Source organism: Arvicola amphibius, chromosome 17 (assembly GCF_903992535.2).
Source record: "Arvicola amphibius chromosome 17, mArvAmp1.2, whole genome shotgun sequence".
In the NCBI taxonomy this organism is placed as follows: domain Eukaryota; kingdom Metazoa; phylum Chordata; class Mammalia; order Rodentia; family Cricetidae; genus Arvicola; species Arvicola amphibius.
In genome coordinates, this window is record NC_052063.2 from 8,503,166 (window position 1) to 9,013,354 (window position 510,189).

A 510,189-nucleotide genomic window follows, 5' to 3' on the forward strand; every position below is an offset into this window, starting at 1 on the left:
TCTCTCTCTCTCTCTCTCTCTCTCTCTCTCTCTCTCTGTGTGTGTGTGTGTGTGTGTGTGTGTGTGTGTGCATGGAGAGGGTACACTTGCCCATGTGTGCACATATGGAGACCAGAGGCCAATGTTGAGTTTCTTCCTCCGCCATTATCCACTTTATGACAGGGTTCCCTATTGAACCTGGGCCTCTCTGTTTTGACTAGACTGACTGGCCAGCAAGCTCCAGGGTTCACCTGTCCCCCCTTCAACCCTAGCGTCTTGAATACAGATGCATACCGCTGCACCTGGCTTTTAAGTGGACTCTGGGGATCCAGACTCAGGAACTCACTTTCCTACCTGAAACATCTCCAAAGCCGTTGGGCAATATATTTTTTTTTTAAATAATTCTGGGTTTCAGTTTCTTCATTGATAAAAATGATGTAGTTATCAAACACCTAATTCATAGGATCTTGGGAAGGCTATGCGACAGCCAACTCTAAGGTACTTACTCCAACACCAAACACAGAAAGAACTTTCAACAAATACTTTGTCTTACTACGTTGACGGCACTTGCCTCCTAGGGATCTAGAGCGCTTTATACTAAGCTAAGTCAGTGCTTAACAAATACTGATTGGCTGCCTGACAACTCCTAGCCAGTGGCCTTTTCCCACGTCTGTGACAGTGCGTTACTCAGGGACAAGAATCTTGTGCCCATCCTTATGATTAATTCCTTCTTACGTTATGTTAATGGAGTTTGCACATTCCCACCCTCCCCTCCACCAACAGAAATAGAGTGGTTCTAATTTGCTCCAACCCAAGGTAGGAGTGGGTGTACGAAATTCAGACTGTAAAAGTTAAAACTTTCTGGCATAAAAGAAACAGCAGGCTGCCTTATGTTCTCAACATTAGCATTTAAGCTCGCTGCAGCTGAACTCAATTGGTATCAACGGAGACGTATATCAAACAGTGGGAAGGCGAGTCATATCCTACCGCTGTCTTGCAGAATTATCATCAAGAACGTAGCCAATTTTAGCACAAATAAATGGTAGTTAGGGAAGTAGCTTGTGTGATCAAGTCCTATAATGGTCATTCTTTGATTTAGGAGTATGTGCTAAACCTGTCACTTTGCGTAAGCCTGATTTTCAAAACGAAAATGGAAGGGGGGGAAGCCACGCTATGCTTTCCACAGTGAGAGTCGCACAATAGACAATAACAAACCAGAGAAAGTTAGGGAACACCCTGCTCACCATTTTACCCTTTCACATCTATAGAAAATAATTAAACGGCTTATGGATCAAATTCTACAGAACAACCGTGCCCGTTACAAACCTCCGAACTGAGATGCTCCGAAAACCACCATCTTGCCAGCGCTCAGAAGACAGGGAAACACTGGTGTGAATTTGATTTTTTTATCGCCTTTGTGAAGCAGGAGTGCTTTAGGAGACTCACGTATGAAGAATAGGAGAACACACTGGCCGTATGAACTGAACGAAAGCTCATTTAAAGAGCATGCCACTGAGTTCACCATCTTTATCCCCTCCATTTACCAACAAGGAGAGGGAGACTCAATGAACTCAAACAGCCAGCCCCAGGGGAGAGAACACATAAGTCATACAATACCTGTATTTCTCACTATCACTAAGTCAGACTTAAATGTGAATGCCCATTGGGTGCATAGGAAGAAACACTAGGTTCCAAGACATGTGGACTTGCATAACCAGATTCTCTGAGAGCGGCATACGAAGTTCCATGTCTTTAACCAGCTCTTCAGTTGACTCGGATGCCAAGTCAGATGCCCAACATCCAGGGACCAACACTTGGGAACACCAAGCAGCCAAACTCTTGGGTATGAGAACAGGGATAATCTGTTCAATTCCCCCTTTAAATAACTATTTTGTCACAAATACCACATTTGTAAATGTCATTTTCCAGCAAGTCATATATTTATGCTAGAGCTACCCTGAAAGCTATCAGACTTACCATACTTTTTATTACCTCTTAAAACAGTTGTAGGCTTTATTATCTTTCTCTCTCCCTTCTACAAAAAAAAAGATTATATTAAAAATACAGGATTTTTCCCTTTGAGAAAATAATTTTAATATCTTAATTACCTGATAGTGATTCTGTTGTATTAATAGCGTTGTGCATATGGAGACCAATGGGCAACGAGAACGTTCATACCCCACGCAATCTCAGACAGGCTGTTTGCTCGCCATTCTCCTACAGCTGGGAAAATAGACTGAGCGCTTGCAACGGAAGCAGCATCCCCCACAAAAGGGACTCTGAAGATGAAATGATCTTTGCAAAGCATGAGGTCTGATTTCTCCAGTCCCAAACGGCCCTGGAAGTTCCAGACTCATGTGTGGAAGTATCTGCCAGAGGTTTAAACTTCCCTCTGCTTCCTCTGTGAGCCACATCTGGGCCATCTACACAACCACCCTTGACAAAATATTGGGACCCTCCTACAGTTGCTGAACTTATTGGAATTTTACTTGCAGATCAAAGCAGGTCAAATGAATCCGGCTTTGGGAGAAAACAATTCACAGGCTCATCTAATTGCAAACCCCGCTAGGTGGCTCTACCTCTGACTGACCCTGGCTCAGCAACTGAATAAAAGCATTCTCCTGAGTTATTGTCTCTTCTTGGGATTTCTCTATCACTGACTCTTTCCCATAGAGTCCCGAACTAGCATTGATGCCAATGAAAGAGACTCTGGCCCTAGGAATTTCAGCAAGAGTTCTGGCCTAGGCAGATCAACTTAGTCCAGCGTCTGCTACTGGCCCAGTCACTGTGGCCAGAGCTATGGAACTCCTAGGTCGTGTGCACACACCTTGGGTGGATGGGATCAGAGAATGAACTGATATCCTGGCTGGTTTTGTGTGTCAACTTGACACACGCTAGAGTCATCAGAGAGGAAGGAGCCTCAGTTGAGGAAATGCCTCGATGAGATCCAGCTGGAAGGCATCTTCTCAATTAGTGATCAGTGAGGGAGGGCCCAGCACATGGTGGGTGGTGCCATCTCCTGGCCTGCTGGTCCTGGGTTCTGTAAGAAGATAGATTGAGCAAGCCACGGGAAGCAAGCCAGTAAGCAGCACCCCTCCTTGGTCTCACCTCCAGGATTGTGCCCTGCTTGAGTTCCTGTCCTGACTTCCTTCCATGATGAACCGCAAGACTGAAGAGTAAACCAGATAAACCCTGTCCTCCCAAACTTGCTTTTGGTCATGGTGTCTTTTCGCAGCAATAGAAACCCTAACTAACTAAAACACCTGAACATCCAAAGGAAACTGACGCTATTTCAAAACAGTAAGTGAGGGAGGACCAGGGCTATAGTTTGAATCTGCACTGTTATCCAAAAGCCTAGGTAGGATCCAATCTATGGTGCTATTGAGCGTCTGGAGTAAGGTCAAGCGGGAAGGAGTTGATCACTAAAGGCGTGGCCTTGGAGAGAATACTGGGTAGGTCAAAATAAAATTTCCTTCTTTTAAGTTGATGTATTGATGATAAATTTTTAGATATACATGCAACAGGATTTTAAGAAGGTATCCATGACAGCAGCAGGAAGTTAACTAACACAGTCATCATGTAAGGAGAAATACCAAATAGCTTCTATATTATTCTGGGCTCTTGGTCCTCTCGATTCTTTGATCCAAAGAATTGTTGCAATTCCACGATTCTTTATCTTTTACATGTGTCTCATTGGCTTCCTTTGCTTAGATTCCACCAATCTGACATAATCTAAGTCCCGACCACGTCTCTCCAGGAATTACAATGCCTCTACTTAGAGTCCTGTAACCACACAGGAATTCAAATCTGATTATGGCATTGCCTTGCTTAAAAACCTGTCAAGCTTGATTATGTGCAGCATAATGAACAAGCTGCTTAGAAAGATCTCTAAGGCTCTGCAGGATTTGTCGTACTTTGTCTCTCAACACTTCCCCTTACCTGACTTAAGGTGGGTGACAACTGTAATACAATAATAAAGAAAGTATCATTTCTTGGATTTGTTCAGCCATCAGCTTCTATTCAAGGAAGCTTTTGTGCCCTTATTACAATCTTCATTTTACAGATAAGAAAACCCAACCTTTGGAGAGACTGAGAAAAGTACCTAACATTTCACATATAACAAATGCTAGAGCTAAAATTATCTTGTCTCCTGCTGTCCTGACTTGGTACGCTAACCAATGTTCAGCACGCAAGACTTGCCATCTTCTTTCCTTCTGCTCAGGATGCTCTCCCCATATCCATCTGGTTAACCCTGTGTACCTTGAAGATCTACCCTGAGTAACTCCTCTCTGGAAAAGCCTTCCTTGACACAGGCTAACAACTTACCCACTCCCTCATTTCTTAGTTTTCAGTGACAGCTAGTAAAATTAGAAATCTATATTTCTCTAAGACCATGGAATAGTTAAATAAGTGTGACAGAATATTAATATCAAAACTCATAGAAAATATGAATGACATGAAGCATTGCTCTAGATAGAAGGTGGGAGAAAGGAGAGAGAACAAGGTCCTAGAGAATGCATGCTTCCCCCATGAGAAAACAACACAAATCCAAAAACATTGATATGTCCAAAATATAGACTACTATTTAAGAGAATGTACTAATTAAGACATTATGCTATGGATGCTGGCTATATCTTTGCCACTAACTGTGGGAAGAATATTTCTTCTGAATCTCTGAATCTGCATGTGAATGCATTCCTGTTTCTACACCAGTCCACACAATATATATGCATAACATTTACACCATGACTTAAAGAGCTGAGAACAAGTGGGGAGAAGGAAATGAATACCAGAAAAAATGCGGATATATATATAATTCACTGGATATAATTCGCTGGATAGTCTCTATCCTCTTTCCCTTATATTGGTCCCTTCTCTGTACTATGACACTGTGTCTAATCTAAACTGCATCCAAAGCAGAGCCTACATCCACTCAATTGTACACCCTACATACCACCTCACACAGCCTCCATGCTCAGGGGCCCAATGACAGTGTCAACACCACAGCAGATCTATCTGTGCGGTCCGGTTTTGGCAGTTTTAGAGCTGATTGTCTCATCTCCAATTGCATAAAGTCATCCATTCTGTATTTCTTTCCCTGGACTAATTAACACCTCCTTAATATCTCTCCACGACGAGAAAGCAGAAAAGCCAAAATGACAAGATGGAAATCCACCAGGTCTCTGACTTTGAAGAGCTACGGATCATTGTGTTCACTCTAGAAACTCTAATGGAAAAAATGCGGTGACATGGAAAAAATCTCTCTCCTAATAAAATGCTTGGCTTTCTCACTGATGAACAAATCAGTGTTGCTTGATTTGACGTCGTTCTTAAGAATTAGAAGACTGGGCATGATTTGCTGCATTGCCTCCTTCCTTTGTCTACGTGCGATTTCTCTTAGTTTTATTGTTATCTTTCTTCATAGCAAGTGCCCTTGTGTTTGGGAGCATGTACATTGGTACATGGGGCATATGTGAACATCTGTGTGCATCTGTGCGTGGAGGTCAGAAGTCATTGCAGGTGTCTTTCCTTGAGTGACATCCATTAGAGAGGGTCTCTCGCTGATCTGGAGCTTGCCAAGTAGACCAGGCTACAGCCCCAGTGATCTGCCTGTCTCCACCTCCCCGGTGCTGGGATAGCATACAGACATCACTATACTCTTTATTTTAATTTTTAACGTTCTAGAGATAGAACTCAAGTCCTTTGGCTTGAAAAGTGAGCACTTGGCCAGCTGAAGTATCACCTCAGCCTCATCAGCAAGTTCCTAATTGTTGCTGAAAGTTTTTGAGACAGCTCTTTGTGTAAAGGCTCTTGTGGTCTGGGTTTAACCCCTAGAACCCACAAGATGAGACAACAACCTCCTGCCAGTTTCCTGACCTCCACAAACATGCCATAGCACATAAACACACACAAAATATAAATAGATCAGTTAACAATTTTTTCCAAGAAAGTCTGTGTAGAAATAAATTTGCTCACTAAAGATTAATTCTGAAATTGTTTTTCAGTAGTAGAGATCAGAATCATGGCCTCCCATCATTTAGGCAAGCACTCAACTGTAGTTGGAATTCTCTTTGGGCAGCCAACCAGCTCCCAAATAATGACATAGAGACTTATTACTCATTATGAATGCTTGGCCTTAGCTTAGACTTGTCCTACTAGCTCTTTTAATTTAATTTAACCTGTTTCTATTCATTTATGTTTTGCCTCGGGGCTTTTTACCTTTCTGTCTTTCTGTATGCCCTACCTTTCTGCTTCCTCCCTGTGTGGCTGACTAGCCCCTGGCATTTCCCTGGTGTCTCTTTTTCTTTCTTCCCAGGAGCCTAAATTCCTCCTACTTACTCTCCCTGCCAGGAAGTCCCACCTATACCTCCTCCCTCACTACTGGCTTTTTATTAGGCCAATCAGGTGCCTTAGGCAAGCAAAGTAAAACAGCAACACATCTTTACATAGTTAAACAAATGCAACACTTCTTTGCACCGTTGAACAAATATTCCACAACACTCCACACATAAACTCGTCTCCATCCTATAATTTTGGAATATCATGCCGATGCATATCAGTATGTTCTATTTTATCTTGCCTTTTTAAAAACATTTTTAGTAGTTTCACACTCATGATCTCACCTACCTCTCATACCTCACTAATAAAGTATCCTTCATCTTATTTTATATCTAGGAAAACTGATAAATAAAGACCAAGGGACAAAAAGAAGGTGAAACTACAGTTTGGGGAGCTAGGCAGAGTTTGAATCCAGAGTTTGCTCTCTGGCTTTAGCTCAAGCCCTGGGACAAGCTGCCCAACCTCCCTGTCCCTCTTCCCCTCTCTGTAACATAGGTAGGACGGTAGCAATAGCTGGCACTATTGAGGATAATTGCAAAGATGTGTAAAGTCACACACCAAGGCACAGAGACGAGGTGGTACCGAATCTTTCTGAGGGAGAAAGATCCCTTGAGATTATCTTTTCCTGTATCACTAAACCTGCCTACATTTCACCCTACCACAAAATGGATAACAAACGGGGGTGACTGCCAGATAGCTCTGGAGATGGCCAAGCCTCAGCACTTGGTGGCTGTGAAGCCTGGGGCAGGAGCTATAATGCTTGGAGCCATACTGTCCTCCATTATATGATGGGGCGAATAACGGCACTCCCTTGCTATGGTTCTGACGCAGAGCACATCACACAGTGCCAGGAAAACACAGGCAGCTAATAAATATTACAGTGATCGCCCCTGTGCCGTTGTTACTGTCATTATACATTATGCCAAGTGGACCAAAAGGCAATCAGATGCGATTTCTTTTTATAATATTTCACAATTCAAACTTCAGAAATAATTTAGCAATTTGTTCAGAAGCATTAAAATGACAGAGGATTTGGTGTAGTAAGAAGGGGTAAATGTATATTCCCAAAGAAAGAAGTTTTGCTTAAAGCTTTCTTCTAGGTTTTTTGATAACTCTATAATTGTTACTAGTACATTAACCAACATATCGCCCCCTCTCTCCAACCCATGTGCGTGTGTGTGTGCACATGTGCACACATGTGTGCACGCATATGCGTGTAAATCTGTGCTTGTGCATATGGAAGTCTGAGGCCTTGGGTATCATTACCCAAGTTCCATCCCCTTTTTTGTTGGTTGGTTGGTTGGTTGGTTGGTTGGTTGGTTGGTTGGTTCTAAGGCAGTAGTTCTGAATCTGTGGGTCGTGATCCCTTTGGGTTATATACCGAATATTTACATTATCATTCATAACAGTAGCAAATTACAGTTATGAAGTAGCAACAAAATAATTTCATGGTTGGAGGTCACCACAGCATGGGGAACAGTATTAAGGGGTTACACCACCAGGAAGGTTGAGAACCACGGTTTTAAGCAGGCTCTCTCATCTGCCTGAGGCTGGCTGGTGACCTCCCCAGCCCTGGGGTTACAAGTGTGTAGGATACAAGAGGCTGCTTTTTGTTGTTGTTTATTTGGGGTTTGTTTTGGTTTGGTTTTGTTTTGTTTTTTGTTTGTTTGTTTGTTTGTTTGTGTTTTGAGACATCATTGCTGATCTGGAACTCACAATGTAGACCAGGCTGGTCTTGAACTCACAGAGCTCTTTCTGCCCCTGCCTCCTGAGTCCTTCACCATGCCAGCTTTGTGCTTCTTTTTAACATGAGTTCTGGGGCTCCAATCCAGGTCTCTATGCTTGTAGGTCCTAACTGGCTGAGCTGTGCCCCATCCCTCAGCACTTTTTTTTTAGCAAGTAATTTAATGCAAAATGAATCCCTTTTGTTACATAGTTTCCCAGGATTATTTAAAGACTATTGGCCTCAAACACCATATACACTCTCATGCCATTTATGATACAAACATTGGTCAGAATCTCAGGTTTCAATCATGTAAGTTAGAGGTATTTTGCTTTTAGGGTGAGAAGCAAGGTTATGCGCTTGCATATCGAGAGAGATTAAGACCAAGTAACTAAAATCAACTAAATTTAATTAGCTGCTGTTTGGCAACAGATTAAAACACTGTATCTATATCATTCATAAAACTGTGGTCGCAAAAACATATTTCATAACAAGAACACAGGTAGACACTCCCTCCAGAAAACCCAAACTATGAAGGAATGGCTGAGCTCGTACAATGGAAAAAAGCAGCTCTTTGCTTTCAAAGGGGACTGTTGCATGCAAACAGATTCCTACCCAAATTGAGCTTTGTGTGTATTCGCAATGACTCCGTGATTTGCATGGACCACACAATACTGAATCATTGGTGAAATTATGCTCATGTCTGGAGCAAAGCAAAAGCCCACGTTTTCAGTTTGGCGCCATTAGGCTCGTGTGTCTCCTAACAGATCTCTACAGTTTAAAAATAACAACTAGCCTGGATGTCCTGGCCTTCATCATTTGCAAACGGGTCCAGTGACCCTGGGTACCTTCACTGCGACTGGAACGGAAAAACGCAGGGCTCTGACAGCCAGCATTGAGCATCACACAGGAAAGTCTAATTAGCATTTCTGTGCTAATTAAAAAGCAATGCTGGGTTAGTTCCAATATCATGCTTTTAAGTGGCTGATGTCTCAAGAGCGCAAAGTTGGGGGTAAACCGCGTTTCCAAAGGAAAAGCCCCCTTGCAGACTTTTAGTGATCAGATTGGTTGCTGTTGTTATTTACATCTCTTTGCGAGGGTGGGCTCCGCCACAGCTTCTTTTAATCGGTTTCTCATTTTTACTTTCTCTGGCTTTGCAAGCAACGGGGAATTCAATGTGTTTTTCTGCTTGCTTAAATCCTCTGACTGTCTGCTTTCACACAAAATTAATTAAGGATTTTCTAAATGGAGAGCACGCCTTGAAAGACAGAGCAGGGCCGGATTTGCGGTCTTTTCTTCAGACAGTGCAAAAACACACAGTGTACCCAGCCACTCCAGCCCTTTCCTGGAAAAAAAAAAGAAAGACTTAAAGAGAAATACCACCTCGCCCGAACCCAACAGTTCTTTCAAATAAACAGATGACGGCTGCTGATTAAATACCTTTTTCAAACGTTGCCCAATTATCCCAACTCACAAAGGTTCTACATGGTGTTAAGTCTGATTTTTCTTTCCAAAGCAGAATGTCTGGGGACCACGAAGAGGGTGGGGAGCGGGGGGGGGGGGAAGCTATTGTTCCACCACATTCCATTCGTGTTAAATCAACTTGATATACGCGATAAATTAAGTCTGCACCGCAGGTCAGTGAATTTCTATTAACTACTTATTATGGAAGAAAGGAAAGGGGTCCAGTCAAGAACTCTTACACATCAGCCCAAGCAAGCTGTCACTCTGTTTAACTTTCACAATAAACGCTCCTCTGCCTCACACATGTGAAAGAAGGGGGTGGGGGGGAATCCCATCGGTTAGCCTTTAAGCTCTGATGGCCAAGGTGCAGGAAGCTGAAGGGCCAGTCTACCCCACAGTGACTGTTTTTCTTGACTTAAAGGGCTAGGAAGCTCCAGATTTTGATAAGATTTACTGGTTTATCAAGCAACCATTCAAAAACCGGGCCTCTCGGGGTTGTGAAAGCATGACCACCTGGTTGGCATTTGTGTGGCCGGGCCCACAAACCAGGCCATCTGTTGCCATTGGGTCCAGGAACTGTAGGATAAAATGAGACTTCCCTTCTGAGTAAGTCCCCCAGAAAGATACAGCTCAAGCTTTCTCCGTGGGAGGTGAGATGAGCCAGATTCCAGGAGCCCCAACTTCAGAGAGAATTTCAGTGGACAGGTTAGAAGCCCTGAAGTGCAGAAAAAGAGCCTGGGCCACACAAAGCACTAGGTTCTAAGCCCCATGAGCAGGCCTGGGCTCCCCAGGGGGGAAGATGCAAGTGATAAACAGTAGCAAAACACTCAGAGGCCATCTTTCCCTTGTCCACACTGCAGAAGACCAGAGAACTGGGGTAGGAGACTCCCTCCTGGGAATGACAGCTCTCCTGAAGGCTGACAGCCTGTGCGGGGGCTCTAACCACTCCCCAGACACAGGCCTTCTATTGCCTGCTAGCACTCTCTGACTTCACCCAATTCAGATCTCTAGGAATTATTCCTGAGGCCAAGGAGAGTCCCTGAGAAGTAAATGAGGGAAGTAATGAGTCGATCAACCCGTCAATATGTAAATATTTAAATAACAATCAAGTCAGGAACAGTAAACGCTATTGGGACAAATTGAGACACATGTCTAAGATATTAGAAATGTTTAGGAAAACAAATTAAGGTTAATGTGAAAAATACGTGTGTATTACAATGAATAATCACTCTTGAAGAAACAAAAATACTTCATAGAGGACACTCAAAGCAAAGGCCATGATTTCTTAAATGAAAAATATAGTGGATGAGTTTTCTAGGTAAAATTATTTTCAATAACATACATTAGTCCAATCTATTAAAAATATTAATTCAGTGTGTAACCAATATAAAATGTATAAAATATATATATATATATATATACATTTATACATTGTGTTCTCTCTTTGTACTGTCTTTAAAAGCTAGTATTTGCTTATTGTTTATAGTCATATTATTGTAATAAGGTATGGTCTATAATTTTTCTCAGTTGCGAATAGCCACAACTTAAGGTCTGAAAGAGTGAATGTTTAGTTTGACGACCAAATTGAGTGAAGATGTAAGAAGTGTCCCAGACTCATAGCCAAAGTCAGAGGTGGAAATCCACAACCACAGTAGTCCCAGGCTGTGCCACAACACTCAAGGCAACAACCGACCATGTAGCAGGACAGTGTTCATTCTTGACATGATACCGGCATGCAACTCACTGTGTGGGCGGTTATCCGAAAGCACAGCACATACAATTTAATAAACACACAGTACTTGTTCGTGATACTGAACAGCGGGGTTACTCATTTATGCACTTGCTATGATTGTAAGGTACACTCCGACCCATTGAACAATTGTTACTTTAAGACAACTTGTCGTGTATATTAGTTAACTGTCCTCGCTACTATGACAGAAATGCCTGGCAAAGGCAACCGAAGGAATGAAAGCGGTTTTCTTGGCTCACAGTTCAAGGGTTCAACCCACCATGGCAGGAAAGCCATGTAGCGGGCGGGTCACAAATGCAGCTACAGCCAGGAAGCAGAGGGAGATGACGCTAGCACTTGCTTCTCTCTCCTTTTGATTTAGTCCAGGTGTCCAGCTCAGGAAATGATGTCACCCACAGTGGGAAAGTCCTTCCGCCTCAGTTAGCCTAACTCAGAGAGCCCGTGCAGGCACACGAAGAGGTTCTTCCACTAGGTGATTCTGGATCCCACCAAGGGGTTAACCACCACTGCATCTTACATCCTCAGCAGCCTCGTCATCCCCCAGCGAGCATATCTTTTGGCTGCACCGTTTCCCAGGCACCTGGTTTATTCTCATGCTGTTTATTCTTCATGGCCCTAGGAACACTAGTCTATGCCAATTACGTTAGTACCGTATATAGCCTCAAGCTCAGTGGGCTATACCACCTAGGGGAGGTATAAAGTGCACAGTGTGACGCTCACATCACTGAATGATGCCTTTCTCTGAATTATCCTTGTTGGGAAATATTATTTTCAGGTGTGTGACTTTTGTTTACCTTGCCTTTGTTTAACTCTGTAAAGCTGTTACTGTGTTGCTATATCCGTCTAAAACAGTTGATGTCCTAATAAAGAGATGAATGACCAATAGAGAGGCAGGAACAAGGATAGGTGGGGCTGGCAGGCAGAGAGAATAAATAGAAGGAGAACAAGAATGGAGGGGAGCAAACAAAAGGACAAGGAGAGAAGGATACTAGGGGCAGCCACCCAGCTACCTAGCAAGCCAAGGAGAAAGAAGTAAAGAAAGGTATACAGAAATAAAGATAAAAGCCCAGAGGCAAAAAGTAACTGGGATGATAGAAGTTTTAAAAAGCTGGCAAGAAACAAGTCGAGCTAAGGTCATGAATTTATAATTAAGAATAAATCTCTGTATGTGATTTATTTGGGAGGTGGGTGGTGCCCCCACCCCGCAAGTCAAAAGAGTAAAACTTCACACAACATATCCTGATCATTAAATGACACAGGATTATGTTTAAAGGGTGCAAAAAGATTTTAGGACAAAGCTGAGATTTAAGCACCACCCCTAAAAAGAGAGACAAAGATGACAAAGATACAATGCTAAAACAAACAAACAAAAGCCCAGATGCTTCTCTGAACAGACACTTCATTCTGCAGACTGTACGAATAAACTTCAAACACAAAATAATAGGAGAAGATACAGATAGGGTTGGGATTATGCCTGAGCAGGTAACAGCACTTGCTTTGCAAGCACGGAAGCCTGGGCTTCGATTCCTAGCACCCCACATAAGAAGGTGAACACGACTGGATACTCACCTATAACTCCATCCATGTGACCAGAGCGGGCAGAAATAGGAGGGTCTCTGGGGCTACTTAACTGGACGCATAGCTCCACATTCAGTAAGAAACCATGATTCCAGAGAATAGGGTAGAGAAAGAGAAACCGAGAGAGATACTCTGACCTCCACCCTTCCTCATGGACATGGGTACATGTACCCATGAATGGTTATGCCACATACACACAAATACACACACATATACATACACACATATACACATACACACACAAAGACAAAGGCACATGAGCCTATTATAATCAAACTCATCGGCTATAATGTAAAGTTTGAAAAGCTTCCCGGGAGAAACCTAAAAGAAACAACAAATGGAGCATTAACCTTTTCCTTGGCAACATTTGGTCCTTGAGGATGAAGAAATAGCACAAAGCAACCACAGAGCAGCAGGGACCACAAGACTGGAGGAGGGAGAAAAAAAGGGAGAACGGCAGGTGTTCTGAGGACCGCCTTACTAAGGAGTGGAGACACACGCTCTTTTGGGCTGGGATTAATCCGAAGAAGCGGTATTAGAGGAAGATACATAATCTAAGAACAAGAAAAGGAAAGAGAACCTCGAATAGGCTGGCAGAGTCCAGCAGAACCCCCAGATAAACAAGGGGAGGATGCAATGACCTGATCAATTAAAAATAGGATAGGCAAAAGCAGGAAAACCAAATGAATAAAAAAAAAATAGAGAGAAAAGGATTCAAGTTGTGACACTAACCAGAAATCAACTAAATTACCCCACAAATGAGACGGCTGGAAGGATCTGCAGGAAAAGCCTTGATTTGGGCAGTTTAAATGTCTGCAATTGCATAGGCAAGCCATTATGAAAATATTGAAAGCAAATGTGTGGCTGAAGTTGAAAGCAAAAGACCATTAATGTTTGATGAGGTGGAGTTTAATGTCAAAGTCCCTAGCCAGGAAAGAGAGGCTTTAATAAAATACATATTAGGAAGTATATACCTTCTTCAATACATCTCTACTAAGATATTATATAAATGCTAAACATAGCATGACTTTTTCTTTTAATTGACAGGTGTGGTAGGGCACGCTTTTAGTTCCAGCACTTGAGAGGCAGAGGTAGGTGGGGCTCTGTGAGTTCAGGGCCAGCCTGGTCAGCGAAGGCTACATAGTGAGACTTTGTCTCAAAAAACTATTTAAAACTTGAGACACTAAAGAAATAGTGCTCAGTTAGAAGCCTTGGTCTGTACTTCTGAATATTATACAGCTCTAGTTCAAAACGACTCCTAGAAAAGTTGCACAGTGTAATCTGTAAGGTTTCCTTCAGAGTCTATGTTATGGGCTGGCTGGTACCCCCTTAAAAATTCATGTGGAAGCCTACTACTTCAGAATATGACAGTCTTTGAAGACAGTGCCTTTGAAGGAGGAAAAGTGAACGCTGTGTCATTACGGTGGGCCTAATTCAATCGGACTGGTTCACTTCCAAGAAGAAGAAATTTGGTTCCAAAAAAAAAAAAAAAGAGAGAGAGAGAGAGAGACTTCAGTAGTGCTCAAGCAAAGAGGAAAGGCCGCAGAAGACACAGAGAAGTCAGCCTGTGGCAGGTCTATGGGAGAGACCCAGTCTGCAAACACCACAGATGTTAACTTCTGTGCTTCAGACTGTTTAAATACAAATCTGTAGAGTTTCATTACACCTACCTTATCAAACCAACACAATCTACAGTGTGTGTGTGTGTGTGTGTGTGTGTGTGTGTGTGTGTGTGTGCCTGTGTGTATCCCCACAGAGAGATAAACAATTCATGGGTCACTTATAAAACTAATCACACATAAAAATATATATTTTTAAAGAAAGATGTCAGGGGCTGGAGATGTATTCAGTGACAGTGTTGTAGAATGGGAAGAAAAGAAGGGAGGATAAAGAGCACTGGACTCCCCAATTAAATGCTGATATAATGAGAAAGAAATAACAAGATATTTCCTTCCCCCAACAATCCTTAGGAAGGTAAACTGTTGGGCAAACATAGAAATATAAAGAGAAATAAACTATCTAGAAAGCCATAAAAAAATAGCACAGTTTTAACCCTAAAGGAGCGTAAGAGAGAAGGCTCTAGAACAGGGGTTTGAAAGGTTACAAAACACTTGGCGCTGAAAAGAAGACCCACCATCTCAGAGATTCTCAGTAGAGTTTCGCAAGACCAATGGCCTCCATCAGAGGCGCTTCTGAAGGATGGCCATGTGATGTACAGGGCTGGTTGATGCATCACGCAGTGGCAAGCCGTCCCTGGCTTCCAGGTACCAAACACCAGCATCCCCACAATAAGGAGACCAGTGAGGCATTGGCAGGACTTAAAATGTCAGAAGGAAGAGGCGATTCCAGCGCCACAGACACCAAAGGAAATGTCACAGACACCAAACAAAATGTCTCTAGTTGAATCTAGTTTATTATTCAATTAAACCATAAGATAGTAGGAAAAGAAGGTACTAGGATGGTATTGGTTAGTAATTAACCCATGTTATCAGGCAGGAAGACTTAATACCACAGAGCTGTCTATATCCACACCCATTTCTAGACTTAGGATGTTTAAAGGCAACTTAAATTTGAGTTCTGATATGATATTTAATTTTCTTTCCACAATGACAATATTTTATGTGGGACAATAATTGCATAAAACAAGAAAGCAAAAGACTTTAAAAAGAGATTACTTTGCCAGACATCAAATTTAGCATAACTTATCAGCATTTAGACCACCAGCACAGGATAGCAAGTCAAGAAAAATATGTTCATACATAAGGACATCTTACACAAGAGGGGTAGCATTTCAGTTTATTGGCTAAAAATTTAAAGTAATAATAATAAATAATTTGTATTATCTACACAAAATTTTATACTTATTTTTTATCTCACGAAACAAATTTGATGTGTCATAAAGGTATGAATACAAACATGAAGTAAACAAAAAGATTTTGAGAAAAATCTAGAAGACTGTATGTATTACTGAGGAGAGGGGAGACGTTCTTTAGCTCGCTAGAAAGACCAAGAGTATCAAAGGCAGGATGGAATGGTTAGCAAACCAGCTCTAGCTAGCTCCTTTGGAAGAGGGCTTATCGAGTATCTACGGGGAGATTGGAGATTTGATCTCCAGCACTCCATAAAACTGGGCGTGGTGCTGTGCTACACAGCTGTGACCCTAGAGGTCAGGACGAGAGGTCAGCGTAGACTACGTGCAACTCTATCTCAACATAAAAACAAAAATCCCTCGATCTACACTTGGAAGGAAAAGGTTCCACTAAACATAGCCAATGAACAAACAAACTGGAAGAGCAGTGTCCTCTAACAGAATAAGCAGAGGTGCATGACACAGGACTTCCCACAGGAAAAGAGAGGAGAAAACTCAGGAGAGGAGCCTCTAACCAAGACCAGAAGATGTTCAGAGATGTACGACCACCAGCTACTGATGCTGAAACCATAAGAGGAGACAGCGTCCGTGCCCGTTGAGTTGGCCAAGTTTAAATGAATAAGAATCATGCTTACCAGTCTTCGCATTTCTTCAAAAAGGAAAATGTGGGGGTCGTGGATAAAAATGTGTTTTTAGGAAAATGTGAATTTTCAGAGCATTTTTTTTTTTTAACACACCTCACAAGTATTCTTGACTCCAAAAGCTTTCTCTCCGGGGAATCTAATGAAAAGATTACGGGGTTAAGGGGATGGAGAGCTGGGTTGGTGGTGAAGAGCGCAGACTATCCACCCATGTGGTGTGTAAGCAAGGGTATGCTGAGACCAATGAATTGGACTACTCCGTGGATTGAAAGAAAGGTTTAGTTGGCGAATTTAAACTACCAAGGCCATCTCAGTGTGGGGAGGGCACAGAGACTGGCAAAAGGCAGGGAGAGCCTTGTCAGTTTGAAGGGAAGTATGTTGGGGGGGGCGGGGGCTCATGAGCTGAAACAGCCTGGGAGCTGGAGTGGTGGGGGAGGAGGTGTGAGCTTAGGAACTAGCATTGCAACTTGGGTCTGTTACAGGTTTGTTTGTATTCGTAGGGAACTAGGTGCTCCATTGCCAGAGGTAGTTGATTGTGGGGCAGCTAAGAGAGGTAATGGCTTTTCCTGACAAACAAAAAGCCCTCCGCCAGGACTCTGGGGAATGCTGCCTGTCAGCTTTTGTTTATCCACTAGCAAGCCTTCTGTTTACCTGGCCAGAGTCCAGCCTGAGCCAAGCCTAAACTGCCACAGCCACTGCCGTTATGGAGGCTCATGCTGGACTTAACAGGGAGGACCTGGGTTCCGTTCTCAGCACCCACACTGGGCAGCTCATAACCTGTATCACTCCAGCTCCAGGGAAATATGAAGCTCCTGGCTTTTGCAGGTTCCTGTACTCAAGTGCATGTTCCCACAGAGAGCCATATACACCATACCACAGGCAGTATACAACCATACCAGGGAGGAGTCAGAGATCCACCAGCTGGGATACAAGGTGCTTCCACAAAGCATTTTCAGTGGCTTAACACAGATGAGAACATGTTGTGAAGAGGGTGTGGCATTTACTTCTGAAAGATACGTATTTACAAACGTTTGTTTGTATGTGATTATACGGTGGGAGTTTTCACTCATGATCAGTTTAAGCAGCATCCGGGATCAGTTTGGAAATGCCCCTTGGTGTGCCCGTGAGAATTTGTGTAAACTGGATTAGCTTCAGGATTCACCTGGGAAGAACTTTCTTGGTTAGGATCCCTGGGGTAGGAAGACCAACCCTGGTGGAAACGTTTCCTAGGATGGAGTCCTGAGCAGAATAGAGACAAGAAAGTGAGCTGAGGACCAACATCCGTCTCTGGAAATACAGTGAGAGCAGCTACCTCAGGCACCTGTTTCTAGGGCTTCCTCGCTGTGAAGGACTGTACCTTCAAACTGGGAGCCCCATAAATGCTTCCTCCTTCTAGCTTCCTCTGCCAGGGTGCTTTAACTCAGTAACAGAAAAAGTAAGCTATACGATCATCAAGACAAATAGGAGCATTTGTAGCATACATATATCTATCATTGTATGTTTGTCATACGATATATATGGAACCCGTAGTATGAAAGAGAGTGCACAGCCCCACGTAGAGAGTAAAGGAAGAAAGATGAATAAACTTCACTAAAAGTTTTAGGTTTAAAATTGCTAATATATAGCAAAACATTTCAAGCATGCATGTTTTATTGCTGCTTCTAAGCTATACTTTTTGCCTTTTCATATTTCTGGCAGCTGATGGATCTGATGGCTCACAGATAAGGGGCGGGGGTTTGCCTTTCATCATAGTACATAAACTAATGGCGCCTAAGCGCAGGAGCTACGATGTGATAACACACCACACTCCTTGAAAATGCTTTCAACTCAAGTCAATAACAATGCACCCAATTGAGCGGTAGAAAGGACCTTTACACGCCAGTCCTTTCCACGTTTCTTTAAGTGGGTTTTTGAAAAAGGCACGGAAGGATAAAAAGGGACCCATTAGGACCCATCCAATGACCAATCGCCCAATAGTGTTGAATGTATACATGGATCTTGGGGGCAGGAGGCCATGGATTAAAATCCACACGATTCATCAAAGCCTTCCCTGACCCCTTAGCAGCTCTTTGGCAACAGGAGAGAGGCTATAGAGAGCTTTACAGCCTTGACTGTCACAGTCCTGGGGATGTCAGGCCCTGACCTGGCAGTCTTCCTTTTTATACTCTAGGGGGCTGACAGAACAAGCAGACAGCATTCCTCAGGGCTGGTGAGTGGAACTAATGCCCAGAGCAAACTGAATTTGGCCACAGTGCTTGGGAAAGAGAGCCCTTTGTTGGAATCCCAGTGTGTCCATTTAGAACACTCGGCCTATTTGATTTCACTTGGGTTTTTCCAAAAGTCAGCATTCAAGAACATGAAATGTGGGCTGCGCCATTTTCCCTGTTAGCTTTAAATTGTAATGAAGGGGCTGGAGAGATGGCGCAGTGATTAAAGCTCTCACTGCTCTTCCAGGGTTCGATTCCCAGCACCTCCATTGCAGCTCACAACTGTCTGAAGCCACCTTCTGGTGTGCAGATGCACAAAGCACCCATATACGCAAAACACATCAATAAATGAAGCTCAAATTATAGTTAACACGCGGGGAAAAGGATAAATTTCTTTAGAATACTTTAAGAGTCAAGGCACTTGTACTGGTCCACAATTGGATATTCAGGTTATTCTCATGATCCAAAGGTCCAAATGGTGGCTCTATCCTTCTTGGTCTCTCTCCATCTATCTGTATCATATCCAGGCCACCCTAACTCACGGGTAAAAGTCCAGGATGGAATAGTTTTCCTTTGCACCACCCCTGGAGACTCCCTTCAGTGGGGCCAATGCTGTCACTGGCTCTTTTCTTATACATAGTGCTGTGGATTTTATCTCAGCAAACTGCTTCTTTCTCATTTCCACTTTCTGCTCATGCTGGAGGCTTCAGGGAAATGAAGGGGGAGATTTAAGCATGTCTTTACTGTTGTGTTTCTTCCTGGCTTGTGTCTACAACGGAGTCGGAGGAAGAAGGCCCGGGACACGCGACCATGTGCGTGGGAGGGTTGTTTATTAAGGGAAGGGAGTGCTCCACAGTAGGGGGGAGGGGAGGGGAGGCGAAGGGAGGAAGAGGGGAGGGGTGGTGGAGAAGCCTTAATATATAAAGGGGGTTCCCGCAGGCATGGTTGTCTGTTGAGGTGTTCCTGGGAAATGTAGTCTTCCGGTCGGTCCGGCGAGGTGAAACTGATCTGCGCTTGCGCGGGCGGGGGCGGGGGCGGGGGGGGGCCTTCTGCTCACAGAGGCCTTCTGGGAGGTGTGGTCCTTGTCCCATGAGAATCACAGTTACATGTGATTAACTTCTAAGACATCGCTAAATGATAAACATTGGAAATTTGAAGTTTTAGGAGAAAAGACGATTAGCACTTTGAAGATACTTGCCCTCGTCAATAAGAAATAATAGAAGAAAAGTAACCATCAATATTGGGCTTTTATAAAGCAATGCTTCCCTTATTCTTAATCCTTACACTTCTGGGCATATACTCCACAAAGAGATAAGAAAAGGGGATGAGCAAACAGACGTGAGAACAGTCCCTGATTGATACTTATGAAGGCAGTTTTAAGTTGACCAATCAGAGAAAGCCCAAGACCAGTAAAAAACCATGTGGAAAAAAACCAAAACCAAACAAAACAGCTTTTAAAGTAAGAGAATCAACTAGGGGGCAGGGACATGTGTGTCAGGAAAAACTAGAAATGACATTGAAGAAACATCCTTCCTTCTGCTTTTGAGAAGTGACAGAGACAAGTAAGTAAAGTTGTAGAATATCATTTGAAGATGTGTTGCATTTGTTGATGCTGCGGAACATGTGTTTAATGATGCAAAGATGTTTTGCATTCTTTTACGCTGCATTTGCTTAACTCTGTGAAGCTGGGTTACTTTGCCTGCCTAAAATACCTGATTGGTCTAATAAAGAGTTGAATGGCCAATAGCAAGACAGGAGAAAGGATAGGAGGGGCTGGCAGGAAGAGAGAATAAATAGGAGGCAAAATCTAGGAAGAGGGAGATCTAGGAGCTAAAGAAAGGGGAGGATTCCAGGGGCCAGCCCCCCCCCCCCAGCTACACAGTACACCATGGAGGTAGACAGAATAATGATAAAAGAGAGAGGCAAAAGGTGAACAGGTGAACGGGATAATTTAGATTAAGGATAGATGGCTAAAAATAAGCAAAGCTAAGGCTGGGCATTTATAAGTAGTAATAGTCTTGCGTGTATGTATTTGAGAACTGCATGGCGAGACCCCCAAAGAGTAAAAGAGCAAAGAGCAAAAACAACCAACAACAGATTTCCTGTGATTTTTCTAAGCCCAGATCCTTTGTGTGGGTCGTACAAGTTGTGAGCCTCACAAAGGCTCTCTGCTAAGAGAAAAAGTAGAACTGAAGGCGACTGGTGTGCACAGAACTGCAGCCGTTTAGAAACAGGAACAACTTTTCTTTGCCTGAAGGAAAGTGCCTGCCTGAAGGGATGATACCTTTCTAATTAGCACGTAATGTTTTTAATTCTTCATTACTCCACTCGCAAAGAAATAGAGCCCACAGAGAAATCTGTGTTGTGCTTCTTCATCAGTAGAACGTTGGGAAAGCCACAAAATGGCAGCCTCTCTTTCCTGCCCTTTGGAAACCTGCAACTTGGCTGCCCTGCTGTGAGGAAGCCTAGGCAACTTGAAAAGTATTCCATCCAGATAGTATGCCTGATAGTCCCAGCTAGAGGCCTGGCCAACAACCAGTAGCCAAAGATGCCACTCATCGGTTGAGCCCCAACTTTCTTGACTCCCCACCAGGTGCCTCAGACACTGTGGAACAGAAACACAACGTCTAAATTCTAAGCACCATGGCTGCCCCCTGCCACTGTGCTCAGGAATGGCTGATGGAGAGGCACCAGCTATGAGGAACACGCTCCACCTGAGAGCTTTTCGGTCCCCATGGGTGCTCTTCCCAAGCCTCAAGTTGCCTTGACTTGGCCTGTGCCAGGATTCAGCCACCAGTTTGAATCTTCAGGCATCCATCACCATTCCCGCTTTGCAGAACCAGCTGTCCTTCCCTCTGAAGCTCGCAGGCCACATTTTTAGCTTGGCAGATGAGGGAGGCTTTTGGCTCCCCTTCCCGATTGCCTCATCCTTCTCCACTCCTGCCGACTCTTGGCTCTGGTTATTTGCCTATGCAGATGCTTCTCCTTCGATTTCGCCTCCCTTTTCACCTTAACCTCCATGGCTGTCTTCTCTCGCTTCTAATCCAGCATTCTAATTTCAGTGCCACCAGCAATTCAGAGGTCATTTAAATCTTTTATCCCGAACAGCTTATAAAACTGGAAGCAGCAGCATTACCATCCCCAGTGGCTTCCACTAGAGACTCCAGATACATCTCCCTCCAATGGCAGGAGCAGAGGAAGCAATTCCAGACTCCTCTACCTTAATATACACAGTCACATGATGGGCTCAAATAGAAGCAGAAGAAGCTATTATCACAGAGATAGACCACGTTGGCCCTCTCCCAGCACAGCAAGATCACAACATAATAGACTTTGGGATTCTTTAAACTAGGACTTTGGAGTAAGCAAAAAATGGAAAATAGCCCAGAAATCGCATTAACCCTTCCTTCCTTTGGGCTAGAGGAGATGCTGTTGAGACGGTAGCAATATTAAACTCTCAGCCTCGGTTGGCTGCGGTGGGCTTTGGAGAGGACAACATTCTGAGCTAAGCTTCCATGGCTTACTTAGTAGAAATTGTTTAAGAGCCGCGCGATGAGGAACTCCTTCCCTCTCCAGCGGCAGCTCTCTCTTACCCTTGGTTTCTTCTGTGTTTATAATCCCCACCAGGAAACAATTAGAACCATAATCACACACAAAAAGGATAGCCTCTGTGAAAATAACAAATTTGATTTGGGGGGGGGGGGATGCACACAGAATGAAAATAAATGTTGGTCTCAAATATAATCGTTCAGGTATTATAAAAGGAATCAGGTTTAATCTTTCAAATAACACTGGTTAGGCAAAAAAAAAATGATAGAATGTGAATGTCAAAGAGACTCGCAGGAATAACTGGGAAATTGATAGACAGCCTGGGGTTTCTGAAACACTTCTTGCAATCCCAAGCTCATTCTCGGACACAGTACAGGCTGTGGGCATTGCGTGGGGAGATAAATATTTACTTCAGACTCAGTTTTGAAATTTGCATGCAAAAGTAAACAGATCTTTCCCCAGTGCCGAAAGTTCTAGCATGTCAACAAGTATTCTGGCAAGGGAAAAAAAAAATTAGCTCTCCGAAGGGAGTAGTATCTGTCTGTCTCATTCTCTGAAGGGAGTGGTGTCTGTCTGTCTCACTCTCTAGAGTGAGTGGTGTCTGTCTGTATCACTCTCCAAAGGGAGAAGTGTCTGTCTGTCTCACTCTCTGGAGGAAGTGCTGTCTGCCTGTCTCACTCCTCTCTATCTGAGGACCTGATGCCTTTCCCTCTATTTTCTCCATTGATCCATCACCTCCATGCACCAGCTTTCACGTCTGTTCTTGTTAAGTCTCCTTGAAATCAAATAACCTATCCATTAGAGGTGTTGGACCTTGGTTCTAGAAAATCGAATCCAGTCTGGGACTTGAGAGCGAATTATAATCCAAGGCAGGCTCGAGCATCAGTGTCTTCCGAGGAGGCAAAGATGCTAACTGGCTGTGAGACAGAAGGATAGGTTTCTGAAGATGAACAGAAAGGAAGAATATTCTGGAAAGGGATTCTGGAAACGAAGATCTCAAATGGGGAAGAACAAAAACAAGTCCAAGTCCAACCCAGCTTTCAGTATAGGGTTCAAGGGAAGAAGGAACAAGCAATTCAACTGCAAAATCAGAATTCAAATTGCAGAGTGACTTCGGATGCCTGGCAGAAGGGTTCAGCCTCTACTCTCCATGGCAGAAAGGCAGGGCTTGCTTCCTCTGATGAGCTTTTGAAGATTCAGCCCCCTCTCAATACAGCCAACTCTCTTCTTGCCGTTTGTCACACTTAAAAAAGAAATTGCGCTCTTTATTGTACTCTGTGTCATAGAAGTGGGAGAGAAGTAATATCTGTCATTAAATCCCATGCATTGCCAGGATTGCTGTTAATGAATAACTAATGTTCACGATGCCGAATGAAAATAACATTCAGTTCTGGCTATCTGAAAGTGTATTTCAAAGATTATCTTTTAGATGAAAAAAGGGAGATGACCTAAATATAACTCCAGTATAAATTCCTCAAAATAAGTCATTTGAGACAGAAAATCTTTATCACGGAGATCTTTAAGAATCTCAGATAAACACTTACATTAAATAAAGCCTGGCTGGCAGGCCTTGATTTGGCATTTCTTAATTTTCAGCTAAAATGCCTTTAAACTCACAAGAAAATACAAAAACCTAGTCTCGGTGGAATACTGTCCGGGGTGGAGAAGTGTGTACCTCTGGATACAGCAAAGACACTGTGCGGGATTGAACAGGAGTGACCCCATAGGCTCAAAGACTTGAATGTGTGGTCACTAGGGAGTGGCACCATTAGGAGGTGTGAGATCATTGGAGTAGATGTCACCTTGTTGGAGGAAGTCTGTAACTGAGGGTCGGTTTTGAAATTTCAAATGTTCACGTTAGGCCCAGTGTCTCTCTCTTCCTGCTGTCTGAGAAGCCTGCTCTAGAACTCTGAACTATTCTCCATCATCATGGCTGCCTTCATGCTGCCAAGCTCCCCACCATGAAGATAATGGACTAAATGTCTGAACTGTAAGCCACCCCAGTTAAATGTTTTCCTTTAGAAGTGTTGCTGTGGTCATGGTGTCTCTTCACGGCAATAGAGCCTTGGCTAAGACAGAAGCCCTCTTCTTCTTCTTTCTTAGGAAGGTGTGGTGATATTTCATTTCATTTGCATTTTAATAAATAAGGCTTGCCTGAAGGTCAGCAAGGCAAAACAGCCGGACACTGGCTCTTACCTCTACCTCAGTCTGAAATGGCGATCCTGCCTCCAGGAATCTCAGAAGGAGACTGTGTCTGAGAGCCGTCTCATCCCACCTTATATTTCTCTCTAGAGCTAGGATTAAAGGCATATACCACTACCTCCCAGTTTCTATGGCAAACTAGTGTGGCTACTGGGATTAAAGGTGTGTGTCCCCACTGCCTGATCTGTAGGCGGGGCTGTTTTGCTCTCTGATCTTCAGGTAAGCTTTATTTATTAAAATACAAATAAAGTCTTACTACAAGTTGAGAATAAAGGCCAATAGAATACGTTCCAAAAAGTAGTTAATCAAGGAAGGCTGGAAAGATAGCTCAGCTGTGGAGAGCAATTGCTGTTCTTCCAGAGGATCCCAGTTTAATTCCCAGCACCCACACTGGGTGACTCCGGACTACCTATGACTTCAGATCTAGAATATCTGATACCCTTTCCTAGTCTCCTGAGATACCTACATTCATGTGGCATGCATAGAGAGAGACACAGAATTAAAAAGGCATGCAAGACAAATCATTTTAAGAAACTTGAAGTTGCAGTAGCAGAGCTAACCCGGCGCAGAAGATGATAAGGAGCGGTCGCCCTGCAGGGCGTCAAACAGCAATGGAGTAAAACAGGGTGGAGAGCAGAGCTTATGCTGTGAGGTCTGTAAGGCCCAAGAGATGCGCATGCTCCATGTGTGCATTGTGCATTTGTATGAAAAGGGCCAATGAGTGGAAGGTGCAGCAGGGAAGCAAAGACCAAAGCCAAGAAGGAGGAAAGACGGTCTACCTAAGAATCTACCAGGGGACGCGCAGTGGTGGCACACGCCTTTAACCCCAGCACTCCAGAGGCAGAGGCAGGAGAATCTCTGTGAGTTCGAGGCCAGCCTGGTCTACAGAGCCAGTTCCAGGTCAGGCTCCAAAGCTACAGAGAAACCCTGTCCCGAAAAACAAAAAAACAAGCAAACAAACAAAAATCTACCAGGAAGATGGAAACCTCAAAACTTCAGCCTGCAGGAAGCCGCTCTCCTCTAAAGGCGTGGCCTCTTGGGTACGCTCCAATCCAATCCGCAACTGAAAACTATGACGTCACAGCGAGCACAAAGACAACGTTGTGGCAAAGGCAATTTCAACAAGGGCTGAAATCCTTTATCAGTTGCTAGGTGGCTACGGTCACGTTATTTATCCACCGCCCCCTCTCAAATATTTTAAAATTTAAACTTGCAGTATAATTACAGCCACAGCTTTCTCATTGCTGGACGGCGCCGAGGACAGAGTCCTAGATACACAGTACCAAATGGGGCACATAGCAAAAGCTCAGTAAATTCAGTTGTGTGTCATTATTCCTGCTGCTGTTTAAAAGAACGGATTGTCTACCCAATCCTACACACACACATACACAACAACAACAACAACAACAACAACAACAATAACAATAATAATAATAATAAAAACAAAAACAAAAATCTTGGAAAAGCTGAAGAAGAAACTCCAAGCAAGCAGTTTGGAATCAAAAGAACGGCACATTTGACCCAAAGATCACCAGCCCAATCCCATCCACAGGCATTAGCAGAACACCTGGTTGTCAGTTTATATTGCTACCCTAGGTCCCATGCGGCCTGGTCAGACGTCTCTGGCTAATGTGTGCTCTCGGTCGGCTGGTGAGCCAACCAGTCTCTACCATATTAACTCTTTCTCCCCAAACGCTAAGTTCAACTTGTTTGCAACAGGAGCCTCCGTTTATTTTTGATGATGAAATTCAATAGGGAAGGTTGCTCCAGAAATGGCTCAGTTCAAAAGCTGTGGGTTGGACAAGCATGAGGACCTGTTTTATTCCCGGCATCCATATAAAAAGCCAGGCGCCTGTAATCCCAGCACAAGGGAAACATAAACAGGCAGCTCCCTGGAGCTAGCTGGCTAGGCAGCCTAGCCAGACCCAGGAACTTCAGGTTCGGTGGGAAATCCTGTCTCGAAAGATAAGAGCAATAAACAAAGACATCTGGCATGACCCTCTGGCCTCCACACTCAGAGAGCCATGTGTGCATATGTGCACCTGCGTATAGATATGCACCTGCATATAGATATGCAGGTGCACATGCCCCCCCCACACACAGGGATACACATGCGCACTCACACACATGCACACATATACCACAAGCACACACCAAAAAATCCACCAAGTGTATGTGGTTTTGTTACAGATAGGTTTGCATTCAATATGGAAATAATAAGGTGAATTTATGCTAAAGAACTAATATTTTTGTGTTAAGTTTAGAAAAGGGGCAATATTTATAAGCTTGCCATAGATAGAGAGGTATTTAAGATTTAAGACCATATGACCTATCAGTGAATATGACAGATTGGCTTTCAGATTCCCATTTAAAGGTATAATTGAGTAATGGATTTTTAGACTATCATCTATTAATAGAAAGATACAAAGAATCCAATCAAGCTTAAAAGTATTGGACTGGTTCAGAGAACATGTGATTTGTTATTTATTAGACTTACTGGCGTTGGTTAAAGTTTTGCTAGCACTTTGGACATCTGAAAAACTTAAAAAGAAAACTGAATATGTTAAATTTATACACAGGGTTTAAGTACTTAAAGGGGATTTTATTAACGGAGTCGTAAAGAGAACTGCCTGAGAGTTGAATGTGTTCAACCTAAATGGATCAAACATTATTCAAAGGCTCCCTTGAAAGCAATTGTTAAAATTTACTAGGTTCATAAATCAAATAATAAAATGTGTAAGGTGAACTTACAGGTTTGGAAAAAGCTGGGGTTTTTTTCAATCTACTTTTAATAAAAACGAATATGAAATTAAAACCTCGAATAACAGCATGGACGTTTTCTCTGCACAAAGAGCAGCTCTCAGATTTAAAATAAAAAAAAATCGCAATCGACATGGAGATTTCATAATTGCAAATGTGCCTGGGAAAGAAATCTATACACGTGAAACAGAAGCAACAAGATTGAAAATTACTTTCCTAGGCCAGATCCCCCCCCCCCAAAATGACTTAAATATGTAAAGCAAATAGATTTATTATGTGCTAGACAAAATTAAGTACTGAAATGACATGCTAGCGTAATGAATTAAATTACAAAGAAAACAACACGTTTCGCTCCAAATTAAACAACGTGGGTCATGAGGAAACAAAGTCTGTCTGGGTTCAGACTTCTTCTTTTTCTTAAGGCGGCAGCTCGGAAGTGGCAGGTTTAAGAGGGAATAGCTTCTACCTAAGCATTTCATTTATGAAAGCACAAAAAGGGTGTCCTCATCCTCCCTCACTGGTAGAGGGTTTGCCTAGCACGCCTGAAGCCCTGGGTTCCATTTCTCTAAAACCACAAAGCAGGGAAACATTTTCAGAATTGTGATGAATCCAAAAATTAATTTGAAAATGCCCAGCTGTGAGTGAGGATAAGTTATACCTAGCCGGGGATTTCCATGTATAAGAAACCAGTCACCTCTAAGAGCATTATCCAGGCGAAATAATTAAGTTTAATCTCTTCCTTCCCACCTCTCCAATCAATGTGGGGGTTCTTGGGTCACGCAGCCTGGCAAAAAAGGAAGGATGGTATTCACATGGGCAAACTGGTAAGCAGCCTTCCAGTCACCAAAGGGGAACCCAGATAAAGAAAATATAGGATGTGTTCACCTCAGTCGCTTCCCCTAAGAAGGAGCAGCAAAACAAGGATGAGCCTGAAAAAAGGCCTAGCTGTACTTTCTGGATCTTCCTAAATCAGAGAATTAGGTTGAATGTGGGACAAATGGGGACCACCTACCACCTACTGAATGCACTCTATTGACCCCAAAATGATCGCTAACATGGAACATATCTAGTCCCAGTCCCGATCTACCACCCATTAGGCACAGGACTCCGGCATAGGGCAGGGCTGTGGTAGGCTGTCTTGCAGGAGATGAAGCAGTAGATCTAAGTATCAATCCCCTATTGATTCAAATGTGGTACCTTTAGAACATTTAGTCTACGTCTCAAAGATTTTACCAAACAAGGAAATCCAGAACCCTCCACTGGCACGCGTTCATCCACACAACCAATATCTACTGAATGCCAACTAACCAGTAATTTAAAATGGCAAGATTTCTATGTTCTGTAGTTTATAATCTATGGAGTAGACCAGGCCACGATAATGAAAGTGACAGAGGACGTATGTGGGGACAGCCGGGGATGTACTGGGCTTCCAGCTCAGACACCAGCATCTGGGAAAGACTGACTAAGAAGCCGCTAGACCCACGTGAAAACAGTCTTAGTGAGATGAAGGCTCTAAAGTACCCAAGCAGTGGGTGGGAGAGAGGGAGACGGAGGTTAAACCGAGAAGGCGTGATGCATCAGGATCTGAACCTCAGAGAAGAGAAGAGGAGCCAGGTCACAGAGAACAGCATGAGTCATGTTGAAAACTCTGGCCTTTTTCTCAAAACCAACATGAAAAAAAAAATGGATTGTTGTGAGCAGCAGAATACAGCCTATCTCTTTTTGCAAGATGATTTTGAAAAGAAGAAAAAAGGAAGGCTAAAAGGTTGTGTGCCTGAGAGGGAAACGGGGGAGTATCGTGTTAGAAGGCCGTTATAAACATTCAGGGGTTGATGACCATGCCTGACTCACATGCCGGGTGGCTGACAAAGAAAATAGAGCAGATCTCAGAGGTACCAAAGAAACAAGTTTCCAGTACTTGGGAATTAATTATGTAAGTTATTCATTGCTGGCTAACCAGTTACCACCAACTTTACTTAAGCACATTGGTCTCAATTTCTTCGGAGCAAGACCCTGGGCATGGTGTAGCTGGATCCACAGACTCATGGGTGGCTGACATAACACTATAAAAAGTTGGCCAAAGACTTACTTGAAGGCCCAACTGGAGGAGAGCCTGCTTTATAGTTCACGTGGCTTTAGACAGAATGCAGTTCCTTGCTGTGTGGCCTTCTCCAAAACAGAATCACTGTAACAAAACTAGCCGAAGACAAATTTGGGAGTCGTGATCTTATGTCAACTAATTATGAAAGTGAGAAGTCTATGCCTCTTTTGGTTCCAAATAAATTGTTCCATCAGACATTATTGAAATAGAAGGGACTATGGAAGGGCATGGATAGCAGAGGCAGGGCTTCTTGGCAGCCATCTTGGAGTCTGTTTGGCTAGGTGGAGTGTGACGGGGAGGAGAGATGGAATCGCCATGGTCTGGGAGCACGGAAGTAATGATTAGCTTCTGCCAAAAACAAGGAGATGAAGTCTGGATTTATGGTGCTTGGGAATTCTGAAGCAAACTCACGTAGTCTTGAAGAATACACGAAACTACATGCTGGCACACAAGGCTGCTTCTGCTTAAATGCGCCATTAAAGTTTTGGATGTAGACGTGCTGAGCAGAGAGGACAGGAAAATAAATCCCTAAGGCATCTGGGATGTAACCACGTTTAAGGCAAGAAAGGAAAGCTTCGAGAAGGACCTAGTGAATGTAAATCTCCAGAGATGAACTCTGCTCATATGTATTTTTTTTTTTTTTAAGCAACACGGGTGATTATGATATGCAGCCAAGCTTGAAAGCTGCTGAATCGAACTAACACAAAAAAAGATTAAACGCTCCTACATCTAAGCTGCCAGGGTGGTTATATCCAGAAGGTAGGCTTGTGAATTATCCTTATTTTCTCCTTTGAGCTTGTTTACATATTCAGCCTTAAGTATATCTTTTTCACTAAAAAGAAAATCAACTTTCTTTTTTAAAAAATGTTTATGGTACCAATATGGTTAACATAAGGAGTACAATAGAATTAATTTTACAGAGTAAAATGCATGCAAAACTTAAAATATAACTATTTTTTTCTGTTTAGATTTCCATGTTCCTGATAAAATACAAAGCTAATAACACCATCCTTAAGCAAAAATCTATCTTATACTATGAGTTGAGATGTAAATTTGAATACTCATTTTGGAAAGCTATTTGACAAAGGGTGTCGTTACCCACAAAACTATTTATACTCTTGGATTGAATTCTACTTCCAGGAACTTAGCCAAAGTGAATAAGCAAAGATATTAATATAAAATTCTCCAAGAGGGAAACATAGCGTCTTAATGGCAGTGAAAAATTAAAAAGAGATGTTAGATAATTGGAGATAATTAAGCAATTAGTTGGAGGCAGGTCACCATAGTGTTGACACACCTCAAAATATATACAAATATGCCATATTCCCTATGCTATTTATTGTAATGCTGTATCATTCTATACTATAATAATAGACACTATACCATACACTATTGTGTATTTAATGTACTACTAATGTGTTAGGTAATACTGCATGGATTTGAGTAAGTGGGCTGCCTACGGTTTTGTCAACATGGTACAAACTAGGACTGCTTTCTCATGGCAACAGAAACGCTAACGAATACAGCTAAGTCTAGGCTGTCCAGTTCCTTCATCTCATTATTCCCACCCTGATTTTGAGGTGACTGGAGGAGAAAAGTAGAGGGAAAGAGGACCACAGATTTCAGGTCTCCATCACTCAACTCCTTACCAGCTTCTTGGTCTGTCTGTGCCTCTCACCAGCTGTTGCCATATCAAAAAGGCTCCCCTGAAGTAGGATCTGTGTAAAGACAGTTCTTTCATAGGCTCACAGTGCACAGGTCCTGCAAAGGGTTGGTACCGGGACAGATGGGGACACTGTGCATGGAATCCTGGTGCTCTACACGGTGGGCTCCTCCAGTGCACTCTGCTTGATCTGCAGACTTCTTTCCTTGGGGTGATTTCATTCTCAGTCCCTTGAGCATCCGTTCAGGAGGCTCAGCCCACTCTGGTACCTATGCCATGGATGGGGCAGTTCCACTTCCTTTCCTCACTCATCTGACATCCATGGAAGTTGGTCTTCTCCGACGACAAACTCCTAAGAGCAAAAGCTACCTCTCTGCAATCCAGTCACGTCCTTCTTCTGCCTTCTTCCTCTTTAAAATTTGTGTGTGTTTACTTCATAACTGATCAGCACAAATTATATCTATTTTTGGTATACAACTGAATGTTTTAAAATATGTTTGTGTTCTGGGATGGTTGAATCAAGCTAGCTAACAAGCATTATCTTAAACATTTTTCCCCATCTTCATATTTTTTTTCTGGGTTTTTGAGACAGGGTTTCTATATGCAGCCCATGGTAACCTAGAACTTGTGGTCCTCCCACATCAGACTCCCAAGTTCCCAAGTATTGGGACTGAAAGCATCCTCCATAAAACACATCTTGTCTATCATTTTTTAATCCAGATTCCAAGCAGTTTTCTTCTGTGGGGCAAACGCCATCTGTACAATATGTGCACACCTTTAAGTAACAAAACTACTAGAAACAGCTTTTCTGCTAACAACCTAACAACCCTAACCTCTATAAAGCTCCATGAATAACAAATAGCCAAGAAAACAACATATGAATTTCTCTACTTAATAAATAGTATCACTGATTCACAAAGCAGACAGTGCAATGGCCATTAAAATGAATGAAAGGTTAGTTCCGGCTTTTCCATTGTAGAATAGGTAAACAAAATTATTATGACATAATACAATATGAATTAGTTATGATAAGTGTGGTATGATGGAATATGATTTTTCTAGAAAAAAAATGAGAGACCTCAAACAATAATACAAAAGCTTTATGGGATGCTCAGCACTAAAATAACTAACAGTAGTAACATTTTAAGAACATATTCCTAACCTTAAATTCGTTGCTTTGTTAAAACAATGATTTATATTCCCTATTTTCTAGCTCTAGACTTTATTACTTGGGAGTGCTGGTCGCATATTTTAGGAGCCTTATGCACTTTAGAGCTTTGGGGGAAGGAAGGAATTTGCTGACTGGGGAGGGAGAATACGGGAGGCATCTCAGGACAGGGTAAGGGCAGAGCTGTAGTATGGTTGGCTCAGGTGTTATCAGGGAATTGTCTCCAGACCGAGCATCTGAAGCTGGAGGTGTGGGTATGTTTTGCAAAATCATCAGTGGCCAAGGACATTACCAAGAGGCTTAGGAAAGGTTGTGGAATCAGTAAACCACAAAGACTGTGTGCTCACCTTTGCAGGACTGCGGTCTTGGGAGATAGCAACATCTCCTTCCTGAGAATGGTTCAGCATCACATAAATGTGACCCGGTTACCATCCTAGTTGTGCAAGATTGACAACCTCTACGGAAAGAAGAATAGCGAGGGCTTTCAGGGATACAGGTGTATCTCTAGAGATTCTTAGCAGTCTGCACAGGCAAAGTATAGAGAAATTCTCGGTCCAGATACTGAGCACAGAACATCAGCTTTGCACGATCTGCTCGATGCAGTCGCGTTTACAAGGAGATACTGAGATGCGGACGGCTTCTCAGTTTGTCTAGCTCTCCAACCACATCATCAAAAACAGGAGTTTTACACTGACCTCTCCTCTGAACATCTGAGCAAGGTAAGCAAAACTTTAGCTGGTGTCCATGTTGTCTAGTTAAATCTAAATGCCCCTGCCCAGCTCCTAAGGCAATGATGCTTCTAAGCCATAGCTTTGTATAACAAAGATCCCCTGTGAGAAACATCAACAGAGGGAGAGCTTCCGGTGGTCCCTTCCCGACAGACAGCTCTGTCTATTGAAACTCGCCTGAATGAGAGAGTCACCAGAAATCAGCAGTCTGGAGAGCAGAAGGCTAGACACAGATGTCCATCCGTGTGCTCTACAGGAAGCACCATGGTCATTTACCAAGTCCTTGTGGGTCTTCCTGAAGTAAAGAAAAAGACACACAGCACAGCAAGCAGCCATCCTGAGCTATCCAGGTAGAGTTTCTGGGAGTAACAAAAAGAGATGGGCCACTCATCTTGTCAAACTTGAATTTCACGTGAATGACAACTTTTCAGTAGAAACGTGTGCCACAAAGTACTTGCCTAAACGTCAAGTTCAGGAACTTGTACAGTCTTTGGAAATCAAGCTTCATAAGGTCACTTTGGCATCGCTGCTTTTCCTTCTTTTCTCTAGACTTTTCTCTATCCAAACAGCTTCTAAGAATTAAACTTCACCATATATTTTATTTAGGCACCACCTCCCCACCTCCGCTCCACTCCAAGCTTTTGGCTCTTTCTGTTTTTTTGGCCATGAAACTCACAGTAGACCCAAATGATGGGGGGAAAGAATAGAAAATACATTATTGCAATTGTTTTCTCTTTCAAATCATCCCATTTCCTCCACATCTCCCTACCTCCAGAATAACACACTAGCCTTTTGACATCGATTCATTGGGTTAAATCTATCAGAGACACATGATATTGCTATGTCCTAAAGTATCTGATACAGAGTCCTGGGGACACCAAAATCGTCCTTGCCAGGATTCATGAGGGCCCACGCAGACAAATGCTGCTGCCACAGCCACACCCTGTCTATATATCACAAGATGAGAACAGCCTTGCTGTTGCCAGGCAAGAGGAGGCTGTACATCACCTCTCAACATCCAGAATTTATCTTTCAACCAACCCTCACAATGTCAGGTCTGGGAGGTCCTTGTATTCAACACAAATCATAAAATATTTGAAAAATGAACATGAAAACCATAACTCTCCCTCAACCCAATGCCTCTGCTGTCATTTTTATATGAGGATTTGTTTACTAGGTTTTGTTGGTGAGAGGACATACAGAAGGGTAAGAGGGCTACATTTAGGAAAGAAAATATAATTTCAAAATGGAAGGACAAAAATCTTTAGCAAATATTTTTAAAGCAATCTATTACATTGCATTTGTTAGGAGACCACAAACCAAACCGCTAGGAGATGGGATCAGTGTGTGTGTGTGTGTGTGTGTACGGAGCCCAAAAGGCCAGAAGAAAACCTTAAGTGATATTATTTAGGCAGCATCTACTTTAGGACAGAGTCTCTTACTAACCCGGGCCTCACCTAGGCTGGGTAGCAGTGATTCCAGAGACTGCCCGCCCCCACCTCCTCAGCTCTGGGTTACACGCAATCACCATCACACATATTTGTTCCCAGGGTTAGTTCTGGGGCTCACATTCAGGTCCTCATGCATGCAAAGAAAGCACCTTACCAACAGAGCCATCTCCTCAGCCTCATGGGAGTTCTCCACACTGATGGATAAAGGGATGGAGTAGGCATCCCTGCTTTCCCTGTTTGGGGGTAATCAGACATTTGTCAAGAGAAACATTTCCTTTCTGGAAAACTTCTCATCCAATAATTGTGGAAGGACAGCCAGAACCGGGAAGTTGTCACCCTTTGTAAACCCAGAAGTGAAATAACAGCTATAGACAACAATCATCAAAGGAACGGCAGCTCTGGCCTGACGGGGGAGGCTGACGACTTTTGTGTATGTGTTGGAAACTTTTCATTAAAACGTTGGGATAAAAAGAAAGGTATTGAGAATGTTCTTGAACCCTTCACTTCTCCCCTCGTTAGAAATCCTTCAAAGATCCGTTCATTATTAGTCCCTTTATCAGCCCGAGTGCAATCACCATCCACATCACAGCTGCCTGTCTTTGATGACTGAGGTCATCGTTCTGGCGTATGATAATAAACTTCAAACAGGAGTTTCCATAGTTACTGACTTGAGCCATGCAGAGGAGAGTGAACTATCTCTACACTTTAGCCCAGAATCTTCTCTCATTGGTCACAAATGGTCTTCTGGATCTTTCATGTGCTTCGTGTCGCCAGCGTCTGTTCCCTGGGTATTTGATCATTTTCGGACACCATTGCAGAAGATATGCAAAATCACAATGAGCAGGATAAGAAGGGGGACTGCTGAGACATCCTGGCTAATTGGATCTGGATTGAGGAGGCTGATCTTAATGGCAAAAAACATACAGCAGAGGGTGTGCACAGATGCCTGCAGGGTGTTCGCTAAGCTGGGCTCCACTTCCCAAGCCCTTGGCTGAACTAGGCTTCACCGTGTGTATGTCCTAAGCCAGGCAAGATAAACTTGAGAGCTCATGAGAAGTATACAATAAGAACAACTGAACCTCACACACGCACACACAAAGGAAAAGAGTGGTTCCCAGAAAAAAAAAAATAGCTTGTTCTTTCTTGTGTGATAATTACTAGTAGGAAAGAGACAAGGGAGATGGATAGGCCGTTTCTTTGCATTCCCATCAGCCAGGTTTGCATCTCCGCCATATCCAGAGCTGCAGCAAAGTGACTGCATGTCTCCTCTTTGCATCTTCATCAGACAGGTCTGCAGCAGAGTGGCTGCAAGTCTCCTCTTTGCCTCTCCGCCATCCAGGTCTGCAGCAAAGTGACTGCATGTCTCCTCTTTGCATCTCTGCCATCCAGGTCTGCAGTGGAGTGACTGCATTTCTCCTCAGTGCCCTTCAAAGCCCAATTACTGCATGCTCATCATCAATCATTTTTAGAGCATGTGATGAACACATGTGCGTGTTTTCACGTGTGTGCGTGTATATGCACAGAGAGGCCAGAAGTTAGTAAAATATGGCTTGCTGTATCCTGTGCTATATTGATTCTTGCTGTATCATTCAATTCACATTGTCTTTGCTTTCTTTTTTCTTTCCTTCTTTCTTCCTTTTCTTTTTCTTCTCTTTCTTTCTTCCCCCCTCTCTCTCCTTCCTTCCTTCCTCCCTCCCTTCCTTCCTTCCTTCCTTCCTTCCTTCCTTCCTTCCTTCGAGAATGTCTCTTGCTGAACATGGAGCTCACCAATTTGGTAAGCAAGCTGTCTGGCCAGCTCTGATGGCCCCAGTAGTGTCATCCTCAGCACTGGGGATTACAGCTGCACACCACTGCACTCAGTTCCCAAGTGGATGCTGAGGATCCAAACTCAGGCCCCCCACGCTTGCCAGACACGCACTTTATTAATCGAATCAAGTTCTCTCAACATCAATCTTACTGCTGCAGATTCTTTGCTTGCTCCCAGTATCCTCTGGAATGTGCTGTCCACCAACACATGTATAAACTGTCTCTCAGTTTGTGACATTTTATGATAGGACCTGTACTTTCTCTGAGCTCTTGGTGACCCATTCTTTATTTTCTGTCTGCCTGTTACAAAGGGAAGAGATGACATTTCTTGTCTAATTGAAGTCTCTTAATGAAAACTGACCTCCTACTTCAATCTGATCCAATGTCACTGGACCTGAAACATCTAAACTCCCTCCCTATGCTATGGCCAATGCCAAATATACCCCATATCAACCTTCCTGATGTTGGTTTTCTCTCATAATTTCTCAGTGAAATTATTCCAGTTTTGCTTATTGGTCAAAAGAGATTAACCAGGCAGTGGTGGTGCATGCCTTTAATCCTAGCATTTAGAAGGCAATTGTTGCAAGGAAGAGGGCTACTTGTTCATCCTGGCTGCCCAGCTAACCCCGAAATAACCACACATAAACTGTTCATTAAATCATTGCTTGGTCTATTAGCTCTAACATCTTATTGGCTAACTCTTACACCTTGATTTAGCCCATTTCTATTAATCTATGTCTCACCATGTGGCAGTGGCTTACCAGGAAAGATTTGGCATGTCTGATTCTGGTGGCTCCACGGTGTCTCTCTCTTTCTCCACCTTTCTTCCTCCCAGCATTCAGTTCTGTCTTCCCCACCTACCTAAGTTCTGCCCTATCAACTGGGCCAAGTCATTTTCTTTATTATTAACCAATGAAAGTAACACATAAACAGAAGGACCTCCTACACCAAACCAAGAATTGATAGGAAGGAAAATAATACTGATGAAATAACATCAGAATCCATAAGGAAATCAAGGAGCTGGGGAATGACAGAACCATTTTAAAACTGGAGGCTACAGATAGCCAAGTGAGCTTCCTGGTCAACTAGGCAAGAAGTCCTAGCCCAGACTCCACCCATCTGGAGAAACCCGCTTCCCCAATGATGCATGGTGTCGGTTACAGGAAATTGGATGCGCCGTTTTCTTCTGGATGGCAAAAAGAGGTTAAAGTCTAAAAACTGTACAACTTGGGCTTCAAGAGTAGACACGAGATCAACTAGCCTGTATTGTCATCAAAGGAGACAGATACAGAGTGGAGGCTGTGGCACAAAAGAGATGGATCTGTGCCACTACTGCACAGCATGGACAGAATTTCATGCTCGAGTGAAAGCTGAACACCCCTGAGTGGGATGGGTTGGATTCCAACAGCTGTGTTGTTGGAGTCTCCTACTCTGCACCTAAGATAGAGGAGTTTACAGAGCTGTTGAGGCAGAGGCACCATGGGGGAGAAGTCAGTGTTAGGAAAGAGTACTTCATGGAGATGAAAGAAAAAAAAAAGTCTCTTTTGTGCTTCCTTAAAAGGAAGAACTCTAAAGTCATCCAATAAAGTGATCTGTTTGAATCTAGACCTACAGCTAGTGTTCCTTAAACAACGGGTCAGGGCCATCTACACTCAGCTCAACAACAAACAGAGCAGGTGCCAAAAGAAAATAATTAAGAGAGGAGCAAGGAAAGAACAAGACACAGAGAGTTCATTTTCAACTTGGACTAAAAGCAGCACGGCCTGTAATCAGTACTGGATGACTGACCATCAGCTGACCGAAACACACATTCTTCCCATCCAGGTATCTGTCCAAGCATCCAATGAACAAGTGTGCCCAATGTTTACTTGCTGTCGAGATGCCTATCGGTGGCAGGAACAGAAGCTGCCAGGCATCATTCCTGAGCATGAGTAAATCTGCCTGGCAGAACAAAGGGAGACAGACAGGCTAAAACCAAAACCACTAGGGTTGCGTTATAAGCAAAATGTCTGTAGATCCCCAGACCCTGTGAGAGCCTTTCACTTGACCGGCAAACAGAGAGGAATACATTCCAGACAGGGGGAATAGCACAAACAGAGAAAGAATAGGGTGAGTATGTCCAAATGCTTCCTCTGGTGGTTGGAGTCTGGGTGACACGGGAACAGTGAGGGGGTCAGACAAGCCAGATGTTCTAGTTGCACTTCTATTACTGTGATTAAAAACAAAATAGTCTGACAAAAAGGACTTGGAGGAGAGAGCGATTCTTTTAGCACACCATTTGAGGTTGCAGTCTACAGTGGGGACGTTAAGGCAGCAAGAACTTAAGACAGCACTTGACATCGCATCCATGACCGGGAACATATGCATTTGAGAAACGAATGCAGGCATGCTTACTCACTTACATGATCGTAGTCTGTTCAATGTCTCCACTCATACAGTTCAGGACACCTTTTATTAGTGGTACTGCCTACAGTGGGCTGGGTCTTCCCACACTGATTAATTTAAAACAATTCTTGAAAAGCACGTCCACAGGCTAACCCAATATAGACCGATCCCACATTGAGACTCTCCCGTGGGTGACGTTAGGTTGTGTCAAGTAGACAAATTATCTCTCCACCAAGGTTTCCAAACCTCAGCTTCATTGACATTTTAGACTGAACAGTTCTTTGTTGGGGAGTTGTTCTATCCATTACAGGGGGGTTGGAGGCACCTCTGTCATCTAAGTATAAATTACATCACCCTCCTCTATGCATCCATACACTCACCATAATGATAATTAAAAGGAAAAAATCTGTAGACATTTTCAAAAGTCTCCTAAGAGGCAAAACTGACCGTGGAGAAGTGGGAGTGTGTCAATATTGTCAACATGGCAATGGGGCTTAAATATTACTATCCAAGCCAGGGAAGACATGGACGGTATAAAAGGCTGTCTTTCAGACATATCGGTTTGTTCCTAATGGAGGATTTGCAGATGGGCAAAACTGGGGTAATGAGTTCAGGTAGAGCGGGGCTCCAGCAAGAAGAGTCTGAGCAAGGAAGTGGTGTGAACCTGAACTAAGAATCAGGATGACAGAAAGCATGGAGGGGGACAGGTGACAAAGTGATGCCATGTGCCCTCTCCATCGGAATAATAACCAGAGAGCAAACAAACTCAAGCCTAAAATGATTATAACTGTCAAGTAGATTTACAGTGTGGTGATGGAAAAGTAAATATTTCATGAAGCTTTCCCGAGGAAACAGTACTGCTTTTTCAAAAAAAAAAATCATTTCACATTAAAATTAATACATTCATTTATTTAACAACAACACTATTAACTTCCAGGGATGCCAACAAAATAGGAGAAATTGTGTGTAAACATATGTAGAATTGCAGGCACAAAAAAGAAACCATGAAACTTGTTGGGTTAGAGGCCTGTGAAAATGGAAGCTCCCCTCCCTCCCTCTTCTCTCTCTCTCTCTCTTTCTCTCTCTCTCTCTCCTTTCCTCCCTCCCTCTCTCCCTACTAGGTCAGAACCTAACCCATACCAAGAATAAGAAGTAAATAAGTAAGATATAGATGCAGTGCCATCTTTTTGGGTGGTCATCTTCCTTCTTGCACACATCTAAATCTATGCTCGTCTTGAACATTGTAGTACCTCTGTCTAACCATCTCACTGGCAAGGGTTCCCAAAAGCCAATTCATCCTGTCTCCTCTGAGATGCCTTCGAGAAAGAAAATTAAAATGCTCTTACTGAACAGGCTGTCAGATTGTGACACATGGGTATGTCACTGTGTGTTACCTCCGTCCTGTGATTGTGACACACAGGTGTGTCACTATATTACCCTCCATCCTGTAATGTAACACACCTCCACCTGTGACACACAGGTGGACCAGTATGTGTTATCTCAATCCTGTGACATACAGGTGTGTCGCTGTGTTACCTCCATCCTGTGACACACAGGTGTGCCGCTGTGTGTTACCTCCACCCTGTGACATACAGGTATGTCACTGTGAGTTACCTCCATCCCCACTGAGGTATTGAAAGGTCTTTCCCGCATGGCTGTCCAATCGGACATTACCTTTCAGTCCTCCTGACACCATTTCCAGACCTTTCCCTCAACAATGTCTGATTTTCACGCTCGCCTTCTTCTGTCCCTTCGCTCTGCATGAGCAGAACACAAAACCCAGTGCTCACAGAGACTGATGCACAAATTGAAATCAGAAGAAACCCACAAACAGTGGGGCAGCGGGGTTGGCTATCACTCTTAGGAGACGCACTGAACTGACGAAATTAACATTTTCTCCTTCAAAGTCTTTTTTTTTTAATTCTCCAATCCTTTCTATTTCATTTTCAACACTCAAATAACTGACTTATTAACCAGTCTCCCTGGAGACTGCTGGTCTTTCCAAGGGGTCTGTCACAGAAAACACTCACTCTGTCCCAACGTACTATTACTGGAACACCTCAGGAGACAGCATTTATAAACTTCCCGTCACGCAGTGTGCTGTTCAGAAGCCATTCATTTTAACTTAATTTGCAGGACTGAAAGTCTCAAGCTCACTTACTATATGAAAAGTGACTTTTTCCACTGTCCCCCCATTATTATTCCTCCCCACCCCCACTCATCAATGGTACGAAGCTAGGGAGCATGGCAGAGCGAGAAACGCTTTGCTTGTAGTTAGGCAAGCAATGCTTCTAATACAGCTCTTACCTGGAAGGCCATCTTCCCCTGACCTGAGTCAAAACCTCATAATATCAATACAGTAGGCCCCTGCTATGCTATTGCTATTGACTCTATCAAGTCGATGTATACTTGAGAGAGTTATTTGAAAACATGGATGAGAAATCAGTTTCCTTCTATCTGGTCTCCATTTGTTTCTTCCAATATGTATCTGTGTTTACTTGTGGCCGCGCCAGAGCAGCGAATCCCAATGTCACCACGGCATCTGAGCGCGTCGAAAAACGCCATGCCACAGCGCTCCCCCACTTTTTTTTTTTTTTTTTTTAGGATTTAAAGGGATATTTATTTTTAAGGGTAAAACTTACAAAACACCAACCATCAGGAAAGGAGCCTAGTCGCTGGAGAAGGAGCCAGAATCAAGCGCTGGAACCAAGAGAGCGAGCTGAGGCTTGCCGCTCTTTTTTTAAAGAGAAATAGACCACGCCCCGGTGGGCTGGTATTTCAGCGGCTATTGGCTGAAGGAGCGAAAGGCGCTCCCGCAGCATATTTGTGTGCAAAAATGAAATGCTCATAGCCCCTTCTCGCAGATTTCGAACTGCTTATGTAAGAAACTATGTAGTACTCTACAGTCTGGGAACGGATAAGCTAACCACACCATCCTGACATCCTCGCCAACAAGAGATGCCAACTTACAGCCGGATACACTGAGATCCACAATGGTGACTTCCCAACACTCCTCAAAAACAACCATCTCCATATCCTTGGCCTCTTTAGACTCTAATCTGGGATCTCAGCCTTGCCCCTGGAACCAGAAATGGCACTGGGTGTGTAGTAGGTAGTTTCTCAACAAGACGTGACGGCAACGAAGTCATTGCCCTTTGCATTGTTATGAGTTGGGGGCCACACCCTCTGTGAGTCCCAGGATTTCTTTGGGGCTCACTTTAAACTATCAAGTCAATCATCTAGGTCAGCTATGGAAGAGCATTCTCTTTGGCTAGCCCTGTTGGACTCATTCTATGTAGCCGTGAAACTGTTTCTAGAAAGACTCCCAATGGCCTCACTTCTGCCGACGCTACCCGTTGGGCGCCAAGTCTTTCCCTTAATTGATCTCTCTTTTCTCTGGTTTTTATTGTCTCTTTTAGGAGATCTCCTCCATTCTTTCTTCCAGATACTGAGCTGAATATTTTATTTCGGCCATCATCCATCTCATCTCAAAGTGTCCTTCTTTGTTCTTGGTACTTTTCAGCTTCACATCTTGTCCACCTTTCAGGTGCAATAGTTTCCAGTGTCTTCTCGGCCCTCTCAGAATCTTACAGTTATTGTTTCTAAATTATGTTCAGCCCCTTGAATACTGTTTCTTTGGGGATCAGTTGAATTTTGTTTGTTTGTTGTTGTTTTCTTTGTTTTTGTCTTTTTGTTTTTGTTTGTTTGTTTTTGCTTTGGTTTTGATTTGGGGTTTCATATTGTTATTTATCTCTCTCTCTCTCTCTCTCTCTCTCTCTTTCTCTGTGTGTGTGTGTGTGTGTGTGTGTGATTATCTTTTATACAACTTCTACGCTGTAAACTTCTTCACATATAAGACTGAGTAGACTAAGAATCCTTCAACTGACAGACAGCCTTCTTTTTGGGGTGTCAGTTTTATTATGGGTCACCTAAATGGCAGAATGTAAAGGGCTTTACTCCAGGGCAATAAAGGCCATGCTAACAGATTTTTGTTTTCCGGTTGCTGTTGTTCTTGCCTGGAGCAAACGCCACAGCTTCTGTGTTTTTCTAAAGGAGAAAGTGAATTATGTATCCTTATGCAAACAGAACTTCAGGTACAGCCTTCAGCTCTGGGTTGCTCATACATAGTATGTTGACTAGAGGTAAGAACAAGGCAGTACATTTCCAACAGTTAGGGGGAGTTTCAAAATCCTCATCACAAGGAAATTAGCTGACGAGATAATATACTTATCCTGGTTTAACATTATATAATGTATTGAACATTGACTGGCATCTCATTAATATTCACAATTATTGAGTTTTCCTGTACTAGTTAAAAATAAAAAAATAAGTATACACACACCAAATTGACAGTTTGCATTTTGTACTTTCTCTATTATCTGCGACCCCTGAGTGGAGCCAGGAGGCTTTTCTGTCTACTCTATGGTGGCCGACCGCTTTGTCACCTGTGAATTCTGCAGAGGATGGTGGTTTTGCTCCAATCTGTTCACTAATCTTCAAACATCTATCACTTCTCCTTGTATAAACCAAGGACGTCTGCATCGCCCTCCTGCAGGAGCCAGGCTCTGTAAGACAATAAGAAAGCCATCAGCATACATATATTTATTTAATGCTTTTCCAGAAATCTTACAAAGGGTGATGATCTCTGCTGGCATATGTGAAAAGGCTTTTCTATTATATTCATACATTGATAAAGATTTGAATGAATATTCTGCACAAAATTTCCCCTTAAAACTCTATTGCAATGTAATGTTCATATAAAGAGATTCCTAAGCCAGGTATGGTCATGCACACCTTTAACCCCAGCAATTGAGAGGCAGGGGAAGGCTGATCTCTGTGAGTGAGAGGCCAGCCTGGTCTACAGAGCCAGTTCTAAGACAGCCAGGACCACACAGAGAAACCCTCACTTGAAAAACCAAACCAAACCAAAAAAGATTGCTCTATCACCGGATGTGGTATTGGATAGCATGCAGATAAAATATAAAATCATGATTTTGTATGCAAACTTTGAGAGGTTTAGGGTTTTCACGGATGCTTTTTCTCTGAAGACATGGAAGTCCTCCTCTGTTGGTCCTCATGAGGCATGGGCATGAGACCCTGTGTAACTTGCTAAGCCTAACTTGATTTGGTGAGACCTAGTGTAACTTCCTGAGCCTTGCTCGAGTTTGGAGGCCTGTCTCTGGCTACCTGACCTAGGCCCACCTCTGCCCAGCCACGGCTAACATGGCAGAATGATTGGCCCTTGTTCCTTGCTCCACCTTGGCCCATCCCAGGCTTCTCCACCCCCATCACAGCCCTATATAAGTCCCTGCTTGACACCATTAAAGGAGATCCTGCTTTGACAGACTCCGGACTCAGTGGGTGTTTCTCCCCAATGTCCAGGGACAGGGCTGAGTCCAGACACTCACCATCCTATTCAGGACCAGGGAGAGTCCCATGGGTCAGGTTTTGCCCCCACTCTTTCTGCTTTACATCCTCGTTTACCACTTTGGTACCATTTGTCCCCAAAGCCTTCTCTTCTGCATCCCTGACTACTTGAGATTTCACTCCCTCTCTGCTCTCTGGATGAAATGCCAGCTGATTCCTTGACTGCTCCCGTTCCCCCCTCTTCAGTCACTTCTGCACTTCAGGAAGCCCCGAAGGCTTTCTTAGTGATATCGGATGCGATTTCCAGAGTTTCCATTATGTCTGGGCCTCCTTCTGGAGGACGGTTTTGAGAGTATTCCTTTGTTTCCTCTGGTAAGTTGTTTTTTAAATGATTGTCTATGAATGTCTTCCCAGCAGTGGTTCCTTTCTCTCAAGATACAGAAGGGTGTACCAGAGTCCCATGCCAGCTTGACTTGGTTATTTGCACACCCTTAGCAAAAGGGTACTTATATTTAGGTTATTTATTCTTTTACCAATATTTCCCTTAATTCTTTTTCCATCTTCCACCCTGCAAATACATCCTTACATTCCATTGCACTTGGATACCAAAACAAACAAACAAACCAACCTCTACTTTCCATGGTAAAGGAAGTAACTACTTAACTACTTACACACACACACACGCACGCACACACACACACACACACACACACACACATCTGTATCTTTATAGCGGCTGCACTGCATTTTCCATAATAATATTTCCATAATAATATTTCCATAATATTATTTATATTTATTTCCATAATATTTATAATATTATTTATTATATTATATATTATATATATTAATATATTATAATGTTTATATTTATTTCCATAATAATATTTCCTTCTCACTGCTTTTCTGCACTGTGCCCTAACTATACCCCATCAAAAGGTGGAATCTAACGCTACTCCCTTGAAAGTAGGCTGCTGAGTAGAGAGGCCAAGTATAGTTTTTCTGGTTGGCATTACTAGGGCAGTCCAACTTTCAAGACGTCCAAGCCCGGGTACCAACCATAGAATTCCAGCCCTCGGGAGGCTGCATTCCTTGCCTGGGAGAGACCAATTGCTCTGTTATTGACTCATTGAATTCATTAGTACAATTCACTAGCTTTTGGTTTGAGTCACTAAGTTTTGACACAGCAATGAACAGAGTGGGAATTGAATTGCTCCTAATGCCTCAACTATTTATAATGTATAATTTTGATTTATCAAAAAGGAGTCATCTCTTAATCTTGCTGGTTGAAGCACTATTGGTAAACAATACTTTATTTCTAGGTATGTCTCATGGGTGCTTAAGAAAGAATGTGAGGCATGCTAAGAAGCCCTGATTGAAACCCTTTTATTTTATGAGTATGAGTCTTTCACCTGCATGCATATCTAGGCACCAAGTTCAGGCAGGGCCTGTCGAGACCGTAAGAGAGTGTTGGCGTCTCTGGAGCTGGTGTCACAGATGTTTGTTGAAGAAGGGCGCTTAAAAGAAATCCCACACTAGCTCAAAACTGAGAATAATAGAGGACTATTTATTTAGGGGTAGACTCACAGATCGCAATCCTCTGCTAGAATGGGAACAGCTACCGAATCCCACAGCCAGAAAAGAGGCCAGAGGCGCGTTTTACATCAGCATACATAGGATAAGAGGCCACGCCCAAGTAGGCGGGTAACTTAAAGGCTTCTTGTGGTAGGAATTCCTGCAGCAGTTTGTTAGCCGGCAAGTGTGGGTGCTGGGAATAGAACCCAGGGTCCTCTGCAAGAGCGGCCAATGCTCTGAACAGCTGAGTCACCTCTCCAGACTCAGCTGCTGATGTTATAGCATTCCTATTTTCTCTCCACTTCTCTCTGAAGCTGACCTTGTGACCCAGAGTAAAGGTTCCACTGTGAGCTTTTACTCTCAGCCTTTGGTGTGGAGGAGGACGGAAAGACCATGTCTGTCCCAGCAAGAAATTCCTACCTCCAGCATGGAAGTCTCTTCTGTCTTTTCCTTCTCGGATCCTCTTCACCTGCTCTGAGGTAACGAAACGCACCAGTCCTTACACTTGTCTCAATACTGTCCTTGCCTCGTTGTGCCAAAAGGAACAGCTCCAGCAAGTGATAGGCTGAGTCTGCAAAAATGCCTGGCGAGTTTCTTTAAAGCAGTGGTTCTCAAAGGCTCTTTCAACATCTTCTCCCCACCCCAGCTTTTTCCAGACAGGGCTTCTCTATATAACAGCCCTGGTTGCCCTGAAACTCACTTTGTAGACCAGGCTGGCCTTCAACTCACAAAGAGTCCCCAGCCTCTGCCTCGCCTCGCGAGTGCTGGGATTAAAGGCTAAAGGCATGTACCACCATGCCTGGTTTTGTTGCTACTTCATAACTGTAATTTTTCTACTATTATGAATTATAAAGTAAGAATTCGTATTTTCCGATGGTCTCAGGTGACCTCTGTGAAGGGCTGATTGATCCCCAAAGGAGTTGCAACCCACAGGTTGAGAACCACTGCTTTAACGCAAGCTAACCCCCACAGAGTGAGAAATTATGCCCATCACTTACATTTTAGGGTACTTGGCTTAATAAGGCGTTCCACACCATAAGAACCTAAATTTTGCTGTATTTAATCACCAGCAGAGCAAACATGGCTTAAAGACTACCTCCGACATGACACCTACCCAAACACAACATGCTGGAGAGGTACCCAGGAGACAGCCAATTCACCTCTGACAACCAGTGTGCCTCTGCCACTCATAAGTACAGTATGCTCTCTGTGAAGTTTTATTACTTCCAACGCAAACCATCTCTTGGAAGTGACTTGTGCCAAAACTTTATGACTCACCGCATAAACCAATCTTTTTTTTTTTTTTCTGTTTTTCTTCATTTTTGTCTCCCTGCTTGGTCTTGCATGTTGGAATTCGGTGAACGCGAGCATCTCGATGGCCTTTGTGGTTCTGCAGCCTTTGATCATCTCCCCGTGCAGCCTTCCTCTCTGCAGGCTGGAAGTCTTAATCTTCTTAGTTTGACCTCCTGTATTAGCCCCCGTAGCCCCTCAGTTCTTTCATCTGCCCTTCGCTGGCCTTCCTCGGAATCCTGTTTCTTTGTTAAGCGTCACTAACCTTACAGAGCATTTCAAGAGCAGGTGTTTCGGCCTCATCCCTCACACTCTCCATGGGGCTGGGCAATCAAGCATGCTTTATAGGGTTTGGGGGCAGACAGGAAGGGAGAGCTACTTCAAAGTCCCCTTGTCAGAGCACAGTTTGGAAATAGCTTGTTGCCCAAATGATACAAGGGGAAATGACTCCCTGGGCTTCTTTAGTGTCTCTTCAAACTTGAATGGAGTCATTTCCAAAGCATGGGGGGGAGGGGGGGGGAAGAAGCTAGGGGAAAAACAAAGAGCCTATTCTTAAAGAGATGTCCCAAGAGGAGGGAGAAACAAAAACCCAAGCTAAAATAAAATAAAAACCTAATTTTTGTACATGGGGAAAATTAAAATAGACAGCACGGATAGCAGTTTCATTTGGATATTTTAGTTCTTGGAAGCTGTTGTTTTCCTGGGAGTGGGGAAAATAAACAAGCGGAACAGAAGGTGTTGTACCCAGGAAACAGAAACACAGACTTGTGGTCTGTCAGCATGGAGGGGGTGCCAAAGTTCCTTCCCAGTGGGGTTTCCACACAGCAGGCAAAGGACCGGAGTTGGGCACTTAAGGTAGAGTCCATACAGGGCCTGATGCTTTGCGATATCAATTCGGTATGCCAAGGCCAAGGTCTAGGCTGGTGTCTAGGAATTCTGGGTTTAGGAATTGATTTTTAAAGTTTGGGGGATTTAGACGTAGAGTTGTGGGGTGGAGTGCTCCAGCCGTGATTTCCTGGGCTTTCGCTGCTTTTGTTTCAGCAACAGAAATGGGGTGACACACACCCAAACAGAGACAATAAGAATGTCTGCCCTGGTTGAGTTGGAGCCCCAAGACCTCTGTGAACTTCCGAGCGCCAGCTCCCTCTGTTATGATGCTAGTTGTAGGACCCAGCCATGACAAGCTCAATATAGTTTACCCTGAGGCAATACCTGGCTCCAATAAAGACCACAAACTGAGACCACCCAGGCACCACCCAGGAACAGAGCACCCAAAGGAAATTCCTAATGTTCCAACCGCCGTAGACAGGATCACCTGCCAACACACACCCATCACTTTTCACCAGGACACCCTAGACAAATGTCAGCCAACCAGCCGTCCTGAACCTTAGAAAACCATCACCCCACACCCTGCTAATGTAACTTTTCTGGCTTTTGCCTTTAAATAATCTCCTCCAGAAGAGCAGGGCACCTCCTCTTGCTTCTTCTGCTGCGTCAGTTGCTTTGACAAGGTCCCTGCAAGCTTGTATTGTGCACACAATAAACCTTGCCTTTGCATTTCAGTGAGTCAGCCTCCCTGGTGATCTTTTGGGGTCCCCATGAACTAGGCATAACACTAGTATTGGAGTTACATGTCTGGAGAAACTTTTAGGGCCTCATTAGAGACCAGTAACTGTATCATGTTTAAAAAACAACAACAACAAAGATGGCAGCAAATCACATTATTGCTTTCTGATTAAGGTGAGCCCACGTTTTATCAAGACCCAAGTCCCTGTGGGATTCACCACCTCATAGATCAAATGTGTATTATTACACGCTTGTCTTTTAAAAGGCACTCCAAGCCGGGCGGTGGTAGCGCACGCCTTTAATCCCAGCACTCGGGAGGCAGAGGCAGGCAGATCTCTGTGAGTTCGAGACCAGCCTGGTCTACAAGAGCTAGCTCCAGGATAGGGTCTAAAGCTGCAGAGAAACCCTGTCTCAAAAAACCAAAAAAAAAAATAAAATAAAATAAAATAAAATAAAAAATAAAAAATAAAAGGCACTCCAGTTAAGGTAGTGTGGATATCGGAGATGGTACCAATGGCTTAGGCAGGTAAGGCCAAAATTGCAAAATACAGAAACAGAAGAAGGAATTTCACATCTTAGCTCAAGGAGACTGAGTCCATAACTGTTAGAGAATCACAGAATGAGGTCCCTCCCAGATTGTAGAAGAGACAGAGAAAGAGATACAGGTGCTTTGGAGACTAACCTCCCTAAGGAATGTCACCAGCCCACTCACTGCATGGAGAAGGTTGGCTGTTTTATTCTCCTTTTCCCTATCAGGGGGCCACGCTAATCCAGGACGGGAGTGGGGGTAGACAAACATGCTTGATAAGCCTGAAGTGAGAAGGCTGAAATTACTTGGCACAAGTGATAGGAAACTCGGAACATGCAACAAACCTGCTTAGGAGTTTATTAGAGGGGGCGTGCACAGGCCTGAGGAAGTCAGTGTGCAGAGAGAGAGAGAGAGAGAGAGAGAGAGAGAGAGAGAGAGAGAGAGAGAGAGAGCACGCCCAGCTTTTAAAAGCTGCGTAGATGATGGGGTTCACGCATGCGTAGAAGGGCTTAGCTGAGAAATACATGGATGATATAACCACGCATGCATGTAAGGGCTTAGCTGAGACATATGTGGATGATGTAATCCACACTGAACGTGGGTCACACAGGGACCCTTTAACATCCCCAGGGACCATTAGGCACTCCTGCCTGAGGGCTTGTCTGCACATGCATGGCCCTGGAACCTGGAGGTATCAGCCTTATTATGGCTGAAATCATTACAAGGGCCAAATCTCCCATCTTTCAGATCTAGCTTCTGTCTGTCTGTCTGTCTGTCTAGCTTCTGTCTGTCTGTCTCTCTCTTTTATTTTCTCTTTATTGAAAATGGCTTCTTTTCTCACATAATATATCCTGATTATAGTTTCCCCTCGCTCTCCTCCTACCAGGTCCTCATCACCTCCTTCATGACCTTAAACAGCTCGGGGACAATTTGCTAAGCTAACTTAACACAAGGTCTGCTCTGCTGCTGCAATTGGGAGGGACCACGTCAGTCAGATTAGCATCCAAGAGGTTTAGAAGCTTGAGCAGGTGGAGCCTGGTGAGAGGAAATGAAAGAAAGAAGTGAAGGACAGGAGGGGAGCTGGAAATGAGACTGGAGGGCAGGAAACGTCAGATCGTTTGCCTTCCATTTCATGGGGTTGTCGAAGTGGGAGTGGCTAAAAGAATGGGCCTGGTTTACAGAAGAGAACATCACCTGCTTCTGGGATCAGGGAGCAAGAGTCAAGGGCAAAACCCAAGGAGCTTCCAGAGTTCTACAGAGGGTTCCTCCATACTCCACCGAACCTTCCGTTCCCTCTGAGTTTGTGGTGAATGTAGTCTTGTAGACCAAAGGAGAAAGGCTTCTGTTAGTGGACGCTGATAGTAAGAGAGGGAAAGGAGGAGGCAGATAGGAAAATATCAGCTCCAATGGAAACTCCAGCTCCCCAGACTCTAAAACGCAGTTCAGATATCCAGAAAGGAGCTTAACTTGGACAACAGGAGGATTTCCGGAAGTTGGATAAAAGCCAGCATTACTCAGGAACTTCTGAATCTGGTTCCCATCTCCCAAAAGGAGCCATTCCCCTTACTCCTGGCAAAAGGGGCATTTGGCTCTCTATTGAAATATACCTAGGGTTGCATAGCAAAGTCCATGCTGGCCTCCAGGCTCCCTCAGTATCACAAGAACTTGTTATAGATTTCAAAACCCACTCACCAGTCTCCTGGCCCTCCCCCACGCTACCCATCCTCCTCTTAACCCCCACTCTTCTCGCTCTACTCTCTCTACATGCTTCTGCGCCGACCATTCTCACTCTGCTCTCTTTAATTCTTGTTCTCTTGCTATTCTCCCCTTTCCCTCACCAGTCTATTTCCTTCTTTCTGCACTGATCTCTTCCAGTTGCTTCTGCTTCTGCTTCTGGCTGCTCTCTCTCTCTCTCTCTCTCTCTCTCTCTCTCTCTCTCTCTCTCTCATAGCTACAAGAAAATTCTTAACCATGTTATGGAGCAGTCAGGTCAGCTGTTTCTTTACTGTGCCCTCTTATACACATCAAGGACCCAAATTAAGTTTATGGGCACACTAATAAAACCCAGAATGGGGGTTTTCACCACTTATGTAGACAAAGTCCACAAAAATTCAGTTGCTAGGTCCTCTAGTAAGTCAGGCACATGACCATGCTCTCCATGGGATGGCGGTCAGAAAAAGGGAGGGAGATGTATAAGGAGAGAAGAAATGTCACCTAGAGGAGAGGGCTGGGACATGGGACCCCCCAAAGTCCCTCCAAGGTTTTGGCATCAGATGTTTGATCAGGATTAATTGAGATGACATGGATATAAAAAGAACTGAACCCCCTAAGAAACAGTTTGTTCCTTAATCAGAACAGCGAAGGGCAGGGGTCGCTGTGGGAATGGACACTGTATGCCATGCTGTAGGGGGGATGGTAGTTTTATAGGGCAGAAAAGGGAAAGTTGGGGATGAACTCCACCTGCAGATCCATTCCCTGGCAGGCCCAAAGTGGCAGATGCCAAGAGAGGTTGGTATATTGGTCTTAGCAGGAACTTCCCGGATCCTAAGGCCCTGCAGAAGCTGGAGTTCCCCAGCCCACCTGAGGCTTTAAGGTCATTAACCCTTTAGTAACCAAGGCTACATGTAATATAAATGTAAGTTATGAAGCATAATAAATAAGTTCTCTGAACACCCCCCCACACACACATGGATGAAAAGTTCCTGCACCCCCATAAGCCTCTCTGCCAATGCAGCATCCAAATCAGACCAAATCAAACCAAATTAGAAAAAGCCCAGGTTTAACGTATAATATGCTCCTGGGTGATTTACCAGCTCCCCTCACCTCCCAGAGAGGAGACCAGAAAGGAAAACCAGAAAACCACGCGTTTGTTTTCTGGGAGACAGTTTAAATACCCTGCGGGAGTGGTCTTGAGCATCTCTGGGGGAGGGGCCATCATTTGGTGGACTTTCTGAGATGCAGCAGGGTTTGGAAAGAGATGGGGGAGGGGGCTTGGGGTGAACCTTCCACTGTAACTTTGGATATATGGATGCCAGGGATTGGAGTGAAACCACCCAAAAAGTACGCTTAAGAAATACAGAGAAATTTCTGCAAGGTCCTTCCTTTGAAGGGCAGTCTTGGGCCCTGCCTTTCCCTTGCTGCAACTACAGAATTTGGTTTTTTATCTTTTGGGGGGGGGTTCATATAGAGTTTTACCTTGTACAGTTATGCCTAAGCAGTCCGTCACTCGAGGGTGTCGGGCTCCCCGTGGAAGCTGGTAACATGTGACCGATGTTTGGCGTCACCTGTCCTCACATGCATCTGACCTACACTGATGTTCACACAAGTGGCTTGGATCCATTCATTATGCACTGCTGCCAAGTGTCCACAGGGCAGGGTGATAAACCCCAGGCCTTGCTCCAGGAGCTAGGGACACAATGAGCAAACAGACCCCATCTCTCTCCTTGAAGCGCTGGAATTCCAGTGGTGGTGCATACACTAACCGCTTATCTTTCCCGTCAAAGGTTTTGGAGGTCCCCTCCTCCCCCGGTTTTGTTCTTACACACAGCCCTGCCAAGGATGTGCTGGGTCTGCTGTGCACCCGTGTTGGAGTTTCTCCGGGGCAGCAGATGCCAACACGGAGGGAAGGTGAGACCCACCAAGGGATCCGCTCTCTGACAGCTGGCGGCGCTAACACAGACTGAAGAACTCGAATCCCTAAAGTAGGAAACTTCCAAAAGAGCCCCATGCAACAATTACTCTGGGAGACCGCATAGTCTTGAGCTTCACTGGAGACTAATAACTTTTCGGGACTTCAGAAAGATAATTATTGATCATTCCACTCCCAAGAAAATGAAAGACCGCCTAGTGAAGCAAAAAGAAAATGAGCTTGGAAACCAGCAAAGTCATTCTGCTTCGCAATACAGCACAAATAAAGAAATTAACTATCTTTCCCAGGCTCCATTTTCTAAGACTGGGAGGTGAGATACTTTTTAATCCTGACTTCTAAGTGACTAGCAGGCTGGAGAACACAATGTCAGAAACAGTCACCAGCTATTGTTTCCTGCATGCTATGTTCTAGGCTAAAAGTCTCTTTGACCATGACCACCCACACACTGAGCACACTGAGTCTTAGGTGGCAAAAAGTCCCTCCATGATGGGAAATCCAGATAGTCACCCTGTATCCATCTAACTCCATCTTCTGTTGCTTGCTTGGCTTAATTTACTAGGTCTATGCCCTTTCTAACCACACCCCCCCCGTGAAAATCAGCCTAGCAATCATAATTAGCATAGGGCATTGGGCATTGTTCCAGAGGTAATCCAAGCGAGTGTTTAGCATACAGCTCAGAACCTAGGGATCAAAAAGCTTTCACGCCTTTCACTGCAATTCTGAGACTTATGAAGTTTAATAATAATAAAAATATAACATAAAATTCTACTTTCCATTGCTTTCTTCTCGTATTATTTTGTTTTGCAAATCCCCCGTGTTATGAAGATTGTCATCACCTGCCCGGCAGTCCAAGCCAAAAGTGTGTACATGAAGACACGCCTCCCTCATCCTCGAATGGAGCTCATCAGATAATTTGTTGTCATGGGGTAAGGCCCTGTCATCTCTCACCTGCTGTGTGTTCATTGCCTGCTACTGATGTCCATAACTGCTATTCCCTTGTTCCCCAGCATGCAACCTCCACTGCCCATCTTATATGGGACAATTGTCTATATTCTGTCAATTATATTTTAAATAAACGCTGATTGGCCGGTAGCCAGGCAGAAAGTATAAGTGGGACAACCAGACAGGAAGTAGAGGCAGGTCTAAGAGAACAGGAGAATTCTGGGAAGAGGAAATCTTGGTGCTCAGTCCTGGGCCAGCCACAGAAGAAGCAAGATGTGACTGCCTTGCTGAATAAGGTACCGAGCCACATGGATAACACAGATAAAAATAATGGGCTAATATAAGTTAAAGAGTTAATAAGAAGCCTGAGCTAATGGGTCAATCAGTTTATAACTAATGTAGACCTCTGTGTGATTTATTTGGGACTTAACGATTACGGAAACCGGGCAAGACAGAAACTCAGACAACATTCATCAGCGACTTTCAAAGACAAAATAGGACTGCTAAACTCTCTTGTTCAAAGCTCCTTATGGTTGCACATAACCTTAGACGTAAACACTGACCTCATCAGCAAACCAAGTGAGGTCTAGCCTGTCTGGCCTGACTGGTCTCCAGTCTCTCTAGTCTCACCCCTCACAATCTAATAGATTTGCAAACTAAAAATAAATGGATTATTAAATAAAGAAGAAAGAAAAAGAAAAAAGACTTGCCTTGCATATTCCTCTGCTTGCACTATCTCCTTACCCTGCATTGCCTAGGCTTCCTATGCTATGCCCAGTCTGTGGGGACCACAAAAGACCACCAGGGAGACCAACTCACTGAAATGCAAAAGCAAAGCTTATTATCGTGCACCAGGGACCTCGTCAGCACAGCAGCAAGAGGAGGTACCCCACTCATCTAGAGGAGGGCACTATTTAAAGGCAACAACCAGAAAAGTTACATTAGCCGGGTTTGGAGATGTCTTTCCTAAGTATGCCAGTTCATAAAGAGCCCAAAGTTCATAGTATTTGCAAGAAAAATTTTAGTACTGATTCCATATTGACCAAGCCCAGGAAGAAAGCAAATCCCCCATGCCTAACATTCCTATTCTCTCAGTGTCAGAGTCCCGAGCCAATTTGCAGTGCTGCCAATGATGTACCAGAGACTCAGCAGCATCCTTAGAAGGAAGAGCAGAGCAAAGGATAGGTGGACTGGGACTTGGTATGACGTCAGCTGGTCACGACAGGTAAACATGGCCATTGGACTATAGCCCATCAGCTGGATAGTCAAGGCACTTTGTTGGCAAGGTCTGGTTAAGAGCATTGCTCTAAACAATCCTCCCTCAAAGGAGCTTCACCAAAGCTGAAAGCTGTTTGTTCAATGTATTTCTAAACAATCTACAATGTCATTCGTTTGTTTAGGTCCCTGTTCCTCAGCATGCATTCTGAATGTCATTGCCTATCCTTCCCAACTATCATATCCCTGTGATGGTCCTTAGGGGTGTTCTGAATTTTGGCATGCTGTGTATGGGGAGCATTCCTATTGCATTCCACAGTTGTTTCAGTTGCAGAATCACTTAGAGTTGATCCCTAGGTTGACTTTCTGGGTTTAAGTCCCAGGCAACCTAGTGACCACTTTCGTTAGAGGCTTTCCAAGTCAGTCTTTTCTAAGTTTTTTTAAATATTTATTTATTTATTATGTATACAATATTCTATATATGTGTGTATGCCTGCAGGCCAGAAGAGGGCACCATACCCCATTACAGATGGTTGTGAGCCACCATGTGGTTGCTGGGAATTGAACTCAGGACCTTTGGAAGAGCAGGCAATGCTCTTAACCTCTGAGCCATCTCTCCAGCCCCCTTTTCTAAGTTTTGTAATATTTCCAGCAACGTGGCAGTCAGCAGTATTACAATACCATCTGTGGTTGGAAGGCATGCCTCTGGAGTTGGCTTCCTTGTTCTGCATCCTTAATCCCATTCAGGAAGACTAAGTGGATTTGGAAACAGCTTTACCATCTTCATTTGCCTTTTTCTCCTGAATACAAGTAGGCCAGAACTGCCTTCTAAGACTGAGTGCTTCTGTCCCTTAGATTGCCCCTTTGGTTTCTGGCCAAGGTATCTGTTTCTCTAATATGCTCTCCACATGAGCCATGTGAGGCCTCCCATGGCAAGAGAGGTACCAAGTTCATGAGTTCTGAGTGTGGCAGTGAGCAGCTTTGCTCAAACAAACCCTGGATATCATTTCTATCCTTCTTATTAATGAAATAATACCCACAGGGATATATTTTCCCATCAAACCAACACACAGCTCAGACCCAGATGCCATCTATAAACACAGAGTTGGCTCCTATCCATTCTTCCCCTTCCCTGTGCCATCCTGACACTTAATCCTATATACTTAAGCACATGGGCCCATTACCATCACCCTATGGTTTGGATATGTGCCCCCATTAATATGTTAAATCCCAATAAAATAGTCATAAAGTGACGTGCTCAGGAATGATAAAATCTTTTGGGAAGAGCTCTCATGAATGAGGTCACGACTGTATAGAAGGCTAGAGAGAACCAGAAAAATACATTTGCAATTCCACCTTCTGCCATATCAGAGGACACCCATCTCTACAGAGGAGGCAGCAACATGGTGTTTGAGTCACCGCCATCATTCCAGTGCCAAGCACAGCCGGCACATAAAGTCTATTTCACTAATAGCTGCTAAAGAAAAAATTGAGATTGCATTGCATTTCAGTCCAATAAAAGAAAACCATGTCTATGTGGGCTATCCAGATGACTCAGACCGCCATACAGGTCTAAACTGTGATCTTATTATTTGGTGGTTTAGATGATCATTGAGGGACTCCTTCACTTGGTGTCTGGAGACAACCGCCTAGGCTGGGAAATGGCAGGTGCTACAGTTAATAAAGCAAGCACTGGGTGGGAAGAGGCACTGAGCATGGTCTCCCTGAGAGCCGCATTGTTTCGGAGCTTCGAAACCAACCAGATTAAGAGTCAGTGACGCAAAGAAAAACTAGGCTTCTGCCCTTCTGCCGCTGTCGAATATGACTATTAGCTCGCCGAACACCCCTTTTCAAAATAAAAGTTCCTTTCCTTTTTCCCATGAAGCCCGTGCACTCCTGAATTACAGAAATTGAATCCTGCCACCGTTCGGCACTTGACTAGTGGTTTTCCATTTCTGAGCTGTGCCGCGGGTCGGAAAGTGTATGTCAGTGGGAAATTTAAATGAGCATTTCAGAGAGAGTCGATGACACACACAAAAAAATTACAAACCATGTGATCACACAAAGCCACCAGGATCCATGTAATATGCCAAATGAAACATTCCATACAAAATGCAAGGGTCAAACATCAATGAAAACCGTGAATGCAAGGATTATACATAGGGATGCGCCACTTAGCATCTTAGTCACACCAGCTCACGAGAAGTTTTCAGATAGTGGTGCGGGTCACTATTTAAGACTTGATTTCAAAAGTATGCAAAAAAAAGCAACAGGCGATTTGCTTTCTCTCTATATATAGACGAGACCAGTCTTCACATATGCTCTGCTTACTTGATGTCTTCCTGGGCCTCTTATTAGTTCTTACACATTGGAGAGGTGGGCGAGAATTCTTCATCCACCCAGCAGCTCCCCTCTAGTTCCCACTGTCCCTCTCTTTGGTACCTAAATTCCTTCCAAGCTGGCGCTGATCTTGCTGTCCACACATCTATACTTCATGTGTTTCCTTGACCGGCTGAAAGTGAAGTCTCCTGCTGGCCTACTGAAGGGTACCAACAAATCACTAAAGAGCTGCTAGAAATTCTACTCCCCGTCCACCCTCAGCAGCCCTCTCTCCTTACCGTCTCTGCCGGTCTCACCTTTCTCCCAGGGCTCCTCAAGCAGAACCCTGGTGTTATAGGATGCTGGCCTTTATCTTTCTTCTCCTTACTTCACTGCCTTGCCTTACATGACTCTAGTCTCTCACTAACTCACCTTACAACTCCCAAACCTCTACCTCAGCCCAGAGGGACACCTCCCCTTGGCCACAGGCATGGCAAGCATCATGGAAGCCAACATTCACCTTTCTCAAACCCGTTCTTTTCCCATACCCAAAGCTGAAAACCTGACTTTTCCGTCTGCACTCCAAGATGCAAGTCTTTTGCCACTTCTCATATGCCTTGTCTCTTCCTTAGCCTGCCATTACACCTAAACCCAGGTCTTATTCTTTGTCATAGAAGAGTTGTGAGAGCCTTGTAACTGATTGCACTTTCTCTCTGGTTTTGACAATGTCGTATCTGCGTTCCTTCTGCCAACGGTTATTAAAGATCTAAACCACATCCTTAAATGTCCTCCCTTGGAGCCCCAGCATCTGTAGCATCAAAGCCAAGGCAGTAGAAGGCAATGAAGATCCATCTTTTCATGACTCCAGCTCAGGGCCTTGCCATGACTTGTCACCTACCCCCTTGGGTTGACACGTTAGAGCTGTGTACAGTTCCCTGAGCTCACATAACCAGAAACCATCTGCTTTGTGGTTCACTTGAGAAGCAGCACGTAAAAACTTTCTAGTTCAGATTAAAACTGTTTCAATCTTCCTTTTTCAAGTTGGAAGGAAAAAAATCCAGATGCAGATATTAGAGGCCTGGATGTTGGCCACCTCCCTTCACTGAGTCTTGTGAGACTCCCGGGGTTCACACAGGGAAGAGGTTCTATTCTCAGTCCACGGGGCCATTTCTATGGCGTTGTAATTCTATCTAGATTCTCCCTGCAGTGTGGAATACAGAAATAATGATGACCCATCCTTAACTGGCACTCCTATGCTAGCCTCTGTTCAAAGCAATCTGTATCTGCTAGCATACATATTCCTCAAAGCAATCTTAGGAGGTGTTTGTTAAGGGATATCATGCCTTCCCAAAGCATGCCACTTTAGCACACGGATTATTTTAAGCCAAAGTAGTAGAAGGAAATCTTTAGCATGCTCATAAGCTGGAGTCCTGGACCACCTCTTCAATCACGAGCTCCTGTTTGTTTCAATGTATCACTAACTTGTTAGATTTTTTTTCTCTCATTAATTTCTCTATTTTTCCTATAGGGGCCCCAGCAAAGCACTTAGACAGACAGAAAATTAAACACTACTCATAACAGACCTACCAGACCCAGATGAGAGTAAGAAAACCAAGACACAGAAATTGAGGAACTTGGCCCACATGACTGAGAAGTTGGGATTTACCCATGGGCCCCAGTTCTGAGTCCTTGCTCCTCCCTTCCACAGTCTCTCTCTCATCTCATGCTATAAGACCATAGTTCCTGCAGGTCAGGCTTTTGCCTCCAAGGCTCCTCAACTTGCTGATACCTTCACAAAAGCACCAAGTCCCTCTTCATGGCAGGGAAGTTGCCAAGCCCAATCTCTTTCTTCAAATCTAGGAAGCAACCTCATGCCTTTTGAGTTGTTTCTCTTGACATGTAAAAGTTAAGATTGTTCTCCCAACCCATGGGAAATAACTCCAGAGGAAGCCCACTCCAAAGCACCTTCCCCCACAAAACTCTAAGGCCTCCAGCTCTCTAGTCTCCGTACAGCTCTCTATGCTCACATTCCTTGGAACAAAGAAGGGGTTTACAGTGTAGGGTCTTTCTACATGGCCATTCCCTCTGCCTGGAACTCTTCCGAAAGATGAACCTTACCAGTCAGGCCTACAAGGGACAGGGTGAGAACCTGGGGTTCCTAAATGGGGGAAATTTGAAAACCTCAGTGCCTACACTATTTTCCCCTCCACCTGCAGGGGGAACCCCATGCAACCAGCTTTTCTTTAGGCTCGCCATTCCTTGTCTAGATGTGTATCCGTACAGTGACCGTAATTCTTTTCTGGTGCTGGCCACAACACAGTGTGACTGCCTTACTGTTTGTCGCTGCTGTTATTAGAGTGGTTATGACTGTGAGAATGAGCTTTTGCAGCTGGAATCATCTCTTTCATAGCCCTGGGTGTCCAATCCCTCCCAGATGGTTCGCCAACCCAAGCGAGCAGGCCCAGGTCAACACGCACCTGTCATCCTTTCACCGCCATCTCCCCATCGTCACTGTCACCCACCAGTCCTTGTTCTGGATTGGGACAGTGACACAACCCACCCTACTGTCTGCTCGAAGTGTTTCTATTTTGTCTTCTCGTGTCTTGTTTTCAACCGCCGGGATAATCCCTATTGCAATAGAAAACGCATAATCGCATTCCGAACCCTCCAGCAGTTCTTACCTCACGAGGAAGACCCCAAAGCTCTGTCTGTATGGCGCATCTCCCTCCCCCTTCAGTGTGTGCCTACGCTTCCCTCACTCCTGAGATGCACTGGCTTCCTTCCGGTTGTTCCTCTAGAACATTCCCATCTCGGGGTCTTTACGCATCCAGTTCCACATTCTGGAATGTTCTCTGCTGTATACCTTCTCTGCTTACCCAGTCACCATCTTTGCTCAGCATCCTCTTCTCACTGGGGCCATCCCTGAACACCCCATCTTAAAAGACTTGTTTTCCTTTTCTTTGCATCATAATCTTTTGCATTTACTACAGTAGGCAGGTATGATGTGTATATGACACATGGCATCATTTACCCCCTTGTCCTATTGCTTTTTTATGTCTTCCACATAGCATGTAGGCTCCGTGGAGACGTGACAAGCAGTGGACACGCAGGAACTGATTGTATTGCTGAGTGGTCCTTCAACCAGGAATCTTGTGTCTAGTCTCATCTCTGCTTCTAACCGAACAAGCTATTTCATACACTGTCCTTAGCTGCTTAGACTCTGAAATAATGTTGAGCTAGAAGATTCCTTAATGGGAGACTCAGAGTGGAACAAGTAAAGGAGATATGAGAGTTTCCTGCCTACTTTTGGTCTTGTGTGATCTTTAAAGCAAAGTGGGAAACCAGGGCATCTATTGATCCTTATATATAGTCAGCCTCAGAAAGAACTTAATCGTTCGTGTCTACTGTAGCTCAAGTTTGAGGAGAACTCTACCCATGAACACACACACACACACACACACACACACATACACACATACATACATGCACATACACACGCAGCAGAGTAAGAAAGTGTTACGGCTCTTCATGGGAACTCCTAGTCTAGCCCAAGACTTTGAACACTTTTTCCAGTTTCTGCAGACATCTGCTCAGACTTCTAAGTATTCAAAGGACTGTACCATATCCAGAAACCTCCTAGTTGTATCCCTTCTCCCTTTCCAGGTTTCCTACAAAGGGCCCCCACACTCTGCTTCTAACTCCCGCTTAGTCTTGGGAACCCTGAGAGGTCTCACATATCCTGTTTCCCACACTAAGCCTTTTGCTGATTCTCCACAGTGGCCAGTGACAAAGCTCCCCCAATTACAGACATTTCCTGCTGGGAACACCAATCTCTGTCCCTTTATATGTGCAGGGTCTCACCTAGACCCTGGGAGAGTCCTAATAATGAATAAGGTATTATCTCTGTCCTCCGGGCACTTACAGGCTATTAATGCCTATAGAACTAATTAACTTCTAAGGAAAAAAAGAGCATTTCAGTTGTCCCATTTTGCTCACATTAGGTTATACAAAGCCACCCCAATCGCTTGTTGGTCTTTGTAAATGACTACCAAGGAGAAACCACAGCCAAATCAATACATTTTAATTGGAAGTGTTTATGAAACCCAGGAGAGTTCCCTAAATGTATTAATTGCTTCCTGAGGAAATATAAAATTCACAGTTACTAAAGCCATGGAAATTAGTACAAAGACAGCTCCAAAAGATGGCTTTGTAAACTGTTGCTAAACACATGAAAATAAACCAATTGACCTTTCAAAAGTTGTGGGTTTTCAATTTTTTTCAAAAAGAAAATAAAATAAGGAAACCCTGAATAAGCTTCATCTAGCAGTTTGCCTTGAGACTAACTCATTTAAGGAAGTGTTACAATGTATTTGAAAGAGATTAAGTCAACAGTATCATTAGTTTTAGAAAAGTTCTTTTGACAAAGAAGCTGGCTGAAAGATTAGCTGTGAATTACCTTCCTCTTCCTCCTACACCGACAATACATTAGCAGAGGTTCAAACAACAACAACAACAAAACTATTAGTTTTGAATTTAGACCTTAAAAAGTAGTCTGAAGTGAAAATAGCAATTACCTCTATTGTAAATTTTTTTCATGTCAAGTTTCCAGTGAATTGTCTCGAATAATGGGCTAAGAAACAGCTCCCCCATAAACATCACATATTCACAGCTGGAAAACCCAAAATTTCCCCATGGAAAGAGCCTCCTTGTCGCACGGTCATCTATTTAGTAGACATTTCTGGGTAGCTGCCACACAGCTATTGCTGTGTTGGGCACAAGGAGATCAAGACAGAAAGTCCCAATCCCCAGCCTCAGGAAACACACAAGCTTGAGAACATGAGAAGAGTCATTTTCCAAACAGCAGGCACACTGGCAAGCAGCAACTCAAGAGAAGAGGACACCACGTCTGACACCGAGAAGAAAGCACTTGAGCTGAGGGTTGATGGAGGAGTAAGACTTTGTCAGGCCGTGTGGATGAGCACAGCCATTCCAAGAGGACTATCGTGGAGCCGGGACACAAAGAGCTGGAAAGAAAAGTGTCAGGGCCAGAGGAGGCAGAGGAGCTGACAGCAGACCCAACAGGGTTGGGGATCAGCAGGATACACACACAGCTAGCTAACTATACACAGAGGGATGGGGAAAAGGGGGTGTGAATACTATTGAGAAGCTAGGCCCAGCAACATGAATTTCACTGGAATTATTGTAATTTTGAACCTTTCACCATCCTTTGGAGTGAGCACTATTACCCCACTTTGGGAAATGAGAAGGAGCAAGACTTTAAGAGTTAAGTTAAATGTCAAGACCTGACAGCAAGGCAGTGGCTGTGGAGCCAGCATTCTTTCTCTGGTGCCCAAACGCTTCCCCACAACTCCGTTACAAAGGCTCTTGCACTCTGGTCTTACAGGACTCTCTAGGCTATGAGAAACTACTGCCACTGTTAGCCATGCAAAGCCACTGTTAGCCATGAGAAGCCACTACAACACACGGCAACGGCACCGTCAGACCTAAGCCATAAATGTAATCTAGTAAGGCTTCTTGATTTTGCCTGTCTGTGTGTGTCAGGTGAGGAAGGAGGGGGAGCAGATAGGAACAAATACAGCATCCCAGCCACAGAAGAAAACACATTTTTTAGGAAAAAAAAGGGGGGGTATGACTTGAGCAGAAGCAGTGGAGACACACCCAGGATGTAGGGATGAAGTAAGACTTTAGGATACTGATGCATGCATGTTGTCTACAAGCAAGAAATGGAGGCTGAAGAGTCAATCATCAGGAAGACAATGTCTTTTCCATGCCTTAAACATAAATATGAATTAATATGAAATTCCTGCTTTCTCTCGGGCCAACTATGCCCATATCTTTAACTATTAGCATTTTCTCTGATGGTAGCTTGGGGAGGGGAAAAGACAGTCTTCTTCCCTGCCTTGGAGGCAAATTAATCTTAAGAAGTACATTCTCTGCTCTGCAATTCCATGAGTATGGAGCCTAATTACTCTAAAAAATTGCCTCAGTGGCCCCAACTTGTGCATGACCAAACACATTGAGGAAGAGGGCAGTGGCAACTAACACCCAGGATGTAGGGATGAAGTAAGACTTTAGGATACTGATGCATGTATATTGTCTGCAAGCAAGGGATGGAGGCTGAAGAGCAACTAACCGTGCTTAAGTCACAGGTTTGAGGTGGTGGCCTCGGTTTGGGCTGCTTTGTGTGTAGCGCAGATTGCCCAAGGGGCCAGCTTTGACTTTTATACAGTTGGCTTGTAACTGTTAGCCCTGGCCAGACCTGGCTATACATGATTTTCCTCTAGATGATGCTTGGTTATGGTGGGACTGCTCTAAAGCATGCACCAACCCCTACCAAAGGTCCAAGCCTGACCCAAAGAGAGGGACAGACGATGGAAGGATGGTAGAGACGGTGAGGAGGTCCAAACTTTAAACTGTCAAACAACCAAACTCATATACAGTCAAGCTCCATGCGTACCTGTGTTTAAATTGTTATTGTCTTGTAGATCCTTTCATCATACGAGCTATTGCTTTCTGTCATGCTCCCCAGTAAGTACAAGAAAGGGAAAGAAGCATATAGCTTTTATATGCAACAAAAACATAAGAAAGGAAAATAGTAAGACCCAAGGACAGCAGTGTGTCAAAGGGAGGAGATGGGGCTTGGTGACGTTTTCACGCAGTTTTACTAAGCAAATGCACTTGAAGATATGGCTAATGTGCTTCAGACAGCTGATGACAGGCTCAGAGAAGCTGAACTCTTTCTCCTTGGGGCCTCCTCCCAGATACCACAGACTTTGTACCCCAGCCTGTGTTGAGTCTAAGCATGGTATTCTAGGAACCCAATTATGCAGGGATGGGGGCAATATTCAAAAGTTGGGAGTGACTTTCTAGCTAAAAATATAGACTGCCACTTTAATGCTTTGATTTTCTTAGAAGAGGCTCATGGGCACTGGGGCTCCCCCAAGTCTAATTTCCCAATTCTGCCTCAATTTTAAGTGGGTTCTATGTCCTGAAAAACCCGAGTCTATCTAGAATCAAGAGCATCACACCCTAAGATGGATCCAGATACTCAGTTGAGGAAGATGAATTGTTGATTTTACTTTTTTGTGTGTGCTATTAATTCACTAGAGCAAGAAAAATACAGTATGGGACATGAGCTCCTCTCGATTTTCTTGTCTATAGGTTTCATTTTTCTCCCCAGAGAAGAGGAAGCGTGTTGATCCAATGACTTCTCCTCTATCCCAGTGTCGCAGCCTTGATCTCGTCACCCAAATGATCGCAACTAGCGAGTGGAGAAAAAGTGGAGCCTAAGCAGAAATGAATGTGTCCTCTGTATTCCCGATCCTTTCCTTCGAGCCAAGGACCATGAGTCAGGTTGACATCCTTTATCTTGCTCTGTCTCCCAACCCTTTGAGCCTGAATTCTACCCCAGCAAACACTAGAATTCCACACAGGTAGGGCTCAGCCTCCACGGCTTTCAAAGACCATCCAACTGACTCTAACATGTAGACAGGGCTAAAAACCAATTAGGTAAATGACGTTGAAGGGTACCTTTTTACCCTTTAAAAAATATACAACAGTCTTACCAAGAGCTAGAGGAAATGAGTTGGAAGCCCTTGGGCCATGCTTCCCAGCAACCCCTGAGACCCCGATGCCTCGTGTGCAATCAGCCTTCTAATGGGAAAAAAAAACATTTGTTCTTCGTGTGTTGGTCCCAAAGCTTGCCTCTTAGGTCTCCCCCACTGGGCGACAGCTACACAATCAATGGTGGAACAGTTCTTCACTGAAACTCGAGAGGGAAATAATCAGGGCCCATCCCGCCTCACCGCAGCCTAATCACAGTGGCTGATATTTCTGGGGCCATGTTAATCAAGCCTTTGTGTAGACGGACCCTTCAGGTCAAGCCGATTCCAGAAGGATTCTGCCTCCACAGCTGGAATCTTTTATAAGACGGAAATTCTCCATTCAGCCTTCCCTCTTAGCTAAGTGCAAAATCTCTCCTAATGGTAGCATCTGTTGCCTGCCCCAAACAGAGTTGATTACTGGTGTTCTGAAAGGAACTTAAGTCCTTTCTTGTACTTACCGGGGAGCGGGACAGAAAGCAATAGCTCTTATGATTAAAGGACAAATCTTTGGGCAAATGGTGAATGCAATAATAAGGCAAAAGATGTATCATTATATAAAATATTAATATTTGTTGAATTTTTATCTCTTTCTTTGGTACTAAATACAGCCAATAACCGTACATGGGCTGTCTCTTACAGCTCCAGAGCAGGTGTGCAGGTAACTGGTTACCAAGCAACGGATTGGCTGGGGATTAGAGCACACACTTGCTGGAGCCTAACTCTGAATAATGCAAACCTTGTTAAGTGATACATTTTTCATTATCCTAGTAGCACACCAAGTTCTTCCCCCCCATCGTCCCCCCCCACATACACACTTCAATCTTGGGAACACATTGCTATTAAGAACCTTGAAGAGATCCTAGCACCAGATATTTCTTTTTTATTAAAAACAATGAAAAGAACAGACTCGTTCTATCTTATCCATCAGAGCTGTTATCTACCCGAACATCTGTTCGGCTTTTGTTGTCGTGTTTAGAAAGAATAATTATCCGACAGACCTTATAAGAAATGAATTCCAGCGTGTAAGTGAACTTTACTAATGACTTGCGTTTATAATTCCTTGAGGAGAAAGTTACCTGTGCCCATAATCCTGTTTATTCTTTCAAAATGAAAAGGTCTTTGGTGGTTATTTCAGAAGGCTTTTTTTTTTAAGTAGCTCTCAAAAGCCTTCTGATCCTTAATAAATATGATCAAAATAAATTTGAAATGCTTGGAGCTCCTCAGTCCCTAAGTATGGAAAATGCCTCTATTGTTTACCTTAATTTTCTAAATTTAAAGATTACCCTGCATTAAGAACGCCAGTCACAACTAAGAAACTCTTGTTTCTGGTACATCCTAAGTTCTATGATACTTAAGATGACCTCAGTTGTCTTTTTTTTTTTGAACAGTTATAATTAAATATGTATATAGGGGAATTAGAGTGAGGAGGGAAGAAAGGATAGAGAGGAAGGAATGAAGGAAGGGTTGGCTCAAAAGGGACCCAATTCCTCCCTTTCTTAAAACTCTACACAAGAAGACCTGTTGTATCACTTTTCTTTGTCCTCTAGAAAAGGACTTGGTATTTTTCTTTTTATTCTACTCTGCTACGATACATCCCAACTCCAGCTTCCCCTCCCTCCACTTCTCCCAGCCCCTTCCCCCATCCACCTTCCCTTTCCTTCAGATCCACTCCTCTACCCCAGACCCCTCCCTGCTTCCCTTCAGAAAAGAGCAGGCCTCCCAGGGATATCAACCAAACACACCATAGCGAGATACAAAACGACAACACAAAGCCCACATCAAGGCTGGGCAAGGCAACCCACCAGGGTGGAAAGGGTCCCAAGAGCGGACAAAGAAAGTCATCACAGACAACGCCCACTGTTAGGACTCCCAGAAGAACACCAGGCTAAACAACCAAAACATATATGCAGAGGACCTAGTTCAGACCCACGCAGGCTCCCTGGTTGTCGCTGCAGTCAATGTGAGCCCCTATGAGCCCTGCTTAGTTGATTTCATGGGTTTTCTCACAGTGTCCTTGACCCCTCTGGCTCTGACCTTCTCTTCCTCCCTCTTTTCTGTGGGGTCCCCCAAACTCTGCCTATTGTTTGGTTGTGGGTCTTTGCTTCTGCTCCAGCAGTTGTTAGATGAAACCTCTCTGATGACAGTTGGGCTAGATTCCAGTCTATGCGTTTAGCAGAATAGCATCAGGAATCATTTTGTTGACTTATTTTTTTCCTGGTCATATTTGGTTTTACCCTAGGTCTTTGGGCAAAAGGGGACCCAAAGCCACCTTTCCTCACAAACTCTACACAAGAAGACCTGTTCGTATCACCTTTCTTTGTCCTCTACAAAAGGGCCTGGCATTTTTAAACCTTCCTTTCTATTACATGATTCTCCTACTTTAGCGAAAGAACGTCACCATGGAAACGGGCGTGGCATGATGGGCCGGGAGGTGTCAGAGTCTTGCTCTTCAGTTAAGACTTTATATTTACGCCGGGCGGTGGTGGCGCACGCCTTTAATCCCAACACTCGGGAGGCAGAGGCAGGCAGATCTCTGTGAGTTCGAGACCAGCCTGGTCTACAAGAGCTAGCTCCAGGACAGGCTCTAAAGCTGCAGAGAAACCCTGTCTTTATATTTACGATGCTCTTCTCAGCACAAGAATTAACAAGCATGGCTTTTCTAAACCTGAGAAGTCAATGACATTTTGTCTTAATTAGTAGAGAGAGAGAGAGGAGAGAGAGAGAGAGAGAGAGAGAGAGAGAGAGAGAGAGACCTTCCCACCTTCCCACCTCCCTCCATGTTTGGTGCAAGAGCACATTTCCCTGTCTCCCTCCGAGAATGGAACAGTGGGAATTTGTGAAGCTCAATCCGGCAGTTTCATAAAAATCTCCAACAGCTTTGTGTAACAATGTCTGTTATTTAACATTCAGCATCTCTGAGTCCATCTATAGAACCCTTGGCATGACAGAACACTGTTGAGCAGCGACGTTGGCAGTCACACACCTCTGAGGGACAGACCTGTGACAACTATTCCTTCTAACAGCGTCTCTCATCAAGAAGGAAACACAATGATCTCCAGTCTGGGACTAGGGTGGGAGTCCATCAAAACGTCCTGAAGGGAGATGCACATTTCTCTTGTTCAAATAAAGCTGGTAAATTTTATATAATACTTATACCTAAAATAAGTATCTGGACTCTTCCTTTCCAAAAATGAAATGGCAGCATTTATTTTTCAAAGTACAGCCATAAAATGCACACGGTTTTATTGTTTCTACTGTAGTTTTGGTCCCGCCCCACATCCCCACCTTGAGTCTAACTTGTGCCGTTTCTAAGAATGAAGCCACCCTGATGTGATGTGAAAAGGCATTCTGGGAGTTGGGGAGTCGGCTAAGTTGTTTGAAGAGAGGGGAATTGTAAGCTGCCTGGTGTCTTCGCTTTTTCATTTTGTTCTAAGACGACTGTTTCTCTAAAATGAGAAAGATTCTTGTCAACCACTCTTTCCTGCCTCGGGCATCTCAAGTACCAAGTCTAGGTGCAAAGTCTTTTTACAGTTTTAAGCTAGTTTATATCAAAATGGTAATATCCTCAACAGTATCATTTCCACCAAAATCCCACTTAAAAGATACTCCTTCCGAGGAACCAGAACGTACAAGTTTTATTGCCTCGAAATACAGTTATACGCACATATGTTCCCAACCCTCACAATAATGCAACATCATAATTATTCAGTAAGTAAGAATCGGGTAACAATATAACAAAATCTAGGTGGAAATTTTAGCCTGAATTTTCCCAGAGCATGGATTCTTTATCTAAGAGTGGCTTCCATTTTCGTTATTTCATTTTTTTGACAAAGATTTTATTATGAATTTTCTTCATGATATTGTCTCCATTCTCAGAATCAGAAAACAAATGGAGAAAAGAATATCTATAAACCTGTTTACTTTTTCAGTCTTTCTTACAGGAAACAATTTCTAACAACATATCTGAGAAAAATCACTAAACTTGTTAATTAGCAAAATATATCCTAGCCTACTTTCCTTCAGATACTGAGATGGACATATGCATACATACACATATCGATGTAGATACAGATATAGATTTAGATATAGATTTATTGCTCTTTTTCTTTTTGCTTTACTGTAAAAGGCATCTGAACCTGAGATGGAAAAATCAGGCAAACTTTATATCGATTTCAAAACAACAAAGAAGGACACTATGGGAGCTGCAGGAACGAATATTCGTTGCTGCTCCTGAGCTGGGCCATGGCAGTCAGTCTGTTCACTTTGTTCACAAACAACAATGCACAGTTCTACCTTCAATTCTGAATTTTTTGTGAAGCCACAGAACCTTCTCCTATACACACTACAATCAATACTTTTCGCTCCCAAAACATCATTCTGCGTGAGCAGACACCTTAATAATTACACTGTTTGGTTTCCTGGATTTCTTTATGCTTCTTGAATCTTTTCAGAAACAGGGCAGGCCAAGGATTATTCTTGAGAGAACATTCATTAGAATGCCTACCATGCCCATGTTTCAAATGTCAGCGTCGTGATCCATTACCTTCCACCAGCTCACCTACGCACTTCAACACGCTAACGACGTCTTAACACGATTTCCTGGAGGCCGTTGAGGAGCCTTGGTTTGTAAGACAAGAGGGCTTTGGCCAGGTTAAGTATCAAAAGGACAATGTTTGGATCAGGTCACAGACATGAGGAACTTCTACTATAGATGGAAGGGCTCCTCATCCCTCTTCACCCAGTCAGGCTGGCAAGACTTAGGTACCAGCTTCCTCCCTGACTACTCAGAAAGGAGCATTGCTCCACCGAGACAAACAGTGCCACATCCTGGATTGCACCTTTACATTGCCATATTACATTACCAACCCATTAAAAAACGAACAAAAAACTCTTTCAAATCTTAGAATGTTCAGCTTCATCTGTAGGTACTAATAAATATGTACAAAAATCCCCAATGTTTGGTGAGTGCATTCTTGTACCTGGTGCATTTTTCTCTCCCCTCCCCTCCCCTCTCCCCTACCTTCCCCTCTCCCCCTCACCCTCCCCTCTCCCCTCCCCTCCACTTTCCCGTTCTCCATCTTACTCTCTATTGTACATGAGACACACAAAACTCAGAACCGCCAAGTAGCGCATTTACAGGAGAGAATGCTTTTGTGAAATTCTCGGATTTGATTCCGGGTACAATTTCTAAGCCCCTGCTCATTCTACAGGATCCTGGAGGCTGGTGAGTTATAGATTTCCCCACACGCCGAGGAAATTGAATTTGGCATTGAATAGCGTCATCCGACGCTTACCTCTGAAAATAGTTTTGGCAGCTCCTCAAGCAAGTGGTTTGTTATTTTGTTGCCTAACATTTATTTCTGTTTGATAACATTTCCAATATTTAAGCACACTGAAGAGCGTGTTGATCTGCTGACATTTAAATTAGTTTTTTGCGCGCCTTTCCTCATGACAATTTTAGGTCATGGAATTTCAGAACAGAGTTACGACGAAAGTTTCCTCCAAGTGCAAGATGAGTGTCATATCACACTCAACAAAAGGCCAGGGATGGAAGCTCTAAAGTTGCATATTTCTCAGAGAGGAGTACAGCCGACTCCCGAATTGGCATCACTTAGGGAATTTGTTAAAATGCAGAATTTTGAACCCTATCCCAGAAATACTCATCTTGGATATGGGACCGTATCTTCCACTGCTTTCATCATTTTTAGTTTGGGTGTGTGTACTATGTGTGGCATACATATGTGCGTGCACATGTGTGAGGGGCATGTGCCCATGAGTGCATGTGGAAGCCAGAGGTCATTGTCAAGGGCCTTTCTCTAACATTCTTCACCTTAGAGTTTCACACGGCATCCCTCACTGAGCCTGGAGCTTGCTTTTTAAGATAGACTGGCCGTCCAGCAAGCACCAGAAACCCACCTGTCTTTGCCTAGTGTGACAGAGCAAGACAGTGCAGAGGTTCCTCCATCTTGTTTTCTTGCTAAGGCCACTTCAGGTTTAACGAGAATTTGATCTCCTTGTTGGAGAATTCCGTGGAAAATTACCAAGCTCTATTCTAGGAACCCGAGGTCAAGATGCCCCAGCTAACTTAGCTTCTGTTAAACTCTTTGCTTCCCAAGGACCCCTGCAGCTGCAGAGAAGATGTCAGGACATGGTTTTTTACCTTGAAAATTCCCATGCTCTGGACACTCTGGGCTTGTACTTAGGACCTGAATACCTGAGTGTAGTCCAGATGACTGGAGTAAAGACTTTCAGTGGTCTGTAAACTGAGTGGTCATCTCTGGTGGGCTCTCTGTGGCACTAGTGTTGGGGACTATAGATGTGAACCCACACACCTGGCTTTTATTGAGTGCTGGGGATCTGAACTCAAATCCTTATGTTTGGGCTTTATCCACTGAGCCACTTCCCCAACCCATCTTTTGCATTTTAAAGACCACTACATACAAAGCTCTTTGGACCCAAACCATAGAAGTATTCTTGCCCTAAGGATTCCGAATGTATTAAAGTCTCCCATCTGTAAGTAGACCTTATGAAATTCACAAGATTTTCTCTGGGTCAATACACAAATTCTCTTTGGAGGAAAGTAGCTCTGAGTGACAGTCAGATTATGCCACCAGTATCTTTGTAACAGAACAGCAATGAGCAGCATCCATACAACACATAACATGTCCTCTGGCCTATGGCAACTGGCCCATTGTCCTCATTTGCTCCCTGTGTGGTTTTCTTCTCCCCTCCCTCATGGGAGTTGCCTGTGCCATTGTTTTGGTGTTCCAGTCACAAAGCCTGATATAACCATATAAGAGAATTTTGGTTTTATGTAAAAGGTCTGAAAAGCTTCAGAACCAGACAGTATCTAGCCAAACATAGTTGAAACCACCAAAACCGTGAGCCAAATAAACCTTCCCTCCCAAGCTTTTGTCATGGTGATAAACGCCCAAAGGAACACATTCACTTTTGGCAAATGATCTCCAGTTTATCTCATCCTCACACAGCTGATATTGTCTCTCAGGGATTATCTTAGACACCTACACTGATGCTCACTCGTCATTCCCAGGTATTAGGTGTGACTGCTCATTAAAATTATTGAAGTCATTGTGTGTGTGTGTGTGTGTGTGTGTGTGTGTGTGTGTGTGAACAGCACCTCCAGTTCTCTTCTGGATACTGGCTTACATGTTATACCTATTTTCATATTTCTTTTATCTTCTTGTATCTTAAATTCTAATATGTGTTTCTTAAAGACAGCATAGAGTTGAGTCTTGGTACATTACTAACTAATCGTGTTTATTCTTTATTTTTATTCCACTCATATTTAATGGAATTATTATTGTGGGGAGATGTGTTAGTTAACCATAACAAGATGGTTATAGTTGCCCTTTGGTTTCGTAATTTAAAATTTTTGATATAGTCATCGTTATAGCTAAATTCACTTGTTTTCAACATCCCTCATTGATTTTTGTGCCTATTTTTTCACTTAATTGTTCTATATTAAATATTTTTATTATATAATTACAACTCCTCTGTTATATTTTAATTTATGTTATCTATGGTTGTTCTGAGGTTTATAATATGTATCTCTGATGTACTAGAATCTTTTGGGGTTAATACTGACTTAATTTAAGTCACATATCAACTTAGCTTCAACATAATTTTCTTTTCTCTGCCTTACTTTACTACTCTCAGGAAGATGGGTAGATGGGTGGGGAGATAAATAGATGGGTGGATGATAGAACATAGATGGATAGAGGGAAGACAGAACACAAATAGACAGATAAATAGATAATAAAATGATAGAGGATGATAGACAGATTATAAATATATATGCAATATAATATATATGCAAAATAAAATGCAATGGGCTCTAACTTTTGACTTGGATGTTAATAAAACTAAGCCATAAGATCTCAGGGCTTTGAATAAAATAGGCCACGTGTAGAGGTTGGAGACTGTCTCCCAATCCTTTAATGCAAATAACACCCACGAATTGGATAAAGATGGGAACAGAGAATAAGATAGCATGCCTTTTCCCAATGGAAACAAAGTGATCTAAGAAAGGGCTTAGAGTTTAACATGAACCTGGAATTGAGGCAAAAATAGGTACTATGATAAACATGCAATATCCTGGGAGAATAATACAACAAAAGCATAAATCTTATCTTTGTGGAAAACCAGTCAGAAGAGGAACAGGAGATGTTGGGGTGAACTCTGCCCTCCACAGTCATGAACTTTCAAGAATCTAAGGCAAGAGGGGCCTCACCATCATCTGTGTGTGACTTTGAAGGCTGCTCTGGAAACCAATATCTGACCAGCAAATGAGAAGATAAGCATGAGAGGAGTTTATGGGATAAATGTCTACTCCTGTTCCTCTATAAAAGGGACCACATAGCCCCTCCTAGGAGCTGCGGATGCAGGATGGACTCATTCAGTACAATCTGTAGCAAAGTAGCTGCTCTTTAGCCAGAGGTGTTTCATGTAAGAAGAGCTCGGCTCACATGGACAGCGCTCCATTGCTGACACCATCCTGAGCAAATCGGTAGACTTAAACATCAGCGACCAAGGACTGGAGAAAGCAATGTAGGTATATCTGCTACTTACTGGTTCTGTCTATGTTTAATTTTGACTGTCCTTTGTAGAAATAATAGCGTTCTTCCTTGCCCACGTAGTTTTGCAAGGGTAAACTCAAGGACAGGCCTAGGAAGCAGGCTTGCTTAATCAACCCACCCACCCCTAACCACTTTGCTTGATATGGAGGTGGACAGGAAAAACTGGAGACAGCTATGTGTGTTACCAGAGACAAAAGTTCAGTTTTTTCTGGCCGGGCGGTGGTGGCGCACGCCTTTAATCCCAGCACTCGGGAGGCAGAGGCAGGCATATCTCTGTGAGTTCGAGGCCAGCCTGGTCTACAAGAGCTAGTTCCAGGCCAAGCTCTAAAAAAGCTGCAGAGAAACCCTGTCTCGAAAAACAACAACAAAAGAAAAAAACAAAAAACAAAAAAGTTCAGTTTTTCTTAAATAAGTTTAGTTGGATTTTCTTTAACTTACAGTCGAGAGCTTTTATTAACGCAGGTGGAAAATGTGAACTATTTTCAGAGAGCAGCCAAATACTGTAGAATTAGAGAGCGTGGGGGAAAAATAATACGTGATAAAGCTGAAAACTCGGGATCACAGAAGTCTTTAAAATTCAGACTAAGAACTGTGGGTGTCATGAAAGCCTGCGACACTAAAGCACAGTGAGGGAAGGTAGCTCGCCTGAGGTCACAGGTAGGAGATGATGAAACCAAGACTCAACAGCAGGGTTCTGATCCATAGCTATACTGCCTAAGGTGGTAGCTAAGAGGCAGCATGTAGCCATTTAAGCTTAATTTAAATTAAATAAAATTTAAAACTCAATTCCTGAGTAAGACAGACAAACTCGATGGATAAAATAGAGATAAAGATAGATAGAGATAGAGATAGAGATAGAGATAGAGATAGAGAGAACTAGTGGCTACAGTAGTAAATACTGTATAACAGAGTAACAACTTTCATTACCAAAGAACAGTCCATTGGGACAGCCCTTTCCTGGGACTTTCCTTCTCTTTCTGTCTTTTCTCTTGCTTTCTTTTCTTTCTTTCTTTCTTTCCTTCCTTCCTTCCTTCCTTTCTTCCTTTCTTCTTCTTTCTTCCTTTTTTTTCTTTCTTTCCTTCTTTTTCTGTAGCAATAGGAACCTATTAGACTGTGTATGGGAGTTACCAAACTACATTTGGGCTGGAATCTCCACTTTTACGCCCAACTTCAAATCTGCAGGTTTTCAAAAACTAAAGCAACGACCCCACGATCTCCTACCTGTATACTTGTGAATACCATATGTGTGGGTCTCCAAAGACATCCTAGGAAGTGCAATTATAAACGAAAAGAGACTTTGATGGACAATGCAGAAGAAAACATAGCAGAAAGATGGAGATTTAGAAATGCCCCCACTTTCTGGCAATTATAGAAGGGCTCAAGGCTTCAAAGCGTGAACAACTCAATGACAGAGAACCATTCCTTTTCTTCCTCCCATGTCTTTGCTAAGGGGACCTATACTTTGCCCTGTACTGATGTCTTCAATTCTGTCTGAAGATGGATCATTGGTCCCCCAAATTTTCTCCTGGGGAATTCCCAAACAAACAACTGCCCTATCTCTCATTTTGCTCTCACTAGATAATGAGATGACACTCATCTGCTGTCCGTTATTGTAATAGACACCATGACCAAAAGCATTTTGTGGAGGAAAGAGGTTCCTATTAACATACAGGTTATGGTCCATCATTGGATGAAAGCCAGGACAGGAGCTCAAACCCAGAGCCTGGAAGAAGAAACAGAAGTAGAACCACAGAGGAAGGCTGCTTTTAACTGGCTCTTTCTCTCCCTCACACTCAGCTACCTTCCTTATAAAGACCCCCCGGATCCACCTGCCTAAGCAGGGCACCATCCATAGTGAGCTGGATCCTCCTGTATCAATTGGCATCAAGAAAATGCCCCACGTACATGCCCACAGGTCAATCTGATGGAGGCAATTTTCCAGGTTGACCATGACTTATGCAAATGAGGTAGTGCTTAAAATAAAGACACCTCCATCACCAGGAATCTCATACCAAGCAAGATATAACAGCATATACAAAACTAGGGGTGTAGCTCACCAGCTGAACACTTGCCTAACTTGTCCCCATGCCCTGAGTTCCATCCCCAATACCACAGAGTATCAGCAATGAAAATCCTGACATGCCGGATAGAAGAATGGCTTGTTCTTCCATGGTAGTCTAACCACTTTGGACTTAGAATTCTAGAACCACCAGGTACTCTGACCTCTAGATGTCACTCAGTTCAACAACATGATCTCCACCATTTCACCTGTCCACGGGGCATACTTCTATGAGAATCTATAGCCTCAGAGGTAAGATCCACATTCAAATAGGTGGCCAAGACTTAAGCACATAATTATGCTTTTTTCTGCCTCCACTACTAGAAGAATGAGCAAAATTTCCCATAGCATTTGACTATATTACCAAGGATTTTTGTAAAAATCATTCAGGGTTTCTCTTCAGCTCCAAGTCTTAACAAGGTCAGATTCTGCAATAATTGGCTGTAAGGTTATGTAGACAGAATATATTCAGTTCTACTCCCTGATCTCATGCCCCACAACCTCGGTAATCAAGGCAGATAATCATACATGTTATCATGCACCAGGTAAATACTTGCTGCTGGAAGCTTCCAAGGCTTTCTTTACGCTCTTCCCTCCAATGCTTGGAAATCAAAGTTGCCTCATTTTTGTTAGTTATTGCAGAGCTGGTTTAATGACTGTCTTGGTCACAAAACATGGCAGAAGGTGCATTTCGATGAAGGGACTTCTGCGAGAATGTCTGCCCCGTCCTCACCTCTGTAAACAGTTCTGGGGCCCAGAAAGAACTTCTGACCCATCAACCAGACGCTCCAGGACCCCTTAACTGTGACAGGTAATGAGCCTCGTCTGCAGAGCCCACGCCCAGCAGGCAGTTGCCTCACAAATAAGATGCTCTCACTGCCAAGCGCACCACAAGCAGCTGACCCTAGGCAAAGGGGCCTCCAGCTAAACAGAACCACGCAGTGACCAGCGACTCCAGCCAGCTGACAGAGAAGCCCACCTGCTGGTGCCGCCTGCCCCTTGACCAGCCAGGGAGCCCCATTGTCTGAAGACTGGTAGAACATTCTACAGTTTTCCCTTGTCATTTGCAAATCCTCGGCTAAGTCCCCATTCTTCTTCGTGGCAGCCATCTCCCCTCTCTCCAGTGCTCATCCCAGGGCCCACGAGCTCGTAATCTCTCTCTCTGTATTCAGAAACTCATCTGCCTCATCCTACCCAGACTCTGGATGAATGACAGGTTCTCTCACTGAGCCGGGATCCGATGGCTGTCCATTGCTTCCCTCACCGTGGTTTCTATTTCTAAATGTCTGGTTTTTTTTTTTAAAGGGGGGGCTCTGATATCATTACCAAAAAGAGGGGTGATGGAGCAGTTCCAGATGACCTAGCAGGATATGCTTGACAGGGAAGGAGAAAGAGTGTCAGTTTGTTCATATCTCAAATAACAGCCCAGGATGCTTTTCAGATGCACAAGCAACGTATAGACATTGGAACGCTGCCACCTTTTTCAAATACACCAATGCCAAAAAAAAAAAAAAAAAAAAAAAAAAAAGACACTCCACAAGCGTGTGCGGATAACTGGTTCAGTAAAAGCCCTGTGGACGGTATGGGACTGGCTAAGTAAAACTACAGGAAAGGACCCTCGAAGGACTGGAGACAACGGCTTGGTGCTTTGCTGCCCAAATGTGAGGAGCACAAGTCCTTAGAAGAAAAAAAAAAGATGCTGGAGAGATGGCTCAGTGGTTAAGAGCACTGGCCACTCTTCCAGAGGACCAGGTTCAATTCCCAGCACCCACATGACAGCTCACAACTGTGTGTAACTCCATTTCCAGGGGATCTGGCACCCTCACAGAGACGTACATGCAGGCAAATACCAATGCGCACAAAATAAAAATAAATTAAAAATTGAGAAGCCAGGTGCAGTGGCATATGCCTATAACCCCAGGGCTGAGAATGAGGAGGGGAGACAGAAGGACAGTGGAGATGTGCTGGCTACATGTCTAGACTAGTCAGCAAGTTCCAGACTCAGTGAGAGAAACCATCTCAAAAGCTAAGGCAGAAAGTGATGGCCGAAGTTTCATGAAGTTGATTTCTGGCCTCCACATGCATTCACACACGCACACACATACACCGGTACATACACATGTGCACACACAAGCACATGCACACACACACCCTTTCACGATAAGCTGAGTGGCAGTCCACGTGTTCAGAGACTGACTAGACTCTCAGATAGAAACTCCAGAAGGTTGAACTTCCTGAAATTCAGTATTTCAAGAATGATGCTAGATGCGGATATAGAAGAGGAAGCCATGACATGCAGGAAGAAGGGGTTCGCCTTGATACGGTGGGCAGCTGAGAATACCCAGGAGTCCTGAGCAATGAACAGTTTAGAAAGCATGGTCTTTGAGAATGACTGGCCTATCGAGATAGAAGCAATGAGCCAGCTGTGAAGTTAGGTGGAAGGAAAGCTGGGTGGGGCAAATGGCTGGGTTAGAAGCAAGAATCACAAGAACACAGCATCGAGAGAAAGAACCAAGTGCTGCCTGAGCTAGTGCAAGGGGCTAGGGATAAAAGAATAACTAAGAGATACACTCCTGGGTTACTACACACACAAAGAGATGGCTGAGAACTCTGCCCAGGTGGCACCAGACATCAGACTCAGTGTGCAGTCACCCTGGGCCCAAGATCTATAGGAGAGCTTCCAACTTAGATGTATAAATTAAGAGGAAACACTGATCCCATTTTTCTCTCTAGTGTCTCCATAGGAATTTATCTGGGTGGTGCTACTTAATCTCCCTCCGCTGAAGGACCCCCAAAACATCCATTTTTCAGAGATAACCTCGAACGTGTTACAACTAAGTTGGTCGCTCCGTATCTATAATCAATTAATGAAATATCATTAAATGCAGCAGAAGGTTCCAGTTCGAGTTACTGGATGCTTACAGCCTCTTCTGATCCCTTCGCTACCATTTTTAAAACCGCCCTCCCGCCTTTCCTCTGTTCCTTCACAATTACCTCCACTCCTGACAGAGACGTGCTCTCCCCGCTGTTCTGACCATCTGGCTTACTGTTTTTGCGATTCAGAGACTCCATCAATTCCGAAATGTTGTTTTTTTGTTATACTTTGTGTGGCAAAGCTGTGAAGAAGCTGAGGAAACACCGTGGAGTAGGCGCTAGGGAAGGAAACTATTTTGGTATCGAAAAGCTTGGAAATATCTAAAGATACCGATCTTCTGTCTTCTAAGTGTACAGTTTTCCGTTCGTTACTTCTCTTGTTGCGCAACTAAACACCCGACGAGAAGACACTTAAGGGAAGGAAGGGAAGCGTTTATCTGGGCTCATTCTTGGACACGGTACAAACCCTTTGCTGTAGGGGAAGGCATCTCAGTGAGGGCGGGAGGCAGCCGGTCACACTGAGCCTGTGGTCAGGAAGCAGAGAGAGATGACTGAGGGTGCGCAGTGATCTTCGTCCTTCCAGGGACCCCAGTTCACAGGTTTTTTAGTTACTTTTCTACTGCTGTGAATACAGCGTCACGACCAAACTTATAAAGAGGAAGTGGTTTCGTTCAGCTCACAGGTCCAACCACTTAGAGCGCATTGCATGCTGGTGGAGCAAGGGCGTGGGTGGCGGGAAAAAGCCCAGCGCTGGGAACTCAAGCCGCAACAGCAGGCAGGGAGCACACAGGAAATCGCGCGTCTCTTAAAAACCTCAAAGCCCGCCTCCATGACGTACTTCCTCTGGTAAATCCACAGCGCCTAATCCTCCCGAAAACAGCCACCAACTGAGGACCGGGTACCAAAAATGCCAGGAATGTATGACAGGCATCTCTTTCAAACCACCACATAGCGGATCTTCTCTCCTCAGGTAACTTCTAGAAGCGCCCTCATAGAGGGGTGTCTAGAATTCCCAATTCAATTATAATAATTAAACATTACACGTTGTAACCTGAGTTGTTCCATCTATGAGTGGACAATACCCAAGCAGTGACAAACTCTCAAAAAAGAAGTATTCCTGATCCTCCACGCAATGTTGGATTAATGAAAAAACAAAGCAACAATAAAAAGGGACCTAGGAAGTAACTCTAGCACACCATTTCATAGGTGGCTATAAATTCACACAAGAAAGATGGTTGCTATTAAAGCAACGATGTCTAATCACTAATAATATGTATATACATGACGGAGCATAAGATACAAATTAATTGGTTAAAGTAATCGGTGCATCATTTTTATCATCCCAGCTCAAGAAACCAAAGAAATGAGGGGGAAATAAACTCCCGAGGGATGAAAACTGGGTTTCAATTCTTATACAAATTCTGACTATTGACACTAACAGGATCCCAGTGTTGGACTCCCGGGTTTACTAGGAACCCAGGGACATGAGGGATGGGAGATACTTAGTTATCGTAGGGAAAGAGGCCACGATGGGGGAATGTGTGCAGTTAGCTTGATCTGCCCATGCTACACTCATCTTCATTATCAGCCGTAATGGCTTTTTCTCCTCTTTTGTTTTGTTTTATACTGTTTAAGTTGAATTTAAATGTATCCAGTAAATTACAATTGTCAACATATTTTATTGCTTTTAATGATTTTTTAAGGGTTATTTTTGTTTTATGTATGAGTGTTTGCCCACATATATGTAAGTGCATTGTTGTATTTCTGATGCTGTGAGGTCCGAAGAGAGCACTGGGTCCCTTGAAACTGGTGTTGCAGAGGGTTGTAAGTGGTCCCGTGGGACCAAGCCTGAGTCTCTGCAAACCAGCAAGTGCTGAGCCATCTTCTCTAGCCCTCTAAATCGCTTTCCAAGTGTAGGTTTCCTCTGTCTCTTCTTGGACAATTTCACCGTGTGTATACTTAATCCTTGTCCCATGACCTTCTCTCATTCATTCTCCTCTCTACATAAACCCTTCTTCAGGCAAGCCCTTCCCTTGATATAGGTATTTACTTTACTTACCGTGTTACGTTTGTAAAGCATGAATTGGGGGTCATTTGCATGGGAAATTTTTATCAGTGGCTTTACCTGCTTCACCCAACACTCATGAACTATTGTAACAGCTCAGTGTGAGATGGGGCCTCCTGGGGTTTACACCAGCATGAATGTTTTCTATAGAATGGTTTCTCAATGCCAGTGAATCTAATCCATAGGCATTTCCTAGATGTCATATATGATATAAGATCCATGTTTTGAATGAGAAAGAGAATGGAAAAAAATGCTACGCTTCTAAGACTACTGTAAAACAACTGACTAACCTTGGGCAAAGACAAATGTCATCACTAGACAACCCAGGTCATTGTCTTCACCCATGCGCTGTGGTATGTGCCCACCTGCGGTCACACATGATGTGTCTATATTATATACGCATGGTATATATACATACAGACACACAGAAAAGAGACTCAGGAGTCATTGGTGTGTTGATGATAACTGACATGTGAGAATGAATTGGAGGCAGCCAGGCAGAAAATACAAACTGAAAAGGTGGCTTGCTTAGGATTCAAAGGATGCCCTGAATGCAATGGGTAGGCAATAGTGGGCTCCTGAAGAAAATCAAGAAGGGACAGTTTGAAAGGTGTCATGACAACCGCAAAAGAAGCACCAAGGATGCCAACAGGATAGCGATCTTGAAGAGATAGCGGTAAGTAGCAGAGATCCCCAGGAGGAGTAACTCAGAGAAGGGCTGTGCATTTGCTGAGTTAAAAGATACAGAGATATCCTATTACTGAGATTTATGCCACAGAGTAGAGTGAGTGAATGAGCATCAAGCAGAGAAATAATTATTTTGACTCTTATTGAGAAAGCTCAGGGATTGTGTGGCCAGAGACCAGAAGGCAGACAAAGAAAGCTACCAGGAAGGATGAGAGAGTCTAAGGATGCCTCTTTCCCATCGCCTGCAACTGGATAAATGTGGGCTACTTTATTTTGCTGGCATGAGTCTATCAAAGGTTCTAGGAACTGACAGATCACTGTAAGAAGAAAATAACTGGGCATCCCAGGAGGTAGAGGGGGAGGTCCACTAAACCCAGCTTCCCTGTCTGGAGGGGTTACATCAGCCAGGTTTTACAACAGTCATTCGGCCTTTTTGTTGATCCATTTCCTTAGCTGTAGAATGGGAAAATAATTCCCTTTTAATTGGATCCTGAAGTGATAAGGGCTTTTTCAGATTGCTCATGACTCTACAGGTTCCCAGACAATGACTTAGCTCCGACTTTTCCCAGCTACTTTGTCCCGCTCCTGAGAAAAAGCTCCGCTTCTCTTCTCAGAAAACCTGCAACCCGAGTGCTTCCAGATGTAAATGGTTTTGTGTGTGATTGAATTGGCTTTGGACCCTCAATTCTTTCCTGTCTTCAGAACGCCAAAGCCCAGGAGAAAGCTGCCATAAAGGGCCCAGGGAATTCCACCCTCCCTACTATGGTCACTTCCATCCATTCGTTTGTCCAGCCAGAGGACTTTCTAAAGCGATGTTTCTACCTGCCCTAGGCCATGGCCTCCAGTGCTATTGGATGTGTGCGGGTTCATTTGCATTCTGTTCCTTTCCCCCTTAAATTTTAGCCTCTGCCGACTCAGTGTCCCCCAGGAGCTGCCGTTGGCAGCCATATATCGTCTTTTGGAAATAAACCCCAACTGTCTGCTGGAAATTTCCACCCGCGTATACAGCCGTCTCGGCCATGCATCACACCGACCATCCGATCCATCAGGCGCTGGCTGCTGCCCAGGGGCTCCTGTCTCCATCAGTTGATGTCATTCTCCCTGCTACCCTGGCTCAGGTCCTCAGCATCACCCCTGTGCCCTCTCTCTCTCCTTGGTCCTTCTGTCTCTGTTACCCAAGTCTGAAACTTTTCCACCGAAATGTCTGGCTCATTGGTGTCTTCTAGTTTCCAATTTTTACATGCTTCCCAGTTGTCCGACACCAAGATCTGTGAACCTCCCCCCTCCCTTCGTCCCCCTGATACCCTTTTGAGGTCAGTGGTGTGTTCCTCCTCCTTCTAGATAAGAAAAACATAGTCAGCTATGTAGAAGTGAGTATCCATAGGCCCCAAACTCATAGTTTGGCAACCCCACCCTCCACATTGTGGCTATAAATGGAAGCTGGGCCTGTGACGCTGTGACAACATTTAAATGAGGTGTATCAGGGCTGGGTCCTCAAGCCTATTGGTATACGCATAAAAAGAAAAAGGGAAAGCCATGTGTGGTGGCACATGCCCGTTATCTCTGCACGTGGAAAGACCGAGGCAGAAGGCTTGCAAGCTCAAGGTCAGCCTGGGTCGCACATCGCAAATAAATTTTTGCAAGAGAAGCAAACAGACCCCAGGATTCATTCTCTTCCTACCATGGTAGCAGGGAAGGAAGATAAAGTGCAAGCCAGGCTGAGGCCCTTGCCAGGAGACAAGTCAGCAGGCATCTTGATTTCTCAGCCCCTCGATTTGAGGCTATGATTTTAAGCTACCTAGATGATGGGCATTTTTTGATGATGACCCAAGCATCTGAAGATGAAAGATATCACATCAACAACATTCAGTACCATACCAAGACATCAGTAAGAGGTGGAGCTAGGGATTTGAACTGTGGGACTTCTCCTCTGCAGGTGTATCCTAAGCCACTGCTCAGTATCAGTGCCTGAGCAGGAATCCAGTTCAAGTCTTCTTGGCTCCCTCCAGCTAACTTGGGCATATCGTGTTTGTTTTCCCCCTGCTCATTCAGGTCAGATAAACCCTTTGACCAAAGATTTTGCTGGACCATCACCATCTACAAGATCAGGTTCCATTTCCAGAGGTGTCCAAGGCTTTTTATAGTCAACTGTCAGCCTTCCGTCTAGCTCCACCTCCGCTCATGAACTATCCTAAACTCAGGCTATTCTGCTCATCAAGGTTTGTCTGTAAGTTCCAGTGGGGTGAGGTGGAATGCAGGGGGACTTCCTTTTGCATGGCCAGTGCCTGGGAAATAGCAAATTCTCAATCAGTAGCTGTTGAATGGCTGGCTGAAGGAATGGGTGCAGCGTTACAACCTGGCTAATAGGCACCCGCAACGCATCCTCCCGTCTATGGGGTCCACAATATCAGGCATCTAGCTCAGATCCACCTCAACGGCAGAAGGCTTTCCAAACAGCTCACCCTCTGTGCTCTCATCCCCTTCCAGGGCCTCTCCTCTAAAACTTCCCATCTATCTAACTGACTTGACAGAAGCCACTTATCTGCAGGTATCAACATAGCAGAGCTAATGTCACACCACATCTATGATAGAGGCGGCTAGCTACCTCTCTGCAGCTCCTACCCCCACCTCCTTTTTCAGGATTAACATTGAACTCCAGGCTTAAGTAAGCACTTAGTCCTTGAATTATACCCTCAACTTTCTTTCTTCTTATAAAAAAAAAAACATGGCCCTTTAGGTAGAAATACTAATACTCAGCTAAGATCAGGAAACTCTTTTCCAGACCTCCTTGCAGCTAACTATGGCCACAGAGCTAAACTTCGATTGATGCAAAAGAAATTATATTTCCAATGTCAGGCAAGTGTCCTTATTGTCATATCTTTTCTCTCTATGCACTCAGTAAAAGGAATCTAGCAACTACCTTGGGCTACGAAGATTATGCATATGACAGGGCAGAGAGCTAGAAAGCATCCAATTATCTACTGGTATCATGGCATGGCCATCCCTGCCTTGTGCTGCCTCTGACTTCATGACAGAGGAACAAAACCACTATCTCGTTTGAAACCATGGGTTCTGTAGGTTTCTCTAACACAGTCAAGCTGACATATACTGCAAATTCTGTCAACAGAGGGTGTCCTAGCCAAAATGTGTTGATATAAAATGTGTTAATGCATTGATATTCGTGTGTGTGTCCTAGGTTTATGAGTGTGCACAACATTCTTCCTAACAGACAATAGTTTCTAATGTTTGACTTACTAAATTCTATGAGAATTTGTTAGTGTGCACAGTATTTCCTGGCATAAAGAGTGGAGAAACTGTAGAAGATATGATCCTGTGAGACTGGCAGAAAACTTGGCACTAGAGAAATTCCCAGGAATCCACAAGGATGGCCCCAGCTAAGACCCTAAGCAGTAGTGAAAAGGGTACCTGAACTGGCCTTGCCCTGTAGTCAGACTGATGAATATCTTAAATGTCACCATCCAGCAACTGATAGAAACTAAGGCAGAGACCCCACAGCAGAGCACTGGGCTGAGCTCCCAAAGTCTAGCTGAAGAGTGGGGAGGAGTGAGAGAGAATATGAGCAAAGAGGTCAAGACCATGATGCAGACACCCACTGAAACAGTTTGCCTGAGCTAATGGGAGCGCACCAACTCCAGATGGACAGAGAAGGAACCAGCATAGGACCAAACTAGTCCTCTTGAATGTGGGTGACAGTTGTATGGCTGGGGCAGACTATGGGATTTATCCCTATTGCTTGTACTGGCTTTTTGGAACCCATTCTCTTTGGATGGATACCTTGCTCAGCCTAGATATAGGAGGGAGGGGCTTTGGACCTTCCCCAAAGCAGTGTGCCTTACCCTCTCTGAGGAGTGGATGGGGGTGAGGTAGGGGAGAAGGTGGAGGGCAATGGAAGGAGGGGAGGGAGTGGGACCTGGGATTGGTATGTAAAATGTAAAAAGATAGTTTGTTTCCTTTAAAAAAAATAAAATAAAATAAGTGACAAGAATAGAATCCCTCACCCTAGATGACATCATAATATATCATACGTCACACATTTGTTCATGTTCCTTATGCTTAATTAGATATGAACATGTTTACTTATCTTGCAGCCCACACCACTCCCTACCACCCACCACAAATAAATTACTTTTTCTTTAAAAAAAAAGAAATACAACTATAATTCAAAAACATTGGTGGTAAAGCTCAACACAACAAGGCAAAGCCCCAAAATAAAGGCACCAAGAAGACACAGTGGCACTTCATTTAATAGCTGTTTAAGAGAGATTAATACTCAGCCATAGACTTACCAGGTTCAACTTACTCCTGCCCTGTGTGTTTAGTAGCTGTTTGAGATGACAAGAATTCTTCCAGTCAACTGAAAGACAAAAAAAAAAAATCCAAAGCTCATGCTCTCTGTTGGAATATCGTGCTGGGGGCCATGGAGAAGTGTCACGCATGCCACTAAGCTTCACAGGAGAGAGCAGCTCCAGTTTACTTAATAATCGTGCCCTTGACATTTGGAAGCCCATGTTTGCTACTAACTGCTTAATTAGGCACCCCAAAGTTCATAAAAAATCATAGGTTTTGCTTCAACTTAAGAGATTTATGTAATGCCTCTTGCTCTGAAATTTGATCTCATCTCATCCAGCCTACAGGCAAACATAGCCCTGCTGACTGCTGACTGCATGAGGGGTAACAGACCTCATGTAAAAGAGAGCCATCTGAAACGTGCAATGACCTGGCTTTTATTTTATTATTTATTTTTTAATTTGTGTATCCACAGAAACAAGTGTGGAACAGATAAATCAAGGACAGGAAAAGGCTGATCGTTCAGTAAATCATTCAAAAGAGTATGCGTGTGTGGAGATTGGCATATGGTCTGAATGGGGATAACCTTCAGGCAAATTGCTCCTCAAAGGCCTTTGTGTATTTCTCCCAAGATGTTTGACGAGAGAGATGCTCAGCCCTGGTCTTTATCATTTCAAACTCCATGGAAATCAGCCATCCTCTTCCCCGAGCCATACACATCTCTCAGCTAAAGCCAACAGTATATTTGATGAATTCTGGCAGTTTACAAACACACATACATAAAACACACCAAAACAATTATGTCTACGAGTGGAAAACGAGAAAACGTTATTCCCCTTCTGCTGAGCAGTCCACAGGTATTCAGAGAAATAACTGGATGGTTTCAACTGTGGAGGCAGCAAAGAATGCTCTATAAAGGCAGAACGGGACTAAGTTCAGGAGGTTGGTCCTGATCTGTCACAACTGCACTTGATAAAGTGTTTTCATTAAGGCAGTTCTTTGATCAAAAGGATTATGAAATATGATGCTTAGTCCATGTTTTCTGAGACTTTCTCATTGGTCTACCACGCAATTAGCGTACTAAAGGTTCTTTGAAAGCCCTGCGATAACAACTACCTATGTACGTGTAACCAGATTGTCTTTCTCCCTAAGTAACTGTGCCTCTATTCCCTTTTGGAAAACCGCACTGTAAATGGTAAGAGGTTTTGCTCTTTCTCTGAAGATCATAATCTTCAATCTAATGCTGTTTTTTGTCTGATTCTATGTTTTTTTCTATGTTAGAGCCTCGCGTAGTCCAGACTGGCCTGAAACTCACTATCAACTAAGGATGACCTTAAACCCCTGTTCCTTCTGTCTCTACTTCCCAAGTGCTGCCATTACAGGTGTGTGTCATCACCCTTGGCCTGAATGCTGTTTATTATGAAGGTGTTGTGTAGCAATATTCTCCGAAGATGGGAGCTTCTTAAAACCCAAGAAGTAACTAAACAACTCAGGAGTCTCAGGAATGTCCCTGAAACTAGCTAGGTTCACAAGGTCTCCTCATCCCCAAGGTTGGTTATGTCAGCAGTAAGGACTTCTGAGGAGACAAAGATCAACCCAGCCACTTGAAACAGAGCCCCAACAGAGATAATCTCCAACCTGTTGAGCTGCCTGTAAGCTAAGCAGTGAACTCCAGGGATTCAGCTTTTACCTCCGTGGGGGTGTGGTTTGATGACCCAACTATACCTGAATCATTCCTGAGCTTGCAGAGACCTACATGATGTTGGGATTGAATGCCTGGCTAGGATGACAGGGAATGAAGAGACAATAGACACGTGCACAGAAAAAGTGGGTTCAGGTGAACTTTGAGCTATGATGAGGTGTACCCACCATCCAGAACCTTAGCTTGTATATTCCATACAGCTGGATGAAGAGAGGAGGTGAGCTAATCTTCATGGCAGATCTCTAGAGGAGAGCAGTCTCGGTCTGCTGTCATCAGGGAGGAGACGCTGTGGTTGATGCTTTACAAACACACTGTCAGTTTCTTGGACCAATGGGAAGGCTTTGCCATCCCCCTAAGCCTGACCCAGGAAAGGCCTTGTGATACCCCACTGGTCTGAGGCACTGGCGTGCCTCAGACATGGCTGTGCTCTTGTCAACAATACCCCTTCACCGGGGACTTCATCCACTCTCTACATAAACCCTCACCCATACTCTTCCTATAAGGAATGCTCAAAAAACCCATGGGTTCGCCTAGTTGGAGTTTGTAGTTATCTTAGTCACTATTCTATGGTGAAGAGACACCATGACTAGGGCAACTCTGATAAGAGAAGGCTTTTAACTGGAGGCTTGCTTACAGTTCCGGAAGTTTGGTCATTCAGGGAGCATGGCAGCATGCAGGCAGGCGCTGGACTACTGGCTGAGGATTACATCCTGATCTCTAGGCAGAGACAGAGGACAGAGAGACAGAAGACAGGGCCTGGAATGGGTTTTGAAACCTCAAAACCCATCCCCCAGTGACACAGGTTCCTGAAGGTCCAATCCTTCTTAGATCCTTCCAGTCCCTGGTAACTAAGCATTCTAATAAATGATCCTATGGAGGCATTCTTATTCAAACCACCACATTCAACTCTTTGACCCCCTATAGGCTTGTAGCATATCATAATGCAGCCACATTTAGTGCAAGTTCAGAAGTCCTCATAGTCTGTCACACTCTCAACACTGCTTAAAAGCTCAGAGTTCAAAGTCTCTTCTGAGGACTCATGGCATTCTCTTAACTATAACCCCTTATAAAATAATCAAAATGGAGATCACGCATTTCCAACATACAATGGCAATAGACTAGACATCACCATTCCAAAGGGGAGGAAAGGAAGCGTAGTGAGGAAATACCGGATGAAAACATGTTCAAAACCAAGCAGAATAAACCCTAATTTTTCATCTCCATGTCTGATGTCAAAGGGCTTTTCAGACCTTTGACTCCTTCCAGCTTTGTTGACTGCAACACACTTTACTTCTTTCTCTTGGGCTGCAGCTTTCCTTGGCAGGTGTCCCCTAACTCAGCAGCTCCAACATCTTGGAGGTCTCTAACACAACCACAGTTTCACCTTCACAGCTTCACACCCTGGTCTCTGTAGACCTCCATGCAGACACCCTGGCCACAATAGCTTTCATTAGCCATGGTGGGAGACTCAGCAACTCTTCTTGTATCCTTGACTCTAAAACCAGAATCAGGTGACTGAAGCTGCCAGGTTCTGCTGCTTGATGGGGTTGGAACTTGGACCCGTTTGTTAATTACATCTGTACCAGCTTTCTGTTCCTGACAGCTTCTTTCACTGCTTAAGCTTTTCCTTAATTCCTTATTACAAGTTAGAAGCTTACCTGGACCGAATCTTACCCTGACGTCACCACTCCCTCTATTCCATTAGCATCAGGCTTTCCTTTAAAGGTTTTTATCTCCTTGAACACTGAACTCAGTTCCATGGCCCTTCCTGATATTGCTTTCCCCCCTCAAACTGTGCATTTTGTGTTTCTCTTTGCCACAGTCAATTCTAGGCCGTCTTGAAATCTCCTCTGCCATCACCGTGAATCCAAACACTCTTCAATTTCGCCTTAGATTTTTTTTTTTAGACAGGTGCAGAAAGCAAACACATTCTTCACTAAAATATCACAGGGAAGATCTCTAGCCTGTTAATAAACAGCTTCCCTTCTAAAACCTCCTAAGCCAGGCTGACGATAGTCTACATAACTTAGTACCACTGTTTTCCATTGGCCTAAGAGGATGGCTCATTAAAGCCCCATTTGAAGTGCTCAGCTTCTCTCCTGATCCAAAGTCCGCATTTGCCAACAAGCAAGATGGTCAGGCCTGTCACCAGCAATATTTACTCCCTGATATCAATGTCTGTAGTAGTCAGAGTACTCTACAGGAACATAACTTACAGAATGTGTGTGTGTGTGTGTGTGTGTGTGTGTGTGTGTGTGTGTGTGTGTGTAAAGGGTATTTATTAGAAAGGCTTACAGGCTTAGTCCAGCTAGTCCAACAATGGCTCTCTAAAAATCCAGTAGTTGTTAGTCCCTGCGGCTGGATACCCTCAGCTGGTCTTCAGTATATGCCAGCTTCTTGAAGAACTGGGCTCTGATGCCAGCGAAGAAATGGACTTGCCAGGGAGAGCACACAGGCGAAGAAAGCAAACTTCCTTTCTCCATGTCCTTTATATAGGCTGCCAGCAGAAGGTGTGGCCCAGATTAAAGTAGATCTTCCCGCTTTCAGAGATATGTATTAATGGTGTATCTTCCCACCTCAAAAGATCTAGGCCAAAGATTAGTCTTCCCACTTCAGATGATTTAAAAAAAAAAAAAAAAAAAAAAAAACAAACCACACAACACAAGTGAACCTGGATGCTTGGATTTTAGCTCATTTCAGAGATGTAGTCAAGGTGACAACCAAGAGTCGCCCTCACCGTCGTATCCTTCCTTGGGTCTGTCACTGGGTCTCTGTCTGGACTGAATAGATGATCCTGTTGCGTCTCCCCAGGATAGCGTCGCACAGCTAATGGTCATTTACTGCAATGTTACTGAGGTGGAAGCTCCGGAAGTAATGAAATCACAGGAACAAGATATGGGTGAAGTGGGACCTTTGATCTGTAGAAGCTTCTGCTGAAGTCGAAAATCTAGTGTGCACACTCCAAACTAGAACATATACAGCAAGTGGATTTTCAGCAATGATCAGGGCTAGGTTAAAGAGCGGAGTGCCAAGCCTGTGACATTTGACACCGAAACTTAAAGGATGAACTGGAGATCCTTTGGGAAGAGGTGGAGTCTGGGAATGCAAGACACAGAAAACTCAAGATTTCCCAGGGACATGACGAATGGTCTAAATGGGTAGGGTGTAGAACTGGAGAGAGGGGAGCCCGGGATAGGTGATGGAAAGACAACCAGCAGTTTCAAAGTGGAGGTCACCTTCTTGAGGTGCTGGACTGCACCAATGACTAAGGAAAGTAACATTGCTAGGTAGAGACGGAGGGCAGAGGAGAATCTTGAGGGTGAGATGATTAAAGCCCTATGTAAGGATGATTTGCAGCGCTGCCCTTACCTTCAGTCAGAATCGCAGCCACCGGAGACTCTCGTCCTCCTGGATCACGGCAATATATAATTTAAGATCTTTAAACAAATCCGTGATATGAAGGTTCAGAGAGCTGCACATTTTATCAGAAATGTTCACAGGCAGCCAAGAGAGTAGAAAATTATGGTTTTGGAGAAACAGCAACGGATGATAAATCTCTGCTGCCTTTCATAAATTCCATGTGATGGCAACCCAAACGAGTAGACCTGAAATATCACCTCTGCACACCTACTCTCGCTTGGGGTGGCACCCAGGATGGTCCTGAAACAGATGAGACCAATTTCAACACAGCAACTTTTATTGGTTACCAGGCATAACCTTTATCCCCCCACTAAGCCACATACTATTAAAAGTCTACGTGAGCTCACTTCACAGAGGGACATGGGGCCTGGAAGCGAACAAGCAAAGTGGTAATGCCGTAAAGCTAAGGGCCAAATAGGGAGAAGCAAACAATTTTATTTTTTTAAAACCCTCTAACGGTTCACAGCAGAAAGCTGTTCTTGCTGCGGCAGCCGCTCCTATACTTCATGTTGCCTGCAATCTGTAATTGTGCTTGACAGTAGAGGCAGGGGGCTGGACCAAAGCTTAAGAGAATTTTAAAGTAATTACTAAAACAACCTACACAGTCAGTGTTCACAGTCTCAGGAAGGCTCTCCTACCATCTTCCTGGAAAAGGGAGCCGTTCAGCTCAGAAACTCCATAGGTTTACAAAACAATAGAGCATAGGGTATATTCAAAGTCTTGATTAATTAGACGGATGCTACAGACATAGGTTTTGAGATGCTTTGCGAGGTAAACTAAAGATCCTTTCGTTTATTTCTTTTTCTTCTGGTCCTTTTCGCTAAAAAGTATTCCTGAAATCAGCCCATATCCCTACTTTATTCAATGGATTATCTACATTGTTGATTCCCAAGCCCTGACACTACACTGCTCTCTCTCTCTCTCTGTCTCTCTCTCTCTCTCTCTCTCTCTCTGTCTCTCTCTCTGTCTCTCTCTGTCTCTGTCTCTCTGTCTCTCTCTCTCTGTCTCTGTCTCTGTCTCTCTCTGTCTCTCTCTGTCTCTCTCTCTCTCTCTGTGTGTGTGTGTGTGGTGTGGTGTGTGTGTGTGTGTGTGTGTGTGTGATGTAGACAGCTTCTACAGACTCCTGGCCTGCCACTGCTCCGATCTGTCAGCCACGTTTTCATTCTGTGTGGGTCCACGTCAGTTTCAGATAGAGTTTTGAGTAGTCTAGTTCTTAGGCATCACAAATCTCCACGATCCCTGAATGTTTCTTATTACTAAAATCACACGAAGAGCTACAGCAATAGCGCTGTGGCAGGGTCAGGACTGTTCCACTGGCTTCCTGGGTAGAGCTGAACTGCATTTCCCAGCCTTCCTTGCAGCTAGATGGGGGCCCCGTGACTGGGTCTTGGCCTAATTTACTTCCAACTCTGCTTTCCTTTGGATCCTTGCTTTCAGTGGAGACCAGTGAGTTATGGTACATCACCAGAGCCTTTGGGATTGAGAGCATCTGAAGGGGTTTGTAGGTCAGAGAAGGAACTCCCACTGCCCCCTACTGGACTGTAGTGGATGAGAGAAACAGGTTTTGATTGTGGTGAGGTACCGAGATGCAGAGAACCCTCCCTCTGACATATATTATAACATTTTTAATGAATTTTGCAGTTAAGTATTTGAAAAATAATAAAGGGATATACTCACATTTTAGTGTGTAATTAAAAAGCCTAAAAGCATAGGCCATAGTTAAGCTTTAAAATAATTTCTGATATGAGCTTGTTTGGTTCTGTTTTCTTTTCTGTGATTTTTTTTTCTCCTACTAAAAGAAGAACACGGAGTGGGGAGAGGAAATCTGGCTAACTGAGAGTTCCAGGTAATGAGTTTTCAATTTATTACCTTTTTATATAACAGTTGGAGGAATAAAAATGAAATACAGTTGCTAATAAGCCTGAATTTTCAAAGTCCAAATGGATATAAACATTAAAGAGGCATGAAAATGCAAGACTTAATAGAACCACACACACACCCGAAGACTATGCGAAAGGTCACCCTGTTTACCGACTCTCGAACGAATCTGTGGGAAGGAATTCTACCTCTGAGCTCGTTGTCATGACTTTAGTAGAAGATTTTGACAGTGTAACAGGAGGACGAGGTCAGACAGAGCTGGATCTAAACCCCAAGGAAACTCAAAACCTCCCATCCCCTATCTGCACAGGGGCGATGATCTGCTGGAATCCGTTGGATTTCTAGATTTCCACAGCTCTTAGTCGGTACACAGCAGATTGTAACTATTTACTGCCTTGTTAGATTAATACAGAAGTGAGTTGCACTGCATTATCTTTAGAAGAACAGCCACTTCTTACATACATAGGGAGCAGCCAGGTCTACATACATAAGGAAGATCCGTAGAACTTAGAAGCCGTAACTAGCTGATTTTTATCCCAAAAGGATGACATGGGAGCCGGAGTGATGGCCCAGCCAGTGTTTGCCACTAAAGTGTGAGGACCTGATTTCAGATCCTTAACGCACAGTTCCTAAACTGGGTGTGGCAGGATTCACCTCTAATCCCAGTGCTGGGAAGGCAGAGGCAGGAGAATGCCTAGAGCTTGCTATGTATACGCTCTAGCAGAATCATTGAGCTCCAAGTTCAGGGAAAGGCTCTGTCTCAAAAAGGAAGTGGACAGCCAATGAGGAAGACATTTGACATCAGTCTCCAGCTTTTACGGACAGTCATACATATGCGCACACAGCCACAGAGGAATATACGTGTGTGTGTGTGTGTGTGTGTGTGTGTGTGTGTGTGTGTCACATGCATGAATGCAACACACTGAGTTGGCTAAGTCTGGGATTTTGTACAGGTCAGCATCGCACTTGTAAAGCAACGTCTGTGCATCTTAATCCTTTTCCTGCCAACCGTGAAGAACCTCCATCTTGGGCAAAGATCACTGGTGTTGAGCACCATCTGTGTTCTCAGGAAGAAAAACAGGGCTAGCTGACATGGTCCTCACATCTCAGCCAACTCAAGCCGCTGGAGCCTTCATAGCATCCATCCCTGTCTCAAAAATGCATCATGGGGCAGAGGGGGCAGGCGTAACCTCCCTGGAAGAGCATTTGCCCCCTGCCCACACCACCCATCCCATACCTGGCTTACCCGAGCCAACAATAAGCAACAGGACCCTGCCACCTCTTTTCTTTTGATAGGAACTGAGGAGAAAGTAACTGTCTTCTCCAGTTTTCTAAGTTTCGGTTTGAAAATTGAATGCAGGAGCTTGGCAGCTCTGACAGCCGAGCTTTAAAATTCAGTTCAAAGACAATCTACTTGTACTTTATAAAATCCGTCCTCTGACTTCAGAGCAGTGGGATTTTTTTTTTCAAAATCTTCACTGTAGAGAAAGAAAACTTGAGTTTTCCTTCTTCCCAATTAAACTCGATTCTGTATAAAGACCATCCGATTTTTCTTCTCTTCTTCCACCAGCGTTCGTCCCCTAAACCTACCTCTTTCCGCAAACAGGACTGGGTCCTTCATTCCAGAAAGCCAGGTTGAGGCTTTTGTGTAAATGAGGCCCCGTTTCATCAGCAAACACTGTGAGCAAAAATACATACACCCGGGATTAATCACAAACCAACACCGTTCAAGTGACAGGATTTGTGACACACTGCGCCTTAAAAATAATAATAAGCAAAACCCGTGAAAGAAATAACTCCATTCTCCGAAGCTGGAAGTCACACCCAGCAACACAGCCCTCCACTTCAGGTAAAGTCACCAGGGCTCAAAGGGATAGGTCAGAACCCTAAACATGGCAGGAGACCAAAGGTAAAAAGCGTGATTTGATGACAGACGCCAAAGGCCTGCCGGTGCCTGGGAAATTACATGGTGAAATTCATTTCTGACATTTCATTCACGCAAGAATAACAGGACCCTGAAGTTAAACAATGACATTCAGAAAGGAAACACCTCCGCGGATGACACCTCTTGCATAGTTCAGCCTCCAGGGCATACGCTGGAACTGGATTTTCATCCTGCTCAGGTGTGTGTGGGAGGAGGCGAATTGGAGGAGGACAGAGAGCCGGAGCCAGAGAGGGAGAGCCCTGAGAGCTAAGCAGAGGGAGGAGGGAAAAGGGTGACAGTTAGTTCATTTCTGTTTCATCCCAGAGGACTTGAGCCTTCACTTCAGAGATGGTTTTTTTTTTTTTTAAAGTGACATTTGAAAGGTACTGCCATCTCCCATTCATTTGGGTTCTGTTTGGCCTTTAAATGTAATATTCCAACTGAGAGGTCAGGCTGCTGTGTGGGGTGGGGTCGCATGAAAAGGAACCAAGCCAGACAGTTCCGAGTGCCAAGAAGCTCCCTCTAAAGCTGGAAGCGCTAAAATTAACCATTTACCACCCTGACTCAGAGACAAGAGCACAGGGTGCCTGTCTAAGGGCTCCATTCTTTGCTTAAGAAAGTCCCAAAAGGAAGCAATGCTGATTTTCGTTTGCTTGTTTGTTTTCAGAAATTCCACGTGTGTGCGTATGTATGTGCGCATGTTCCACACACACCCATTCCTGTAGGAATAGGCGGAAGTTACTGTCTTCCCTTCCAGGTTAGTGGATGTGGAGGCCAGAAAAGGGCATCGGATCCCCTGGAACTGGAGTGGTACGTGGTTGTGAGCCACCATGTGGGAGCTGAAATTTGAACCCTGGTCCTCTGGAAGAGTAGTCAGTGCTCTTAACTGCCCAGCCATTGGTCCAGCCCCTAGAAATCTGTTTTGATAATTGGGAATTGAAGAAAAATCAGGCTGTGTGCATTCTCAAAGGCAGCCCCTAAGCATTACCTGCTAATTTTTTGTTATTTTGCCTTCATTTCATGATGACCTTTTATTATTACCTCTCTTTAGACGAATTTTAAATTTGTTTCAAATGCTTGCAAGGTGTATTTTAATTATCACTAGCATACTGTATAGGAAATCATTTCCTAAGGATGAGGACTATTGCCCAGAAAACTTGCCCGGCATGTCCAAGGCCCTAAAACAGTAAAAGAGGAACACTAAAAATAGTAAAAGAGGAAGGAAGAAAGGAAGGAAAAAGTGGAGGGAGGAGGGAGGACAGCAATAAATGAAGGCATTCAGTTCCTAAATTATATAAGGCGATCGGAAATAGTTTTACATACACGCACATCCCTCCAAAACCTTCCCTGCTCTTTTGTTCGTCCTTAGACTACACAGCTGCCTGCAATTCCAGGAGATCCTGAATGGCCCAGCATGCCCCTAAAGAAGCACATCCTGACTGTTTCAGAGGTGATTCAAATCAGTGTCTTAGTAGCTAGTGTTTTCCTTCTCCAAGTCATCAGCCCCAGTGGGGCTCAGAAACACAAAACAGGATATTTAATTTGCTTAAATTTCTAGAGCAATTTACCAGAGACAAAAATAAAATATCATGGCATTTTGCTGCCATCTTAAATGAGAGAGAGAGAGGGAGGGAGGGAGGGAGGGAGGGAGGGAGGGAGAGAGGGAGAGGGAGAGGGAAAAAGCAAGCCTGTCTTGGAAACACAGTGAGCCCCACGAGATCCCAGACACGAATCCTCTTGACTGTATACTCACAGATTTTTATGGCTTTGTTCACTGAAGAAGAGCTTAACATATTCCGACCCATGCACTTCGGGAGGAAGCTTCCAACAAAACAGGTCCTTTTATGAGGTGGCCCCCAAGGTCTCAGACAACTAAACACACTCAAGCAGCCATCCACGGTCTCCATCCCAGCCTTGGTAATCAAATGGCTCAGCTGACTGGATCGCTTTAATTTGAGCCAAGTTTCTCCTGCTTAATAGGATAGATAGGATAGAGTACCAAGCTCAGAAGCAGTCCTCAGATTCTAAATCTTTATTTTTTTAAAAAAAAAAAAGCAAAACTTGTGTGGCCTGAGAGTAAGGTGCTCCATCTCCATCTTCATAAGAAGCATTTTATTTATGGGAAGGCTGTTGACTTATTGGGCAGGTTATTCAAACGTGTCAAGGGAGAGTCAAGATTTCAAAGATGGGAGGTTACTGTCTATGGCTGTCGTTTTGTTTTGCTTTTGAACTTCCATATGGAAACCCTATCGTTACAGGAAACTTTTCATTTCTCTGCTTTAGAAAGAGAACGTAGGAAAACCATCAGCCTAGTGATTGACTTGAGCAGTGGAACCTGAAAAATCCACCCAGTTGGAACAAGACACTTCAAATATAGGAGTTCTCTTTTCTAAGGATTCTGCCTCCTTGATTTGACCCTCCACCATCACCTGACTAGTTAATCGTTAATATGCACAGAAATCATCCAGAAGGTGCTGTCTGTTTATAACGAACTGTCTGGCAAACACTGGGCAACAGCTATCATCTTTGCCACCTCGGTCTGGAGTCCAAGGCAAGCCACAGAAAACAACTCTGGCTAATTTAGGTGTTGGAAGGCTTTATCAAAAAGGCAGAGAAAAAGATAAATAAAAGGCTGGGGACTCTGGCACAGAAAATGGTAGCTGTAAGAGATAGGCATTGGCTCAGGAACTCTAACACCAAGTTCTCAACATGACGGGATTTGTTTGCCCCAGAGGGATCAAGGGCAGGGAATAAGAGACGATGACAGGAGACAGAGAATGAGAGAGAGAAAGGGAAGGGAGCAAGAGAGAGGGGGGGATATTTGCCCCAGAGGAGGACAAAGGATGGAGAAGAAGCTCATGACCCATAGGAAAATGGTGGTTTATACAGCTGTAAAGATGAGGTGTTTACTTTTAATTGGGCATGTTAATTAGCTGAGTCAAAGGGGGCTTTTGATCGCTGGACTTCAGTACTTTGATACCTGGACCTTGGTAGTTAGCCTCAGGAGGAGGAGGTGGACGAATAAGGTGACTGCTTTAGGGATGTAACCTAACAGTTGCTGTGAGAACTCCTTCAGCCAATAGCCTTTAAGATACCAGCCCACTTGGGTGTGGTCTCTTGTGCTATAAATGCAGACATAAAGCTTGCCCAGCCTCTCGCGGCTGCTGGATTCCGTTCCTGTTCCCCACTAGAACAGAGGACTTTTGATCTGAATCTACCCCTAAATAAATAACCCTTTATTATACTCCATTCTGACCTAGTGTGTGGGACTACTTTCTCGCATTCATCTACAAACGGGTTTTTAGCAAGGCAGAGAGGATGGGAGAGAAGGGACTCCCAAGAGCCATGTTTGCCTCTGGGCAAACGAGAATCCTGGGCTGACCAGAGTCCCTTCAACAGGGACTAGGAAAAAGCTTAAGAAGGTGAAGTGAGTGGGAACAACCTGCTCCAAACAGACATCGCTGCTGAGGGGAACAAGTCTGTTGCTTAGACCCCACCACAGAAATCACTGACCCCAGAAGAGACAATTGAGTTGGTTTAGATCATGGTTTCCCAACCTGGAAAGGACTGAGGGTATTTAGTGCCCATAATGGTGTGGAGGGCTGTCCTGTGAGAAGTGGCAGACAGAGCCCAGAGGCATTCCCTCCAGTCAAGACACTGCCAAAGGCTTGTCTTAGTAGGCCAAAGCAATCTTCACTGGAAAACACCACATCTTTGCTCCGGAAAGGCCAGGGAAGGTGATACCATGAGTCAATGCAGAGTAGGCAAGTTAAAAACAAAAGCCAAACACACAAACGATGTCATTGTTGGCAAAAGGCAGGGAGAGTAATGTTTCCTGTTCACCTCAACAAGGGCATGTGGAAACCAAAGGTTGTTCACGTGCTCAAGAAGCAAAGGGGAAAGGAAACTGGGAGTGTTTGGAAGCAGCCTGTAGGAAAGGTAGCTCAGAAAGGCACGGGTCCTCCTCAGAGCTCTTCACGTTGGCACCGGCAGGCTGGAAAAGCGCCAGTCTGGTCAAGTGGGTGCTATCCTCCGTACTTTGTTGTTTTTTTTTTTTTTAATTCCGGCTCTCCACATTTCCCCATCCGACTCTAAATCTGCCAGAGCCTTTTCCAACTCTTGATATCCATGGCCTCGTGATAATTGACAAGGCTAATTTAAGGGAAACTGATTCCAAATCCCAGAGAACACCCAGCGCAACTCTGTATTAATTAGCTGGCTAACTCTGTTGATCCAAACGTGGTACTAATGAGACCAAAGACATGAATTCCATCCACTGGCCATATGGGCTTGTTTGACAGCCAGCCTGGGGCCCCACTCCAACCTTCCAACTGATAAATGTCTATGGCCCCTGAAAGGGATGGGGCAGGGAGAAGACATGTGTGCAGAAGAGATGTGTTGCAGACAGCTTCACCCTTCCACCCACATCTGCGTGACACACCCTCTTCAGTGCCCACAGTGTGGACAGTGTAGCCCACACTCATCAAAGCAAACACTTTGACTTGCAGTTCCCCCCCTCCCCCGGTGCACGCCTCCTCCTAGGACCCTCCTGCACCGAGATTCCTCTTCATCCTCCTCGTTAATATTTCTTTAAAAATTGGAGTGCAGAAATTCATCTTCAATCTGCCCGGCTCTAAATACGCTGATCCCGCCATCAGCAGCAAGACTGGGCCTGTCTCCTCTCCCATGATTATTTCTGACAGCTCCCGAGAAATCACTTAATATTCATTCCAGCCTCCCTTTTCAGACAGTCTTAAAAATCAATTTCAAAATTTTTCTTCTTGATCCTGTCATTTAGCACTGAAATGGTCCGAACTGATTACTTGGGACATTAGCGCCTCTCTCTTCTCCCGCTAGGATATCAGCTTCACTTTATGACTCTGTGTTCTGGCAGGCTTTTAGCTAGCTCTCCTTTCAGAGTGGTTGTTTTTCATTAAGAAACACCATTTAGAGTAAAAGCTGTATTTATGGAACAACTTTCGGTTATTCCTTATAGGAAAAAAAAAACAATAAAAAAAATAGGCAAAACACTTTGGCTAAGAGGTAAGTCATATTCAAAGGGTGGAAGGAGAAGACTTCAAGCAGCATCTACACAGTCTTTCAGGAATTATTGTGCAGGCTCTAGTTCCAGCCAAATATTAGCAACAATATTGTCACCGTGTTTATTAATAAGCAGGGGAGGATAAAATAGCCATCTGCCCTAAGGTGCTGAAAGCTACAGGGGAGGGAAGGGTAGGGAAGAAAGATCTCAAGGATGCAAAGGGAAGAGAAGTCTGTGCACCGGAAGCTCTTTGTCTGGGAAGTGGGTGGTGTTCAGTCTGCAGAGCTGGGCTCCCTGTAATGGCCCCTGCCTTTCTCCCTTGCTGTTGCTTTGCTTTTGCAGTTTTGTGTTTTTAATTCTCCTAAGTGACATCATTAAGGAATCGGAGAGGTCAAAAGCCACCAGGGGTGGGGAGGGTGTGTGACAGCAATGGGGTGGAGTGGGGTACAGAGTCTAACCCAATGGGATGTGTCCAGAGCATTTTATTCTTCAGCCCCTGTCTTCTCTTGCTAGTGAACCAAGGATGTTTCTGAAAGTTAACTACAAACATGGCCTTAGAGGGCTCTGGACCATGCAAAACAGTCTTCAAAACAGCATGCAGAAAAATTGACTGGCACCAATGCTTGCTCAAGAATCACATTGTCACATAGGCAGCTTGTCGTGTATGAGATTACAGCATCCTGATGGGCTTCCTCCCATTGTGAGCAACTTTTACTTAAGACAGAAAATATCTACTAAAAGGATGAGAGATAAAGCCATCGACATAAACTGCAAAATAGAAACAGCTGGACATTTCTTAGAGAATCAGTGAGCAAAATCTCTTTCTTTCTGGGACACCGAACATCAGGACTTAAGGTGCTACCTCCGGAATTAAACCCCAGGATGTGAGCCCAAATCCCGCACCACTCTGAGAGAATGTTAGCTCTACGAACCCACCCATATCACGGCACCTGTCAAGTGGACTTTGAAAAAAAGTCCAACTTTTTTCAGTTAAAAAAGGAACAACATAACGTGGGATGGTATGATCTGTTTCTTTTCTGCCTGCCATGCGTGTGGCCTTCCAGCGCCACACTAAACAGTGTATGGTGTTACTTCTCAGAGTCCACTGGCATGAAATCAACCCATAGCGACATGTGTCTAAAGCCATTGTGGGTAAACAAGAGATGAGATACTGTCAGCCATTTTTGAGAACTTCAGCTGGCTCTGGTTGAGTATCAATAATGCATTGTGCTCCATCTGCAACATGGAGCTAGCTACTGCTCCTAGCAGGGCATTTAGTCTACATGGACATGCAGGCGACCAAGAGAGGCTCTGAGAGCGAGAAGCAAAGCCAGGAACTGTTTAGGCCTACCAGACTTTTGACCCAGTGTGTCTGCTTTAGAGACTGTGCTGGCAACTGGAAACACTGCCACAGTTCTCCAAAAAGTTTTGCAAGACTTTAAACAAGAATGATAAAAAAAAAAAAAAAAAAAAAGACCCAGACTTCAAAATCAGGTTGTTTCTCACTATACCAAGGTTCCATTTATCACACTAAGAAATTTACTTGTAAATTCTTACAAATAACATTAGCTTTTAAAAAATGCATTCCTAACTGGATTAGAATTATAAACACAGTAAACAGCCAGTGACAGAAATCTGAGCTACCTGTATAATTAACACTTGTCCCTAAGCTAATAGACTTCACTGGCCAAGAAACAGGACCCCAAATTAGATAGCATACCCTTAATCTAATGATGATACGCTCCTAGCTTGGTGGTCTTCATTTCCGATTTCTTTACAGCACTTCAGTATTCAGTAAGATCATCTTTGATTCTAAGAAATCAGAGCCATCGAAGCTCAAAACAGATGTATGTGCCATTTCCATTGGCAGGCAGAGGTGACCTACTAAGACCTCCTTCCACAATCTGGAGGCACCATGTAGACGTATCCCTGATGGCCTCTGCTCAAGCAGATCCTAGGTGGGAGGTGATTGCTTCTCAAGGCTGTCTGTCTCACTCAGTCTCTGTGGCGTTCAACCCCTTGCAGTGTTCAGCACTTAGTAACGAATGCTCAAAGTTCTGCTTTAGAGATGAAGTGGGGTAGGAAGAGAGAGGGAAGCAGAGTTGTTTTTTTTTTTTCCTGGTCATTTCTGCTCTGCTGAAGTATTTGGTTCCAGATCCTTCCCATTTCCGATTCTTACTGTGTCATTCTGTCCTTATTCTATGACAGAGCCCTCTGCTTTACCCTCTAATTCACAAGAAAGACCATGCAAAAAGTCCAAAATGCTTTGATTAATTCCTTGCAAACCGTGTATTGCATGACAGGCGCCCACACATTCATTCATCTTCGGGGAAGTGCCCCAGAACCCCTGGGGACTGCAGAGGGGTCTCTCAGAGTCCTCTCTGACTGGTCAGCAGCCCCAAGGGCTAACAACCTCCAGAGCTGTTTGTGTAAAGCATTTCTCTTCCAACACGGGTAACTCCGTGGTCCAAAGAGGCAGCAGCACTTCAGACATCTGCCTCCGCCATCCGTGATGGCTTCTTCCATGGTCTCTATGGGGAGACAAGACTAACATACAAGGCCAAAGAATAAATCAGTTAGCTAACATTTAACTTACGGAAGCTGAACAGAAGGGGGATGCATTCACAGATTTGCTAATTGTGCTTCTTCTCCATACATCTTCGCACCAGAGGGCTCATCCAGCACCTTAACTAGACCTCAGGGCTAGTTCCTGGAGACCTCATTCTTGAGCCATGGCTGGAGGAGCAGGACCCCCTCTAGAGAACTCTGTTTTGGTGACTGCCCTTTTTGTCATTTTACAAAACACAGACATGGAAGTTGACCAACACCTGTCCTGCTAACAATCGCAACCCATTTTCCACGCCAACAGAGACATTACCTTCTAAAACCTAAAAAGACTTTTACATATGTCGCTAGATGAGAAGTTGTAAATACTCCAGTCCCTTTTACCTCTTTTGACACTTTCTTTGTGTGTAACCTTAACTGGAAAGAGGAAGGAAGGAAGGGAGGGAGGAAGGGAGGGAGGGACGGAGGGAGGGAGGGAGGGAGGGAGGGAGGGAGGGAGGGAGGGAGGAAGGAAGGAAGGAAGGAAGGAAGGAAGGAAGGAAGGAAGGAAACAATAAAGAAAAATAGCCCCCCAACCCAAGTAAGCAAGCAGTGAAAGTTTAAAGAAAATACAGGCAAGAGCTTTATGTAATCTAAGCCTGGCTGTTCTTAGATTTCAACCTAACATGATGCAGTTTCACACTAAATACAGCAGAGGTAGAGGAGACAAAGGAGGGAGAGATGAGTTGTTCCATGTGCGTTCTAAAAGAAGATAACGTCATTCTTTTCTGAGCACATTCATGCCAACTTCCTCTCCTCTGTAGATATGAAAAAGCATTTTAAAATAACCGGTTACCATAAATTTTGATGTTGCAAAATAAATCCTTCACTACCAGGCCCACCCCCCCGATGTTTTCTGCTGTTTCAAGAATGAAAAGCTCCCAAAGCATTTATTCCAAACACAACGCTGTGTCCTACAGGAACACACAGAGCTTTCCATCCACTGGGATAGGAAAGATAAGAGAGACTGCATTTTCCATGTTAGGACATCCATCTCAAATGCTCTCTTAGAAATACAAAGCCAAGCAAATAACCTTATACACACATCTTAATAACCGAAACTTGTTGCTGGACAATGTTTACAGTCATTGTTACAAATTACTGGAGAGGGTTTTGAATTAGGGGCAAATTAAAAATGCAGGTTTTGAGGGCTTTTTTTTCTTTTTTTTTTCTAAAAAAATATATTATGCATATTAATTACCTATAAAATACAATGGGTCACCACAACATCTACATGAATGTTAAAATGTATTGTATTCAATGCTTCGATTTCAGATCCCACAAATTAGATTCAGAGATTGCAGACTCTTTATTCAAGCCTAAGAAAACTGAACGAACTTAAAAAAAAAAGATTTTTTTTGAGACAGCTGTGCCCTCTGGAGGTGGCATTTGGGAATTGAATAAATCTTTGCTCAACCAGTTAACAATGACTTTCCCAAAGAACCGAACACTATTGGAAAAGCACAGAAGGCTGAGGAGGTTTCATTCATGTTCCCTTCTTTGTGTCAAACCAACTTCCACTGAATACTAATGTAGCATTTCAATTTAGAGGTGTTCAGATGGGCGCCAAACATTCTGGTGAGAGGATGAAAAGCTCGTGTTCAGATCTGAAACACAGAGATCAGGGACTTGGCTGGATAGTGTACAAAGAAAGAGCCTCATTCCCAAATCCAGTACCTCCCAGCCCACCCCGGTGTACGGTAGGGAGCCGCTGCCCATCGCATCCCAGAGTACAGCAGGGAGCCGCTGCCCAGTTATTTCCTGGTTCCTACCCTGCTTCCTGCTTCTCTTCCCATCCCATGTCCTGACATTTCTGGAGAGAACTAGGCCAGCCGGGCCAGCAAATGGATCTGCCCTGTCTTCTCAGAAGAATTCCTACCCTTTGTATTATCGGTTTGTCTTTGTATACTTGATTTCAAGTAAATGAGGCCACCTTGCCCAAACACTAGAATTTGCCATTCTAGTGGAGGAAAGTATGAGAGAATAGTGTCTTTGTTGGAGTTTTTGAGATAGACATTATTAGATTTAACTTTATGTATTTGGAATTTCAACAAGAAAGAAGAAAGGACTGTGAAAGCTATAATTACGGGAGGAGGATCAGAAGAAACAATCCTGAGTTGTCCCTACTTGATGCTAAAACAGAACAAAGCTTAAAAGGGGGAGCGATGACATCCTAATTGTGCTTGCTGGATGTGAGTGAATGCTGTGTGTGTCTTCTTGAAAGGAAGCAGAGAAAGAAAAGGAGTTGAGCCACGCCAGTGTGCTGAGAGGGAGCATAATTACGATCAGTACGAGAGACTGGGGACCAGCCCAAACGTTGGTGGGACGGGGCTCTCACAGCTGTGTCGGCAGGTGGGGCTGGAACAGAGCGGGCTGAAAGGTGGGGGGGGGGCTCCAGGCATCCAGCTCATCTGGGTTGCACCTGCTTCTCAGATCCCAAGGTCAGCCCAAAGGCAGCTCCCCTTCCCTCCTCCTGCTGGGAAGCAAACCCTGGGCCCCAGGTACACTAAGGGAGGAAGAGTTTGCCAGCTTCCCACAGCCTCTAGTTCCAGCCTAGGGAGGTGGCAGGAAGTATGAATTCCGACACCAAGGTCACTAGCCCTTGGCCCCTTTCTCTCAAAGTGCCTCCTTCCCTGGGTTCCCTAAGGAGGCCCGGGGCAAGACATTTCAAGGATAATTCCCTTGAAATTCTGAACCTTACAGGCCACATCCAGTTCCCACTGAGGGGACATGCATGCTCAGCTTCCCCAAATATGACATCAAATATTTAAGGAACACGAGTGGTCAGGACAGGGGCACAACAAGCTTTGTCCTGCTGCCCCTCCTCCCCCAGAGTGGTGCCCCTGCCTTCATCATAGGCCCACTCATGAGCCTTCCCCTACCCCGCTGCTGCACCTGCATGCCCACACCAACAAAGGGCACTGGCGGAAAGCCTCATTGCCCACGATCACATGCTGCCTGATCACATGAACCCAACAATCTCAGGATCACTAGTCCCCCGAGGCAGGATAGAACCAAGGACACGGCACTGTGATCTCATGAGTGACAGGATTCAGGACGCAGCCTGGATACTCCTAGACCCCTCATTTATGGAAACCGTGATAACACTAAAATCAAAGCCAGAGCTACCAGGTCATGATCACATACTTACCAGCTCATTCATTCATTCACTCACTCATTCATTCATTCATTCATTCAACAAATAAGCCTGCATTTTCCAAGCACTGTGGAGGCACCAGATGAGCTCTGCCTATCAAAGCGGCCCTTTTACTGCCCTCTTAGGATGTCTGTTCCCTGACACCAAAAAGGATTAACCTACGCCATTTGTTCCTAGACTTCCCAGCCCGCCTTCCGGCACATACAATGCCTTTAGGAAACAATGCTGCTTAAAATGAAGAGCTAGCCTCTGCATCTTGCAGACAGGAGCTTCCTGAGTCCCAGAGCCAGGCCAACGCCTTGTCTGTTGTCTGTATCTATGGCTCAAGAAGAGTTGGCTGAACAAAGGATGTGGTAGAAGCACCTTAGAGGAGGTTGAGATGAAGGAAGAGGAAAGCCCTTTGCCCAGTGAGGTGAATGGCCCTGGGAGCCATTACCGGCCTGTGGTAACCTTCACAGGATCTCCTAGTAACTATGAGGTAACCTTCCTTCAGGAAAGGAGATTGTCTATTTGAGGGACCAACCACTCACAAGAGAATGAATGGGGCTCCTCTTAGCCAAAAGGTGTGGATCTGCTCAGGGTCATGTCTCCCCCCCACCCTGCCCCCCCTGCCCATAACTAACCTCCTGGTAGCTCCTTCCATGGGCATCCTGGAAGTTTGCACCTTCACCCCGTTTAGGGGTATATTTAGGGGCTCCAATATCTTCAGAGACACCATTGAAACCTTTCTCTCCAGAGTTCTCTATCAGAGAGTTGATCAGAGGTGGTCATTTTCACTACTGATTTGCAAATGGCAGCTCCTGGACACATGGAAATCTTTCTCTTACTATGCAAATGCCAGGGTTCAACTCCTTAAAGAAAGGATGAAGTCTATATCCTTTTTCTACCCATTCCAACCAAGACTGGTTGGGTTTTTTTTTTTTATGCACTATAGAAAGATACATTGGTCTTCTATTGTTTTACAGAACAAATTATCATCAATTTAGTAGTTTAATCTACTAATATTTATCATCTCACGGTATAAATGGTAGAGGCACAGGATCCTGGACCACTCTTGAGATGCGCTAGAGGTACCCTTCTCTGGAGGCTCTACTGGGGAGAGATGCTCTTCCAGGTTCCCTGAGGCTATGAGCAGAATTCACTTCCTTTTGGTTACCTGCCTAACATCCTGCTGTTTTGCTCTCTGTAGACCAAGGATTACTCTCAGCTCCTAGCGACCACTCTCTGGTTTACTGTACTTGACTATAAGATCCTTCCCATTGGTCCTCTCATACTTTCAGACTCTTCTAAAACTCTTCTGATTGGACAATTGCCAGGTTGATCAGCTCAAGTCACTAATGAGGAAGAAAAATAACCGTGGGAGTGAGAACTCATCAATTTCACCTGCAAAGAGATTGCAGCAAGAGTCGCCGAAATATGCTGGGTGATTCCAATACAAATCTCTCTCCCACTTCCAGAGGCTGAAAGGTCTAAGATTAAGGTGACAAGTAACACAGTTCCTGGTGACAACCCCTTCTAGGCTGGCAGAGTGACACGCCTATTCGGTATCCTCTCAAGCCAGCAAGAAAGACCACCCCGCCGGTGTCTATTCCTGGTAGAGCACAATAGATCCCACCTGTGACTGCTGCATCCTTAAAAAACTATTCCTCTACCAGAGGCTCCACCCTTAGCATGGCCACATGGAGGAGCAGAGCTTGATCATACCACCTGGGAGAATTAATACATTCAGCCCATAGCAACAAAACATACAAAGGAAAGGGAAAATCTTTCAGATCACCTTAGAATTGTATAGAATCTACCAGTAAAGAAAATAAAGAGAACACTTGAAGCTCTCACAATATACCAGCTCAGACATCAGATTTCTCTCTTACAAACTAATGTCTAAAGACCACGTGTATCCATTACTGATATGACCTTGCTCTCCATCGGCTCCTTAGACTTTACCTCTCCAACCCCCTACCCCCCACCCCCACCCCACTCCTTTCACCTCTGTACAAATGGAAACTTAGAGAATTAAAGCCATTTACTGACTGCCCGGGGTACAAAAGGCCACTGTCACCACCCCATGGTGCCTCTGATGTGGCAGTAAGACAGCAATTAAAATGGAGGGGTCAGGAGGACATACCTGTGGCCAGAACCCAGCTCTGCCCCCTTACTGTGATATGCTCATCAGGATCTAGTTTCTGAATGTCCATTTCTCCTCCTCTGTGAAATGAAAAGAACAAGATTTCCCTCCGGATCCTTCTAACACTGGGAGTTAAAATGTACTACCATAGCTGGGCTAAGGGGACAGTTCAAGCCTGGAGAGCCACGTTTGATCCCCAGCACCCATGTCAAAAAGCTGGGCACAGTGGTGCACATCTGCAATCCCAGGGCCAAGGAAGTAGAGACAGGAGAATTTCTAGGACTTACTGTATTGGCAAACCAGCCTACCAGTATTTGCAAGCTGATAGTTCAATGAGAGACTGGATTTCCAAAAGTGACATGAAGCATAATGGAGGGAGATGGTGGATGACAATTTCTAGCCTTCGTGTGATTGTGCATGCATGCCCCTATGTGCATACACACATGAGCACACACACGAGCACACGCACGTGTGCACACACACGTGTGCTCATACATGAACACACACGTGCACACACATGAGCACACGCACGAGCACACGCACGTGTGCACACACATGTGTGCTCATACATGAACACACGTGCACACACATGAGCACACACACACACACACACATGCACGTGCACACATGCATGCACCGTAATCAATGAGCTATCCAAATGGTAAGAGAAGAATCAGAAAACCCACAAGCAGCTTAGATAGGCTGCTTCTCATGGCAACTACTAGGCACCCAGTGCAATGGGGACAATCATGGGGTTTTCAGATGCCTTTGAAGCATGGCATCTGGCCTTAACCATGAGCCTCCCATTAAACTAGCAAGACAATGGCAGCATCCACAGAGAGGACTGTGTGTTCAACAGTCCCATTCATAATCCTTTAACCAGAGCCTGGGAGCTTGTGATCCCAGAAGGTGGTCCAGCCAGGGCGTTGGAATTGCCTAGCCTCAGCAATCCTGATCTGTCTAGTTCTCATGGTGTTCAATCTAAGGTGTCTTAAAAGAGAGAACTGTATGTACTGATAAGAAGCAGGCCAGATATGCACAGCCAGCAGGCAGGACAGCTCCATTCACTTCCACTAGCCAAAGGGGGGTGGGGAGGGAGGAATCAAGTCAGGCCATCTTAGAGGGCCTGGCGGAACAGAGATGAGCAAGATCTGTTGCTGCCACCGACGGCTGAATGGCTCAAGACTGAAAGCAACGCAGACACGCTGTCTCACAGCTCCAAGGGCAGAGGCTTATGGCAGTTTCCCTGGGACAGCAGCACAGTATCAATAGGGCCGTGCCACTTCCGTGAACTGTATCCTTGCCTTTTCAAGGATGTAGAGACGGCCCGTGTCACTTGCCTCATGGACCCACACCACTCGACATCTATATCCTTCTCACAGTTCCTTCTCTGACCTTATCATTCCCACGGCCCTCTTTGAAAATGACCCTTGTGATTGCGCCGGGCCCCATCTGGACATTCGAGGGCACTTTGCTCTGCTCAAAATCTCTCACCTAATCGTACCTGCCAAGGCTCTTTTGCCAGAGAGATGACAGTTCCTAAGGTGAGGAAACAGAATGTGAACATTTGGGGGATCCATTTTTCTCCTTGACAGGGGTGGCTGGGTTAGACACATGTGAGCACCCCACCCCCCACTGATACCCTACCTCCCTAGCAACAAGTTAGGGCTTCAAACCATTGGTATTGAAGCAGCTTTGCTGACGCAGGCATAAGGAAAAGATGCTGCTTAGGTTGTAGCTATGATGAGAGAATTACTGATCATTCAAAGGAGCTTTTAAATGTCAATGGTTGGGTACCATTTAATAACACTTGAGAACAGAACCTAGATTTCAATGGTGCTGGCACATTTTTACCACTGTTGGCAAACAGCTGTGGTGATTGCTCACACCTATATTCCCCTGCCCCACTCTCTAACTAGTCTCTAAATTGGCTTGGTTCCTCATACTTTTTGTTTGACAGTTCAGTGACTGTAAAAATTATTCCACTGTTACTTATGGTAACCAAGCTGTCTCAAAACCAGAAGAAAAAAAAAACACAATTAAGATTAATATGAGGGGAGGAGTGAGGAGGAAGAAGAGGAGGAAGAAGAAGAAGAAGAGGAGGGAACAGTCCCAGTTGGCATCAATGAGTCACTATACAAGTGAAATTGAGTGCTCACTGGCCAGGTTTTTAGTAAGGACTCATTTTCAATAAGGACCCTTCAATCATCTGGCCAGTAGAACATGAGAAGCCCAGGCCTCTGCAGGAAGCAATAGTTCAAAGTTCACAGAACCTTCTCGGCGCCAGTTCCTCCCGAGTCTCTCCGATTTGGATCATCTCCTTTGTTTTCCATCCCCTCCTGCTCTTCCTCCTTCTGAACACATTAGTTACTATGGAAACATTGGTGTGAATGTCAGAAGGCCTGGCTCGGAAATGCTTCATAAAGTCAATTTATAGAATGGTCTGACATTTATATCATGTTTAGAAAATTGAAAGAATTTGTGAGTTTCATGACTATGGACGGGGGTGAGTGATAAACAGAATAATATATCTGGTTTTTAAAGCTGTGTTTTCTCTGCTTTGGGAAAACATCAGGTTTTGTGTCATAGGGGAAGAACAGAAACAGAAGCAGGAGTCTCGTCGGGAATTTGAAATTGGATTCATTTTCCCTCAGTTCAGGAAGAAATTCCACTTGTAAGTTTATGAAACTCACTAGAATCTCTTGTGTCAAAATAAATGCTTTCTGAGAAACTTATGGCTGGCATAATTTTTCTTTCTTTAGCCAGACATTAAGACAAATGGTATCACCCATAATAATATTCACAGTATTCACAGGGCATTAGAACCCAAATGCCAATGGCCATGTTACAAAAAATTCTTACTTACCGAGATGAATTTGAGTTATTGTTATCCTCCAGAATAAAACTAGTCGCTAACGATTCCAGCTCCACTTAATATGTGCCAGGGCCTTGGCCAAGTACTGTGTGTGTGTCTGTGTTTGTGTGTGTGTGTGTGTGTGTGAATTCATGGTAGCAGAAGTTATCCTGTCACATCCATTTGACACACAAGAGTGGCAGAGAGAGTAAAGTAACTCACCCACCCTAAGTGGAGAAAGCAAGATTTAAATGAAAGCAGTTCACACCCAGAGCCTATACTCTTAACCATGGTACACAGCTGCTTTCTGGGCAAAAGCAAAATAGCATTAGCACGAGATCCACCTAGAGAGCTTTGCATGGTCAGCGTTGGCCTCTCTACTAGTCACAGACTTTTAGTATTGTCTCTCTGAAGACCTTGCCAGAAGATTTGCCACACTGCATCTAAGAATGCTCTGGGCTCCCTGGAACTACCGTGAGATTATGAGAACAGTTTGCTGCAGTGGTTCTCAACCTGTGGGTCCTGATCCCCTGGGGTTGAATATCAGATCTTTACATTATGATTGTTGACAGTATCAAAGTTACAGAAATGAAGTAGCAATAAAATAATTGTATGGTACTATAGGATAATGCTTTTGTACACTTTAAAGATTTGTCACTCATATTGGTTTACTAAAATGCTGATTGGCCAATAGAGGCAGGAAGTATAAGCAGGGCAACCAGACTAGGAATTCTAGGAAGAGAAAAGACAGAGAGGCAGTCACAAGCCAGACACAGAGGAAGCAATATGAGAATGTCTTACTGAGAAAAGGTAACCAAGCCGCGTGGCTAAACATAGACAAGAATTAGGGGTCAATTTAAGTTGTAAGAGCTAGTTAATAATAAGCCTGAGCTAACAGGCTAAACAGTTTATAATTAATATAAGCCTCTGTGTGTTTCTTCGGAACTGAATGGCTACGGGACTGGGCGGGACAGAAAATTCCACCTGCAGTATGATTGGAGGTCACCACAATATGAAGAGCTGTATTAAAGGGTCACAGTGTCAGAAAGGCTGAGAACCACGGGTTTAGAGTTATATGTGCCTATTCAGCTTCACAAGCTCTTCTGGGCATCTACAAGACAGCACAAACATGCTAGACAATCATCAGAAAAGCTAGAAGACAGGGAAGAATCTTGAATACTACTGTGCCCCACTAGAATGGAATTACAGGGTCAGTTTGCAAGGTAGAATTTGTCCTTTGTCAGTCAGTGTAGCCCATTTCTTCTGGCACCAGCTCCTAGATGTATCTTTATTTTGTTCTATTGGACAGTCACATCTGCTCGGTTCATCTATGTGACCCGTTAAACCCCAGGATCAATCAGATATACCCCTGAACCAAGGCCAGTCAGTGTGTCTGTACCCAATGACCATTGGTTTAAAAATGGCCATGTGACTCCCCCAGAACCAATGAAAACTCCATAAGGTCTTCTGCTGGAAAGGTTCAATCAGGAAGAGAGTGGTTGGTTTAAAAGTGGAACAAGGTGCTATAGCCATCCCCACCCCCACAAGAAGGTGCCTGGAGCACACAGAGACTACTAGTCAAAGGTGGAACCCTTAGAGACAAAAAGCACATGGAAGATTAGGAGAAAGTCAGCAAATGCCATCACAAGTGTGAATATACGTGGCTAAACCCTGGTGCCCAGTTTGTAAAATCCTCAGTCAATAAGTCACTCTCCCCTCCCTTCTCTGTCCTCTATCCTGGCTTACAACAAAGTAAAAAGACCAAGGGGACATAAAGCCATTTGTGTATTTTTAAAGCAGACACTACATGTGGTTCACCTTGTTACTAAATGAAGACACCCTTCTCTGAGGCGGAAAAACCTCAGAAGTGTAACTCTGTAACAAATCAGATATGGCTAGTATGCACATGTGATGTGGGATTCCTCTCTGTATGCTCTAAATACCATTGGTTAATAAAGAAACTGTCTTAGGCCTGTGCAGGGCAGAATAGGGTAGACGGGGGGGGGGGGGGGGGAAACAAAACTGAGTGCTGGGAGAAAGAAGGCCGAGTCAGTGAGAAGCCATGGAGCTGCCGCCAGAGACAGACATGTTGAAACTTTGCCAGTAAGCCACAGCCACATGGCAATACACAGATTAATTAATGGAGATGGGTTAGTTTAGGTTATAGGAGTTAGCCAGAAATACACTTAAGCTATTGGCCAAACAGTATTGAAAATAATATAGTTTCTATGTGGTTATTTTGGGGCTGAGCAGCAGGGAACAAGTGGGCTCTTACAACATACATGAAACTAGCCAGAGTTGACTTATCCCATATAAGTCCCATGTTTTTGTCTTGTTTCATAAGTATCAATATTTGTGATTAGAGTGCTATACAGATTCTTTCATGAAATGATATGCTCTATAATATATAAAATCTCTTGTTAAATTCCAAAGACACATCCAAACATTTTAGATAAAACTTTAGACTTCTATCCACAGTATAAGTTGAATAAATTGAGTTGGTGAATAAAGTCATAATCTCTCAACTGAATGGGGCCCCAGCTGCCTAATGACACTGATGTAATGCATGAGAAGAAAGCCATCTGTCATCCCAAAGTCACATTGAGGGGAACATTATGTTTCTGTCTCAGACAGCAGACATACATCGAGTCTAGTATCCGTTTAATAAACATGCAGAATGAAGATCTGCAAGTCTGGGGCAAAAGACAAAGGCATGAAGAGCACCAAAGAGAACATCAAGGAAGAGCTTCAGGAACAGAGAAGGTGGAAGAAACAAGCCGGCCGCCTGACTCAACATCTAGGCAGTTCATATTCCCTGACGAGAGATGTGAAGAACTGACAGTGAATGCAAGGGATTGTCACACTGGCTGTGTCTTGAAAACCACTTCTTATGTTCACTGAGAATGTATTCTAAGCCCTCCTTCCTGGGCTAGTTCTCATACTTACACACACACACACACACACGCACACACACACACACACACGCCCACGCACACACACACACACACGCACACGCACACACACACACACACACACACACAAGAAGACTCTTATATCACTCAATATCCGAAAAACTACAGGCAAGCAAATTAAATATTACCTCAAAGTAGCAAATCTTAGGGTCATGACACCTTTTCTTTGTTCTGTCTCTCGATGAAACAGTAGTTAATCCATGATACATACATGTGTATGCACTTTACTGATGAGTGCATCAACTGCCCGTTTCTCACATTTCTGCCATCAGACAGCCCTGACCCACTGTCTGCCGGATGAAGAAGAGAAGCTAAAGAAGTTTGGCTGACTGACTAGACATGTCCATCAATACAGAAAGGTTCTCTCAAGAGTTACCAGCAGTTACAGAGGAAAACATTCTTAATTCCATTCATTTTTCCTGACATGCCTTGAGACCTATGGTTATGAGATTTTTCTTTATAACAAAAACAATGACCCATCCACCTGAGCATGGTAGTGTGCACACAACCACCTGGGCATGGTAGTGTGCCTACACTTGATCACGCACTTAGAAGGCAGAGACAGGTGGGTCTCTATGAGTTTAAGGTCAGCTTGTTCTACATAGTGAGTTTCAGGCCCATAAGGGTTTCATAGCGAGACCTTATTTCAAAATAATAACAGTGTCTAAAGGTGCAAATAGAACTCTATGCAAATTAGTCAAAACGCTGGCAGATAGAGGTGGTGGTAATTTCATAACTCTAGAAACCTGAAAATTGTGCGTATATGAATGTAATATATATGATAAACATCTCTTTCATATATATGAAAAACACATATCAAGTAGCCTACCACAGCTAAGAAATAGTAAAGCCTAAAAGAGAGAAAAAAAGTCATCTAGCTCAAAATGGTCCACATTCTAGAGTGAGAAATAGTGTCTCCCTATGGATGTATCGCCAGTGTCCAAAGCCCTGGCTGTAAGACCCAGCGTACTGCTCAACTTCTTTGTCTCCACAGCGCTCGCAGCCAGCCGGTCTCCCCACAAGAATCACCAGCTCCCTTTCCTGTCTCCCCTGTTTCCCTTTTGACATGGATTTCTACCTGTTCCATCCCTAGACAAAGATCAGTCGATGCTCCAGGCAGATCGCTTATCAAAGATGTACAGAAAATCTCACGGTTTCTCTGAACACAGGTTTCTGTGAACTCGAGACCCTAAAAGCGGGCCATTCAAGTGCTACACAGCAACGCACCCAAACAAGCATCAAGGTCATATTGCCACTGTTCGGAGCGCATCCACTCCTCTAGCAACGGAAGTAAGATGCTTCTCTGGCCCTTACCCACCCATCCTGTCAATCAAAATCTCTGCGCAATGAATCCCTCGTATTCTCTCAGTCTCCCGATCCATTCCCACTCACAAGGCTGTGGTTTACATCCTGTACGGCTAAGATGGCTCCCTAAGCAGAGTTACCTGCTTTGGCCCGTTCCTGCGCTCTTCTGACAGGAACCTCTTTTCAAGAAGATAAATCAAGTCATCCATCTCTCCCTGCACCCGCAATCCCGCTCCTAAACCCATCCTCTTGTTACGGTGCAGGGGTAATGGAGGCGCAAGGCTTCGCAGACCCTTCAGGTCTTGCCTCAATTGACACGTATCCAATTGACCCCAGCCCAGCCCACAGATGAGTATGCAGCCCTGGCCAACGCCCTGAGCAGGAGATAGCTTCTTATTCCTACAGTTGCTATGTTCCTGTGTTTGGTGCTGTGTGCGTGTTATGTGTGACTGTGTGTACATGATTGCACATGCATGGACATGTGTGTGTGCGTGAGTACGTGTGCGTGTGTGTGTGTGTGTGTGTGTGTGTGTGTGTAGACCGAAGGATATTGCCCCCTTATTCCATTGTTCTTCACTGTACTTACTGAGGCAGTTTCTCTCACGGAACCAAGCGCCTGCCAGTTCAACCGATCTCGCTAGCTAGCTTGCCCAGGAGATCCTGTCTCTAGAGCTAAAGTTCTGGAATTACAAGTGGGACGCTACCTGCTCAGCTTTTATATGGGTCCTAGGAATCTGAACGCCAGTCTTCACACTTGTGTGGAGAGCACTTTATCCAGCAATTCACGACCCCAGCCCTATGGGTTTTGGGGTTTGGTTTGGTTTGTTACTCCTGGTTTGATTTTTCGTGATGTTGCTCAAGTGCTTTTAATATCAAGCTGTTTAGATATTTAAGTGGCAGCATGCACTAATAAGAACAAAACATAAATATGTTTCTAGCCAATTCTCCACTGGTGTAAAGTGAGGTTAGCATGCTTTCAAGTTGACGTACTCTGCTTCAGAACAGGATATGTAACTTTCCCCCTTGTTCAGATTCTTATTCTTAGCAGGTTTTTTGTTTGTTTGTTTTGTCGCGGTTTTGTGGTTTTGGTTTTTGTTTTGGCGTTTAATGAACCATTTTTCTCAGATGAAGGCCATACACAGTTATAGAAATAGACCAGCTTGGGGGATCAAAACACATCCACAAAGAAACCAATGGAAGCGCGAGTTTCCTTCACAACTCACAGTCACGCGTGAAATAGCCGACAGTCTGTCTTTGCGATAGCGTGTTCCTTGCCTCAGCTGTTTGAGTCGGTATATTCTTAGAAATTATTATATGGAGTTGATAACCCAGTACAAACTAAGTCGTTGCTGTAACTGATAAGGACTGAGACGAGAAATCCAGAACCACTGCAATCATGCATAAGGAAAGTATTGTATTTCATGTTAGGCTGTTTATCTTGATTATAAACCAAATTACATGTAGCATGATAAAGACATCTGTTGAAACTGTAACTCTATAGCTTTGAAAGCAAGACACTCCTTCGGCTCTTGCCAATCTACTTCCTGTCAACCACCTCTCTATTCAATACCTTGAATCTATCTCAGGCTCTCAAGCTCCCTTTCCATTCCTGCTCACGTGGCTGTGGTCTGTACTGCAGCTAACTAAACCTGATGAGTATATAAAGAAAATTCTATTAGGAAGCTTATATGTATCCTGAAAGAAAAATAAATAAAGGCTAGCAAGAATGATGAGAAGCTGATACCGTGTATGAAAAACACAATACAGAGGTAAAGAGATAGTTCAGTAGTTAAAGGCAATTGCTGCCCTTACAGAGGACCTGGGTTCAGTTCCCAGCACCCACATGGGAGGTCACAACTACAGGTCCAGGGGATCTGATACCTACTTCTGATCTCCAGGAAGACCAGACATGCACATGCTGTGCATACATACATACATACATACACACATAAATGCAGGCACAACTCGCACACACACAAAATAAAAATAAATAAAGTTTAGAAAACACAATGGAACCTGAAACAAAATGCTAAAGGAAATTATTAAAACAGTATAGAAAAAGTTATATATAATATTTGACTATAGTGGAACCTGCCTCCAAAATAAAAGGGTGAGCCAGTCTGCAAAAATAAATTGAAACATGTACAGGTTAGTAGAGGAGACCTTACAGAATGTCAGAAACTCCATGACTCTACATATCTTTAATACTGAAAACCGAGGCATGATGGCTAATCTTGATTATCAACTTGATACATCTCTGAAGGACCCCAGTTGAGGAACTGCCTCTGTCAGACTGGTCTGTCGCTATGCTTGTGACACATTTTCTTGACTGCCAAGTCCACTGTGGGCTATGGCATCTCTGAGCAGGTGGGCCTAGATTATATAAGAAAGGCAGCTGAGGAAGCCAGGGAGAGCAAGCCCGGAAACTCATCTGACCTAACACCTTTGTCTAACCAGTTAAACCTTTGGGGATGTACTGTAGTTTGTACCACCCCCTAAGCTAAGAAGGTCATCAGAGAGCCTTGAAAACCTGTAGCACAGACTTCTCTACTTGGCTGTCACATACCTCCCGAGTGGTTCCAACTACACGTCTTAAAAATGTCTTGACTTATGAATGTCTTTTTTTCTGTAGTTACAAATCTTCATGAAACTGTTGATGTCAGAATATGGTATTTAGGGTGCTCTAAAGCTGGGCCCGCTCCATGGTCATTCATATTTGACTATAGCACAAACTATCTTTTATTCCCTTTTAAATGAAGGCTATGGTATTGCACCAATGTATTGGCATTTTTTTACTCAATGAGCTTATGTTCTTCTGGTGCTTAGCACAAAGGAATGGCTTACTGTTCATCAAATTAATTAATTCATAATTAAAACTGAAGACAAAAGATCAGAAGTGAGCCTCCCAGATTGAGTGTCCCCACTGGGACAGAATCATCTGTGAACATGACGAAGCCAGGGGGCAATGTCCTCAAATTGCTACCACTAATCCTATGAGAAATCCCAACAAAGCGACTCTCCAGATCTGGGCTAGCCTACTGGACTCGCCGAATCGTCCTCTTCCCCAGTCATGGGAAGCAAGGTTCTCTTCCCTTAAAAAGGCCATGACTGGGGCTGGAGAGAGGGCTCAGCGGTTAAGAGCACTGGCTGTTCTTCCAGAGGTCCTGAGTTCAATCCCCAGCACCCACATGACAACTCACAACCACCTGTAATGGGATCTGGTGCCCTCTGCTGACCTGCAGGCAAACATGTAGACAGAACTATGCTGTATACATAGTAAATAAAACTTAAGCAAAACAAAACAAAAAGACCAGGACTGATGGGGAAAAAGGAATGCCAGCCATATTTACCTGGCAGCGTCACATGAAAATTGTGCTGTCATCTAACCCGGAAGGTGGGCACAGCTCTTCTTGTTCCATAGTGTGCAGGCAAACACACATCAGCTAACAGAAATGGAAACCCCATCTTAACGTGTCCCACTAATCTCACCCGTCTCCCCATAGCGACCGCTACAGGAACCCCTGTGTGTGGCCCTTCTCGTCCTTCACACCTGTGACACTCAGACAAATGTCACTGCTTTGTCAACATCAATAACTAGACGATTGAAAGAGCACTCACTACTGGTAGTAATCTTTAGATATCCAGAAATTCTTTGGTTTCATTTGGTGGATAGAAATTGAGTGTGATCATCGTCTTTTGAAAATGAGAAGCAAATGTTCTCTCACCTCGCTGCTCTCCAAAGGGGAGTGTAGGTGTCTTTTGACATAAGACACACTTCAAACCAATTTTGAAAATTTCAATTTGTCTGACTACAGAATGGGGCATAATTGATTTTTGACATTTTAATTTTAAGTGAACTCGTTATCAGGTTTCGTTTGAATAGGACCTGCAGTATCTGTATCAAGGATATGTCAACTATCTTCAAGCATATTGTCATTTCGTGGTGTGCGTGAGTCTATCTTACTATTATGAAGAGCTGAGAGTTGACATGTGAAGAATGAAGGGTTATGATTAATCGGATTTCAGGTTTATTGTAAAGATCACATCTATCACACAGGAATTACCATACAACAATCCCTTATGTATACAACATTCTTCAATGGCTGCTATAGAAAGAGATAGATGCTCTTGAGCCTCCACGGGGAGGTTCGCATCACACAGGACATGGTCTAGCCCCAGATAATTTAAAGGCTGCCTCTTCCCAATAAGGATCCATCCTGGGGACAATCATCATAATTTTACAAGAATTACCATATTGTGAGGAAAGAAACCTTTGGATGCCCAGAAGAGAATATAGCTGCCTTTGGGTCAAGGAAAGATATCAAGGAAAAGGTGAAATGGAAGCGGAGACCCAGGATTTTACAGTGTTTGGCAGGCAGAGGCAGGGAGCCATGGAAAAGTATCATCCACCCACCCACCCACCCTCTCTCTGGATCCTGAGATTGGAACACTGGGTGCCCGGTGTGTGTGATAGGAAAGACGTCTGTAAGAAGGACAAGGATGTCCTACCAAGAGCGGTAGCCCCTTCTTTTGGACAATCTGAATTGTGTTTGGGCGAAAACAACTCTTAAGAGCTACTTATGGAATGGCCAAGTAGGGAAATAGAAAGCCTAGTCAGAAAGGCCACTTAAAAGCTAGAGAAGATGTGAGGATGGGGTAGAGGTGGGGTAAGAAACGTGTCCAGTACAGCACGATCCACCACCCAAAGGATCTCCGTGGCACATAGCAGTACACGCTTCCAGTCGCGCTACACACTAAACTGGGTTTGATTCCGCAGTCTGGCTAAGGTCTTCATCCTACCTAGCTTTCTGTTGCTATGATAAACGCCATGGCTGAAAGCAACTTGGGGAGGAAAGGGTTGGTTTGGCTGACTGACCAGATTACAGCCCATCATTGAGGGAAGCCAAGGCAGAAAGCAACTCGAGTAGGGCAGGCACCTGGAGACAAGAAGGAGGCAGAGAGCCAGAGCTCTGCCTACAGGCTTGTTCTCCAGGGCTCAATCAGCTTCCTTAGTTAGACAATTCAGGACCACCTACCCAGGGGAGGCACCACCTACAGTGGGCTTGGCCCTCTTATGTTGATCGATCATTAACCAAGAAAATCCCTTCCCCCCGCCCCCCAGACTTGCCTGCAGGTCAATCCAATGTAGGCATTCCCCACTTGAGACTGCATCTTCCCAGCTAAGTCTAGCTTGCATCAGGTTGACAAAAACAGCCAACATCTCCGTTCCATATTTATTTTTCATGTTTATCCGAGAGATATGTGTGGCATGCATATGTGTGTACAAATGTATGCTAGGTGTGGTGGCCCATGTGTGCTATGTACATTTCAAAAGTTCAAAAGCAATTGAAACTTACAAAGTTTTTTCTTTCTTTTGGATTCTTGACATGAAGATCTTACTATGTAGCCCAGGATGGCCTCAAACTCCTGATTTTCTTGTTTTGGTCTTCTAAAAGCTGAAAATTCAGATGTATACTATGGTACCTTGCAAGTACTCTTTTTTTTTTGAGTCAGGGTTTACTCTGTAGCTTTGGAGCCTATCCTGGAATTAGCTCTTGTAGACCAAGCTGGCCGTGAACTCACAGAGATCTGCCAGCCTCAGCCTCCCGCCAGCCTCAGCCTCCCCAGTGCTGGGATTAAAGGCGTGTGCCTCCACCGCCCAGCACCTTACAAGTACTCTTAAAGCCTTGTTTTTGAACTGGAATGTCACCTTTTGCTCTACAGCAGTCAGCCCTAACAAGGTCAGGAAAGGAAGATCCTCCAGCTCTCCAGTAGAAGGAACTGTCTTCAAATGCCAAAGGGCAGACACGCCGTAGGGGTGGGGGAACAAAACCGTCAGTTGCTGAGTAATCTACATAACCAGTACCACATGGTAGCAAAGGTCTCGCATGGGCTCTCTTTAGGAGTTACAGTTGGGCCTGTTTCAAGCATTTCTGACTCAGTGGTGGAGAGTGTCACAGGAAAGCAAGAAACTGAATGTCCAGGTAGTCCTGGGACAGAGATATTGTAGGCATGGCTGTGGCTCTGCTCCCCCAAATCATTGAGCCTTAGGCATATGATGAAAAGCAGACGAGAAGCCGGTGATGAGAAGCAGAAGAAACACACAGAGAGAACCACCTGCTTCTGAGATGCTGCCTAGACCTCTTTCCCATTAGCTTTGTGGAAAGCGCTGGCTCCTTTTAAAGCTATGCTAATCTCTGTAGCAGGCAGTTGCTAAGATGCACCTTCCACACGCTGGTCATCCGTGAAGGTTTGAAAGGTCAGCTTCATCACTGCACACTCCACCTTTAGGTCGCTCATTTGATGCCTCCAAGTCCTACTCTACAGCAGCTCAAATAATCAAGCTTTTGTTTGGTCTCCAGTCTGATGAGCTAGGCCGTCCTTCCAATTTCAGCTTCCTCCAAGTACCAGGGCTTATTCAGAATTCAAGTCTCTTGTCACTGTGCACCAATGGCGGCGCCTGGTACAATTTTTAATGCAGTTGTTCCCATTTCTTTCTGAGACCAGTTTCCCAGGCTCTTTGTCCTCTGAGTCATCACCAGAATGGCCCATAATGCTCTGCTTACAGAATCCTAGGCTTTTTTTCTAGGCTGTTCTTTCAAATTCTTCCAACCTATGCCTGTAACTCATTCCCAAAGCCATCTCACATTTTCAGATATAGTAAGGACCCCATTCTGATACCAATTTTGTCTTAGTCCATTTTCTATTGCTAGAAACACAATACCCTGCTGCCTAAATTATAAAGATATGGGGTTTATTTAGCTTACCATTCCAGGGGTTGAAGGGCCCATATTCTAGTCCCAAGACAACATGAAGCAGCACATGAGAGACAGGAAACATGTCCACATGGCTTCTGATCTCCCTCACTCTTCTCCATAGGGCCCCAGTATTGAATCCAGGGTGCTCTCCTTGATGCCTTTATGTAACCCTAATATCTCCCAAAGATTCCATTTCTAAGCAATATAGTTAGATTAAAACACTATCTCTTAATCCATCACCATGGGGAGTGAACTCCAACCTGAGTTCCAGAGACAAACGAAACTCAAGCCGCAGTGTCTTCTCTTGGAGGGGTTAATAGCATTCTAGGTCTACGAAAGAAGCTCAGCTGGTAAAGTGCTGGCCACGCAAGATGGGACCGAGTCCCATCCCCAGAATCCGATATATATAAAAGTCAGTTACATCAGTGCACGCTTCTTCCAACACTGGGGAAACAGGGATAAGTGGGTCCCTGCGGCTTGCAGGCCAACCAGCTCAGCCTAACTGCTAAACTCTCGGGTTCCATGAGAGTCCCTGTCTCAAAAACTATGGTGACTGGCATCTGAGGATTTACACGGGAGGCTGATCTCTTGCACTCACACACATGCACACACTCACACACTGGCACACACATGGGCACAAAGACACGATCACACAAATAATAAATAATTGCTGTGGTTTTCAGGAGCATGTATAGTGAGTACATATTTATAAATACACAGAGGAAGTGGAGGAGAGATGTGAAATAAAAGAAATATTTGTTTTCAGAAGGTGAGAACAGACAACCTGAGAGTGTTTGGTGGGTTGTGGCAGACTTGTGCTTTGTTGAACGTTAAAGTGAAATAAAGTATGGCTTGTTTAGGAGCAGTAGACTGATCCAGAACCAAGGAGAGGTTTGTTTCCAGAATGGAGAATCATAAAGACCTGCTGAGCGCCGTGTTACTTTTCCTCTGGGAATGTTCTAACTGTGGTCATGAACAGGAAATAAGAGACACTTTTAACTTTTACCTCTTCTCGGGGTCAGAGACAAACTCATATACCCTGGGACAGGTGTGGGATATTGAAGCTAACACCCAGGAAGAAAGTTTCGGAAATTTGGTTTTCTACAGCTGTTGCTGCTTAACAGAGATCAGTGTGTGGCTTCCCAGGTAGATGTCCCAGGACTGTGTAGAGTTCTGAGCTGACCTTCTTGGAGGTCTGCGTGGAAACATTGGGAACAGGAGCAGGACCCTCAGCAAAGCCACAGCCCCCAACCCGCAGCATCTCCTGTTACATTTAAAGTGATCTGGTGCCCACTGTCCCTGTGGCAGAGCCCAAGACAAAGTCAGCCCCACCTGGAGAAAGATGTGCCCAGGAGCATCTAATTCTGTTGAGCATATTTTAACTTTGTTTCAAATAGTTACATAACTTTCATACCCAGACACTGAAAGAAGATTCTAAAGAAAGGAAAATTAATAACTAACCTTTTTAATAAACTTAGATGAACTAATCCTAAATACTAGCAAAGTAAATCCAAGATAATGAGGTTTCTCCAGCGTGTGAGGATGATTTAACATTTAAAAATCAATACGAGTCTCTATATTCATAGATTTAAGGGGGGGAGGATCCAATCTCAGTGGATTTGGCAAAAGCAATTAGCACAACTCAGTACCCACTCTTGATGGAATGAAAGCAAAACTTCTTAGCAAACTAGACAGAAAACAAGACGCCGCGCCTTTCCTCTACCAATTATTGAGAGAAGTTACCCAGTTCTTCCACAAAATTCTAAGCTCTGACCTTTTCTTTTGCCGTCTACAACATCTGCTTTATATTTTCCAAATCTCTTGTATGAGGAACATGAAACATTAGAATTGCTCTTTTTCAGGACAACATCAGCAGATGACTTCCTTAGTTCTGGAAGGGCTTTTGTCCAATCTGACCTGCTAGTTCTGATCATTAGTTTTAATCGTCAACTGGATACAACTTTGAAACACCCAGGGAAGACTTGCAGTGGTTCTTGATCAGGTGGGGGAATGTCTGTGGAGATTGTCTTGATGGTCCTCACCGATGTGGAAAGACCCAGCTTGAAAGTGGGCGACACCATTTCCTAGTTTAGACTCTAGGAAATGTAAGGAGAGAGAGAGTTGGGTACTAAGCATGCATGCATGTATCTCTGGGCTCCTGACTGCTATGCGTCTTAGCTGCTTCAAGTCTCTGCCTTGGCTTCCTTGAAGCAATGGCCTGTACCCTGGAACTGTGAGCCAAATAAACCCTCTCTCACTTAAGTTGCTACTGTCGGGGTATTGTATCATGGTAACAGGGATGAGACTAGGCTGCTATTAGTATTAGGTTTGTGCTAGCCTTTCAACCTTCTTCCATTCTTCTCTTTTCCATTCTTTCTGTCACCCAGTTATTTCAAAAATGCAAATCTCGTGATCAGCACTCGCCTTGTGCTTTGTCTGCTGAATGTTTTAACTGGCCTATGGGTTCTTTGTATATTAAGTGCTGTTACTGATACATTTTAATTGAACTTCATTACCTTACTATTGTTTCCATCGGGACCACCCGCTCTTTGTGCTATGTGTAGGTATTTACTAAAATTAACACCCAGGGATAGAAGTGACTTAGTTAAAGGTTTATAGCTTTAGAATAGGTTTTTATAAATGGCATACCTGTATGCCAACACCTCAGGTTGAAAACCGAAGCCCTGACTTCAGGAATTTCCTTAGTGTTCTTTGGGCCTTGGACCCCAGAATTCAGATGAGATCTCCATTGTCACAGATAAAATATTCCAAAAGAATTCCCAAAGCATGTATACACTTCAGCGGTAGAGCGTGTCTATCTGAGATGTGGCATGAACAATAAAAACCCAGAGACAGATATTGGGGTTCAACCTGAAAATCAGAAAAGCAAAGGAGACAAGCCACTAGAGAGCTCTTACCGCTTTGAAATCTTCAGACTGAAATAGAAAGAGAGCCGGCTGTCTGAAAAACGCACAGGGGATTGTTTGGAAAAAGCACATGTGTTGCGGGGCAGCCTGAAAGCTACAACAGAAAAACCCCCAAATCAGGTCGAACCCCAATATCTGTCCCTGGGTTTTTATTATTCGTGCTACACTGAGACCCTTGAGTCTCAACCTACCTGAGGCCAATATGCCTAGAGGAATTCGTTCCGCTTCATGCTAAATTGGAGTTTTAAATGTGGGTTTTGAAACTGTGCTCTCCAGCCGTTAGGTTTATAAACCTCTGAAACCAGCCCGACTGTCCACTACTGAAGCCTGGCTGTCAGCCTTCAAGCTTACTGTCTGTCAAGTCGGGAGTGCTGCTGTTCCTTAAGAGGAAGAAGATGAAGAAAGGACAGACGTAGGCACGACAGATGTGACACCAAGTCTGCTCTGAGGGCTCAACGGTTTGTCACAAGAGGACTCTTTGGTTAACTTCACAGTATCTGAGCAGCACAGCACCACTTGGTCAAAGTTAAATTTGGGTTGCCCTTTCAGAAGCTTACAAGGGTTTCCCTACATCTTATAAAGTCGAAGACTTGGTACTCTTAGGGCCATTAACTTAATAGTTTATTCTAGAGTCAGAGCTAAATGTGTATGTGTGTGTATACATTCAGGTGCACACATACATATGTACACACACATACATAATACATCACTTTTGCCTCTACACTTGAGTCTATTGTGTGTGTGTGTGTGTGTGTGTGCACGCTCACTGATTCTTTTCAGACTCTCATTTGCATTGAGTACCATGGCATCCCCTCATTTTCAGCTGTGCATCCTCAAATCTAACTGGAGTCTCTTGTATACACGTGCATATCGCTTGTTTATTAAGTCAGCCTATGTCATTTAATCGGCATGTTTAGCACATTCGTAATTAAAGTAACTGTCTATAGGTGAGGATGTATTGCTGTCCTTTGCTAATTCCTTCCTGCATTCCATGTAGTGCCTTTGCTTTTTGTCTTTTCCCGAGGCTTCTCCCACTGTGTTTTGCTGAGCTTTTCTGCAGTTACACTTACAAGGGCAATTATTTGAAGCACCTTAATTAATTGTAATAATACATTTTAATACATGGCTTCATTCATAAAAATTAGATGCCTTATACCTCTCTATCACTTTTTATACTGCTAACAACACAAATTCCCCTGTGTGTGTCCCTCTGTGTGGAGGTCTGAGGACACACTCGGTATAGAGCCTCACCTCCAGTTCCTTTGAAACAGGGCCACTTTGTTTCTTTTCTACTGCATACATCAGGGTGGTTGACCCACAAACAGGGCATTCTCCTGTCTCTGTCTCCAATCTAGGGGCCCTGGGACTACTGATGTTTGTGCCACATGCCCAGCCTTTCCATGGTGTCTAGAGATTGGAAGGGAGAGCCCCATGCTTGAGTGGTAAGTACTCTTACCCACCGAGTCATCTCCCCAGCCGACAGATTTCCCTTCTGATCTTACAAATTCAACTCCACAGATTAGTTGTAGGGGTGTGTATACGAGGGGAGGGGGTCAACCCTTCACACATGGCAGGTAAAGACTCTGACGTATTTCCCCAACCCAATGTCATAGATTTGTAACTTTCTGATTTAATCTTACTGTGGTAGGAACATTTAGTTTGAGAGCTACCCTATTAACAAGCTGCAAGTGTATAATATATCACTGTTGACAACAGATGCAACACGCGGGTCTCCTGAGCTTATTCATCTTGCTTAACTGGGACAATATAATTACTTCTTATGCTCTTAGAGAGCCAATGCCAGATTCAAAAATGATTTACCTTTCAACAGTACAGGCTTCTTCTATGCGTGTCTATGTATTGACCTATACTGGGAAATCTGTTATTTATGAATAGTTCTGTCTTGCTGTTTACCATGTTATTACTTGAACTTAGGAATAGTAGCTGCCACTCGGATATGGGAACACTGAGAATCAGTCAACCAGAGAGTCACCACTAAAGTCAAAACATTAGATGTGCATATTGTATACTATAATCCTCTGTTCCCAAAGGAAAAAACAGGAGTTGGGATGTCCCATGGTCACACAGCACTGTGCTGGAGGGAGCGACTCTGGGGAGTATCATCGTATTTCCATTCCTGGGTTTTAATGAGATTGTTCCAGTTTCTTCTGGGGTGTAAGAACCAGTTAGTAGATTTCCCAGAAGCTATTTGACCTGTGTACTGTTAATTCTTTGTCAATGTGTAGGAAGGAGGGTTTGTAGCTTTCTATCCATTTATCTTGCTGAAATCATTCGATACTTGCTTTCTTAAATCCTCCAAGACAGTGGTCTCAACTTTCCTAATGGTGTGACTCGTGATTACAGTTCCTCAGGTTGTACAAAGTTATTTCATTGCTACTTCTTACCTGGAATTTTGCTGCTGTTATGACTCATAATGTAACTATCTAATATGCAGGATATTTGATAATGACTCCCAAAGGGGTCACGACCCACAGGTTGAGAACTGCTCTAAGATTTACCAGAACAAGCACAAACTTTATCTTAAAAAACAAACCAACAAGCTGGGCGGTGGTGGCGCACGCCTTTAATCCCAGCACTCAGGATGCAGAGGCAGGCGGATCTCTGTGAGTTTGAGGCCAGCCTGGTCTACAAGAGCTAGTTCCAGGACAGGCACCAAAGCTACAGAGAAACCCTGTCTTGAAAAATACCAAAAAAAAAAAAAAAAATACCCCCCCAAAACCACAACAACAACAAAACAAAAAACAAAACTTTCTCAGGCCTAAGAAATAGCTCATGGATCCAGTGCTTGTCCTGCATGCAGAGGCCTTGAGTCCGATCTTCAGCACAAACAAGGCTCCCAAGCCCCTTCGGAGACACAAGCGTGCATCCTCGTGATTGTGTGCCTGCTGTAAATGTTGGCTGTAGACTTATTCCTCATAGTCACTGAAGGGTTGATACGGACAGGAAAAGATGAAGATTTTAGGCTGCTGGTTTGGAGCGTAAGCCAGTAATTGGGTTTATGACATGTAATAATTTCTAATTTAAAAGGTAATAAAGGAGACATGTTAAGAAAGAGATCAATAAAATAAAAGAAGCTAAGGCGCTGCGGGTGACAACTGAAGTAGATGACGACACCAGACACTTCTAGCATTTTGGCTAACAGATTATTCTGGAAACCCTAAAAGAGAGGAAACATAACAGGGTGAGGCGAAAACTCAGCTGAGACACAGACAGGTCCTAACCAAGGAGGCAGTTTGCGGGAATACGGGGCCTTCATCCCACATACAGGTGCCGTGAGCTACTTTTCTTAGCCTGGAGCGCATAATCTTGGCACCTTACTGTTAAGGTGGAAGGGCTGGGAAGATGGCTCAACGGGTAAGGTGCTTGTCACCCAAGCATGAGAACTTGGGTTCAGATTACCACCCCCTTACGCCAGCCACGGTGGCATGTGTCTGCAAGCCCAGCGCTGAAGGGCAGAGACAGGTGAATCCCTGGAGCATGGGGACAGCTGGTCTAGCCAAAATGGTGCTCCAGGCTCAGTGAGAAAGTTCATCTCAAAATAAAATAAAATGATGGGAAAGCAATTGAGGAAGACTACAGCATCACACTCTGGCCTTCACATGTGCACACATGCATTGGCATGAATAAGTACACACACACACACACACACATATTTATAACACACATATATGTATATATAAATTAACATGGGACACTTCCAACTCAAGCACAAAAATATTAAATTACCTCTAATGACTACCGCAGTAGCACCATGATGTTGGCGGAGGGGCTACTTGTTCATCCCGGCCGCATGGCTAACTTAGCCCCGAAATAACCACACAGAAACTGTATCAATTAAATCACTGCTTGGCCCATTAGCTCTAGCTTCTTATTGGCTAACTTTTACATCTTAATTTAACCAATTTTTATTAATCTGTGTATCACCACGAGGTCGTGGCCTCCCAGCAAGGTTCCAGCACGTCTATCTCCCTGCCTTCCTTCTCCCAGCATGCTATTTAGTTTTCCCCGCATACCTAAGTCCTGCCCTATCAACAGACCAAGGCAGTTTCTTTATTCATTAACCAATAAAAGCAACACATAGACAGAAAGTCCTCCTACACCACCATTAGGACAAGATAAGGCTATTTTGACCTTGAATTTGCTCCTCTCTAAACTCCTAAGGCATGGGTTTCAATTTTACATCAGCCCTTAAAAATAAAAAATAAAAAAAAATAAGACAACAGAAACAACATAACTTATCAACACATTTGCATACAGAAACCATGGCTTATCTTTACATCAAAGTTTGCTTCAAATATAGAAACGTATTGTGACTTGCGATTTCATGGTCAAAAATTATATCTGTAAAATGCATCAAGTAGTACTTCCGATACAAAACCAAATGTGAATGTATCTGGCAACTTAATTTCATAAGGCAGAATAAATATAAAGTTATAGAATAGTAGGACTAATTTTGAATTATTGTAGCTATAAACATGGAGGCATCCCTTAGAGGACATGGGGAAGAGACCAACAGTGATGTTTATGTCTTACCTAATCCCCCAAAGCACTCTGCATCTCATGCACCAGGGAAACCACTAAGACAGGAGTGGACGGTGACTCTCTGTTTGTGTACACCGGGCTTCCCCGATGCAAACACCAGTCCTGCTGCATTCTAGGTGATAAATCCACAGTGGCTTGGGCATCAGAAAATCTAAAGTGTGCTGGGTAACCTTAAATGACAATGAAGCACCCGTTCCCACTTCAGAAAGGACCTAGCCTTTGAAACAAGGACCACAGAAATATCCCTCCACCAAAAGGCTTCGTAATTTCTGAAATGGGTCCAATAAATTGTGAGGAGAGGATGTTGTACTTTCAGACTCAAAGCCTTAAGCCTAGACAATTTTAGATAGTTTCCCCAGCATATTTCTGCTAGAAAAATGGAAAAAATAGTACTATGAGTTACCCATTTCAATAGTTGGTCAAAATATCGTATTACTCTTTATGCTGCCATTTTCTCATAGTGTGAAATCATGGTGCAAGCTTAGGTTAAGCATATAATGATATATTTCCATTTAAATATTTTTGAATGGCAAAAGTGGTAAAAAAAAATCACAGTTTACTGAATAACCAGTAAGTATTATTTCTATGAAATACATAGCCTCTTATCATCCTTTAACAAGCATCATTATCCATAATGCCAGGTATTCAATGAGCACGAGGACATGCCTTTGCATTTCCAGCATCCACATTAAAAAGCTGAGCATGGCTGTGCATATTTGTAACATCAGCAGTGGGAGGCAGGGACAGGAGAATCCCAGGGGCTCACTGGTCAGCCAGTCTAGCCAATCAGAGAGCTCCAAGATCAGTGAGCATCTGTCTGAACAAAAACATGGCAGAGTAATGAGTAATAAAGGAAGACACCCCAAGTGAAGCCCTGGTCTCCACATGCACATATAGACAGCACATATACACACACATACACATGGGGAGCAGGGAACAGACAGAGAAGATAATCTTGAATAAAAATATTGCCTATATTCCTGACACAGTCTGCAAACCACAGTTAAGATTTTTACTTTTTTTTTTTTTTTTTTTTTTTTTTTTTTAAGGGTTTCTCTGTGAAGCCCTAGCTGTCCTGGAACTTGCTTTGTAGACCAGGTTGATCTTGAACTCAAGTGCTGGGACTAAAGGCGTGTGCCACCACCACCCCAGCAGGACTTCACCTTTTTAGCAAATGCTGCATCCTAGCCAGGAAGGCTGTACGCTCCGATTTCGGGAGGCTGAAGGAAGAGGGTCCCATGTTTAAGGCAAGCCTGTCTTATAAACGAACAAACAAAAGGACACGTAAAGCTATATTTGACAGTTTCATTTTTCTCAGTAATGATTTGTCATTTATCAAAGAAACTGTACGTCTAAGTGCCAACCATCTGACTCTCCTAGGAAAATACATCAACCTCATACAGAAATTCCTGATTTTCTGTACTCAAAACACTCAGCTCATCAATAAATAAGCATTTATAAATATATATGAGGCGAGAGAAAAACATTAAGGTAGTTAATGTTGATGAACTCGAAACTGTCGAATAGCCAAGTTCAGCTGCTTAGAACTTAAGAGACTACCACCAAAATGCTACTCAAATTTTCAGAAACCAGAAAAATAGATTTCATCCTGGGTAAACTTCATTATTTTGCTCCCTTTATTTACTATATGGAAATTCTCAGTCTACTTGTTTACCCTAACACTGCAAATTCCTACAGTCCCTAATAACTTATTTGCAGATATAGTCTGTATATGATGCTTACCAGGGTAAGGATGGCTCTCCTCACAGATGCGCGGGTTGGGTTCTGTGAAGTTCTACCAACTTGACAGTCTGGAATCACCTGGCTAAGAGTCTTAATGAGGTTGACCTGTGGGAATGCCTGTGAATGATTTTCTTAATTAGGGCAAGGGAGGTGCAAAGACCCATCCTGGATGTGGGCTACGCCATCTCTTGGGTTGGGGCTGAGTTGAATAAAAAAAAAAAAAAAGTTAAGTTGAGCACTAGCAGGTATGCGTAGATGCATTCTCTTTCTGTTCTTGAAGGTGGATATGGCCGGCCACCTTTGCTTCCCCGCAATGACAGACTGTGACCTGGAACTGAGGTCATGGGGCCCTATCTCCCTTGAGTTACTTTTGCTCGAGTATTAAAAGCAACAGGAAAGCAAACTAAGATCTGAGTGCTAAGCGGACATCAAATTATTCTTTAACTTTATAGTTATTTCACGTTTTGAACAATAGTAAGGGTATAAGGGGCGGGATTTATAAGTAACTTCAACATACTTGCACCATACATTAGAATTGCTCCCTTTTGTTGGTGGCACATGGGAGGGTAAAGTTCAAGATCAACCTTGGCTTCATACGGGATTTGAGGCAAACCTGGGTTATACAGACCTTGTCTTGAAAATAACAAGCTGAAGCAGTTGACATTAAAATAAGTTATTCACTATAGAAGCACATAATTTGGAAAATATGGGCATGAATTCTATCATCAAAACCCAAATAATGCAGTCATCAGTGACAGAAGTCTTCCTTTTGGTAACCCTCTCTTACCCTACTCCCCAATGTTCAGAAAAACATTGATTGCTGCCAAGTAAGTTTGCATTTTCTAGAACTGCATGTCAACATATAACACTGGTTTCTATTGACATATTTGTAGTCAATCCACATTACTGCACATTCACATAACTGTGTAGGTGGTGACTGCTCCTTCGTTTCCCAGCTGCCCAGACTCAAAATAAATCACACAGAAACTGTATTAAAACACTGCTTGGCCAATTAGCTCATGCATATTTCTAGCTAACTCTTACATCTTGAATTAACCCATTTCTATTAATCTATGTATCACCACAAGGCTCATAGTTTACTGTAAGGTTCTCTGGCGTCTTTCCTTGGGCAGCTACATGGCATCTGACTCTGCCTTTTTTTCTCCTCTATCTTCGCTTGGAACACCTGCCTTGCTCTATTCTGCCCTGCCATAGGCCCAAGCAGCCTCTTTATTCATTAGCTAATAAAAGCGACGCATATACAGAAGGACTTCCCACACCATAGCTGGGTAGAGCTCCATCACATATATGGTGATTTGTTTATTCCTTTATTTGCTGACAAGTATTTGAATGGCTTCCAGATTTTGGATATTACAATGGAGCTGGTGGGACCATTCCTGTGCAAGTTTTCTTAAAGTGTCTGGAGCAGAATGGCTAAGGGAGGTGACCTGTGGATGTGAGAAACTGTTAAGGTGTTTACAAAAATGATTGTACCACTCTTTGAGTGGCAAAATCACAGCTGTTCCACTTCCTTACCAACCCAAGATCAAGCTGGATTTCTAGCTCTCAGTACTTAAATGAGCATGCTGTTGCATCTCCTGGCTTGGTTTGCATTTCTCTGACGACTAAGATTACACAGCTCTTTCCATGGGCACATTTGCCGCCTTCCCACCATGACTGCCAAAGTGCCTCTCTAAATCATTTGCCCACTTTGAAACTTGCATGGAATGTAAGAAGGACATGGCATTTTCCCATTATGCCTAGTGTTTCAAATCTCTTTTGGAGTATTTTTTGAAGAGTGTATCAATTGTTGCTCAAATTCAAGTTAACAATTCTTTCAAAAGTTTTATTTGTTGATGTATTCAAAATTAGATAAGTTCAAGACTTCTACCTCATGTTATCTTCTAGAAATAGCCTTTAATTTAAAACAATTACAAGGTCCAATCTATTTTAGTTAACTTTTAAATAGTACAGAGTATGTCTCACAATTTTTGTTTCAAATAGCGACCCTCTTATCCAACAAAAACAAATAAAGTATAACCTTCTCTATTGATTTCTATTTTTATGTCAAATATCAGTTGAGGATTATGTATGAAAAGGCAAGACAATGTAGAGGTTCCTTCATCTTGTATACTTGCTGAGGCCATTTTAGACTTAACTAGAATTTGATTAACTTGATAGGAAGACCCACAGAAAATTAACCAACACTTTTCTAGGAATCTGAGGTCAAGATGCCTGCTTGTGCAAAACCTCTCCTTGCAGCTGACAAGTGAGACATCAGGATATAGTTTTTGCCTTTAAAAACCCACTAAATGCCTAGTGCTAACTTAGGTCCCAAATGCCAAGTGTAGTTCCAGCCAACTGCAACAAAGACTTATAATTGGCTATCAACTATGTTATCTCTAGTGGGCTCTCCCTAGCGTATGTATGAGTGTGTGTACTGGTATGAGAATCTACTTCTGGACTTTACTGTACCATATTGGTGTGATTGTATTTATACTTATGGCTGGTTGTCTTTTAACAAGAAATTATGAAGTGTAAACATTAATGTGCTATTTTTGTCCAAGGTTGTTTGGTTACTTAAATATTTTGTACTTCAAAATTTTGAAGGCAGTTTCACAGATACTATCTAACAACACAGGTAACATTCTTGTCATTCTGTTGAATACATGTCAATGTGAGAACTGACATCGCACAGTAGGGAGACTTTCAACCCCTAATGTGCACGCCACACTACTAAAATTTACCTTTTCGCTGGAGAATGCAGTGTGTAAGTCTTTTTATCCTATCTATCCGTCACTAGCTCACATTTTTATGCTATTCTAAGTGGCACGTAATTTTCTCATTAATTGCTGCTTACATAATGAGATTTTTTTGAATATTCACTTATATCTGAGTTTTAAATCAGGAGTGAATACTGACTTTATCAAACGTTGTTTCTGCACCTACCAAAAGAATGTTTGCTTTGTGACAGACTGTTAGATTTCCTCATTATCCCAAATTTGCATTCTTGGAGAATCTCCTTTGGCTGTATCCTTATTTTTTTTAAACAGACTGCTAGATTTGAACAATTAAAATGTGATGTGGAACTGCCTGCATTTATGTCAGGATGCTGTCTTCTTTGAGCAGCAGAGTGATGCTGGCCTTTGTGAGTTGGGCATCAAACCCTGGTTATCCAATGCTACAAGCACTTGTTCAGAACTGGGTGTTTTCTTTAAATATATGAAAGAATTTGTCAGTTTTCATACTTGGCATTTTTGTCAGAAATACTTGTAGGCGATTTCTTTTATTCCTGACATTGATCATTTATGCCTATTTTTATCAGTTTTATTGATGAGAACTAGCTCTTTACTTCACTATCCCCCACCCCCACCCCGTTTATTTTGTTTCCATGCCATTCTTTTTTCTATTTTTTTTCTCATTTTGGGACTCACATATTTTTCTACTTGCAGGTGGACACTGAGCTCACCTAGTATAGGAGTCTTTCCTTTCCTAAAATAAGCTTTTGATGCTATGCATTCCTCTACAAATACTACACAGTGTGGCTCCCACAATTCTTAAGGATTTATCTTTAATTATTTAAGAGAAAGAGGTAGACAGAGTTGCAAGAGAGAGAATGAATGCAGAGGCCAAAGGAGGTTATCAAACTCTCTGGAGCTGGAGTTACAAGAAGTTGTGAACCATCCAAGGTGTTAACAGGAGACCAAATTTGGGTCCCGTGGAAGAGCAGTACGCTCTCTTAACCACTGAGCCTACCCTCCAGAATCTCATTTGCATTCAACTCAATACACTATTCATTTTATTTTTCATATTTAAAGTTTATATATTCATGTTTAAACTAGATTTATGTTCAGTACAACGAGGCTAAAAGATTCAATCTGATAATAAAAGTAACTCTGGCAACCTATAGCCAATGTAATTCTAGATATGTTTTTAAATCTGCCATCTTGCTGTTTATTTTCTATTTGTTCCATAACTTGTTTACCCTTTCAACTACATTCTTTTGGATTTGTGTCTGTGCGTGCATTAGTGTTTATTGGTCAGGCATGCACATGCAGAGGTCAGAAGACAATCAGTAGGGTTAGTCTTCGCCTTCCACAGAGTTTGCTTGCCACCGTGCATGTCGGTCCATCCAGCTGGCCCACAGCCTTCTAGCGGTTCTGTCTCTGCCCCACACCTCACAGCGACGCCACAGCATTACAGATATGCCCTGCTGATTTGCTGTGGGTCCCAGGTATTCAAACTCTGGTGCCCGTCAATGCGTGTGTGACTACTCATTTAGTCACTCCCAGACCGTTTGGGGTTTTGTTGCTCTTCTATGGTTGCATCTTGCCATTGTTCCACGACAGCTGACATTATGCAGTCCACTTCCAGGTCCTGTCGTGCTGCTTCAGTTAGTGGGAACAACTCAGGGCAGGGGATTTCACTACAGCCTCCCGACCTTGACTATAGCCTACGTGTCAGCTTTACCTCGGTTAAGAACACAAAACATTTTACATTTACGTTTGAAAAATGAGAAATGTCTTTAGTATTTTGCATTTTTCGTCTGTTTCTTTGAGTAGTTACAACTTTTAGGGTATCCTTTTCCTTCGTAAACATTTCCTGCCACTCCCTCTCCTTGTGGTGGAACTCTTTCAGCCTTTCTAGGTCTAAAGAAAAAGTTTTATTTCATTTTCATCTTTGAAAAGCACTTTCACTGAGTATAAATCTGAACTGCAGATCCACTTTCAGAACCTGGAAGACACTCTGCCATGGCACCCTTTTCCTTCTAGGAAATGCCCTCTTTCTTCAGCTTCTATTTTAATTTTCCATGCAGGCTTTAAGCAATTTGCTGTCATCTGTTACCCTGAGTATTCCGAGTGCCTCTCAGGGATGGCGGTGCTATAGGGCCTATTGCCAATCTATAGTAACTATTTCACACATCGTGCCTTTTGTTTACAAATTTCAAACGGGAAGGTAAGGTAAGCCCTGTTATTCCATTTCAACCAGAGGCAGAAAGTTCAAGTACAAATCTTCTATGCTTTGAAAACAACAAAAAAAATTTATTTACTGTACTCAGTGTTTAAATCCATGACAAGTGTTTCACCTATACACATAAAATTACTCAATTATTTTATCAGACCCTTTTAATATACAATATATACACCTATAGAAAAAGGAAGTAGGAAAATATTAATAGATAAAAATACGGCATATAGACAAAGTACTTCTGCATCCTAACCTTGCTTGAGTGACAGGTAAGGAAACTTGTTACAAGTCATAATGCTGCCATATCCTCTGGGAAAAGATGGCAGCATATCTGAGTCACCTGGGAAAAGGCATATTCCTGTTTTGCTTTTGGAAATAATTATTCATAGGTTTGTATTTATTATGTATATCTGTAAGCCTTCCATCACTTTAGAAACCCATAAAGTTAGCAAACTAAGCTACATCTTAGTAAATATTTTGATCTCAGAAAGTAAAAATGGGCAACAGACCTATATACAAAGTACACAGTTGAAATCTTTGGGCAAGAGGCAACAAGAATGTTAATGGATGAGTAGCTCTCCTAGTCCAGTCCTATCAAACTGTGGATCACAGCAGGTGGATGAGCATGCCCAGCTGCTGCTGTTGTGTAAATTCTTTCCATGATGAGCTGATATAAATAACGCTATGGTAAGGCTAGTAATAGAAAAATACTATCTGTAGCATGCTATAATTAGAGAAAGTTAATGGTATAAAACACAGAAAAATAATCTATGCTTTTTACTTGTGAGAAAAATGGCAACAATATTGTAATATTTATTACCTTACAATAAGTTTTCATTGATTATAAGTTGAGCCACGGTGGTTAAAACCTTATAGCATGATTTTGCATACCATCAATCCATTAAACAATCAGCAGATGTATAGCCCTTGAATTTTCCAAAACCTTATTAGTTTTTCATGTGTAAAGGTCGGAAACCAGAATAGGGAGCCCTCAGAAACAGAAATGTCAAAGGTACCATGTATCTGTACAACTCAAAGTTTTAAAATACAAGCATCATACATCGAACAATAAATAAGTCAGACCTGACGTCATCAGTTAACAAGATTATGACTAATCAGCAGCATGAAAAAAATCCAACTGCCGCCCTAAAATTATTTCTTCATAAAATAGAAGGTATACCAATGTTTTGAACACTGGCTACCTAAAAAGAAAATTTGGAATATAATTTGTCCATCAAAAATATAACTGTTTTAAAGAGTCACTTGTAAAACATAAACCCAGCCTTATACGCATATTTCTTTTCTTAGGCAAAGGGCACTTAGTGTATAGCTAAGGCATTCAGAACATAAAGATCCTGTTCACTTCCCTATTAGGAAGAAGGTATTCTGTGCATTTTTAATATAAAAATATAAATATGTCTGATAGAGATGGAATAGTGCCTGGTGCAAAACCCATTGTCAAGGCCATGAAAACAATACTGACTCTGTTTCATTCTTAGTTGCCAGAAACTTCCCAATCATAAAAATTAAGGTGTTCTGAGTATTCAGAAGTGGGTCCGTAGTCTTTTGTTTTCTTCGCGCAGCCTTTCGACTTCAGCCACCAATCCTTCATTCACTGAGTATCTTTCCAGCAAAGAGTGTATTTCATTCTGGAAAAGGGGGAGTGGTTTTTAGATTACTAATTGAGCACACTGCTCTGCAAGCTGTGTTTTACACACACTCAGCTGTCACTTCCTTTGTGCTCAATTAACTAGCTAAATGGTATTTCTTGGACTTAACCACAAAGATTACCAGAGAAATTAAATATCTGCAAGATTTACAGTCATACACTTGGGAATCTTTTTGCTTAGCCATCAAAAAACAAATCTGTGAGAAAGAAGCCTTAACAAGATCAAAAGTAGGTGAGCAGCTAAGATCTACTTCACTTGTTAAAGTGTCTGAAGCTTACTTATCTTGGCAATTAGCTGTAACAACTAAGTAAAAATGTATTGGTTTTTACATGGATTTTCCCTCAGATCCATAAACTCTACATTCTTTAATACACTATGTGCTATGCTTACCAGCTGTATATGAAACTGTTTAATCATCTCCACTTGCAAATTCACAATGTCCTTATGGCACGCTTCCCTAGGAAGAATAGAAATCTGTTAGAACTGCAACAGTGTAACAACCCTGGACCATCCACAAAGTATCTTCCCTGTTTACACGAGGAGGATTAACCACAGGGATGCCAGGGAGCAGTGACATCGCCGTGTGCTTGGCAGGACACTGACTAAACCCGCATCTTGTCAACAGACACAGAGACAGAGCAGGTCTAACTCATCTGTAGTCACACAAAGGGCGGAACAAGCTGTCAGCCCAGCCATCCTCTCTATTTCTCAGTGTGCTACGCCCCTTCCTAAAGAAAAGGTCACTGTGGAGAGACAGAGTAGCCAAGGACCTGCCTGACCTCTCAACGCTAATATCAAAAACAAGCCTGGTCACCTAAAAACTGTTAAAATTATGCAGAGTAACAAATACAAAGACATTTAAACTAAATTTAAAAGGCGAGTTCTTCCTTGGAACTTGCCCAAGAGGCCCAAGGCTCTAGACTGAGCATGTGCAGGAGGAGCGCCCCACGAGAAGATGAAGAGAACTAGCAAAGAGTCCTTGGATTTTAATGTCCAACTGGAGACTGGCCAGGTTTAGAATCCCAAGAACTCTGTCCAGTCCACACTGACCAACTTCCTCCCCTGGACCTTCACCAGGTGAAGCAAAGACACAGGGTTGAAAGAGTCCCTAAGGCACAGATCATATGACATCTCAAGGCGGGAACTAAGCCTCTGAGGCTGTATGGCCTTCACAGAGAGGAGCTACCATGAGAGCTAAAGGAAATGGTGGGGTCCCTCACACTGCCCCCTCTGTGCCCCCTCTGATGCCCACTGGAAGCAGAAACAGAACAACTAACTTAGAGAGCCTGAGCCACAGGGCCTCAGGCACAGAAAGCCAGGACCAGACTCAGTAAAACAAACAAAGCCCAGCAATGCAAAGAGTAGCAGCAGCTGTGGACTCAGGTCCTCATCAGGTGGGGGGAAGCCTGAGCCCGAGCCCATCACTCTAATCAGCAGACGTGTGAACTGACACGCAGATGCTCGGATAAGCAGGCAGTAAGGACCACCACAGTGATCCTACGCTTAAAACCTTCCTGTTAACTGTGTGGAGTCCTTCATTAAGCTGCCTTCCACTCTCCTTCCTGGCCAGTTCCTTCTCTCCACAGACATTCTTAGAATTGATAGCCATGTCTCTGCTCATGCTGTTCCCACACACTCCAATGTAAAACAAAAATCTCTTCAGCAATACCTTTCTAAATTTGCCCAAGAAAATTGCTCCCATTCTGTGTTTCCAATATCATTTTATTTGCGCTAGACTCAGCTGTTATCTAGACAGTTTTGCTATTAGGCCATAAATATTTATGCAGTGCTCAAAAACCTAACTATGCACTGAAAAATAAGAGGACACAGAGAGAAAAGACCAAGGCGGACCACATATAACCTGTGCAACTGTCTAAGTAAAGCACTAACAAAAAACAAGTCCGAATAAAAGTCCCAGGACAATGAAGAAGCGAGACAGAAGTCTGGCACATAAATACTGAACCCGGTGAAGGGAAGGAGAACAGACTGAGGATGTGAAGTCAGGAGAAAAGGTAAGCATGCCCAGAGATGGGGAACAGCCACAAACCAAGGCTTTCAGACCACACAGCAGCAACAAGCTGAGGAGCAGAGACAGGCTGGCTTCTGCATTTGCTCCTTTAGTCCAGCGGCTGTCACGGGACTAAATTCCCCCACCGTGCCCTCTTGGCTAATCTTGAATGAATTAACTCACATTAAACACACAATCATCCTATCAGGATGCAATGTACTTATTCCAGAGAAACTACAGCCACCGTGGGAAGACTCTCACTTTTGCATTCTTATTATCTGACACTGGGCACACCATAATTATCAAAGACAATTTTTCAGAAAGAAAATTTCTAATATTTAAAGATGCATTTAAAAATATTTTAAAATTAAAAATAAGTGTACACCAATAAAAATTATACATCTCCGATTTCCTTCTTATTATAATCCAAGTAATTGCAGGTCAAAAAGGAAAACGTCTCACACACACACACAAAAAAAAAATCCCTGTAACTGAATATAACTTCCAAACTTTGAAATAACAATAAAAAGTAGGCAACAACATTCTAGAACATGTAACTTAAAAAAATTGTTTGATCCCGCAAATTTCAAAGAATATATAGATAACCCCAATATCTTAATATTCTCTGAGTGAAAAAAATCAATTTTAATTTATGATGACCTAAAATCCTAGTGCCATACCTGGAGGCAATAGGAGGAACAGTCATCAAAACAATTTCATAATAAAAACTCAAATGAGAGGAAGAACAGAGTTAAGTTACAGAAAGATTTTCTATTTATTTGTAACATTCTGATGTGAAAATGAATAAAATGTGCAACGCCCTGGCAATGCTGCAGCACGCGTGGGCAGCCCGTGTACGGCGGTTCTGCTGAACTCGTCCATACTGGGTTTCATGGTCTAAGTGGATAAGGAAGACTGACCAGGTCTCTTCCTCTAGACGGCACCAGATCTCATTACAGATGGTTGTAAGCCACCAAGTGGTTGCCGGGACCTTTGAAAGAGCAGCTATTGCTCTTAATGGCAGAACCATCTCTCCAGCCCTAACATTCTGATATAATCTATCGGGAAAACATTAAAATTACATGTAAAAGGTATCTGTCAGAAAAACATTAGAATTACATGTAAAAGGTATCTGTCAGGAAAACATTAGAATTACATGTAAAAGGTATCTGTCAGGAAAACATTAGAATTACATGTAAAAGGTATCTGTCAGGAAAACATTAGAATTACATGTAAAAGGTATCTGTCAGGCCTAGGGAAATGGCTCTGGCTACAGACACATCCTGTCAAGCCTGAAGACTTGGAGTTTAGTCTCCAGAACCCACATAGCAGAACGAGAACTGACTCTACATGCTGACCTCTGACCTCCATGTGGGTACAGTGACTTATGCTCCCCCATCTGAGCTCCACAAAAAAAATATAAAACAAGCACAGAAGTCTGTGTCTCGCACATCACTTCCCAGAGTGAGTGCACTCATAGGTGATCTAGAAATACCGCGTGTGAGAACTACATTGAGTATATGAAACTCTGCCCACACCCTGAGGTGCAAGGGCCTCCTGCACGCGGGCTGCACTTTTCCGTCATGCCATCTCCTTGCGTCCCTTTCCACGGTGTCGTATGCAAAGATAAAACTTCATGTTTTCTATGATTTTATGGTCATCAGAACTTAGACACAAACAGCAGTTGCCAGTGCGAATTCTGGTTGTGGATTCACACAAGGAAAAACACAGTGACTAGGGAGGAACAACTCGTTGCTACCTGCAGTCATCCAAGGTTTCCTGTATCATGTTCTGAATGAAGCGGATCTGAACAGAGGTCAGCGGTGCACTGGGCCGACTGCTCCCAAGGGTATCGACTATTTTCTCTGAGAGTGAGCTGGCTACTCCAGCAGTGACGGAGGACGCTACCTTTGGAACTAAAGCAAATGGAGAAAATAGTAATAGTGAAGTTGGACTAAGCTATCAAACATTTCTAAATAAGATTTGGTAAAGGAAGACTTGGCAAACTGCAAAAGAACAATGTTCTTGTGACATTTAGAAAAACACTGTCTGGAATACACATTTTAGAAACTGTCTATGTCATTACTTCTAATGGTCATTTATCTGTCTAATGTGATAACACATGATGGGGAATTAGTCTTGAGGACCCCTGAATCGTTCCTCTTATAAAAGATTCATGGGACAAGCTGTACCACAAACCAGATGAGCCTGGACTGCAGGAAACAAACAGAGGAAGCACGGCGGTAAAGCAGTGCCACAGGCTAAGCCCCAGAGTCTAACAAGCGCAATGGACTCGCTTGCCTCTCGGGGAAGAGATTCTCTCAGGCAGCTCTTACAGATCAACTTAGCTCCCTTAAAGGCAACTGGCTCTTAGGACTCTACGGCATAAATTCTAAGGATAAAACTTCAATACAAACTTCTTACAGATTTCAGGTATTTCCAAAGAGTCCCTTCCTACTCCATTCTATGCACACTGAATTAAATCAAACCCTTATACGTTAGACCAAGAATGGAGCTCATATCAAATGACCAAATCAGCATTGCTGACTTTAACCACTCATGCCTTCTAACAGAAAAGGAGAACTCCTGGTGACCCGTCTACAAACCCACATTCCTTTAACTTTATCTGGTCTGTGGTCTCTCTTTATCCCTTACAAGGGAAATAGCCCTGGATTCCCAACTGCACATATGTGCCCTGTGCTTACCTGGAGTTGAGGATCCATTGACTGAGGGCTCATGTATCAATGGGGCTTCAGTTTCTTTTTCTGGCTTTTCATATTTTTCAAGATTTCTTATTTGGTTAGATGATGGAGAGGTATTTAGAAATCCAGGCTCAGCACCAGAGGAGATCAACTTTGCAAACTTTGTATTTAAAATAAAACAGTCACTCTAATATGTCATTTCTGATTTAGCCCTATTACCTACAAAACTTTTATACAGTTCTCACTTTTCCCCCCACTAGGTAGGTGAGGAACAGAGAAAGATTGAGAAGGAGCTAATACTAGCAGCGAAGGAAGTTAATAATTAATAAAATTATTAATAATGAATAAAGATGTGAATATTTACAAAAACTAATTTACTAAGCACTTGTTGATTACACTCAGTGCAAACACTGGAAGAGGAAGGGAGGTAGGAGGGGTGGGAGGCCATCTCTATACGCTCCCACATCGACGAGACAGAAACATCTGAAAACAGACATTTTTGTACTTCTGACTTGATTATCTTTTAAGTTCTAGTTTTAAATATAAGCTAGAAAACAAACACAGACATTTGCACACGGACAGTCTTGATCTTCCTATGACCTTTGACCCCCCAAGATGCTAACACAAAGGTTCTTGGACACCTCAGATTTGCATTAACACTAAGAACAACTTGACTTTAGGCTACAGAGTAAAACTTGCTTTAGGCTGCAGAGGAAACATATTTTAAAAGAATTTTCCTCCTTTTCTACATATCTCTTTTCTTTTATCTCTACCTAAGACATCCAGGTTTCCACTTGGGCACTACTGGAAGCAGACAGTGAGCTGTAGCTATGGACACAGGTATACTGCCCACTGCTTCAGCTTCACCTCTTACAAGTGAGGACTGGCCAGTGAGAATCAAGAACATACTCAGATACAGGGTTACAATATACATTATTTTAACTTGATTTTTCTCTTTCAAACCTGAAGTTGATTTTTTCCCTTGCCTTCATGAGAATAAAAATCATTTCTCCTCGATTTAAAAAAAAAAGGTATGAGATATTTTCTTGCAGATGTGTGGCTATCTTCAACACAGACAGAGTTCTGGCAGACTTCAGAGCTGTTCTTCAGTCATTAAAAACTGGCATCAAGATTGAAAGCTTTCCCTGCCTAGGCAGGACATGGCATCCACTGGCGGTTGCCCCCCTGAGCGACAGACACTAACTAAATCTGGGTGCTGTGTTTCAGTGGGTACCTGTTTCAAGGAGTCCTTTGGCTCCTGCCTCCCCGGGAAGGCTCTCTTCGCCTCAGCTGCCAGATCAGGGCTTGCACTGTCTTCCTTCCCTGGAGACTCCATGAAGACGGCAAGAGGGCTGGACTGTGGCACCAGAGTGCTAGAAGCGACTGGATTTTTTCTCGGGGGGAACACTGAGTTCAGCTGCAGTAGAAAGTCAAGGCCTGGGAAAGGAAGGAGGTGCCGTAAGCACATGAGGTTTCCCAATCTTAAACACGTGACATTAGCACTTACAGTGACAGCAAATAATCTGGCAAAAGACAGGGGATCTGGATTCAGAGGACTGGCTTATTTCTTAGCTATTTCCCAGAACTGATGGAGATTTGGGAGGACATCTTTTCAAGCTTGAAACTCTATTTGCTGTGTGGAAGTGTGGTGAGCCTGTAAAGTACACGTGCCCAGGCACACTGATGTGCTCCGGAGCCTTAGCAGGAAGACTAACGTGCACAAGCCAGCCTGCACTACACGGCAAGAGTGTCTTCAAAAGCTCCTTTCCTTGTGAAAATACTCTGAAAACTCTAAAGCCCAATCAACGTTTTGGACAGCATTTGTTCTGAGCGATTGGATTTGTGGTGTCTGTGGCAGTCTGTAAGGTGACCCCTGACGAGTCATGCCTTCGACCCCCATGCACTGTGCATTCCTCTCAGTTTGCACCTGAGTTAGACGAAGGAAAGGAACATGGCAGAAGTGGCACGACGCCACTTCCATGACCAGGGTCCAGTGTGACTTCTCTCTCACCATCCACTTGGAGGAAAGCAGCTGCCCTGTTGCCAGCTTAACTGAGGGGCAGGAACCCAAGGGGCAGGAACTCATCTCTCCAGTCAAAAGCCACACAAATGAGCTAAGAAGCAGTGCTGAATGCAGCTCTGGCTGATTCCTCAACTGAACCGTCAAGGAAGGAAAGACCTGAGCATCGGGCCAAGTGATGCTTAACTCCCAGACACAGCAGGATGCCAGTGTTTGCTCTTTAAAGCTGGTGGGGAGGGGAGGTTACACAGCAGCGCGGACAGTATGACTTCTCATTTCCACAAAAATATTTCCTAACACTTCTTACCATCTCCTTTGCCTACAGACTCATCACCTCCTTTGTTGACCACAACATCTGTAATAAAATAAGAAAATCAAATTATTTTTTATTTGCAACATTTTTAATAATAAACTAATTTTTTTAAAAATTTGTGAAAAAAGAAGCTGTAGCAACTTGGGCTTCCTATTGGTATGATTGGAGCCAAACATCCTCAGGAGACTAATTCAGGTTTCCCTGATTCTGTCAGCTTCCTGCACAACAGCAACTATGAAGGTTCATTCTACGGCCATGTAAGGAGACAGCAGTACACAAACAAGTCTCAAAATAGGCACTAGTGCTCAACAACCCAGTTTCACTTGATCTATTTGGTGCCTTTCTGATCTGGGTTATGCTTCTAAGACTGTTAAACTACAACCTTTGCATATTTAAACTAGGGATAATGTCTTGATTATTTCGCAAAATTGAGAATTAATTGAAATAAAATATCTTACAAGTATAATGTAATAAAAACATACGGTTTTATTGGTATTAACTTCAATCACAGGCTACTGCAATATTGTTAATTATTCATTTACCAATATATAACAAAAACTGTGAACTCAATGTTAACACATTAACAGAAAAATGGGCAAAAGTCACTAGCAAATTCACCTGAAATACAAATGACCAATAGCAAATGACTACCTGATCAGAAATGTTATCTGTGTTATGTATATTTACCTAGTAACTACATATCACATACTAAAACTCTCTCTCTCTCTCTCTCTCTCTCTCTCTCTCTCACACACACACACACACACACACACACACACACACACACACAGCAGACTTTTAAGTTCTTGGATTCCTCTTAATATAAAAATTGTTTAACAGATGAAGAAAGTGAGAAACAAAGATTAAGCCTTTTCCTTAGAGAACTGCACCCTTGAGACTGACCAATTCCAAGTCAACAAAAGCATTATATTTGACCATGTTTCCTTACCACGAAGGTGAAGCCCTAACAATTGGAGAAACACACCTCAAACTGGACATCTGAAAAACAATGCAGCGACTACAAGAGACGCTAGGCTGTTCATGAATTTACACTTAGACACTGACAAAAGAGCCCCCCCCCTCCCCCGTGTGCGTGTGTTTAAAACCTCTGCTATGGACACTTAGATTTTCTTCTGATTTTTCACTATTATAAATAAAACAGTAAACACACCAATCTTACAGATATCTCTGAATATTTTCTGAGGTAAACCGGTACAAACAGAATTACAGGCCATAAAGTATGAATAGTTTAACTGTCAAACTACCCTACAGATATGTGCCCGGATCACTGATGACCCTGCTATTAGCACTGATCTACCCACTAAGGAGTGTGAGCCTCAGCAGAGCTGGAAAAGCACCAAGGGGGCAGAGGTTTCTTTTTAATGGTGACGTCTAGAGGGTGGTGACAGAGATGATGTAATATAAACATGACAGTATCATATGTAAGTGCAAAAGAAGAGGCAATCTATTACCTAGCCATGAAAACATTGACTAAATATCAAATAAATACTAATAATCTTTATTTTTACATACCAAGCATCCACGATCTTAAGGAGGCTTATTTGAAGCAGATACAAGTCAAAGATGGCTTATACTGGCAGAAACTCCTTCAAGGAATTCTCTTGGCGCCTAAGCTGAGAGATGGAACACTTGCCTAACATACAGAAGACCCTGGGTGGATCTGCAGGACAGGGGTCAGGGGAGGACCAATCTTTATGGAAATTAAAATGCTATTAGGAGCCACGTCCACGACCAGCATTTGTTTTAGCAGGCTAGATTCTCACACACGGGGTAGAGGAAAGATCCACTCAGGAACTGAGAAAATGAACAGAAAGCACGGGATTGACCCACTGACCTGAACACTTACCGTCTCTGACTGGTGAGAACATGTCACCTAAACTACTTTTCCTAGTATCATCAAAGCTGGAGAAATCTTGACTTTTTCCACCATCTGTTTCCTTAGATAAAATATCTGTATTTATGCTTCGAGAAGACAAGCCTTGGGAGAATTGGATACAAAAATCAGTGCTTTGATATACATCTAAACAACTGTTACAACCAGAACTAGATCGCAAAAATGAACATCACCCATACTGTGGCAGTTTTATAATTGAGCATCAAGAAAAGCAGCAGAATATGTCAGTGAAGGACTTTTCAAAACAAACAGCTCATTTGTTCATAGGAATCACTACAGCAGACAGTTTCTAAAATCATCAATATGCTTTTGCTGCCCTCTTAAAGTACACGAAATACAATATATGACTGTTATGCTTATGACTGTCTACAAATGAGTAAGACAGATCTACCAGGCATGAAGCATGACGTCTCGAGTACAACAGCAGCCAGCTAACGTTTGTTCTCCAACTTGCAGAAAGGCCCCTCGCCTCCATCTAAGGTCTTCTTTCACTAGAGTGGGGTTTAACTTGACTCAGCACTCTCGAGCTAAAGGACTCAGAAACACTTGTTACTTACTGGCAACAAGAGAGCACAGACTGGTAAAGGGCAGAGCAGTGCAGCAGGCAACCGTAAAGGCTGCTCGTTAGTGCACGGCTTTCAGGCTAAGGCTTTGTGGGAGAAACCGTACATCAGGACCATCCTGCTTAGCCTGGGGTGTGAGTGAGGAGCTGAACTCCAGCTCCCGCACCAGCAGCAACTGCTGCACGTTTCAAAAGGAGCTTGACTTGGCACCTGGTCTCAGACGGAAGCGGAGCACGAAGAACAGACTACTGGGTCTCCAAAGCTGACTGAGCCCGGCTAAAGAAATGAACTTTAACCAAAACCAGCTGCTGGAAAGTCAAAGCGCCTGTGTATCACAGCACTGACAGGGGTTTCCAGCAGGGCTTTCAGCCTGGCACGGTGACACACACCAGTAAACCAGCACCAGGAGCTACAGAGTCCAGGGTTAGCAGGTGAGAGGGGTGAAAGGGAAGAATGTGAGCAGGGAGGAGCTTGCCTCCTTTTTTTCTACGTTTTTAACATATTTGAATGAATGTTCTAGCCTTTAAAACAGAACAGAGGGTTAGTATCATAGAAAAACAGTACAAAAGCCATAACTTTCATTTCTTAAAAACTGTTATTTCCTACTTAAACTGAAAACCAGCAACAAACCTATAGAGTGTTTTTTTTTTCAATAACTAAGTTGGATAACTCCAGTAGAAAGAGGAATTTTTTAAAACTTTAGATTAATTGCTGATACACTTTAAAATAAGTGATCACAATGGTCATGACTGTGACCACTACTGTGGTTTACTGAGTGTCTCATGGGCCAGGGATACATGTTCTCAGATTGCCATAGATTGCCATAATAATCTTAAAGATTAAACATTATCATAGTGTATAAACAACGAGACCATAGAGACCAGCGTGGCTCAGTCAGAACACTGCTTGCAGCAGAAGCTGCAGAGGATTCCCAGACCCCACAAGGGAAGAAGAGCAGGGTGCCTGCAGTCCCGGCAATGCGGAGGCAGAGGCATGGATCTCTATAGCCACCCAGAGAGAAACTCTGACTCCAAAAGTAAAGTGGGCAGTACTGAAGGGCTGTGGACAGTACCAGAAGGACTGTGGGCAGTACTGAAGGATTGTGGACAGTACCGAAGGACTGTGGGCAGTACCGAAGGACTGTGGGCAGTACTGAAGGACTGTGGGCAGTACTGAAGGACTGTGGGCAGTACTGAAGGACTGTGGGCAGTACCGAAGGACTGTGGGCAGTACCGAAGGACTGTGGGCAGTACTGAAGGACTGTGGGCAGTACTGAAGGACTGTGGGCAGTACTGAAGGACTGTGGGCAGTACTGAAGGACTGTGGCACCAAAGCTGTTTCCAGGCTTCCATGCACAGAGGCACAAAAGCTGTGCTTGTGTGTGGAAGGCGGAGTAAGGAAGCACAACTACGCCAAGGGCAGGGCTGGGCAGCCTGCCATGATGAGTCAACTTCTCTGCAAGCTGACAGGTATTTCAAAATCATCAGAAGCCTGTTTGTGGGGACAAAACAAATACTTTGCCTAAAATTTTGAGACTCTGTTAATAGCTGTCATTAATCAGTAACCCAGCAGACCCAAGCCTTCATTTGCTAATGAGTGCAGTCATCCTTATAGAAGAACTACTTATTAAAAATTGATACTTGAGTTCACGATTTATAAACTATCATTTTAATCTTTTAAAGTTATGAGCAAGAACTGCAGACTCATTTATGAAAGTCATGGCAAATTTTCATAATACAATTAATTTAGCATTTTAGGAGACATTCAGTTATATTTCAAAAATATTTCTTCCAAATAAACAGCCACTGTGTTTGTCTCCAAGTTCTTAAATATGGACCTAGTTGTTTGTATGCTGTGACCACTCTGTGAGAGCAATAGAGACCCTCACGGGAAATCGACACTATCAAAGTCAACACATTTGGTTTTGTCAAACTTTGGTTTGGCTGCTATTTACAAGTGGTAAATTCACACTGAGAAGCAAGGACTTATCCTGCAAAGTGAAGGACAGGATAAGGTGTTTTCTGAGACTTCAGACTGTGGTCCTAGCTCCGACTCCTGGTGCACTGAAGTCACTCCTACATCGCACCTTCCCTGGCTGGAAGGAGTCAGTCAGCAGGGTCGTCAGAAGAGACCACCTACACACTATAACTCTCAGTTAACAAATGAACAGTTTAATGTGTGCCAGGCACTATGCAGCATTTCAATATACCCTACACCTGACTTACTTTTCATTTGTGATATGAAACATTAAGAGCCATAAGTTCAAACCAAACAGACAGCACTGGAGTTCCCACTCTTTGCTCATGATGCAACAAAAACTCAGCCAGTATGAGGAGTCTTAAAGAAGGATTTCTGAGTCAGCATTTTGTAGCTAAAACAATCGCTCTTTCTCACAACTGAAATTCAGTTAAAGAGTTAATGCTCCCAAGAGCTCTTTAACAAGGCAAACTTAGTAAGCTTCATTTCTTCCATGGTATCTACAAGTGAGTTTTGCCTAAACACTCAAATGAGTCCTAGGTTCTCAAAAAAAAGTGCTAATTATCTAATATTTGGGCAAAGACAAAGCCCTCAGAACACGCTGACATAGCAAAAGTACCTGCTTTATCCTGAGCGGCAACAGCTCCTTTGGCCACGGCTGTGGTCACAGGCTGTGGGAGAACTGTGGCAATGGAAGGCGTAGTTGCTTCCCTGACGGTTCCAGAATTCTGGGCAGCCCCACTGCTGCTGCTCACAGCAACACTCCGCTTGTTCACTGATGTGCCCTTATTTGAGCAGCCTTTATTTAAATTTGCCTGAATGGAAGAGAATATTTAAAAGCTCGGGTTACTAATGTGTCATAATATACATTAATATTTTATAAATGCCCTCCGAAATTAAAAACTTAATTTTTCTTCTTATTAAGCTTGCTGGTATATCTGAATTCTGTTCTAAACAAAAATGCATTTTAGACTACTTTTGATGAGGGTTTACATAAGAATTAAATATTAAGTAAGTTTAAAATCAAGTATCAGATAGCTTTATACTAAAACTATGTACAGCATCACCATATAAAGTACCTATGAAGAAATACAATGCTGTATTTAATGGACAAGATATAACTTTCTTTTTCTGGGCTAGGGATTTTTAGTGCAACTGAAAATATTGAAAAGAGAACATTTCACCTTCGTCAGAGTTGTGGAATACTGAAATGCTATACACTGTACAGATGTCTTGTGGGCACTGATGGTTTTCACGGGTGATTTCAGCATCCTTAAGTCGTACTGATATATTTTCCCACGGGAAGACCCAATAGCCAAAGTGGCTCCATCAGGCATAAAATCTACTGCGGTCAGAGGAGTGTCGGCCACTAAAGTTTTCACCAGCCTGTGGGAAAGGAGGGGCATATGCAAATACATCGGTACATCCAGGAGTATAAGCTTATATGACACAACTATTTCTCAAAAACACTTATTTCGAGGACATCTTGGAACACAGGAGCTGTAAAGAACTGGACATTCCACCCTGCTATTGTCCTCACACCACAGGGCACAGCCTCCATTTTCTAGGTAGACCACGTCCTTCCTGGAGTCAGTACTCCACGGCAGGGATGTGGCAGTCCCCAGCGTCCCTCCACAAACAGCCGGCAGCTTCGGGGAGGAGGCACCACATATCCAGTTTCCACTTAGGGGCCTGCTCGTCTCTGGGGGACTGCGACCTTACACTGAGCAGATGCTACTGTATTCTGAGTTGTGTATCTCTTGACCAAACGCTAAAAGCAACACAGTTTATGTGGCCAATGGAGACTGACTTACTCTTTGCTGGTCTATCTGGTACTAGACAAAGAGGAGAAACCAAGGCTTACTGATCTTAGAGGCTGCCAGATAGTGAAACAAGTCACTCACTAGAGCATTGGTGCAGCCGAGCATTGCAGCATTGGAGCATCGGTGCACTGGAGCACTGCAGTGCTGGGCCCTGGTGCACTGGAGCACTGCAGCACTAGAGCACTAGGATTTCAATGGTTCAAGATCATCTACGCATTCAGGACCCACATTCCTTAGAAATAACCGGTAATGTCTGGAAACTATAACTCAGTCATAACTCAGTAAATGTCACTGTGCTTAGTGAGGAAACACCAAAAACAGTGTTGAAATATATTATAGTGCTCACGATGGCACCCACAACAGACAAACACCAGTCCAAAATATAATAAGTTTAGGAACTCTAATACAGAAAATAAATTTCAAAACAAAAGTGCTTTAAAAAATGTTTAGGTATACTTTACAAAAGAATCTTAGGACTGATGAAACAAAGATATACAATGAAGAACCTCTCTCTCCCTCCTTCTCTGCCTCCCTCCTTCCTCTCTCCCTCTCTCTCCTTCCACCCCTCCTTCTCTGCCTCCCTCCCTCCCTTCCTCTCTCTCTCTCTCTCTCTCTCTCTCTCTCTCTCTGTCTCTCCCCCCCTCTCTTCCTTCGCCCTCTCTCCCTCTCTTTCTCTCTCTCTCTCTCTCTCTCTCTCTCTCTCTCTCCCCTTCCACCCCTCCTTCTCTGCCTCCCTCCCTCTCTCTCCCCTTCATGGTCTAAAAGTATCCTAATGTCCATGCCATATCCATTATTCTTTCCTACATGAGAAAACAAAAGAAAAATCATATCAGATACATCAAATGTACAAATATTAGATCCTCTTGATAGAGATCAGATGCCTGCGTAAGTCACAAACATATCTGCTAATGAAGTAACTGTCATTATAGCATGGACTTAGTTAGGACTGGGGACGTAGTTCAGTGGACAGACGGCTTGCATAACATACAGAAAACCCTAGGTTGATGCTGAGTACCACGTAAGTGGGTGTGGTGACATATACCTCTGTCTCCAGCATTCAGCAAGAAGATCTCAAGTTCAAGGCTATCTTTAGCTAGCTGGCTAGATGGAGACCTGCCTTGGCTAGGTGAGACCAGATAACGTCATACTTACTTCTTACTTGCAGTGTCATAGAGGATGATTCTTTTATCCAAGCCTATGGTTACAAACAGCAGTTCATTGACAGGAGAGAAACAGATGCCTGAAGCTGGAGCCTTGTGTGGACTGTCAAAGCTATGGTAGGAGCTCTGACTGTTGACATCCCAGAGGGTCACTACTCCATTATCCGAAACACTGCCGAGGAGAGACTTCTTGAACAAGGAGTACTTCACGTGCCGGACAGGCTGTGATACAAAGACACACTGGTGTGACTGTCACAGTCACAAACATCCATACACATGACTGAAGTCCATCGCTCTGCCTACACCGGGTTAGGACTTCTCTGATTTAAAAAGACAGACATGTTTAGGCCACAGATCGCACCATATTACTTAACACGCTATAGGACGGCCCTGCAGCATTTCCATGCTCCTATTAGTTGAGTATCTGTCATGATTTTATGATCCTGGAGAACACAGCTTTTTCAATCTCCTGCATTTCAACTGTTAATACACAGCATCCACGTAGACTCTATTAATCAACCAGGCTCAGAACAGTCCCCGTAAATACAAGGCACAGCCACAGTCAAATCCCAAAAGAACACTGGGAGAGAATGAAAATATTTTACCCTCATTTCCTCTATCCCCCTTAGACTCTGAGACGCACTGATCTGTGTGGGGCCTGTGGAACTGGTAACGCGGCACAGAAGCCCAGCAAGGCGGAAGTACAGTGGAGGGATGGGGGCAGGCAACAGCCTGAGGGCAGTGTTGGCCTTTCTCCAAACACTGATCCCCACCAGGAACTTCCTTTCTAGGTCATCCGGCCTAGAGGATTCAGGCTGAGTAAACAGCTCTTGAATAAAATTGATTGAATCATATCTACTTCTCCTAAAATACTGCTTTTAGATTTCTATTGGTATCATACAATTAATTTTGCTTTAAAAACCTCACAATCTACTTAATTCTAAGATTTCTTTTGTCTCCAATAACGAAAGTTAGGAAATAACATAGAACAAAGTCTGACTAAAGAAACATCTGTTTCCAAACACTGATGGTAAGATAAATTACTGTTAATTCATTAAATGTGGCTCCTTGTTCTCATATAGTTAAAGAGTACAAAAAGAAAATGATGAGTCCTTTAGTTTCCATTTTTGTTGACAAAAAAAACACAAGCAAGTGAAGACACAATCTTTCTTTTGATCTATATCTGAGGGGGGAAAAAAAGAACTATGTGGGTTTTTTTGGTGTGTTTGTTGTTTTGATTGCCACTTTTAGTCACTACATTTTTGGTTTGGGGTAAGGCTTCCTTCCTTCTGCAGTCCAGGTCAGCCTGATCCTTTCCACAGATTAGGGAAGAATCTGAAGCTGTAGCTAGCTTGACAAACCATGCGTAAGATCCTGAAGGTGATCCTGGCACTCCAGTAGGCAGAAATCACAGTTCAAGCTCACCTTAGCTAATGAGCTGGAGGACACACTAAACTATAGGAGACCCTACCTCAAAAATAATTTTTATTTTTAATTAAAAAAACAAGACTAAGAGAGAATGCCAAATGTCTTTGCCATAGCCATAGATAACTGCAGCTTTCTAAATTATTCAAAAGAAATACTGTACAATTCTTAAAGATTAAACAGCATAAAATGTAAATTTTATAAATGTAAATTTTGTAAGTTCAGTGAACAAACAGGATTGCTAATTTTTCTCCTGTGTAAACAATTCTCTTGCATAGATAAAATTGTCACAGGCAGTTTTGGGATGCAGTTTGGATTTAAGTGTAGGAGGTTTGCCACCACCCTCTGGCCCTTAAGTAGGCATTCTTAGACTGGCTTTACGAGGCAATTATAATCTAGGGATACAGGTAAGCTCAGAGCCACAAACACTCCACCCCTAAGAACGCAGTTTGTTGTCTTCCTCCCCTCTGTCTGACTCCCTTAGGGAGACAAGCTACTGTCATTGGTTGTGTAAGCTTCAGACCCCATACCAAATTCAACTGTAACCTCACAACTATAGAAAAATGGCTTACCGTGTCTGGTGGTACCATAAGTACCTTTCTGTACACACTCCTGTATGTGCAATGGGACAGAGCAGATCCCTGGGGTCACAGTCTACTATATCACAGTCATGTCAGTAAAGTGTCTCCTGTTGGATTCCAAAGCTCAATATAAAAATGCACGATTACACCAATCTATCTTCTCCAGTTTCCAACACATCTATCATTTCCTAAAACTGTTGATCTAAAATTATTTCTATTTTTGTTGTTTATACTTTTCAGAAATACTAAGTTGAGAATATTAGACACTTTTCTTAGGAATTGTCTATTAATCTACTTTTCCTATTTTCTATTGGGATATTATGAATTAGTGCTAATTTGCAACTGTTGTAAAATTGTTCTTAAAGTAATGTTCATATAGACTGTAAATACTTTAGTCACTTTCTTATAATTTTGTTGATTCTCTTTTTGTCAGATCAGAAACAGTCTCAAGGTTTCTGGACACCACTTCCCACCTGTGGATTGTTCTCTCCAGAAGTTCTGTGGGGGTGGAGTGGGGGTTTGGCTTCCTGTGATTCCCTTCTCTGGTCAAGGGCACTCTTCTAGCAGGAAGAAATCATTTCAGACCCCTGAATCCCTCCTTCATTTATCCCAAAGCCAGTGGTCACTGAGAAGATATTAAAGGTCTACTCTGGACAGGAGAGCAGGTACAGAGGCCTGTCCCTAGAACACTTCAGTCCCCAAGTCACCCTCAGTCCCAGTGAAACTCTGCCCCAAGTCACCACTGTCTGCTGTCTGATCCTTGGGCCCATTCATCCCCCACAAACTCATTTGCCACCCAAAGAAGTACTTTCAGTTCCCCTTTTCCCTTCTCCATTTTGAAGCATAGCTAAGCTGATCTCATTATGTTACTAGGTAAACACACACACACACAATTATTTAAGTTTTGAATCAAATCAAGAATTTTATAATACAATTATGCTTCCTTGTTCATTATCAATTCAGTTACTTTAAATAGAACTGGCATCCTACGGTATTTCACAGTCAAATATCACAAAATTAAAGAAAGGGATGCTTTAAATGTTGGTCCCTTGATGATTTTTCCCAAGGGACTATAAAACATTTTCATATTTTACTATTTTTATCTTTGATGTTTTTAAATCAAAGATCAAAGACTATCATAGTTTGCTAGACCTGGCATTTTCTGAATACATAGGTTCAAAGTTTCCTTTCTTTTTAAAATACATTTTCTACTTTGCCATTTTTATGTAACACTTAATTTTTCAATGTTTAAAATTTTTCCTGGTGAAGCATGTCCCACGTTCCCTGAGAATTCTGAACAGCTGAGCACTCACAGCACTGTTAACTTGCTTTCTGAGTGCCCTCTTCAGCTGGGGACTGGGGTTCAGTTCTGAGTTACTAAGAGTAGTGCACATACTTAAAGAAGGGCACTGACTCAATGACTGCCCAAGCCTTTGCTTGTGTGGGGGTGGGCGGGGTGTCATGGAAGCAGTTGCAGGCTGCTGCAGGGGGACTGTGGTCAACCACAGCTTGGGTGTTCATCACCGCTCGCCCTTGCTGCACCCCCTTCACGGGCCTGTAATGAGCCTGCACTGTCGGCTCTTTCTGCCTGACTCCATTACTAACCTACAGAACAGACTGTGAAGCTGTCTGCTGGGTTAATTTGTCCTTTGCAAACTTACTCTTTCTGCTCTTCCCCTTGGCCAGGCATCTTACACTCTGAAGAAAAGATGCACCTAGCTGATTCAGACAGGACCAGGAGAAGCTCACTCACTAGACCTCCCACTCGCTGATCTTTATCAGACTCGCAGAGCCCAGGACCTCTGCCGCTCAGACCATCAGACCGCAAGTCACAGAAACAGACATGGAGACTGGTGACCGCGCTGTGCCCACTCACGGTCTATGGCTGAAATGTTAGCTCCTCAGGGAGCCTGTTCCTAAATTTTATTGAAAAAGGTCAAAAGCAGAAGAGATTTTCAGAATATTATTAAGATACAGTGCAGGCGGTTCTAAAAAATTTGAAAACTATCTAAAATAGGAGAATCTTTAGGTAAACACAAACAGTAACATTAAGTAATAAAAATCAATCACTGAAAATTAGTGAGAAGGATTAGTGTGACCATACATGGGATACAACACAGTGACAAAAGAAAGGCAGGAAATAAGTTTAGACAAAGAAAATGATTTTGTAAGAAGACAAAGCTATGTACGGAAACACATAAGATAGTATTTTTCAAATAATTTCCATTAATGTTAGGAAGAGAAAAACATAAGGCAAAAAAATCTCTCAAAATAGGTATAAAGTAGCAATTTATTTTATGCTCACATAATAATAAGACTGCTTTAAGAACATAACACGGGGGCTAGGCAAGAATATAACAGATGCTAAAGAAATACACAGGTTATTAAGGACACGTTATTGTGCCAAATGTTTCCCCAGTATAAATTATACTAATGCTCCTATGAACTTGTGGATCACTAGTCTAGAAATAAAGCTCTGCAGTCAAACTGTTTTTTTTAGCATGAAGTCATGTAAAACATAAAGTGAATTATAATTAAAAGTTTTCTGTAGAGCCAGAAATAGAACCCAGGACTTCTTAGGGTTCCTACGATTGAGCTATATTCCAGCCTTAAATTTATTCTTTACAAAATAATTATCATTTTAAAAGATGATTAATAATCACTTACAGTTACCAGATCTCTGTACTCAAGCAGACTTATTAAGACTTATAAAATCTACACATGAAACAAACTATTCACTTAAGGAAAACCAGTGGGTTTAAACATGTGTATTTTAAATACATCTGTGGTGTATTTTAAAATCTTGCCTGCTTTACCCAAACTCCCTTTTTAATCTAAGGCATCAATAATACAGATCCATACTTTTAACTGCTTGGAGAAAGGCAACACGGGTTAAACCCTCATCGAGCCCAAGCTGCTGAACTTGCCCAGTGCTGACATGCAATTACAGCTTCAGAAGCCAGCAGCCAGCAGCTCTGCAGAACAACGTATTTCTTTTTCCCATGGAGAAAAACACTGCTCCACATAGAACTAATAGCTTCAGTTCATCTCAGACATTCCGAGGTGAGACTCTGGGTACATCCAGGCAATCTCCCTGCTGACGATTCCAGTCTGATGCAGATTCTGAGAGACGCCAAGGGCCTGTCGCTCTCTCTACGCCAATCTGATGATTATTACAACCTCAAACACTTGATTGTTTATAGAAACAAAAATAACATTTTTAATTTAATCATGAATACGTCTTGTGTCTTGTCTACTACTTTTTCTCAATAATCCAGACCCTAGGCACAAGAAAAACAACCAACACAAAACTGAGCTGAACAACAGTATACTTGAATTTTAAAATGTCAACGTCTGACACACTTGAGAGCTTATGAACAATTAAATTTTTAAATGAATATTTAATATATTTGAAATCTCAAATGAATTTTAAGAAATCTTATAATAGAAATTTTAATGAGTGCTCAAGTGGCAATTCTATGCTTCTGGTAATGATAAACTGCAATTAAACAGTAGGGAAAGAACTAACATAAAAAACGCTTTCATTACTTCCAATATGTTAAATCAGACTTGAGTGTGTAGAACCCCACACGGACTGTTCTACGATATCTAGAACTGATCTTATATATAAAGAAGACAACTCTACTTTCCTGACCATGTATTTTTCTCTTAATGGTATAGCTTACGAAAGAATATGAGATAATACAGTATACAAAAAATAACCCTCTGTACTTGGCAAGAGGGAAAAATGCAGTCTAACTTTTTCTTTACCTTTTTATTGATAAACACACACCCTACTGAGTCTAATTCGTGTTTCCTATATATACACATATTTAATGCTGCCCACTTAAGTATTGGGAAACTTACAAAGGATCTCCTTTCTGAAGAAAACAGCAGTCACTGACAACCTGTAGTTCTGCCTCAGGAGGTGGAGCCTCATTAAAAAAAATAGTCTTAAATACAAAAAATATGGTTCTGGAGACAAATTACAACTTGTAAAGTAGCCAGGGGGTTGAGAGAAGCACACAACTAAAGATGTTCAAACCAGGTTGAGGAAGTAAATCACAAAAGTGATTTTAATGTGAGTTCGGGGCCAGCCTGGTCTACAAGAGCTAGTTCCAGGAAAGGCACCAAAGCTACAGAGAAACCTTGTCTCAAAAACAAACAAACAAACAAACCAACAAACAAACCACCCAACCCACTCCCAACAGCAACTAACACTCATTCATTGATCTTAGCCTAGTGTTGCCAAGTCAAAGCCCACTAAGGCTCCTTCAGAGGTACAAGCTGCCCTAGGAGGAAGCAACACGCCCAGCAACATTTATCTCAGGTTCTGACTGCTCTGGACTGGTTCTGACTGCTCTGGACTGGTTCTGACTGCTCTGGACTGGCACTGGCACTACACATGAGCTGTATGCATTCTTGGCTTCCTAAACAAGAAGACAAACTTCATAGGGTTTTCTGATAAAACTAATCAATCAAAAACCTAAAATCAAAATTCAATTACTGCACACCTGAAGACATCTAGTGTTTTACCTGTGACTAGTCATGACCCGAGAGGAGGGGAGAGAAGGAATTCTATGGGGGGGGGGGGAGGGAGGACCTCAGAGCTCTGAAGAGGGAAAGGGAGACAATGGAGTGGAAGGTCTGAACCATGGAGAAAGGATAATACAGAGGAAGAAAGAGGCGGGGATTAAATAACACTAAAGATGTTTGAAAAGGTCATAGCAAATCATTGCTAAATAAAATCAAATTTTATGCTTACCTAAACTTACATAAATATGTATATGTGTACACACACACACACCAAATGAAGTTACGCCACTTTAGGTGGTAAAAAAGCCAGACTTTTTAAAAATTCATACAAGTTTTTTCATACTTTTTATTCATACAAGTTTATGAAGTTATATGCCCCTAATACAAAACACAAGAGCCATAGCCCAGTATTTCTCAACCTGTGAGTAGCAACCCCTTTGGGAATGAACAACCCTTTCGCTGGGGTCACCCCAGACCATCGGAAAACACGGTTCCCATTATGATTCATTACAATAGCAAAATTACAGTTATGAAGTAGCAATGAAAATAATTTTATGGTTGGAGGTCACCACCACATGAGGAACTGTATTAAAGGGTCACAGCATTCAGAAGGTTGCCAACCACTGATCTAGACTATCCAAACAAAACCTCAGTACTAAGCATGAGAAACTTCCTTTTGATCATTGACCAGGAAAGTCCAAACGACCCCCAAAACAATACAGGCTAGCACCATTGCCCTTGACTGCCTTCTACAACTTGAAGGTAAGGCCCTATTGCTGAAGACACCTCATATTTTTGTTCCAGGACTTGAGGAATCAAGCTGGTACCGACAGGAGCTGGAAGGCTCCTCCCTGAGGACTTATTCTCAGAGTCCTAGAACACAGGAGAAGAGTAACCCACAGTCCCACCCGGCGGTAAGCCTGTGAACCATATATTCATGGGCCTGGCAGAACACCACAACTTCTATCTTGGGAATAAAACAGAAGTCATCTAATTGGGCTAAAGGCCCAGTCAACAGGAGGGAACTCATGCCTAATACTGAAAACTTGGCTGAGAACCCATGGCTGGAGAGGTCAGAGATACTGGAGGAGACTTTAGCACTGCCATGCTCTTAAATTAATACATCCTACAACTGTACTCAGAAGATTCAGATACTCCATCTTAAATAATCATTCACAACTTTCTACCAAGCTAGAAAGTGAGCCAAGAGGAAACAAAGCTCCAGTAGCAGCTGACCCTGCAGTCAGTCCACTCTGTGGACCGAAGTCCCGGAACCACACCTTTCCAACTGTAATCTGAGAAAACATACAATAGCAAAGGCTGTACGAGAACGCAGTGCCACTCGGTGACCACTGCGTGGGAAACAGCAAATGGTAGCAAGTCCTCTATGTTGGCAATAAGACTCTAGCAAAATACAGGAAGCAGACTATGTGAATACACAGGCCATATCTAATTTGTATGTAAAAAGCCAGGTTTTTGAAAAATTCATACAAGTTTTTTTATACTTTTTATTCATACAAGTTTATGAATATGCTATGCCCCTAATACAAAACACAAGAGAAGAAACACATTACTCTAGCTCCTTACAAAGATGTAAGTTTGACCAAGGTGTGATTGTTTACAGTAGCTCCACAGCCTGAAGGCTTAGGCTTTAGAAGACCAAAACACAAATAAAGAGAAAAGAGATAAAACATAGTTGGTTTTTACAGCAATATTAATATTCTAAAGAACCTATCTGTGAAAACTAAAAGCATTAATCCATAAAACCTGGAAAGCACTGTCATCTCGAAAGGATTTGTTGTTCAGCAATTCTAATTCTCGCACTGGATTTGTTAGAAACACCCGGACGTTTAAACGCTGTCAAGAACAAGCCACACGCGGCACACGGACGGTACACAGTCCCGGCCAACACTGCACTCTTACCTCCTAGCCTGTTCTTACTCCTTCCCTCCACCAAATCCATTATGTACCCACCTCCTTATTTCTGTCATCTCCTCCACATGAAACACCCTTTCTCCCAGAGTTCTAGATCAGCCTCTTAAAGCTCAGTAATTTCTAAATATGTTCAGACAGTCACATGTTTATTGGGTGTCTTTACCCAGGTAAGGTGCAAAGCCGGGCATGGCTGCAGACAAAGACGTAAGCTGTAGTCCCCATTATAACGTACACACATGGAGACATAACTCTAAGAAACCAGAGCGCAGCAACTGGAGCGGCTCTGTCACACTGTCACAGCAAAATCCAACTCTCTCTCTCTCTCTCTCTGCGGTCCTTCCTGTATTCCTGATTTTCTCAACTCTTCTAAAACACTCCCCCAACTCACAGCTTGTGTCTATAGCTCCCTTATTCCTCACACCACGGACCTCAAAAGGTGCTACTTGCCTGTCCAATTAAGTATCCTTTAAATTTTCCTCAAGTAGCACATATTATTAAAATAACAATAAAAAAAAAACCTTCTTCCAGCAACAAAGATCTCTTGTCTTTTACCTAGTACTAGTTGTGGCCAAAGCGGTGAGAATAAAAAGCCCGGCATAAAGAGCTCACACGGCACTTCTCATCCCTCTGACTAAACACAACATATCTACCTTAAAAGATCTAACTTACTGGAATCATCTCTAAAAATTTTCAAGAATGTCAGCCAAAGAGTGGATTCATTAAGACATTTCTCATGCCTTTAAGAAAAAAATTAAACTATTTTTTGACCAAGGAAAATATTTAATTGACTAATTTTTCTTTTTAAAAGTGTCCCTAAAGATTTCTGTACTTACCTGATATGTATGAGTAAGTTTTGATTCTTTTAACTGCTACATGCTTAAAAAAACTTTTTCCCCTAAATTTACTTGACTCTATCTAAATAAAATAATGCCCTATACATGACAGTATTCATGTGTGCACCTGTCTTTATAGCCAATAGTTTGAACTGCACAACACTTCTGTAACGGAAATGCCACAGAAAGATTAAAATCTTAGTCTTAAGACTGTATTATTAGCAAAAAGTTACATTTTGTTATAAAGTTATAGTATCAAAAGATCAAATATTTAACTATATAAGTAAATTCATATAAGCATTCTAGTATATATTAGCTTACTTTATCTTTGTCAAACACTGTCATTAAAAATTAAAACTTATTTTATGTAAAGTAATTAAAAATATAATTAATCAACTTAAATTTGGAAAAAAAAATACCGTACCTGATTACTTCCATGGCCAAACGGTGTACTGGATGTATTTGTGGTTACACTGTGCAAAACAATCTCACCACTGAGAGACCCAGAAGCAATGTAGCAATCATTCCAATTGTATGCCACACAAGTGACTTCAGCTTTATGATCCTGAAGGAAACAAATACAGGAACAGCAGCCATTAACCCCACATTCTGATGAACAGAAAAGAGCACAGCTGTCAATCAACACCTGTGCTAATGTTTTCCTTCAACACAACACTACTGAGCTGATTGGGAAACCACACAATCCATGTGGAGTCTCCTCAGATGACAGTGTTCAGGGCCGTATTACATGTCCACGGACTCTAAAACAATAAACATTCTAGAAGGCTAACTTACTTAATGTTCACCTTAGAGAACTGACTTCCACTGATAGATAACATTAATTTGAAGTTAAATGTTTGCTCGAGTATTACTGTTCAACTAAAGGTGCTGAAATTAGCACCAAAATGATAGGACAAATGCTAACTAAACAGTGGCATCAAAGGATCAAAGGAAGAAAAACAGGTATCACTGTCAAATGAACTGAGAGAGAAACAAAGTCCAACCTTAAAGGATGAGAGTGGGGAGTGACACACAAGTGTACACACCTGTAATCCCAGTGCTAAGAAGGATCGTGAGCTCAAGACTAGCCTATACTACGTAGAGCTCTGGCTAGCCTGAGCTATATAGTAAGGTCTTATTTCAAATGGCAAACAAACAAACAAAAGCAGAGGTGAGTTATGGGGAAAGGAAGGAAACCAGACATGACCAAGTGGGAGAAAAGCAAAGAAACATCTGAGCCATCAGACAGCAGCTGCTCCCACTGGCTGAGTCCTGCTCAGCTGGGACCAACAGGCCATCTAGTCAAGCTGTAAAACCCTAAAATCAATGTCATTTGCCCCACTTACAGGTGCGGCTCACAATACGTCTTATATATGTGCTAAGAGACAACCAGCATTCTACTCCAAGTTAAACTCCAAAGCCCATGGGCTCCCAACACTGCAGACTGCCTACCAAATATGAACAGCATCTACTCTGAGGGAACGAAAAGTTCAAGACTTTGAAGAAACTGAGTTCACAAAGAGTGTTCCCAAACATCAAATCAGAGATTTTTAGCAGGAATATGTAACACTAACCTGAAGGGTGGGGTTTTTGTTTTTCTTTTTAGCAATATAGTGTTCTGTTATTTACTGACATAAATATACTCAACTTGATACAAAATAACTAATGGGTTATCAAGACTAGTGTGGCTAGGACACCACACTCACATTATAACTTTATCCAAAGATCCTTCAAACATTCCCTCTCTTCTATCAAAGAACAGGTGCCTGTGGGATTTTTTTATGTTGTATGCAAAGAAACAAGCAACATCCCTGCCCATTGTTGTCACAGGGAACTAAGAGTGTCATCCAATAGAAGTTCTGCCACTTTGTGAAGGAGCAGGTGTCTCCCTAACTCCAGTTGTGGAAACTATTGCCATGAATCATCAGGAAACATCTGCTATGCACCAACCGAATGCCAGAGAACTGACAGACTGACCAAAGTCTCCCCTGCTCTCAGCTCTCGCAGACTCCCTCCTCAGAATGAGTCTGTCTAAGCAGTGTGAATTCCGACAGTACACAATGGAAATACTATACAAAGAGCAGAGCAGGGTCTGCACTTGCAGGGACCACTCTGAGGCTCAGGAAGAGCCAGTTCATTAACATCTGACTCAGTTTCTCCATCTGCACATGAGAATGTTTGCTGCTCTGCAGTTACTAAAATAAACAGAAGCAGCATTTGCAAGCACAATGGCTCGCACATTAAGGAACTCGACAAAAGCTACCTACTTCATTAGCGCAACCTGTCTTTTTCCACAGTCAAGAGTCTTCAAAGTTTAGCTCTACTTAACTTCAGAATTAACTCAACGATGCTAAGATGTGCAGGACAATGTCTGGTATTTACGACAAACAGTCTGGAGACGGATGACAGGAGAGCAGGTAAACCGTTCCTGTCACATGGCGACAGGTAAAGGAAGTTCTCTGTGTGGGCAAGAGAGTACAGATATACAACTATTTACATGTTTCATATTAAATCTGACAAACTCAAAAATAACTCTGTAGTTCCCCTTCTAAATATTGAAAAGGAAAAAGTAGAGTTAAGAAAGTCTTAACCACAGACCTTCCTGAGATAAACGATTATTTCTGAACCTAGAAAGAACTACTTAAGGGAACATGGATTCTACGTAGTGAATTATTTTAAGAATTACTTCATTACCAAGTTCAACTCTGGTTACTGAACTCCAGAACCACACACTTCCCCAAACCCTTAAAAATAAACAAATAAAAACCACTGATAACAAAACTACACCTCAGAAAAAGAAAAGCCAAGGAAGTAGTTCATTCAAAATAGGAGAAATACTTGAATATGTGAAATAATAATAATAATAATGAAAAGGCAACATGTGTCAGTAATTTCTAGGAGGGAAAGTTTAAGCTAGATAGCACCTGCATGCCTCAGTAAGTCTCACTTCAATTATAAGGGCAATGTTTGGTAACCATTCCAAACAGAGTGTGACCATTCATTCTAAAATATTTAAAAATTTTGCTTACCTTAAGAGACCGATGAACTCGTTTTGATTTTAAATCCCAAATATTAACAGTGTTATTTAGGCCTCCACTTGCCAAATACATTGATGTGGAATTTAAATCGACACATGTCTGCTTTTGCTAGTAAATAAACAAACAAACAAAATTAGCCTAACAGGTCCCTGAGATGATGCAGTCTCACCCAACACAGTAAGCACGACAACAAACATGCTGAATCACAAGCAGAGATGCTGATACTCGCAACTAAAAATTTCGTCTCTCATCATCCTTCATAGAGAACCAAGAGCTTATTCATCCTATGACATCAAGAAAACCAGAAATTGGTGGTGTTTCCTATGGAGGGCAGTTAGAGGAAGCTCTCCCATCAAGCATGCGCTCCGTGTCTTCCCTTGCTAAGACCTTCCCTAGGATCTCTATAAAACGTCCTAAGATTAATCTCTGCTCAGAAATGCTAAACATAAGACCTTTAAATAATTTCTAAGCTGGGCTGTGGTAGTGCACGCCTTTAATCCTAGGACTCAGGAGGCAGAGGCCAGCTTGGCCTACAGAATGAGTTCCAGAACAGCGAGGGTTATACAGAGAAACCCTGCCTTGAAAAGCCAAGCAAATAAATTAATTCTAGCTTAGCCTCCCATTTTACAGATGAGCAGAGGTTTTTAAACAGGTCAAGTCTCCTAGCAAATCTCACCCCAAGGAGTCTTAAGCATCTCTGCAAATCCAGACCTTAGGGTTAGGGATGTGGCTCTGTAGCTGAGCATTTTCTGAGCAACTGTGAGGCTCTGGGAAATCTACCACCACATACAAACATATGCATAAACATATAAACAAAATAACCTGGTCTCCCATCCTTCCTCAGCTCAGTCAGGGCACAGATTAGCCCTCAATTCCTTGTCACCCAGTCCCAAGCTATCAACAAGGTATACAAACTCCAACCCTACCATAAATTCCACATGCCTCCCTTCATCCAAATCTAACTAGTACTAACCCAAGCTTTGAACTTAGCTCAACCATGGCAGCAGTCACCTACCTAGTTTTCCTGTTTCCACTCTTGCTTTCTGAAAGCCCATGCCCCATAAATACAGTGGGCAAAAATTTAAAAGAAAAAAAAAAATTAAAAAGCAATACAGAGTTTGGTATAAAGGTTTTCAATGGCTTACAAGCACACCTAGAAGAAACCCCAAACCCATCAATGTGCCGTTAAGAGCCATATTTGCCTGGGCCATCAAATACAAAAAAACAAAAGGAAAAATGAAGTCCAAATGAAAGACTTAGACTTAACCAAACGGCAAGCTGCGCAGGCTGAGGCAAATCACTTCACATTTTAGAGAGGAGTACTACATCACCTGTTTCTGCCCTGAGAGGCAGGCATCCCTACAACGGTCTGTGCTCCAAAGACTCTTACAGACGTTCCCCGTCTCCCCCCATGGGACGGTGACCAACAGTACTAACTAACACACATACAAAAGAGCGAGACCCACAGCACACCAGTGCTTCAACTCTACTAACAAAGTTGTCCAACACCCTCCTAGAAAGGAACAGATCTGAAGGGATCAAGAAGATTTACTTTAGAATCTACTTGTACTGCAAATCTAAGTTTTCTAATAACCATTAAAAAAAACTTCAAAAAATAGATAAGAATGGTGTCCACCAAAATTTAATATATTGGGATGCCAGCTGTCACAGTATAATTATTGTTAAGGTATCAAAACAAAACCTATACTTAGAACTGGTTTACCCTGTTGATAGAAGACCTTTTTATGTTAGTGGATTATTAATGAATCTAATGAACTTAAATAATTAATAGAAACTGTATGGTATTATAGAAATCCTATACCCATAGGACAAAAAAAATCAACAGACACAATTTTTAAAAATTAAATTTCAAAGTTATTCTATAGTCCCCAAAGCCATTATAATACTAATACCAAGATGTCCACTTCAAAGAGGAAATATACAAAATTAAAAACAAATCAAGAAGTCAAATTTCATTATAAAAATAATGTTAAAATAATTAGGGTGGAAATCTCTTTCCCCAAGGAGAAAAGGCCTGAGAGCTTAAATAGCATGTGAGTTAACAGGGCTGGGACCTCATCACAATAACGACCAGATACGCTGCAAGAAATTCCTAGCAAAGGGAATCACTGTTTGCAAAGGCGTTTAAAACTACAGTACATTCAAAATTGGAACTCTGATGAACACATCTGTCTTCCTGCTTCATAACGTAATGTTTTAAAGTGGGGAGCGCCAAAACTACACAAATTCACTAAGTCCTCAGAATGATTCACAATTGTAGACATCACCAGTTAAAGTATTAAAGCATAAAACAGAATTTGAAGTATAAAAGTACAAAGTATACTCTTTTTTTTAAAGTGTGAGGAATAAGGCGTTGTAAAAATCCAAACACTAAGCCGGGCGGTGGTGGCGCACGCCTTTAATCCCAGCACTCGGGAGGCAGAGGCAGGCGGATCTCTGTGAGTTCGAGACCAGCCTGGTCTACAAGAGCTAGGTCCAGGACAGGCTCTAGAAACTACAGGGAAACCCTGTCTCGAAAAATCAAAAAAAAAAAAAAATCCAAACACTAAGGCAGTAAAGGTATGACTTCAAGGCCATCCAGACAGCCAAGATGAGAGAGAGAGAGAGAGAGAGAGAGACAGAGAGAGAGAGAGAGAGAGAGACAGAGAGAGAGAGAGAGAGAGAGAGAGACTTAAGTAAACAAGCTAATAAATAAACAGATGGGGAGGAGGGCAGAGGTGCTAAACACTGATTTTAAAACACAGTGCATGAAACAGCACACTGCAATGAAGGCTGGAGGCACTGATTTGGCTTCGACATTAAATTCAACAGCAGCTTGCTGGCCACTTTTCAAAGGACCCAAAGACCCCAAGACTGCTGTAACTCCTGTCCTGCAGAGCTGCAGTGACCCAATGACCAGGGTCATCTCTTCTACTGCACTCCATCTTCTCAGACTCCCACTCTGCTCTCAGACATTCTCACTACCTAAGCTTCCTCGCCTGGGCTGAAGTGAGATTTAAGCTTAAACTAACTAACTAACTAAATAAATAAATAAAATAATAAATAAATAAATAAATAAAATAAATAAATACCCCACACAGAGAGAAGCAAACAGAAGCAGCATTAGCAGCAAGAAGAGAAGGAGCCACACCTTTTTGTTTGGGTGTTACTTTGAAGAGTAGCTTTTGTGAAGGTGTGAATGGAAAAGAACCCAGTATTATCCGGAGTGAACTTAAAAAACAAAAGGATAAAGAAACATATTCACTGTGTGCTATGGGCCCAGGATTTACTGAAGAGCTGATCTGGTTCAGGTGCTTAAGAAGACCCCGGCAGAGCCCTGAGTCCTAAGTGGTTGGCATCTAAAGTGGAAAGGCATCTTCAGGGCTAGTCTTTTGTTGATGATCCTTCACTCAGTCAGCAGAGCATTGCCTCATGAGGGTTCATAGGGCCAAGTTAACCTAGGAACCTAAGTCACCCATCAGCAGGAGGGGAAACTGGAACTAAGGCCTCCTAGGACTCAATATAATGTCACCTAACAGCCTTTCAAGTAAGCATATACACGCCACCTGTTACTGTAGTATTTGGAACTCAGGAGAAAAAAAATGTATTAAAACACAAAGAGCCACGACAAAGAAATCATTGTCACTTAAGCAAAACATATTTTAAATGGCTTAAAAAGCAAACAACTTACCCCTTCAGCAAGCTCCAAAAGCGGGACGGGTTTGCATTTGCAACTTGACACCACTATTTTGTCTCCACTGGAAGACGCTGTCACTAGGAAGTTATCTAAATGAAGAGTTAAGAAGCATCCAACAGTCCATGGGCACCCACAGTCCCCACTACGGTCACAGAGCAGTCAAGTAAGCCAGCGCCCAGACAGGAACACAAATACAGCTGAGACACAACTTTTAAAATGGTTCCCGTTACTAACTGCTAATTCTCTTTTTCAGGAGGGCAGGGAGAACTATCCCTTCTGGCTATGCTATCATCTGAAAGCTACTTAGCCCTTGTGAAACACTACTCCCTTCGCAGGGTGGGCCAGAAGGTCTAATTTTATCCTTTCAGAAGTGAGAACACAGTAAGAGCAGCTCACGCAAATAACAATCAGCTCTGTCATATACAAAGTCAGTTTATGGGACTCATTTATCAAACCATTGCTCAGTCCCAGCTGCAGTTAGACAGCTGGTATCCACGCCACTCTCCTACTTCTTCCAACAGAAGAATGAAGACCGATGTTTTCTCTGGACTGAAGTCACTGTCATAGATGCTTCAAGCAAGAACATATTAAGAATGAGTATTATAGAGTACAGTAAACACAACTGATTGTGGTTAAAAAAACTGCTTATGCTATGCAAATTTAAACTTTAATCTTCACTTAAAATTTTAATGACATTACTCTATATAAATTATACATGAGTAATAAGTAAACACAAAACAGGGTATTTTAAACCAAAATGATTACATGATGTAATCAAGAGTCTGATTTTGAAAGTCATAGTGCATTAAGATATCTGAACACTTTACATGTATATGGATGTGTGTACTGCTATGCATGCACACCAACATATCACGTTCCCGGTGTGGAGGTCAGCAGACACTCAGGGAAGTCATTCTCTCCTTGCACCAACTAGGTTCAGTGAATTCAGCTCATCAGGTTCAGCAAGAAGCATCTTCACCCCCTGAGCCATCGTGCTGTCTCCAGAATATAGGAACTTTAAACTTTCAGGAAGCAAAATCTATGCATGGAAGCAGTGGAAACTTCTGGATAATCCTTACTACATTATTTTGGACAGTGTGCATAGTATTCAGATATTTTATGAATAGATCATTTTTGTTGTTGTTGTTGAGACAGTCTCAAATATCTTAAGCTGGCTTCAAAACTCATTTTGTAGCCTAGAATGATGCTGAGATTATGATCCTCCTGCCCTTACCTCCCAAAAGCTAAGATTACAGGCATGTACCACCATGTCTGATTTAATGTGGTGCTTACAACCAAACCTAGGGCTTCATTCATGCTAGGCAAGTCTCTAGCAACTGAGCATCACTCCAGCCAATGTATTATTTTTTTTAAAAAAAAAAGTTCATTTATTCTGAGCTCCACTGGGATGAGGCTCGCCTAGGTGTGTGTGTGGGGGGGGGGGGGGATAACCTTCCACTCTAAGAATGAGTCTCCAGTGAAGTCAAGGATGGAGGGTCACCGCTTTCTCCACTAAGAATGAGGTCCCCAGATAACAGGTAAGCTGCCATCAAGATGAACTGCTCATATAAAAAAAAAAAAAAAAAAAAAAAAAAAAAAGAGTCCACGTTTCTCTGGTTTGTGGATTCAAACCAAGCAGCAAGTGCAGAAATCCAAAGAGCTAGCCACCCATGCCCTTCCCTGCAAACTCAGGTACAAGCTTAACTTTACAGGCCGAGTATTTGCACATCTCTAAACTGAGCAGGCCCTGGTTAAGTGCTGAGCGGAGGTTCCTCTACCAATTATAGGGCAAGCTGCGCACATCATTTCTAGGGGAAATAAAACAGTTCCCACCAACACAGAGCCACAGTGAGAAGCCACTGGCTTCTTTGTTCACATTTCATCCCAAGGACACAGAGAACCGCAGGAAGAGGGGAAGTGAGTTTCTAAGTTTTTCTTGCAGTTTTAGGAGTATGAGAGAAGGGTGGAACATCACCTAAAGAAACTAAAAGAACGAACTTCCCTGGCACCTCATACTAAACCTGTTCGTGGATCTTACATGCTGGAACCCTAACTCGCCAAGACTAGAACTCTGTTCTTCAGTAACAATGGTTATGGAAGAACTACAGCCTCTTTAGGAGTGTGACTGACACAATGCTCTCTGCACAGAAATAGGAGCAGCTCCCTCACTGCCACACCAGCCATTAGTGCAAGCTCCTGGAAACACTCCCTGAAATGACGCTAAGCAGAAAAAAACACAACCTATTTCTTTTCTTAAACCGTCCCAGAAAAAAAAAATGAAACTATAAACACAATTAAAAACTAAAAATAGAATCAACTTCATACACTTGCCACTCTCCTTAAAATAGCTTCCACATGACAGGCTGGAGAGTCCTTCACACAAGTTTGATTAATAGAGCATCAAAGTAATTGGTTTCACTGCTGCTCCAATGCAAAAATCAAGGGATGATCAAGAGGGAAATTTAATTCAATAAGAAAACTTGTCATTTGTTATGTATGTGCAAGAACAGGCATTTGAGATTAAAAGTTCCTAATACATTTGTTCATAAATCAGTCATATTTTAAAGCTTTGTCAATTTTCCTTTCATCAGGAAGAAATTAATACTTTGATACTGGTAAAAACTAGACAATTCTTAACGCTTAACGGTTGTTTCAAAACAGTATGTGTTCCACAGAAAATGAATTTCTAGCCTACCAATGACAGCGAGTATTTTCATATTTTCACATCAAGAAAACTAAGAGCGCTTCATCTACAGCAGAGGCCTTCAACTGCAAGGGAGTCAGCAACTTGAGGCATCTGGACCACCACGACTGGGAGTTCAAAGCATTTCGAGGCTGGGCAGTAGAGGCCAGGAACATTTCCTATGACGGCCAGGAAAGTCCCCACAAGGACCTGTCAGACCAAAATGTTAACAATGTGAGGATGATAAACCCTAGCTGACAAGTTCCCATCACACCCATTCAGAAGCTCGCAAATTCAGGGAGAATGCCAATCAGAAAAGCACAGAAAAAACTCAACTCATTTTGTCTGTTGAGAAATGATGCTGTTTTCATCATGGACAGAAAAGATAAATCCAAGCATATCATCAGAAAGATACAAATGGTGGACACAGTTTTTTTGTTTTTATTTTATTTTTTTAAATCTCCTCTCCATCTTGCTTCTGCCCCCAAGTGCTGACTGAATTCCGGATCAGATTCACAAATACCCAAATGGAGATACAGAACATCATTCCCAGATCTCCCCGACGTTCTACGACCCTCCTTATTCTGTGTATTCTATAATAAACTGCACACAATAGAATTCTACTGCCTGTATCTGAAGACTAATATACAGAGGAAATAAGAGCACATGCATATGTAATACTTTTATCTGTATTTTTTAATCTATAGTAGTGACACAAAAATACTTTTCTTTTTATGGCCCAACACAGTTTTACTGCTTACTGAAGACTAGTGAAAAGTTATTACTTTTTTTTAAAGGATACTATTGCTGCTCCAACAGATTGAACTGATTCCATGTGGTGATGTGTGGGGGTTGAATTTATCCACCAATGTCATAGACGAAGCATCCCATATTCTAATATCATCGCCTGATGAAGCAAATCTGAGGTTTTCCTGCATGACTGAGCCTATAAAAAGTTTAGAACAACATACACAATTATGGGAAAGCAATCTTTAAGAGCCAAAATGAAAATAAATGTTTTATTCCAAACAGCACACACACTAGAGATCTGAACACCAGACAGATCACATACTCTTAGCTCATCCTTCCAAGAGTCTCCCCAGCAACCGCAACAAGTTCCACCTCCTCTGCCCACCTTACAGGACTGGCATACCAGTGCAGATCTTCTTTCTTTCCTGTCTGGGACCACTGAGACCTCAACACTGGCTTTCATGTGTCTATGCATAAGCCAAGGTCACCCTCACCTTGGTGTCTCCTCACCTGCTGCCCCCTCTATCTGGAAAAACTGCCCCCAGGTTCCCCTAAACCACCCCCTTATCATTCAGCTCTCAGCTCCAACATCTCCGCCTCTAAGAGGAAGGTTCCCTATCCACTGCGGCAGAGACAGCCATTTACCAGTCACCCTGTATTCTACCACCGAATTCAAAGTTGCTCATGAAACTTCTGCTGTCTTATATGTCCCCATAACAACGCCTGCCTCCTCATATAGAAGATTTGAAACATTCTCGATCCATAAGTGCTCCACAAAAAAAGTACCTATGTTCTCATCTTTTAAAATATGTACCTAGAAGTCTCGATCCCATTATCTCAAGTTTTCCAAAGTCTAAAATTAGTAGCATGGTTAAGAAGTTGTCACTGTCTTCCTAATACCAACTCTTTTTTTGTTTTTGGAGACAGGGTTTCTCTGTAGCTTTGGAGCCTGTCCTGGAACTAGCTCTCGTAGACCAGGCTGGCCTTGAACTCACGTGCTGGGATTAAAGGCGTGCACCACCGCCCGGCTCTAATACCAACTCTTCACTTTTTATTCAGTGTGATATTCCAACCCATAATTCTAACAAAGTGATGCCAAAAGCCAAAGCCAAGTCGTCCAGAAAGAAATCCAAGGGGCTGTTCCAGGCACTCTGAAGAGCAGCAGGTGGTATGGGAAACAGTGTACACACAGGAGAGAAGAAAGCAAGATATAGACTCCCATTCTCAGTAGTACGAGAGTACTGTATTATAGGGCCGGACTGTGGTGGCACACACCTTTGATCCCAGCACTCCAGAGGCAGAGGCAGGCAGATCTCTGTGAGTTTGAGGTCAGCCTGGTCTTCAGAGTAAGTTCCAGGGCAGCCAGGGCTACACAGAGGAAACCCTATCTCAAAACACAATACAAACCAACAAATAAAAGAGTATTGTATTATTATCCAATAACAAGCCATCAACAATACAACTAGTCCTACTGCCCGTCCCTAAACACTAATATACAGCAATGAATTTCGATTTTTTTTTGAATTTTTTTTCTTGTAAATAAAATCAAGGGGGAAAAAACGAGGGCAGCACAAGCATAGGTACTATTTTTCAAATCAGTGATTTAAAAAAAAATCTATGGTAGCCGCACAGAATATATCTCTTTTTATAGGTCAACAAAATTTCATTGATACTTAAATAAAAAGTGGTTACTTTTTTTAAAAAGAATACTATTGCTGCTTCAACATATTGAACTGAATACACGAGATGACGTGTTGGCCAATGTCACAGGCCAACAGTGGTCACGAACAGGCCCCCATTTCATCAACAAAGAACCACACTTATCTCTAACGGGCTCCAGAGGACAAGATAAAACGCTTAAAGTAGAAACCGTTCATTCCCGAGAGAAAAGAAAAAAAATGTTTTGAGAAAATGTTTTAAGAAAACAAAAATGTTTAACGTTTAAGGAAAACTGTTAGCCAGAAACTCCCGGGACTGCTGGGTGTGCTGTCGAGATACAGAAGTGTATGGGTAGGTAGTTCAGGGGTAAGACCTGCCAGGAGCTGCTCAAAACTTGCAGTCACCTGTTGAATTGTAGACAATGTTTCTATTCGCTGACAGAAGCCTGTACCCTATGCCCCCACCGTAAAAGCAGAACTCTTCAGTGCAGTCAACACAACTCCAAGGAGTCGCTACCATAACCCCACATAAGGGGCAGCAGCTACGGGACAGGGTGGATCAAAATCCCCAAAAGCCGCCTTAAGCGACCCGCCCAGGTCGTCTCACGTTTCCTTCGCTTGACTTCTGGGATCTGACAATCGGTCGCTCGGGCAGGGTCCCGTGAAAGACGAGCGACAGCGACCAGCTAACTGCACCCTTGGCTGCAGGAGAGAGAGCTCTCCGGGGTCGCACCCGAGGCCCAGGGACCCGAAGGAAAGCAGGCCGCCCGGGGCAGCTCGGCCCGCAACTCTTCGGGCCCGTGACCCCGTCCCGTCCCGGGCCGGGCCACTCTCCGCTGGGAGCGCGCGCCCGCTCGCCCGCCCGCCGCCGCCTAGCGCCGAACCGTAGGCGACTGACCCCGGGGGCCCCCCGCCGCGGCCCTGAACCGGGGTGCTCACAGTTTCCCCTGTCCGGCGGAAACTCACCTCTCAGGCGTGGGACCACCCGCTCCGCGGCCGCGCTTCCGGCTCCCGCCTGGACTGTTAAACTTGGGCGGCCGGAAGTCCCACCCTGCGTGACGTCACGGGGAGGCGGAGCCCGGCGCGTCCGCTCTGCGCGTGCCGGCTGGGATCTCAGCACTGGGGCGGTGCAAGAGAAATTATCCTATCCTGGAGCTCCCGGGCTTCGGGGGCTTGTTTGCCAGGCACCGTGTTTTTAAGCTGCCTGGTGTGTGCTAGTGGGTTTAGCCCTAGAGGAACAAGAGATCTGTGACCATGCAGGTCCCTTGACCTGATGGAGTTCACCTTTCCAGGGAGCTGGTAGTAACAACTCTACATGTAAATGTCAAGAGCAAGGGACAGCAGTGGAAAAGACAGTGATGTCAAAGCCAACATGCGCAACTGTCAGTTACCTCAAAAAGGTATCCCAGTTATCGCAAGGAAGATGTGACAAAGTCCCTAAAAAAGGGAATCCATATGGATGTTGGTTTAGCAGAGGAAACCATGGGAAACTAGTAATTGAGAAACATCTAACCCAAACCGAACCCTAACCCTGGAAGTTGAGAACAAACCCCAAGGTGGGCTAGGTCGGTTCCGCGAACACTATCTCAGTGTTATTCTTTTGAAGGAAATTGTCTCAGAGTGGAAAGGGGCCAATTGTAGAACTTTAAGACAATTCTGAAGCCACTTCTGACAACTCCCCTCCTCCCCTGGGAACCAAGGACATAACAGCTATGCATGCACGTACTGAGTTGTTGGGAACTTTCCATCTCCCTGAACGGGGGCAAGATAACCCTTAGGTGTTGACTCAGTTACTGATGTTTTGACTTAGTCCCTAGGGAGGGGCAAAGTGACCCTCAGAAGTTTCCCCCTTACCTCATCTGATCTGGCAACTGCTCTCCAGCCAATTATTGGTAATAGCCCTTTTGAATAAGCCAATCATAATAGTCAAAGAACAACCCCCAGACACTCCTTCCTTCTGTGGTTTTTCTCTTTAAAAATAGCCTGTACCAGACATTCAAGGTCTTCTAGCCTCCCGACTGCTGGAAGACCCTGTCATGACAGAATTAATAAAATCCTCATGCTTTTACATCAGCTGTGATATGAGAGATGGTCTCTTGGGGCGACTCCTCCTCCCCTGTGATTGGACACTAGGGTCCAACACAATGAACTTGTAAAGTTTTTTTGGCCAGATAAACCTCTCCAAAGCAATAATTTAAATCAGACCAAATCAAACCAGATTAGAAAAAGCCCAGGCTTAAAGAATGCCAGCATTTTCCAGCGGCCCTCCAGGAAAACACAGAGAGGGGAAAGGAGAACTGGGAAGACCACGTGTTCTCTGGAGGCACAGTTTAAATAGCCTGTGGGAGTAGTCTTGACCTTCCTTGGGGAGGAGTCTCCCTTTAGCGGGCTTTCTTAGAGGATATGCCCTTTAAAACCAGACTTTAGTTGATTGGTGTCCTTTTGAGTCAGGAGAGTTGGTGCCAACGGTGAAGACCTAGGAGCTGGTGCAGGTGCTGGCATTGTCTAGAAGGCCCTCTATAAATTGGTCTTAGCCCACACATCAGGAGTGACCTGTAAAATATGCTTTAAAATGGGTGGGATTAAAAAATAGGCTCTGGAGACTGTTAGTATTTTTTACCAGACCTGATTTTTTTGATAAAGCAGCAGAACTTTTTTTTTTCCAGAAATTTGCAGGTATCTATAAGACAACTGGAACAGGAATATTTTAGAAGACAGTTAAAGGGAATTGGGAACTCTGGATCTCTGAAGATACATTTGAAACCTGTTAGTCCTGGATGATGAAGCATGTGAAAGAGGCATACCTGTCTGTGTTTTATCAGGAAACTTAACAAATGAAGTAATGAGTTACCAGTACCTTAAGTCATTAAATGCCACTAGCCAGATCTAAGAGGGATAAGTGAGCAGAAATGAGGCAACTTTTTTAACTACACAGGCAATCTCAAATGTCTCCGTAATAGTCTTTGGCAAATAGCAGTCTTAGAAGCAGTGTTTGCCGTTAGCCTCTAAGTCCAGGAGGCCTGAAGATTTTTCTGTCTGGGGAAGATTTAGTCTACCTGTCTTGGCAGGATGAGACAATCAATTCCCCAGTATAGCATCCAGGAAGCTGATGGGGTGGAAGGCTACTTTTTGCTGTGTGGGTGGCTTTGCCATACCCAAAGGCAAGCCTCTAGGTGGAAGGTGTTTTGTAACCGTATATCTTCTTGGAGGAGTTGTAGGATGCTGCAGGAGCTGGCATGTCTCTGTGTTAGAAGCTCTTTTATTAAATGCCATACCCCCATCCAACCCCACCCCCGCCTAGTTTTCTTCCCAGCCTCAAGGCTTTTACCCTCCTACTATTCTCCAGAAATCCTAACAATAGTCTTCACAAAAATGCAAAACTGATCACATGCCTAGTCCTCTTAAAGCCTGTGCTAAACTTCTTTGCATGGACCCTTAGGACCGCCTCTGCTGTCTCATGCTGACTTTCCCACACTGTGGCTACTGGGTAGCTTTAGAGACCAGACACACCATCACACTGTGCAGCCTTTTTCTTTTCCATTTGTTCCTGTTACACTATGGTTTTGTGACTCTTTCCCTGGCTCCTTCCAACTAGCTCTTATAGCAAGGGATCCTGGAAATTTGCCTTCCCCCTTGGGTGCTATCAGAGCCTCCTTTGTCCATGGTCATGGGCACAGGTCTCCTTTCTGGCCTTCTTCTCTAAACTTGAGACTCTAGGAACATGCTTAGCTCTGAAAACTCAAGGTCTGTGCCCTCATTCCCCAGCATGATGCCTGAAGCAATAGTTAATGAATGATTAATGAATGGATGAATTCATGCACACATGCATGTATCTGGTTTTAAAAATCTGTTTTTAGAATCCAGCAATGAAGTAGAATAAATAAAATAAATAGAATCCCACTACCTGTGGGGAGTACAGAAGTACACAGGTTAGATAAGAGATCGGCATTTTGCAGGCAAGGCGAAGAAGGTCTGGACTCAGACAGAGGTTATGGAAATGGAAATGAGTCAGAGTCAAGAAACTTTTGTTCCAAAAACAAAAGGCATTTTATGAGCGCACACAACTGATTGACACCGGCATGTTTTCTGAAGGACAGCTCTGGCGCTTTAAATGTAGACAAAGGGCTGGAAAGCCAGACAACCCCGTGAGAAGCAATCATTCCACAAACTTCATGAAAGCGAGAAGAGGTGACTGAAACAAAGAGGTCAGGGAGGCGCAGAGACTTCCTGAAACCGAAATCATAGAGCGTTTCAGCTGCAGAAGAGTCAAGGGGCTGACAGGAGAGTGAAGATTTAGCGCAAAGAATAGAAGAAACAGAAGAGGTTGCTTTTGTCTTTAATATTGTAATAAAAGTTACAGACAGTCTAGGATATTACACTGACTTGGAAGCTTTACATTAGATAAGCTTCCTTCCATTTGGATAAAGGAGGAGTCATAAAAATAAAATGTTCCTGGGATGTATTCAGGAAAAACAACTAACTTCTAGGACACGCATAGGATCAGTATATCCTGGTCCTGTTTGCGTTTGACAGTTCTAGACTCATAGCAGGATGATGCCTCTTAAGACACCTCAGAGACATGGAAAGACTCCATTATGCAATCTGTGATGTTGGCTTTAATGGGAGAGAAAGGTCATGAACCTTCCCTAGGAGCCTATTGGGTATAGGGTAGCGGAGTTTACATTTATCTGTACCCTACCCTCATTGACAAAAAGAAGTGTGAATTATTGTGTTGCCATGACTGACTCTGAAATTTTTCATTTTGAGGAAAAGCTATCAATGATTTTTTTCTGAGTAGGCAATGAATGTATGCTATAAAACTTTTAATTAATGCCAAAGTTTGAATTTAAAAGAAATCTTTATTCATCTCTGGTACTGGGACACAATTGCTTTGCTTTAAGAAAGTAACTAAGCATACTTTCTTGGGCATACTTCAGTAATATTGTAGACATATTCAAGCTTATGGACTACAAAGTTTATTTATGTTAGTTTTTACCTATTCTGAGTGTCCATTTTCCTCTCGTATCAAGCTACAGTCAGCAGTTAATCCTTTTCTGACTGAGGAGATGGCTCAGTAGTTAAAGTACTTGTCGTGTGAGTGTGAGGACCGGATGTCAGATCCTCAAGCATCTATGTAAAAGCCAAGTGGACATAGTAGCCTGCCTGTGAGTGCAACCTCAGAAGGGGTAGATAGGATCTCTAGAACAAGACTAGACATATCACTGATCTCTGTGTTTGACTAGGAAAGCCCGAGTCAGTGAGTAAGAAGGAAGAACAATTGCAGATAATTTTCCTGACATCACCTTTGGGCCTCCGTGTGTATGCATGTACATACACACCCACACACATGTGCACTCACAAACATGCAATCGGCATACAGGCACACACGTGTGCTCACAAACATGCAATCTGCATGAATGCACACATGCGTGCTCACAAACATACAATCTGCATACACATGTGTGCTCACAAACATGCAATCTGTATACATGCATACCCCCCTCCCCCCCACACATGAAAATGTAAAAAAGGAAACAATGAGTCATTTTAGTATGTTGTGGCCTTGTTCCTCCTGCCCATATAATATTCTGTTCTGTGGGCAATTTTTATTTTGCAAAACCTCTGTTGGTGCATGCACAACATTTTATCCAGATGTCCTTTGCACATAAGAAAATTTCATATATGCAAGAACTGTATTGCTTACACCATCATTATTAATATGATATAAAGAGCATGTATGGTTTCAAATAGTCCAGCAACTACATGCAAAAAAAAGAAACAAGTAAAATGTAATTCAAACAGACATTGAACCCATTATGTCTAAATGCTCTTATTTCAATACTTGTTACTTAAAAAAAATGATAATGAGCAAATCAGTGCTAGCGTGAAAATCATTCATCCTTTTTCACCAAATGAAAGCTTGTATTGTTTTCAAAACTCAAATAGAACCTTAAAATGACTGGAATTTTAGCCTCTCAAGCTTGGAGGCAAATTCAGAAGAAGAAAAAAATGTGTCATATGCAATAACATCTCTGCCCAGATAAATGCAAGCCTCCGAAAGCTGATACCCTGAACACATCCTTCGGATTGTTTGTTAACCTATTTTATTCATAATTCTATCTCGTACCAAAGTAACGGTTACATTGCCATCAAGCAAAAGAAAGCCCACCTTCTGTGCAGCTTAATGTACCGCTAAGCCATGTGCTTAGGTGATAAGGATGAGCTCGCTCTTCAGTATCCAAAGAGCTCCGAGCCTGCCGCTCCTACAGTTCATCCTATCGAACAAACAAACTAAAGCTTGATTTTATGACTTCTTTCGAGAGCCAACGTGCTCGAGCCCTGACATTAGTGAGCTTGGTGTTTAGGTAGTCTAGAATAAATATCAAGAGTCACTTGGGCAGGGACGGCAATTCTGTTCACTGTATTAAAGTTTCCTCTGTTTCTATATAGTGCTTGTTCTTGTGCTTCTGTCTTCAGCCCTCCTGGTATCCAAGCTAACTGTCTCCTTGTCAGAAAATCTCTGGACCTGTGGCTTTACCATTTGTAAACCCGATATCCCCCAGCAGTTCAAGCCCATAAAAATTGCAACAATCACTATTCCCGACACCAAGAGGGCCCTTCCTACTGCCTCTTCCTGTATTCTGCACCTCGGTCAGCCAGCCCACCAGACACCCAAAGGTCCAACATCTCCTGTCCCCTTTCCTTCCACATTCCAGCCATCGCTATATCATATAGGTTTGCTTTGATTTGCTGAATTTCCTTCAGTCAGGTGTTACTTTTGCCTTAACTGTGTCTCCCTCCCCTGAAGTGATAATGTATGACTCATCTGGCCTGCAGGCCTGCCTTTCCTACTACATGTTCCATGCTACACCAGACAGATCATTCATCAGAGCAAACCCAGTCACATCCACCCTGTTTTGAACGCACTTCGGTGGCCCCTCAATAATTATAATTAAAAATTATTAAATATTTATTAATTTTTATTAAATCTTTCCCCTGCCCGAACAGTTTGTAGCAGCTCTCATGGATGCTGAAAACAAAGCAAAACAAACAAATGGTTGAAGGTTTTCTTTTATTCCTAAAGAAGTTTCCAGTGTTTCTTGGTTGAACACAGATTTTCAAGTGTCTATGAAACAACAGACGTTACTGAAATTTTGGGGGCAGAGACTCTGATGTCAGGTGGGCGCTTCCTTCAGTCTTTCAAATGCCATGGAAGAAGAGCATCGAATGCACAACCCAAGAGAGGTCCTGAGCTGAGATTTTCCTATTAAAGACGACTCACTTTTGCTCTTGTTTGTTTGAGTTGAACCAAGACAGCGCTCTTCAAAAGATGAAAGCAAGAGTCCACCCGAAAAGTGACTTCTTTGCATCTCCCGTAGCTATTAACTGAAATCACTCACGAGGAGGCTGCTCGCGGTAGCTCTGAGCTCCTACACCCTGATGGAGAACGCTACTTCCACCTGTACTGGGGAGGTTCGCCTCTGGGTCAGAAAGCAGCCCATTTTGTGTTTCTACACATATAATAAAGCTGTTCTATGCCACTTATTTCAGATAGCATCCCAAAGCTTTGATGCAATGTTATGAAGTTATAATACTTAATTAGTTTCATGCATGCTTCCCCTCTACTCCTATTATAAAGGGTGCATTAGGCATGTTTTATGTGCATGGCTTGATTTTGAATAAAAAAACAACTCATTTTAAACTTGAGAAAACCCCAGGAACTCCAAAGACATTATCCTTCACCTGATGACCAAAAGGATTGTTTTTCTCGGTCTAATTTCTATGAGACTAGACACATCTTATGTGAAGGTGGAAGAATGCTTTCTGAGGTGTTATTTTGACAGCTGGAAGTTTTGCTTGGCTCACAGGGGCTTTCATCAAGGATTTCATCTGGAGAGGCGGGGGAGGTGACTCAGACAAAGTGTTGTTTAAGGCTGGCTGTAATGGCCCAAAGGTAGCTCACAACGCTGGCAGATCTACATTAGCGGATTGTTGAAAAAGACAAATTGCAGGCCACAAAGGGCTTCTTGGGAGCTAGTAAAAATACTGTTTCTTGATGTGAATGCTGTTCAGTAGGTAGATGCAACATTAGTAGCTTCAGTAGGATGGTTGTTGGGAATTTGTACAGTGTGTATATTATACTTCAATGTATTAAAAAAATAAAAATGGAAACATCCCCTCTCAACTCAAATAAGTATACCTTTCCACTCCACAAGCATGTATGCACACATGCACAAATAAAAAGAGTTGATTTTTCTTTTTAAAGCTGCTTTCTATTATACAGTGAGTTCCATTTTTTTTATTCACACTCTTGTTGGCAGGATCAATGTTTTTTTTCAGCATGTACTATATCATAGCTAGCACATAGAAGATACTTCATAAACATGTACTGGATGAATGAGTGAGCTAGCTATATGAATAAATTATACAAATAAAGAAATTAGGAAAGTGGGACTATAAATAAATCATTGTAAAGCATAATTATATGCATGATTATATTACCCAATGGCCAAGATCTATAGGTGGTTTGTACCTCATAATCGCAATAAGGGCTACATATAATACCAACAAACCAACAAGCCAGGCACAGATGCCAGAAAAAGCAATTTGTTTCCTTAGCCCTGGAGTTACAGGCAATTGTAAGCTATCACACACGGATGCTAGCCACCAAACTTAGGTCCTCATAAAGAACAACCAGCACGCCTAACCACTGAGCCACCTCTCCATCCCCTTAACTAGGTGGATTTTATAAGGAATACTTTATTGCCTTTTCCTGTCCTGCAAGGTACAGGTTAGAAGGTCAGGTATGACATGGGAAGTTGAAGCCATTGCTTTCAATGTGTAGCCCAGGTTGGGAGCTACTGATCCTTTATCTAGATACTGCATGACTTTGCAGATGGTGGGATCCTTTCTTCATTCCTTCGTTATTCCTTCTTGCTTCCTTGAACTTCTTTTTTCTGACTCCGTTTTGCTCCTTAGTGAGTCCTTATGTCGATACCAAGATAGTTGTTCAAACACCAATGTTGATGTTGCTGTGAAGGGTTTTGTTTGTTTGTTTTGCAGGAAGGGGTTGAGACAGGATTTTGCCCTGGCCGTCCTAGTATAAGCTCTGTGGACCAGGCTGGCCTTGAACTTGCAGAGATCTGCCTGCCTCTGCCTCCTGAGTGCTGGGATTAAAGGCATGTGCCACCACTGCTGTCTGTGAAAGTGGTTTCTTTTCTTTCTTTCTTTTCTTTTTTTTTTTTTTAAAGAAAATTAGCATTTCTGACTGGAGCTTCTGAATAGTGCTGATTGCCCTATCTGATGTAGGCTAACCTTGTAGGATCAGCCAACAGCATCAAGGGAAGACTGAAGAGGTGAGGATGTCTCGGGGGTTTCTAAAGCACTTGCTGCTAGCCTGAGGACCAGAATTTGGATCCTGAGAACCCAAGTAAAACCAGGTCAGCACGACAGCCTGCCTGTGATTCCATCACTCCAAAGACTGATACAGAGGAGCCAAAAAGCACCCTGGCCATCAGTCTAGCCACACAGGGTTAAGCTGAGAGGTCCGCCTCAGTGAATAAGGGGGGGCAGTAATTGGAGAAGACTCATGACATGAACCATAGGGGTCCACATACATGTACACATATGTGCATACATACCTACACTTATATGTAAACAGAGGGAGCAAGAGGGAAGACTAGGGACCCCAGAAGAGGGAACTCTGCCCCCATACTGCCTATGTCTAGAGAAAGCGGCACTATCCCTGCCCCTGCAGCCTGATAGGCTGAACTAACTCATTCTCATCCACTATCCCCATATATTCTCTGTGCTCTATTTTTCTGGAGAACTCTGACTCAAACACCCTCGAATTGGACCTGAGTTTCTGAAAATGTGGGTTATGACCCTATCTGGAGTCAAGTCACAGAACACGGCGGGGGGTTGGGGGGGTGGCGCTAGATTAGGCAACAGTAAAACGTTCTAGATGTTCAACAAACAAAAGTTAACTCAGAATGAAATGCACAGGACCTGAGCATTTCTGGCTGTGTGTACTCAGAGAACATTGCACAACCTCCCTGCAACCTTGATCCTGAACACACAGCACAGACCTTGCATGGGGCATGCCTTTACACGGCACAGTGCCAACCAGGGCTGCCTGGAACAACTTGGCACACGTTGGAGACTATTGTATGTCCTGAGTTGTTGTGTTTTTATCGTGCACACAAAGGTTTCTGCTCTTACAGAAACATAATGGTTTAATTACAGAAAACAAAGACAATGTTTTCTACCCATCATCCCTCAGCATGTAAGTATCAAATTAGTGTATCTTTGAATTTTTTAAATGGTTGTCTGGGTTGAGCTTCATGAAGAAAAAAACTGTTAAATACATTTTGGTTTGGGATTAGGACAGAATTCCCAGCAATGTCAGAAATGGACCTTATATGTTTCTGTTCTCTTATGCGCCACCTATAGGACAAGACACATCGGCAGTATTCGTGATTATAAAATCAACACTTCAACCAACTCTGAAGAACGTTGAAAATGCCCTACACCCTATCATTCAGCTAGATTTTAATATTCTATGTAAAAGTAAGCAAGGTCATTCATCTCATTAGTATGCAAATGTCTTCATCTTCAACAAATGGTATAATTATGTATATATATGTATGACTGTTTTAAAGTAAGTCTTTATATGATTTATTATCAGTAAATATTGAATTTACATGCCAAATACATATACATATGTAAGGTCTTGTACAAATTTCTTGGTAGAAATGAGTAAAACACCTTAAAAAAACCTTGAGATGACACAGCCCAGCACCAACCTGAAAACTGGAAAAGCATCCAGTATTTCAATTTGTCTATTTCTAATTTTAGGTCATTTTTTTCCCCAAAAAACTCCATATAGTTAGATATATTTCTAACAAATTCTATTTAATTATTTATTAACACCTGTCATAAACAACAATTCCAGCGTTTTGAAGTTTTCTTTTTGTAAGTTTTGGTTAGAACCAGTCAATAAAATAAAATAAGATTTCAGAGGGAACGAAGAGAGCTGGGTTTGAAAGAGAGAAAGCAGCATGGCGGGGGTGGGGGGGGGAGAGGAAACAGAAGCAAAGAACAAAAAGCTGATATGGGTCATTTCAAAGTTATTTCCCTTGCAAGGCAAAGTCAGAGACAGAGAGGAGAAAAGTGATTGACTGGTTCAAACATCACCCTCTCTTTTGCATTGATATCAAAAGTGTAACTCTGCTGGCTGAAACCAGCTTATCATAGTTCTTCCCACTCCCTTGTTTCGGTTCCTTGACAGGGGTCAAAGAACCGGCATGGGTTGAGTTTGTCAGCACGGAACTTGAGCATCAAGGACTCATCTCAGCGTTTGGTCTGGTCGCCTAGGGTCCAGTGTAAGAGCTTAGTTCAAAACGCTGTTTCTGCTGTTATTACCTAACTCCCCAGCATTAGCCTCCAAGGCTGCCGCTTGAGCCTTGTCCGTGGTAACTTTGGAAAGAATCAGTACACCTGAGTCAGTAGAAAACAGTGTGATTACAGTCCTTTATGAAAAACGACATCACTAATATATGAGACTGCTTGTATTTTATAATACAACCCCCCCCCCCTCCCAGGGAAGTCACCATCCTAGTGCACATTTGCAGAGACGACTCCATCTTCCTGGTCCACTTTCAGCTCAGTGACTGCTCTAAATGCAAATCTCCCTTCAACAACCCATTCCGAATCCTTCCGTAACTTCCCAGCCTCCTTACCAAAGCTGTTCTCCAGCCCAGGCATTTCTTGAAAAGTCCAGCGCAAGGAAGGGACAGGATGCCCAGACCCTTGCAAATTACACATGTTGAAATCCTGCCCCCGAAGGTAATGGGGCCAGGGAGTGGAACTTTGGGAACTGATTGAGTGATGAGGGACAGAGCCCACGGAATCGGAATCCGTGTCTTTAGAAAAGCATCTAGAAGAAATCCCGAAGGGGAAGGCAGCCTCTTCTAGGTGTGTAAGGACAGAGGTAAAAGTTACCATCCACGGAACAGGGTGTTAGCCTTCAGCAGGTGCCAAATTTCCTAGCAGCTTGATCCTGGACATCCCAGCCTCCTCGGCTGTGAAAGACAAAGGTCTGGATTTATGAGCTACACAGTTGAGGCAATCTCCTATAACACTCCAAAGTAAGACAAGAAGCAAGAGCATACTCCGATTTGCCTTCAGACCTCTGAATATGTAATTGGGAGCTTAGAATATTTGCGTCCATCTTCATCAGGCTATTTCTTACTTCAGCCCATGGTTTTAGTCTAAAAGTTGTCTGAAGCTAGGTTTCCTAGGCAACCGGGCAGAAAGAAAGAGATCAATGCCGATTATTTCCGGAGAGGTCAGGCATGTGAAAGCAAGAAACTGTGAAGAAATTGAATGAAAGAAGAAGGACCATTAAACGTGCTATAAAACTGTTAAACGTGTTATAGAACTGACCACCATTGCTTCACAATGTCCCTTGAAGAGACAACGTTCAAACTTCCCAGTATAGTGATATTTTATTTATGTTTTTAATAAATAAAGCTTGCCTAGAGATCAGAAGGGCAAAGCTAAGCCACTAAAGGTCAGGCAGTGGTGGCACACAACTTGAATCCCAGGATTTGGGAGACAGAGGCAGGTGGAGCTCTGCGAGTTCAAGGCCACCCTGGGTTACACAAGATCGACACAGAAACAAATCCAGGTGGTGGTGGCTCACACCTTTAATCCCAGCACTGGAGAGACTATGAAATAGGAGGAGAGAGGTTTCATCTGCTTAGTCTGCTTAGGCTGGGGTCACCCAGCATAGGTAGAGATAAGTCTTCTCTAGTGGCTTGGCTGCTTTGCTTTTCTGGTTTTTGGTTTGAACCCCAATATCTGACTCTGGGTTTTTATTATTCGTGCTGCATCTCAGGGTGACTGACCAAAGGATGCTTCAGAGAATCAAGCAGTATCACCTCCAATGCACCCCCAGCTCTGACTCTTGTTTCCCATGGTTGGTGTCTGGGAGCGTGGTGTCAGTCAGGTATAAGGGTGCCTGAGGAATCCACATTTGGGGGCCTGCTACTCCAAGGGCACAGGCAGATCACAGAAACAGAAACCCCATGCGATGTTTATCCTTACCTCATCAGCCTTCTGCCAGGGCTCCACAAACATGAGATGTCTAGAAGTAGCAAGATGAAATATTGAGAAGAACTAAGGAGGAAACCAAGCTCACTGAAAGCCACAGGGCTTCTTTGGCACGTAGGGAAAATAAGTTTTTGAATTGGACGAAATGTCTTGTATCCTGGGCCAGCTCTTGTAATATGCGAGAGTGAACCCCAACTTCCGAGATGGGATTTATTTCATATATTCAAAATGGCAAGAAAACAGTGAGTGTCTTAGCAAGAATATATCTATAGTGTGGAGAGATTGTCGAGGTAGGTACCTTGTCCAAAAGCCATGTAAGCCTGTTATACACTGTGCCTTTTGGAGGATTTGAGAGGTGGGGTAACAATGAGAAAAACAAAACTTATCAATGAGATTGCTTTCAAACTTTCCATCTACGTTGTTCGAAGGTACCATTTTTTTGCATTGAGAAACACATTTGAAATTTATACATGCGACAACACCTATTTCCTCCAAGGGTTTTCAGAATAGAATCTTGAAGCTGTGTTTTGTCTAAAGGCAAGACAAGGCATGTATTCTACAGGATTCTGATCCCCTTCAAATTTGAATTGAGAGCAGCATTTCTAAATGGTCTCAAGTCTGCGCAGCATAAACCAAGCTCAAATTTGAAACATTCATGCCCCAAAGTAACTGCCAAGCTCAGATTAAAAACCCCGTTTCCAGGATATAATGTTTCATGAGTTATACCAGTATTGCACAGTGAACATGACTGTAATCCCTTCCATAAAGCAAAGGTTCCTGCTGCCTGCTCTCTCATGTGCTATCATCACGGGCCAGGGTCTCAGCCAACACTGCTGTAGACTCAGTCCTCCAGTGGTCCTGCCCCACTTCCGTTCATGCATCTTCACCCTCACACAGGCTCTGCCCTGCCTCGTCATGATGCCAAGCAGCCTCCTTTGCTTGGTTTGTCCCTTTATGTCTGTGCCACACAGAAGACATATATTCCCGAGAGCAGGGCTTTATACATCTCTCTTGCTTCTTTCCCTTTCCCTCTCTAAGCTCTCCCTTCTCCCATTGTTCCTTTCCATGATCTTCCTTGAGAAATCAATTTACCTTTTACCTGGTCCTATAAAACCCATCCGGATGGCCACAGCACCTCCTGCTTGCTCAGGGCTCCCATTTACCTATGCCCCCCATGCTGTCTGCAGTGGGTCATTTTCTCTAAAACTTCACCCTTGAGCAGCATTAAGAAACGTCAGAGGCTTTGTAATTTCAACCTTTCTCTCCTTCCTCTGATGCCAATCTCGAAAACCATTCATCTGAAACAAAAGATTCAGAGATAAGGGAAAATAATCAATACACCGCCCCCTCCCCCTTCCCCCACCTAGCACCTTAGAGAGGTTGGTAAAGGGGCACATCGGCCTCATCGTGCTGAAGATGGTCTCTAGGCAACATCACAGAGGGAAGAAATAAGTATTTGCCAACTAAGACAAACCACCTTGCAGCAGATGCACACACACACACACACACACACACACACACAAACACACACAGAGACAGACACAGACAGATACACACACAGACAGACACACTCTCTCTCTCTCACACACACACATACATGCAGACAGACACACACAGAGACAGACACACACACAAACACACAGAGAGACAGACAGACACAGACAGATGCACACAGAGAGACACATAAACACAAACAAACACACACAAACACACACACAGAATCACAGGTTCACAGACAGAAAGACACACACACACACACACACACACAAACACACACATGACAGAGGCACACGCACACAGACAGACCCACATATATATATATATATATATATATATATATATATATATATATATACACAGAGACACATAAACATACACAGACACACAACAGAGACACACAGGCTCACACACACACAGGCACACAAACATACACACACACACTTACTTCACTACACACACACTACAGTCAGTTGGCTTTTAAGAAACACGTTTTCGTCCTCTTCATTTCACATCTGTCACGTCCACTCTGCCAGAATGCACGCAACAAGGAGCCCTATTTTAATCATTAATTATGATACCAATATACCAGTTGCATTGTGTTCTAATGTGGCTCGCACTTGCGGACTTCAAAGAGCTTGCCCAGATTTAATTAATCTTTAGCTCTGCTAATGAAAGACATCTCTTCTGCCCGGCATGAGTTTGGGTTTCTAATCTGTTCCTTAAGGTCACCTCATTTTTCTCAAAAATGTACATTTATAATTTAACACCGCAGATCTTTTACAATCCCTATTAAGCAATTATTTTGATTACTTCATTATCTTTCATTTTTTTTTCCTAGACTATTTGGGCTGGTTTCTGCCTACGACCAGCCAAGTGTAATTCCGACATTCTCCCCCGCTCCCTTTATTAGTGTGATCTGCATTAGCAAGGGATTCATTTTCATTCCGAAGACTGAAAACAATTTCATTATCTGATAAAAATTATCTTCTCATACACGGTAAGAAGCAATTCTCCTCATTTATGGACTCATTAGGCATTTCATCTACCCAATCCATCTTCCCAATATTTCTTTCCGGAAGTAATCATCCTGTGATTCAGCTCGGGAGATGCTGGATCAGGAATTCTACTTTGCGCTTTCTTCCTAACTCCCCGCTGTTTTCTTTTCCCAATGGAATGGCTTCATCAACTCCTTTCTGATAGTTCCCTCTCTTCCTTCAACATTCTGTTCAGGTTTCCTCCTATTGTCTACAGGGTTAGATTATAAATTGTAAATATATGTATTGGTTGCCCCTCATACTTTATAAACATCTTTTATGGTGGGCTACAGCACTGTGGCTAGTGTAGAATAATGCTCAAAAAAAAAAGTGGAAGCGGAAAGTAAAAGTGAACAGCTATTAGAACTAAGCTTTGCTTGAAATTTTATTCCTTTCAAAACACAGGAGAGCATTGGGAAGCCAGGCCATTACCGTGAGAAAATAGACACAGTATGCAAAGTAAAAGCAAGGTGAAGAGATGCGTGGATGTAGACACCAGGAAAGGAGGTTGTTCTAAGGTTAGGAGTTAGTAGCCACCTTGCTAATACACCTGTGAGGTTGCAGGAGCCCAGCTGAGAAACATCAAAAATTCAGGGCAAATGTCCGGAGGCGTTGAGTGCATCTTAAGAGTTCATGGGGGGCAAGGTCCAAGTCTGAACTGGAAGCTTCTCTACAGGACACTGACCCACCACTGAGTCTTCTCACCATAGCTCCTAGGACTGACGTGGGTCAGTCCTCTGAAATGTTTCTTGGTCTGAAGTTGGACTTTTAATTGATTTCTGTTTTATTCATCCTATAGGAGGATTAAAAAAAAAAAGACGGATCATACTACTTTTATTCACACTAAAGAGGGATCAGGCTACTTTGCTTACTTCACGACACACATCAGAAAAGCAAGAGTGCAGAAGCGCGGGCCTGTGGTCTTGGTATCAGTTCGATGATATTTGATGCAAGCGTTGATACTTGGAGCTAGACTAGTGGTTTTCAACCCGTGGGTCGTGACCCCCTTGGGGCGAATGACCCTTCCACAGGGGTTGCAATTAGATATTCAGCATCTCAGCTATTTACCTTATGATTTATAACAGCAAAATTACAGTTATGAAGTAGCCACAAAATAATTTTATGGTTGGGGCCACCACAACAGGAGGAACTGTAATAAAAGGTCACAGCATTAGGAAAGCTGGGAACCACTGTCCTAGACTCCTTTGAAAGAAATGGAGTGCCTGACACTCTTACTCTTCCATTCTAGGACAAAAAAGCCTCTCTTGTAGGAGAACAATCCCGGTTTTCCTGGACCCCATTCATTTTGAGATAGTCTTGGCTTTTATACTATAAGTTGAATGTTGAAAGATTAATTTCTGTGCCAGCAGAGGCTTGTCACTCTCCTCAAGGAGTTTTACCTGACTCTCTCAAGCGTCAAGATTAGCCCTTATCTGTGGCCGAGAGTCCCCATGGTCTAGTGCACATATCAAAACACTTTGATTTTTAATCAAGGCAAAATTCTCCTTCGAGGGAATCACTGGGCAGATGTGCAGAAATCAAACTTGAGGACTTGTGAGATGGCTCCGCGTTGAAGAGGGGTTGCTGTGTCGTCATGTGGACCAGAACTTTAGATCCCAGCACGTTAATAACAAATCAGGTATCACACTGACATGGGTAATCCCAGCGCCTGGGATCACTAGGATGTTGTCTTCCAATATAGCTAAGAAAACACAAGCCCCAGGTTCAGGGAGAGACTGAACTGTCTCAAAGGTACAGGCAGAGGGTGATAGAGGAGAGTTTTCAGTGCCCACTTCTGTCCTGTGTGCACATGGACACACACACACACACACACACACATACACACAGACACACAGACATTTTTGCACACATACACACACACACTCACACAAATTACACAAACATAGACACAAATAAAAATAAGAGAAAAGTAAATAAAATCTGCACTATCATTAATATATCCAAAGCAACTTTCTTAGGTTCAGTCTCTGGATGTTCTCCCTGTCTCCACCCTATCGTTTCCAATCTGTCATTGCATACAATTTCTGCTTTTTTTGTCTCGTTTTGTTTTTAAAAAAGGCTATATCTCAGGCTAGCCTGGAATGCAGTATGTATCCCAGGCTAGCCTTAAACTCACAACAATACTCCTGCTTCAGACCCCTAAATCCTGGCATGAGTCACCATACTCATTTACAATTTTGCTTCTCACCAAGAGCTTTAGTCTAGTCATAGCTAATATAATTAGTGACAGGTTCAAACATAATCAGGTGCGGGTCATCTAGACTCCTCGCTGATTGATTTCTTACAGAATTCAATAACACATTATTAGTGTGAGGCGGTGGAGGTGCCCACGTGCCATGGCACATAGTGAGGTCCGCCAACACGTTTGTGAACCCTGTCCTCTCCTCTTACCTTTACAGACTCCACTTAGGTCATAGGCTTGAGCAGCAAATGTTTTTACCTGCGCTTTACAGAAAACGTTCTGTCATTCTTTAGCCTCGGAGGCTTCTGATAAGCCAGCCTTCGTTCTTACCATTCCTGTTTTCAGCATTTTGTCATATGCCCTTTCTTTGGGGTTTAGATCTTTTCCCCTGGGTTTTTAGAAGCTCGACTGCAACTTACATGTGTTTGATTTTGTTTTGGTCCATCTGTGGAGCTCCTTTAGAATTACTGAATCTGAGTGTGTTTAATGTTTTAAGCCCAACTTAGAAAGGGTTTTACCATTATTGTTTATAATTTGTGGTCACCGCTGCATGTTTTAGGAAATGGGTCTCATTATAGCATTTGTATATGTATGTAATGTTGCTTGATGATTCACTCTGTTTCTTTCTTGTTCTCCGTGCCTATTCCCAGGGGCCCCTTCCTCTGTCCAAATGATACTTTCCTACACATATTTTTAAAACCTAGATTCTACCTGAAAAAAAAAACACAATATTTGTCTTTCTGAGGTTTTATGATCTCTTAAAATAATTTGCCTTTTTTCTTCTTTATAGGGCTTCAATTTCATGTACGCTAGAACATCTATGCACTACGAGGAGAGCTCAGCCAGTAAAGTACTTGGTATATAAGCGTGAGAGCCCTCAGAACTCATGTGGAACAATGAGACGTGATGGTAGATGGGATATTGTGGTACATGGGATGTGGTGGTACATGGGATGTGGTGGTACATGGGATGTGGTGGTACATGAGATGTGGTGGTACATGGGATGTGGTGGTACATGGGATGTGATGGACATGGGATGTGGTGGTACATGAGATGTGGTGGTACATGGGATGTGGTGGTACATGGGATGTGATGGACATGGGATGTGGTGGTACATGAGATGTGATGGTACATGGGATGTGGTGGTATATAAGATGTGGTACATGGGATATGGTGGACATGAGATGTTGTGGTACATGGGATGTTGTGGTACATGGGATGTGGTGGTACATGAGACGTTGTGGTACATGATATGTAGTTCATGAGACATGATGGTATATGCTTTAATACTGCCGTGGAGATACATAGACAGGCAGGCCCAAGGGTCACTAACTGACCGGTCTAGCTTCATCAGAAGCCTCAGGAGCCAGTGAGACACCCTTTGTAGATGGCTCCTGAAGAATGACACTAGAAGCTGACCTTTGGGCTATCCCACCACACATGCAAGCACTTGTGTGAACCTAAGCACACATATACACACAGAAAGAATACTCAATATGGTAATATAGGCTTCCATTGCTTGCAATTTTTAAGAATTTTTTTTGTCTTTCTCTACAAGTAGATAATAGATTTTGATCTGTTTCAAGGGCACTGCCCTTTGCCCCCTTCCCATAGTGCCTAGTTTCCCTTTTCAGTTCTTTTAATGATTTTTAACTTCCCTGGTGAAATTGTCAGTCCCAGGATTTGCATTGTTTGATTCTTTTTCTTTTCCTGATCTCTCCCGATAAACCTCAGTTTTTTTTCAGCCCTTCTATCAATCTTTTGCCATAGATTTTTCCCACACATCACTGTGATTTTAAACTCTTCATGTTCTAATCCTACTGTCCAGGGCTACAGGGGAACTGTTTGCCTTTTTCCCTTGGGCTGTGGGTCACACTTTCCTTGTTGTTTCTCCAAATGGTATTTGTGTGTGTGTGTGTGTGTGTGTGTGTGTATTTCATAATTCCATATTGTATGATAGGAGTATTAAGCTGCAGGAGACATGTTGCTTTCCTGTGTTTGGGTTTGGCCTGAGCACAGAGTTAAATAACTGTCAAATCATGTCCCTCTGAGGGAGGTTCAATGGGGCTGGAGATACATAGACAGGCAGGCCCAAGGGTCACTAACCGACCGGTCTAGCTTCATCAGAAGCCTCAGGAGCCATCAACTGTATCATCAACTGTATCAACTTTGCATCAACTGTAGTTCTCAGTTGCAGGCCTTGCTTCCAGGTTTCTACAAAAAGCACAAGAAACTCAGTAGGTTTCTGTCACTTGTCTGGACTCGAATCGAAACCTTTGATCATCTAGAACTTTGTTTCCAGCATCTGCTGAAATCTTTCCCCTTCTCTTGCAGAGTTCCCGGCGAGTCACTGGGCTCCCTGTAGTCTCAGCAGGTGCTGTGCATTGCAGAAGACAACCAAAAACTTGAGGACAGCTGTGCACTGGTTTGGGCGATTCCAGGCTGTCTCCTTTGGTGGTGGTGGTGGGGACCTCGTCTTCTCAGAGAGATCCAAACCCTCAGTCCAGCTCCTTCTCTCCTCTTCCTAATTCTCTCTTGTTTACAGTCATATTCCATGTCATGGTGCTTTATTCAATCTCTATCACATATAGCACAGCAACCCCATAAGATTAGGATGGAGCTGAAAAGTTCCTATTGCTTAGTGGATACAGGGATCTATCCTGACGATGCAACACACCACGCCTGTGTTTAATGAGGAGATGGTGTAGACGTACCCCCCCCCCCCCGGCACCGCTGGGTAATGCGCGAAGAGAGCACATCCAATTATATGTCCTATGCATTTGGGAGGATGCACCATCCCGGCTTGTGTTAAAACACCCTGTAACGCTGAGGTCACGATGAAATTACTTAATGATGCATTGCTCTAAATTCATCCCCATCATTAAGCAGCACAGAACTACATCATGAGATACAGGGGTGGGACGGCAGAGAGAGAGAGAGAGAGAGAGAGAGAGAGAGAGAGAGAGAGCTGCTAAAAGTGGATCTCGGTTTGCTCCCATATCTCAAGGATCGTGCTTCCTCCAGGCTCTGCCTGTTTTCACTCATTCCCCTTGGTGGCTTCAAACAATTATTTTATTTCCGATTTTATAATTGCTTGCACTGTTTTACGGTCCCCGGTTCAGAGGTGTTACTGGCAGATGGGACTTCTATAAAATCTACACTGCTTTTAGCAGAACTGAACTCTGAAACATTACAAAAAATAAAGCAAAACAAAACAAAACCCTTTGCTCTCTCTTGGCAGGGCTCGGCATTCCTGGAGGAGGTACACAAGAAGTGGAGAAGAACGCAGAGTAAGAGATAACCGCTGGGCGCATTCACTGTGCGAAGCACGGTTGTTCTAGATGCTTGTTCCACACTTAGCAGATGACAGAGCTGGAGTACAGAAATGAGAAGCAACAACAAAACACTTGCCCGACAGCCAGGGAGTTGCCCTGGCTGAACAAGTGCTTGCTATGCGATCCAACTCCAGATCCCCAGCACACATAAGAAAAGCCAAACGATGGGGTATGGCTGTGACCCACCTGCTCAGCAAGCAGAGATAGGCAGAGCCTCGAAAACTCCTTGGCCGAGGTTCAGTGAGAGACTGTTCCAAAAAGTAAAGTGGAGAGCAGCGGAGGAAGAAGCCATTGTCTACCTCTAGCCTCCACGTGTGTGCCTACACGTTTGTATACACACAAACACACGTAAATTAAATAAAATACGATAAATCTTTTTAAAAAGTGAGCATGCATCCTGGAGAGGCATTGAAAGTAGAAAATAATGCAATATGCTAAAATATAAACAAGGAAAACCATACAGCTTCAGCAGTCAAATAAATGCAAGTCTAACGTTGATGAGGGACCACTGTATGAAGTGGGGACACACTTTCCCTACTTCCCTGGTCTCTGCCTCTCTGGCTCCCTGAGCATAAGGAAAGAGTAGATATGACAATCAGCATGTACAAAATTGGATGCATATGACAAGAGCATGTGTGTGTTTTCTTGCATTTAGGGAAATAGTGGTAGAGACCATACTTGTGGTATGAGAGATTCATGGGCCAATCAATTGGGGCCAATAGATGTGAGCTTTGAAAGAATGTTACCTAGTGCCACGCACTTCCCCCACCCCCACCCTCCCCACCCCCTGTCTGCGCTCTATGCACTAGAACCCAGTTCATGAGCTTCGGGCAAGGGGCTGGAGGTTGAAGAAACACACGCAGAGACAGACCAACACACGGACCTCCAATTGCTGGTACAAAAGCCCTTCTTTAACAGCACCATAGAGGCTTAAATACCCTGCCATCAATGGCCAACAGGTGAAAATCCCATCCTCTGATCCTCTAGGCTAGGCACAGCTTCTAGTAACTTCAATTAGAAGGCTCTAACAGGGAAGAGCAGCTGAAGGCCAGGACTCAATTAGTCCCAACATACCTAGCATGTTCAAAGGGCTCTCTCTCTGGTAAATATAGACGAAATCTCTCTCACGTATAGACATATCTCCCTATGCTTGCATCACACAAGAAATACTGTTTTGAAATGACCTAGTTAATAAATGTGTATATTCACATATATATTTCATGGTGAGAACACTTCAAATATACCCAATAATTTTCAATACCACATATATCGTGGTTGACTGCAAATGCTATTTTGTACAATAGATTCCTTTGAACTTATTCTTCCTATCACTATGATATTTTATATGCTTTCACCAACATGTGTCCAACCATCCCTTCCCACTCCCAGTACATGCCATGTGACTACTTATTCAGTGAGTTCAGCTCTATGAAGGTCTACACCTAAGTGAGGCCCTCTGGTATTTGTCTTCCCATGACTGGCTTATTTCACTTAATATAATGTCTTCCAGCTTCATCCATGAAGTCATAGGTAATAAGGTCCTTTCTTTTTTTTTTAAATTGAGTAAGTAGTCTATTGTGATTTGAGGGTTTTCTTTATTCATTCATCAGGTTATGGACATCTGTGATTACATCTTGAGACATTGACATGAACATTGGAATGTAGATGTCATTTTAACATACTGCTTCTATTTCCTTTGGTTATATCTACAGAAGTGGTTTTGATTGCTGGATCAAATGTGTTACTGGAGACAGCGACGGCCTAGGTACCATTTATTGGGTTCATGGTCACTGGAATATAGTGAGTGTTTTAAAATACTTCTTCAATTAAAAAGAGTGAGAAAAGACATTTGCCTAGGTAGCAAAATTCACGTATAGTGAATTAAAACTATCAAATGAAAAAAACAACCAATTTCAAATGAAAAAATACATGTTTGAATGAAAGAGCTAGGTTTGCCCAGGGAGACATTAACGAATCTGTGCAAGGGTGATTAAATGACCTGCCTCTAAAGGGCAAAATTAAAATCTGATTTCTTTTCTTTTTGTAGATCATTACTTTGTTATGAGTAGGGAGAACAACCCTGGACTATGCCTTTGGACCTAATTACATCTTCATTACTTTATGAACCACCAGATCTACACACTCCCAACTTGAGCACTTTTCCAGCTAATCAGCTCTGAAAAAAAAACAAAGACAAAGACACTGAAAACAAATGTCCATCTATGTGACATTTAGGGAATACAGAAAGTTGCCTGGAATCTTGAGTCTGATCATTGTTTGAACATTGTTTCTCTTTGGTTCTTAGTATAATGATTAGGCAGATTTGACGAACTATGTTTAATTATGAGCCTTGGTGGACTTCTGGGTAATTTTTGTTCTTTCTCCCTTTCCACATTTGACAGATTCTGTTAGTTCTGAATTACACTTTCTAATGATGGGAAGTCGGTCCAAGAAATTCTCGTGGCTCTTGAGGGAGAGAACTGAATCGGGAAAGGAAGGAGATCAAATGTCCTAGCGAGTTCAGAAATCTCTAGATTTCTTCCACCATGTGGATGGTTCAAAAGGCGGCTTCAAAGCTGACCATGCTGGCGCAGGCTCTGGTTCCAGATCCGCTCATTCTGAGCTGTTCAACACAAACTAGACAAAGGGGATCTGGAACGTCAGGGGGCAGTGAGCACAATTCATTTGCAATGGCAATTAATTCTGTCTTGTCTCCGACGTTCCAGTTGAAAATGTGCTTGTGATAACTCCTGTGCCTCTTAACCCACCTTTCTCATGAAAGCCTCCCTCTTTATCATGCTTGCATTTGTGACAAAAAAAAAATGGGTTGTCATGGAAATTTTCGTGTCAAAATTGCAACTCGTAAGCAACCCATTACTGAAGAGAGAGTAAAAACCGAAAACGAATCTTTGTTAAAGAGAAACTTCTTTATATATGTTTAAAACATTGAAAGTATGAATGGCAGAGGGGCTTTATGTGGGAGCTGATTTTATACAATAGGCAGTCATGGGGAAGATTCCACACAGATCTAATTTTGAGAAATCAAATCATTTAGAAGATAACACGGGACTTATAACTGATAGGAACTGTGTAGAGATTCTGCTTCAGGTGAATTTAAGCATTTATGAAGGCTCTACTATTTTATATGAAGAATTAATATTTTAATGGTTTGATTTTCTAAAAGTGGGCATATGGATATAGCTGAGCATGAGTTTTCAAATGACTTTTGGTTGTCATTCAGATCCGAAATGAATGGGACCAGATCTGAGTACCACTGAGTGGTAGCCATGCATGAGACCAGAACACAATTCCCATTTAGTTGTTGCTGATGGGCATGCAAGTCAATAAGCCGACAAAGCTTGCCAACCAAGAAGATGAGGAAAGAAGGGGAGGTGTTTGTTTTTAATTTATGAAACATATGCTCGCAAAAACCTGAGAGAATTACGTAACAAATATTTGTCTTAAGAAAGAAAATTAAAAACACAACTGAAACCTGAAACTTCCCAGAGCTCATTTTCTCTTCTTCATCCAAGAGATGACCACAGCTGGAATTTACTGCCAACCATTAACTTGTTTTTAAAAACTTAGTATTTATGTATTATGATTCCATAAATACTATATCGTTACACCCACCTTTAAATGTTGTACGACCTATAGCTACATCACGACACTTCAACCTACTTTGGGGATGGCTGTAAGTTGATATTCATCTCATAATTCAGTAAGAAGTGTATCACATTCTGTTACTTGGACGTTTAGAATGTCAGCATCACGCTCTTGGGTATGTGCCCCAAATGCAATGAACCACACAATGCCACTTAAGCATCCAATGGACGGCAAGTAGACAGGTTATACATCAGCTCTTCAGAGGAATAAGCCAGGTAGGGAAACGCTTGTCTTCTATTACATATACCTTACCTGCAGGCTGCGGCTCCCCTTCCTAAGCTTCCCTCCCCGATTTTTAATTCTCTCTCTCTCTCTCTCTCTCTCTCTCTCTCTCTCTCTCTCTCTCTCTCTCTCTCTCTCTCTCTCTCCCTTCCTCCCTCCCTTTGCCCCTTTGCTTCCTGCTGTCTCTGTTATAATTAAAGCAAGTGAAGAACATCAGAGGCGTCTGCTGGCAAGGATTTACGGATACTAAAGATGGCATTTAAAAGGGAAAAGCAGTTGCAAAAATTGTAATTTGGTCTTTGGAAAAAAAAAACTTGCAAGACATTTAGGGAAATAAACACAGTGTTCATCCTTGCAGATTTTGCCTTTTGTTTGTTCGTTTGTTTGCGCTTCAGCCTTCTTCACGCTTCCTCAATGCACAGCGCAGACTGCTCCAGCTTTAACTACAGACTGTCACTCTCATTCTAGAAAATACAGGGAATTTCTAGAATGATAGTTTACAAATGGTGACTGCAGGATCTGACACATTGTAGACAGTGTTTTTCTTCAGCAAAACAACAACCATAATAATATAATAATATAAATAATAGCATCTATAAACGCCAGAAAGGGAAGGAAGGGGCAGCTTTTCAAAGGCCCTGAGATGCTCCACTAGCTGCAATGGTTGGAAGGGACCTGTCTTCCTCTTAGGGAGTCAGCACACGGGCATAGATAATATTCTCTCTGTGCACGGTGGTCATGGATTTTGTGAAGACAGAGGGATATCATTCGTGTGCAGTAACAGCTAACACGACATGGCAGTGATCCAGACAGGCAGCAGTAGTGCTGATATTAGTGATGGAGGTCTTAGTGACATCTTGGACTCCCTCTTTCTTACAGCTCCATGTGTCGCTTTGCCTGGACCACAAGCATTTCTCCATATAACCACGCACTCGGTATATACTACAGGACTCTATGGAGCACCAGGCATTGTTTTATGGTTCCTTAACAAGTGTATGAAATTTAGCTGGGCAGTGGTGGCGCACGCCTTTAATCCCAGCACTCGGGAGGCAGAGGCAGGTGGATCCCTGTGAGTTTGAACTACAGAACTAGTTCCAGAACAGCTAGGGCTGTTACACAGAGAAACCCTGTCTCAAAAAATCTGAAAAACAAAGTCTATAAAATTATATTCACTAATATTTATAAGAAAATTCAGTGTCCGACCAGTACAATCTTAATAGTGAAGGATGAAAGATGACCATATTGCACTTCGGGAAAACAACAAGAGGCTGAAGTGGATGGCCTCCTTACTTGCCGTGTTGTGTGTGATGTTTCAAATGTGTAGCTAACATGCTGCCCTTTCTTGGCCCTTGGATGCCAACCTTTATGTAAGGTTAAACTTCCAGTATTAAGAAGTACAAACCTATTCTCTAACACAACAGAGACATTTATAAATCCCCATCCTCCTCTAAAGGACATGGAACAGCCTTTACCATCTGAATGGCTTCTCTGTTTGAGCCAAACTTCATGTGAGAGTGTAGTTATCAGGTAGGGCCTTTCCCCCAAGCTCACTGGTCTTTGTTCCTTTCATTGTGGCATGGTTTCCTGTTGGCCTCCATGTCTGTCATGGACTTTTCTATTAGATGTTATATGTGTATCTTTCTCGGACACCAACTTGTCTCTGCTCTCTGTTTATTCTCTCCCCTGTATTCTTGTCAGGAACTCATCTCTCCTCTCCTAATCCACCCCTAACAGTCTTCTTTCCCTTATTGATTGACCTTCAGACTAGTCTATTTCAGAGGGAGCACCCTTTTCCACCCAAACTTCACACACCCCAGATAGATAGTAGTCAGGTCCTTCACAAACATACCATAGGTACCCTCAACCCTCTGTTCTTTCCCAGTGTTCCTACAGCTGGCAGAATTATAGTAAAGTTTCAAATGCCAACTTTTATTTTTAACTTCCTCGGTAAAAGCTTCATTCCCATCATATAATGGCATAGGCCAGTTTGAGTTCAGTGCTCTCCAAACATTGGAACCTTATGTATGTGTACAATTTAAAACTCGAGTACAAACATAAAATTGCATGTTCATTTTGCTTCTTTATTTTCATGAGTATCCGTTCTTGTGACAGAGCTTGGAAAGGGTTAGTGTACGGTAAAAATGTAAAAATGTAAAGATGTTAGATGTACGGTAAAAATGTCTGGTGCTCTTCCGGTTTACAGGCAAATGACAGGCCTCAGTCATCCACTTCAGGCCTGAGCTGAGCACCTAAGCTGCTTCACTTACTTTAATACATAATAGCAGCATGAGAGAGACACAGATACTCTCATTCTACAGATGGAGATGCAAAAGCTAAGGGCTGAAGCTAAGCCTTTAAAGGTACCAAGCAGGCAGGTGGCAAGGTTGCTACCCAGACACAGGTCCGCAGGATCCCACAGCTGGTACAGTGAAGTTCCATGCTGAGATGCCCCTCAGAAGCATACACCATGCAAGGTCAACCATTTCTTCCCAGGCCAAATCAAGAAACTTCTCGAGTTCAACATAACAAAATACTAGTATTTATGAGATTAAAAACTTCATAAATTTTGTTCAAACAACCGGAACATCAGTAACAACTAAATCCCCCTTAGAGTCACCCTGTAAAGGATGCTCAGGGAATAATGGATACCATCCAGTTGAAAAGGCTGCCTACTGACACAATACAACCACTGGCGAGATCGAAGAGTCTCTCGAGACTGAGGATAGCAGGCAGCGAGATGTTGAAGGGGACCTGAGGAAAAAGCACACAAGTGCACGTGAGATGCCTTGCTTCAAACATCTGACTGAAGCAAACCTCACAACAGTGCTGTATAAAAGGCAGTAAGCACTCATGTTTACGATGAAGCCGGAAGCTTCAGCTCTCCACATGGGTGACATGTCACGTATGCCATTTTATATTCGACTAGCAACTGTAGATCCACTCATAAAAATCACCGATTTCTAAAAATAAGGGCTATTTGCATCGATATCATTCTTGCACGGGACTTTTGGACCGTTCTTCATAAGGATTGAGAGGCCCATTGAAGAAAATCTCTCACTCTTCTTTGAGCCTAAGTCCATGGGCACCAGGAAGTGTGTAGACACCAGGTTTGAGATCACTCTATCTTAAAGAGGCTCCGAGTTTCTATGGCCAAGAGCTGGCAAAGCCAAAGTCACCCTAAGCAGACTAAAGCTTCTGTGGTCACAGCACTGATTATAAGAGAAAGAACAAAAACGGTTGCTAGGAGATGAATGTATCCTGGAACCCATTGCATGCTGGTCTGCATGAATATTTTGGGTAGTGAATATAAACACCATGAAAAACAGCCACAGTGAATTCAGTGTTGAGGATTTGAAACCTGGTAAGACATTAGAGGACAAGTTTTACTAATTTATTGAGGACTTATTAAATAAATCATCCATCCATTTATTCCCAAGAAAGCATATTGAACCTAAAGGTAGAAGATGATTTTTGCTTTTTTTTTACTTCATTAATTTTTTTTAAAGTATTCTAGTGGTTTCTAGAACCTCAAACAATGAAGAGGCATACATATTGTCTTAGTTTACTTTCTATTATTGTGATAAATACCGTGATTAATAACAACTTGGGGTGGAAGGGGTTCCTTTGGCTTACACATCTCTACAAAGGAAGCCAAGGCAGAAACCCAAGCAGGGCAGGAACCTGGGACTGAGAAGTAAGGCAGAGCCATGAGGAATGCTGCTCACTGGCTTGCTCGGTTTGCTTTCTTATACAGCCAAGGATCACAGCCCAAGGATGGCAGTGCCTGTGGTGGCCTGAGCCCTTCCGTATTTACATCAATCAAGAAAATGCCCCGCAGGGTTGTCTATAGGCAAATCTGATGGGGGAATTTTCTCAGTTGAGGTTCCCTCTTCTCACATGGCTCTAGCATGTTTCAGGTTGTCACATATAGAACTTCCTTAATTACTCATTATATAATCAATATTTTAGCTTGGGAAATGTTTTTCTATATGAATGTGGTGGTTTGAATATGAATAGCCCCCAGAAGCTTATATATTTTATGTGTTAGGAAGTGGCACTGCTTGAGAGGGATTAGGAGGTGTGGCCTTGTTGAGGTCGGTGTGATGTTACTGGAGGAAGTGTGTCATCAGAGGTGGACTTTGGGAATTTAAAAGCTCAAGCCAGGCCCAGTGCCTCTCTCTTCCTGCTGCCTTCAGATGCAGATGTGGAACTCTCAGCTACCTCTCCAGCACCATGTCTGCCTGTGTGCTGCCATGCTTCCCCACCATGTTGATAATGGACTAAATCTCTAAAACTATAAGCCAGACCTAATTAATTCTTTTCTATAAAGTTGCCATAATCATGGTGACTTTTCACAGCAATAGAATACTAAGACAATGGGCTTCCTTTAAAATATGATAGTTATATTTCCAGCATATGCCTGTTCAACTAGTATGCATATGTGTGTTAATGTATGTGCAAGTCCATGTGTGAGTATATCACACATGTGGAGACACCAAGAGATGAGTCTCTAGTGTCATTTCTGTGGAACAATCCACCTTGCTTTTTGAAATGGGTTCTCTCTCTGGCTGGGGCCTCATGAATTAGGCTGGGCTGCCTGTCAGTGAGCCCAGGTATCTGCCTGTCTCTGCCTCCCTAGTGCTGGGTTTACAGGTCTGTGCCACTGTGCCCACCATTTCCACACATGGGTCCTGGGAATTGAAGTTCGATCCTTAAGCTTGCCTTTACTGACTAAGATCTCTGTCCCCAGTCCTCAGGCCCAATTTAATAATCTTTACAGATGACTTTCAAAGTAGACAATAAAGAAATAGTAATTAGCATTAACATATTTGTACCATCTTTTGTAGCATCTCTCCTTTACTATTTATTATTTATATATAATATATGCATACGTATCTATTTATGTTTATATAAATAGAAATACCAACACATGGACTCCTTTCCAGGTTAACTATAGGACTAGTTACTTAAAAAGTTATGAAGTGCCACGTTAGTTTACTTAACATTACAGTTACCTTAGTGACATGACGCTTGCCAAATACAGATACTGTATTTTGACTTCTGTCCCTTGTCACTGAAAACTCCAAGAACAAGGGGCCTTGTGTCAAAGGATGAGGGATTATTGGTGAGTTTATTTATGGAGGCCACAGGTAACACCTTCATGTCACAAGGATAGAATAAGAATGGCTATCACCCCAGGGCCATGGCTCCTCCTCTTTCCCCAAGAGAAACGAATGTCTCTGGAATGACAGGTCCCTCTCTGGTGTGCACTCCCACCTTCTAGACACCAGAGGAATTTTAAGCCTTTTGGTATACAGTCAGGTACAACCTCAAATTCTGTTTCTTGGTACCATGCAAAAACCATATTGTTCTGTATTTCCCTACTACTAAATAAAACTGTTAAGGTAAACTTCTGACTGAGCTATTAACATGCAAAGTATACACAGTGTGTGTGTATGTGTGTGTGTGTGTGTGTGTGTGTACGCACGTGCACATGCATGGATATATGGATGCAATTGCCCAGATTAACAAATAGACAAGTGTGGTGAGACACACCTATAATCCCTCAAGTAGGGAAGTGAAAGTAGGAGGATCAATAGTTCAAGGTCAAGTTGAAGTATTTCAGGGCTACACAGTGAGGTCAAGACCAGTCTGTGTTACAAGATACCATGTGTCATATATATATATGTGTGTGTGTGTGTGTGTGTGTGTGTGTGTGTATGTGTGCATGTACATATGTATCATTTATGTATGATTTATATGTAATATATGCATATATATATCTATTTGTGTTTATATAAATTAGACATACCAATGACAGTAGGTTTGCTGGGCCATTGGATATGCACATATTTTACTATTAGCGCTTCAAACAAACTGCTTTTGAATTTTTACTTTCTACAAGCCACATACGAGCTTTTCAGCTACTCCATATATTCACATATTTTGAAAATTCCGTTTGAGATTTCAGTCATCCTTGCAATTTTCAAAATAGCTGCGATTTCTCCCAATCTGATTTTTAAGTAGCTACTTTGTAACATCTTCCTGTGCTCTCGGGCACAGTGTCAATCACTTTCTCGTTGGCTCCCTCAGGTCCAATGTCAGTCACCTTTCCTTTGATTCTAAATGTTCAACAATGAAGGGAGTGCGTGGGAAAAAATTCCCCTCATCACTTTGGCCTGCTTCATCTGGTACTGTAATTTCGGGTTAAGTTTAGGGATATGGCTGATGGAATGGATTCCTTTCAAAACCCTTAAAATACAGCACAAGATCCGCAGGGAAAAGAATTTTAATAGTCTCAAAGTAAGAAAGGAAATTCACATCTCACATGAACGTTTCTCTACCATGCTTCCTTCCTGTTAATGTATCACCTCTCTTTGAAGTTATCGATTGACTGGAATTTTTTTTTCTACACTGGGGGAAACATGCATCTTAGAAGATAGATATGATACTAGCTAACTTAAGAATCAATATTGTGAATGACAGATGATGTATCGAAAGGAAGTTCTGGATGAGAAATAACTAGATATGTTTGGTTTTCCTGTTCTTAATTTAACTATGTCCTCATGCCAGTAACAAGGGTACCATCCCTCCCATCCTGACAGAGACAGTACACAGGTCTTCAGAAGCAGACAGGGCCTTTGTATAGTCTCTCTCATCCACAGGAAATCCTACCCCTTTCTCAGAATGAAATTGTCTTTTTACCACTCTAATTTTTGTGTTAATCAAACTTTAAACATGACAGAGAAGTATTTTTAATATAATAGGGGATCAAAACCGCCATACTGACAAGATGGTAGAAATCTTTTAATATTAAATTTTAATGAAATGATGTTATTGCAAGAGGAATTTTAGATAGAACAAGAAAACTGGATATTAAATGTCAAGGTGTGGGGAAAACATGTGCAGGGAGCTGACTCAAACAGCGCATTGTCCAGGAATAGAGGAGCAGATTCTTCTTCGGCAATCACCATCGCCATCATTGGGCCACATTCAGCTCAAGGGCAGCTTATGTAAGGGATCCCCCATAAAACTCTGCTTGAGGTCTCTTCAGGTGGAAGCATGAGGCAGAATGAAGATGGAACCTTTAGAGAGGGCTTTCTCTGAGACCCTGTCCTGTGTGTACATCTCTCCATCTCTGTTCCTGGGTCACTGTGTCCTCTACAGCATACTAATAGCCATACAAAGGATACTTGCATGAGGGTTTTCATTTTTTTATTCATTATTGAGGTTGGAAGCAACTTGTAAGTCTGTAGCTGGCTTGAAAGAAGTACGAATGGGGTGGACACTCCATCTGCAGCTGGCAGAGGGGCAGGCAGCCTTAAGGGATGGGGCCCTTAGCTAGTTGACTCCCTACTATCCCTGGATTAAGGTAACTGTTAGGTACTCAGTTGGTATTGGAAAGTTATCGAGTCATTAGGTGTTGGGGAAAAAAAGTATGATAATCTCAGTACTTGGGTCAACTCAGATAGATAAAAGATTCTGGGTCACAGCAGATTTCACTAAACTCTGATTCAAAAACCAAAACCAAACCAAAAAGTCCAAATAACAGTCAAACGTATCGCGCAAAGTAAGACTGTGCCAGGGTTTGGTTTTTTTGTTTGTTTGTTTGCTTGCTTGTTTGTTTTTATCAACTTGACACAAGTTACAGCTATCTGGGAAGAGGTCATTTCAGTTGAGGGATTGCCTCAATCAGACTGCCCGTAAGCAAGCCTATGAGGATGCTTGTTGATGCTTGATGAGATTGTTGTGGGAAGGCCCAGCTCACTGCGGGTTGTGTAAAAGAGCAAGCTGAGGAAGCCATGAGGAGCAAGCCAGTAAGCAGCACTCCTCCATGGTCTCTGCCTTGGGTTCCTGCTCTGACTTCCCTCAGTAACAGATATAATAAGCCCTTTACTCTCCCAGCATGCTTTGTTCATGGTGTTTATCCCAGCAGCAGAATAAATAAAAACTAGAACATCAACGAATAAATATCTTTGTGTGTTGCAACCCTTTCTCAACATGGCTCCCATTTTGCATACACTGTCATTTAACCCACTCTGGACTCAGACAAGAAGGTCTAGTTGATAGAAAGTCGGAGAACTGACAACGTCTTCTAAGTAAAAATATGGGCTTTTAAAAGTTTTCTCTTTTGTTTAGTGTGTGTGTGTGTGGGTGTGTGTGTGTGTGTGTGCGTGCGCGTGTGTGTGTATGTGTGTGTGTGTGTGACCCATGTGCATGTGTAAACAACACAGCACACATATGGAGATAAGGGGACTGTGTGAGTTCCTGGGACTGAACACAGGTCATCAGACTTGCATGACAAGGGCTCTCATCCACCACCCATTTCTCTTTATAGAGAAATGTTTAAGGAAACAATCCTTCAAGACCAAAGGAGACCCTGAAGGAAGCAGTGAAAGTCGAGGCTGTATTTCCCAAGGCTTGTTCTGATTGCTCAAGACTCCGAGATCTAGAGAAAAGAAACTTTGAAGTTGCTCTCTTTTGTCAGAAAGATCTGCTTTTCAACATATATATATATATATATATATATATATATATATATATATAGTCCCAAAGAGAGAAAAATCTCCTTTCAAATATCAAAGGTTCTAAGTACAACAGGAAACATGAGTTAAACAACCAACAATCTATCAGGACACTACAAAGGACACAAAGGGCACACAGGACAGAACACAGAACAGCACACAGGACATATAGGACCACACACAGGACACACAAGACAACACACAAGGCAAAAAGGACAGTACACAGAACATATAGGACAGTACACAGGACATGTGGGACAGTACACAGGATGGCACACAGGACCACACACAGGACAGCACACAGTACGGTACAAGGGACGACACAAGGGATGGCACACAGGACAGCACACAGGAACACATGCTGCATTGTATCTAAGTTCAAGAGCTGTGGTTCTTCAAGTGAAGTGTTGGAAGGGGGTTAAAGGCAAGTCTCTTAGACACAGAATTTAATAAGAAGGCCCCTTTTCTATTGTTCCACCACACCACAGGACAAAAGACAATAGGGCCAGTAGATCATGAACTGGACTTTCAAATCTTAAAACCAAAATCATCTTTTCCTTTCTATAAAACAGTTACTTCAGATATTTCTCTAGTACTAGAACACTAACGCCCTTAGGAAGCAGAGTCTGAGATAGAATTTAGCTTCCGGAAGTTCACTAGCTTTAACAAATGACCACAAGACTAATACACAGAGAAAATGAAGGGAGTGGGATTGGGCTAAATTGCAGTCACAGTCAACTCCAAGCCAGGCTCACGGGGATCTTTGAACATGGAATGGCCCTGCAGCGTTGCTGTGAATTTGGTAGGGGATGTCAAGTCTTTGTACTACAGTACTGACCTGCAATTGGACACTGACTTCTTCAAAAGAAGCTGTGAATGTGGACTAGGGGGGATGGCCCAGTCAACAAACTGCTTGCTGGCCACACACGACGACTTCAGTTTAGAACCCAAGTAAACACATTTAAAAACAAACGAACAAACAAAAAACAGCTGGGTACAGGAGCAAGCATTTGTCCCCTCATGCAGGGAGATGAGTCCCCGGAGCTCACTTCCCAGACCGCCGAGCCAATGGATGAGCTTCAGGTTCAGCTAAAGAGCCTATCTCAAAAAGGGAAGGTGGTGAGAAGTTAAGGAAGACACCCGATGTGACTTCCGGCATCTACAATCATAAGTATGCACTTGTGTTGGCACAGGTACACGATGCACGAGCACCCCCCATACACACATACACGCACACGCACACACACATACACTCACACTGTGCCAATGGCAAAATGGCAAAATGCATGCAGGCATGCAACCCATGAAAGCTGATGGGAGATTTAAATAACTTTAATATTTATGCTAAATTTCCAGATGCTTATCTTTGGGGTCGTGATAGAAACAAGTCTAAGGCATCACTTTTATTAACCATTCTATTAGATTACCCTGGGGACATTCCCCCTCTAGAGTATTAGGAGGATTAACAATTAAAGAGTAGGAAGAAGATTTAGAACTAATACCTCCCTTTAAGTAATATCTTCCTGAAGGCTTAAGTAGGGAAAAAAAATGCATTTTTTTTTCGAATCCTAAATCTGACAGCTTTTCCTGGGGAGACATGAACAAACTTGAACATGAACATCCCTTCATCCCAGAGAGGGCATCGAAGGTAGATCCAAGTAAAAGATTCCACCCAGCTACAATTGGGTGGACTGGTGAGGAATCCACTTGATATATTTATAGAAGTACAGGTGAGGGCTTGCTTAGAGGAGTGGGGGTAACCCTCAGACACCTGCAGCATTACAAAGTCCCACCCCACGAGGGAGCGCAATGTCCTGTTAACCTTCTTCTCCCTACACACCCCTGCGTCGCCCAAGCTCCTTTTCAGCTAGGAGTGGGGTGGGACAAAGGGAATATGGATTGGCTGGATTTCCAGGTGATGGTCTGGTGACCTCCAACCGTCACCTTTAGTATGAGCTCACCTGTCGCCGTATTGTTTATGTTCACTTGATTGGCTCCTGGGCCAAGGTTATCGCTGCTCCAAGATGGTAGCGAGGTAGGCGATCACGCTATTCCCAGAGGGAAAAGCCTGCCATTGCAATCTAACTTGGAGATTCCCGTAGAATCTTCCACAGATTTCTGAGTCCCTAGGCGGAGCGGGAGGATGAAATTGGGTGGGGATGGGTGATGTTGTGCAGCCCAGGGGCAGTTCATAGACATGGCAGAAGGCGCTCGCAGGAGAACAGGGTGCTAGTCGAGAAGCAGTTTTGAGCACAGAGCAGCCATCAGCTCGGACATTGAGTCTGACTCGGACACCAGCTAGCTGATGGACCCTGGGCAAGCCACTTAATATCTTTGCTCCTCAACTTCTCTCCTAGAAATAGCAACCATAATAACACCTACGTTGAGCACAAACAAAATCTGAAGTCCTGCGCTTAGCTTAGAACGTGTCTGTGTATTTGTTCCCTGTTACTGAAGCCACACAGTCATGCAAACTTAGTGGTTCTTGGCAAATTTGTTGCATTCCTGGGGGTCAGAAACCAGAAACCAGATGAACTGTATCAAGTCAAGATGCCATCCGGATTGGTTTCTCCTGGAGGTTCTAAGGGGAGAAGTCATTCACCTGCCTGGCTTGTGCTTTCTTTCTCCAGCCTAAGACCAGTCTCACTGCTTTTCCTGCAGATCCTGTCATTGCTCTGAAACTGCGTCTCACGTCATCACTCTGCCTCCCTGTCTCCTCTGCTGTCAGAGCAGCACCCTCTCACTAGGGCACCAATGACAGCCTTGTGGAGGTCACCTGTATAACATCCTCCTCATTTGACCCTAAACTCAACCATATTCACAACATTTCTTTGCCATTTGAGGCCACGAGTTCTGGCGATTCCTCTGGAAGATGGTTGTGTAACCTGTCACACGCGTGGTCCAGGGAGATGGTTTGGATACCGCATTTATCACAGCTGCTGTGTGGAGACTGGCACTACCTTATTGCATTATTTCTACTTAAAATTTCGTGGTATTTCTACAACAGCCTACTGAAACAAACAGTTGTTAGTGTCCCCTAAAATACAAGGGTGTGTCTTTACGAGGCTCCCTGGCACACCCTTACAAACCAGGGTGAGACATTAGGATACGAGCAGGAATTATGACAGCCACCCAGGATGGCTTTTGGAATTTATCACCTAGGCTGGGATACCTTTCAGAGGAAAAGAAGGGTCTAGGGCCAATCACTCCAAATGAGCCTATACTGTCTGTGACTGCCATATTTGGGTATGTGGTCAACCTTAAAAAAAAAGGTCTTGGGAAATACTTAATGCATCTCTTCTCCTCCAAAGCTGTCCTGGGAGAACATGACAGACACCTTAGACAGAAAGCCATGAACCCAGTCTTCACCAGACGTGAGGCCAAGGTATCTTCTTTGGCATGTGGAGACGGTTCAATGTAGAATACTTGCCATACAACTGTAAGGACCTGAGTTCAAACCCCCAGAGCCTGTGGAAAGCTAGATACACTAGCAAACCTGTGGTCCTGGTGCTCTTCCTGTGGCAAGATGGAAAGCAGAGACAGGAGAATTCCTGGAAGCTCACAGAGCAGGTAGCCTGGCATGCCTAGTGACTAACAAAGGTAGAGGGTGGTGAGCCATGCCACACTCGCACCTGCACACACGCACGCTTGCACACACATTCACACACACATACACACATGCACACACATACACACATGCATACACATATACACACATGCACTCACATGCACACATGCACACACACGCACACACACATACATGCACGCACACACATTCACACACACATATACACACACGCACACACACTCATGTACACACATGCACACACACACATACACAAACATGCACACACACGCGCACACACATACACACATGCACTCATATGCACACACACACGCACACATACACACACACACACACACACACACGCACACACACTTCGCCACCACTGAGCACTGGGACTTATTTGTTAGCACAGCACAGTCTGCCCTAACCTGACTGAAATGTCTGCTCAGGCAAGCTTGCCTTCCCTCACCACACATCCATCATCACCGGGAGAGTTTAACATCACTTAAAGGTCAGAGCTTTGACTCTCTCCCAGCAGTCAAGTTAGCTGCTAGGTACCACGTAGCTGGGGACCCTCCTGAGAGCCTCCATGCCGTCTGCCTGTGTGCTTTTGACCGGGAACACAGAAATAAAATCTCCACAGTTATAACAATACTCAATGTTGCTTTTTTCTCAGCCCAAGTTCCCTGAGCTTAACTTCTGACAACTAGAAACCAGAGACTTTTTTTGAAAAGCAAAGCCTTTGTAAAGAACCAAAGTTCACACTTTACGCTGGGGACTGGGTCAAAGCACGCTGGGTTTTGTTACTTAGCAGCTCCCCAGTGCGGTGACAAACGGAAGAGCAGACCTTATGAGCACAATGTGGAAGGCAAGCGGCTCACACTGCCTCTGTTCTCATGGACGCTCACCAGGACCAGCTGCACACCCTTCTTAGACACCAGCAGCAACCGGGCGCTTTCTCAGCCAAAGGGTTGAGAGTCTGCAGTTCACAAAGACGCTTTCCAGCATTGTTTGTGGTAGTGTTTTGAATCCCAACACTGTGTTGGGAGCAGTGAGACCCCAGATCCTGAATTTCTTGTAATCCCCTGATCTGAGTGCCTACAGCTGCTCTGAGCACGAGACCTTCAGGAGTTCCTGATGGCAGCAGAGTGGTTTCTGGTGGGGTGTGGCTATCTCTTATATAATCTGCCCCTGAACACAATAAAGGGGGCATTTTTGGGGAATTCAAGGATGACCCGTCTCTCTGTGTTTCTGTCTCTCTGTCTGTCTGTCTGTGTGTGGCTGTGTATTTTAACCTCCTGCCCCTTGCCCGAATCTCGCGAACTGGGTGCCAGCGCATCAAACGCAGACACGGGGGCACGGTGTGCAGCAACAATGAACCTTTGTGGATTACCTAGGGGTCTTGGATGGAGAAGGAGGGGGCAAGGACAGAGAGCAGGGAGGAGAGACGAGGCAGAGGGGAGGGTAGAGCCGGTGGTACAGGAAGAACATTCAGCACTGAGCCTTCCACACCCACCCTGCATCAGACACTGAGCACGGCGGGCGAACAAGAATTCGGTAGCCAGACATTGAATGTGTCAATTCTCAGAGCATTTTCTTGAACAACAGATTTATGGCTATCTATGGGATTGTGGCCAACCCAAGTGGTGACAGTGTGCCCCTCCCTTTACAGTGTCCTCGAAAAGAAACATTATAGAAGTGTAAAGAAGACCAGTGGCTGCCGGTGGTGGGGGACACAGACTAGCGGGGAAGTGGGGCTCCGTGGGGGCGACAGTGTCAGTGATGGCAGAAGAGCTTTGTGTTTTGAGTGAGCCAGTGTCCCCACGTTGGTTATGACGTTGGGCTTTCATTGTATAACGTTTTACCGCTGGGGAAAGCATACAAAGGTTGTGTTGAAATTCTCTGTGTTCTCATCGGTCCCACCCCTCTCCTTTCTCTTAGTTTTGGGGATCTCACACCTGCTACGCAGGTGCTCTCCCGGGGAGCTACAGGTTGGTCTACATAGCTCAGGCTAGCCTCAAACTCACTGAGCAACACAGATTAGCTTCAAACCCAGCAATCCTCCTGTCCCTCTCAAATGTAAGGATTCTCGTGACACACCACTGCACCTAGCTCAAGCTTTAAAAATTACTTTCGTTAATATTTTTTATTTGTGTATGTGTGTGTGTGTGTGTGTGTGTGTGTGTGTGTGTGTGTACCATGCCATTCACAGGGATCTGCAGAGGCCAGAAGAGGGTGTCAGATCCCCTGGAGCTGAAGTTCAAGGGAGCTATAAGAAAACTGATATGGGTTCTAGGAACCGAACTCTGGTCCTCTGAAAGAGCAAGCAGTGTGCTCCCAACTGCTGAGCCATCTTCCCAGCTTCGAGGTCCGGGCGGACTCATTTACCAAACCAGATGAAGGGAATGAAACTCATGAATGAAACTCATCATTTCACCCAGTATTTTCCAGAATAGAGAGAAATGAGATTGGCTAATGACTCCCCTGTCTCTAACGTCCCTTGAAGTTGTACAAAGCGACTAACTGTCCCCTTGAGACTGGCCTGCAGCTTCAGTAATGAAGCCAGGCTTGATTTATGGAGAAACACACACACTTCTGTTACTTTGAGAATAAGCACATAACCATCCCGTTCATAATGCTACCATGGTTCAAACCACACCCAAGTCTTATCACGCCCTCCAACTGCATGTTCACAAAGTGGCCTGGGACCCTGAGCACAGGAAACACAAAGGCTCTCAGTCCCTCCATGAAAAAAAAAGAGTGTATTTTACCTTGACACTATTGCTGGCAAATCTTGGAGAGATGAGCATTTCTGAAATGCTATAAACAGTGTAGCCTTTTCTTAGCATTTGAAGAGCACGTTAATAGCCTGGCCTTTTTTTTTTTTAAGGGCTTTCTTTTTCCTTTACCCAAATTTGACAGTCAGATGTGAACGGCGAGATGATGGGATCAAAGTCAGCAAGGTGTTTTTAAAAGCAGTGTGGAACTCATGTCATCCGGCATTGTCTTCCAAAGAATATAAGAATATTAAGTGGATGCTTCATGATCTTACACACAAAGGGAACTCTCCACTTGAGGACAGAATGATAATGTCTCAGGGAAGGAAGATGTAATTCTTGCTGCCCATAAAACCTATTCAGACAGCTCGTGGATGCACCAGCAGAAACTAAGAGGAAGGCAAGGAGTGAGAAGAAAAATCTGTGATTGTCAGTCTCCCTGATTGTGTTAATAGAATTAATTGATAATGCTCAGTAATTACCTGCTATGCACAGTGTAGAGCTTTGTGCTAGCAGGTGGCGGGCAGAGTTTCTAGTGTGATTGTTACACTTCTGAGGTTTTGTGATAGAGCCATGGGCAGGCAGCAAGGTGCAGCCTCTCTGAAGAGGACGATGAAGTCCAGAAACCGGGTGCGGCGTTAGCTACAGATTGCAGCCCACATGCGCTTCTGACAAATGGATGTTCTTGCAACCAAGGGGTGAGGACTGTGCCCAAACTTGAATGTGGGTGCACTGGGGTGCGGGGGAGTCTCTAGAGAGGAGTTGTAGACTGAACAAACTCGAACTTAAGCAGCGGTAGAGGTTTTGATTGGCCATCTTCAGAGGCCTAGTATTGAATCCAAGCCCAGGCCCAACCAACCACACAGAGGCCTGGTGCTGTGGCCCATAGAAAATCTGGGCAGGGCTGGCTTCAGGATAACCACAATGGCCAATGGGAACCTTTACAGTAAGTAGGCTTTGTTTGGGGTGTGACAGTGGCAGCTCTGTGACTTTGGCCAGATCTCTTCTTTTTGTCTTGAAACAGCGCCCCCTTCTGTAGCCTAGGCTGGATTAGAATCCACTGGGTAGCCCAGGCTGGGCAAGAACTTACTCTGTAACCCAAACTGACTTCAGATTCATGACAATCCTCCCGTCTCAGCCTCCGAAATGCTGGCCAGTTCTTTGAAGCCTTATCTGACTGCATTCTCCTGTATCTTCGTGCAGAATAGCCATTCATTAAAAAAGCATCGGTGACCATAGTTTCCCTCTGGAAGCGCCAGCCCCACTCATGCTTTCGAGACACTCGGCCTTGTCCTGGCAAGGACTCCGTGTTCTCTGTTTGCCCTAGTGCACCAGCCCAGTGCCGTCCTTGCACTCAGCTGCACGGAACATTTTCAGCGGAGCCAACTCTTTCCCCCTAAAACTTCGTTTTTCTTTGCATTCAGGAATCTGAGGGTTTGGCTCATATTCCCATCTTCATAGCAAAACAGCAAAGCATGACCTCACCCTCTCCTCACTATCATGGAGCTGACGCTCATGTTTCGCCTGCTCTTTCTGACCAGGGAAATGTTCTGCGAGTCTCCCTGGCCACATCTGTGTTTCGGCGAGGCTACTTTATTACTGCTTGCTCACTTTTCAGAGCGATGATAGAAACTTCTAACACTGGGCCGCTAAATTTCACAGAAGGGGCCAGTGAGCCCTCGGAGAAAAAGATGTCCAAAGCGGTTCATCACCTCCAGAGCTGCGGCGAGAGCCTGTCAGAGGGATGTGGGTAGTGGTGCTGAGCTGGTTGCCTCAGGAAGTACTAAACTGTAGTGCTCTTCAAGACAGGAACTCGGGATTTTACTTCTGTATCCTAGTGCCTTGTCCTCTGGCTGCCCTGGAAGAAGCGCCCCACAGATGGCTGCTTAACAAATGACCGGCGCTGATGACCCCAACGTCCATGTCCATGGGAGGGGCAGAACTGCAGCCTCAGGGCTGTCCTTGGAAGATTAATTGAAACTATTCATTCCTTTCCTAGTTACTGACACTACCTGCTGTGGCCAGACAGTGGGCAAAGCCCTCAAAATAGAACTACAGTAGGAAACAATCTTACTGTATTAGATCTAGTCAGTATTATAATAGGAGACTAGTAGAGGTGTATGTCATTCAGACGTAGTTTGATTAAAAACTATCGCATGCCAAGGGATGTGGCAGAAGGATGTGAAGGAAGATCATGAGTCAGGGCGCCGAGCTGGCTCGGTGGGTAAAGGTGCTTGTCACCCAGCCCGATGACCTGAGATTGAGTCCCCAGAATCCATGTGGTAGAAAGACAAAATTGCCTCTCAAAAGTTGTCCTCTGTCATCCGTCCACGACCTGGGTCATATGCACATGCTCTGTCTGTCTGTCTGTCTGTCTGTCTCTCTCTCTCTCTCATTCTTACTCACTTTTTCTCATTCTCATTCTCTCTCTCTCTCTCTCTCTCTCACACACACACACACACACACACACACACACGCAATTACGTGAATAAATCAATATAAACAATTTTAAGAGAAAGGCCACAGTCCCATTAAGCTAGCATAGGTTAGGCGTGTTATTTACCCATTTTACACAACAGTCAGTAAGATGCTGACATGCTGTAGCAATCATTTCAGCTGACATGCGAAGGCTCAGGAGAGGCTGTGAACGAAGATAAGGTTCCCGTCATCTCATGATGGAATAGATATATTAGAAAAAAGAGCAAACGACTAGATAAACTGAAGACGCTAGCAGAGTGGAATGTAACCATTAATCCTCAGCACGTGGTTGATGCCAATAATCTATCAGAAATGTATCACAAACTAATTTTTGGTTGTACTGTAGATTGAATCTGGGACCTCAGCCATGCTAGGCAAGCTTTCTGCCACTGAGCCCCTAAACAATTATTTTTAACAATAAGAAACAATTGGATATATATGCACAGGGAATTCAGCCATGTAAAAAATATTCATCCATCAAGCACACCGTCATACTGGCTAAGTCGGTAGAATTTTACTGTCATTAAGGATGTGTAGGCCAGATAGAAAATATTTTTAAGAAAACAAGTTTGGGTTTTGTTTTGATTTGATTTGATTTGATTGACGAGTTTAAGAAATAGGTATGTCCAACAGTAACTGTGCTTTCTTGGAGGACAGGAGAGGCACTTTTCCTGGCCATGGGATGGCATCAGAGCTGCTGTCTCTATCCCACTGCTCTCCCACATCGGGGACCAGCTTCCCTCTCACATTTACCCAATAAAATGCACACTTCTAGTGGTATCATTTCTTATATCAAGCCAAGATAACCAGGGCCATAAGACACTGGGAATCCTAAAACTGGGTGTGGCCCTCAGTCCATTCTTTCGTGCTGAGCCAACTTCTTCGGCCATATCACTAATGATAATGAAGACCTGTAGATGAAAGTTTCTGTCCTGCCTGTTTCCACAGCCATTCAGTTCCAAAGAAACACACGGAGGATTATATTAGGTATAAACTGTTTGACCTATTAGCTCAGGGTTATTATTAACTAGCTCTTACAACTTAAATTAACCCATAATTCTTGTCTATGTTTAGACACATTACTTGGCATCTTTTATCATTGAGGCATTTTCATCTTGCTTCCTCTGTGTCTGGCTGGTGACTGCATCTGGCCTTTCCTCTTCCCAGAATTCTCTTAGTCTTGTTGTTCCACCTATACTTCCTGCCTGGCTACAGGCCAATCAGCATTTTATTAAACTAATACAAGTGACAAATCTTTACAGTGTACAAGAGTATTATCCCACAGCAAGTATCAGATCCTTTCCTCTCTTTTAAAAGATGGTACCCCCAGCCCATCTGACTCATTTCAATAGCAAGTACTTGAACCATTTCACTGGGAAAATTAAAATTACCCGGTGAACTGCTCCAACTTCACTCCCTCCAATCAGCCTTCGTGGTAACCCTCTCCCCATCATGACCACTTTTTTTGGGGGGGGGGGAGCTTTCTGCTCCCAGCTTCTCTGTCCCTGCCCATCCTCTGTCCTTAGAGACAACCTCTGCCACTCCTATCCCCTTTCCTTTATGCTCACTGCTCTCTCAACACCCTGCTTGGTCTCTGAACCCCCCTTCTAGCACTCTGCCTTCCTTCTCAACCCTTCTTAGTCTGCAACAGCATCTTTTAAGTTCCCGCCTCATTCCTCAACTGCCCACAGCATCTTTTTTCCACTGTCCAAAAACAACATTCCCTGGGTACAGATACATTGCTGGCCTTGGAGTAAAGCAAATATGAACTTGACTCCTACCCTCACCTTGCACCCGCTGCTTAGCTTTCCTGTGCCTGAATTTCTTCCCCAATAAAGCAGGAGGGCCTGGAGAGAGAGCGCGAGAGGACTCGCTGCTCTTGCAGAAGACTGAAGTTTGCTTTCAGCAGCCTCATCCAGTGGCTCACAACTGCCTATAACTACACCTTCATGGTATCTGACGTCCTTTTCTGGCATCCAAACAGTAACAGCTTGCATGTTCACGTGCATGTGCACATGCATACACAGACAAATAAATAAATCAAACAACTCTTTAAAAATAAATAAAATTCCAACCACTCTATAAGAGTCTTCTAATTTGGCAGGTGGTGGTAGTGCATGCCTTTAATCCCAGCACTTAGGAGGCAGAGGTAGGTGAATGTCTGAGTATAAGAGCAGCCTGACCTACAGAGTGAGTTCCAGGACAGCCAGGGCTACACAAGAGAAACTATGTCTTGAAAAACAAAAATATTCTTCTAATATTAAATGAACTATTTGTCTATTTATTGCTATGAAGAAATACCTGACCATGGCAACTCTTATAAAGAAAAACATTTAATTGGGGCTAGCCTACGGCTTTTATCAGTGTGGCAGGAAACATGGCAAAGAAAGTAGGAAGACATGGTGCAGAAGAAAGATTCTGAGAGTTCTACATCCAGACCCATAGGCAGTAGGAAGAGAGAAGAGACACTGGGCTTGGCATGAGCATTGAGATCCCAAAGCTTGCCTCCACCGTGACAAACTTTCTCCAGCAAGGCTATACATACTCAAACAAGGCTGTGCCACCTAATCCCTGTCAAGAAGACCAAGAATTCAAATATATGAACCAATAGGGGCCATCCTTATTAATACCACCACACTAATGTATGTATTCAAAACATTTAGCAATGTTTGCACACACTATGTTCTCAACAAATATGAACCAAAATTATTATGATTACTAGTGGTTTATTGGTATTTGATGAATATTATTGTGATTGTCAGTTACTTATGCTGGATCTAGCTGAAAATTTTGAACTGAAAGAAAAGTTATTTATATCTACAGTAAAAAATAAAGTCTTTTACTTTTCAAACTGTGCATGTAATAGGTCCCATCTCTTCCAACCAGAAGCTGTACCTATGAATCTCTTACACATACCAATCCTGTATGATTGTAGCCAGCACAAATGAGCTTTATACTCACATACTGATCTGTTAAATTCACATACTCTCACACACATGTGTATGTAATTTAGACCCAATTTTCTTGTGCCACGCGAACAAATTGGAAAACGTTAATTTAGCTGGCCAGAGGTGCTTTCATCTGTATTGCCTTGCAGCTATAGAAGGTATCCACACCAATGTCCTGCAAATAGCTGACAGTCAATAATTGATGATGGACAGGAAGCTGTCTAAAAGGGGCTTCATCCTCCCATGATTGCTTAGTTACAGCAAGACAGAAGAGATAATTTTAGCATCATATTTGAATCCTATCTGACAGTTTGGAAACTAAGAATTCAAACCTGTGCAGACAATTAAAAAATGCTTTTTCTTGTGGTGTGACATTAAATCATACCTACTTGTCATTACTCTGTGATCCACTAAGAAGGTTGGCATGGGCTTCTTTATCTCCTTGCTCTCCAAAGTCTCTTTATTACAACCTTTGTACAGCAATATTTATTTTAATTAGGAAGAGGTGATACAAGCCAAGGTAACTTGTAATAGGCGTGCTCAGTAAAAAATAAAAATCTTGCAGAACAAAACCTCATACCAGTGATAAAAATGGCTCAGAGGGCCCGACACGGTGGTGTATACCTTTAATTCCCCAGTTCCAAGGAGGTAGAAACAGGTGATTCTCTGAGAGTTCAAGACCACCTGTCAAGGCCACGGAATGACACATCGTCTCAAAAAAAAATTCTATTAGCACCTATAAGTTGGCCTGCCCAAGAACTGACTAACTTACTGGGACAAGCTCACAAATCCCCATGTCCCAGCCCCGCACAGCTAGGTAAGTCTGCCTCTCAGCAGAGGTCAAGCGTGAAATCCAAGTAGAAGACACCATCTCTTCCATAGGTACAAACTGTGCCACTTGGATCCCATGGTGCCATCCTGCACACTGGCCTACCTCCTATGGGTTCAGAAGTGATTTACACTAATGGGCAAAGAAATGGATAAAGATTCCATTTCTTCTTCTAACATTGAGACTATAAACCCAAGTATAGCTTCTAACCTCTGAAATTAGTTAACAAGGAGCTGAAGCATTCACACGTGATGAGGATGGTGACAATGGCAGCAATGTGCTTACATACCCCAGGTCTAAGCATTTGCTTGTATCGGGCCCTTTTATGCATGCTTAACACATTATTGTTTTAATCCTCACAATGACTGTGAGTGTGGTGCTATTACATATATGACCTTAGAACATGCCACTGTTAACACTGAAGACTAGGATTTCAACCCTGATCTGCCAGAATCCAGAATCCACTGACACTATTAATTATATATCTCATTAAAAAAAAATTTGTCGTCCATTACTGAACACTTGTGGTGGTTAACTTTTGTCATTGTATGGGTGCATTTAGTGCAGACGCTGGTGGCTGTGGACATCTGGCCCCAGCGTCTTGAACCGTCCAACATGAATGCATGCTGGTGACTGCAGGGAACTCCAGACCTACAACCTCAGACTGGGCTGTATCATCTGTTACCTTGTCCTGAATCTTCCAGCATCTTTGACTGAGGAACTTCTGGTTTCCCGGCTCTATAGTGTAGAGACAGCCATTGTGGGACCATTAAGCCTCCAGTCAAATAGTTGAACATAATGAATCCCTTCTTGGCCACATACATACATAACACATGCATATACACACCACACACATACACAAATGCACATGTACCATACACATACATATACACATGCACATATGAACATATACCACACACACACACACAAACACACACACATACACACACACAACTTCTATTCATTCTTTTCTTTTAGAGAGCCCAACCTCCCCAAAAATGTTGTTCAAAATTAGATTTAAACTTGGTTTTGCTGTCTACCTCACTGGAGCTATATAATTACTTAATACAAAATAAATTCTCCATATTAAAATAAACAAGGGACACATTGTTAAGTGGATATTTTAAGGGGAAAAAACCCTGTATTCATGAGTTCAGACCTAAAGGGAATAAATTTTATTTCACAAAGCGCTCTGAAAGTATAAACATAGATTGTTTGTATTTTTGCTTTGGGGACAGCTGCATCAATTGCTGTCCCCAAAGCTAAGGATTGTATGAAAGGCACAATACTATGTACTCTTGGATCTTCAAATGTCACCTCTTCAGACATTTTCCCTGACCTGTCTGAATAAGGCATGACCTAATAAGCCTTATGACCCTATCAGATAAACCATCAAATACCTTCTGGAAAGGTGCAGAAAAGGGAAAAATGGGCTTTGGAGGACAGACCATTTTTAAAAATAGTATAGATGGGAGTTTTGGCAAACTGTTCTCTCATCACTGACTGACAGGAGAGGAAACTTGTGCCATTTCCAGGGGGCCATTTGCCATCATCTAGTAAAGCGAACATCCCAGGTCAAAAGTGGGCAGTGGGTTTGAGAGCGATTTCCCTGGAGAAGATATGCAGACGGCTGACAGATGCATGAGAAATTGTCCAACATCAGCCGTTATTAAAGAAATACACATCAGAACATCAGATACCACTTCCCACCCATCAGCAGGATGACAACTGAGAAAAAAAAACAGAGGAAAAGCCACGTGTGTTGATGAGAATGTACAGAAATTAGAACCCTGATGGTTGTGTGCATGTGTCTAAAGTTGCCTTGCTACTGGGGTGGGGGGGGGGGAGCAAGCAAACAAGCAGTTTGGGAGCTCCTTAAGGAGTTTGGCATAGAATTACCATGTGATTAAGTCATTCCACTCCTAAATATATCCCCCACCCACCCACTGAAGCCAGGACTCAAATACACACACCCAAGTCATAAAAAGCCAAAAGCCTATTATTAGATGAATAGATAAACATATATGGTATAGAGACACAATGCAAATGAAATAAAAAGGAATGGAATACTGGCATGTGCTGCATTGTGAATAACTTTAGAACAGGATGCTAAGTAAGCCGCCCACAAAGAGGCAAGTGTGGGACAATCCTAGTGACATGGTGCCCCTGCAATAGGTTAACTGGGACGCTGGCAAAGCAGACTAGAGGACATCAGGAGTTGGGGAGGATGGGGATGAGAAATAGGGGGTTAATAATGCACGAGTAGAGTTGCTGCTTGGAGTAGTGAAACGTTTGGGAGGTGGATGAAGGTAACAGATGCACGGCACTTGAACTGAACAGTTGTTTAGTACATCAAATGGTTAAAATGATAAACTTTATGGTATGTTTATTTATATATGGACACATGTATCCAAACACATGCCCCAAAATCCATCGTAAGTAATAAGTATTTAGCTGTGTAAACAGTGCTTGGCGAGCAAACGTATGAGACTATTCTAAGACATTAAATATGATGAGGTAGACTTTTCATGTACAAAAATAATCCCCTATGACATTACTGGTTGTCTTAGGGTTTCTGTTGCTGTGAGGAGACACCGTGGCCATAGCAACTCTTAGAAAGGAAAACACTTCACTGGGGCTGGCTTACAGTCCAGAGGTTTAGTCCATTATCATCATGGCAGAAAGCATGGCAGCATGCAGGCAGACATGAGCACTGGAGAAGAAGTTGAAGTTGTAGAAGTTCTACACCTGAGGATCCACAGGCAGCAGGAAGTGACAGCCACACTGGGCATGGCTTTAATATCTGAGACCTCTAAGCCCACCCTCAGAGGTCACACCTCCCAATAGTGCCACTCCCCACGGGGCCTATGGGGGCCATTTTCTTTCTAACCACATTGGTTATGGAGACAGCAAGTTTCATGATACATGTAAAGCTGATTCAATTGATACAAAAATCTAAATTTGTGTATACACATATTTCTAGATATTCTCCAAATGCTAATGGGATTTTCATGGCATAGTGGTTATGAAGTGATTTCTTTTAAGTTCTCTTTATAAATTTCTGCACCAGCTGAAGTTTTCTAGCAAAGAATACTTTTAACCAAAGTAATATTCCATTATAAATACTTTTTCACATGATTAAGGCAGTGAGGTCCTCTGTACTTGTGGTTAGATACACACACTGTGTCTCCGTTAACACAGCAAAACGGTCAATGAATGATCCCAGAGAGTCTCAGAGGAGAGGCACATACCTCAGTAAGTGGTGTTGGCTCTCTGTCGGCAGAAAACAAAGCCATTATTTCAGAGCAACATTCGAGGATCATGTTCTGGAAAGAAAAATATAACGGTGATTCTGGTGTCATCGAGAAAGTAGGCCATGTTGATTATTAACTCGTTTTGTCTTATTTTATGTCACTCAACCCTTAATTCCAAGCTGTGAAAGAGAGAATTGAAGTCATTCGCTCAAGTCATCTAGGCTCCTTGAAAGCATACGAGGTAGCCAGAACATAAGCGCTGGGCTTAACCATGGCTGTCTATTGCTGTAGCATACTCTTCCCCTGGACATTTACTGTGGAGCTGCACAGTCGGCAGAGGAATGGCAAGCACAATAGTTACACCAGAATAAGGTTTGGGGAAATGACTTTTCCATTGAGGAGAAATCCTCAGGATGAAGAGATGCAGATCTCAGGGGCTAGAGGTGAGAAGTTTAAGTAGAAAAGAATGGGTGGCAGTTGGGAACCGAATCGAAAGGGTAACGAGAGAAGAAGGAGGCAACAGCGTGTGGACACCGTTGCTGACGGCCTGGCATGGCCTGCCTGTAGGGACCCAGTGGCCTTTGTGTGTGGACATCTGACCTCAGATGACCTCACCACAGGTAGGGCTGACACAACCAGACTCGCTAGCATTGAGACTTCGTGAAGGAAACACAACCCTACTAGATCAGTGGCGGCCATGTGAGCTGCGAGGTAAGATGTGGAGGTAGAGAAGGCGGCGCCTGGGTTAGTGACGTGAGCTGAGGCAGAGGAAGAGGCAGACATGAGAGAGGGTGTCCGCCATGGGTCTGAGCGCAGGTTTGGCCCTTCATTCCCCAGTTCTGTTTCCCTCAGGCTCACTGGGCTGTGTCCGGTCATCCGTCACCTGCAGGCTTCCTACGCCCTGTGAGACGTCACTGCCCTTTCCCGCCCACATCCATTTACTTCAGCCAGGGCTCTTTTCCTTTCCTTACAACTAAAGGGACGAGGACTACAAGGTGGGAGTCTGGGGCTGGGGAGGGGGCTCTGGGGTGAAGCACTTGCTCTTCCAAAGGACCTGGGTTGGGCTCCCAGCACCCATGGGGTGGCTCAGAACCACCTGGGGCTCCAGTTCCAGGGGCTCTGATTCCCTTTTTCTGATCTCTACAGGCACTAGGTAGGCATGCGTGTGTTGTGCAGACATGTGCAGGCAAACCACTTACACACATAGAAAAATTAATTTTTTTTTAAAAAAAAGATTGTCAGAGCTAAGCTCTGCCCACCTCAAAACACTGCCAGCGCCTAACTCTGCAGAAGGCAACAGTTTGTTTCGATGGTTGTATTAATATACATATGCGCTGGCACTCAGGAACAGTAAAATGATAGAAATATATTAATTTTTAAATCATAACTGAGCAATGATGGTTAAAACCTTAAAATAAAAATCAAATGATAATAGACCTTGGCATTCTAAACCAATTTTAATAGCTTTAATAAATACATATACATAGAAATGGTCCAATTAGAGCAAAGAAAAAAATAAGAAAAAAAAAACTAAAGCTAATTCTTAAACTTAACAAATATATCCAAGACCTTCTTCTGGGTGCTGTGGGATCCGAAGGTGAAGAAACAGACCCCAGACTCACAGGTTTTGGTGAGAAGACTAGGTGCCCAAGAAAACGAAATGGCAAATAGTCCCTGGTCAGGATATGTGTAGTTATGACGTGCGGTAGGATCCTAGGGGTGGGAGAGCAATCCTTAGTGCAACGACTAAGGAGCACTCACTGGAAGAGAGCTCGTGTGCCCTGTGCCCTGACAGAGCAGAAGGGCAGCTGACCAGCTACACCACTGAGGAACACAATGCGGTTCCCCCTCCCCCATACCATTGATTGCCTGTATCTCTCCAGGGAGGAGGGGAATCATAAGTCCCCACCCCCTGCTCCATGGTGGAATGCTACTGGGCCTGTCTTGCAAAGATTTTGTGCAGGCAGACACTGCTGTTCTGAGTACACGGGTGTCACAGTCACACCCCGTTAAGGCCTCTCTCTCATCCATCCAGCCTGTATCTTCTTCCTGCCCCCCTTCCCTGACATTCCTGGAGCCCCAGAAGTGGTGACACAGATGTCCCACTTAAACCTGAGTCCTCATAGCCACGTGCCCTCAGCCATTCCACCAATTATCCCTACCCATGTTCACGCAGACAACCCCAAATAAATAGAGCAACCACAGACAAACAAAACTCCATGGAAGTGGGAGGGGCCTCCTTGAGAAGAAGGAGGTGTCGGCGGGAGATGACGAAAAGACGTTATACATATCATGTGAACATTATATTAACATATAATTGTGTACGATTACATAAAGATACAATGAAATCATGAAAGAGTAAGTTAAAAAAAAAAAAAAAACAGACAAGCCAAAAAAGAGAAGAATTTGAACTGGTTGAGAAAGGATGCTAAGGCTGTGATGTGGTTGGGTACATGAGCCAAAAGCGACGGGCAGTCAAGGAACACGGGAACCCAATGTGTGGTCTTTTCCATAGCAACTGTGGAGGCACGAGAGTTGACAGATAGGTTGTTTACGACAAACAGCTCACATAGAAGTGAGGGATCTGAGCTTAAACTGTGGGAAATTAGGCAGGAGGAGAACAACGATGCAGATTGTATGAAAAAAATGTAACTCTGACCGCTGTTGGAAGGTGAGCTGGCTTGGGCAGCTGAGAGGGGAAGAACAATCGGCTAGGAGCTATTCACTGTTTGAGCTTGAGGCCAGCTTCACAAGCCTAAAACAGACAGAGCAAGGGCGGGAGACCCAGCACTGACCACTACACCTGATGACCTTCTCGTTTCTGGCCCACATTTCCATCCAGAGGGGAGCAGGCTTCTACGCCTGCTTATTCATATACTTGGGCGTCTCACTGGATTCTTGGCTTGCTAAAAGTATGCTTTCTCTTTATAAGGGGATCCAGTAGCAGTCATGATGGCTTACTGCCATGGTTTCATCAAGAGCCATCAAGCAAAATGGCTTCGTCCATGCCATTTGTCATCTCAGAGACAGATGAAGGGAGCGGGTTTCCTTGACAGATGCCTTCTACTGCCTGTCTCGACATCTATCAAACGGGGATTTTGCCTCAGCGATGCTGTATTGCTCTGGCTGTGAGGCAAACTGCACACACACACACACACACACACACACACGCACACACATACACACACTGTGGAATTGGTTGGCATGTAGGTCAGAGTTTTGGGCCCCTTGTGTTACCTTGCTACCACAGACTCGGGAAAACACTGAGCTTGCTCCGCACTCCTTGACAGAAAGTGGTGAGAAAGTGTGCTGCTTCCCTTTGATAAGGGTCAGAGAGAGGCGAAGTGACCCCTGGCCAGACTTTGTCCCTTTCCTTCCAAAGAAACCCCCAGGAATTCCGAGATTCGCTGGACCTCTGAGCAAGTCCAACACACTAAAGCCAATTTTTACACTTAGTCGGAATCCTCACCATTGAGAGAAATGCTTCCTGCCTTCAAACCTCTGCTCCCTCTGTTTCTCACCACGAATATCATGTGGTAGGGTAAGATGCCTGTTCAAATCCCCCAAACCCAGTCTGACTTCCCCACAGACCTTCCCTACATTGCCAAGTCCATTCACTATTAACCCAGTCATTGTCCATGGGCTGCCCTCTGCAGGCCACGCAGTGGAGCAGGAATCAGGGAGGAACAAGACAGTTAACCTCAGGAGCTCTCCATCCAGGGAGGGAGCAGGGAAGACAGACTCCTCCAGCAACCTCAGGAGCTCTCAGCCCAGGGAGGGGGACCAGGGAGATGGCCTCCTCCATCACTGTGTGGTAAGGTCAGCCTGAGCCGCTCCACCCTGCTCTCCAGATTCACCTACATGCTCTGCCACATACGCCTTACTGTTCCCTAAATGTTTGCCAATCGTGGTTCCTCAGAAAGAACAGAGAATGCTAAAACCAGAGTGTCTTTTTTTCTCCAGGCTTCTGTAGCCATTTGGGGCTTTTAATATTATGCTAATTTTCATCCATTTATACTGTTTGGGCATTCCATAAATAATTGCTGAAGCAACCTTATGCATTTTGGCAAACATATAGTAGGCTTCTTATAGCAACATACTCTCACCCCCAAATGAGGTGTTTCCATCTTAAAATCAGCACGGCTTGCAGACATATTTCCTACTTTTTGCTCCTTTGTTTGTTGATTTGTTTTGTTGAGACAGAGGCCCAGTAGCTCAGGCTATCCTTAACTGCTCAGGCTATCCTTAGCTAACTATGTAGATGAGAAGGATGACCTTGAACTCCTGATCCTCTCACCTTTGCTTCCCAAGTGCTAGAATTAAAGGCATGAGCTACTGCAGCCAGTTTTATGGTGTGCTGGAGAACGAACCCAGGGCTTCGTTCATGCTAGGCAAGCACTCTGCCAATTAAGCCACAACTGAGTCCTTTCCCATGTCGTAATGTGCCAATTCTGCTTGCTGTAAGTGGAGGAGCAATAGAAATCAGTCATTCTGAGCCACTGCTCCTGTTAGAAGTGACCAGAACACCTGCTGGGTAGCCTCCCTAATCTATCTTAAATTAACATCTGTGTTCCAAAGTCCCTGGCTTATTCTGGACCTGAGGGACTTGGAAGAGGAAACAATAAAGGAAAATAGGAAGGACCTGAAGAAAAACAAAGGAGGGCATAGGAATGAACGCAACCCACACCCTCACAGCAACCAAAGGCACTATTGATTTATATCCTTAGTTCAATAACCTACCAACAATATAATATGTAATAGAAAAATCCCATTTAGAAGCCATGAATTCCTGTCCAATTCCAGAAGAACTGATCTCGTCAAGTGTCCTAGTTCGCTTCTAATTAGCTCGAAGTGAGAATTGCCATGACGACAAATTTAGTCCATGAGATTTTATATGAACCAGAATCTAGGTGTTTTAAAGTGCTGCTTAATACTGTTGAAAAAAAGAGAAAAATATGTTTCTTCTACTTCTTATAATTGCTGTGAACCAATTCACTTGCCAATTCATCTCCGAGCAAAAGAAATTCCTTCTATTAGGTGATAGAGGCTTATCTTCCTTTCACATACAGAGCCAGTGGGAGCTGGAACATGCCTAAAACAACGCTAAGGAAACACAAAGCCAGGGAAAGAAATGTAAAAACACCGAGGAAGATATCAAGATCGAAGAGGGCTGGTTCCTCTGCGGTGGCCCTCACACACCAATCAGAACATGAGGGCAAGTTACAGGCCTTGGCTAAGGCAACACAGGTCCTCTGGATTCCTCCGCCCACCCCCATGTCCCTATTTATTCCTGACTTGTTTATGTTCACAGTCAACCTCCTGACTCAGACATTTGTCTTCTGATGATGAATTTTCCACCTACGTTGACCGGGGTCACCCTGGAAACTCTGGCTCTGTCCAAACAGCCTGTCTTTGTGTGAAAGGATTATTTATTTTAGAGATGAAAAGAAAAATAGTCCTAGAAAACGGATGAAGCAGAGAGGCAGAACACAGTCTGGAGTAACTTCCTCCTATCATAGACGTTTTCCTGCCTCGGACAATCAAAGCTGAGAAGACAGGCAGATTCGGAAGGAAACGGTTTTCCATATACTAACCATGGAGAAAAGTACTAGGAGAAATTTAAGCAAAGAATATTCTAGGCTGTGTCCCAAAGACAGCACTCTGGTACGTTTGTGACTGGGGAACTGATTGGGAGTGCACTACAAAAGACGAGGGCCAGTCAAGAGAGCTGAGTTCTTCTTGAAAGCAGACACGAGAGGGCAACGCGCTCTTCGTGAGAGAAATGTATAATCTGTATCTCGCTCTGAAATCTCCTGAGTTTGAGATAGTGGGAGCTCTCTGACCTATTGTGAGATTAATGCCGCACTCCATTTATCAGTAAGCACAGGAAGCATGGGAACATCTGAGGCCTCTGAAAAGGATGAAGTCACGTGGCGACATCTGAGGCCATCGAAAAGGATGCGCAGCTCGAATTCTAAGACATCTGCTCCTTATAAATGCTGGCAGAGAGAGCAGAGGACTTAAATGCTGGAGAGTGGCATTCTACAAAGGCTGCCTGGGCTCCCCTGACGGCCTCCCGTATACACGGGCTACTAACCTGCATAATAATAGAAAGGAAAACTCATTTTTGCTAGTAAATTGAGACGGAAAATGCCAACAAATATCCTCTGAAAATCAGAAAGGTTGCTCGTCCTTACACGTTCACCCATTAAAACTGTAATAGATGAGCTAAATGAGAAAATGGAGAGCCATGCAAATGTTATTCTTTGTGAATTAAAGATGTTTTTTTCTTGGTGACCTGTTAAAGATTCCTGGCCAAATTACTCAAGGAAACAAACGACCTCCTATACTAGAGCAAAGATCCTGCAGGCTTTCAGAGAAGAAAAGCAAGGAAGGGACTCAGACTGACACAGCCTCAATCAGGAGAGCAGCAGGGAGGGCCAGATCCAGCCTCACCAGCTGGCTCCGAGGACAGACAGCCTAGTGGAAAGGACAGCTGGAGGATGGGGAGCCCAGGAAGGAAATGCGACTGAGACACTAGGTGGTCAGTTTGAGCTCTTTAGTCAAAAATCTCCGGACAAACACCTGACAATTCGGATGCAGTAAGTGGGAAACAGTGAAGGATTAAAAAGAAAAAAATTAGTCACAAGAAACCAACCATACCAGAAAAGAAAGCAGCCGAAGGTCTTCCTGCCCCAGCTGATAGCACTTTTTACAGGACTATAAAAATATAAACATTAGGTATGGTTTCCAATACCCGCTGTGATGTGACAGCATTCAGAAGGGAAGGAGGAGGCAGAAATTGGGAAGAAGGGGGCAGTAAATTTTCCAAACCATAAAATATCCAAACAGAAAATCAATAGCATCTAAAATTGACACAAGAAAACGAAAACGATTGCTGCCTGCTGCTAGCAGCACTGGGGTGATATTCTGGATTTCCTGCTTCCAAGCTGGTCATGAGATCATTGGCGCCGATAGGATGAGACTTATTTGACCAGCGAAACATTAGTGCATGGGGTATGATAGAAACGTGAGGGACAATGTATGGTCTGTCCCCTTTCTTCCCTACAGGATGTATGTTGGGTGAGAGCTGAGGAGGTTGCGTGGTTGGCCAAGTGTTTGCCTTAGAACCAATGGGGACCTGAGTGTGAGACCCAGAACTCATGGTAAAAATAAAAATATAAGAGCCAATCATGGGAGTCCATGCTTGCAATTCCAGTGCTCGGGAGGTGGAAACAGACGATCCCTAGGGCTCACTGGCCACCAGTCTAGCCTGGCTGGTGGGTACCAGTGTCAGTGAAACCCCTTGTCATGATAAACAAGGTGGACAGCATCTTGAAGAATGACAAAGTTGAGAGCAACCTGTGGCTTCCACATGCATGCACATACTCCCACATATGTGGGTGCATGTGAATACTTATATATGCAAGAGTTGGACCATATCTGGTAACATAAGCAGAGAAAATGGAAGGTCGGACAACTGTGAAGCTCAAGATTAGTTAGTTACACAGCCGTGCTCTAACACAGCAAACAGTGTGTAACTTAAATAAGGATGTGTAATGAGATCCATCCCACAATGGCAAGTTCATTTGGCTGTCACTTAGCAATCTACTTACTTCCATGTCTGTATCAACTGGTTTATCTTCAGGTTGTACGGATTCATATATATTTTCATTTGAAGCAACTTCTGGAACTGACGGTAATGATAGCTCCGCTATTTGTGCAAGATTAGACAGTTTCTCATGAATTGCGATGACCCTAAAAATAGCAAACACACACACACACACACACACATATATTCATTTTATTTGAAAAGTCAAGAGGGGTGTTGGTTTTAGAATCAGTAAGATTTATGAATTCAGCCTTTATTTATTTAAAAGTTAAGTGTCTGAATTCCCCAAATACCATCGATTCAATCATTTCTTCATTCAACAAACACAAAGAAACACACGTGATGTTTATACATATTTATGCACTTGGGTTGACATACACTACCATAGGGTAAGGGCACAGTGACAGAAAGATATTTCTCTGAATTATTCTGAATGAGCAAGGAAACTCCAGTCCATCAACAGAAGACTCACTCTCACGTAGACGTGAACGACATGGAATGGCTGTGCAGTTGACTCAAGGAGAAAGCTGTGACAAATTAGCAAGAATTTAAAAGGCCAGTAAATGACTGCACACGTGTGTGTGTGTGTGTGTGTGTGTGTTTCTGTGTGTCTGCGTATCTGTGTTGGGGGGTGGTAGGGGCAGAGAGATAAAAACAAGAGCCAAAGAGGAGGCAGGAGCATTGGTGATCATGCTACAGAAGGACAACGTCAAGGGCTTGAGGTCAGTGAAGGCCGGATGCTCTGAGGGCAGCGTAGACCAGCAGAGTGGAGATCAAAGGCTTGTAGTCGGAAGAAGCTAGGTGAGACCACCTGCATGGCTAAGTGACTCCACCCTATAGGAACAGAATGCATGTGCACATCTTCACGCAGGGCAGGAGGCACATTATTGTGCAAAATGATCCAAAGAGCAGAATGGCAAACGAGTATACACCAAACTTCAGCTTCCCAGTCTTCCATGTTATCTCTACTCACAACATGGAGTACAATTTGATTGTTTTCATTGATAGTACATACGTACGCACACATACATATGAGAATTTTCATATATAGTGTCTATATTTTCTGTCAAAGGGTAACAATTAAAACATAAAGATTTGTCATTACGTTTGCTTGGACCACTTGTCCAGTAAGAAGAGAGTACCATCCAATCATGCTGGGAAAGCTGTCTATTGTACTGGAGAGAGAGAGGGGAGCCGGGACTTGGTGAGTCATACTTAGCTCCTTCACAGGGAACCTGACCAATGTCTTGGTCCTTCCTCTATCCCTAGACGGGCCTGCAAGTCAGTTAGCATCCTACCCTGAGATTCCTCTATGGCAAGGCCGCCCTAATAAAATCCATTTCATGCCATTCACAGGGCATTTTTAAAGACAAAATAATGTATCTGAACATGTTTAACTTTAAAATAGCTCACAGAGGGAATAAAGCATCCTAAACCCCATTCTTCATTAGAATACTTAAAGAAAGAATTCTCATGTCGTTTCAAAATCCACATAGACCTGAGGGTACATCCCTGTAGTACAGTGCTTGTCCCACATTGTAGTTAACCCCCAGCACCTCCAATGAATGCATAGCCTTCTATTACCATACTTGGGGTTGTAATAAGAATAAACTAACCCTTGACAAAGGGTCGCAGGTTGTTCCTGATCATCCTGAACCCGGAGACCACAATGCCTTCTTCAGAGTAAATGCTCAGAATACATCACTCTTAAGAGTGACCCAGTGCCCAGCAAAGTGTGCTGGGCTTTGCCCATTCCCGCCCTGTTGCTCAGTCATGAGGGTTTGACACCTCCCTAGCTTTTCACCTTGCTTGAAAGAAAAACAACATTAGGTGATGCTGACCGGCTACATTAGGTTCAGTCCTCCCGACTGTGCCTGCCCAATGGCCTGACCCCCTTCTTTCTCCAGCCATCCCTTGCTTCCCCTCGCTCACTCTTCCCCTCTTCACCTGTCTGTCCCCAAGGCCAATGTCTGGTCCAGCTTTTGGACTTCCTGCCTTGAGCCCACAGGCAAGTGTCTATCATTCTCCCTAAGCCCTGAGAGCTCTCCAAGGTCCTGTTGTCCCTAAGGCGTGGACACTCTCCTAGTCTGCCAGGGCTGGAGGACAGGACCCTGTGGGAAGCAGAGACACGGGTTAAGGTGAAAGATGACGACATGCAGCGACAGTGACCAGAGAACCTGATTTCTGGTCGCCAAGGTGTAGCGGCCACTGAGAACTAGCCGGAACTTTGACTTGCAGATTTCTGAGAACACGGAGTCTTTCTCTGTGGCTGTAAGAGAAACAATTAGGACATGTCTTTCCCCGGGAGATGAGGAGGTGGATGAGGACAGGCGAGGTCTCTCTGTCCATTTTCTCTGCCACAGTCACGCTCGCCTTGTCTTCAGCGCGAGGACAAGTGGTGACAGTCAACAGAACACAACCCAGCCCGAGCGAGACAAACTCTCCTGGGTCCGGGGAGAGGTCATCCCGTGAGACAAGCTCAGTGACGAGGGCTCGTCTCTGTCTGAGTGGTTTACCGGTGATCACAAACCTGGCCACTTTACAAGAATTTTACTTGTAAATTAAATTTAATTTAATCAGAATTTTAAAAGAAACCTCTCGTTGGTGCCTTTCTGTTCTGCAGGTTTTATCTTCGCGTTCGTTTTGTGGTTTTCAAAGGAAAATTGAACACCTGGAGTGTTTCAGGATTTACAAGAAAAATGCAAAATGCCCCGATTCTGTGGCTTTGGACCCTGATATGGTTTGGGCTTAGGTTCCCCAGCATTTCGATTTAAAAGGGAAAAAAATAAAAGCGGGGCGGGAGGAATATTGACTAAATAACTGGAGGTCTGCCAGCTTTTGAGACAGCTCTTGTTTTATTCTCTTTCATGAGAAGGCAAAGAAGTCCCAAGATCAGAAAACCATGGAGCATGAACAGGGCACTCCAGGGAGACAGACAGGCAGAGTGTGACTCCGTCCGCACGGCTCACCAGATGCCTGGTGGGGCAGGCAGCAGGTGCCAGGACACACCTCTGCTGCCAGCCTCCCAACGCCTGTTCATCCGTCATCAGAGAGGCTATCACCCCCCTCTTACAGGAAATGGAGGCTGAAGGTGTCAGGGTAGTGGGCAATGGAGTTGAAGACGAGCAAAGTGAAAACATTGCTTTTAAACCAAACACAGAATTCGGTTAAAAAAAAAAAAAGATAGGAAAACAGAAAATAAGTAAACAAAATTTAACAACAACAAAATAATTAAAAATCTTTCTTGATGGATGTAAAGAGAGGACTAGACCCAGCTAAAGGGTTTAATTTGCGGAACAATATAAAACGTGGTTTGGTACAGAAGGAAAGGAGACAAAGGAGATTTGGGATTTTTTGCAACATCATAAAAAACCAACGGCCACCCCCCTCTGCCCCATTTTTAAACCTAAATTAACTGGATTGCTTGGGGGATATTTAGTTTCTTGAGTTATTTCTAGCTCCTAATCCTCCATCCAGCACAGAGCTCTGAAAGAGTTTTGCTCTGTCTGTGGGCTGTCCCTTGGCTCTGGTGACAGTCGCCAATGCTATGTAAAAGCTTTTTAATTTCACACAGGGTCACTGCTGTTGTTGATGTCATTCCCTGAGTGACTGACGTCTCTCAGAGAAAGCCCTTGCTGTTTCCTTCACACGGAAGTGCTTCTGCTTGTTTCCTATAACAGGTTTGCAGCTCATCAGGTTTGCATCTTTTAGCCAGGGTAAGAGATGTGTGTGGACCTAGTTCCATTCTTCTTCATGCACAAATCGAACTTTGCTGAAGGCTGCCTTTTCTCTAATACGTGCTTTTGGCATCTCTGCCAGAACTCAGGTGACTGTAGCTGTTTTGGCTTAATTCTGCGTCCTCTCTTCTATTCCACGGATTCTCATGTCTGTCTGTGCCGACACCCATGCTGTTGCTATCATGGCTCTATGATATGGCTTGAAATGTACCTCTAGCATTGATCTTCTGCTAAAATTGCTTATCAGTTCCGAGGTTCTCCTGAAGTCTTTAGGGTCTCCTCTGCACAAGATCATATTGTTTGCAGACAGGGTAATCTGGCTTATCTTCCTATTGGTCCCCCTTTTGTTTCCTGCTCTTGTCTTATTGCTGTGGTTCAGAAACCAATGTGCATCCTGGTCTTGTTGACTTTAGTGGGAATTGCATCGAATAGTTTTTCCCGTTTTGTATAGTATTGGCTGTAAGTTTATAGAATATAGCCTTTGTTATGTTGACACATGTTCCTTCTATCCAAGCTTCTTCCAAGTTTTTATTATGAACACATATTGGACAGCAAAATGGCAGGTACCAAGAGAGTTTGCTTGTGAGTCTGCAAACCTCTGTTCACCGAAGGAGGTTTAACCAGGCAGTCTGAGCAATCGGGAGCTCCATATGCCACACCTGGGTGACAGACACACATTAACTGAACGGGCAAACCTTTGCCCTTTCCGACGAGGCATCACCTCAGGAGATGTGGCAAAGGCAAGTGTATACTCTAGGCTGCTCATCAATCACATGACAGGGCCTCTCTGTATCCCTGAATACTCTAAGGAGGGACCCCACACAGGCCTGGATTCTCCTCAGGGCCCCAACTGTGCTGTCTTTCATGGGAGTTAATAACTCCCTGAAGAATCTATTACTTCAGAGGAGAATCCATCTTGGTATCCGTCTTGAACCCATAAACCTGAGACCTTACAAAAAGCACAGTGCAAATGTTCTGACACTAGGCCCTGAGCCCCTCTACGGCTGTGCTCATTCGGATTGGCATCAAAGCACCACCCAGCTGAGACCCTAAGCTTTCCCTCTCTGTCTTCTTAGAATTCCTTTCTTTCTTTACTATTCGGACTGATTTCTTATCCATCACCATCCCCAGTTGGCTTCCTGACAATGATGTCTACTTGCCTGTTCAGTGGAATCCAGGAGGTGCCGACACACAGGCTGTTCCCAGTAGGCATTTTAATATCAGAAATCTTCAGGGGCTTCAAGTTATATGCATACAATAATAAAACCTAGAGAAAAAGAAGAGCATACAAAAACAGGCATCAAAACTATGCCCGAAAATTCCATCACTCTTCCTTATTGAAAAGATCACCGTATTTTAAAGAGTTTCCCTGTAGAAAATAATTGAGTTTTCTTTCTCTGCCATTTCAGTTTGAAGAGGAATATGAGATGTGCAAGGCTAATTTGCTAATTTGGTTATGGTAACACATTCTTGAAATCCCAGACTGTGGGGAGCAGAGGTACAAGAATTCAGAGTTCAAGTCATCCTAGACTACACAGTGAGTTCAAAACCACAACACACTGCCTAGAAAAAAAAAGTACAGATATAATTACATGAAAATACATGCTATTTGGAGTAAGTAGTGTTTTGCACTGCAGTTAAATTTAAGTTTCAGCATTCGCAGGCTCTCTGCAACAAGCACAGATACCTGGTGGATACACAATGTTTCCCGTTACTTCTCAGTAGGTGCACCTTCCCTGACAGTTGGGTTACCCACTCCCATGCACCCATTTACAATGCTCTCCTCTTCCTCGCTTCTCCATTTATTTCAACCCCACACAGCGTCATAGGCCTCTTTAAGACGAGGAGGTGACTCGTGCCCCAGTAATTTTCCTGCTGCTTAGATTTGGATAATTCTTAGTGCCAGCTCCAAGCAATGTAACCTCTATGAAAAGCTGCGGCCTCACAGAATGTGAGAGTCACAGACCCTCCCGTCACTTTCAAGGTTAGAAAGTGGAAGCCCAGACTAGCCAGGCCCGTGCACGGACCTCCACTTCCATGCAAGTCAAAGTGGAGACTGAAGGGGTAGCTTTAAGCTGTAGATTCGCAAAGACAAAAAGGGAATGAAAGAGATGGGATTTGGCAGCACTTTGAAGAACAGAGCGCATTCGGGAGATTCAGAAGAAGGGGGGTGTGCCCTGAGTGTCTTCAAAGGGCTTGCCAGCATCAAGCACGACCTAGAATGGGGGAAACTCCAGCATTAGAGGGCCAGGCCAGGCCGCTGAGATGGCGAGAGCAGGTGGGACTGCAAACAGAAGCGCCAACAGCCCTCACAGGGGCCCTTCCTAGCCCAAGTGGGGAGATTCAGCATTTCCCGTGACTCTATTCCTGCGTGACCCCTCTCCCCAACTCTGTGCTCTGCAAATGTTAAATCAGACCTTCGATATTCATGGCTTTAGTTCCGGGGGCCAGTGCTGGGGGAAATATCAGAATGCATTATGATTGTGAGATATCTATGTACTTGGCCGCATCAGGCTGAGGCGTATTCGTGTATTCTCTCTCGGATCATTGATCAATTAAAAAGAAAAGACCCACCAACACTGGCATTTCAGCACCCTCTCCCTTCAGTTACCCTGCGAGGAAGTCTATACATCAATAAGCCTGGAACTGTGTGCTTTCAGTGCCTCTCCAAACAATCAGCCAGCCAAAGGTCCTCCAGAGAGAAAGGGAAAGGAAGAAACCAAAACTGTACTGATATTTCATTTGTATGTTAATAAATAAAGCTTGCCTAAAGTTCAGAGGGTAAAACAGCCATACTGGCCAGCCTTTACAGGCCAGGCAGTGGGGACACACACCTTTAATCCCAGTAGCTACACTAGTTTGCCACAGAAACCGGGCGGTAGTGGTGCACGCCTTTAATCCCAGCCCTAGAAAGGACTATAAAATGGGAGGAGACAGCTCTCAGACTTGGTCTCATTCTGAGATTCCTAGGGGCAAGACCACTATTTCGGATTGCAGTAGGAAAGAGCCAGTGACTGGCAGTTTTGTTTCTCTGACCTTCAGGCTGAACCCCAATTTCTGTCTCTGGATTTTTATTAATTGTGCTAATAAAACTAACAGGAGAAAGGCCCTCAGAGGATCAGACATAAGACGGAACAGCAGAAACTACCAGTGACCACAACAAACCTGCAGAGGGAAAGGCAACAAGCCCGTGGAAAAGGGAGATGGAGAGGAGACAAGGTACGTCGCGAAGGAGGAACACAGGGTAGGGACAAAAGAATATTGTCACCACGAAATAAGCTATGAAATATCTGAATCATAAAGATGAATCTGTCACTCCCAAAAGTCAACCCTATAGTCAAATCATAGATAACAGGGAGAAAAGGAGAAGAAAAGTCAACTTTGAACCTCTTAGGTTCACTATCCGAATAACAGATATTCAGGAATATACAGAGATAGCCAGAGGGAAGACCCTGGCATAGATGAAATCTCTGGGGACTGAAAATGTGATGTTCCAAGCTGAAAAGAGCGTCATCAATATCCAGCAGAATGGATGGGAGAAGAAATCAAGGCACGGTGTAAAGTTTTATCATGCATGGGACTGAAGAAAGACCCCAGAGCATCCAGGATCACAGAAAAGGCCCAGCAGCTCGCTGGGTATACATCCAAAGGCGAGAAAACGATTCAGTCAAGGCAACAGCTGCACTCTGGTGTGTAGCATAGCACCGTCCTCAGCAGCTAAGATGTGGAATCGACCGTGAATGGGTAGATAAAACACATTCAAAACAGGACACCGTGAGGACTTTAGAATGAAATCCTGAAATGTGGGATGTGAGTGAGCCTAGTAGATAGAATGCAAAGTAAAATAAGCCAGATGCAGAACACAAACACTGTGTGGCATCACTCATGTGGAATAAAACAGGAATCTCATAGAAGGTGACAGTAAGCGGTGTTGATCTGGAGGTCCAAGAGAGAGTTCTCAGATGTTAGCTCGAGTATATAGACAGACAGGAGGACACTGTGTGTGCGTAATGTGCGTGTGTGTGTGTGTGTGTGTGTGTGTGTGTGTATGTGTGTGTGTGTAAAATAAGCAAACATACAGACAGAAAGTAAATAGCTATCTGGGTGTTTGGTGCAGGGAGAGTAGTAGTAAGAAATGGTATAGAGAGATGGGAGTGGATACTGATGGTTAATGAATATCTTTTTAAAAAATATTTTTATGGTTTATTTAACTTTATTTTATGTGCATTGGTGTGAATGTGTCAGATTCCCTGCAACTGGATCTTCAGACAGTTGTGAGCTGCCATGTGGGTGCTGGGAATTGAACCCGGGTCCTCTGGAAGAGCAGTCAGTGCTCTTAACCACTGAGCCATATCTCCAGCCCGGTTAATGAATTTCTTATGTGGGGAAATGTGTGAGGCTGATTACACTGATAGCTGTGCACCTCTGTGAACCTGCTCAGAACACTGGAATCTACAAATCAGATAGGTGAACTGTTGATCTATGAACTGTCTCAGTAAAGTTGTCTGTCTGTCTGTCTGTCTGTCTGTCTGTGGAAGGGAGAGGTACATGCATTCGTACATGTCCACGTGTATATTGGTGTGCAGATGTTTGTGTGTGCATGTACACATGCATGTGGAAGCCAGAGGTTGACATTGGCTGCCTTCCTCAGTTGTTAGTCACCTCGTGTTTTGAGACAGTCTGTCACTGACCTTACGGCTTGCCAGTTTGACTAGATCAGACATCCTCCCATGTAGCTGCTTGTCATTACGCTAGGATTTTGTTTCTCATGTAGGGGCTTGGAATCTCAACTCAGGTCTTCATGTGTGCACAACACTTTGCCAATGGCACCATCTCTCTAGCCCCATTGTTTTTTAAATTTTAAAATATCAGCGCAAATATAAACAGAATTCAAAATCATTTGTGAATGCATGCTTGACATTATGCATTTACAACCCTTACTAACTAAAAAAGTTTTCACTTCCTTTTTGATTCAAAGAGATTAATGAACAGACAAATACAAATATATATGAATATATTTAAAATTATTTAATACATAATAAATATATTTATTTATTAGCCAATATTAATGTATGTTAATAAAATATTTAACATGTAAGCAAGAGAGTCTGAGTGTGAGTTGACAAAAGTTTCTATAAACACTGAAGTACAGCGTGATAAAATTATCATAATAACCATTCTGAAAATGGAAATAGATGTGGGGGGGCAGAGAGGAGAGTGAAGAGGAGATGGAGCCATTTCTCAATAGCAAAGTAAGCTTGCCAGAGATCGCGAAGGAATGGTTCACGTGTGCTAAACTATGTATTCTGTGTGAGATGTGGCAAAATATTTTTCATAAGATGATGAAATCTCCCCGAGAGATTTGGCCAAGACCACATATTGTCTTATGCTGTTTGCTCTTGCTTTGAAAGTGTTGTCCTTGACTCCAGGACCATAATTTAAGATTCTCAAGAACAGGAATATTATCTTGTACTTTGGAGCAATTTTTTTCCTTATTTGTCCAACTGATATCATTATGTCACTGAACTTTCCATTATGTCTCTTAGGGGTCAATGAAGTTCCCTGTAATAGTCTGAAAGAAAATGGCCCCCAAAGGGAGTGTCACCAATGGGAGGTCTGGCCTTGTTGGAGTAGGTATAACCTTATTGGAGAAAGTATATCACTCTGGGGGTGGGCTTTAAGGTCTCCTATGCTCAGGCTACACCCAATGAAACAGACTACTTCCTGTTGCCTGCAGATGTAGTTCCTTCTCTACTCTCAGCTCCTTCTCCAGTACCACAACTGCCTGCATGCTGCCTTGTTTCCTACCATGATCATAATGGGCTTGACCTCTGAACTGTAAATGAGCCACTCCAATCAAATGTTTTACTTTCAAAAAGCAGTAGGAACCCTAACTAAGACATTCCTTAAAGCATGTGAATGAAAAGGTTTGTATTAGATGCACACTTCAGATTCAGGTCAAAGGCTTTCTTCCTATTCGTGCCAGCAGCTTTTTGCAGCTTGCATGCAGGTTTGAAGCTTTTTCCACCTGAGTTTGGTACAGACTGCTGAAGTCAGTGGATAAATGACAGTGTGAAGTCAGAACATCCCATCATCACACCCTAAACACACTAGTGGTCACAATGAGCATGGAGCAGTGTGTCTATCCCATGTCTCTCCCGCTTAGTGTCTTTGTGATCTTGAGCAAGTTGTGTAAACATCAGTCTCTGCCTCTTTGTTAGTAAACTGTAGATACAACCACCCCATTCCTTGTGATAGGCTTATAATACACACCTAGTAGCTATAGTTAGTATACACCTAGTATACTACTGGCTTACAGGACACGCCTACATCTGTTGGAGTACTGGGATCCAGTTCAATCAAGACTCCAAATCAAGTGACAACTGAGAGGAAAGCCCCCAGGCAATCATATGATTCCTGTAATCCTCCACTAACTATAATCCCAGGCACTAACTATAGGAAGCCTAGCTCCTACCTTGTTATCCTGCTGGACTGAGCTGGTTTTGAAGACACAGTCTAGGAAGAATATCATTCTTGTTAAAGGTATAAAGGCCTCCAAGAAGGAACATGGCTCCACATCTCTTGCCCACAAGCATGGCTCAAATCTATTACTAATTAAGTAACTTGAGGGTACATTTCTGTTCAAAGTTGTTCTCACTAGTCAGATGGAGTCTTTCTGCCTAACGTTCAGTGTTTTGCCTGATCAGACTTCCTGAATACATTCATGCTTGTCTGTCTGCATTTCTGTGTTCTCAAGATACCAGGCCTTGGACTGTGAAGTTACATAAAACACAATGGCCTTCAAGGCAATGTAGGAGACCAAATTAGGTCTTAATGCCCATAAAAAGGTCAGCCATCAATCCCCTTGTCCTACTTGGCTTTCTGTTGCTATGATAAATACCATGACTGAAAGAAACTTGGAGGAGTAAGGGCTTACCTGGTTTACACTACAAGACCATACTCTATCATTGAGGGAAGCCAGGGCAGGAATGCAAGCAGGGCCTTGGGAGGCAGGAACTGAAACGAGGCCTCTGTTTACAAGTCAGCAGTACTCCTTACTGACCTGTCCTCTGCAGCATGCTCAGCTTGCTTATATCCCAGAACCTTCTGGCTAACGGTGGCGCCAATCACAGTGAATTGGGCCCACCCACATTAATCATTAATTAAAATAAAATATCCCCACAGACTCGCTTACAGGACAATCTCATGGAGGTAATTCCTCAGATGACATCCCCTCTTCCCAAATGACTAGCTTGGATCAAGTTGACAATAAACCACCACAACTTTGTCACTCAGCATTCCTGCTGAACACGTACCTTGAAGCTAATCACCTTATAAACGCAAGTCAGACCCCATCAGGAACCGCAAAGTGGAGCCCTGATTGCTAAAAGCCAGGGCAGGAAGATGAGGCAGGATAAAAACCAAGGCTCTCAGGTATAACCTTGAGATAAATCTAAGTCATAAAACCTCTGGCTCTGGATACATGTTTTTATAGCTGAACTATGGTTGTGCTTCTTACTGAAAGCAACAATTCTTCAGCCTGAGAGGTTCTTTTTAGATTTACGTCTTTAGTGGCCATTTAGTTTCTGTCTCTACAAGATACTGAAATAGTTTGAGAGTTACTTACTTTGTAACAAAGATCTAAAGGTTACTTTTGTATGGTTCTGTAATATTCTACTAAAGATATTTTTTTTTTCAGATAGGATAGTCTGATTTCTCCCTCCTGTATTTAGGAAGTTAAAACTTTCTAAGCTACAAACTTGAACTTAGCTCTGAAGTTCATTACCTAGAGAAACTTATCTCTTTAAATTCTTGGGAAAAAAAAAAAACCAAAAAACTTCCTGTCCAAATCAAATCTCCCAAATGCTGGGGTTTCCACTCTACTGACCCCAGCATCCTTGGCTCCTACTGGCATTTCTGCTTCTGAGTAGTCAGTAAACAAGAGTGGATGCAATGACATGAATTTACCATGACCTGCAAAATTCCCTTTATAGTCCCTGGAACATCTGTAGGGCTACATAAGAGATGAGATTTCATCCATCTTGCCTGAGACCAGAGTACCTGGAGACATGTCCAAGAACTAAATGTGGTCTCTTGCATACTTAGGCAGACACACTCTAGAGACAGATGGCTCCCATCTGTGTCCTTGCCACCTGGAAGTCCTCCATTCTTGGTCCCCGTCTCCTCTTCTGTGAAATGGGGTTAGTGATCTCACCTATCTCCTATAGTTGCAGTCATGCTAAGGGGAACCAAATTGCTTTCACGCACCCAGCTGGGCACAGTGCTCAGTGCTCAGTGCGGTTACCATCTAGGGTGTGCTGAGTCTCAGTGGTTAGTTACCTGACACCCACCTTGACATTAACATGCAAAATAACGAGTAGGTGTATGCACAGAAACACTGACATCTAAAATAATTGAGCAACTGCCAGAAATATCTTCCAAAAAGGTACGAATTTGGGATCTGCAAGGATGCAGTCATCTAAGGAAATGTTTCTTCGTGCTATTTTTTGACAGCCACTACATCTTTTATTGTGTGACATGCACAGACATATATATACATTCCCTGTTGCGGACGGACCCAAGGTAAGAAAAAGAGAGAGGAAAGCTGCTCAGCCTGTTTTCTTGTGCCTCGAGAAAAATTAATCACCTTAAATCAGAATTTATGGTTGGGACTCTACATCTAACTTCCTGATCTCAGACTATGGAGGCCTTGTTCGGTGTCAGACACGGCTGTTTATGGACGACACCTCGTTGCCCTGGAGATGTCAGGGCTGAGGGCTCAGCACCTGATTCCTGGAGGATGGTTTCTGTCATTTGACATCAACACAAGGACACCCAGATCATCCTCAACTAGTCTGCCCTCCCAGGGACTGACATGATATGGCTGCTTTACAATCTGGTGACATGAACATATTTTTAATTTTAAAAGACTAATTCTTAGATAAACATGTTGTTTTTCCAACTATAAAACCCTCAAAACCCTTAAACTTGTATTTTTTGTTGAATTTCCTCCAAGTAATACATTGTGATACATGATAACTAATCTAGGAAATTTTGTCTTTAACAACATTTATCATAAAACAAAATTCTCACAAAGCCTTTTTTTTACTGATATGTGATGTGTGCTTTTTTGGCTTGTGTCTTATTCTTTTTAGAAAGAACTACTTTTGAGATGGAGAGATGTCCCAGTACGAGAAATAGAGAGAGGGAGAGGAAGAGAGGAGAGGGGGGAACGGGGGGAGGACCCAGTTGTGAACACCCAGCAGCACACTCATGAAAGTCCTCATGCAGCTGCATGCTCCCGAGACCCCAGCGTTGGAGAAACAGAAACCAGCAGCAGATCCAGGAGCTCACTGACCAGGCAAGCAGTAACAATGAAGGAGAACATGATGCCGTTTTTTTCGGTCTCCTCCCCTGTGCCTGCAGTGTACACACACATGTGCACATATACATATACATACACACGGGCACACACACTCAATGCTGCTCATGACCGACTTGTATTGACTCTCTCACCTATTCATAGTTGGGCCAGCACAATTCGAAAACGACTACGGTGCATTTCCTTGAAACACAGGGTAGAGACGCTATTTATTTTAGAAGTGAGGCGGGCTACCGGGCAAGGATTTGAGGAGGAAAGAGGGGAACAGATGGTGTGGACAGCCCTCCATAGCCATGGGCTCCTACAGGCACACTTTCAGCACAGCTTTGCTGTGTCTGCTGAACACGCAAAGATTCTGTCTGGTCATTATTTCCAACATAACACAGCATAGCGGGCATGCGCACGTTTTCTTGGTATCAGATGTTATATCTGATGCAGAAATGATTGATAGTGACATATGTGGATCATATGCAAATGCGTCATTTTTGTTAAGAGACTTGAGCATCCATGAATTTTGGTATCTTTGGAAAATCCAGAAACCAATCACCTGTAGAAAACAGGGAATGGCTTGCTTTAAGAGGTATGACACAGCTTAACTAAAGCTCGGAAGTGATATGGTAAACCTCTCTTTTTGTCTGAATAGGGAATGCTGTATAATTGGCCCAGAGTTAGCAGACCAATTACAGGAGAGGGAAGATAGAGAACAAAAAAAAAAAAAAAGGGGGGGGGGGTGTGGACCTGAGAGGTTTATGATTTGATAGAGGTCACGAGTGTCAAGGGGGTGCAGAAGCTACCAGAGGCACCGCTGGAGGGGACAAAGCTTATGCGCTGGAGACCAATGCAGGAGACAAAAAGCAAATGAAAATGCCAGACCAGGAAAACCCCTAAGGCTAGAACATTCTGTGGGAAAATGCCTGAGGCTCTTCTTAGAGCAAACACTCATCAGAGGAACTCTACAGTGGAAGGTTTCTCCCTAAAAGGTTGTACTGACCAACTGTTCCCCTTTGCAAAGCCTGACCCATTTCCAAGACTCCCCTAGACTCTGAATCACTGCTCGGCCGTCAGTCGTTAAGGGAGTGGTTCCCCTACTGCTTTGGCTAGCGTGTTCTCAGCCTCAACTCTGAACGGAAGATTGAGCGCGCGGTCGGGGTGTGCATACCATGGGTTCTGCGTCCTTGGGAGGCTTGTCCAGGGGAGGGATGTACCACTGGAAGCAGAGTTCCTTGTGCTGCGCTTGCACCGCCGTTTCTGACGAGACATCTGTGTACGACGGACTGCCCAGGGCCTTGGAGGAGATATCAGACTGCAGGGAACTGTCCCGGTGAACCTGGGGAACAGTAACAGTGAGAAACCATGTCAGTGTAGTGGCTGATAATGAACTCATTCAATATTTAACATAAATTAACTGCTGCATTAAAAAAAATTCTGGGAATTCTCTCACCTTATTTGATGGAGGGAGACTTTAAAACTGCCTCTAGATACCATAGAATAAATTCTCATATAATAAATGATACTTTAAGACCCCTGGACCTGACAAATGTCTTTCACTTAAGCAAAACTTTGGGGTGGGGGTGGGGCTACCCTGAAACTTGTTGCTAAGAAATACCCATTACATTGTTTCTGCTTTACACACTGATGAGGAAATAGCCAGAGTCTGTGCTTCATGCCCCAGGGGCACAATTGGTTAGCACTTGGCACACACTGCTAGCACAGAGTATGTGATTATACTTTATACACTATTTAATGGTGGCACCGTACACAAAAGGGGGCATTTACTCTTCCCTGAAAGGTTAAAGTCCAATTTCCTCATTCCTTATCTATATGAATATGGCTGGTTTGTAAGTCGAAGCCCTTGGTGGGATCTGGGCCTTGCTATTCCTAGGAAATTAGGTCATTGGGCCAGGAACACAACTGCTAAGAACGGAATGAAGAACTTCATCCCTTGTTTAAAGAGTCGCTGATAGCCGGGTGGTGGTGGCGCACGCCTTTAATCCCAGCACTCAGGAGGCAGAGGCAGGCGGATCTCTGAGTTTGAGGCCAGCCTGGTCTACAAGAGCTAGTTCCAGGACAGGCTCTAGAAACTACAGGGAAACCCTGTCTCGAAAAAAAAAAAAATAGTCGCTGATGACGAAGGGTGTTGTAAGGAGGCTGCTAGTTTGTCCCAGCTGCTTAGCCCCGAAATAATCACACAGAAATCATATTATTTAAAGCACTGTGTGTGGCCCATTAGCTCTAGCTTCTTATTGGCTAACTCTTACATCTTAATTTAACCCATCTCCATTAATCTGTGTAACACCATGCGGTCGTGGCCTACCAGCAAAGTTCCAGCGCTCCTGTCTCTGGTAGCAGGCTCCATGGCTTCTCCCTGATTCTGCCTCCCTTCTCCCAGCATTCAGCTTAGTTTTTCCTGCCTGGCTCTATTCTGCCCTGCTATAGGTCCAAAGAAGTTTCCTTATTCATTAATGGTAATCACAGCACACAGAGGGGACTCCCACATCAAAAGGGAGCCGAAGATGGCTGATGTTTAACAACTAAACAGCAGACCAAGCAGGGAGAGAGCAATACAGATAGCAGAACCGCAGGTCTGAAAAGAGCCATCAATTGGAAGGTAACCTGCTCACAAGATTACAAGGGAAGCAGTTTCTCTGATTTTCCCCTGACATCTGAGGCATCTCCGGGGCTGGTGACCAAGGAAGACACATCAATGCCAGGAACAAGAGCTAGAGTCTCCTCTGCCCCTCTCATTATGCCTGAGCCGACTTGAGCACAGACTGGGGTGCAAGTCATCCAAATGAAAACAGAAATGACCTCGAGCTGGTCACTGGTGAAAGGAGACTGAAGGGTAATACTAAATAGGAAACTTTCCAAAATGATCTAGAAGCTATAAAAATAAAAAGAAAAAAAACCACCTCTGCATAATGAGGAGTGGTTCCACACTCCACACTTCATAAAAACGACCGAGTAAAGGACTGTTTCAAAACTGAATATCTCCATATGAGGAGCTTTTCTGGGTATAAAAATTCATATTCATAACTAGGCTAGTTTAGGAAAATAAAAATCAGTTACCTTTTAGTTCAACACATGATAATTAGAACAGTGCCTAGTAAGAACAATAGATATCACTGTCAAACTGGAGCGATGGCTCAGTCATCAGGGCTTGTTTCATGAGCTGAGAACCTGAGCCGAATCCTCAAGAGTTCACGTGAAAAAGTGGAGCATGGTAGAATATGCTTATCAGATCAGCGCTGGGGGGAGGGGTGGAGACAGGCAGAACCCTGGGACTCACTGGCCTGGAATTAAATACCAGGCCAATAAGAGATCTGTCTCTCAAACCAAGGTGGGAAGCTCCTAGAGAATTACATCTGGGGTTGTCTTCTGGCCGCCACATAGAGGCACATACATGTGCACACCCACAAATACACATACCTGCACATGCACACTTAATCAATATGAAAACACACATTTTCCATATCCTTAAAACATTATAGTATCTAGTTGCTGGTGAGACTCATATACATATGTAAGTATATATATGTATATGTATATGTATATTTGGGTATATATATATACACACACATACACACACACATTCAATGTTGAGTTATGCACCAAGTTATTTTTATGTTTTCTTAATTCTTTAAAAGTAATGGGATAACAGACCTACCATTCTATCTAAACTAAATCATTCCAGCTAATCAAATATTTGGATTTGCACAGGCTGCAGAGGCCTGCATATGCCGTCCATAAGCTTGCATAACTCAGCCTTGCGCACGATTTTAATCATCTTCTATTTGGGATCTCTAATGTGATTTGTTTGGTGCCTTTGTTTCCATCACAAGCTCCAACAGATTCAACACAACACAGAGCAATGATTGCTATGGAAAGGGACCTACTTCTTGATGGGGGGAAACACAGGCTGAAGTATCAAAGTAAGGAAATAGTTTGATTGAAGTAGCCTCCCGAGTGATTAAAGGCTCAAAAAAATGTTATTATAAAAATCAGCCAAGCTTGGAGATTATATAAAAAAACATCCCAAAGGCTTCATGCTCGTTAGTTACCCACCCCAGTGAAACAAACACATGATTAGGTACCGTGCACCTGTCAGGCAAGCGACAGTGATCTCAGAGCTGATTATCCTGGGATAGTGTTACACTAATTATATAAAACCACAAGCATACCGGTGAAACAGAATCTGCCATTAAACCACTGCCACGAGAAATGTCAGAGGGACTTGGATCGCATCTAAATTTCTCCTGTGGAACTCCACCCTCAGAATTTGGTTATGAGCGTCCAGGTGGCCCTTCATACTAGAACAACTGGGCCAGGGACACTTTCAAAACAGACCGCAGTCGGGCACATTAGTTTCTGAGGTCGTATTCAATGTGCACAGGAGAGGAGCAACTAAGACACTGATCTCAGCCTTCAGGTCCAGTCCCCTGTCCTCTCCTTCCAGAGCCAAGGTATAACCAGGCTTGATGGTGAAAGCCTATAACTCCACCCACCACTTAGCAGACTGAGGAAGGTGGAGTCTTGTGAGTTTGAGACCAGCCTGAGCTATAGAGTAAGTTCTAGGTCGATTGGCCTAAAATGAGACACTGACCAAAACAAACAAATAAACAGCAAGGAACTGAAACCCCAGGTGTCTAGAACATTTGCAATAATCCACCTAAGAGTCTCTGTTCCAAAGGGGCAGAATCAGAAGATAGTGTTGGATAGAAACCCTTATCCAGTTCTTTGTCCATGCTATGTGTGCTATTGGGAGATCTTGCTTGTCTTGCCTTCCCTCTCAGGCCTCTTTTGAGAGAAAGTTACTTAATTGATCAGTTTGGGGGAAGTATCTGGGACTTCCACATTTCTGCTTTTCTTGGGAGTGAACTATTTGTTGGTTGGATATTCTTTGTTCCTTCATGTGAGATTTGAAGGAGCCCGATGTGTTCCAAAACTATGTGAAGGGCAAGAAAATTCACTCCAGCCCCTCACCAACACATAGAAAGCCACGCTCTACGGTGTCGATGCTGTGATTCGGAGATGTGGGTAATTTTCCCTCTGCTCCAACTCTTGCAGTTCTCAGTGAGCTAGAGTTCAGCCCAGAGTGGGTTTAAATGTCAGGAATATGGGAGTCCTCCGGTTTCTGGAAAGATGGGAGAGTCCTTTGAAACACCCTCCCACGTGATTCCAACAAGAATAATTCCTTGACCATTCCTTTATCTGAGTTCAGCTTGAGTTTCTTTGTTGTCATGTTGAGGTGGGGATACACTTTGCAGCCTCAGAGATTCCACCAGGTAGCCAGGCTGGTGGGGAAACTCAAGATCCTCTTGGCTCAGCCTCATGAATGCTGGGATTATGGACATGAACCATAATCTTTAATAGAGTTCTTAAAAGTTCCTTAATGAATATTATCTTATATTATTATTTAAATGTTTTATGTTAATATATAAATTATATTATAATTTAACAGTGTCTTACTATGTAGTCCAGGCTGGCCTACAGTTTACAATTCTCATGGCTCAGCTTCCTGAATGTTGGGGTTATAGGAATGCACCACCATACATGGCCTGTTACTTCTAAGGTCGCAGTTCATTAAAAAAGAAAAAAAAAACACCTAACTAAATCTTTGGAATAAAAAGGCAGGAATGTTCTGGAGTATTCTTTTAAGTTGTTAACATTCTCTCCCAGCACAGAGGAGCTCCATCCTGATAGGATTAGATGTGTGATGGTTCCTGCTCTAGAACAGACCATGGCTACAGCTCACTTCTGGCAAAGCTGGCCACAGACACACGGACATGGCTAGTAAGCACACGGGAGCCCAACATAGCAAACACTAAAGAGCTAAGTGCTGAGATTCAAAGGTAGAGTCAATTCAGAATAAGTGAACATCTTTTTCTCATTTTGAAAGAATCTATGCAAGAGAAATGATTTAGTCATTTCGTAAATATGTACCAGAAGCTCATGGATTCCATGTCCCCTTGTGTTTTCTGTTAGAGTCTCAGATCAGTCCTCTACAAAGCACAACATACCAGCTTCCTCCACAAGATGCTCCTCCTCCATCCCCCCCCCCCCATCTGTTGATTGGCAGCTTGGGTTTTAGTCTTCGTTTTTGCTATTCTTTGTATATTACAGATAGTTACCCCCTTCTCTGAAGTAGAGCTAAACAAAGACTTCTCTCCCATTCTATGACCTGTCTGTCCACTCTTTTGACAGTTTCTTTTCTTGTGCAGAAGCTGTGTGTAGGCATATGTGCATGTGCACATCTGTGTGTACATACATGTGTGTGCAAGAGAGCATACTTGCTTGTGTGTGTGCTTCCAGAAGTGAGAGGTCAACTTAAGTGTGTTCCTGCATCATAACCCATACCACTTTGGCTGACTGGCTGGCCTGCCAGCTTTGTCATCTGCCTATCTTAGTCCCCTCACCCTGGTCAAGAACCACAGCATCTAGCTTTTTACATGGGTGCTCAGGAGTTACACAGCCACTGAGCCATCTCCTCGGCCCCTCGGAACCTTTGATTTCATGTGATCCCATCTGCCAGTTCTTGGCACTTCTTTCCTGGGCTAGAGGGGTCACAGTGAGAAGTGTTTTGATTATATTTAAAACATCAAATATCCTCCTTGTGTTTCCACCAGCAATTTCAAAGTAAAACCTTCGGTAATCCATTTTAATTTTCACACTCTCCTTGTGATGTCCCTTAGAAAGAATCTCTAAAATAATCTAACTTCCTCTTGGTCAAACCTAAGATGTGTTTCTCTACTACTAGACCAAGACTGCACTCGGGGACTCTGATTTTCTGCATTTTCTATCTCTACCAAGTCAGTGTTGCTTTGGCACATTGTAGGGATTCAATAAATGTTTATTGATTACTGAATTTCAAGCCCCCATAGTCCTATTTTTGAAATGGCTTGTTCAGTATGCTCAAACTCCTTTCAGTAGCTTGCTTAAACATTCCAATTACTCAAGACCATGATGGTTTTAAAAGTAACTCTTAAAACTTCATTTATAGTCATCTTTTTTATGCCTTGTCAATGGGAATCTTTAAAGTTTTCATATTACATATTTTCTAAAAATCCATAAAATTTAATAGACCTTTCCCAAACAAAGAGTTCTCTCTTAATTCATCTAAAGCTTTTACTTCTTTAATCTATTCATATTAACTGCTGTGAGAAGTACAGTCAATATTTTACACATTTAAAACAAATAAAAAGAACTTGGGTGTGGATTTAGAAAGACTCATACTAGGTTATGGCAAAGTGATGATACTGGAATTTGCATCAGATCTTAGCAAAATGGCTGCCTGAAAGATATTGATTTTCAGGACTATAGAAGATTCTGGATCATTTCAAAGGTCAACGGTAACAAGACTTGAAGTGGTAACCATCCTGAAACTGTAGGCGACTTGGTGGTCCTCGGTTTGGGAACTCATTTCACCTTGAGGCTGATGTGTTCCTCGCTGCAATAGGAGGGTGACTCCAAGACACCTCACAGAGACACACGCTCAGAAGCTTACCTTGCCTGAGGAATCAAACAGGGCTTTCTCCAGTGGAGCAGGGTTTTCCACACCTTGAAGGAGTTCCTTTGGAAACCCATCAATGCAGGAAGTAGAGTAGAGCTGTAGGAACCGCTTCAGGAAAAAATGCATCTCTCTTTGGCGCAAGATCAGTTCTGAGTTGTACAGCGATGTGAGGAGCGTATCGTCGGGCAAAGAAATCCCTGAGACTGGAGTTGCAGATGCTTGGGAATAAAAAGACCATTGTTGAGGCTCTTGTGAGGGACAGAATGGCCCCAGTCTTGGTATTCCTTCACTGCCTGCTATGGTACCTCCATCAGCTGGTGTCTAACCACCACCTTGTTCTGCAGGAGTTATTTGCTAATAGATGCTGATTGTCACAGGCTTCAAGGGAAATCTCAGAGTCACACAAGGATATTACTGCTGGTTGTAAATGCTAAGGGCTACACCATCTGTTCTGCCTACCTGTCTTATTTTGGGTTCCCACCAAGCAGACCCTGCTATGGAGGTTTAGATGTGTGGGATTCTTCTGAAAGGGGTCCGGAAAACTGGGGCCATGAGAAAGGGAGAGTTAGAAAGGGTGAAGAAATGAATGCCATGGGCTGTGGGCAACTAGGAATCAGTCCTGCTAAGATCTTCTGGGGGCGGGGGAGGGCCGGGGGGAACAAAAAGACAGCCAACCATGAAGGCCAGTCTCCATGAAGACAGAAGATGGACTGCTCCCCTACTGTCTCCGCCTTATTGGTTAAGGTCACTCTGGGGATGGGGAGCTTTGGCACGCACGGGTTATGTTCACAGGCTGGGCAAAACCCTAAGAAAGCCCAAAGCATAAAAGCAGAGAGAGGGATGCTTTGGAAAATGCCAGCTACTGCATTCAGAGGCAAGCTGGTTGCTGTGGTGGCAGGGCATCCTCAGGGAGGGCTGCCCAGGTTCATGTCCACATCCTTCCCCTCTGGATGAGTTTTTGTTGCCCCAAACCACAGCTTTTCAGTTCTGAAACATTCCCCAGTGATTGTTTATCCCCTCGCTGATGCCTGACCTCTGTGCTCAGCCATCCCGTGACTGAGCTTGGTTGCCCTGCTTGCTTCTCGGTCACTGTACCCTGGCATGGACCAGTCTTTCTTGAGTGCATCCATGAGCAACACTATGTCACTGACTGCAAGGGCACTGCACTAAAACACTAACAGGATCAAAAGAGCCATGAAAGCGGCTGAGGTGAGCAGGCTCCAGGTGCGCTGGCTGGTTTATGTCAACTTGGTACAAGTTAGAGTCATTTGGGAAGAGGGAACCTCACTTTAGAAAAGCTTGTGTGATATTTTCTTAATTGACGACAGGTGTGGAAGAGCCGGGCTCCGGGTGTGGGGTGCCGTTTCTGAGCAGTGGAGCTGGGTGCTCTCAGAAAGCAGGCTGAGCGGAACCACAGGGAGCAAGCCGGGAAGCAGCATCCTCCATGAACTCTGCTTAGGCTCCTGCCTCCAGGATCCCACCTTGAGCTCCTGTCCTGACTTCCCTCAGCAATGACACCTGATCTGAGAGCTATAAGCTGGAATTAACCCTTTCCTCCTCACAGATTCCTCTCGGGCTCGGTGTCCCAGCAATAGTAGCCCAAACTAAGACACATGGTGAGTTTTAAAATTATAATGAAATATCCTGTTCAATGTCATACATCCCATCTGTTTTACCTGCTAGACACTGGAACACCCCCTAAAGCCAAATTCTGTCTTATTCATCGGTAAGCTGTCACTCTGCAGTCCCTGGTTTTTAACTGTTTTGCTGTATGGGCCACTTTGGCAAAGCTTGGGAAGCCACCAGATACCTCTTTGTCACGTTGTTTTTAGATATACAAGATAAGATGTGTGGAATTTCCACAGACACCAGTCACAATGAAATATTATCCCAGGGGGGTGGAGTGCCCTGTATTTCCGGTTCAAATTCCTGAGACGTAAAGGAAAGCTGCTGATGATATCAGAAGATGACATCTTTTGACATCGGAAAGACGTCAAAACAACTTTATACTCTAAGTCAGAACTGTGACCTAAGTAGGAAACACCCACACACACACACACACACACACACACACACCCCACACACACTTTTTTCTTTGCCACATCGAGGCTCACCTAGCAGCTTGCTCATGTTGTTAATTCTCTGCAGGTGTATGTAGTAGCGGATGAGAAGGATCCATGTAATGTCCACTTTGGGGTGAGCCTTCCTTTTAGAATCAACGCTCTCATAAATATCGTCGTTCTGGTACAAAAATGAACTGCAAGTCTGGAAAGTAACTTGGTAGTTTTCTGTAAGTAAAAAAAAAAGTAATACTTTAAAATAATAAATACTTTAACTAATAATGTGCTTTCCTTGGGAGGAATCTACGCACCGGGTCTGGGGCGGGGGTGAAGAACACAGCTTATCAGGGTAGACTGTTACCATGGGCATAACATGTTTCAATGTTTAAAAACGTGTCTATCACAAAGGTACCAAATGTAATATTAAAAACAAAAGACTGGAGGAAGGCATTTAACACATATATTGCTGCTTCTTCCTTAAAAACAGAGATTTATTTTTACTCTATATGTATGAGTGTTTTGCCTGCATGTATATATTGTACCGCGAACACGCCAGGTCCACACCAAGGCCAAGAGAAGGTGTCAGATCCTCTGGAGCTGGATTTGGATGGTTGTGAGCCGCCGTGTGGGTGCTGGATATCGAACCCAGGTCCTTTGCAAGAGCACCAAGTGCTCTTCACTGCTAGGAGATCTCTCCAGATCCCCAAATTGTTCTGTTTACTAATTTATGGTTCTGGGAATTGAACCTGGGGCCTCGTGCCTGCTAAGCAAGCTCTCTGCCTCTGAGCTATAGCCAAAACACTGCTTCTTTTTATCTAACACATCTAAAACTTTTGTACAGACCAATTTTGAAAAATTCAAAACAGCCTAATTTCAATAAGCAACTTATAGGCAAGGTGTGCAAAAAATTTCAACCAGCAACTGGTAGGCCTAAAGGATGAAAAATTCTAGCACCACTAAAAATGCGGGGAATATAAATTCATCCCTTGGGAACTGACGCCATGTATCTGACCACAGTGTTAAAGGTGATTTGAAGAAAATGGAGCGCGCACGCGCTTCCTCGCAAGTGCATCAAAAGCAATTTGGAGAGAGCTAACAAAACAGAAAAGAAAGATGCTCGCGCATGCGTACAGAGTCTCGCATGAAGAGGTGCCGGCAGTTTTGCAATCGAGAAAGGAAAGCGTGAAACAAAACAGTTCATCTGACATCGGAAACAGAATTAGCCAGATCCATTCGCAAAGAGAAAGTGCAGTGTGGAGGCTCAGGCCCTCCTGTCTCAACAGTGCTGCTCATCAATGGGAGCTTGAAATGTTCGGCCCAGTAAGAGAGCTGATGGAGAGATATGCAGATGGGTAATGAGCTAATATGCAGATCTGGCACGAGGAAGGTAGTTTGGTACCACTGGTGTAATTTCAAGGACACAGAGTAAATTCCTCACGTCACTTCTGTACAAACAACGGTTATGTATGATAGCTGGTCTCTGGAGGTGTCAGAAACGGAGATGAGTGGGGTCTTCTATGGGTCATGGTCTAGGTAGGCTAGTTTTCTTGACTAATAAATTAATGTTACCAGGGAGTGAGGCTTCTCTGATTGTCTGTCTAGCTACCTAACACCATCCACCTTAGCAAGCAGAATACCTCCCTCCTGCTTTTAGAGTACCTTATCAAAAAACCCTTCCTTAACTCCATTTCCCTGTCTCGGTCTGAAGCCATCAGCCACAAACAACCATCAGCTGAACGTTTGTACTAGGACCCACACAACTGTCACTATAGATATTCTTTATAATATTTTGGAAACTCTGTTTGGAGAAAAATCACATGCGTTTACGCCAAGGCCCACAGACGTGAGTCCTGTTCCACCCTGACTAAAGGTCAGAGAGTGTGAGCTTATTTTTGCCCTTTCAAAGTTGTTGACAACAGGTGTGGCTACAAACAAGCGATCCTGATCTAGGGTGTGGTTAATTAGTATTTTGAGAATAGAGGTGGATCTGTTCCACCTGGACCAAAGGTCGGAAATTCAAGTCTATTCCTGCTCCTTGAAGGAGACTGGCAGGAGGTTCCAGGCAGTGACTGCCTGCAGGAGACTTGGTCTAAGGGTGTGGACGTTACATGTCCTGTCCAAACAACAGAGTGCTTGACTGGGGATGCTCTGTTTATTCCTTATACCACGTTAATGAAGTCTGCTGCCTCCTCCCCCTCCCCTTTTGGAGTGAAGTATATAAGCCTGTGGAAAATAAAGGCGGCTCGGTTCAGATTCACTGAATTTCCCTCCCGGTGCTGCTCTGTGTTTCTGTCTTTTATTTCTCTCATATCTCTGTTCCTTTTGCTTAATAATTCTAATCCTCATGCTCCTACATGCAAATCCCATCAAGGCTAGACCCTGACATGTTTGTAAATCTTTTTGCACTAGACATTTTACTTTCAAATTTTATCTAATCTGTTTACAGGTATAGTCCGTTGATTCTTTTCATCGCTTTACAGTATCCCACTAAATAGATATATACAATTTATTGGTCTAGTCGACTGCTGAGAGACATGTGAGTTCTTCCTGATCGTATTTTTAGTTTTTAAATATTTATTTATTTTTATTTTGTGTGCATAAGTGTTAGTTTGTATGTGGTGTGTGTGCCATGTGAATGCCTGGTCGGCATGAAGGCCAGAAGAGCTAGTTGAACTCCCTATACCTGGAGTTCGGGGTGGTTGCAAGCTGCAATGTTGGTGCTTTTAAGAATTGATCCATCTCCCAGCCCTTGCATTTGCTTTGTTTTTATTTTGCTGTTTTAAATAAGAATGCCATGAATATTTGAGTATATATTATTTGATACTTAAGTATACAAATTAGAAAATAGACTTAGTAGTTTATTTTCTGGTATTTTTCAAAAGAATCTTGCCACTTCCTCTTTTGTGTACATTTTACAAATGTTTATCAACTACCACAAAATAAAACTTATTAAAATTGTTACTAAAATTTCATTAATTTTACATATCTTAAAAAGATTTATAGGAGTATGCCCAGTCCACCAAAAAAAGATGACAAGCTCTCTGTATTTATCAATATCTTTTGATGAGTTTTTTATTAATAACTTTTGTTAACCACTAGCAATTTCATCTTTTAAGAAGTATTATTTTTCCCAGTGGTGGTGACGCACACCTTTAACCCCAGGATTTGGGAGGCAGAGACAGGTAGATCTCTGTGATTTTGAGTCCAGACTGGTCTCCAGCAAAAAGTTCCGGGACAGCCAGAGCTGTTTACACAGAGAAACCCCGTCTTGAAAAAAAAATACCCACCCCCCCCAAAAAAAGGCATTATCTTTTGAAATCTATAGAAAAAAAATCCTTTAAAATTATTTTTTAAGAATTTAATGAGTTCACTGTGCTGACATTTCTACCCCTCCCACTCTCCAACTCCTCCTCGTCTCCACACATTGTCCCTCAAATTCATGATTCTATAATTATTATACGCACAACCTACTGACTCCAATTAGTGTTGCCTTTTTGTACAGTGTTCAAGGCTGATTATTTAGGATTGGATTGTCCCTAGAGAAAACTAATTCTATCCCCTTCCTCCTTCAGCAGCTGTTGAACTCTTCATATAGGGATGGGGCCTATGAAATTCTCCTCCATCCACCCACATTGGCATGTTAACTGGTATGGACATTTTCCAGGTCTTGTTTAGGCAGCCATATTGTTGAGATTTCATGGATTCAACATCTTTGTGTCTAAGAGATACTACTTTGCAGCGGGCATCAAAGCAACTCTTTCCACAGTGTTCCCTGAGCCTTAGGTGGAGGGCATGTGTTGCAGATATACCAACTGGGCCAGGCATGCCACAGTCCCTTAGTGCCTCCCTTTTGTCCAGGCACAGAAGTAGTAGCCTTTGTCTACCACAAAAAAGAAAAGCCGTTGGGGCTGGAGAGATGGCTCAGTGGTTAACAGCATTGCCTGCTCTTCTGAAAGGTCAGGAGTCCAATTCCCAGCAACCACATGTTGGCTCACAACCATCTGTAATGGGGTCTGTGGTGCCCTCTTCTGGCCTGCAGACACACACACAGAATATTGTATACATAATAAATAAATAAATATTTTTTTTAAAAAGAAGAGCTGTTGATGCTGGGTGTGACACTTACTTACGGATACGTTGCATTTAGAATACAGTTGGAGGCTATACTGAATGAAGCGGTACTAAACTTAGATTCTCTTCTGGGGTATATGACCTCTCCCGCCAGATTCTTGCCTGGACTTACGGTTCCCTTAGTCCAATCAGACAACTGTTGGTTACTAACAAGCTGGAACTGCCACTATTATATCACTGAAGCCATCCTCCAGGCCAGCTGTTGTGGGGGTTCACAGAATCCACAGCTGGGTAGGACTTTTCTCTCTTGGCAACCCGCAGGGCACCTTCCAATACCACAGGAGCTGGTCCTTGGGGAAGAGCCTTCCAGATCAGCAGCAGCTTAGTGCATCAAGTCCTAAGGTGTAGTGTCTTCAGCAATAGGACCTTATTTTCAAGTTCTGGGAGGCAACCAAAGGCAATAGCAATAGCCTATGGTTTCTTTTATTAGCGGGGGGGGGGGTAGCTTGGGCCCTACCCTAACAACTAGAGATATCTTTTGCCTGGCACTGGGTTTCTGCATAGATATATAGACTATGGCTCCTTTATGGCATAACTTCCTTTAAGCTATGTATGTATTCAGATGCCTCATTCTGGACCCAGTCAGACACATACACTGTCATGATAAGCATTTATTTTATTTCTGCTTCTAGAGGGAAGAGTTTAGCATTCAAACACAGAAGACAAGTGCTACTCTCTCACTCGGAATTCTATCTTTTTATTTATGTTCAACTATATGTGTGTGGGTGTGTGTGTGTATAGTTATGTGTGCATGGGTACTGATGCCTGTGGACACCAGAAGAGGGTATCAGATGCCCTGGATGGAGCTGGAGCTACAGGTGGCTGTGAGCTGCCCAACATGGGCACCAGGAATCGAACTCGGGACCCCTACAAGAGCAATACACATGCTTAACTGCTAAGCCATCTGTCCAGCCCCTCAGAACTTTTCTAAATGAAGGAAATCTCCTTTAACTCAGTTTAACTCAGAGTCATGGATGATTGGTTAACTTTATTGAAGTTTTTGGTGCCCATTTGAGATGATAGTTTTTCTTTTCATCTACTAATGTAGCGATTGACTTTAATAGATTTTCTAATTCTGAATTACATTTGCATTTCTGGAAGCGATCCAACCTGACACCATGTATCTTTCCACACGGTGCTTATTTTCACTAGCCATGCATGTACGCGATCAAAAACAAAGTCTCTCTCCCCAGAGGCGAGTATTTTTAACCGTTTGTACTTCTTCAAGTGGTTAGTTCCAGCTCAGGAAATTAGTTTCTTCTAGCATTTTCCCTTAGCTGTCAGTTTTTTTTTTTTTTTTTGGTTTTTCGAGACAGAGTTTCTCTGTGGCTTTGGAGCCTGTCCTGGAACTAGCTCTTGTAGACCAGGCTGGCCTCGAACTCACAGAGATCCGCCTGCCTCTGCCTCCCGAGTGCTGGGATTAAAGGCGTGCGCCACCACCGCCCAGCTAGCTGTCAGTTTTGAAGGATGTAGTGATTCGCTTTCTGTGACATGAGCTCAGAGGCCACTGCTCTATCCTTCAAAACGGTTGCATTGTATCGCCACGTCCGGTCCTGCTACCATACACCGGTGATGTTCTGAAAGATCACTAGCTGCATCAGATCTGGACGGTATCTCTGGTCATCTTGGTTTACATCCTAAGAGCATCTGTCCCTTCGTCCCCTCCCAAGCTTTCCTTCTTTTTTCTTCAAAATTTACGACTTTCATGTTCTTGTCTGTATTCATAACCTGTATTCATTTTATCTCTGAGGTGAAAATCAATAAAGAATACTTGCCGGGTGTGCTGAGGCAACTCTGATTGCTGTACTCGGGAGGTGGGGGAAGGAGTGTCAGGAATGCAAAGTCACCCCTGGATATATAACCCCCATCTCGAAAACAACAACAGGAACATTGAGATCAGGGTTAGGGTTAGGACTGCTTACTTCACTATGACCAAATGTCTTTCATAGGCTTAATGTCACAATCCCACAAGATTAAAGCTTTGAGCATGAAGATCAAAGAATTGTTCTAACTCACCCCGGCCACCAAATCATGCCGGCACTTCCCTGTATGCTTTATGTGCATCGCTCACTGGACCACAAATCTTTACTCTCTCAATACTTTCTCCTCACTGAGATAGATAATGATTCCACTTCCCCATAGTCTTAATGACTTCTACACCATTATCCCAACCGCTGCCTTGCATCCACTCACGTTGGCTGGCGGCGTTCGTGAGACTGCCAACCTTCCCGTCGTCTTTACACAGATGCACTAGTGGTGATTGCAGAGTGAGATGCAGATCTAGATGTGAGCGGTGAAGGATAGGGACATAGAAAGGTGCACCTTTGATTTTTTTTTTTGTATGGGAGAAAATATTTGTATAATTGAACCTCAAGTGTACAAACCACAACAGGAAACACTAACCTGGATGTTAAGACACATACCCACATTCCCAGGTCAGAGGAAGGGGGATTGTGAGTTCAAGATTGACCTTAGTTAGACAGCAAAACCCTGTCTTAGAAGGGGGATTTTTAAACTGCACAATAATAGAATACATTTTAAGTAAATCCAAAATTAAATTAAATAAAAAGACATACAGAATGGGAAAAGATAATTGCAAGACGTATAACCAGAAAAATGTTCATATCCAACTGTATAAAGGGCATCTGCAGCTCTCTTAGATGAGAGAAAACTCCCAAGGAAAATTACAGATGGTTCTAGAATAAGAGGGCCCCTCCAAAGAGTGTGCCATTGCCAATATACCATACAGAATACAGCATGCTCAGCAAGATGGATTTCAAACTAAACTGCCTCGGAGAACTTGTAAAGATGCACATACGCCCTCGGATGCAGCAGTCCCACCCCTTGCACATATAGAACAACACAGCCATCTGGATCGGCAAGAGCACACAGTGTGTTCAGAGCGGGCTCTCTCACTGCAGCCTGTATCCAGTGTTTACCTACGGAAAACAAACAGCACTATTTTTTTTTTTTTTTTTTTTTTTTTTGGTTTTTCGAGACAGGGTTTCCCTGTAGTTTCTAGAGCCTGTCCTGGAGCTAGCTCTTGTAGACCAGGCTGGCCTCGAACTCAGAGATCCGCCTGCCTCTGCCTCCCGAGTGCTGGGATTAAAGGCGTTTGCCACCACCGCCCGGCAACAAACAGCACTATTACAGCCACAAAAGGCTGACTCTCACAGTGAACAAAAGAAGCCAGCTACAATAATGGTATTAGTTCATTTACACAAAATCCAAAAGCCGCCGAACTGAGATAGAGATTAGAAAGCAGGAAGGTGAGCAGTGACCAGGAGGGGTCACCAGGTGGACTTCTGGGCTGCTGGCATTGTCCCAGGCCTTCACATGGCCATTCTTCTGTGACAAACAACCTGTATCCTCACGATGCATGTTTTATTTATATTTATCTTCTTACACAGAAAAGCATTTTTTTGTCCAAAAAAGTGTTTGATGACTTTGACACTGAACGTGCCTATGTGACAAGGACATGGCCTCCCCTTCTAGAAACCACTGATGGACAACACGTAAAACAAGGGACAACCCACGGTTCAATTGGGAATGAATCAAGGAAGAGAGGAAATCTCAAACAAAATGAGGAGAGCCATTCCCAAAGCAGATGCCACCGGACAGAGAGCACAGGCAAGGGGGCCCAGGGTGACACTAAGCTGAAAATCCCAGGAAGAAATCGATGACAATGAGCAGGGCTGTGGGGCCAGGCAAGCAGTCTTGCTGTTCACAGTATCTAAAGAATGAATTAAAAATGTAAATGTCGTGTGATAATCCAAAACTCTGATACGGCTTTTCTAGGTTAAACACGGAAAGCCAGTGGAGCATCATACAGAGAGGTTGTCCTCATCCTTCCTAATGCCGAGGCCCTGTAATACAGTTCCTCGTGTTGTGGAACTCAACCATAAAATTATTTTCTTTGCTACTTCATAACTGTAGTTTTGCTACTGCTATGAATTGCAATGCGAATATTTTTGGAGATAGAGATTTGCCAAAAAGGTCTTGAGCTATAGGCTGAGAACCATTGATAGAGAGTGAGTGGTATTTCACTGGCCAGAGCCAGGCACCCCAAACCGAGACACTCATGCGCCAGCGACTACCCAATGCTTATCCTGCACTCTAAGGATCTTCATGTCCTGTCTGCAGTAATTGTCCCTTGGTGAAAGCTCAGTCAACCCAACCACGAAACTGTCAAATGGTCAAATATACTGACTTAAAGACAGAGCTGAGAAAACAGAGGATCCCATCTTGCCTCTGCAGCAGAATTACAAATTTGCAAGATGCATGGCTCCCATTTAGCAATGTGGTTCATCTGAGGTTGAGCTTGTGTTTGGCTAATGATATCAGCACAAAAACCTCTGACAAGATCTAACTCTTGATGCCAGTGTCAGCGAGAAAGCAAGGCTCTCAGAACATCGAAGAACTCTGGTTTTCAACCTTCATCATCATGTGGATGATGGGGTGCGCTGCCATTTGCAGAGATGGCTCCGGGAAGCAGTGAGCTGCGCCTCAGCGGGAAGCTAGCAAGGGGGACAACCCATTGCCTCGCCGTCTTCGCGTTCTTCATGTGAAACAAATTAATTAAAATGCCAGTTTCATTTAAGTCCTCCCTGCTTGATGAAGCAGTGCAAGTCATTAAAGCTATTAACTGTTCACTCTTGGTTCTCATAGTCTGTGTAATAAAACACGAAGAGCACGTGAGGCACCTCTCCTGTGTCTGCAAACACGGGGGCTGCTCCAGAGTGGGAGCTGAATGTTCCCCCCACCCCCTCCCAACCCCGCGGAACACCATTCGACTTGAAAGACCAACTGACAAGCTATAAGGTGACTTCAGGCATAGGTAGGCAGAAATGTCTGAAATATGAAAGATGTCTTCTAGACTTCAAGGGAAACCTGTGACAGGATTAGTGCTAGGGATAAATATTCAAGTACTCAAGTAGAAATCCTGAATTTCGCAATGTTTGTTTATACATGCCGCTAAGGGTTTTCCAGTCCTTAGATTTCTCTGAGAGGGATGGTGGTGGTGTTTTGAGTTTGCAGGGCTTGATGCTGGCCAAGGAAAGAGACCAGTTTTCAGATGTTCTCATCATTCTAGGATGTTAGAAAACCAAGCTGTTCCGGAACCCCAAGTTACTCTCAGTTCCTTAGTGTTCTGTCTGTTGAAAAAAAATTTCAGAGATACAGAGTGTAGTATAGAAGAAAGATGGAGGTTTTTACAAAGTAACGGGGAGCACTCTAAGGAGGACAGGCGACAGCCACTTGCCACTGTAGAGGAGAGCACTCTTGGATAAGAGTGGATGGTAACCAGAGAGGCCACCATAGTAGTGACAATTTTAGGTATGCTTTATAGTATTTATTAAAGTCACAAGTGTATAGTGTTTATTAAAGTCACTATAGTGTTTCTTAAAGTCATTAAGTGAGAAGGCTTTCCAGGGGCAGGGCATACTGTTCAGATGATTGGCCCAGCAGTAAGTAACAGAGCCACTTAAAAATATTCTTGTCAGGCTACGGGCATCACTGAGACCCAGTGTTTTCACGCCAGCCTCCTGTTGTCTGTGGAGTGACGCACACTTTACCAATACTTTCCTAGTGGTGTCTTACCGGCCTCACCCTTTCCTGGGCAGAGGCCTAGTAACAAAACCTGGGGCCCAAACTAGCACCAATCCCCTATCAAACCCCACAGAACGGTGCGTCTTTATTTCCCAGGTAACATATTTGATAACGGAGTCCCTAGGAATTATATCATCTCCATTCCTTCTGGAGACCTTAATCCTCTGAAAGAGGGAACACACCAGTCAGGCCCTAAATTTACCTGTTAAGAAGCTTGGTCAGGAGCCCCATCTTGCCTAGAGGCCAGTTCCAAGCAGCTCTCCACAGAGGTCCACAGAGATCGTCCCCAGCTTTGGCCTAAGCAGCTTAGTGTCCTTTATGGCACCCCTTTCTAAATTCAGACCTGTTCCCAGGTGACAAAGGCCAGCCCTTAAGCCAATTACTTCTAGATTCAATGAATTCCAACAGGCTATCCAAGGACACAGTTCCAAGGACAGCCACATCCACCAGAAAGATAAGAGAAGTCTCTTTTCCTGCAGAGAGGCCCCCTGGTGCCAACAGTTAGCTCCTGTCTGAAAGGCGCTTTCCCGTGTTTTTATCTTCTATGGTCATCTAACACTGGGAACTCACCACCGAATCCACCAGTCTCCAGTTAAGCCTTGGTGAGAAAACCCTCCAAGAAAACACCCCCTATCCTGCAGAAAAGACTGAAGTTCATCCAAAAGGACTTGTCAATCACCTGGACAGAAAAGCCTCTCATGAAAGCTATCCTCTCCAGAAGTTTTAATAGTAGACGAATTCTGCCTAGAACTGTGAGGCAACACAGTTTGGCCACTGTCCACTCTAGGCTCCTGAGATGATTCCTCCACAGTGGTCCCTCCGTCACTGCCTACGCTCCCCTTAAAGCAGTGGTTCTCAACCTGTGGGTCGGGACCCTCTGGGAGTTGAACAACCCTTTCGCCGGGGTGACCTAAGAGCCTCAGGAAACACAGATATTTACATTATGATTCATAACAGTAACAAGATTATAGCAATGAAGGAGCAATGGAATAACTTCACGGCTGGGGGTCACCACCCCATGAGGAACTGTATTAAAGGGTCACGGCATTAGGAAGGACCACCGCCCTAGAGCACCCACTTTATCTTGTGGCTACTCCACCTACCTCCCTCACTATGTCCCATCACTTTCAACAGAGATGGCGAGGACTCTGAGGCTCATGGGAGACCAAGGAGCAATACCTAAGAGATAATACATGGTGTTACAATCACAGATGAGGTAGAGGCCCACACGGGCCGCAAGGTGGACCGATATGCTTTGATGTAGAGGAGAAGATCAGCCATGTGCTTTCAGGGAACATCCTGGAATCAACCACCCTCCCCCAGAACACCCTCCACCACACCGCTTCAGATTCAAAGAAGAATAGTATTATTTGAAGAAGCTCTTTAAATGTCCAGCATTTCCCAACTACATATCTACGTGAGGCTGGGTTTTCTTTCTTACTTCAGTGAAAATATTACATTGCTGTAGACTAACATCAGAAGGTCGGAGAGGTCAACTAATTTTTTAGAAAACCAGATATTAAATACATTTGTAATAAGTTATTTCTGCTAACTTGTGGTAGATTTATTAATGATCTTCTTAAATTAATAAACATGAACATCCAGTTTTAATTTCTAACATAGCTTTATTACCTTCTTTGTAATAGATCTAATTTTTTTACCTTTCTAAAAAAATTACATCTTTCCAGACAGTTATAAATTGTATAGAGCTTTTCAAATTTGTTTTCTTGGCGTAGAATAAATCTGCAACAATTTAATTTTTCACCGTCAATGGTTACTTTTCTGTTGGTATTTATCACTTATGAGGAATATTTTTATTTTACTTTTCTTAAAATATTAATTTGACTAATACTAAGCTCTCTATATGTAACATTTAATATACATACTGTAAAATGGTTTTATAAAATCCAACATAATTTTTATAGTAATGAATTTAAATTATTTAGATTCTGACTGTCTAATCTTATTTACATGTGTAACTAAAGTTGTGATATTTAATGTCACAGAGGAAAATTAAAACCAGACAAGTTTTGCTTCAACGAACAAATTTTTTTCTGACTAAAAGGTGACTGTTTTTTTCTTGTTCTGATCTACAGATGTTAGACACTGTTGAGATGGAGTTATGCTAAAACCACCCTCAGGAGGACTACAGAAGGGAGCGGGAGAGTCCCTCATGCCCAGCACTGGGGAGCATCCCTCTGCAACTGTTGCCATGGCTCCCAGACAGAGCTCCCTGTCTTTCTGTAGTGAGACAGCCTGTGCTGAGTTCCCTGAGCCTTTGACTTGGTGTGAGTTCCACCCTTATAACCAGAGTGCGTTTGACTCCTCTCAGGGAGGGTCCGTTTCAGCCCTGCCTCTGCTCCCGCCAGTAGGCAGGATATTTCTAAACCCCAGCTCAAGGACTAAACTATTATGAACTCCAACTCCATGCCATTGGCTAGGTTCTGTTTTCTCTCCCTATGGGGCTCTTCCACCCACATCCGTGAGCAGGCAACACAGTCCTACCCCACCACTAGGACCAGATTCTACCCACTCCAGCAAGAGGGTCTGGCTACCCCTGCTGAAAAAAATCTCCATTTTACTTTGAGAACAAGGTTGTGTTTTTCTGCTGTCAAGCTCAGCCAGGAATGAAAACCAATTCTGTTCACTTCTTGACAGAATTGCTCTATGCTTGAGTTAGAATGGGCAGAAGGAGTTTTCAAATCAGCTAAAGCCCTTCGACAGACTGACTCTAAACGAACACCAGCTCTGCACTGAGTCCTGTTGGGTGTCTTCTTCTCATGTCTGACATGATGCTTAGCGGCGCTTCTCAGAGCTGGGCAGACGAGGGGCTGAACTAAGAGAGGAAGATGGCTGAGTTTCATGACTTCGGCATCTCATCTCCCTTGTAAAGATGAGCATTACGATGCTCTCCCTGGATTAATCCCAGAGGATAGATGACCTGGTGTTTGTTATCAGCTAGTAGTTCAGCCTTTGGGCTTTCTGCTGTTGTCGGTCCCCGGCTGCGAGGACACTGCTAAGGGTATAAAACTCTGTCTCCTTTGGGTCTCTGACAGGCACCTCTTCACGTCCATCTTCAGGAAGAGGGCATCCCATTGCCATCTCCCATGCATCATCTCGCTTCTTGTTTTTCAGTGTGACTCTACTCAGAATAATACTTCTTACCTAAAAACTGATCACATTGCCAGTTGACTAAGACCCCTGGCACTGTCTCCTCTTGGCTTTTTTCGACTGTGTGTGTATGTATACGGGCATGCATATGTAGATGTTCACAGGTGCACATCTGGGTACCAAGATAAAGATAGATATTGGTGGAAGACAAAGGTGGATGCTGGCTATCTCCTTTAATCGATGGCCATTTTATTTACTGAGACCGAGCTTCTTGTTGAACTCAGCACTTGCTGATTTGGCCAGTCTACCTATTGAGCTTTACCTGAAGATCCCATATCTCCTTTCAAAGTGCTGGGATTACAAGTGGGTCACCACAGGCACCCAGTGTTTACATGGGTGTTGGGAACCCACCCACTGGGCCTCACACGTGTAAAGCAATCTCCTCAAGCACTAAGACATCCATCCAGGGCCCTTCTCAGATTTAAGTGATCAATTAGCTATCTCTTCAGTGGGAGCTCTGGGCTTTTGTAGACACTGGACCTGGACAGCTCTGCTTTACTGAATTCATTCTCGTCATGCCTCGGTAATTGTTTCTGGTGAAACAGTACATAGACGGACACGTGCACACACGCACACGCATGCATGCAAACCCCTCCACTATTCTAGCACAGGTAGATTTCAGTCTGTCCCACAGGTAAATGATGTAACTGTCTGGGATTTGAGTACAAAACGCATCACTCCATTTCCCCACTACTAATTGTGCCGTGGAGGAGCAAGAGAATGAGACAGCTATAGAGAAACGGAGTCCCTGTGTTCGGTGGGTGTTGAGTTCATCTCTGAACAAATACCAAGGAAGGAAGGGAAGCACAAGTCCCATTCCTTCCAGCAGGAAGATCAGCTATGTTGAGTGGGGGGGGGGCAAACACATGCTAAACACCAACAGCGTTCTCAGCTCTGCTCCATATGTCTCCATAGTCTTGACAGCGAGTTCATCAACCTGGCCTGCATGTGTAGCTTTCTGTGTCTCATGTGTATTTAGTTGTGAGAGGCTGAATGTGGGACCACTAATCCAAAATGGTATTTTTAATTTAAAGTGTCTTAGGGAATTTAATACTTTTTATCCCTGTCAAATTAATATCAAGGTCATGAGAAAATCAAGGCTAGAAGATTGTGTATATTTGAACATAACCACAAAGTCAGCATCTAAGAAGTGTTCTCATGCTGAATCTAAACATGGTTCCCCATCGCCAGTACCATCACTGTGGGGTCTACAAGACAATGCATAGAATATTCAACCAATAGGACCAAGCATTCTGCTGGGATTTTCCCACGTCCTATGAATGCCTGTAATTACTGTCGGGTCCTGGCAAGGGGCCCTGGAGAGCAGCTTCCACAGGCAGCTGCTCTGTCATGACAGCTCAGGTCTTGAATTGCTCTGTCAAGAACATCTGATTCCCGTTCTATCCGGTACTGGTTTGCATCGGTCCTATAATACTCCCAGCAAACTCTTGCACCATCTTGATCGTTCCCAACTTTCCACACAAGACATCCAGTTAGCTGCTGGTGTATTAACCCTGCTTCATGAGTATGGCTTCTCAAAGACAGATTTGTATATGTCAGTGTCTGTGCCTGTTCTAACGGCCCATGGCTATAGGCTCATGGAAGGGAGGACCTGATTCCCTGCTGTTTGTTCCACGACTCCTCTCTGAGAGATATAAGCATCTGTGCAGGGCTCGGGGTGCGGCTCAGTGCTGAAACAGATACTTAAGCTTAAGACTCCAGATTCCATCAATAGCACCGCAAAGGAGTGGGAAGGAAGGGAGAGGGGGGAAGAAATATTGGGCACTGCTCTCTGCACATAAAATGATGACTATCGCTCACCCCCTCATGCGTAGATGAATACTAATATTGTTTAAAGCTAGATTACTGAGGTTCCTCTTCTGGATGCTAATTTATGCTAATGAGGAGGAAATCAAACAAGTTTTATTTGTTGTTGTTGAGAGATTTTTCCCTTTAGCAAGTCATTTTAATATGAACTTCATGGCCATCTGTGTATTTGTGGAAATCAGGTGGGAATTCAGAACTTCCTTCCAACCCAAACACAGAAATGAGCGAAGTCATCAGCATGCATTAATTATCAGCCTGCCAGGAAAAGACTGGAGGGCAAGATTAATATTCTGTATGCAAGGTAAAATGAAAAACAGATTAGACTTTACAACCGAGCAATTTCATGGTTAAAAAAGTAAAGAAGTGTTAACGGTCTAAAGCAGAAACCAAAGAAAGCAGAATGTGCACTAGGAAAGCTGTCCACACAGAACAGCAACAACGAAATCCCAATCAGCAAAGATGAAAATGGATCAACTGGACCAACCGATATCGCTTGGTTGAGAGAATACCGTCCTCCGTTGTGCTTCCATGGCAACAACTCTCCCTGTCGCTCTGTACAGATGCTCAAGATTCTTCTGAGGAGCCTCTAGACACTGACTGCCCTTGGTGAGTGTTAGTGTAGATGGTTATCCAGTGAACATTCACAGACATCTCACCCCATCTGCAGGCAGAGCACATGTCCTTACCCCACTCACGCTGAGCACAGCTATGAGCAATAGAATAGGTTGGTAAGAGAGGCCTTCGGGAGGCCTGTGTGATCTGACCTCTGGCTCTTGCCCTGGTAATCTGCTGAGTGGAGCAGGCTGTGGGCAGCCCGGAGCACTCTGCAGGCTAGAGCACATAGCAGATGGTCACAGAGCAGGTCCGAGCCCCATCTGCAGCCTGAGGCAGAGCACAGGAGAAGAATAAAGATGCTCTTAGCTGTGAGTCCCTGAGGGATGCTTGGTCCATCTTAGATGAGCCTTATTTGTTATTTCTAAAACTGAAGACCACACAGCAAGGAGTAGAATAAAGTAGATCTGCCATCCAAAATTAATCTGATAGAAGAAGATCTCAAAAGATCTCATCTCTGAAAGCATGAGAAATGTGACTAGTTCCAGGTTGTAAGACTTCTCTGGCAGGGCCAGAGGCATTGTCTCTAGTGAACTCATCTTATGATGCCAAGGAGACGGGAGATCCCAGATACAGGTGTGGGCAATGACCCAGAAGCCCGAGATAGCAAACTTCTAACGGGCATGAGAACAATAAAGGTTTAAGAATAAAGTTTCAATATAAGCAAGCTCTCGAATCAACATGTGACCTCCAAGAAAACATTGTTACGCCAGAAAGTCTTGGTCACTGAATCATCTACAAGGATCTTGAAGGACAATGGCGTGAGAGGCGAGAGCGTCTCTGAAGGGTGACCTGGTTGGATTCAAGGGAGTTTCATTCGCACCAAACCCCAAACAAACCAACAACACAGAGACATGAGTCTCACTGAAACATTCAGCGCCCCCTTACTCCTTGGTTGTCACCCGTTTCAGGGCTTATTATATGAGAGACATTCACTAAACATTTTGGACGAGTGGATGAACAAACGCAAAAATGAATGTTAAGTACATTCCTGTTGCGTCCACCACAGATACAAGTCATAAAGACAGCAGTACAGTCAATCTTAAACTCTGTTCACCTGGCGTTCATCAGTTCATCTCATAGATTGAATGCCTGGGGTGTGCAAGTGATGGTGTGCTCTCTTGTAGATAAAATAACATAGTGCAGATCCTGCTCTTAATGAATGGATGACACACTTAAATGCACACACTCAAACAGACACGCAAGTGTGAAATACTAATGAAGACTAGAGAGTCCTTGGAAAGCAAAAGTCCGTGAATGTTTTGGGCCGGAGGATCACAGAAACTCCCTCAAACAAAAGGTTACCTTCTGACACACATGTATGTTAAGACAAACAACAGAAGGTCATGCCATTCCCAGGGCCCTGACACGCAGCAGCCAGCTGAGTAACATGTATGCTCAGGTAGAGAAATGAGCATATCCTATTTGGGCAACTGGCCCTGGGATCCTGGAGACTCCACAAACCATCATCTCCTCAAAGCAAAAGGTCAACGAACCACAACAATAAAGTCTTAGAGTTGGTTGCGTGTTACACAGAGAAGACTCTGCAGACGTCCAAACATACCGAGTAAATAATCCGTGTATGAGGAGAAAAGATCCACGACGGCAAACTCTGGGATGTTTGGCAGCACCATGTGGTTGACTTTGTCGGTCCTGGCATCCTTTTTTCCGATCAGGAGGTTGATTGCCAGCACAGCTCCACTGACCTGGAATGAACACATTAGAATTCATCTATTCTGTGTTAGCATAGGCTATGGTTTGACTGGGTCCCTCTAAGTACGTGTGCTGAGCATTTGATCCCCACAGTGACACCAGTGGGGACGGGGAACATTTCAGTAGATGATTAAGTCAAGAGAGCTCAGCCCTGAGGCGTGGGTTTTGAGAGTATTTACAGAATGAGCTCCTTCTTACATGAAGAGCTGTCTTCCCATTTGATATATTTCTGCCCTTCCACCTTCTGCCAGGCAATGATAGAGCAAAAAGGTCATGACCAGGTCCTGGCCCTTGCTCTTGAACCTACCAGCCTCAAAAACTGTGAATTGGTAGATCCATGTTGAACATGAATTATCCAATGTCTGTTGTTCTAATACAGTACAATATAGACAGAGACAATAAACAATAAACATGAAGACATAAATTCATAAAATAATGTTCAATATACATTGGAAGAAAAAGATCACCATTTGAAAAAAAAAGAGCATGTGATCCCTCGCTCACGTGTGGAATACGCAGCGCAGTCAAACTGGTTTAGCTTTGACGATTTAATTAACGCATAAGTTACTTTAAATAAGTTACATCATCCAGCTGTGAAACGCATTTGCCAAAATGTCAGCCAGGTACACACGTATATCCAATATTTCATTAAGGGACATAGGAAATAGTTGTGTCTGGTTTCTAGAGACTCTAAATGCTACACATGTGTAGAGATTACCTGTAAAGTTTCCAAAATGACATGGCAGATAGAGATCCCTCCCCAAGTGTAACTTCTTTCTCTCAAGCAGATCCATTGAGCTGCTATGGAAGCTCGTAGATGGAGGGTACAGGGGGAATCAGCAATGGGAGACACAGACAGCAGGGAGAGTCAACAGTGGGGGACACAGACAACAGGGAGAGTCAACAGTGGGGGACACAGACAGCAGGGAGAGTCAACAGTGGGGGACACATACAACAGGGAGAGTCAACAGTGGGGGACACAGACAGCAGGGAGAGTCAACAGTGGGGGACACAGACAACAGGGAGAGTCAACAGTGGGGGACACAGACAACAGGGAGAGTCAAAAGTGGGGGACACAGACAACAGGGAGAGTCAACAGTGGGGGACACAGACAACAGGGAGAGTCAACAGTGGGGGACACAGACAACAGGGAGAGTCAACAGTGGGGGACACAGACAACAGGGAGAGTCAACGGTGGGGGACACAGACAACAGGGAGAGTCAACATGCACATACTAACCTGCGCAGCAGCTCGGATTGCAACCCAGGCTAGTGAGGTGTACATCTCAAATCGACTTGCGATTGGTTCTTTAATAGAACTGTGCCTTCTGGGAAAAGTCTAAAATAGTAAATAGAGAGCATTTCAGCATAGAGAAGACTCAGGGTTTCATGGCAAACCTCATCTTCTCCAGATGGCATGCTGATGGAATGATATAGAACCATCACGAAGGATAGCATGTTAGTGCCATGAGAAGATATTTAAAATATATATCAAAAAGAAAACTATAGGCTTAAAATTTAAAAATTGCAAGTATGATCCTACTTTTTAAAATGTGCATACATTACTGTCTATGTAAGCAAATATTATACCAAGTCTTAAGAATATTTACTTTTTCCTAACTTTTCTATAGTGAGTTTACATGATTTATGAAATACTTTGATAAAATTATCTCTTTAACTGATGTCAAATTCCATTTTAGTAGAGGTTATTAACACTGAATATATTGTGGACAAAGAGACAGGGAATGATAATAATTAAATTTGTCCTGTTTTTCTGTTGTTTTGACATGGGTCTCAAAGTCCTGCAGGCCCTAAACTCAAGAGTCCCTTGCCTCTGTCTCCTGAGTGATTCAGTGATTGGATATTAGGTTACTATTATGAAAAATGCTAAAGGGATTTCATAACTCAGTGGAACAGTAGAAAGGAAACCACAAGGGACAGTTTTTACATATACAAGTACATACATTCAATTCTTAGACCCAAGAAATTTAATGCTACAAAAATAAATACAGCAAATACAGTAATTAATACTTTTAATGATAGCTGAAGTAAATAAATTTTAAGTCCATTTTTAAAATTTTAAGTAATTAGGCCACATATGGCAGCACAGGCCTTTAATCCCTATGGAGGTGGAGGCAGGAGGCTCTTTTGAGTTCAGTGCCAGCCTGGTCTAAAGAGTGAGTTCCACGACAGCCAGGGCTACATAGAGAAGTCCTGTCTCTAAAAACAAACAAACAAAAATTAAGTAATTAGACCCCTAAGTTCTAATTTTTTGATTATTTCTCTAATCTGCAAGAAAACTAGACAATTAAATGCAGCAACATGAAGCATGCCAATGATTTATCTCTGGCTGGAAGACTAATGGGGAAGGAGTGAGGTCCTGGATACTAAGGATGCTGAGTCATGGGGTACAACGATCTGATGTGCCAGCCTACACAAATGACAGATTTAAAGAAAAGGACACCAGGAGAGACTTCCCTGTGGGCATCTGAACTGTACATATTGTCCAAGATAAGAGCCTACTGGGAACCATGTGGGCTCTAGCGTAGCAATGACTACCCTACTAAGCCTGAGCAGTTTGCTTACTGCAAATCTGGAAGAAAGAATGGCAGCCATGAATGGAAGAATCCAGAGAAAGGCGAGAACAATTGCTGATGCAACACTGGGGAGAGCAGCCACTTCTGATGGAGCAGGAAACATTCCTGAGGACGCTGGACTTGGGCTCAAAACAGACTTTTAAAAATGGGCTGGAGAAAGAGCATTATGGTTTTACTGTTTTAGATGGGGGGGGAGGGGTATCAACATTGCACAGTCCATGTGACCAGAGCAGAGAAGAAAAAGAGAAGCCTGGGAATGATTGGAAATCAAAACATTAAATAAAACATTATTTACTTGTAAAAGATGTGATCCTATAGGCAGGAAATCCTAGGACACACACACACACACACACACACACACATCTGCACACACATATACATATGTGCACACATATACATGCACACTATTAAAATCAACAAACACAGTCAGTGAGGCCGTGGGATATAAAACTCAACAATATGTGCAAATCAATTACATTTCTATAAAGAAACTATAATATATGGCCCCGGAGTCTTAATATTGTTAAGACAAGCTGTCACTAGATTGTACTACAGCTTCAACAGAATTCCTCAAAAGATCCAATTCCATTTTCATTGTGTAAACTGGGAGGCAGACTGGACGATGTGTGTAAAGCTGTGAAGGTTCGCAAGTACAAAAGAATTCCCAAGATGAATCGTGGCGTTGGAGGGCATGTGCTCTGAAACCCGAGCTACAGCAACAGAGAATGGAACGTTCATAAAGGTGGGCTCGAAGATCAATGGGTTCTAAAGATCTTTGCATGCCACTCCAAACATGATCGCTAAAAAAGGGCGAGCTCATCCTGGAACTTCATAACAATTCAAATCTTCTGTGTCTCTAAACACCACAAGCCACCAGCTTGAGGGGGGGGGGGATATTTGCAAATCGTACATCCAGTGGGAGACCTGTGTCTAGAATATGTAGAGATGAAAAAAGCTGTTGCAACTGATCTTTCTCTCTTTGAACTATTCTTCCTCGTTTAACTGCGGGGGAAATCCCATTCCCTCTCCTAAACTTTCTCATCTGTGAAGTCTTCTATAGTATGCCCACAAAAGAGGATCAGTGTGTCTGGCATCTCCACCTTGGCATGCTGTTTTCAGTCCTTATCACGGTGCCATTCTACAGTGTCTTTCCCTTGCTGGACTCTGGACTCTGTCGGGAAAGTGGATGATATGCCTAGTGCCACATTAATCCCTTCAAAAATGTTTGGAGGATGAGTGAATGAATGAATGAATGAATGAATGCTCAAAATAGTTCATTAGACTTAACTAATAATTATTGGACAATCTACTACATATAAAATACTTAATGAAGAATATAGAGGTTGTGTTGAAGTTATGTGAAACTACCGGAACTTAATACATCATGCTCAATACTTTGTGCTTCTAGCCACCCTAAAATATATGAATAGCCATCTCCATATCAAAGGTGGGGAAGCAAGGCTTCAGAAGTCACTCTGGGACATCAGGTTGAGATCCAAAGCCAAGACTGTCCTGTTTGCACACCATTAGAAGTGAAACGATACTATTGATTTTTTTTTTTTTTTTTGGTTTTTCGAGACAGGGTTTCCCTGTAGTTTCTAGAGCCTGTCCTGGAGCTAGCTCTTGTAGACCAGGCTGGCCTCAAACTCAGAGATTCGCCTGCCTCTGCCTCCCGAGTGCTGGGATTAAAGGCGTGAGCCACCACCGCCCGGCTACTATTGATTATTTTGCGTCACATTTTATTTGCTTATTTAGGGAACACATGTAAGGAGGTCACAGGACTACTTGCTCTGATTGGTCCTCTCCTACCAGGAGCATCATGGGAGTCCAGCTTGGTGGCAAGAGTCTTGACTGACTGACCCAGTGGCCCGGTTCCAGCTGGTTTTTAAGGGCTTTTGTGTAATTTCTATTAAGACAAATGTCAAATGCTGTATTTCAAGAGTGCAAATATACCTGGAAGGGTGTTTTTATTCATTTTGGGCTATTTTCTATGACTCTAGTAATTTTATATTTTGTTGAAGTATTTGCTATGTCAAGATATACAGATTTCATGGAATTATAGTGCTTTTTTTCTGTAAACCCTGTTTCACATTCAAAATTACAATCCCATCTCCTGGACGGGCCGAGAAAGTAATGAGATTCGCGCCAGCACTGTTCTCTATAGAACCCACACTCACGCTTCTCTCTGACTGGTAGTGAGCATTTTTAGCATAACCCCCAGAGCAACCTTTCCTGGCTCATCATCATTTTTATTTTTTAAATGGTGATACCCACCTAATGCAGCTAGCATACAAATAATTTGATTGACTAGTTATATTTGCCTAAAGTTTTAAGTCATGTTTATGAAGTCTCAAAAATTAGAGATTTGAAACAGTTGCAGTGGGTGCACGCCTTCAATCCCAGCATTTGGGAGGCAGAGGCAGGTGGATCTCTGTGAGTTTGAGCCTGGTCTACAAGGAGAGGTACAGGACACCCAGGGCTACACGGAGAGACCTTATCTCAAAAGAAACAAAAAAACAAAAATTAAAAAAATCTGGGGGAGTGTCAGGGCAGAGGGCGAATTCAAAGGGACGGGGAGGTGACTAGAATTGAGACACGTGATGTGAAACCCACAAAGAACCGATAAAAAGTGCTAAAAAAACAGTTAAGAGATTTGATCCCAACGTTTTCTGAAAAGATCTCCTTGCAGAGTCAATGATCATTTGGTGAGGAAAACATGAACGTTTACTACAGCCCAACAATAATCATGTCATTCAAAGCAACCTGGCTTATTTCTTTCCTGAGGATCTTCCTCGGTCAGAATCTTTGGTACTGCAGCCCACCTATGCACATCATCCGGACCTGGGAGGCTGCTGGGAACCCCAAACCCCAAGTCCACTTCCTAAGTGACAAGTCATTATCTGCCTTCAGCAAGACTTGGAGAGATGTGTCCGCACCTTCATTCCCAGGCACTGCTGTGGGTACTGAATCCTCCTGGGAGTCTGCTAAGCGCCCGCCTTATCCAACACCTCCCATCATGACATCACACCAAAGTGCCACCTTTCTGTGCCATCCCAGCAACCCAAATAATTTCCTCATGAGTTTCACTACCAAGAGTCCTGCTCAGCCCCTCTTTCTCGCTCACTCCCTTCTGATTATCCATGTCTGCAGCCATCCAGCCTGTCTCCCTCCACCAGCCTGATGGGAAGAAGGACTATGCTCAACTCAGCACTGACTCAGCACCTTCTAGAAGATCGCCTCTATCACAGCCGATGCTTGATACATCTGTGAGATGTGAATGACACCGATGGGCCATATTAGCTTCAAAATTACTGTGTGTCCATTCCTATATTCTCCCGAGCATGCCTAACCATTGCCTTTGTGTATTTACATAACCAGCATTCTGTGTGCGTCATTTTTACAAGCAGAAACACCAACATGAAATCAATTTCCAGAGTTCTACCAAAAGGCTCCCAGAGGCATCTGACTACAAGTGTGATTGTAGGGCTATTTCATTTGTATTTGAACAAACAGACTAGAAAGAAAAACAGCCACACTGGCCAGCCTTACAGACCAGGTGGTGGGGACCCACACCTTTAATCCCAGTAGCCACACTAGTTTGCCATAGAAAGTGGTGCACACCTTTAATCCCGGCACTAGAGAGGATTATAAAACAAGAGGAGACAGCTCTCAGGCTCAGTCTCATTCTGAGATTCCTGGAGGCAGGATCGCCATTTTGGACTGAGGCAGAGGTAAGAGCCAGTAGCTGGCTGTTTTGCTTTTCTGACCTTTGGGTTAGATCCCAATTTCTGTCTCTGGGTTTTTATTAATGGCAATACATATGACTATAAAGTAATGAGTTGATGTCTCCAAGTCATCTAGGAAAATGCCTCATTATTTCCACAGTGAAGAATCACTGCAAATGATCAAAGGTTTCCAATCCCTCTGAACACAGCTGTTACCTTGAGTGTTGATGGTGTCGCCGAGACTTTCTTCTTCGGCTTCTTCAGATGGAAATACACCAAGGCAATTTCTAGGTAGGAGTCTTTGATCAACCTAAAATGAAAGGACATTACACTTAGCCTCAGTGGTCTCTTGGACCATCTCGTTGTACTTTTTGCCAACAAGGTTGAGGAGAATGAACGGGAAGGACAGACAAGTGTTCTTCTCTTAACCTATGCATCCTGAGGCTGCAGCTAGTAGGATCTTCCTCTTTCTCGGAAAGGAGAAGCTCTTGAGAAAACTCAGCATTCTACCTGGGCTTATGCTGGTGACATCCTGGGCTATGACCGCTGCAAAGCTTAGCAAGACCTTTCTGGAACATTTCAGTGAAGCAGTCGCTAAAGAAGTCATAGTAAAAGAAGCCACCCTTGAACACCAGGTGTCTGTCTACTCTCCTACACTAATTAAAATGGAAATAGACAGAGACTGCCTCAGACAGCGCTAATGCTCAGATCTAGACATATTCTATTAAAGGCATCAATTGAAGTCTCTTGGAGCAGACCTGGCCTAACAACAGTGGCTTCCCATCAATACTGTGGTCATTTTTTAACTGAATTAAGTAGGCTATTAGTATGGATGGCTACAGAGACCATGTAAATAAATCCTTCTAAACTCTTTAACATTCATGGTAGGTTCTTCTAGTTGTAAACTGATAGTCCAGAGGAATACCCCATATTCTTGATATTGACAGGAGACCTGGGTCTAGGTGAGAGCCAGTTGGCAACCTAGAATGCCACTATCACAGATGGGAGGCATCCCCCCCACTTTCCTGTAAAGGCCGCCTTAGGTCAGAGCCAGAAGCAACAACCTTGAGAAGCAGGTAGGTAAACCTTCTGTCAGGGTTAGCCCCAGTGCATAAACCCTGCTATGACCACGTCTCTCATTCATCCCTTTCTTTGGTATTTTGTCTTTTTCCCCCCAAAGCTGAGGACCGAACCCAGGGCCTCGCACTTGCTTGGCAAGCGCTCTACCACTGAGCTACATCCCCAACCCCTCATCCCTTTCTTGAACCTTGCGTGCCCTACTACATAGAGCTCAGATCACACAGGAATAGTTCTACAAGAATTAAATGGTCTCCATTACCCTGAGTTCTGATCATTTCTCAGGCTTATTTGAATGGCTTCGAAAAAACTCTCTACTTGAGAAATTGGAGATTTCTCTTCCTTCAGGATTTGACGCTCTATTCTGCCTGCAAGAAGAAATAACATGCATGAGGATGGTTTCCCCCTTTTTTGCAATTTATGATGGAAAAGCAAATACTTCATTCTATAAACCCTGGAAGCTGGACTGCTGTCCTCCACTTGTCTGTCCATCACTCCTTGATTGAAGATAAGCTGAGGAGGAAAGAATTATCGCTTCCTTCCCCAGGAATGTCTGAAATGCTTTCCATAAAAGACACCTTTGCTTCCCAACACCACTGGCATTACAGCTTCCTTTCCTCTGTCCCTTTACTTTGTGATTCCTCTCCTCTAACATCCCTTTCTCTCTTGCTCTTGTCTATTTCACTATATATATATATATATATATATATATATATATATATTATAAAAGCTCTATGTTCATTGCAGCAATATTCGTAACTACAAAGACAGAATAAGTCTGAGTGCTCTTTGAGGTTAAATGGTTTTTTTTTCCAATGGGATACATACATACACACACACACAAAGAATATTATCTAGCATAAAATGAAAGAAATGTTGCCATTTGCACATATGAACGCGGGACACTATGTTAAGCAAAAGAAGCTAAGCACAGGAAGGTAAACACTGCAAGATGTTGCTTACATCAATTCATGAATCTGAAAAAGCTCCATGCATGAGGTCTAAAGTGGAACACCAGGTGCTGAAGTATGGGAAACAGAGAGGTGCTGATAATAGTTTAGTCAGGATGAATGTGTTCTGGGATCTACTATACAGCCTAGTGATTGCAATTAGTATATTATATACTTTAAAAGTACTAAGGAATTAGATTCTTAAACATTCATGCCACAAAATAAAATGATTTTTTTGTTTGAGTTGAATTAGCTAGGTTTAATCACCTCATTATATATATACATATATTTATATATATATATATATATTTATATATATATGTATATATATGTATGAATGAAAGCATTACACTGTACTGAAATATATATAATTTTTATTAAAGTTTTTAAGTTATATATTTATACTGGTGTAAGCCTAGCCTTTTATGGCTGTGCCATCTCTCCAACCAAGCTTTTAAGTTTTAAAAATAAACTTAACAAAAGTCAAGAGGTGATAGCACACGCCTTTAAGCCCAGCATTCAGGGAGGCAGAAGCAAATGAATCCCTGAGTAGGCCAGCCTGATCTACAGAGTGAGTTCCAGAGCAGCCAGGGCTACATAATACCCTGTCTCGAAAAGCCAAAAAACAAACAAACAAACAAAAATAATGAACTTAATAAAAAATAAATCCTTAAAAAACAAAACAGCAAATGCTTGAAAATACTTAGAAATGAAGCCATGGCAACCATGGTGGATGCCATCCTTCCAGCACAAGAACTGAGAGAGCTGTCCTGCAGTAGAAAAGCCAGGAAAGTAAAGCCCTATAGTCACCATGAGTAAGAGCCACAGCTTTTGCACGGCAGGAGGGAAAGGGACGGGACGGGGGGGGGGGGGGGGGGGGGACACAGAGCATGCTCATTTAACAGCTGCTGGTGTGTGAGATGCTAACTCTCATGTGGCATGTCTAGATCAGTAAAGGACAGCAATTGTTATGCTTTGGTTTTACTGTGGCAAAAATGGCCATGGTGAAATCCCACGGATGCATTGTCTTTAAATTCTAAGGCAGATATTCTACAGTTATTAAATTTTAATTTATGCTATCCCTTACTTAGAGAAATTAACCAAAATGTCTAACTAGGTAATGAAATAATATAAAACGCTAATTTATTATTATCATTTAATTATTTTTTAATTAGTAAGTTCAATTTGTCTTATAATTATTATTTAACAAGTATGTGTTTTTTTAAAGATTTATTTCTGTTTTAAATATCTTCTTTTATGTGTACAGATAAGTTTTCCTGCATGTATGTCTGTGTATCATGTGTATGGCTAGTACCTGAGAGGCCAAAGGAGGGCACTGGATCCCCTGAAATTAAAGTTACAGCTGTATTCATGATGGGAATCGAACCTGGATTCTCCGAAAGAGAAGTCAGTGATCTCAACTGCTGAGTGATTTCTCTAGGCCTATTTTTTTTTTAATTTTTAAATTATGTGTACATGTGTCTGTGTGGGTATATGTGAGCATGAGAGAAGGCACCCACAGAGGCCGGAAGACTTTGCTGGATCCCATGGAGCTGGAGTTACAGCTCCCCTAACGTGGGTGCTGGGAACTTGACTCAGGTCCTCAAGAGGAGCTTTACACACTTAGCAGTGGGAAAACTGCTGAGTCATCTCTCCGGCCACATGATATGAGGCCAAGAGGCTGAAGTTGACATTTTCTTGAACCAAACATTAAGCTTTATACAACGACATCAATTAGTGGTAACTTCTTTTTCTAGTTATAACTTAATGAGAGGCTTTCCTCAGAAGCGGAGACTTAGAGAGATTACTGGTGTCTTGCAAAGCTCTTGTTTTTACAAACAGGAAGTTGATTATCAATAACGCCACGGCTCCACTCGCTTTATCGCAGTTCTGCGGCCAAGCTCCACCTACCTTTCTGAAACAGGATTTCAGCTTCCACCTCGTGCTCCTCAGCCGCTGTTGCCTTGCAGAGCTTCAAGGCCATCTCAAAGAGGTGAAGGCCAGGCAGCCACTTTGTGACGTCCTTCTTTTTGCTGCTGGAACACACCAGCTTAGACAACGTGTGTCCTAAAAGCAAAACAGTTGGGTAGGGGCAAAACAGCAAAGCCTTCAGAGATTGGAGCAAGCCACTAAGACAAGGGACTAATCTCACGGTAATGCTGGGGCTGCCACAGTTCCGGGTAGCAAGAATGCTTAAGAGAGCCACGTACCCAATTCATCAGGGAGCTAAAACAGTAAACTGAGCTCTGAGCAATCTCCAATGTGCTGTCTTCTTTTTAAAACAACAATAGTCTTCAAAAGTTCTCAACTTTTCATGGTGCTTCTAGAACAACCTCCATGTTCCTTGTTTGTTCCCAAAGTAATTTTAATATTTATTTATTTATTATTTTACATCCTGATCCCAGTTTCCTCTCCCTCTTTTGCTCCCAGTACCCCCTCCTCACCTCTGTTTTGTGCCTCCCCTACCCATCTACCCCTTCCTTTCTATTCAGAAAAGGGCAGGCAGGCCTCCCATGAGTATCAACAAAACATGGCATATCAAGTTGCACTAAGACTAAGCACCTCCCCTTTTATTAAGGCTGGACATGGCAACACAGTATGAGGAATGGGGTCCTAGAAGCCAGCAAAAGACTCAGAGACAGCTCCATGTTTTTAAGAAGCAGCCGTTACCAGAGAAACATCTGGAAGTTGTATATTGTTCGGTATTAATAAACTTGCATATATTAATAGGCAATAGTTTTTTCTGTTAAAAGCACTGGTTACTCATTATGTAATCTGTCATCATAACTGTGTAAGAAAGTTCCTTACAGGCAAGGGCTACATGCCACACTCCGTAGGAGCTCTCATCTTCAATGACTGCATGGAAGGATTACTGAATGGAAGAAACATCTTTCTATATGGCATCAAAGACTGACATTTATCAAAAAAATATTTCCTGTAAGTTCAAGTACTAGATATAAACGAGAAGAAAAGAATACTAAGAGATAGGAATGTTAAATGGATCCCACATGCCAGGTACCATCTCGTGAATCCCACATGAACTGCATTGTGATTCACAGCTCTGAGCGGGCAACATTATACCCAAGGTCACATGGTCATGATTTGTACCTAAAGCAGCCTGGACCCATGGCCCACACCTAAACTACAGCACAGTACCCTAATAGTGAGGTCGTGGAGCTGTTGATTAACCGAGAATAGAAACAGCAAGGCAAGTAGTTCAAATATCACGAACTACTTGATATTTCAGGAAGAAAAACTGCAAGGCACTACGGAAGCAGAAGAGAGACCCGGTCCATCCAGATCTTGGAAAGGTCTCAGGAAACTAACAGACAACATGGTTGTCTTGTAGGTTGGTGGGTGACAATTTCACCCACTTCTGTTTCATAAATATAACCTTAAAGCATGCTCTTTCCTGTCAGAGGCTATCACAAAGAATAAAAAAAGGAAGTAGCCAAATCTGTGAGGCCATCTAGACTATAAAGAGAAACTGTCGAGAAGCTAGCTGCGGGAGCTTCATAATATTGAAATGTTCCTTCTCCCAGAAAACACCAACTCGGAAAAAAAAAAAACTGTTGTGGAACTGACTTTGTTTTGACAGAAAAGCGGCTTGTGGTTTTGTTTTTAAAGGCTGTATTTAATATAATATAGCAGAAAGCAAGCTGTTCAGCTTCAAATGCGTCTACCAAGAAGCAACAGTATTGTCATTGAGTGGTGACAGATCTTCAAGATTAGTGAGTCAGAAAAGCTGAGAGCAGATTTGATTTTGCACACGCTGCGCTTTGAGCTCACACAGAACTCAAATGTCCTAATAACACAGACAAACTGTAGGCTCAGAATATAGGGAAAATCGCTTGTGTGTGGTCACTGGCCGAGCTGCAAGGAGTCTCAGAGGCCAGCTAGTTGTGCTAACTCCATCAGATAGGAGACTTCCAAGGGAGAGGGATGTATTACTGAAACTCATCCCTCAGTGATGCTACTGAGAAGGGATCAAAGGAGGAGAAAGAGGTAAGGGGAAGATTTGGGAAAGATGGTACCTTGAGTATATGCTCGCTGGCCTCCCTTTGCCAGTCCAGTCCTACTACTGATTCTCTTGGTGAGCAGTTTCTGGTAGAGGAGGCAGAAGGGTCCTAGAAGGTAACAGATTACAACAGAGAGCTGCTACCAGCTCTCTGCTCCCTAGGTAAACAAGACCCTGAGAAATGGGGGCAGGGAGGCTTAAGTCAAAGATAAGAGATGGTACCCTAAAGAGAGCCCAAGGGGATGTTTGTGAGTCCCAGAGAAGGGAAGCTGAGCCTGGCTGCCTCCTGCATTTCCCAAGAGGTGTCTGACAATGCTGACTGGCCATTGTTATTTCCCATGGAGACTCAGTGGGAGATTGAGACTCTTTCAGGTTGACAGAGAGCCAGCAGCACAGAGAACTTGCCTCTCTGACCATCACAGGCAGACTGTCATAGCCGGACCTGAAAACTAACAAGCAGACAAAGAAGAGTGGCCCAGGAAAGAAGTGTCAGCAACCATCAAGAGGAAGATCAAATGTGGCTTCTAGATAGCATGCGTGAAATAAAATAGATTGAGAGCAGGACAACAGAATTACATACATACCTACAAACATATGACAGAATTACATACATACCTACAAACATATGACAGAATTACATACATACCTACAAACATATGACAGAATTACATACATACCTACAAACATGACAGAATTACATACCTACCTACAAACATATGACAGAATTACATACCTACCTACAAACATATGACAGAATTACATACATACCTACAAACATATGACAGAATTACATACCTACCTACAAACATATGACAGAATTACATACATACCTACAAACATATGACAGAATTACATACATACCTACAAACATATGACAGAATTACATACATACCTACAAACATATGACAGAATTACATACATACCTACAAACATATGACAGAATTACATACCTACCTACAAACATATGACAGAATTACATACATACCTACAAACTTATAACAGAATTACATACATACCTACAAATATATGACAGAATTACATACATACCTACAAACATATAACAGAATTACATACATACCTACAAACTTATAACAGAATTACATACATACCTACAAACTTATAACACAATTACATACATACCTACAAACATATAACAGAATTACATACATACCTACAAACTTATAACACAATTACATACATACCTACAAACATATGAGCCTACATAGAGATACAGGTTACCAGCTAATTTTGAGAGGGTGGTCAAGGCTAAAAATATTAATTATTAAGACGTTCCATTAGATTAGGTTTCCATCATAAATTATATAAAAAGATAGAATTTTAAGGGAAAGATGATAGACTGTCTAGCCCAATAGTATCCACACCTGTAAGTGCTTACCATGGCTCCAGCTCTGAGCCAGCATTTTCTCATTTACTCTTCTGTGGGGGAGAGCCACGACTCTTCCCTACATGCTTGTGTTCTCTTCCATTTCTATGTTGGAAACCCCCTCCTCAGGAGGCTGAGGAAAAGGGAAAGATCAGACTTTGCCTGGTGATTAGGAAAGCCAAGCCCTCGTGAATGGGCAGCGTTGAGTTACGTAACAGCCTGGAGGGCTAGTGTACCCTTCCTATCACAGAAGGGCCAGTGAGGTGCCAGCTGGGATGCAGATGTGCGCTCACTGGACATTAAAACTTGACTTTGGTCTTCAATTCTCCAGAAACAAAAGCAATAGAGTTCTACTATCTATAGACTACCTAGCTTAGGGTACCTCAGGGCAAGTGGGTCATGATGGCCTTGGTTCTGACATGAGAATTACAAAGAATGACACTCTTGAGATTTTCACATAGGTATCCAGCCCCAAAGAAAGAACAGAGGTTGTGAAAGGGCAAAAATTAAGCAAGAAGAAATCCTCCCCAGATAGAAAAAAAACTTGCCTGCAGATGCCAAGGGCTCAACTGATTTCTAGACAGAGGAAGAGGAGATTTGTACCCAGACATGTGTTGATGAACTTTCTGAAGGACAAAAACAAAACAAAAAAAATCTAACAAGGTTTTGGGAAGGAAGGACAGATTTCTTGCCAAAAGAAAATAAAAGTTAGACTAACACTGTGGTCCTCATTTGAAACAATGAGAGTAGGAGTAACGGAACAACATCACCAAGAGATGATACAGAGAAAAGGCCACACCCCAGGATGCTCACCATGGACTGGTCAACAACCACAGCAGAACTGAGACTGGGAAATAAAAGACAGATGAGAAGACAGGGAGGGGGAAGGTACCAGTGTTTTCCCAGTGGCAGGAGGTCTATTACCAGATGTTACGAGTTGTAAATACAATGTCTCTAAGAGAAAGAAGAAGAAAGAGTTTTTTTTTTAAATCCCCATTATCTAGTCCACATCACAGGAGCCGTTTATGCCACAATAAGTACAGAGCATTAATATAAGAGGTGACTTATGAAAATAGAAGACTTCATGGTAACTAAGAAACCAGAGAAAGAGAAGGAAACGTGGGAGGTCACAGCACCTGGGGATCTACAAGTTGAGGGTCCAGTGCCAAGGAGATGCAGGGGATGTAGACATTACCAGGTCCTAAGTGGCCCAGACAAGCAAGATCAGTAACGGACATTTTAGAGTTGCAATTGAGCCTTGATCAATCAACAGTGATTTCTCTCATCTAAGTCTAGAATAAAGTGGGACACGGAGTTAACGGGAGTCAAGGGAGGAAGAGCAGAGGGGTGGAATCCATCCTTTAAGAGCCCAGATGCCCAGGTGTCAAAAGGGTACAAGGTATACCAAGATAGGTACAAGGTGTACAAGGATAGGTGATTGTTTTCTTTTATACATCTGTCTGTTTAGATTCCTACCGGTTAATATCTAAACATATTAACCTACTAAAGGTCAAAAGGAAAAGGTGACCTCAGCAATCAGAGTATGGATGGTCTAGAGAAGAAAAGAGGCCCCTCTGAAGCCAGGATCCTGGGAGCCAGAACAAGGGCAAGAGGCTGGGATTTGGGGAAAGGTGGGGCTGCTCTCTGGGCCCAGGCGTCAGGACAGGGCAACTGGCTTAATACCTGGCCTGATTAGAAAGATTTCCCAAAGGGGCTTTCCAGGAGAGCGCAGCAGACATGCGCACCTTTCTTTACACTGCCTAAAACAACCACGTGTTCAAAACACCTGGTGTTCAAGGTGGTCTTAGCAAAGAGCCACTGCTTACTTAGCATGCATCGTGGTGAGATGTGGAAACTGTCTTCAAGACACCCCGATTCACAAAAACTCAAAGACTTTGGCAATTCCCACATTTACAGGACACAGATTTGTTGCTTAAAATGATGCAAGTTACTAGGCTTCAGGAGAAAGCATGCCATTATCATCTGCACAATGAAGATCATGCTTTTTCATGGGCATTGTTTTTAGAGATACGGGCACTTAGCAGCATCAGGGACAACCAGAAGACATAATGCACCGTTCTATACGCCTCCCAAAAACCTTCCTCAGTGTGACATGAGTGTGGAATAAATAGTTGTGATTTAGAGAACAACAACAAAAAAGTGGTATATTATTTAGGAATGCACCCACACTCTGGGTGTCCATGATTTTTTTTTCAATAAAATAGACTGTGAAAATAATCTTGTTACAGAGACTGGCTAGCTGGGTAAAATGCAACAGTCCACAGCAGAGCGTTTCGCATATTATGACTATTACGGTCAACCTCACACTTGATTTGTACACGAAGATCATCCTTGTACCACAGAATCTAGCACGTGGTGAATGATCCAGACCTATTTAAGCATGTGGAGCCTGGGCATTCATCAGACTGACCCGTCAAGTCATGATACGCTACTTGAAAAGTCAATATAGAAGCAAGGCAATGGTGGTGCATGCCTTTAATCCCAGCACTCAGGAGGCAGAGGCAGGCAGATCTCTGTGAGTTCAAGGCCAGCCTAGTCAACAAGAGCTACTTCTGGAACAGCTAGGGTTATTACACTGAGAAACTCTCTCTCAAAACACCACCACCAACAAAACAAAACAAACAAAAATGCCTATAATACTCTAGGAAGGTAGATGTTTAAATGTTCTTACCAATTCTCAGTTTTATTTTGGCCAGTAACATGACATGAGGAAGGTAGATATTTTTCAAAGGCTGTAGTGGATTTGCATAGTCAGCTTCTGAGAGAGGGAATTCAATTGTCTCTCCAAAATTTAGCATCTAAGAGAGAAACAGTGGCCTTAGTCTCACAGTGAGGGAGAAGAAAAAATGGCAGAAAAGTACATTCCCAAGTTCATGGCCACTGAAAGCATTCCTACCTGGGCAATGAGGATGCTGTGTGCTTGATTCAAGAAAATTAATTTGTCCTCTTTTGAAGCCCCTTGCTTGACTTTTTCAGCTTTGGTTAAGTCGTCCATTAGAATGAAGCTTCTTGCCAGAATCAGCCAAGATCGAGGAGAAAGGAACTCACTTCCTCCCAGCAAATGGATGATTTCCTATTGAGAGAACACGATTCTGTTTGTGTTTTCCAGTTCTCTGCTGAGCTGTGGCCATGATACCAGGTGCACATTCATTAGGGTTGAGGATCCCCTCCTTTCGATCCAACCGGGATGTTCCCTAAACACACGTGTGTATGCTACACTGTCTCGGGTACCTGAAGGTTTCTGATGATGTCTGCCTTTAAGTGTTTTTCCTGCAGACCCAGGATTACGGCTTGCATCAGGAACTCGGCCAGGCACTCCGTGTCCTCTGCACTTTTTGCCTCCGTGCACACTTCATTGATGAGGCTCAGACAGTCCGCCATGTCGTTCTCTAAGGCAGACAAGGGCGAACATCGAGGTACAGGAGAAAGCAAGAAGGGTATGCGTATAGCGTCCCCAAAGATCAAAGAATAAGAGGACATTCAAATGGAAAACAAATAGCTTCCATGAAAAACGGAGCAGGGAAGTGTTCTAATTTGGGTGAAAGTGCTTTAGTTTAGTCCAATGCTATCAAAGTAATGTTATTACATGAAATGACTCCATCTGGAAGGTAGAAAGAGATATGCAAATAGGTAGGCACACAGCTAGACAGCTATCAGTCACTGTGGGAGCCTCTGTTTATAGATGCCAGGCTGTCATCTAAGACTATGACATCGCTCACCGTCAGTCTGGCAATGAGTCAGGTAGGGACGTATGTTATCTCCGCCTTCCGGAGAGGAAAGGGAAGTAAAGAGCCATGGGAGAGACTGAGCAGGGTGGGGGGAGGGACTTGGTAAGGAGGGGGCAGGTCAGCATTGGAACCCTTCATGGATGGCTCATCAGCTCTATGCTAAGAGCTGCGCAAATGTATTTTGAAATCTCCTTGTATTTTTTTAAATTAAATAAGTAATAAATGGGCTGTTTGCTCTGATACAGAGCACTGCGAATTATCACTGTTTTTGTTAAACAACCTGTATTCTAAATTCTGGAAAGAGAGCAAGCTAGAAGGCCATGAGCATTCTCATAGACATATCCCCATACAAGCCTGTCCCCCCCATGTCAAATGAACCATAGAAGACATTAGCTAAGAGAATACCTTTCATGATTCCGACACCACGAATCTGTGCAACAAACGCATTCACGAGCATCAAGCGGCACCTCAGCCAAAGGTGAATGTTGAAATATTCCCGGGAATTCAGAGAAATGGGGTCTAAAAATTCGTTGTCATCTTTACTTTCTGGGGTCTAAAGAATGTCAAAATGACGGTGTTAGCTTCCCATTGGACAATGCCAGCATTCTAGCCTAAGGCTGAGCATGAACAGAGAGAAGCACCCAAAAGCATTTCACAGCATCGCATTTTAAATTAAGCAGTTGTTCTCGAACATTCTAGAAAACATAGGATACGTGCAAATGAAACAAGTAAAATTACCCTAAATTCCACAACTCTCTATTAACATAATATACCGCATTTTGATCTGTCTTTTCTCTCTATACCGCTACTCAAAAACAACTTTGCATGCAACCAGAGATGGCTCGGAGGCTAAGAACACTGGCTGCTCTGGCAGAGGACCTACAATGGCAGCTCCATGGCAGCTCACAATCACCTATAACTTCAGCAGAATCCAATGACTTCATCTGCCTTCGGCTGGCAACGCACACACATGCTGCACTTATATGCAAACAAAACACTCATACACCTAAACAAAAATTTTAATTAATAAAACAATTTTGCAACATGGGATATTTTTTGGTTTTGTTTTTAATTATATCACCAGCAGTCTCTATGTCATCAAAAGCCTCCATTTAAGGGATGAAAAATGGTAAATTCAGTGCTGGGTACCTATTCTGGGCTATTAGTTTGCTGAGTATGAGTGATTTCATTAGCAATGCCTAATATCACAAGCAAGCTTCTGTGTGATGAATACTTTTATGCAGATCCCTGAGCAATCTTCTCTTGTTAAATTACGCATTCTCACTCAGCCCAGTGACACAGCTCGTGACCAGCTGCCCAGCAGACGTCAGACCCCATGTATGGGGAAGGTCAAGAGTGGGGAACTCCAGCGGGAGAGAGGATGAGTGTCCTTGCTGCTGCACCCAGGTAATAAACACAAAGGTGGAAGGAAGAGTGGGTCTTGGGAACCCACTCTGCTAGTGGGGACCATATCAGGACTCACCACAACCACACACCTGAGTGAGCTCTTGGCGATGACTGTATCCACCCTCACCAGCTCACCAAGGAGATCACAAAACTTCTGAAAAGAATTTAAGGGCCTCTCTCAATAAAGGGCATAAGTGGGACTTCGACCCAGACCCCGGTCTTGCGGTTACTTCTCCTTTACCATTGGGCTTCATCCTGGTAGCTCATCAGCTTCCCGCTGAGCCCTTAGTTACGGTACGCTGTGTGTTGCAATGTGCACGGCAAGGATATTACGGGCATACGTACAGAAGTTTCCGGAGAGGTGGGGCTCTCTGAGTCCTCCGGCGTTCTTTTTTTAAAAACCTTTGAGTCCTGAAGAAGCTTGAGCGTGGAATACACAATAGCAGCCCTGAAACGGAGGGAAGGTTTGGACTGTGACTAGTGCAGCATTTGTATGTCTACAAGTGTCTACTTCCTACCGACACTTTGACAGCCCCAGCCACCCTCAGAAGGTAACTAGGTGTCCCCGTCATATGCCCAACAGCACTCCACACTGTAGACCCTCTGCTTTACTCGTGACACCTTTTAAACACAGCGTGGCGTTCTAAACCACGTTCTAGTACAGTCGCTGAGGCACAAAAAAAAAAAACTATAAAGTCTTCTTCAATAAAAAGAAATGAATCAAAGTATAAATGAAGGAATGTTTCCATGATCTCAAACAGATTAAAGGCAAAACCCCCTACTTCTGCCCCCTGCAGCCAAACTTATTCTATTCCAAGTCTTTGGCATTGCCATTGCTCCGGATCTTCAATGAACGCTATTCCATTTATCAAGTTCTGCCAGTTTGACCCACAACAACCCATTGTCTAAGACCTCCTCACACCTGCATCCCATTTACCTCTGTCCAGGCCATTTCTACCGCCGGGATGGAGGATCAAGATCTGTACCTAGTTCATCTCCTATTCTTGCTCTCACCCCCAACAGTTACAGGAGACTCCTCAAGATGTGACTGGTGTGACCCACACCAGAGACCTCCCTGAACTCTGAACTTCCCTTTTTGGATTGGATCCCAAGAATTCTGGTCTAGCCATGGCTGGCTTCATCCATGTTCACGGATGCTCATAAGAAAGCTAGCTTTGTCCATAGGTTCTCAGAATGTGTGCTATGGAGGCTCAGTTTCCAGACTGAAATTTAAGGAGGTTTATGTTGTTTGGCAAATGCATCACATTAATAGATTGAAAACTGTGTTAACACAACCAAGGAGCCAGAATGTTCCCCTTTCTTTCCATAACTTATAGAACATGTGACTGGCCATTTACCACCGACCAGATGCCATATTATGGTAGTTTTGTGAATTAAGTCATACACTACCTCCCCACCCCCACACGCATATTATGAGTTCAAGGTAAGTGCTATTACTGCCTCAATTTATGGAGTAGGAAATTAGCATGTGGAAATATTAAATAAGTTGTCACACGGCTACAAAAAGAGGAGTCAAGGTGGAAATCCAGAGACAACAGGTTCTGGAACTTTTAGCTTGATTGCTCTCTCTCCTTCTCTCCCTCCATTTACCCTCTTCCCTCTCTCTTTGTCCTAACCAGTTTGATATCATTGGTCACGCCACGGTGTTATTTATCAATATTGCTGTGGGTGACACTGTGTCTGTACTTGTCATCAACATCAAATGTTCTCTTGATCCAGCCCAAGTCTTTTCTCCCGTGTTCTACTCAGGACATTAATATTACACACTGGTGTGTTTTCTTTACCTTTGGCCTGCTTATTTATAAAAATGGATGGTCTGTTTTTGCTACGTGAGTCATGCTAGTCTTGTACTCGTTTCTTTGAGTGGCATTCCTAAGAAAACCATCAAACACTCCCATGCTCGAGGGACATGGTGACCCTTCCTCTGTTCCTTCCTTTCTCTGTGAGCACTTCCACGCTATTCATGATCCTGGCTCATCAGCCAAGGTAGGTGCCTGACTCCAGCAGTGGGCACAAAAAGCAGCAAATTGGATCAAATAAATTTAGCATGTAGGCTGAGAGAGATGGGCTGGGCATTCCCGAGGCATCCAGCCTTGTCTCTACCCATCTTTCCCTCCTTTGCTAAGCCAATCAGAAAATTGCCTCTTTTGTTCAAGTTGCTCCAAGTCAGAATTCTGTCCCTCGCCAATAAGTAACATTAACAGATACACGCAATCTCAATAATTTTATATTTTGCCAAAATATATTTACATGATGATGCTGATGTGGGCACACATGTGCCGTAGCATGCGTGTGAGGTACAAAGGTCAACTCTGTGGAGTCGGTGCTCTTCTGCCTTTCTGTGGGTTCTGAGATGAAACTCAAATGGCCAGGCTTGCACACCAAGTATCCATCCAGCCAGCCCTGTGATATGTGATTTTCTCCTATTCTTTAATAGCTGCTTACTCCTCTTCCCTTCTTCTATTGCTTTGTGTCTTTGCTACAGTAAAATTTTTCTTTGATCCTCCACACCAATTGGAAAAGTACATATCCCATATCCTGGTTTAGATTTTTTAACAGCCGTTACTTTTAATGATTTCAAAAGCATACTTCTCGACTAATCCATTTTTTAAAACATCATTTCTCTATTTGTCAAAGGCAGGGAGAATGAGATAAAATGTGGACGGTGAAGAACTCGGTGCTCTAATCGCCCTTTCTCCTCCACACCTGCGTGGTTGCTACCTCTTAGGGAGCATCTCCAGCTTGATATTAATCGCTGCCTTTTTAACCCATCAGGTTTTTCTGGACTCGGTTCCAACACTTGCATTCAGTTATGCACGCGTCTGGCCTGAGTATAAACCATTGTCATGCCTACCACTGGCCGCTTCAGCAGAACAACTGTACCCATTCCTAGGTTTATAAGATTTCGCTACGTTGTTCCTTCAGACACATCCTTGGGGCAGCTGCCCAGGCAGGACTCTGGTTGATGAGCCCCTTCTGTGATAGCTACTTTCAGGGTAGGAGCCATGGCTCTTTCTTCTTCTTCCCCTGCTGCCCCTGCTGGGAGGGGCATGTATTCATTTTCATCAACAGGTACCTTTTAAAAATAAATTTCCCTGAACCTCATTATTAAGCTTTGTCTTCAGTGCTTTGCTAAGGTTATTGTGCCTTTCTGAACCCTTTGGGTGAGAAACTGAAGAGACTACAGATGAAGAACGCTTGCTGCTCCTACGAAGGACCTGCCTGCGGTACCCAGCTCTCACAGTGGCTAACTCCAGTGCCAGGGGATCTGCTGCCCTCTGTTGGTCTCTGTGGGTACACACACACACACACACACACACACACAGGTAAAACGCTGGCGCACACAAGGAGCAATACCACGAACGATCTGATGGGCTCTTTTAATGGACAGCCGAACCGCAGGCGTTATTTCACTTTGACGAGGGGATGAAGATTTCCCGGGTGTCTGTGGACTGGTTACGGCTTCCTCTTTTGGGAATAAAAAACAAAGGCATGGGGAATTGTCTTTTGCCAGTAGTATCTTTTAATCCATGCTTTCCAGTGGCGACAAGTAAAAATGTCATGACCTATTTACTACAAGCACAGCTGGTGGCTACAAGCTGTTTTGTCTTCTGGTGCTGGGGTCACACCCGGGCCTTGCACACTCCAGGCTGATGCTCAAGCCTCCCTAGGGCCTTGGACTTTTCACGCAGGCGCTCTGCCACTGAGCAACAGTTACCTCCCCAGCTCTGGTTGCAAGCATTTCTTGCACGCACAAAAAATGAAATATTTTACAGATTAAATCAGTTGACATTTTTCTTTGAACTCAATTCTAATTTGATAAGTTTTTAGAGCTTCAACGATTTAATTATGTTTTCTTCTGTTGTTAATGAAAGCTTTTAATTTCAACTTTGTATAGCAAATTTTCAGGAATTTGTACACAGGGGGGAAGGAGTTCAAAGCCCACCTGTGTCATGTTTTTATCTGTATGATCTCGGGAAGTGCAATTATCGATCTCTTTATAAAATGAGAATGATAACAGTTCTAACCACATCAAAATGAATGATTTTGATGATTAAATTAGGATCCGTTTGTTCAAAAATACACGCTGGGTATCTATTTCGTGCCGGGCAGAAATCTAGGAGCCATGGATACAGCAGCAAGCAATACAAACCAAAGCTCCCACCCACCAGGCCCTGGCATTCTACTGCAGGGGGATGTGCTTAGCAAACACGAGCGAGCTCTTGGCTTCAGTTGTCTATTGATTTGGCAAGAGAAATAGTAGAGGCCAAATTTATTGATTTTATTTATTTTTACTAACTTGTTAAGCAGCTCTCCAAGCTGTGAATATTACACTCCTAAGAGTTTGCTGGGCCACTAAGACATCTGCAGCATTGTAGTCTACCTACTTCCTAAGGCGTCCTTTGTGATTAACGCTACTGCTTTTCATTTGCTATAGAAGGAAGCGAGCAAGAAGAGCAAGGAGCCTAGCTTGGCCTCAGTTTACCTGCGGTTAAACCGTGGTCCCTCGCTCGATCTCCCACCCTCGAGGCTACACACTTTTAGGGCACAGGATGGTGCTTTCACAGCCACCACCTCATCGTAGGAGAAGGAAGGGGTGCCCATCCATGGGCTCTTCTGATTTTAAAGCCTGGGTTCTGGCTTTAGAGAGAAATGAGCTATGAGGTTTGGAATATTGATAACAAAGAAACTACTAAAACATAGGACATACCAGTATGTCATAACCCACTTAATGCTGTTTAGTTGCTTTGTTTTCTGTTGCTATAATGAATTATCTGCAACTGAGAATAAAAGTATACTTAGTTCAGTATACTAGACCAGTGGTTCTCAACCTGTGGGTCACAACCCCTTTGGGGGGATTACATATCAGATATTTACATTATGATTCACAACAGCAGCAAAATTACAGTTATGAAGTAGCAACAAAATTATTTTATGGTTGGGGTCATCACAACATAAGGAATTATATTAAAGGGTCACACATTAGCAAGGATGAGAACTGCTCTTCCTTTGTCCACCCACCCTTGGTGGGTGTCATCAACTCGTGAGGGCTTCCTGATGCATTATAACATCGTAGAATGTCACAGGGCAAGACAGAACGAGCCTTCACCTGCTCAGGCTTATTTCATACAAAGCCACTAATGCCCGCATTTAGGACTCTACCCTGGTGACCCCATCGAATGCCAATTATCTCTCAGAGGAGCTTGTATTGATGACTTCCTTGTGGCTATGATTAAAAAAAATACCTCGAGAAAAAGCAACTTCAGGACAGACAGGCTTTATCGTAGCTTACAGTTGTAGGGGATACAGTCCCTCTGGAAGGGAAGGCAGAGCAATGGGCAGGGCAAGCATGGTAGCAGGAACAGAAAGCTGGCTGACCACACTTTCACCCACAGAGAGTGAGCAGAGATCAAACAAGAAGCGGACAAGGATAGAAGGTGCCAAAGCCCACCTCCAATGACACACTTCCTCCAGCAATATTCTATATAACCTCCCCAAAGACCACGAGCAACTGAAGGCCAAATGCGCAAACACATGAGCCTATAGGGGACATTTATCACTCAAGTCACCCCAGAGAGACATTGTTAGCACACACCTCAGAGGTTACATTTCTAAGACATCATCTCCAGGGAGAGACATTTAAACAACAGCATCTGCACAAAGGAGAATTGCTAGTTCCTCCCCAGCAGCCAGAGAAGTGCAGACAAGTCCAGAAGTACGACCTGTTCTGGAAGTCTCAAATCGCAAGGAATTTCAGTTTGGTCATGAAATCAAAGGCTTGGATGTTTTCCCATTTAGACCATCAGTTAAAGACCAAGGAAAATAGGAACACACATTTGCTCAAACAACATTAAAAGGACAGTGTTCTGAAAGAGGGTGCAGAAGGAGAAACAGTGTGGAAAGCTTTGATCCCAGTTATTTCTTATTAACATTCATGACAAAAATGGCCAGTTTTTTTCTCATAAAAATCCATGCAGCTTGCTCTACCTGTCACCCCAGGGGAAGCGCTTTTCAATTTCCTTGACACATAATTTTATTGGAAGTATCAGGAGAAGTCAGGCTGACCATCATTTGGAAAAGGGATTGTCCAACGCTCTCAGCAGTGCTCCAGCAGAAGCATGTGTGGGGGTTAAGTTCATGAACGAGAAACCTCACTCATCTTGACAGTGACCTTCCCAAATGAAAACCCCACTCCACAGAGGCAAAAGCACCAAAGGTTTTTCAGGTTTTCTTCCCAGGGGCCACATTCAGGTATTTAATGTAGGAGTGTTCTGATACACTGGCGCAGAGTTGACATACGTCTACCGTACATCTGCCCAGTCTTCAAATTAAAGTTCTTTTATGACAGCCCTTTCCTGGGTATCTGGCAATTTCTCATTCTCATTCCTTTCTCATTTAAAAAAAAAAAAAAAAAAACACTCATCACTCACATCCTCTATACCACAAGAGCAGAGAATATCTAAAGACAGGTAAAGAATGACCAAAAAGTGCGTGTGTGCGTGCGTGAGTGTGTACGTGCGTGAGTGTGTACGTGCGTGAGTGTGTGCGTGCGTGAGTGTGTGCGTGTGTGTGTGCGTGCGTGTGTGCATGCGTGAGTGTGTGCGTGTGTGCGTGCGTGTGTGTGTACGTGCGTGAGTGTGTGCGTGCGTGCGTGTGTGCGTGCATGTGTGAGTGTGTGCGTGTGTGCGTGCGTGCGTGCGTGCGTGTGTGCGTGCGTGAGTGTGTGCATGCGTGAGTGTGTATGTGCGTGTCTACGTGCATGCATTTGTGTGTTCTAGGTTTGCAGTTGCTCTCAGAGATACAGTCTGAGGAAAAGGGCGCTACTGGAAATCAAATATTAAAAGTTTCTTCATCCTTCAAACTTTGACAGGGGAAATAATTTGTGATTAGTAGTAACAGTCTAAGCCTAAGCCTAAAATTAATAAATTTTCAAAAGCTACCACAATCTATGGCATGAAGATGGCCATAAATGTAATAGCACTGTAAACTACCATAGTCCAACTTTGATCTCAACACTGTTATTCATGTTATTCACTCCTAAAAACTACTAGTATCTGCAAAATTATTGGGGCCCTCTAAAGGTACCATCAACACTTATATCTGAAATGGAGTTAATATTGACTTCATTTTAAGACTAACTCATTACATACTAACAGAAATAATACATTTTACACACAAAACATATTTTCCAAAACATGAATTTAGAGGCTGCCATGGCTTTATTTGTTGTCAGTCCTAATCAAGGAAAACCCATTTCTTTCCCTGCTGGCACATCAGTCTATTGTCCCATTTTATTTTGATTAAAGAAGGAAAACTCAGCCTCACACAAGGAGACTTTTTCTTTTATTTATGGGTGTGTGTTTCTGTGTGCGGTATGTGAGCACATGTTTTTGACTATACATGTGGGTGTCCAGATGTGCGCGCATGTGTGCACACATGCATGCGGAGGCCAAAGGTCAAAGTCTTGTGTCTTCCTCTATTACTTTTGAACCTTATCAACATGAGTTCTTTTACTGAACATGGATCCGTTGGCTAGGGTGGCTGAGCAGCAAGCTCTGCGGATCCTCCTGTCTCTGGCTCCCTCCCACCCCAACACTAGGCTGCAGGCACCTACCACCAGGCTTTTACCCAGAGATCTCTGCTCAGGTTCTCAAGCTTGCATGGCAAGCACTCTGTCCTTGGAGCCATTGCTCCAGCCCCAGCTGGCCTATTTAGATAATTACATTTTTCTTGGATAGTTTCTTAAATGTGTGTACCCATACAGAATCTTGTACAGCACACTGATGGTTTCCTACATGTGAGCCTATTGGTCTGCTGAGTTCACAAAGATTTTGAAATATTGAGCACTTGTCTGGAAAACGCACTGTGTGGATACATCAATTATTGAAATACTTAATCATACAATTAAACAATATTCCCGTGAATACTGTCACTCATACACCAAACGCTCATGTTCATGTGACAGCTACATAGTCTCCAAAATTCAGACGTTCAAATTTTATCATAGAGAACAGATACTAGCAGATCTGTTCCCAGAAACAGCACGATCGTTTTCAAGAAAATGTCTGCCAAATATCCCAAGCTGAACAGCCACAGTCTGTCAGTTGTTTTTTCAAATAAAGATGGTCTTCCCTGAAAAGAGCATCTTGTTCAACTCTCAGTTCCATCACCCATGTGTTCCTCTGAAAGACAGCCATCAATACTGGTATGCTGCACAGATACCCAGACGAACAGCTCACAGGAGCTCCCACCAGCCTGGGAACGTCTTCTCTGCAAAGATCCCAAATGCCACAGCTCCTGCTTCTTCATCAAGGGCACAGTAAGTACCGCTGGCTTTAATCTCTCTCTCTCTCTCTCTCTCTCTCTCTCTCTCTCTCTCTCCTCTCCTCTCCTCTCCTCTCCTCTCCTCTCCTCTCCTCTCCTCTCCTCTCTTCTCCTCTCCTCTCCTCTCCTCTCCTCTCCTTCTACCATGTGGGTTCCAGGAATTGAATTCAGGTCGTCAGTTCTGACAAAAAGTGCTCTTACACTCTGAGTCATCTTTCCAGAAACCAGCTGGCTTTTATTTTTGTTTTTAATTGCACATGAGCAATATTAAAGACTATAGCGTCATAGTTTGTTCCCAATTCCTTGATTCATGCTGAGGAGTCAGAGGTTTTAGGGTAGCTGTGGCAGCACTGATGCATAAGACAGTGAGTCGGGTGATCATGTGCTAGTTCTAACAGAATCCTTCAGTCTTCGGAGCCCCACCTCCAAAGGTCTCCAACACAGCCAGCCACCAGATGCCCTGAGAACCTCTACGCCACAGAGCCGATGGATGTCCATGACTGCTTAGAAATGGAAAAAGTACCCCCCATTCTGTCTCTAGAGAAAAATTCATACACAGCATAGATAAGCCGAAGTGTGACTCTGCTGAGCGCATCACTGGGCCTTCTAGAGAGAGCGTGGTGGGCTCCTACAAAGCTCCGCTATGTCCTGAGAGAACAAGAAAAGGAGCTGGTTTGTTTGATGATGTCTGCTGGATGGTGGCATTTGGGTAAAGATTCCTACACACTGAGTCTAAACGTCCTACCAAAACAAAGTTGCAAGTTACTGATCATTCTTTTGTTGTTGTTGTTGTAGTAGTAGAAGCAAATCTTGCCTTTATATTTTATTATTTTTTTATTGAGCTATAGATTTTTCTCCAGTCCCCTTCCTTCCTCCCCTCTCCCTTTCTAACCACTCCCGTGACCCCCACACTCCCAGTTTACTTAGGAGATATTTCTTTCTCACCTTTCATTCTCAGCGGCTCATATGAGTGCTGGGTAGACGGGGAGTGGTGGGCCCTAAAGGCAGCGAGCACAAAACCTGACCGGCAGTAACTTGCACTCTCTGTTACAACACAAAACTATTATTTATTTATTTATTATTCATTCATTTTATTCATCTCTTTAAATGACAGGAATTAAATCCAGAGCTTCAGGCATGATACACAAGTGGTCTCTCATTCAACAGTATCAAGCCACAAGTACATAATCTTCAAACAAGTCTTCCTCTCCCCTCAACTCCGCCATCTTTAGTCCTGGCAGTCTCCATGGAGCTTATGGCCTCCTATATGGTAGGCAGCTGCCTCACTCATGGTTGAGGCTGAGGCGAATCAGCAGCCTGCTTATCCTCTGTTAGAAGACACACTCCCCAACCACAGGGTTTCCACCAGTACTGTTATGCATTTTGTACAGATTATACACACCGACCTATCCCAAGTGCCCAGCATAGTGTCGTGCTCAAAACTATTGTCAGTGAACGGTCCAAGTGTATCTATTAGTAAACAAACCACTAGTGAACCTGTCTGGGGATTTCATGACGCACATGTGTTTATCATGGGTGCTATGGGAACCCACTGAAAGGGTATTTCTGTGACTGTAAAGGGTTGCCGTGCTAGTGATATTTTACACATGGCCGCGAGCACACGGATGGAGGAGCCCTTGCACCGGCAGTCTCTGGACCACAGTGTGGAGGCGAGACAGCTAAAGACAGACGCCATGACCAAGAGGAATGAAAGCTCTGACACAGCTGTGCAATTAAATAAATAATCAGCTTCTCAGACGGCCCAGCCCTCGACAGGGACACAGACGGCCCCGCCCTCGACAGTTCAGATGATGCTATTTTTAAAACCCAAATATTCTTTGCTTTTTAAAATCTACTTTATGTGTATGTATGTGTAAGTGTGTGTGTGTGTGTGAGAGAGAGAGAGAGAGAGAGAGAGAGAGAGAGAGAGAGAGAGGAAGAGTGTGTGTGTGTGTGTGTGTGTGTGTGTGTGTGTGTGTGTGTGATGTACAGCAGTGGCTGAAGCAACCTGAAGAGACCAGAAGAGGGTACTGGATCCCCCAGAGCTGGATTACAGGCAGCTGCGAGTCACCCATTCTGGGTGTTCTGGAATAGTACTCCTAACTGCTGAGCCATCTCTTAAGCCCCCTTTCATGTTTTTATTTGGTACTTAAGAAAAAGAAATACTCCAAAGGCTTTATGTAATTTTTTTTTAAAAAAATTCTTGTTAAAGGTAATCAAAAGTCAGGCATTGTTAATTTGTTCATTTTATATATGATATTAAACATCCTACCTAGTGTGCTTAATAAAGGAATTTTATGGAAAATTGATATGTTCTATATAAAAATGAATTTTAAAACCCTGTGAATAATTAAAACTAAGTATGTCCCTATAGACGTAGGACTTTCCAAAGCTTATAAAATGTGAATATTCAACAAATGAGAATGAACAACTTCCCACAGTCACCAAGTGACAGGGCACTGGGGCTTTCAGAGTCAGTGGGAAGGAGAGTGAGGGGGGAGGGGACAGAGGGGTAAGGAAGAAGAAGGGTTGAGGGGGTGAAGAAGGTAATGAATAAGAGGGTGACGGAAAAGAGAGGTGATGAAGATAAGGGAGATATGGGGGATGAGGAGGTGAGGGGTAGAGGATGAGGGAGGGGTGAGAGGATGAGGGGTGAGAGGTTGCAGGGGTGAGAGTTTGGGGGTGAGAGTTTGAGGGGTGAGAGGATGAGAGGTGAGGGGCAGGGGTGAGAGGATGAGGGGTGAGGAGTGAGAGGATGAGGGGTGAGGGGTGAGGAGTGAGAGGATGAGGGAGGGGTGAGAGGATGCAGGGGTGAGGGGTGAGAGCTTAGAGGATGAGGGGGTAAGAGGATGCAGGGGTGAGAGGAAGGGGGTCAGGGGTGAAGGACTGAGGTGGTGTTCCTCTTCCCCCAGGAGACTCACCCATATGCTGCCCGGTGTCTCTGCAGGGCAATGGCTGCTAGCTGCAGTCTGGCCTCCACCATGATCTCCAGCTCCCCAGCAGAGCACTGGGAGAGGGGCTTATGGCACTGATGCTCCATCTCAGACACCAGGCAGTTCAGCCTGTCCTCAGCCTCTATCAGTAACAGTGACTAAAGGAAGGAGAACACGGCCACAGTCAGAGAACACCACACCGTCACACAGTCAGAGAACACCACACCGTCACACACAGAGATCACCTCACAGTCACACACAGAGATCACCTCACAGTCATAGTCAGAGAACACCACACCGTCACACACAGTCAGAGAACACCACACCGTCACACAGTCAGAGAACACCACACCGTCACACACAGAGATCACCTCACAGTCACACACAGAGATCACCTCACAGTCATAGTCAGAGAACACCACACCGTCACACACAGTCAGAGAACACCACACCGTCACACAGTCAGAGAACACCACACAGTCACACACAGCCAGAGAACACCATAGTCACACACAGCCAGAGAACACCACACCATCACACACAGCCAGAGAACACCACACCGTCACACAGTCAGAGAACACCACACCGTCACACACAGTCAGAGAACACCACACCGTCACACAGTCAGAGAACACCACACCGTCACACACAGTCAGATACCACAGTTATAGTCAGAGAACACCACACAGTCACACAAAGTCAGAGAACACCACACCGTCACACACAGTCAGAGAACACCACACTGTCACACACAGCCAGAGAACACCACACCGTCACACACAGAGATCACCTCACAGTCACACACAGAGATCACCTCACAGTCATACAGTCAGAGAACACCACACCGTCACACACAGTCAGATACCACAGTTACAGTCAGAGAACACCACACAGTCACACAAAGTCAGACAACACCATAGTCACACACAGCCAGAGAATACCACAGTCACACAGCCAGAGAACACCACACAGTCACACAGTCAGAGAACACCACAGTCACACACAGTCAGAGACAAAGTCTCACTCTTGACAGATATTTTCAGGGTCAGAGAAGTAACAGCGGTTGGGAGAATCAGCAGAGAAGCAGTCCAGGAAGGAGCGCAGGGCAGCAGGTGAAATCTCGACAGCAGAGCGGCAGGAGCTCCCTGCTCCACTCGCAGTTCTGTGAAGCTGCTCTGACATCCACCAGTGCCTCGCGGGGACAATAGGGACAGATGTGCTGGGGGCTCCTGTCCCCCCCGTGTTGACCAGGTGATCAGTACTGCATCTTGTTTAAAAGTGTGTTTACACTAAAGGACATATCGTTCCACATATATTGCTTCATTAACCCTGGGCTCACAGACAAAGGGGCTATAGTTCTTTTGTGAGCTGAATGAAATTAAGTGGCGTCTCTATTTGCTTTGTGAGCAAACACAGTGTTTGTCACAAACACTGGACATCATCTTCATCTTCTGCATGAGGGACATTTTATACAGCAAAACCCATCGACAACAGAAACATGGTAGGGGAAATATAGCACACGTTTGGGGAATACTGATGCAGAAAATATGAAGCTAAAACATTTCAAGCATTGGCACGGCACTTAGATGCTTGGATTAGAGATGCTCAAGCAGAGATGTCTACACAAATATCACAAAATCCCCCAGAATCTGGCGACTCTGGTTCAGGGTCACTCCACCTGTACGAACAGACCAGAGATGTGCAGAAGGGCCACTTGGTAGTCTGGGAGAGGGAGGAGCCCAAGAGTCGGTGCAGAATCTCTTTCACCATGGTCGGCTACATGCATACTGGGTGCATATACATTTTATAATCATTTTTGACACACGGAGCATGTCCACAAATGACCATAAAAGTGTGGGTATCACGAGTGGGCTCTTTGAAGTTAGAAGCAAATGTCAGCGAGTGGGCTAATCAGCAGAGAGATTCCGTAATGAAGACAGACCGTATCTCAAGTTAAATGCTGATTGCCTAATTGGTGATACGGAGATAATGAGATTTTTATGATAGACAACCCACAGTCAACAGAATCAATAAGGCAGAAGACAGTCTCTCACACAACCGGTGTCGCCATGGACTTTTGACACTGGACTGGATCTAAGAGCCTCCTCCCTGAGAACTAGCTCTCACAGTGCTGGGGGAGGCACCGTGCAAGCTTCGAAAGGAAAGATAGAACCAGCAGACCTACCCAACTCTGATATCTATGAACCACCACAACAACTAGCATGGCAGGATTACTCAGCATGCAGCAGTGGCACAAAGACCTAGGAGGTAACCAACAGCGCTCCAACTGAGCTTACAACAGGTCCGGTGAGACGGAAATCACAGGTGGTACCTGAAATCCAGCAGACTACCCAGGGCTAGTGAACTCATGGATCTCGGAGGAGAAGCTACCAGAAGGACCACTTTACTAAACCAACACAATAATCCTTAACTACATTCTAAACAGTTGTCCACATGCTCCAGATAAGTACAACTCTCATTCCTTATCAAGTAAACTTCTCTTCGTAATAGACAGAGACCACTAACAGAAAACCACAACACCCAATCAGAATGCAGAGTTGCCTGCATTTTGAGCCCAGTCCCAAATGGAAACACCTGTAACTCCTGCACTGAAGACCCAGGGGACACGAAGAGGAGACTTTAAGAGCCAGAGGACCAGTAAAGGTACTGTGAGATGGTATCTTCTGGAAGTATCAGAGAAGCTACCAGCATGAAGTCTCATCAGTACGGCAGCCTAAAGGAGACCCGAGGAAGGGCGACGTCACTAGACATGCTGGTAGGCAAGGGAAAGCTCACACGGCTTTATCTCTGCGCAACGAACTACAGGTGACTACGGAATGCTGGGAGTGGGAGATCGTCTTCCTCAGGAAACCAAAGATTAGCTCTGAAACCATAACATACATGTAACATTGTACAGACAGATCAGGTTGTATTTACGTATTTAGGAATAAATATTCATACACACATATATCCAACAACAATTAAAGGAAAAGTGGTCATGAATTTGAAAGAGAGAAAGCTGGGGATATGTATGAGAGGGTTTGAAAGGAACCGCGGGAAGGGGAAGGGGAAAATGATAGAATTATAGAAAAGACACAGATATTGAAAAGTTTGCATGTACAAAGCAAGGACTATCGTAAATAATTTAGTATAATGGTTAAAACCATGGACCTTTTAAACAAATTTAAAAAATAGATGTGATTCCCAGACCTATATATTATTTGAATGGCATTAGTAAATTTCATATATTGTCTAAACCTTAGGATTGTTTGTTTTTTGTTTTTGTTTTATGTGTGTTGTTGTTGCTGCTGTTTATTTTCCAAGACAGGGTCTCTGTGTAGCTCTGGCTGTCCTGGAACTTACTCTGTAGACCAGGCTGGCCTCGAACTTACAAAAATCCACCTGCCTCTGCCTCCCGAGTGCTAGGGTTAGTGGCATGTGCCATCACCGCCCGGCTTGTTTTGTTTTTTATGAAATACACTGAAGTAAAAATGATTAATACCTACATCACAGAAGTATGATAATTAAACCGCCATACAAAATGCCTTTTGTGTGGTGAGCATCTTGATAAATGATTTACCATGTTTGGAAGAAGAAACATCAAGGCTTACCTTTATCATGCTAAGAGTGCAGTCATCTCTAAATCTTGAAAGTTGACAATGTGAATTTTCATCCTTTGTGTAAATATCTAAAGACATGAAAGTTGTTAGGAATATCAACCATCAGTGGTTAGTTTAAATAGCACTTATATTTGTTAAAATCTATAATTCATGGAATGTATCAATAAATATAATTAAACAAAATCAACAGTGAACATTAGAGGCGCATATGTATATCAACATTCCTTAAATAAACCTTAAAATGCTGGTCCTTATTTTTGCCACAAATCAGACAGCTCAGAAAATGTCTTTTGCCTACTGAATGGTGTTACTTGGGCTACCAATTTCTGATATAAAAGTGTGGTCCCTTCTCCTGATCTTTTGGAAATTTCTAACACTTCAAATATACCAAAAAAAAAAAAAATTCCCTTGGAAGCTCTCTTAATTAGGGTTTTATTGCTGTGAAGAGACACCATGACCACAGCAAATCTTATAAAGGAAAGCATTTCATTGGGGCTGGTTTACAGTTTCAGGGAGTTAGTCCATTATCACATAGCGAGAAGCATGATGTCATGCAGGTAGATGTGGTACTGGAGAAGGAGCTGAGAGTTCTACATCTGGATCCACAGGGGAAACTGCTGCGCTGGGTATGGTTTAAGCGTATAGAACCTGAAAGCCACCTTCACAGTGACACACTTCCTCCAACAAGGCCACACCTATGCCAACGAAGTCACACCTCCTGATGCTGCTGCTCCCTATTTGCCAAGTAATCAAACACTGAGTCTATGGGGGCCTTTCCTATTCAAACCAGCCCAGTAGCCTTGGTTCTGTTGATATGCAGAAGCCCTTGCTGTAACAGCAGCCAGTGGGGCCCTCTGGAGCAGCAGGTCTATTCAACGTGTCTCCCCAATCCCTCATCTGCAGGAAGTCTGCCCTTATTCTGAAGCAGGATTCAGATAAAAGTCTTTGCCTGTGTCAGTCAGCCTGCTGAATAATCGCAAGTCACTACACACTGCCACAGAACACTATCTGCTATAGACTTGACAGAGGGAGAGAATAATTGCAGAATCAAAGGGAACTTGGCACTTGCAGTGATATTTCATTTGTATGTTAATAAATAAAGCTTGCCTGAAGTTCAGAGAGTAAAACAGCCGCCCTGGTCAGCCTTACAGACCAGGCAGTGGGGACACACATGTTTACACTAGTTTGCCATAGAAACTAGGCAGTGGTGCATGCCTTTAATCCCAGCCCTAGAGAGGAATATAAGACTGGAGGAGACAGCTCTCAGACACAGCCTCATTCTGAGTGAGATTCCTGGAGGCAGGATCGCCATTTTGGACTGAGGCAGAGGTAAGAGCCAGTGGCTGATGGTTTTGCTTTTCTGACCTCCAGACCCCAATTTCTGTCTCTGGATTTTTATTAATTGTGCTGCAGGCACTGATTTTCTCTTTTCTTCCAGTTTCAATCTCCTTACTGTTTTCTTAAAACAGGAGACTCTGGTCTTAGGGGTCAGCTGAGTAAAAGGGCTGGATTTAGGCTTTTTTCTCAGAAAAAAAAAAAAGAGATTAAGAAAGATCTAATGCAAGCATGAGAATACAAGGAGTTCTCAGAACCTACTCAGTGAGGAAATTGTTTTTAAAGTGTCTTATAGTCTCCGGGAAAGTGTGTATGCACATAGAAAACGGGCGAATCAACAATTTCAGTTATAGTAGAGGGTACAGCTCAAGTCACAAGAGCCATGGTGGCTGTGAGCCGATGGCAGAGTGTACAGTTCGCACCACAGACAGCCAGAGCGGCTAGGGAGGGTCCAGAGACTAGACATACCCTTAAGTCAAGCTCTCCGAGACCCGCCTCCTCCAGCTGGGCCTCACCTCTTGATGTCTCCACTGTTTCCCAACAACACTACACATTGCACATCCATCTATAGACTAATTCAGCATCTAGGTCAAAGCCCCATGATCCAAAATCACTGCCAGAAAGCTCTGCCTGTGAGCATCACTGCTTTGGGAATGAAGGTTTTAGCTGGTGAGCCTGGTGAGGAGGAGACTTCGTTTCCAAACCACAGCAACAAGAAACTATGAACAGAGACGGGTCAACACAGTAGATAACCTGAAAGAAACAAACCCTTAGAAATACACAACTTACCAAGACTGAACTGTGATCAAACAAGTATCTCGAGGTACCAAACATTCATAAAAAGATTAAATCAGAGAACAGAGGCAAATTCTCCTAAGAAATCTTGAGCAAAACTACAAATCTAGAGCCGAGGAGATGGCTCAGTCAGTAAACAACACATGAACACAAGGTCAAACAAGAGTTTGACCCCAGGACCTCAGGAAGAGCCAGATGTGCAAGTGCACACTCTGTAATTCCCATATAGGCAAGGTGGAAACAGAAGCATCCCCGAGGCTTGCTGGCCAGTCAGCCTATCCAAATCAGCAAATTCCAGGTCCCAGGGAGAGACCTTATCTCCAAATATAAGGCAGACAACTCCCAAGGAACCCTGGTCTCCACAGACAAGTGCCCACACATGTGCCCTCACTCATGAAAACACTCACATGGCACACACAATGCAAAGCTAAGGTTATCACACCCCTTGGTTTTAAAATATATTAAAACTCTATAAAAAGTATGGTATTATCACCTGCATTCACTTACACCCACACTCATTCGTGTTCCCACAAACGTGAAAGTATGCAAAGTAGGTAGACTACACACACCACCAACCAAAACACAAGACACAAATAAAACCCACAGTTAAACAGCATGTGAAATAGTAGATAACATTTATTTATTAAGATCAAAAAATTAAGGCAGCGTATTTCAAAAACACGCACACTTGATAGCCAACAAGCCCCACCCAATGGTGCCCATCCTAGCGACAGACACTGTCAGACAGATCGGTATCACTGTGATACGGCTCCTTGGAGACAGCACATGGATTTCAATGGGGAACTGCTTCAGTTTACCATGGAATGTCCATAGCACAGACTTGTAAACAGATGCAGTGAATCAAAGCAAGACAGTTGTCCTAGAATGGCTTCAGGGAAATCATTTAAAAGGTGTGGTTTTGTTTTTTTACTATGCCTGCATGTCTATCCGCGCGCTCTGTGTATGCAAGCACCTGCAGGATCCAGATAGAGCATCAGAGCCCCAAAACTGGAGTCGTAAGAGGCTGGGTTCTGGGAACCAAACCTGGGTCCTCTAAAAGAGTATCAAATGCCCTTAATTGCTAAGCCATCTCTCCAGCTATGCATTTTGTTTTATATAAGATATGCAAGATGCAAAAAATGTGAAATTCTAGTCTATAAAACATTGGCAAGCGCTATTTTAAATATTCATCATATTCCTACGGATATGTATGGATGGACAGATAAATATGTATGTACTTGTACCAAGACATAAACATATATGTGCCATAGGACCTCAGGGGGAAATATATGCTCAAATAGTCAAACAGATTATTGGGAGTAGGGTGGTTAGTGGTTGAGAAAACAAGAAAAAGATAAAAATGAAAACCAAAGCTCACCTTTCAGGTTTGGGGGGCTGAGTTTGTTCTTCTCAATGGCAACTGTGTGGTACAGTGTTTTGGGGGAATTATCCGGGATACAGTTTATGGTCGCAGCCAAACTGATGAAGAAACGGGCCTTGGCAAAATTAAATTTGTTTAAGAGGTGTTGCTGGCCAAGAGTAACCAGAGTGAGAGGCAAGCCTCTGTTGATCAAATCTTCCAGGGCCTACAGGTGAGAAGGGGAAAGGGTCGGGTTAGTTAAACATCTTCTCACATCTTAGTGTCACCCCCACCCCCGTTCATCGTTCTGATTGGGTGTCAGGTGAAGGATTAGGCACGACATTTCCATAAATGGCAGAACTGCTCCAGTTCCTCAACTCACACACAGACTGGACAAGAACGGGGAAACAGCCTCCCTACCCAGCTTAGCATCCACGGTCGACCACGCCCTTTTCCAGCCCCTCTCCATCTCATCCCTGCCTCCTTTGTAACCAGGACTCCCTTGTAACCAAAGCTCCCTTGATGGCCTGCAGTGTAAGGGGGCAGATGAAGATCGCACTGATGGAGCAAGTGGTCCCTGGGCAGCAATCAGGCTGCCTGTCTACTCGCGATCCGCCGAGACATTCCACACCGTCTTCTCTTCTACATTCTAATCACCTCCTCCTCCTCCCCATCTACAGAGGGCTGAAAATGGGTCTGTATCATTGACTGGCTGACGCTTGTTCACAGACACCAAAATAAAACCTGGCACACAGTGGACTCAACAGATTTAAAAGATCTCTTTAAAATTGGAGGCAAGTGGGGTAAGGTTCTGGGAGTAAAGGTGCAGGCCACCAATCCTGGGGACCCCCAGAACCTACACAGTAATGAAAACAAACTCCTGGAAGCTGTCTTCTGGCCCCCATGGGCACACTTTGGCATGTGCCCACCGACCCAAATAAATAACAGAACGTAAAACATGGAAGTAAAGCAAAACCTAAGTGGATCCGACCACATTTTGGCTCAAAGCTCTCCAATGGCCCCCATTTCGCTCAGATAAGAGCCCATGCTACATTGTCCCTACGAGGCTTTTCCGTTTGGCCTCTCTGAGCCTATGTGCTACCCCCACCATCCATACAACTCTCTCCACACTAGCGAGGATAGCTATCACCAATCCAAGAAAGTTTGCTTCAAGACCTCTGTACTTGTCTCTGTTTCTAGATTACTCTTTTGTGAAGTTGCATGAGTCCCATCTATCTTTAAGTGAAGAGGAACTTGCTCACCCCAAGTGATCTTACACTTACTACAGTGCATCCAGCTCCTTCTGCACACCCAAGGAAGGCTGGGTCTGTCCCAATACACAGGGTGAGCTACTTCTTTGTGTTTATGGCATTCACTTTTGCTAGCCCTGCCCATTAAGGGATAAGCTCTATAAGGACTTGGTGCCGGCCTGTGGTGCTCCCTGACTGTGATTGCTGGCCATAGAACAGTACCTTGGATGCAGCAGACACTTAGTCATTTTTGAGCTGATACAGAAAGAAGATGCTGGGGCTATCTACCTACTCTAGAAAAGAGACAAACTACTTGCCTTACATAAACAAGAAGAAAAAATTTCCATCATTTGGGAGAATTGGGAGCAACAGAGACAGGCGTTGACAGGTTAGGTTGCCTGGTCTCTGTTCCTCCTTTCTTAGTTTATTCTGTGGGTTGAAAGCACTGCCTAGGGAGAGCAGATGTAGAACACCCGCTGGGCCAGGGGTGCAGACCAAGCATGGCACCAGGACCATCATTATTGCTTCCTACCCAGAGAAGAAACTACAGGCTGGCTGGGGGTAAGGAGAGAGAGGCCATTTCTCTTCTCTTCCCTCCTCAGCAAACTGATTTAATGAGCCTTGACAATTACACACAAACACTTGAGGATCAAAGGAAGATTAATTAGTAATGCTATTTAACACTCCTCTCTCCCTCTATACAGAAAGTGTAATCTGAAGAGTCTGAAGCAGGCCAACAGTACTGTTTTAATTAATTAGCTAATAGAAATTGGGTTTTCATTATGCTGTCAGTCTCTTCTGGAGTAAAGAAATGATCAGACAGACACTCTTTTCAGACCAAACACTGCTCCGCTAGAAATGTGTTCTTAGGGTAGCCTGGCATTTGTGACTAGACAGAGAGAAATATTCCTCAGCTCCCCAAGGTCTGGGAACACCTAAACATGGATATGAATCTTTATCTTCCTAATACCAGTTCTTTCATTTCAGACAGTTTGCTTATGAATTAAAATAAAATCTTAGGGAAAAATATTGAACGATATGAAACATAATTCAAAGTGGAGTTTATGGATAAAATGCACAATAATAGAAAAGTAAGAAGGTTTCATTTAACAAAGAGAGGCCCTGTGCTTTATCAAAATTAAGGAAAAATAAAGCAGGTTTGAGAAAAGTGACTTTTGAGTTATTTAAAAATCAGTAAAATAAAATAAATCAAGTGTGAGCTACTTTCACTGCTATGACAAAATGCCCGAGGAGGCAGCTTCACAAAGGAAGGGTGGTTTATCCCACCCCACACCAGGAAAAGTGCTGCAGGAGGGCATGAGGCATCCGGTCACATTGCATCCAGTCAGGAAGCAGAGAGTTGAATGCTGGGATTCAGCTGGTTCCCCCCTCTTTTTTTTAATATACAAAGCCAGTGCCAGCTGGACAATGCTCAGCATGCTGCCTGTGATGGGGGCTGACCCTGAGGAAACTCTCTCCTAGGTGAATGTGCAGGGCTGGCAGCCTCTTGGTAGCACCTGAGGTAAGCTCTCTCCCTCACAACTTTCCTTCTCTCCTTTGGTTGTCAGGCTCTTGCCTTCAGGGCTTTTCTGAGTTTCCATCCTATAGCACAAGGAAATCCCATTAGTGTGCTAACGTCTCCAACAATGCCGCTGTTCTGTCTACAACAATCCTGAGAGCGACTTTAAATGCTCACACTCCCTTCTGTGACAAACTTTATCTTCCCACCTTTTTGTTCCATTTGCTACCCAGACTCTCTGCAAATCTCAGGAAAAGCAGTCAGCTTTACCCTTGCCACAACACAAGGCCAGCCTGTCTTAAATATTCCTCTGCCAAATAAAGCCTTTCATTGCCTTCGAGTCCAGATCAACCAAGCTGTTAGGGCACGGGCAGAACACAATCAGATTCTTTGCCAGAATGTAACATGAATGGCTTTTAATCTAATTCCCAATAGAGTCTATGGTCTCCTCTGAAATGGCATGAGCCCACAACTTTTTGACTTTCTGCTTTCCCAAAAGTCCCACTAGAATAGACCACTAAGCTCTATACACAATATTCTAGGGCTTTTCTAGCCTGAAACTTCAAACTCTCCCACCTTGGCCCTGCAAACGGCTTCCAATGGCCTAAGCACCACATGGCTGGGCTTTAGCCACAATGCCCCCACTTCTGGGACAAATTCTTTGTATTAGCTACTTTTCTCATGGCTGTGGCAAAATACCTCAGAAAGGCAAATTAAGAAAAGAAGAGTCTGTTTGGGCCACAGTTTGAGGGTATGGTCCTTTGTATCAAGGAGGGAACAGCATTAGAAGTTGGCTCGTCATGCTACATCTACAGCGCGAAGAAGCAGAGAGACCAACTCCTATGTGGGGCATTTATATAAATACTTCTTTTTCATTCAGTCCAAGAGCCAGGGCTATGGGATGATGCTGATCACATTCAGAGTGGGTCTTCCCTTTGTAGTTAAGCCTTTCTGGAAAAAGCCTCTTAGACACACCCAAAGGTCTGTTTCCACGGGGATTCTAAATCCAGTCTTGTTGACAAGGAACATTAATCACTACAGCTTAATTAAAGACAATGCTGTTTGATACCATCAATCAATCAATCGAACAATCAATCAACCCTCCATATAGCTATCTGTCCTCATTAACCACTCCTAGATTACTGTACTCATGTCTTCTCTGTCACCAGCACCTCCATAACCCTTGTGACAATGGTAGTCCTCAAAGGCCTTCAATGTGAACACTTTAAGGTGCTAATAATATCATTAGGTTTTTATTAAGTTGTTTTTTTTAAATATTTAAATGTCACTAGGAAATCAAATGCTTAAACACCAATTGTTTGATGGTTGACAGGTGTTAATAGACAATTTCATCGTCATTATGCAAAAACCTTTGGGGAAATCAGAGGAGCTGCATATGAAAATGTTACAAAATGACACCCCCTGCAATTGGTGCACAGTCCTGGAACTGAGAAGAAAGGATACAAGTAGCAGCTATATTGAACACATGGGCTGCTCCAAAAAAAGTCCTTTAGTTACAGTGGGAGTCAGTTGTTACCATTTAGGTAACAGAGACATTTAGATAGGAAAGCCAAAGATACATGACTGGACAAACAAACCAACTGAACACACCTGGTTCTAGAAGTCTGAGTAGTCACTGCTAGTTACTGGCCTGGACCTCAAGTTAGTTTGATACAATTCTAACTTTAGCCTCAGAATTTTGTGATCAAAACCCTATTATCAGATGTTAAAAAGAGGAAGATTGGGAGTTCAAGGATATCCTTGGCTACCCAGTGTGTTAAGGGCAGCCTGGGCTATATGAGCCCTGTCAATAATAGAAAGGAGGGAGGGAGGAGAAAATACATGTAGAGCAGGATTTCAAAATCAGAAATTATACTTTCCAAATAGGGTGAAATGACTCAGAACACGTCCACATTAAATATTGTTATTACCTGTATGTTGTCTTTATTGGTAAGAGGTTTTCCAGAATCAAATAATTGAGTTATCTGTCAAAAATACAAAATATTAATAGCAGAACATATTATTTGAGCATTCTTTTAAATGGAACTATTAAGTATCCTAAAATCATTTAAGCACCATTTTGTTGTCAAAGTAATACATGATCTTGTCAGAAATATTAGTATAAAAAATGCTAAAAATTGTATATAAGTCAAATTCTTTTAGGCACTAAGCATCAGTATTCTGTCTTTCCTGTCCTTCTCTTGCTGATTATTTTTAAAATTATATACTCACTTCTATTCCATTTTCACCAACAATTGCCTACTTTTATTCCTACAAAACTGGGTTGCTTGCAAATCTCAGCCTAGAAGGTATCAATGAATATAGTATAAGAACTAAATTTCTTTGCCATCGCGTGTTACATAGTGGGGCCATTCTTCATCCTTACATCACCAACCAGCCTTAGGTCAAATATTACTGGTGGACATTTTGTCTACATTTTGATTATTGCCTTTGGACTGTATCTTGGGAGGAGTTCAGGGTCAGAACACAAGGATATCTTGAGGAAATGGAAGCGGCTGGGTTCCGTTTCCAAGCCCATTCATATCACGTGACCACACTTCCCATAGTCTCCAGCAATACTCTCCCTTTTAAAACGTGCCGTGTTGAGGAGAACTTGAACACTTATTTAGAATGACTATGGTTCTCTTCCCTTCTGTATGGGAATCTCGTGTTTGTGGTAGGCTCTAAGTGTTCTGGCTCAAGGGCAACAGTTATTCCCACAGGAAAATGTAGTATAATGGAGCAGAATGTGTCTCTTTTCACCCTGACCAAACTTTTGAACAGACGGACCAACATAGGAGACAAAACTGATCCGCCTCTCCCACCTCCAGTCTCCAGGAAGTATGCTACAGCTTCCAGGGAAAGAGAAGCCACTCATATGCCCATGGTGTCCTAGCTCAAGATCCCATATCTCTTGGCCTGAGGACATTCCGTGGCCTAGGGACATTCAGAAGAGCAGCGACTCGGGGCACTAATGTCCTACCAGTCCGAGGAGCCCAGGGCAGTGATATTTCCATCAATGCTCTTGGACCGTTTTTCCTCCTATTGCTGTGGGCTGCTCCTTCTTACTCAGCATACATTCTGAAATCCCCTCCCAAAAACACTGCTTACACCCAAATCCTCCTCTCTAGATGCCCAAGCCAATTAGCTTTCATTGCCAACCAGCACCCGTACTGCAGAATTCCCCTTCTGAAGTACTCTTTGTTATCTAGGGACACTGAAGAACTAATGACTCAAAAAAGGGAACTCTTCCTTGAAATAAATGACGGACTTCATAATAGGACTTTATTTAGTGACAAGGGGGGAATCTTGATACAAACATATGGTAAAATATAGAACTTTTTAAAGTGCTTTGAAGAGTTGAACTGTAATCCATAAGTTTTTTTTCAGCAACTTCCTTTGCAAGTGAAACCAAATTCATTAAACCCTTCTTTAAATAACTGGCCCGCAGCCTAATAACATTGGCACCTATTTTAATTATAAACCCTGAAAGCATTTTCTCTTTTAATTACACTTTTAAATCCCCAATTGAAGGTGGAAAGCTGCAAATTAACTCTGAGAATACAAAATCTGAAGTCAGACTCCACCGGGAGACGATTCACCTACACATTTATCTTATGAAAGTTCCTGGAGAAAAATGAAGCTTGGGATGGTCATGTCAAAAATGGCTCCTGAATTCTTCGCTGCTGTTTCCTCGATGCAAACGGCCATTGAAAACTCTTGTTTCTCAGCCCATGCACGTGGTTTCTCTGTCCATGTTTTCTTTCAGGACTGTACACTTAGATGGCCCTAAATTACTTTCCTTCAGCTCCTGTTTTCTGTTGTCTGCCTCCGTTCCTGGATTATTTCAAGCCTTAGCTAGGGTTTTAGTTATTGCTGCTGCAATGAGACACCATGATGACTAAACACAACTTGGGGAAGAAAGGGATGATTTGCTTAATTCCCACATCATGGTTGATCAACAAAGGAAGTCAGAACGGGAACCCAAACAGGGCAGGAATCTGGAGGCAGGAGCTGATGCAGAAGCCATGGAGGAGTGCTGCTTTACTGGCTTGCTCTTGGGGTTTGCTCCGCCTTACTTCATATAGAACCCAGGACCACCAATCCAAATGGTCTTGGTCCTCCTGCATCAATCACCGAGAAAATGCTCTACAGGCTTGCCTGTGGTCTGCTCTTACAGATGTATTGTCTCAGTTGGATCTTCCCCTTTTCTGACACCTCTAGCGTGTATTATATTGACATGAAACTAGCCAGTACAGACTATTATTTTAAACCTCGGGGTTAAAACTCCCAACTTCACATATGCAGCCCCAACTGGTCCCCTGAATTCTTGACATTGCTACCTTACACAATGGATGCTACCCACCTAGCTGTCTGTAGATCTCATACGCAGCTTGCTCAGCTTCTCCTCTACAGTTTATGAAAACTACCTGCTGACTGCTCAGATTGAACACTCTGTAGTCATCCTTGACTTATGCTCTTACAATTCCACCTCCAAACACCAGTCTAATGCTGCCAGCTCTTCCCTCACAATCTGTACAGCAATAGACCGCTGTTCCCTCCCCTCTGTGACTATCACCTCAATAATCACTGTGTCATGATCACATCACCTGGTCCCTGAGTCCTCCCCTCCTTCCTTCCTCCTCTTTCCTACATCCTCACTAGACCTCTAGACCTACCTGGTCTTCCCCAATGATATCTCACAGCATCTTCCCCAAGGCCTTTGTCATACGATGATTTGTGCCTGGAAGGTCATCCCCCCAGACCCCTGCTTGGTTTCCGTCCTTCACAAGTTGCTGATGAGAAAAACCTTCCCAATAACGAGACAGCAGCCCACCACCCAGGTCAAGCTTCTCCCCCTCATCTCTGTTGGACTGTGCTCACAGAACATCGCCACCTGTCATAGAGATTTGTGTTCCGTGTTTACGATCTGCCCTCCGCACAAGAAAGCAAGCTCCAGGAAAGCAGTAGCTTCATGACAGCTTTCACTGCTCCTTCTCCATGCCAAGAACACTGCCTGGATTCAGTAAGCACTCAAGATAAGCCGGGTGGTGGTGGCTCACGCCTTTAATCCCAGCACTCAGGAGGCAGAAGCAGGCGGATCTCTGTGAGTTCGAGGCCAGCCTGGTCTACAAGAGGTGGTTCCAGGACAGGCTCCAAAAAAAGCTACAGAGAAAAACTCTGTCTCGGAAAACAAACAAACAAATGAAAAAGAAAGAAAGAGAGAAAGAAAGAAAGAAAGAAAGAAAGAAAGAAAGAAAGAAAGAAAGAAAGAGTCTGAATCTATTGAAGTATAATTTTAATACCAAAAGACAGGTTGTTTATAATAAGAAAATACTATTGACTGGGAGGCACTCAAGAAAATAGTACTAACTTCATCCAGACAAGAGGATAAATTCATTTACATCACAGGAGAGGGATGAAGAGCCAAATTACTTATTTCCTGATAGGTACTGTGCTGGGTAATTTTATGTCAGGTTGGTGCAAGCTGGGGTCATCGGAGAAAAGGGATCCTCAGTTGAGAAAATGCCTCCAAAAGTTGGGCTGTGGGTAAAGCTGTACAACATTTCCTTACTTACTGATTGACCTGGGAGGGCCCAGCCCTTTGTGGGTGGTGCCACCGCTGAATTAGTGGTCCTGGGTTCTATAAGAAAGCCATGAGGAGCAAGCCAGTAAGCAGCACTCCTCCATGGCCTCTGCATCAGCTCCTGCCTCCAGGCTCCTGCCTTGTTTGAGTTCCTCTCCTGCTTTCCTTCAGTGACTAACTATGATTTGGTAGAGTGAGCCAAATAAACCCTTTCCTCTCCAAGTTGCTTTTGCTCATGGTGCTTCATCACAGCAAGAGTCGCCCTAACTAGGAGAGGTCGGTAATTCATAGACAGCTAGGCAGGTATACATCTACACATATACCATATATACTAAAACACTGTATATAATGTATACATATATAAGTATATACACAGATATGCATATATCCATATGTATTCATATTGTTTAATGAAAATCCCTAGTAAGATGTTCTATATATAACTTCGCAGTTTCATGAAGCCCAGGATGGCTTCACACTTGCCAAGGACGACCTTAAATGTACTGGGGTTATAGGTATGCGTAACCACACTCAGTTTTTATTTTGTCATAAAAAAACAAAAACAAAAACAAACAAACAAACAAACATCAGAGTGGGAGATTGAATCCAGAGCTTTAAGTATCCTGGGCAATCACATGAACTCCCTCCCCAGTCTTACGATCATCCTCATGTTTCCAGTGTTCCAGACCCACCCCAGGTCTTCGCGTGTGCTCAAAAAGCTGTTCTGTTATAGTGCTATGTCCCCAGCCTCTATTATAACAAATAACAGCACTGTCGCAGTTGTATGGAATATGAGCAGATACAACACACACATGTGATGCCAGCTCACATGGGTGATTCTCAAGACTTCAGTTCATTTTGTTGATTCTTTTAGGCCCTCTAAATTTGAGTCTGACTTCTTCCTACGTGTGTCTGTAAGTCTCATGCTCACGTGAACATACCATCTCCCCTGGAGAGTGACCCGCTATTTCCGTGTGTGTGTGTGATGGGTGTGTGCACACATGTGCAGCATGTGTCTGTATGTGCACATGTGGAGGCCAGATCAGGATGCCAGGCATCTTCCTCTACTGTGTATTTCTTTGAGATAGGGCCTCTTTCCAACTTAGAGGTCTTCCAGTGGGCGGGCTGGCTAACATGCTCTTGGGGTTCAAGGTTGGGGATACAGGCATGTACAGTCATGCCCAGGGTTTTATGGTGGTGTGGCGATTTGAACTCTGGGCCTCATGATTGCAGAACAAGTGCTCTTCCCAACTGAACCATCTTCCTAGCTCCTCAGTAGATTTCTTAATTTTAATGTATTAACTGATTATAAATAATTTTTTCATATACTATATTCTGAATACGGTTTTCCTTCCTCCATCTCCTCCCAGATTGTTCCCACCACCTCCCTATCCAACCAATTCCATGCTCCCCCCCCCCCTTTAGAAGATAAACTTGCTTTATTGCTAGTTTTCTGTCTTAAATGTATATGCTCAAGTGATGAAATTGCTACTTATAATGAAATCAAAATTCTAATCAGCATCTGCCTAAAGCAAGGTCACCCAGTGAGTCCCCGATCACCAGGAAAACCAAAGCAGAAGGAAATAACAAGTCACTCCGATTTAATTTATGTTCTCGCTGTAAACTCAGTACTCATCTTCAAGGATGCTTCAATTAGCCAGTTTACAAATACAAATTAAGCAACCCAGGTAAAACTATCTTCTAAAATCAAAATAGATTATGCAAAATGGAGACTGTTCTTCTCTCAGAGAAATCACAGAACACTGAACAGAGAGAGATAGCACAGGGGCTGTGCCGGGCTGGCATTCACAAAGCCCTGGACTGCTTCCCCAGGTGCAAGAGGAAGATGAGGACAAGAGGAGGAAGGAACAGGGGAGAAGGTACATACATTAAAGATATCCAAATAATACATGTGGACAGGTCACCTTGATGAAAACATTGAACAAACCTGATAAGATTGTTGATTCTTTTAGGCCCTCTAAATTTGAGTCTGACTTCTTCCTATGTGTGTCTGTAAGTCTCATGCTCACATGAACATACCATCTCCCCTGGAGAGTGACCCGCTATTTCCGTGTGTGTGTGTGTGTGTGTGTGTGTGTGTGTGTGTGTGTGATGGGTGTGTGCACACGTCTGGGCTATGTAGGCGGATGTGCCTAAAGAGACCAGTGAGATACCTATACTAAAAAGCAACATGTGGTAGGCACGGGCCAGGATTCGACTGCAATAACCTTCTCCAGAATGGCAGGCCCTCCCCGCCTGGCCCCTTTCCATGCCAGATAAATGACACTTGATTTTGCTGTAACTAGACATAGCAGCACAGTCCGGAGCACTGGAGACTTGCACACACAATTCTGTGGGAATGTTCCCTAGGCTTCAAGAATGCAGCCTCTGGGGATTTTAAATACGGGTCTGTAGCTTTGAATCAGGTGGGGAGGTTACCTTAACTTTGGCTGCAGCTTTATAGCCAGCAGGGATGGCACACGGCATGTTTTTTCCATGAAAAATCTGGGATAGCTCATAAAAGGCTTCAGAAAAGAAGCCTAAATCTATAAGGATTTCGGTCTATAAAAGAAAGAAAAAAGATCTGATATTAGTATTTTTTGCTTACAAAATACAAAGTCACGGGAAAACGCATCAGGTTCTAAGATCCAAAATGCCCTCTTAATGACAGTAGTGTGTAATGAATCGGCGTTCACTGATTAGTGGGTGAACACTAGTACTTAGCAGTGTGCTTGTGAAAATGCCTGTCTCCAAGTGCAGTGGACCACAAAGCTAACAACAGCAGGGGGCATTCGGAACAACAGGCTCTTATCAGCTGCTGCTTACTTCATCAGAGGCAGACACAAAAGTCTAACAGCCATGGAGAAGTTTTTGAAATTAACTCAACTTATTATCTCTTTGTTCCCATGGTTCCCATGGGAACCTGGGTTAAAAAAAATAAAGTAAGAATACTCCCGATGTTCTTGAACCCTCTGAAGGAAGTTAGACAAAAGCACAGTGTGTCAACACAGAGACAACTATTAATTTTCTTATCTTTTAATTAAGTGTCAACTTTAAAGGCATATGATTAACAATTTTAACTGGCTGATAGCTATACATTCCACAAGGTTTGTTTTGAATACAATTCAATTGAACTAAATCAGGAAATTAAAGGAAGGGAAGTTGGCATTCAACATGTTTATTGAACCTCTCTTGGACAGCATGCCCACTTGAAGGTTAGAGTCCCCTGAGATTCGTAATTAACCAAATGTAAGAGACATGTGCAGGGCTTGCATAGTAAGAGATACCTTAGAAGGCCCGGTGGTGGTGGCACACACCTTTAATCCCAGCACTTGGGAGACAAAGACAGGCGGATCTCTGTGAGTTCGGGGCCAGCCTGGTTTAGAGAGTGAGATCCAGTACAGTCAGAGCTATGCAGAAACCCTGTCTCAAAAAAAACAAAAAGAGAGAGAGGAGCGGGATTTAGAGGTATTGACAAAATCCTGCTTTCAATAGTGGGGTCTTGGAAAATTGCAATGAGGAAGGAAGGATGGTTCAAGAGAAGAGCTGGAGATCATGTAAAGGAGAGAAAAGGCATGCGGAGAGGACCCCGAGGAGAGAGAAGGCATGCAGAGAGGACCCCCAGGAGAGAGAAGGCATGCGGAGAGGATCCTGAGGAGAGAGAAGGCATGCGGAGAGGACCCCAAGCACAAAGGCCATGGGTTCTGTGCGGTTGGAGAGAGGGGAGGACAGTGGAGAGGGTCAGGAAGTGGGCACAGATGGTGGCCAAACACAGAGAGCCTGTAGACCCAGCGAGCTCTCTTTTTACTCAGTGAACAAAAGTTACTCGATTGAAGGCATGACAGTGAACACTTGAAATCCTAGTCCTTGAAGGACAGAGAGTTTCAAGCCAGTCCTCCCTCACCAGACTGAGACAAAGGACTGCGGGTGTATCAGAGTTCAGAAAGTTCTCGCTACCATATGCAGGGCCCCAGGTCCAACGTCAGCAGGGAAAATAAGTTGTGGAGGCTTTGAACCAGAAAGGACCCTTACATGATTTATGCTTTGAAAATGTTCAGTGATTTTGTGGAGGGCAAGGGTACAAATGATAGACACAGAGAATAAAGCACAAAATTGAATGTATACACAACACACACACACACACACACACACAAAAGACAAATCAATTTATCTTCAGCATGCCAATACACCATAGTTTCTGTTCTCCTTTTTATCCTTGGTTTAGGAACCAAGAGTGGGAAAAACAAACAAACAAAACTTTAAGGAAAAAAAAAAAAGGCAAGTTAGGGGAAATCGGTGGTTAAAAAAATAGCATGAAAATAAAACATAAAATCCCAGAAGGCTGTTTTTAATGGGAAAGAGAAAGTCACTTGTCTATTGAGCTGTCTGTGTATTGCAGTTTTTGCGTAAGAGATGGTAGTCTCTGTACCTGCCATACCACCCCCCTGCCATCAAATATCAAAGCAAGCACTTATGGAGATAGATGAACACTTCTGGACCCCAGGTAGTCATTACTTCCATTCATGTCTAGAGGAAAATCCCCCTACAGACCTCTGTGTGCTCAGACACCGTACCAGAACATCAGCCAAGGCTGCCTCTCACTCCATTTCCTCCTATCACTCTAGGCAATGGCGACCTGCACTGTGGACACACGCCAGAGGACAACGAGAACCAGCCACCCACCAGACTTCCATGTGCCTTCTGAAGCAGCAGTACCCTTCCCCTTCCTGGGAATGCTTGAAACGTTGAAAATAAATCTTTAATGGGGTTAGCAGGTCTACAGTGAAGCAGGATATCTGGTCATGAACAGGTCTGCATGAACAGGAAGACTCCACTGGACTCTAGATCTATCTATCTATCATAGACTGGTTAGTCAGAGAGCATCGTTGCTTGGTGTTTCCCAACCCTGGTGTTTCTCTTCCACTTACGAACCCTGGTTACTTCAGGAAGGTCACACAAGTTCTGTTCACACAAACTGTCATTTTGTTCTCTGTGGGATCTCTCTTTTATCCTTGCATCTGTTAAGATCCCCAGAACCAGTTTTCAATCTTACTGCGCCAATAAGCTCTGCTGGGCAGTGTGCCAGATCTGCTGAGATCATTCTCCTGACTCCCGTTCTACAATGACTATCGCTCTTAACCAAAGCTCCAGACAGAGAACACAGTTCTTCACTGGCTTCAAAGACACTCTATGGCAAAATCATGACCCCAGACCAAAGAGAGAATTCTGTCTTGGCTTAACTTGATGAATTATGAGTTTGTTGAGGTTATTTACGGGTTCATGGGAGACTCAAGGCAACTATACTGCCAGAAAATACCCTGGGCAACCCATGGGCAGTTACACCACCAAAGAGTCCACCAGCAGCATGGACAACTCACAAAAAAACTACTTTACCAAAGAGTCCCAACCCAGCCAATTGTTTATCTATAGTATTATCTCGAAGAAGGGGATGGTCTTGTGAGCCCGTGAGTCTCAAGAACCTCTGCATCCCTCCAGTGAGAGAATGCTAATAGGGCTGTTCTTGGTTCTTGATCGTCTTCTGTTCTGATCCAAGACAGCAGTGATCATGTGCAGCCTGGAGGAAACAGCTAGGCAGCATCGCTCTCTGGTTTTTCTACTGTCATGCTGTCTCCTGCTCAGAACTTCCATGCCAACAGCACAAAATCTCTTCCATCCCTTAAACAACTCCAGACTTCCTCGCCGCTATAGCTTCCCAAGGATCTTCTTCCCCACTCATCTAGCTGTATAATTTCCAAACCTAAATTCTGCACACTGAGTGAAACCCTCACACCTTAAAGCCACCTGTTTCTTGTTCAAACTTTCGGAAATGATTCTCACCACACTCACGTGGGGTAATTAAGGAACAGGTGCATATGTTACCAACATGCGCATCCTATCTCTCTTCCCAGCTTCCGTGTCCTCATAATCAAAGACTGTGGGTTACATGGCCTCAAGTTACTAAGCTGAGTTAAATAAGAGGTATCCAGTAAATCTTTTCAAAATATTATTTATTTATTGGGGCACTACATGGATGAAAGTCAGGACAGCTTGCAGGAATCGATTTTCTGTACTATGTGGGTTTCAGGGCTCAACTCTGGAATATGTGTGGCAGTAAACACACACAAAGACAGTGAGCACTTGACAAATGCCTACAAATTCAAAGTTCAACTAATTCTAAAAATCAACTAATGAATATCAAATATGTGAACCTGTTACCCAAGATAATATGGGGAATTAAAAGATGATTAAGATACAGAGCCTAGCCTCAAGAATATTGCAGTGTCAATGACAGAGGGAGGATGGGTTTTAAAATGTGCTACTGAACTTCAAAAACAAGATAATCCAGGAATCAGTAGTTCCGATGGAAAGCCAGACATTTTCAGGGTCCACATAAATAAATATGAAGTCCATAAAGATTTATTTAGAAATAGAAAGCAAAAGACTATTCTCCAAGGCCCAAAAGGTCTAGATGGAGATATGGGTTACAGAGAAGTTCAGTTTCTCCTCACTGGAAAGCAGGGAGGGGTTTAGGGGAGAAAAGTAGAGAGTTTCCAAGGAAAGGGGAAAGTGGTGAGCTAGAGCATTGTCCCCAAGTGCTGTGTGCAGCTAAGCTGTGTGGAGCTGAGCTGTGTGGAGCTGAGCTGTGTGGAGCTGAGCTGTGTGGAGCTGAGCTGTGTGGAGCTGAGCTGTGTGGAGCTGAGCTGTGTGGAGCTGAATGTCCGAGAGACTGCTCTAGATCATCTCTTCCGACCACAAGCCACGGTATTTATCTCTTGTCCCATCTGCCTCTCTGGTAAAGCCTTGAGGACAACAGTGGCGGAGTATTTACACCATGGTTGACATCTGCAAAGGCATAAATCGGCTTTAATTATCTTACGTGTGTGCGTGTGTGTGTGTGTGTGTGTGTGTGTGTGTGTGTGTGTGTGTGTGTGTGCGTACACCACATGCATGCCTGCTGTCTGAGGCAGGCAGAAGAGGAATGTGCCCGATCTCTTGGGACTGGAGTAATTAACAGTAGTAAGCCACCACGTGGGTGCTGCAAATCAAACCCAGGTCCTCTGGAAGAGCAATTGGTACTCTTAACCATTGAGCCATCTCTCTAGCCCCTAAATAGGCTTTCCGAATGATCCCTTTGTGAAGCATTTATTAGCATGAAAATGATTATGTCACTGCATGAGAAGAAGCGTTCAAAACGATGGCCAAAAAAATCATTTAAGCTCAAGAATAACAAATACTCTATTTTAAATGCTTTTTCTTCACTTAAATCTCTCTGCTTTCACAGTGTTCATTAAAGGAAGCAATAGAAACAAAGGCCTTGGTGAGTATGGTCTGTGCTCACATGTTAAGTGTGTGTGAGTGTGTGTGTTTGTGTGGGGGGGGGGTGAGCAAGGTGTGAGAGAGAGAGAGAGAGAGAGAGAAAGAGAGAGAGAGAGAGAGAGAGAGAGAGAGAGAGAGAGGCAGAAAGGGATGGAGGAATGGAGGGAGGGAAGAAGGGAGGGAGGGGAGGGAAGGAGGGAGGGAGGGAGGGGGGGAGGGAGGGAGGGAGGGACAGAAAGGTTGTATTCCACATTAACGCTCAGGAGGTACAGAATAAGAAATAACCCCACAGGACATAGTAATAATTGAAATGATTCAAGTACAGAAAAAAAAAAAACCCAAGGGGCATACACCCGCCACAGGTGATGGGAGAAGAAGGCAGGGACCTCCATGATTCTTAGAGTCCCCAAGCTATTGTGAAGGTCAGGCTGAGAGTGCCTGAGTCTCTAAAGCACAGAAAACAACATCACCACCAGCTGTAGGCTGTCTTCAAACACAAGGACCTGGGAACATTCAGCAACTAACCTGTGGCTAGTGCATTACTTTTAAAAGATTTCTTAAATATTTAAAAATTTTATCTGGTGTGTGTGTGTGTGTGTGTGTGTGTGTGTGTGTGTGTATGTGTGTGTGTGTGTGCGCGCGCACGTACACCTACATGAGCTTGTGTACAGCACAAACATCCAGGAGGACACAGGAGCCAGAAGAGGTGGCTGGATCTCCTAGACCTGGAGTTACAGATGCGTGTATGCTGTCATGTGGGTGCTGAGAACTGAGCCTGCGTCCTCTGAGAGACCAGAAAGCACTCTGAGCCACTGAATCAACTTCATTCCTTGCATATGTTTTAATTTATAAATATGTATTTATGTATGGAGGTCAGAAGAGGACATCATTGACCCGCTGAGGCTGGAGCTACAGGGGGTTGTGAGCTGCCCAAGGTAGGGGTGGGTAAATGCACTTAGGTCCTCTGGGAGAGCTGTCTGTGTGATACGGGGGTCATCTTCCCAGGCCCAAACTGCACTATTTTTTTTTTACTTATTTATTATGCATACAGTATTCTCAGTATTCTGTCTGCATGTAAGCCTGCAGGCCAGAAGAGGGCATCAGATCTCATTACAGATGGTTGTAAGCCACCATGTGTGGTTGCTGGGAATTGACCTCAGGGCCTTTGGAAGAACAGCCAGTGCTCTTAACCACTGAGCCATCTCTCCAGCCCCACACCATTTTTATATCAGTAGGATACCATGTCATTAACGGCTTATTTGTAAGAATTAGAATCAATTTCACACAAAACAGTATCCTTAAAGGAAAAAGAATGTCAAAGGTATTAACAGCTTGTAGCATACCTTGAGGATTCTTGCTTCTAGATTTTTGATGATGTCTTGGCAGATTACAGTCACAAAATATTGGTACAATGCAAGAAGAGGCAGAACCTACCAGAAGGAAAAAAACATTCTTTAAGATACCACTTAGCAATGTAATAGACTGGCAATCAAATTTTGTCAAACATTAACTGCAGAATATATTACACGAAGTATCACATTTCTACATGAGCAGAATAAACCACTTTGTACAAAGAACATGGTCTAGCCAGTCATATCAGTTACCTTTCTTATTAACAGTTACCTTTCTTATTAATGTGCTAAAATCCCCGGCGAAAGCAACTGAAGAGAAGACTGGCTCATCGAAGCCAAGCCATCCTGGAGGGTAAGGCGTGGTAGCAGGAGCAGGAGGCAGCGGTCCCCACTGCAGCCTCAGTCAAGATGCAGAGAGATAAATGCTGATGCTCACCCAGCCCGCATTCTTTTTATTTACTTAGGGGTGCCGGTCCGCGGAACGGTACTACCCATATTTAAGGTGAGTATCTCTATTTCAATCATTCTCATCTAGAAAGTCCCTCACAGATATGCCTAGAGGTTCGTTTGCATGGTGATTCCTGAGCCCATCAAGTTGGCAATCAATATTAGCTATGGTGTTAGCTTCATAATTTTACTGGACCTTGTACCTGCTATCAGAAACTTAGACTTCCAAGATCATGCCATTCATGACCCCAAAGCAAGGGGTTACATCTCTAAGTACACAGAAGTTCAAGTCCAATTAACTATCTTCCTTAAAAGGTAATAACAACGTAAGTGTGTGAGGACTCTCAGAAATATCTCAGCAAACATGCTACCAAAAACTGCAGGGCTTCAATCAAAGGACTTCTGTTCGTGCCTCCTAACTAGCTCCGAGTCATTCGCATCAGCATCACCGGCAAGGTCTTCAGTTGGGATCTTTCCCTGGCAGTGGACAGCAGGCCTCATATGTTAGATGGGACACTGCTGAATGAGAACGAAATCCTGACTGCTCTCAGCCTTTAGAGAGCACGGAGTCTACTGAGTAAACCCAGGCTCTCTCCTCTCATTGTATTTTTCCTGTCCTAGAGTTAAAGCCACAGCCCAGTTATTCTTGAAGTCTTGTGGATATGTGAGTGGCCACAGGTTACCAGCATCCCTCTTAACTGTGCCACTATCCATCAAAGCAGGGGATGGCTTTGCCTAGATATTGGAACGGCTCCAAATCACAACGCAAACCAGAAGTATATTCCTGCTGCATGTGCACCTTGCATGCCAAAGTGTGAGATCCCACAATTATTTTACCTTCTCTAGACTGAGGATCGAACCAAGGGCCTTGTTCATTTTAGGCAAGACCCCCCACCACCACTGCACTCTATCTCCTGATGTCTCTGACTTTCACTGTTTATTTTGAGATGTGCCTTCCTAAGCTGGTTAGCGTCTAACTTGCCAACTAGCCGAAGCAGGTCTTGAACTTCTGACCCTCTGTTCTTAGCCTCCAGAGTAGCTGGGATTACAGGCCTGAGCCAGCAGATCCAGATGAGTCAAATTACTGTCTCAGAGCAAATTTTGTATTTTGTAGATGTCTCATTTGCCATGAGGCTTCTTCTTGAGGTTAATGTAACACAAAACAGAAATTGCTTGCAGCTTCTCTCTGGTTGGGGGACATCTAACGGCAGGTCAGTTAGACGCTCCAACCAGCAATCACTTTTGCAAAAGATTGAAATTGGTTTTAAATGACTTTGAACATAATATACTTTTCTACAATTATGCACTGCAAATGTCAAACAAAACCTTTCCAGCAATTAATGCAGCACAAAACACCAAGAGCAATTACCTCTGAGATTTAGGTTTTTTTTTTTAATGAGAAATAAAAACACGCTATTTTATTGCTGCAGTTGCTCAATTATTCAGGAAAAAAAATCTCAATTTCTGAGGCTTTGGGAGGAAAAAGTCTCATTTCTTTTTGAGCACAGTGATACGTATTATATATGATTATGGGGATGCAGCTAGGGGTTCCCCATGGGAGGGAAGCATATCCCAATCCAGAAGTGAACTGCACTACAGGAGACCGGATATTATTTGATTAGTTTTTTTTTTTTTTAGTAAACAATTCCTTGCCAAATCTTCCCAGTGTTGAAAGCTCTTATCACCCTCTAAATTTTACTACACAGTTTTATAATTTCCCAACTTATATCCAAGGCAATAAATATTTTTAATATAGGAAGAGACTTGAGTTCAGAAAAACAAGGATCCCATGAGAGTAGAAAAAAAAAACTGTACATGAAAAAAGTTGTGGAAGAGGTCAAAGAAGCAGAAAGGGAGAAGTAAGTGCTGCCAAAGGCAAATGTGAGAGGGAGGGGTAGAGACGTGAAAAAGAGATAGATGGGCACACAAAGAAGAGATGAGGCAGGGGAAACAGAGAAGGCCAGGGTCGAGGGCACAGTCGTCTCTTTTTAAGTGCATTCAACTTGGAATTTGTGATAGCCGCTTTGATTTCTTTCCCACAAAGGGGGAAAAGATGGGCTGTACTCAGGCTTTGGGACTCTGGAAACGGTGAGCAATGACTGCCCTTTATCTCACAGTTGGGGTTTGCTGCTCTCGGATGCATCTATGACAGAGAAGAGGGAGGACATGATTGAGGATGAACTCATCTCGAGGTGGGGATGTTGACAGCAGCTGTGCCTTAACTCAGTGAGTCTTAAACGCCCTCCATTCCTGCTCAACATCAACCAAACGCCTCGAGGGAAGGGAGAGAGTGCAGAAGACGACCCAGGCCAGATAGACAGGGAATGCAAATAAAAATGTCAGACACCCAGACATCGAGGAGTGATACAGTTTTAGACGTGTGAGGAAGAGCCCTTTGCGGCAGAACTAACCAAACGTGCATGGGCGAGACTTGGAAAGTAAACAGTTAATTAGGAAATATATCGCAGTGGATTAAGAGGCTTTAAACATGGGGTGGGGAGCAGGACACAGTGATACAAAGTCAAAGGGGACAGTTCAGGGTAAAAGAGTTTAAAGCTGGTAAGAAGAGAGAGAGATTGGGGAGGCCAAATAAAACTAAGAAGGGATGAAACATCCATCAGAAAACACGACATTTGGTAAACTTATTTAAAAAGTCATAACAAATGATTTTTAATGGAGGTAGCCTATGTGGGAGGATAAAGCTGTTCCAGAAGCTGTAGGTTATAAATGACAGTCCCCGTGCAGGGGAAGGTTACCTTCCTCCCCGCCAGGAACCTACAGAGGGCTCCCTGTGGCTCCCAAAGCAATACAGGAAGTGTTCACTGCAGTTGGTTGCCCACCAGAACTAGATAGGAGACCCTATTGATTAAGGTACTACATGTTGTGGTCATAGCAACAGAGAGAGCAAGCTAGAAGTAAAATGGAAGCTTCCTCCCTGCTGGCCAGCCCAGAGGTTGGGCGAGAACTGTCAACAGTCTTACTCAGCTACCGACTGCGTGCTACACAACTGACCCACCACAGAAGACATATCTGGTGGCGCAATAGTGGCAACTCTGTCATAGGGGTGGCCAACCACTTTCTACTCAGAATTGAGACATGTTACGCAGGAAGGAATTCACATCTGATACTCAAAACCTGATAAAAAGCCTGAGGCAGTAGAAGCATCGGCGTGAGTGGGGAAGCTCCTGTTGGGTTTGCTAAATGGACATGATGTGCCTGTCTAATAAACTTCTAAATAATTATAGTCATCCTCATACATTAGTGCTGTTCTCAGCTTCAGGTAGAGAAGCTAGCCTCCTTTTTGCCGGGAGCAAAGGTAGCCACAGAGACTTGAGGAAAAGCGACAGCTGAAGGCTTGGGCATAAATGGGACATCTGTCTCCAGCGGAGTTCAGAGAACATTACGGAGGAGAGGGGAGAGAGCATGTAAGAGTCTCAGGACAGGGTAGAGTGTTGTGGAATGCTGCCTCCTAGGCATGGCGTGGCTGTGGCACTCGACACGTAGTTGGCTACCTATATAAACCTCACACAACTGAACCACGCAACATCTTGTCACGGCAAGGGAAGAGATTCATGAGGCCATACTTCTTCGGGAGGACTTAAAGGCATCTAGGAGTCTGTAATGAGGTCTGGTGCCCTCTTGAGGAAGAGACCAAGTCAGTCGTCCTCATCAGCTTAGAAAATGAAACCCAATATGGACAAGTTCAACAGAACCACCACATAGGGGCTGCGCATGCGTGCTTCAGCATTGCCAGGGCGTACATTTCATTTTCATTTTTTCAGGGTTAGCTAGGACAGGAGAGTCTCACAGGCCCTAAGGATTGAGTGATGGTTAGAGGCAGGGTGGGGGCATTGCCTCCAGTCATGGAGACACTGCTAAGGTTCTCACATGCCTTTTATAGGCATGTGAGGTAATTGATTTACCTCACACCACTGTTCCCTGTAAGCCTCCCTAATAAAGCTCATTGATTCATCAAAAAGGAAAAATGAAAATAGAAGGGGGGCTAGCTAGAACGAGAGGATCCCAGAGAGCCAGGTGTAAGAGGCATCGAAGGGGGAGATGAAAATGACCAAAATAAATTATAAAAATTTCATAACAAAAAACATTATTGAATATAAGGTAATTCAAGATACTAATAATAGGAAAGGAGATGTCGACTTCACAAATCACTCACAATGAGGTTGTACTTAGCGTAGTGCAGCTCGCGGATGACGTAGTAGAGACTTGCAACAACACTGCAGAGGTCAGCCCTGAATTTATCTGAGAAGAGGTCAATGCCTGGGAGGAGCTGGGTGACTTCGTACTGAGCATAGCTGCGTTCGGCTTTGGGATGTGGGAGGGTAGTGCGGAGCAGACTCTGGCAAAATGAAGAACGGGGAAATAAAGAGCCACGACTTCACCTGTACCAATGAAACAAACAAGCCCAAAACAGTACACGTACCATCTCCTGAAGGGCCTTGTGTGTGCTCTGTGCACTGCATTTTACAATAAATGGTGTTTATTAATATTATCATCATTACGGGTTCCAAATGCTGTTATCGCTCTGGGTGGGCTTTATAAATTCCATTATAATAGTACACTTACTGTTCTCAAAGAAAATATCATTATATTATCATTTGGTGAGACTTGTGTTGGGTGCTTCTGGTAAGTTCTATATAAATATCTCACTTAATTCTCAACTAACCTACTCTTAGAACAAAGAACTGCTAGTTCACAAATGGTATCATTATGGCTTAAGTAATTAACTTATATGAGTTTACACCATTAATGATGGAATAAAAAGATTCCAAGTCAATCTGGGCAGTGGCAGCACACGACTTTAATCCCAGGACTCAGGTGGCAGAGACGAGAGGATCTCTGTGAGTTCGAGGCCAGCCTAGTCTACAGAGCAAGTTCCAGGACACCAGGACAGGTTCCAAAGCTACAGGATAAACTCTGTCTCAAAAGTAAAAATGAAAAAAACCACTATGATATTTGACTATATCGAGATACCGAGTTATAGATGGGGGAGATTGTTGTAAGGAGGTGGCTCGTTTTCTGGCCACCCAGCAGCTCAGACCCAAAATAACCACACAGAAACTATATTATTTAAATCACTGCTTGGCCCATTAGCTCTAGCTTCTTATTTGCTAACTCTTACATCTTAATTTAACCCATTTCTAGTAATCTGTGTATCACCACGTGGCTGTGGCTTACTGGGTAAAGTTCCAGTGTCTGTCTCTGGCAGATCCATGCCTTCTCCCTCACTCCTCCTTCTTTCTCCCAGCATTCAGTCTAGTTTTCCCCGCCTACCTCTATTCCCTGTGCAGGCCCAAGACAGTTTCTTTATTAACCAATGGTATCCATAGCATACAGAGAGAAATCCCACATCAGGAGATGGTGACATGAAGCCCAAACCAGGCAGACATTTCAAACCAGTATATCTTATGCAGCTCATATGACCAGCAGTAAGTAACATGCTAGGACAACAAGATCTATTTATAAAACTAAATTTTGTATTTGGAAGTATTTCTTTGATTATCTTAATATGCAACTATTTGTTGAAGTCAAAACATGCTGAAATTATTTCAATGCGTATTTTCAAAAAATGTTTTTCAATTGGATCACTTATTAACATTATAAGACATCCAATTTTCAAAGATGAATACAGTTGTTAGAATTTTTAATCTCTTTTTAATTTGTCTGAGGACTAGCTGCCATTATGCTGGAAGGTGCCATGGAAGCTTCCAGGGAGCTAAGCACCCAATATCCCTAGCTCTGACACTTAAACTACAAGGATGACCTGGCATGGCACAATATATTCAAGGGTGGAATAGTGGCATCTGTATCTTGGCAGTAGCCAACAGCTCCCTAATTGTACTTAAGGCCTGCTCAATGAGGGGAAAATCAAAATTATGCCTCGTGCTGAAAACCTAATCAAATATCCAGAGCTGGTGAGGTAACGATCTAAGAGAAGAACCTACTGCTGCTTCTTGACAAAATTGGCATAATTCCAACCGCGTTATTCTTATCCTTACAGTCACGGGGAAGTATCACCCTCATCAAAGAAACTGCTCCTCGCAAAAGACAGAGACTGTTACATAAAACCACACCTCGTTGAAATGCAGAGAACGACTGGTCATGGGGTGCCAGTGGACACATCTACAACACAACCCTGCACATACACGTCGAGGAAGAGAGGGGCAGGAGGATGGCGAGAGCCAGAGGAGCAGGCACCCTGCTGTGAGACTGAATCCCTAGAAATGACAGGGAAGCAACACCCATGATGCTTCAACAGGCTGCCTAGTAGGACCAGAGCAAGAACAATGCCAACAGACAGGCTAACCTGGAAGGGGACGTCTCGCAGGATCCTACCTGTAGATAAAGAACTACGGGCAACTAAGAAATGCTGAGAGGAGCGGGAGAAACGGTCTTCCCCAAGGATGAGTCCAATTTGTTGTGATGAATCTAATTTGTTATCTAAAGCCAAGTGGTCAGTCCTGAAACCACATACATACTAATAACACTAAAGGGATAATAGGATATATATGTATGTGTGTGTGTGTGTGTGTGTGTACATATACACACACATATACATAATACAATATAAAATACAATATAAACAATATAAAATTATAAATACAGATAATTCTATCTTTAGGCATGTATGTGTAACAATAACAATTAAATAAAAAAGAAGCCATGAATTAAAGAGGTGCAGAGGGTATAATTTGGGAGAGACTGGTGCTAAGAAATGGATGGAGGAATACAATAAAAATTTGAAACTAATAAAAAAAACTTAACCAGCTTCTAAGATAAATCTCACAGGCTAATGCTTACTTTAGGTTAATAATGTAGTAACATTTAATATCACACTAAACAAAAAAATCAGCCATTTTTAATCGTACACTTTCTAGAACACAAACAGGCTAAACAAGCAGCTGAAGCTGCAGCAAGGGGTCAGAGCCAGGACGCCAATCCCAACGCTCTTCACGCCCCTCACTTCCCTTTCAAGCACACACACTGGATAGTAAGATAAACTTAAAGTCTGCCCTTAAATTTGAAGAAAGCTTTCCCAAAGGATTTATCTATCCAGAGTCTAGAAGCCATCCACTGACTGCGACACGCACAGCAAGGGTGTCTGTCCCATCCACCAGCACAGACAGGACCTCTGGTGGACCGCAAAGGCTCAGCTTACATCCTGACTCTCTGATGTCTCATGTTTCAGGTCAAAGCATCTTTCTTCTTTAGCGAGAAATCCTGAGGAGAGCAAGCACTTCTGTGGCCATCGATGAGTTTATCTCTTGCCTTCACTTTAGGACACTCTCCCATGCAGCCGAGCACGTGGCTCATTAATAGAGACGAGGTAAGCCCTGGGCAACCACGTGGGGAGTCAGGTAGACTGTCCCTACACTGACAACTAAGAAAGATCCCACTAAACACAGGAAACTCAGTTTCCCTATGGGTAAAGCCGTCCCCATTAGAGGAGAAAGGGGACAGAAAGGTGAGTGTTCTGTTTTAACAGGGACGGAAGGTGCTGGCCATGAGCAACCAAAGCAGGAAAAGATGAGCTCGTGGGTTTTGGTGCAGGTCATACTACTTTTTCCTTGTGATTTTTGTGCTCTGGATAAACCACGTCTGTTTATGACTACATAAATAGTAAACACACAGAAACCACTACCTGAAAAAGCAATGCAGACAAGATGCAAGAGTTAATTCTTTTCTTAACATTTGTGGTCTTGATAAACCTAAATAATTAAAAGAAAAACCAATTAGTAGAAAACCTACCAAGTTTTGATACGAATGTATTTGTAAATGGAACCCAGGAAACATTAGGGGACAAATATGTACAAGAAAACTTATGGAAAGTCAAGAAAAAATTTAAAAATTACCCTATATCCTACCACTGGTAACATTTTGGTTGATTTTCTTCTAGACTTTCTCTCTTATAGTCAGCCACACATAAAGAAACAAAAGCATATTCATATTAAGGGTAAAATTATGCCATAGACACTATATATTCAATATATATTATATAAGCCATGTTCCTATTCATGGACTTTAACTCTATAATTATTTTAAATAACTACAGTGTTTTATTGTATAGATGTATCATACATAGAAAAATCTCGATCTCAACTTGTTTTGTTCTTTCAATGCTAAGGTAAATGTGTTAAGTAAAAATATGGATGTTTATTTTATTAATCTCACCAGGTAACTCCATAGAAGTGCCAATCTTTTGGCAATAAAAAAGGAAGACTGAGAAGATTTTGCATGAGTATGGTTGAATAATCTCCCCCAAAGACTGGGGCCATTCACTACTCTGAGCCTTTCCAGCCAAAATGAAAATCAGGCCTCTCCACTAAGATTGTTTCCTCTTATGTCCCTTGGAGGAGTTTGTGTTTTCTTTATGCGATACTCACAACCTGCCTCTGCAGCTATAAACCAAATTATCTTCTCTTAAATCTTACTTAGATGAACACAAGCAGGCAGCTGGCTAGGCTGTAGTGACAACCAAGTCAATCTGAGCCCATCTGTGTGGGCGCCAGCACTGGGACTGCACTCAGGAGTGTCCTCTGCTCTGGGAATATGAGACTAGCTGAAGCCCCAGAGGACTCAGTCCCCTCTGGGGTCAGCTTGCAGCCAGGAGATGACTTTCTTGCTTGAAATCATGAGGTAATAATTTCAGAGGCTGAGGTGTCCTCAGCCATGATTGTCCCTTCCCAGGTGCCAATCTTCCCCTCTCTCCTTTTTAGGTCTTACTCCAAGTTCTACCAAGTCCTAAGTCTGCTGTACATGTATAAACATGTGTGTCCACAGGTATGCGTGTTTGAATATGTGAGTGTGTGTGTGTATCTATTTGGCTTTAGTCCGAGGACGAATGCCTTCCCGAGGGTACAAAGTCAAAACTGACAGACGGTCTTTCATGTTTAATACTTTTAGAGGAACCTATTACTTCCTCTACTTCCAAAAGTACGGGGATGTTGGGGCAGCTGGCCCAATCCCTGCGTTCAGGGGCGTGGCTGCCCCAGCGGAGTAGGATACCTCTTAAATAGGATCGGGGCACCGGAAGGAGCCAGTTTGCTCTCCCCTGAGTACCTTCTGCTCCGCTGGACCATTGGTTCTGTAAGTTCCCTTATTTCCCCTTGTATTAAAACTGATTTATTATAAAGGACTATCGTGGTTATTCCCTAACCCCTATAACCGCCGGTACCTTTACTGGTACACGGGTATCATGAAAGCCCAAAGAAGTTTTATCATTTAATGTGCCATACAGCTCACAATCCACCGTGGGGTTTTCCCCACCACACCCTACAGTGAACTAAGCAAGTGGCTGTGGAGAGGGCACCTCCCTCTCCTACTCCGGCCTCTGCAATTTCCTGCAGCTATTACGTGAGACTGCTAACTATATGCAAAGCATTGTGAAAAGCATTTATGTGTGGAAGGCTGACTCACTGCCTGAAAGACACTTGTACCCTAATCCCAAGAACCTGGGAAAACATTTCCTTTTCTGGCAAGAGACTATGCAGATGCAATCAGACTCAAGATCTTGAGAGGGGCTGGATATATCCACAATGGTCTTCACAGGGCAGTGGAGCTACAGCGGTTGTAACAGAAGGACTAGAAGGCGCCAGGAGCAGAGGGAAAGGTAAGGCTGGAAATAAATGTCAGAGAGAGCTGGGGAAAGAGTGAGGGAGAAGAGAGAAATAGTGGAGAGAGAGCAAGGTATTTGCAGACTCCTGATGTTCAAGCTTAAGGCGGGCCTGTGAGCAGCAGAACCAAGGGACAAGGGAGGGACAGACCCCACCCTGGTGTTTTCAGAGGATGCACAACTCCACCACACCTTGACTTTGGGACTTTGGAACTTCGTAACTGTACGATAATAAATGTCTCCATAGGGTTGGGGCTGTAGGTCAGTGGTCAGTACTTGCCTAGCACGTGAGAAGCCCTGGGTTAATCCTTAGCACCCCAAAGCAACAGAAATTTGTTTTGTTGTAAAAAAAAAAAAAAAAAAAAAAAAAAAAAAAAAAAAAAAAAAAAAAAAAACTGTGGCGGACTTGTTCCGGCAGCAGTGCTACGACCAGGTAATAGGCTGGGAGGCGTGCTGCGGCAGAACTCCCAGTAGCCTCAGTACGTGGGTACACTGGTGACGGGGTCTTTAACGAGGCACTCAAATGAAGACGAGGGCTGGGTCACAGATGGGCCCTATGAGAGGACGCAGAGAAAAGTGACCACCTGCAAGCATAAGGGAGGTCTCAAGGAGGCACCCGTCAACCTGTCAATCAGGAGTCCAGCCTCCAACACTATAATACAGCAAATGTCTGTCGCTTGAGGCTATCCATCCAAGCTACTGTTGTGGCCAAAATCTAGCTGGTACAGTGTGTTGTGTGAGTCTCCCCATCAGAGTCTATTCAAGAGGGCACTGCATCTCAGAGGACAAACAGCACACCGAGGACACGGGGCTCCTGGGAGTTCTCAAACTTGGCCTCAGTAGCCAGCCTGCGTGCTATGCTCCTGCCTCACATCAATGATTCCTGCATTCGCTGTTCATTACTAAAGTACAACTGAAAGGTGTCTCCATGCCCGGCATTGGGGATGCATCAATAAATAAAAAGAAGGTCTGTGCTCAGGTGGGACTCGCCTCCTGGGGGCAGAGATGTCACAGGAGGAGAGGACAGTCATAAGTAAAAATATCACAGCATGAAATTGCATTGCCCTATAGAGGGGCATAGCTGTAGAGGAAGTAATGGTGGTCAGTAGTTGGGGCATGGCTCGTCACTCATCCCATGCCGGGACTCACTGAGCTATCTTTGCGGTGATCACTGCCCCTTGCAGACACCCCCAAATGCCAAGCTTGGAAAGGAATTCTTCACTGTAGTCTTTGAAGCCAGGAGGTGAAGAGCTGCTGGCGGCACTGGGGAGGGAGGTGCCGAATTCTTTCCAGGTGTGCAACACATCTGGCTTCCTGAAGATGTCATCGAGGGCTTGGCACCAGCATTTAAAAGCAGCCCTAAGACAGAAACGGAACACTGAGTGACGTGTCCTCGGAGGCCAGTAATGAATGCAGCCTCTCGCCCCCTCCCCCCCAGATAAAAAGCAAGCGGACTGAGGATGAAACCACGGTGTTTGTTCCCTAGAGCGTCTGTCTCAGGTCGCGTCGTGGATAAAGCGAAGCAATGTCATATTACCGTAGAACTAACACGTAGGGAAGAAAATAGTTTTCCTGATTAAAATAAAAAACGAACAAACCAAAGTCCGTGTCTTCGCTGGCTTCTAAAGCGCTACCTTTTCTTATCTGCGAAGATGAGGAGACTTCCGAGGGAATGCAAGGACTGAACTTTAAGGCTTCTTTGATTGCTGGCTTGGAGAACATCTGTATTTTTAATCAAGGAAAAGAACAAATGTCAGTGCTAAGGAAAATATTTCCTTTAGATCAGCAAGAATATTTTCAACCGCATTATTTCTTAACTGTGTAGACGGCAGTGAGGAAAAACTTCAAGCTAATAATGTTTTCAAATGTCACACGCTATATATACCCAGAGAGAGAGCAAACGAGGTTCTGTTTGAACACTGGAGAACCGGAGATTGAGTCTAATGCCCCAGAAACACAGAGGCTCCGTGGAGAAGGTGCAGTGAAATCAGTCGTGCAGGCAGAGTTGGCTAATGAGACTTGTCGGGGAGTGAGGGGCGGCTGCAGACACAAGAATGAGGGGTGGCTGGAGTCTGACTTTCTACAGAGAAAGCACTGGGAGCCTCAAGCGGGAGGCAGTGCCTAAATTCTAGAGGCCCTAGGACGCCACCTGGAGAAGTGGAGATTGCACCGTGGCAGGCAGGAAGGTCCCGAGAGCTGGTTTTCAGCAGGGCTGACAATATTCTAGCAGGTCAGAGTTTTCATTCCCCTAGGTGGGAGTTGGGAGGGGAAGAGTAATTCTTATCCTGCATCTTCAGCTTTCTAATAAATGCATATATAATTGGGCTTGTCTGACCAGAAGAAACCAACAGACACGGCAGGAGCTTCTAATGAGAACAGCACTCTTTTCTAGAGGGCATCTCCGAGACCTAAGGCAGGGAGGGTTCCGTGAGCTGCCACTAAGCAAGTAACCACCAGGGATGCAGGATGCCCCACAGAAACTCGCCCCACAGTGATCAAGAAAAGAGAGATCCCTGTTCATGAGGTCCAATATCTAACTTTGTTTTATAAAGTTTTTAAATCTATTTTTGTCTGATTTCTAATTGCTCCGAGTTTTCCAGAAATATAACCATGGCAGCGTTTGGTTTTGTTCAGAACCAAATGTACAGCGGTGACAGAACGTAATTCACCAATGTAGCACACCTGTATAAATCTACACCCATCGTCATGGGGATTCCTCATTCAAGATGGCGGCAGCTGGCCTGTGGGCTTTGTTGTTTATATGTCAGACCACAGACTCTAATTATAGAGTCATTTTCTAGTCCTCCTTATTTTACCTTCACAGCTTTGTACTGAATTTTCAGAAATCATATATCGCAAAGAACATACGAATTCCAGGTTTTATTTTAGGAAATAAAGGGAGAAGGTTATGATGTTTGTTGCAAAGGGGGCTGTCCCTGGGCATACAGAATGTGTGAAGGACACACTGTCGGATTTTCTGAAAAGTCACATCTAAGAGAAAGATGTGACGAAGGAGGTTACCTAGGGCAGAGGGGTGGCCTACGCTCTTACAGCCAGGTGAGATCCAGCTGAGGCTGGAGACATCTTCTGTCTCTAGAACGTTCTATCACAGCCTAAAAGACTGGTGAATGGCCGGCACACTCAGGTTTCTTTCATCATTCTTAAAATTCTAAAACTCTCTTACTATGAGTGTTTGCGTGTTGGGGGTGCGGGGGTGCACATCCCATGCACACAAGTCAAGGTCAGAGTACACCTCAACTGTGGAGGTGGTCCTCTCCTTCCACCTTTCCATGGGTTCTGAGCCTGGAACTAAGGTCCCCACTCTTGAGCGACAAGCACTTTGACCGGCTGAGCGTCTCATCTTTACAACCCACATCCAATTTCAAAGGTAGCATTTCAGGACCAGAGGTAATCTCGTGCTAGCCCAGAAGGTCATGCTGACAGTTCGAGGCAAGTTAGCCTTACCAATAGTTTGGTGAAAGGAAGAAATCACCAGCCCCAGCTGTGAGTAGGGAAGCTTGCCCTTCTCCACGGAACTGAACACTCGGAAGTTCTCCTGAGAAAGGTCAGGGGGTATTGACATGTGCATCTCTTCTGTTCCCAGAGAGAACTCCACCTTCCCTGAAGAGAACTGTGCGTTGTTTATCCCTCCTCTTTCACCTAAAGGTGTGGGTGAAAAATGGGGACTGTTAAGTGGGCAAAGAGGGGAAAGACTTGGAGAGGCAGAGAAATGCCAAGGAAGAAGAAAGGGCCGGCTTCTGTATGCAGGTTGGCTTTTCTGCAGTCAGGGGGATTCACTTTTCTCATCCCTGGGGTCCAGGATGGATACTGAAGTCTGCAGCTATTCAAGAGGATGCCTCTGTACCTTTGTGTTTCAGGAAAGGCACTTCAGAGGGGCAACCAGCCAGGCTAAGACACTACAGAAGGACAGACAGATAGACGGGCAAAGGCAGCACAGAGGGGCAGCCAGCCAGGCTAAGGCAGTACAGAAGGACAGACAGACAGGCTAAGGCACTACGGAAGAACAGACAGACAGGCTAAGGCACTACGGAAGAACAGACAGGTTAAGGCAGCACAGAAGGACAGACAGACAGGCTAAGGCAGCACAGAAGGACAGACAGGCAGGCTAAGGCAGTACAGAAGGACAGACAGACAGGCTAAGGCACTACAGAAGAACAGACAGGCTAAGGCAGCACAGAAGGACAGACAGACAGGCTAAGGCAGCACAGAAGGACAGACAGGCAGGCTAAGGCAGTACAGAAGGACAGACAAAGACTGAGTTAGTATTAGGCTTCTTTTGCAAGCAGGAGGAAGTTAGTGGGTTTGAATCTGCCTTCTTAAAGATCATTTCCCTAGTTAAGATTTTAGTTCACCTCTGGGACTGAAGCCTCCTGGAAAGAAGAAACACGTATGTACCTCTGACCTGAAACAGGAAGAAAGGAATGGAGAAAATCTATCTTGTTAGAAGATCAGAGAACACTTGGAAAAAATCGGCCAGGGAAGCAATGTGAAGGAGCAGAGGGAGAAACCGGGATGAAGGCTGAAGTCAGTGACCTGAGGACTAGGGTAAAAATCCTGGGAATGTTTCCACATCAGGTGAGCCTCAGGATGAGCTGGGGGGACCATTCTGAGGAGCCATCTTTGATTGTCTAACTCGTGTCTCTATGCACCAATAATCTATCTAGAAATTGAAGGGCGTAACTATGCTATGGAGAATTAATTTAGCAGACTTCTCAGAACTCCCCAGCAAACTAGGTGGTCTGGCCAGTGAGTACCGATGTTGGTGCTACCAGCATGCTTTGTTTCAATGGGATCTAGAGATGAAACTCAGGTCCTGCTGCTTGTTTGACAAGCACTTTACCTGCTGAACTATCTCCCTAGCGCCCACACTTGGTCCTTATTTGCTCTCCTAACTGCTCTCCCTTGTGCCTTTTGCTGGCCCCCTTTCTCCCCTCCAAAGCCTCCCTTTTACCTTCATGCCACATACATTCTTGTCGTTCTTTCTCTCTCCCTCTCCCCAGTCCCTGTAAACAAGAGCTTATGGGTGCTTATTTTTCCATCCATCTATTTCTTTGGGACCGACACGTGGCATCTGGTAAAAGGTTCTGCTTGACTTGATATGAGTCGATCGTCTCCCAAAGGACAGCCAGTCATTATAGCTCTACCCCTGCAAAGAAAGCTCCAAGACCTCCGAGGCACGGAACCAAAATTTTAATAGATGCCACTTTCCTTTATGGCTATTCCGGGAAGTTGGCTCGTGGAGCAGAAAGTTAAAAGGCAGGTCGGGTGTCTTCGCTGGAATAAAGTGTATGAGGGAGATGGTGAGACAGGAGAAGGCATGTTTCGGGGAGGAGATTATGAGACCAGAACATTCTGCAGGGTGGTACCCCATGTAAGTACAGATCAAGGGACAGAGGATAAACCTTTACCTTGTGTCTCTGCGAGAAACAGCGAGAGCAGCTTCCTGCTGTGCCGCACTGATCTGTTATGATACTTGGACTTCTCCAGGGTCTCTCGAAAGCACCTCAAGGAATCTGCCACGTCCACGGGCACACAGACAAGTTCTTTGGCTCGTCTTTGCTCTGAAACAGAGAAGAGCGTTAGGGATGGAGGACAACACAAGCCAGCAAGTCACAAGACAGTTCTAGTTAAGAGACCTTCTTGGCCTGGACCCAGTCTGTAGCAGGCATCTGGTGAGTAGATAAATTTTGGTTTTTAGCGTATTTCAAGGTTCTTTATTTTTAGAGAAGAGTTTTAAATTTTTTTATTCTTTAAGAAATGCAAATAACTTTAGATCTTGCCAATTTTCCTAAAGAAGCCTCCTCCTTTTTCATAAAAAAAAAAAAATGAAACAATCTACCTCTTCAAAGCCCAGGTGCATCTGGAAACAGACGAAAGGAGGAAACAAAAAGTCTTGGAGACTGGCGGCTGATCTCAGAAGGGAAGGGAAGGGAAGGGAAAGGCAGGCCCTGAGAGAGGAGAAGCAGCAGCTGCTGCCTTGCATGGGGCTGGAGCTAATCAGGCTGGGACACCTGTCAGCAGGGGGCGCCCACGGGGAGCTGCTGCTAGGTCTCTGGGCAGTGAGGGTGGTCCAGGAATTGGACTGGGTTGCCAGTGGGCTGCACACTGACCAGATGAGGGCCAGAGAGAGTGGACTTGCAGGATTCTGTACTGAGTAGCTAAAGGATCTACTTTTTTAAATGAGCTGAACAAGGAGAAGCTTCCAGTAAAATTTTAAGGTCCTGACAACGTAGCCACCTCCTAGTTAATAGAACACTAAGAAGTTAAAGGATATGACCTCATCCTTAAGATGTGCCCATCTAGCTGATGAGATAAGTCACATTTGCAGAGGATCTGATTAAATGATTAAGATGAGGGAAATAAAGAAGGCAGAAAAGGGTACACTGATATCTCTCCGATTGACTCCTAAAAACAGTCATGAGAGACATAGACCAGTATTACCCTTATTTTACAGATGAGGAAGATAAGGCCTGGAGGGGCCCGCAAGATCAACATCATAGTCTGGAATCCAGAGGGCAGGGTGTTCCTGAGAACACAGAGTTATCTTGTGCTGGCTATGAGGATAGACAGATAGTAGGAAGCGTGCAGAGTTTAAGACAGTGAGCAGACTTGGCTCTCCTGTAGAACAAAAGGATCCACCCCAGTCCTGAAGCCTTCATTAAAGCAGTTATGTAGTGATATTTCATTTGTATTTTAATAAACAAAGCTTGCCTGAAGTTCAGAGAGTAAAACAGCTGCACTGGCCAGCCTTACAGACCAGGCAGTGGTGATACACACCTTTAATCCCAGTAGCCACACTAGTTTGCCAAAGAACCAGGCAGTAGTGGTGCACACCTTTAATCCCAGCCCAAGGAATATAAAATGGGAGGGGACTGCTCTCAGACACAGCCTCATTCTGATATTCCTGGAGGCAGGATTGTCATTTTGGACTGAAGTAGAGGTAAGAGCCAATATCTGGCTGTTTCACTTTTCTGACCTTCAGGTTGAACCCCAATTTCTGTCTCTGGGTTTTTATTAATCGTGCTATACAGTTGCCTTCATTTCCCCCAATGGAGAACCAGGGGCCTGCTTCCAGCAAAGACAGGCAGATGGTCTTAGAAAGGTAGGTACCAGCTGTGTTCACGCAGGAGCGTCATTGAGAGCGGCAGTGGCTAAGAGACTGTTTCTCCTACAGCATACGCGCTGTGTGACTTCTGTCGACTGAGGTTGGTGAAGTGGCTACCAGGAACTGGTGGAGGCAACAGAAGTGGCCAATGGCCTCCACGGTTAAAAGAATCATCAAGGGAGCCACCTCTGCCTCCATCCTTTCAGAGCAGGTTACGTACGGCCCACTCTGAGGAAAAGAAAGAATGGATGCCAGCCAGGAAGATTTGGAAAATATCCACCCAGTCCGTACAGCAGCGCCCGCCCACCCACCGAGACCTTCACTCTAACCATGCTCAGCTCCCCCTCCTTCAAGGCATCCATTTTCTCTATAGAATCATCCCCAACAGCGCATTTTGCTGTTACTTCTCCCATCTTTAAAAAAGAAAAAAAATTGCTCTCTTGACTGGTTTCCCCACAGGCTATCACCCAACTTCTCCATTCCATGTTATACCATAATTCCCTCCAAAAATTGTCTACACAATTAGCTCAGTGTTTCCCACCCATTCAGCGATTTAAGTCACTAAAATCAGGGTCTCCCCTCTCTGGAACAAAAGCCCCTCCCTACCTAACTGCTCACTCATTCTGGTTCTCTCAACCCAGCCTCTTGACCTTGGGACCCCAGCCCTCAGTCCTTGGACGTCTTTCTTCTCTTCTTAATTGACACTCACCCTCATAATGATCACCCCTGGTCTCAGGTTTAAATTCGATGTTCTGGTGGCTCCCAAACTTTTATCTCTGGTTCCAAACACCCCCAAAAGTCTCACTCATCTATCTAAAGGTCCACATTGTTTTAAGTGCAACAACTCAATCCTAACATGTCCCCAGCTGACATGATCCCAGCTGACTTCCTAAAACACACACATGCATACACACACGCTGACTCACATACTCATCTACTCCATCCCATCTTTCCCATCGACGTAGAAAATGTCTCCATTTTTATAGATGTGCAGCCAAAAGGTAGAATCGTCTTTAGCTCTTCTCCTTTCAGATCCCAAATCAAATCCATAGCAAGTCATAGAGAACTGCCCGTCAGAAAATACCTAAAGTCTTCCTTCTCTAGAGGATTCCTCTCCACTTCCACCATGTCTGGGCCTTGCTACCTCCTTTGGAATTAAAGCAATGACCTATGAATCGGCTTTCCCCTTTCTACCCTAGCCACGCCCACCATAGGCCCCACCACTGCAGCAAGCTTTCTCAAATGTAGTAGACTTTCCTTTGTTGGACTGCCAACTTCCCAATTACAACACAGAGACTTAATTATGAAAGTTTGACCTTTAGCTTGGCTTTTTCCCAATTAGCTCTTAGAAGTTAATTAGCCTGCTTCTAGTAATCTACATTTTGCCATATGGCTCAGTTACCTCACCTCTACCATATGTGTGACTTGCTCCACATCTTGCTGGTGTCTCATCTCTCTTCTTCCCAGAGCTCGCTCTTTCTCTCCTATTCTCTCCTGCCTGGCTATTGGCCATTCAGCTTCCTATTAAGAACCTATCTGACCTTATGGGAACTGACTCTGCCTGCTTCCTACTATTTTACCCTCCATTCCCCTCTACACCTGCCACGCTTCCTGTCCAGGGCTTAACACAACTGGCTCAATTAGGTCTGTAACATCCTTCTCTCCGATATCCTGTCTTGTTTCTAAATTTCTTGAGGCTATTGCTTAGTGGTTAGCTTCTCAGCGAGGTCTTTAATTATCACCCTACTTAAAAATGGAAGCATTTCCTGACTAACCACACATGACTGTGATCTTCTGACATGCCGTGTCTTACTTGCTTATCAGATTTCTCCACTAGGATGAAGTTCATTGAAGACAAAGTGTTTGTCCCTTTAGTCCAGCACTACATCTCTAGTATCTGCGACCTATTACATGATACAGCTTCAAAGAATTCTGTCAACAAATTAATGACCATGGGTCTTCAAAGCTGAATGGCTTGGGCGTGTTTTATAAATAATCTCTTTTGTAAGCTAATCTCAATTCCCCTGCCTCAGGTTCCCACTTCTGTATTCTCTTCAAAACACCCCATATTCCTCATACCCCACCTCTAACACCATACCCTTATTTACAACACCCTCAAGTTTATAGACTGTTAGTGATTTTTTTTTTTTGACCTTGCAAGAATTCATTAGCTTCTAGTTTTATCTTCTTCTGCTTGGAGACTGAGGTCAGAGAAAAAAGAAAAACAAATGCCTCAGTAAAGTCTGGCTGCCATAACAAAGTGCCATAGACTGCATGGCTTATAAGCAAAAATAAATAAATAAATAAAAACTTGCCTTTCACAGACGGGGAAGTTGGGAATCTTAGACCAAGGTGCTAACATGCTTAGGTTCTGGTGAGGACCCTCACTTCTGATTGCTGACAGCTACCTTCAAATGGCACCCTTTCCACACCACAAAAGGAGGCCTAGAGCACTCTCCTCTGCTTCCTTCAAAGAACACAATCCCACTCATGAGGACTCTACCCTCACGACCTACTCACCTCTAAAAGGCCCCCCTTCTAATATCATATTGGGACTACAATTTCAGCACATGAATTTTGAAGGGTCAGAAGCATTTGGCCCATATGATCCAAGAGAAAGGAAGAAAGCTAAAAGAACATTCACATATTAGTGAGAGACCCACTCATGAAATAGCAACAAGACCTGAGCAACTCCAACACTAATTAACATTCCCAATGCTTGGGCTCCATCCATTGATGATGAGCTATAGAAAATTAATGACAGTTGACATGGGGGGAGGAGAGACTGAGTCTTCCCTAGGACTACTCCCCCCATCAGCCCTAAGAACATATAATACATACAAGCAATACTAAATGACTCAATGGGTTGTACTTATATATTTATTCATTTATATATGTATGTGTGTGTATAACAATAATAACTAAAGGAAAAACATAAACTTAGGAGAGGGGGATAGAGAAGGAGTTGGAGGGGAAGTGATGTAACATTGTAATTTTTAAAATAAACAAAATAATATGAGAGTTTGTAGTGATGAGCAGCGGGCCGCTTCCCGCCGCCTGTCTCTCGGCCACCTGGCTAGCTTATGCCCCGAAATAACAACACACAAATTGTATTCTTTTAAACACTGCTTGGCCCATTAGTTTCAGCCTCTTACTCACAACTTGATTAACCCATATCTAATATTCTGTGTAGCACCACGAAGTGGTGCCTTACCGGGAAGATCCTAGCGTACGTCCATCTTGGGCCGGAGCTTCATGGCATCTGACCCAGAGAGGAGAGGCTTAGCGATTGTCTGAGCCATCTGCCTCACTTCCTTCTTCCTGTTCTGTCTACTCCACCCACCTAAGAGCTGGCCTATCAAATGGGCCAAGGGAGTTTCTTTATTAACTAACCAATGAAATCATCAGATAAGATAGCAGACACACCCACATCAAGAGTTACTCTCTCTGGGCTTAGTTTTAAAATATCCATTAAAATGTGTTGATAGCATTCACCTCGGAGAGTTACTGCCTTAACCTGCGTGTCCAGTGTCTGGGAAGGTGTCTGTTCTAGGGCAAGCATTTGCTATATGGAGACCCCCATCACCACTGCTACTTACTCAGTTTCTAAAACAGGCTTGTAGCATATCACAACACTTTTCCACAGGATGGTCGTCCCACAAGCTCCCATCACCTGATGGCATAGGCATCTTTGTTTACTGCTGGCACAGCAACGAAATCGCCCAGCCACCCCCTTCTCCTAGTGTATCCCTGTCATGAGGTGTCACATGGCTGTATATGGAGCGCTGGTGTGCACGGGGCACCATGTCAGGCACTGGAGAAATACAACCGAACAGACCATGAAGTTGGCTCTCACGCAACTGCCATTCCAGGCTAAACCTTAAAAATGTGTTTAAAATAAATGATCTGAATGAGACCACCCTGCTGCTCGTGTGTCTTTATGGGACCTCTATTGATAGTTGAAGCCTCTTTGTATTCTCCTAAACTGTTTTTCTTTCTTTTTTATTTCCCTTTTCCTTTCTTCAGAGTTTTAGCACACCCTTTTCCCTTGTGACCTAATTAGGGTTCTGGTGCTGTAGCTATCTCTGTCTCCATGAGATACAACAAAGAAGAACAGAAACATCGTGAGCTCCGGGCTGACCCCCATGGACCTATATCAAGAGGATTACACTCTGAAATTTTCCATTAATCATTCCAGAAAGTATTTCAAAGTCAGTAATAGTATTTCACTAGTTAGAAGTCAATAAGGAGGAAGAGTCGGGTAGAAGGTGGGCTACTGTGTATTTGACTGTAGCCACGTAGCAAGGAAATGCTAATCAGACCCAAGGAGGAACCTAGAGAGGAAGATAAGTCTGCTTTCCACAAGGTTGACCACACCCACCCACCCCAATGCCCAAAGACATGAGTGAAACACACCCTGCCAAGGGCTAAATATTCCAGCCCACCTAAGGACAGACTAGCCCTAGCAGAGAATTTAAATATCCAGTCAGTTCAAGACTCAAGATAGAGGTCCTCCACCAAATGTAAAAAAGTTTCATTAAAAGGAGTATCTAAGGTTATCTCCCAGATAGAGCTTGATGAGCAGGTAAGCTACTCATCCATACAAGAATAACCTATAAAAATGAGTTAATCTCACTTCTGCAAATCCTGCTGAGATTATGCCAAATTACATATGCATTATTAAATAGTTGATGGAAGAATAGGATGCTGTTAAGGAATGAGAACACCACGTGTTTCTAGGCTCTGGGGCATCACAGTACCTGCTGTGAAGAACTGAAAGCATTGCCACCAAATGTTTTTCTGCCACAAGAAATTCTGAGGTCCTAAAGCAATGATCTGGTGTGGAACCTGTCACGAGTGGACACTGGCTTATAAAAAAAAATACAAGCATGTCATAGAGACATACCCAAGGCCCAATATAGTTATAAACATGTTCATGAGCTGAGTTGAGGATACTGAGACAATTTCATCATCTTAAACCCAAAAGCATAGATGTTTCTAATTACACAGGTCCCAGATTCTTACAAAGAGGTTCAAGAAGCTAATATTCATAAAACATCTGTGCAAAAATCAATGTGTAGCTGTAAATCTCTTTGGGGGTGAGGGGTACTGTAATTAATACATGAAACTCAGGGACGGAGAGATGGATCAGCAGCTAAGAGCACTTGTTTTTGCAGAGGCCCTGGATTCGATTCCTAGCACACATAAAGGGGCTCACAATCGTCTTTAACTCTGGTTTTCAGGTTATCTGAGACCTTCTGCATGCCTCCCTGGGCACCAGGAATACACAGGGTACACAAACATACATGCAGGCAAAATAATCCTACATATAAAACAAATAAATCTTTAAAAAGTTAGAAATAAATTAACTAATGAGCCTAATAATGCCCCCTAGCACAAAGCATATGGTAGATGCACATGTAGTCTGCCAAGGCTATGCTCACCCCATGCCTACCAGACAAACTCCCCAGACTGCAGCATCGGAGTCCTGTTTCCTGGCACAGGTGTGTCAAAGTGTGACATCAGCTCAGTATCCAGCCTTACGAAATGCAGACACAGAGGAAATAAGAAGACCTTTCTTAGGGTGAGCCTGCGAGATGCAGGAGTGACCTGTCACTGTTGGACAGCCACACCATGGTTGACTCACATTGCTTCCTAAATGTGATAGATGTCCTCGGGTCTATATTCCACAGAGCTCTCCTTTACTCCAACCACCACCAATATATAATGGCTTAACAGTTCTCCAAACCAGTGTACTATGAATGTCACATTGGTACATCTAATCACCTAACCAATACCTCTCCCCAGGCATCCACCAGTCATCTGCCCCACGCCTGTCCGTGGGTATCCACCAGCCACCCGCCCCACGCCTGTCCGTGGGTATCCACCAGCCACCCGCCCCACGCCTGTCCGTGGGTATCCACCAGTCATCTACCCCATGGCTGTCCGTGGGTATCCACCAGCTACCCGCCCCACGCCTGTCCGTGGGTATCCACCAGCCATCTGCCCCACGCCTGTCCTGGGCCATCCAGGCAAACTCAGGATCGCAATAGCACCCCTTTCCTCTGACCTGGGCCTCCTTTCACTGGTTTCCTGTCTGGATGAAGACACCATTATCCTCCCAGGCACCTGATGCAAACCCCATGACAACGGGAGCTCCTTCCATCCTCTTCTGCCCCCCATGCCTAGTCAGAATAGAATGAAGTCCCGTGGCCTCCCTTGCCCCTTTGTTCATGTCTGTTCCCTCTCTGCTGTAACTGCGCAGCTGCAGGCCTCCGTTTCTACACAAGCCAGGAGCAGGGACTCTGGCTTCCACGTGGCCTCCTTTGAACCTATTCCCCATGTTGCCCTAGAAGTCTTGGAAGAGGACGAACGAGATCACTTGACTCTTTCCTGCTTGCATCGCTTTGCCTGGCTCCCCTCTACTCCCCAGTTAAAGCTGGGCCCTTCATCTCGCTGGCTGAGGTATTTTACTGCCTACTTCCTAACAACCTTGCTGACCTTTTGCCTTTCTGCAGTCCCTCAAAGGTGAATGCGAGCTACACACCACCACAGTTTATAGCAACAGAGAAAGGAATAATAGTATCAATTACAATCCCCACTTTATCCCTTTGGACAGACCATAACTCCTTTGGTGAATCAGTGATCTCATTCATCTGTGTATTCTCGGGACCTTCTGACGGCATCTATACATATATACATATACATATATTAGCACATGCTCAGTAAGTGTTTACTGAACGACTGGATGGCTGGAGGGCCGACTCTGCAAATGGCTGAAGGACGAATGGCATATCCACACATGCAGGAAACTAGGAGATAAATGGTAAGTGAAAGGATTGCAAAGTCCCGAAGACTATGCTCCTTTCCTGACCCAGAAACGTGGGTACCTGAGAAGCACAACACAGTACAGTCTTCACTTCATCTGTTTCTTTAAAGAACTGGCGTGAGGTGGGCTCTCTGGACACTGTGAATATGTGTTGCTTTGTCCTATGGCAAGGCAGGAGAGAGCCAGGCAGGAAATCCAAGCAGAGATACAGGAGAAAAATGGGCGGAGTCTGGGAGACACCACCCAGCCACCCAAGAAACAACACGCCAGAGCACACGGGTAAGCCACGGGCCATGTAGCAAGATGCAGATTAATAGAAGTGGGTTAATTTAAATGTAATAGGCCTGAGCCATTGGCTAAATATGCTGTAGGCAGTCTTGCAGCCAATGGTTACCTGCCCACTGGAGCGTGGCCTCCTATACTATATATGCCAATGTAGAGCATGTGTCTGGCCTCTTTCCCAGCTGTGGGATTCGGTTTCTGATCTCCGTTCAAGCAGACGATTCTGATTTGTAAGTCTACCCCTAAATAAATAACCGTCTATTTCTCAATTCTGAGCTAGTGTGGGATTTCTTTTAAGCGGCCCTCTTCATAAATATTTATAATTAATATTAAGCCTCAGAGTGGTTATTTTAAAAGCGGCTGCAGGAATGGGTGAGACGAAAAGCCCCGAATTACAGAGAACCATTTGTTTAAGCATGACGATACAATTAGATTTGTTTGGGTTTAATTTATTTTTATCTGTGTGCAAGCACATACATGAGTCTATGCCACATGTATGCAGACACCCAGAGAGTACTGTGTTGTAGCTGGGCTGCCTGGGGCTGGAATCACGGGCAGTTACACGTGACACAATGTGGGTGCTGGGAACCGATGGCATGGCCTCTGGGACCACACGAGCGCTCCTGATGAGCCACCTCTTCAGCCCCTCTATTTCCATCTTACTCTGTTGCCTCATTTCTAGAAGCTGTCCTGGCAGAAACGTTCTGGAAGCCTCTTCAGCTAAAAGCAAGTAAGTCAAGGTACACCGGAGCCCTCTCCAGCTCTCTGACCACTCCAACCACTAACCACGGCACAGTCAGTAGGACCCTGCACACTAAAGAAGGAAATGGAAGCTATTTTCAGAATCAAATCGGTAAACCAAACAGGAAAAAAAAAGTTAAGAAAAAAATGAGTTCCCCAGAAGGGAAAGACAGAAAAATGTATAAAGTAGACTTTTCTCCTCAATTCTCCTTTCCCTTCCATTTCCTTTCAGCTTCTAAAGTTTTTTAAACCTATAAAAGTGTTTAATCATCTTTGCAGGACATTTATAGCAATATAAAATGATAAGTATCAAATGATTTATTTCCAAGTAAACCTGAAAAATAGATTTGGCTCACCCTGTGGCACACGACGGCGAACCTTAAAGAAAACTGAGGTCCCAGTTCAAACCAGGTCTAACCTGAAAGGATGAGCATCTTCAGCACATCAGAGCTGCCTTCTAGATCTGCCAGGGTCTTGGGTGAAGCAGGGTCAATCGTGAGCTGCTTCCCAATGAAGTTCCGGCAAGTTATCTTAAAAAGATGAGGACAAAGACACTTAGGCATGCGTAGTGTAACGTCTGGCTGACTTGAAATGTTTGTCTCAGTCTCTGCCAAAATAGATGTGAGACAGTCCTACAAGTAAAAGCTGGTTGAGCAGCACTCAGCCGTGAGGACTTTGGGGAAAACACGGCTATATAATTTTTCTCATATTTCTCTTGTACACAGCACAGCTGGGAGAACATTGGGGAAATTATATGCAGCAATTAGAATATGATTTTCTGATAGTCTATAAATTCGCTGATCTAAATATATATTCCATTATGTGAACTGAAGCACATTTCAAATACAGGCTTGTTTTCCAAAGGCAGATTTAGTTCTAGCCTACTCATAATTAATGCAATTTTAACTTCCCTGATGAAGTTTTTCAAAACTAATTGCTTCTATACTATTTGGACAAATTCTTGAACAGATGTTTGAGTTCTCAAATTATAAAATATGTGAAAACAGAGAAGTGTTTAGATGAAGGAAAATTCTTTTAAAGAGTCTAAGACCCTGTTCCCTCCATGTCTCTCCTCAGAGCCCCTGGTCTAACCCCAACCAGTCACTCAAGGCCCAGCTGCCTCTCGGTTCAGTCTGGTGAAAATGCATCTTCGGTGTCCCTTGAGGCCTTTCCATAATGAGATGAAAACAGAGGCTGACAAGATGCAAATTCCTTCCTGCAATTTAACAAAGCACGCCAGGATGCTCCATCCTTTCCCCAGTTCCTTTAAATAAATCTTTATTGAACTCCAGTGTGTCACGCGCTGTTTCATACTGAAGGGATGACGTAGCGGCAGAGAACAAAACAAACAGAAATTCCTATTCTGAAGGACGATGTTTCAGTGGGTTCCAAGAAGAAACACAATGCTGAGATACATAAAGGAGCATGTTAAAGAGTTTTAGCTGCTATGGAGGAATGGCGCAGACAGACACATGGTTTTAAATACGGGAGAGAAGGGAAGGTTCAGCCAAGACTATGAAAGGGGAAGGGAAATAAGCGTGGGCGTGTGGAGGGAAGCTCACACCACACAAAAGTAATAACAGATGCAATGACCCTGAGGTGAGAAGTCTCAAGGATAACGTAGTTAACACCTGCAGTGACAGATGCGTATGGTCTAAGGTATCTGTAATCCCAACTCTCAAGAGGCAGACCCTGAAGGACTGCTATAAAGTCAAGGCCGACCTAGTCTGCACAGTGAGTTCCAAGCCAGCCGCAGCTGTATAGACCCTGGCTCATGGATATCCATATAAAAATAAAGTTTAAAGATTTGCAGGAGAGCTGGGTGTGGTGGTACAGGCCTACAATCCCATTACTCGGGAGTCAATAGCGAGAGGCTCGGGACTTCAAGGTCATCCTCTACTATATGACCAGTTATGGGTCATTCTTGAGCTATATGAGAGCTTGTCCAAGACAAACAACAAAAGACCCGTTGGGAAAGTACCAAGTGCTAACCAATAACAAAGGCATAAACTATAAACTGTATAGAGTAAGGCATGGTATGGCCATGATGAAGCTTACTCTATTCTAAATCTGGTGGGAGGCCCAAGTAGGACTACAATCTGATTTGGATTTTCTAAGGACTGTTTCATCTGCTGTACTGGAAGCAGACTACAGGCTGGAGACAGGGTACAGGATAATTACAAAGTCACCAACTCAGGCAAATTCACCAGCAGTTGGATGAGAAGATGGTCGGAGCTGAGAACTGCTTAGATTCTGATTGCATTTTGAGATCAGGATTTGGAAATCAATTTGAAGCCGGTGTGAGCACAAGAGTCAGAGGCCAGGCCCAGGTATCTGGCATGAGCAGTTAGAACAGGGCTGTCATCAACCAACAAAGTTCGTTTGTGGTCAACTGACCCGGGCACAGTGTGGATCAGTGCTTAGGGCTCACCTTGAAGGAGGAAGGGCAGGGAGGGGTCCAGTTGGTAGCAAGTCTACACTTCATGCTGACTCTTCAACCAAGTGCTCATCTAGACAAGACGGGCACAGGGGTCCCTGCTTGGCTAACATTAAGCTAGAGTGACTGTCCTTGGTGGGCCTGGCCGCCTCAGGAAAAGCCCTTGACCAGCCACTGATCCCAGAACTCCACAAACCAGACAGCAGCAGAGCCTACAATTGCTCTCTTCTCTGCAAAACAGAACAGGGACCGACTCCTGACCACTGTAAAGAGTATACGGGAGATCAGGCCCTCGGCCATGAAGAACTGTGAGAAAAGGAGACAGTCGAGTCCTCAGTGAAATCCCACACACTGGCGCGAGAGGAGGGGCTGGGGACAGGCCCACTGGTTAGAGCTGCTGGTTGTTTGACTCTTTTGGCTTTGCGGGAGTGCTGCCCAGCTCCCAAATCAATCACACGGAGTCTTATTCTTTCTTATGAATGCCAGGCCTTAGTTGGCTTGTTTCTAGTCAGTTTTTCTTAAATTATCCCATCTACCTTTTGCCTCTGGGCTTTTTTCTTTTCTTACTTCTGTAATATGACTTTCTCTCTTACTCTGTGGCTGGCTGGCTGGCTGGCTGGCTGGCTGGCTGGCTGGATGGATGGATGGATGGATGGACGGACGGATGGCTGGATGGATGGCTCCTGACCTCCTCCTCTTCTCTCTTTTTCTCCTTCTATTTATTCTCTCTGCCTGCCGGCCCCAGCTATCCTTGCTCCTGCCTCTCTATTGGCCATTCATCTCTTTATTAGGACCATCGGGTGTTTTAGACAGACATAGTAACAGTTTCACAGAGTTAAACAAATCTAACATAAAAGAACGCAACACATTTTTGCATCATTAAACAAATGTTCCACAGCAGAAACAAATGCAACACATCTTAAAATAATATTCTACAACAGGTGAGGGCCTTTGGGAAGGCAGACTCAGAGCGGGTCACAAACTCACATTTGTGCAATGAATTAGTCAACTGGAAACTTCCATCTCCCTTCCTCCATCTCTGTCAAGATTACCAAGGTTTCCACGAGCCTTGGACAGTTTCGCTTTTGTGGACTTAGTGCTCCATTTAAAGTACATATTAAAATTAAATTTTATGAGTTGGTAGAAGTACAAAAAATAAGTCATGGTAAAAAATGAAAACATTTTCCTTTGTCCTAAAAGTAACTTTTTTATTCGAAAAGGAATTCAAACATTAACCAGGCCCCTGAGAACAGCTACGGGATCCAGGTACTGTTCCCATTGCTTCTAATGAGTGTGGCAGCCCTGACCTGGACGTGCAGATCCTGGAAGAAGGCCTTAGCTTCTGCTTTGCTGTATCTGGGAAGTGCTGAGCAAGGGCAAGCTGTCGATAATGTTTGTGGATCTAGATGACAAGCTGTCAATGATGTTTGTGAATCTGAATGGAGAATACCCACGTGAAAACCCTGCTAATTCGGCTCCCAAATCCTTCCCTGATATATGTGTGGTAGCTGCCTGAGAAACAGCCCGGCTCACCTTCTCTTTGTTGTCAGCCTCGTATCTGCCACAAGCCTGTTGAGCGACATCGGGGCCATTGAACGTCTGTATCCTCAGGAGCAACTGGCGCTGTGCATACACCAACAGCGGGGTCACTTGCTCTGTATACCGCTCACTGGGTCGTGGTACAGAACACATTGAAAAGTTAACTTGAGCTAAAAGACCCTCCCCCAAAGAAGTCTGTAACTTTGGTTGCCTTTGGGGCTGGACATACTGTGAAACGATGTTGAACTGAATGGCAAGAGACACCAGCGTCTCCCACTTCTCTACTTGGTACAGAACCTCCAGAGACTTTAACACAAAGTCATGGATCCATTTCAAATCGACCACATTGACGTCATCCAAGGGATGCTCGAAAGTCAGGCTGCAACCCCCGTTATCGTATTTGATGTTCCCGTAGCAGCTGGGAACGGAGAAGTCGCCTTTCTCTTCGACTGGCTGCAGGAAGCACATGGAGATAAGTTGCCCAACTTAGGGTCTCGCTACATATTCCTCTAGTAAACAAATGTAGTAATGCAACACGAGAAGGAACTGAACACAAAGGAAAATTCACGCTACGGGAGTCACAGCTTCTCAGTTGGGAGATGGCGCTGTGCCGTACATCTTCAGTGGCGATGGCCATGTGCTGGATTTGTGTGCGCTGTAACGTAGTGCAGCCACCACACATGGGTGGCTCTGATTATTTAAAATGTGACAGTGCAGACAAGGTTGTAATTTTGCCTGATTTTAACTTTTTCGTGTTTTTAACTTATTTAGTGACAGCTAATATTTATTAGACTAATATTTATTAGACAGCAGTGGTGGAGGTTTGTTCTTGGCATGTATTAACATTTGATTTAAGTAAGGACATTAAGCCAATATGATAAAGCTTTCAGGAAAAACCACTTAGTTTGTACAAATAATAATCTTTCCTGGTATGTTGGGACCATTAACTAGCATGTAGAATACTAAGCCCAATTCCTTAATATAAAAGTCAGTTTTGTGGAGGTGTCTCAGTCGGGGTCACTGTTGCTGTGATGAAAAACACCATAACCGAAAGCAAGCCACAGCACAGTTCATCGCTGAAGGAAGCCAGGACAGGAACTCAAACAGGGCAGGAACGTGGAGGCAGGAGCTGACGCAGAGGCCATGGGAGGGGTGCTGCTTAAGGACTTGCTCCCCATGGCTTGCTCAGTCTGATCTCTAAATAGAAGCCAGGACGACCTGCCAGGAATGGCCCCACCCATAATGGACTTGGCCCTCCCCCTTTGGTCACTAATTGAGAAAATGCCCTACAGGCTTGCCTACAGCCTGCTCTTATGGAAGCTTTTTCTCAATTGAGGTTCTTTTTCTCAGATGACTACAGCTTGTGTCAAGTTGACATCAAACTGTCTAGCACAACTTGACACACAAACACATCACTATCAAGCCACATCCCTTCCTTTCTCATTCATCCCCAACATCACCCATTAATTTCAACATCACAATATAAAACACTTTCAAATTTAAAATGTCCCACAAGTCTTACAAATACAGCCATTTTAAAAACTCAGTCTCTTCTAAAATCCAGTCTTTCGTAAAATATAACATCTACAACTGTGTACTCCTATAAAATCAAAAGTTAATTACTTTCTTACTTCAAGAGGGACGGATCGGGGCACAGTCACAATCTGAACTAAACGAGAACAAACCGCAGCTGCGTAAATAACTCAGTGCCGCACTTTGGAATCCACTCGCCATCTCCCGGGCTCCTCCAGGGGGCTTGAACAGTCATTCATAGCACAGAAGGATCATCTTCTCGACTAGGGATGGCTCCACTCCACTGCTGCTGTCCTTGGTGGTCGTCCCCTGGTACCCGCATCTCCAAAATGCGGGGGTCTCTTGCCGCAACTAGACTGTATTTTACCAATAGCCTCGCCTGGACTCTCTTCAAGGTGCTAAGCCTCAACTTCTCTGTATGACCCCTTCAATCCTGAGCCTTCAACTCCTAAAGAGCTTGCGCCTTCACCCACGGCTTCTCCTTGTCTCTCACAGTTCTCAGCTCCTCTTCAAGCCTTCAAACTCAGTACGGCTTCGGAAACTCGCATCCACTGTCCAGTTCCTTTTCCAGCATGAATGCAACCTTGGTCTCTGGGGCACAGCGTCTGTGTGTGGACCCGGAGGAAACACTTCTCAGAAGACTTCACCTCCAGGATGCCGGTCTCTTCTTAATCACTGCTAAGTTCTCAGCTCCAGCTAACCAACATCAATTGTCCCAGTGAGCAAAGATTTACCTTTTGTTGTTCTGGTATCTTGGTAATCACAGCCAATTCTTTAGCCTCGGTTAACCAGAACCACAGAATTTTTTTAACTCAAAATATGTAATGGCCCCAAGGGAGTCAAAGTGACTCAAACTTAACCTCTGGAATGTCAAAAGCGGGGCCTACAACATCTGCCTTTCTCTCAATATTCTTATCTTCCAAGCTTCGAGAGAACAAAACTCACCGAGCTTTGAACATTCAATGCCTTTTCTATACAAAAGTTCCAAAGCCTTGCCACAGTCTTCCCAAAAGTAATGTGATCATGTCTGTCACAGCAATACCCCTATCCTGGCACCCATTTCTGTCTTAGCTAGGGTTGCTATTGCTGTGCTCTAACATCCACATCATCATCGAGGGAGGTGGGGACGGGAATCCAAACAGGGCAGGAACCTGGAGGGAGGAGCTGATGCAGAGGCCATGGTGGGGTGATTGCTCGCCTTAACTTGCTCAGCTTGCTTTAATAGAGAACCCAGGACCACCAGCTCAGGGATGGCACCACCCACAATGGACTTGGCCCTCCCCCATCAATCACTAATTAAGAAAATACCCTGCCTGTTTGCCTGCAATCTGGCCTTACAGAAGCATTTTCTCAATTGAGAGTCCCTCCTCACAGATGATTATAGCCTGTGTCAGACTGACATCAAACTAACCAGCACAGGGGATTTTCTCTAGAGGCCTGATTTGGGTGCAGAAAAGTTACTGTTTTAACTACAATTGTGCTCATTTCCATGAGTCCTGATGCATTTGTGTATTCCTCTGAAAATTCCTGCAGCAAAGCAAGATGCATGAGGCCCGTCCATGGGCCAGGCTATCACTCCTTCCAGCTAGAAGAGTGTCTGGCTATGGAGGATCAGAGGATGCAACGGTGCTCTAGCATGCACTGTCTGTGTGAGGCTCACACCTGACATAGCGCCAGCGTGTGGAACGATGGAAACCGTGCTGTGAGTGATGAGTCCGGGACCCAATCCACTGCTTCCGCACCCACCCTCCTCTGGACCTGTCCCTCTCAGCCCTTTCTGGCTTGCCAGGCTTACACACTATGTCAGGGAGTGGCTTCCTTTCTAGGATGAAGGACGAGGGAGCCCTCAGTGGTGAGTGTGCTCCAATACAGAGCGCACTAACAACAAAGCTGGGATTCTATCTCAGAGTATGCGATTCAACATCCATCTCTCCATTGACGCCAACCTGACGGTCAAGGCCAGGGGGCATGACATGCTACTAGACAATACTGAGAAGCAGGCAGAGCTGACACTTCAGGACTGAAACAGCATTTGGAGGGCAGGGGTTTGGGTGTAGTCACAGTCGACAATTTTAAAGATTTTGTGTCATGTGCCATCTGCAATTCTTTAAAGTATTTTATTAAAGACAATTTATAGCACCTAAAAAAGTAGGGAAATAAAACCCATGCACCTTCTACAAGCTTCAACAGCTTTCGAGCTTTAAGGTCTACCCAGTTAGCTCATTATTTTTAAATATATCCCAGAAATTACACTAATCAATCTATAAATACTTCAATATAATCTCTAAAGAGCGAAGAATTCATTTTACAAAAACATAAACATCATGTTATAATCCTACTTTAAAAAGAGAGAAAAGTAAGGGCTGAGGAGACGGTGCCGCCGTGGGCAAAAGTGCACAACCTCCTCCCTCCCCCCGAGAATGAAGACATGAGTCTGGATCCACAGAACCCACATAAACACCAGGGACAGCAGCATCTGTGCCCCAGGACAAGAGGAGAGGTGGCGTGGAAGCTCGTGGGCCAGCTAGCCTGGCAGACACAGCCCAAGAGCCAAACAGCAGAGAGACCCTGGCTCAAAGGCAGGAACAGGCATCAGCATGGGAGGGACTTTGTCCTCCCACCTCCTGATGCACACTGTGGCACTCACACCTGCAAACACACATGCATGTATGCACATCTCACACACACACACACACACACACACACACACACAGACAGCATCATACACATAAAAAAAAACCCTCAGCAAATCCCTTAAAATCCCCCTTTAATAACAACACTGAAAATGTTCCCATTTCTTGAAATGAGACTTGCACAAGGCCCAAACACTGAAAGCTGGGTATGGCTCGAGTCCTTTTTAATCGATGACTTCATCTCCCTTTATAAATTTTTATTTTGTTGTTGAAGAAACCATGTCCCTTCCTGGAGAGCTCCCCGAGGGCTTGATGCTGTTGATTGCATTCCTAAGGCTTTCTCTGGAATGTTCCTGTCAGCTACATTTGTGGCAACTGTGAGGTCTGAACGCTTGATCTGATTAGTTTGGGAGTTTTTCTGACTGGTCTACTCCAAGACACTCTTCCTCCATTTAAGCCATTCCCCAGGAACTGACAAATCTTGATCCTGTAAGTCCAACAGCCTTTCTTCATTTTCTTCCTGAATACCTGCATTCAGATTCCCCTCAACAGTGATTAGAGGCAGGATAACCCCACAGAGCTCTGGTCCACATTCTGGGTGCTAGCTGCTGCCACTTCCTTTAGGGTCCCTTTCTCTTCCACTGCCTCCCTTGTCATCTTTTCAAGCTTGTGTGTGGTCTGCCTTTAGAGTCTCCATATGTCCCTGTAGGGCCCGGGTCTGCCCTTGTTCCTGGGGCTCATCTTGAGGACAGTTTCTGGTCAGATGACTAAGCATCCTGTTTGTTCCTGTGCTCCCTCTGCCCCGCCTGGTGATTTGCTGTAGGGCATTGTTGACTCTATTGTTGGTATGGTAATTTCCCACCTGCCTAGATGGAAGTCCTTGTGCAGCAGTTAGATAAGGTAATTTCCCACTTGCCTGGGTGGAATTCCTTGGGCAGGAGTGGGGTATATAAGATTTTCCCCAAGGCTAAATAAACGGCATTCGGCTGATCTCCTTTCGAATGACCCAGGTCTCTTTGTGTGTTCTTTCAATCTCCAGGCCCTTGTCCGACTCGCGTAAGGTACAGTGGCGCGCGAACTGTACCGAGGGGGTAACACAGAATCGGGTGTTACATGTCCCATTGAAAGGTTGCCTTCTTCATGCCAATACCACTGTCTCCCAGGTCTTATGGCTTGAACAAGCTTCAGTCCGGTGGTGGGTCCTGGAAGCCCAGTTTGTATGTGCAGTGGTTGAGACTGAGTCGCCTTAGTCTCCCTGCACCCTAGACACTGAGACAGAGCTTGCCATTCAGCTAGTCCAGCCACCTGGCTCACTTCAGGGATTCTGTTGTCCACTTTCTAGGCATTGGATTGCTTGGCTTTTACCTGGTCCTGGGGATCCGAACGCCGGTCTTCACACTTGCATGACAAGCACTTTGCCCACCAAACCATCTTCCTGGTCATAAGCTACCTCTAAATTCTGCTGATCGTCTATTTGTTATTTAGAATCCTACTAACTAAAGCTTTACTGAGCCTTGAAATATTGTGAAATTACACATTTGTACCTTTGTTTCCTTTCCTATTTCAATGCCATAACGTTTCCAATGTTATTTATTCATCCTTTCATGCTGGTATTTTCAACGATGCATCTCTTCCCACATTTTTATTTTCTTTGCTTTCAGGCATTATTAGTGTTATAAAGCACCTGAATCTTTATCGGATAATTTTTCCTTTTATTGAAAATAGATATTTTTCTCACATACTGTATCCTGACTATTGACATTTCCCCTCCCTCAGCTCCTCCCAGTTCCTCCCTCTCCCCTCCCATCCAGATCCACCCCATTTCTGTCTCTCATTTTTAAAAAAGGTTTATACAGGATAATAATAAAATATAATAAGATAAAACAAAAAAGTAACACAATGGAATTAGACAAAACAAACAAACAAACAGAAAGGACAAGGTCCAAGAGAAGGCACAAGAAATAGAGATTCACTGATTCATACACTCAGGAAGCCCTTTAAACTACAGGTCATTCTATATATTCAAAGAACAAAAAAGAGAGAATAAATATGTATTACTGTGTATAATACATATAATATGTATGCATATATAAACATTTAAAATGATTAAATGAAATGAAAATAGGAAAAGACCTAACATGACATTGTGAGACAAAGAGCCTCCAACGATGCCACTGAGTTGGTTTTCAGTTGATTATCTAATGCTGGCATGCAGCCTACCTAGCCTTACGAGTAGTTTGTTTCCACATTGAGATTTCCTTGAAGGAAACTAAAATTTATCTGCAAGTGGTTATCCACTGGAGATAGCTTCTGGGTTGTTAGGGATGGGGGCTGCTGCTGCCTTCTCCTTTCAGCTCTCGGACCCCACCTGGGAAGACCTGGGCACAGGCCTCAGTCTCTGTGTGTTATGTTTCTTAATGTTCATATTGTTTCTCTTATGAAGAAACAGATGTGTCTTTTTTCTACCCAAATAATCTGTGCCTTTTAGTTATGCTGTTTAGCCAACTTACATTTGATATAGGTATGGCTATGACTGAGTTAGTTTAATAGTTGTCTCAGTCAGTGTTCTATTGCTGTGAAGAAACCCTATGACCATGACAACTCATATAAAGGAAAGCACATCATTGGGGGGACCTGCTTACAGTTTCAGAGGTTTAGTTCTTTATCAGCATGGCAGACACGGTGCTGAAGAAGGAGCTGACAGTTCTACATCCAGATCTACGGGCAGCAGGGAGAGCAAAACTCTGGGCTTAGAATGGGCTTTTTAAAACCTCAAAGCCGATTCCCAGTAGTGCCACTCCCTATGAACCCAGATATTTGATTTTCAATTTGTCCCTTGTGTGTCTCATTCTTCTGGGTGGATTATTGTTTGCTTTTACTTTACTGGCTTCTCTTTTTGTTGCTATCATCCACACCATGGATTACAGCACACATTCTTAAATGATCATACCTCACTTAAAGTTGATACTGGAATACTCAGTATAAATAGTTTAATCTTATTTACAAGCTCTGTCTTTCATGATATTGTTATTATATACTTTCCTTCAAAATGTTATAAAGTTATATCTCAATGTGATTAGGAGTTTGCTAATTTTCAATATGTTTATGGTTTTGCATGTTATATTGTTTCTATTTTATTTCCATAATCTAATAATGGTGTGATAGATTTTCAGCAGATACAAGTCTTAGCACCTGGAGAAATAGAACAGGGCCAGACAGACCACTGGGAGAGCGGTAACCTGAGAGGCTTGGCTTCTGCATGGCTTAAATACACCAAAGTCAATTCATACAGGAGACGAAATTCAGTAAGGATTTCTTTCTCTTCCCTTCAAACAAACTGGATTTTCAGGCTAAGGTATTTTTAATTAACATTAATGCAAGTTATGTGCTGTGAACAAAATTATAATGAGAAGCAAATGAAAAACAGACAAACCAAATGGGAACACAAGAAAAATATCAATTTCTACTTATCCCAAGCTTCGCGATAAAAGATATTTTTAATTGGATACAATAAAAAATAATTACCCAAGTGCCCTCACCTTGACGGAATTGGTGCTCTGCAGCTTGATTAACATGTCAATAAGTAGCTCTGCACCCAGGTTGAATGGCAGCACACAGACACAGAGAAAGCCATCCTGGCTAATGGGAAAGGTTTTGTAGTTGTCCACAGCCTGCTTCAGCAGGATCTGCAGCTCCTGGACAAAGTTCCAGAATGCCCTACAGCAGTTTTGCAGTAAAGTCCAATAGCCACCACGATAAGCAAGAACCTAAGACAAACATTACATTCAGTACGACAGAGTTCCAAGCATTATAGATGTCTGGGAAATTTGACTTTTTATCTGCAAACATATATGTTAATGATTTAAAAAAAATAACTAAAACCATCTGTTATGTGCCGCTCCCATTCTTAACAGTATGACATGAGCTGGTCTGAGTCCATTAACCAGAGAGGCATGCATACACTAGTGCTCTAGCCTGGGCTAACTTGCCCACGGGCCTCAATCCACTAAGTAAAAAAGTAAGCTTTGCAAATTCATAGCCAGAATCCCCAAATCCCATTTTTATAGGTGCTGTGGATACAGCAGTGAGCAAGGGCAACTGGTCTACCTTCCTGTTGCTTCAGTTTACAAGTTACCAACAGGTGGAAGATACACAAGCATGGGACTTCAGGGGGAAATCTATTTTATTTTAAATAAAGCAGGAGTTGGAGAAGTGATTCAGCAATTAAGGGCATTTAATGCTTTTCCAGAGGACCTGATGTGGGTTCTTAGCACCCACATCAAGTGTCTCACAACCACCTGCAACTCCAACTGCAAGGAATCCAATGCCTCAGGCCTCCTAGAGCATTTGTACCTCATGTGCACACACACACAGACAGACATACACACACACTTATAAATAATAAAAATTCATTCACAAAACTAAAGCAGAAGTCAGAACTGGCAAGGAATGAGAGGACATGGTAGCGAAGGGTCAGGAGAGACTCCTTTCTAAAGGGGAGGGGATGTGCAGGAACCTAAAGTAAGCAGGTCACATGAGGGTGTGGAGGAGGAGAGGAACATAAAGATGAAGGGTGAAATGTGAGCTGGGAAAGAAGCAGACTCAGTGCCTTTGCAATGGGAGTGGGAGGAGAAATGGGAGCAAGGAGAGCTGAGCTCCACGCCATGAGCAGGGCGTGGCTCCTCCAGCAGGCTGCAGCTGATAGATGGAGCACAAGATTGAATGTTCATCATCAAGGGGATGGTTGGGTTTACTTGAGCCCAAGTGGTATTTGCCTTGAAAGTATGGTGATTCTCTTACCTTTCAAGACATTTTAAACATAGGACTTCCCTGCTATGATTAAAAAGAAACTAATTCCTTTATGGCTAATAATTTCAATCCTGAGTTTAACTGTCTGTTACTTAGCATTTTAAGAGCGCAGGTGATGGCTGCAGAGACGGATCAGGAGGTAAGAATGGTTTCTGTGTAAGCCTGAGGATCTGTGTTCAAGTCTCTAGGACCCACATAAAAAGCCAGGCATGGCCACAGTAATATGTAGACTGTACCTGTAACTATATAGCACTGGGGTACTGTTGGGATTGCCAGATGCAGGAGGATCACTGGGGCTTGCTGGTTGTCAGCTTAGCTCAAGGTTTAGTGAGAGATTCTATGACAGCATAAAGCATTGAATGCCAGAATAGTGCAGGACACCAAATGTTCTCACCTGGCCTCTGTATACACACACCTGCACCCACATGTGCACATATACCACATACACACACTCACATGCACACACGTGTGCACACGCACACACACATACACACACACACATGAGAGACAGAGAGAGAGAGAGAGAGAGAGAGAGAGAGAGAGAAGCATTGACATAAATGGACATAAATGGCTGATAAAATTAGGAGGTTTCAGGAAGTTAAGACAAGGGCGGGAGTTTTCACAGCCTGCATCATTAATCTTCCCTTGCACTAGAGGAAAGAGAGAAGGTTATGGCACCCCACTGATCATGGCAACACTTGAGACATGCCCAATGTTATCACTTAACACAAAAGAATCCCACTTCCTGCTTGTTGCAGGAAAGCAGTCAAGGCACACGCATCATCACAGGATCCTCAGGGCAACAAGGGTCACCAAGGAGGTTCTGGGTGCAAAGGTGACAGCTTAAAAGATGACCCATACAGCCAGATAACACATAGCCAGCAAACCTCAAAACTGGATGAGGCAAAAACCTAGCAAGGTAAAGGCTGCATGTATTAAGTGAGCACATCTCACACATCCAGGTTTATAGGTGAACCTCACGTCTGGTCAATGGAGGAACAAAGGAAAGGACTGCATTACCATTGCTCTCCTGCAACATGAGAAGATTTTCATAAAATGATCCAGTCCCCAGTTCAGTACTCGATCCTTCTCTCTGGCATTAACAGAGATTCCTACTTGAGATTCTGATTCAGAAACTATATTTGTTTTTATCTTGGAAACATTCTCTTCACTTTTTGAATTCCAAAACGCAGAAAAGTCTTCAATATCTGCATTCCAAAAATAAATCACAACGCTATCAAAAAAACATTACCCAGGGAAAAAAGACACAAAGCACAAAACCCTCATCACATTCCAACAAAGATGGCGTATGTTGTGTAATGGTAACACATGACCATGTCACATAAATTTGGAGAAGGAATGGGACAATCAGAGACACAACCAACCAGGGGAGGTTTCTAGAGAAAGGGGCACTTACCAGTTTGAGGTCAGTAGGCATGGCTACCCCCCTGTGGCAAAGCAGAGAAGAGCACTTTGGGCTAAGTTGGGGCAAAGGGAGCAAGGCAGTGAAAGGTGTGAACAGGGGTTAGGAAGCATTGTGACAGAGGCCAATGTCCTTCAGTCTTCCCAGTCATCCCCAGGACCTGTGCATTCTTGAGAGAGTAGAACCCTGGCCACTCATTCCTCTGCTGGGGTGACATCAATCAATCCAGAAGCATTTTGCCTGCCACTCATCTCCTCTCCCATATGGTCACTAAACAGTTCAAGTCTAATGTCCTGTCTCTGTTGTAAGGAGGGGGATGCTTGTTGGTGCCCAGCCGCTCAGCCCCGAAATAATCATATAGGAATGGTATTAATTAAATCACTGCTTGGCCCCTTAGCTCTAGCTTCTTATTGGTTAGCTCTTACATATTAATTTAACCCATTTCTATTCATCTGTATAAGGCCATGAGGCTGTGGTTTACCGGCCCTTCTTTCTCCCAGCATTCAGCCTAGCTTTCCCCGCCTAGTTCTGTTCTTTCCTGCCATAGGCTCAAAGCAGTTCTTTATTCATTAACCAGTAAAGCAACACATAGACAGAAGGACCTGCCACACCATTTCTCCAATATCAAAGAGGGTTGAAGCTAGAGACAAGGTATATATGTTGATTGATTTATAATAAATAAATAAATAAATAAATAAATAAATAAATAAATAAATAAATCAGATGTTATATCCATGGAATTTCTCTTTGATGATATGGATATACATTATATGATATATGAGTACAGATCTGCACCTAGAAGAATCCAAAGCATGTCGAACACCTCACTGTGAACCATCACTACCAAGGCAATTTAACTAGCTACTGAGAGTCCTGATCAGCAAGAAAGTCCACCATGCTTAAATGACAGCATTAAAGAATCTGAGAGAGGGCTCAGAGGTCAGGAGCACTAACTGCTCTTCCAGAGAACCTGGGCTCAATTTTTAGCCCCACATGGAGGTTTACAATCACCTGCCACTCCAGTCCCAGGGGATAAAACCCCCTCTTTGGGCCTCCACTGGCATTATACATACACATGGTGCACATCCATACATGCAGCCAAAATACACATAAAATATTTTAATGCCAGAATGAAAATATGCATACATGAATTTTTAATAGTATCAAGATACTAGAAACACGTTTTTATTTGTGAAACAGGTAGAAGTCAAGATAGAAAAACCTGCTCATTAAAATTAGTATTCCAGGCTCTATCATCTTTACAGACAAGGGTTTAAAATCAACCAAATCTGACAGGCAAGAGTCAGTGCAGCATCCAGACAGGAAGACCTCTATGCCTGTTATGTCTCCACCACCCAGAGACTGCGCAAACTGGACCCCATAACAGGTCTTCCTATCCTGCAAGCAGAATATTGTTTCATTTGCCTTGAAGTGGACTTTCACAGAAGGTACCAATGGGAGCCTGTAGAGCAACAGTGGACTGTCTCAAGTACAAAATCAGCTATCAAGACTGTATTTGTGCCTGTCAATATCAGACCACTGATAGAATCTATTTGAAAAGTGACTTTCACTAAGATATCATACCTGCTAGCAAGTCTTTCTCTAGCTTGAACAGCCAGAGTCTGTCGATACTTAGCAAAAGAGAATTATATTTGCCAAATGTTCAAAATGATTTATGGTGGAACATTAAATACTTACTTGTTAAAGTCGCACAAAGTGATTACCAAAACAACTAAACTGCTGGGCTTTTGGAAATGGCATGTATATCTCTCTCTCAACAAGCACGTATGTGTGTGTGTGTGTGTGTGTGTGTGTGTGTGTGTGTGTGTGTGTGTTATTCTTATGTTTGTGTTAGTGAATAAAAACTTAGAGGCAATTAATACAGCTGTCAATAAGCACACTTTCTTTACCTGTGGATTGGTTGGGCTTCTTTTTTTTAGAGGCCATCAGGACATCCAGCATTGCTTGGTAGCTGTCTACAGTCAGCTTTGTGGTTGGTAATATTATTCCAGAATGGTACAGTGAGAAGAGATTAGGGTCACATGATCGGAAACTGAAAAGGGAGACAAAAATAAATTGTATCTCTATATAAATAATATACATAATATATAAATATATAATATCACATATAAATGAATAATATAATATATATATGATGAAAAACAACATAAGCAGCTAACCAAAACTGAACTCTCTTAAATACAGCCAGTTTTTATTTTTAAACCGTTAGTAGTTATGATTTTAGACCATAAATTCTCTTGGCATGTAATCAGCTCTCAGCACCTTACCATACACTGTTGATATTATATAATGTAACTATACTATTAGGCACTTACTGTACCATTCCCTAAAAGGATTCTTGAAGATGAGAATAAGGTCTCTCTACTCGTTTTGAGTTCAACAGCAACAATTTATGTTGAGCTGGAGCGCCAGCTCTGTGGTAGACTAGTTGCCTAATAAGTGTAAATAAGATTAAAGTCCTGGCTTTAATCGTTACTAGTGCAATAAATAAGGACTACTAAAATAATAAAATCACATAATTTAAGTACAATTCAGTGAAGATAACTCCTGCTTAGAATATGTCCATAACCATGTTTCTTTTCTCCCCTTTTTGTCTAAAATTAAAAGGCTATAACTAATATAAAAAAACTATACAATAAGTACAATGACTATATACAGGCAATAAATACATCAACATTGTCTAGCACAATAAATACATCAACAAAGTCTGAGCACTATGCAATCTTACAAATATAAATGCCAAGCACCCACTAATAAACATAATAAAATCAAAGCTGGCAGCAGCAAATCACCCCAGCCTAACTTTGACCACTGACTGCTTTCTTGTGCTGCCATCAGGCAAAGTTGGTAACACATGATAAGGAAACTTGAAGAAGCCATCTCTGTACGCAGAGGATACCAAGCAACCCTGTCTCTTTACTGCCATGGGCCGTGCTACTAAGCCTACAATTGCTTCTTTGACCCTGGACTCACTCTGTGGCCTAGGCTATTGCCATCCTCCCTCCCTAGCCCCAGTACTATAACTATAGCCCTCATGCCCAGCTGGCTAACCACTTGAATGCAGCGATTTTGCGAAGGTTAGTCTTCCAAGGGTTCTAACCAAACTTCTGGAGAAACCAAAGAAGGGGTCAAGTTCATTTTTGATTTGAGCCTGCATTTCTTTGCCTCATTGGATTACTGATATAAACAAGCTTCTTAATTTCACATCCGCTCTCCAGTCTTTCCTCCAGCCAACCCATTTCGTGTGTAGCCAAGAACACTCCTTGTCAAAAATCCTTAATAATCTCCTGCCATATTGGACACAAAGCTCAACTGAACACAAACTGAAAACCCTTCACAGCGTGGTACCCACTGACTTTCCTATTTCTCACCACCTCTTTGAGATGCCCTAGATTCTCGTCAGACAATTTGGGATTTTTGTCTTGCTTCCCACCTGGACTCTTGACTTATGCTATTCCAACTACCAAGAATGCCTACTTCTCTGGCTGGTTACTTCTAAACCTTGCCATCCATCAATATCCAGGAATACCATCTCCTCGAACCCCTTCCTATAAAGTCAAGTCAGAAGAAAGCCACCAAGTTGTAACAAAGAATTTAAATGTGCTTGACCATCTATCAACAAATAGTTATGTATGGGTGCTTATCAACACTACCAGGAATAGATAGATAGATAGATAGATAGATAGATAGATAGATAGATAGATAGATAGATAGATAGATAGATATAGATATAGAGATAGATATAAATTGTTTTGTCTTTACATACTCATGGTATTCAGCTCACTGCCCTGCATGGAAGAGTTCTTTGGCAAGGATCTTTTGGATGGAAGACTTTATGTCACCTTCGCAACAGATACCTAGCATTCCTTAGTATAATCCTCTATTTTTATCTACCTCAGCACTTAGCCAAAGGTACAGAATAAAATCTCAAATTGCCTGTCGAATTCATGCCACAAATACCACATTAAAAAATCTTATCACTTAAGAAAGAAAAAAAGAAAAGAACATCTGATTTCTGTTTTTGCAGGCTTCAAATATACCTCTGAATGAAAGTGCTGGTGATGTGACGCCTGCTAATACCAACACTGCTATGGAGTTACCCTGCACTAGAAGCTATACAACAGCCTGCTAATACCAACACTGCTATGGAGTTACCCTGCACTAGAAGCTATACAACAGCCTGCTAATACCAACACTGCTATGGAGTTACCCTGCACTAGAAGCTATACAACAGCCTGCTAATACCAACACTGCTATGGAGTTACCCTGCACTAGAAGCTATACAACAGCCTGCTAATACCAACACTGCTATGGAGTTACCCTGCACTAGAAGCTATACAACAGACTTATTTGAAAGGTTGGCAAATTAGCACCAGCTCGGCCATGACTGAGCATTTGTTTGGCAAAGAAACCATTATAACAAAATGGAAACCATGGTACACCATCCTGGAAGCACTGTTAACTTGAGGCCTCTAGCATTCAAGTGCACAGTTCCTGATCATGACATGAACGGAGTGTGACTTCCCAGTGTCGTTCCATACCTGACATTAGAATGCGCAGAGCCTAACCTCATCTTCGTGCGCTCGGCCAGCTTCAGTAAAAACAAGTGCATGTGTGCGCTAGCCAGATACAGGTTCATCAGTGCTCTCCAAGGGAGCTCTTCAAGAAGTATTTGGTGAAACCGCTTTCTTCTGACATAATTTAATATTATGGGATTCAAGTTATCTGCCAGGATTCGGTATGCCATTTTTTTAACATCCGTTCTCTTGTTTCTGCCAAGGGAAAAATGTGTTTTGAAATTATACAAAAAATTAAAAATTTTTAAATAAACATTAAATAAAGAAAAATGATTCCAGCTGGGTGGTGGTGTCACACACCTTGAACCCTAGCACTTGGACAGCAGAGGCAGCCCTGTCCGAGTTCAAGGCCAGCCTGGCCAGCAGAGCAAGTTACAGGACAGACAAGGCTACAGAGAGAAACCCTGTCTCAAAAAACTAAAAAAAAAAAAAATAAAAATTTAAAAAAAGGAGGAGGAAAAGGAAGAAGGAGGGTTCTAATTTGTACAGAATATACCATGACATAACTTGATTACACTTATGCAAATTTTTGGCTCATTTATCATTTCCTCAGTTCTCAAAATATAAAATAGTGTGGAAGAAAGCCTGCAAGGAGAAGCACAGGGGACAGGGACACTACTTAATTGCCTTCAAGAGTCTCCTACAATTCAGTTCAAACAAGGGCTTTGTTTTTCCATAATCAAAAGGCCACTGGGAATACACAGCTATGCAATGTTCCTATTGATCAGTGTTTTAAATATAAACAACAACTTCATTTCTCCACATCGGTCCTTAAGGGAAAAAAACAATGGAGCAAGATTTTGTCTAACATTAGTTAGACTCTATAGGAAATAAAATTTCAATCAAATATCGAAGAAATAACTTCCAAAATGAACACATTCAATACACTAAGAGGGGAAAATATCCAACCTGTATTTAATAGTTCATAATTGAGTCTGATTTTGATTTCAGAGAGTGGATCTCACTATGTAGCCCAGGCTAGCTTTCACCTCTCCATCCTCCTACCTCCACCTTCAAAGCATTATAATGGTTCAAGTGTTTTAATTTGTTTATTTTTATTGTATGTGCATTGGTGTTTTGTCATGGGTTTCGGGTCCCCTGGAACTAGAATAACAAACAGTGTGAGACAAGTTCTCTGGAAGAGCAGTCAGTGCTCTTGACCACTGAGCCTTCTCTCCGGCCTGACAGTTCAAATTTTTAAAAGACAGCATACATTTAATCTTTTCAAAGATCATTCCTATAGATCACCTGGTAAACTGTTTGCTATGCAGTCGTGAAGACATGAGTCTGGATTCCCAGAATCCACATCGAAAGATGGTTGTGGTGACAAACAGCTGTAATTCCAACATGGGAGGTGGCAACCAGAGAATTTCTGGAGGTTAGCAGCCAACCAGTCTAGCTAATCAGCAAGCTCCAAACCCAGTGAGACCGCGACTCAAAAACTGAAGTAAAGCCGGGCGGTGGTGGCGCACGCCTTTAATCCCAGCACTCGGGAGGCAGAGGCAGACGGATCTCTGTGAGTTCGAGGCCAGCCTGGTCTACAAGAGCTAGTTCCAGGACAGGCTCCAAAGCCACAGAGAAACCCTGTCTCGAAAAAGCCAAAAAAAAAAAAAAAAAAAACCCAAAAACTGAAGTAAAGAGCAATTGAGGAAGACCCTCAATGTCAACCTCTGACCCTCTAATGGAAGATCAAGACAAAATATCTCATGTACACACACCCAAAAAAACTATCCAAGTAGCTTAACTATGTTTATAACTAGTTGTTCATGGGCATCACTTTGTTTCTTCAAAACGGTCTGTTTTATACAGCATCTAATAACCTTGTCCCATTGGGCAGCACCATTCTTTGTGACATACATTTAAAAGGTTAACAAATACACACATACACAGATACACACACACACACATACATACACACTAGATGATAGATAGATAGATGATAGATAGATAGATAGATAGATAGATAGATAGATAGATAGATAGATAGATAGATAGATAGACAGACAGATAGGCAGGCATGCAGGGAGACAGACAGACAGACAGATGGTAGATAGGTATGTATGTAGATGGATGGATAGAATAGATAAACAGACAGACAGACAGATAGATAGGCATGCAGGGAGACAGACAGATAGAGATCAGGTCCAACAAGGGCAGGTCAAAATATCCTGCCCTATAACAGTCCCTCTGATCAAGACCAGCAGAATCACCCATCACCTGTGAATCTATTAGAAATTACTGTTTTCTGTCTGCACCTGCTTTAAATGCCTAGGGGCCAGCCAGACTCAACTATCTCTGTTCATTAAGGCCTCCAGGCTATCCTGTTTCAAGCGGCAGTGTTGATAATGGAGAGTCTGTGCTCCCTAAGATATGTTCAGAATCTGAATCAACACGCACGCGTGCACGCGCGCGCACACACACACACACAAACACACACACAAACACACACACAAATAATAGGGAAAGGGGGAATAAACAGAGGGAGAAAGACAAATATTAGAATTATCAGATAGCAACAGAATGAAGGAGGAACAAATGCATTTTTTTAAATTAGAACAATGGTTTTCCTTTCTGCATTTTTATACATACTTGGTATTGGTTGCCCTCTCATACCTGCCTCTTTCCCCACCCTCCCTTCCCCCACCACTGTACCTTCAACCCCAGTAATTCCCTTTTCTACTTTTATATTATATGTGCCCAACACCCTCCCCACCCTCTTCCTATAAGCCCCCCTTTCTCCTCTTTTGGACAGCTTTCTATTTTCATGACCTCTACCTACACTTCCCTTTGATACACACACTTGACATTATTGTTCAGTTCTGAATATATGAATTTTGGTTAACAAAGATCCTTTAAGTCAAGGCTTCTGGGCTTTCTGTTGTTGTAATAGGTTACTTTTTCTACCAAAACCATGAATCTCTTAAATGATTATTCTGAAAATTTAAAGTGTTGTTGTCAAAGCAGAATGAATCCTGTCATTGTACAGGGAAGCCAGTTCTCCGCAAGAGGCTAAAGAGAGCCCACAGGACCTCCACTAGAAGACAAAAGAGTCCAGGAAGTGAGCAGAGGGTAGGGTGCATGCTGCGGTGCAGACAAGACAGCTCACAAGTGCACAAAGTGGAGAGTGCAAGTTAATACTGAATCGCACCCTAACAACGAGACCTATCACCATGGTGGTGATGGCCACATATGTCCTACAGATTGCACAGAACTAAACATATATACAGAGAGGGATGTGTATAAAGTTGCTATACCCTGTAGAAAGTCATTGGATTGTTTGTGATACTCTAAAGAGTCACAGTCCCTTGGAAACTAGGTAAAGAGCTTCTCAGGTCTGTCTCTCAAAAATGCATACAAATCTTCAATTACCTGAAAAAAGTATTTTAATGTACATGTTATAAGAATATCCATATCACAGGGTTTTCGGTATTATACTTGAGGTCTTAGCCTGTCAGTAACGGAAAAAAAAAAAGAAACCAGAGGCTTGAACACTAGAGAAGAATGAATCAGACCTTTGGAGCATGCACGCAGACAGACTTGAGCCCAGGAGTAAAGGATCAAGCCATGCAGACCATCTACATACCAGGATTCTAGTGTGTCTCTATTCAAAGAATATCAGAATTCAGAAAGTAATTTTAAAATCCATGCAGAAATATTTTGTGCTTTATATAGCAACACATCTGGGGAAAAACCACCCAATGTATCAAAAGACATTACAAGATCTTTAGATGCAGTCTGTCTTCTACAAGAAAGACGTGGCGTTGCAAAGAAACCAAACAAAACTTCCCAACCTGGCATATATATTCAATTCTCCTTTCAAATTCACAATAGAATTCCTCCTGTTACACAGCAAGCTAGCGTGAACTATTTCAGAGAAGATTATTCAAGACCTGAGTGAAGGAAAACAGCAGACCTCAGGGATGGTTTCTATCAGACAGTAAGTTTCCTTGAGAGCCAAAGTAATTGCAATAGCAGATTACTGATTCAGAAAGCAGGTAAACAGAGTCACGGGACAGAGAAGAGGTCCCAAAACTAAATCTATGAATAGTCAGTAAATAACAAAGAGAATCTACTGTTAGAGAACAGATGACCCAACAAATGTGCCATCTAAAAGAGACTATCATTTAGGGGAGACATGGCTCATCATTTGAGGGCACTGGCTGATCTTCCAGAGGACCTGGGTTCAGTTCCCAGCACCTCCCCCATGGCACTCAGCCGTCTGTGACTCTAGTTTCAGTGTCCCCTCTTCCGACCTTCATGGGCACTGAACACACATGGTGCACACACATATGTGAGGGCAAAACACTCATACGCATGGAATAAAAATAAATATCTTTTTAAACTTCTGTCCTCTGAAGATAAAAAGCCATTCGTAACTTGCTCTGGACTCCTGGTAGCCACCAGCGGCTCAGTAGCCAACACGCCACAGCACAGCCTATTCACAGCTGTCTCTGATTCGTGTCGGTTGCTGCACCTCTAGCATTCCTACATAAGCGCCTTGAAAACACTGATGTTTTCCCGCTGTTGCTGCTTGACACGTTCAGACATTTACATAATGAACTTCAGCCATTTGGTCCTGCATCACCTCTCTCGTCTCCCTCCCCCTGCCACGAGAGTCGTTTTCTTCAACCCCCCCCCCCGCCCCCCACACACACATATACTTTCACGTCTTCTTTGTGAGTGCAACCCACTGGGTTTGATTATTGCATCATATCCGGTTCCCCATCCCCACCCCGTATATCCCCAAAACCCAAATCAGTGCCCAGCAGGGAGTAAGCATCAAGTAACAATGCTGACAATTCATCGATACCTCTCCTGCTCCGACAGTTCAAAAATGGAGGGATTCTTGGAAAAGAAATCTTTGAGAGTCTCCTTTCTCTTCCTTTTTCTGCGTTGTAGCCCGTCTACGCTCTTCATGGAAAAGAGAACAGATGTTACAAGTCAAAACTGGAACAAAAAGGGATTATCTCCCCACAATGTGATGCTTATCTTCTCACCGTGAAACACACTGGCTTTCCCACGTCCTTTAATGAAAACCACTATCACGGGGCTGGAGAGATGGTCCAGCAGTAGAGGTCAGAGGTCACTGGCTGCTCTTTCAGAGGACCTGGGTTTGATTCCCAGCATCCACATGTTGGCTCACAATCATCTGTAATGCTAGTTTGGGGGACCTTAGGCCCTCATCTGGCCTCTGTGGGCACCAGGTGCACACATGGAACACAGATATATATGCAGAGAAAATGCCCATACATGTAGAAGTAAGCAAGTATCTATAAAAAGCAAAAATGGATCCTTTAGACAAAAATATCTGATTATGAGAACATCTATATGGTTATTTAAGAACTTACTTATTGCCGGGCGGTGGTGGCTCACGCCTTTAATCCCAGCACTCGGGAGGCAGAGGCAGGCGGATCTCTGAGTTTGAGGCCAGCCTGGTCTACAAGAGCTAGCTCCAGGACAGACTCTAGAAACTACAGGGAAACCCTGTCTCGAAAAACCAAAAAAAAAAAGAACTTACTTATTATAAAATTATGCCTATTGGTATTTCTTTCTCTTTCATATTCTAACAAGATATAATAATCAACAATCTCTAGATATATATTATCTTCAATGTTATCAATATATTAATAATATATTTATTAATCTTCATTGATTTTATTAATTATTAAAAGACATTTTTTAAAAACTTACTCTTCCAATCTCGATGACTATGGCTTTAAACTTCTTGGGAGACGACTTGGGTGCCTTCTTAAAAAAGACGCCGTCCTTGCATTTTAACCTTTTTACTCCAATGAGGGACTCGTTTCTCCTAACCCACACACAAAAAGAAAAGGTCAAAAATAGGCAAAAGCTGGAGGGGACAAGAATCCCAGAGTACTAAATCTCTAATTAATGCTGTCATTGAAACTGTGAAAAAGGAAAGGCCCAGCCAGCCTGCCCCATGTTTCACTTAGGTGAGGATCCCTGGACATGAAGGGCAGCTGGCCTCCGAACAGTACAATGCCATTCACACTGAAAACCTCTGATGAGGACGGGTGTTCACAGGGGAAAAGGAAGAGCTGAAAGCAGAGCATAGGTGGAAGGGACTGGACTGAAAATGATCCATAGCTACTTCCCTCCACTATCAACACAAAAGCCACATCACAGTGACCCCAGACAAACTGTCCTGCCTTCTTCCCGGTCCCCTCAGGAGCACTCAGCCTAGTTTTCCTGGCATGGCTTCCGGCAGATCTGTTCTCCAGATACAGATTTGTCAGCTAGTTTTCCTGAAATGCATGCATTTTCTGGAATTTCTAATTCTTGCTACAAAAACAAAATCCTGTTCTAACATGATGAATGGAAACCAGAAACCTGAATGAAATGCAAAGCTACAAGGTTAAGACAGGGACTGAATGAGTCTTGAGAACTAGTTCCTGGGCTAGAAAACACAAGGATCAAAATGTACTTCTGTGTGTAGTGATGGTTGACATCTACTACAGCTTGTAATAAGCTCTGTGTGTGTGTGTGTGTGTGTGTGTGTGTGTGTGTGTGTGTGTGTGAGTGAGAGAGAGAGAGAGAGAGAGAGAGAGAGAGAGAGAGAGAGAGAGAGAGAGAGACTGTTGTGTGTGCACATGTGTTTGAATGAGCAGCTATACACACGTAGTGGCCAGAGGGTAACATGTGATATTCTTAACTGATCTTTCAGACTCCCTGCTACTTCCTTGTGATAGCATTTCTCTCTGAACCTAGAGATGGTTATTTTGACTAATTTTGGTTGTTAGAAAGTCCCAGCAGTTATGTCCCCACCACCCACGGTACTAGAGCTGTGGCTGTACTTGGTCATTCATGTGGATGCTAGAGATGCTCTCATGCATCTCTATCCAGAAAGTATTCACATCCACCAGGTAATCCATGACCCCTCACTTTAGCTTTTGTGAAGATGACCATGGACCCCTCTGACTGGATGGGCTCCCATGCAGTCGCAGCAATTCTGAGAATACCCCCAGTTATTTAAGCAGTTATTTCATCTAGCCAAGCTGGTATTTGGACCAGTGACTGCTGGGAACATGGGGACTCCTTCACTTCCAAGCTGCACCCTGAAACTGGTCTTTCTCCTCTCACAGTACCAAACGGTCAAGGTGGACCTGGCCGTGTCATTGCAGGAAGAGGTGGGAGGGAGAGGAGGTCAAAGGTGAGTGCTCTCCATCATCGTCTGAGCACATCACAACCCTCATCCATCACACGTGTGGAATTCCTCCCCTCCTGCAACCCTGCAGCTCTGTGCAGCTCTGTGCAGCTCTGAGGGCTTTCTATATTATTATGGTGTGTTTGGGTAAATCATATTCTCAAATTGCTATGCCCTCAACATTAACATTTATTTTGTGACTTCTACGTTTTTTGTTTACTTTTATTAATGTCTGTCTCCAACAAGTAAGTCTCAACGGTTCTCTGCCTATTATTTCATGAGCGGGACTCTTTGATCTTTACTGCACAGTCCGATCCTCTTTCGTTGTCCTTTTTCAAAGACCAGTCATGGTTCTAGATTGTCCTACAATTCACCTGAAAGACCAGTCATGGTTCTAGATTGTCCTACAATTCACCTGAAAGACCAGTCATGGTTCTAGATTGCCCTACAATTCACCTGAAAGGATCCATATTGAAATTATAATAAACCAACAAAGAAATTTTAAGATAATAGAAACCTTTACAAAATTGTGTCTGACTAGAAAGTGAGGTACCGACTTTTAATTTTATATATAGCATGTAAAATACATACATATGTCTTATAAAAAATTATGCTTGGTCTCTTCTTCATAATAGTCAAGACTTCCACATAATCTCTAGTCAATTTAGTCATGTACTCTGTAAAAACTGGATTTTTCATTAAACTTTCAAGTTCATACAGGAAAGTATTGATTTTGCATCTAACTATGAAATTCAACAGGTTTGTTTGCTAATTATCTTTAGATTAAGCTAAAAGAAACAATTACTTGCCAGTGTCTCCATTTTTAGAGTATTTTGCTGTGGAATCCACTTAACATTTTTAATTCTCCGTGTTGTGGTAAGCATAAAAACTCTACTTCCAGTTTCTTAATATAATGGCAAGAACTTTCAGAGCAATGCTAATTGTCAGAAGATAAAATAGGTTTCCTAGTTTGGGGTTTAATTTAATAGAGAATCATTTGATTTTCATTTTACAAGAAGAATCATTGAATTTACCACATAAGTTTTAGAGAACACTTAATGGCTCCTTTAACTAGCCATGATAATTACATTTTCCTATCTCCTACTCAATCTTTATTTTAAGGCTGAGCTCACATACTAGCATTTACCTTGGACTTCTGTCTCTCTATATTGCTCAATACACTTGATCTCTTCTTTTTCTATTTGTTTACTCCCTGAACTGGGTTTGATGGGAAGCTGTATGCTAAACGAAAAATGCTCATTCGATTCTTTGAAATATAAAACAACAGCTCTGGACAAATCTCAGCTAGCCAAATGTTTCTGCTGCTTTTTTCAGTTGTATAAATTTTTCCAGATAACCATGACTTTCAACTAGATTTTAAAGTATATTTTCTTTTCTCATGACCTGTGTTTCTCCTTTTATTATTATGCCTCATGGAAATTTTTAAAATTTTATTCATATTCCTAAAGAATGATCCTTTGTGGCAACTGAACTGACTTAAAGCCAACTTGTAATTGATTCATTTCTGCTTTTATTTTTTTCTTATGTCTTTCTTTGATTCACTTTTTTAATTTCTTGACTTTAATGAGAACTCCTTTCAGCTCATCTTTCTTTCTCAGCAGCAGAAGATTCTAAGGCTAAAGATGTGTCCTCAGCTGCTGCTCTGGTTGCCTCTCATAGGCTGGGTTCTTGTTATCATTAGCCTCCTAGAAGCGTTAATTCTTCTTGACTTAAAGAGATATCTTGATTCTCTACAGGTTGGAAATATAAATTTATCCTATTAATTATGTACGTGCGTTTGTATCTTTCCTCTCTAGGTCTGTCCTTATTCACCCCAACTTGGTGAAGGCATCCAAAATCATGTCCTTGACCCGAGTTTACACAACTACCACTAAGTCCGCTGCACTGCTCAGTCTCCAGGCTCAGGTATTTGTGATGCCGCTATCATAGTACTCATGACTCACTTCACTTGTTTACCTTCTAGAAGAGCTACTGTCATCATTACCACCACCATCACCACCATCACCAACATCATCGTCACCATCACCATCATCACCCTCATCACCATCATCATCGTCACCATCATCACCATCATCACCATCACCGCCATCACCACCATCATCATCACCATCATCATCACCGTCATCACCACCATCATCACCACCATCATCATCATCCCCACCACCATCATCATCACCACCTTCATCACCATCACCACCATCATCATCGTCACCACCACCATCATCATCATCACCACCACCATCACCATCATCACCATCACCGCCATCACCGCCATCACCACCATCATCACCATCATCATCATCACCGCCATCATCACCGCCATCATCATCATCATCACCATCGCCATCATCACCGTCATCACCATCGTCATCATTGTCATCATCATTATACCACTTTCATCATCATCACCATTTATTACTGACTTTCATGGTCCTTTCAACTTGCCCAAACACTGAAAACAACTTCTACTTTTCACAAGTCTTACCTATTTTTTAACTGAATACAGCTTTATAATTCTGACCACTTTTCTGATTACCACAGCTGCTTATACCCAATAGACTCACGGTCTCCTCCATCTTTTCAAAATATTATACTCATATATCCCATGTTCTGGCTTTCATAAATGAGGTACCTATTTTAGAAAGAATGCTCCTGTGTGGGGTCTCTCCTCTTTTGGTACCATTTTTAAAATAAACCTCACGTTACTTGCTGTTATTTTTACTCAGATGGAACAGATAGGTTTATACTCCATGATGACAGATGAGGGGTCTGAACACATGTTGGATGTATCTGGCATTGCTTATAACTGGCAAGGGACGTTATAATTTTCTTTCAGAGTAAAGACAATCTTTCTACCTTAGGAAATAGAGGGGCAGATTCAAGCCATTTTACTCATAAGAACTTCACAATGAAACCCCCAAGGAATGGCTCTGCTCATTATGACAGAATCATGAACATATAACGCATGTGCAGAGCAAGTGCGAAGCTGAATTCTCAACCTCCCATGAGAAGGAGCTTGCAGCCTAAGGAGATGCTGTTACTCATACTGGTCAATGGAAATAGACTGTTCTCTTTGTTGTTGGTGGTGAGACCGTGCTCTGGTCTCATCAATGTTTTAAAGGTTAGTCAGTTAGTTACCCATGGAAACACAAACCTTCTCCGTCTATCAGCTCAGCCACGTTTACCCCACGCTCTTTTCCATCTACCTTTGTAAAAGTTGCTGACATCTGCAGAACGAGCACCACAGGTACCTTTTCAAGAAGTCAAACACTGGAGTTGCCATCTCCACCACGAGTTGAAACTTTTCATCGTTCATACATTTGAGCATAACTTGTGTAAAGAATTCAAGGAATCTCGGTCTTTGCTTAAATTTCATGACTACGGAAACAAGAAGTTCATTGGAGAGTTACCAGTGTCCCCTGGCAATGGGTGCCAAAAGGTTCCTAGGGCTAACCATCTTTAGTCACAGCAGGCACACTGACTGATCTGCTTTTGGATTTCCCACATATTTCATTTTTAAATAAAATATAATTATACCATTTCTCCCCTCCCTCTCCTATCTCCAATGAATGGAGGGGGCTCCATTATCTATCAAAATCATGCCATCCTTTTTTAAATTATTGCTGTTTACAGACAGACAGACACATACATACACACAGCAATAATTTTATGTAAGTACAACCTAGTGAGTCTATATAGTGTTGATATATGTATAATGTATATGTATATTGTATATGTATATAATGTATATGTATATTGTATATGTATATAATGTATATGTATATAATGTATATGTATATAATGTATGTGTATATAATGTATATGTATATAATGTATATGTATATTGTATCTCATATATGTATATATGATATACAACTATACCCACAGATAAATGCAGCTCTCACCACTTATCAAAGAAGCCTCCTTTGGCAGCGATGGAGACCATTACAGGAAGTCACAACGGGTCAGAACACAGAGAACAGCTAGCCATAGGTACCCAACCCAGCTGATACATCTATGCCAAAGCCCCTGCACTAAAGGCTCAGAGAACATTGTGGAAAACAGGGTAGAAAGAGTGTAAGAGCAAAAGACCAGGAAGTCTGCGGTGACACTGCGTCTTCCAGATATGGCAGGAAGTCACACCCATGAAATCGCGACACTACCTCAGTCTGCACAGTGACAGCACCAATCAACATCCAAGAAGGGTGAGGGAAATCTTATGGGGTGGAGGCCCCATCCCTAGATGGAGAACTACAGGCAGCCAATGGCTGCTAAGAAGGGGAGGACTGCTCTTCTCTAGGGATGAGCCCCGTATTGGTTAGATTTCTTGCTTGTAAGCATTGAAGGAGAACCTGTGGGATAAACTGCTGCCTCATTTCAATGGCCACTCGTATTTCACAACCCAATATTTGGTTTATTCTACAAAAACCTCAATATTAAGAGCAACTGAACTGAACCTGCTTGTGACGGATGGCTGTCTGAAGGAAGTGCTGGTCACATCTCATCCTGATCTGCACCACCTGTCACTCAGAGCCAAACAGAAAACTGCATCTCTTCAGAGCTGCATTCTTAAAGCGAGGACCGCATTTCCCAGGGCCCTTCTTTTTGTCAGCTGCGTAATGACACCGTTCACTTCACAGCCACTTGGGGAGGCTCTTCCTTCCCAGACGTCAAGTCGCCTGCTTAGGTTTCCCAGAGGCTGCACTATTCTCAGTGGGGGAGGATGCCGAGCGTGCAACAGGAGCAGCCTGCCTGTGGCCACAGCCACTTCCCGTCACCCACCTTCCTTCATGGAGCCTTTCACGGTCCAGTTCAAAACCACAGGGTAAAGAAAGATGGGGTCCTCTGCTCCGGAGAGTTCAGTGAAGGCGTCTAGGGTATAAAACATTAGTCAATTCTGGTTTCCATCTGGATCACAACAACCAAAACATACACATCTTTTGGAGAGAGTTCTTAAAAAACAGAGGAAACACTCAACTAAATACTAAAGCATGAGCCTTAAAATATCAAATATATCATATTTTGGAGTGTGAGAGAAGATCAATTATCTACTTTCTTTCCCATTAAAATGTAAGGAAACCCCCATCAGACCTAGCAGGCATATTAAGCCCATCTGAAGGGACATTATCAGCACAGGACACCAAGTTCTCAGCACAAAGGAGATTTATTTACCCCAGAAGGACAAAGGTCAGGGAATAAGGGACAAAGACAAGAGACAGAAGATGAGGACAAAGGAACAAGTAACAAGGGAGGGGGCAAGGGGTATCTGTCCCAGAGGGACAAACAACTGCCTCTGGAGAGAGAGGAGACAGTGGTGGCCCAGAGGGAAATGTGGTTTATAAAGGTAAAGCGGGAAGCCCCGTAGGGTGAAGGGTTTAGTTTTGATTGGCATTGTAATTAGGGCAGCCAAAGGACACTTAATACTCTGCTAGCTGGACGCTGGTGTTGAGTCTCAGGAATGAGTCTGGCATAAGTGTCCAAAGAAGGGAATGGACCTTGGTGGTTGGCTTTGGGAATATAATCTAGCAGTTTTTAGGAAGGCAGAGAGAATGGGGGCGAGGGACAAGGCCTGCCAGAGCCATGTATGCCATGCTAGAGTCAATTCACCATCCTTAATGAAGTCCCTCGAAAGCCACGACGTGCAGCACAGCCACCAGAGCCAGCCTGTCTGTGTCAAGTTCCGTTTTCTTGGTGTTAAGACAAGGACTCATCATGTAGCACAGGCTGGCCTGAGGTCTGTGGGCCTCCTGCCTCAGCCTCCTGAGTGCTGTTACTACAGGGTGTACCAGCCTGACCAGCTCTGCTTAAAGGTCTAACCTTGACACTTTTGAACTATGAAATTTGGTGGGCAGGGGTGGGATACTTAGAATCTCTGCCTCAGTTTTCTCACCTTTAAAAGAGAGCAATTTCCTTATGTGGTTGTTATAGAGAATTTGTATTGTTTTTTATAATGTATTTAGAACAGTATCTCACACATAGGAGACAATTTCCAAAAACATTTTTATGGTTACTAAACTTATTGTGTAGCTAGTAATACATTTTATTTCTCTAATAAAAGTTTGTCTATATAAGAATAAAAAATCCACATTTTAGAACACCTGAAATTTTAAGAAATTACATTTTTATGTTTGGGATTAAATGATTACAGCTTTCCATAAACTAGGTTTACTAATTTATAAGAACAATACAGCATCGGGCTCAATTCAAAACTTCAGCTAAATTCAAAGCCTAAACACTCCCACCAATAGGTTTGCTTCCCAGTCAGTTACCACGATAGGATGGATGGTATGTTCTGTCCCTACGAGCAGAGCCCAGGGATGCTAGCCCACATCTTCAGGACCTAGGACAGAGGCGCCCCTACTGTGCTGGATGGTCTCCAGGCAAATTGACAGTCGAGAAAAAGGGTCCAGCTGTAAGGCAGTTTCCTTATTTAGTGACTGATGGGGGAGGATCCAGCCCTCTGTAGTTAATGCCATCCTGGATTGGTAGTCCTAGGTTCTATACGAAAGCAAAGCCAGTAAGCAGCACCCTTCCATAGCCTCTGCATTAGCTCCTGCCTCCAGGTTCCTTCCCTGTTTGAGTTCTTGTCCTAACTTCCTCTGAGGTTGAACATTGTTATGGAATAATCCTCTTGTACACTGCAAAGATTTGCCATTCAAATTGGTTTAGTAAGATGCGGATTGGCTAGTAGCCAGGAAGGAAGTACAGGTGGGGAAGTCAAACTAAGATGATGAGATGAAGAAGGGCAGAGTCGCCAGCTAGACACAGAAGGAGATAAACGTGCCATGCTATCAAAGGTGCTGCAATGTGGCAGGGTGTATGTAAGAAATATGGGTTAACTTAAAGTGTAAGAGCTAGCTAGTAATAAGACTGAGCTATTGAGCAAGCATTTACAAGTAATATTAAGCCTCTGAGTCAATTATCTGGGAAGTGGCCACGGGTTATTTGTATAGTACCCCGTGTATATTATTTGTGCTTTAATAAATAAAGCTTGCCTGAAGATCAGAGAGTAAAACAGCCACACTAGTCAGTCATACAGACCAGGCAATGGTAGCACACATCTTTAATCCCAGCGGCCATACTAGCTCTCCATAGAGGCCAAGCGGTGGTGGTGCACATCTTTAATCTCAGCACTAAAGAGAAATATAACGTGGAATGAGACAGGAACTCGCTTTTTTTTAGTCTCAAGATTTCATAGAGGTAAGAGTTCTCTGGTGGCTGGCTGTTTTGTTTGTCTGATCTTCAGGTTGAACCCCAATATCTGTCTCTGGGCTTTAATTATTTATGCTACAGTTTGGGAATAGTAGGACGGGAGAGGAACATCTGACTACAGAATGTCAATATGGACATGTAAGCCCAATGATAATAAGCCCTTTCCTTCCCAATTTCTTTGATCTTGGGGTTTTTATCACAGCAACAATAACCCAAACTAAGACACCTCAAAGAACTATCTGAACCAAAAAAACAAGAGTGTCAAGGTCGTAAAAACCTACTCTAAAGCTGAAAGACACAGGCCCAAGTCCAAGCCAGCCACACAAACCTAAGTAAGTCCCTTATCTTCATGAGTGCACCTGTAGAAGACAGTGGGTTCTTACTAACAACGAGTTGTAAGGATTAATGGTATAATGTAGACACACTGCATAATCCTTAAAGGGTTTACCAAATACTAATCTCATCTTAAATTCTTTCAACAAAACAGTTTCTCGTTTCAAGAAACAATGTGAAACAGATACAAGAGGGGGGAAAATTACATTGCTTTGTCAGTTTGAGTAGATGTGTTTCCAACAAGGCCAGCTGTTCGTTTATCTTTTCAGGCAGCAGCACCTGCTGTGGCTTCTTGGTTCTGGAAGTTTTCTTAGAACAAGTACCCTAGAAACATTGGCAAATGTCAAAATGTATTTTAACACGTTAGGGAAGTTGTCATTTTTGGAAAACCTGCGTTATGTTCTATTTTCCCCTTTCCTGTTTAGTAGGTAAGACTGATATGTGCGGCTAAGCAACAATAATTAGCAATTTACAGCAGCTGATACTGCCTTCCAGCTGGACGTGCTAAGAGGTTCGTGGACAGAACCAAACTGCTTTCGCTTCCCCTCCTTCCATCCAGGATCTCCCCTTCTAGATCACATACTCTTATTAGTGGTGCTGGCTGCTATAGCTAGCACGTGTGCGTGCATGCATGCATGCGTGCGTGCGTGCGTGCGTGCATGCGTGCGTGCGTGCGTGCGTGCGTGCATGAGTGTGTGTGTGTGTGTTGAAAAAGTGTCTTCTGCAGCCCAGGCTGACCTCAAACCACTAAGTAGCCAAGGTCGACTTTGAACCCCTACTCTTCCTTCCTCCGCTGCTCCGGTGCTGGGATCAGTGCAGACTCCACCAAAGCCAGTTTAGGGAGCACTAGGGACCAAACTAGGGGCTTCCGGCTTCGGGCATGCCAGGCCAGCAGTACGCCTACTGAGCTACATCCAGTCCCTGCCCTCTTCCCGATGTAGCTGTCACCTCCAAAAACCCTCAAAATGAAATCGCCAGCCCCCAGGAGGGATCCTTTTCTTCCTTTCTGTTCTTGTTTCCCCTGAAGGATCTCCTTTACAACCCAGCTAATTGCTTCTACCTTCTGCCTTTCACAAAAACCTAACACGATCAGTAATTAGCAGATGAAGGACTGGCTTGTGTGTTCCCAGGCTCCCCACCATGTTTTCTCTGTCTGAGACTGAGAACTGACCTGCACTGTCTCCTGTTATCACAAACAAAACCTTCTAAGCCTCTTTATTCTTCCCGAGGTCTCTAGGGGCTCTAGTGAGTTCCACCTCTGACAAATTAACAGATCTTACAACCTTAGTCCGTGGGAAGTGTCACAACCTCCTGCTGCACCAGGGGCTCCAAGGAAAGAGGGGTGAGACCCAAGGGCACAGAGCCTTTACTCAAGGCCTGGATGACACAGGGCACTAGCGGGTAGAGTAAGCAGTTGGTTTGAAAACAACAGATTCAAACTGCCTCCAGTTTAATCAAACATTCCTCGAGGCAAAGCAAGCCCCACATCCTGCCCTCCCAAAAGATGCCACAGCTTAAAATTCCTCTCGCCAGGATGCTTGGGACCCTACTAGGCAACAAATCGCCTTGCTTTCTGTCTCAGGGAGGATGGAGCCAATTTGGGAGAGGTAAGAGGTCCTTCCTGGAGTGTCTCAGAAAACCAGTAGGCCAAGAAACATCTCAAAGCCTGACCCACAAACACATGCGGCCTACATCATTTCAATAAAAAGCAATAAAGTCTTAAGTCCCTCTAAGACCCTTGCTTATGAAGCACACATTGAAGATTCGTCTTAAAATTAGCAGCCTCATAAAGACAGGAGTCGAGGTATCGCTGATGTTCATAGGCCTACTTTGGAGATGAGATTAGAAGGTTCAGCGACATGTTCAACCCCTTCAGTCATGCACACAGAACTGTTAAACCTGAAGTTAAATTGTCAGCCCCACCTGTCCAAGGACCAGGTGACATCCTGGGATTCTGGGAATTGTAGTTCCTGGAAACTAACAACAAAGCCTCATGGGAAAGTACATTGGTCTGTGGGTTTTGCCCTTCTAAGCCATGCCAACATGTGCATTCCTGGCCATTCATCTGGAAAGGTTTCCAGGTGATGGACCTGACCAAGATGGAATTTGGTCAGTATTTAACATTTTAATAAAAGCTAATGCTTTAATTTGACCAAAACGGCGAAACTGGTTTTTCTGGCAAATTTCACGACTAGAAAGAACAAAGCATCTCTAACTCAAAAGAAGCATTCTTAGGAAGTGGTTAGTTCAGTGTCCCACTGAACATAAAAAGGTCTAACCTCATCTACTTTGGAGACAGTGTTCAGACTGTGGACTATTCAATATGCTAGCTCTTGACTATATCTTAAATGTTTCTTTTTGTTTGGTTGGTTTTCTCTGTGTTGCTTTGGAACCTATCCTAGAACTAGCTCTTATAGACCAGGCTGACCTTTAATTCACAGAGATCAGCCTGCCTCTGCCTCCTGAGTGCTGGGATTAAAGGCATGCACCATCACCGCCCAGCAAAAAAATATTTTTAAACTAAAGAACTTCTTAATGAAATTACTTTCTATGACGTAAAGATGACAGATTGATCAATTTCTAATATGTCTGAGGATAGTGAGTGAAACACCCAAATGCATAAAAAGGAGAAACAAACAAAGCAATCAAACACCTTACCTCCTCTCCAGTCTCGTCCTGATCACTACCAAACAGAGATTTGCACCCTGATGTGATGTCCAATGTCTTTTTCCCATAATTTATGATCGCTATTGCCAGGTCATATTCCTTCCAGGAACGTAGAATCTAATTAAAAGTAAGTATTAATTATCTCTGTTGGATGCCTCTCCGTTTCCAAATGCAATGCACAGTCTTTCATAAATTCAAATTCCCCTAAGTCTCGTGGGTCTAACAACACCTCACAATTGTTGAGGCAACTGGAAACTTACCTCCAATCACATTTCTCAAGAATTAAAATTGTACGACTCTAATCTTCTTTAAATAAAGGACTAATAGCAGCTTCTTATCAAATGTGCATTTCCTATCTCGCAGGGCTGTACAGCTTTCTGCTTTGTGATACACCACTCTGCTAGTGGGAAACTACCACTTTTAAAGCCACACTGAAACAATCGTTCCCTGCGGTCATATCCAAAGCACCTTTCGAGTGTTTTGTTCCTCATTTCTGTTTCGTTTTGTTTTGCTTGTTTGGTTTTTGAGACAGGATCTCATGTATCCCAGGCTGGTATCAAACTTACTACGTAGCTGAGGATGGTCTAGAACTCAGACGCTCCTGTCTTCACCCACAAAGTGCTGGGGTTAGAGATTACTGTCACACCCCACCATGCCCACTTCAGCACAAGTTGCTTCCGCTGGGTAAGGCGCAGTTCCTGATCACGTGACGTCTTGAGGGTGGAGGGGAGCCCATGGCCATGTGCAGGGCATTTTAGTAGAGAGTTGGGCAGATTCTCTGCAAACCTAAGAATAACCATACACTGACTCGGAAAGGGAGAGGCCACTCTGTCCTCCTCGTTCACACTGCCCAAGGCCAGTCGTTGCTCTGCCCTCTCCAGTCTGGCCCTTGTCCACTTCTCAAGAGTAACCTCCCACCATCATCTTGATGAGCCAAGCAGAATCCAGGCACCGCAATGGTCCAGAGCCGGACCCTCGGGTCTCTCCATGGCTGATTCGTTTTCTGATGTACCTGCCGTCTCTTATCTGTACAGCCCGGGCCACCTTATTCAAATCCTGGCTCTAGTATCAACCCTAAGAAGATTCCATGGCCAGTTATCTGATTTGCTATGTCCCACTGCAGTGACTCAATGAAAGGAAGGGAACATTCATGGTGAGCCCCCAGGGGACCCACTAGAAATATAAACATGCTTGTATGAGTGTGGTATATGTAGAGACATTTTGCTGAAATGGTTCTTTTTTTTCAGATCTAGGATCACTGCTACTTCACATATGAAGAAGGGATCATATAAACGGACGTAGAAACAGTGAATGGTTACGTGGAACTACTAAGGCCCAACCAGTGCTAAGGAGAAGAAATGTTTCTGTGGGGCCAGGACGATGTATTCCAAAAGAGCAGTGCATTGTGAAGAACAAAGAATCGTGACAGGACTAGGCCCTGCAAGGTGCTGAATGTCCGGTACAACAATCCAATCTCATGCAAAATGTGCATGAGAGGCTTGGTCACAAGCCACCCTCACTGGACAAGTGTATAACCACCCTCAACCAGAGAAGCCTCTCCACAGGAACCCACAGCTGGACACAATGCAGAGATCAGCAGATGGGGAGGAGTCCAGCCCCCGTGGAAACATCTAGACCATGGCTCCTACATCTACGGCTCAGGGAACAACCGAGGAAGAGGAGGCAGAAAGACCACCAGAGCCAGAAGGCCAGGCAGTCTGCTGTGAAACAGTCTCTCCTAAAAATGGCTGAATAAACAAGGTCATATGGCTAGACATGCTAACACGGGAAGGGGCATCTCACGGGATCCCACCCCTAGACAAAGAACCACAGGCAACTAATGGTTGCTGAGGGAGAATTAGCCTCTCCTAGGGATGAGCCAACTTCTTGGTTGTTCAATACAAAGTGGTCTGCCCGGAAACCATACACACACAAGCAACATTTGCACACACATGTACATATATGTGTGTATAACAATAATAATTACAGGAAAAGAGACTATCAGTCTGAGACTTGGAGAGGCATGCAAGGAGTTGGAAGGAGGGAACCTGAGAGGGGCTGGAGGGGGAAAGGGAATGGGGAGAGTGAGGTTACTGTGTTTTACTTTAAACTGTACAAAGATGTATGTGGGCGGGGCAAGCATTGTTACTGGGCTGGCGTGAGATCTGCGCTCTGCCCCCGTGGCTCGCCAGTGCTTTCATTTGGCTTAGACAGAGCTCTGCAGCCTTCCCCTCTTGTCTGCATATATCATGAGAAAACAATAAATGAGGAGAAGAACAAAGGGTTGATTCTGTTCAACCAAATAACGGAGAGAAGTGACGAGCAGGACAAATGCTGGCCTTGACAACTTTAACACAACGCAAAACCAGCAAAACGCGTGAGGTGACAAACGTCCGACCTGTAGCAAAACGCGTGAGGTGACAAACGTCCGACGTGAGGTGACAAACATCTGTAGCAACTTGGAGGGGAAATACTGAGGCTTGAGTGGAACGTCTGAGCTCTCTGCAGACATTTTCTGTTTTCAGAAGAGAATGAACTGTGTTGCTGGACTGAGTTCCATATGCTCTAAGGGAAGAGAAAAATCTAGTACTGTTTACACCAAATGAACACATGGCATCAAGGACTCAGAGATAGCTGTGATTCAGGAACTATATACCAGCCTAAAGGAAAATTCTAGAATGGCAATGCCCAATATCCCAGCTGGGGAAAAGCCCAGCTCAGGTATCAAAAGTCCCGATGAGTATATTCTTTTCCCTGCTCATTTCTGGTGAGGTGCAACTGACTCCCTGTTTCCTCAAGTGAGGGAACAAGGGGTGGGTGATAGCTGGCAAGCCAGGGAGTGTACAGAGCCAGCCGAGAGCCACTGTGTACCAAGGACTGAGGGTGACAGTTTGAGGAGTCAAGGACATGAAGCTCCACCGGAGCCTGACTAACTGGAACCAGCATAGCTCCACAGCTGTGCTCCACAGCTGCTGTCTCCGGAACTCGAGGGTATTTCTACTTCTCCATTGTGAGTGGGCAATCTGCAGGGATTTGCTCCCCCTTCCGCTTCTTTATCCTCTCCCCTGAAGACGCCTTCCACGGTGAATTTCAATGTTTTAGCTACCCGCATGAGCAGAGTCTGCTGAGTTTGTTTTCAAGAGAAAACTTGCCATTGGAAAGTTATCAGATACCTTGGAATATCGTGTCTTTGTTGGGGTGGAGCCATGCAGTGGTCCCTGACATTTAAATAGGGTGCCTGCCTATGTTCAGTGTTCTGAAGGAGAGTAAAGGCTGACCCTTCCCTTACCTGAAAGGGACATGCCTCCAAGGAAATATCCCCTTTCCACAGACACAGAAGGCAGGCTACGCATACAAAGATTCTCTAAAGAAACTAGTAGGGGTCTGGAGAGCCAGTTCAATGGTGGAAAGCCCTTGTTGTCACACGGGACTGGGTCCAGTGTCCTGCACCCAAATGGTGCCTCACAGTCATCTCTAACTCCAGCTCTAGGGCATTCAACACCTTCTTCTGATTCCCAAGGGCACCAGGTACACACATAGGGCACATACATGCAAAGCACCCACACACATAAAATAGGATTTAAAAATGTAAAAAGGGAGAGGGGGAGGAAATGGAGAAGGAGCAGGAAGAAGAGGAGGAGGAGAAGGAGGAGGAGGAAGAAGAGGAAGAGGAGGAGGAGGAAGGGGAGGAAGGGGAGGAGGAGGAGGAGGAAGAAGAGGAGGAGGAGGAGAAGGAAGAAGAAGAGGAAGAGGAGGAGGAGGAAGGGGAGGAGGAGGAAGAAGAAGAGGAGGAGGAGGAGGAAGAAGAAGAGGAGGAGGAAGAAGAGGAGGAGGAGGAGGAAGGGGAGGAGGAGGAGGAAGAAGAAGAAGAGGAGGAAGAAGAAGGGGAGGAGGAGGAGGAGAAGGAGGAGGAGGAGAAGGAGAAAGAGGAGGAGGAGGAGGAAGGGGAGGAGGAGGAGGAAGAAGAAGAAGAGGAGGAAGAAGAAGGGGAGGAGGAGGAGGAGAAGGAAGAGGAGGAGAAGGAGAAAGAGGAGGAGGAGGAGGAGGAGGAGGAGGAGGAGGAGAAGAAGAAGAAGAAGAAGAAGAAGAAGAAGAAGAAGAAGAAGGAGGAGGAGAAGAAGAAGAAGAAGAAGAAGAAGAGGAGGAGGAGGAAGAGGAGGAGGAGAAGGAGGAGGAGGAGGAGGAGGAGGAGGAGGAGGAGGAGGAGGTGGCACACACAGAGGCAAGAGACCGTCGTGTCAGGGCAAATACTGCAGAAAGGGTGGAGAATGACAGACAGGTGCACCACATCAGACTCCACCCCCTCCCACCTAGAGTTGGGAAGCGGAGCTGCTCTCAGGAGTAAGCGCACACTTGGGCGCCTTCAGTACCTCCTTTCCCTTCTCTCACAGGCTGGATGCGGGAGCATCCTACTTTGCGACTGCTTGGGTCGTTGTCCACCTGGAATGGCCGCCCTCTGTCACTACACATAATTCTCCTCCCTGGAACCCAAGGCCTACAGGACCATTTGAGGACCACTTCTTTGGATATTCTGCAAACCTCAGAGTTGAATCTTTCCAAAGAACATCATTTCTCCTACATGACACAAAAATACTCCTCATCTGGGGTCAATTAAAACTATGGTGCTTGTCCAGGGGTCCAGAAAATACAGGTAGATAGTAACACAGGCCCCGCCTTTGTGTCCTGTAGCCCTTGCCTGTGATGGACTGCCAGCTTCTCCATTTAGCTTAGGAACAACTCTTGAACCTGTCAACCCCCTCTGCCTCTCTAGTTATCACCTCCTGTCTTCCGATTCACCCCCTGCCGCAGGTCTCCCCTCCTTCAAATCAGCCAGACTCATTTCTCTAAAACTCAGATCCCATTTTGTCACCCTAGGTTTGAAACCCCTGAAAGTCTCCTGACAGATCTCAGACAATGACCATTCAAGTAGCAGCTGCTCAGTGTCCCACCATTAAAGGAACCCTATTTTCTCATTGACTCTTCTCTGGGTCGATCAATGCCAAGGATCCTGCATCCTGGCAGTGGCCTTTAACTTTGCTTATAATTCCTTGCCATAAAAATGTTCCAACTGCCACCAGTTATACTTTCCGCTATGTGCCGCCCCCATTGCTGAGGAAGGTGACCCCTGACTCCAAGCCGTGCAGACTTCCTTGGATCAGCTGGATGTTATTAAGCTGTGAGGTAGGGCTCTGGCTTTACTTCAGAGGCAGTTAGTTATACCAGGGTCCCCCACACTGAAAACCATAATTATAGATCAAAGTCTCCATGGTCAGTCAAATTGCTACCTTTGTAACACACTCATCTCTTCCGGAGACGTGGGCTGAACCCTCTAATCTATTCCACTGATCGATTTGCCCACAATGCGTTAACACCATTTTTACTAAGGCGGCTTGGTAGTGAGCTTTAATTTCTATTGGGACCCTTTAAACAATTCTAGAGAAAGCCCGCGGGAATTGTGATTAAAAGTGCATTAAATTTAAGCGTCATTTTAAGGAAGGATTTATACTTCTGCTGCAGTATATCTTCGCGGGTAGGAACTTGGTGTGGCCTGCCATATGCTCAGGTTTTAATGCGCGTCCTTGGCAAGATTTCAGCTCCTTTATGCAGGTTCTCTGACACGTGGCTGAGATTTAAATAGCACTGCCCTCTCCATTTCTGATGATTTCTGACATAAAATAAAACTATCACTCATATCTGCTTAATATACACCCCACTTTTTATAGTCTGCATATAATTCTAATTATTCCTTACAAGATGTCTGAGACCCTACAATTATGAGTAAGTCGCATTTCCCCTTTCTACAGTTATGAAAGGATTTCAAGGCCATGTCTACAGCACAAGAGGGAACCTCTGGAAGGAAGACTGTTAAACATCAGCACCTGCTTCCTGGGTCTGGTTTTTAAAGAAATGGCTTCAGAAATTTGCCATTTAGTATGATATTTGCTTTCAAATTTGGGTAAATGTCCCTATCGCTATTCAGCAGCTCCTCTCCTTCCAGACTCACTGGCAATTTTATTAGGAAAGGCTGCTAAGTGTGATCCAATCTCGTGGCATTTTCCACGCAATCTTATTTTTCTTCAATTTGCCGTTATAAAAAAAATCGAGCTTTAAGTCAGACTCTCGCCCTCATTGTGCTGTGAAGAATCAACTAGAGAGAAGACTTCATCTTTCATGCTTGGCAGCGAGCCTGCCCTGAGACTGTACACCAGACCTGAGGCCTTCCGATGGCAGGGAAGGTCAACCCAGAGGAGCCAGAGGACAGCGTGGGAGGCAGCCCTTGTTTCTGCTTAATGTTTGTGGTTTTGAACTCTGCTTTTTCTGGGGTGGAAATCATCAAATCCCTCCTTTCTTTTTGTTGGTATTTGCCCATTATCATTGCCTGCTTCATTTTAGATGTCTTTCTTGAAATAATACCCATATTAGAACCTGCATTCCTAGCCCTCCTGGGAGCCTGTCTTCTAAGGTCATCCACGCTTTGTAAAGTGGTGAATACTTATTTTATCACTCCTGTCTTTAAAGTGCACACACTCCCTTGCTTCTTACTACTTCTCTCCATTTCCCTCCCTGTCCATATTTCTTGTTCTTGGCTTCTCTCTCCCCTCCCATCCCTTCCCCCCTCTCCCTCCCTCCCTCCTCACTTCATTCCTTTTGCTCCTTCTACACTAAGAAGTCCCACTGACTGTAAAATTCTGCTCACAGTGAAAATGGGAAAAAAAATGAAATGTACGCCCTGGCAATGCTGAAGCATGCATGGGCAGCCCATATATGGTGGTTCTGCTGAACTTGTCCATATTGGGTTTCATGGTCTAAGTTGATGAGGATGACGACTGACCAGGTCTCTTTCTCTAGAGGTCATCAGATCTCATTACAGATGGTTGTGAGCCACAATGTGTTTGCTGAAAATTTAACTCAGAACCTTTGGAAGAGCAGGCAGTGCTCTTAACCGCTGAACCATCTCTCCAGCCCTTGGCTCACAGCGACACATCACCAAATCATCTTTAAATAGGTGTGTGTGTCCTGCTAGAGACAATGGTAGTCTTAAGCTACAGGCATTTTGTGAAACAATCATAATTTTACACAACCATAGTCCAAGAACTGGCCTGTTAACGTTCTCTCCCCTCCTCGGGTACAAGGGAAGTTCTAGTTCTGGGTTGCTAATAAGTTTGTCTTTGAAGGATGACTCTTGTCTTTCAAGAAACCCTACCTGGCATTTACATTACAAAGTCCGGATGATACCCTTATCATCTATTTATTTTTAATGATACATATATTGAGAGAGTCATTGTTCCTGCTGTTCCTCTCTTTTTGTCTCCCTCTATCTCGGGACTTCTGCTTGGAATCAATTGTCACTTGATAAAGCGGTTCCTCGAGTGTTCTCCTCAGATAAGCACATGGGCACAATGGTCTGCAGACACTTGTATTTTGAAAGTGTTTATTTTCGCCGGAATAAATGACTGGCATCTTCCTTCGTTATTAGTTCTGGGACTTCAGGCTTTATCCTTCAAACTGCATCTCGGTGTTTTAACTTCTAGTGCTGCTAAGCTTGGAGCCATTGATTCTCCTTGCATTGCAAGGAACCTGCTCTCCAGTACTCAAGACTTTAAGGCTTGTCCTTAACCCATCGACTTCAAACACGTCACCAACATCTCTCTACATAAGAATTCCTACCTTAATCCTGCCTGAGACTCGGGGAGCCTATTACTGCTCCATCTATTTCTTTCTCAAACCCAGACCCTTGGTCTTTTCATGCTGTGGCTTCTGGATCTGCCCTCTGAATATATTTACCATTTCTGACCAATTCTACATGGGGGTGTTTTCAGATTTAACTCATATTCTACCCCTGCTGTGATCTTTATCAAATCTGCTTGTCACAGAAGTTTGGTGTCTTGTGTCATTTACTTAATTGATTGGTTGGTTTTGTATCACCTGTTTGCTCTCTTTAACGTTTTCTTTGCCTCCTTGGTCCCAACTCATCTCTGGTCTTTTCCAACATAGTGAAGAGTAAATTACACAAATATTTACATATTCAGATTAATCTTCTTCCATTTCTACTTTCTACTTTAAAAATAACAATCTAATTTCTAGTTTTCCTTCATGCCAACTAAGATGAAACTGACCATGGGTCTCTAAGTGTATTTATTTCCAAGTTCGGCCTGCTCTCTGGGGCCTTCCGGTCTAATGAAAGCTAAGACCATAAATCCATAAATGTTCCTCCCTTGACTGATTTCTTTTCACTTATGCCATTTAAAGCTTCACAGAATTACTCGTGTGTGTGTGTGTGTGTGTATGCACTAAAGCTTTTAAGCTCATGAGACAGAACTGAGTTTTTAGCTTAATTACTTAATTCTTTAATGAATGCCACAGGTAAGTTTGTCTCTGGACCCAATGACCTGGCCTGAAATTCACCCAAATCAGACATTATTTCACCTGTGTGGTCTCAGTGCTCACTTGAGTTTGTACCTCTTGTTTAAAGGATATCCAGATCTCAAGTGAATTCTGCAGTCTTTTCTTCTGCCTTTCCACACCCCTGTGTGTCCCGGCCCACTATTCACTACCCAAGCTGGTATCACCCATGAAGCTTCAGTTTTGTGGGTATACACCAGTTTCCCGAAACAGAACCTGACAGACAGGTAATCCGTGAGCAACTGCTGAATGAAGGCGCAAACTAAAAATCGACAGAGCGGTCTATCTTCTTCCTACACTTTGTCTGTGTCCATGCTCAGCTCCTGTCTGCAGACTCACCACTGCCATCCTCGGCTCCTATCTGCAGATTAACCACTGCCATCCTCGGCTCCTATCTGCAGACTCACCACTGCCATCCTCAGCTCCTATCTGCAGATTCACCACTGCCATCCTCGGCTCCTATCTGCAGATTAACCACTGCCATCATGTTCTAGATTTGCCTTTTCACTTGGCCTCAGGGTTTGGCACACCAGTCTCACTACTTAGCACTAGTCACCTTGGAACGCACTGCACCCGCACCCACCGTGTAGAACTCACAGAGATCCACCCTCCTCTGCCTCCAAAGTGCAAAGTGCTGGAATTAAAGGCATGGCCACCACGCCCAGCTACTGTTTGTCTCTGCAGAGCTAAGTTTCTGTGCCTTAGCCCAAACCCTGGCCTTGACAGTTGAGGCTTCCAGTGGGCTGGGCTCCGTCCCTGATGACCACAGCCTGACAAGGTGATGTACAGACTGCACTCAGCATACGAAATGTGTCAGCAGCCTTCTCAGGGTTTGGAACACACGTCCTGTGTGACTGTGTATAATGCCAGATGATGTCCAAACGCTATTTCAGTGACAACAAGGTTGAGTTGGTGGGACACCACAATTTTACCAAAAAGTTCAACAGCAGTTAGTTGCCATCCTGTAATTTGCAGGCTCCATATTTGCTTTCCATCCAAGAAAAAATATTTTTCTAAGTTTTTTTTCCCGTATCACCAGTCACTGCAGGTGCCCCTGAAACCAGACGAGGGCATTGCATCCTGGGAAGCACTGCTTGCCAAGGGTGCTAGGAAACAAACTCAGGCCCTCTGCAAGAGCAGCAGGAACTCACCTTCTCTGAGCTCTGTCTCTGGCCCTGGGGGTGCTAATATTCTTATGCATTCCCAACTACAGTGATTAAATGAGGTTTGACTTTCTCAGTACCAATCCTGAGTTTTACGACGTTAGGCAAATGATGAGATAAATACCTTTGTCATGTAGAAGATACAGCAAGCTATCATGTGTTGGATACTTTCAAAGCTTGAAACACTTTTCTTTGAGTGAACGACATTTGGCATTCCTTGCAAAACCACGATGCATTTTATCAAGATCTAAAAAGCACAGAAATATAATGATTTTTGTGTCAACATATCGTCTTATTTAGTATAAAATGTGGTATGTAAATCACATCAGTCTTAGGCTATAAAGTGCCACTTCAATCGATCATTATTGAAAACATATCCACCAGGTATAAAAGAATATACACAGACACAAGGGGCATATTCCATTTTCAGATGGGTCATCTGTCTACATAAAGGGAAAACGAGTGAAGAGTACAAAATAAAACACAAATAACATAAAACTATGCTTATTTTCACAAGCACCAGAGAAGAGGTCAATTGCTGTAAGGGTCCAAACACTGAAGGTCACACCCATGCTTAGGGGGCCTTGGCAAAGCAGAGAGAGGAACAGGCCACTTAGGACAGTACAAGGAAGTAGTGGCTTCACATGACAGGCCCCCTCAGACTAAACCTGAGTGCTTACATCACCCAAAATGAGTTAATACTGACATTCACTTCCCCTCCTGGCTTCGCATCGTGTGTTCCTGAACTTGATCAAGAACCGGACTATGAGACTGGGCTCTCAGTCCTCCTGCACAGGTCAGAGCGGTACTATATCATCAGGAAAGCAGAGCTGAGATTGTGGCAAGCTGTTCATTCTAATGATCCCAAAGAACAAATTAATATATGATTGTTTGAGTTGCTTCAAGCCACCATTTTAGCAATCCGTTCCTATCCTGGAACACTGGTGAGGACATTTAATGCTTCTGTGCTAATTTACCCTCTGGCCCCATTGCACACCACACACCCAAACATGCTAATCCTCCAGTCATTTCTCAAAGCTTGCACATGTGTGCATGTGTATGCACACAAATACAAAAATGTCCCCAGAGAGACTTTGGTTGCTATTTCACAAAATGGCACTTAGATATACTTGTCTGAACTTTTATCTTTTTCCTTCAACTATGCCTCATGAACAGTGCCTCCCAATCTGCGGGGACAGCCCTACTTGATGTTGCTAATGGCGAGACAGTATCAGCTGGCATGGACAGACCGTAACTTACTGTTCTCCCATTGAACAGGCCATGGTTGGTGTTTTAGTTCTGACACCACTTCTACTTGCTACGGTGCCCACATGAGCAGCAGCTGTGGGCTGGGAGGAGGACGAAGCACCAACCTTGGGGCCACAGTTCCCACTCCAAGTCAATGGCCGTGACATGGTACCAAGTTCCCAGGAGGGAAAATATATGACCCTGGGATGCAAGGGGCAATCAGAGCCCCAGAACTTGGCCAAATAATGATTTTATTCTGTGTAACACATACAGGGTAGTTGCTCTGTCAGATAAATGTATTTTTAATTTTATTAAATTTCTGTTCTATGAAATAAATTACTAGTAGAGGAATTACTGTATCAGATATTTGGTTTTAATTTTGCTTAAAGTTAGATTTAATTTAAGTTGCTTTCACAGAACCCAAAAGCTAACAACAATTCACATTGTCCTGCCGGTGAGTCAGAATACCACTGCCATCACACGCTCTCACCGGGAACAGGAGTTATGGATTCCACACTGTTAATCCAGCATATATTTCCAGAAATCCTTGGTGCCCGAGCATCTTACATTGCAGTGGACTTGGTTTTCTATGAACTGCCTATTCGGACCCTGTGTCCGTCTATCTATTAGATGACAGCCAACGGGCAAGGCTTCCTGCCCTATCTAATTTACTCCTCATTCACTTAGAGTTTTTTTTTTTTTTTTCAATTCCAAAAGTCTCTTATGATCTTTGTTGTGGTTCTTTTGTCTCAGGTAGTTTATCATTTCTAGAAGTTCTTTTTTTTCTGAGCAGGGTTTCTTTGTGCAGCCCTGGCTGTCTTGGAACTCTCTCTGTAGCCCAGGCTGGCCTCTGACTCACAGAGATCCTCCTGCCTCTGTTTCCCGAGTGCTGGCATTAACGCTGTGCACCACCACTGCTGGGCTTCGAAACCACAGACTACGTAAGTCAGCTCCTGGGTTTTTTTATTATTATTTTTTTTTGCCCCTAAAGTTTTGCTTTATTTTCCTTATAATCCTTTAACAGAGGCAGATAGTTGTACAAACCACAAATAGAGGTCAGATTCTACTTTTCCTTCAGATGAATAACTAGCTGTTTCGCCATCATTTATCCAAAATGTCTATTCTCCTCCCTTTGCATGAGAATATCAATTCTGCCATGAAGCAAGCTTTCTCGGGTTATTCACTATGCACATCCTTGAGATGGCTTTAGTGATGTGTGATGACAATATACTGCCCTATCTACAATGTCAAGACTATGAAAGCCGAAATAACTCTTAAAACTGACACATGACCATTGCCAGCGGTTAGCTAAGGCCATTAATGGGATTGTGTGCTTTCAAAGAAACACACTCCGTTTCTTTCTGGTATATAATTTGTTGGGGCGTTTTCACAATGCTTCTTACCTCATTTGTACTTCATGAGGGATACACTGCTCCTATTTCCCACAATAATCACTCAAGCGTCGTTCTACGCATACCTTCTGTGGGGGCTAGGGGACACCCTCACCTGTATGACAGGTACCAGGACGATGTTGTGATAGATGATGGGAGCAAGGAGTCCGTAGCACTGGGTCACCGCTTGAAGGGTGTAATTGGCATCATTGAGGTAGTTGCTTAGCTCTAGAGCCACCAGCATGTTCTCACACTCCATTAATCGAGCGATCTGTGCAGACATAAGAAACAGCGTGACTAGGGCTGAACATCAGGTGTACAACTCCGTACGCCTTTAAGAGGCGGAGAGGGCAAGGAATGTGGTCCTTCTGGCTCAGCGGCATGAATGATAACATGAAGACAATCTGCATTAGGAAAGGACTCAAATTCTCCCTTAAGGCCCCATGTGCAGAGCATAATCCTGGAACCCAACTCCAGAGTGTTTTCTAAGCAAGAGTCACTAATAACAGGAGATGCGCCCATCTATTTATTAGTGAGACAAAAAAAAATTAGTCAAATCTTACTTTCAAGAAAAAAACCCTACTTTTTAAAACCACAAATTGTGATGAATAATAATTAAAATGTAATATACCAATAATATTGCTCTCACTTGATTAACAGATTCTAATTTCGCTTCTTATTTGTGAGAAAATGGACCGTTTGGCGCAAGCCAGAAAATACATCTATTTGTATTTCCAGTCAGGAACCAGAAATGACGAAGACAGCAAAGCCCAGAGCTGTGATTCAAAGACGCTGCTGAAGGCCTAGAGCCTCTCTCCTCTCACTTTCCTTCTTGGGAAAAAGTTGTTGTTTTTTTTTAATATACATATGATTTGTATTTATATCCACATTATTCCCAAGAGAAACTGTATGAACACTAACCAGAAATCTCTGCACGAGCTGCTCTCACTAGAACGGTGCTTTCCGGGGCTGAAATTCAAAGAAGCACTTCTTTAAACGGCTTCCTTTTCAGAACCGGTGTGGCAAGAGAAGAAACCAGATGCAATGCAGAGAGAACATTCAACACAGGGTGGTGGTTTTGAGAACCTGAGCTCCAAGAACCACAAACTGGACTGGAGAAAGGGCTCCTGTTACTGGCGTGGACCTCGTGTAACAAGCTACCAGTTAGTTAACCAATGAGCAAATCCAACAGGTATAACAAAAAAAGAGAGAAAGAAAGAAAGAAAGAAAGAAAGAAAGAAAGAAAGAAAGAAAGAAAGAAAGAAAGAAAGAAAGAGAAAGAGAAAGAAAAAGAAAGGAGACATCTGAAGCTCCCATAACTAGCGAGGATGGTCAGAACAGAGGGATGCATTAGCTGGAACTAATATAAGATCACACTACCAAAGTCAGGACACTATTGAGTTGCAGACTACACAGCTCCTGGTATGGATGCCTTAAGAGTCCATCGCTAGGAGGGCCATTAAATCCCTGCCTCTGTGAAAGCGTGCACTTTTATAAATTCAAAAGAACATTGCAAGTTAACATACACCAGCATAAAAGCATCTCTAAGGGGGGAAAAGCATTTTTAAGAAGGCAGGTGGCTGAACAGTAAATTGAGATCCCATTCTGTAAATAATAATATGCTAATCCCCACATCTTCTTCAAAAGCAGAGAAACCATACAGAAATGAAACCATTGTGTTCTTGGAGGTGGTGGTGGGGCTACAAGTGTTTCACTGTCCGTGCTGTACAAATCTGAACTCTGAAATCTATACTAGTCTTGTACACAGAGGAAAAAAGGTAGATCGAGAAGGAATGATGAGCCGAGGGTTGTGAAACCTGCATGCAATGTAAAACAGTACAACAAATTCAGGCTACGTTCTCTTGGCCCCTCCACTAGAAGGAAACACGATCCCAATGGAACCTGCCCTCGAGGCACGGAGAAGCAAGCGCAAACACAGCAGAACCCACATGCTTCCAGTTCCTGCCATTTACTCACTTGTTGGGCAGGGAAAATCTCGTTGCCTTTAATATTATCACAGAAGAGATTTTCTTCTTTAATCTTAATGTCGCTTATCACGAAGATATTTCTAAGGAAAAGATATAAGAGGATCGAGGAGGTTTCTGCCAGAATATTCGAATGCAATCTGTGGAAGAAGGAAATGATGTTAACTCTGCTGCTGCACACACACTGACCTAGCCATTCGACCTCTTTGGGTTCGCTGATTCTCAGCATCCACCCCGTGACCCTGACAGCGGTGGCAGCATGCAGAACAGCTGTTCTCAGGTGTCTGCTTAAATGAAAACCAAAAGTGAGTTCACAGCTAAGAAAGCAAAGCAGCTGAGGTGGCAAATTTTCCTAGTTCTTATAAATAGAAAGTACTGTTCTATCAACATTGTTGGAATTGCAGTAAGTCGGGTTGAAGAACGGGCCCAGAAGTCCAGCTGATGAACTTCGTGATGATAGGAGCATTCAAAGCAAATTCAGCTGCAAAGAATGTATCTTAGCGGCTCTGGTTATCTCTGATTGCCTTCTCTAAATTGCAGGCCATGGTGCCAACGATCAGCGGAGCTTGACCTCTGTTTGTCCTCCTTTGTTCCCATGCCCTAGGACTTCGCTGGTGACAAGCCCTCAGACTCAAGCTTCAGGTCCATCTGCCTGAATCTCCTGACCCCGTAGAGGAGGAGAGAGCCCGACATCATTAATTCACACCTGAAGAGGCTCCCACCACGCTGAGAGCTGCACTCCATTACCAGGAGGGTCGTAGTTCTCCTGCTCCACCCTGCAATGCACACCACACATTTTATGCAATGCACACTGCACTTTTCTGTGCAATGTGCACTTCACTTTTTTGTGAAATGCACACCACACATTTTTGTGCAATGTACAGCACACTTTTGTGAAATGTGCACCTCACTGTTTTGTGCAACGCACACCTCGCTTTTCTGTGCAGTGCGCACCGCACTTTTTGTGCAACGTGCAGCGCACTGTTTTGCTAGCCTCACAATGACACATGCCTTGGTCTCGCCTACCACTTTCTGGCTCCATTGCATTCCCTGCTCGCCGCAGAGGCCAGGAAGTCTCTCCAATCCTGAGGTTCACAGAACCTTAGTCTCTGCCACCTCTTCTGTCATCATGTGACCCGTGGGGACATCGCTGTCCAATTTTCCTAGCTTTTCATGACACCAGTTTATGTATTCGCTTCTTTCTTTCTTCATTCGCCTTTTCAAATAGCGTTTGCTTAAAGCCTACCATGTAAGACACTCTCCAAGGCCCTGGGATACAAACACGACTCAAGCAGACCCTTAGCCACCAGGGCCCGGGCTTCAACACAAAGCTCTGCCTCAGCTATGATGCCACTTCAGCTCTTCCGGGGAGCCGCTCTGTGCACATGGCCCATGGAACATTCTGCTAGTTTTGTGCTCTATACCCCCTGACTCTGCCAGGACAGTGCCCCATCACCTGCGTTCCCTCTCTCTCTCTCTCTCTCTCTCTCTCTCGCTCTCTCTCCCCCCCTCTCTCTCTCTCTCTCTCTCTCTCTCTCTCTCTCTCTCTCTCTCTCTCTCTCTCTCTCTCTCTCTCTCTCCTGCCCACATGTGGTCCTCACTTGCTCTGAGTCCCCATATCCACTACAAAACCATTTCTGGTTTGGGGTGTAATATAAGTTGCTCTCTTGAATTCACCGGTGACCTCCAAATTGCCAACTCTAAATGTCTTCTGGTTTCTAACCTCCTCAGCCTTTCTACAGGATTTTATTGAGCCTGACCTGGCATTTGCACGTGACCCCCGCTTCCCTTGGCAGACCGTCACCCTGCTTCCTCATCTCCTGGACAGCCCCCGTCGATAGCCTTTCTCTAGTCCATCTCTTACATCCGCCTCTTTCATGCGAGCAACGCCAGTGCTCAATCCCAGGATTGTCTCTTTTCTGCTCAAGTTCAACCACCATTCCCTGGAAGACAAGGCTCCTTTTCAAGATCTCAACGGTGACCTCCAGTTTCCAAATTGCCACCTCTGGCTTTGACGGTCTCCTGAATGTCAACACTAAGCAAGACATCTCCGATCATCTCCTGACCTACAAAAGCATCCTGCTGGAAAAGCAAAGCCAAGCAATGCCCCCACCCCACTTCCTGCACACACACCCCACTTCCCTTAGTAAATGCCACAGATTTTACAGTCTCTTAACACTAGAACGTCCAGTCACTATTTGCCCCCTCCTCTGCCCTACAATCCACACGAGACCTAACTTCCTCTTTCTCCCACAGCAGTCACGACCCTAGCACGGGGCAAAGGTTAAGTCTATAGTTGTCTGACTGAAATGGAATTAAGCTTTTAGTTTAAATAAGCATTACCAACACCTTGCTTCGCCTATCATTTATATTTTTATGTTCGTTATCTATGAGGGGTTATAATTAATACACAGGTGAGAGTTTTTTTTTTTTTCAATTTGTAGACACAGCCTGAACTAACAGCCTGAAATGCTCTGTTTGGGGATTTGTCTTGAAGTCCTGCTCCTTTAAGGAAAAACAGCAGGAAAGTCAAAAGAAAGTCAGCTGATTTCTATGGCTTCTACTGGCAAGCTGGCAACTGCTGAGAGTCTAATCCTGGGAGCCTATTTGAAGCAAAGGGAAAAAAAAACTTCATAATCACAGTCTAGGCGTCAAAGCCCTCACCTTAACCCAGCCACTCCCTACTTGGTTCATGTTTTCTGCTCTGGCCGCTACCACTTGACATTTTTACTCCAAAACATTAACCATCACTGTCTTTCCTGACTCAAGTAAAGACAGATCTAACAAGGACTGAAGGCCTTGGAACACGCGCGCTTTATGATTCTCGTTAGATAGACTTTCACATGGGCTATCTTGATATGAAAACAAAAGCAGGAAAGACAGGGCTTTAAAGTAATGTGTCTAATTACCTTCTCTGTGTTATCGTCATGATGTTGCTTAGAGAGATCACCGACTGTTCATCCTGAAGTGGAGAAGCAACAAAATAATCCCAAACCGGTGAGAAGACCTTCTTGGCCAACTCATAGTTTCCGATCTGATAGGCGACCTGTGACAAAGAACACATTGTCCCTAGGGGTCTTTTCACTTGGAAACCCAATTAGGACACCTCTCCCCACACACTAATTCCACATCCACTGTTCTGTTCCACGGTGCCATAGTGAGGGGATGGGGTGGCCGTGGAGGAGGCAGATGCATTTTGAAATCTCCTTTATTTCTAAATTGCATGGAAATTTGAAACTCTGTAAGGATGTTTCAAATCCTCATAAGCAAAACAAAGATCACATCTGAGCCAAATTAATTTCATTTCCTTCCATCTCAGCAGCACGCCCCATTTATTATAGATACCGTTATAATGAAGAGTCTGCTCCAAGAGAAACAATCAGATTTCCCCAACCTGATACAAGAAATATATTTCATTCTGTCCTGGTTCTGACTGACACTTTCCCAGCTTTTGTGCAACAAAGAGTCGGCAGCTGAAAAGGGGAAAGAATGAAACAGAAAAGCTCTGGAAGAGTCCGCATCATTTAAGTCTAACAGATCCAGTGCTGAGAGAAATAATTTCACCGGTGAAGCTGAGAAGCCCAGTAGGAAAAGAAAGAAATCACCAACTGACCTTCTTTTGATGGAATATATTTAAGGGGATTTTTAAAAATTCTTCTATTTAAATGCACACATAACATGAACCTTCACCAAACGGCTTCCGCGTTGCTTCAAATGATACGGCATAAATAAATTCATTGAAATAAGCACAGAAAGGATGTGTTTCTAGAACATTATCCACTCATGGGAAAAGCTTGCAGGGCCAGAACCTCTCTCATCTGTCAAATGATTCCTCCTGACTCACCAAGCAGTAAGCTTTCCAGAAAGTTCCTAACCTGTGCTCAACGCTGGCGGCACAGGTCAGCTTAGGAATGCCCCCACCCCCATGTGACTGGAACCAAGCTGAAAGCATAAACCGCACAACGGTACAGCGAAGCTACAAAGACCACAACTGTTGCATGTGCGTGTGTGTGTAGGGTAGGGGGTTAGTAATACAGCGTGCACATTTTATAAGGAGGGAGTGCGAGGCTTGAGTTGAACCCTGAAGCCGGGATACAGTTCCAGCTGGTCTAGTTTAGACAGAGCGTGAGAAGACCAAAGTGTGGGAAACGGTCAGGGAGCACTGAAGAAAGTCTGGTGGCGAATGAGCAGTGGGAGAAAAACAGGCAACGTGAGGAAAAGTTAATATAGGAAACCAGATGGAACCTTCTAGATGCAACGTACCCTGGGGCCTATGCAACTGACTGCCCTGTATAGCCCGTCTGCACCCCCTGACTGCTCCACACAGCCCGTCCGCACCCCCTGACTGCTCCACACAGCCCGTCCGCACCCCCTGACTGCTCCACACAGCCCGTCCGCACCCCCTGACTGCTCCACAGCCCGTCCACACCCTTTGGGGAGGTGAGGAAGTTGGGGCGTGGAGAGCTGAGTCCGCACAGAGCCAGTAGAAGTAGCAGAACTGAGTACTAGCGTCAGTGCTGTGGTCGCTGCTATGGGCCACATCTGACCAATCAAAGGGCTGCAGCCGTGTGATTCTAAGATGATCCAAGGACAGTAAGACAGTGCGTGAGGGCTGGCAGTCCCACAGCTGAGCTTCCTTTTTAAGATCAGGTTTACTAAAAGCCCTAATTGCTTAATGGATAAGGTGTTGGCCTTATATAATGTTATCAGCTCAACTAGTGAATAGTAGATATGCTAATTAAAAATGAAAAATAAGGCCGGGCGGTGGTGGCGCACGCCTTTAATCCCAGCACTCGGGAGGCAGAGGCAGGCGGATCTCTGTGAGTTCGAGACCAGCCTGGTCTACAAGAGCTAGTTCCAGGACAGGCTCCAAAGCCACAGAGAAACCCTGTCTCGAAAAACCAAAAAAAAAAAAAAATGAAAAATAAGGTTTATGAACTCATAGCGCCATAGATTTTTTAACCAGAAGTGCCATGGCATCTGTGTAGTTACCAATAATTAACCTAACAGGCCTGGAAGACAAGATTTTCAAGGGGGTGGTTAAAATGAGAGAGAGCATCCTAAAACACCAACGAAGTACTGGAGTTAGACACCTTCTCCCTGATCAATAAGCCACGTTCAGCTTCCAGAACTCCACACTCTGCTTCAAACGACCACCTTCCCTTCCCGACGCCGTCTCCAGCCCCTCCTCTTTCCCCACTCTTTCTACATTGGATACCCAAGGTTCACTGACTCGTCTGGCTTCCCTTGTCTGTCCATATTTTCTTAGTGACAGCCATGAGATTGAAATCATCACAAACTATTCTCAAATCTTTCTCAAGTCCACATCTCTCACCCAAACCCCAAAGGCATGTATCTTAGCTCAGTGTGCCCGAGTCTCAGTTCCCCCTGCTTCCAAGAATATACCACATAGCCTCATACTCAATCCAAATAATGCCAAGTCTGTCCTTCCGGTTGGATGATTGACCTTAGAGTCAACATTTCTTTTCCCACCCCATTATTTCTGTTAAGAATTCCATTCGGGTTTTAGGATCCCTCGCCTTGAGTACCTGGGGAGGACTATGTACCAGAAGTGCTCTGTTCACTAAACTTAACAATCAGCCTTTCCTGGTAATGCCCTTCTCCCTCCAGTAGGGGGATGCCAAGCAATTTACCACATTGGACCACACTGTTTCCTGCCAGGGAGAGCACCTGGTATTCCACAACCCCTTCTAAAGCAAGATGGACTTCATTCAAAGTGTAGTTCTGATGTCAAGAATAATTAACACCCTATATAGAAGAAGAATTTGGTTAAAAAAATTTATCACTTGTGCAAGAAGCTCCTAGAAGGGAAGGTGAGACGTCATCAGGTATGGACTCTTGGGTCAAACGAGAGTGAGCTGGAGGACTCTAGAGTCTGAGGGTCTGGGAAATGACCATGCTGACTGGGAGACTGAATTGTCTGCTATTCCAAAAAAAAGGGGGGGGGCTGCCAAGACTTCCAGTCAGACTGCCCAGATGTGGCACCGTAGGAACGGAGAGTGGACTTACGAAACATCTGTAATGAAACACAAAAGTTAAGTCAGACTCCCCTAAATCAAATGAACCAATCAGACTCTTGCTCAGGAACTTGAATTACAATTTCAGGCCTTGCTGGCCCAAGTGGCTGGAATTAAGGGATCTGTACAATTCAGGGATTGCCATTTTCCTTTCAAAAAATAGAGAAACTGAGAAAAGTCAGTCTTTGGAGAGAGTAAAACAAAATTGATATACAGGGAGAACCAAAGGTACGAAACATACCCTGGCCTGGAGCCCACAGCCTTCCGCAGCCTCCGTCTGCCTTAGCCAAGGCAGGCTGGCTCCCTAGTGTGCAGTCAGGGCCTTAGCTGGAACCATAAGCAGGATTATCTGAGCAGGTTCAGCATCGTGGCTGTGCTCCGGATGAGTAAAAACAGACATTTCCTCGGAAGGAGGGATGACATTGAGCATGGAGCCCGATGCAAAGTAGACATTAGTTCATCGATAAACAGACATACAAGCAGAGCCGTGGCAGAAGGTAAATGGGAGAGGCTCTGAAACTTGCTAAGAGGAAAGGCTGAACCTTAGACAGAACTCGCACCCCAACCGTGGAGGAGCGCTGGTGGCTGGAACGCTGGTGGCTGGCGGCCTCTTCGCTAACTTTCTTTTGTGCGGCCCAGGACACGGCACCAATCCCAGTGGGCTGATCTCTCCTACATCATCAGGACAATCAAAACAAACCCCACAAACACATCCACAGGCCAACCTGACAGAGACGACTGCTCAACTCAGACTTTTCTCAGGTAATTCTAGACTCTGTCGAGTGGACAGGTAACGCTAACTAAATCACCTGTAACTCTTTCTTTCAAATGTCAACTCATGGGCGAAAGGCATCCTTCGCCCTCCGATGGGCTCTGGGAAGATGCAAGCACAACACTTCCTTCACAGCTGTCACCGTGCACATGTGTCCCGTCCTCACCAGGAAGACTGCTGAGACACCGGGCTCAGGTCCAAACCTGATGGAGCATGAAGTGTACTGTATACAGGGGAAGAAAGGGGGCCTGGAGGAGACAGGGAGCAGGCAGGGGTCACAGTGATGCTGTGGGCACAAAGCAATGTCCAGTACTTGAGCCTCTGGAATGTGGACAGAAAGGCAGGAAGACAGGAGCCGATCCATGACTCAGACTTACCCTCTGCCACCTAAGGAAGTTTAGGGCAGAGGTTCTAACCTCGGTGTCGTGACCCCTGTGGGGATCACAGATCAGATATCCTGCATATCAGATATTTGCATTACGATTCACAACAGCAGCAAAATTACAGTTATGAAGTAGCAACGAAATAATTTATTTTGTGGTTGGGGGTCACCACAACATGAGGAACTGTTTTAAAGAGTAGCCGCATTAGGGAGGTTGAAAATATATTCTTTAACTACTACCTGCTTTAAAAACAGTAAACATAAATGAGGCCAAAAATGAAAGAATGTTTACAAAATAATGTAATTCTAAAGAATTCCTTTTATTAAAAATCTAAACAGACTAAATTACTAGTGTTCTACATTAGTGGAAGACCTGTTAAAGATTTGCCTGACTTTATGAATGTTTATAGACTAATGTGGAATAAAAGTACAACCTAAACCCCCCAAGGCCACCATAACCAGAGGCATTTGGGGAAATAGCTCATCTTTGACTACATAATACTTATGACCATCCATTTTCATAAACAGGTTGTCCTGAAAGTAAAAGCTAACCACTGTTATGAAAACCAGATTGTACTTTTAAAAAGTAAAAAAAAAAAAAGGGGGGGATTTAGTTAACCTAGAATATACAAAAACTTCATCTTCAAATCTAAGAATTAAGGAGGTTTAATGAGCAATGTCTTCTTAAGCCACTTGGCATTATGGGAGAATGCCCACCAACCATCTTGAGTGACCCGGAGAAATGCAAATACAGTGTCAATAAAGAGACACAGGTCATCGCTCCATGGCGCTTCTCATTATCCCAGCAGTATAGCCTGGACTTCGTTTTATTAACTTTGAATGAAAGTTCTGCCAAATGGAACCCAAGAGTCAAAACACTCCCGGGAGAAAAATTAGGTCTTGATGAAATATTCAGTGCCTCACAATAATGCCATGGCTGCAAATTAGAGAATATATTAAGTTTTAAAGAAATCAGAATACCAGAAAACCCTGAGCCAGTGTGACATGCTACACCAATGCGAGACAAATTTTAGCAATTCTCCCAATTTAATTTTCTCTGAAAAATATGATCGTATAAAGTGCCAGTGAGAACTAAGCCTATAATGCTAATCAACTATTAAAAGAAAAATAGCACAGCACAATAGAAATACGATAAAATTCAGAAAGTCGTCCACGCTACAGCCAACAATAGGCTTAAAATTAGACACTCCAGGCCTGGTGTCCTGTTCATGGGTGACACCTCTTCAGTCAGACAACTGCTGTGTCAGCATGAAGGTTAATCATGAGTAGACTTACGACCAACAATAATATTTCTTCGGTGTGTACTGTGAGAAAATGTGTCGTTAAACATTTGACATACGTCACTCCACTGACATTCCTCAGACTTATGGACTTCCTGTTGCTGCCCATCCTTCACACACAAAGCTCACTTGCTCAGTACCACGTGGCTACTGGGCAGGGCTTGAATCTGAACTTGAGTCTACCTGATTCCACTGACCTGCAAAGTTCCTTCCTATGAATTGATCCTGAGAAGTAGCCATGGGTACCATTAAAAGATTTGCATGCAGTAATGTGTATTTTAGCTTTCTTACAGTAACAACATCCTGAAGAGTATCTAAATATCCAGCATAAGGAATTACTACAAGACCTACAACATGCCCACGAGGCTCAGTACAGTGTGAGAGAAAAGAAGCCATGGGTTCTGTAGAGTTGGGGTGGGGGGTAGAGACGGGGCTAGAAAGGAAGAAAGAGAATGGAGATTACATAGTTATCTTTTAATTTTTTAAAAAACAATAATTTAATACATATGGACCATTAAAGAGTACTTCATAGGAAATTTTCTAATGAAATAGAAAAATAAAAATTATACAGTAAATGAAAATATCAGCTGAGTATGGAGGCACACACCTTTAATCCCAGCACTCAAGAGGCAGAGGCAGGTGGATCTCTGAGTTCGAGGCCAGGCTAGTCTACAGAGCGAGTTCCAGGACAGCCAGGGCTACACAGAGAAACCTTGTCTTGAAAAGTCAAAAATGAGGGGAAAAGAAAGAAAGAAAGAAAGAAAGAAAGAAAGAAAGAAAGAAAGAAAAAGAGAGAGAGAGAGAGAGAGAGAGAGAGAGAGAGAGGAAGGCAGGGAGGGAGGGAAGGAAACTATCATGTAAAATAGTATGTATGGTTAAAAATAATATATAGAAATTCATACATATATGTGTGTATTACATACATATACAACTGCATGTATAGATAGATGATGGATAGACAGACAGACAGACAGACAAATAGATTACAAACAAACAGGCAGACAGATAGACAGACAGACAGACAGATAGATACATGAGGCATCTCTGGACGTGGGCTTCTTTCTCATCCTGGTGCTACTGACATTTTGTATTGGATTTTTTCCCAGTGTTTGTGACTGAGCCCACAGTGTGTGCACGCTGGGCTAGTATTCTGTTACTACTGAGTGACATCCCCAGCATGTGTTGGTCCTTCTTTGTTGCAGAAGGACCTGTGCAACACTGTCACACTGTATGCTGCCTATCAGCATCCCTAGCCTCTACTCACAAGATGCCAGCAGCATTCCTAGGCTGTGACAACCAAAAATGTCACCAGGCGCTGACAACATTGCCCCAGGGTAAGACCTGCTACTCCGGGTAGTAACAGGATAACATTTATTCATACGCATTGCCGTATTTCCCAAAACGTCTAAAATTACATTTGTACTCCCGGGGGCAATGTTCTATGAGAAGGCAAACTCACTAATAGGGGAAGAAACGATTTGCGTTTTATGAAGTAAGCTGCAGCCATGGAAAATACGTATCACAGGCACTGTGGAATGTCGACTGTGACTGTTTTTCCATCAGATATCAGTTAGCAAGTGCTCACGAGAAAAGAAGGAGAGAGAGAGCGTGGCGCCATCTTCTCTACCTGTGTCAAGTACATCCGAGCAGTGACAGCCGAAAGTGGTGGGTAGATGAGGATTGGCTTGGTTGTCTCGCCAACAGCATCGCCGATGAGTTTCCCGCTGGAAGAGTAAGCAGCGATCGCAAATACATATCTTTCATTCGTTTCTAAACCTTTAACTTCAAAGGTGCTCCTGCCGTCAGCTGGGATCTGTGAACGGAAAACATCTCAGCTTTTACTCAGAGAATTAAGGCGGTGCGACTATGAAATCATCATTGGATAAAGCTTCTCCTTCACTGTTGGATCTTAGTTGTGACTCGGGTTGGATTAGTGTCAATCCACTGTGGTAATGACTTCATGGGGGGAGCACACACTCAGTTGTCATTAAGGCGGCTTCAGTAAAGTCTCCTGGAGGAGGGCATGACGTACCGCTTCTCCAGAGTTTGGGAGATGGTTGTTGTTGAGTCTTACTTTCCCATAGCTTCCTTCTGCTTTGCAACCCAATATGCAGTACCAGGACACCTGGCGGGGAGATAGACAGCGTCAGCTACAGTCCAACAGCGCTTGATCTCCTCGGTGTGGATGGAGCAAAACCAATAACCATCCAACAACAAAAGCAGCTAGGCATCTGGAAGACTATGACATCTGAATCTATATGTCTGCATGCCAACTTTAAAAGGTCAATGACAAATGTAGGGTTTGCTTACTAGGACAATCACGTCTAAAATATTACTCATAACTCTGTCTCTCTCTCAGTCTCTCTCTGTGTCTCTGTCTCTGTCTCTCTCTCTCTCCTCTCTCTTTCTCTCTCCTCTTCTCTCTCCTTCCCCCCCCCCCCACAGATGTGTGTGTGTATGGATGTTAGAGGACAAACATGATTTGTCTATCCCTGACTTCTTCCTTATCTGAGATAGGATTCTTGGTTTTTTCCATGTAAGAACGACAGGCTCACTAGCCCGCGAGCCTTCCGAGAATCTCCTGTCTCATCCCCCTGCTCCATATAGGAGCGTGGCTATGACACCCTTGTGCTGTGTATCCGGCTTTTATGTTGGTTCTGGGAGTTTGACCCCACATCCTTAGGCTTGCTTAGCAAGCACTTTTACCCACTGAGCCATTCATTCCCTTGCCCTGACCCTCATTATTGCCTCCTCTAATTGCTATTAGTGGAGCAGTCCTTGGTACTAAGTAACATTAGTAAGCTGGCACATATTTTCCTTTTTAGTGGCATACATTCACTAAACACAGTGATGGGTTTCAGGAAGACATTTCCAGACAAGTACAAGAGCTTTGACCATGTTCGCTCTTTCCCCCTCGTCTCCTGCTATTCTCAGTGACACCCCCAGTCTCCCCTCTGCTTCCATATCCTATACACAGGCATAAGTTAATGCATCTACTGAAAAGCTGGAATTTGAAAATGAGAGAAACACGCAATGTTCGTCTATTTGAGTACAACTTTTTTTTGCTTAATATAGTAACCTCCACCCGTTTTCCTAAAGAACGATATAATTCATTCTTTTGTGGCTGGGTGGAATCCCACTGTGTATATATTCTGTATTTTCCCCGTCGTTTGTCTGTTGATAGACACATCTAGGCGGGTTCTATGACCTAGCTATTATGGATACGACTGGAAACACGGGAGTGAAGGAACCCAGGAGGGTAGAACTTGGCCACAGGGAGCTATAGCTCCGCTCTCTGTGGCGTCTCCACACGAATGTGCACCACGGGGAGGGACACAAACAAATTCTACTTTCGCCGGCAGCGTGTGCGCGGCCCCGTTCGCCCACAACCTCACCGGCGTTTGCTGCCATGCCCAGTGGGGTGAGAGGGGATCTCTCCGGGCTGCTTTGGGGGGAGGGGGTCTTCCCTGGGGGCTAAGAAGAGTGAACATTTGCCTGCGATTGTTGGCCACTAGCACTTCATCCTTTGAGAACCGCCTGCTCATTGCCAGTTACGGGCATTGGTGGCCATGGGAACCACACCTGGGTCCGCCACAGGAGGCGCTGAGTGCTCCTAACCGCTGAGCTGGGTCTCCAGCCCCAGGTATAGGCTTTTTGGTCCTCCACGTGATCTGACTATTAAGCCTCCATCAGTGATGCGAAAGCAGAGGCCCCTGCTCTACAGGCTGTCTCCTCACTGGGCTGCTCCCTTGGCTGGAAAGAGGCTTTTGTTTAGCGTTGTGGGGTTTTGTTTGTTTTGTTTTAATATCGTGAAATCCCATTTGTCAAATCTTTCTTGTTTCCCCCTTAGCTATCCCAGGCCTTTTCACAAGTCCTCTCCAGATTCAGCCTGTACCCACATCGCGAGAGGGGAATCGTCACGAGACGTGACGTGTATACCTGACAAAACCAAAGGCCGGGAAGTCAGAGAGATGAGGCGCCGAGACGGGGCAGAAACGCACCGCATCGAGCACCGGGGTCTAAGCTGCGTGAGGGGCTCTGAACCCTGATTCCACTCTAGGTCACTTTTTAAAAAAATAATTTGTACAAAATAAATTACTTTTTTGTTGTTGTTGTTTTGTTTTTGTTTTTGTTTTTCAAGATAGGGTTTCTCTGTGGCTTTGGAGCCTGTCCTGGAGCTAGCTCTTGTAGACCAGACGAGTCTCGAACTCACAGAGATCCACCTGCCTCTGCCTCCCCAGTGCTGGGATTAAAGGCCTGCGCCACCACCGCCCAGCCACTTTCTAAAATTACCGATAGCCAACCCATCCCGGGTTCCCTAGCTTCAGTGAGTGAGGCTCTGTTACACGTGTCTGACCCTTTGTGTTGCCGCAGCAAACTTCCCAGGTTATTGTGACATTTATGGCAAATTAAGAGTGTCAGCCCATGTGAGCAGAGAGAGAGAGAGAGAAGAGAGAACGCTGAATCCCAGAGGCTGGAAGACAAGGGTAAAACTCAGAACAAAACAAAACACAAACACCAAAAATAACGGACTTAACGTCTCTTGATAACCCACACAAAAACAGCAAGCTTCCCATGGGGGAGGGGCAGAGACTCTTGTATGACAGGTTGTTATTGCTTTAAATTATACCACACAAACCAGAATCCAGAGGGCAGATTCTCTCTAAAAGCATTTTTACAAGCAGATTTTATATTTTTATTTCGCTCCTAGTTTGTGTAACACAAAGAAGCAATGTGTAATTAGAATCTACATAAGAATAGAGACGGTGTGAACAAATCGCTAACTTTGGAAATAAGATTTTATAGACAATGTAAGTAACATTAGCATTTGCAGCTATAGAAATGGATTTTAATGAAACCAAAGCCTGAAGAGAGTTTTCACTAAAACAAAAAGATGGCCAATCCAACGAACCAGCAAACTTGCATGGGCCCACAGCCCCACCTAGTGGCGACACACAGGAAGCAAAGGGTGAACCCGCCAGAAGCAGCTGGCCTAATGAGTAATTGACATAAATGCTATTGTATATGTGCCATTAAAAAGCATTAGAGCTACGGGTCAAATATGGGGTGCTACTGACTTCTCGTGTTCAATAAATATAAAATAAAACGGTCACTAAATAGTAATACTGAAAAATTAAAGTTTGGGCTAAACCAAAATAATTTGAACGCCAACAGTAAATTCCATATCCCTTATTCTGTGCTAATTTTCTAAAAACCTGTGAAGCCACCGCCTTCTTATCACGGATTTCCAAAATCTCCAAGGTGGAACTCCTAGCCCTAAAGTGGTGCTGTTTCTACTCCCACAGGGAACAAAGCAACATGAAGGTGACACTACTTCTAAAGAAAGGCCGCCCCCACCCACCTAACTCACGCAAGAATGAACCACACCCTATCCATGCTTTGCCTGGTGCCCGTGAGCGCACAAAGAACTTGACAGCTGACATTCAAAAGAAAAAAATCTCATTGTACCCAACTCATAAAAAATATTGCGAAATAATGCAGTCACGGCCCATAACTCCAGTAATTGCTCTGATAAATCCTATTACATATGTTTAACAAAAGTAGAAAGTCATCGGCTAATCTGTCGAGAATGCTATATATTAGTTCAGTTTATTCTCTCTCTCCCTCTCTCTCTCTCCACTCCCTTTCTCATTTTTGTTTGCTTATTTTTTTTTTTTTTTTGAGACAGGGTTTCTCTGTGTAGCCCTGGCTATCCTGTACCTCGCTCTGTAGACCAGGCTGGCCTTGAACTCACAGAGTTCTGCACGCCTCTGCCTCCTGGGTGACGGAATTAAATGCACGTGCCACCACTGCCCGGCTAGTTCAGTTTATTTTTAAAATGGGGGTCTCACGCTGGCCTTGAACTTGCTGCAGAGGCAGGAAGGACCACAAACTGGTCTTTCGGCCTCCACCTCCAAAGTGCTGAGATTACAGGCACGGGGCAGCACGCGCAGCTCACGTGACTCTGGGGACAGAACAGGGGCTTCCTGAGTGCTGGACAAGCCCCCTACTAATTACCTACGGCCCCAGCCTTGTGCCAGCTTCTTGCCACGATAAACACACTTTACTTTACAAATGAGAAGGAATCTTCAAACTATTTGGCCTTCCTAAAATTGTGCTGCCAGGAAAGGGAGGAAGCTGGAGTTTCAAACTTAGATGTGCTTGACTTCAAAGGCTCTGCGTGCAAAATGCCCTGAAGATAATCAAAGATAGGATTGTATTGTAGTACAACATCAAAGAGCACCTAAAGAGGAAGGAGCAATATTTAAAATATAAACCAGCTGGAGCCAATTTCTTCTTAGGAAATGAAATCCCAAGTGTTATTCCCATTCGGGCCGAGTTCCGGGACTCCGGGATGGGAGACGAGGTTCATCCTAATAAATGCATAGATTTGTGGAGATGTGTGGATTGTCACTTGTTGCCACAGTGACCTGAGGGGACCTGTCACAGTATCTCTAGACCAGAGACCCTCAGCCTTCCTGACACTGCGATCCTTTCATATAGTTCCTCATGCTGTGGGGACCTCCAGCCACACAATTACTTTTGCTGCTGCTTCTTGACTGTAATTTTGCCACTGCTATTGAATCATAACGTAAATGTCTGAGATGTGACCCCCAAAGAGGTCGCGACCCACAGGTTGAGAACCAAGGCGCTGGACCCACAGCTTTCAAATTCCCGTGTCTTGTTGCTTTGTCTCCGGTGTTGGCTCTCGGAGGAACTACCCTCTCCACCGCCCTCCAATTCCACTTCAGCCCTCGCTCCACCTTGAACTCACTGTCAGCGCACAGCAGCGCCACTGGGGACCATTTTTCTACCGTTTCTACAGTTATGATAGTGCTTAGGTCAACATGGCATGAGGAAGGCACCTTACCTTGGCGTCTGAAAAAAAGGGAGCGGGTTTCAGAGTCACAGAGCAGTGGGTCCGGGCCAGCAGGATGGGTGGGGGAGGGAGCCGGCTCTTCTTTGTCTTTGGACTCTCCAAGAACTTCTGGTGGGAATAGAGGGCGCTTTGTTCTGCTTCAGTCCTCTCAATTAAGGCGTACGCTTCCTGTAACCAAGTGTGAAAATAGAAAAATACATTCCGGGATCTTGGGCCTCCTTTGTATTTGCAGCATTCCCTTGTGGTAAAGGCTCTCTTTCTATATGCCGTTTCTGGAACCTCCAAGGCACGCGTATATATGCCAGTGTGGCTTTGGCAGGACGGTAACAGACTACTGAATAAACCTCATCAATGCATTCAGATGCATACGTCTAAATGCGATGGTCATATCTCAACAGGAGACATTTCTGGATTAAAATCCTCTGGTTATCAACCCTCATACTTTGTTATGCTTTGAAAGTCACCTGCATTTACACCCACAAACACCATTTACCATGTAACCCTCAGGAAATACAATGTTGATACGTGTGGTTTTTGAAAGGGATGTGATTAAGATTTATATCATCAAAATGAGTTAAAACAGATAAAGATATTTTCAGGATTCTGTAATTCTGAAGGCAAAGCAATCATTATTTCAAACAGTTATACACAGAAACAGTGCCTAACTTTCAGATCTAAACAGTATTTTAAAAACCAGATAACCTGTATCAACAAGGATGTGTAAATTTCCTAACAATACTAATTACACCAGTTAAAATAATAATAGCAATATTTTAGTCTCAATAATCCCAAGCAAAGCAAATATATTTCTATATTTGCCTTCTGTGGTTTATTCTTCCGGAGGACCCTGGCTTGTTCCCAGCACCCACGGAGTGGCTCACAACCTTCTATAATCCAATCCCAGTTGCAGAGAGCCAATGACCTCTCTGGCCTCTGCAGGCACCAGGCATACACATGGCAAATATTCAGACACACAAAATAAAAAGCCATTACTATTTTTAAAGATAGTTGAACATTTTAAAATATAGTACTCATTTCAAAAAACTCACTAAGCTAGGAAAATGTTAAAACATTAAGTTTAGTTAATAGACAAAGCACTAAGATGGCTCTCAGTGCTCCTTACAAAACACTAAGGGGATCTCCAGTGAAGCCCGCAAAGAGACGGAAGGCTACCATTCCACTGTATTCTGAAGCTCTACCCGTTGGTAACAAATGCAAAAGAGAAGTTCCTACTTATAAGAAGGCTAGATGTCTGTCTTCTGAATCCCAAGCACTCCCCTTCTGCTGCAAGATGCCCATGCCGTCTCTCCTACAGGAGACATACAGAGTTTGAAGTTTCCATTTGGAGACCTGGACTTCAAGCACGATAAAGAAAAGACTCACAGCATTTGAGTACGCACCAAAGTGCTGCTCAAGGCTGAGTGCTCAAACCAGCACCGTGCATACGTACAGATTATAAGACCAGGGCTCCCAGCAAAATTCTTCACACACCTCGACAAAACAGTACTCAACTTCATATGGAAAAGCAAAAAACCCAGGATAGCCAAAAACAATCCTGTACAATAAAAGAACTTTTGGAGGCATCACAATCCCTGACTTCAAACTCTACTACAGAACTACAGTACTGAAAACAGCCTGGTACTGGCATGAAAACAGACAGGAGGACCAATGGAATGGAATCGAAGACCCGGATATTATTCCACACACCTTCGAAGACCTGATTTTTGAGAAAGAAGCAAAAAATATCAAATGGAAAAAAGAAAGCATATTTATTTAACATATGGTCTGGCATAACTGGATATCAACAGGTAGAAGAATGAAAATAGATCCACATCTATCACCATGCATAAAACTCAAGTCCAAATGGATCAAAGACTTCAACATAAAGCCAGCCACACTGAACTGCATAGAAGAGAAAGTGGGAAGTACACTTGAAGTGGCACAGGAGACCACTTCCTAAATATAACCGTAGTAGCACAGATGCTGAGAGAAACAATTAATAAGTGGGACCTTCTGAAACCGAAAAGCTTCTGTAAAGCAAAGAACACAGTCAACAAGACAAAATGACAGCCTACAGAGTGGGAAAGATCTTCACCAACCCCACATCAGACAAAGGTCTGATATACAAAATATACAAAGAACTCAAGAAATTGGTCATCGAAAGAAATAATCCAATAAAAAAAAAATGGAGACAGACCTAAACAGACAACTCTCAACAGAGGAATCTAAAATGGCTGAAAGACACTTAAGGAAATGTTCAACATCCTTAGTCATCAGAGAAATGCAAATCAAAACAACTCTGAGATTCCATCTCACACCTGTAAGAATGGCCAAGATCACAAACACTGATGACAACTTATGCTGGAGAGGTTGTGGGGTAAAGGGAACATTCCTGCATTGCTGGTGGGAATGCAAACTGGTACAGCCCTTTTGGATGTCAGTGTGGCGATTTCTCAGAAAATTAAGAAGCAACCTTCCTCAAGACCCAGTAATACTTCTTTTGGGTATATATCCAAAAGATGCTCAATCATGCCACAAGGACATGTGTTCAACTATGTTAATAGCAGCTTTGTTTGTCATAGCCAAAACATGGAAACAACCTAAATGCCGCTCGACCGAAGAACAGAAACGGAAAATGTGATACATTTACACAATGGAGTACTACACAGCATAAAAAAATAATGACAGCTTGAATTTTGCAGGCAAATGGATAGAGCTAGAAAACATCATTTTGAGTGAGGTAACCCAGACCCAGAAAGACAATTATCACATGTACTCACTCATAAGTGGTTTTTAAACATAAAGCAAAGAAAACAAGTCCACAAATCGCAATCCCAGAGAACCTAGACAACAATGAGACCCTAAGAGAGACATACATAGAGCTAATCTACATGGGAAGTAATCTCCTGAGTAAATTGGGACATGGGGACTTTGGGAGAGGGTTGAAGGTGAGGGGAGAGGCAGGGAAAGGAGCAGAGAAAATATAGAGCTCAATAAAAATCAATAAAATAAAAAAAGACACGGCTTTCCCTAAAATAATAAAGGTTGGCCTACATTAAAATTAAAACTACCTTGTCGTTTTAATGCTGTGTTTGAGTGGTTGGCACCCAGATCTAAAATCACGGGCAGTAACTAAAATGTATCTGCAAATATGCAACTTTTAAAATTCTACTTCTCTAAAGCTTGGGGAAGAGTTCTGCACTGAAGGTCACAAGTCTTAGCCATACACAAGGCCCATTTAGAAAGGCCTTGCTTTTTTTTCTTATCTCAGAACAGGGTATCCCAGGATGCCCCATCAATAACACAAAACAAAAATCCAGAAGTAGGACTTGAATATATGTAACATTAACAAAAGTTTTGGATGATCCTGAAGCGCAGCAAGGACTGTCAACCACTGCTTCTGGTAAGAAACGACACATCACAAACTCTCCGGTGGCCTCTCATCCTCCCACAGAAGTCAGGCCACGCCCTCGAACGCAGAGACTTGGTGAGGTGACAGGACCTGCTGCTCCTTCAGCATCTTCTCTCCATAGCTGCAATATGCTTATTTTCTTACCTGGTACCAGATTCTTCAGGCCCCTGACAGGGCCAAGTTAGATTTTTCTGGTGTGGAACCTCTGACTGACCCGCCATGAAAGTCTCCCAGAGCCGGAAAACGTCCCATGTTCAGGGGCTCTGCCGGCTTTCCTCTCACGCTGTACCTGGCAGCTGTCTCTCCTAATGAGGTACCTCGTGGTGGTTTGTTCCCCCCCCCCCAGGGAAGACTGTCTCTCTCCCTGAAGGCCCCTTCATGCTTCCTCCTCTAGGATGTCCTAATGCTCTCCTGGCTGTCTCCAACCTCAAAGCCTGGTCAGAAGGCTGGATCACCTACTAAAGCGCATTCGGGAAGGGTAATCTTACGTCCACTCCTTTCCAAAACCAAACGACCCACTGCATCGACCTACTGCCTGCTCTATGTTATAACAAAGAGGTGGTTTTCTGCTCACTCTCTGGTCTCCTCAACTTCTTGTCTTGACTCTGAAAACAACCTCTAGCATCTATCCACTGAAGGGCAAGGAGCTTTTGTGAAGGTCATGGACATACCTTCTGGCTCCCCGTCTACTCTTGACTGTCTTGTGTTCCTCTCTATTTAGACTAAACCTTTAAAACCATGCACTCCCATGCAATTCCCCCTTCCCAGGCAACATCACATCTTCTCTGCTGGCTCAAGCCCTACTGGAGCATCACCTCCACTGACATCTCCATGGCTACCCCATGATCCCAGGCATCCCTCCCTATGCATCTTCACTGACTTTACTTCAGTGGGTTCTGGACCATACGCGATCTGTGTACCCAAATGTCCATGCCTAGTCATGGATGCCTTGACGTCAGGCATGCTGCCTTGTTTATCTCTTCTGATGCAGCCACTGGGTTCTAAAGGAAAGCCACACTGAACCATGATGGTGGAGAAGGGTGTTTACTACGATACATTTTAAACTACATGATAAAAAAAAAATGCTCTGACTGAGTCTTGACCAACTTTCAGAGGAGATCCCTGACTCAGATCCTGTGGCCCAATTTAAAATAGGTGAGCAGAAATATCAACATTTGTATGAAAAAGTAGTGAAAGGACAGTCCAAAAGAAAGTCCCAGATTTGAGTCAAATAAAGTCCATGACAGAAATGAAGGCAGACTCTAATGCTTGTTAAAAATAAACTCCCCGCTCAGTAAGGCAAATCCTGCAGCTGCTAGTAACATCCATTCACGGGAGAGTGTCTGGGGGTGATTTAAGACCTTCAACCACATGGAAGGAAATATCTGGTGGGGGGATCCAGAAAGAAAAACATCTCAAAAACAGCTGAAGTCAATTTTGAAAGGGTGTCAATAAAGACCTGAGTGTTATCTACAGTGATGCTTCCGGATGCCGAGGTCTTACAACTGCAGAATCCGCAGAGTCAGCTCTTCCCAGTGTCCGCTCACACACTTGCCTTCCCAGACATGGCGGGTGATGAAAATAGCTAACGCCACATGCTCTCCTGACAGCCCTTGGGAATTAGAAGGGCTTCCCAAACCTCAAGGAAGAAAAGACTCTTTGCTGACCAAGGAAAAAGGTTAACCAGGTCCCTCAAAGCAAAGGGGTTTCCGTGGCGGCACGCAAAGGAAGCAACCATGCTATCCACAGTCACTTGTGTGTCCGTGGGCTGCATAAACTGAGGCCCAAAGTATTTTTGGATGAATGCAAATGTCTCTGCCTATAGTTCCATTAGAGAAAAAGGAGACCTGCCTCTCTTAGAAGTGTGCCAATGCTTATGAAAACAGGCTGACATTAAATACATCGGACACGGGCCTGCTGCCCACAGGGCATCACGACACTAATGGAAAGATGTAGTGCCCTCCTGAGGGTGTGATTAAGATGTATGTAAACAGCGATCGCGATGCTGTGGGGACGGAGTGCCACGTTCACTACAGGAGACCTCCCTGAGGAACATTCCACGTCCCAGCGTGATGAGGTACCCCTCGGAAGGAGACGAGAGGTAGATTAAGTCATCTCCCAAGAACCGTAGCCAGGAATATTGCAGAGGATAAAAATCATGGCTTCAAAGATAATGCTAAGAACAGGCATGGAAAGGGATGTGTCATCTCATGACGATTAATACAGCCAAGGCTCAGACAACAATTCTCATCAAATGCGACCGAGCACTTAAAGTGCGGGTGGAGTAATAATGATAACAATTATAATAATAACGGCTGCCTCTTATGGACTGTTCACTCTGTGCCAAAAGCTAAGAATTTTGTATGTGCCATTTCATCAAGTCTTTCTAAGAACCTCCCTTTAATAGACAAATATTTTACTGTTTTGTTTTGGATTTTGTTTTCTTTTGTTGTTTGTTTTTGGTTTTTTTGGAGACAGGGTCTCACTATGTAGTACTGTCTAGCCTGGAACTCTCAGTGTAGACCACGTTGGCCTCAAACTCACAGAAATCCACCTGCCTCTGCCTCACAAGTGCTGGGATTAAAGGTGTGCATCACCACAATTAATAGAAGAATATTTTAAGAGTTAAGAGGCTATCACTAACACAGGACACACAGCCAATCTCTGGCAGAACCAGAACTCTACCCAAACCCTATACTCCTAACATCATGCTACTGTATTGAAATGCAAAGATAAACAGAAAAATAACCTTGGGAAGGTAAACCAGATAAATTCACTACACTGTACCTAGGACAGATGAAAAGAAAACCTCTGCTATGTAACTATGCCCAAACCCGTTGTCAGGGTTTGAAACCCAGGGCTCAAACCATGACCTCATTGTTACATCCAGACAGTTTTGTGCCACTTATGGCTCCAAGGACTTTAATAGTTCACCACATAAGCGGGTCACTGATCCATCAGGGCCGCAGGACAGGGATTCGGGAGCCTTGTTTCTGCTGACATCCCTGAGCGGGGCAGAAGTGAGTGGGGTTTATCAGCCAAAAATCACAAACATTAGTTGCCAAGTTACAGTTACAATTTTTCACGAATTTTCATCAGGATTCAGAGATTAGAACTCCCTTGAATGTTCCATCATTGTCAATTGACATGCAATGCATGCCTTTCAGTTCAACCAATCGAACCATTTGTTCCTTCCGTTGTTAGGAACAGCCATGATGCTTCCAGAGAACTAAAGTTACACAATGACTATTTCTGTGATTTAGGGAAGACGTTGGTCAGCCATTGAAAAGTTCTCACTCCCCCAGGGCTAGGGAACCTGAAGGCAAAATGGCCATACTTAGGCCAACGTGCATTTGCCTGCTCCCTTCACTCATTAGAAGGGTCAGAATCAAAAAGGCCTCTGCTCTTCCGAAAGGGAGACTTCGACAGAGAACTTAGAGGGTCTCAGGAAAAAAAGATTCATATTTCCCTCAAGACAAACAAACAGAATTGAATTGACTGAAATTCCATAAATAAGAAAAAGAAATAAACTCAATTACTGCCAGTTCAGTTCATAGGATAGAAACACAAACATAAATTCTGCAAATATTAAAGCCGGGACTTACAAGAACTTCCAGTGGCTCTGGTTTCCCTCGTAGCTCTGCTTCCAAAATGGGACTACACAATTACATGCTGTATCAATAATAAAAATGACTCTGCTAAGCCACAATGCTCCCTTGCTTAGAGTTGGGGGTACTAACACCAGGATTTGATGCTTCTGGTTTTTACCTCAGCTGCAGATTTACTTCAGCTCCAGCAGACAGTATTAGGAGAAAAACAGATGCGACAGTTGAGTTTCTTGGCAACAGAAGCTGCAGAGGAAATGAAGTGGGGATCTGAGGGACAGAGGATCCCCGGAACAGGGTCACGGCCTTCTCATCAGCACACAGGCATAGCAATAGAGGGGTTGTAAGCTCCGTTCCCTTGCAGAGGACACAGAGAGACTCTGTGTCCAGCAAGGGGCTGCTCCAGGGTGTGTACCCTGGAGTTGCAATCTTTTCATACTGCTACTGAGGTTTCAGCTTCCAAGAAGGGAGCAGTCAATAGGCCCCTTTTGCATCTTTAGTACCCATGTTCTAACAGATTATAGCTAATGGGGAGGAAGTCATTCCTCCTTCAGTGATATTTGAAGAGGGGAATGCAGGAAGCAGCATCATAGAACACGGCCCCAAAATCCCTTAGGAGCATCTAAGTCTCTCTGCTAAGATGCCGAAAGGTCATCTGGTAGACTCCTCAGTGAACTAATGGTCTAACATAAGCCACATGGTGGCTGCTCGACTCAAAGGGAGAAAAGCATCCAGTAGAGGTGCTAGGTGCCATCCGTTACAATAAAGACATGACATCATGGGCAAAGCCAAAGCAGATTACAGAGTCAAATAGTCAAGGCAGGAGGATGGGATAAAGGCATTCCTCTACACAAGAAAAGAAGCCATCCGTCCCATTTGGGAAGCTAGCATTATCAAAAGTCTGACCCTTGTCTGCGGCCACACATTGGCTCACTTTTAATCGGTTTGGGATCACAGACACTTGATATGATTATGTTTCCATAAGGGCAGAAAACTTTCGAAAAACCAAAACAGAGAATGAATTATTTAAGAGTTCCTAAGAGACCCAAGCTTTTCATGCCTTTTTATGACATCAGGTGACACATCAATTACTGATTTGGGGACAATTTTATTACAGGACCCTGATAATGTAAAACATTTTGTGATATTCTTCGGGAGAGAATGATTGCCAGGGGAAAGGAGTTTATTTGTCTTCTATAAGGAATGAAAGTTTGACAATTATTTGAGTCATAACTGTGCTGTTTAGGAGAGTGCCCCAAGGAGCGATCATGCCACCAGAACACTTGGATGAAAGCTGCCACTGAGGAGCAGAGGAGACTATCGAAGATCCGGGACCTCAAGATAAATATTCAACATGCTCCTGGCTAGCACAATCCCTTGTAAAGAATAGCGCCTCAAAGCACATCTCATGGGGCTTCTTAGGACATGATACTCATAATTCTTCTCGAGTTCCAACAGTCTTAGGAAATAAAAAGAACTGGGAACTTAGACTCCCTTCCCCCACTCTCTTCCTCCCCTGCCTCGATGGAAGTAGAGCTATAACAAGGAAGTGGTGTATTATGGAAGCAGGAAGGAAGCATCAAAGGTCTCAATCTCACCAGGCTCCAAGGGCATGTGGGTTTAGTCCTTAGAGCAGTACTGTTTAAAGAAATTACATCTTATTCTCCCTAGAAATGGGACTGGAATGCCGACGGCCTCTAAGTACACAGCCACGAGTTGTCTGCCGAGAAAACAGAACTGAACATGTGCAGATCTGAAGACATGCAAATCTTCCCACAAGGATACGGGATGCCTCCCAAAGTCCCATATGTTAAAGGTTTGATCAATGGCCCTTTACTGGAAGGCAGTGAGACCTTTAACATGGGGACGCACTTTTAAAGGGGATATTAGGACTCCCCCTCTCTCCTTCCTGGCCACTAGGCAATGAATGGGTTCCCTGACAGCAAATGCTTCCACCCAGCTCTACTGGATCACCACCACAGACCCAAAAGCACAGACTAAGTGACCAGGAAAAACACAGTTCCTTTTAAGGTGTGTAGCTCTACACATTTTCTTGAAGTGCTAGGATGCTAACAAACACAGATCATGCTATCAAACTTTCATAGGTCATGCATGGGGCAAAATGAAGATCTCCTAACATGCAACGTGACTGCCTTCAGAAAGTTCTACTCAAACCTCCTATCATAAATCAGAGAAAAGACAAAAGAATTCCCAGCATGAGACCACATTAATGGTAGCAACAAGATCAGATCTGGAGTGGCTCCGGGTAGAGGGCTCAGCATACATGGGGCCTGTGTTCCATCCCCAACGCGACATTTCTTAAAAGACATCAAGAATATTGCTCTATATGTTAGCTGCCTCTGTCTGGATGAAACTACCCCAGTCAATAGGCTGTATGCATTTTAATTTTGACACAAAGAATGCACTAGAAGGGCTAGTGTTGCTCCAATTTGAATTTCCCCTATTTTGACTCATCCTCCTTTTAGTTGGTGTCCCTCCCATGTCAGTTGTCTCTAGAAACAAAAACATTCATTTCCAAACAGTTCAGGACTTGAGGTAGAGCTTAGTCCCCCTGATCAGGCCACTCCATGTGAGGTGGCCAGGAAGTTCATAATCAGATACCAAAGAACAAAATATTGTTTGGTTGCTTGGTTTTGTTTTGTTTTGTTTTGTTTTTAGTTTGTTTGCTTGCTTGCTTGCTTGCTTTTCAAGACAGGGTTTCTTTGTAGCCTTGGAGCCTGTCCTGGAACTCGCTCTTGTAGACCAGGCTGGCCTCGAACTCACAGAGATCCTCCTGCCTCTGCCTCCGAGCGCTGGGATTGAAGATGTGCGACACCACCACCCAGCTCAAAGCAAGTTTTTGAAAGATAGATACACAAATCACTCATTTTAACACAAGTTAGATGCCAGGACTAGAAGAAGAAGTGGAAAAATGAAATATTACCATCAACAACTTCTGAGGAGTCACACAGTCTGTGTCTTTCTCAAACAGTAAAAGGGCCTTCTGCATCAGGTAGCTTGCTTTATAAAGCTTGTTCTTCTTGATTTTATTCATTACAGTTAACTCTGTAAAGGCAAACAAATAGTTACTAAAAGACCAAGATGAATGTTATCATTAAATTTTTTGAACTACAACTGACAAGACACGAATCGCCTACCTGAGAAACACTCGGGGTTTGTAGGTTCTTTTACTTTTTCCACACCTTTGGGATTTGTGCTAACAGTTGGAATCTGCAAAACTGAAGATCATCTCCGATTATAAACCAAACGGGAAACCTTTTGTTTTCCATGCTGGGGAACAAACCCATGACCTTGGGCATGCCAGGTATGGGCTCTACCACTACGCTCTTAAGTCCAGACCTTGGTTTATTTTTGGTTGAAACATGATCTCCCTATTTGGCTCAGGCTGGTCCTGAACTTGCTATGCAGCCCAGGCAGGACTTGAACTGATAATTTGTTGCTTGCTCTCGCTTCCCACACGTTACAACTACAGGCTTGTGCCACCACACCAGGCAGGTTGTAGTTTCAACGTCACCTCCTCTTTTCTTTTTCTAGTGGTGTACTTCAGGACATAGAATTTTCACATTATAAAAATATTTAATTTTCTGTTTCATCTCAAGAAAAATCACTTTGGAACAAGAGTCTACTTTACCTTGTTCTTACATAAAATGCCAAACTGTCCCTGGTCCTCTCTAGAAAACATGTGTCACCATAGTCCCTGGAAAATACAAGGTTCCCCAGACAGTGAAAGCCTAGCAATTTCCACCTAAAACACACAGGACTGCGGGTATACAGTTTGTGCTCCGCTGGAACTGACTGAACTGTGGTACAATAGAGATGAGAGGTGAGAGAAACATGGATGGCGCTGTGCTGGCTGGGGACGAGGAAAGGAGATGACTTTTAGGTCTGGCCCACAAAAAAGACCTGGCACTATTTTGGTTCTGTCCCACAAGGTATGCAGAGTGTGGAGGTCTGAGTGAGAACGGCCCTCAGAGACTCATAGATCTGAAGATGTGGTCCCTAGCTGATGGAACCTTTTAGGAATGATTAGTAAGTGTGGCCTTGTGGGGGGAGTTGTGTCACTGGGGGTGACTTTGAGGTTTCAAAATACCATGCCAGACCCAGACACTCCCTTTCTTTGCCTCCACCTTGCGGATCCAGATACAGCCCTCAGTCACTGAACCAATGTTATGCTTGCTGTCTGACACCATGTCCCCTGTCATGATGGTCATGGACTCACCCTCTAAAACCGTAAGGAAGCCCCTGAACAGATGCTTCTTTTATGCTTCCTTGGCCATGGTATCTCTTCGCAGCAACAGAATAGTGACTAAGCCATAGGGTTTCCTGAAGATCCCTGACAGCACACCCCTTCCGCTGAATTTTATTATTTGTACTAATGAGTGCTAAATGACAGTGACTGGTGAGAAGATATAACCAGACTCCACTGAAGGGTGAGATTTATGGGAAGCTCTCAGTGCAGATATAGATGGGTCATGTCTAAAGCTGCGGCCATCAGTGGGCACCCACCGTGACGCTCTTGGGTGAGATAGGCACAAACAGCACTGCTGGAGCGTGAGTCTGGCGGCAGCATACTTGAGTGAAGAAAGATAGAGGGGTGAAATAACATCACAGGCTAGGGTGGAAGATCAATAAAGGAACAGCAGAAGAGCCAAGGAGACTCAGGGATACGGCATGAAACCTTAACTAACTCCACGAAAATCAAGCTCAGGCCTCCTGTCAATATCTGTGTGTGGTCCCTCATGAAAACTCATTTGGCCTTCAAAGACCTAATGAACAACAGTTGGAGAGTAAACCATTAAATAGTAACCCTGAGAACAAACAAAGCCCCATTCTTCCATGAAGGATGATATAGGAGATAATGAGTATTCTTGAAGGAAACCAGACACAATCATTCTATTGAGCTTTAAATTGCATTTCTGAACCACATATTTTCAGTTTCAAATACTGTTTATGGCTAATTATCCTCGGGAAGCTGGCTTATGTAACAGAAATACTCTATCGGGTTTTCAGTTTACTTATGAGCAGAGACGTTTTCATTATAATCTGCTCCTCTCTACATCTAAAGGGTCACATAGAAAACCATTATTAAAACCAAATAAACATTTAAAATAAAATATAAAAGGATGGAAACATAAAAAGGTAAAAACAAAGGATCTTGGTAGGTACTAAATAAATACTTGCTCTATTGAATTAACAAAACAACAGTAACTTACTAATAAGCAAGCAAATATAATCATATTTTCTTAGAAATATACTGGCCTGCTATGCAAAGTGTAAACTGATAAACCAAAGTATTTGTTGATATTAATCCAAAGAAACAAAAATAAAATAATAAAACTTATTTGGAAAAGTGGGCAACAAATACACAAGTACAAGAATGAATTGGCTCTCCCTCTGAATTACATTTCAAGTGTACTCTGTATGGTTACTTCTGGGCCGCTACCTTGCAGTTGGTCAAGAAGGACAACGGCTACACGGTGCTGAGCATGGATTAACTCAAGATGCAGATCCATGATGAAGCTATTCGCTGAGATCGGCTTGTAAGTAACCCCGTCTATGTCATGAGAGGCCTTCAGTCCAGGAGAGTAGAAGAAGACAAAAAGGAAAATGGTTATCAAGACAGCCTTAAAAAATTAGCTATGCCTTGTTATCTTTCAAGTTCTGTCTTATTCATAGCCATTTAATTCTGCTCACTTCTAGCCCTGAGCAGCTGGCTCACGTGACAACACGTGTTCTCTTAGCATGTCTGCTTCACTGACAAACTCAAAGACACCATCCTTCCTTGAATTTTTCTGGGAAGAGCTATTTCTAGCCTATGAGAGGAAACCACACTACGTTCCTCCTTGAAAAGCCGGCTCTTTTCCTGCTTAAGGGAAACATAGACCTGATGTGAGACTGTCCGCTCTTACCTTGACATAGCAATGGTCGAGTACTGATGACCCATCCGACAAAGTCGTTAGCATGCAATTCCAGTTCATCGCAGTGATCGCTTTATCCAGGAGTTCATATGAATAAAACAGCTGTTCCACAGGAGCTCGCTAGGATGATTTTACAAAAATTACGAAAAGCAAAAACTGAAACTCTTTAACAATCACTCAAAATCAAACAGCAGAAACTTTGCCCAACGTCAGCCACGCTCCGTCTCTTACTGAATATGTTTAGCATCAACTAAATACTGAATACTATCATTGAAGAAAAAAATAATATATTAAACCATTTTCCAAAATCAAACTTTCATGAACACACATGTGAGTTCTAGGTATTGTCTTCGAAATTCTAGTCATACCAAACACACGTGTAAATGTTAAACTTAAAGTTCACATGGGTTTAGCTAGTCTTTCAAATACTTGATTTGAAAACGTCCTACTTTTTTAAATCTCAGAACCTCAGAAATGGAGATGTAGACTTTGTGCTCATAGAACACAACACAGAATGGTTTTCAAAGTCTACACATCTTTTTAGCATCATTATGCTCACAGGCAGTCTAGAGAACAGAGAACAATCAGCCATGTCCAAACGCCCTTCTCTGAATCTTTTACATACATGGGTAAAACCAAAGCCCCCTGGGCTGCCAACCACAGACTCATTCTGCCTCGCTGCCCCAACAGGAGCCACTGAGTCTTTTTTGTTGATCGTTCATTTGTGTTTTCTGATTTTTTTTTTTTTTTACCACTCTCACCATGCAGGTGCCTTGACCAATATTTAACACCGCTTTTTAAATTTTCAAATGCATTTTGATTTCCCCATCATGAATTCTTCTGGATGCTTCCTTCACTCGACTATAGTCTCAGGATGGTGCTGGTACCTTTGTGGCTCCGGCAGAGTGTAGTTATGCCCCACGAGCTCTCTAAGTACCTTCAGCAGAAAGGAGCTCAGAGCACAGAGTCGCAGGTTCCCCGTGGTTTTCAACTGTTAGTGAGAACTTTTTGTTTTAATGCCCTAGCAATGCTGCAGCATGCATGGGCAGCCCATGTATGGCGGTTCTGTTGAACTTGGGTTTTATGGTCTAAGTTGATGAGAACTACTGATCAGGTCTCTTCCTCTAGAGGGCACCAGACCTCATTACAGATGGTTGTGAACCACCATGTGGTTGCTGGGAATTGAACTCAGGACCTTTGGAAGAGCAGGCAGTGCTCTTAACTGTTGAGTCATCTCTGCCAACCTCCTGCAGTTCTCAAGAGCTTCCTTGGAGTGTCTCAGGGAACCTGAGAGACAGCCAACAATAACCTCAAACATCCACCACAGTGGTCTGGGTAGATGGCAAGAGCATGTTCAATATAGCTAGTGAAACCCATCTTCCTTCTGCTACCACAGAATAAAAACCTCTCATTACAAAATCAATCAAATGTTCCTCATTAGCAGAACAGCTGCCACCTAGGACTGTACAGAAGTGACAGACTGCAGATGTGGTTCCAGGAGTTCCCTGTCATCCCAAGGTGACTATGCTACAGATAGGAAAGCAAGGATGCCCAGCTGACTCACGTGTGTACAGCATGAAAGGAGCCGCTCTGGAGACCATGCCATCACTATTCATGAAATGTGCTCAAGGACATGTGGGCCGCCAGAACTAAATGCCCTGCAAAGAGTTGTGTTTGTGCTTGAAACCAAACTACCACTTCCTGAACGGTCTCGACTGCATTTTTTTTCTCCTGGTTCAGTCTTCATCTGTCTAAGACTTCTAAAACATGTATGTGGTTATATCAGAATAAAGGGACAGTTTTTAATCTTGTACCACAGCTATGACACTAACTGACAGTCTTTGGATAACGTGCCTTCTTGGGTAAGAGACCTTCTATTTCCAGCTGTTAAGAGTTTTGGTTTGAAAGGCTGGCAGCTGGTTTGGTCAAATGCTTCATTTGCATCTCATTGTGGACTGATACAGCCATGGTTTTCTTGGCTCTTTAATATGGGATGTGCTATACTGCATTATAGGGTGCTAACGTTGAGTCAGCCTTACTTCCCTGGATATGCAGTTTGATAATTCAGTAAATCCATCCCCACACAAAGTCACAGGCTCATTGAGGTTTCCAAAGACTCAAGTTACACGTTCAAATAACAAAGCATCTTGAGGACACCGCCAAGGCTGCGAATCAATGGGGTGAGAGCCTTCCTCCCACTCTCTCCTCCTCTCAGGGCTAAACCTGCGATCTCCCTATAAAACCAATGTTTTCTTCCAATATACCTTTACAGTTTATTTCTTCTAGGATGGAGTCCTTTGTAGGTTCTAACTTTATGGGGAGGTTCAATGACAACTCCATCTTTTCTGAGTTGAAGTTTTATCTCCTTCTTCTAGATAGTTGTTTAAAAAAAAAAATCTATGCTTGTTTGTAACTATGCCCTGAAACCCACTGCGGCACCCACCTGCATGATCAAGCAATCTGCTCCAGTATCTATATGTATGCCCAGCAACCTGCTGCAGCACCTGCCTGCATTCTCAAGCAACCTGCTGCAGCACCCACCTGCATGCCCAGCAACTCACTGCAGCACCCACCTGCATGCTCAAGCAATCTGCATGAAAACTCTGCAGGCTGGTTTTCACTTCCTGTTTCTGTTTGGCCTCTAGAATTTTCCTTGCCTTCTTATAAATTATTCTATGTATTTGACATTCTGTTCAGTTCTGCCAAAAATGTCTAGGCATCTTCCAGAAGGGAGATGTTTATGTCATCTAGGTTATTGTTCATCCAAAATCAGAGATCATTAAGGGTGTGTGTGTGTGTGTGTGTGTGTGTGTGTGTGTGTGTGTGTGTGCAGGTGCACACATACACTCAGGAGTGATGTGGGATATCCTTTAAAAAGTGTTGTAATTTTTTTTTAAAAAAAGGATTCTAGCAGAAAAGAACAGAGTCAAGCACAGCTTCTTAGCAGCAGCGTTATATAGGTTGAGCTCTGTTTGCCAGAGGCAAGCAGAGGCTCAGCTCCTTTAAGAGAGGCTTCCTGACTAAGCAGGAAGTTAGCTAGTTAGTGGCAAAAACCAAAAACAGTGCAGCTTTTAAGAGGCCCTGCCACCAAACACTTACATGGTGTTTATGAGCAGCTGGTGGCAGTCTTCTTGGTGGCAGTAGGGACCTTGAAACTCAACAGAATTGTGGCAGCCGCCAAAGGCACAGCTTTAATCCTATCCATGCAGTTCAGCAGACTAAAGACGCATGTTGTCAGAAAAAGATAGAGATATACCGTAAAGACAGATTCAGACAGAAAAAATTTTTAAAACCACCTTTAAATGGTTTACGGTGGGAAAGAAAAGGAAAAGGGTAGCGAAAATCCTTAAAAAAGAAATAGAGTAGCCAATGTGGTGGCACATTCCTTTAATTTAGCACTTGAGAGGCAAAGGCAGTCAGATCTCAGTGAGATCTCAAACTGGTCTACAGAGTGAGATTCAGGACAGCCAAAGATACATAGAGAAACACTGTCTCAAAAATCCAAAATTTAAAAATAAAAATAAAAGAAATAGAGTAAAAAAGAAAGTCACAAAAAACAGAAAATACACAAAGAATTTGAATTATGTATATTATTGTGGTTTTTTTTTGTTGTTGGGTTTTTTTTTAATTTTTGACTGTAAATACCTAACTACAGAGAGACATTTCATTGTACGGGCTGCTAAGCTAAACCAACATATATATTTTATAGGTACCTTGACTTCAAAATTTAAGTCTAAGGACATGTTTGTTTGGAAATTAGGTTCTGCTTTTGTTTCCACAGAGGACAGAAACCTGTAGATTCCTTACCAGCTAATATAGTTTGATCAAACAAGACTGTCTGAAGTAAAAGCCCAGATGGTTCAACATCCACAAACAGCTTCAGGATTGCTGGCTGGATGGACCAACCACACAGGATACCCCCATGAAAAACCTGATTAATAGCACCCCAAATCAGCAGGAAGTATTCTAAAAAACTACACTCAAATTTCCAAATATTGTTTCTAAATATTTGTTTTCATTTAAAGGGATCTGATTATGAATGATTAATAGTCACCTTCAAGGTCTTTCTAAAGGAAAAAGAGGGATATAATATAGAAATTAACATTTTACATTGGTATGGACTTCAGTTTACTAATACAAATTTAAAGTCAATTTTGTTATATGTATATTTCTACTCTTGTTTAAGGTATTATGTTTATACAGCTCATTTAAAAATATAATGTATAATTAAAAATTATGGATTAATAGGTAGTCATCTATAATAGTCAAACTGTAGTCATGTTAATTGGGTTTTTCAGAGGTACAGAGATATATTTCAGATGGATAGGAATTCTTCAAACCTTTCAAAAGACCCATAGAATATGGCATTTAAAAGGCTTCAGGAACTTATATTTTTCTCAACAGTGAGGCATGTCTGCTTCTGGCAGCACCAGTTGCTTCAGAGAGGTTGATGGGCATAGAAGAAACTCATTATGGAATCTGCCTTTAATGTGACAAGGCTAGCCATTTGAGCAAGAAGCTGCTCTTGCCTGGACTGCTTGATGGTATGCTGTATGAACTAAAGACCCACAGAAAAGTGACTGCTGAACTTTCCAAGAGATGGGATGGTCTTTCAGGGTCCCTGCTTCACAGAAGAACCTGCCAGACATTCTGCAGGTCACGAAAGCAACTGACAAACTTTGCCAGTACAAAGCAGAGCAGATCTTCAAATTCCCTGCTTTGCTGAAAAGTCTGCCAGGTATTATGGACCTGTAGGCTGAAGATGGTTGCTCCAGCATTACAAAAGAACTTTGGGTAACTGTCCAGGCAGCGAGATGTCTCTGTCATTTCTAAAACTTTGGAGGTTGCTTACAATGCACTTTTTGTTTACTTAGGTAATACTATATCCTTCTGAGGTCTTTGATGGAATTGAGGACTAGATAGTTTCAATTATAGTTTTCCTTAGTTATGATAAAAGATAAATTAGATATAAAAGTTTAGACTCACAAAGATAGGATAGAGTAGTTTCCTTCATTTGCCCAATGAAAATGCACTAAATATTGTAACTATAATTCTTGTTTAATAACTATTTTGTATATGTAATTCTACTATGTTAAAGTTAAAACCTTCCCTCTCAATTAGACAGAAAAGGAGAGGTGATGTGGGTTGTCCTTCTGTATATGTGTGGCTTTTATTGGTTGATGAATAAAACTGTACTGGCCAATGGCCTAGCAGAGTAAATCCAGGCAGGAAATCTGAACAGAGATAAAGAGAGAGTAGGCTGAGTCAGGGAGACGTCATGTAGCTGTGGAGGAGGTAACATGCCAGAATATTATTGGCAGGCCACAGCTTCATAACGATATATAGATTAATAGAAATTAATAGAGTTGGTGTTCAAGGAAATGGATTGATTTAAAATCTAAGAGCTAGTTAGGAATATGCCTGAGCCACTGGCCAAACAATTGTTGTAATTAATATAGTTTCTGTGTGTTTCTTTGGGACTGAATGGCTGTGGGACTGGGCAGGACAGAAACTTCTGTCAACACAGGGCCATCTACCTTCTTTCCTGAGTCAGGGTCTCTCAGGTAAGGTGCTAGCTTGCCAGTGAGCTCCAGGAATCAGCCTATCTCTGCATCTTTGGCCCTAGGACTACAAGCATGAACCACCATTCTGACTTGATGCACGGGTCCTGGAGATTGAACTCAGGTCCTCACTCTTGTTCATCAAGCACGTTGCTGGCTGAGCTACTGCCCCAGCCCTGGGGAGACCTTTTTGACACTGAAAATTTTCTAAGCCCCCCCACACACATACACATTCTGTTGTCTTCACCACCAACACTCTATGCATCTTGTCCTCAACACCATAGCTAACACTAAATTAAAACTTGCTTGCCATCCAGGGATAATTACACTGCACAATCTTTTAACTTCCAGAGCTCCGGAAGACTGATACTCACTAGTCAGCATTTTTTAAATAATTAATCCATTTGTTGAATAGATGCTACATATTCTGCAAAAGTTAGAAACTGTTTTAAATCATGTCATCACAAGGGCACCCCTTACGTTTTTCATGTAGTACTTTGCATGGATGCAAGGAATATAATTTTTCTCACCTAAAGATTGCTAAGTGAATATGTGAGTCCTGTACTTCCCTACAATAATTCCCTTCCTCGTGGATCTGAGAGCTGAGCTAAGGTCCAGAACTTCACGTGAAACATAAACAGTTAACATACACAAGGTACCAGTTTCCAGAGTGTTGCCAATATGTTGATTTAAATAGGATAACAACCCGGCAGAACAGTACAGCTATAATTTCACAGATTAAGACGCTTGAACAGCTCACACCATCCATTCAAGTTCAGACAAACAGTCTACATCCTAGGCAAGACTCATCAGTGAGTCTGTCCAAAACAAATGCTAGGCTCTGGCGCATGCCAGCATATGTGGCCTGTATTCCAGCCACCATGTGCCACCACAGCTAAGCAGGCTGTGCACTGCACAGCGTTAACACCTGTCATTCACGCTTCCATCACCACAGGCGTCACAGTTTGGCAATTTCTCAGGATACTGAAGTAAACACACTTTCCAACTCCAATAACAGTGGCAATAGCTCATCAATGGCCTTTGGGTTCTTTGTTGCGAGAAAAAAACGGCACCCAAGAAACCCATTTATTTAGTGGCTTTGCTTGGTAGAAAAGTTCAAGCCAAAAAGCCAAGTCCTTTATAATTTCCTCATGGGTTCCTGTGCACTCCCCCATCACAGCATGGAGAACAAGAGCTGGCCCACTACACCTGTCAATCTCAAACTCGAGTGTCCTTGAGAGCCTTCCTGAGTTGAAGTTATGATTGACTGTGTCTGAAGTGAGAAGCGAGAAGCCGCATATTGCGTAAGCGCTGCAAGGGAGCCCTGGGCAAACTACTCTTGGACGATTACGTCTCCTCTGGCCCTCATGCAGGCCAGTTTCTGTTCCCAGCGTGAGCTCGCTTAAATCTAGCTCTCCCCATAAGGTGCAATTAAAGCCAAAGAATTCAAATGTGTACCCCTGGGACCTCGTAATTAGAAAATGAAAGTTCGTTTGAGAAGGTCAATTCACAACAGCTCCTTTTATGGGAGCTGCTTGGTACTAAATTTCCTAGGATTTACCGAGTATGGCAGAAAGATGGACTCGTCCTTTGAAGCCGAGTACTTGTGGGACTGGTGAGAAGACTCAGTGAGAAGACTCAGTGAGTAATGACACTTGCAGCCATGCTGACAACCTGAGCTCAGTGCCCAGGGTCCACATTGCGGAAGAAGAGAACCAACTCCCATGCGATGTCCTCTGACCTCCACACATGCTCCATGATGCATGCGCGCGTGCACACTAAACATTTTTAAGTGGGTTTCACCTGTGGAACAACGTTTACGGCTAATCTCTGGGCTCAACTGCTAGGTTTCTACTGATGTAACTGGCCGGATGAGACCAGATTAAAAGCAGATAGGTGCAGGTTTATTTGTTCCCAGGCTAGTCCATGGGTCACAAAGAATGGGGCCAGGGAAGTTGCACACCCCAGCTAAGGGAGGGAGGTTTTATAGATCTTAGGGAGAGGTGACGACATGTCAGCCAGGAACTGGGACTCTGCCCATGTATGGTCAAAAGCTAAGCTCCTGGGTGGGCACTGGAGTGGGCCGGCCACGTCAGAAAGGTGGGTCGCATCCGCTGCCCGAAATGCAGAACTGGGCTATTGGCACCATCCATATGATTAGAGTTTCCTCGGTGCAGACAGAGTTGGGGGAAGTTTCTCTCGCTTGTGCAGGGACAAGCAGGGGTTCCAACCCAACCTTCCAGCCTGTTTGTCTATATGGGCACTGGTTCCGATCTGGCTACTTCCTGTTGGCATGGGATGACTTGAGGAGGGGGAGTTGGGAGTTGGTGGGCCGGTGTTCAAAGGAGGTAGGAATGTAGGAGTATTTGGTTAACTGCCACCCTGGAGACCTTACGAATCCATTCCTGGGGGAACTGGAGAAGGCAAGGGGCTAGAAGAAAGCATAGATAAATGAGAATGACTGGCCCCGTAATAGCGACCAGCCAGGCAAAGGGGAAGCCTGCCCCAGAGGAAGGGAGAAAAAGTGGGTTGGTGACCATGAGGTGAATAGGGAGGACTACCTCATTAATGAGGCAGAGATTCTGAATTAAGCCGTGGGCACTGGAGGGCACGCACCAGGGGAATGGGGGTGTCGCAAGGCAAATCACTAGGGATAAGGAGTCACTGAGATAGGAGGAGGGTAATAATGACCTTGAGGCCGAGGTGATGGGTTTCAGAAATGGGAAACTGGGGTGTGGAGGAGAAGGAAGAGGGGTCCTGAAGGTGAACTAGAATCAAGTGGTGGAGGGTAGCGATCACTGGGGTGGAGATCCCATATGTGAGGGTCAACTGGATCTGAGAGGGTCGGGACAGGGCAGTCTGGGGTATGGACCTGTGAGGCAACCAGGGGAAGAAGAAGATGGGAGTCAGGTCAAACTTTGTTTGAGACCTTCTCCATGCCCTGAAGGAAGCAGAGGACCATCAACACACACAGGCATACGCATACACACACACACACACACACACACACAATCAGGAAAATACTGAACCTTCTGGGCATATACAGACATTTTCTTGCCATTGATTTTTAAACAATTCAGAATACTAGTTACATAATTCACTGTGTTCAGTATTAAAAGTAACCTAGAGACTGTAAGTATGCAAGAGGGCACGCCCAGGTTACATATGAACACGGTATCACCTTATAAAAGAGACCACATACCCACTGACGTTAGCACCTGTGAGGATCCCAGAACCAATCCATCACGGATCCCAAGGGAAGCTATCCAGAAATACTCAGTTTCTAAGCTTCATTATGAGATCTTCAGAGGTTTCCAGAAGGTTAGCAGTGAGGGGGGCTAACAGCAACCAACAGGGCAAATGCTGCCAGAATGGTATGACAAAGCAATAGAATGCTGCATGTTATAAATATGAGCCGGGCGGCGGTGGCGCACGCCTTTAATCCCACCACTCTGGAGGCAGAGGCAGGCGAATCTCTGTGAGTTTAAGGCCAGCCTGGTCTACAAGGTAAGTTCGTGAGCAGCCAGAGATTTCATACAGAGAAAGTCATGTGTATATATATATATATATATATATATATATATATAATATATATATTATATATATATCAAGTCATATCTATGATATACATATATAATATACATATGATATACATATATGAGGTAGACTGAAAGAGGGCATGAGGGCATAGGAAAACAGCACAGGATATCAAGACAGTAAAGCTGCATATTTTTGTTTTGTATATTGTTAAACTCTCCCCAATGTCAATGCAATTTTCATAACTTAGTCTACAGTTTATCAGACAAGTCAAAATATTCACTGACTTCCTCTCTAGGGAAACATTTTAAGAGATATCCATAAAACACGGGGGCCCTGAGTAAATGCTCCACAATGAATAAGAGGTGTTTTGTTCTCAAATAATAAAGCACGTGGTATTCTACATCTCCTTAGAAAATCACACAGCTGATAGGCAAAGTGGCCCCTGGGAAATCCCACAGCACAGGAACCTATTGTGTTTAATTAAAATCATCATGGCTGTTCGCCATGACTTCTGTTTGTGGAGCACAGAACCAGAATCACAGAGGGAAGGCCCCGTGCACTGCTCTGGACGCTGCCTCTAAACAGACCGATGTTGGCTGTGTACGGGAGGCATCTCCATTCAGATCTAGACAGCCACGGTCATGTACAGAAGTAATTTAAATCTTGTGAGAAAAGCAAACAGTGAGAATCATCCGTGTAGCTCCCCACCCTTCTGCCTTCAACATAAAGCTGACTAAGCACTCCTGAGTGCCATCAGCATCCTTGGTGCATGTCAATCAGGTAGGAACTCCTTCAGCCTTCCGGAGGGGAGGCACGAGCTGAGCGGAGCACCCCCACTCTTTAAATCTGTGACTCAGGACGTATCCGAACAAGCAGCGATGACACAGCAAGACGTCCGACAGGTTGGAGAGGTACTCACTGGCCAAGGGTGACCACTGCTCTCAAAGGACCTGAGTTTATCCATTCCAACACCTCCTCCCCCCAGCGACTCGCAGCTGTGTAACTCTAGCTCTGGGTGATCTCACACCCTCTTGCGGCTTCTGCAGGCACTGTCTTCATGCGTGCCAACCTACACTCAGACTCACACGTGAAGACTGCCTAGGTTCCTGCGTTAAACTCTTGTGTAGAACGGGTAGTACCTGTTCTAGAGGAGAGACCCAGTGGGAGGGTGTCTCTGAAGTGACCAGTACACAGCAACAGAAATTCTTAAAGCCTCAATACTCAGAGACATTTCTACAATGAGCCACTATACAACTATAAATTCTATATTGAAAATAAAAATTCACATTTTTAACAATGATTTCCATAACATAAAAATATAATACTATGTTTTATATATTATATATTATAATTCCCATAATATAATAATACTGCAATCAGTACCTTTAATATTGGAAGAATTTCCGGGATCCCTTTTGGAGTCCCAGGGAATTCCTCAGGCACTTTTTTTGCAGCTGAATCTGAAAGAGAAAAAAAAAGAGAAAGATGAGGAAAAGAGAGAGCAAGACAGAGCAAATACCAAAGAAATACAGAAGGATGGGGGAAGACAAAACAGAAGTACAGGGGTGATTCTGGGTTATTAAACTGGTCTACTACATCAGCTATCTTTTTAAATTAATAATATTTATAAATGACTCATCATTATAATTTGACAAGATATCAAAATGTTTCTTTTGTGTACTTAAAGTTGTAACTTATATAAAATAATTTTTTAAAAAAAACTCAAGAATTGTGTTTCTCAACAAGACAGTGGCAGGACTGTGGTCACTGCTCATCCCTCTGTTCCTATAAAGTCCTTTAAAAGAGTGGCACAGCCTTATAGACTTGGACAAATACCAGAGACGTCTAGTCCAAACTAGAGGAATATAAACTATAAGTACTTTAAGGCAACACTACATTTCCTATTTTAAAAATATATTTAATGATTCCAACTAAACAACATATTAATTCATAAATAGGCCATATTCCAATATTGATGGAAATATCTTAACAAAGAATAAACACCTTAGGCTGTATTTAGCCTGGTTATGAACAAATAGTGTAAAACAATTATCTTCCAAAAGCAACTGCATGAAACAATGAAATTGAATAAGAAACAGACTTTAGAAGATGGGGCCATTTTGGTTTTTTTGCTTTCAGTAATGGATAATTTAGAAAACATCTCTTGACTGCAGAAAAAAACAAAAAATATTTTTTTAGACTTGTAAACTAAGAAGATAATAAAATAGTAAATATAAGGCAAGGAGCTTGGAAAAGGAAATCACGGACTGTAGAAAGGCAGGAAAATGAGCCAGGAATGGTCACACAGGTTTGCAAGCCCATAATATATAGAGAGAGAGGGAAAAGGATCTGAAGTTCAAGTGCAGCCTTTGCTACAGTGAGTTCAAGGCCAGCCTGGGCTAACTGAGACCTCATCTCATTGAAAACAAAGACAACCCCTACTTATCCTGTTGGATACTATGAAAATTCTGAAGAGGAAGACCGGGTGCCATGCTACAGCCCTGAAGGGCAGCAGCAGTAATTGCTACTGGCAGCTACCCTGACTTCTAATGCATGTCTACATCATTAATATTAATTAATATGCTAACAATCTCACCGAGCACTTCATCCCAGCATTTACCTGCAGATTTACTGAATTTTCTTTTCGGGTTTCCCAAAGATTCTAATATTTCACTTAATCGTAAGGTGATCTCTGCCACCATCACGATGTCCAAATCTTCCAGCCGGTAGCAGTGAATCACCTCGCTTATCTGCCACAGGAGATACACCCACTGCGGAAGGAAAATGCCAATCAGAATTAATTAGAAGGATACTGTCTGAAGAGGAAAAGTTTTCAGTTTTAGCTCTCCTTTACTCCTGCCCTGACCACAACCAAGTAGTACCTAGGCCTCCTTATTAATGTATCTCAATCATAAACAACATAAAGTGACTTTAATAAAATATTGAACAATGGATGCGTTTACAAACATGCATAAATATCTACCCGCTTACAATATGCATGCCTGTAGCTATGGAAACTTTATGAGGTTATTTTTCTTTATCATCAATATTCGCTATGTTCTCAAAATACAAAGTCAGCCAAGTGGGCAGGTACTTCTGGCCCCACTCTAGGTGCTCAGAAATTGACTTTTGGGACTGTATCCCCAAAGCATAGCACATAACCTGCCAGGATTCTCTGAGAGCTACGATGGACCTGTATTTATCTACCCAAATCATCACTTAATAGAGAACATAACCAAAATGTTGGATCAGTACAATAGTTTGTAGGAAGTTCAGGCACACTAGAAATTAAACATGTATTACTAAATATTTTATCTAAGTTCCCAGTTTTATGATGCTCGAATCCCCCCACTTTCTCTTTCCAATGGGGAAAACAGCTCTGCTATGCAATAAATATTACCAAGGAGCAGCTAATATATATTATCAAGGGAAGGAGAGCACTCTGGTGCTTCCGTCTTCTTGGTGCTCATACTATCACTCTTCCTGATGAACACCACCCAAGCTCACACGGCCTAGACGTGTATGTGTTCCTTCCTTTAAAAATGAAACCTTTTTTCCACTCTTTGAAACCAAACTGGGCCAGGGCGCGGCAGCACACGTCCCAGGAAGGGCTCAGTAAGCACCACAAAGCACAGCTTCCCACCTCACACATCTGGAAAGGATGGGACTTAGGGGGTAGATCAGAGGGGAGGCCTGGACTGGAAATGTGGGCTCAACTTGAGTTTAAAAAATAAAGACACAAACATTCTCGTCAAAGAAAAGGGAGTACTTTGCTAGTGCTGATCTTGTGGGAATATCTTGCGTAGTCGTTTTTGGACATGCTGATCCTCTGGATTCCCAGCTTGCATTTCTGCCATAAGAAGGTTATTATGTCCACAATGATGTCCCTGTCAGGCTGCACATCCTAAAAACGAAGATGAGGAGTTCGTCAGTAAGAGGAGGAGGACGGGTGCCTGTAAGGTGCCCTGCGTGACAGCGCGTGTGCACTCCCGTGAGCCTCACTGTCCTGTCCACCCTCATCAGTCAGTGCGCAAGGCCAGTGCCTCCATGTCACCACCATTAACAGACAAAGAGAGCCCATGGGGTTTCCCCACAGATAAGTGACCCGGAAGTCACAGGTGAGAAGGAGTCAGCCTAAGCAGACCGGCTCCTGAGTTTACCTAGCACTCTGTGAAGTGGTTCTGCTCTCAAAAAAAAAAAAAAAAAAAAAAAAAATCTGAAACATTTTCATCCAAGTCTGCAAACCAAAGAGTCCTCTCCAATCTGTCCAATCTGGCAAAGGATACTTTTCTCTTTCTAAACTTCTATCAAAGTAATAAAGAGCTGGAGGAGTGAAGGGTAAAGTGGTACCAGGAGCAGGAAGAGCACACAGTGGGAATGAGGAGAGCATGCAGAGGAGGATGGGGAGAGGAATGGGGAGGAGAGCATGCAGAGGAGGGTGGGGAGGGGGGATAGGGAGGAGAGCATGCAGAGGAGGGTGGGGAGGGGGAATGGGGAGGAGAGCATGCAGAGGAGGGTGGGGAGGGGGAATGGGGAGGAGAGCATGCAGAGGAGGGTGGAGAGGGGGAATGGGGAGAGAATCTGAGGGTGGAGAGATGGAGCAGGGACAGGAGAGTGGAGAGAAACTGAGCAGAACTGAGCAGATGCCCACGTGGGCATCAACACACTGCCCAGGACAGGTTATCTCCTAATTAGTTAGCTCTTTTCAGAAGTAAAGGGGACTCGTTATAGCTGAACTGGGAGGTAAATGAAGTTTATGACTAAAATAAAGCAAATGTGGGCCCTCTGGACGCTCCGAGATTGAATATGGTGTGCAGCACAGGGAACTGAGCAGATCCCAGACACGGGTAAATGTTCGGACCAGAGTCAGCCTGAGCTGCACTAAGACATGGCATGTATTCTTTTTAAATGCATGAGTGCAAGGTCTTTGCCCTTTAAGCCTTGATTTTTCCTTCTTGTTAAGTTCACTGATTATAATCATTGTTTTCTGCCTGTCTTTCAAAATGAAATACCTGGCAGGGTCCGCTGATGCAGGCCTATAATCCCAGCTAGTCACTGCTCATGAGGTTGAGACAGAGGACCTCAGTTCCAAGGCCAGCCTGGGCAACTTAATGACATTCTGTCTCAAAATCAAAAGGAAAAAGCTGGGCTGGGGAGGTAGCTCTTGGATAGAGCTACATGCAGCCCTATGGTCTATCCCAGGCACTGTGAGGGAAAAAAAATCTACCACAGGTTCCAAGATACTCTGATAAATTCAAAAGAAACAGAAATACCATAGGAGTAAAGCACATTTTAATCCCCAATTCTGTTTCATCTACCTAGAAAAAGAGCAATGTAAAACTTTACAGTGAGTTTCTGCTCTTCGTAACCATGAACCCGAGTTTCAAATGAAACGTCATGACTCCTCCAATATTCCATACAAAAGTAATGAAAGCAGATTAGAGCACTACTGCTCAGAGACACCCTGGGGACCCTGGGGTCCGAACTCTAAAGTAGGGATAGGAGACCAGCGGTGGTACAGCTCGGTGCTAGAGTATGAGTCAACTCAGACCCTAGTGTCAATCCCTCCCTGCCCTGGCAGGGGGAGAGAGGAAGGGAGGGAGGAAGGGAGGGAGGGGGGAGGGAGGGGGGGAGGGCAGGAGGGACGGAGGGAGGGAGGCGGCAAGAAAGAGAAAGAGGGGGAGAGAGAGAAGAGGGGGGGTGAGGGAGAGGAGAGAGAGAGAAAGAGGGGGGCAGAGAGAGAAAGGAGAGAAAGAGAGAGGGAGAGGACAGAGAGGGGGTGAGGGGGAGAGAGAGAGAGAGAGGAGAGAGAGAGAGAGAGAGAGAGAGAAGGAGGGAGGGAGGGAGGGAGGGAGGGAGGGAGGGAGGGAGGGAGGGAGGGAGGGAGGGAGGGAGAGCTGGATTCCCAGCACCCAGAAGAACAGCACATCAAGATCTTGCTTTCCCCGGAGCCTGAGAGCAGTAAGTCCCTCTTTTCAAAACCAAAACTGGGAACTGGGACGGCCCTGAGACACTGGTGTTACCCAATGCATGTGGGCCATTTTTAAATTCTGGCCACTATGCAGAAAGGGACAAGAAGCAGACATTGCCACCTTGGGCTGAAAGGCACCGTGGCCATACTGCACTAAACATATCCACTCTTCCCCAGAACCACTGCAGGGTCCCCTGCTCATTGGATGAAATACAGCCAGCCTCATACATTTCCCCAAAGGAGCAAGCAGACTGACACCCAAAGGATGACAACGGAAAGAAACTGAGAGTTCCAAGTCGGCCGCCAGCTCAAGGAAGCATCCTGACGAGCAAATAACTAACAACTTTACGAGCAGATCCTGCCATCTTTTAAACCTGGCCTCAAGCTAGACCAGACTATTGAAAGGTATTTTCCTTCCACGCTGTCACAACTTATTCAAAAGAGTTAACCTCACCTTGGAAGGGGCACAGACACAGAAGTGAAGAATGGCTGCCAAACTGAAAATATCTTCTGAGTATCCGCAGCTCCTCATACAAGACTCTGCAGGCGAAAGGCAGAGGAAGATGAGGGCAGGACAGCGACTGTGAAGGACCAAGTACAAAACACCGAGTTTACAGAACGGCACCCATGGCAGCTGCAACGTTTAGCGTGCCAATCAGCTGTTTAAGATGTGTCCGTGTGAAAATTCATCTCAGGAGCTGGAATTCAATGAAATAGACTAGCGTTCTGATTATTAGTCCACAATATGTGTGTCACCTATGTCCAGAGGGAAATTGAAGGGGCGGCAGCTGGAGAAAAGTACAAAAGTAATTATTCCGGTACCGATAGACGAGGGAAGTCTATCACTATGGGCACACGTGGTTGACTGCAAGAGAGCGGCTATGTGACGCCTAAAAGAACGTGGGAAACACAGGCACACGAAGTCAAGTGAATCCCACGGATCTAAACGCAGACTAGATGGTAAGTCATGCAGACGATGGTGCTTAAGTCGTTGATGCCCTAGAACGGAAAATCCTGAACGCTGGAGAGAAGGACGCAACCCAACTTTCTCTTTGCTCAGCCCGTCCCATCCCCCTTTTCCCTCTGCCCAGCAGCCCTGCTCATCTCCCAGTGACTCTGACACCTACATGGGCCTTCCTTCTTGTGACAATAGCGGTTCCAGAGTCACATGCATGTCCTCATGTGACTAGGAACCACATGGCCTGTCACCCAGCTCTTTCTGACCTCCCACACGCCAACTCCACTGCTCCCGACCACAAAGTCACCTTGAACATGAAATACTCACCGTGACAAGCAATATGCTTTAGATAAATGTGAACTGACTGTCCCTGCTTATCATTTTCCAGAGGGAAGATCAGGCCTTTGCTTTTCTTTAGATTGATCAGCGGCTCTACCGCAAGCAGGAGAATGAGATCCTTCTCGGCCTTCTTTTCAGGGCTCTCCTGTTTCTGAGAAGAGTAGATCCCGCAAGGTAATTAGCAAGTCAACGCCATTTCGGCAGAATGGAAAAACACAGGAAGGGCTTTGCCCGTGTTACCTGGAGAAAGCAGATAAGCTGTGCAGCTAGTGATTCAAACAACCCCCATTCCTCGTAAGTGAAGGCCAGCTTTGCAAATTTCACAGCAGCACGCAAGGAAATGATATTCTTCCTTTCCACCACATGCTCCAGGAGAGACGTTTTGGGGAAATCAAGTTTCCCATTTGCTCCAACATTTGAAACTAGAAAAGGAGAGAGGAATGTCTGGATGCCATTCATGCAGAGAGACGTTTATCAGACATGAGCCATCAGACACTATCAGGCTCTAGGAAAACAATGATAAGAAATGGCCCCGGTCCCCAGCCTCATTGTGGGCCACGTGAGAGACCTAGGTGGGCAAATGCACAGTGGGATAGAGACAAACAGTGAGGACATCTAACATTTCCTAAAGCCACTCAGAAGAGCAAGCACGGCAGTCTGCAGAGATGCCCAGGCGTTAAGAGCACTTGCTGTTCTCACGGAGGACCCAGGTTGGTTGCCAGCACCCACATGGCAGCTCACAGCTGTCTATAATGCAAGTTCCAGGGAATCCAATGGCTTCTTCTGGCCTCTGCAGACATCAGGGCACAGGGCACCAGGCACACACATGGTGCACTCACATTCATTCAGGCAAAACACCCATACACATGAAGCAAAAATAAGTAAATCTATTTTTAAAGCAGAGGAGTCGAAGGAGTACAGAATATAAATTCACTTCCGTGGTGAATTAGCCTCGTGGGCAGCTGGACCTTAGGAACAAGACCTAGAGATGGGAGGGTGGCTTTTGGGGTCATCAGTAGCCATATATATTCACAGCAGTTGGCAGGATCAGCTATGAGCACGCAAGCATCATTAAATAAGAGAAGGCAGAGAGAGAGGAGGCTGCCAAGGAGAGTGTTTAGTGAAAGAGAGTCGGCAGGAGCTAGAGCTACAGAACCTATAGAACAGTGTGGGAGCGAAGCATTGCCGAGTGAGCTTCCACCGAGCACAAAGGAGGCCATCTATGGGTTTTTCAATAACAGGGGAGGAACAGAGGCTGCCTGATGCAGAAGCAGAAGGAAAGACCTGAGAGCAGTAGACACGGGCAATTCTCTTGGCATGTCTGACCACCTCACAGACACCCAGGCAAGAAGATGAAAGAGAATCCAGGATACAGGGAGTGCTTGGAAGAATCTGACTTCATGAAGAAGTGGAAACATAGTCCTCCTTTTTCAATGAAAGCTGTGTACAGGGTATGTGCAGATGAGGTAAGTTTTAGAATCTGAGTGGATGAGATCAGAGAAATTCTCACTGTGGGCGTTTGAATAGGAATGGCCCCTATAGACTCATGTGTTGCAGTGTTTGGCCCATAGAGAGTGGCTCTATTAGGAGGTGTGGCATTGTTGGAGTAGTGTGTTACTGTGGGGTGGGCTTTGAGGTCTCAGATAGCCAAGCTACAACCAGGTACACAGTTTCCTTCAGCTGCCCACAGATCAAGATGAAGAACACTTGGCTCCTTCTCCAGCACCATGTCTGCCTGCACGCTGCCTTGTTTCCCACTACAATGGCAATAGACTAAACCTCTGAAACTATAAGCCAGCCTCAACTGAATGCTTTCCTTCATAAGAACTGCTGTGGCCATGGTGTCTTCACAGCAACGCCACTATCACTTGAGAAAGTTTTTAATTGAAAACAGATTTATATATATAATATATTCTAAATGTAATATAATATAATAAAATATAATATAATAAAATATTCTTATCATGATCATCATTCCCCATCCCCCCAGTTTCTCCCAGGGCTTTTTAAATGAAGACATGAGGCCTTCATTAACGTGCAGGATTAGAGGCTCACTGCCTTCAGGTAGACACACACATAATCTAAAATTACACAAGCTAACATCTGGCTTCCTACGTCTCCTCCTAGGTAGAAATCAGAGCCAAATTAACTGGCTACTACCAGGTGATGGCACACGCCTTTAATCCCAACACTCAGGAGGCAGAGGCAGAAGCAGACAGATGTCTATGAGTCTGAAGTCGGCCTGGTTTACAGAGTGGGTTCCAGGACAGCCACAGCAACACAGAGAAACCCTGACTTGAAGGGAAAAAAAAATCAGCTGACTGCCGCAAGGACGCAGAAGGTCAGGTCATGTGGAAAGAAAATTAAATATGCAAGTATTTTCTAAGAAAACCCACAAAGTGAGCATCCTTTACCACAAGAAGCACAGGTGCTCTCTCAGAAACGAGAGGACCTCAGAAGTATGAGGTGGAGAGTCTACCAGTGCTGAGGCTAGGAACGCAGTGGGTGGACAGAAGGCCAGAACAGGAAAAAATAAAGCAAAAATGAGTGACTGGGAAATTCACGTTGAGAAGCACTCTCAGAAGTAATAACATCGAACAAAAAGAGGGGAAAAATAAGTTGGGAGGTTGGTGATGACTATAAAAATCTTGACATTTGTTTTGAAGAATGAAAGGTAGATACAGAGAAGGATTAAAAAGTAATGGGAAATTATATATATATATTATATATATATTATATATATAATTTATATATATATAAATTATATATATAATATATATATATGACAAGAGCTCAAAATGCCTCCTGTATCTCTGTATCACTGTACCCGGTGTGATCAAACATAAGAATAACATAAGAAAGATAAAAGCATAAAATCTGAAATCTATGAAACGACAAGGTTTAATTAGCTGTAAACTCCCCCACAGAATCCCTTGTGCCCAAGACATGGAGATACAGTATGCAGATGCTAAAATAAACAAGCCTTAAAAAGCAAGACTTTATATCTATTATCTTGGTGCTTAAAGTCCTCAATGTTTCGACTTGAGCCAAAAGAAATCAGTTTAGACAGATGCAATAAAAATTGGGAAGTAACCGTGAGAAGCACACGTTCATAAAACTATTGGTGGTCTTAGAAAGGCAGTAATCAGAGGCTCTATGCAGACCAGAAGAGAACCGGCAGTGTATTTAGGAAGCAGGCAAAGAGAAAAAGGATTGCAGGTAGCAGGTGAAAAGCTGTACGACGTCTTTAGCCATTAGGAAAACTGCAAATTAAAGATACAAGGAGATACCATTATCTACCTATAAGAATAACTAAAAAAAAAAAAAAAAAATCGTGGCAGCTCCAATGCTGTCAACATTGCTATGAGATTGCATCATTCACCCACAGCAGGCTGGAATATTAAATGGCACAGCAAACCTGGAGAGAATGACAGCAGTCTCTTCCAAAACTAAAGTGCACTTGTGATAGGAACGAGCAATTAGACCACAGAAGTGGTACATTATTTTCAAATAAAAGTTCCAAATTCACAGCAGTTTTATTCCTAACAGCTCCAAACTGGCGACAACCCAAATATCTCTCCACTGTCAAATGGGTAAACAAACCGTGGCGCACTGGGCCACAGAACACCACCCAGGAATAATAAGAGTGGGCAGTTGCTGGGCAGCAACCGGACACCTCACGGCAGGACGCGGCTGAGTGAGGAAATGGGGTACACAGAAGCTCCAAGTTTAGGGTGAGGATATCCGCAGGGAAAGGAAGCTGTCTTCAAAAATCGGTGCTACGTTAACTAGACAGCCACATGAGCGAGCAAATGGTGAGCTCTACTTCATACCAACAGAAATAGCATGGACCTTATGCAAAATAAATAAACACTAGGATTTATTGGGAAGGAACCATGGGGCATCGAAAAAGCAGAGATTTCTTAAATACAAAACAAAAAGGCCTAACTCTAAAGGATGCATTGGCAAACTGGACTACATTAAAATTTAAAAGTTTCCGGGGTCCGGAGAAATGGCTGCTCTTCCAGAGACCTCAGGCTTGCTTGCCAGCACCCACACAGGGGCTTACAACCATCAGTAATTCCAGTTCCAGGGGAACGGACACACGAGTGGAACACAGACATAAATGCAGGCAGAAGACTCAGACACAAAACAGAAATAAAAATAATAATTTCTGTCATAATAGATACCACTACGAGAATGGAAAGAGGGTTGGGAAAGATGGCTCGGTCAAAGGAGGGCTTGCCACTCACGCATGAGGACGAGTTCAGTTTATCCGTGTAAAACGCCAGGCATGGCGGGCACGCTGTGATCCAGAGCTAAGGAACAGAGACAAGAGGATCCCTGGGGCAGCTGGCCTGTCAGTTTAACAAAATCAGTGACCCTGACTCAAAAAAAAAAAAGTGGAAAGATACCTGAACTCCTTCCCGTCTTCACAGGCAAGGCTGAGTGCACGCATGCACGTACGCACGCACATGCACGCACGTGCGTGCGCGTACACATACACAGCATGAACGGGTATGAACAATCCCCACGAACGAAAGAAACCTTATCAAAATTAGGAATAAAGAAACTTTCTTCATCTGAATTTTTTTTAAAAAAAGAATCTATACAGCACTGTAGTAAATGTCTGAACTATTGGTAAAACGTTAATTGGGAGAATATCAGCGTGTGTTTCTGGTGATTCCAGACAGTGCAATAAATCAGGAAATGAAGGGGGAAAATTAAGAGAGTAAATCCCAAAAGAAAGAAATGCAATTGTCATTACTCAGAGATAATGACATATTTTAGAAAATAAAAAACAACCTAGAAATGAATTATTTATAGCATGGTCACTGGCTTCAAGGTCAATTTGTAAACTTGATACTAATTTCTCATATATGGGCCATCATGCTGACGGTGTTTGCGATCAGTGTCCACTAGAAAGTATTAACATATTATTTACGTATCAAAAGTTCTTTTCCAGCCATGAACAGTTCCGAGACAACATCACGGAGTTCCACCTCGTCGGTCACCAGAGGTCCAGTTTGCAGGATTCGCCTGCTCGAGTCAGCAAGAGCTTCCAAGACAGCCAGAAAGCGGGCGGAGGTACTGTCAAATAGCTCATCCAGCAGCCGTTCCGTGACCGTCCGTGGCCATATCATCTAGATATGAGAAAGAAAACCCAAGTTGCTAGGAGGCAAAGGCTACTGCTGCCTGCTTCCCTAGTGCTGAGGGGAGTTAGAGCTAAGTTAGGGAGGAGGCGGTGAGGTGACAGTTTGCAGGCCTTTTACATCACCTCAGACACCGTTTAAGGAAGTCGCCACACCAAAGACTTTGCTCTTTCTCATGTGCCCAGTGTTTCCAAGGCGGCATAAGAAAACTATTTACTGTGCTTATCTATCAAGGTAACACTGTCTCCGCGTGCTTTGTGGATCCTTGGTGACAGCTGTAGGGAGCTAATACTCGAACTTTGCTGACCTCACGGTCACTTGGGGATCCCTTTTAGATTCAAGGACAAATGTCCAGAAAATCTGGGAGTTTAGGTCACACAGTGTTGGTAAATGCTGCAGGAGATTCTCACGCAGAATGTCCTCGAACTCAAACCTGAGGCATTGTTTTAAGGTGTCACTAACTAGGGGTTCAGTGGTTAGTGCAATGGAAGGCAAGCTGCTGCCTAGGCCCCTGAGGCTGTGTAAGCTCCTGAGGCTTCCAGCCACCCTCCTTCACACTCAGTGACTTCACTTCCAGCTGTTTAAATAGTTTAAGACTATTCCCTCTGACAAATGGCCTGTTCTCAGCCTATAGGTTGCCAATGAGGAAGCTGGTGCCTATAAGTTGGCATCTCCAGAACTGATACCTGGCTGGAGAATGCCAGCCACATTCCCACAATTCCCTTGCTTTATTTCTTCTTCTTCTAGAGGCAAAGTTAGAAAGAAAGGCCGAGATGGGATAAAGCTGCCCTGAGCCATGTTTTCCCAGGACTAGCTTCCCTACCCATTAGCTCTTATCTTTGATTCCACAGGCCAACCGGACATTAAAAACCTCAAGAAAAGTTGAAGTCTATACTTTGTCCTCTCTCCCCCAGCAGAGGTGAGGACTCCTCTGAAGAGTTGTACTAGAGCTTAAAACAGTGCTTTAAAACTATATTTAAAAAATAATAAATAAATAAAGATATAAATACTAGAATAAGCCTTTTGATAATTAGAAGTCTCATAAACGAAATGCTGTTTTCCCCTAATTGGTGAACATAACAGTCAGCCTGGGCTAGTGAATTCCAGGCTACAAAGTGAGATCCTGTGTAACAAACAAACAAAAGGCAGGGTTGTTTTTTTTTTTTTTGAGAACCCCCAAATGACTGAATTGTAATATAATTTTATCTAGAAATGTAAATGTTTTCGGAGGATATATTTAATTCTGCTAAAAGAATAACTACACCTCCTGACTGGGTGCTCAGTATGGCGGCCCTGAAGGTTCAGACTTCTAAATTTGGTTCCCACAAGGGAAAAGGCCTACAAGAAGGGAAAACAAATCGCCATGTAATCTAAACTCTTCCTGAATCGGTAGTCAAAATAGTCATGCTAAACAACAGCAGGTCAGCCCTGGGCTCGAGATAATATTTGCAAATATTAATTTAAAAGGGAAAGGGGATCAGCCCTGTATGGTGCAAGCTCTGAGGAGAGAGAAGCTAGGGTTGGCACTATGAGATGCCCTGGACTCGGGTTCACCTTCCAGTGCTGCAGAGCATGGCGGCTGGGGGTAGGGGTGGCCCTGAGTCCTGGTATCTTCCTGTATGGTTGAAAAGCGCCACAGCAGGTGGTTTCCAAGCTCCCTTTCAGGTCTGGAGATTCTGCGGCTCTTCTGTCAGAACCTGCTCCTCCTCTTCCCCAGCTCGCCCTCATTCCAGTCCCTGCATAGCCTCTCACAGAGGAGAGCTAGCCGAGACTGTCTATGACGGTCAGGAAGAGCTTCAAGGGAAGGAGACTTGAGCCCAGAGGACACTGAACTCAGAGAGGCAACAGGGAAGACTAAAGAAAGAAGGGAGAACAGGAGGATGGGAGGACAGGAGGGTGGGAGGAAAGGGTTGGACCCCACAGAGAGTATCTCTTTCACTCCCCCAAGACAGTATTTGATGCTGAGGTTGGGAGCGGCCGTGTGGCTAGTTAGGATCTGGAGGAGGAAGTCACTTCCTTGCTGGGCATCATAGCTCCCTAAGCTCTCTGTCATCCTCCAGCGGAGAAGCCAGCAATGTCTAAACCATAAGAACGGCTCCCAGGCCTAATCCTGAACAGCCCGTTAGCAGGCCCCCTGGTGACTCTGTTGGCTCCTAACTCCAGTGGGAAATTATTTCAAAGCCTTCCGAGATGTGTGGGTTGTTTGGTGTGAGCAAACAGTCTAGTTCATGATACTCCCCATGGTAGACCTAAAGCGAATGAGAAAACCTCAAAGCTAATGCCAAGTGGCCCCGGCAAGGGTCCGTGCAGACCCACCCAGGACCGTCATTTGCAAAGGTCTTTCATGCAAGCCTTTCCCGAGCTCATCTTCCGCCTCTCACCCATTAGCGTTGCAAAACTGGGATGATGTCAGGCACAAAGGGAGAAGTGGAATGTGGTGCCTGCTCCCCCCCCCCACGCACACATGTACATACACATACATACATACACACGTGCATATGTATACGTGTCTCAGTTGGGCAGGATTCACTCGTTAGCAACCGGGTGTGAAAGATACAAAAGAACAGCCCGGGCATACTGCACAGGGTCGTCTAGGGAAGGTCTTGGGGACTCACGCTCTGAGCTTCCTTTAGGTTTATTCTTATCTTCGGTCTGAACACGGCTTTGTTCTTTCTTCTGGACTCGAACACTCCTCTTTTGAAGATCATCACGGCCATCTGTCTCCAAGAGAAGAATCATCCATGAAGAGAAAACAGGGCGCATGCCCCAGCCACCAAGATTGTACGTGCCATCAATAGCGCCATGCAGGACATGTTTTCCATTCCATGAAATTTTCATACCTTTATCGTGGCCTCTCTGTAATGCCTTCGGGAGTCCTCCTGAGACTTGGAGGAACTCATTAATTCCAGTTGCCTTAACTCGTCAATTTTAGCTAATGCACGTCGAGCAAATGCCTGTGTGGCAATTAAAGCAAATTTAATTCACAATAAGTTGGAGAATGGTGATTAAAAATGTATAAAAACAGTGTGTTTTGATGTCTGAGGCATTTGATTTCATCTGAATTAAACTGCTGGCTGCTGCTGACTCCTATCACACAGTAGCTCTCCAATCCATCATTTCCTGTGAGCACCACTAAGCCCTATAAATCTAAAGTTAATAAACATCCTGACACATTAACTTTATGAATTATGGAATTTTTAGAAAAAAGCCAAGATGTGGATTAGATAGAACCTTTGTACAGAGTACTGCTCCGCTAATAATGCACACACGCATGCACACACACACACACACATACACCATCCTAAGATGGTCTTCCCAAGTTTCAGTCTTCCCAGGATAACGTGAGATATAATCTCTTCTCTCACGCTGACCACTACAGTGTGGCGTCTCTAAAAGGCCGTATTCATTTTCAGATCTCCAATACACATTGTAGAGGAATCCCGAGCAGCCAGAAGGAGAGGCAGGAAGAAAGCAGGCTAGCTCACGGAACCGTTTCACCACGTGACAGTTCTCTAGAGACAATAGCAAGGGTTCGGAAGAGCCCTTGAGAAGAGTTTGGTAGCAAAAGGTTACATCACAGGTGGCTCCAGAGGGCAACAGCTAGCACATCTGGCTGCCAAAATTACATGTTATTGATTTGGCCATTTTAAAAAAATGCTTCACTCATAGCTTTTAATAATGAAAGTCCCAGGCCAGTTGCAGTATTAGAATGAAGGAATATATAAATTTTCCAGTAGGCACTAACATCAATAAGAATCAAAACATCAGATTGACCAGGGTTAGGTCCCTGATCATAGCAGTGGCCATGTTGCAAACTGTGCCTCCCCTAGAGAACTTGAGTTAAACACGCATATGTGGTGAGCAGCTTTTAGAATTATCTTGGGCCATAAAAAATAGTCTAGCAGGGTTTGAATTAGGCTGCTCCTCTAGCTAGGGATGGCTACCACCTAACTGTCCAGAATTAATCCAGGCAGGAAAAAACAGATGTAAGAAACCACTAACGGCCAAATTCTGTCTGTTGAGTTGTAAACAGATAAGGAGTAGATGTGAGCACAGCCATGAAAGCTGTGCCTTGCACCAGGCTCCGAGCCCAGGGGTTAAGGGCACACTGAGCTCCAAGCAGCAGGCTTCTCACCAGGCTGGGCAAGCATCCTGGAACAAGGATACCTTTGCCGGAATGAAGAGGTGTGGTTTCTTATTTTCAGAAGCTACATTCACCGACAACTGAGAACCGTGTACAGCAGGAAATACGCTTTTAAATTTATGCTGAGAGTCTGTGCCAATCAATGGGAGCTTGTTACATGTCAAATGTTAGGTCTAAAAGACGTACCAAAAAAAGAGGGACCAGATATAACTAATAAGCCTGGAGGCCACGGGAAGTCAGGCAAGTGTATAATAGGTAGCAGTGGAGTCTCAAACTGGGCAGGGAAGGAGCTTCCATGTGAGAACAAACTGAGGGAAGGAACTGGAGACTAAGAGTGGAGAGGGACGAAGAGGGCTGGGGAGGCAGGCCCATGGGCAGACGGCTTGATGCACAAGCAGAAGGACCTGAGTTTGGATCCCCAGAACCAAAGTGAAGGCAGACACAGCAGCTCACATCAGTACTGTCATAGCATTGCTATGACAACACGGGACGCAGAGGCAGGCAGCGCCCTGGAGGCTCACGGGCCAAGCGGCCTGGATCAAGCAATAGCAGGCAAGGGACCCTGAACCAAAGTGAAAGGTAAGGCCCAACACCTAAGGTTGTCCCCTGACCTCCACGTGTGCACTGTGGTGCCTGCTCCCCCCCCACGCACACATGTACATACACATACATACACACGTGCATATGTATACACACATATGCATACATGCATATACATACACATACATACAGGCACACATACACATGTGCATATGTATACACACATATACACATACATACACATATATACACATACACACACACACCCCATAAGGGGTAAAAGGAACAAAAAAGGCCCAAGATGACAGAGCCAGAGTTAAGAGGAGACAGCAAGAAGTAGAACGAAAAAGCCACAAAGCAGAATAACCAAGAAGATGCCTTCAGATAAGACCAGGAGTTTCACCGCCTTGCCTTTTTTCTGTTCTCTGGCTGCTGTGTTCCCTGGAGACCCGGGAGAGGGTCTGACACATTGCATTTTCAATGCTGAAGCCATCTGAAGGCCACGTACCTCTCCGTGGATGCTGGCCTGGCAGTCGTAGTGGCACTGGCAGACAGCAGTGTAAAGAGTGGCTCTCCAGGTCAGGTACCTGATGGACAGCAGCGGGACAGAGGACTCCATGCAGATGCTGGCCCACAGCAGGTATTCTAAGGCCTGGGGAGGGAAGCAGAGAGCACAGCTGGGTTGATTCACATCTCATCACGATCTATAGCGATATTATTTAGAAACACCGAAGTCTAAGCTATGCGGGCAGACTGCTGGCTACCCCTATCAAAGGTACCATAAACAGTGGGACAAAGAAAACTAGTAGTGTTTTATGTGTGTGTGCATGTTCATATTATGCTTGTGTGTGCACATGTATGTGTTTGCATGTGGAGGCCAAAGTCAACATTGAGTGTCACCCCATTTGCTCTCCATCTGATTTCTTGAGACCCAGTCTCTCACTGAGCCTGGGCCTCGCTGACTCAACTGGACTGCTGGCCAGCTCGACCTAGTATCTGCCTGTCTCCACCTCCCCAGTGCAGGGATTATAGGTGTGCAGCTGTGCCTGGCTGCTTTTTAAACATGGGTTCTAGAGAGCAAACTCAGGCCTTAATGTATGTAAAGCAAGTACTTTACCAAGGGCGCATCTCCCCATGCCTCGAAGTTTTGTTCTTGAGTTGAAAAACCCCCAAATCTCAAAGTGGCTGTCTTAGAGTGTCCTTACCGCTCTAGAATAATTCCTTAAGTGGCCTCTGAGCTGGGCTCGTTTTCAGCAACATGCTTCATGTATGAACTGTAGTCTAGGAGCTACCCAAAGTTGCTGGCTGGTCTGTGGCATGGTATGTTATTTTGGTTTTGGAGGACGGGCAGCGTGGAAAGGGCTTACTACTGCAGACTTCCAATGTTCACTGGAAACAGTCAGACTGAAATCAGGTAAACTTAGCCTGCACTCTCTAGACCTCATCTTGTCATCTGCACCAAGGGAAGATTAACACATCCTGGCCAGGCTGCTCTGGAGAAAGAACGAATGCGCACGTTCCCCTAGGTGTGGTGTTCAGTACGCTGCCAGCACTTGTCCTCGTTAGGGTTTCTACTGCTGTCATGGAACACCATGACCAAAAGCAAACTGGGGAAGAAAGGGCTTATTGGGCTTACACTTCCACATTATAGTTCATCACTGAAGGAAGTCAGAATAGGAACCAGGAGGCAGGAGCTGAAGGAGCCATGGAGGGGTGCTGCTTACAGGCTCGCTCTCCAACCAAGGCTTGCTCAGCCTGCTTTCTTATAGAACCCAGGACCACTAACCTAGGATTGGCCCCACCCAAAATGGTGTTAACCCTCCCACATCAATTTTTTTTTTTTTTTTTTAGAGCCTGTCCTGGAACTAGCTCTTGTAGACCAGGCTGGCCTCGAACTCACAGAGATCCGCCTGCCTCTGCCTCCCGAGTGCTGGGATTAAAGGCGTGCGCCACCACCGCCCGGCCCCCACATCAATTATTAATTAAGAAAATGCCCTAGAGGTTTGCCTAGCCCAATCTTATGGAAGCATTTTCTCAGCTGAAGTTTCCTTCTCTCAGATGACTCTAGCCTGTGTCTAGTTGACATAAAACTAGCCAGCATATGCTCTAGAAATGGCACCCTCAGCAACAAACACAGGAAAACTGACAAGCATCCTGGATTCTCAAATAACGACAACTCTGGACAGCGGAACAAAACCTCTCTCACAGTATGAAAATATGCCTTCCATAACCAAAGGGTAATTTCTCCAAACGATCCATGACTGGCCTTGGAGAGGGAAAGGTATCCAAAAGGCCCCGCGGCTTTGTGAACGCTGAGCAAACCCACCAGATTCGTGTGGTGTTTAATAATCAAACTGAGAATGGCAGGGGTGAGAGCCAGACACTGCCGCCATCTTTGGTGCTTCCGAAGAAGGAAGAGCAGAACTTTCCACCTCCACTTAGTTTCCATCCCAAAGGAGAAGCAACTATTGGACACAGTGAACGTTTAACAGCAATGTGCAAATCTTTGCCAATCCAGGCAGGAACTGAAGCTCCTCCCACTAGATTAGGGAGCTCCTGTGTGTTCCCCATCACTGCAACCCCATCTTACCTGGCAAGCAGTAGACACACAGTAGATACTTGTTGACTAGCAAACTGACCCTCACTAAAGTGGAAACACACCAGTGGGCTGTGGAAATATTTTAAGCAATCACCCAAACAAAAGGGCTGGAAGCCCCTCTAACTTCCTCCCCATCAACATCACCAGCACCAACCCTGGACATCCCACATCCTCCCCTTACCAAGAGTTCCTGCCCCAGTTACAAGGAACATAACATGGTAGCATAGAACAATTTCCAACATGAAAAATAATGACAACAGAGATTTCATCATCTAAACTAAAATCCACCTTGATGTGCTCTCAGCGCTTGGTTCTGGTTAGATCTTCTGGAAAAGTACCAAACAATTCTAAACTCACTTCTGAACACTGCCTTCCACGGACCTGAGAATACCCAAGCGGCCTATGCTTCCTGCTATGCCGGGCCTCCATAGAGCTCATCAAACTTCATCTCCCTTGTCCCGCACTGTCTAGTGGCTTCACTCTAGGGCGCGCTGGTGACCGCAGTGAGAAGATGCAGGACCAGTTCTGAACGCCATTGCCACGTCAGCCCCATGTCACCTTGGTGCTTTGTGCCCCTGCTGCCGTGGCTGTTTGTTTACTCTGCCAGCATCGTCAGAACTTCCTGACGGTTTTCTCACACCCACTGCTCACTCCACAACAATGCTATTTCTGGATCTCTGCAGTTCAGAGAACATAGAGTGAAACTATGTGAAAATAACCTCTTCAGATCAGCATGCCTTTGCAAAATCCCTCAGGACTTCTGCAATGGGAAATTTCACGTTTCTAAATGAAAATAGCTTCCACTCACGGTTACACACACCATACTAGGGTTTGGCTTTAGGAGTTGGAATTAAAGAGAAAAAGCAAAGTGTATATTGCCAGAAGAGACCCTAAGTTAAATCTAACCTAATCTGACTCACAGAGTGTAGACAGCTTCTAAGAGAGAGAGAGATGAACTAGGACTGGAATTCAAGTCTATGAACTGCGAAGTGCAATATTCTTTCCGCCACACAGCGAAGCCTCGACAAAGGAGAGAAGAGAGCCAAAACTCACTGGAAAACCTGCTTTCGAGTTTGGAGATGAAAAGCCATTTCACCAAAAAAAAGAAAAGGAAAGAGGGAGGGAGGGAGGGAGGGAAGGAGGGAGGGAGGGAAAGGAAAAAGATAAAAAAACCTCAGTTTGTAGCATTTTTTTTTCTCTTGCTCTAAAGGCTAGAAATAATTATATCTCATAATAAAATGTATGGGCTACAGCATGATAATTTTCTTCCCAGAAAAACAAAACTTCAAAAAGCCGAAAAGTAGATGGATGGATCTCAACTGTGAGCCCCACAAAAGGATGCATGCTTCAGGTGTCAGCAGGAAAAGACACACAATTAATGAGCTCGGCCACAGGATGGCACTGCAGCCTTGTATATCAACATTTATGTCAGGCGCCATCTCCAGGTTGACTTCGTTTATATAATAATACATGAGCGACTTGATCGCGGGGCAAGCCGAATACTTTACTGAAAGACCTGTAAAAGTAAAGCGTACATCCATACTTAGGCTAGCATATTAATGTTTGCTAAGTCCCAGACTGCAGCTTTAAATGCCACAGAGGATGCTAGATGTATTCTGTGACCCAAAGCAAATGGGTCACCTGACTGTTTAGAATAACAGGCTCAGGCAGATGACTCCCACGATACAGAAGCATACACTGGTGAACACATGAAGTGGTTTCCGTCCACGGAAAAGCCCTTCATCAGTCTCGGTCTTTTGAATTCCTTTAGGGACAAAGATCTGCCCCTCCCACACAGCTCCTCCAGTGGAGTAGGTAAGCCAGAAGAAGGTAGGCAGGGCAGGAGCAATTCGGAGAATGGACAGGCATCGCTCTTAGGGTGCTGTGCGGTGGTACAGCGTGGCAATGGCCTCAGCACACCTCAGACTACCACCCGAATTGTGAGCAAACTCAGGTTTCTCAGCCTCTGCATCCCTGTCTGTAAGTTGAATGAAAACAATATCCTCCTTAAAGTCTTGGCACGGGGACTCTGTGAGAAGATTCACCAAAGCACTTAGCAGCATGGTGAGCTCTTGTCCAGACGGTGGTGACGGTGGTGGTGGTGGTGATGATGATGATGATGTCACCATCTAGTGGTGGTGGCACTGATGATGTCTACCTCAGAAGACTGTGGTGAGTACAGCTATGCATGCAAAGCCCTTCCACAGCACCCAGAACATAGTAGGGACGCTGCAACCATGAAGGGTGGCCATAGTGCCTGGGTCCCACAGAACTGGGAGCTTACACCAGTCAAAAAATAGCTAGAGAATCTACTTCTGTCTTATGCAATTACAGATGTGAACTCAGGGACTGGGAGAAGGGCTCCTTTGATAAAATGCCATGTGCAAGCATAATGACCTAATTTCCAGTCCCAGAAACCTTGAAAAAGCCAGGCACCGGGGCACATGTCTTTCACCCCAGCACTGGAGGACATGAGAACCAGACAGGTGGTTGGTTAGAGCTCACTGGCCAGGCAGGCTAGCTGAGCTGTGCAGACTCTGGGAGACGACCTGTCTCCAAAGCCAAGGGGAAGAACTGAGAACTACACCTGACACCAACTTCTGGAGCCACACACATTCACACATGTACATGCACGTGCACACGCATGTGTACACACACACACACACACACACGTGCGCACACATGCCTGCACCAAACAAATAATAGTAATCCTGAAGAGTCAGACAAGTCCTATCAAATCAAAATTCTCTAGGGCCTGAAGACTTCAAACGTGGTGGGATCACACCAGGGCTTACTTACCTCCACCGAAGGGAACTATCCATGTGTAGCCTCAGATTGGTAAACAACTTACCATGTGGAGGTGTGGGGCTTTCTGGGTAAAATTTACTAATTCCCTTGAAGCTTTCCATCCTGAACAAATGGGGAGAATGAAGCCGATCTTCAAGTGCCGGCTGAATAACCTCAAATTCCTGCCTGCTTCCCACAGGTCTGGGAGCATGCAACTGGCCTCTTTCACACGTAGTTTCTCAGAGACAAACTCAAGTGACATTGGAGTGGAAAGAAGAGATGTTTGGCAGAGATTATAAATAAACTGTTTTGAGAGGACTATCACGTGAATTTAAAATTCTCTTAATGCTAACAAGAGCACAGGCCAACAACCAAACGTTGACACAGACAGCTGTGCCCTTTGGCTAGCAGACACTCGAGCAGACCGAGCCATGATGGCTCTGTGGAGCAGTACTGGTCAATACAGCAAGTTCAACACAAACACACAGATGCTTCTTTAGGCTCTCAGCTGGAATGAACAGGAGCATCAGTGGTAGAGTCTGCAGAGGAACTTATTAGTAAATGTGGGGAAACCTTGCTTCCATTTATTTGGACTCAAAATGCTGGCCCAGACTCTGTTCAAGTCATTATCAGTGATAGTCCTTTTTCCCATTTGAGGAACAAAACAAAGCGAACGTACAATTAAGGTGAGCCATTGAGCATGCCAATGCCACGCCTTCCATTGCTGTTTTTTAAGCATTGTTAGCTCTAGGATGCGTGTCTAGTGCTGAGGAAAGATGTAAGAAATCAACGTCCTTCCACCGTGTTTGAACACTGAGTAAGCGATCACCAGGAAGCGCTGTGTCGCGTGCCGGCGGCACCTCCAGCAGGGTCTCAGTGGAGTATAGCTGCCCTTCCCGGCCTACACTCCAATGCCTGGGAAATGAGTACAGAAAATAAAGATGTCTTCGGCCAACAAAAGCGCTACCGACATTGTGGGGGACTCAATAGACATGTCGTCAGCTTCCTCGCGTCAACACTGATGAGTGCGTCCAGGCCAGTGAGAATGTTCTAGGATGGCCCAGTCAGTCAGTAAAGTGCTTGCCTCATGAGTACTGGGGTTTGGGTCCCTAGAACCCACGGGGAAACGCCTGATATTATAGCACAATTAATAAACACTCAGAGACAGAAATTGGGGTTCAACCTGAAGGTCAGGAAAGCAAAGTGGTCAGTCACTGGCTTTTCCCTCGATGATCCTGCCTCCAGGAATCTCAGAATGACAGTGTGTGTTTGCTATCTTACTTAACACCAGTGGGATGGAGACGGGGGATCCCTGAGGCAGGCTGGCCAGCTAGTCTATTCTAATGGTGAACTCCAGACCGATGTCTCAAGGGAGGTAGACAGCACTCCTAAGAGTGATACCAAATAGTCCAATGGCCTACACAGACACAGGTACTTGCACACACGTGAGCACACATACATAGACACACACAGTATAGCATACACTAGTAATAACTGAAAAGTTCCCTTGTCTTTAGCCGAAGGAGTTAGAGCGTTAGAGTGGTTCCTCAATCAGATTGTGTGTGAGTCCTAAATAAAACGTCCCAGGACTCCATAATATAAACAGTTTATCCTGCAAACCAAGACACTTCCCAGAGTGACCGAGGGCAAGAGGACACTCTTCATGATTACTGTGGGACAAACAGCATGAACAGGAATGTCCTGGGCCAGCCAGGAAGGATAGTCCCCTTTCCTAGTAACCAGAGGATCGAGGATCAAGCCAGACAAATGTGGGGTCTGGCCCATGGAAACACTAGAATATTCCTGTCCATGCTAATAATGCCCATTCTTTACACTGATTCTTTGTGGCCCCCACTTTATAGGATTACTATTAAAATCAAGACCAATTATTCTATCACATATAGTCACTAAATGTTAAATAATTCCCTGAATACTCTTTGCTTGACTAAGCATTCAGTGTATGGTAGAGAAAGGATAACTGGAGGTTTCTCTTCCACCTTCCAATTCCTGAATAACCACTCTGAGGCTTAATATTAATTACAAACTGTTTAGCTCCGGCTTATTACTAAGTAGCTCTTACAACTTAAATTAACTCATTACTATTATTCGATATTTTACCACAAGGCCCGTGGCTTGTTACCTCTCATCTTGCTTCTCCAGCAGCTGCTGGCATCTCCTTGATTTCCCTGTTTGGCTCTATTTTACCTGGCTATTGGCCAAATCAGCTTCTTTATTAACCAACAGTAATAAAACATATTCACAGCAAATAGAGAGACATCCCACATCAAGAAAGCCTTAAGAGAGAAGTGTTGCATTACATTTCATACCTTGGAAGCTTGCCCTATAATCATCAGTTTTCGGCAAATGGTGTAGATGTAAATGGTACCTAAGCAAAGAGAAAGATTGTTAGCATCTTTTACAGTCAAAAGATAGAGACTGTATATTGCAATTTCTATGACTTAGATCTGTCATTCCCAAAACAAGCCCTCTCACAAGGTTTGATAATGGTAGAAAGTGATAATCATTATCATTTTTCTTGCCATTTAAGCACAGAATCATTGAATTAACTAATATGGGCATATTTTAAATATGTTAACACCACAATCGTTCAGCCTCATTTTATGGCAATTTGGGTTTTAAAATATGCTGGAGAGAATAATATTTTAGCAGATAATTTATATACTTTGTGATTTTATTAACACTAAAATGTTCACTTTTCCTACAGTTTCCTTATGGTTGAAAAATGGAAGATTTATCTGTTGAATAGTATTAGGGTGCATATTTAATCGGTGTGGAACACTATTCAATGAGGAAGCTCAGGGTAACTGCAAACTTGGCACAGAAAGGGGTGAGGAACTGTACCCCTTTCCTGCCTCAGTTAATATTCACCCCACTATGATCACTATGTTAAGTTAAGATGTGCACTATGATCAGTCTAATGAAAACTGCCACTTCACTGTGATTTGGGGGGGCAGACAACTTACTACAAGAGAAAGCACACTGGTGGCAGAGTGGGCAGGACAGAGAGCATCACCATCCCTTGTCTGTGGGTAGAGGACACTCTCCTGCTATACACATGCTGAAAAGCCCACAAACCTTTCAAGGTTTGGCTTGCGACTACAAGCGGGCCAACTGTTTTCCTCAGAGCAGCTGATCCAAAACTCACAGCCAGCAAAACTCAATTCTAAAAGCAGCTGCTCCAAAAACACATTCCTGGATTTTAAAACACCCATGAGCACAACAAACATTCATTACACAGGTCAGAGACAAAGGCTCTGAATGCCGTCCAGAAACCTTACAGCACCGAATGCTTCACAGAATACAATTATCAGTTCTTAGCAGTCAAGGACTTCGAAGCTGGGTTTCCATGATGTATACTTACTGTCTTCCGTTAGGACCCACTAGGGTGGAAGCCACATGGCTAGAACCCACTCAAAGCCGGCCTAAGCTCCTTGACTTGGCTGTGTTGAGATCCAACTCTTAGAACCAGGGAGGTGGCTCGGTGGGAAGTGCTGGCTGTGCAAGCATGAGGCCTTGAGTTAGCTAGGGGTGGTGGCATACGCGTGTGACCCCAGTGTGGGGAGGGTGGAGAAAGGTGAGACCCAGGGACTCACCTAGTCAGCCAGTCTAGCTAAATCAGTGATTTCCAGGTTCAGTGATAAAACCCTGTCCCAAAAGACAGCAGAGGAAGCCACTCTGACACTAATCTCTGGCATTCACACACATATGTGCATATTCATATACACTAGACACACATGAATACTATACTAGACACACATGTACACTCATATAGACACTACACACACATGTGCCCACATGTACAGTACACATACATACACTACATATGCACACACAAATACTACACACATGCACATACATATACACAACACACATGTGTATACACATATACATTACACATACAGACATATATATACTACATATACACACAGACTACATATACAGTCACTGTATGACTGATTCCTTGTATAAAAGTCACCAAGAGGGAGGTGCACAGGAAGAACACACCCGGCCACAAAGCATGTGACTCAGGTTCAAGCCAGGAGCCTGGAAAAACATGTCAGCAGTTGGGGGCCGTCCTTGGGAATGACAAAGGCCCGTCTGTGTTTCAAACCATGCCTGTAACCTTGCCAGCCCCAGGCCATCCTGACCACATCGGAATTCTTCTGCGACAGTTCGGGATTTTGACCTGGCTCACTTATTCCCACAAGCCACAGGCAAGAATAGATGGCACAGGATGGGTCATAGACTTAATCTTTATGAACTCGGGGACATTTTAGAAGTCAGCCTCTCCTCCTCCTCTTCCTCTTCCTCCTTCTCTCCCCCTTCTCCTCTTCTCCTCCTCCATTCTTTCTTCTCCTCTTCTCCTCCTCCTCCCCTCCTTCTCCTTCCCTCCTACTCCTCTTTTTCCTCCCGCTCTTCTTCCTTCTCCTCCTCTTCCTCCTTCTCCTCTTCTTCTCTCCTCTTCCTCTTCTTTCTTCTCTTCTCTGAGCCAAATCCCTCCTCTGAATTTACTGAGCCTGATCCCGGTTTCCTTTTCATCCAAGATGGCTACTATCAAAATGTTCTGAAAGTCTAGACTAGTTGAGTGACTTGAGAAGATCTGACATCTTTCAGAAGAAATCAAGACTAATTAATGTCTTAAGGAGCCAGTGGTAAGCTGTCTACGTGAAAAGGTCAAATGTACTCTGCCAAGTCACTAAATGCGCAGTTCTGAGTGCTGAAAATACAACCTAAATGTCAGGGCCGAGTTGGACCAACTTTCCCCCAAATAGTCCCGATGGGTCATGTCCCCAGTTCCTTCAGCTCCTTGTCCAACCACCCCCAAGCCTTTTACGTACGTGCCGGGCCCTCCCTTAGCCTGGCCTCTGCTTCCTTCCTTGTCTGTCTTCTCACCTGTATTTGCGCCATAGCAGCACCTGACCTACCTGTTCCATGCACCACCTCCCTGTGGGAGGAGTAAGAAGAATATTCATCTGCTCCCTTCACTTCTCAGACACCCAGGACCACGCCGGGCTCAGGGGAGGCACTCAGCAAGTCTTAGGTGACTTTATTAAAACAGGGCCACTAATTAGTGAAACCAAGTGTGGTATCTGCGTTTCCCACCACCCGGCAACTCCACTCCTGGAGACAGAGCCCAGAGAACTGTCCCATCGATCTCCGAAACAAGATGTGCAAAGACATTCACCGCAGAATTGTTTACGCAGATAGAAATCTGGGGCAGACTTAGCGCCCCTCTCTTGGGACCATACACGGGGAGTTGCAGGAAGAGTTAATGAGTTAAGAGTCCCATCCAGGAACATGGCTGATTCCACAACATAGCACTGACGGAGAAATCCAGGAAACAGAACGCCTGGAGCTCAGCCATATTTATAAACACGAAGCTCACACCAGGAAAGGGACAAAGAACTCTAATCTCTTTTCCAAAAAGAGGAGGAGGAGAAGGAGGAGAAAGAGGAACAAAGCCAATAAATTATTTTTTGTTTGTTTGCTTGCTTTGAGACAGGCGGTGTCACATAGGCTAGGCTGCCCTTCAACTCTCCGTCTTGTGCCTAAGCCTCCAAATGCTAGAATCATGGGTTTATGTGACGACATCACATCTATTTCTGATCTTAAGGCACATAAAACACTGTACAATACTGTGTCCCCGCAAGAAGCTCCTGTCTCGCAAGTGCGGCTCACTGTCTCCTGGGTACAAACGCCAGCGCTGCTCTGCCCATCTCTCCTAGCATGCCTCAGCACTGAGGGAGTCAAAGATGCTGCTGACGACCACTCACAAATGCTAAGCAGTCATGGATCCCAAAATTCCTTTCGAAGTCACCCTCATTTCCAACAGCAAATGTGCGAAGCAATTTCAAGCACTGACCACGTGATTGGAGGTGGGTAAGGACGGAAGCAGCTAGCAGACAAACGTTCAGTTGTCATGAGATGAGGGAAAACCCAGTGTGCTTTCACTGGAATTATTCTTTCCCAGTCTTATGCACATCAAACAGACTGCCACTATAAATTTTTTTTGTTTAGCCTATATTACCCATCCTTAGCACCATCAATAAAATAAAAATGCAAATGTTACACTTTAATAGCTAAGATTAGTTTCTTTACATACATGAGTATTACATATATATATATATATTATAGTGTGTGTGTGTGTGTGTGTGTGTGTGTGTGTGAAGAGAGAGAGAGATCCTCACTTAAAAACAAGCTGGGCAGGGATGTCGCTACGTAGAAAGCCAAAACCACTAGCCAAGGTCTTTGAGGCGAGAACTAATAAAGCAAATGGTTCTTGGGATGAACAGCGGTCACTAGACCCTCCCCCACGTCTTCCCCACTTACCAACTACGGTTCCTGAAACCCACTGCCCCTTCCCTTGGTGAGGAACCTAAAGTCTCCACTTGTGTGGACAAACTAAAATGCAAACCAAATGTCTTAAAATAATACAATCATTCTATTACAGAAATGAATGCATTTTCAATCACAAAGTGATCAAGTAACCAACAAGCTTGGCATTCAAACAGCTGTCGGGAAGACATGATGGGAAGGAAGACATCCTGGCTCTCACCATTGAAGATGATCCAGCAGAGGTGCTCCTGAGGCAGGGCCACCTGCATGATGAGCCTTAGGGACGACAAGATATGCAGACACTGGCTCACGGATTCCCTATTCCGCAGGTTGGCATCTCTTTCACAGACCAGCTCGTAGTGACAAATGTTCTTGACACTCAAAGCATGAAACTGGAAGACATGGGAAGTATATGAAAATAAACTAGGCTCACAGGACTCAGAAAAGGCATTTCTCACCAATGTAAAAGAAAAAAAAGCTAAGATGATTAATTGGTTTAATGGGTGAGTATGCAAGGAAACATAAGATGGGTCTCATTAGAGCATTCATTTAGTTAAGATTAGCTTTGCGTAGACAAAAGAAAATCCCAAACAAAAGAGAACCAAAATCCCATTACCCGTTATCTCATTACCGTTCAGCACTATTTGTAATCTCAGTCAAGAGCATTTAGCCTATTTATTAACTCAGATGCGATTATTTCCGTTTATATAATGCTTTCAGCCAATGTTGATTGGCCACCACTGTTTCGAGGGATGAAACAGCCTCAGCTCTTGGCAGAGGCAACGTTCGAGGCACAGACAAGGCCAGGGATGCTGTGGGAGTCTGCCACGGTCATGGAGTCCAGAAGAGGCCATCAGCTACTCTGGAGTCGCAGGCTGCTGTGAATGTGGGTGCTGGGAACCAAACTCAGATCCTCTGGCAGAGCAGCAAGCGCCCTTAGCCACAGAGTCGGCTCTCCAGCCCCTGGGCTGACTTCTTAACCTCTTGAAATCTTGTTTCTTTTATCAGTAAAAAAGGTCAACCGGCTCCACCTCTTGTGGAGGAAGGGAGCCGTGAGCTGATAATTCATACACAGGGTGCATTCAGAGGTTACCTGGCACAAAGCTCACTTTGGCATGGTTTTTATATTTGCCGTTGGCTTGCGGTTTGTCCCCATAAAGACACCTGCGGTACTTGGAAGGCGGGGGGGGGGGGGGGGGGTAGCAAGGCCGGCCACTGCGAATCTCGGGGAGGGTAAAAATGACGGTGTCGCACAACCCCATCCTCTTATCCGGGACTCCTTTATCTCCCAGGCTCCCAAGCACAGTTATAAAGCTGCAGGGGTCTCAACTAGTCAATGAATGCTAGCAGTTACTATAGCAACACTTGTACAATAAAAAATACAGCTTCAAATTGCTTATAAAAAAATACATGTTTGTGCTCAAGAACCACTTCTTTACAATCCCTATAGAATAAGCCTTGTTTTCCCATCTGTAAGATGGAACGGCAGTAAGATCTATCTAGCACGTTCTAAGGATTCGGTATGTTTTCTGTTTATAAATGAACGTACCTACAAGTACTAGTTATTATGGCAATAGTGCTGACTGTAGAATGCACTAGGCTTATGTTACACAAACACCAGAGCTTAATAAATTCACGGTGTTGTCCCGCCCTCAAAACATGGATCAGACAACTCACAGGGCACAGCGGATGCTGTAGTAGGCACAGGGTGGCATCTAGACACTGTCAGCCAAAGGCGACACGAGTCACACAACTGGTCCCAGTCACAGCCCTCCCGTCTTACCGTAAGTTCCGCAGTTTCATCCCCAAAGCCTTTGGGGAAAAAGACAGTTTTGAACTGATTCACGTCTTCTTTATGCTCATCCACGTCGGTCGTGAACTGATGGAGGTACCTCCCATAGCACTGCAGAAGGGCTAGCTTGTACTCCTAAAATAAAAGAGGTCTTGGTGACGGTTTCAAAATGGTGTCTTAAGATGGAGCCATAGCCACGGGTTCCTTGATCCTATCAAGGCTGCTTACTCCTTTTTCCGGAGATTCCCAGTGATTCGATGTAACTTGATTGAAAAATAAATGCTAACCCTTTGTATGTTAGGGCCCACTTCTTTATACATCAAGTCCTCCGACTACCAGGTGACCAGCACCATTTTCCAAGCATACCTAATGTGGCAGATCTTCTCTGTGCAACACACACGTGTTACTGTGTTGAATTCTCAGAACTGACCCACTGTGGGTCATTGGGACCACTGTGACCATGGTGATGAGATTCTGCATGTTTGTTCGAAATGTGGTGACACCCTCAGCATCTCATAGTCTCAGAATGTAAGTTCTCAAATCCAACATCATCGGTCATGGTGGCCCACGGGCTCAGTTCAAGAGCAGGGGCTGGAGCCTTGCTACAGAGCGAGGCTCAGAGGTTTTGATTCCATCACCCACGAGGGACAGTTGACTTGGAAAGCGTCAGCAGGTAACATAAGTAACACTGCACAGCTGAGTGCTTTCCAGCTCTTCTTCAGCTTCCTCCTCTGCATCCCTGTCACCAGGAAAAGCCACCGGCCTGGCTCTGACCCACTCCCCTTCCTAACCCTTCGAGGGATATCCGCAAGCAAACACGGCTTTGTATTTTCAAACATTGTTTGGTTCTTATTTCTATTAATCGGTCTGTTACTTCCTCACTAGTTAATTTTGAATCTTCCTTAGTCTACCTTGACTTGTACAATATACCCAGAGGGGCTCAGAACAACAGCATCCCACAAGATTATCTGGACCAAAATACAAATAGTAGTCTAGAAGTTGATGGCAATAACAACTCATCCATTGTCAAGATTATAAACACTGACAGTGACCACTGTCCCATCAGTGACAAGCAGATAGATCTTTTCCTGATTTCTCTCATTTAACTTTAAGTGCCCTGCCTGGGTCTTCCTGTCGGAAGCACTGGGGAACCTTGGCTACCTCACCAACTCTCCCCCTCGGTGTCTAACATGCGTCCTCCTCTCTCCACCAACATCCTCCACACTGGTTGGCTGTTCCTAAGACTGCATCTATCACAGGTGATGCTGACCTCTCAAGCTGCCAAGATTAAAAAAAAGTGGGGGGCATTCTGTCAATCATCACTCCATTTCACAGAACTGGAACTTCCCCAAAATCCTTGTATGTTCAAGTATGCAAGAGGCATGGTGCATGCATGTGGAGCTAAGGTTATCTCTAATTTAGGTAGAGGAAGCTGTGTCTTAGTTCTGTGGATGAAAAAAAAAATACACCTCAGACAGAACTTTCCAGAAGGCTGATGATAATTGTTTAGACATTCAGCGAGCGATCGTGGAGAGGTTGGGATGTGGTAGATCCAGAGTCTAATTACAATCTCTCTTGGGCTACCCTTTAGCTCCTTTAAAGCATCCCTGTCTGTCTCTGAGTTTGATCCTCACAACTTGACTCCCAGGTGAAATCTCTTAGAATACGCTAACTGAGCAGACTGCTAGAGTGGCCACCAGCCAAAAGACCAAATATGTCATCAGATGGTACCTGAGGCTTGCAACAGAGATTTCCCACTTTGCTATGATGGGTCTGCCTGACGTTTCTACCAATATATTTGAGAAGTGTCTCGATTTACAACTAGAGAGTTGTAAGTGACTATACAGATTTCATGGAACTGTTAGCCACATCGGACAAGTAATCAGAGATGATCTGATCTATGTTCCGGGGCCATGGCTGCTCATATTTGGCTCCAGGATAACTTATCTCTGATCCCTTTTGAGGTGAGAGTTGTATTTTTGCACTGGTGGTGTTTCTGAATGGAAATCTTTCTACGCCTTATCCTCCATTTGATAAATTTGTCCTGGACCAAGAACACGGACGCCCAAGAAGGAGAAATGCAGGAAGAAAAGCAAGCTTAGAAACAGAAGACTGAGAAAGCACACGGACTGCCTGTGCCTGCCTTAAAATCCCAGGGCACAAAGTAATTCCTTGCCCAACACTGAAAAGAACTTGCTATACTTGGACTTAAGCCAGAGCTCAGGGTTAAACTCACAAGGTCATGAACTGAAAGCCCTGTGTGGCACGGTCTTATCAAGTCTAGTGCAGGTCCATGACATTCAGAATTGTAGACCCCATGCAGAACGAACATTATGGTACATGCTGTACCGTAATATAATACTGAGCAGGAAACAGGGCATGTACGCCACAGACTCTACACACAGGACAGCAAGATACTCATTAAGAAACAAAAAGTCATTAGAACAGAACACGGGACAGCCAGGCCAGTAGCCACAAGGGCTGATCGGGCACGGCCACCAGCTCAGTGAAAAACAACAGGAAGTGGTGTCTGGGCTCTTTGTATAAGGTAGGAACAGGATGACTCAGCACTTCCTGCTGTGGGCCTACCACACCCTCTGTTGATGGAGCTGAGCTGCCCCTTACCCCCATCCCAGCCTGCCTCTGGTTCCTAAAGAAACCAACCACCCTGGAGAATTTCAAATACAAAATGAAAAGGCGAACTTCCTAGCCGTTATCACTGTTACTTCCCCTCCTTACAATTGTATCCATTTGCATCTTAGTTCCAAAACACGAAGACCAGGAGAAGCAACAACCCAAATAAATCCTAAGCAGCCGAAGGAGTTTGTTTCACTCCGGCTTCTCCGCTTCCCAACCACTCACTTTAATTTGACAGAGGCTGTCTCCAACCTTCAGCAGCTTCTGGTTGTAATAGTCAGACGGCAGCCGGGGGGCGTATTTGGTCCAGATATTAAACAGGGTGGTGGCACTGTAAGAATCGCAAAGGAAAACAATTTAAGAGTCGGCGGGCAGCCGCAACTAATTAGCAAGTGACCCTTTAAAGCCTGCCCTGTGCTGAGTCTTTCTAATGTGCCATATTGCTTAAGGTCTAAGCACTAGTTTATTGTATTAAAGCTAACTTTATTAGAGCCAACATGGGCCCGCTGTTGACTGGAGTCCTTCATGTGCATTTTTAAAAACTAGGTTTTCGAGCATGAACAAGCTGTGCCCCCCATCGGTATCCACCACCATACTGATGCTAAAACTGGGGAAACTGAGGGTTCATTTTTGGGGTTCTTTGTCTCAAGAACGATCCTAGAAATTGACTCAGAAGGAAGTCCACAGATAATTTTATCAGAGTTAAAGAAAAGAACATAGCACAGGCTAGACAGAAAAAAAAAAATCCCAGTGGCTAACAGAAGATGGCAAAAAAGTCATGCCTTTTAAGTTAGGCATGGATTAGAAATAAACAAATGATTAATTAAGGAAAAGTATTACTTTTATTACTAATAAAGGATTATTAATTAAGGAAAAAGTACTTTCAAGAAGGGAAGTGAGCTGAACAAAGAGTTATATGGTTTAAGATCTGCTCTAGTTCCCACCTCCCCATCCCTTTGCACTTCCTTTGCATGCTCTGCTCCTTCCTTAGGTGATGCCAGTGTCCCTCTGCAAACTGACTTCCTTAATATGTGTGAGTGCTTTTGCCTTGAACCTAGGTATGGGTGCCATGTGCATGCAGTACCTAAGGAGGCCAGAAGAGGGCATCTGATCACTTGAAGCTGGAGCTACAGGTGGTTGTAATGGGTGCTCAGAAATGAACCCAAGCGCAGGAAGCTTCCTTAACCACGGAGCCATCTCTCCAGCCCCCTCCCACTTTAATTTTGATGTAGCTTTTGTTTCAGTTCCTCCTTTGCCACTGTATCATGTCACAACTGATAAACGGCCACTGACACATCAAGAATTGACTAAGCCCATCGTTTTGGGGAAGATTCACTCTTGGTGTGCCCTTCTGAGGGGCTTTTGGCAAATGTGTAACAGTACATATCAGCACTGTTACAAAGTTCCACCATCCTGAAATTCTCTGTACGTTCTCCCTTCTTCCCTAATCTTCATTATCACTGATCCTTTTACTGTCCTCATAACATTCCTCTGACAGAACGTCCCAGGGCACATAATCTTTCCAGACTGCCTTCTTTCATTTAGAAATATATGTCTAGCCGGGCGGCGGTGGCGCACGCCTTTATTCCCAGCACTCGGGAGGCAGAGGCAGGCAGATCTCTGTGAGTTCGAGACCAGCCTGGTCTACAAGAGCTAGTTCCAGGACAGGCTCCAAAGCTACAGAGAAACCCTGTCTCGAAAAAACCAAAAAAAAAAAAAGAAAAAAAAGAAAGAAAGAAAAAAAGAAAGAAAAGAAATATGTGTCTAAGTTCCTCTATATGTCTTTTCACGGATCGCCAGTTTGATTTTATGCTGATTAATATTACATGAGCTGATAATATAGTCATTTATTTTTGTGAACATCTTGGCTGCTGACAAGTTTTTCCCCCATTTATTTATTTATTTATTTATTTATTTATTTATTTATTTATTTATTTGTGGTGTTGCTGAGACAGGGGTTTCTCTGTGTAACTTTGGAGCCTATCCTGGAACTCGCTCCATAGAGCAGGCTGACCTCAAACTCAGAGGTCCTCCTACCTCTGCCGCCCGAGTGCTGAGATGAAAGGTGTGTACCACCACCACCCAGCTGCTCCTTCAAGTTTTAACAGTTATAGATAAAGCTGCTATACATATCTGGGGCTAGGGAAATAGCTCAGTTTAGTAAAATGCTTACTGTTTAAGCATGGGGACCTGACCTGGAGTCCCAGAACCCACGTAAACAGCAGGGTCCTGTGACAATGCTTATAGTCCCAGCACCGGGGGAGCAGAGGCAGGAGGATTCCTAGGATTCACCGGTCAGTAACCTATCCTAATTTGTAAGCCCAAGATTCCAGTGAGAGACCCTGTCTCAAAAACAAAAGAAAGGATAGCTGTTGATGAAGAACATCCAAGGTTGAATCTTGGCCTCTGCATGCACACACACACACACACACACACAGAGAGAGAGAGAGAGAGAGAGAGAGAGAGAGAGAGAGGTTATGAGTATCCATATGAAGGGCTTTGTGTAGATTTCATCTTCCTCTGGGTCAATGCCAAGAGCCACAATTACTAGATCACATCCTTAAGGGTGTACTTAGCTTTGTGGGAAACCATCACTTGTCACGGTGCTTCCTCTGTCGTCCTGCATCCCCTCCAACATGGAGCTTCTGTTGCTCCTTCCTGGGCATTCAGAGCTGACAGGAGTCCTGGATTTTAGCCTTGTACTCGGTGCGTAGGCGATCTCACAGTTGTTCAAGTCTGCAGTTCCTGGATGCTGTTGCACGCGGAGCATCTTGTGGTGTTTGTTTCCGTCTGCGTATGCCTCTTTGCTGAGATGTCTGTTGGATAGTTGGCCAATTTTTAAAGACAGGCTGGAGGTTTTTTATTACCTTCGATCTGTTTGAGAATCATGGCAACCGTTTTTACTAGATACGGCTTCTGCAAGTATTAGGTTTACAGCCTATTCTCTCATACTCTTTACAGTGTTTCACGGAGCAGAAATCTTGAATTTTGATGAAATTAAGCTTGTTGATTACTTCTTTGATGGGTCATGTACTGGGAATTATGCAGAAAACGTAATTGCCAAACCCAAGATCACCCAGGTTTTCTCTTAGGAATCGTACTGTTTTGAGTATTGCATTTAAGACAGGCGTTACTTTTGAGTTGATTTCCATGAAGGATGTAAAACCTGTAGGCAAATTCATTTTCTTGCATGTAGTTGTTAAGTATTTCCAGCACCATTCTGTCTTGTTTCTAGTCCTTTGCCAAACTAATGTGGTGGCATTATAACAAAGTTTGCTTGAAGTTCAGAGAGTAAAACAGCCACACTGATCAGCTTTACAGACCAGGCAGTGGTAACACACACCTTTAATCCCAGTAGCCACACTAGTTTGCCACAGAAACCGGGTGGTAGTGGTGGATGCCTCCAATCCCAGCCTAGAGAGGAATATAAGATGAGAGGAGACAGCTCTCAGACACAGTCTCATTCTGAGACTCCTGGAGGCAGGATCGCCATTTCGGACTAAGGTAGAGGTAAGAGCCAGTGGCTGGCTGCTTTGCTTTTCTGACCTTTAGGTTGAACCCCAATATCTGTCTCTGGGTTTTTATTAATTGTGCTACAACAGACTATATTTCTGGGTTGTGTATTCTTCTCCATTGATTATTACTTCACCAATATCGCACTGTCTAGAGCACTACAGCTATTTAAAAATCCTGGTATTGTATAGAGTTGGTCGGCCAGCTTTGTTTCTTTGGGTTTTGCTTGTCTGCAGTGAGCCAGGATCTCACTATGGCGCCCTGGCCACCCTCAAACTCATTTACCTCCTGTTAGGCATTCCAGCGAGCACAGGCCACCACAGCCTTAATTATCCTCTGACTTCGTCCTTCAGTATTGCGTTGCCTCTTCTGTATCTTATGCCCCCAAATAATTTTTTGTTTCCTTTCATATCTGCAACAACCCCAAGATGGGAAACAAATCCACCCAGACAAGGTCTTCCACGATAGTATTTGCTGCTTGCCTCAAGAGCAGTGAACATCTCGTACAGGTAGAGTATCTTGGCTTCTTTTCCTGCTGCTGTGATTAAAAAACAGACCAACTAAACAACTTAAGGGAGAAAGAGTTTCTTCTGCCTCACAGGTCAAGGTACAGTCCTTCATGGCGGGGAAGTCGAGAAAAAAGCCTGGAGCAGCTGGTCGCGTCACACCCCCGACCAAGAAGTCATGCTTGCCTCGCTGTCTCCATTCTACACTGTCGGGGATGCTAATCCAGGGGACCGGACCACGGCGGTGTGTGGGTCTTCCCACCTCAGTTAAGCTGATGAAGACGATGACCCACCGACGTGCAGATAGGGTAACCTAACCTGGAGAAGCCCTCGCAGGTGTGCCCCGAGGCTTGTCTCGGAGGCAATCCTAGATCCCGTGGAGTTGGCAACTCACGCTAGCTGTCACAGTCGCCAAGAAGAGTGTAAAGGAGGTGAACGGGGAAAGAGGGAGAGGAGGAGGGGAAAGGAGAGGGAAGGATGGTGACGGGTAAAAGGGGAAATTCTTGCTTTTGTTTTATTCTTTTCCAGGAAGAGCTCAGAACCTTTTAGGGTTACGCTTCCTCCCACCACATAAAACAGAAACAAACCATCGGTCTTATAAAAGTGGTTTTTAATACAAATGAACAGGGTAGTAAGTCATTGCTAATTTTATTCAGTCATTGAGTTAACACTGATTTCTTCTCTTTCTCTCAAATGTTATGTGTGCCTCTGGGATAAAAAAAAAAAAAATCCAAACTCCCCTTAAAATTGTCCAATCCTGTCTTCTAAATTTCCAGTTAAAGATGGAGTTGCAAACAGAATGCAGACACACACTGTTGAAGCCGTGACCCCGGGGCGGCTGGATTGAAAACTGGACGTTTGAGGAAGCAATTAAGGCTAAATGTGGTCACGCGGTAGAATCCTGGTCTGGTGGAACTAATCTCCTCTCCAGAAGAGACTCGCAGAGTTTGCGTTCATCCACGCTCTCTGTCTCCCAGACTTCAGAGGAAGGGGCCTGAGGCGGCAAAGCACTTTCCCAAACTGGGCAAACAGCCATGACAAGGTCCTGCCCTGGAACCTGATGCCTTCAGAACTCTATGAAAATGAATGTCTTACCACTCCATCTGCGGTATCTTGCTAAGGCAACGTGAACTGAGGGATACAGGCAATGGTCTAAACTCAAGAACTGGAAACTGACCAGGCGGTGGTGGCGCACGCCTTTAATCCCAGCACTCAGGAGGCAGAGGCAGGTGGATCTCTGTGTGTTTGAGGCCAACCTGGTCTAGAGTGAGACCCAGGACAGCTGGAGTTACACAGAGAAAGCCTGTCTCGAAAAACAAAAATCAATTGATAATTAATCAATCAATCAATAAATAAAAGAACTAGAGACTGGTTGCTACTTATATGCACATTCTTGAAACCACGTCTACAGATACTGATCGATTGAACCATTAAGATGATTAAGTGATGCTGATTGAGCTCCCAGGCGAGTAAAGGGAATTAGGTATCCCTGTCTTTAAGGACCAAATGATAATGATGGGGGGGGGGTAGAAAATTCCACACACGTGCCCACAATAAACAACAAAGACCAATAAATAACACGGTAAGTAGAAAGCCCAGCGTTAAAGAAAAGAAAGATCTCTGTTCATTTTGTGTTTCACTTGCTGCCCCGTGAGATTCTACAGCGCTCGGATGGAATAAACAAGGAATCTACCCTGCCCCCCAGGACCCTCCAATTCTGCACATAAAACCGTGTGTTCATCCAAGCCTTACAGAGGAGATGGTCATCGGGCGTGTTACTCACAGACGCAAAACACCAGCTTAGTTAAGTCAATCAGGGTTACGTAATGAGAGGGTTTTTTTTTTTTTCCTCTCTCTCTCTTTTCTTTTTAGAGACTCTGAGGTTCAGGAATGCAGCTCATTAGCGATGGCTTACATAATACTATAGCAAAAAATAGCCTGGGTAGCCCAGGGTGGACTGAAGCATATTACTGTAGTCCAGCTGAGCTCAGAATCAGAGGAGTCCTCCTACATCCGCCTCCCGAGGGTTGGAACTGCAGACGCGTCCACCACAGGCAGCTTTAAGAGCGACAGGCTAACATCTTTTATACTGCTGGTTGGCTATGATGGCTGGGAGACGTTCTGGATGCCCTCGAAAGATTCTCACAGTATAACCAGACTGCCTAGTGCTCATAACAAAAGTATATTTTAAAATATACCACACATTTATATAATGGCATTGTTCGTACAGTCAAAATTATATTTTCGGTACTGTAAAATTTTTATGCTTGTGGAGACTCCTATAGTTAGAAGAAAAATGTTTTGATTTTAAGAACAGCCATCTGTCAAATGTGTTATTAAAGCAACTCCTGCCCGCTGGGCTCTTAATCAGCTCCCATCGCCACTCTTGCTCTCTTTGGACATGATGACCCAAGCAGGATTTTCAAATAAAAGATTATGCAGTGCCAATCCCTCACCAGAAAGAACCTCTCCAGCCTTCCAGAGCCCATTGCTCCCTCTGATGTCATCTGATAGCATTGCTCCTGCTCTTCCCATGTCGGAGCCCAGTGGGCTTCTCTCTGTTCCTTCCAAGTACTTGGTCCTTTCCAGCCTCAGGTCTGCCTCTGTGCTCGCTGTCCTCGGCATCTCTCCGTCTGCCTGGCTGACCCCTGCAGACTTCACATCCCACCGCATCGCCTCCCTTACCCCTCACTTCAAAACGAGGGGCCCTTGAGCTCCCCTTAGGCATCTGCTGGAGTGCTACCTACTTTGACACACAGGCGGGCAAAACACTCTTACACGTACTATAAAAATAAATAAATAAACCTGTTTTCAAAGTTGGGAGACTACAAGATAATACAGTCCTTGGATTCCTGCAATAGCAAATATTTGTGGAGTTGTTTACTATGTTCCCAGGCTAGCATCTAGAGATGGAGCAATGGAGAAAGGAAGGAAGGAAGGAAGGAAGGAAGGAAGGAAGGAAGGAAGGAAGGAAAGAAGGAAGGAAAGAAAGAAAGAAAGTTATCCCAAGCTGCCCAGGAAGCTTATGCTTTAATAAAGGAGACAGACAATATACAAGAACCCAAAAAGTTAAATAAACACCAATTGACAGATGAGCCTGAATTAGGCAGAACACCTGCCTTGGGCAGTGATGATTGGCAGAACTCAGAAAGAAGAAAACAAGCCAGACAACTAAAAATTTGGAGGAAAATCCTCTCAGACAAAGGAAACGACAAACTAAACCTCTGGGGCAAGAACGTAGTGTTTCTTGAGCAAGTCCCAAAGAAACAGACAAGAGGAAGGCAGGACCAGATTCTCCGGCTCTGGGGAACAGTGGAGGCCTCTTAATTACATTCTAGAGGCAATGACAATCGGAGGACTTTAGCTAAGAGCTGATGATATGTTTGCAAAGAACACCGAGTGGAGGCCAAAGAAAAGTGACCCTCTGGTTAGGACGGAAATGTGGGGATTGGAGAATGATGTACAAATGGGAACCATTCAAACACAATGTATTCGGGTCGAGGCTGGGTGTGCGCCACGATCTCCTTGGTTTTTCTTTAGGCACGGTCTCACTTAGCTAGCCTTGAATGCAGGAACCTCCAACTCAAGCCCCAAATGCTGGGGAGATAGGTACGCAACACCATGCCCAGCAAAAGTATTTTATTTTGTCCTCATTCCTTGGTCAACTCTTGGTTCTCCTCCTACCCATCAGCAAGATATGTTGCAGCTGATTCTTCCTTCCCCTTGAATCACTTTCTCTCCCAACTTCCCAAACACCAGCTACGTCCTGGTTCTCCTCCTCCCTCCCTGGCCCCTCAGTCTCTGCAGGTTGCTATGCACTTCTCCTTGTCAAAGTTGGAGCATCCCTTGGCTTCTTCCTCTCTCTCCTCTTCGCCTACTCTCACTCCCTTGGCCAGTATGTCAAGCACCATAATTAAACATCATGAATGGGCTGATGATTCCAAATGTGTTTCTCTTCTGACCTCCAGCCCTGCCTGGATGCTGAGTTAAAACTCCAATATATCTAAACCAAAATCTTCCATCTTATTTCCTCCTGCCTAAACCTGCTCTTCCGGCTGTCACAATGCTATCCCAGTTTCTCCATACTGCCATTGTCCCCATGAGCTCACTCCACAAAGAGAATCCTTATACATTGTTTCCATGGCTCCTCAACCTTTGTTGTTGTTGTTTCTTTTTGTTTTTCGAGACAGGGTTTCTCTGTGTAGTCTTGAGTCCCCTGGGACTCACGCTTGCTGTGGAACAATCTTTTCATACACTGTGAAGATTTTTTGCTCTCATTGATTTAGTAAAGAGCTAAATGCCCAAAAGCTAGGCAGGTAGAGGTTAGGTGGGACTTCTGGACGAAAAGAGAGCTCAGGAACGAAGAAGGGCAGAGTCACCAGCCGGATGCAGAGGAAGCAGGAGATAAGCATGCTGTGCTGAAAAAAGGTACTGCCACATGATAGAGCGTAGATAAGAAATATGGGTTAATTAAGTTGTAAGAGCTAGTTAGTAATGAGCCTAAGCTATCGGCCGAGCATTAATAATTAATAAAAAGTCTCTGTGTCAATCACTGGGGAGCTAGCAGTCCTGACGAAAAACCCTGCCCACACACAGAGATCCACTTGCCTCTGCCTCTGCCTCTGCTGGCATTAAAGGTGTGTGCCACCACCTCCGGCTTCCTCCTCGACTTTCTAAAAAAGAAAAACTAAGCCGCTTTTCCTGGTTTTCTCTGTTCACCTCGCTGCCACTCCCAATTGTAAGACCCATCAGATACCCCTCAGTCCTGTCCCTGCCTTACTCTCCTCTCTGGCACACTCTCCTGGTAAAAAAAATCTCCACTGTGGTTCTTCCCTACTGTCTGGGGATGCCGTGTGAGACCCCCGAAGAGTTGTATGAAGAGACAACTAGCAATGAACATTAGATATACTATATTTTCTTCTATAAACACACACCTGCACACACACACAGATGCACACACACAGATGCATGCACATATGAGCACACATGCATGTGCACACACGCACACACAAACACATACACACAGAGAGACGCATGCACCTATGAGCACACATGCATGTGCACACACGCACACACAGAGAAACGTATGCACATATGAGCACACATGTATGTGCACACACGTACACACGGCACATATAGGTGCACACATGCGCACACACACACACACAGCCAGTATGCTCTCGCTTGCTTTCTGTTCCTGTGATAATGACCGTGACCAAAAGCAATTTGGGGGGGGGGTGGCAAAGGGTTTATTGCATCTTGTGGGTTACAGTCTATGATTGAGGGAAACCAGGGCAGGATCTGGTGCAGGAACTGATGCAGAGGCCTCGCACGGAGGAGCACTGCCTACTGACTTATTTCCTGTGGCTGAAGCAACTACTTCTTTTATACAGCCCCAGGGACACCTGCCCAAAGGTAGCACTACCCAGGCGCAGCTGGGCCCTCCCATGTCAATCAGTCATCAATAAGATGTCCCACAGAGATGCCACAAGGCCGATCTGAAGGAGGCAGTTTCTCGACTGAGGTTCCTTCTTCCCAGGAGTGTCAGGCTGACACCCAAGATTAGCCATCACACCATGACAAAGGTTTCCTTGTGAATTACATGAGATGAGCTACACTAGGAGGGGACACATATGTAACAAACAGTATAAAGGTTATATGACATCGAACTGTACTGTGGCACTTGGCCACCAGAACATGCCTTTTCCTCCTTTCCTTATGAAACACTTTTTTTTTCATTTACAAAAGGAATTTACGCCTTCTCCTTGGCACATCGGTATCTCCGGCGTCGTTGCTCTTGGACTTCGTGATGATTATTAAACACAATAAGGGTCACGTAAACACAAATCCTGAGTTACCACGGCTGTCAATCTGATACAGATGGGCCAATGAAGACCACAGGGAGGGTGTGCTGGAGAAAGGGGTGATTCAAATCTTGGATGGGACAGAGCAGGGCAGAGAGAGACGTCATCAGACTTCCCAGAAGGGTATAAGCAATGTCAACTCTCTGTTTCTGGAATTTTCCATTTACGATTTTCACAGCCTTTGATCGCAGTTAAGTGAAACTCAAAATAAAAAAAAAAAGTAGATAAAGGGGTGGTGGGAATGAGTACACCATGTTTGCTTTGGTGCGGGACTATAATCACAGAAATCTATGACTTGGGGGAGGACTTTTTTTGTTAACTTGATGTTTTCTTGGTTTGGAGAAAAGTACCTTTTGAACATGTATATATACTAGGTGCCTAACAAATCGTTAGGATGTTTGGATGAATAACAAATGCAAGTTAAAACTGTGTATTCAGCTAGGCGGTGGTGGCGCATGCCTTTAATCCCAGCACTCAGGGAGGCAGAGGCAGAGGCAGAGGCAGAGGCAGGAGGATCTCTGTGAGTTCAAGGCCAGCCTGGTCTACAAGAGCTAGTTCCAGGACAGGCTCCAAAGCAATACAGAGAAACAATGTCCCGAAAAGCCAAAAAACCAAACAAACAAAAAAAATCAAAACCTGTGTATTCCTATTAATTTCACGACAAAAACATGGAAGTTAAAATTATTCTCCAGTCTGGTGTTCTTTTCCACTTGCCTATCTATAACTACTCAGTTTGGAATGTGTTAGACCAGAAAATGTGTTAGACCAGAAAAGACGATAACCCTAACAAAAGAGTCGTTTTCAGTTCAAAGAAGTAAGTTGGCAACAGAAACAAACAAAATGCAATCAGACACTCAGAATGAGCCACAAAAATCAAGAGGAAAAAGAAGCTTCTGCAATCCTAGCGGAATATAAAAATTAAAAATAAAATACTCGCGTTCAGAGATGGTTTTTAGTCCACTTTTGTCCTGTTTTGTGACCCATGAGTGAGCAAGAGATGCCAAGAGAAGACACCGACACCAAACTGCGAGTTGCGAAGGGTTTCTGTGCAGATTTTTTATTTTGACCTGAAACATGTAGGAAAGCTAACGACTGTAGGATTTATTTTTATTTTGACCTGAAACATGTAGGAGAACTAAGGGCTGTGAATAGCGAGGGGTGTCCCCTTCTGTCTTGTCTCCAGAACCCCGCCCCTGTCCTGGTAGCGCCCTCCCCAGCTCCCTGCCTCAGCTTACCACCTCCGATGGAATTCGTGCTTCTGTTGCTCCGAAGTGGCCAGAGCCTTCTTTTTCTTCATAAAGCCTAACAGCTCCTGTATCTCCTTCTCGCAGGAGGCCAGGAGCGGGTTTTTAGCGTCCAGGGGCCCGTAGAAGGCGGCAGAGGGCAGCAACTCTTCGGAACAGGACCAGTACGGCGCTTTGGACGAGCTCGACTTGGACTCCGTGGGCGACTTGAGAATCGCAGTGGAGGTCGGCGGAGGCGTTGGGGGCAGTTGCACCGGCGACACCGGCGACACCGATGCATCAGAGTCCTGGGACTCCGAGGAAGAGCTGGAGGAGGTACTGCTGGTCGCCATGTCTATCCGAGTCAGCACGCTAGGGGCTGGTGTACACGCGGTTGCCAGGCAACGGTCTCCTGGCAACCACGCCACCCGCACGCTTTCCGGAAGTGCAACGGCCCCTAGAGGGCGAGGGAAGTACAAACAGCCTGGAAAGGCAGGATGCTCTGAATGACCATTTGTGGTCGCCTGGAAATAGACACACGCACAAGCAACAATATTAAATGAATGGATACATAAATTTAATCTTTTTTTACGGTCATTTGATTTGTAACCACCTGGCACTGATGGATAACGCATAAATAACTTTCGGTTTTCTTTGGAAGTTTTTGTTTGGTGTGGAATTTTGTTTTTAATTTCAGAAGGACCTCCTTATTCAGCCCACACTGGCCTCAAACTCACTATCCTCCTGCCTCAGTTTCTTGAATGTTGAGATTACAGCCATTCACAAACAAGGCAGCTTGCGGGGGTGGGGGGGATGTAACAGAAAGCCAATAAAAAAAATGACCATCCAACATTCATCTTTTTCCCATTTAATAACAATATCTACGGTTGCGATAATTATATTAAAATGTGTCTGACATTATTTCAAGCATTTCGAAACTTTCTTTTCCCTTCAAGATTGGGTTTCTCTTTGAAAGTTTCCCTACTCACTCTGTGGACCAGGCTGGCCTCAAACTCACAGAGATCCGCCTGCCTCTGCCTCCCGAGTGCTGGGATTAAAGGCGTGCGCCACCACCGCCCGGCAGAAACATTGCTCCTTCTCATCTACTCATCATGACTTCATATCTCAGCTACTAACACATCCTCACTGCTTCACAGTTTGAGACCATGGCTTGACTTTGACCGCAGTCAGAGAACAAAGCACAATGTGTCCTAATTATGTGCTCTGAAGTCAGTGATCCTAAGGAATAAGGTGTATTGATTATGCCCCTTGTGGTAGTTTGAATGTAATTAGCCCCCGTAAGCGCACGGGGTGGGGGGCACTATTAGGAGGCATAGCTTTATTGAAGTGGGTATGGCCTTGTTGGAGGAAGTATGTCACTGTGAAGACAGGCTTTGAGGTTTCCTATGCTCAGGATACCTCCCAGTGTCTCAGTTGACTTCCTGTTGCCTGCAAGATATAGGACTCTCAGGTACTCCTCCAGCACCACACTTGGCGGCATGTCACCATGTTCCCTAGCATGATGACAACGGGCTAAACCTCTGCAACTGTAAGTGAGCCACCCGATTAAATGTATTCTTTATAAGAATTGCCATGGTCATGGTGTCTCTCCACAGTAATAGAAACCCGAACTAAGACACCCCCAAAAGAAGCTTATTAACCCAATTTCGATTAGGAAACTCTCTGAGAAGCTGGTTAAGACAAACACCTGCCACGGCTACGTTCTCCTTCCTCGGCAGTGTGACTTGGGATGAATATGTATGCCTCTAATGATCACGATTACATTTACTATCTATTTGCATCTCGGTCCACATATCACTCCGTCCTAAATCAATGTGTATTTTACTCAGCGTTAACTCTTTGGCATTAATACATGCTAATGGCTTAAACTGTTAGCTATCGGGATACATCTGCATTTCTAAACAGGGGTAGGGGAGATTTTTCGTCTAATGGACAAACTACTGGCCTCGGGGGAAATGTTTAATATCAAGAAATGTTCTTTTCTTGCATTTCACGGGCCACATTGAGTCAAAGGTATTAATATGGGGTTGGAATTTCAGGTAGGGGACTTATAAATTATGCAATACCAAAAATTATCAAAGAACCAGAGATTTATGGTGGCTTCAAAACCTAGGTCTTTAGCACTGCAAATGATAGCCAGTTCTTTCACACTCAAAAATATAGATGGCAACCTTAGTCGCCACCGAATGCTGAGAAGTTCATTGGGCCACAGCCTTATCTCTTATAGATCCAGCCTCTTTATTTTCCTGCCCTATGGATTTGTGCTAACGTGTAAGGCCAGCCTCCTAGGTCCTGTGACTGCACCCTAATATTCTTGGAAAGAAGATCACAGTGACATTGCTCATTGGAGCAGGTCATTGCGACTAAGGGACCTTCCAGGTAACCAGTGAAATACAGAAACCCCTTCCTCACTGCCAGAGCCCGATTCTCCAGCCAAGATGCAGATGCCATGTCTGATGCTCATTCTAGATGGGCAACAAAAACTTGAAATTTTTGAAAGAATGCAAGTGGGGGTGGAGGGATTTTTTCCATTGCAGTTTAGCCAAAAAATATTAATAGGCACGTTTAAAAAATGTTTGGCTCGGTAGATTCCCCCAGTTCTCTTGTTCCCGTTGTTTTCAGTAGTCCAGAACCAGTGCAAATTGCGGCCGAGGACGCTCTATCCTAGTGACGAATAGAAACGGCAGGAGGCGGGGCCCAGCTCAATTAAAGTGGTCAGAGAAGAGCGACAAACTTAAAACGGAGTGGGCCTGCTCCTTCCCTGCCTTGGCTGCTTCTTACAGACGACCTTGCTCAGAGGGTACAGATTTCAGAGTCACTGGTAGAGAAAAGAAAAGGTGACTGAACTCAAGTGCTCGAATTACGAAACGTTCTGCCTTAGTCATCCTCCCTCCCTGCGTGCGCCTCTGCTAACAATGCTGCCCTGGCAGTGGGTTTTGGAAGCCTGTCTGAATATTTAAAGGGGTGTTAGGTTATGAATCATCATCGTGGCACGATGGAAGTTTCCATTTTCTTCCCTTTCAATTATATTTGAGGGGTTTTTTTTTTAAAAAAAAAAAAAACATTTTTTTTTTTTTTTTTTTTTTTTTAGAGCCACTGTCTTCCTGGAATGAGATGCAGCTTTTACAATACCTTTTCTTTTCCCATGTCGCTTTTCCTTCATCTCCCTGTCATGAAAGGATAGAGCCAGGCAAATGCTGGCAGCACCAGGCAATGTAAATAGCTTCCTCATAAATAATGCAAATTGCTGCTTCTTATAATTAATGCCTTTGCTGGCTGCAGAGATTCTTTCTGCTCATTCGGAATTCTTTTACATCTTAAGTTATGGTTAGAGAAATAATAAGGTTAGTGGGTTCTTTTTTCCTGTTTGATATTTAGCTGTTAATCACTTCAACTGTCCTAAATAGAATGCATGATCCTTTAAAAAAGAAAAAAGAAAAAAAGAAACTATAAAAACTCCCTTTCCTACATAACCAACTGATATGCAAACTTAAGTTTTTGTTTCTCATTTTTTTTTCCATACATTCACTTAAATACAGCCATTCCTTTGTGGGCCTGTATAATCTATACATGAGCATCACACACTCATGATAGGGGACAGCAATCCACAAAAAAAAAAAAAAAAAAAAAAAAGAAAGAAAGAAAGAAAGAAAAGAAAAAAAAGTAAGCTGTGATAAGGTCAAAGGATCTTACAGAAGTCCCCAGATGAAGCTGGACGCTGGACAGAGAACAAAGGATTGCCAAGGAGACAACGGCTTGGCTGTGGTCTGGAACTGCCTCGCCTTAACTGAAGCGCCCCGCAAACACTCACCTGCCAGCAGCTAGAAAGTGCGCTCAGAAATCTTCCTTCGGTTTTGTCTTTAGTGGAGCCCTTTGGACAGAAAAGCATGTAGATTTCCCCAACATGTGGCAGCTTGACTCGGGATCTTTTTCAGCCTTAAATTGGTGCAGAAGAATACCCCCCCCATATGACCATTCTGATTTTCACTTCGAATACAATATTTCCTAAATGACACGAGAAATTCATCACGTTTGTAAAATAGACTTTGTCCGGGGGATGAGTTGGCCCAACTGTGGTCTGAGCCCACCTAATGGCCGTTAAGCTAAGCTACGGTATTTGGTAGGCTAGGAGCGCTAAGGTTCTTTTGACCTGTGGGTATCTTCAAGTTGCAATGGGCCAAGAGTGACCCATAAGTCAAAGCACTGATGTATAATGTCGACATTAAAAGCCCAGTGGGTTGGGGAGCCGTTCAGTCAGCAAAGTGCCGGCTGTAAAAACATGAGAACCTGAATCTGGACCCCAGTGCGCAAATCAGCGCTGGACACGGTCACACGTGAATCTGTGTTCTAGCGCTCAGGGGAGGAGTCCTAGAGCTCGCTCACTTGCCAGTTTAACCAACCCGTGAAAGAACCTGTGTCAAGAAGCGTGGTGTAGAACAATAGTGAAAGGGGCTCACTGTCCACCTCTGACCCCTATACGCATGCGTGTGAAAACTCGCACACACGCAAAGCTCAAACTGTAGGACCAGAAGGCGAGATTCGAATGTTTAGTTCTTCCGCTGTATTTAGCCTCGCTATGCCTTGCTTAGTTCATCTCTAAAACCTCAGAATCTGTTTTTGTCACTGCTGGGTTTTTTTTCCCTCGAATAAATGACTTAAAACATGGGAGCCCCATAAAACAGTGCTATCTAAATATTTGCTAATTAGGATTATTTAGTTGGGAATCGTAGAAAGTTCCTAAGCAGAGAAGTAAGAGACCAAGTTTGTATTGTATATAGTTTAGAAAGGATATTTTTATGGCAGAACAGAAGACAAGAGAGACTGGGGTGAAAACTGTATCTTAAGCTATAGTCAAAAGAGAAAGAAGGGGCTGGAGAGATGGCTCAGAGGTTAAGAGCATTCCCTGCTCTTCCAAAGGTCCTGAGTTCAATTCCCAGCAACCACATGGTGGCTCACAACCATCTGTAATGAGGTCTGGTGCCCTCTTCTGGCCTTCAGGCATACACACAGAAAGAATATTGTATACATAATAAATAAATAATTTTTTTAAAAAAAAAAAGAGAGAAAGAAGATGCCAGACTGGAAACCTGAGTAGACAGGCAGAAGAAGAAAGCCTAACCACCGAAGCAAAGGAGAGTCAGAGAGTACGACATAATTTATAGAAGAACTATATTATACTATATGCAATTATAAAAGTAGTAAGAATCTTAACACTGTATTTATGGTCTTAAAAGGGAGTTTATCCTAAAACCTACAGAAGTAAAAGAGAGATACAGCTTAAGTTGAGCGCAGGAATCTAAACCTTTGGTACCCAAGTAAAAGACGAAAAACTAAACCACCCACCGAGAAGTGATGTGTGTAATGCATGACCTATTGTGTGTGCAATGACTTGATAAATAGCATCTGCAATCCAGATTGATGGAAAGCCCAAATAAAGATGCTTCTTGGGTATAACAAACAGGTTTAATATTGGGTAGCGGTGGACAGCGGGATTTACAGGGAAGAGATCAGCGACATTACTTATGAACACTGAGTTCTTAAGCTTCCCAAACCTAAAGTCCTCACCAGCTGTGCGTCTTTCAGATCCTTGCTGCTTCTATAAATGCCTGCAGCTCTGAGCACCGTGTCGCTTCTAATTGGGCACTGGGGTAGACAGTGTCGGACATCTGCATGGGCTCTCTCACACTTAGGATAATTCTAGCTCCAGAGATTAGAGATCCAATGTTAATGTTCTTCTGTATATGGTCTCCTTCACCCAAGCTAAATTATAGAGACTAGAGACTACTAATGTATTCAAGATCCACCCCAGCGCCCGCTCCACCTGGTTTCAGCTGAAGCCAATTGAATGCAGGATTCCGCCATTCCTGTGCTGTGCGGTCTATTTCTTCTCAAAGCCTGTCATTCCCTGCTCAGCTTGTGCTGAAACCCAACCTCGCTTTCCAGCCAAGAGGCAATCAAGTATGTTGGGGGTCTATTTTCAGGAAAACAAGTCTGATCTTGAGAGGCACCTGCTTCCGATTATGTCATCGTCTATTCCCCCAAGGCAGGCAGAAACTGCTGCGGTCTAGCAAGCATCGAGGGGCTACTTAGGCCCAGGCTTCAAGGCCCAGAGGAATTTAGGAATTCAGAATTCTCACGCCATGTCTCTAGGCCGCCGCTCTAGGAAGACCCGCTGTATAATCAGATCCTAGGTACCGCTTTCAGCAAACTCAAACCTGCATTTGCCTCAAGCTGTAACAGACGCGTTGTCTCTTTTGGACTGTGCTTTAAATTGTCACTGCCCCCAGGACAATCAGGTCCCTGGGCTCACAGGTAGATGAGCAATCCAAATCTAAACTCTCATCTTGATGATTCCTTTGATTACTCCCACATTCCTACTGGGTTAACTTAAGGTTTCCTAAGATGAACCTGAAGAAAAGGCTCATGGGTGGCCTTATTTCTGGGATGGTTCTACTGAAACTGGACTGAGGGGAAAGGAAGCAAGACAGGAATGTATGTAAACAAACCCCAGTACCGACCAGTGAGTCAGGAAGACGTAGTCAGCTGCTCACGCGTAGGCTATCTCCCACCAACTATATGCTATGTCTTACTTAGAGTCTGCAGGAATAGGCAGGAAGTATACATACTGTCTTCCTGCTGCTCAAGAGCTATCTCTATACTTCCAGCTTGGATTGCCTGGCTCCTTAGGCAGCTGCTTGTAGTATGATGGGTTTAACCTTAATTCAAAAGCCATGGAAGGAACCTGAAATGCCAGACAAGCTGCCAGTGGTAGAGACGCCATGAAGATGGGATGTGTGATGGGAAAGCCAAGGCAGAGCCTGAGGTGTCTCTGATACACACCATCATTCATTGCTAATGCCTGCAACGATAGCAGGCAGAGCAGTGAGAACCAAAGAGCCTTGCTTCCCAAAACCGTGATGTCACACACCAGATAACCATGTGACAAAACCAGCCTGTTTTATAGTGTTAGAAAGGTCATTTTCTAGAGATCAGTTTTGGGTCATGAGAGGCTCACATGCGTAAAGACACACACATGTCAGTATATGGGGGAACATATAACGTGTTCATCACCAACATTAGATATTAACACTAACAAAGCATTAGAAACCTTCTGGCTACATCAATAATGTGCTTGCGAGCTACAGCTTCTCACAGGATTAATTATGAGCCAACAACCTAAAGGAATAGAGTGGATCTTTATATCTTGACATGAAAAGAATTTTAGGGTTTTCTTTTAATAAAAAGGAGAAGGACTCCTGTGGAAAATGTGTTAATATGGATTTATAAGGAATGCTGTCGTGCTGGAACCCTGTTAAGAGCACACTTTAGAGCTGCGTGGCGGTGGCACACACCTTTAATCCCAGAACTCAGGAGGCAGAGGCAGGTGGATCTCTGTGAGTTCAAGGCCAGCCTGGTCTACAGAGTGAGTTCCAGCCAAAGCCACACAGAGAAAAACTCTGTTTTGAAAGACAAAACAAACAACAAAAATAGAACACAGTTCATTTCCAGGGGACCTTTTTGTTTTTTCTTTTTTCCCTTCCTCAGACACCAGGTACAAGTGTGGTACATAGACATACACATTTAAAACAAAAAAATATTCTTTTATAAGTTCCACAAAGTAAAACTATAATATCCGTGGTCATGCATATATGTTTATATATGTTAATGAGCATGAAGAGAGACACAGAGTGAGAACGAAAATAGAAGTATTGAGCTCTCAGAAAGGCCACTTGGTAAATTTTTACAAGCAGTTACACACGGGCGGTAGGAGATCAAAGGCAACTATAAACTTGTCTCTACCGTTTGTATTCACTTAATGGCTATCCTGTATTGCTCACTCAAATCAGTTTATTTAAAAATCAAGAGTCTAGGGAATTGAAAGAAGACTCAGTGGCTAAGAGCACTTGTTGTTCCTGCAGAGGCCTGGGGCTTGGCTCCCAGGACCTACACGGCAGCTCACAACTCTCAATAGCATTAGTGCCCAATGACAGGGCATTGCCTTCTGAACTTGCCCAGCACCAGGCATGCCCACAATGCACATACGTTGCTATGGGCAAAGCTCTCATACACATGAAATAAAGTAAATCTAGAGAACCCTGGAAGTTAAGTCAGAAGGCATTGTAAAGCTCTCGGAAGTTGAGTCTACACTGGACCTTTGCTCTGCATTCTCTTCTGTACAGGGCAGGTTTATACGAGTCATTTCCATGTGTGTCTGTTGGTGGGGGGGGCCGTAGATTTTTACCTAAAGCATACAGATGTAGATATAGGACACCAATACTACAAGCTTAAAACAAAAACATTCCTAAGAAGACAGAATGTACACTAGCTGTTGTTTTGATGTCTTTAGAAACCTACTATAGACCTAGTTCCTCTTTGCTCTATTTATTTAATCTCAAAGGACAGAAAATATTTGAGTCCTTCAAGCACTATTAGACTGAGCACCAAGACTTATGTGTTGACAGGAGCTTGTGCTTTGGCTTCCTGGCCACCTGGACCCAAATAATCACACAAAAACGGTGTTAATTACGACACTGCTTAACCAACAGCTTAGACGTATTCCTACCTAGTTCTTATATCTTAAATGAACCCATTTCTGTAAATCTGTGCATCGCCATGAGACTGTGGCTTACCAGTAAGGTTCTGTTATCTTTCTCCTTCAGCAGCTACATGGCGTCTGCCTGACTCTGCCTTTTCTTATGGTCTACATGAACCTTCAGAATAAAACATTTATGTCCTAACACTTCATGACATCCTATCTCTCACCATTTCTCATTTAGTCTCTTGAACTTGGAGACTAAAACTCCCAGATTAGAAAAGAGCAGAAGGTGGGGGAGCACAAAGACACGTTGCATCCAGAGGAATAGAAGAACACTGACAGACAAGAGAAGGGTCTCTGAATCCAGTCCGTCATATAATACTGCATTCAGAGAACTGAATTCTTCATTTGGCTTCCTGGGTCAGCCAGTGTAAGAACCATGTGTGTACAGGTATCTCTGTAATAGAATGCAAAGCTCTTGGGTTATACTCCCTCAGAGTGCTATAGCTGGGTCCTACGGTAGATCTATTTAGTGTTTCAAGAAACCTTCACAAAGATCTCCATAGTGGTTGTACCTGCTAACATCCCACTGTGGTCATTTGAATATGGCCCCATAAGCCTATAGGGAGTGGTACTATTAGGAGGTGTGGCTTTGTTGGAGTAGATGTGGTCTCATTGGAGGAAATGTATGGAGCACTGTGGGGGCGGGCCTTGAGGTCTCTGTTACTCAAGTTTCACTCAGTGTGATATTCCGTTTACTTCCCGTTGCCTGCAAGATGTAGAACTCACAGCTACCTCTCTGGCATCATATCTGCCTGCAAGCTGCCATGTACCACCATGTTGATAATGGACTGAACCTCTGAAACTGTAAGGTGCTACCCTCAATTAAATGTTTTCCTTTGTAAGAGTTGCCGTGGTCATGGTGTCTCTTCACAGCAATAGAAACCCTAACTGAGACACCCACCACCAGTGAATAAACAAGGTTTCTTCTTCCTGCATCTTGACAATATTTGTTACCATTTCTTTTGTAAATGACATTCTGATTGACTAGTAGTTTTAATTAGCGTTTCTCAGATGGCTAAGGATGTTGAAAACTTTTAAAAATATTTATTGATCACTTACACTTCTTTTGGTAATTGTATATCTAGGACATTTGCCCAGTTATTGATATTCAGTCTTGGATTTGGTTTTGCAGTTCTTTACATACTGTGATATTAACCAAATTGTAGCACAGATTTTCTTCCCCGTCCTGTAAGTTTTCTGTTCACTCTGCTTCCTTCACTATCTTCACACTAGCAAGGAAAGAGAACCAGCTTAGATGGCCACCAACAGATGAATAGGTAATGAAAATGAAGCACATACACACACACACAATGGAATTTTATTCAGCTGTAAAGGAAAATGGGTAGAATTTTTAAAACCATATCAAGTGAGGCATCCCTGGCTCACAAAACCAAATATCGCATGCCTTCTCTTGGAGGTGGATCTTAACTTCTAGAAGTTAAACTTGAGTGTTTAATTGGGAGAAAGAGATATGCTTTACCTTGGAAGTGGCACCCATCACTTCTACTCAGTTCCTTCTCTACAGCAGCTCCCACAGGGTCATGGCTGCACTCAAGGGGGCCAGAAAGCATATCTCCCTCAGGGATGGTTAAGTACATTTTGAATCTAATGGGGTTCTTCAAATTTAATAGAATGCAAACACAATACTCATTTTCCTCCAGGCTATTCTGGGTTTTTTCTCCCCCTCTGTCATAGAAAAAAAATTGATGTTCTTAGTAGGAGCAACAGAATTCTCGTTAAGAAGGTCGGTATGGCAACAGGTAGAAAGGGTAAGCTCAGAGGAAAGTTTTGAAGCTGCACCTTCTAGGTGATCATGTGACTTTTATTTACATTGTATACTCATTTGTGGCCTTGATGGATTTGACTGGTGTGATGAAGTAGCTGAAGTCCCCACAACTTGCTCCTTGATCCTGTCACTGGATGCCACTATAATAAAGTTACTACACAAGAAGCTGAGTTTCACTGAGTCCTTCTGTCTCATTCCTGGTTCCAGGATCTACATCTGTGATGTTCCTTAAGGCAGCCACCAGCCATATGTGACCTCCAAGTGTTCAAATGGTCAGGCTATATTGGCTTATCTGCGTGGTTGTCTCGGTAAAGACTACACCGGGCCAGATTACACTGAGATGTACTGTATGTATAAAAATACATGACAAACTTTTAAAGTTTTTATACAAAAAATAGTATTTGACAGACATTTTTTTCAGTGATGCCTTTTTTGAAATAATATTTTGTGTATGCTCAAATAAAGTATGTGATCGAAATTAATCTCATTTGCTTCCTTTTAACTTTTTAATGTAGCCACGAGACCATATTTCTACAGCGCAACGCTACGCTAGGCTGCTGTCTCCTTTAGATTTTGATAGTACCAGTCTTAGGCCAGGCCTTTCATGATATCACTCTATAAATAGATTCACCCCCAGTAATTCAGATCCCTCATTTAGACCTGGGGTCCCTGAGACTTTACGAAGGATCTCAGGTTATGGGCATCCTTCATGTTAAGAGACTTTCCACCCTCCACGTTTATATTCCCCATGTTTCTCTGCTTTCAATTTACCCACAGCCAAATCTCTCTCCTCCGTTCCCCATTCACTATTGTTCTTATTCTCTTGAAAAGACAAAGGCATCTAAGAGCTGACTGTGAGTCATCGATGAAATAATTAAATAATTCCTATGAGCAAGCAACATTAAAATAGGCTTCCTGCCCATCGGGACGCGTTGCCAGTAGAATATTCATAACACGCTACCCGTTCATTTTTAAATAATATAAGATCGGTTTTCAGTTTGGCTGTGCAGGGTCTTCATCAACCTTTCTGTTATGCAAGCTTCATCCTCCATGGAATTTCATAAAGTTTTATTGAAGGGAGATGCTGATAATTTTATCTGTTCAATCTTCAGTATGATTGTGGCGTTCGTTGACAAGTTTTGTCTCCTTTTAGGTGTCCAAAATATGTTTTTTTTTCTCCCTTCTCAAAGCATTACGTGCTTATCTTCAAGCATTGCCACAGTTTTAAGCAGTGGATTGGTGGGAAAAGAAGAAAGAGGAAAATAATAGGTTGAATGATTAAATCCATAAGCAGAGAAGCATGGTTTGTTTGTTTGAATCAAAACTTGTTGCCTATTGGGTCTTTGATAGTGACTGTCATAGGCTGTCACCAAATTTATTCTCCAGAGCACACAAGGGTGGTCACAAGGACTATAGGAGAGTAGCAAAGAATGTGGGCTCCTGTACTCAAAGACAGAGTGACCGACTTAGCACCTGGAAGGCATGTGACTTTAAATTTTTCACTTAGTCTCTCTGTGACTCTACGTTTTCATCTGATAATAGAAAATCCACAATGCGGATGGATCTCAGTATTCTGTTGCTGTAATGAAATGCCAGGACCAAATACAACTCGTGGAGGAAAGGGCTTATTTGGCTTACGCTTCCACATCCTAGTCTGTCACTGAAGGAAGTCAGGGGAGGAACGCAAGCAGGGGAGGAACCTGGAGGCAGGAGCGGATGCGGATGCGGAGGCCATAGAGGGGGTGCTGCTTACTAGTTTGCTACACCTGACTTGCTCAACCTGCCTGGGATAGATAGCACCACCCACAATGGGCTGGACCCTCCCCCGTCAATCACTAATTTAAAAAATGCTCTACAGCTGGATCTTATGGAGGCATTTTCTCCTTTGAGGATCCCTCCTTTCAGATGACTCTAGCCTGTGTCAAGCTCACATAAAACCAGCCAGCACAATCGATCCCTTGTCAACGTGACACACAAACCCATCACTGTGAAGCCACAGTCTTTCCTCTCTTGTTCACCCCCAAGATCACACATTAATATCAACCTCTCACTATAAAGCATTTTCAAGCTTAAAAAGTTCCGCAAGTCTTATAAAGCCCAACACTTTAAGAAGTCGCCTCTTTAAAGTCCGGATTCTCTCAACCGTGGGGTCCTATGAAATAAGAAATAAGCTCAATGCTCTCTTATTTCAAGAGGAAAGAAGCAAGACACAGTCACAGTCTGAACAAGCAAAACCCAATTCCCACTGTGTAAATAAATACTTCAGCGTCCAATGCCTGGATCCACTCACGATTTTCAAGGCTCCTCCAAAGGGCTTCGGTCCGTTCTCCGGTTCCACCCTCCAAGTTCCATTCTCCGGTTCCACCCTCTGTGGTCCATACAGATTGTCTCCTAAGCTCTGGCAGTCTTCACTCCACAGCCGCTGCTGTTCTTAGCAATTGTCCCTTGGTCCTGGCATCTCCAAACCGCTGGGGTCTCTTGTTCTAATTAGGCCACGTGTTTACCAATAGCCTTTCCTGAGGTCTCTCCAGGGTCTCCAGCCCTGCCATCAGCGCCAAGTTTTGTCAGCTTCTTGCATTGGGGGATGATTACTATAGAGACCCATAACTATTCAAAATAATGAAAATATGTGACTGTTGAATAATCGGCCCTAAAGAGAACATCTGTATCCTTCATTTCAAGGTTAAGGGAATGTGGTGGAAGAGGAGATGGAAAGGGATGTAAGAGTCATAGGAAGGACCGGAGTGTTGTGGAACAACACGACACTTCCAGGTAAGCCATGGTCCCTGCGGTCATGAACTCATGGCATTCCCGGTCACCTGTGCAAGACCTGCACTGGAGGGGGCCTATTAACATTCTATCACTGCTTTTGTGGGGAAGGACTCTCAAGGCCCCCATCCTTCCCTGAGAATTTATACTCCAAGAATGTTTGCTAGAGAAACGACAGACATTATTTTAGCGGTACAGATGTTAGTAAGTTGCACATAGGCCTATATTGGCAGAGGTTGCTCCTTCGTTTCCTGGACGCCCAGACCCAAAATAATCACACTGAACTTTATTAATTGCAACACTGCTTGGCCAATGACTCTAGCATATTCCTAACTAGCTCTTACATCTTACCTTAGCCTATTTATATTCATTTGTGTATTGCCATATGGTTCTGGCGTCTGTCTCCTACAGCAGCTACATGACTTCTCTCTGACTCCACCTTCTTTCCCGCTATATCTCTTTCAGCCTGACTATGTTCTGTCCTGTCACAGGCCCAAGCAGACTCTTTATTCACCATTGGCAATAAAACATATTCACAACATACAGAGGGGAATCCCACATCAGGCCTTTAAATTACCTCTCATCCACGTGCCTGTAAGCTACTCTATTAATAATCACACATGCAGGCTCTTTCTCTCTCTCTCTCTCTCTCTCTCTCTCTCTCTCTCTCTCTCTCTCACACACACACACACACACACACACACACACACACTAATAGTAATAATGATAATAAACAAAATAAATTTTAAACACCTATTAGTGACTCTCAGGTCAGATTGTAGAGTTCTCATCATGGCAGCGTTATGATATCCTTGTTGAGCCAGACCATGACTGGCACTTGGTCATCATTCTACAACTGCTTAATGACAATGGATGAAAAAGGGGACAAGCATGGAAGCTAAAGGAAAACAACAGTTCACATATGAATCCAAGTTTTCAAGCCTGGGCAGCTGGGTGGTTTTCATAGTCCTGGTGAGGACTACAGGAGATCACGGGAGGAAACCTAGAGATGGATCACCATGGCATGTAAGCCTCTTCGAACTGCTCCTCACCCACCCAAGAGTCTTGTTTGGAGCACATGACTTCTCTAATAGGCACGTAATGATTGGATCAAGGTGAACCCTTTATAGTTCTGATTCAACCTTATTCTTCTGGGGAATCTGAAACTGGGCTTCTGCTTAGCAGAGGAACAGATGATAATAAGGTGGTCTGTTTCAGCCAAAAAATAATCCCAAGAACAAAAAGCTGGATTGGAGAGCCAGCGCGGGATGTCTCAGAGAAACCAAGGCAAAAGCTGCAGAGAAGGCTACCTGTGCCAATGTGAGGTACCAATTTTGATCTCTTCTATGGATGCAACTGCCTTCCTGCCTCTGTTTCTGGATAGACTCATACAAAACTCTCCCTTAAAGCAAGGAATGATAGGAGGCACTCGGGAGGCACAGACAGGTAGATTTCTGTGAGTTCCAGGCCAGCCTTGTCTACAGAGTGAGATCCAGGACAACCAAAGATACAGAGAGAAACCTGTAAACAGAGACTGCTCTTACATTTCCTGACCACCCAGACCCCAATAATTACACAAAGTATATTAATTACAACATTGCTTGACCAATAGCTTAGGTGTATTCCTAGCTAACTCTTACATCTTAAATTAACCCTTTTCTATTAATCTGTGTATTACCACAAGGCTGTGGCCTGCTGGTAAGGTTCTGGTGTCCTTCTCCTTTGGCAGCTACATGGCATCTCTTTGACTCCACCTACTCTATATATCTCTTCCAACCTGGCTATATTCTGCCCTGCCCTAGGTCAAAGCAGCTTCTTTATTAACCAATGGTAATAAAACATATTCACGGCATACAGAATCCCACATCAGAAAACCTGTTTCGAAAAGAAAGAAAGAAATTCTTCTTTATAGGAAGAGAACAGTAATTAACCAGGTTTATTTTTTGGTGTTGTAAGCCAACACATTTTTGGGAACATGCTAAATCTTATTTTTTTTCCTGTCACCATGCTGAGCACTGTAGCACCCACGAATGAATATGTCTGTCATCCCAGAAGTAGGGAATTGCAAAAAGGATCACAAGTCTGAGATCAGCCTGGGCTACACAATGAGACCCTGTCGAAGCAGAGAGACAAAGGCAGAGAAAGACTGGCACCTCACTGGATAATAGTTTTCTCATATCCTAACAGGTCTTCAATTCTTTCCAGACATTTCTTCCTGTCCTTTTAGGCACTATCTTATTATCTAATGTTACAGCTTGGGTGTTTTTGTCTTTAGACCTTAAGAATACAGAGGATCAAGTCTCTTGACTTCCCAAATCTCTGAATACTTCAGCATGTATACCCCTTAGGGTACTGAAAGAATAAAAGCTATCTAAAGGGACATCGGGGAGGAAATCTGTAGGCTGAGGGGTTTCTCACTTGTACATAGGTGGATAGCCATGATTTATTCTCCTGAAATATAAGAAAATGGGGCAGAAAGCATGTAAGGAAACTTGAGCTACAGAATATTATGCAAGAAATGAAATGCATGTCATTTTCTAATTGCTTTGTGGCTTCAACACCTCTTCATGACACCTTAAAAAACAGTTCGGCTCTGAGAGCACCTCTCTGCAAATGGATTTCTTAATGCCGCTAGGTTCCGCATACGCACATCCCACGCTTGCTCAGTTGCTAAGTGCACTCACTGGCTTGTCACAGTATGTTCCCGAGGCCCCGGATTCCTCTCAAAAAAGATGTGTTTCTGATTGGAGGCAAAGCCCTTGCCTTTCAAATACAGTATTCTCTAAAAACAAAGAATCAGCATCCACGGTATTTCCACTTCGGATGAAAAGCGAGTTCCCAAAGCAAGAGGAGGCTATCTGCACTGTAAGATTCATGATATTGTCTCACAACCTGGAACCCACAGGTGACTTATAGATTATTTTCACATTATTAGCTTCACCTCATCAGGGAGGAAGGGCAGAATATGCCACTAGACACTGCTTCCTTACAGACAGTGATATCTTCAGCCGATGGCCATAGGTTACAAAGGGTCCTCTAACTTCATAACATAAATGAAATTTTAGACAAAAGCTTAAGGCTATGATTTTTTTTTAAGAAATAAGATGACAAGAAACATGTAAGAGAGGTAGAGTTTGATGAGTACATATGCATAACTTCAGCAAATAGTCCTAAAAAATATTTTTGTAGCTGGGTGGTGGTGGCACATACCTTTAATCCCAGCACTCGGGAGGCAGAAGTAGAGGGATCTCTGTGACTTCCAGACCAGCCTGGTCTACAAAGAGAGGGAGGGAGGAAGGGAAAGAGAGAGGAAGGGAAGGAGGGAGGGAAGAAGGGAGGGAAGGAGGGAAGAAGGGAAGGAGGAAGGGAGAAAGGGAGGGAGGGAGGGAGGGCATAATTACCACCAACTGGGGAAAACAGTTTTATCTGAAGGTGACTTTTATACTTAAAATAGGCGTAATGTTTGCCAAGAATTCTTACCAAAATAGTCCCCTGTGTAAAGTTAAAGATTCCAACAATTTATCTTATGAAGTTAAATATGAAGCTTCTTCCTTAAAAGTTTGGAAAGCTCACAGAAAAATCACCCAGTGCGAGTGTCTTTCAACACAGAAATATTTTTACCAGTTACTGAATTATTCACGTTCACCACTTCATGAAGTTTTTTACTCATTTTTACTCAGATCTCTAGAGAAGTATCAGTTTTATTTTTCCAAAGCTTATTTGAAAAGTTGTGCATAATATTATTTTTAACTTTATCTGTCACTTGCCTATCTATGTATGTACATATGTACATATCTATCTATGTATCCATGTGTATGTATGTATCTATGCATGTATGCATGTATCTATGTATGTATCTCTCTACCTGTGTATGTATGTATCCATGTATGTAGGTATCTATGTATCTATGTATGTATCTATATATATATGTATCTATGTATGTGCATATGTACATATCTATTTATTTATCCATGTGTGTATGTATGTATGTATGTATGTATGTATGTGTCTGTCTGTCTGTCTGTCTGTCTATCCGTGTGTGTATGTATGTATCTATTTATCTATCTATGTATCTATGTATTTATCTATGTATCTATCTATGTATCTATGTATTTATCTATGTATCTATCTATGTATCTATGTATGTATGTATCTACTATCTATGTATCTATCTATGTATCTATCTGTCTGTCTGTCTATCCATATATGTATATATCTATATATCTATGTATCTATGTATGTATGTATCTACTATGTATCTATGTATGTATGTATGTATGTATCTATCTATCTATCTACCTATCATCTATCTATTCAGCTGAGAGAGGGTCTCTGGCTGGCACAGAACTTCCTGGATAGCTGAGGATGACTTGATTCTCCTATTCCTCTCCCTCTCCCTCCTGAGTGCTGGGTTAAAGGCATATACCACCAGTCCTGGCTTTGTATTGACTTTTGCCTTGTCCATGACTGAGCTATGTCCCTAGTCTTTTTCTTTTTCTTTTTTTTTTGTTTTTTGTTTTTGAAAGTTGTCTCCAAACCTATAGGTGGGTGCCCTAGCACAGGTTGAATACCGCCTATCTAAATCACTTCTGCCTGACTAGGTAGGCCAAGGATGATTCATTTGAATTAGTCACAAAAAAAATTAATAATAATTCTGCCTTTATTCCAAAAGTATAAAAAGGGTAGACATAAAGGTGACATCCTGCATTTTCTTTTTTCTTCCAGGATAGAATGCTGATGCATTGTTTTAAGTTTTTGATTGCTTCATTATAAAGGTGTAGAGGTCAGAGGAAGACATAGGTTACATGAGTTGATGATTAGTCTGTTGGCCTAAGTTTCTCCCGCACACGTAGCTGGGTGTCTTGTCTTGCACAGTCAAGCCTGTGAATCATTCTATCCTGATGAGATCACCCACAGGCTTGCTTACTTTTGGTGTGTCAGTCTGAAATTTTCTACCATAATCATAGAGGCTTCCCCCTCCCCAGTTCTCTGCATTTCTAAGAGATTTTGTTGCATATATTCTAATTGGGAGGGGTGTCTTGAGACAGGGTTTCTCTGTGTAGCCTTGACTGTTTTGGAACTCGCCATGTAGACCAGGCTGGCCTCAAACTCATTGAGATACGCCTACCTCTGCCTCCTGAGTGCTGGGATTAGAGGCATATGCCACCACCGCCTGACTTAGTTTATTATTTCAATGCTATGTTGTTGAGATGATACCACTCAATGGATTTTTATTCCCTCTAACTTTGGTGTTCTGTAGATACTTTGGCACACACAACATCACTAACACTCGCCGACGGACTTGTTCAGGGTAACTTGTTCAGCTCACTGATATAAATGCCAAGCTATCTAAAACCTCTTGTAAAATCAGATTTGATTGGGCATAGTAATCCAAGACTTTAAGCTCATCCTGAGGAAGCAAAAGCAGGAAGAATGCAAGTTCAAGGCTAGCCTGAGCTGTACATAACAAGATACGGGTCTGTTGTGAGATATTAGATTACACCATGTAAAGATATGCCACTATGGTTGATTTAATAAAAAGATAAACATCCAATAATCAAGCAGGAGGTATAGATAGAACTTCCAGATAGAGAATTCTGGAAAGAAGAAATGGGGAGTTGCCAGTCACATGCAGAAGAAACAGGACATGCAGGAGGAGAGGTAAAAGCCACAAGTCATGTGGCAGCACATAGATTAATAGAAATGGGTTAAATTGTAAGAACTAGTTAGAAACTAGGTAGAAACAAGCCTAAGCTAAGGTCAAGGTTTCATAACTACTAAAAAGAGCAATGTTTTTTTCTCCATGTTGTTATTTTAGAACTGTCTGGTGGAACAGAGAAAGACTCATTACAGGGGTCTATCTGAGATATCATATAGTAAGACCCTGTCTCAGAAAGAAAAAAAAAAAACAAGCAAAAAATAAAGTGTGATTATTTGGGGGAGAGTGTGCCTGTGAATTGTGTCTCCAGTTCAGTTTATCACTAGCTCATAGGTGGATCAACTCATTCAACAGTTCTACCCTCAAGAGATGACCTTCAGGTTACCGACACACAAACACTCTGTGAGAATATCAGGTGTGATCTTTTAGCCTTCTTGCAGGGATTGCTATTACCTGCCTTCTGTTTGAACATGTTTGAGCCTAAAATGTCAAAGTCCAAGTGCAAATTTTACGGTGACGTTTTTGAGTGCTGGTCTTTTACTGAAGAGAGAAGAGGTCATTCTGAATTCATCAGAGGCAATTATCTACTCAATGTAAAACATAGTGTGTTGGGCAGTGGTGGTGCACACCCTTAATTGGAGCACTTGGGAAACAGAGGCAAGTGAATCTCGGAGTTCAAGGCCAGTCTGGTCTGCAGAGTTAGTTCCAGGATGGCCAGGGCTACACAGAGAAACCCTGTTTAAAAAACAAAACAAAGCAAACTGTAGGTGGAGACCACTTGTTGGTTCCTGGCTTCCCAGAAATAATCACACAGAAACTGTATTAATTAAAACACTGCTTGACCAACCACTTAAGTGTATTGTCAGCTAGCTCCTATATCTTAAACTAACCCATTTCTATTATTTTGTATTTCACCATGAAGTTCGTGGTTTACTGGTAAGGTTCCTGGGTGTCTGTCTCCTTCAGGAGCTACATGGCATCTCCTTGACTCCACCTACTCTCTCCATATATCTTTTGTAGTCTGCCTATATTCTGTGAAGCCAATGGCCAAAAGCAGCTTCTTCATTAACCATTGGCAATAAAACTTGTTCATAGCATACAAAGGGGAATCCCACATTACCTCTCCTTTTCTGTCTAATTAAAAAGGAAGGTTTTAACTTTAACACAGCAAGATTACATACAACAAAACAGTCATCAACCAAGAATTACAGTTACAATATTTAGTCCATTTACATTTGTCAAATTAAGGAAAGTAGTCTATCATCTATCCTATTTTTTGTGGGTTTAAAGTTTTATATCTAATCTATCTTTTATACTTGCAACTATCTTTCTTCAACTCCATCAAAGACCCTAGGAGGATATACTATTACCTAAGTTAACAGGAAGTGCATTGTGAGCAAATTCCAAAACTCTAGAGTTGACAGAGACATCTTGTTGCCTGGACAATCACCCAAAGATCCTCTGTAATATTGGGGCATCCACCTTCAGCCTATAGGCCCATAGTGTCTGGCAGACTTCCACATGAAGCATGAAATTTGAAAAACTGTTTCACCTCTATTGGCAGTTTGTCAGTCACTTTCTTCTGTGTCCTACAGAATGCCTGGCAGGCTCTTTCATGAAGCAGGAACCCTGAAGAACTGTGGTATGGGAGGTCCTTCTGTCTATGTGTTGTTTTTATTGGTTAATAAATAAAGAACTGGCTTGACCTATAGCATGGGAGGAGAAAAATGGAGTTAAAGAGAAGCCGTGGAGCCCCTGGAGACAGACGCTGCAAATGTTAGCCGGTAAGCCACAGCCACATGGCCATATCCAGACTAACAGAAATGGGTTAAATTAATATAAGAGTTAGCCAGTAAGAAGCTAGAGTTAACGGGCCAAACAATGATTTAATTAATATATTCTGTGTGAGTATTTTGAGGCTAAGCAGCTGGGAACCAACAAGTGGCCTCCTCCTACAGGACTGTCTCACTTTTAGGCAAGTTCAGCAGTCATTTTTCTGTGGGTCCTGCATGTCCAGTTTATACAGCATACTATCAAGCAGTCCAGGCAAGACCAGTTTCTTGCCCAAATGACTAACAAACTCTATAAGGAGCTTCTTCAATGCCCATCTTCCTCTTGAAGGAGATTATTGCTTCCAGGAGCAGATGTATCTCATTGTCATGAAAAGTCCTAAGCTCTTAAACATTTTAAATGTTATATTCTGTTAGTCTTTGAAAAATTTGAAGAATAACTATCCATCTGAAATATATCTCTGTACATCTAGAAAACCTAACTAATATGATTATAAACTTGACTATTATAGACGACTATCTATTAACCTGTATTTTTAATTATACATTACATTTCTAAATGAGCTGCACAAATATAATACCTGAATCAAGAGCAGAAATATAACAAAATTGACCTTAAATTTGTATCAATGAACCAAGATCCATATCAGTGCAAAGTATTCATCTCTATAGCATATCCCTTTTTAAATGCAAACAAACATTTATGAACAATATTTGGGAATTCGAGTGTAGTTCTCTCCAAACTGGTTCCTGCTTTTTATTGGGTAAAGTAGTTTTAAGGGTTTATGGAGATCTTTCAGGGGCTCTTGTTTCATTGAACCACATTAGTCTAGAAGGAATCCACAGGTTCTCATCCCCTGTGGAAACAAAAGAAGAACCTCTTTTCCAAAGCAGCATATTCTTAAACCCAAATTTTGAAGTCAAGATACCTTTAACATATATTTGGTGGTTTAGCTTAGCAGTCCCCAGAACTAAATGTCTCTCTGAATTCAAAAAGTTAAAAGAAAACACAATAATACACATAATCCAGGCTGCCTGCGTATTTTCCTTCTTTACTCTTTTAATCTATGACTGTCTGCACTTTTATATTACTTTTAAAATTGTCTATTTAAAGACTTCATATTTTTTTCTTCTCTCTCCCAAGCCTACATAGATTTTTAAAAACATACCTTGTCTCATTTAGAGTTCTTTTATGTCTGAATCTGTCCTATTGTGTATCTGAAATCCTTTTCTGACAAGGAGCATTTTAAAATGATAAGTAATGTAGCCGCGGCAGCCCTGGATGCTAGCTCTGCCTCTCTTCGCCTTTTAATATGGTGGAAGTGTGTTCACTGCCTCTGAGAGCCCTGCACATTGCCTCAGCTCCAGGGTCACAGCAGGTCTGTGTCACCATTAAGCCATTTGTAGCACACTGCTCACAGACCCATCTCAGTGCTCAGCCTCCTGAAAGAGCCAGAACTGTTCCTGCAACTAGCACAAACCAGTAAGCCCTCCCCTAAAACAGCTGCACAGCCTTAACTGCCAATGCTTAGTCAGGAAGACTTCTCTTTAAGGATCTATGGAGCCCCTGCTCACCACCAGCAAACAAAGCCCACCAGAAAACAAAAATAAACAAACACAAAATGTGGCTACCAAGAAGCTGCACTAAACTCTGTTTTTTTTTTTTTAATGTGTCTAGAATTCCTTTCCAAGCTCTCTCAGGTTTTATGTGGATATAGTTGCCTACATTGTCGTGCCAATTTGTAAGTTGAGAATAAACTACTTGTTCGTTCTCGGCTTCCCGGACTTGAAATAATCACACAGAAACTATACTAATTGAAACTCTGCTTGGCCAATCATTTAGGCATATTGCCGACTAGCTCCTATATCTTAAACTTATCCATTTGCATTATTTTGTTTTTCACCATAAGGCTCGTGGTTTACCGGTAAGGTTCCTGGGTGTCTGTCTCCTTAGGTGACTACATGGCAACTCCTTGACTCCACCTACTCTCTCTCTATATATCTTTTCCAGTCTGGTTGTAGTCTGTTAGCCATTGGTCAAAAGCAGCTTCTTTATTAAGCAATGGCAATAAAACGTATTCATAGCATACAGAGGGGAATTCCACATCACAAAACAAAAACCGTGGTGCTAAGTCGAATGTAAGTTGATGTATGTAAACAGCCAAGCATGAAATGCATTATGTCCTTAACTACCGCCAAAAGGAAGTCAATTGAATGGCAATACCTTCTTGTTGATGACAACTTTGTAAATCTTGTTTGTTTTACGCATATGGGTATTTTGTGTACATGTATGTCTATGTTCTTCATAGATGCGTGGTTGCCTTTGGAGGTCAGAAACGGATAACAGATCCCCTGGAACTGGAGTTAAAGAAAGTTGTGGACCACCATGTGGGTTCTGAGAATTAAACCCAGGTCCTCTGGAAGAGCAGTCAGTGCTCTTAACTCTTCTGCGGCCACACTTGTCAATGGATAATTTTTTTTAAAGTTATCGATCATAGCATAATCCTGAAGACTAGAAAAGCAACTTAGGCCATGAAATGTGAACCTGTGTTATTTAACAGCCTAGATGAGGAGTAAATCCTCCAGCTTTTCACCAAGCTCTCAGTTATGTTCAGTGTAGTGGTTCATGATACTGACATTGAATACACTTTCTCATAAGCAAATGTTCAGTGAACAAAAGAATAAAACAAGTTGGAAAGCCATGGTGAGATAAATGGAACGTGGGCTGCTACTACAAGAGTTTTTTTTTAAAAAAATTGTTTGTTTGTTTGTTTATTTATTATACAGTGCTCTGCCTGCACGTGTGCCTCCACACCAGAAGAGGGTACCAGATCTCATTAGAGATGGTTGTGAGCCACCGTGTGGTTGCTGGGAATTGAACTCAGGACCTCTGGAAGAGCAGCTAGTGCTCTTAACCTCTGAGACACCTCTCTGGTCCTATTACAAGATATTTAACAGGGAAAGTCTAACAAAACATTATTAAGGAAAGACAAAGGAAATATAATTAAAAGAAGAAGCATGGAATATCTTATTTCAGATAAAAAAAAGAGGAGAGCTATCTCAGTGGCTGAGAGCAGAGGTCCTAGGTTTGGTTCACAGGACCCACAGAGGGCAACTCACAACTCCAGTTTCAGGGGAGTATATGCCCTTTTCTGGCTTCCCTAGGTTCCAGCATGCACATGGTGCACATAAACTCGCACATACATGCAAAAATAATTTAAAAATACTTAAAGTGGAAGTGTATTCTATACAACAATTTTCTTTTCTTTGATGATACACAGAAAATTAGTTAACATTTAACTGGATACCCATTGTTTTGATTTCTTCATTCTGGTAATTTCCAGCAAGAGCCAATTCTTTCCTAGATTTCCTCAGACCTAGGTTACTTCTTTTAGGAATAGCAGCCTCTTTTTGTTTTATGGGACAAATAAGCCCGGGTAGATCTCCCTGTGTCTTGCAGTGGTTTTGTTGCTTTATGGGGACTCTCTTGTTCCTACCATGTGGTGTCAGGCTTTCACGCCATTGGCTTTCCTCAAATGTTTGGGACTTCTTGCTTACCTTATCATGTTTATAATGTCCCGATTAGGTTGGACTATTTGGTGACTGCAGTGTTTCAGCTCTTGAAGTTCCTTGTTTTCTTGGCAACCGGTGCAGTTCCTAAATAGGAAGGGAGCCGATATGGTCATCAGGCTTCTCTTTGGTACTTTCCAACCATGTAACCAGGGAAAACTTTATCCCAGTTACCTTTGATGGCTGTAGTTTATCCCTCTTGGCCTGGCATAACTATGAATGATGCTTTTCTTTCACTAGACTGTGTCCCAATTTAGACAATAAATTACATTTTCATGTGGCTTATGACCCAAGGCAAAGACTGGAATATTGTGTCATTTTCTCTCTGGTTTCAATGCTCACTTTGGCAATGTCTGGCAACAAATATCCCAGTTAATTTAGAAAGCAGAATTCATAGCTTTGACCTGGGGCACATGATTCGTGCCAGGAACCTGGAGAGGAAAGACTGATTTGGGTTCTCTCTGGCAGTATAATTAATTATCTTACTGGCTGCCTGCCTCTTTCATCTACAGAGGAGTAAAGTGTTTTTTTTTAATTCCTAATGTGTGTTATCATCCATGTCCAACCCAACCTATTTTAATATGCAATGTTAATTTTATAATTATATCTATAATGCCACCCCAGAAGATAATAATTACAGGCAAGGTGTGAAAATTTTATTATATGTTAGGCACGGTTGAAGCTCTTGATTTCTTTCCATTTTCCCAACTGCACTGTGAGGTCATTTCTAATCTTTCCATTTTCTGGCTATGAAAATCGAGGAATAGGAGAGGTAAAGATTGCATCCCAATGCACGAAGATCTAGAAAGAATAAGCAACTCGGTAGAAACAGCAGTTGACTTCAGGGCTCATATTATGACCACCTAACACACATCTGTCAATCAACTCTTCCTAGCTCTCCAGAGCTGCATGGGGTTGAACGCTACTTCATTAGGTCTGTCGTGTCTGTGGGACTTGAGGCAGCAAGTTATCCCAGGAGCTCAGAGAAGCCTCATGAACTCGGAGCTGAGTAAACAGCTTCCTGACTTTAGTGTAAATGACTCCTATGTCACTCACCACCTGCCAATCAATTCTTACGTGTGCATCTCAGCCCTTCTGACTGCTATAACAATCTAGAAAATTCTAGGTAGAGCTGGCATAAAAGTAGAAAGTAGCCCATAGAGATTTGTTCATGGTCCCTGGGCATTCTCAATGGAGAGTCCCTTTATAGTGCGCATGCCCAAATCACAGCATTTTAAATCTGAAAGAGGCAGAAACAACAGAGGCCAATCCCATCATTTTGCAAATAAGAAAAGAAATTATAGGGGGACGGAGTTACTTACCCACATCTCACAGCTAATTCCCACTTCTCACGGCTAATTCATGTAATTAGTGATGAGACCACAATTGCCACCCAGTGTCCTAACAAAACCACTGTTCTGTTCATTCTGTCCCTCGGCCTCTTTCCTTCCTTGCTTGGGGAACAGAAAGTGAAAAGCAACAGAACCCTGCCACTCGGTGTATAGAAATGATTGTTTTTTTATCTAAAGGCTCCGGACCCACAGTTTTAGGAGAGAAATTACTACCTCACCTTTCAAAGAAATTTAAGTCAGTAACGATCTCTCTCACAGCTCTCTGTAATTTCTAAAGGTTTTTCTTTTGCTGTGATATATATGTTGACTCAGGAAGCCGTGTGATTTTTCACCCCCATGATTACACTGACTCTTATCTGTTCAAATTTGCGTTTTCTTCTGGATTGGCACCCCTTGCCAAGATCAACAGGCTTAGAGGCCAGGGCTTAAGGTGACCACATCACCCCTTGGCTGGGAAAGATGAAGATATTTCCTACGTTAAGACCAATGAGTTTCAAAAGGTGAGCGCTTTGCTTTTTCTCTTTGATTTTGGTTTTGTCCCACTTCCTGGTAGCAGCCAGCTTTCTGGAGGTGTTCTAGAAATGACAACATTCACGAGGTTAAAAAGAAATGGGGCATGAAGTCAAGAGAAGGGGAGAAAGGAGAGGTGTTTCATAACTTGTCAAGAGACAACTATTGTCTATTGTTGTGCAAAATAGTTGTCTCTTGACAAGTTATGAAACACCTCTCCTTTCTCCCTTCTCTTGACTTCATGCCCCATTTCTTTTTAACCTCGTGAATGTTGTCATTTCTAGAACACCTCCAGAAAGCTGGCTGCTACCAGGAAGTGGGACAAAACCAAAATCAAAGAGAAAAAGCAAAGCGCTCACCTTTTGAAACTCATTGGTCTTAACGTAGGAAATATCTTCATCTTTCCAGCCAAGGGGTGATGTGGTCACCTTAAGCCCTGCCTCTAAGCCTGTTGATCTTGGCAAGGGGTGCCAATCAGAAGAAAACGCAAATTTGAACAGATAAGAGTCAGTGTAATCATGGGGGTGAAAAATCACACGGCTTCCTGAGTCAACATATATATCACAGCAAAAGAAAAACCTTTAGAAATTACAGAGAGCTGTGAGAGAGATCGTTACTGACTTAAATTTCTTTGAAAGGTGAGGGTAGTAATTTCTCTCCTAAAACTGTGGGTCCGGAGCCTTTAGATAAAAAAACAATCATTTCTATACACCGAGTGGCAGGGTTCTGTTGCTTTTCACTTTCTGTTCCCCAAGCAAGGAAGGAAAGAGGCCGAGGGACAGAATGAACAGAACAGTGGTTTTGTTAGGACACTGGGTGGCAATTGTGGTCTCATCACTAATTACATGAATTAGCCGTGAGAAGTGGGAATTAGCTGTGAGATGTGGGTAAGTAACTCCGTCCCCCTATAATTTCTTTCTTATTTGCAAAATGATGGGATTGGCCTCTGTTGTTTTCTGCCTCTTTCAGATTTAAAATGCTGTGATTTGGGCATGCGCACTATAAAGGGACTCTCCATTGAGAATGCCCAGGGACCATGAACAAATCTCTATGGGCTACTTTCTACTTTTATGCCAGCTCTACCTAGAATTTTCTAGATTGTTATAGCAGTCAGAAGGGCTGAGATGCACACGTAAGAATTGATTGGCAGGTGGTGAGTGACATAGGAGTCATTTACACTAAAGTCAGGAAGCTGTTTACTCAGCTCCGAGTTCATGAGGCTTCTCTGAGCTCCTGGGATAACTTGCTGCCATCAAGTCCCACAGACACGACAGACCTAATGAAGTAGCGTTCAACCCCATGCAGCTCTGGAGAGCTAGGAAGAGTTGATTGACAGATGTGTGTGTAGGTGGTCATAATATGAGCCCTGAAGTCAACTGCTTTTCTACCGAGTTGCTTATTCTTTCTAGATCTTCGTGCATTGGGATGCAATCTTTACCTCTCCTATTCCTCGATTTTCATAGCCAGAAAATGGAAAGATTAGAGAATGACCTCACAGTGCAGTTGGGAAAATGGAAAGAAATCAAGAGCTTCAACCGTGCCTAACATATAATAAAATTTTCACACCTTGCCTGTAATTATTATCTTCTGGGGTGGCATTATAGATATAATTATAAAATTAACATTGCATATTAAAATAGGTTGGGTTGGACATGGATGATAACACACATTAGGAATTAAAAAAAAAACACTTACTCCTCTGTAGATGAAAGAGGCAGGCAGCCAAGTAAGATAATTAATTATACTGCCCAGAGAGAACCCAAATCAGTCTTTCCTCTCCAGGTTCCTGGCACGAATCATGTGCCCCAGGTCAAAGCTATGAATTCTGCTTTCTAAATTAACTGGGATATTTGTTGCCAGACATTGCCAAAGTGAGCATTGAAACCAGAGAGAAAAATGACACAATATTCCAGTCTTTTGCCTTGGGGTCATAAGCCACTGAAAATGTAATTTATTGTCTAAATTGGGACACAGTCTAGTGGAAAGAAAAGCATCATTCATAGTTATGCCGGCCAAGAGGGATAAACTACAGCCATCAAAGGTAACTGGGATAAAGTTTCCCTGGTTACATGGTTGGAAAGTACCAAAAGAGAAGCCTGATGACCATATCGGCTCCCTTCCTATTTAGGAACTGCACCGGTTGCCAAGAAAACAAGGACTTCAAGAGCTGAAACACTGCAGTCACCAAATAGTCCAACTAATCGGACATTATAAACATGATAAGGTAGCAAGAAGTCCCAAACAGTTGAGGAAAGCCATGGCCGTGGAAAGCCTGACACCACATGGTAGAACAAGAGAGTCCCATAAAGCAACAAACACCACTGCAAGACACAGGGAGATCTACCGGGCTTATTTGTCCCATAAAACAAAAAGAGGCTGCTATTCCTAAAAGAAGTAACCTAGGTCTGAGGAAATCTAGGAAAGAATTGGCTCTTGCTGGAAATTACCAGAATGAAGAAATCAAAACAATGGGTATCCAGTTAAATGTTAACTAATTTTCTGTGTATCATCAAAGAAAAAGAAAATTGTTGTATAGAATAACACTTCCACTTTAAGTATTTTTAAATTATTTTTGCATGTATGTGCGAGTTTATGTGCACCATGTGCATGCTGGAACCTAGGGAGCCAGAAAAGGGCATATACTCCCCTGAAACTGGAGTTGTGAGTTGCCCTCTGTGGGTCCTGTGAACCAACCTAGGACCTCTGCTCTCAGCCACTGAGATAGCTCTCCTCTTTTTTTTATCTGAAATAAGATATTTCCATGCTTCTTCTTTTAATTATATTTCCTTTGTCTTTCCTTAATAATGTTTTGTTAGACTTTCCCTGTTAAATATCTTGTAATAGGACCAGAGAGGTGTCTCAGAGGTTAAGAGCACTAGCTGCTCTCCAGAGGTCCTGAGTTCAATTCCCAGCAACCACACGGTGGGCTCACAACCATCTCTAATGAGATCTGGTACCCTCTTCTGGTGTGGAGGCACACGTGCAGGCAGAGCACTGTATAATAAATAAACAAACAAAACAAACAATTTTTTTAAAAAAAAACTCTTGTAGTAGCAGCCCACGTTCCATTTATCTCACCATGGCTTTCCAACTTGTTTTATTCTTTTGTTCACTGAACATTTGCTTAGGAGAAAGTGTATTCAATGTCAGTATCATGAACCACTACACTGAACATAACTGAGAGCTTGGTGAAAAGCTGGAGGATTTACTCCTCATCTAGGCTGTTAAATAACACAGGTTCAACATTTCATGGCCTAAGTTGCTGTTTCTAGTCTTCAGGATTATTCTATGATCGATAACTTTAAAAAAAAT

The 510,189-nt window shown here is 43.6% G+C and overlaps 2 protein-coding genes and 1 non-coding gene across 3 annotated transcripts; all 3 read right to left on the reverse strand.

Annotated features, from left to right (window-relative positions):
- Positions 1-131,822: 131,822 nt before the first annotated feature.
- Positions 131,823-173,318, reverse strand: Nedd1 (NEDD1 gamma-tubulin ring complex targeting factor). The gene is made up of 15 exons (XM_038314625.1): positions 173,225-173,318; positions 170,653-170,796; positions 167,162-167,256; positions 163,462-163,578; positions 160,857-160,997; positions 151,115-151,344; positions 149,324-149,525; positions 148,759-148,954; positions 145,552-145,683; positions 143,679-143,726; positions 142,586-142,788; positions 141,355-141,511; positions 140,409-140,565; positions 137,032-137,098; positions 131,823-136,620 (listed from the first exon to the last, which is right to left on the reverse strand). The coding sequence occupies exons 2-15, from the start codon at positions 170,786-170,788 to the stop codon at positions 136,516-136,518; spliced, it is 1,986 nt and encodes a 661-aa protein (XP_038170553.1). The 5' UTR covers positions 170,789-170,796; positions 173,225-173,318; the 3' UTR covers positions 131,823-136,515.
- LOC119803770 lies at positions 139,215-139,357 on the reverse strand. The gene has a single exon (XR_005283724.1). It is a non-coding gene; the product is annotated as a small nucleolar RNA SNORA79 (small nucleolar RNA).
- Positions 173,319-199,965: 26,647 nt separating the features above from the next.
- Positions 199,966-481,174, reverse strand: Cfap54 (cilia and flagella associated protein 54). Its single transcript, XM_038314435.1, has 68 exons — positions 480,834-481,174; positions 469,941-470,046; positions 467,070-467,213; positions 465,507-465,678; positions 461,257-461,315; positions 454,052-454,195; positions 451,700-451,813; positions 451,475-451,576; positions 448,652-448,850; positions 443,947-444,128; positions 443,695-443,857; positions 442,864-442,949; positions 440,208-440,342; positions 439,059-439,209; positions 437,822-437,898; positions 427,329-427,457; positions 426,863-426,989; positions 424,557-424,637; positions 424,343-424,464; positions 414,373-414,549; positions 409,534-409,626; positions 409,129-409,314; positions 401,918-402,054; positions 399,001-399,148; positions 397,139-397,294; positions 394,509-394,631; positions 384,810-384,935; positions 382,358-382,475; positions 379,389-379,478; positions 377,858-377,984; positions 373,112-373,229; positions 372,231-372,331; positions 367,385-367,615; positions 364,733-364,875; positions 362,420-362,607; positions 360,130-360,357; positions 352,654-352,877; positions 352,419-352,554; positions 348,867-348,978; positions 338,900-339,052; positions 336,936-337,130; positions 335,105-335,192; positions 334,620-334,829; positions 331,500-331,566; positions 328,014-328,196; positions 323,384-323,470; positions 317,163-317,285; positions 311,068-311,121; positions 306,386-306,593; positions 302,869-302,945; positions 299,246-299,415; positions 288,324-288,426; positions 286,977-287,124; positions 286,075-286,232; positions 285,740-285,916; positions 285,515-285,641; positions 279,332-279,487; positions 276,733-276,838; positions 275,610-275,703; positions 270,312-270,410; positions 268,924-269,065; positions 252,066-252,239; positions 249,946-250,169; positions 243,604-243,771; positions 234,223-234,329; positions 229,330-229,471; positions 221,711-221,785; positions 199,966-200,085 (listed from the first exon to the last, which is right to left on the reverse strand). Exons 1-68 carry the CDS (start codon positions 481,172-481,174, stop codon positions 199,966-199,968), a joined length of 9,531 nt encoding a protein of 3,176 aa, XP_038170363.1.
- Positions 481,175-510,189: the final 29,015 nt, after the last annotated feature.

What these genes read in the sequence shown, in the direction of transcription:
- Nedd1 (XM_038314625.1), bottom strand. Translation starts at nt 170,788, where the DNA reads ATGCAGGAAAACCTCAGATTTGCTTCATCAGGCGATGATATTAGAATA. An exon ending in TATGACACTGCAAGTAAGAA is followed by an intron (nt 149,526 to 151,114) that starts GTAAGTATGACG and finishes CCTTTCCCACAG; the next exon opens with GCTGGTGAAAACTTTAGTGG. An exon ending in TGCCGCTCAGGATAAAGCAG is followed by an intron (nt 145,684 to 148,758) that starts GTACTTTTGCTA and finishes AATTCTCCCAAG; the next exon opens with GCTTGTCTTCTCGAAGCATA.
- Cfap54 (XM_038314435.1), bottom strand. Translation starts at nt 481,174, where the DNA reads ATGGCGACCAGCAGTACCTCCTCCAGCTCTTCCTCGGAGTCCCAGGAC. An exon ending in GTGTTTGACTTCTTGAAAAG is followed by an intron (nt 373,230 to 377,857) that starts GTACCTGTGGTG and finishes TGTGTGGGTTAG; the next exon opens with GAGAAACGAGTCCCTCATTG. An exon ending in GTTTCTCGCAGAGACACAAG is followed by an intron (nt 337,131 to 338,899) that starts GTAAAGGTTTAT and finishes CCACACCTTTAG; the next exon opens with GTGAAAGAGGAGGGATAAAC.